The sequence below is a fragment of the Scyliorhinus torazame genome, chromosome 13 (assembly GCF_047496885.1).
Source record: "Scyliorhinus torazame isolate Kashiwa2021f chromosome 13, sScyTor2.1, whole genome shotgun sequence".
Lineage (NCBI taxonomy): Eukaryota > Metazoa > Chordata > Chondrichthyes > Carcharhiniformes > Scyliorhinidae > Scyliorhinus > Scyliorhinus torazame.
In genome coordinates, this window is record NC_092719.1 from 118461421 (window position 1) to 119038136 (window position 576716).

A 576716-nucleotide genomic window follows, 5' to 3' on the forward strand; every position below is an offset into this window, starting at 1 on the left:
TGGCGCTGTGAAGCCACAGTGCTATCCACTTGTGCTACCGTGCAGCCCAAATTGGAAGATTTAACGGGTTATCTTGTCCAGTAATTGAGTTGCACAGACCAGAAGAGTCCTAGTCAGTGTCTGACCAGCGTTTAGCTGTCTATTCTCGGCTGTGGATGGCTGTAGCGTCAGCTTGGTCCAGAGAAACAATTGGAAAATCAACCAGGGTTGCTCCTATTAATCCTCACCCTTGCAGAAAGTGTTTGTGACTCTGGTTAGGACAGAATGAGCTGTGAAATAGTGATTTGAAGTGATGGAAAGCTCCTGATGTCTATTTCGGAAGAACAATCAGTTAGAGTTTCTCAAATCTGTAACCCCACAGTGGCCTTTTATCCATGTCAATATATGCAAATGAAAGGTATTACTCATTCCGAACAGTCTGAAGGGTAGAATGGGGAGAGACTTTTGTTCTTCAAAGAACTGAATATCAGGGCTGAAGTATAGAAAATGGCCAATTCATAGAAGTCCAGAAGGAGGTTATTTAGTCCACTGAATCTGCTCCGGCCCTCCGAAAGAGCACTCTACCCAGATGCACCCCACCCTATCCCCGCAACCTAGCTGCTATATCCCTGGACACTAAGTGGAAATTTAGCATGACCAACGGCATAGTGGCAGAGTGGTTAGCACTGCTGCCTCACAGCAACAGAGACCCGGGTTTGATTCCGACCTCGACTGACTGTGTGGAGTTTGCATGTTCCTCCCGTGTCTGCATGGTTTTTTTCCTCTCACAGTCCACAAATGCACAGGTTAGGTGGACTGGCCGTGCTAAATTGCCCCTAGGTGTGGTAAGAGGGATAAAGTGGGGGATTGGGCCTGGGTGGGCTGCTCTTTCAGAGGGTTGATCCAGACCCGATTGGCCGAGTGGCCTCCTTCTGCATTGTAGGGATTCTATGAATCCACCTAACCTGCACACTTGGGACTGTGGGAGGAAACTTAGGGAGCTCAGTCCAAGTTCTGCCTCAGACTGAAAGCCATGATTAATCCGCCCATCGTATCTAAGCGTGGGCCAGTGTTGACTCACTAACATCCCACCTGGAATCTTTCTCTTGTTTTATTTCTTTCTCCTCCCCTGCTCCTTCCTTACCTTCTTATTTTGACGGGTTTTGCATTTTTATCTCCTTTCATACATAAATGTATTAAATAAACATTTAACTTCAAATTCAAAAAATTGCCTCTAACTCATACATAAAGAATTTGTCCAATTACCATTGTGAGCGTCCTGTGCACAAAGCTCTGATTGATGCATAATGAAATCTCAACACCACGAGCAGTCTGTCATCTCCAATACTGACACCTGTCAATACTACAGTAAAATGGGGATGCGGACATCATTCAAAGAAGCTTGTATGCTAATTCTGTATTTCTGCCTGGATGATGTCTCTGTAAAATACAATCCTTTCCATGCTTTGGATAAATGGAGCCACATGTTTCACTTGATTCACTAAAGTGAGACTATACGTTACTTGGAAGGGAGATCAGGAACGGGTCCCAGGGACAGCCAGGGCAGCAGCTGCTCCGTGACTCCTCATGACATGGAATTGGCAGAGAGAAAAGAAGAGAAGGAATAAAGATGACAACAGAAAATGCGGGCAGGTCTGGCACGATCAGTGAAGAGAGCAACTGTGTGCAAAAACAAGGAACCAAATTGAATGACAGACAGAAATAAAACAGAGCAAGGAGAATAGGACAGAACAACTGGTCTGAGGTCACTCACTCCCAAAGGCCTGCGGTCACTCACTTCCCAAGGCCTGAGGTCACTCACTCCCCAAGACCTGAGGTCACTCACTCACTGCCCTGTGAGGCTGCCTCACACTGGCCTGAGTTCATTCACTCTCCAGGCCTGAGGTCACTCACTCCCCAAGGCCTGAGGTCACTCACTCTCCAAGTCTGAACTCGCTCACTATTCAAGGCCTGAGTTCACTCTCTCTCCAAGGCCTGAGGTGACTCACACACTGCCCTGTGAGGCTGCCTCATTTTGGACTGAGCTCACTCCCTCTCGAAGGCCTTTGGTCACTCAGTCACTGCCCTGTGTGGCTGTCTCACACTGGCCTGAGGTCACACTGAGCACACTACACCTCCATCATTATATGAAATGAAATGAAAATTGCTTATTGTCACAAGTTATTTCAAATGAAGTTACTGTGAAAAGCCCCTAGTCACCACATTCCGGCACCTGCTCGGGGAGGTTGTTACGGGAATCGAACCATGCTGCTGGCTTGCCTTGGTCTGCTTTCAAAGCCAGCGAATTAGCCCTGTGCTAAACAGCCCCTGCTAATCTACATTGGTCTGTGGGTAATATAGAACAGTTGCACCTTTAGTGGGATGGTGTTGAAGGGAAATGATCGAAACAAGTAAAACTCTGGAGCAGTAAAGACTGCAGCACTGTCAGAGCTGGGGGAGGTGGGCAGGCTGGGGCAGATTTGCACACCTTTTCCACACCCATGCCCTCAAATGCCATTTCATACAAGGACTGCACTGCTCGGCTGGTTAAGGTGGATGGAGGCTCCCATGGAGAAGAAGCACCATCATGAATCTATTGATCTGAATGGGCTGTTACTGGAATGTCTTTCTGTGTCTATCCATGATTGTTACTTATGAATGAACAACTTTATGCAGGAAAAATGGCTGTGATCATCTGTGATCAACCTATTGGAAATATATGGGTTAACATGGCTGTGAAAATAATTGCCCGAGCAATGTTATCCAAGCTCACTTAGTGTTTGCTCACTACATTCAATAACAGTGGATTATAGCCTTGTACTTTGGATTGCTGTTAAGTGACTTAAGATTAAATTATAGCGTTCTTGATTTCCTTACTGTGCTCACTCAGTCTCTTCAACCAATGCGATCATTAGATTTCTGAATGGGGTATGATGCTGGACCTGCTTGAATAGTATAGACCAACAACAGTACCACGGATATGCTCCAACAGCCACATCACCATTTCATTCAGTGAAAGATTACTCACTATTTAATCATTGAAGGTTCTGTTTCATTCCCAGCTGTGGCTCAATGGGCAGTGCTCTTCTAAGTCAGAAAGCATTGGCTTCAAATCCCTCCTCAGAGTTTTGAGCATGCAGCCTAGGCTGACACTTGATGGAGTGCTGCACTGCTGGAGGTGCCATTTTACTGATGAGAAGCTCAGCACAGGGCCCATCTGCCTTCTTGGATGGAGGTAAAATCTCACGGGAAAGTATTTGAAAAAGAGCAGCAATGTTTTCCTCCATGTGACGGTCAATATTTATCCTTCGACCTTCATCATTAGTACAGAGTATCTGCCCATTGATATCACTGCTGATTGTGGGTTCTTACTGGGTACAGAATTTCGATCTGTATATCCTACATTATAACAGGGACTATACAGCAAAAGGACCATATTGGCTGTGAAGCACTTTGGGATATCTTAAGGCTGTGAAAGGTGTTATACAGATGCAACCTTTTGTTCATATCATTTATTTCCATCTTTTCAATTGTTTCCAAAGGAAAAGAAGTATCTGGACGATTGAACAAAACCAATTCAGAAATCGATTAAATATTTGTTTTGTTCTGAGATTTATTATCCAAAAGTATTTTTAATTCCTATCGTTAGGATTTTTTTCTTCCATTTCATCCAAATGTGGCAAACAAGAGAACTGGACCAGTAAATGGAAACATCTGTCTGCCTGCCTGTCTGTATGTGTGTGTCAATGAATGCTTGTGCAGTTGTGTGTGTATTTATGTACATGTAAATGTCTGTGTATCTGTACATGTAGATATATAACCATATACATGTTTCTGTCTGTGTATAAAGCTGTGTGCATGAAAGTGTTTGCGTGCAACATATTTGCATGTTGGTGTATGCCTGAATGCATATGTTGGTATATGACTACATGCATGTGCTGGTGCAAGTCACTAAGTGTGTTATTGATATATCTAGGTATGTTTATATATGCATATCTGTACCTTTGCTCACAGATGGATGCAAGAATGTATAAATGCATGTGTGCATGAGCAGATATATAGATGGGCATCTATGTATAGATATCCACATGTGAGCATGTATCTGTAGCTATGTCTGTAGGTGTAAGTATTTGTATAGTTATGTGTGCATGTTTTTATGTAAATGTTTATATCTTTCTGTGTCGTTCTCTCCTCTCTTCCTATATAAGCACACATGAGAGCTTGTATCCGTGTGCGAGCTTGTATCTGCACGTGAGCTTGTATCCGTGTGTGACCTTGTATCCGTGTGCGAGCTTATATCAGTGTGCGAGCTTGTATATGCACGTGAGCTTCTATCTGCGTGAGTTTGTATCTGTGTGTGAATTTCGACCATAGGATATAGGAGCAGAATTAGGTCATTTGACCCATCAAGTCTACTCTGCCATTCGATCATAGCTGATATGTTTCTCAACCCCATTCTCCTGCCTCCTCCCCGTAACCCCTGATCCCCTTATTAATGAAGAATCTATCTATTTCTGTCCGAAAGACACTCAGTGACTAGGCCTTCGCAGCCTTCCATGGTAATGAATTTCACAGATTCACCACCTCTGGCTGAAGAAATGCCTCCTCATTTCAGTTTTATTACAATCCCAGACCAGACCCCAACAGTGGCTAGGATGCTGGATCGAAACCACAATATTTTATTTTGTAAGACTTTGCTCCAGGAGTAATTGCACAAAGAGATAGGGATTTAGTATTTTAAAACAAAACTTTATTGTTAACACAATATTAAACTCTTGAACAACAAACCGGTAAATTGGTTACAATTACCTCTTAACAATGCTACTCAATGCAATAAATACAATACCCTGAATTACTATCTCAATTTTTCCAATTAAACAACAAGAAAGGAAAACACATACAGCTCTCTATCCATTCCACATCCCAATGACACAGATTAATACTTGCTTTCCAAAACAGATTTGGCTCCTGTTAGAACCCCTGCAGACTCTGGCTGGATGTCTTCAAAAGGCTGTTTCAACTGGTTTGTTTCAGTTTTCCTCTTGGCCTCAGACAAGTCTGCACTGCTTTAAACATTATTACTTTTTTAACTATCCTACTGTGAGAGCAAAAGACGTTACTTGTGTTCTAAAAGGGTAGCCAGATTAGAACCCAACTCAAAAGGATTTCTCAAAATATGTGAACACCTTAGCTCTACCAAGCAATGACACAATCACCCCATGCTGAAAACAAATTAACTCCCCAGGCTGAAAACACATCATTACCTCACCAGGGACTTCCCCATGTCAAACCACATTGTATTAGCCCAGGCAGTTTTTACTCCTGTCAATTTCACTTCTGGATCCTAAAAGCTTTCTGGTTTTGCGAAACAAGATTATTTTTAAAAACAGGACTACTGCATTCAAACACACTCTAACCCAAGGCTTTTTAACCCTTAAATTTCCAAATGTTTATAATCATTCATCGCAGTTTCAAAGGATCGTCCCTTCAGTCTGAGGCTGTGCCCTTGGGTTCCAGTCTCTCTGACTGGTGGAAGCAATTTCTCCACGTCCACTCTATCCAGGCCTCTCAGCATTCTGAACTAGGACTCCCAGGTCCCTTTGTGCTTCAGATCTTTGAAGCCTTTCCCCATTTAGAAAATTGTCTATACCTCTATTCTTCTTACCAAACTTTTCCACATTGCATTCCATCCGTCATTTCTTTACCTAGCCTGTCCAAGTCATTCTGCAGCCTCCCTGATTCTCAACACTACCTGTCCCTCTACATATCTTTGTAATAACTGCCAACTTAACAACAATGCCCTCTGTTCCTTCTTCCAAATCGTGAATGTATATTGTGAATAGTTGTAGTCCCTGTGGAATAATACTAGTCACCATGCCATCCTGCAAAAGACCCCTTTATCCCCATTTTCTGCCTTCTGCCACTCAGCCAATCCTTTATCCATGCCAATACCTTTCCCCCTAACACCATGGGCTCTTCTTTATTGAGCAGCCTCCTGTAAGGCACTTGTCAAAGGCATTTAGAAATCAGACAAAATCAGCATGGATTTACGAAAGGGAAATCATGCTTGACAAATCTACTGGAATTCTTTGAAGATGCAACCAGCAGAGTTGACTAGGGAGACCCGGTGAATGTGGTTTATTTAGACTTTCAGAAAGCTTTCGACAAGGTCTCTCATCGCAGCTTACAATGTAAAGTTAAAGCACATGGGATTACGGTTAGTGTCGTGAGATGGATAGAAAGCTGGTTAGCTGACAGGAAACAAAAAAATTGGAATAAATAGCTTTTTTTCCAATTGGCAGGCAGTAACTAGTGAGATACCGCAGGGATGTATGCTAGGACCCCAACTATTCTCATTACATATTAATGATTTGGACGAGGGAACTAAATGTATTATCTCCAAATTTGCAGATGATACAAAGTTGGGTAAGCTGTGAGGAGGATGCAGAGATACTTCAGCAGGATTTGGACAGGCTGAGTGAGTGAGCACATGCATTACAGATGCAGTATAATGTGGATAAATGTGACGTTATCCGCTTTGGTCGAAAAAATAGGAAGGCAGATTATTATTTGAATGGGTGTAAATCGAGAGAGGTGGATACTCAGCGAGACCTTGGTGTCCTCGTGCATCAGTCGCTGAAATTAAGTGCAGAGGAACAACAGGCAATCATGAGGCCAATGGTATGTTGGCCTTCATAGCAAGAGGATTTGAGTATAGGAATAGGGATATTTTACTACAATTGTATAGGGCATTGGTGAGGCCACACGTGGAGTATTGTGTGCAATTTTGGTGTCCTTACCTGAGGAAGGATGTTCTTGCCACGGAGGGGGGCAGCAAAGGTTTACCAGGCTGATTCCTGGGATGGTGGGACTGTCAAATGAGGAGAGACTAAGTCAGTTAGGATTATATTCACTGGAGTTTAGAAGATTGAAACTTATAAAATTCCAACAGGATTAGATAGGGTAGATTCAGAAAGAATGTTCTTGATGGTGGGTGAGTCCATAATTAGGGGTCATAGTTTGAGGATAAGAGGTAAACCTTTTAGGGCTGAGGAGAGGAGAAATGTCTTCACCTAGAGAGTGGTGAAACAGTGGAATTCACTACCACAGAAAGTAACTGAGGTCAAAACGTTGTGTAATTTCAAGATGGAATTAGATATAGCTCTTGGGGTTAAAGGGATCAAGGGATATGGGGGGGGGGGGAAGGCGGGATCAGGGTATTGAACTTGATGATCAGCCATGATCATAATGAATGGCGGAGGAGGCTTGAAGGACCATATGGCCTCCACCTGCTTCTATTTTACATGTATGTTTCTCTAAATAAATATAATAATTATTTTTAATAATATTCTCATTGGTATTTCAAGTAACACAATACAAAAAAAAAGAAAAGGAGAGCTGGGTTTCACCAGTAGAGGGTCATACAACAACAGAGGAGAAAACTGTTCTGGTATACCACTGTATTGTATTGTATTGTTACATGCCTGGGCTTGTCCCTGCTGGCTCCGCCTGTGGCTCCTCCCTGCGGGCTCAAGTATAAATGTGGCTGGTCTCCGCCTCTGATCCAGTTCGGGATCAGAGGCCAGGAGGCTTTCTGTTTAGTGTATTAAAGCCTCAGTTACGTTCACCACTCGTTGTGTGTTCATTGATGGCATATCAATTTAATACACTAAACATCTAATATGAATTCGTCACTCAAGCCTGATCACCTGGAGCTGGACCCACAGGCAGCCGACGCCACTGCAACTTTCGAGCACTGGCTAAGCTGCTTCGAAGCGTACCTCGGATCCTCCACCGAACACTTCACCGACCTCCAAAAGAAGCAGATCCTCCACGCACGGGTGAGCCCGCAAGTCTTTCTTCTCATCAGGGACGCCCCCTCGTATACGGAGGCAATAATGCTGCTGAAGGGACACTATGTTAAGTCTGTGAACGAGGTATATGCTAGGCACCTTCCCGCCACGAGATGACAACGCCCTGGGGAATCACTAGAAGAATTCCTGCGTGCCTTGCGGGTACTCTGCCGGAACTGTGACCAGGCGCTATCGGCTACCCAACATGTGGAGCTGGTGGTTAGGGACGCTTATGTCACAGGCATGAAATCAAACTACATCCGCCAGCGATTGCGAGAAGGGGGTACACTCAGCCTCCCAGAGACAGTGCAGCTCTCAAACCCGCTGGAGGTGGCCTTCCAGAATATGGAGGCCTACACCTCCGACCACGCGGCACCCTCGTGGACCTCATGGGCGCCGCCATCACTCGACTCGAGTCTGTGCCGCGCAGCAGCCCGCAAATGCCGGATGCCCGAAGTGCTGCTTTTGCGGCCAGGGTAATCAATCCAGACAACGTTGCCCTGCATGGAATGCAACTTGCAACGGGTGTGGGATGAAGGGCCACTTTGCGAAAGCCTGCCAGGCCCGATCTCTCTCTAAAGCTTCTAAGCCCAGCAGCGCTGCCTGCTGCCTGTCGGGGCTGCCTCCAGCTGCCGGGCCACCCGCCACGATGACCGTCCGGATCAACGGGCACGAGACGGCCTGCCTTTTCGACTCCGGGAGCACAGACAGCTTCATACATCCGGATACGGTAAGGCGCTGCTCCCTCCCAATCTTACCCGCGACCCAGAAAATCTCCGTGGCTTCCGGATCACATGCAGTAGAAATCCGGGGGTACTGTGTTGCGACCCTTACTGTACAAGGCGTAGAGTACACTAACTTCAAACTCTACATCCTTCCCCATCTCTGCACTGCCCTATTACTGGGGCTCGACTTCCAGTGCCACCTGTATGTCCTCCTCCAGAGCCTTACTTTAAAATTCGGTGGACCCCTGGACCCCCCTCACTGTCTGTAGCCTCGCGGCCCTTAAGGCCGCCCCACCCTCGCTCTTCGCTAACCTCACCCCGGACTGTAAGCCCGTCACTACTAGGAGCAGACGATACAGTGCCCAGGATAGGCCCTTTATCAGGTCGGAGGTCCAGCGACTCCTGCGAGAGGGGATCATTGAGGCTAGTAACAGCCCCTGGAGAGCCCAAGTGGTGGTCGTCAAGACTGGGGAGAAGCACCGGATGGTCATCGACTACAGTCAGACCATCAACCGGTACACGCAGCTCGATGTGTACCCCCTCCCTCGCATATCTGACATGGTCAACCAGATTGCGCAATATCGAGTCTTCTCCACAGTTGACTTGAAGTCCGCCTACCACCAGCTCCCTATCCGCCCGGAGGACCGCCAATACACTGCCTTAGAGGCAGATGGCCGCCTCTACCACTTCCTCAGGGTCCCCTTCGGCGTCACCAATGGGGTCGCGGTCTTCAATGGGAAATGGATTGAATGGTTGACAAGTACGGGCTGCGGGCCGCGTTCTCGTACTTAGATAATGTCACCATCTGCGGCCATGACCAGCAGGACCATGACGAAAACCTCCAGCACTTCCTCCACACCGCCAAACTCCTGAACCTCACCTACAATAAGGAGAAATGCGTTTTCCGCACAACCCGCCTAGCCATCCTTGGCTACGTTGTGGAAAACGGAGTCCTAGGGCCGACCCCGACCACATGCACCCCCTCCTGTAATGCCTCCAATGTCGCACAGCTTCTACAAGGGCTTGGGCTTCCTTTTTGACAGAGGAGTGTCGAATCTCGGAGGCATGGAGGGTACGGGAGAAGAAAGCCACGGGCCTGCCTGCCTGGTTGAGGGTAGCAGCCAGAGCAAAGTCCAACGCATCGCTCTCCACCTGGAATGGAATGGACTCGTCCACAGAGTGCAGCTCCGTTGAAGGCCAGGCGGGCCGCCGTCAGGAGAAAAATAGTGGATTTAATAAGTGGACGGGCCTTGTCCGCAAAATTGGGGACCCACTGGGCATAGTAGGAGAAAAAACCCAGGCATCTCATAAAGCCTTGGGGCAGTGGGGGAGGGCCTGCTGGCTCCGCCTGTGGCTCCTCCCCTCGGGTTTATGTATAAAGGTAGCTGGTCTCCGCCTCTGATCCAGTTCGGGTCCAGAGGCAGGAGGCTTGCTGTTTAGTGTATTAAAGTCTCAGTTATGTTCACCACTCATCGTGTGTTCATTGATGGCATATCAACTGGACATAGGTCTGAACAACCAGCCACGAGCTCCTCGTTGTCACCATAGCCGTGACTGGGCCTCTAATGCTGGATAATATTTACATTTTTACATCAGTGTTTGATTTTTAGAGTGGTCTGTCAGGTTCTGCCGGGGCCCTGCCGCTTGGCGGTAGGGGTTGTCCCCAGTTTCCCCCTTATGTGTCTTGGTGAGGTTGGGGTTCCTCCCCTGGCTCATCTGTAGACTTCATTCCATTGGTGGCGGGGACAGAGAGGAGGGTGGAAGTCCCACTCCCCCCTTGTTCTTTAGCCTTCGAGGGAAGGTGGGTTTGCTTGTTACCTCGGTTCCCCCGTATAGGGGATGCTTGTGCTACTTCCAGTAAGTGGCTCTGCTCCCCATTTCTTCCCTCAAGCTCTCTTCTCTCTGGGCAGCTATCCCTATCCCCCCCCCTTTTCTGTTTCCCCTTCCTTCCCCTCCCGTAGCTAGCTCTGGGTCCTCTGACACTCTGAAGACCGCCATAGACGGGCACTGCCCCATCTCGACCCCCACCACCTTGGACATAGCCTCGAAGAAGGCCAATTGGAATTCCCTAAAGCCTGGGGCAGGACCAGAGCATGTGGGTGTGGTTGGCTGGACCCTGGCACCTCTTGCACTTGTCCTCCACCTCTGGGAAGAACCTGCTCAAGCATGTCTTGGTGAGCTGTGCTCTGTGCACTATCTGAGCTGCATCAGGTTTAGTCCGGCACAGGAGGAGGTGGTGTTGACTATGTAGTGTTGCAATGCAGAGTCCTTTCCCTGTCTCCCTGCTTAGTTTCTCACCCCTCTTTCATCTGGTCTTCCTGACCTTTTCTATGAGCCTCCTGTATATGTCGCCGCACTTGTCATCTCCTAACCAGTCCAGCCCATCTATCATGTCCAGGAATCTGTACATGGATCTCTGGGGGAACGTTTTCATCGCCTTGCGGAGAAAGTTACACTCATTCTGAGCTCGTTCCTTTCTGGAGTTGGAGCTTCTCTGTGAGTTCCACCAGAGTTGCAAATCTGTTGTCCACGTACATGTCCTCTACCATCAGTGTCCCTCTGTTCACCACCCCCCCCCCCCCCCCCCACGTCCCAAAGGTAGCGTCCATTCCTGCCAGTGCAAACTTGTGGTTATTGCAGATGGACACCCTCAGTTCAAAATGGTGCCTAAACTGGTTCCACGTCCTTAGGGTGGCTACTATCTCTGGGCTCCTGGACTTTGTGTGGGGGGCCGGCGCTCAGAGAGAAGTCCCTGTGCAGGAGGCTGCCTCCATTCGGACCCAGTCCGCCTCCGGCTCGCTTAGCCACCCCGTCACCCTCTCTGTTGGATGCCCAGTGATAGAACAGAAGATTTGGTAGGGCCAGGCCTCCCACATGTCACCCTTGTTGTAAAATGGTTTTCTGTATTCTAGGCTCCCCCCCCCCCCCCCCCAGACCAAGGCCATAATTAATTTGTCAACCTTGATGAAGAAGGATTTGGGGATTGTTATAATCTTGCATGACACTCATCCAGCTGGGGGTGTTTATTCCCTGGTGCTGATTGGGCTGTGAGTTAACCAGCACCAGTATAACAGGTCAGCCGCTGTAGCAGCTGACAGAAAGGAGTGAGGACCCTGAGATGTGTAACTGGGTCCTGTGTAAATACTGCTGTTATGCCGAATAAATGTCTTCCTTATGAACTCTTCAGACTCCCCTTTGCCGTTTACTTCATTGGTGACCAGGATGAACCTGAGCTGTCGGCTGCCTTCCCCCAATTTTTTTTAAGAGTGTGGTCTGAGGTACGGACATTTGTTGCTGCGAGGCCTTTTTTTGGAACCTGTATTAAAATGGCAGGTGAGCGCTGGGCCGAGGATTGATTCCTGCTTGTGAAGCGTGTGCACTGGGAGAGTTCCGGGGTCTGCTGTATCTGGCTGTACTGGAGGTGACATCGACAGGGCAACTTCTGGTGACGGTCGCACAATGTTTTTGTCCAGTTTCCATGTGCGGCCTTTTTGCGATGTTGGCTTGCTGTAGCAGAATGGCTTACTGGGGAGTCCTTATTGGAGTTGGCCACTGCTCTTGTAGACTGTCATTCGAGTTTGTGAGTGTGGTGCTGATTTGAAGACTATTCCATGATGGTTGGGACTACGAGATGGACTGTAATGGCTACTGATGTTGCTGCATGGCTGCAAGTTTTGTGCCTACAGACACTGTTGGGCTGTGTGGGCCCTATTTTTATTTGTGTGATGTGCTTGATTGAATCGATACTATATAAATTCAGGAGCGAAAGCTCCCTGGGTGGTTGGTGGGCACAGTTAATTCCCCTTTTTTTTCTGTACGCTGCGGCGAGTGTTTTTGGGGGTATATGGGGTGTAGTTTTGTGTGTTGTCCCCTGGTCCCCTTGTGGCTGAAAGAGACGTGGTGCTGGTAAGACCTTGGGTCAATGGGTCAGACGCTATGGTGTGCACTGTCCCCAGGTTTGGCTGTTAGCGGCTTTGCCCTTTGTGTGGTTAATAGGGATGTTGGGCCGGACATAATGTTCAGTGGAGTGCATCCCGGTCCATCCTGTTCCCCCTGTTTTTGTGGCGCCCTGTTGAGCCCATTAGGGTTTTTTTGTTGTTGTCGTCTGGCCATTGCGGTTTTGTTGTGCTAGTTTTTTGTCCTTTTTGTTCTCCTTAAATTATTTTGGCCTCTTCTCCATGGTCATTTTGTTAGTTTTCGGACTTTTTGGGGGTTGCGGGGTGTTAAAACCCCGCATGGGACTCATCCAGCTGGGGATGATTGTTCTCTAGTGCTGATTGGGCTGTGAGTTAACCAGCACCAGTATGACAGGTCAGCCGCTGTAGCAGCTGACAGAAAGGAGTGAGGACTCTGAGATGTGTAACTGGGTCCTGTGTAAATACTGCTTTTATGCTGGATAAACGTCTTTCCTATGAACTCTCCAAACTCCCATTTGCCGTTTACTTCGGGAGCGATCTATATACAAAGAGGAACCTCGGTAGCACGTTCATTTTGAACGTCTGTACTCTTCCCGCGAGTGAAAGGAGGATCGAGTCCCATCTTTGCAGGTCCCTCTTCACCTCCTCAACCAGGCTGGAGAGGTTCCATTTGTTTGTATCTGTGTGTGTGAGTTTGTATCTGTGTGTGTGAGTGTTTGTATCGCTGTGTGTGTGAGTTTGTATCTGTATGTGTGAGTTTGTATCGCTGTGTGCGTGTTTGTATCGCTGTGTGTGTGAGTTTGTATCTGTGTGTGTGAGTTTGTATCTGTGTGTGTGAGTTTGTATCTGTGTGTGTGAGTTTGTATCTGTGTGTGTGAGTTTGTATCTGTGTGTGTGAGTTTGTACCACAAGGATCTGTTTTGGGGCCACTGCTGTTTGTCATTTTTATAAATGATCTGGAGGAGGGCGTAGAAGGATGGGTGAGTAAATTTGCAGATGACACTAAAGTCGGTGGAGTTGTGGACAGTGCGGAAGGATGTTACAAATTACAGAGGGACATAGATAAGCTGCAGCGCTGGGCTGAGAGGTGGCAAATGGAGTTTAATGCAGAAAAGTGTGAGGTGATTCATTTTGGAAGGAATAACAGGAAGACTGAGTACTGGGCTAATGGTAAGATTCTTGGTAGTGTGGATGAGCAGAGAGATCTCGGTGTCCATGTACATAGATCCCTGAAAGTTGCCACCCAGGTTGAGAGGGTTGTTAAGAACGCGTACGGTGTGTTAGCTTTTATTGGTAGAGTGATTGAGTTTCGGAGCCATGAGGTCCTGTTGCAGCTGGACAACACTCTGGTGTGGCCGCATTTGGAGTATTGCGTGCAATTCTGGTCGCCGCATTATAGGAAGGATGTGGAAGCATTGGAAAGGGTGCAGAGGAGATTTACCAGAATGTTGCCTGGTATGGAGGGAAGATCTTATGATGAAAGGCTGAGGGACTTGAGACTGTTTTCGTTAGAGAGAAGGTTAAGCTGTGACTTAATTGAGGCATACAAGATGATCAGAGGATTGGATAGGTTGGACAGTGAGAGCCTTTTTCCTCGGATGGTGATGTCTAGCACGAGGGGACATAGCTTTAAATTGAGGGGAGATAGATATAGGACAGATGTCAGAGGTAGGTTCTTTACTCAGAGAGTAGTAAGGGCGTGGAATGCCCTGCCTGCAACAGTAGTGGACTCGCCAACACTAAGGACATTCAAATGGTCATTGGATAGACATATGGACAATAAGGGAATAGTGTAGATGGGCTTTTGAGTGGTTTCACAGGTCGGCTCAACATCGAGGGCCGAATAGTTACCGGAGTTGTCTCTTCTCCCCTTCTTGAACAAGGGGACAACATTTGCTATCCTCCAGTCTTAAGACCACAGGACCATAAGACATAGGAGTGGAAATAAGGCCATTCGGCCCATCGAGTCCACTCCACCATTCAATCATGGCTGATTTCAACTCCATTTACCCGCTCTCTCTCCATAGCCCTTAATTCCTCGAGAAATCAAGAATTTATCAACTTCTGTCTTAAAGACACTCAACGTCCCGGCCTCCACCGCCCTCTGGCAATGAATTCCACAGACCCACCACTCTCTGGCTGAAGAAATTTCTCCTCATCTCTGTTCTAAAGTGACTCCCTTTTATTCTAAGGCTGTGCCCCCGGGTCCTAGTCTCCCCTGCTAATGGAAACACACAAGACCAGCCAGGCACTTTTTTGCTGCTCTCAGCAAAACCAAATTGCAAAACTTGCAGCTCTCTGGAAACACACAGACACTGCTTTTAAACTGAAACTAAAAACCTGCAAAACACCGACTGCCAAAATGGCTGACCTGAGCTGCGCTCCACCCACTCTCTGACATCACTGTTTTCTTAAAGGTACACGGCTTACACATCCATTTCTTAAAGGTACTCTTGCATGACACGTCCCCCCAAGAAAAAAAAACCATCAACTTCAAGATGGGTTTCATTTTTCACTTTTGCACCATCCACTAAGAAATGTACACAATAAATATACCTTTTTATTATTTAAAAAAAAAATAACACATGCAAACAGGTGTAATAATATAGTCCATTTTTCTTTGTTCTTCTTCCTCCAATCGAAATCCTTCTCGATTGACAGTCCCTTTGCAGAAAGTCTCTGCACGATCCATCCATTCCTCTACTCTTCGGCATTTCTCTTCAGAATCAGATAATTTAGTTCAATCTGACCACAGAATCCCTTGCAATTCTCCAATACAGGAACTTTGGTTACCACAGCTTTCAGGCAGTCAAATGCCTGTTGAAAGTCCGCTGTCCATTGCAATTTTTTCGGTTTCTTTGGCAAGTCGATCTGTGGAGAAATCACGCCACAAATCTTTTGCACAACTGTTTGATCAAATTCATTCATGCTAGGAGATCGCATTATTTCCCTGCGTCTTGAGGGTATCGGAAACTCCGCAAGGATAGTGATTCGGGCTTCTCCAAATTCATTTTCGGCTAGATTCATCACCAAACCCGCCTCCTGAAGTTGTTCGAAGAACTCCATACGATGTTTTAAATGTTTTTTCCATGTCTGGAAGTTGAAAATAAAAGCAGATTGTCCCACTTTCTCAATGCAATCCTTCAAACGTGGGATAGGATAAGAGTCCGTTCTTGTAACTGCATTCACCTTTCGATAGCCCACACACAACCGTTGGGTACCATCTGGTTTAGGTACCATCACTATGGGTGAGCTCCATTGGCTGCAACCCACTTCAATTATGCCATTCTTCAGCATACACTCAATCTCTCTGTTAACCTGTACCAATTTAAAAGGATTAAGTCTATATGGATATTGCTTGATAGGAACAGCATTTCCAACATCTACATCAGATATAGCCATTTCAGTACTTCCCAATTTATCTCTACAAACTTGCCCATGTGATATCAATAACTCTTTCAGGTCAGTTCGTTTTTCCTCTGGAAGGTAACTTAACAATTCATCCCAATTTTTAAGAACGTCCTCATTTTCCAATTTAATTTGAGGTATGTCAAATTCAGTCATCTGGATTTGGTTCGTCACTTTGAGTTAGAATCATTAAAACCTCCTTTTTCTCTCCTTCCCTTTCAAAGTACCTTTTAAGCATATTCACATGACACACTCGGTGAGTCTTCCTTCTATCTGGTGTTTTTACCACATAATTCACCTCACTTAATTTCCTTTCAATCTGATACGGTCCACAAAACCTAGCTTTTAAAGGCTCCCCTACCACTGGTAACAACACTAAAACTTTATCCCCACTGGCAAAACTACGAACTTTGGATTTCTTGTCCGCTACCTGTTTCATCACATTTTGTGCAACTTTCAAATGTTGTCTAGCCAATTCACCTGCTCCATTTAATCGTTCCCTAAAATTTGACACGTAATCCAATAGTGTAATTTCCGATTTCTCACCCACCAATTTTTCCTTAATCAATTTAAGTGGTCCTCTTACCTCATGACCAAAAATTAGTTCAAAAGGACTAAATTTGGTAGACTCATTAGGTGCATACCTAATTGCAAACAATACGAATGGAATTCCTTTATCCCAATCCTCTGGATAATCTTGACAATACGCCCTCAACATTGTCTTTAATGTCTGATGCCACCTTTCTAACGCTCCCTGTGATTCTGGATGGTACGCAGTTGATTTAAATTGTTTTGTTCCTAAGCTATCCATAACTTCGTTGAATAACTTTGAAGTAAAATTTGTTCCTTGATCCAATTGAATTTCTGTGGGTAGTCCATATCCAATAAAGAATTTAACTAACTCCTCCACAATCCTTTTGGCTATAATATTACGTACTGGAATGACCTCTGGAAACCTAGTAGACACATCCATTCTAGTCAAAAGATCTTGGGCGAGATTCTCCACTCCCGCGCCGGTTGGGAGAATCGCCTGGGCCACCAAAATTTCCTGGGACGCTGGTCCGACGCCCTCCCGCGATTCTCCCAAGCGGCAGGAACGGCCCGGTCGAGTTGCACGGCCGCAGGCCGGAGAATCGCCGGAAACACCCAAAATGGCGATTCTCCGGCACCCCCGCTATTCTCAGGCCCGGATGGGCCGAGCGGCCAGGCCAAAACGGCGGGTTCCCCCCGGCGCCGTCCACACCTGGTCGCTGCCGTCGGGAACAGCGTGCGAATGCTGAGGGGGCGGCCTGCGAGGGGGCAAGGGGGATCCTGCACCAGGGGGTCCCTTAAATGTGGCATGGCCCGCGATCGGTGCCCACCGATCATCGGGCCGTCCTCTCTGAAGGAGGACCTCCTTCCTTCCGTGGCCCCCCAAGATCCGTCTGCCATCTTCTTGTGGGGTGGACTTAGAGAGGACGGCAACCACGCATGCGCAGGTTGGCGCCGGCCAACCTGCGCATGCGTGGATGACGGCAGTTATGCGGCGCCGGCCATGTCATCTATTCTGCGCCGCCTTTACGCGGGCGACAAAGCCTGGCGCGTGTAGATGACGTGGCCCGATCCTAGCCCATTGTCAGGGCCTGAATCGGTTGGGATCGGGGCCATTTTGCGCCGTCGTGAACCTCGACGGCGTTCACGACGGCGCGGCCACTTCGGCGCGGGAGTGGAGAATCCCACCCATTGATTCTCACTTTTTGTTTTAGGAAGCGGTCCTACACAATCGATTAGGACCCTTGTAAAAGGTTCCTCAAATGCTGGAATGGGTATTAAGGGCTCTGGTTTTATCACTGCTTGCGGTTTCCCTATCACTTGACATCTGTGACATGATTGACAAAATTTAACTACATCTTTATGTAGTCCAGGCCAATAAAAATGTTTCTGGATTTTAGCTTGAGTTTTCCTTATTCCCAAATGATCTCCCACTGGTACCTCATGTGCAACTCGCAACACCTCCTTTCTTTACCCTACTGGCAATACTACTTGATGAACTTCTGCCCACTTGTCATCTGCCTGCATATGTATAGGTCTCAATTTTCTCATCAAGACATCATTTTTACGGTAATAACACCCTCTTCCGTATATGCTTTCTGATGTATCCGTTTTATTTCTACATCTTTCTGTTGTAACTCCGCCAATTTTCCTGAACTAAAAATATCCGCCTCATCTTCCACCTGTTCTTGTTCTTTTTCAATCATCTGATCAACAATCGTTTCTGATAATTGCACTTCAACTTCATCTTCACCCTTTGATTTCTCCTCTTGTCTTAACCTATGACTTTGCGACCTTGTTACTACACAATCCGGAAAAATCCCAGGATATTCGTCCTTCAACACTTCCGTTGACTGATTTTCCGAATGGCTTATCAACCACAGTAGGCATCACTTCCACCTGCGATCCAGCGATATAATTACCCAAGATAAACTGTATTCCTGGACAAGATAGTTTATCTATTACTCCTACGACCACTTCACCACTCTTCACTGGACTTTCCAATCTTACCTTATATAATGGAACGCAACTCCTCTCACATTGAATTCCACATATCACCACCTTTTCTGGCAACATTCTTCCCAAACTACACAATTCCTCATCTCTTACCATTAATGATTGACTAGCCCCTGTATCTCTTAATATTGTGACTTCTTTACCTGCTCCTCCTGATACACGAGTAAACTTTACCCACACAAGTAAATTCTTTAAAGACATCTGGCACCTTCTTAACAATTACTTCTTGAACAGGCTGTCCAATCATTTGCACCTCCTTCGCTTCCCTTGGGCTTTCCTTTACCACTCTAACAAACCCCACTGCCTTATCCTGTTTTACCACATCAGCCTTCCCAGTGCTTTTCTTCAACCACCAACACTGTGACTTTACATGGCCTAGTTTATTACAGTGAAAACATTTGAAATTTTTCATTTCTTTTCCACCCTCCTGGATTCCTTTTTTAATCTGAGGTACACTCTCTTTATTGTCTCCAATCAGATCACCTTTACCTTTACCACTTGAGTACTTCTCATGTCCCCAGTTTCTATCCCTCACCGGCTGAAACTGATGTCGGAAACCAATCTTTGATTTATGAACTAATTCATAATCATCTGCCATTTCCGCTGCTAATCTCGCAGTTTTAACCCTCTGTTCTTCCACATGAGTTCTCTACATCAGGGATTGAATTTTTAAACTCCTCCAAAAGTATAATTTCTCTGGGAGCTTCATACGTTTGGTCTATTTTCAAAGCCCTTAGCCACCTATCAAAATTACTCTGTTTGAGCCTTTCAAACTCGATGTATGTTTGACCAAATTCTTTCCTTAAATTGCTAAACCTTTGTCTGTAAGCTTCAGGCACTAGCTCATGCACCTAAGATGGATTTCTTCACCTCCTCATACGTTCCAGATACCTCCTCCGGTAGTGATGCAAACACTTCACTAGCTCTACCTACCAGCTTTGTTTGAATCAGTAACACCCACATGTCATGTGGCCATTTCATTTGTTTAGCTACCTTCTCAAATGAAATGAAAAAGGCTTCCACTTCCTTCTCGTCAGACCTTGGCAATGCTTGGACATATTTAAATAGATTCCCACCAAGCCTTTGACTATGACGCTCTTTCTCACTACCCTCATCACTATCATCCAACTGTACGTTTCCCTTTATGTCTGCCAATTTTAACTGATTGTCATATTTCATGGCCATTTTCTGAAGTTCAAATTCCCTCTCTTTATCTTTTTGTTCTGCTAGGGCTATTCTTTCTTTTCTGTTTTCTTCTCTCTCCTTTTCTTTTACCTCTCTCTCTCTTTCTCTTTCCTTTTCCTCTCTCTCACTCTCGTATTCCAGCCACTTTAATTCTTTTTGATGTTCCATTTATTTAATTTGCAACTGAATTTTTGCCATTTCCAATGAGTCAAACACTATCTCAGGCAACTTTAAATGCTTAACCACCGCCATAATTACCGAACCTTTTTGCATTTTATCAGGTAATGTTAACTGCAATGTTCTTGCCAAATCTAACAGTCTGCTTTTCGTTTCTGCCCGTAAGGTACTACGTGTAACATTCTCCACCCCCAAAAACTTCTGAGCCTCTGAAAGAGCCATTGTTCACAACACTCTCCCCACTTAAACTAAAATACCACACCGGAAAAGCAACAATCCTTCACTGTCTTTAAATTCACAAAAGCTAATCCAATAGATAGACTTTTATCTCGGATGAGCCCCCAATTGTTATGGGCGAGGCTTTTTAGAACCCCAAAATGTATCATGGAGTTCAACCAACCTCTCCCTTTAATGGACTTGTTGCTTTTCCGAGCACACGGCTTTTTCCCTTGGTGTGGGATTACAATTATGGCCACGTGGGTTTTTTAAACACAAAACACTGATTATTCCATGAACTCAACTTAACATCTTAAATAAACATTGGATCTCTTAACACCCCTTACTTCAAAGATAACTCAGAAATATTGCAACAGTAAATAATTCCTTAAAATGTTCCTTCAATCTTCCAAGAGACTTAACACCTTTAAACAGACTTCCGGTTGCGGCTATGCGGAGCTAAGCCGCACATTCAGCGGCTCCTGCTAAACGGACTTTTGGGCTCTCCAGAGGAGCCACAATGGAAATTTTTTGATGACTTCCAGTGTGGGAAGGTGATAGCGAGGTCCACCCTCCATAGTATATGGATTGGACCAGGAGCGGAGCGGTCAAAAAAGCGTTTTTGGAGCAGCGGAAAGTGGGAGGGAGAAAAAACAAGATGGCGGCGGGCGGAGATCAAGCGGCATGGGTGCAGGAGCAGCAGGAGTTTCTCAGGCGCTGCTTTGAGGAGCTGAAGAAAGAGGTGCTGGCGCCAATGCTGACGGCGATCAAGGGGTTAGTGGAGACTCAGAAGGCCCAAGGGGCGGTGATCCGGGAGGTGCGAGAAAAAACCATGGAGAACGAGGATGCGATCTTGGGCCTGGTAGTGAAGATGGAGACACACGAGGCGCTGCACAAGAGGTGGGCAGAAAGATTCGAGAACCTGGAGAACAGGTCGAGGAGGAAGAATCTTCGGATTCTGGGTCTCCCTGAAGGGGTGGAGGGGGCCGATGCCGGGGCATATGTGAGCACGATGCTCAACGCGCTGATGGGTGCGGGGGCCTTTCCGAGTCCCCTGGAGCTAGAAGGGGCTCATCGGGTCCTGGCGAGGAGACCCAAGGCCAACGAGCCGCCAAGGGCGGTAGTGGTGAGGTTTCACCGTTTCGTGGACAGGGAATGTGTCTTGAGATGGGCCAAGAAAGAGCGGAGCAGCAGGTGGGAGAATTCGGAGATCCGAATCTATCAGGACTGGAGTGCAGAGGTGGCAAAGAGGAGAGCTGGTTTTAATCGGGCCAAGACGATGCTCCATCGGAAGGGGGTGAGGTTCGGAATGCTGCAGCCAGCGCGATTGTGGGTCACGTTTCAGGATCAACACCACTACTTCGGAACCCCTGAGGAGGCTTGGACCTTTATACAAACTGAAAAGTTGGACTCAAACTGAGGGTTTGTGGTTGTGGGGGGAATGTCGGTTGTATACAAGGTTTTAACTATGCGTAGGGAATGTTCCATGAGTTGGGTGATAGATGGGGATGGGGGAAGAGATCTGATGGGGAGACTGTGAGAGAATGCGGGCGCCGGTGCTGGAGGGAGGGGAGGCCCGGGGATGGGGGAATTGAGATAAGGCCGCAACAGGAGCGGCACCAGAGGAGGCGGGGCCGGCTCAGGAAAGCGCGGGCTTTTTCCCGCGCTAGGGAAGGATGGAGGGGGGGGGGTGAAGGAGCGCACACTGATTGCTGGGGAGGGGGGATTCCCACACGGGGGAGGTCAATGGGATGGCGGGGGAGGCCGGGGTCAGCATGAGTCAGCTGACTTATGGGAGTGTTATGGGGGGAGCAAAAGAACTAGATACATATCTAGCGGGGGAGGGGGGGAAATAGGGTTGCTGCTGCATTGGCCGATGGGGAACTGGAATTAGAAGAGGTGGTCGGGGCGGGGGCCCCCCGTCTGGGGGACTGGAGAGTGCGGGAGGCGCGGGCACGGGACTGGCCTAGAAAAGGAGATGGCTAGTCTGCAGGGGGTGGTGGGGGCGGGTGGGAAGCCCCCCGGGTGGGAAGCCCCCCAATCCGGCTGATAACTTGGAATGTGAGGGGCTTGAATGGGCCGGTTAAGAGGGCCCAAGTGTTCGCGCACTGAAAGGGACTGAAAGCAGACGTGATCATGCTTCAGGAGACACATTTGAAGGTGGCGGACCAGGTCAGGTTAAGAAAGGGATGGGTAGGACAGGTATTCCATTCGGGGCTGGATGCGAAGAACAGAGGGGTGACAATACTGGTGGGGAAGCGGGTATTGTTTGAGGCCAAGAATATTGAAGTGGACAATGGAGGTCGATACGTGATGGTGAGCGGTAGTTTGCAGGGGGCGTGGGTGGTATTGGTAAACGTATACGCCCCGAACTGGGATGATGTTGGATTTATGAAGCGCATGTTGGGGCGGATTTCGGATCTGGAGGCAGGAAGCTTGATAATGGGGGGGGGGGTGGATTTCAACACGGTGTTGGACCCAGCATAAGATCGCTCCAGATCTAGGATGGGGAAGAGGCCGGCTGCGGCCAAGGTGCTTCGGGGGTTTATGGACCAGATGGGGGGAGTAGACCCGTAGAGATTTGCTAGGCCCCTGGCCAGGGAATTTTCTTTTTTCTCTCACGTACACAGAGCCAACTCCCGGATAGATTTTTTTGTTTTGAGTAGGGCGCTGATCCCGAAAGTGGAGGGAACGGAGTACTCGGCCATAGCTATCTCAGACCACGCCCCACACTGGGTGGAGCTGGAGTTGGGAGAGGAAAGGGACCAGCACCCGCTGTGGCGTCTGGATGTGGGATTACTGGCGGATGAGGAGGTGTGCGGGAGGGTGCGGGGATGCATTGAAAGGTATTTGGAGGCCAACGACAACGGGGAGGTGCATGTGGGGGTAGTATGGGAGGCGTTGAAGGCGGTGGTCAGGGGAGAGTTAATCTCCATCAGGGCTCACAGGGAGAAGAGGGAGAGCAGGGAAAGGGAGAGGTTAGTGGGGGAGATCCTAAGGGTAGACAGGAGATATGCAGAGGCCCCCGAGGAGGGACTACTTGGGGAGCGGCGAAGTCTCCAGACGGAATTCAACCTGTTGACCACAGGGAAGGCAGAGGCACAGTGGAGGAAAGCACAGGGGGCGAAGTACGAGTATGGGGAGAAGGCGAGCCGGATACTGGCACATCAGCTCCGTAAGAGGATGGCAGCGAGGGAGATAGGTGGAGTTAAGGATAGCAGGGGAACTACGGTGCAGAGTGCGATGAATGTACATGAGGCATTTAACGACTTTTATGAGGAGCTGTACAGATCTCAACCCCCAATGGGGGAAGAGGGGATGCGACGATTTCTCGATCAACTGAGGTTCCCGAGGGTGGAGGAGCAGGAGGTGGCTGGTTTGGGGGCGCCAATTGGGTTGGAGGAGCTGGTTAATGGACTGGGGAGCATGCAGGCGGGGAAGGCCCCGGGGCCAGATAGGTTCCCGGTTAAGTTTTACAGGAAGTATCCGGACCTGTTAGCCCCGTTGCTAGTGAGGACTTTCAATGAGGCAAGGGAGGGGGGGACCCTGCCCCCGACAATGTCCGGGGCGCTGATCTCTCTGATCCTGAAGCGGGACAAGGACCCACTGCAATGTGGGTCCTATAGGCCGATCTCGCTCCTCAATGTGGATGCTAAGTTGCTGGCAAAAGTGTTGGCTACGAGAATTCAGGACTGTGTCCCTGGGTTGATTCACGAGGACCAGACGGGATTTGTAAAGGGCAGGCAGCTAAACACCAATGTGCGGAGGCTCCTCAATGTGATATGCCCTCGGTGGAGGGAGAGGCGGAGATAGTGGCAGCTATGGACGCGGAGAAGGCCTTTGACCGGGTGGAGTGGGAGTATCTCTGGGAAGTGTTGCGGAGGTTTGGGTTTGGCAGGGGTTTATCCGGTGGGTTAAGCTCCCATTTAGAGCCCCGGTGGCGAGTGTGGCTACGAATCGACGGAGGTCGGAGTATTTTTGTCTGTATCGAGGGACAAGACAGGGGTGCCCCCTGTCCCCCCTGTTGTTTGCATTAGTAATTGAGCCTTTCGCTATGGCATTAAGGGAGTCCAGGAAATGGGGGGGGGGGTGGTCCGAGGGGGAGAGGAGCATCGGGTGTCGCTGTATGCCGACGACCTGTTGCTGTATGTGGCGGATCCAGTGGAGGGGATGGTGGAGGTCATGTGGATCCTTAGGGAGTTTGGGGATTTCTTGGGCTATAAGCTCAATGTAGGGAAAAGTGGTGCATCCAGGGGACCAGGGAAGAGAGATAGACGACCTACCGTTGAGGAGGGCGGAAAGGAGCTTTCGGTACTTGGGGTTCCAGGTAGCTAGGAGCTGGGGGGGCCCTGCACAAACTTAATTTGACGCGGCTGATGGAGCAGATGGAGGAGGACTTTAAAAGATGGGATGTGTTGCCACTCTCGCTAGCGGGCAGGGTACAGTCGATTAAAATGATGGTCCTCCCGAGGCTTCTCTTTGTGTTCCAGTGCCTTCCCATTGTGATTACCAAGGCCTTTTTTAAACGGGTAGGTAGGAGCATCATGGGTTTCGTGTGGGCAAATAAGACCCCGAGAGTAAAGAGGGTGTTTCTGGAGCGTAGCAGGGACAGGGAGGGCTGGCGCTGTCGAATCTGTGCGGCTACTATTGGGCAGCCAACGTGGCGATGATCCGTAAGTGGGTAATAGAGGGTGAGGGGGCGGCGTGGAAGAGGTTGGAGATGGCATCCTGCAGGGGCACGAGCCTGAGGGCGCTGGTGACGGCACCGCTGCCGCTCTCGCCGAGAAGGTATACCACGAGTCCGGTGGTGGCGGCAACACTAAAGATCTGGGGGCAGTGGAGGCGACATAGGGGTGAGATGGGAGCTTCGGTGTGGTCCCCGATCCTGGAGAACCATCGGGTCGTCCCAGCACGGATGGACGGGGGGTTTCGGAGCTGGCATCAGGCGGGGATCAGAAAGATGGGGGACCTGTTTATATACGGGACGTTTGCAAGCCTGGGGGCGCTGGAGGAGAAGTTTGTGTTACCCCCGGGAAATGCGTTCAGGTATATGCAAGTGAGGGCGTTTGTGAAGCGGCAGGTGAGGGGATTCCCGTTGCTCCCGGCACAGGGGATTCAAGACAGGGTGATTTCGGGTGTATGGGTCGGAGAAGGCAAGGTTTCGGCGATATATCAGGAGATGAAGGAAGAGGAGGAGGCTTCGGTAGAGGAGCTGAAGGGCAAGTGGGAGGAGGAGTTGGGGAGGAGATCGAAGAGGGTCTGTGGGCTGATGCCCTGAGTAGGGTTAATTCCTCTTCCTCATGCGCCAGGCTCAGCCTGATACAGTTTAAGGTTATTCACAGAGCGCATATGACAGGGGCGAGGCTGAGTAGGTTCTATGGGATGGAGGACAGATGTGGGAGGTGCTCGGGAAGCCCGGCGAATCACGCCCACATGTTCTGGTCATGCCCGGCACTGGATGGGTTCTGGAGGTGTTTCGCGAAGACTATGTCCAAGGTGATGAAAGTCCAGGTCAAGCCAAGTTGGGGGCTGGCAATATTTGGGGTGGTGGACGAGCCATGAGTGCAGGAGGTGAAAGAGGCCGGTATTCTGGCCTTTGCGTCCCTGGTAGCCCAGCGGAGGATCTTGCTCATGTCTAAGGACGTGAAGCCCCCCAGTGTGGAAGCCTGGATAAATGACATGGCAGGGTTCATTAAGCTGGAGAGGATAAAGTTTGCCTTGAGAGGTTCTGCGCAGGGGTTCTTCAGGTGGTGGCAACCGTTCCTAGATTATCTCGCGGAGCGTTAGAATGATGTCGGTCAGCAGCAGCAGCAACCCAGGGAGGGAGGCGGGGAGGGGAGGGGAGGGGGGGTCTCTTTCGGGGGGGGGGGGGTAGCTGGGCGGGCGGGGGAGGGTTTTTTCCCTAAGGGTACTTGTAAAAAGCATATGGGAGGGTTATTATGTGCGGGAGAAACCCATTGTACAGGTGCTGTAGTATGTTTCATTGATATGTCTATGTTTTGTTCTGTTCTTTTCTCTTTCTCTTTTCTGTTTCGGGGGGGGGGGGGGGGGGGGGGATTTAATTGGTTGAAAATTTTTGTTGGAAAAACTTTGAATAAACATTTTTTTTTAAAAACACCTTTAAACAGTATCACATCAGGTTAAAGGATATATATACATTTTGTAGAATGGGAGAAACTGTCGTAAACTAGCTTTCTACTTTTAAACTGCTCTCAGCAAGACCAGCCAGGCACTTTTTTGCTGCTCTCAGCAAAACCAAATTGCAAAACTTGCAGCTCTCTGGAAACACACAGACACTGCTTTTAAACTGAAACTAAAAACCTGCAAAACACCGACTGCCAAAATGGCTGACCTGAGCTGAGCTCCACCCACTCTCTGACATCACTGTTTTCTTAAAGGTACACGGCTTACACATCCATTTCTTAAAGGCACTCTTGCATGACACTCAGCAATCTCCTCCCTAGATTCCCAGAGAATCCTAAAATAAATCCCATCCGGCCAGGGGACTTATCTATTTTCACACTTTCCAGAATCGTATGAGCTTATGAGCCTCAAGCCCTTCTAGTCTAGTACCCTGAATCTCAGTATTCTCCTCGAATACTGACAAAAAATATTCATTTAGCACCTCTCCTATCTCCTCGGACTCCACGCACAACTTCCCACTACTGTCTTTGGCTGACCCTACTCTTACCCTAGTCATTCTTTTTTTCCTGACATATTTATAGAAAGCTTTAGGGTTATCCTTGATCCTACCTGCCAAAGACTTCTCATGTCCCCTCCTGGCTCTTCTTAGCTCTCTCTTTAGGTCCTTCCTAGCTAACTTGTAACACTTGAGCGCCTTAACTGAACCTTCACATCTCATCTTTACATAAGCCTCCTTCTTCCTCTTAACAAGTGATTCAACTACTTTAGTAAACCATGGTTCCCTCGCTCGTACATACTTATCAAGGATATCTGTGTGTGAGTTTCTATCTGTGTGTGTATGTGTGTTTGTATCTGTGTGTGTCTTTGTCAGTTTGTATCTGTCTGAGAATTTGTATCTGCATGTGTGTGTGAGTTTATATCTGTGTGTGTATGTGAGTTTATATCTCTGTCTGTGAATTTATATCTGTGTGTGCATGTGTTGGTATCTCTGTGTGTGTGACAGGACCTCTAGGGTTGTAATCTCGGGATTACTCCCTGTGCCATGTGCCAGTGAGGCTAGAAACAGGAAGATAGAGCAGCTAAATACGTGGCTAAAGAGCTGGTGTAGGAGGGAGGGTTTCCGTTATCTGGACCACTGGGAGCTCTTCCGGGGCAGGTGTGACCTACATAAGAAGGACGGGTTGCATCTAAACTGGAGAGGCATAAATATCCTGGCCGTGAGGTTTGCTAGTGTCACACGGGAGGGTTTAAACTAGTATGGCAGGGGGGTGGGCACGGGAGCAATAGGTCAGAAGGTGAGAGCATTGAGGGAGAGCTGGGAATAGGGACAGTATGGCTCTGAGACAGAGCAGACAGGGCGAGGTTGCTGAACACAGCAGGTCTGGTGGCCTGAAGTGCATATGTTTTTGTCGTGGAAATCATAATAAAGACAAATTCCTCGAGGTTCGATTTAAGGAAATTTATTTACACAAATATGCTTGTGGAGAGAGAGTGTTTCAGCTGCAAAGCCAAGGCACTGCACTCTGAGTTCTGCAGTCAAAAACCATTATATTTTTAGGTTGAAATAAACAACTTTGAAGAGATAAAGCTTGGGAACATACGCAAGAGGAAATATGAATGTTTTGCCTTTGGTTTAAAAACAATTCGAGTACGCATTTTGTTGTCCTTCGGAAGAACAACTTATTATCATAATAAGGCCAGTACCACATACTAAGCAGTATTTGGTTTACATTACTTGACCTCCTCATTTTCGCTCAAAAGCAGTGTTAAAATACAGTTAATATTCCTAGCATGCTTCTAAATTGGTAACTCATTAACTTCCCTTCCACAGTTTTAATGCAAGAAGTATTACAGGTAAGGCAGATGAACTTAGAGCTTGGATTAGTACTTGGAACTATGATGTTGTTGTCATTACAGAGACCTGGTTGAGGGAAGGGCAGGATTGGCAGCTAAACGTTCCAGGATTTAGATGTTTCAGGCGGGATAGAGGGGGATGTAAAAGGGGTGGCGGAGTTGCGCTACTGGTTAGGGAGGATATCACAGCTGTACTACGGGAGGACACCTCAGAGGGCAGCGAGGCTATATGGGTAGAGATCAGGAATAAGAAGGGTGCAGTCACAATGTTGGGGGTTTACTACAGGCCTCCCAACAGCCAGCGGGAGATAGAGGAGCAGATAGGTAGACTGATTTTGGAAAAGAGTAAAAACAACAGGGTTGTGGTGATGGGAGACTTCAACTTCCCCAATATTGACTGGGACTCACTTAGTGCCAGGGGCTTAGACGGGGCAGAGTTTGTAAGGAGCATCCAGGAGGGCTTCTTAAAACAATACGTAGACAGTCCAACTAGGGAAGGGGCTGTACTGGACCTGGTATTGGGGAATGAGCCCGGCCAGGTGGTAGAAGTTTCAGTAGGTGAGCATTACAGGAACAGTGACCACAATTCAGTAAGTTTTAAAGTGCTGGTGGACAAGGATAAGAGTGGTCCTAGGTGAATGTGCTAAATTGGGGGAAGGCTAATTATAACAATATTAGGCAGGAACTGAAGAACCTGGATTGGGAGCGGATGTTTGAGGGTAAATCAACATCTGACATGTGGGAGGCTTTCAAGTGTCAGTTGAAAGGAATTCAGGACTGACATGTTCCTGTGAGAAAGAAGGATAAATACGGCAATTTTCGGGAACTTTGGATAACGAGAGATATTGTAGGCCTCGTCAAAAAGAAAAAGGTGGCATTTGTCAGGGCTAAAAGGCTGGGAACAGACGAAGCCTGTGTGGAATATAAGGAAAGTAGGAAGGAACTTAAGCAAGGAGTCAGGGGGGCTAGAAGGGGCCACGAAAAGTCATTGGCAAATAGGGTTAAGGAAAATCCCAAGGCTTTTTACACGTACATAAAAAGCAAGATGGTAGCCAGGGAAAGGGTTGACCCACTGAAGGATAGGCAAGGGAATCTATGTGTGGAGCCAGAGGAAATGGGCGAGGTACTAAATGAATACTTGCATCAGTATTCACCAAAGAGAAGGAATTGGTAGATGTTGAGTCTGGAGAAGGGTGTGTCGATAGCCTGGGTCACTTTGAGATCCAAAAAGACGAGGTGTTGGGCGTCTTGAAAAATATTAACGTAGATAAGTCCCCAGGGCCTGATGGGATCTACCCCAGAATACTGAGGGAGGCTAGAGAGGAAATTGCTGAGGCGTTGGCAGAAATCTTTGGATCCTCACTGTCTTCAGGTGATGTCCCGGAGGACTGGAGAATAGCCAATGTTGTTCCTCTGTTTAAGAAGGTTAGCAAGGATAATCCAAGGAACTACAGGCCGGTGAGCCTTACGTCAGTGGTAGGGAAATTACAGGAGAGAATTCTTCGAGACAGGATCTACTCCCATTTGGAAGCAATGGACATATTAGTGAGATGCAGCATGGTTTTGTGAAGGGGAGGTCGTGTCTCACTAACTTGATAGAGTTTTTCGAGTAGGTCACAAAGATGATTGATGCAGGTAGGGCAGAGGATGTTGTCTATATGGACTTCAGTAAGGCCTTTGACAAGGTCCCTCATGGTAGACTAGCACAAAAGGTGAAGTCACATGGTATCAGGGGTGAGCTGGCAAGGTGGATACAGAACTGGCTAGGTCATAGAAGGCAGAGAGTAGCAATGGAAGGATGCTTTTCTAATTGGAGGGCTGTGACTCGTGGTGTTCCGCAGGGATCAGTGCTGGGACCTTTGCTGTTTGTAGTATATATAAATGATTTGGAGGAAAATGTAACTGGTCTGATTAGTAAGTGTGCAGATGACACAAAGGTTGGTGGAATTGTGGATAGCGATGAGGACTGTCAAAGGATACAGCAGGATTTAGATTGTTTGGAGACTTGGGCGGAGAGATGGCAGATGGAGTTTAATCCGGACAAATGTGAGGTAATGCATTTTGGAAGGTCTAATGCAGGTAGGGAATATACAGTGAATGGTAGAACCCTCAAGAGTATTGAAAGTCAGAGAGATCTAGGTGTACAGGTCCACAGGTCACTGAAAGGGGCAACACAGGTGGAGAAGGTAGTCAAGAAGGCATACGGCATGCTTGCCTTCATTGGCCAGGGCATTGACTATAAGAATTGGCAAGTCATGTTGCAGCTGTATAGAACCTTAGTTAGGCCACACTTGGAGTATAGTGTTCAATTCTGGTCGCCACACTACCAGAAAGATGTGGAGGCTTTCGAGAGGGTGCAGAAGAGATTTACCAGAACGGTGCCTGGTATGGAGGGCATTAGCTATGAGGAGCGGATGAATAAACTCGGTTTGTTCTCACTGGAACGACGAAGGTTGAGGGGCGACCTGATAGAGGTCTACAAAATTATGAGGGGCATAGACAGAGTGGATAGTCAGAGGCTTTCCCCCAGGGTAGAGGGGTCAATTACTAGGGGGCATAGGTTTATGGTGAGAAGGGCAAGGTTTAGAGTAGATGTACGAGGCAAGTTTTTTAAACAGAGGGTAATGGGTGCCTGGAACTCGCTACCGGAGGAGGTGCTGGAAGCAGGGACGATAGTGATAGTTAAGGGGCATATTGACAAATACATGAATAGGATGGGAATAGAGAGATACGGATCCAGGAAGTGTAGAAGATTGTAGTTTAGTCGGGCAGCATGGTCGGCACAGGCTTGGAGGGCTGAAGGGCCTGTTCCTGTGCTGTACTTTTCTTTGTTCTTTGTTCTTGTGTGTGTGAGTTTGTATCTGTGTGTGTGTGAGAGTTTGTATCCCTGTGTGTGAGAGAGTTTATATCTGTGTGTGCGTCTGAGTTTGTATCTGTGTGTGTGTGTGAGAGAGTTTGTATCTCTGTGTGCGTGAGAGTTTATGTCTGTGTGAGTTTATATCTGTATGTGCGTTTGTATCTGTGTGTGTGTGTGAGAGTTTGTATCTGTGTGTGAGAGTTTGTATCTGTGTGTGAGAGTTTGTATCTGTGTGTGAGAGTTTGTATCTGTGTGTGAGAGTTTGTATCTGTGTGTGAGAGTTTGTATCTGTGTGTGAGAGTTTGTATCTGTGTGTGAGAGTTTGTATCTGTGTGTGAGAGTTTGTATCTGTGTGTGAGAGTTTGTATCTGTGTGTGAGAGTTTGTATCTGTGTGTGAGAGTTTGTATCTGTGTGTGTATGTGAGAGTTTATATCTGTGTGTGTATGTGAGAGTTTATATCTGTATGTGTGTGTGAGAGTTTATATCTGTGTGTGTGTGAGAGTTTATATCTGTGTGTGTGTGAGAATTTATATCTGTATGAGAGTTTATGCCTGTGTGTGTGTGAGAGTTTATATCTGTGTGTGTGTGTGAGAGTTTATATCTATGTGTGAGAGTTTATATCTGTGTGTGTGTGAGAATTTATATCTGTATGAGAGTTTATGTCTGTGTGTGTGTGAGAGTTTATATCTGTATGTGCGTTTGTATCTGTGTGTGTGTGAGAGTTTATATCTATGTGTGAGAGTTTATATCTGTGTGTGTGTGAGAGTTTATATCTGTGTGTGTGTGAGAGTGTGTATCTCTGTGTGTGTGAGAGTGTGTATCTCTGTGTGTGTGAGAGTTTATGTCGTGTGTGTGTGAGAGTTTGTATCTGTGTGTGTGTGAGAGTTTGTATCTGTGTGTGTGTGTGAGAGTTTGTATCTGTGTGTGTGAGAGAGTTTGTATCTGTGTGTGTGTGAGAGTTTGTATCTCTGTGTGTGTGAGAGTTTATGTCTGTGTGTGTGAGAGAGTTTATATCTGTATGTGCGTTTGTATCTGTGTGTGTGTGAGAGAGTTTGTATCTGTGTGTGAGATTATTTCTGTGTGTATGAGTTTGTGTGTGTGTGAGTTTGTGTGTCTGTGAGTTTATATATCTATGTGTGAGTTTGTATCTGTGTGTGTGTGAGTTTGTGTGTGTGTGAGTTTGTGTGCGTGTGAGTTTGTGTGCGTGTGAGTTTGTGTGTCTGTGAGTTTATATCTGTGTGTGTGTTTATATCTGTGTGTGTGTGTGTTTGTATCTGTGTGTGTGTGAGTTTGTGTGTGTGTGAGTTTATATCTGTGTGTGTGAGAGAGTATGTATCTATGTGAGGTTGTGCTTTCAAAAGAAATACGTTTTAACCTACGACTCATTAATTTGCATATCTGGGGGTGGGGGATCTGAAAGGGCTATAAATGGGCAGCCTTTCTATCGTCAGAAGCAAACTGGTCCAAGAACTATATTGGGAGTCCAATAGATCGAGGACAAGGGCCGAGTAGCTGAGTACTCTGCAGTCTGGCTCATAGAGTTGCTGAAGGGGACGGATCGCCGGAGACGGGATAGGTAACAGTACTCAGGTGGAATTCCGTGCAGCAAGGTGCTCATTGTTTGCCATTGATTCCAAATCTGCTATTCATTTGTCAGTGAGTATGTGTGCATGTTTGTGCTTGTGTGCATTCATTTGTGGTAATATGTATATGTGTGAGTGTGTGTCATTTTGTCTGTGTCTGCGTATAACTGTCTTTCTCCCTGTACATCTTTTTGTGTCTGTGTACATGGATTTCTGTCTGCCTTTCTGTGTGCTTCTCTCCTAGTGTGTTTTTTTTCTGTGCCTTGCCCTGTGTGTGTCTCTCGCTCTCACTGTTTCTATGTGTCTCTGTCTGTATGTATGAATTTATCTGTGCCTTTCCTTGTGTGTCTCTGTATCTCTCTCTTTCACTGTCTCTGTGTGTCTTTTTGTGTGTGTCTGTGCTTGTGTGTGTGAGAGAGATCAGTTCCGGATTCTGTGGTTCCAAATTTGTTTTACGTTTCAGCACCGCGGACAGCGCACTGTGCCGCTTGATTTCCCCAATCCCAGCCTTTCCTCGAAGTAAACTTCAATTCTTGCTTCCCACACAGAGAGAGCTGTCCAAACTTTTTTTCCCCCTCCCCTTCTCGCACCGAGATGCGGTCGGCATGGTTCCTGCTGTTGGGTTACCTCACCCTTCACAAGTCTGTGACAGCGAGTCAGCAGCACACGGCGGCGGCGGCCGGAGCGGGGACAGAAGCAATCCCGCTGGAGGAGATGTTGCAGAGAGCGGAGACCATCCTCATTCGCTCCATGTTGATGAGAATGGCGGAGGAACGGGACAATAACGGTACATAGTCAATCTGGAATGCACCCTTTAAACAACTTCCATCTCATAAAACAGCTCTGTAATTTCAGGAACTGTAGATTTTTTTTATTAACTTTTATTTTAGGTCTATCAATTCCTAGCATTTCGTTGAATCGGTTTATTTTTACAATTAGAGAACTGCTTGAAGAGTTAGAATCGAACTTTAGATGCTTACTGGGTTATTATTCATTCTCTAGTCCGCCCAGGATTATAAACAAGGTTTCAAACAAGAATTTATTACATCCAACAATATTAAAAAGGATTTGAGTGTGGGAAAAGTTAGAAATGCAGAAATTAAACAGGGATGGGCAAGAAAGCGAGAGGCGTTTGGCCAGAGAAGGTGGTTTTAGTAAGATTCTCTGTCGGTGATTGGAATTTTTAGCAAAATAGAGCCAGAGGGTGAGGGGTGTGTGAGATACTCGCCATCGGCTTTTCCAGGGACTGGCCGAGAGAGCGGAGGCACAACTTAGAAACGTGAATGACCAACAAACACCCGTCTACCACTCAGAGCTAGAACAACCAGTAGCGAGGAGAAGCCCGAGGTTCAGGGGAAAGGTGAGTACTCAACACAAACTCGCACCTTTAAAGTGAGAGGGATAGTCCTTGAGCTAGGCTGGGCACAGATTGGGCATTGATCTTAAAGTGAGAGGAATAGTCCTTGAGCTAGGCTGGGCACAGACTGGGCACTGATCTTAAAGTGAGAGGGATAGTCCTTGAGCTAGGCTGGGCACAGACTGGCCACTGATCTTTAAGTGAGAGGGATTGTCCTTGAGCTAGGTTGGGCACAGACTGGCCACTGATCTTAAAGTGAGGGGGATAGTCCTTGAGCTAGGCTGGGCACAGACTGGCCACTGATCTTAAAGTGAGGGGGATAGTCCTTGTGCTAGACTGGGCACAGACTGGGCACTGATCTTAAAGTGAGAGGGAGGGATAGTCCTTGTGCTAGACTGGGCACAGACTGGGCACTGATCTTAAAGTGAGAGGGATTGTCCTTGAGCTAGGCTGGGCATAGACTGGGCACTGATCTTAAAGTGAGAGGGATAGTCCTTGTGCTAGGCTGGGCACAGGCTGGCCACTGATCTTAAAGTAAGAGCGATTGTCCTTGAGCTAGGCTGGGCACTGATCTTAAAGTGAGAGGGATTCTCCTTGAGCTAGGCTGGGCACAGACTGGCCACTGATCGATATCCAATCAGAGGCAAAAAGAAGATAATTCAAAAGGCTTTGTGTTTGGGAGAATGAAAAGCCAGACTCTTCGACACCAAGTAGATGGGAGGAATCTTACTTCTCTAATTAATGGCACATCCGAATTACTAATCCACGGATCAAATGAATAAAAGAAATGGGAACAAATGAAATAAACCGGGTGGGCTCTTACGCGACCCGTCTCGCCTGGGCTAGCTATTGACAGAAATGTTCAATGCATTCGCTCATTCTTTATCATTCCCATGGCCCTGGCTAATGAACCTTTTTAAATGTTACCCCAATTCCATTTCGATAATTAATGATTGAATCCAATCCGCCGCACTTTCGGGTTCATAACCAGTGGCTGGGTAAAATAAAACTTTCCCATTTCCGCACAGGTTGGATCGAAACACTTGTCTGTTGTTAACAGTCGGTATTAACATACTGAAGAAGTTTGCAAAGGGCCGGGTTGTTTTATTTGCCGGATTATTCGGTCAGCTAACATTTGCATCTGAAACAATTTCACAGGACAACAGCTGGGAGAGAGGCACAGAGGAGACATGAATGAAATCTGCCCATGCACACATTCGCTCACACATATTTGCGTCAATGACATCTCATTGGGTTTCTGCAAAGCTGGTGAACTCCACTCAATAACATGGGCGGCTTAACTGTGAATGAGCGACTCTCTCCCCCCCCCCCCCCCCCCCCTCTCCAACCTGCACAGGAAGGGCAACTTTATCCACTTTCAACACCCACCCTCTTTGCAAATCCACCCCCACCCCCCGGAGACCGACGAAAAGGGGAAGAAAGGAGTTAGATCCCCTCACCGTGATCCCCAGATTAATATCGTGTGTACACATGATGTGGAGATGCCGGCGTTGGACTGGGGTAGGCACAGTAAGAAGTCTTCCAACACCAGGTTAAAGTCCAATAGGTTTGTTTCGAATCACTAGCTTTCGGAGCGCTGCTCATTCACCTGATTGGAAACAAACCTGTTGGACTTTAACCTGGTGTTGGAAGACTGCTTACTGCGTGTACACATGGCATGGAGATTTCCAAAAGGCATTTTTGATAAAGGTGCCACAACAAAGATTATTATGGAAGCCCATATTACCGGGGGACAGATATTGGCCAGTGTGGGAGGTTAGCTGGCTGGATAGGGAGCACAGTCGGCAGAAATGGCTCTTTTTCGGGTTGGCAAAATGCATTAGACGCAAAAACATGCGTTTCGAAATTTCCAGTCCCCACTGGCCAAGGACAAGAGGTGAATCGTTCCAGTCGCTGTTTTCTGGTCCCTCAAAACATGAGAATCAAAGTGGCGACTAAGTTTACCCCAGAGTTGAAGATTTGAGTAGTCCTTGCTGTAGTTGGTTTACACTTTATTTAACTTGCATCTGGCTGAGATTCAGTGCGTTCAGGCAGTGACCCCCCGCCAGCTCCAGCATCTAATGCTTTTCCTGTTGCTCTCGCCAGCTCTAGATGCGGCCTCTCCGCCGGCAGGAGGGGACTTCAAGCGGCAACACCCGGGGAAACGGTCAGAGGAAGAGTTTGAGAAGAGGCAGCACCCGGGCAAACGCGAGGAAGGGGCGTCCGAGGAGGGCGCTTACCTGGCGGCGGAGAAGAGGCAGCACCCGGGGAGAAGAGGGCTGGACGGGGCCGCCTTGGAGATTGAGACAAGGCAGCACCCGGGGAGAAGGTCGCCCTTTGCCCAGTACGCGGGGGAGAACGCCTTCCTGGGCGAGCTCGCCAAGCCCCAGCGTCCCGCCGACATGTCGCTGCTGTACTCCAAGCGCCAGCACCCTGGCCGGAGGAGCTGGGAGGACGAGAGCGACTCCGGGGAGAGGGAGTGGCTGGAGAGAGGGCAGAGCCCCAGCAGACCGTACCCAGAGGCGGGCAGCAGCAGCACTGAGCTCTCCTCCCCCTGTGAACTCCAGGAGCCTGTCAGCTGCGGCAAACCCAGCTATCTGCTAGAGCTGCTCGCGAACATGAACAAGAATTGGGCAGAGGTGAAGAGGCAGCACCCCGGCAGGAGGCTGGCTCCCGATGGCCAGTTGCAGGGGCGAGTTTGAGATGTTTCAATCTGCGATTTCACACTGTGTAGACAATGTTTTCTTTCATTAATCTAGGATGCCCTCGAAAGACCATCCAGCTCTGGTCCCTGGGCAGGAATTGGTTTGGTCCAGTCTGCTGCGAGGTTCACCATTTACCCAACATGTTCCTCAATGCATGTCCCATCATCCGAGAGAATCGGGAGGAGAGGAGGATCGGGGGGAGGGTGGAAGGTGAGGGGAGAGAGAAAGGAGAGGACAGGCAAAGATGGGAATGAGGGAAGTGGAAGAGGGGGAGTAAGAGGGAGATGGAGGGAGAATAGAGAGAGGGGAGGGCAAGATAGAGAATAGAGAGAGGGAGGGCAAGATAGAGAATAGAGAGCGGGAAGGGGTAGGGAATAGAGAGAGGGAAGGTGCAGAGAGAAAAGAGAGGAAAGGGGAAGAGAGGGAATAAAGTGAGGGAATGGGCAGGGAAGAGAGAGAATAGAGAGAGGGAAGGGAGGGGGTGGAGAGAATAAAGAGAGGGCAGGGGAAGAGGGAGAATAGAGAGAGGGAAGGGGAGGGAAGAAGAGAGTGAATAGAGAGAGGGGAGGGGGAAGAGATACAATAGAGAGAGAGAAAGGGAGGGGTAGAAAGAATAGAGAAAGGGAAGGGGAGGAGGTACAATAGAGAGAGGGAAGGGGAGGGATAGAGAGAGGGAAGGGCAGGGAGGAAGAGAGAGAATAGAGGGAGGGGAGGGAGGAAGATATAGATTAGAGGGGATGGGCAAGAGATAGAATAGAGGGAGGGAAGAGGGAAGAGATATAATAGAAAGAGGGGAGGGGAGGGGGAGAGAGAATAGAGAGAGGGAAGGGAGGAGGTCCAATAGAGAGGGAAGGGGAGGGATAGAGAGAATAGAGAGAGGGAAGGGGAGAGGTGTGGGAGGTAGGAAGGATTTATCAAGAGAAAAAAATACAAACATTTTAGAAAAGAAAATAATGAATATGTTGGGTGGGATAATATAAAATAACAGGGGTGTTGTAAGTTTAATTTCCATTGTACTCGGTTATTAACAAATCATTGCCTGGGAATCATACATCTTTGTTTATGTCGTCTGAAATTGCAGGAAATTCGCTGAAATGTGCATTGACAAACACCGTCAACTTTCAAGTTCTGTAAGATACCAGCTTGGTCTGAGTTCTAATAAAACGCATGTCGAAATTATTTTTCTACACGAAACCTCAAGTGTCACATTGTCCAAAGGAATGAAAGTTTCTTGACTCTGTCGCTGTTTAAAGGGGGAGATTACTATGTGATGTTTGATCCATCCAGTTCTGGATCTGATCTCAATGTGCAGAACCCATTCAAAATCACATTAATTTATCACAGGAAAATAAAATACCTTCCTCCCTTCCCTCCCCTTTCTGATCCATCTTTCCTTATGCCCTTGTGACGGTTTAAAGCACTCAAAGTATGACTGAAGTCACAAGAGAATAAATGATAGCCTGGGGAATGTAGCTCTGACGTAGCCGAGGCCTCTATTCCTGGTCCTCACGCTCCTATATCGAAGGGCTGAGTGGCCTACTCCTGTTCTTATGCTCCTATTCCTCTCTATCCAATTGCGCCAAGTTCATCGCCAGTCATGGTCTCATTTTCCACCCAATAACATACACATTGCAGGGTGGAATCCTATGTGACTGAAACTGATTTCTGTAAAACCGATCAGATGAAGATCGCTCAAAAGGATCACTGACTGGGGCGACGGGGTGGGGAGTGTACTGAGGGTGGGAATGGTGGTGGTGGAAATCAAATTATCGTTTACTGTAATGAAGTGAATGACACAAACGCTACAAAAACACAATGTTTTTTAAAAATTCTATTACGGGATATGGGCATTGCTGGCTGGGCCAGCATTTGTTCCCCATCCCTAATTGCCCTTGAACTGAGTGGCTTGCTAGGCCATTTCAGAGGGGAGCGAAGAGTCAATCACATTGCTGTGGGTCTGGAGTCAAATGTAGGCCAGACCAAGTAAGGGTGGCAGATTTCCTTCCCTAAAGAACATTAGTGAATCCAATGGGCTTTTGTATTATGACAATCGGCAATGGTTTCATGATCATCATTAGCTGACCACACAGCTCACACTCCAATCCAGCACTGCCAACCACATAAATCTGAGCTTAAATTTTAAAAAGCACGGCTGAAATCAAAACGTTTGTCAACATCTGAAAATTGATGGAGGGGGTGGAAGGAGATGGATAAACTTTCCTTGGAGGTCTGTGCTCTGCTGTTGTTTGCTGTCTTACTCCCAATAAGCTGAAGGAGAATCACATTTCTTACTTAGTCCCAGGTATCACCCTGCGACTCAGTTATCATCTCAATATCCTTATACCAAGCCAGCAAATAATCACCACCTCAGTAATTGTTGCCAGGGCAGCACCGAGCTACACAGCTGCTGTTGTAATATCAGCTCAATACCCAAAGTCCTGTTCAGTTCCCATTCCGTAAGAGGTGAAGGGCATTCTCCTGCGTCCAAGCCAACATTCATCCAAAACCATCTCTGTTAATTTACCTAGTTGCCTGTGGGGCCTTAATCCACACAGATTGGCTTCTGTGTTAGCCTGCATTACAGCAGCAACCACATTTTAGCAGGACGTCACTGGCTGGGAAAAGTCACCGAATCAGATCACAAACTTTGTTACAGTGCGGAAGGAGGCCAATTAGGTCTGTACCAGCTCTCTGAATGAGCAACTCACTCATACCATCCCTCCGCCTTCTCCCCTTATCTCTACTTGTTCTTCTTCTTCAGATAACTGTCGAATTCCTTTCTGAAAGCCTCAATTGAACCTGCCTCTACCGCACTCTCAGGCAGCCCATTCCAGAATCTCACTGTGTGAAAATGTTTTCCCTCGTGTCGCCATTGCTCCCTTTGACAATTATTTTAAATCCTTGCCTGCTTGATCGAGAACAAATGGGAATGGTTTCTCATTACTCATGATTTTAAATACTCTATCAGATCTCCTCCGCCTTTACTCAAAGGAGAGCATTCCCAACTTCTCCAATCTATCTTTACAGCTGAAATTCCTCATCCCTGGAACCATTCTGATGAAGAACTGCAGGATGTCCTGAGGTCACTTGTATAAATGTAAATGTTGAGTCAGAGACACAGCATCCAGTTACCCACTCAGACAGCAATGATCAGCTTAAAAATAGAACATAGAACATTACAGCGCAGTACAGGCCCTTCGGCCCTCGATGTTGTGCCGCCCTTTGAAACCACTCTAAAGCCCATCTACACTATTCCCTTGTTGTCCATATGTCTATCCAATGACCATTTAAATGCCCTTAATGTTGGCGAGTCCACTACTGTTCCAGGCAGGGCATTCCACGCACTTACTACTCTCTGAGTAAAGAACCTACCTCTGACATCTGTCCTATATCTATCAACCCTCAATTTAAAGCTATGTCCCCTCGTGCTAGACATCACCATCCGAGGAAAAAGGCTCTCACTGTCCACCCTATCCAATCCTCTGATCATCTTGTATGCCTCAATTAAGTTACCTCTTAGCCTTCTTTCTAAAGAAAATAACCTCAAGTCCCTCAGCCAGTCCCTAAACCTAAGTTACCAACTCAAGAATCCAGTTCCAGTTACAAAGTCAACTCCGCTACCCTGTCACCCGAGCTAGCAATTCACTTCCCTTTCAATGTGCCACTATCAGCACCTTTCTTAGACATTATCACCACTATTTACATTCCCTTTGTCTTTCTGTCCACAACATCGTTGTCAATCTCCACCTATCACTGGCCTTCTATCCAGCCCCACTGCTCCACCCCCCCTCCCCACAGCAATATAAATCTCACACTATTTCCAGTTCTCTCCAGCTTTGACAAAGAGTCATCCAGACTCGAAACGTTAGCTCCTTCCCTCTCCACAGATGCTGTCAGATCTGCTGAGATTGTCCAGCATTTTCTGCTTTTGTTTCAGTTCCAGCATTTGCAGTAATCTTGGTTCACTTCCCTTGCTGATATTCATTTATGTTTCCTTGTCATTAAACATCGATCTCATTGGCTCCCAGTCAGAGTCCAAAGTGATTAAAATAAACCCGAGAGATTCCAGCCATGTGGAGATGAACCTCTCACAGTCAACAAACATCCTGCAAGAGCTGTCAGAACAGTGAGGACCTGGAAGACCTGTACAGAAACATGATGCAGTTCCAAATCGATTAATAAAAACTCATCCTTATTGTAAATGCCAAAGAAAAGTATACACTGATCTTCCTAGTAACATTCTGGCATGGTCTTTGTTAAAGGGAAAACGAGACACACACACACACACACGCAAGTTCTTTGGTGACTGAATGAGGCTCCCTATGGGATCTGTATGCAATTAGGGGAGAAAAAAATCTGTATCTATTCCCACCACAGCCATTAACACCAACAGCATTTTAATGAACACTGAAGCTCCTAGAATTTGTTCACTGGAGCATGTGTCAGTGCCTGTGACATTAAAAAGGAACATTGTCAAACTCCGGGCTCTCAAGTAGGAAGGAAAGGTGAAATTCTCCTTGATACACTGATGCAATTGTGTCACCAGTTTCACCATCTGCTAGAAGTGTCTAACATTAAGGGGCATGTTTTGCCAACTGAAACGAACAATACTGGTCAAAGTTGGAACGAAGGCTGCAAATCTGACAAGGGAATGCTGACAGATTTGCTGCTATGTGCGCTAATTGAGGAGACAAAGGGCCCGCTCCTGATTGATTCCAGCATGTCAAGTGCCTATTAGCAAAGGCATTTTGTGTCTGTGTCATAGGCATGTTGAATTGACAGAGACTCCCCTCAGTGGTTAACGCTGAGTTGTTGCATGTCCTGTCAGTTTGCACTGCACTATTCCAATTAGATTCCTATCTTGAACACATATGGTTTAGCACACGTCTGCTAAACTTCTGACTGCCAGTTGGTGAAGGAAGAAATCAGGACTTCATCTTTACTCAGTTTTAGCTTTAGCCACACAGTGAAGCATTACAGGGGTGTAACTCCCAACCCTATTCAAACCCTAGAGTCAGTAAGTTTCTCTTTATATGTGCTCAAGTTATGAATGTACCCTTACCCTTACTTTATATAATTAACAATGCTCACCTGGACAAGTGACTCCCCACTTACATTATTGAAAAGAATCCGTCCACATTGCAGGTTAATTCAGCATCTATTTCCTGTTGCAGTGTTTGTGGGAGGACTGGGTTGTTGCAGGAGTTGTGAAAAGTTGGTTGAGTCACCAGGAAGTAGTGCTGGATATTGTGAAGACATTAATGTGCTTCCTAACAGCCTCGGAGTGCACCATTTGCACTCAATCATGTGGAGTACAGTTGCCTTTTCCCTTTAGTTCCCAGATAAGTTTGCAAGACACCCTTAACATATTCTGGGCCTTGAACTGCATCACCTTGCCACAGGCGGCACAGCAATCTGAACTGATTGAGAGGCATTTTGAGGGGACCTGGTGGGGTGGCGGTTCTGGGAGTACAAATGTTGTCACCCTGAGAGAGGGCAGCAGCTTCATGCTCCATGGAGCCACTTTCTGGGATGGTGCTTCAGCAATCTGCTGGAGAACAGGTTGCGGGGCTGCTGTGAGGCCTTGCAAGCCATTTTGAGCACTGGTGGGCGCATCTGTGAAGATAAGAGGCTGAGACCGCATCACGACAAGGTGTGCTTACATGGCAAAGTGCAGAGATTTTGGCATTTCACTCCAAGCTTCCACTGCAGCACTGAGTGGCTTTTGCTTGTGCTGCAATGGAAGCTGAGCCATTGGCCAATAGGCATGATTGGGTCTGCAAATGTTCTCATGTGAGTGATCACTCTACACACGAGAGAGGAAGGGCACCAAGTTCTGAGTGATGCCCTGTGCCAGGTTGGAGCCAGACCCCTCCATGTTCCTTGACAGTGACCGCAGGTTTTCTGTCAGGCCTACCACTGCCCCGAACATTTCTATGTGCATTGGCTGTCGGCCTTTTCCTGTACACGGCCCAATCGAAGACCTCATCTGAGCTCCAGCTGTTGAGCTGGCCAGAAGCACTGTCATCACTATGGCAATGATGGCTGGCACCTGTCTCCTCCGAGGGGATGAGGACTCACAGCTATGCCTATCCCCCACCATTTTGTTGCTGCTCCCTCTTCTTCTGTGTCAGAGAGTGGGAAGAGTGTCAGGTGATTCGTTTGGGTGATGTGCCTGCAGTAGCCGAATAGCTGAAAGCATGCGCAAGCTATGTGATGTGAGTATGAGGCTGGCAATAATGCCATGTGTGTGAGGATGTGGTAAAGCATGTTCGACTTGATTCCAGATTGATAGAGATTGTTGGTAGGCCATTCATTGGGTTTTGGTTGTGATGGCTTTTCGTGGGATATTGCACTTGAAGATTCATTGGTGAGCTTGACCACTCCATCCAGATATTTGTGATTAGACTCCGGGTTTTGACCTTCATGACCATCCACTTCCACAGCTATTGCAATGTCGGTCTGGCAGGTCTCCTGGCACCCTCCCATCTCCATTCAATCTCCCATGTTAGGAAAGAGTTAATGTTCCCCAGTGCTGAAGTTAAAATTGGATATATATAAAGGGGATACAAGCGGCACTGTGGAGTTGGAAGAGAAGTGAGTACAGAGTTGTTGGAGTCCCAATGCAAAATTAGTTGGAGGAAAAGTGATTGTAGAACACAATAAAATTGGAGGTGAAGAAGCCAAGACTTGCTTTCCAGTTCTTCAGAGATACTGTCGGAGCTTGAAAATGGGATGAGTTAAAGGAGAAGTTGTTGAGAGATAGAACGAGCGCATTCAGGACCCTGACCTTCCAGTTGCTTGCCATTTTAACACAAGACCCTGCTCCCATGCCTACATGTCTTTACTTGGCCTGCTGCAATGTTCCAGTGAAGCGTTACAAACTGGAGGAACAAGATCTCATCTTCCGTTTAGGCACACTACAAATTCAACAACTTCAGATGATTAGCTCTACCCCACCTCGACCCATTTGTTTGCGTCCCATTTCATTTTAACTGTCCTTTACCATTTCTTTCTCTCTTGTCTTTCTTTATATATATTTAACCCCCCCCCATCTTATCCACCTTTTCTTACCCTTTCTCCCCTTTGCTTCCCCCTTCCCCTCCCCCACATCTACATCTGTCACAGTTTACCCTCCGACGTTAGTTTCTCTGCTGTTTGGCCTATCACACCTTTTGTTCTCTCTGGGGACTGCCATTAGCACTCTTTCCCCTTGGTTTATGTGGCTATTAGCACCCCATTTCCCTGGGTGTCGGTGGCTATGACTCAACTTTCATTCTCACGCCGCAGTATAAATATTTCCCACTTTCTCTGTATTTTAGCTTTGACAAAGGGTCATCTGGACTCAAAACATTAGCTCTTTTCTCTCCCTGCTGAGATTTTCCAGCATTTTCTCTTTGGTTTCAGATTCCAGCATCCGCAGTAATTTGTTTTTACCATCGGAGCTTGACGTCCTGCGCTAAGGCGTGCAGCGCTGCATAATTACTCAGATATCTTCCTGCTATGTGTGTGTTTCCCAGCCAGCTGAATGAGCTGCCGCAGCCAGAATGCCCTTCCCCTTTAAGAAGTCAAGACTGGTTTTAAGTAGTGCAGGCTAGCTTTAATTGGTGCGAGCTGCACATAATAATAAGAATCTCTATTGTCACAAGTAGGCTTACGTTAACACTGCAATGAAGTTACTGTGAAAATCCCTTGGTCGCCACACTACGACACCTGTTCGGGGACACAAAAGGAGAATTCAGAATGCCCAATTCACCTATCAGCACGTCTTTTGGGACTCGTGGGAGGAAACCCACGCAGACACAGGGAGAACCAGATCATTCAGCCCAACTTGTGTGCAATGTTGATATTTCTGCTCCACACGACCCTTCTCTTACCCCTTTTCATCGAACCATATCTGCATCCCCTTCTCTACCTTTCTCTGACACGTTTACTTAACTTCCCCTTAAATGCATTTCCGCTATTTGCCAACTCCTTGAGGTAATTACTTGCACATTCTAAGTTCTCTCTGGGTAAGCACATTTCTCCGGAACTCTTTATCGGATTTATCAGTGAGTATCTTGTATTTATGACCCCTAGCTCTGGTCTGGCCCAGAAGCACTCCATATCCGACCCCCCACCATCAAACCCTTTCATAGGCTGGGATTCTGCAGCTGCGCTGAGGCGGGGGCGGTAATATGGAGCAAGCCATTGAAAAGTCCATTGACCTTGGCAGGATCATAAAATCCTGCGGGCGTAAGATTCCACTCATAATCTTGATGACCTCCACCTGGTCACTTCTTAATTTTCCCTTTCCCAGTGGTAGGCACCCTGACCTCTGCAATCTCTCTTGATTAGCATAACCACTCATTTCTCATATCATTCCAGTGAACCTTTTTTGCACCTTCTCCAGTGACATACATATTTTTCATAATATGGAGACCAGGATTGCATAAGAATTATAACTGTGGTCGAATCAAAGTTCTTTATAAGTTTAACATAACTTCTTTACTTTTAGACCATAAGCCATAGGAACAAAATTAGGCCATTCGGCCCATCGAGTCTGCTCTGCCATTCAATCATGGCTCAGATGTTTCTCATCTGGGGCGTTATCTGGAGGGGAGCCTTCTCCTTGACCTCTCTGCAATTTTACACTTGGATGAGCGATGCCTAGGCTGTTCAAATTAATGACCACTGAAGGGTTGTTTCCTGCCTGATTCCCCACACTTGCCTGGTCCTGGATTCCCAGAACTTTGCAGGCTGCTTACAGTCCCTGTCTTGTCCACTGCAGATACTGGCGCTGCTGGGATAATCAAAATGGCAACAGCTCTTTGAGTGAGGGGCGTAAATCCTGCCTCCAGATAATTAGCGCTCCTTGGAGCATGAAATGGCTATGGGGTAGCCAGTATCAGCAGCAATACATAACCTGCCAACTCGTTGGATGCCGGGATGTGAAACTCTGTCATCTTAAAAATCTTTGCCCACTTCCTAACATTTACCAGTCTTAGTAACAACATTTAAGCCCTGTTTTATATTTTTCTATCCCTTCTGCTACTTGCTGCTGGGCTCCACATATCCAACCTTCATCAGGAGTCCAGTCACTGATACCCTAGTGAAGGCTTCTTGGTTGTATCTACTGCATTACCCACACCTACACTCTCTAGTAATCCTTCACGCATTCAATAAGGTTGGTAGATTATGACCTGACATTTTGGAATCCATGCGGACTACTCTTTACTATGCCATAATTTTCTAAGTGTCTTCCATTCCATCTTTGAGTGAGGATTTCAGATTTGTTCTATCCCCCATTTTAAGGAATCACATTAGCTATCTACCACTCCTCTGCCATTATTCCTTTCTATAATGATGTTTGATATATGTAATATCTTTACACCAATTTGCACAGCTGCAATAAGAGTTTTACCTTCTCTAAGTTTTATTAGTTTATTAATGATCTCACACCCATTTCAATATAAAATGTCTTGATATTTTCTTTGAATTTTTCCCCTGTCATGTCCACCATATTTTTTTCTCCGATTAATTAATAATGGGCATAAGTTAGGAGAGGGGAAAGTGCAATGAGACCTGGCAAATGGTATGCTGGCCTTTATAGCGAGAGGATTCGAGTACAGAAGCCGGGATGTCTTGCTGCAATTATCCAGGGTCATGGTGAGACCACACCTGGAATATTGTGTGCAGTTTTGGTCTCCTTATCTGAGGAAGGATGCTCTTGCTGTAGAAGGAGTGCAGTTGAGGTGTACCAGACTGATTCCTGGGAAGGCAGGACTGACGTATGAGGTGAGATTGAGTCAGTTAGGATTATATTCGCTGGAGTTCAGAAGAATGAGGGAGAGATCTCATAAAAACCGATAGAATTCTAACAGAGTAGATGCAGGAAGGATGTTCCCGATGTTGGGGGTGTCCAGAACCAGGGACCACAGTGTGAAGATATGAGGTAGACCATTTAGGACAGAGATGAGGAGAAATTTCTTCACCCAGAGAGTGGTGAGCCTGTGGAATTCGCTACCTCAGAAAGTAGTTGAGGCCAAAATATTTATGTTTTCAAGAAGCAATTAGATATAGCACTTAGGGCGAAGGGGATCAAAGGATATGAGGGGAAGGCAGGATTATGTTATTGAGTTAGATGATCAGCCATGGTCATAATGAATGGCGGAGCAGGCTCAAAGGGCCAAATAGTCTTCTTGTGCTCCTATTTTCTACATTTCTATGTAAATCTCAAGGCAAAGTTGCTATTATGGGCAGCAAAGTAGCACAGTGGTTCGCACTGTTGCTTCACAGCGCCAGGGACCCGGCTTCGATTCCTTGCATGGGTCACTGTCTGTGTGGGGTCTGCACATTCTCCACGTGTCAGCATGGGTTTCCTCCGGGTGCTCCGGTTTCCTCCCACAAGTCCTGAAAGACGTGGTTGTTAGGTGAATTGGATATTCTGAGTTCTCCCTCAGTGTATCCGAACAGGCACCAGAATGTGGCGACTAGGGGATTTTCACAGCAACTTCATTGCAGTGTTAATATAAGCATACTTGTGACAAAAATGATCATTAATATTATTATTATTTCTGCCATTTCCTTTGAAGTTAGCATGGTTTTTATTTTGTTATTTAAGCACACTACAACCAATGAAGTACATCTGGAGTGAAGTCACTGTTGTAATGCAACACATGCAGGAATTAATTTGTGTACAGCAAGATCCCACAAACAGTAATGAAATGAATGACCAGATAATCTACTTAGAAAGGGGAGATAGGTCCAGACTGAGGTCGGGCAATTCAAAAGTATTGGAGGGTGGGTCACAGGATCGAAGGATGATGTGGGAGTGGGTCTAGGATCCGAGGAGGACTCTCGGTGTGGGGGTAGACTTGGGGCAGGGCAAGAGATAGTATGCACACTTGTGTGATGACAGGGTCATGGGTGATAGAAGGGTGTTCAAGGGTGACAGAGTGAAGGCGCACAGTGAAGTTTTGAGGGTCGAGGGTGATGGGAACCAAGTCAAAGGTGACATTGGATGGTTACGGGTTGCAATTTGAGGGTCACTCGCACAATGTTACTGGCCATGACCAAAAGCATGCTTCTGACTTCCAGGAGTGCACGTGACAGTGGGAGGAGGCCGATGTAGGTGGAGTTTTGAATGTAGACGATGGGAGTCGTGGAAAGTCACACTGCTCAGCAGCTGAATGGATTAAACCTATGGACACACAGGTTCTTAAATCACTGTCTGCCTTTCTCACACACTTCACATTTGGACTACCTGTGGGCCTTACACACCCAATATTCCGACAATCTAGGGAGCAGGAGCAAAGGATGCGATAAAAGAGGACTGTCACTGAGCGACAACAGAGGCTGCAAGGTCAGCAGCAGACAGCACAGGCGGGGGAGGCTGTCACCTGACAGCGGGATCCTCCAATGGAAACCCAGCCTGAACATACACTCGCACACTTTCAACGGGAATGGGCGCCAGAAACACGAATGTGGAATGGTTCCCTCTTCTGGTTCCATCATCAGGAATGGCGTGCCACAGATTAAATTCCACCTGTTGTGTAGTTAAAGCAAAGCTGGGACCAGGAAAATGGTGGAGCAGCCACGTTGAAGCATCTGTCACTTCTGGAGAAGATGATCGTGGTCAGATTGGGCTATGAATCCATTACAAAGATAATAAGGGTGAGTCTGGAGTCAAGGTGCTACCACCCAGTCAGAACCGTCCATTTATATATTCCCCTGCCCACACTGATTCCCATCCTACATCATCATAACAAGAGCTAATGTCACCCATCAACTTCTGGGACAATCCTTGTTTCTGTTTGAAGGCCTACATTAGGATTACATTATCACTCATTTCCTCCAAATCATTCCCAAGAGGGTGGAGATCAACAAGTGGCCATCGGGACCATAGCTACTCACTACCGAATGTGCCAAGCATGCCACACTGTCCCAAATATGAACACAGATTCGAGCAGCCAGCAGGGTGTAGATAGTGAGTTTGAGAAAAGAGCCTCTTGCCAGTCACAATGATGTACCAGCCTTGACTCAGGGATAGCAATCTCGTCTCAATTAGAAGGTCACAAGTTCCATTTTAGAGACCCAATCTAGGTTATATTTCAGTGCCTAGTCATGAAGGAGTGCTGCATTGTCCGAGATGGCTTTTTCAGATAAGATGTAAAAGATCCCATGGCACTAGGCGGGGTGTAGAGCAGGTTGGGAACGCTGCTGTTGTTCCTCAAACTAGCAATCACAAAACCAGATTATCTCGTAATTCATCTTGTCGTTGTGTACAAACTGGCTGCTGAGTTGCCCTACATGATAACAGCGACTAAACTTCAAAAGCACCTCATTGGTCGTGTAGTGTGTTGGAACCTTGCTGTGCTGCACTACTACATTGTAACAAGGAATGAAAGCTGCAGTGTTTAGCTCGCAGGAACCTTTGTAGGAATCTATTATACACAAACAATTTTCATATCCTAGCACAGCAGGCACCAACTTTTTAATTAACAAAACCTAGAACTCTCCAACAATACAACAATGTCATAGATAATTCTAATTAGTTTCATTAAAAAAACATCTGAATCTCGATATTTCAACTGAGTTACTAAATGTAGTTCTCATATACCTGGCACATCCTGAATGTTGAATAATACACTTGTTGATTGAAACATATGAAAGAATCAGAAACTTGAAAGACTCACTGATGCTACAATGCCTTGATAATGGTTTGATCGCACCATTATTTCTGAGACTAAGGTGAAGTAACCTGAACTGGTTAATGAATATTTATTTCTTTTAAAGTACTGCAAAGAATCTGAAAGAAAGTAGAAAAGAAAGAAACTTGCATTTATATAGTGCCTTTCACAATCACAAGACATCCCAACATGTTCTTGTTACGTAACTGGGAATGCATTCTTGCTGGTTCTATGTCACATGATGTGTTTACATGAGTTTTGAGCACCAATTTGATTGTATGAGCAACACCCTTAATAAACCTCTCATGGTGTTTTACAAGAATCCTCCATACGGCATCTCCATATCTTTGCCCTTTGCGGCTATAAAGAAGTATAACAGGAGCAAAAATTGGCGACGAGGATTGAGACAGAGAAATCCGTAGAAAGAAGGTTTTTGTTGGCTAATTGTGGCATTGCATCGAGAGCAATGGAAGATTCTCGGATCCAATTCGGCGGGCGAAGCATTGCCACTGGTGTGAAGGTTTAAAAAAAGGTTTGACACCAGCTGTCAGTAAGAAGGCCGACAGCTGGGGAAACCTTGCTTGCGTTGAAGTGAGTCGGGTCTGGGCTGCTGCGACCACGCATGTGGTGAAGCTACATGGGTTGCAGGGAACAAGATATTTTGAAGTCTGCTGACTCTGCATGGGCCAATCCTTGGGGGAAATTTCGAAAGACTCAGGCAAATAGGGGAAAGATTTCCTAGTTGCTTGTTCAAGGGATTGTTTGGGCCATACTTTCCAATACAGTTCGAGGAGCCAGGATATAAAAATGGCTGGAAAAACGGGCACCATGGATGCACTTGATTCCAATTGATTTAAATAGCTAATCAGGCACCGGGGGACTTAAAGGTCACAACATTTCCCAGCTCAGTTGGCCGTAAAGAGTTTATGCTGCTGCAGAATCTTGTTCACCCAACAAAACCAGGAGACAAGTCTTTCAGTGAATTAATAAAAATCTTAGAGGGACATTTCTCTCCTAAACCATTTGATTGCTGAAAGGTCCCGGTTCCACTGCCATAGTCAGGATGAAGGTGAAACCATTTTACAGTTTACAGCATCTTTAAGCGGATTAGCTAGATAATGCGAATTTGGAATAACATTTTGATGACACTCTTCAAGAAGATTTAGATTTACTACCACATATACTGAGGTACAGTGAAAAGTATTGTTCTGTGCACAGTCCAGTATGATCGTTCCATACATGAAAAACATAGGACATACGATAAATACACAATGTAAATACTTAGACATAGAAATCGGGTGAAGCAGACAGAGTATAGTGCTACAACAGTAGAGAAGATGTCTAGAGAGACCAGTTCAGTCAATAATAGGGCCATTCAGGAGTGTGGTAACAGAGGGGAGGAAGCTGTTTTTGAATCTGCTAGTGCGTGCTCTCAGACTTTTGTATTTTCTGCCCTTTGGAAGAGTTTGGAATTGGAAGAGGGAATAACCCAGGTAGGAGGGGTCTTTGATTCTGCTGCCTGCTTTCCCAAGGCAGTGGAAGGTGTAGACAGAGTCAATGGATGGGAGGCAGGTTCGTGTGATGGACTGGGCTGTGTTCACAACTCTCTGTCGTGTCTTACGGTCTTGAGCTGAGCAGTTGCCATACCAGGCTGTGATGCAGCCCGATAGGATGCTTTCTATGATGCATCTGTAAACGTTGGGAAGAATCAATATGGACATACCAAATTTCCTTAGCTTCCTGAGGAAGTATAGACACCATTGTACTTTCTTGTTCATAGCGTTGACATGGGGGGATCACGACAAATTGTTGGTGATGTGCACATCTAGGAATTTGAAGCTGTCAACCATCTCCACCTCGGCACCATTGATGTAGACAGGGGTGTGTATGATACTTCACTTCCTGAAGTCGATGACCACCTCCTTAGTTTTGCTGACATTGAAGGAGAGATTGTTGTCATTACACCACGCCACTAGGTTCTCTATCTCCCTCCTGTACTCGGACTCATTGTTGTTTGAGATCCGACCCACTACACTCGTGTTATCAGCAAACTTGCAGATAGAGTTGGAGCCAAATTTTGCCACACAGTCATGAGTGTATAAGGAGTATAGTATGGGGCTAAGTATGCAGCCTTGTGGGGCCTCGGAATTAAGGGCTATCGTGAAGGAGGTGTCATTGTTTATCCCTATTTTTTGTGGTTTATGGGTCAGGAAGTCGAGCATCCAGTTGCAGAGGAAGGAGCCAAGTCCTAGGTTTTGGTGTTTGGATATGAGCTTGGCTGGGTTTATGGTGTTGAAGGCAGAGTTGTAGTCAAGGAACCAGAGCCTGACATAGGAGTCCTTGTTGTTGAGATGCTCCAGGGATGAGTGTAGGGCCAGGGAGATAGTGTCTGCTGTGGACTAGTTGTGGCGGTTTCAAATTGCAGTGGATCAAGCATTCTGGGAGTATGGAGTTGATGTGTCTCATGACCAACCTCTTCACAGTGATAGATGTCAAGGCCACGGGACGGTAGCCATTGAGGCATGTTGCCTGGTTCTTCTTTGGCACCAGTATGATACTGGTCTTCTTGAAGCAGGTGGGAATCTTGAAATGGAGTAGGGAGAGGTTGAATATGTCTGCGAACACACCCACCAGTTGATCCATGCAGGATCTGAGTGCATGACCAGGGACTTCGTGAGGACCTGTTGCTTTCCGAGGTTCACTTTCAAGAAGGCCGATCTGACTTCTGAGGCTGTGATGGTAGGTATCGGTGTGTCCGAGACTGCTGGGGCAGTTGACAAAGGTTTGTTGGCTTCCTGCTCGAAACAAGTATAGAATGTATTGAGTTCATCGGGGAGGGGTGCGCTGTTGCCAGAGATTTTACTCAGCTTTGCTTTTAGCCCATACTATTGTTTAAGCCTTGCCACAACCGACAAGAGGCTGGTTTGTGGGTTATGCAGTGAAGCAATTCAGAAGAAGCTGCTTACTGTAAGTGGTTTAACTATGGAGGCTGCTGTGGAAACACCTATGGAGTTTGCTGTGGGTTGCACGGTAGCACAGTGGTTAGCACAGTTGCTTCACAGCTCCAGGGTCCCAGGTTCGATTCCCGTCTTGGGTCACTGTCTGTGCGGAGTCTGCACGTTCTCCCCGTGTGTGCATGGATTTCCTCTGGGTGCTCCGGTTTCCTCCCACAGTCCAAAGATGTGCAGGTTCGGTGGATTGATCACGCTAAATTGCCCTTCGTGTCCAAAACGGTTAGGTGGAGTTACTGGGTTATGGGGATAGGGTGGAGACATGGTGATTTAACCTGAGGATCACCACATCTCAGGCGAGGAGAAAGGGTGAGCAGGTAGGGTGCTCTTTCCAGGGGCCGGTGCAGACACGTTGGGCTGAATGGCCTCCTTCTGCACTGTAAATTCTATGTGAGAAGCGTCACAGATAGTGGCTGCAGCAAAGATCCAAAATGGCTACCTCCAGGAGGTGTAACCATGTCACCGTTGTACACAGGTTTTGCACCCAGTGGAGGAATGTTGGAGCAAATCGCATACATGCAAGAACTGCAGTAAGAAGGACCATATTGCAAAGGTGTGTTGGGCTCAGAAAACCTCCCTTACACCAAGAAAATGCAAGAAGAACAATACAAGTAAATAATCTAGGCATAACTCCAGGTAAGAGTATTTCCCTTTGAGGGGGAGAGCTGACTGGTGGTGATTTAACCTGAGGATCACCACATCTCAGGCGAGGAGAAAGGTTGAGAAGGCAGGGCCTTCATGAATAATGTTGTATCTACAAATTAGTGGATGAAACTCAAGATTATTCAAAAGACAGAAAAATCGAGCTCCTGCAAGAGCTAAAGCTAGGTGTCTTGTCAATCCAAGGAGGTCAACAACATCTTTGGGAATACCCAAAATCTGAGGTTCATGAAATTAAAATGGAAATGGATAAGGGAGCAGCAGTATCTCTAATATCTGAGACAATTTATCATCAAAAGCTGAGGCATTGCCTTTAAAACCAGCAAATGTAATCCTAAGGAATTACACTGAAGGGGTTGTACCATTAAAAGGACGTATTATAGTGAAAGTCGAAGCAAATGAGCAGACGGTAAAGTTGCCTCTTCCAGTTGTCCATGGAAACTTTCATGATCTGTTTCGCAGAGCATGGTTGGCTGAGATTAGGTGTAACTGGGAAACAGCCAATCAGTTAATGTATTCAAAAAGTAACTTGCAACAACTTCTGAAGACATAGGAGAAGGTGTTTGAAAATTTACTAGGATCTATGACTGGAGTTGAGGTACACCTCAAAAGCAAGCAAAACAGCACAAAGTTAGACCCGTACCAAATGCCAACAAGCCTAAAGTTGAAGAAGAACTAGAAATATTAGTAAGGACAGGAGTCATGATCCCATTACTATAAGATATTGGGCGACACCAATCAATCCTGTATTAAAACGGGGTGACTCAGTGGGAATTTGTGAAGATTTCAAAACTTACTATTAACCCAGTTTTGTATGTAGCTTATTATCCACTGCTGCTGATTGAAGACTTTTTGCTGGACTTTCTGGAGGACAGAAATTCAGAAAATTGATATTTCACAGACAAATCTGCAGATAAATGTGGATGCCAAATCACAGCCACAACTCACCATTGTAACGCACAAAGTTCTGTTTTGTTACAGAAGGCATCCTTTTGGAATAGCATCCACGCCTGCTCTTTTTCAAAAATCAATGGATAAAATTGTAAGTGGGTTGGATGGAGTGAAAAGTTATTGAAATGGAATACCCATCACCAGTTCAAATGAACAGGAACACTTGGAGAATTTGGAAGCTACCCTGAAGCAATTACAGAGCCACAACCTGAGAGTTAAGTCAGAAAAGTGTGACTTTTCAAAGTTACCAATAAATTCCCTTGTTCATATCAAAGATGGTTTACACAAAGAACCAAAGAAAATGTCAGCAATCTTAGTAGCACTGCATCATCAAAATGTGACACAATTAAGGTCGTTTTAGGACTGATCAATTACTGTGATAAATTTGTACCCAACTTAGCAACCCAATTGTACGTAGCCTTACACACTTTGCTATGTATAAATCAGGCATGGCACTGGTCAGAAGAATGTGAAAATGCAAACAATGAAGTGAAAGAAACTTTACTAAAATCAGAACTGTTGGTTCATTATGATCCAAAAATGAAGTTGCAATTAGCTTGTGATTCCTCACCCTATGGGGTTGGTGCTGTTGCCTCACACATTGTGCCTTCAGGAGATAAAAGACCGATAGCATTTGCTTCAGGCACTTTTATTAGCGCAGAAATTAATTACACTCATCTAGTAAAAGAAGCTTTGAGCATCATTTCCGGTGTAAAAGGTTCCATCGTTACCTTTATGGGAGTCATTTTACTTTTTTGATGGCTCATCGACCCTTGACTACAATCTTTGGGCCATATAAAAGTATGCCTTTTTTGGCAGCTCGTAGATTGCAAATATGGTCATTGATGTTATCAGCCATTCTCATGGATGTAATGTTTGTAATGGTGGAGTGTTACTTATGATATCCAGTATCGCAAAACCAAGCAGCATGCAAATGCTTTATCATGATTGCCGTTACAAGTCAAGTATGACCCTGAAGAACATTTTGTCAATATTTTGTATTTCTCGCTTTTAGATAGAAAAGTGTACCTGTGACTTCATCTCAAGTTCAAGGATATACAAGAACCAATTCAGTGATGGGGAAGGTGATGGACTTAGTCCATAAAGGAACGCTGTCAAACGTTCATTGGAAAAATCCAGACGTCAAGCCTTACATCATATGAAGATTTGAGTTCCTGGTACAGAATGGAGCTCTGTTGTGGCTAATCCGTGTGAATATTCCTGCGTGCTGACATAGTAGAATCTTTGACCAACTGCATAAGGGACATTCTGGTGTGGTGTGGATGAATGAACTGGCATGCAGTTATTTTTGGTGACCAGGATTCACTACTCAAATTGAAGAGAAAGTTGGGCAATGCCAATCTTGAGCAATCTAAGGAATGCGGCATCATTACGACCATTACGACCATTACATCCGTGGAATGGCCGACTCAGCCATGGCAGAGAATACACACTGATTGCACTGGTCCACTGGAGGGTCACATGTTCTTGGTGATTGTGGATGCCCCCTTGAAATGACCAGAAGCCGCGATAATGAAGTCAACGATGACTGAACAGACCATTGAGAAACTAGACAAAATGTTCACAAGATTTGGAACACGGGAGCAGATTGTCAGGGATAATGGGGCACAGTTTACTTTGAGGGAGTTGAGGACTACTTGAAAGGGAAGGTAGACACCATATAATGTCAGCTTTTTATCATTCAGCATCGACTGGATTGGCTGAACGTTTTGAGCAATCATTCAAGAATTCTATCAAAGCATCGAAGGACCAGGGGACGTTATCAAGAAAAGTAAATAAATTCCTAATACCTTACTGGAACACTGTACATGCTACCATGTACAGTTTACTGGCAATGCTGTTGTTCAAGAGGAAACTACGAACACAGTTTGATTTGTTAACTCCACCTGATACTTCAGAGATTGTCAAACAATAGCAACAAGCACAAATTGTTCGGAGGGAGAAAATCTCTCAAAATGAGCATTCAACCAGGGAGAGCGAGCGTTAGCTAGGAGTTACAGCACCAACTTAAAATGGGTACCAGCTATGAACCTCATGAAGACAGATCCAATATCATACACCATACAGACAGATGATGAAAGAGTTTGGTGATGTCATGCTGATCTGATCAGTTACTTGCTGCACAAAGTGAGTTTGGAGAAACCTCTCAAGAGGTTCTACCTTTAGAAGATCTGGAGCGCTATACTTTGGAGCAGAGACCAGAGATAGTGACGAGTTCAGATTTTGTTTCCGCGCACTTTTCAAGAAGTACCATCTGCAGAAAGGAATGAGAACACTTTTGAGGTCACAAGTACCTGAGTTCAAGAATGCCGAATTCTACAGCAAAGGAATAGACGTCCACCACAGAGACTGTCTTATTGAATTGTAAATATGCACAGAAATAATATGATGTGGAAATAATATATCAGAGGATCTGTTGTATAAATATTAATTGTTGTCATGGCAATAATGAAGTAAAGAGTGAGGGAAGTTATGTATCTGGGAATACATTCTTACTGGTTCTGCATCACGTCATGTGTCATGATGTCAGCAGAGTGTTTGGGTGGGCTTTGGGTAGATCACCACCTTAAGTAAAAGAATCCAGAGTGTGGGCATCTCCATACCTTTTCTCTTTGTGGCAACAGTTCTCCTGCCACTGAAGCACTTTTGAAATGTAGTCGCTGTCCGAGTAATTGCAGCAGCAAAATTGTGCACAGCAAGATCCCACAAGCAGCAATGCGATAATGACTCGGCGATCCATTTTAGTCACTTTGTCTGAGGGATAAATATTGACCAGGACATTCAGGGAAATTCGCCTGCACATCTTCGAAGTGGTGACATGTACGTCCACCTTAGAGGGCAGATTCGTTCCATGGTTTAGTGTTTGGTCTGAAAGATGGTTACTCTGACCACTCAGCACTCCAAACTCAAACTGTTTTTTTAGCAACTAATGTCTGATGTTTTGTGAGGCTGAAGACCTTGGCCTCGATTTTGTGATCGCCGCTGACCATCCAAAAACATTCACACTCACAGAGTTCATTGGCTGAGGCGGAATTTTTACCTTTTTGCAGCAGCAAGGCATGCTGACACAAACTACAGCGGGAACCTGCAGTGAAGCCCATTCCGGCCGAACAGCCTGCAGTGAAGCCCATTCCAGCTGAACAGCCTGCAGTGAAGCCCATTCCAGCTGAACAGCCTGCAGTGAAGCCCATTCTAGCAAAACAGTCTGCAGTGAAGCCTATTCTAGCCGAACAGCCTGCAGTGAAGCCCATTCCAGCTGAACAGCCTGCAGTGAAGCCCATTCCAGCTGAACAACCTGCAGTGAAGCCCATTCCAGCTGAACAGCCTGCAGTGAAGCCCAGTCCGGCCGAACAGCCTGCAGTGAAGCCCATTCCAGCTGAACAGTCTGCAGTGAAGCCCATTCCAGCTGAACAGCCTGCAATGAAGCCCATTCTAGCTGAACAGCCTGCAGTGAAGCCCATTCCGGCCGAACAGCCTGCAGTGAAGCCCATTCCAGCTGAACAGTCTGCAGTGAAGCCCATTCCAGCTGCAGATCCTGCAATGAAGCCCATTCCTGCTGAACAGCCTGCAGTGAAGCCCATTCCAGCTACAGATCCTGCAATGAAGCCCATTCCAACTGAACAGCCTGCAGTGAAGCCCATTCCAGCTGAACAGCCTGCAGTGAAGCCCAGTCCGGCCGAACAGCCTGCAGTGAAGCCCATTCCAGCTGAACAGTCTGCAGTGAAGCCCATTCCAGCTGAACAGCCTGCAATGAAGCCCATTCTAGCTGAACAGCCTGCAGTGAAGCCCATTCCGGCCGAACAGCCTGCAGTGAAGCCCATTCCAGCTGAACAGTCTGCAGTGAAGCCCATTCCAGCTGCAGATCCTGCAATGAAGCCCATTCCTGCTGAACAGCCTGCAGTGAAGCCCATTCCAGCTACAGATCCTGCAATGAAGCCCATTCCAACTGAACAGCCTGCAGTGAAGCCCATTCCAGCTGAACAGCCGGCAGTGAAGCCCATTCCAGCTTAAGAGCCTGCAGTGAAGCCCATACCAGCTGAACAGCCTGCAGTGAAGCCCATTCCGGCCGAACAGCCTGCAGTGAAGCCCATTCTGGCCGAACAGCCTGCAGTGAAGCCCATTCCAGCTGAACAGCCTGCAGTGAAGTCCATTCTAGCCGAACAGCCTGCAGTGAAGCCCATTCCAGCTGAACAGCCTGCAGTGAAGCCCATTCTAGCCAAACAGCCTGCAGTGAAGACCATTCCGGCCGAACAGCCTGCAGTGAAGCCCATTCCAGCTGAACAGCCTGCAGTGAAGCCCATTCCAGCTGCAGATCCTGCAGCGAAGCCCATTCCAGCTGCAGATCCTGCAATGAAGCCCATTCCAGCTGAACAGCCTGCAGTGAAGCCCATTCCAGCTGAACAGCCTGCAGTGAAGCCCATTCCAGCTGAACAGCCTGCAGTGAAGCCCATTCCAGCTGCAGATCCTGCAGTGAAGCCCATTCCAGCTGAACAGCCTGCAGTGAAGCCCATTCCAGCTGCAGATCCTGCAGTGAAGCCCATTCCAGCCGAACAGCCTGCAGTGGAGCCCATTCCAGCTGAACAGCCTACAGTGAAGCCCATTCCAGCTGCAGATCCTGCCGTGAAGCCCATTCCAGCCGAACAGCCTGCAGTGAAGCCCATTCTAGCCAAACAGCCTGCAGTGAAGCCCATTCCAGCTGCAGATCCTGCAGTGAAGCCCATTCACGCTGAACAGCCTGCAGTGAAGCCCATTCCAACCGAACAGCCTGCAGTGAAGCCCATTCCAGCTGAACAGCCTGCAATGAAGCCCATTCCAGCTGAACAGCCTGCAGTGAAGCCCATTCCAGTTGAAGTTCCTGCACTGAAGCCCCTTCCAGTTGAGGTTCCTGCCGTGAAGCCCATTCCAGCCCAACAGCCTGCAGTGATGCCCATTCCAGTTGAAGTTCCTGCAGTGAATCCCATTCCAGCTTCAGATCCTGCCTTATGGGCCGTAACGCTCTGTCTACGTTGATCCCCAGGCAGTACATCAGGAATGGAGACGGCCTGCTGCGATTCACGCCCTGCGACCTGGGTCCCCTTTGGCGGCCGTCTAGTGGGGCGACCACGCCTGGATGGGCCCGGCTGCTGCTTGGGTGTCCCAGGTGGCATGGCGCCGCACTGTTCTGCCCACTGCCCATCAGATGCGCCAGGGATGGGGTGCGGGGGGGTGGGAGGTGGAGAGTGGGAGTGGAGGGTCTAAGGCGTTCTGCTGTTCCAGCACCTCCCTGCGGGAGTCAGCGGCACATACCCTATCACCTCCTCCTCCCTCGGGGTGCCCGATGGACACAGGGCTACTCCATGGGATGTGGGTGCGAGCGGAACTATCCCCTGAGGCTCCCCCGCCACCTGGCGCTGCCAGTCCTGGAGGCCCACATCCATCCCAACCAGCATCTCGATGCTCATGCCCATGGAGCACAGGGAGTGGACTGCCTCCGTCTGTGACTGCCAAATCACGCTCTGACCGTGCCACCCCCTACTGGGTCTGTACCATATCAGCCAGTGACTGCACCAACTCCTTCTGTGTCTGTACCACAGGTGTGTGGGACGGGGTTTAGTGCCAGGGACACGGTGCTGCCTACTTACCCTGGCCACCCTGTGGAGGTTATGCAGTTCTTCCTACACTACTAGACGGTTCTGGCAGTGTTGTCCATGGCGCTCATGGCCTTTCCAACCTGTGCCCAGGCCCAACGCACAGCGGCGGGTGGCAACCGCCTTTGAACCCTGGGGTACAGGATAGCTCGCCTCTACTGCACTGCGTCATGTAGGGTCTCCAGCTTGGTGTCCGTGAATCGGGGTGCCACTCTCATTGCTGCCACCTTGTTGGCTGGTATGAGTGTGTGCGGGGTGTTGAGCGCTTATATGTGGCTGCAGCTTGTCAGCCTCTTGAGTCTCAATCCTGAATCGGCGAATCAGACACCGTTTTTCGTCGGAATTAGTTGTGTTCCACGTGATGGCAGTGCAAGCCCATTAACGATCAATGAATTAAGCTGGGAACGGCGCCAATTTGGCTGTCACAGAACACCACCGATTCGGTCCTGGCGTCAGAACTTAGCTTCTCGCATGGGGAATCCCGCCCCCAGTTTTCTTTCACCTGCTTGAGCTACAAAACAAACCTTGACACAATTCACTAAAGCTGAGAAAACTTTGAAAATCTTTAAAGTAGATGGGAAAGTGTGTTGAAAAATCTGTAAAAAGATGAGCTCAGACAAATGAATGGTTATTCAGCTCTACACAGTACCCAAAGGCTGCTCACCCAGTATAAAACCTCCGGACATTGGAAGGTGTGTTCTTAATTACATAAAGGCGCCCAATGAATGACGTGGGTGACTACACATTCCCACTCTCTCCCCACCCTTGTGGAAGTTGGCAGTATTGAGAAGGAAGGTTGCGGACTGGCACGCCAGGCTGCCAAGGATAACCATTTGGTTTTGCTCGCCTGCCTCCATGACGACCCAATTTAACGCACAAAAATCAAACCCCTGAAGTTTACATTGTTCAGCAGTAACGTCTCAAAGTTCTTGCAATTGAGTATGTTCTGCCGAAATATAATGTGGCTGGTATCACTTTCCACCTCCCCCGCTCCTTTGTCTGATTTCCAGAGGGAGGGAGGAGGATTTTGACAATCTCCATGTCCAAATACTTCCACCACCAGCTGCTCTCTAACTGACCTGGCTACTGCTGCCAAGGCTTCCTCAGGTACTCCAAGAAGAAGATCGTCCATGTGGGTGCTATCTCACCCACAGAGTGGAGTGTGTCACAACATCCTGGGTGAGTGTGTGGTCAATTCCAGCCCCACAGGCCCCAGGGTCCCAACCCAAGTGAATGAACCAATCGTTTGTATAATGCCACTGAGATATTTGACCCTTGACTGCTCCAATGTCTTCCGTGCACCAACTGTTTATAACAAAAGAAGAGATAAGACCTGCAATAATTATATTGGGGGGATGGTGGATCACCATCAGTGGGGGAGTCGCCCCTGGGCTGCACCAGTGGGTGTCTCAGCGCCTGCGGATCCGCCATGCCACCTTCTGGATTGCGTGTGGGGCGGGGGGACCAGCGCGCCTGGTCCAGGTAATGATGTGTGGGTGTCTGGGGTACAGGATCTGTGGTCCGGTGACCAGGGGCCCCTGCTGCAGCCGGGGTTGCATGGTCATGGTGTGTTGGATGGCAGAGGATGTGGGGGTGGGGGGGGGTGAAATGGAGGAATGGTGGGTGCCAGAGTGGAAGATACCTCTGGTTGTCTGTCTCTCGCCCTCTCCAGTTCCTTACAGATATTCCATGGGATGGATGATGTCTTGGATCCCGCAGAGGCAGCCCTGACAGATATTCCATGGGATGGATGATGTCTTGGATCCCGCAGAGGCAGCCCAACCTGCCTACCACATCACCACCTTCTCTGGCATCTGCCCGCCTGGCCTGCCAGCAGCACTACCAGGGCAGGCCAGGCGGGCAGATGCCAGAGAAGGTGGTGATGTGGTAGGCAGGTTGGTTCGATGTGGACTGCACTCGATGCAGGGAAGTTAGAAACAGACGTCTAACACAGGAGAAGATCCAACACTGTTTTATTCAACTAGATGAACTGCTGTACATATTCAGCTGTGGGTCGACACTATACTGATCTGACTGGAGACCTTTTAGTAGCCTGACCAGACTTACTAGCTACCGCATGGTGTTTGCACTTGCTAGCTCGTGGACTCTGACTATCTCAGTAGCTGGGTTCCGGGAGAGCGGGAAACCTAGTGCCCTCTGGCTTTATAGTGGTAGTGTCCTGTCTGGTGATTGGCTGTGCTGTGTTGTGTGCTTATTGGTCATCCTATGTGTCAATCACTGCCTGTCTGCATCTCATTATATACATGAGTGGATATTATGACAGGTGGTGGCAGCAACAATGACAGAGGCTCGAGGCGGCGCCTATATGCAGGGCCCTGCCCCACACCCTGAGGACCCGGCCGTTCATCAGGCCAGGGAGGGACCCAGAGGGGGAGGCCAGCGACAGCCCCAGGTGTACAGCGTCACTGGTCTTTTGAACAGGTGATGGACAGCATGCGCCGCAGGAGGTTCCGCCTCAACAAGGGGATGCTGTGGCACCTGTGCCATGTCCTTGCAGGCTTGGCACGACATGGAGTAGGAGGATACTCGCTCCCAATGGCATTCAACATCACCGCAGTCCTGACCTTTTACACCTCAGGATCATTCCACAACTCAAGCGGGGACTTGTATGGTATCTTTCAGGCTACAGCCCACAAGTTATCCGTGAGGTCATGGATACCCTGCTTTCCTGGGCAGCGAATAATATAAACTGTGACCTGGAGCAGGCCCAACAGGATGCCCAGGCTGGGTGGGGGGGGGGGGGGAGTCGGCGGAGCTGGTGCCCACCTTCGCCACTCCGTAGAGTGGCTCTGGGTTAGCACCCGGTGCTAGTTGGTGCCCATCGGGCCCTGGGAGTCACCTCGGGAGACAGGGGCAGCTGAATTAAGCCCTGGCTCTCCCTGCATTGTCCAGCTCTGCCAGCCCTGGCGACTCCCCAAAGTCTGCAGCACGTTGCCAATACCCTATGCGATGCTCCTCAATGATTGGGAAATGTTATGGAGCACCCCAGCAATGCCCAGCTGAATCTGACACATGCTCTGGAGTGCCTCGGCAATGCCCACTGAGATGGGGACATGCCCTGTAACACCCCAGCAATGCCCAGCTGAATCTGGCACATGCTCTGGAGTGCCTCGGCAATGCCCACTGAGACGGGGACATGCCCTGTAACACCCCAGCAATGCCCAGCTGAATCTGACACATGCTCTGGAGTGCCTCGGCAATGCCCACTGAGACGGGGACATGCCCTGTAACACCCCAGCAATGCCCAGCTGAATCTGGCACATGCTCTGGAGTGCCTCGGCAATGCCCACTGAGACGGGGACATGCCCTGTAACACCCCAGCAATGCCCAGCTGAATCTGGCACATGCTCTGGAGTGCCTTGGCAATGCCCACTGAGACGGGGACATGCCCTGTAACACCCCAGCAATGCCCAGCTGAATCTGACACATGCTCTGGAGTGCCTCGGCAATGCCCACTGAGACGGGGACATGCCCTGTAACACCCCAGCAATGCCCAGCTGAATCTGACACATGCTCTGGAGTGCCTCGGCAATGCCCACTGAGACGGGGACATGCCCTGTAACACCCCAGCAATGCCCAGCTGAATCTGGCACATGCTCTGGAGTGCCTCGGCAATGCCCACTGAGACGGGGACATGCCCTGTAACACCCCAGCAATGCCCAGCTGAATCTGACACATGCTCTGGAGTGCCTCGGCAATGCCCACTGAGACGGGGACATGCCCTGTAACACCCCAGCAATGCCCAGCTGAATCTGACACATGCTCTGGAGTGCCTCGGCAATGCCCACTGAGACGGGGACATGCCCTGTAACACCCCAGCAATGCCCAGCTGAATCTGGCACATGCTCTGGAGTGCCTCGGCAATGCCCACTGAGACGGGGACATGCCCTGTAACACCCCAGCAATGCCCAGCTGAATCTGGCACATGCTCTGGAGTGCCTCGGCAATGCCCACTGAGACGGGGACATGCCCTGTAACACCCCAGCAATGCCCAGCTGAATCTGACACATGCTCTGGAGTGCCTCGGCAATGCCCACTGAGACGGGGACATGCCCTGTAACACCCCAGCAATGCCCAGCTGAATCTGGAACATGCTCTGGAGTGCCTCGGCAATGCCCACTGAGACGGGGACATGCCCTGTAACACCCCAGCAATGCCCAGCTGAATCTGACACATGCTCTGGAGTGCCTCGGCAATGCCCACTGAGACGGGGACATGCTCTGGAACACCCCAGCAAAGTCCACCTGTGACCAGGACACATCCCCCAGTGAATGGGACAAGCTCTGGAGGGCCTTTGCAATGCCCACCTGAGACAGGGGCATGCTCCGCAGCGCCTCATCAAGGCATAACCTGGTACTGGGTCTTGTCTCCCAGCGACTTGGACATTCTGCCAAGACAATCAGCCGTGGCCATCATTGACTGAGCCACACCTTTGACAACTCCATTCATGCTGCCAACGTCGTGCTCCAGGCTCTGCACTGCAGACGCCACTCTAGCAGTGCTCGCCGGTAGCCTTTGGCACTCTTCCAATCAGCTATGGACCTGCTGGAGTGTCATTGACATCCCCCTCTGAATGTCACAGCCGCACCCTATTGACTGCATCATTGTGTGGCCAGATTCCCAATTACACACTCTGTCTGCATCTTACCCTGGCATAGACTCCTCTCCCTAAGTAAATTAGTGGACCCTCCTTCCTCTACCACCCAAATTGCAGTAAAATAGTATTCTCCTGCCCATGATCATTAACACAGGCCTCATCCCAAATCAACAGGACATGGTCATCTTTTGAGTTTAGGAAAATGAAATGTGATCTCATTGAAACACACAAGAGTTTGAATGGGCTTAACAGGGTAGATCCTGGGAGGATGTTGTTACGACACCCTGGGCGAGTGCACAGTCAATTCCAGCCCCACAAACCCCGGAGTCCCAACGTAAATGAATTAATTAATAATTGTATTTTCCAAAGATCTTTCTTTTAAAAATATGTTTATTCAAAGTTTTTCAACAAGAATGTTCAACCATTTAAACCCCCCCCCCACCCCCGCCCCCGTAACAAAAAAGAAAAGAGAAGGAACAGAACAAAACATAAACATATCAATCCAACATAATACAGAACTTGTACAATGGATTCCTCCCGCACAGATTGACTCTCCCATATGTTTATGTTTTTCCTTTTTCGAGTGCCCCTAGGAAAACCCCCTTCCCCGCCCACCCATATGCCCCCCCCCCGAAAGAGACAGCCCCCCTCCCCTCCTCCCCCCTCCCTCCCTGGGTTGCTGCCGCTGACCGACCTCCATCTAACGCTCCGCGAGATAGTCAAGGAACGGTTGCCACCACCTGAAGAACCCCTGTGCAGACCCTCTCAAGGCAAACTTTATCCTCTCCAGCTTGATGAGCCCGGCCATGTCATTTATCCAGGCTTCCACACTGGGGGGCTTCGCGTCTTTCCATAATAGCAAGATCCTCCGCCGGGCTACCAGGGACGCAAAGACCAGGATACCGGCCTCTTTCGCCTCCTGCACTCCCGGCTCATCCGCCACCCCAAATAGTGCCAGCCCCCAACTTGGCTTGACCTGGACTTTCACCACCTTGGACATAGTCTTCGCGAAACACCTCCAGAACCCATCCAGTGCCGGGCACGACCAGAACATATGGGCGTGATTCGCCGGGCTTCCTGAGCACCTCCCACATCTGTCCTCCACCCCAAAGAACCTACTCAGCCTCGCCCCCGTCATATGCGCTCTGTGAATAACCTTAAACTGTATCAGGCATACGAGGAAGAGGAATTAACCCTACTCAGGGCATCAGCCCACAGACCCTCTTCAATCTCCTCCCCCAACTCCTCCTCCCATTTGCCCTTCAGCTCCTCTACCAAAGCCTCCTCCTCTTCTTTCATCTCTTGGTATACCGCAAAAACCTTGTCCTCTCCGGCCCATACACCCGAAATCACCCTGTCCTGAATCCCCTGTGCCGGGAGCAACGGGAATTCCCTCACCTGCCACCTCATAAACGCCCTCACCTGCATGTACCTGAACGCATTTCCCGGGGGTATCCCAAACCTCTCCTCCAGCGGTCCTAGGTTCACAAACGTCCCATCTATAAACAGGTCCCCCATCCTCCTGATCCCTGCCCGATGCCAGCTCTGAAACCCCCCGTCCATCCTTCCTGGGACAAACCGATGATTATCTCTGATCGGGGACCACACCGAGGCTCCCATCGCACCCCTGTGTCGTCTCCGCTGCCCCCAGATCTTTAGCGTTGCCGCCACCACCGGACTCGTGAAGTACCTTGTCCGGGTCGGAGAATCGCCGGGGCCTGGAGTGAATCCCGCTCCCGCCGGTTGCCGAATTCTCCGGCATCGGATAACCAGCGGGAGCGGGAGTCGCGCCGCGCAGGTTGGCGGGCCCTCCCCCCGGCGATTCTCCGGCCCGCGATGGGCCGAAGTCCCGCTGCTGGAATGCCTGTCCCGCCAGCGAGAATCAAACCACCTCTCTTACTGGCGGGACAAGGCAGCGCGGGCAGGCTCCGGGGTCCTGGGGGGGGGGGTGCGGGGCGATCTGGCCCCGGGAGTTGCCCCCACGGTGGCCTGGCCCGCGATCGGGGCCCACCGATCCGCGGGCGGGCCTGTGCCGTGGGGGCACTCTTTTCCTTCCGCCTTCGCCATGGTGTCCACCATGGCGGAGGCGGAAGAGACCCCCTCCACTGCGCATGCGCGGGGATGCCGTGAGTGGCCGCTGACGCTCCCGCGCATGCGCCGCCCGGCAAAGTCAGTTTCGCGCCAGCTGGCAGGGCACCAAAGGCCTTTCCCCTCAGCTGGCAGGGCGGAAATCAGTCCGGTGCGGGCCTAGCCCCTTAAGGTGAGGGCTTGGCCCCTCAAGATGCGGAGACTTCCGCACCTTTGGGGCGGCGCGATGCCAGACTGATTCGCGCCATTTTTGCCGCCGGTCGGAGGACATCGTGCCGATTGCGGAGAATCCCGCACCTGGTCCTGGAGGTTAGTCATCTTAACTTGCCCGATTCCTGTACAAGATTCTGGTGGCTTTATCACAGATGCTTCCACCTTAAGCTCCAATTCTTCAGCTCTTCCCAGCCCCTGACACATAATTCAAAGGTTACTGGCCTTTGGGAAAACTTGTACTTTCACACTCAAGATCTCTTTCCCAGATCTGTTGGTGACTGTGCTCCTTTAATACAGGAAAATTGTTGTGTTATGTAATTTGGAATAACACATGCTGCCATTTGATGCAGTTTTGAGTAAAAGATGCTCCAGACTTTGAAGTGAGTTCAATGTGTTTTATTGAACTATTAGCACAGTTCTCAATGAGTTCGACTCTCTGCTAATCTAAATGTAGTAACTCAGTCTAACTGAACCAGCCTTGCTCTAAGCCACGTGCTGGGGTGTGATGCTGAGGATACACCTTGTACCACTCTGTAGATGTTGGTCTGTGGAAAGAGGCGGGGTGTGAGTGCCTCATCCCTTTTATAGTGAGATACCACCCCTGAGTGTCCTGACTGCTCATTGGTCGTGTCCTATTCTATGTGTTCATTAGCTGCATGTTTGCATATCATGACAAAAATCTTCACAAATTTGGCTACAATGCTTCTTAAAATCATCCAGCACAGAGAGAGAGGAGAGAGGGTGACTTCCGGGTCCTTACTTTGCTGGCTGCTTAACAGAACTGAACAAAAGATGGCACTCTCCAGAAGACTCACCTTCTTCGCTGAAAGTTGCTGACTGGCTTCACCAACCACAGGCCGCAACAGAAGGAGGTTGAAAATCTTTCTGCAATGATTGGCTGCTTGCCAAGTCTATCAAATAACATCACGGATTCTGCCACAGAACCTAAAGGGGATACTTCAGACCAGCCCATCTAAAAGGGGGTTTTGTCCCAATGTCCAACGGCTACAATTTAAACAGAAATCCCGAAGGCTGCAGTAATTTTGTAGAAGTTAACCCATAGAATGTATGTCAAAACAGGCAGCAGGACGGGCATTGACAGCGAACACAGGACAGACAGATAATACCCTAACAATGTTCCCTTCGTGGGGGAGTCTAGAACAAGGGGGCACAGTTTACAAATAATGGGTCTCCCATTTAAGTCAGAGATGAGGAGGAATGTCTTCTCTCAGAGGATGTTACTGTTTGGCATTCTCTTCCCCAGAGAGCAGTGGAGGCTCGGTCTGTGAATATATTCAAGGGCGAGGCCTACACTTTTTGATCTACAAGAAAACCAGGTTATGTGGGAAAGACAGGAAAGTGGAGTTAAGATTAGTCAGATCAGCTCTGACCTTATGGAATGGCAGAGCAAGCTCGGTGGGTTGAATATTCTACTCCTGCTCCTTTTTCTTATGGTCTTATGGTGTAGGCTGTCTTCACTCAGAGCTTTGAGAGGGGCCATTAAAGAGAGTCATTCACCCATAGAGGCCACAGGACAAGTCAGTGAAGATACGGCAGACTAGTCTGTGGTGTTGGGTGCTCTGGTGCACAGATGAGCCAACACAGTTGTATGTGGTACAACTCTATTTTATTTTAACTCTTATATACAGTTCGTTCTGGATACTCTGCACGTGCTGTCTCCCTGAGTGTGTTGTATAGCAGGTCTGTCCTTGTCCTTGTCTCCAGCTAATACTGTCCACCAGGTGCCTTTTATATGTTTCCTGTCTTTGTCTGTGATTGGTTGTGGTGTGGTGTTGTGTGTTCTGATTTGTCTGTTGGTGTGTCTATCATGATGTGTGTGTTTGAATATCATGACATCCCCCCTTTTTACAAAGATATGTGCCTACGTGGTTATAAATATAATTGTGTCGTGAGTGCATCTAAGAGTGTGTGTGTGTGTTGTGTACAGCGTGTGTATATGACGTAACTTTTTACATGGGGCGATGTCGGGTGCGTCACACTAACAAGGTTGTACCATAACAAAACATGAATGCGAGAAAAAAAAACTTGAACAGTGGTCCGGTCAGACGATATCTGGAACGATAAACAACAACAGGTTATAATACAGAAGTGTTTGACTTTTTGAACGTATGAACAGCGTTATAAGTCCAGTCTAATGGGTGACCGCCTCAAGAATAGGCTGGTCCTCAAGCCGGTTCAGCTGTGGAGATTTGGGTTCACACTGGTTCACCTTGGACTGTTGGAGGTGATGCTGTTGCCGAAGTCTCTACTTTTCCATTTGTTGTACTTCGTGCAGTGCTTGGTTTTTAATTCGTGCAAATATAACATTCAACATCTTTGTTAGTGTTGCCTTGGCTGTGGTTTGGTTTACTAAGTTTTTTGCTGGCCAGGTGTATATTGTAGCGCATTCTAACAGCCTGTAACACAGTTCCTTTGTGTATTTCTATGTGCTGAGATGTTACTGTAGTTAGTAAGGCCTTAATTATCTGCAACTGAACACCTTGGTCGGTTTGTGGTCCTTGAGAACAACCACATATTGTCTCTATAATTCTATCAATTAATTTCTGTAAACAGTCAGATGATGTGCTGACTATGCGGGGACATTCCGACTGGCATGCCAACTCAAAAGGGAGAAAATACTTGTCTGCTTCAATAAAGTTTGCCCTGGATTTGACAGGTGGCAAGGTCCCAGAAACAGCCTTAGCTTCTGCATGGGGAGGATTTTAGCTGCTGTGGCCTGGTCACGGGTGGCGATGGAAGGGGCATGATCCGTGGCATCTCCACGAAGTCATCCTTGGGAACCAGTGGAGGATCCGGCGTGTGCGTACAGTTCAGTTGCGAGCGTGGAAGGCAGCGCAAAGCTCGCTGATTGCGCCTACGCACCAATCCATCCGCCCTGCATGCCAGGAACAAGGTGGAGTCTTTTTTCTTTTTATGTTTGTGGTGGACGACATCTTGTAGCCGATGGATCGTTGCCATCGAAGAAGCACCATCACTAATGTCATGCAAGGCGATGACTGTGCCAGATGTGGAAGTTGGCCAAGACCGTGCACGCTGGTTCCGGCCACCTGCTGTGCCGGAAGGGCGACTCCGCAGAGAAACGTCGAAGCATGTCGCCTTGGAGAGAGAATTGTTGCTCGCATCAACGTCTGGCGATGGTGCGAATTGGTGTGTCCGTCTTGGACCGCCGGTGCTGGTCGCCACTGCCGACCCAGTGGGACTGCCACGCGATCCATTCCCTGTCGCCGTGGCATCCGCCGTCACCCTGAGCGTGCCATCACCAAGACCGCGGCACCGCCCGTCCGGAGCAAGGTCTAGCGTGCGCGAATCAGAGTCGGCGCTTGGCTGCTCCCCATCTGGAGTCCGGTCTGCCTTCCATCGATGCTCCCCGTCCGGAGTCCCAACAGGTTCACTGGAGGCAGCCGAGATTCCCTGAAGCTGCAGTTCTGGAGTCGGAATATGCAGGAATGCACCGATCAGTGGAGAGGCTCAAGCCATCGAGGGTGGAAGTGGTGCGCCGCCACCGCAGTCGTCAGTGGTCCCACCGTGATCGTCGAGTGCCTCGGTACGCACTAGGCGAGGTCTGTCACCTTGCACCTTTTGCATGGGAAGTGGGATGCTGTCGTCACTCGTCTCACATCCCGTGGATAGATCCTCATTAGCAGCTTGCTGTTCACTAGGGTTGGGTAAATTGTCAGAGTTTTCATCTGGTGGTGCAACCAATGTGGGTGGACTGTCATTGTCTTGCCGTTGTCCTTCATTTGGGCTTTTCTTCTTTGGAATTTTAAATCTTCCCCCAGACATTGCAGAACCTTGTTTATTACCCCCAAATTCTCCCATATGTATGGTCTCGAATATAGGATCCAATGTTTCTATCGACATTGTACTATTTTCCATTAACTGAGGATCAATGTCTTGTTCATTTTTTTTTTTCGTACTAAAACACTGGCAATTCTCAGTCTGCTCCTTTTGTGACCGTGCAGCATTATTAATCTCTGTTCGGTTACAATGATTCTGAAGGTCAGCGCATGAACCTTTTTCCTTCGGGCTTGGAAGAGGAGATTCCTTTGGCTTGTCTTCAGTTGGGCTTGAACAGTCATCAGCGCTGTGCCCTTCATTGTAGCATGAGAGACCGTCATGTTCATGCTGCTGTGTAGTGGAGCATGGTAGGCTGTCATAGTCTTCTTGCTGTTTACGTGGGCATGGCAGACTTGCATTGTCTGCCGCTAGTTGGTCAGAGGAGGTTGCTAGACCCTCATGGTCTTGTTCCTGCAAGGACTGCACATTGGAGTCTTGCGTTGCTTCTATCGTGGAGGCTGTCCACGAGCTCTCTGTGGAGGCTTGTGACACTGGAGTCACTTCTTGTTCGTGCAAGGACTGCGCTCTGGAGTCTTGCGTTTCTGCAATTGTGGAGTCTGTCCACGAGCTTGCTGTGGAGGCTTGTGACTCTGGAGTCACTTCTTGTTCGTGCAAGGACTGCGCTCTGGAGTCTTGCGTTCCTTCTATCGTGGAGTCTGTCCACGAGCTCGCTGTGGAGGCTTGTGACACTGGAGTCACTTCTTGTTCCTGCAAGAACTGCGCTCTGGAATCTTGCGTTTCTGCAATTGTGGAGTCTGTCCACGAGCTTGCTGTGGAGCCTTGCATGTCTTCTTTCATATAGTCGGGAACGCTGAGCGGGATGTGGGCCACGCTCTGTGTGGCAGCAGGGCGCTCTCCGTGGGCTTGCACCGCTCCCTGTCTGTTAATGTCAGGCTGCAGCATCATCCGGCACTGATAAGTTGGGACGTCATATCTGCTGAATTGAAGATCTTCAAATCCGAAAAATGAATCCACATCTGTGTCGGATTCAATGTGGGGGCCGCCAATGTGCAACACAAAAGGTTCGTCCGAGTCATAGTCATATAGGACCACGGAGCTATCATTAGGCTCGCGAGGTCCCGAAACACTGTAAAGATCGTCATCGAAGTATTCAAGGTCGGAATCATCGGCTTGTGCGTAGGTAACTGCTTGTCAGAGGGTTCTTCGGAGGTCAAATTCATCTCCTGGGTCAATTTGCGGCAATGTGCTGTCATTCCAAGTGAGGGAAGGTTGTTTTACAGCTTTAACAGATTTTTGTTTTTTTGATTTGGGACGTTTCCCTTTTAAATTGGTGCGGTCTGGGGCCTCTGACATCCTGACGCTTGGTATGTAGCACGTAGGAAGCGACTGCGCATGCTCAGATCGCTGTCCCTTTACCGATGGCCGTTTTCTTGACTGCGCGTGCGCAGCATCTCGCGAATGCGCAAACGAAACTTCCGGTTCTGCGCACTGCTCGCGCAACTGTGCTAGCGTGATACCTTTAGCAAGATGGCCGCCGACCTCGACCCAGCCCTCTCTCAGGCCCGGGATTTCGGCCTCTGGGAATTCGGGCTACGGGATCCTGGCCACGAGGTGAGTACTGCCGCTTTTCTTACCTTTCCTTGCCGATTGGATTGCGTTTTCTTCACAGTACTTGGAGAATTTGTCCAGGACTGCCTGGTAATCGTACCTTTGCTGCCTCCTGAAGAACCTGAACCTTGTGAATATTTCTCTTGCCCTTGCACCGGCGATGGCGAGGAGAAATTCAATTTTTTCACTATCATCCAGGTCTTGGAGTTCAGCTGCCACCAGGAACAATTCGAACACTTGCCGGAATTGCCGCCAGTTTTCGCGGAGATCGCCGTGGCACTGGAGCAGCTGCGAAACCGGGAGCTGTAACATTTTGCCTGGGCACTGCTGGTTGTCTCTGTACACTGAGGTATGCCGGCCGGTATCGATCCACTCCTGTACCATGTGGTGTTGGGTGCTCTGGTGCACAGATGAGCCAACACAGTTGTATGTGGTACAACTCTATTTTATTTTAACTCTTATATACAGTTCGTTCTGGATACTCTGCACGTGCTGTCTCCCTGAGTGTGTCGTGTAGCAGGTCTGTCCTTGTCCTTGTCTCCAGCTAACACTGTCCACCAGGTGTCGTGTTTGTGCCTTTTATATGTTTCCTGTCTTTGTGTGTGATTGGTTGTGGTGTTGTGTGTTCTGATTTGTCTGTTGGTGTGTCTATCATGATGTGTGTGTTTGAATATCATGACATAGTCCAGTTCAGGCTCGTCCTCAAAGAAACCTTTGGGGCAATGCAAAGATAGTTCTACCGGGCATCTAACCCATACTGTGCCTGATTTCAGCTTTCTCACTGCCGATGTTGGGCGCCTGAAATGAAAAGTGGTCATTTTGTTTACAACAGCTTCCCTCACGTTAAGCACAGCATAGCTGGAAGCATTACAACTATCACTTTCCCCTCGTTGTTACTTTCCATTACAAAAAGGCATTCTTAAATAAAACCATGTGCTAATCATGCATTAAGAAATCTCCCCCATCTTCTATTACTTCTGCATGTTAGAATAAAAGTATCAATTAGTGAGATTTATGTGACATGGACACAGAACTGATAAGCAATTTCACTGTCTGACTCACTCAGTGAACGATTCAGAGGATAGAACACACCAGAGCCTGTAATTCACCTCAAGCTGTGACTCATTAAATTACCGTTCTGCGTCGTATTTGCATCTGCCAAAATACAGCTCTCCAATGATGCGTTAAACACACCAACTGACTAGGCTGCCGACAGATCTGTCTCATTTGAGGTGTTTCACCTGATAACTTCCAGCTAATGAGGGTTAGGAACATAGGAAGAGGAGCAAGCCTTTCAGCCCCTCGATCTTCTTCTTTCATTCCATGCATTTACCATCGATCTGCACCAGCAGGTGGCATTCTTTGCCTCTGGGCCAACAGGTTGGGTGGTTCCCATTCTATTGTTTGAACACAGGATCAAGGCGGATACTACAGTGCATTACCCAAGGAGTGCTGCACTGCCTTTCAGCAGAGATATCAAACTGAGGCCCTTTCTCCCCTCTCAGCTGGATAGAAAACAGACTTGACAAATCTTTTTGTATGAGAAGCCACACTTAAATTTTTTCCCACTCAGAGGGCCAATGAGCAAACTTCTAAGAGTTATCAGTGTCATGATATTTAGATCAGTACATCATGGTGCAATCACACACACACTGATGGACATGCAGTAGGACCAACCAACACACACACATCGCAGCCAATCACCAGTGAGAGCACACGCACTATAAAAACAGGGGACACTACAGTTCCTGCTTTTTCCAGCAGGAGCCAGCTCAGAGCACTGAGCTAAGAGCCTGCCACTCAGACGGGTGAGGCACTCACCATGTGCTGTGTGCCTCACCCAGATAGTAATAGGACAAGGTCCACAGATTAGCTGGCAATGCACGTACCCAAGTTAGCAGTGTGTTGTTACAGGTAACCAGTTAATAAAATTGAGTTACACCATCTCCAGCCATGTTGGATCGTTTGTACATCAGAACACCCAACATGACAATCAGCTCTACATACATCTGAGGAACTCTGTACGAAGTTGGACTTAGTGTCATTACATCATCATCAGGCACTTCTGATGTTAACCTTTTGCTCTAAAATTCCCCCTAAGGCTTTAATCCAATTATACACATCCTCCTACATCTTCTCACAAAGTCTCAGACTTCTCAGTGTTAATCTCTGAGGTGTCTTGATCAATCTCCCTGATCTTGTTCTGGTTTCTTTCTTAACTTGGGGAGATTCTGTACTCTCCCATCATTCCTTCTCCTGGGTGGCCGTGGTGCTACATTGTGTTTTTTGTCCCTTATCTTCATCTGGATCTGAATAGTAAGCCCAAGTTTCTATTGGCTTTCTTTCCAAGGACATTAAGGTGCTGTGGTTTTTCCTTATGTTTCATTGGTCCATCACAATCCATAAGGCCTGGGCTGTGGAACTCTTCCTATTATTCTCATTTCCTTCTGTTGGTCTCTCGTGCAGCCTCTCTCCATGGACTTCATGGAGAAATGCCTCGTGCTCTGTGGCTCAAATTGAAGTTATGAGTTTGTTTGTGTCCCTGTCCCTCTTCAAGCTTTTTAACTCTCTCATGGTAATTTGAGGTGAGAATTGAGTCTAGTTTCTGTTGCAGAGCTGGAAGGTGTTCTTAGTCACCTTCCCATTAACAATTCTAATGGTCAGATCCCATTTGGTAGAGGCGCGGTCCGATAACTAAGAAGGGCAAAGTTGGCACGTTTGTTCTTCTTCATCAAATCTTTGATGGTTCACACACTTCTCTCAGCTTCTCCATTAGCCTGAGTTAACCGAGGCCGGCCTGTCACATGAATGAATCAAAAAAGGAATAGGGATAACCCTGGGAATTACAGGCCAGTTAGTCTTACTTCGGTGGTAGGCAAAGTCATGAAAGGGTAGTGAAGGATAGGATTTCTGAGCATCTGGAAAGACACTGCTTGATTAGGGATAGTCAGCACGGATTTGTGAGGGGTAGGTCTTGCCTTACAAGTCTTATTGAATTCTTTGAGGCGGTGACCAAGCATGTGGATGAAGGTAAAGCCGTGGATGTAGTGTACATGGATTTTAGTAAGGCATTTGATAAGGTTCCACATGGTAGACTTCTGCAGAAAGTAAGGAGGCATGGGATAGTGGGAAATTTGGCCAGTTGGATAACAAACTGGCTAACCGATAGAGTGGTGGTAGATGGCAAATATTCAGCCTGGATCCGAGTTACCAGTGGCGTACCGCAGGGATCAGTTCTGGGTCCTCTGCTGTTTGTGATTTTCATTAATGACTTGGATGAGGGAGTTGAAGTAAATTTGCAGATGATACGAAGATTGGTGGAGTTGTGGATAGTGAGGAGGGCTGTTGTCGGCTGCAAAGAGACATAGATAGGATGCAGAGCTGGGCTAAGAAGTGGCAGATGGAGTTTAACCCTGGAAAGTGTGAGGTTGTCCATTTTGGAAGGACAAATATGAATGCAGAATACAGGGTTAACGGTAGAGTCTTTGAAAGTTGCCACTCAAGTGGATAGAGCTGTAAAGAAAGCCTCTGGTGTGCTAGCGTTCATTAACAGAGGGATTGAATTTAAGAGCCGTGAGGTGATGATGCAGCTGTACAAAACTTTGGTAAGGCCACATTTGGAGTATTGTGTACAGTTCTGGTCGCCTCATTTTAGGAAGGATGTGGAAGCTTTGGAAAAGGGGCAGAAGAGATTTACCAGGATGTTGCCTGGAATGGAGAGTAGGTCTTACGAGGAAAGGTGGAGGGTGCTAGGCCTTTTCTCATTAGAACGGAGAAGGATGAGGGGCGACTTGACAGAGGTTTATAAGATGATCAGGGGAATAGATAGAGTAGACAGTCAGAGACTTTTTCCCTGGGTGGAACAAACCATTACAAGGGGACATAAATTTAAGGTGAATGGTGGAAGATATAGGGGGGATGTCAGAGATAGGTTCTTTACCCAGAGAGTAGTGGGGGCATGGAATGCACTGCCTGTGGAAGTAGTTGAGTCGGAAACATTAGGGACCTTCAAGCAGCTAGGATAGGTACATGGATTACGGTAAAATGATATAGTGTAGATATATTTGTTCTTAAGGGCAGCACGGTAGCATTGTGGATAGCACAATTGCTTCACAGCTCCAGGGTCCCAGGTTCGATTCTGGCTTGGGCCATTGTCTGTGTGGAGTCTGCACATCCTCCCCGTGTCTGCGTGGGTTTCCTCCGGGTGCTCCGGTTTCCTCCCACAGTCCAAAGATGTGCAGGTTAGGTGGATTGGCCATGATAAATTGCCCTTAGTGTCCAAAATTGCCCTTCGTGTTGGGTGGAGGTGTTGACTATGGGTAGGGTGCTCTTTCCAAGAGCCGGTGCAGACTCAATGGGCCGAATGGCCTCCTTCTGCACTGTAAATTCAATGATAATCTATGATTAATCTAGAACAAAGGTTCGGCACAACATCGTGGGCCGAAGGTCCTGTCTATGCTGTATTTTTCTATGTTCTATGTTCTATGTTCTGTAATGTGCTCCAAATTTTCAAAAGCCTTTTGCTGGTCCACATTCCAGCACCATTATGGATCTTGTCTCAACAGCTGGGGCAACAGCTCGTTGGCTTCTGCCAAATTTGATAGGAATTTGCCGATTCAGTTGATTATTCCGAGGAACCTCTGTAACCCTGTAATGTTCCTGAGTTGCAGAAACTCCCTAATCACCTTTGTCTTCAGTAAGTTGGCTGTTATTCCTGAGGTTTACATGATGCACCCAAAAAGCTTAATCATAGGTTTTGGAAACTCACATTTCTCATTCAATGTCAAAGCTACATCCTGACGACCTTTCAGAGCTGCTCTCACTCTCTGGCTATACTGTTTCCTCGTGGAGCCATGTACGCATATGTCATCCATATTACTCCTTCCGTGTCTCCTTGGGTCAGAAATATTGTTCTCTGGAATATTTCTGGAGTTGCACACTTACACATGATCATTTATTAAAGCAGTACCAAATGAATGGTGTTGGAAAAGTGATCAGTGGTCTGGATTTGTCCAGAAGCAATTGTCCAAATCTTCTGTTTGCACCAGATTTGCTAAATCGGGTGTTTTTAGCAAGTTTGGCAAAATCCTCATCCACCGATGCCATCGGGTGCATCTCATATTTCACTAATTTGCTTAGTTGAGTCAAGTCCACGCACATTCTAACTGAGCCATTTGGGACCGCAACCATTCCACAACACCACTTTATTCGTCTGGTTACTGGAGAAATAGCTCCTCACTGTCACATGTGCTCAATTTCACCCGTGACTGTGTGTGAGGGGACTTCCTCGGTGTGTAAAGGCTGATTAGTTTAGCATCAGCACTTACACTTTCCCAAGCCTGTAAATAATCTTGGAAATTCAGTTCTGAATGTGCTACTGTACTGCTTGTCAGCAACATCATCAACTTCATGGATCAGATTCAATTCGAAGCATGCCTATCTGCTTAATAATGATGATTTTTGGTTTTATATGATGTACAGATGCTTTTTTTAAAATCCTTGTATTTTAATTTTGACATGTGCTGTCCCATGACATTCAGTGTAGTCCAACCTGGACTTTGTAACTGGATATAGAAGGCTGGCTTGGAATGTGCTTCATTCACTTTATTTTGTCAGGTAAGACTGAAACACCCACATCTGTGTCTATTGTTTTCAACTCTGCTGGGTGTTCATCCACTTCAAGTTTATTGCTTTAAGATTTATTTTCTATTTCATATACTTCTCCGGGGAAAGTTATTTGGCGGTCTTTTCTGTTCCTGAGAACGTAACAAAGGGGCAGGATTCGCAGAGTTCTACGACAGCAAAACTGGCGCTGCACCTGGACCGATTCACCGACCATTAAGGGTCTAGCACCTGCGCCACATGGAACACAAACAATCCTAATGAGAAATGGTGTGAGCATCACCGGTTTCGCGATTTACAAGCAGGAGGATCAGCTTTACAAAGAGGGTAGTGGGTGCCTGGAACTCGCTGCCGGAGGAGGTGGTGGAAGCAGGGACGATAGTGACGTTTAAGGGGCATCTTGACAAATACATGAATAGGATGGGAATAGAGGGATACGGATCCCGGAAGTGCAGAAGATTTTGGTTTGATGGGCAGCATGGTCGGCGCGGGCTTGGAGGGCCGAAGGGCCTGTTCCTGTGCTGTACTTTTCTTTGTTCTTTGTTGTTCTTTGAGGCCGACAAACTGCAGCCGCATATACACACTTCACTCTCCACACACATCCCAGCCAACAAGATTGCAGCGAGGGGAGCAGCAGCCCGTTTTACAGACGGCGGGCTTGAGACCCTGCTGGACGCCATAGAGGAGAAGCGGGTGACCCTGTACTGAACCCGGGCAGAATTCTGCCAGCGCTGCCATTCGCCGTGGCTGAAACAACCACCCTGCACCACATGCCTGCACCCATACCGGCTGCCATGGTCGGGTGCCCTGGTCACTGAAGCCATCAGTAACACCCCCTCTGGGTTGTATGTGTCAGACCATCTAAAACTGCGCATTTTCTGTTTACTCCCCCCCGAGAAGGTCACCCATAACCGCGAGATCAGGAGAAGATTGGAGGGCGACCGCCGGACCTGCGGACCCTCACTGCGGCAGTGCAGCAGTCCTGGATGTGATCGGTGGGCCTGACGAAGGGGCAGGTCAGCGTTGGGTGAGGAAGTGAGATGCGGCTCCCCATGACACGTGTGCCCCCCCCCCTTACACCACCACTCTCACTCCACCCTCACCCCCACCCGCTAACCACCCTGCCCTGACACCATCCGACACCCCCGCTCGACCACGACCACCACGTTCACCCCCACTCCCCCTCTGAAACACATCCCGCTCCCCGCACCCAACAGCAACCCCCCCGCCCCCCCCCCCCCCCCCCCCCACCCCCCCGCCTCCTGGCCTATGGTCTAATAGTGCGTCTTGTCTTGCAGGAGCTGTTGGTGATGGGTTGGGCCCTTCTGATATCCCTGTCCCCGCCCTCAGCCGCAGCCACAGCCAGAGTCCCAGGTGCCGACCCGCGACAAGGACACTGATAAGGGCAGGAGCCATAGACCTGAGACCCAGGACACCCCGGAGCGTGAGTCCGATGATGACACGGATTTCCCATCACAGCTTTCTCCAACACCCTCCACCATCCCAGAGACACTCACCTCAGTTGGTCACTTAAGTGAAGAGGCTCCTGGGGCTCTATCTCACCACACACATGCTCTGCTACAGCAGGTGGAGGTAGGCACTTCTGAGGGGAAGGATGATCGGAGGGTGGGCCGATCCCAGGGACTAGCTACCGTCCAGATTAGTTTCGGGCTTCTGGAACGGACAGTCCCATCAATTGTGGAGATGACATCGCAGAGCCAGGGACAGCATGAGGGGATGTCGGCGAGCATCCAGCAGCTGCAGGTGCAGGTGGAGGAGCCCAACTGCGCGCAGGAGCAGGAGGTGGTGCCGGCCATGCGTGCCACCCAGGCCAACATCACACGGGCGGCGGCCGTGGTGGAGGCCTTGGAGGCAGAGGGTTTTGTCAATGGATCAGCAAGTCCAAGGCCTGGGGCATTCTGTGCAGGCGTTGGCTGTAGCCCAGGACAGGACAGCCCTCTCAGAGGCAGACATTGCAGCGACACTCCTGAGTGTGGCCTAGTCCCCAGTCACAGCGGAGCAAGGCTGAGAGCGTCGGTGGCATTGCCCAGGTGCTGGCCAACGTGGCAAAATGCAGAGGGAGATGGCCCACGTACATAAAAAGCAAGAGGGTGGCCAGGGAAAGGGTTGGCCCACTGAAGGATAGGCAAGGGAATCTATGTGTGGAGCCAGAGGAAATGGGCGAGGTACTAAATGAACACTTTGCATCAGTATTCACCAAAGAGAAGGAATTGGTAGATGTTGAGTCTGGAGAAGGGTGTGTAGATAGCCTGGGTCACATTGAGATCCAAAAAGACGAGGTGTCGGGCGTCTTGAAAAATATTAAGGTAGATAAGTCCCCAGGGCCTGATGGGATCTACCCCAGAATACTGAAGGAGGCTAGAGAGGAAATTGCTGAGGCGTTGACAGAAATCTTTGGATCCTCACTGTCTTCAGGTGATGTCCCGGAGGACTGGAGAATAGCCAATGTTGTTCCTCTGTTTAAGAAGGGTAGCAAGGGTAATCCAGGGAACTACAGGCCGGTGAACCTTATGTCAGTGGTAGGGAAATTACTGGAGAGAATTCTTCGAGACAGGATCTATTCCCATTTGGAAGAAAATGGACGTATTAGTGAGAGGCAGCATGCTTTTGTGAAGGGGCGGTCGTGTCTCACTAACTTGATAGAGTTTTTCGAAGAGGTCACAAAGATGATTGATGCAGGTAGGGCAGAGGATGTTGTCGATATGGACTTCAGTAAGGCCTTTGACAAGGTCCCTCATGGTAGACTAGTACAAAAGGCCAGTCACACAGGATCGGGGGTGAGCTGGCAAGGTGGATACGGAACTGGCTAGGTCATAGAAGGCAGAGAGTAGCAATGGAAGGATGCTTTTTTAATTGGAGGGCTGTGACTAGTGGTGTTCCGCAGGGATCAGTGCTGGGACCTTTGCTGTTTGTAGTATATATAAATGATTTGGAGGAAAATGTAACTGGTCTGATTAGTAAGTTTGCAGACAACACAAAGTTTGGTGGAATTGCGGGTAGCGATGAGGAGTGTCAGAGGATACAGCAGGATTTAGATTGTTCAGAGACTTGGCCGGAGAGATGGCAGATGGAGTTTAATCCGGACAAATGTGAGGTAATGCATTTTGGAAGGTGTAATGTAGGTGGGGAAAATACAGTGAATGGTAGAACCCTCAAGCGTATTGAAAGTCAGAGAGATCTAGATGTACAGGTCCACAGGTCACTGAAAGGGGCAACACAGGTGGAGAAGGTAGTCAAGAAGGCATATGGCATGCTTGCCTTCATTGGCCAGGGCATTGAGTATAAGAATTGGCAAGTCATGTTGCAGCTGTATAGAACCTTAGTTAGGCCACACTTGGAGTATAGTGTTCAATTCTGGTTGCCACACTACCAGAAGGATGTGGAGGCTTTAGAGAGTGTGCAGAAGAGATTTACCAGAATGTTGCCTGGTATGGAGAGCGTTAGCTATGGGGAGCGGTTGAATAAACTTGGTTTGTTCTCACTGGAACGACGGAGGTTGAGGGGCGACCTGATAGAGGTCTACAAAATTATGAGGGGCAGACAGAGTGGATAGTCAGAGGCTTTTCCCCAGGGTAGAGGGGTCAATTACTAGGGGCCATAGGTTTAAGGTGCGAGGGGCAAGGTTTAGAGTAGATGTACGAGGCAAGTTTTTTACGCAGAGGGTAGTGGGTGCCTGGAACCCGCTGCCGGAGGAGGTGGTGGAAGCAGGGAAGATGGTGACATTTAAGGGGCATCTTGACAAATACATGAATAGGATGGGAATAGAGGGATACGGATCCAGGAAGTGTAGACGATTGTAGTTTAATCGGGCAGCATGGTCGGCACGGGCTTGGAGGGCCGAAGGGCCTGTTCCTGTGCTGTACTTTTCTTTGTTCTTTGTTCTTTGAGTTGTTAATGAAATAGAGTTACACCATCTCCAGCCGTGTTGACCTGTTTGTTGACCAGAACACCCAACATGACATGGTTCCAGGAGTAGACGCATACTAGCCCCTGTGAGACCTACCTGCAACTTATCAGCAATCCGCCATCCTGCAGCACGGAGAACATCAACCCGCCGCCGCCGCCACGCATCGCTGGCAATCTCGGGGTGAATTGGAAGCTTTTTAAACAGCGTTTCCAGCTCTTCCTAGAGGCCACAGACAGGGAGAATGCATCGGACACCAGGAAGATTGCCCTTCTTCTCTCCACGGCAGGGCAACACGCCATCCACATCTTTAACTCCCTTACATTCGCGGACGGCGAGGACAAAACCAAATACAAGACGGTGCTCCTAAAATTTGATGAACACTTCAGCGTTGAAGTCAACGAAAGCTTCGAAAGGTACCTGTTCCAGCAGCGCCTGCACGGTAAGTCGAGCCTTTGCGGTCTTATTTAACGCACCTCCACATCCTCGCGCAGTCCTGCGGCTATGGGCCCACCTCTGACTCCATTATAAGCATGATGTGGAGATGCCGGTGTTGGACTGGGGTGAGCATAGTACGAAGTCTTACAACACCAGGTTAATGTCCAACAGGTTTGTTTCGATGTCACTAGCTTTCGGAGCGCTGCTCCTTCCTCAGGTGAATGAAGAGGTATGTTCCAGAAACAAATATATCGACAAATTCAAAGCTGCCAGACAATGCTTGGAATGCGAGCATTAGCAGGTGATTAAATCTTTACAGATCCAGAGATGGGGTAACCCCAGTTTAAAGAGGTGTGAATTGTGTCAAGCCAGGGCAGTTGGTAGGATTTCGCAGGCCAGATGGTGGGGGATGAATGTAATGTGACATGAATCCCAGGTACCGGTTGAGGCCGCACTCATGTGTGCGGAACTTGGCTATAAGTTTCTGCTCGGCGATTCTGCGTTGTCGCGCGTCCTGAAGGTCGCCTTGGAGAACGCTTACCCGGAGATCAGAGGCTGAATGCCCTTGATTGCTGAAGTGTTCCCCGACTGGAAGGGAACATTCCTGCCTGGTGATTGTCGCGCGATGTCCGTTCATTCATTGTCGCAGCGTCTGCATGGTCTCGCCAATGTACCACGCTTCGGGACATCCTTTCCTGCAGCGTATGAGGTAGACAACGTTGGCCGAGTCGCACGAGTATGTACCGCGTACCTGGTGGGTGGTGTTCTCACGTGTAATGGTGGTATCCATGTCGATGATCTGGCACGTCTTGCAGAGATTGCCATGGCAGGGTTGTGTGGTGTCGTGGTCACTGTTCTGAAGACTGGGTAGTTTGCTGCAAACAATGGTTTGTTTGAGGTTGCGCGGTTGTTTGAAGGCAAGTAGTGGGGGTGTGGGGATGACCTTGGCAAGATGTTCATCTTCATCAATGACGTGTTGAAGGCTGTGAAGAAGATGTCGTAGTTTCTCCGCTCCGGGAAAGTACTGGACTACGAAGGGTATTCTGTCGGTTGTGTCCCATGTTTGTCTTCTGAGGAGCTCAGTGAGGTTTTTCGCTGTGGCGCATTGGAACTATTGATCAATGAGTCGAGTGCCATATCCCGTTCGTACGAGGGCATCTTTCAACGTCTGTAGATGTCTGTTACGCTCCTCCTCGTCTGAGCAGATCCTGTGTATACGGAGAGCTTGTCCATAGGGGATGGCTTCTTTAATGTGTTTAGGGTGGAAGCTGGAGAAGTGGAGCATCGTGAGGTTATCCGTGGGTTTGCGGTAAAGCAAAGTGCTGAGGTGACCGTCCTTGATGGAGACGAGTGTGTCCAAGAATGCAACTGATTTTGGAGAGTAGTCCATGGTGCGTCTGATGGTTGGATGGAACTTATTAATGTCATTGTGTAGTCGTTTCAGTGATTCTTCGCCGTGGGTCCAAAGGAAAAAAATGTCATCGATGTATCTGGTGTATAACGTCGGTTGAAGGTCTTGTGCGGTGAGTAGGTCCTGTTCAAACTTGTGCATGAAGATGTTGGCGTATTGGGGTGCGAATTTGGTCCCCATGGCTGTTCCGTGCGTCTGGATGAAGAACTTGTTGTCGAAGGTGAAGACGTTGTGATCCAGAATGAAGTGGATGAGTTGCAGAGTTGTGTCTGGAGATTGGCAGTTGTTGGTGTTGAGTACTGAGGCTGTTGCAGCAATGCCGTTGTCATGGGAGATGTTGGTGTAGAGTGCCGAGACGTCCATTGTGACGAGGAATGTTCCTGGTTCAACTGGTCCATGGTTGCTGAGTTTCTGTAGGAAGTCCGTCGTGTCACGACAGAAGCTGGGCGTGCCTTGTACGATGGGTTTCAAGATGCCCTTGATGTAGCCAGAGTGGTTCTCACACAGGGTCCCATTGCCTGAAACGATAGGGCGGCCTGGTGTGTTGACCTTATGTATTTTTGGGAGGCAGTAGAGATCTCCAATGCGGGGAGTACGTGGGATGAGAGCACGTAGGGTGCTCTGAAGATCTGGATCCAAGGTCTTGATCAGTCTGTTGAGTTGGTGAATGTGTTCCTTGGTCGGATCTGCGGGTAACTGTCTGTAGTGTTCCTGGTTGTTGAGTTGTCGGTACACTTCTTTGCAGTAGTCCGTTCTGTTCAGTATGACAGTGGCTCCTCCTTTGTCTGCTGGTTTGATGATGATGCTGCGGTTGGTCTTGAGAGCGCGGGTGGCATTGCGCTGTGCTTGGGTGACGTTCGGGGCTGTCTTGTGAATGCGACTGATGAATCTGGCATTGACGCGACTCCTGATGGCTTGAGCATACAGGATATAATCACCTGCTAATGCTCGCATTCCAAGCATTGTCTGGCAGCTTTGAATTTGTCTATATATTTGTTTCTGGAACATACCTCTTCATTCACCTGAGGAAGGAGCAGCGCTCTGAAAGCTAGTGACATCGAAACAAACCTGTTGGACTTTAACCTGGTGTTGTAAGACTTCGTACTGTGCTCACCCCAGTCCAACGCCGGCATCTCCACATCATGGCTACCATCGACACCGCAAACTGCCGGCTCAAAGTGGAGAGGATCTCCAGGAAGATCGCGCATATAGACACTGACATTAAGTTTCTACAAAGATGCAAGAAAGCAGACAAGATCCCGAAAGGGCTACAGATCACAAACCCACTCAAGTCGACCTACAACACAGACTACGCTGAGAGACTCTGCCGGCGCACCTCTCTCACACTCCTCAACCACCTCGTCCGCCAGCTCTACAGCAGATGACGCAACCTGGAAACCAAGATAGAGGCCATATTCTCAACTTGCGCTCAGGACGCAGCAGACCAGCTGCGGAACACCGCCAAACAGATGAGACAACAATACTATGCCACCTATATGCACACCAAGAACAGAAAGCTTGAGAAACTCGGCATCACCACCAGCAGCAACCAAGCCACCCCCGGTACCACAGTAGAAAACAATACAGGGAAGTCTATTGTCAACTTGTCAGACTACACCCTTCAACCAGACGAAATCGAAGTCCTCAGCAGAAGGCTCAATTTTTGCACCACCACCGAAATGGACCCCATCAGTCTCGCGGCAGACACGGAGGAATTCATCAGGCGAATGAGGCTCCGGGAATTCTTCCACAGACCCCAAGAGGCCAACAACGAACCCAAGCAGACTACCAATGAACCGTAACAGCAGACCGAGAGATCTGCGGTGCGGCAACCGAAGAGGAAAGAGTCTAATTGGACCCCTTCGGAAGGCCGCTGCCCTAGACTCGACATGTATGCTCAAGCCGTCAGGAGTCGCGTCAATGCCTAGTTTATTACAGTGAAAACATCTGAAATTTTTCATTTCTTTTCCACCCTCCTGGATTTCTTTTTTAATCTGAGGTACACTCTCTTTATTGTCTCCCATCAGATCACCTTTACCTTTACCACTTCAGTATTTCTCATGTCCCCAGTTTCTATCCCTCACCGGCTGAAACTGATGTCGGAAACCAATCTTTGATTTATGAACTAATTCATAATCATCTGCCATTTCCGCTGCTAATCTCGCAGTTTTAACCCTCTGTTCTTCCACATGAGTTCTCACTTCATCAGGAATTGAATTTTTAAACTCCTCCAAAAGTATAATTTTTCTGAGAGCTTCATACGTTTGGTCTATTTTCAAAGCCCTTATCCACCTATCAAAATTACTCTGTTTGAGCCTTTCAAACGCCATGTATGTTTGACCAAATTCTTTCCTCAAATTTCTAAACCTTTGTCTGTAAGCTTCAGGCACTAGCTCACATGCACTTAAGATGGATTTCTTCACCTCCTCATACGTTCCAGATACCTCCTCCGGTAGTGATGCAAACACCTCACTAGCTCTACCTACCAGCTTTGTTTGAATCAGTAACACCCACATGTCCTGTGGCCATTTCATTTGTTTAGCTGCCTTCTCAAATGAAATGAAAAAGGCTTCCACTGCCTTCTCGTCAAACCTTGGCAATGCTTGGACATATTTAAATAGATCCTCACCATGTCTTCGATTATGACGCTCTGTCTCATTATCCTCATCCATCTCCTCCAACTGTACGTGTCCCTTTACGCCTGCCAATTTTAACTGATTGTCATGTTTCATGGCCATTTTCTGAAGTTCAAATGCCCTCTCTTTATCTTTTTCCCTGATCTGTATCTCCCTTTCTTTTTCTTTTTGTTCTGCTAGGGCTATTCTTTCTTTTCTCCTTTCATCTCTCTCCTTTTCTTTTTCCTCGCTCTCTCTTTCTCTTACATTTTCCTCTCTCTCTCGTTCCCTTTCTTTTTCCACTCTCTCTCATTCTCTTTCTTTTTCCTCTCTCTCACTCTCGTATGCCAGCCGCTTTAATTCTTTCTCATGTTCCATTTGTTTAATTTGCAACTGAATTTTTGCCATTTCCAATGAGTCAAACTCTATCTCAGGCAACTTTAAATGCTTAACCACCGCCATAATCACTCATCTTTTCACATTTTGTCAGGTAATGTTAACTGCAATGTTCTTGCCAAATCTAACAGTCTGCTTTTCGTTTCTGTCCGTAAAGTACTACGTGGGACATTATCCACCCCCAAAAACTTCTGAGCCTCTGAAAGAGCCATTGTTTACAACACTCTCCCCACTTAAACTAAAATACCACACCGGAAAAGCAACAATCCTTCACTGTCTTTAAGTTCACAAAAGTCAATCTAATAGATAGACTTTTATCCCCCTCGAGCCCCCAATTGTTATGGGCGAGGCTTTTTCAGAACCCCAAAATGTATCATGGAGTTCAACCAACCTCTCCCTTTAATGGATTTGTTGCTTTTGAAGCACGCGGCTTTTTCCCTAGGTGTGGGATTATAATTATGGACACGTGGTTTTTAAACACAAAACACTGTTTATTCTATGAACTCAACTTAACATCTTAAATAAACATTGGATCTCTCAACACCCCTTACTTCAAAGATAACTCAGAAAATATTGCAACAGTAAATAATTCCTTAAAATGTTCCTTCAAACTTCCAAGAGACTTAACACCTTTAAACAAAATCATATCAGGTTAAAGGCTTCACTATTATAAGTTTAAATCACCCAAATGATCCAGAGATAGTCTTTTATGGCAGAGATCCAGTTCACTGCAAAACACAGACACACACCCAGCTCTTTTCAAAACTGAAACTCTCTGGAAACACACAGACACACACAAACTGCTTTTAAAACTGAAACTAAAAACCTGCAAAATGGCTGACCTAAAGCCCAGCCCCACCCACTCTCTGACATCACTATTTTCTTAAAGGTACACTGCTTAAACATCCATGTCTTAAAAGTACTCTCACATGACAACATGTCCAATGGGAGGTTTTCATCATGAGGTGCGATAATTTCAGGCGAGGTGGAGAAATGCTTGCATGAAATAGTTAGGGAATGATCTCAAATAGGAGTCTTTGGAGAAGAGCTGAGCGAGAAGTCTGTGATGCTGGGTCGTGACACTGCCCGACTGGCAGTGGGCTCGGATGCTGATCATCTCTCAAATGGTCAAAACCGTCCGCCAGCTGGCCCAGCTCAGGTACTGTATCGTGAGAGAAACCTCGCCCTCTCAAGCTCATGTTATGGGTCATACTGAATTAGTTATAACTGGGTGCTCCGGTTTCCTCCCACAGTCCAAAGATGTGCAGGTTAGGTGGATTGGCCATGCTAAATTGGCCCTTAGTGTCCAAAATGTTAGGTGGGGTCACGGGGATTGGGCCTTGGTAGGCCTCTTTCGGAGGGTCGTTGCAGGCTCGATGGCCCGAATGGCCTCCTTCTGCACTATAGGGATTCTGTGAGAATGGGAGAGGCCATTCAGCCCCTTAAGCCCATCCCATCATTCCATTAGATTAGGGCCAATCTGTATCTTCACTCAATTTATATAACTTTGTTCGGTAACTTTATACACTTACCAAACAAAAAACCTATTAATCTTAGTAACAAAATTTTCAATTGATACCCCAGGCCTCAACAGCTTTGTTGGGGAGAAAGGTAGCAGATTTCCATTGCCCTTTGTGTGAAACGGTGCTTCTTATAATTGCCCTGAATGGTTTATGTTTAATTTGAAGGTTATATCCCCCTCATCCTGGACTATTCCACCGGAGGAAATCATTTCCCTGGGATCTGCAGATGAGGAAGCATGTTGCACTACCTATGAAGAGAAGCTGGTTAGGCTGGGGTTGTTTTCCTTGGAACAGACAAGGCTGAGGGGGGGATCTGACGAAGTGTATAAAATTATAAGGGCCATAGATAAGGTTGATAGGTGGGACCATTTCCCCTTAGTGGAAGAGTCAATAACCAGGGGCATAGATTTTAGGTAGGGGGCAGGAGAATTAGAGGGGATTTGAGAAAAGATGTTTTCACCCAGAGGGAGGTGAGAATCTGGAACTCACTGCCTGAAAGGGTGGTAGAGGAGGGAACCCTCACAACATTTAAGATGAACACTTGGAATGCCATAGCATACAAGGCTACGGACCAAGAGCTGGAAAATGGGATTTGAATAGATAAGTGCTTGATGGCCAGCACAGACATGATGGACCAAAGGTCCTCTTCCTGTGCTGTAACCCTCTATGACTCTATGGTTAACTTGTGGGCAGGGACTGGAGGCTGCCCGTGGAACCTGTTCTGCAGCTGGTGTTCCTCATCCTCTGGCTCTTCCTGTTTAAAGGACGTGTACAAATGCAGTCAACATGCGCAAACCCCTTCACCCCAGCCCAGAACAACTTGTGCCCGTTGGGGCTGGAGGTTGGTGGGGGGTGGGGGGTGGGGGGGGGGAAGCAGGGGCAATGCTGTCAATATTGTTAGTAATCACTCGCAGGGTCAAAAAAGATGGTGCCATTAACTCTTGTTTTTCTCTCCACAAATGCTGCCAGACATGTTGAGTTTTTACAGCATTTTTCAGTTTTTATTTCGGTTTCATTGGGTTTGGGAGGCCTGGACTCGGCCGTTTCGACTCATCTCATCTGAATTTGTCAAAACTGAATTGCAAACGCGAAGAGAATCTCTTAGTTTTGGGTGTGGAATCCAATCCTGAGGATTAGATTACATTCAGACATTACATCATTAGCATTCGCAATAAAACATTTTTAAAATCCATGGTTTTACTGGTGGGGTTGGTAGTTTTGTGGTTATGCAACTTAACTAGAAATACAATTCCAGGCGTCGACTTATAATCAAACCCTGCAATGGCAGCTTTAGATCAATTTTAATCAAAAGTTGATGTTATCAGTAAAAGATGACCATGAAATTGTAGGATTGCCATAAAGGATATCAGCTTTGATTCAGGAGTATTCCTCTAGCCTCTGAATCAGTAGATCAAAGGTTCAAGTCCTAACTGCCATCAGCACATAATCTAGGCTGACACTATCCAGATACTAATCTACCAACACAAATAAAACAGAAAACATCCTTAATTATTTGAACAGCAGTTGAGTGCTTCTGCTGCCCTCCTACCCATTCTCCCCTCAGCTAAGATCGTTGAACAGATTACCTGGCTGAAATCCCGTTGGTCTCTTACACATTGGGTTAAAAGTCAAACTTTGGGTGGAGTATAAAGCAGGCGATATCCTATCGGCTGCCTGTTTTAAGCTCAGCCGGGTATTTAGTTCTTTTGAAATCAAGGACAAATTGCTGTCCCCATAATTTTTAAACCCGTCCAGCAGCATCTTACTGATGCAACTACTGATAATCGTGAGAGAGCTCCTTGTGGTTCGCAGTTCTCGTGAATTTTCCTTCTTTCCTTTATCCTTATTCTGAGGTTGTGTCCTCTTACTTTCAATGTTCTGAATAACTGTGGACAAAGCTGTCTCTTCGGTGTGAAGACCGAAGTGTGCAGGATATCTCACATCCATCCTTCACAATTCAGGTCTTTCCTTTGCCTAAATTTATCAAGGCCTTTAATACGAATGGGTAGTCTGTTGTGGTACCAATGGTTTGGCTGCCCTGCGGTTTGGGAGATGAATCAAACGCGGCTGAGTGGCTCCTGCTTGCAAAGCATGAGGACCTTCACTCCCAGTGGTTATTTAAGAGTGACCTCTGCTGGCCAACCTCACCATGTTATCACAGGAAGAATTTCATTCGAAGCAATGACTCTGGCGATTAACCTAGGGAAGGAGCAAGTCACATGTTCTTAAAGAGGCCTGTCAGTGTCAGAAACATGGAAAATCAGCTCGGCTCAGCGCATTCTACCACATTGGCACATTGTACCACATTGGCACATTGTACCACATTGGCACATTCTACCACATTGGCACACTGTACCACATTGGCACACTGTACCACATTGGAACATTGTACCACATTGGCACACTGTACCACATTGGCACACTGTACCACATTGGCACATTGTATCACATTGGCACATTGTACCACATTGGCACACTGTACCACATTGGCACATTGTATCACATTGGCACATTGTACCACATTGGCACACTGTACCACATTGGCACATTGTATCACATTGGCACATTGTATCACATTGGCACACTGTACCACATTGACACACTGTACCACATTGGCACACTGTACCACATTGGCACATTGTATCACATTGGCACACTGTACCACATTGACACATTGTACCACATTGGCACACTGTACCACATTGGCACACTGTACCACATTGGCACATTGTATCACATTGGCACACTGTACCACATTGGCACATTGTATCACATTGGCACACTGTACCACATTGGCACACTGTACCACATTGGCACACTGTACCACATTGGCACACTGTACCACATTGGCACATTGTATCACATTGGCACATTGTACCACATTGACACATTGTACCACATTGGCACATTGTATCACATTGACACACTGTACCACATTGGCACATTGTACCACATTGGCACATTGTACCCCATTGGCACATTGTACCACATTGGCACATTGTATCACATTGACACACTGTACCACATTGACACATTGTACCACATTGGCACATTGTACCACATTGGCACACTGTACCACATTGACACATTGTACCACATTGGCACATTGTACCACATTGGCACGTTGTATCACATTGGCACACTGTACCACATTGACACATTGTACCACATTGGCACATTGTATCACATTAGCACATTGTACCACATTGGCACATTGTACCACATTGGCACACTGTACCACATTGGCACATTGTACCACATTGGCACATTGTACCACATTGGCACACTGTACCACATTGGCACATTGTACCACATTGGCACATTGTATCACATTGGCACACTGTACCACATTGGCACACTGTACCACATTGACACACTGTACCACATTGGCACATTGTACCACATTGGCACACTGTACCACATTGACACATTGTACCACATTGGCACATTGTACCACATTGGCACATTGTACCACATTGACACATTGTACCACATTGGCACATTGTATCACATTGGCACACTGTACCACATTGACACATTGTACCACATTGGCACACTGTACCACATTGGCACATTGTACCACATTGGCACACTGTACCACATTGGCACACTGTACCACATTGACACACTGTACCACATTGGCACATTGTATCACATTGGCACATTGTACCACATTGGCACACTGTACCACATTGGCACATTGTATCACATTGGCACATTGGCACATTGTACCACATTGGCACATTGTATCACATTGGCACATTGTACCACATTGACACATTGTACCACATTGGCACATTGTACCACATTGGCACACTGTACCACATTGACACATTGTACCACATTGGCACATTGTATCACATTGGCACATTGTACCACATTGACACATTGTACCACATTGGCACATTGTACCACATTGGCACACTGTACCACATTGGTACATTGTACCACATTGGCACATTGTATCACATTGGCACATTGGCACATTGTACCACATTGGCACATTGTATCACATTGGCACATTGTATCACATTGGCACACTGTACCACATTGACACATTGTACCACATTGGCACATTGTATCACATTGGCACATTGTACCACATTGACACATTGTACCACATTGGCACATTGTACCACATTGACACATTGTACCACATTGGCACATTGTACCACATTGACACATTGTACCACATTGGCACATTGTATCACATTGGCACACTGTACCACATTGACACATTGTACCACATTGGCACATTGTACCACATTGGCACATTGTACCACATTGGCACATTGTATCACATTGGCACACTGTACCACATTGACACATTGTACCACATTGGCACATTGTATCACATTGGCACACTGTACCACATTGGCACATTGTATCACATTGGCACATTGTACCACATTGGCACACTGTACCACATTGGCACATTGTACCACATTGGCACATTGTATCACATTGGCACATTGGCACATTGTACCACATTGGCACATTGTATCACATTGGCACATTGTACCACATTGACACATTGTACCACATTGGCACATTGTACCACATTGGCACATTGTACCACATTGGCACATTGTATCACATTGGCACACTGTACCACATTGACACATTGTACCACATTGGCACATTGTATCACATTGGCACATTGTACCACATTGACACATTGTACCACATTGGCACATTGTACCACATTGACACATTGTACCACATTGGCACATTGTACCACATTGACACATTGTACCACATTGGCACATTGTATCACATTGGCACACTGTACCACATTGACACATTGTACCACATTGGCACATTGTACCACATTGGCACATTGTACCACATGAAAGATTACACAAGTGAAAATTGTTGTTGCAATAAAGGAATCAACAAGCTCCCCTTACTCTGATCATAGAATTTACAGTGCAGAAGGAGTCTGCACCGGCCCTTGGAAAGAGCACCCCACTTAAGCCCCACACCTCCACCCCATCGCCCTTTATCCCCGTAACCCTACCCAACCCTTTTAGACACTGGGCAATTTAGAATGGCCAATCCACCTAACCTGCACATCTTTGAACTGTGGGAGGAAACCGGAGCACATGGAGGAAACCCACGCACACACGGGGAGAATGTGCAGACTCCACACAGAGAGTGACCCAAGCCGGGAATCAAACCTGGGACCCTGGAGCTGTGAAGCAACTGAGCGAACCACTATGCTACCGTGCTGCTGATGGTGAAGAGCTTCCAAATCAAGTGTGAGAAAAAGCTGATAGCCCGCCTGCCAAGGAGGCAATGATATTGTTTCATCGCTTCTCATTATTAATGAAGTTTTGCTGAGGCCCCGTTCTTCATACTGCATTAGCATCTCCGTGACCAAGCCAGTGGAGACAGTTAACCAAGCATTAAAAATAACAGTGAGGAGTCACAGTATTATCAGTTTGATTTGATTTCTGCCAAGCATTAAATTCTTAATCCAAAACTAATGAAATGTGTTTTTCTTGTATCAATCATTTTGGATTGTTCTGCAGAAGTTATTTGATAACACGCTGAATTTTTTGCCACTATTTCAAGTGATGAATAAATCAAAGGCCATCCATCAGACAGAATCTTTCTGCATCCTCTATCAGCTTTAGTAACCAACAAATAGAATAAGGTTTTCACTGATGCTGAAGAATTTTGCCTCACATGTCAACTGCAGGATATTTGGGAACAATTGTGCTTCGTGCCTCTCCGGTGACCACCCTTCACTGTTCCAGTCATGTCCTGCACTACAATCGATCCCTAACCCTGCAATATCTGCCTCTAAAACTCTGAAGAATCGGCCAGGATCTTTTTAAGACTTATTTACAATTTTCAGCACAACCTGACTGCCCATGACTGTAGAGGGTGCCATCTCCGCTACTCCACTACTGGGCCGATATCTGGGGTTTGAATATCTGTGTGTGTCTCTCTCCAGCTGGCACTGAAACTTCAGAGGCCAGGGGATGTCGCGCTGGGACACTTCCACTGAAGAGAGCACTGATTCAAGCCTGCCGTTTATTCCTAACCGACAGCCTGAGACTTATATCACACAGATCTCCAGACCCCTACCAATACCCAGGTGATTCTCTCTCTTGCCGGTGGTGCAACAGCCACCCGGTTCCTACTCCACTAGAGTAGCTTTCCCAAGAGAGAGAATAGGACACTGCTGTTTATTTCCTAACCAGCAGTCTGTCCTGAGTGAACCGCTCAAGATGACCCTCGATTCTTGAACCCGGAATTAAGGTGAGGAGTATTTTTAACAATGACTTGGTCAGAGATCGCTGGTGAAGGATTGAAGAATTTAAACGACTCCAATTAGCATCAAATCAAGATTTATTGTAAAACCCAGGTCAAAATCATCAACAGAAGAAACACAATAAAATCTTATGCTCTAATATACACTATGTCTATTCAAAGGTAATATAGCGGACACAACGAAAATTCTTATGCTTACACAGGTTTTAGCAATATCACAGGCACAAAAACAAGTTCCCTTCCCCAAAGCCTCAACCACTATTAAAATCAAGGGAGTTTCGCAAGCTGCTGCGGAGTACTTACGGTCACAGGCTGCAGAGGTCAAGTCAGGGGTGCAGAGGTCGAGCCACGAACGAACAGACCCCTACTTGAAAACACAGCCCCTTTTATATAGTTATACCTGGCTTTGTTCTGTGATCGGCCAGCCCCTTTTGCATTGAAAAGGTAGGTTTTCAAAGTTCCCGCTGGTCCCGCCCCCTTTGAGACGGTCAGAGCTGTTTGTTTCCGGGGTATTCCTTGCAGGTCCGCTTCTTCCAGCTAGGCAGACCTGCGCGATTTGAATTTGGCGCTGGCTCCGCCCCCTTCTTTCAGTGAGTTTCTGCCGGTAGCTCCTGTCAAGATTGGAGTACCTCCCCCAGGTCCGCCTCCAGCTTGGTTTTTCTGCCGGTAGCTTCTGTCAAGCTTGGAGTACCTCCCCCAGGTCCGCCTCTTCCTGCGCGATTTGAATTTGGCGCTGGCTCCGCCCCCCTTCTCCCAGTGAGTTTCTGCCGGTAGCTCCTGTCAAGATTGGAGTACCTCCCCCAGGTCCGCCTCCAACTTGGCTTTTCTCTACCGCTGATTTTCTAGGGGCTTTTCCAGCGCAATATGCTGGACTCAGACAGTCTGATTTCTAGTTTTAATGAGGTTAGGCTCTTCTGTGGAGAATTTCAGTGTCTTCCAGCTGCTCCGGAGATGGCTGCTGTTCTCACCTCGCTATGTTGATGGGGTGCTAATTGGATTCTGCTCTGGTGGAGGCCAGGTCATTTACATTTGCATGGGGCTATGACCATCCCATTGTCCTGCTTGCATGCAAGCCTCCTGTGTATTCCCGTGCCCCTTTGTCTGTGTCTTGATGTTATCTTGTTTGTCTGGCTCCTTCTTCCTTGTAGCTCCTAGGGGGGTGTTTGTACATGTTTATGTATTTATGCCCTTACTCAGCTCAGCGGGCCAAGCCTGCTGGGAAAACTGGTTCTGTTCCCTTGGCTGGAAAGTCGGTTTACAGTCTCTGAGTTTCTCCAAAAAGGGCCGAATTGCCCGAAAACCTTACAGATGCCCCTTCGATACGTCCCTACCTGCTTGGATCGTATCGACACAGGTTAAGGGCAATTGTGTGCCTTTGTGTGGACCGTAGGTCCCCCCCCTCAGCAACATGCGAAATTACAATTCCCAAGACAGTTCCCTTAATCTAGGCTACCCCTGGTTTCAATGAAAGGGAAAGAAACACCATATCTAATTTAAACACATAGTGACATATACACATTTCACCGGAACCCCAAACGTAAGGGTCCCTGTACATATATTACAGTCAAATAACTGAAGACCCGCGCTGTATACAACTATTTACACTACGACTTTTCTTTGGTGGGCTGCACTCAGCGTCTCCCCGAGGACCCGATGAAGGCTCTTCATTTTCCTCCGTCGTCGGTACCTGCAGCTGAGGCAACATAAATATAACACTACGAAAACTTGTAACACTACTAACAAATGTGAGGCTATTCGGATCCAGGCTGGGATCACAATCCATGATCCCATGTTCCACCAGTCCGGGGCTTTGAGATCTGTAATTTCACGATCAATGTTTTGGGCTTTTTGCTCTAAGGAGAAAAAGTGTCTTTGTGAGACTTCCACAGCTTGCAGCAATACCCTTAGGTCTTCCTTAACCGGGGGAATATCGTACCCAAAACGGGCCACATATTCCTGTATGTTAGTAATGTTTTCCCGTACCGAGAGGTGAACTGAGGAGGGTCGTGGAATGGGCAGTATCCGTTGCTGTGCCACCTGGACCTCTGCCTTGGGTTTAAAACAGAAGCTGCTGTGCAGTATCGGACACCACTGCTGTGGCCCATGTTGATACTGCTGGGCTCCAGTGGTGACACAGTATGTCCCGCTTCCTATATATGCCACCTGGGGCTGGACATGGCTCGCTGCCATTGCCTCCATGGTGCAGTTAATAGGTTCTGCCCCAACAGTCCTGAACCCGCACTGGGGTCGCGCCTCAGTGCCCAGGTGCTGAGGGCACAGGATTACCTGCGCTCCCCGGCTCCGGCAGCCCGAGAGGTCAATGCCTGCCACAGCTCGCTCCCGCACTATGACATACGGCGGGACCTTTCCAAACCGAATGTGTACCCCCCCACGAATGACCCCCACATTCTCCACTCGGTACAGCGGCACCGGCTGTGCTGAACTACCCAAGATTGGGATTCTCACGATGACCCCCAAGATTGTGTGGTTTGATCTCCCACAATCGACCGGTACCGGGTATGCCTCTGAGGCTGCACGGAGCTGGCAAGGACTCAAAACCCTGTGGAATGGGTGCAGCGCTGCCAAGTGCCTGTTGCTAATCCACGAGGGGACCTGACCCTGTCTCAGGTCCTCCAGATTACTCCTCCCCTCTCCTAGCAACCAGGCACCATACAGCCCACACACTTCATTCTGGGCAGCCTGATCTGATGAATTTCGGTCTTCTTTAATTAGCGCGTTAATGGCTTTTGCATGCCCTGCCAATTGCGCGATTATTTCTTTTAGGTGTAGGGTCATTGCCACCTCCTCGTGCAAACCCGACCGCACTACTGTGTTCTCATCCTTCAATACTTTCTCAGCTGGCCTTTTAGCTGATTGATTTGCAAGGCCAGCTCTACAGTATCCATGCTGTTGACAATGGATGTCCCCGTATTGAAGGCAGTGAACCCATCATTGACTAGCCCTCTACGTTGTCTACTGGAGTCCCCATTAAATTCCCCCGCCCTATTGTACAAATCCTCCACTTCCACGTCCCCAAAATCCAAATTGTGGAATTTCTGGAACATGTCCTTCAGCAGCGCCTGGTACAATAGTTCAGTCTTGCGAGGGCACCATTCTGGTAACTTCACCTCGGTTAGGTTTAGCACCACCGATGCCACCGCGTAATGTACCCCCTGGTATAATAGTTTTTTTGTTGGGATGAGCAGCAAACCATTTTCGGGCCCCCGGGTGGTGATTGGACAGTTGTGAGGGTCGATTGGTTGGGCTGTGGGTAGGGGCCTCTTTACCTGAACCAGCAGTTCGGTAGCTTTCACGGTTTCTTTCCCTCCGGGGGTTACACATCCCTTCCCATTCTGATCCCAATTTATCCCATGTCCGGTGTCTTGCCACCACCTTACAAAGGTGATTGATGCCCCTTGTGGACATGCCTTGGCCGACCCCCACAAACATAGATACATGCCCTGGTCGGAAGCCCACCACTTATCCCAGCAAACGGTGATCCTACCCGGTGACCCCGTGATGGTTCGGTAGGTGTCATTGTCCATTCGTTCCCAGTCCGAGGATCGATCCCTCATGTCCGGGCTCAGCTTCCTGAGCCACCACCATCTCCCCACAGGAACGTCCCCCTCACAGGTTAAACACACCCGCCTGCCCTCAGTCACCCTAACCCGGTCAGTCACCACCTGTATCTCCTCGCAGAGTACCGAGGCCTCTCCATAGGTGAAGCTCTGGTGGCTGGAGTACCTGGTCGAGTTCGACCCCAGCCACCCAGGCCATCTCCCTAGGTGTGAGTAGCGGGCCTGTTCTATGGCCACCTGGTTTCCCTGTCCGGTAGTGACCAGGGGGGCTCTGCCGCCAGAACACCCATAGACAAAGGACTCTTCTGTCTCTCCTCTGCGGAGTTCTCCCGGTCCCACCATCGCCAGGATCAGCAAACTCCACATCGTCGGGTGCCCCATCTGTAAGACAAACAAAACACATCCTTGCCTCCACAGAACTACCTACCTTGAAGTGCATGGGTGCTATTCGGTGGCGGCAGCAGCTCCTGCTTTGAAGTTGCCGCAGCCTGTCTGGGGTTCTGTGTTTACAGCCCGGCTCCCCAGGGTCCTAGTGCCTGCCGCTATCCGGTGGCAGCAGCAGCTCCTGCTTTGAAGTTGCCGCAGCCTGTTTGGGGTTCTGTGTTGTACAGCCCGGCTGCACCAGGGTCCTAGTGCCTGGTGCTTCATCATTTTACCCTTGCACCAGGCGCTTCTGTGTCCCCACGATCCCAAATACCTCACACACAACTACATACTAATTAGAACTAGCAGGGGGAAAGAAAAGGGAATATGATATATACAGTGCCACCCGTCTCCGGGTGGCCAAATTAAAACTGTGCCCCGCTAAACGGGGGCAGTCCGCCTGTTTGGTCGAATAGCTCGGGCCAGACCGTCCCCTCCCGGGGGTTCGGGCTGCCTCTTGCCGCTCCCTCCCCCACAGGGTTCGGGGATCCCTCAGCGCTCCCCCCCACTCGGGCCCCCTTACTGCGGGACCGGGTGACAGGGAGATGGGATGGGGACCATCTTACCGGGGGCTTGGAGACCCGATTGCTCCATCGTCCCCTGACTGGTTCCCAAGCCCAAGGTGATATTTCCCCTTCCTCCGCCTCCTTAGCCTCTATACTAAGGCAGGCTACCTGACCCACAGGTAAGGGCTTGGGAGTCATCACTGTCCCTGGGCTGGGTGCTTGCAGCACTGTCGGTCTCTTTGGGACTGCCCCTTGGGGACAGTACCTTGCCACCGGTTGTGTGGTCGTGGAGTTAGGGACCTCCCCTACCGCCGTCAATTCTGCAGGTGGTTTCTCTATTATCACTCCCAGTCCCCCCCCCAACTTACTCTTACCGGCCCTGGTGGGGTCGAAAAGTTTGCACTGGTTCACGTGGAACCATTTAATCTTCCGGGGGAGCTGTACTGCGTAAACCATGGGGCTGGCCTTGTCCACTATACTGTACGGTCCCGCGTACAGTGGCTCAAAGGCTCCTACCCGTGCAAAATTCCGGACCATTACTTGGTCCCCTATGGCCCATTCCTGGGTAGTGTGGGGCTCGAGTAGCAGCTTGTTCCTCCGGTGCTGGGTCCCCATATTAAACGCTGCCTGCCAGTTAATTTCTTTCAGCTGCTCCATCAGCTTCTTAGCAAACTTGTCTCGATTTACCTCCTTAAGCTGCCCCTCTGTCAGGGAAGGTACCCTGACATGGATCGGGGTTCTCATGACTCTCCCTGTCATGAGCTCGTGCGGGGAGTACCCTGTGCTTCTGGACTGGCTTGCCCGGATCCCCATTAAAACTAAGGGTAAGATTTCTACCCACCGGTTGGGCGAGCTGCCTGTTTCTTTCCTGATCCTTTCCTTTATAGTCCTGTTTAACCTTTCCACAGGACCTGAGGATTGAGGGTTATAAGCCACATGCCATTTGGCCTTAATCCCCAGGACTTTCAGGGTCGCTTGCATCACTTGTCCCGTGAAGTGACTCCCCTGATCTGACTCCACAAACTGTGGGAGTCCCCACCTCGAGAATACCTCCCTGACCAGTATCCTGGCTGTGCCTGCTGCGGTGGCTGTTCGGCAGGGGAAGGCTTCCACCCACTTGGTGAAAATATCCACCAACACCAGACAGTACTTGTAACCCCCCGCCGCTGGGGGAAGGGGTCCAATATAGTCGATCTGTATCGACTGCCAGGGCCCCTCCACCCTGCGGATGTGCCCCAACGAGACCTTTCTCTTCTTGGGGTCCGGGTTATTGGTAGCACACACCAGGCAGCTCGCACAAAAATCGCGAGCATCCTCCCGGAGGCTCGGCCACCACCCCACCCTCTCCACCCGTTGCCAGGTGGTCTCAGGGCCGGGATGTCCCGCTCCGGGGCTTTCATGGGCCATTTCTATAAATTCCCTATGATGCTGGGAAGGCACTATCCACTGGTCCCCCTTGAAGAGCATGCCCTCCTTCAGTGTGATGTCCTTTCCCCCATAGGGCCCCTCTATCCTTTCCTGTTTACCCATGGCCGTTATGATTTTTTTCAGTTCGGGGTCCTGTCCCTGGGCAGTGGCCAGATCTGGGGCCAAACTCGTCCCATCCCCCCTCTGGGGCTGTCTTGTAACGGCCGCTACCTGTCCCTCTTCGTACGGGTCCCACGCTATCCCATTCTTAGCCCCCTCTCGAGCCAGGCCGTCTGCTTTCTGGTTCCCCTCGCCCCGTGGCTCTGTTTTGGAGTGAGCTTTCACCTTGAAGATATACCTGTCCTCCCCCTGCCCAACTGCCGCCACGATTTTCTCGAGGAGGGGTTTTGTGGCCAGTGGTTTTCCATCCGAGGAGGTGTATCCTCGGCGGGACCAGATAGCCAGGTACTCCGTGCAGGAGTTGCATGTAAACATGCTATCTGAGCAGATGGTATACGGCGTGGGAAACCGGTCGGGGTGGGTCACCACATACATCACTGCAGCCAGCTCTGCCTGCTGCGCGCTGAGTGTATGGGGGAGTTTAAGGGCCAGGGCTATGTCGGCATCGGGGTCCCAGATCCCGCAGCCCGTGAGCCTGACGCCCTCCGCTACCGTACTGGACCCATCCACATAGATCTCCCTCCCTGTCGGGTGCAGCCCTGCCCGGAGTCCGAACCCTACCTCCCATACCCCTTCTACGGAACAGTGGTGTGGCTCCCCGGGGTATATCAGGTTGGCTGCGAGCTGCGGCTCATTCAGCCCCTTTACCTGAAGGGCCATCTGAGACAGCAGGAGGGTCCACCTGGTGATCCTGGCGCTGCTGACCGTGCCGTCCTTGATCCGGCCGTCCAGCAGCATCTGGGTCGGGGTGTGATGTGTCAGGAGAGTGATGGGGCCCATCCTAACAAATACCTGCATTCGTTTTACCGCCCAGTGGGTGGCCAGCAGATGCCTCTCACAGTTGGAGTATGCCCGCTCCACGTCTGTGAGGACCCGAGAGGAGTACACCACCGGCCTCAATTTGCCATGTCGGGTCTGGAGGAGCACAGCACTCAGGCCATCGCTGCCTGCGGCCACCTCCAGGAAAAACTCCTCCCGGGGGTTAATGGCTCCCAGGGCTGGGGCTTTCTGCAAGTCCTGCTTGAGTTGGACGAACGCCGTCTCACATTTGCTGTCCCAGTCCCACTCCACCCCCTTGTGCAGCAGCCTAAGCAGAGGCGCTGCTGTGGTGGCATAGTCCTCAATGAAATCCCTGCAGTAGCCGGTGATTCCTAAAAAGGACCGTATCCCCTTTACATCTACGGGGACTGGGAGTTCCTGCACTGTTTGTCTCCTGGCGGTGTCAATCCCTCTCTCCCCAGCTCTCAGGGTTAATCCCAGGAACTTCACCTCCCCTAGCCCGATCTGTGCCTTTTTAGGGTTAACTTTCAGCCCTCCTTTGTGTAACATCCCCAACAGCTCGTCCACTAGGGGCCCATGCTCCTCCCTAGTACTGGTGAACAACAGGATGTCGTCCACATACTGCACCAGCTTGTGTGGCTCACTGAAGCCCTTTAAGCATTCTGCCATACATTGATGGAAAATGCTCGGGCTGTTGTGGAATCCCTGCGGGAGACAGGTCCAGGTGTATTGTTGCCCCTTAAAAGTAAATGCAAACTTGTATTGGTCTTCCCTTCTGACTGGGACTGACCAAAATCCATTTGAAATATCCAGCACCGTAAAAATTGAAGCGGATGCTGGAATTTCTCCTAGCAAGTCTGCCACGGCCGCCACCGTTGGGGCGCAGGCTGGAATGTGTTTATTCAGGACTCTGTAGTCCACGGTGGCCCTCCAGGAGTTGTCCGGCTTCCTCACCGGCCAGAGCGGGGAGTTTACATGGGTGGCAATTGTCCTCAACACTCCTTGCCGCACCAGTGAGTTTAGGGCCACCTCCAAGTCTGCCTCTGCTTCCCGGGGGAAGCGGTACTGTTTCTGGGGCTGGGACATGGGGTCCCCATCTACCCTGACCTCTGTCCCAGTAACTCTCCCACAATCATGCTTGTGGGTGGCAAAAGCAGCCAGATTCTTGCGGACATACTCCCTGAATTCTTCCGGGGTATTCCTCTCCAGGGCTTCTAGATCGTACCCTTCCTTTGGCTGTACCACGCACAAAGCCCCCTTCTCCTGGGCTCTGTCTATTACCCTCAACTCCCTTTCAGCCCCTTCCGTAGCTGCACCCCACAGGCAGTGATTTCTTAGGTCCACCAGGATCTGATGAGCCACTATGAAGTCAGCTCCTAGGATCCCTTTCCCCTCCTGTTCCCATCTCATCAGGACGCATTTCCAATGCGCCTGGAGTGCCCCTAACCTGATAGACAGGGGAACAGAGAAAAAACCCGTTTTTTCGTTCCCGGTAAATCCAATGAGGCTATAGGGTACCCCGCTAGACAGAGGGGATTCCCGGGGATTGTCTGTGTGGACTATAGTACTGGAAGCCCCTGTGTCCAGTAGGTAACTCCCGACCGTATCCTGGACCTCCATTTTTACCCAGGGTCTCCCGCATGGGCCATACTCTAATGGGCATAGAAAGGTGGGTTGCTGAGGGGCTAGTCATTCGGAGGCTTCTCTGGGTGCGGGGGCGGGCTGCCCCTGGCCCGTTGCCATAGCCACCTGTCCTGAGCCTTGCAAAAGGGCTAAGATCTTACTTATCTCGATGGTTCCCGGGGCAGCTGCTCCTGCCATCGGGGTCTGACTCTCTACTGCGGGAGCCCTCTCCTGTTTGTTGGGGTTTTTGCATTCCCTTTTGAAATGCCCGGCTTTCCCACACCCGTAGCATACCGGTTTCTTGTCGGAGGTTCGAGTGCCCTCATGCTTCCACTCTCTCTTAGGGGCTGCTGGCACGATTTCGTGCACTTTACCCTTAAGGGGCTTGTCCTCACCCCTCTCCCCATTACGATAGGCGAGGGTAAGTTTCCTGAGGACCTCTTCCTCGTTAAGGGCCGGGGTTTGCGGGTCGAACCAGTGTTCGGCTTTTGCCCTAACGTTAGGGAGACAATTGGCAACTAACGTTTTCAGCCAGTGGGCGGTTCTTTCCCCTAGATTTCGCCTATCCGCTTGAATCCCGCATGCCTCCATATAAACAGTCCACAGTCTGTCTGCGAACATGGTGGGAGATTCCCCTGGTTGCTGCTTGGTTTCCCCCACCCTCATGAAAGGGCTCCCCAGATTCAAACCCATGGCCTCCAGAACAGCAGTCTGTGCTGCCGCCCAGGTGTCAGGTCTCCCCCCATTCCCAGAGGTCACTGTCCTGCATAGCTGGGCATCTAGGGTTATCAGGAGCATCTTTATTTGCTCCCCTTCGTCGCAGTCATTGATGTGGGCTGCCTGTTCTACCTCCATAAAATGCAGCGATGGGTCCCCCTTCTGAGTTAGTTTGGGAACGTGGGCCACCATCCCCCTGAGCGCGGATGCCCCATGAGGAACGATAATGTCGCCCTCAATTGGTCCCCTATTTGCCATCCCCGCCGGGGGACCATACCTCCTTTGCCTGACAGGGCACATCTGCCCTACCTGGGGTTCCTGCTCCTCCTCCCCACTGTCCAGCTCTCCTGCCTCGTTGGGTAGCCCCCCTGTCCCCGGGCTAGCTACCCATATAGGAGACGCCGCTACCTGGGGATGCACTGCCGACCCCCCTTGGACTTGCCCCTTAACGTGCAGCCCGATCCCCCCCTGCCGACCCGGACACGATCCCGGTGCCTCAGGAGGCGGTCTATTCCCCTTGGCCTTTGGGGAATCATCCGCTGCGAGGAGCACCTTGCCCCTTGGGACCCCCCCTGGACCTACCAGGTGTATCTGTCCCCTGAACTTGGACAAGGTCTCCTCCAACTCCGTTATTCGTGCCTGGCACGGCCCATGGGCACAGTCCCCTACTTCCTCGCGAGCCACCCGGTACGCTGCCTGGATGTCCCGGAACTTCCCCTCCAGCTTCCTACACTGCTCTGTACTCCGAGCATAGAGTTCCTGGAGCCTCCGTTCCTTTTCTTTACCCTCCACTATCTGGCAGTGGAGGTAGTCCTTCTCACATCTGTTAGACTCGCTTTCCTGTTTCATTTCTGCCACTTCCCCCCGCAGTCGTTCCGCTGCGCTAGCCTCCTGCTCTAACTCTTCGATTCTTTGCTCTGCGTTGACTACTTGCTGAGACAGGCAAACCAGCCAAACTGCCTTCTCCAAGTGCCTTTTGTGCGCCTTGCTTTCTGTCCATGCAGCCGCTGCCATTACCGGTTGCTCTGCATTGATCAATTCTGAGACCCAAGGTTTGGTGAGGTTGACCTTTTGCCACAAATATGAGGATATTCTCTCCTCCATTTTGCTTCGTTCCCTCACCCCCTCTGCCACGTCACATACTCCAAACCACCGGGCTCCTGCCCCGGTCGCCATTGTAGAGGGTGCCATCTCCGCTACTCCACTACTGGGCCGATATCTGGGGTTTGAATATCTGTGTGTGTCTCTCTCCAGCTGGCACTGAAACTTCAGAGGCCAGGGGATGTCGCGCTGGGACACTTCCACTGAAGAGAGCACTGATTCAAGCCTGCCGTTTATTCCTAACCGACAGCCTGAGACTTATATCACACAGATCTCCAGACCCCTACCAATACCCAGGTGATTCTCTCTCTTGCCGGTGGTGCAACAGCCACCCGGTTCCTACTCCACTAGAGTAGCTTTCCCAAGAGAGAGAATAGGACACTGCTGTTTATTTCCTAACCAGCAGTCTGTCCTGAGTGAACCGCTCAAGATGACCCTCGATTCTTGAACCCGGAATTAAGGTGAGGAGTATTTTTAACAATGACTTGGTCAGAGATCGCTGGTGAAGGATTGAAGAATTTAAACGACTCCAATTAGCATCAAATCAAGATTTATTGTAAAACCCAGGTCAAAATCATCAACAGAAGAAACACAATAAAATCTTATGCTCTAATATACACTATGTCTATTCAAAGGTAATATAGCGGACACAACGAAAATTCTTATGCTTACACAGGTTTTAGCAATATCACAGGCACAAAAACAAGTTCCCTTCCCCAAAGCCTCAACCACTATTAAAATCAAGGGAGTTTCGCAAGCTGCTGCGGAGTACTTACGGTCACAGGCTGCAGAGGTCAAGTCAGGGGTGCAGAGGTCGAGCCACGAACGAACAGACCCCTACTTGAAAACACAGCCCCTTTTATATAGTTATACCTGGCTTTGTTCTGTGATCGGCCAGCCCCTTTTGCATTGAAAAGGTAGGTTTTCAAAGTTCCCGCTGGTCCCGCCCCCTTTGAGACGGTCAGAGCTGTTTGTTTCCGGGGTATTCCTTGCAGGTCCGCTTCTTCCAGCTAGGCAGACCTGCGCGATTTGAATTTGGCGCTGGCTCCGCCCCCTTCTTTCAGTGAGTTTCTGCCGGTAGCTCCTGTCAAGATTGGAGTACCTCCCCCAGGTCCGCCTCCAGCTTGGTTTTTCTGCCGGTAGCTTCTGTCAAGCTTGGAGTACCTCCCCCAGGTCCGCCTCTTCCTGCGCGATTTGAATTTGGCGCTGGCTCCGCCCCCCTTCTCCCAGTGAGTTTCTGCCGGTAGCTCCTGTCAAGATTGGAGTACCTCCCCCAGGTCCGCCTCCAACTTGGCTTTTCTCTACCGCTGATTTTCTAGGGGCTTTTCCAGCGCAATATGCTGGACTCAGACAGTCTGATTTCTAGTTTTAATGAGGTTAGGCTCTTCTGTGGAGAATTTCAGTGTCTTCCAGCTGCTCCGGAGATGGCTGCTGTTCTCACCTCGCTATGTTGATGGGGTGCTAATTGGATTCTGCTCTGGTGGAGGCCAGGTCATTTACATTTGCATGGGGCTATGACCATCCCATTGTCCTGCTTGCATGCAAGCCTCCTGTGTATTCCCGTGCCCCTTTGTCTGTGTCTTGATGTTATCTTGTTTGTCTGGCTCCTTCTTCCTTGTAGCTCCTAGGGGGGTGTTTGTACATGTTTATGTATTTATGCCCTTACTCAGCTCAGCGGGCCAAGCCTGCTGGGAAAACTGGTTCTGTTCCCTTGGCTGGAAAGTCGGTTTACAGTCTCTGAGTTTCTCCAAAAAGGGCCGAATTGCCCGAAAACCTTACATGACATGGCGTGAGATAATATTGGTCAGATTCAGTTCCATATCTGTGCTGAATTCATAGAGCTCCTTCACCTCGCTGGCTGTGTCTTCAGCTCTTGAATTCCCTCCCTAAAACTTTCCACCTCTCCTCCTGCCTGTCCTTCTTTAACGTCTTCTTTATGTAGAATTTACAGCACTGAAACACTCCCGTTTACCGCACCATGCTGGGGTCTATGCTCCACACGGCTGTCCTCCCAATCTATTTTATCAAACTCAACCTCTAATCCCCTCTCTCTTAGGCACTTACCAATCTTCCCTTTTTTTCCAATTAAGGGGCAATTTGCTAAAGTCAATATTTTCCGGCTTCTGTAGTAGAAAGATTCAACACACCCATTCAGACAAAATAACAAAGCTTTATTTTCGAAAAGACTGCATGCAGTACTGGCTGAAACCTGAAGTCAGAGAGCAGTCAACAAAACTGCTGAGTCTTTCACAAGTTCCGCGCTTTCACAGAGAATTAGCTCAATATTTATACATTATCATTATCAAGATTGCGTGACAACAGTATAGTCAGGAATTTGATCAGAAATACAAATGGAAGCATAGAACAGACCTTCTTTTGGTCACATCACTCATACCGTTATCTTGTCCTTGGAGGGAACATTGAAAGAGCGGAATAGAATTATTTCTTCCAGAACTTATCTTGTTTAATTCCTACGGCCCTGGGTTATGACAAGTTAGTCTTATCAGGAGTTGCCGAGGTCCGGTGTTTTGGAATGGCTCGACCTTCGCTGATCTTTTCAGACTTCAAGTTATGCAGAGTTGGCCTTATCAGTCTTACAGTCTGAAATGGTTAGGGCAGCATTCTTTACATGGGCGTGGTGAGCTGGAACGAGTAGTTCTTACATTGTATCAAACATTTTGACCAGTCTTCCCATTGACCAGTTTTCCCATCATGCCATTACCAGGGTCCCAGGTTCGATACCTGGCTTGAGTCACTGGCTGTGAAGAGTTCTTCCCGTGTCTGCATGGGTTACCTCCGGATGCTCCGGTTTACTCCCACAGTCCAAAATGTGCAGGTTAGGTGGATTGGCTATGCTAAATTGCCCTTAGGTTAGGTGGGGTGTCTGGGTTACGGGGATATGGTGAAGGTGGGGCTTAAGTGGGGTACTCTTTCCAAGGGCCGGTGCAGACTTGATGGGTCGAATGTCGTCCTTCTGCGCTGCAAATTTTATGATTCTACAATTCTAACCACTCTCTGAGTAAATTTCCTATTGGAGTCATTAAGGAGTATCTTATATTTATTGCCCTTAGTTTTTAAATCATAACAAATGGAAACATACAATCTACATCCACATGACCAAACCCATTCATAATCTTGAAGACTTCTATTAGGTCACTATAATAACCTCTACCCGTGCGGAACTTACCGAATCGGGACAGTCGTATTCTCAGAGTCCTTTGCGGAATCCATGCTTCCTCGCTCAGGAGGGTGGCGGGGGGGGGGGGGGGGGGGGGAGGGGATGGGGGGGTGCAGCTTAATCACTTGCTGTATAAAGCTGGCCGGCCGGCGACCGTCCGCCCACTCACCTGGTTGGGCATTGCCGGGAGCCGTGTTTCTGAAGCTTGAGAATAAACCTCTTGCCTTTTGCTCAACTCAGTGTGGACACCCCTTTTTTGTATGCACAAAACTGGCGACGAGGAGTATACTTGGTCTGCTGTAAATGCTGTGGCCTTGCTGGTTCCGCCACCTCCTAGCATTTGTGTTACTGGTGGCAGCCTTATTTTATTCGCCATGCCACTGTTTGAGCGGCTGGACACTTTTGACGCTGGAATCGAGGATTGGGCCCAGTATGCAGAGCGAATGCACTATATTGCAGACGATGACCACTTGCGGTGCCATACTTATAGTTGCCCCTACTGGTCGAGGCCTCGCAATTCCTTCTGGTGGGCGAGGTCGTCACCGTGTTGATTTTCATAGACTCCCTGCAGTCGTCCCACCGGCATCAGCGACTGGACCCAGATAGACCCCGTTCTCCCCAAAGTGCAGCATGATATTGGCTGGTGGCCAGGAAACTGCGAGCTTTCTCCTCCAGGATGTCCGAGCTCAGTGTAGAAGGCAGTATCGTGCTTTGAGACACGTGGGTTGTAGTCCCAGTGAAAGGCCAGGAGCTCGTATTGAAGGACCTGCACAATGGACACCCAGCAGAGTCTAAAATGAAGATGTTGGCAAGGAGCTATATCCGGTGGCCGTAACACCATGCAGACATCGAGAAGGCGGCTCAACGGTGTCCCATTTGCAAGGAGCACCAGAAGCTGCCTGCTGCCGTGTCCCTTCATCCTTGTGAGAGGCCGGGCTGCCCCTGGGCCTGGGTTTACACTGACTTTACTGGTCCATTCATGGGCTCAATGTTTTTCCTTTTGGTGATCGTCCATTCAAAGTGGTTGCAGTTCCACAGGATGACGACGATCACCTCTCAAGCAACCATCGAGAAACTGCACATCTCTTTTTTGACGTATGGCATCCCCGAGGTCCTCACCATGGTTAACAGGGCTTCTTTTGCCAGTGAGGAGTTCTTGGAATTCATAAAGACCAATGGGATTTGGCATTGGAGTTCTTTTGTCTGGAAAAGAGAAGGGGTGACCTTTGTGCAGACAAAAGAAATGGGGCAGTCCCCACAGAGTTCAGCAAATGATGAAAGGTTTATTCTCAAGCTTCAGATACATGGCTCCAGGCGATACCCAACAGGGTCCTTACCACCCGGCTTCTAACATGTTCGTTGAGTGGGCCATTCAGACGTTCAAATGAGGGCTCCAGAAACACACTTCAGGATCCATGGATACAAGACTGACTCGATCCTTGTTCGCATCCTGCACCAGGCCACACCTTGTGCTGGGTTGCTTATTAGCTGGTGACCTGGTATCCGCATGAGCTTACTGGTCCCTGATATCGGGGCGAAAGTGCTCCATGCCCAGAAGCGACAGCCCAAGTCGTCTACACGGCATTGTTCTCCGGGTGTCATGGTGTTCATCTAGAACTTCGCCATAGGTGCCCGGTAGTTCTCCGGGACTGTTCTCCATCAGACTGGACCAGTCTCCAAACGGATTCAGGTTGCCAGCCAGCTACTAAGGTGCCATCTGGATCACCTTCGGTCGTGAAGGCAACCCCCTTGTCCGGTTCCTGATGTGCACCCCTTTCCGGATTGTCCTGTTTGCCGTTCGACAGACCCACCGTGACACCCCGTGAATGACTCAACGCATAGCCACGGGATACGACCTCTTCGATTTGCGAGATGGACAGACAGCCTTCTGCTGAAGTCCTGCTGTGGTACTCCTGTCAGAAACGGCGTTCCCTGACGCGATATTCACAATCAGACCCGGTGCCTTGGGCACATGATGTTCCACATGAACCAAAGAGACTTCATTGCCCTTCCTCGCCTTCTGTTTCTCCTCCTCATCTGTGTCCACGGCCGTTGGAGGATCCTTCGGGATGTAATAACCTATACCCGTGCGGAACATACGGTGTTGGGACAATCGCATTCCCTTTGTCCTTTGCGGAATATGCTCTTCCCCGCTAAGGGGGCGGGACAGCTTAATCACTTCCTGTATAAAGGCAGCCGGCCGGTCACTGGGTTGTGTATCGCTGGGAGCCGCGGATCTGAAGCTTGAGAATAAACCTTTCATCTTTTGCTCAACACGGTGTAGGCTTCCCTTTTTCTGTATGCACAAAAGTCACCCCTTCCCTTTTCCAGCCTAATCAGTCTTTCGTGGTAGTTCTGAGTTCTGGTCAGTATGCTAAGGGTGCCCCAGCCAAGATTCTTTATCAAGTTAACATAACCTCTCTACCTTTCAATTTTGGTCCTCCAGAGGTGATCCCCGGTGAACCCGAGTGCTTTGTTTGCATTTTTATGGCCATGTTATTAGTTTTAATGAATTGTGTGTCTGTCGCTTCTTCATTCTCTCGCGGAATGTGGGAGTCACCAACATTTGTTGCCCATCCCTCATTGCCCTTGAACTGGACGGCTTGCTCGGCCATTTCAGGGGGCAGCTCAGAGCCAACCACATTACTGTGGGTCTGGAGTCACATATAGGCCAGGCCAGGTTAGGATGGCAGATTCCCTTCCCTGAAGGACATTAGTGAACCAGATGGGTTTTTTTTCCGACAATCAGTGATAGTTTCATGGTCACCGTTACTGAGATTAGCTTTCAATCGCAGATTTATTAATTGAATTAAAATTCAAAATGTTAGGTGTTGGGGTCAGGCCCAGGGGTCAGGTCGAAGCAGGTGTCGGAGATTTGACATTTTGCCTCCTTCAAGTTGAGGTTTGTTTGTTAAGGAATAGCAGTGCCATCTTTAGCAGGATTACTGACAATCTCAGGGTGGTTAGGATAAAGTAAGAGCAGTAAATTAAGATGGCTGACATTTATGAAAAGATCTATGTTGTATTCAGGTGTTTGGGACCATAAGGGTTGATGTGGGATTGGGGAAATAGTACCGCCTGTCATGAGAATGTCGCTTTGAGAAATGTTTGGCTGCTCATGTTACTGCAGTGATGTCAGAGTGTGGGTGGAGCTGAGCTCTGGTTCTGCTTTTTAGTTTCACTTTGAGAAAAGCTTGGGTGTGTCTGTCTTTTTGGTTTAGTTTTTCAGTGTGTTGCAGCTGAAGTCAGCCAAAGCAGCTGTATTGTTGAGCTCTCTGCCATGAAGGACTATCTCTTAATCATTTGGTGAATTCAGAATTATAAATGTTTTCAGTATTGAATGCAAACCCTGATGTGCTTCTGTTTAGAGGTTTGTTAAGTCTTCTGGGTGTTAAAAGAACAGCATACAGGTTACTTAGTGTTGTATTATTTGGGGGTGTATTTGATTTACTGGTTGCTAAGAGAGTCACTGTTTGTTTTAAAAAGGTTAACTTGAGTTCATAGAATAAACATTGTTTTGTTTTAAAAAAATACTGGTCCATTTCTGCTGTACCACACCTGTAGAGTGGGCCGTGTGCTCCCCATACCACAATCTATTAAAAGTTGTGGGTCAGGTGAACTCCATGATACACTTTGGGGTTCTCTAAACCCTGACCCATAACACGCCCAATTTATGATGTAGAGAGTCACATGGGAGGAGTTGAGTGTAATGGTGTATCTGGTAGAAGTCGCCATAAAGATAGCACCATGTCAGGACTTCATATTGTATGTGTGCATATAGTTATATCTTACAGCTATTGTGCAACCAGACAGGTTTCTTGACCTCTTCATGAGGCTGTATAAAGCCTTGGAACAATATAGAAATCGTAAGATAAAAGCAAAATACTGCGAATGCTGGAAATTTGAAATAAAAACAGAAAATACTGGGAAATACTCAGCAGGTCTGGCTGCGTCTGTGGAGAGAGAAACAGGAGGCTTGATTCTCCGATTTTCAGGCTATATCCTGGCGCCGGCGTGGGAACAATGGCGTTTTACGCTCGAAAATTCAGCGCAAAACGGCCACCGATCCTCCGTTTGTTGACGGGTTGACAGGCAGGCCGTGTAGAGCACCCGGAGAATTGCCGGGTGCATGGCCACGCATGCGCACGGCGGCGGCCACGCGTGGACCCGGCCTGCCAAATAGTTCGCCCCCTGTGCCCAGCTCGCGGCCCCCAGCCCACCCCCCCAACGGTGCCCCCAACCCCTGCCAAAGTCTCCCCTTCCCACGGATCGGCTCTCCCCCTCCCACGGATCGGCTCTCCCCTGACTGTGGGGCGCTGGACTGAGTCCATAGCTGCCACACCGAGTTCCCAACAAATAATAACTTGAGAGACCCACACTGTTGGGAACTCGGCCGGTCGGGGGCGAAGCATCGGGGGGAGAGCCTCAGGTAACGTCCTGAGTTCATCAATACAGCGCGCAGCACACTCCTAGAGTTCGCTGTATTGGAGAGGGCAGAGCATCGTGAAAATGGCGCCGCCCTCGATTACGGCACGAACGTTGATTCGCCAGCCGAATGCAATTTTGGCGTCGCCGACTGGAGAATACCGCCCAGAGTCCATATGACACCTCCTCCTGTGTTCCCCTCGGACCATGACTCCAACGCCCAACATCAGGCCATCGTTTCACAGAACTGCACTGACCTCATCCTCTCTGGCGACCCCCTCTTCACCCTCAAGTCTCAAAAAACGTGAGTGTCACTATTCGCCTTTGCACTAGCATCCTTTTGTCATTTAAGTCACACATGCCTTCCACTCCTTCACTGGCCTCCTCTTTAGCTCTCCCCCCCCTCCCTGCCAGCTCTGGACTTATCAAAACCTGGAACATCTGTAACATTTTCCAGTTTTGATGAATGATCACTGACCGGAAACATTGGGCGGGATTCTCCATCCCGCCGCACCAGGTTCCTGGTGCGATGTGCCCCCGGGATTCTCTGTCTCGCCAGCCGGCCAATGGGGTTCCCCACAGTGGGCATCCCTGGGCTGCAGGCACAATGCAGAATCCCGACAGCGGACGATTGCAGCCCATGAACTTTATCTCTTTCTCCACCGAGACTTTCTAACCTGTTGAGTATGTTCAGCATTTTCTGTTGATTATTTCAGAGTTGCAATGTGCACATTATTTTGCCTTATGCATAATTTGCTCCCTGGCGATTAAAGTGCTCGTCTTTGAATGGCTGATTGATTGTAGGGATTATTAATAGGAGATTTCCAGCCCATTATTATTTGAGATGACTATGGAGGCGTTGATTTTAACCCATGCAATTTGGAGAGCATCAGTACAATCACCTTCCATGCTGCTGATAAGGATTCCATTCTGAGTGTCGTGGTTCCTTCATGTCAACACACAAACTAGAATCACTTACTTTTGCTCATCTCAAACCAAAGAGGGGAAGAATTTGCATTCATATAGCACCTTTCGCATTCGTAAAACGTAACCCATCCCCACAATTTACAGCCAGTGACGTGATGTTGAAGTGAGGCTGCTGTTGTAGTGTGAGGGGTCGCAGCGGCTCATTTGTACACAGTGAGGATCCCTCGAGCAGCAATGACCAGATTGTCTGTTTTAGGGCTGTCGGGTTGGGGAATAGATATTGACCTGGCGCTTTGTCAAACTTGTGCCATGTGATCTTTCACCTCCACCTGAAGATAAAAACCATCCAGATATAAATTCTAAAGTTTTTGAATAAATATTCCCAAATGATAGAACTGTGGATTTGTAGAGTACAGAAACTGTCCATTCAGCCCAGCAAGCCTGTGGAAACTTCCTTAAGGAGCTATCCCATCCCATTTCCCACTTCCCTGCCCATTTCCATTCAGTTTTCTCCTATGTGTGCTCTGAGTCCCATTCCTCCTCACGTTCCCCAATTGGCCTATCCTGGAAGAACTATCCACAGTCCTTTTATTTCTACCCTCTCCCATTCCATTCCCTTTTAATTCTTACCTTTTTAAAAAAAAATGTCCATTTCTCTTTTACAGGCAACTTAAAAAATATATATCTTTATTCTGTCATGGGATGTGGGGGTCAAGTCCAGCACAATCACATGGGATCAGGGGTGAAATAGCTAGATGGATTCAGAACTGGCTTGGCCCTAGAAGATACAGGGTAGCAGTGGAAGGGTGTTTTTCCGAATGGAGGTCTGTAACTAGTGGTGTTCCGCAGGTATCAGTACTGGGACCTCTGCTGTTTGGAATATACATAAATGACTGGAAGAAAATGTAGCCGGTCTGATTAGCAAGTTTGCGGATGATACTAAGATTGCAGGAGTTGTGGATAGTGATGAAGATTGTCAGAGAACACAGTAGGATATAGATAGGCTGCAAAATTGGGAGGAGAAATGGCAGATGGAATTTAACACGGACACATGCGAGGTGATGCGTTTTGGTAGATCCAATTCAGGTGAGAGCTATAAAATAAATGGCAGAACCATCAGGAACATAGAGACACAGAGAGATCTGGGCATACAGGTCCACAGATCCTTGAAAGTGGCAGCACAGGTGGAAATGGTGGTAAAGAAAGCATATGGCATGCTTGCCTTCATAGGACTAGATATCGAGTATAAAAGCATGCAAATTATGTTAGTTATATAGAATGTTGGTTAGACCACATTTGGAATACTGTGTCCAAATCTGGTCACCATACTACCAGAAGGACGTGGGGCTTTGGAGAAAGTACAGAAAAGGTTTACCAGGATGTTGCCTGGTATGGAGGGTATTAGCTATGAGAAGAGATTGAATAAACTGGGATTGTTCTCCCTAGAGAGATGGAAGCTGAGGGGCGACCTGATAGAAGTTTATAAAATTATTAGGGGTATAGATAGGGTGAATAGTTGGAGGCTTTATCCCAGGGCGGAATTGAAAATTACAAGGGGGAACAAGTTCAAGGTGGGGGCTAGGTTCAGTGGAGATGTGTGGGGAAGGTTTTTACAAAGAGGGTGGTGGTGGTGGCCTGGAATGCACTGCCAAGTGAGGTGGTTGAGGCAGATACGTTAGCGACCTTTAAGACTTTTCTGGATAGGCACATGAACAGACGGGGTATAGAAGGATACAGGCAGTTGGTCTAGATAGGACACATGATCGGCGCAGGCTTGGAGGGTGGAATGGCCTGTTCCCGTGCTGTATTGTTCTTTGTTTCTTTGTTAAGTCCATCCATTATTGTCTTTGAACTGAGTTGCTTGCTCGGCCATGTCAGAGGGGCAATGCGGAGTCAACCACATTGCTGTGGGTCAGGAGTCACGTGTAGGCCAGGAGTCACGTGAAGGGAAGGTCGTGTCTCACTAACTTGATAGAGTTTTTCGAGGAGGTCACTAAGATGATTGATGCAGGTAGGGCAGTGGATGTTGTCTATATGGACTTCAGTAAGGCCTTTGACAAGGTCCCTCATGGTAGACTAGTACAAAAGGTGAAGTCACACGGGATCAGGGGTGAGCTGGCAAGGTGGATACAGAACTGGCTAGGTCATAGAAGGCAGAGAGTAGCAATGGAAGGATGCTTTTCTAATTGGAGGACTGTGACCAGTGGTGTTCCACACGGATCAGTGCTGGGACCTTTGCTCTTTGTAGTATATATAAATGATTTGGAGGAAAATGTAACTGGTCTGATTAGTAAGTTTGCAGACGACACAAAGGTTGGTGGAATTGCGGATAGCGATGAGGACTGTCGGAGGATACAGCAGGATTTAGATTGTTTGGAGATTTGGGCGGAGAGATGGCAGATGGAGTTTAATCCGGACAAATGTGAGGTAATGCATTTTGGAAGGTCTAATGCAGGTAGGGAATATACAGTGAATGGTAGAACCCTCAAGAGTATTGAAAATCAAAGAGATCTAGGAGTACAGGTCCACAGGTCATTGAAAGGGGCAACACAGGTGGAGAAGGTAGTCAAGAAGGCATACGGCATGCTTGCCTTCATTGGCCGGGGCATTGAGTATATGAATTGGCAAGTCATGTTGCAGCTGTATAGAACCTTAGTTAGGCCACACTTGGAGTATAGTGTTCAATTCTGGTCGCCACACTACCAGAAGGATGTGGAGGCTTTAGAGAGGGTGCAGAAGAGATTTACCAGAATGTTGCCTGGTATGGAGGGCATTAGCTATGAGGAGCGGTTGAATAAACTCGGTTTGTTCTCACTGGAACGAAGGAGGTTGAGGGGAGACCTGATAGAGGTATACAAAATTATGAGGGGCATAGACAGAGTGGATAGTCAGAGGCTTTTCCCCAGGGTAGCGGGGTCAATTACTAGGGGGCATAGGTTTAAGGTGCGAAGGGCAAGGTTTAGAGTAGATGTACGAGGCAAGTTTTTTACGCAGAGGGTAGTGGGTGCCTGGAACCCGCTACCGGAGGAGGTGGTGGAAGCAGGGACGATAGTGACATTTAAGAGGCATCTTGACAAATACATGAATAGGATGGGAGTAGAGGGATACGGACCCAGGAAGTGTAGAAGATTGTAGTTTAGTCGGGCAGCATGGTCGGCACGGGCTTGGAGGGCCGAAGGGCCTGTTCCTGTGCTGTACATTTCTTTGTTCTTTGTTTTTGTTCTTAGGCCAGGCCAGGTAAGGATGGCAGATTTCCTTCCCTAAAGGACATTAGTGAATCAGATGGGTCAATGATAGTTTCACAGTCACCACTACTGAATTCCTTTATTAATTGAATTGCAATTCCAAGAGCTGCCATTGCTTGATTTGAACCCATGCCTCAGAGCCTGAAGCTCTGGATTACTAGTCCTGTGACAGTACCTATGCCACCATCTCCCCCATAACTATGGAATAACCCCCACCACCCCCTCTTCACTCTGTCCACTCTACTATGCTGTGAAACCAACTCTCCTAATCTCACCTCTTAGTTCATTGTTGATCCGAAATTCATCCCCTCCCACTATCAACTCACCAACCAATGCAATCAGTCTTTTTCCCAATGACCCTGATCAAAACCCCCCTCATTTTAAAACCCACCGTCAGTTGGGGTGGCACAGTGGTTAGCACTTCTGCCTCACAGTGCCAGAGATCCGGGTTCGATTCCGGCCTTGGGTCACTGTCTGTGTGGAGTGTGCATGTTCTCCCGTGTCTACGTGGGTTTCCTCCGAGTGCTCCGGTTTCCTCCCACAGTCCAAAGATGTGCAGGTTAGGTGGATTGGCCATGCTAATTTGCCCCTTAGTGTCCAAAGGTTTGGTGGGGTTATGGGGATAGGGCGGGGAATTGGGCCAAGGTAGGCTGCTGTTTCAGAGGGTCGGTGCAGATTTGATGGGCCGAATGGCCTCCTTCTGCATTGTAGTGATTCTATATCTTTTTTTTCCAATTAAGGGGCAATTTAGTGTGGCCAATCCACCTATCCTGCACATCTTTGGGCTGTGGGGGCGAAACCCACGCAGTCATGGGGAGAATGTGCAAACTTCACACGGACAGTGACCCAGGGCCGGGATTTGAACCTGCGTCCTCAGCGCCGCAGTCCCAGTGCTAACCACTGCGCCACATGCCGCCCCTATTCTACATCTTCTTAATTGTCACACGGGGGGGGTGAAAAAAGATTGGAGGAGGCACAGCTCATGGAAGGTGGCAGTGATGAATACGGGAAGTGTCTACTTTATTAATTCCAGATTATAATGATATCCAAATCCTGGAGCCCACCCACAGGGTTTCAAATTCTCTGCAGCTGTTGGAGCTTTGGTAATTATAGGAATGAAGAGAAAGATGAAACATCATAGAAACTAACAAATCTTTATGTACAGAACTTGTGTTTTGCTGGTAAAAGAGACATGCAATCGAATCTTTCCGCTTTGCATCAATCAGGACAGATAAGCAAGAATACCAATTGTAAAGGGAGCAACAAAGGTTTAGCAGATGGCCATTCCCTAGTTCATTCCTCATGGCAATGCCTTGACCAATCAGAGTTGATCAGCTTGCTTTGAATTTGAACAAAAGCTTGGCAGTTAACTGTTCCTTGATGCATTCTCCGTGACAATGCCTCTACCAATTAGAGTCCACTTGCCAAACAATCAGCACTCTCTTCTCATGTAGTATAAATTTTTGTGCCTTTTACAATTGGTGTTCTGTGCATCTGTCCTGCAAGATGAAACACTTTGACGGCTAGTCTCTCTTTTCAGCGATACTCAAATCTTTACGCACGCCTTCTGCACTGTAAATTCTATGATTCTATGTATTTAACAATTTCTAGACATCACCAGGAATTTTTCATTGACTCAAAAAGCAAAGACTTAAAATTTGTATTTAATTGACCGATTACACCAGAGAAAATTGGTTATCCATTTCCCCAGCACTTTTGAGGTTTTCATTTAAAAAGAAGTCTCAGTGATATTCACATGGCTGATCTATGTCCTTACTGCTGACCGCAGAGGGTTCTTCGCTCCTTGGGGAAAATTCCATATGTTCATTCCGTGGAAACCAATGGGGTGGGCGGTTGATTCTCTCTCTGCCAGGTTATCACTCAGGCAGGGAAGGCAATGTTCACCTCTCGGATTCTGAATGCACCTCGTTTTTTACAAGCTGAAAGACGACAGCATGCCTAGCAGAGCATCTTTATTGAACTGAATGTAACATGGCGACCCTGAGACATTCCCTCAAGGAAGAAGCCACATGACCATGGCAAGCTAGGTAGGACACTTCGTGATGATTGTGGACATGATCTACCGGCCACGCTGCGCCCAAAAAGCAGCGCGCTGCGGCACAACATGGCCAGTAAATGCCGGGCGACCCCACTCCTGGGATCTACCCGGCACGCTATGTCCTGCGAGATCCAATGCGCTCTCGCGAAACATCCCGATGTGAAGCCTGCCCATTGTGGGCGAGATCACGTTTCGGCAAATCTGCATATTATAGCGAGACAGCTAGTCTCACTCTAATATGCAGTTCCTTGAGGTAACCAAGGGGTTGGGATCTATTCCTTTTGCCTTGGACACCTAAGGCAAGCACCATTCAGTCCTGGTCCCCACAAATGTCATTATTGACTGGAAAATATGTACTTATTGCGCCGTGTGCGGCACCTAACAACTCACTCTAATCCTGAAATGAGCTAAGCCCATCCATAGAATCCCTACAGTGCAGAAGGAGCCACTCAGCCCATTGCATCTGCGCCCACCTTCCGAAAGAGCACCCGACCCAGGCCCATTACCCTGTCCTATCCCCACAACCCAACTAACCTCCACATATTTGGACTGTGGAAGAAAACTGGAGCACCCAAAGGAAATCCACGCAGACACTGGAAGGCAGCCAATTTCAATTCGACCCAAGTCCGAATCCAAGCGTGGTTGGCGAGACTAAACTTCCATCAGAGTTAGGAGTTTCACTCCAATTTTGTTGTTTTTTATCAGGGGATCCTCATCCCCAGATTGTGCCAAGTGAGAGGGGCTGACCAGTACGAGTGTTACATGGGCACCGTTGGAGATGTGAGACACGATATGCCAGCTGGGAGTCACTAGGCCACCTCCACCATGCGAGTTATATACGTACAGGAACTGGCACTGGTAAATGCGAGGCCATCTATGCCAACCCTGCCCCCGTGTGCGGTACATGTTTACAGAACAAACAAAGAACAAAGAAATGTACAGCACAGGAACAGGCCCTTCGGCCCTCCAAGCCCGTGCCGACCATGCTGCCCGACTAAACTACAATCTTCTACACTTCCTGGGTCCGTATCCTTCTATTCCCATCCTATTCATGTATTTGTCAAGATGCCCCTTAAATGTCACTATCGTCCCTGCTTCCACCACCTCCTCTGGCAGCGAGTTCCAGGCACCCACTACCCTCTGCGTAAAAAACTTGCCTCGTACATCTACTCTAAACCTTGCCCCTCTCACCTTAAACCTATGCCCCCTAGTAATTGACCCCTCTACCCCGGGGAAAAGCCTCTGACTATCCACTCTGTCTATGCCCCTCATAATTTTGTAGACAAACTGGCTCAATCTGCTCTCTTCACAGTGCCTGGAATGAAAAGCTCAGGGTTCGGAACTGAACAACTTCCATTGTGTTTCTTTATTGCATTAAAAAAAATCTGCTTGTTACATTTCCTTTCATACAGAAATATATTAACAATATCTCCCACTGGGGACCAAAAGATTTAAGTCTGTCACATTGTGCTATAACAAGCAATTAAGAAAAATTCATAGAAAAATAATATCAAGGGCATACAGCTTAAACCATTCAATATTACACATTTAAAAATACATGTTTAAGGATGCATCAGTCCAAAAGCCATTGACAGTTACTGTTGCTCCAAACAGAACATCAGGGTACATTTTAAAGCCTTTTTCCTTTTCTTTTAAACAGTTTCCATCAATTACTTTTCAAATTATTGGTAGTTAACATAGAGAAGCTTTAATTCAACATCCCACTCCCTACATCCCGCCCACCCCACCCCAACTCAACCCCGGAAATCAATCAGTTGGATTTTGAACAATATCTTACAGTTAAGTATGGCACATTGCAATCAGGCAGAAATGGTATCAGAAGACATTTTGACTTGAAGGATTCTGACATCGTGGAGACTGAGAGGACCAGTGTGACAAAATGGCTGGCCAATGGTATGGGATTAACATGAACTGAGGGTGCTGATGAACAAAAACAGGTTTCTCAATACTCCCCTTGCTTTCTCTCCTGAGATTTCCTGCTTCTGAGGGTGCTGACCCTTACTGAGATCTTTTAGAAACTCTCTGCTGACCATTTTCTCTGCATGAGCTTTGGGCCGGGTCACAGCAGAGAGCCATTCCGCTGCAGAGGCCTTCACTGCCTCTTGCCAGTGGGAGGCGCCGCTGCACAGTGATCAGGAACTGTTTCCCTGGCGATTTCGCATGAGTAGGTGGTCCAGAGGCTAATTATAGAACCCTGGCGAGGGGGAAGTGGATGGGTGATTGATGGCCAAAGGTGGTGAGGGGAGAATGGGTGAACCAAGTTGAGAGAAGAATCGACGGCCAAGGAGAGGGAGGATGGATGGCGCAGGGTAAGGAGGATGGATGGTTGCGGGGATGAAGGGAAGATGGAATTCTGAGGACCAAAGAGAGGAAAGATGGTGAGGAGCAAGGGAAGGATAGGTAGTCGAGGGTGAGGGAAGTTTGAAGTCACCTGACTAGGAGCTGCCTCACAACATAGTTACCAAACTTCAAACACAAACTTTGGCTGTAGCCTGCAGCACAGAAGCTACAATTGGCTTCAGTGGCCCAGGGTCAGAGAGGAGGAAAATTAGTTGCCGTTCAGCGGTCCTGGCCAACCCACACCTACTGAGCAGGTCCAGGTGTTCAGCTGGGGTCAACAGGACATCCGGTCCCTATGGAAAATGCGCCCTGGGAAGTGTCAGTAACTTTGGGGGAGGAAGAGAAGAAATCAGGAAGTTTAAACAGGGGCAGCGAGCATACCTGGACCTGTCACCCCACCTCCTGCAATCCATGTCTGAGGCCTTTGCTATTAAATGATGGGTAGGATGAGTTAGAGGTCATTTTAACAGTGAATGGTTCTCAATTTACTATAGAAGTGCAATTTATTTCTCTTTTTAAAACACTTGACATCTTAGGACACAAATGATGCATAATTTACACGTTAAAAACATACACATACGTACACACACACACACACACACACACAAACTCAGCACATCAGCCTCACAGTGCAAGGCCTGGCCCCATCTGAGTTACTTTAATTGTGCTTCAACTTCATTCACAGTAAAAGGGAATTCCCACTCAGATTGTCTCGTGATTTTCCACTCCTCTCTCCCACCTCCTTCCCTACCCAAGGTTAGCAATAAAATGGCAGATGCATCGCCTCTCTGCCAGACAGCCCCAGTATCTTGGACGGCAACACTTCTCACCATCCTTGCGAGTGAACTGCAGAGTGGCTTGGTTCGATTTTGGTCTTTGGCTGAACTCCCGTTCTAGTGGAGGAGGTCCTCCCCCTCCCCCTCCACACACACACACACACCCCTCCCCCCCCCACCCCAACACCACCCAACCCCAAATTGAAATTTGGCAGGCAATGTCAAATACCAAACAGGGATCCATCTTGGTGCTGCTTTCTGCCCTTTGACCACAGACGTCAGGAACATCGGCTGGTAGAGGTGGGTGCTCGGTAAATGGGGAATACTGAAATGGTTGGCAGTGGGTTGACAGAATAGCTGCAGTGTTGGTATGGACCCCGCAGGAGCAGGGATGCTCGATCTGACAACATATCCCGACTGCTAGGCAGCACAGTCGGGTAGAGTGTTGGCTTCACAAGTTCTGCCCACGTACCCTTAAAATAAAAATCGAATCCAAACTAGGATCATGATATTTTGCACAGGAAAAATGCTGACCACTTGTTTCAGGAAAATACCCAGCAGAATGCCCCTTTTGAAATGTCACTGGTCTGAATTGCCAGTGTTGTCAGGTACCACCTATAATTTGAAGCCATTACCACCCTATTAAAGGTCAAATTGACTCCATTAAGTAAATTGTTCACTTCCCTCCATGCTCTATGAAGCCTTTTCATCCACCCTCCCTGAGAACTGACTAAAAGTCTTTGTGTGAGGGAATGAGGCCTACTCAGTTACCAGAAAGCCTCAATCTTCAGCTGATGTACTTAAATATCATAAACAAAAAAAAGTATTCCACAAGAATGCTTCTTGGAAGAAAGAAAAATTTGAAGGGTTGGTGGGGAGGAGGGGGAACATATTTTGGGAGTAAAGCATTTAAATAAAAGTAAAATCTTCCTGTTACTATGCAATCTACATTGGAAGGGGAAGGCTAGGATTGCCAAATCTGGCTCACACATTCTTGGGGGTTTCAGTTACTTGCCTCCAACTGCCCTGCACAGCCAACCTGTTCCTCCATTTCCATTAATTCAGAGCTAATAAACATTTTTTTTTAAATGTCCCCCTGACTGTTCTGAGAATGATGGCGATTACTCTCTAACTTCTGACCACTTCAGGGTAATGCTGGATGGTTGGCGACTCCAAAGGAGGTTGGACAATTGACGGTGGAGTTGTTCATCACCATCCGCGATGAGCAGTTGGGCACAGCGACAGCAGTCGGCTGATGCGCAATTGGAAAGAAGGGTAGCACCATTGGAGATCTTCTCGCAGTGGGGGCGAGGGTGGATCCGTCTCTCTCTCTCCCTCCCTCTTGCTCACAGTGACCTCGTGTTCTTCCTGGTGTTCCTGTACTCCGCCCGCTGCAAAAGGCGGTGGCCACTCCGCGACGCCTCACAGTCCTCGGATCTGGTGCGTGTGGTCAGGGCCAATGGATTGCGGCTGATCACTAGATCCAGTCTGTCCCCCGACTCTGAGATGAGAGGTACTGTCAGGCAACAGTCAAAGTCTCTTGTCCTGATGTGATTCACCTGTCAGCGGAAGAACATTAATGTTTAGGTGCGCCACTCCCCTAGTAAACATGTTGGACTTTTCTTTTCAAAACCTCAGTTGATGTTTTACAAGCAAGTGACAGGAGGGCAAACAGAACGACCGAGGTGAAGGGTCACAGCACAGAAATAGGCCATGCCCTGCACCAGTTCTTTGAAATAGATTTTTAAAAATTAATTAATGGGATAGGCCAACATTTGTTTCCCATCCCTAATGACCCTCAAACTGTGTGGCTTGCTCGGCCATTTCAGGGGGCAGTTAAGTGTCAGCCGTATTGCTGTAGGTCTACAGCCACGTATGGGCCAGACTGGGTAAGGACAGCAGATTTCTTTCCCTAAAAGACATTAGTGAACCAGATGAGTAGACCCTTTAATTCCCGATTTTCAAATTTCACCATCTGTCATGGTGGGATTCGAACGAGGATCCCCAGAGCATTACCTCAGGTCTTTGCATTACTTGTCCAGGGAAAATGCCACTGCCCCACCACTTCCCTCAAATGTAGAGTTCCTTTTCAAGTATTTACACAATTCCCTTATGAAAGTTACATTGAATCTGCTTTCACCTTCCTTGCATTCCAGATCATAACTCACTACTTCAAGAAAATCTCCTAATTTCTCCCAATGTATTTCCCAATTGTCTTATTGTTCATTGTCCTGGGTTACCAATAGAAACAATCTCTCCCCATCTTCTCAATCGAAACTCCTCTTAATTTGGAATATCTTTGTTAAATCTCCCCTTAACCTTCTGAGTGAAACACAATTGCCAAGTGGATGTTCCAACTTACAAACTCTGATGGGAATAAACATTGGCACAATTCCTTTACACTGTGTAATTGGATGAGCAAAACCTTTACTGAATGAATATTCAAGCATTCATCATGCCTGCGCTCCTTTTTAAGAAACTTCTTTCAGAGGATGTGGGCATCATTGGCTAGACCAGCATTTATTGCCCATCCCTAATTGCCCTTGAGAAAGTGGTGCTGAGCCGCTTTCTTGAATGGCTGTAGGTACACCCACAGTGCTGTTAGCGAATCCCCAGTGCACCCCCTCTCTGCCCATGCTATTTTATCTCCCTCCTCTTCGAATGCGATCTACCCCTCCCTGGGAAAAGTATCTCAACCCTCTTGCACCATCCAAGGCAATATCCCAACATAATGTGTTTGCACACTTTGGAGTCTCCAGGACACAATACAACCACTCGGAGGATTAAAGTGGCAGTACTGTGACCTCTATCACAAAGAAGGGCATGGCCCCCACGTTAAGCACCATTGTGGCTTGGACACAGATCCTTCATTGCTGGCGGGGCAAAATCCTGGCTGTTACCTAACAGCATCATGGGAGCAGCTTCATCTCACAGACTACGGCCACCTCGTCAGGTCTAACTCGGGCTGAGGCTTCACTCACATCCTCGAGGGGAATATTTCCCTTTTGTTGCCACTTTTCTTTGCTCTCCTCATGAGGAAGCCATAGGACCTGAGCATGGCATTTTGCTTAACCTGCCATTCATTCTCGGCCGACAAGGATGATGAGTGTTAGCAGGCTGTTCATGAAAGACAATGGTTGACTCTAGCCTCCAGACATCCTAATTTAGCAGTTTAGGTCACTGGGCTGTTACTGGGAGCTGGGAACTTGCCATGATTTTAACCCTGTCAGGCCCAAGAGTGCTGATCGGGCCAATGCAGCCTTCCTCCTGCTGTTCAGACCCCATCATCCAGGAACCTTACTGGCCCACATGGTGCAATACATTACTGAGCAACGGGCACACCGACTGGAGTAACCTCGTCATTTAACCTTGCCCCATTCTCAAAAAGGTGTTCTCGGTCCAAGAGCGGCTCTGCCTTAGTCGCAGCTCAGTGGACAGCACTCCAGCCTCGGAGTCAGGGAGGCCATGGGTTCACGTCTCACAAAGCCCTGGCGGACATCTTAGTGAAGTACTGGGGGAGTGCTGCACTGTGAGAACAGCTACCTTTCAGCTGAAATGTCAAACCAAGCTCCTGGCTGCCCCCTCAGGGTGAATAGAGCAGATTTCAAGGAAGGAATTAGGAAGGGTTAAATTATGAGGACGAGATCTTTGTTCCCCTGACAATTCAAATGCTTCAGATAATGAAAGGATTTGAGAGGGTAGATATTTCCTCTGGTGGGGACTCCAGGACAAGGGGGAATGACCTTCAAATTTGAGCTAGACCATTCAGGCATGATGCACAACTCCATACAAAGGGTAGTGGAAATCTGGGGTGGCATGGTGGCGCAGTGGTTAGCACTGCTGCCTCACGGCGCTGAGGACCCAGGTTTGATTCTGGCCCCGGGTCACTGTCCGTGTGGAGTTTGCACATTCTCACCCCCACACCCCAAAGATGTGCAGGGCAGGTGGATTGGCCATGCTAAATTGCCCCTTGATTGGAAACAAAAATGAATTGGGTCGTGGAAATCTGTAACAATCTCCCTTCAAAAGCTGTCAAGACTGGGAATCGATTGAAAAGTTAAAATCTAAGATTGATAGGTTCTTGTTATATGAGGGTATGGAAACAAAGTGATGGGACGGAGCGTGGCAGGTAGGGCAGGGGGTGTAACTGTGCTACAATACAGATAATCCGATCGAATGGTGGAACAAACTCGAGGTGTCGAATAGCCTACTCCTCCGCCTGGGCTTCCTACCTGAAAACATTGATTACATTTCACAAGTACTTCTTTGGTTGCAAAGTGCTTTGGAACACACTGGGGCACTAAAAGACGCTATGCAAATGCATATCTTTCCTCCTCACCTGCAATATCCGATCGTAGGGCTGAAGCCCACTGCCTTCAGCAGGGCCGTTAGGACGTATCAAGTTGACATAAACCCCTTTCTCCAAAAGGCCATCGGAGATACTGAAACCAAAGTCCTCATTCTCGGAGGTTTTGTGAATTGTGATCTGAGAGGAACAAAATAATACTTTTACTTAAAGCAAACCAAATCCATTGTTATCTTTTCTGTATGTTCAATACTGAATGATAGGGGAAGCATTAACCTGGAACAAAACTTTAAATTTATCAGCAGGGAGTAGGAAATAGAGGCACTGGTTCACACAAAAGCTTCAGGACTGATATACTGAGGGATGTCTCACACGGAGACAGATCAACAGCTGGAAATGACCCAAACAGCTAAATTGATGGAACATCTGGAATTACCCAGAACATCTGGAATGGAACATCTGAAATTGTCCAGAACATCTGGAATGGAACATGTGGAATTGAACAGCTGGAATGGAACAGGTGGAACGGAACATCTGGAACGGAACATCTGGAATGGAACAGGTGGAATGGAACAGGTGGAATTGACCCCGACAGCTGTAGTTGGAGCTCCGGGCAGATTCGAGGAATTGAAAGATACAACGCCTCGACTGTTACATGTGATCTCGCGATTGGGCAGCACTTGCTTAGAGCGCTATTGGCTACACTAATGACTAATCTATGTCCAGCGCATAATGTGGCTCACTTATCATAGAATCCCTACAGTTCAGAAGGAGGCCATTCGGCCCAGTGGGTCTGCACCAACTCCCCAAAGAGCACCCTGCCTAGGCCCAATCCCCCATGAATTATTTTTAAAAACAGCCCACATGTTCCAGTCAAGGAAAGGGTGGGGACAACAAATCCAATGAACCCTGGATCTCGAGGGGTATACAACATTGGATCAAGAGAAAAAAGGAGGCTTATGGTGGATATGAAGGGCTCAAATCAGCAGAAGCCCTAAAATGTGCAATGGAGAGAGATTGGATAGACTTGGATTGTTTTCCTGGAGCAGAGGAGACTGAGGGGGGACATGATTGAGATGTATAAAATTATGAGGGGCATAGATAGAGTAGACAGGAACAAACCTTTCCCCTTGGTGGAGGAGTCAATGACCAGGGAGCCTAGATTTAAGGTAAGGGGCAGGAGGTTTAGAGGGAATGTGAGGAAAAAACATTTTTACTGAACTGGTGGTGGGAATCTGGGACTCACTGCCTGAAAGGGTGGTGGAGGCAGAGACCTTCATAACATTTAAGAAGTATTTAGATGTACCCTTGCGACCCCAGGGCATACAAGACTATGGGCCAAGTTCTGGAAAATGCAATTAGAATAGTTGGTTGTTTTTGATCAGCACAGACGCGATGGGCCGAAGGGCCCTTTCTGTGCTGTATGACTCTATGACTCTACGGCTCAATGCATCAATGGAACAAGTGTAAGCTTTTTTTGGTGAGTTGGCCTTCCATCTTGCGATATTTAATCATTTTACCAGCCTGACTTATTTGCCTTTCTCCATTTGGAAATGCTAAACTAATTCTAAAAAGCTGAAAACTCACTTTTCAAGTAATTTGGGTCCAATAATGATGCCAGATGATGACGCAAATCTTCAACACAATATTCTATGTCGAATACATACATTAATTAAAGACAATATTCAAATCTGAATGTAATCGCTAAGTAAAACACATCCTCACATAAAATTCCACGTTTTCAGCAGGCTATGCTGCCACACAGTGTCAGCTGCTTGGAAATGCATGCTTGCTCTCGCCCCAAATACTGGAATGTTTATTTACACACACATTCACAATAAAGTCTCACCATTTGCACCTTCCTGGTCTGTGTTTTCACTTGCCTGTGCTTTGTACTCTGCACACCACATCACCCATCACGTAGGTAATCTTTGGTTCATGAGATTCCTCGCTTTCGAATCGGCAGTTCCCACCTCGACCAGACAGGATGCCGATATGTCAGGGCTGAAGAGCCTTCCTTTAAAGATCTAGGTGGGCATGTCAGGAGTATGGATGGGACTTTAAAATGAACATGCGGGCAGTTTCTTCACTGCTCATGAGCCCCCTCGTCTGGTTTATACAGGTACTGCACTACATAACTGCCCAAACTAATGATGCCAGTGCACGGCTGGAACCTCTCTAATTGAGACCCATTCAAAAGCATGTGCCCTGTTCGTGATCTCGTTGTTTGCAAGATTTTGGCAGGAACGGAAGCCCTGCGAACAGCAACGGGAACACACACAGTCCAAACACATATTTATATGGAAACAGACACACACACACACAGTTCTGATCATAGAATTTACAGTGCAGAAGGAGGCCATTCGGCCCATCGAGTCTGTACTGGCTCTTGGGAAGAGCACCCCACCCAAGGTCAACACCTCCACCCTATCCCCATACAAGGTCACAATCAGTTAACTCGGTTTCTCTCCCCACCAATGTTGCCTAACCTGAGTGTTTTCCAGCATTTTCAGTTTTTTCCACACAAATACTTCCCCCATACCATCCAGGACAAAGCAGCCCACATGATTGGCACTCCATTCGCCGCATTAAACATCCACTCCCTCCACCATTGATGTAGAGTGGTAAACGTGCACACCATCTACAGGATACAGTGCAGCAACTCACTAGGACTAATCAGACCGCATCTTCCGAACAACCTAGAAGGATAAGTGCAGTAGACACTTGGGAACACCACCACCTATACGTTCCTCTCCAAGTCACACACCATACTGACTAGGAAATATATTTGCATTCCTTCACTGTCGTTGGGCAAACTTCCTAACAGCACTGTGGGTGTGCCTACACCACATGACTGCAGCGGTTCAAGATGGCGGCTCACTACCACCTTCTCAAGGGCAGCCAGGGGTGGGAAACAAATGCTGGTCTTGCATTCCCAGAATGGATAGAGTAACAAAATACTTACATCAGAATGTATTGTTAAAAATTGGAGAAAATTAAGATTAAAAGTGAAATTAGGTTAAATATAAAATTGCAAAGGGCAGCTGTCTGAAGGGATGTGTTGAGATGCAAATTAGCATACCAGTGAGAAAAGTATGTGTTTACCTACGTGAATAGGGGGTAAAATGGGGTATAGAAAAGGTAACTTCAAAGTGGAGAGATAAAGAATTGGCATGTATAAGCTAGTAGCCAGGTCCACAGGGTGGATAACCTCAAATGGAGAGAATGATATATCTACCACACAGTAACTGGAGAAAGAGACACAGTAGAGCAGCTACTATCATGGCCACACCTAGCTGCAGAAAACAGTCTCCCCTGAAAACAAGTTATTGCTAAAAGGACGGCCGGTTATAATCCAAAACTTGAGCTGAGAAGATTACAACCTTCACTGAAACTGAAGACGGGTTTCCCAAATGTGGACAAATACCCTGTGCGTGGTAACTATTTACTGGATTGAGCTCATAGTTATATAATATTGGAGCGATATCTCAGAGTTTAGGAAACATAGGTAGTTGGGAACAAAGGGGTAACTTCATGTAATAATGTGTGTGTAATGTCATCAGTGTAGTTAAGTATTGTAGTGTGTTATGGTCCGTCTTGTCATGTGTTTTTCTTTTCATTTAATAAATATTCTTGATTAATTGATCACAAAATGACCAAACAATTTCTCCCTGGTTTGCATGTCTTTTCTCACATTATACCAAATTGAAAATACCAAGTTACCCTTCTGGGTTTTGGGCTACCCTCGCATTTAACATCAGCAAGATTCTAAACAAAACTGGACTCTTTGGCAGGATTATGAAAAACATAGGGTGGAATTCTCCGTTATAGCGGCTAAGTGCCGGCGCCAACGGAGAATTCGCAGGTGGTTCACGACAGGAAAATCGGCGCGAGTGCACGTGAACCACCCGAAAAAGGTTCCCGACTGCTGAGACCACATGTGGCCCATCGGGGGCGGAGCATTGTGGGTGGGCCGGCCGATGATGCCCCAACAGCCTTGCAGCTGCGCGCGCCACGTGTCCTAATGACGCCGGTTTGCAGGGTGCAGAGCATCGCAAACTGGTGTCAAACCAGCACCTACCGCGGATCTGGTGTCGGAGTCCATTCTCCGCCCGATCGGCGATTCCGATTTTGGCGTTCAAGGAAAATCACGTCCATAATTCCTTGGGTGTAGGGGAATTTGTGACTTTTAAACGTAACGAGAGTGAGGAAAGTGCGGAACCAAGTGATGAGGGGTGTGATTTAAAATAAGGTTACTGCAACATGACTCTTGCAATGGCTAGGACATGTCTGGGAGTAGACAATATGACCTTGGAAAGTCTGAAACATGTAACTAAAACTAAATTGATAGAATTGGCGAATACATTACAATTAGGGTTACCTGCGGGGTAAGAACGCTGAGGTAATTGAAAGAATAGCGAAGCATTTATATGTACAAGTGTTGTTAGATAGACAAACTATTTCAAAAAGTGATTAAATTAAATTAACTATAATTCAATTACAAATGAAACAATTAGAAATTCAGAAAAAGGAAAAAGGAAAAGAAATAGAAATCAGAAAACTTCAACATGAGATGCAGAAAAAGCAAAATGGGATAGAGAGAAAAAAGACAAAGAGAGAGCTTTTCAACGGGAATTGGAAATGCAGAAATTAGCAATAGCAGAAAGGGAAAACGAGAAAGAGAGAGAATTTCAGTTTGAAGTGCTGGAAGTTAAGCAGAGACACCAGAGCACATTGAGGAAGGATGCAGTTCTAGACACGGACCTAATGGGGAGATTTTTAGATTTGTATACTCAATTCCAAAATTTGATGAAAAGGATGTTGAGGCATTTTTTAATTCATTTGAGAAAATAGTGCGACAGATGAAATGATTGCAAGATATTTGGATGCTGCTCTGACAGAGTAAACTTGTAGGCTGGGCTTTATCAGAGGAAATGTCTGGGGAGCACGATATAATGAGGAAAGCTTTATTGAGTACTTATAAGTTAGTACCAGATGCTTACAGCCAAATGTTTTGAAATGTAGGAAAACAGTCTGGACAGACTTATGTTCAATTTGAAAGGCTTAAACAAAGTGATTTTGATAGTTGGGTGAGAGCATTAAAACTGAGTGGGGAAGTGGACCTAGGTAGGGTGAACTTTCCGAGGGTGGATGCAGACTCGATAGACCGAAGGACCTCCTTCTGCACTGTAGGAAGTCTATGATCTATGAGCTCTTAGAGAAGTAATGCTATAAGATGGAAAAGACAATGGGAAAGAAACAGATGTGTTTAGCTCAAAGAGATTGATAGAATTACAGTCGGGTGATTCCAAATTAAACATGTTTATCAAACGGCGGACTCAGAATTGGAGACTCAGTGTATTCCTGAATGTTATTCTGTAAAAGATCGCATATTAATGAGAAAATGGCATTCCACACATTTTAGTGCAGATAAAAAGTGGGAAGAAATACATGAAATTGTATGACCTCCTGAGTATAAGAAATAAATTCTAAGGATAGCTCATGAAATTCAATTAGGAGGACATCTAGGAATAAAGGAAACATAAGCAAAGATTCAGAAGCAGTTTTACTGGTCGGTACTACATGAAATGAAATGAAATGAAATGAAAATTGTTTATTGTCACAAGTAGGCTTCAAATGAAGTTACTGTGAAAAGCCCCTAGTCGCCACATTCCGGCGCCTGTTCGGGGAGGCTGGTACGGGAATTGAACCGTGCTGCTGGCCTGCCTTGGTCTGCTTTCAAAGCCAGCGATTTAGCCCTGAGCTAAACCAGCCCCTACATAAAGATGTAGTTACATTTTGTTGCGTATGTCACAAATTGCAGTAAAGTTAGCACCTTTGATCCCTGTCCGAGCTTTCGAAGAACCTTTTACAAGAGTTCTAGTCGACTGTCTGGGGCCACTTTTGAAAAAAGAAGTGGAAATCACTACTTGTTAACTATTATGGATAAATTCACTGGATTTCCTGAAACCATATCATTAAGAAACATTGCAGCCAGGAGAGTGATAGAAGAATTACCAAAGCTCTTTACTGGATATGGCTTACCGAAAGAGATACTATCGGATCAAGGGTCAAATTTCACATCAGGATTATTTAAGGAGGTCATGAATAGCCTGGGAATAAAACAATATAAATCAGCAGAGTATCATCCAGAATCACAGGGTGCATTAGAGAGGTGGCATCAAACTTTGAAAACAATGATGAGAGTGTAGAGTCAAGATTACCCTCATGAGGGTTGGACAGTCTGTGGAGGGGAAACTGTGGGGCCTGTACGGGCAACTGTTGGAAAGGGCACGTTCGCCACTGGACAAAACACGGGAAAAATGGTGGAAGAGCTAGGATGGAAATAGGGTGGGGAATCTGGAGCGCTACACTGAGCAGGGCCAATTCCACTTCCTCATGCACAATGCTACTTCTCATGCAACTGAACGTGGTGCACAGAGCACACCTAACAAAAACCCGAATGAGCAGGTTCTTCCCGGAGGTGGAGGAAAAATGTGAACGGACATGAAGTTAGAGGGCCACTGAAATAATAATAATCTTTATTATTGTCACATGTAGGCTTACATTAACACTGCAATGAAGAAATGTTATTGAGTAAGAGACAGGCGCAATATTCCCACTGTGTTGTGCCCGTTGTCGATCTCGATGCACCAAGTGCATCGCTGCAGAGGCCCAAATTAGGCTTCGCGCCGGGCACAGAATGGAATGCGAGTAACTCATTGAGGATGCATTCACCTGCCACCTGAGTGTCACCAGTCGCACAGGCGAGGCCCCAACTGGGGCGCGATTAGTACTCCACATGCAGAGACCAAGTGTGATGGCCACTCTGGGGGTCTCGGAGGGCATTGTTGCCCTCCAGGTGGTCAGAGAAAGGACAGGGCAGTACCTTGGTACTGCCCTGGCATCGCCAACCTGCTGTTGCCAGGGTGACAGGTTGGCACTGACAAGGTGCCTGGGGCACTGGCTAGGTGCCAGACTGGCAGTGTCAGGGTGTCAGTTTGGCACTGCCAAGGGTCAGAGCTTGAGGGAGCCATGCCTATGAAAGGGGAGGGGGTGAAGGCGGGTTATAAAGGGTGGAAAGGTGAAGGGAGGTATGAAGATTGAGGGGATACAGTGGGGGTCCTGAAAGGGGGTGCCAGAAAAGGGGAGTCCTCAGCGACCTAACAGCGGAGTGTGCTCACTTGGGGGGGTGGGGGGGGGTAATACGCATGTCTGGGGAGGTTGTTATTCTACGTGGGTAAGGGGTGTGGGGGACCCTTAAGATCACTTAGAGATCTGGGCACCCTTTCAAAATGGTGGCCCAATCTCTGAGGAGCCAGTCTTGCCAGCGTGTTCAGCTCCATGACGACTGAAAATTTTTCTAAGTGTGGACGTAACCAGTGAGAAACTTCCCAAAGCCCCAAAAAATCACGAAGGGCACGATTTAATGAAACAGAGTCCCATGTTTGCTGTGTTAGGCCGGGTGTAGTGCCGAGAACGACCCTACTATTAAACATGACTCTGCTCCATTTCCAGGCCTCGGTGAGGAACGTCTCCAACGACGTACTTAGTCCCATTTCCTGCACCAACGAGCTCCGCTCGCACGTGCAGGAGAGAAAATGGCAACGCACCTCTGAACCCCCCACTGTGGCCTCAGGACCCCCCCCCCCCCCCTCCCCCAATGCCCCAAATTACCAGGCGAGACAGCAGTCGGAGGTCTGCTGGACTCCAGGACCCAGCTGGGGCCCAGCCAGATGCTGAGCCTCTGGAACAGGGTTACCGGAGCTGATGGAGACGTTAGGGAGCGGTCGGAACATTCAGAGAGAGATGACAGCGTCACTCCAGCAGGCCCATTGCCGAATCGAGGAGTCCCAAAGGCCACGGGCCCAAAGATGGCGCCAGTAATGCATGGCACCGAGGTCAACACTGTTAGGGTGGCGACCGCAGTGAATAGCCTGGTGCACGACGTCGGCAGCACGAGTATAGCTGTTCAAGGCGTTGCACAGTCAGTGACGGCTATGGCTGAGGACCTCGGTAGACTGTTCGACTCAATGGGGGACATGACACTGTACCAGGTTGACCTTGATGAGGCCCTGCAGGACACGTCCCGGTCTCAGATGGGAATGGCAGAGGTGCTGCGGAGCTTGTCTCAGTCACAGATGGGCATTTTTGAGTCACTGCAGAACATCTCCCAATAACTGAGGAGCATCCCTACAGGCGTGGACACCACGGTGCAGACAATGGGGAGCCGCCAGGCTGGCAGAGCCAGATTATGTAGGGGCAGCCTGGGCTCAATCCTCCAGCCCCAGAGGACGCCCGCCAGGGGCATCGAAGGCCACAGGATGAGGTAAGCAGCTGGCTGCCTCCACCTCTGATGTGCATCGTGGGGAAACACTTAGACATTGCAGTAGAACTAGGAAGGCCAAGCACATTGAGGATCACTGAGGGCACTGGGAGGGGGGGGGTTTCGGTGTAGGGTAAGGAGTGGAGTGTGCGCTGGGTGGGGAGGGGGGGTGGGGGGTGGGGGGGGGGGGCAAGGGGGGATAGTGGGGTGGCACCATCAGGAAAGTGGGGCAGTGGTGTACAGTTGGACAAGGTACATTAAAATGCCCTCACCACAACTAGTATGACGCCTCTGGCTCTTTGTTCCATGATGTGGGCCGACCACCAATCCCATGACCCAACCCCCAGATATGCTATCCCCCCCCCCCCACCTCATGCCCCCAGCTGACATGCCCTGCCCACGCATACCCAGCCACGGACATGTGCCTAGGACTAGGTCCTATCCACGGGGTGACCGAAGGTTGGTTAATGCATCTGGTGCTGCCTCCCGCAGTGTTCAAGCACAGTGTCCATGTATCAAGGTGTGACTAGGATGCTAGGCAATGAGCCCCACCTGCTACATAGACTGCCCACCTATGAGAGCCACTTGGAATATGTGAAGTTCTCTCTTAATTATGATTGCCAATTCCCTAAGAGCAATAGCCTTCAGCCACACGGCCAGAGGCCTCCGCAACTAGCGTGAGTTATGGATAGTCAGTGGGTAGACAGACAGGGACCAAGGTTGCCCTTATGGGAATGGGAACACATGGTCAAGGGATTGGCATGGGGGACCCGTGCTTGTCCGACCCCCCCCCCCCCCCCCCAAGCAGAGCTCCCCCACATATCCTCAGCCCCCCATGGCGGCCCACCCCCAACGAGGGCTGTGCCCCCAGGTTGCCCCCCCCCACCCCCGCCCCGCTGAGCACAAGGGCAGCATGCCCGTGTCTCCGGGCTCATTGCCTGTGAGCGAACATGGTTGCTCACCTCCTTGGCTCCCTGCAGCAGCCCATCCGCCAGGTTCACGTTTTTCAAAAGGAGTACTAATCGGCATGACCACTTGCTGGGGAGGCTGCTGCATCATGGGAGACTTTTGAAGGTCGGGTGGCTCCCGTTAATTTTTGGAAATAGGGCTTAAGTGGTAATAATTGGTTTCTCGCCACGCTCTGGTGGGATACTGATTTCACCTGCGGGAATGGGCTGGTTGCATCAGAAATGGCTGGTGCTTGGCAAGGTTCTCGTTTTCAGCCTCTCCCGCTATTCACCGGCCTCGTTGCGCCCTTGCTCGAGAGTAATTCAAGCTGGAGAATCGCGCCCTTCGTCATTTTTTGGGTGACCGTGCCGTACATTTTTGGACCACATATCGAATTTCAGAGAAAGATTAAATGGCGCTTGTGAAGGGGCAAGAAAGCATTTAAGGATAACACAGCAGGGAATGAAAGCAGTGGCTGATAGGATATGACAGATTTGTAGTTTTGTAGCAGTTATTACCTATGTCAAGTGATAGTGCCTTTGTCCGAAAGGGCAAAGGAAATCTCAGCATTTGTGACGTCAAATGGACTTTATCAATTTAACGTAATGCATTCGGAATAAAGAACGTATCCGCAACATTTCAGAGACTAACAAATAAAGTTATACAGGGACTGAGTGCAGTGTACATTGACGATTTAGTGGTGTTTAGTCAAAGTTGGGAAGAACATCTGCAACACCTAAAATAACTGTTTGAATGCTTAAAAGAAGCTAATCTGGTCATTAATTTGGAAAAAGTGAATTTGCGAAAGAAAGCTCAAGTTTCATATTTGGGACATATCGTGGGGCATGGTCAGGTGGCTCCACGAGATGCAAAAATACAGGCCATTCTGGATTTTCCAGAACATAGAACATGGAGTATACAGTGCAGAAGGAGGTCATTCGGCCCATCGAGTCTGCACCGACCCACTTAAGCCCTCACTCCCACCCTATCCCAATAACCCCTCCTAACTTTTTCTGATCACTAAGGGCAATCTATCATGGCCAATCCACCTAACCTGCACGTCTTTGGACTGTGGGAGGAAACCGGAGCACCCGGATGAAACCCATGCAGACACGGGGAGAACGTGCAGACTCCGCACAGACAGTGACCCAGCGGGGAATCAAACCTGGTACCCTGGCGCTGTGAAGCCACAGTGCTAATCACTTGTGCTACCGCGCTGCCCTTAATCCTACAATAATAGAGATTTTAAGATTTCTGGGAATGGTTGGATTTTATCTAAGTTTGTGCCGAGCTTTAGCAGTGTGCTAGCATCACTAACAGATCTCTTGAAGAAGAGGAAGAAATTTAACTGTACGGAGGACTACCAAACTGCATTCCAACATTGAAAAACTGTGTTGACAACAGTGCCAGTGTTAGCCGCACCAAATTAGGACAAACAGTTTATACTGGCTGTGGATGCTAATGAAATTGGTGTGGGTGCTGTATTGTTACAGAAAGACAAACTGGGAATTGAGAAACCTGTGGGGTACTCTCATGGAAATTAAATCCCCACCTACAGAAGTATTCTACAATTGAAACAGAGACTGTAAGTTTGGTAGTGGCATTCCAACGTTTTGAGATTTACGTTGCCAGTTATTCAGCAGAACCAATCATATGTACAGACCATAAGCCCCAAAAATCTATGGAGAGATTCTGAAATCAGAACACCAGGTTATTTAGATGGAGTTTTTCACTACAATTGTTTGATTTGAAAATCATTCACATGACTGTTAGAGAAAATATCATTGTTGATGCACTGTCATGAGTGTTCAGACCCTTGTGTGTAAATATCTTGAGGTATATTTTATGTCAATGCATGCTTTGAAATATTTGCAATGTTAGATGAGGTAGAACTGATAAGATATGGTTGGGAAATGAAAACATCTTTCAAGTAATTTAACATCAGTGGAGTTCTTTACAGTATGCACACAACGATCGTCTTCCTAGTTAACAACCACAGCTCCGATAGGACTCGTCCACCTCAATACATGTTGCGCAGAGACTCGTGTTTCTGTCCAGTATCACCAGCCCCGATTTTTCAACACTCATTCTTCTACATGTCATGCAAAGACAACCCTCCTCCTCCTGTGAATCTGGGTCTATTTATGAGGGAAATTGAGAAGGGCATCTTTTACATGGCCGGTGCTCTCCTCAAACAGCCTTTTACCACTTGCAGACAACGTGGGACTTTCATTCAGGGTTCGTGAGCAGTACCTGGGATTGAGGGATCTTCGCTGGATGGAGGTTTGCTTTGCTTCCTTGATAAGAATCAAGGAACAATGTTGCACTGACACCTCACACTCTCTCTCTCTCTCCAGACTGCGCCACCATCAGCCACCCTCTGGCCTTCAGATTAAGCCAGAAATGTTGGATGGTGCTAGATGTGGATACTCACCTTGTGCAATTCAACAGGAGTGGGCAGTGTTATTTCCTTAATCTCTTCTTTGATCCTCTTCAGTTCCAATCTATTGTCCTTCTTCAGCAGCGCAGGCACTGCTGGGCGCTCGCTCTGGTTCGTACTACACTCCAGTGAGCCCTCTTCCTGGAGCTTTCCCAGCGCTGGGTGGTTGACTGACTGTGCTGGATGGCCTTCAATCCCCAAAGTCAGCTCACTTCCAGACATTATGGAAGCCTGTGGAGAGGTGACAGAGTTTACATGTGTGGCAACATAGGAAACATGAGAAGGAAGGGAGGCAATTCAGGCTGAGTCTGTTCTGCTCTTCACCTGTCTTAGCTCCATATCCCTGAATATCCTTCCCTGACAAAATTCTATCTCGGTCAGATTGAAATTTTCAATGGATGTTCAGCATCATTTTTGAGGAAGAGGATTCCAGATTCCACTATCATTGTGTGAAGAAATGCTCCTGAACAGCCAAACTTTACACATGCACACCTTGTTCTCTTCTCCCCCACCAGAGGAAACAATTTCCCTCTATCTACCTCATCAATTCCTTTAATCATCTTAGACTCCTCAACTAATTCCCACTTTAATCCTCTGTATCGATAGCTATTTGAGGGGAGAGGGAGGGGGGAATGCAGGTGGGAGAGCTCCAGATCTTAATATCTCAATCACTCTACATGTGCAAGAAAAATTATTCCTGATCCCACTTCCAAACCTCCTCGCTCCGCCATTAAGATCACGATTGTGGGCAGTTCTCCACGCTGAATAACCCACCATGAACACGTGTGAGAAGAGAGAGATGGTAAAAGTGTTCCTCTTAAGATAAGTCCCCTTTTTAACACTTAGATCTGGGATTCTACACGGATAAAATAGTCAAGGGGTGTGGGGTTTTCAAAAAAGAATGATATTCATTTAGAGGACATTTGGCGGCACATTCAGTTAATTTCTGATTGATGACGAATGCGAATGCTTCAGGCTTTCGATGGTTCAATCAGCAAATGAGCAGGAAGTATTTTGTCCACATTGCAATATTTAATGGCTTCATTCTTGTTGGTCACTACCGGCTTGAAGACGGACAGTTGGTGGCCGTGTCAGCATGCTGCATGGACTATATAGTTTTCTCTGGCCAGATATGTGAATGGATTGTTGCCGCTGTTCTTAGATGGGGGCCTGTTCACAGATCATTCATCGTGTTTGGATCAAGCCACTCCATTCAACTACAAACATCCAGTGGAATTGTTTATAGCGCATATTTGCATGGAGGCTGTATTAGTGTGGCAGTTGAATCCTACAAGTGTATACATCAGATATTTATGTGGAAACGGTGGCCCTGCCCCATGGGCGTGAGCTCATATTTACTTGGCTGGGTCAGCTTGCAGTGATTTAACAGCTGGCTTGTCATTAATTGCCTCAGGATGGGCCTTCTGCGCCCATCTGGGAGATTGACTGGCCACAGAGAGATGCCAGCCAATCAGATGGCCACCAGTTCTCTTGTCCCAGCAGCAATGACCATTGCTGGGACAGCATGGTGGCACAGTGGTTAGCACTGCTGCCTCACAGCGCCAGGGACCCAAGTTAAATTCTGGCCTTGGGTGGTTATCTGTCTGGAGTTTGCACCTTCTCCCCGTGTCTGCATGGTTTTCCTTCGGGTGCTCTAGTCTTCTCCCACAGTGCAAAGATATGCAGGATAGATGGATTGGCCATGCTAAATTGCCCCTTAATTTTCAAAGATGTGCAGGTTTGGTGGGGTTATAGGATTGCGGGGATAGGGCGGGGGAGTGGGCCTATATAGGGTGCTGTTTCAGATAGTCATGCAGACTTGATGGGCCGAATGGTCTCCTTCTGAACTGTATTGATTCTATGGATTCCATGGAAACAGGCAGCTCCAACATCAAGGAGCCATGTTGTCAGAGACCTGGGGCCGGACTGTCAGGCCCCGATGAGTGGGAATGGGGGTTGGGATTGGTGAGGCAGTGGTGGCGCGGGGGGGGGGGGGGGGGGGGGCTTTTGTTGGGCACAGCTTGCCCTGACATGAGGTCCCCTCCCCTTCATCCCACAAACAGTGGCCAGAATTTGCCTGGTAGCCTCACCATGTGTTACTGCCACCTGGTAAAATACCAGCAGCAGTGGGAGGAGGCCTCTAATTGGCCATTAATTGACTGAAGTGAGGGTGGCCACTTGTGTATCCCCCTCTGCTGGGAAAATCCCAATGGAGGCAGGCAGGTGACGGACATGGTTGCATCGCCATGACACCCAATGTTATGGACTCCACTCTCCGACATCTGCCAGCCCATTCCCAGGGGTCTGTAACATTCCAATCATAGCTTTATACCCTTTACACTTATGTGGCTTTAACAGAATTTGGAGCTATACTGCCCATGAGGAGAGAGCTGTCAGTCTGGAGGTATCGAGTGTGAGGCTTATCAGAACAAATTTTCAACTTGGCTGCTGGGTGCCAAACTGCCTGCACAGATCGACTGCCGGCTAGTGAAAGTGGGAAGTGACTGTGATGACAGCCCCTCTGCACAACCAGCATTAAGCTCGGGAAGTAAGGTGGAAACTTTCCCTGGTATCTCATGGGCCAACTTTGAGATATCGCGAAAGGGAAGAAAGCAAATCAATTCTGGAAGGAAAAGTTAAATTGAAAATTTGCGTAGAACAACATAAAACGTAACGCACCGAAAGCAGACACTCAGCCCATCTGATCCATGCTCCCCGTCATCCTACTTCACCTCATTGTATCAGATCACTTGACATCCCTTTTCCCCTCAGGTGTTTATCTACTTTCCCCATGAACATAGGATTAGATCATTCGACCTATTACATAGATTACATAGAACATACAGTGCAGAAGGAGGCCATTCGGCCCATCGAGTCTGCACCGACCCCCATTAATCCCTCACTTCCACCCTATCCCCGCAACCCAATAACCCCTCCCAACCCTTATGGACACTACGGGCAATTTTTAGCATGGCCAATCCACCTAACCTGCACGTCTTTGGACTGTGGGAGGAAACCGGAGCACCCGGAGGAAACCCACGCAGACACGGGGAGAACGTGCAGACTCCACACAGACAGTGACCCAGCGGGGAATCGAACCTGGGACCCTGGCGCTGTGAAGCCACAGTGCTATCCACTTGTGCTACCGTGAGCCTGCTCGGCCATTCAATATGATCATGGGCTTCAACTCCACTTTCCCGCCCACTCTCAATATCCCTTAATTCCCAGAAAGACCAAAATTCCATCTATCCCACAGCCTTAAATATATTCAACAATGGAGCACGCATAACTCTCTGAGGTGAAGAATTCCGAAGATTTACAATATTTTGAGTGAATAAATTTCTCCGAATCTCAGTCCCAAGTGATCATCCTCCCTATCTGGACTCTGAGCCTCTGTCTTTGAGATTCCCCGACTAGTGGAAACAATCTCTCACTGTCCACCCTATCAAACCCCTGCAGAATTTTTAGGTTTCCACGAGATCACCTCCCATTCTTCTAAACTCCCGAGAATATAGACCCCAATTTACTCAGCCTCTCATCACAGGACAACCCCCTTATCCCAGGTTGCAATCCAGTGGACCTAAGCTATTCAACTACCTTGTCGTAAAAAGTTCCACAGTCTGAGTAAAGACATTTCTCCAGAATTCCCTTATTGGATTCAATGTTGACTATATATTTATGGCCCGTAGTTTTGGTCCCCTTCACAAGTAGAGAAGATGGTTAGGTGCTTTAGAACATCTTGTATCGCTATCTGATCAATATAGGGCCATAGTTAGGATATGGCAAAGAAGGGGACTATTCAGCCCATCTTGTCAATGCCAACCCAAAGATACCCAGGTGCCCTTTCTAATCCCATTTTCCTGCACATGGCCCATAGCCCTGCAGTTACAGCACTTAAGATGCAGATCCAGGTACTTTTTAAAAAGAGTTCAGGGTCTCTGCCTCCACCACCAACTCAATGTTTCATAATTTCGTAGACCTTCACCAGGTCACCTCAGAGTCTCTTTCTAGAGAGTAGAACCATAGCTTGTAAAGATTTCTCTGACTGATAGATCTGCTCCTGGGCAGATTTTTGCCTCCCGATATAAGTGGAAATGGGGACTGGAAACTAAAACATTCCAGATTTCTGACTGGAAATTCCCAATTTGCAGTGCCTTCCTGATCCACGCTATTGGTGAGCAGCCTTTTCACAGCTTGGGAAGGCCTTGAATGCAAATTCCGCATTAACCTCTTCTGAGGGCGACGTTGCATTGTGAGGGCAAAGGGGAATCTGAATATCCTGCCCACTCTCGTGTGCTGCTGCAGATATTGGAAGCCCTGGTAAAACCTGCCAGGTTTGAATGTTTTTGATCACTGGGAGAAGCCTGCTGAGGAATCGGGAACTTTCTGACAGGTAAGTGTTCAATATTTTCATACCATTAAATGCAACTATTAGATATTGTATTGTAATGTAAATGTGTTTTTAATGCAGGGATTGATCACAGGACTCTGTCCTCCAAGGGCAGGTTGACCATTACATTGGTCACCATTGTGTAAGTGCTGCCATGCATTACAGTACTTTTCCCATTGATGAAAGTGACATAGTGTATTTACAACTGTAGACAAATGTGCTGAGAAACTCTACTCTTGTGCTTGGACTGAGATTTAAATGTCCAATGATTTTTTGCTTTGTAAAAATTGATTCTGCTATTGAATGGTTAAAAACAAATTCCAAGCATAAACTACACTCCATTGAGCAACAAGCAATCTGCTTTGAAAGGGAAACAAAATACCATTTGTAGCTTAAAGAAAGATCACCTAGTGTTTCAGTTTTAAAGGACTTCAATGTTGATATTTTCCAGGACTTATTGTGATAGCTGGGGCTATTATGAATGTTTAGCTGAGATTAAAAGGGTCCAGAGCCAATGATCTCATCAGGGGTGGTGAGGGTGGGGCGGAGCGGGATTGGGGTGGTGGAAGTTGGGGCTGTGTTCACATCTTTATTGATAGCTCTAAGAGGTTAAATGGATTATAAGTATTTGATGTTATAAGTGATTAGGTGTTTGGGCAGAAATGTTATTGTCCTGTCATGGTGGGAACAGTTTGGAAAATGTGGTGAGCCGCTCAAAATTCCATTCAATTCAGTGGGAGGGATCATAAAATTCTGCCTTTTGGTTTTACAACATGTTGACTATTTGGGTGGGATTTACATTTCTGAATGGTTTTAAGGAAGCGAGCTGCTGAATGGTTTTAAGGAAGCGAGCTGTATCAAGTGTCTTTGAATATGATAGTCTATTAGAGTATTTGATATTTTTTTTTTCTAAATGGACATCTAAAGACATCCTGAACACTGACAGATGTGGAGGAGGCAAGAGGGTATTAGAGGACGTGGGGTGGCATAGGGCTATGAGGTTACAAGTGGAGTATGAGGGGGCATGGAAGGAGCATGGGTGCATGTGTGGGCATGGAAGGGTCAAGGGGAATAAGAGGGGATATGGAGGAATCATGGTAATGAGGGTATAGGGTGGCATGTGGGTATGAGGGGCGTGTAAGGGTCAAGGGGAGCATCAGGGAGCATGGAGATGGTATGGGATATGAGAGGGAAAAGGGTGGCATTGAAAGGGCAAGGAGAATATAAGGGGGCATAGGGAGCATGGAGAGACATGGGAGATATGAGGGGTGAGTGGTGGGATGAGGGTGGTTTAGAGGGCGAGGGGTGATTGTTGGGGGCATAAGAACTATGTTGGAAAGCTGGGCCAATGTCCGAGTGAACAAAGGCAGGCTTTCTAACCAGCCTACCTCAGCTACCGCGCTCCTCCAACATTGCCTCGGGACATATTTAAGATGAGTGAAAGAACCTTCATTTCTTTATGCTGATCTGAGGACAAGTTACAGCAAATTAAATCATGCTCTTTGAACTGTAGACACTGTTGTAGTGAAAAACAGCAACCAATTTACGCACAGAAAGCTTCTACAAACAACAAAATGATAAATGACCCGAGACCTGTTTTTTCAGTCATATTGAGGGATAAATGTTGACCAGGGCACAAGGGAGAGCTGCTTCTTTAACATAGTACCATGAGATGTATGACATCCACCATGAAAAGGGGCTCAGTTAAATGTTGCATCTGACAGTGCAACACTCCCTCCGTGCTTCACGGCAGTGTCAGTCCAGATCTTGTGCTCAGGTCTCTGGTTTAGAATCTTCTGGCACAGTTGACATCTCGGATAAAGGCATGATAGATATTGGTTTCCAGGAAGGTGAAACCCATTGTGGGAGTTTCAGGAGATATTGGATGAGTGGCAATGTCATTGGTAATCCAGAGGCCTCTGGGGATAGGGGGTTCAAAGCCCACCCCGGCAGCTGGTGAAATCTAAACTCACTTCATAAATCTGGAACTATAAAGCCCATTTCAATAATGGTGACCATGACAACCATTGATTCTTGCTGAAACCCATCTGGTTCACTGGTGTCTTTTAAGGAGGGAAATCTACCGTCTTTACATGGTCTGGCCTACCTGTGACTCCAGACCCACAGCAATGTGATCGACTCTTACTTGTCCACTGAAATGTCCGAGAAAGCCTCTCAGTTCAGGGGAAAATAGCGATGGACAATAAATGCTGGTCTCGCCAGCGATGCCCATATCCCATGAAAGAATAAAGGAGAAAAAAGTGGCCAATAAATTTCAACTTAGGGAAAATATCTACAGTAGAAAGTCCAGGAGATAGCAAAGCCATTTGAACCACAACCCCAGGTCTGGTCACTGACCTATACGGCTGCTGCCTGAGCGGGCGGCTGGGGGTGGGGGTGGGGGGGGGGGTGGGGGGGGGGGGGGGGGGTGATTTCCAGGCTGATAACCAACCTGTTCCACCACAGTATGAATACACCTTCTGTGGCCGTCAAGTCCCGGAGTGGAACCTGAACCTCCTGCCTAGAGGCAGGGATGCTACAGCTGTGTCACAAGACACCCCCAGGAGTGAGCTACAGGCTGAAATCTCACCAAGTGGTTCAGATGGTTTATTTATAGGATATTGGAGACCCTGAAGCGAGTTCTAGACTGGAACCCCCCATCCCTCACTGCTCCTGGGGGAGATGGTGGCCAAGTGGTAGTGTCACATGTTCGAACCCCGCCACGGCAGCTGATAAAATCTGGAATCAAAATCTAATCTGCCATCGATTGTCTTAAACACCCATCTGGTTCACTAATGTCCATTCAGGAAGGAAATCTGCTGTCCTTACCTGGTCTGGCCTACATGTGATTCCAGATCCACAGCAATGTGGTTGACTCTTAACTGACCCTCCCAAAATGGCCTAAAAATCCATTCAATTCCAGGGCAATTAGGGATGGGAAACAAATTTCCATCTTGCCAGTCACACCCGCATCCTCTGATGGAATAAATTAAATTACCATCACCTCTATCTTGTGCTTGAGCTGTGCCTAGACCAACCTACCACTTAGGAATTCCACTCGTGCGAAGGGGATTAAAGGATATTGGGATCAGGCTATTCAGTTGGACGGTCAGCTATGATCATAATGAATGGTGGAGCAGGCTCGAAGGGCCGAATGGCCTCCACCTATGTTCCTATGTTTCTATTTTGTATTGAAGATTTGACCATGTGGGCAGCCACTCTGTCTCCCTGGTACAAATCCCAGCAGCTCACCCCCTCAATGCAGCTGCTCACCCAATTAGTTTGTCCATCTCAAGCGATCTCTTTCACTCCATTGCCCAATCCTTTTTCTTCTCTATGATCATCATGGAGACCAAGACCAATCCAAAGATCCTCCTCTCTGGCAGGTAAAGGATCTTCCCTTCAGCCCTCTCCACCCTCTCCCCCCACCATTGTTCAGATCCTCCATTTCACTTCTAACACCAAAAATGAGTTTCATCATTTCCACCCATGAATTGTCTTGTTTGACCTTGAGCTCCGAACACCATCAGTCAGAAAGACCACCTAATCCTAGTCCCGTGTCATCACCTGCTTCCACCAAGAGTCATCTGGGCGACAAACAAGAAAAGTAAAGTGATTGGCCAAATTTTAAAAAGACATTGGGAGAAAATGGTCCAGCTTTCGGTTTGATTTGTACTCGCGAAACACAGAAGAAGCAAAAGGCGAGGAGTGGGGAGGGGAAGTGAAGTGGTTGGAAGGTGGGGGAGCTTCAATCCCTCTGGCACCTTCCAGACTAAATTTCTAAAACTCTTCCTTCAGGTTTCAGCTGCCCCAGTTCTACCCGAGACAAACTTCAATTCACCCAGATCACCACAGCCTGTATCCCATCTTGTATGAGGCAGTGGGATACAGCTAAACCATACGTATCTTTACAATGGTAAATATAAAGGCTTAATTTCTATCTATCAGCTTTAGCTTAGTGGGTCTTGGCGCGTCTCACAATCAGAATATCGGGAGTTCAAATCCCACTCACAGGGACCAGCAGCCAAAACCGAGGCTAAATATTTCAGTGCGATGTCAGTGCTTCTATCATGTTAAGGGATGGGAAAATGCTTTGGAGATCCAGATCAGCTTTGATATGACTGAATGTTGCAACAAGTTTGAGGGGTGAAATGGTCCTGTTCCTGCTGAAAGAGTGCTGGCTTCCTGAGAGGAGCAGAGGAGTTCTCCCTGGTGTACTGGCCAATATTTAAGCCTGAACAAAAATCACTGGCACAGATTAGCTAACCTTTAATCTCAGTTGTGCGTGTGGGAGCTTGCTGCAAGCAAATTGGCCCCCATGTTTCTCGACATGGCCACAGCAACTACACTTCAAACCTATTTTGCCTTTAGTGTTGGGTGGGGTGACTGGGTTATGGGGATAGGGGGGAGGTGTTGACCTTGGGTAGGGTGCTCTTTCCAAGAGCCCGCTGCAGACTCGATGGGCCGAATGGCCTCCTTCTGCACTGTAAATTCTATGATTTAATTGGCAGTGAAATGCTTTTGGGTGCCCCGAGGTTATGAAAGGTGCTAAATAAATGCAAGTCTTTTCCTTCAGTTCCCAGCAGTTTGAACCTATTCACACCCGTCATCACAATGCAGCGAGGGTCAGCAGTGAAAGGGGAGGGTGGGGGCTACACAGGCCCATTGCTCCCAGGATTCTGGATACAGGCACTTCACTTTAACCCCAGTATTGTTACACCCTCATCTGAGTAAGTCGGCCTCAGTTCACAATCTTTCTGCCTCTCCATTTTACCCCCTGCCCTTAGCGCTATGCTGGCAATGGTCTCACTCCGGTATCGGGCATGCAAGCTCATTCCTTGAGTGAGAGCCTGCCCTCACCCACAAGCCACATCAATCCCCCCGCCACAGGTCTACAATACCACCCGTTGCCAAGTGAGCTTGCCCAAAAAAACCACCCAACCCCCCTCCAATCAAAGAGGTAACCCAATTGGGGGAAGGATGAAGACTCACCCTGGCCGAGGCCTTCAAATGAGAAGTCACGACCTCACTGAAGTAGAACAACAATGACAAGAGTAAAGTTACCTCAATTTCTCTTAACAGTTCCGATTGTCCACATGTTTCTAAATCTTCCAGAGCCTGAGACCAAAAATTGTCTTCCTGGTCTTGTTCGGGTCCGTTGTGGTTGCTAAGGTATCTGTTTAACGTACGAACCAAAGTGTCAGTATCTTCAACTCTAAGCCTTCAGCAGCATGGGGCAAAGATCACGCTTCTCTTACTGTCTGAACTGAACCGCAACTGAGGAGCCAGTGGGTGGCTGGAGGGGGAGGGGGAGGGGAGGGGGAGGGGAGGGGGGGGGGGGAGGTGGGAGAGGGGCGTAACACCGCCAATCTTCACTTGGGAAACACTGAGAGGGGAATTGACAAGGGAAAGGGGAGGGGAAAAGAGTGAGGGAAACACAGCTCCATCAGATTCTGGAGACAGGCACATGCAGTGCAGGCAAAGGTGAGGCCTTTCAGCGGGGAGAGAGCCACTCGGGAAACAAAACAGGAGCAGCAAAAGAGATCGGCCAGAAAGAAAAAGAAATCATGAGGAAATGGTTGAGGCTTTCGAGTGACACACAGAAGCAAAAGAGAAGGAATGGGGAGGGGAGCGGGGAGGGGGAGGTGGTGGAGGGAGCCGGGTGCCTCCCAGACGCACAGTTAAGAAGGCTGATGGGAAAGATGCTCAGAGCTGAGACACAGACAACCTGGGAAGAGAAAAAGAACAAAGACAATGTGACAGACAACAGGGCGAAGGGAGGGAGGAACAATGATGAGAGTAAAGAAACTGTGAGTTAGCACGTTCACACATATCAACACATGCACACACAGTGACCTAAAGGTGGGGAGCAATAAACTCTACAAGATGTGTGGTCAGTAATGAGCTCCCTATATGGGTCAGAAGGGGGAGGGTGGGGAGGAGATTACACAACGTAGGAGGGTGAGTGCCTGGTGAGAGAAGTCTGTGTCAAGATGATTCATTATTACCCTCTTTAATATTTAAACAGCAGAGGCACTCAGTTTTCCCTCTTCAAGCTTTACAACTCTTCAGTACTTTGGAGTTTTCTGTCCTGCCTCCTCCTCAATGCTTTTAAAACACTTTGTTTCCCTTACTCCCTCTCTCCATCCTCCTTCTCAGTTGTGAACAAACCAAAGTTTCCTATTTCAAGAAAACAAATCACGCACAAAATTCTGCAATTTTACTTTTAAAAGACCGAGTTCTGTGTGCTCTCTAACCCACCCAACTCCCCCACGCTTGATTCTCATGTCAATATTAGTTCCTGATGGGAATCCTTTGGACTCGAGATGTGATTCCAGCTTCCCCATCATCGACACACTCTACTTTCCTTGGAACCATCGGGACCTTGGCCCTCCTTCCCCACAGCCCCCACCTGTGGGGCCTGCCTCTTTAAAGAGAACAATTGCGAACAATTCTCCCGGTGAGTTCTTCAACCGCAGAGATCAGAAGGCTCGAAGCTTCCATCCCACAGCCTTTACTGATTGGCCAGCAATAGAGGGTGGAACGATTGCTATCGGTGACTCTCTGGGTTAAGGAGGGATAAATGAGCAACGTGAGCTGTGAAGTCTTCTCGACCACACTCACAGTCACGTCTCAACGTGAAGTGGATCTGTTACTGAGTCACATCACAGAGAAGGAAATCAGCAGGATTTTTTGTTGTTGCGGTGGAATGAAGGGGGGACACGTAAGACCATAGAATTAGGCCACTCGACCCATCGAGTCTGCTCCGCCATTCAATCATGGCTGCTATTTTTCTCATCCCCATTCTCCTTCTCCCCATAACCCCTGATCCCCTTATTAATCAAGAACCTATCTATCTCTGTCTTAATGACACTCAGTGATTTGGCTTCCACAGCCTTCTGCCTCCACCTCTGGCACCTTTTTTTCCCACAGGGTTTAAGATGTAGGGTTCAGAGGTTCAGATCCCACTGGTCTGTGGAACATCATCATCTGTCATCACAATCCACAACCCGGATTCAAAACACTGCAAAAAAGTCATCAGCTTCATCCTTTTCTCAGAGCAATGTCACCTCACCGCATCCCACAGCAAAAAGTCTCAACTAACTTACACTGCCATTGTCTTCACTCTTCGAATGATTTGCATCCTCCACATATGGGTTCGCTCTAACCTGACTGTTTCTAGCTAAACCTGATTGTTATTAGCACACAATATAAAATGCCACAGTAAAATGGGAGGTGCGATATATGGTCTCCTGCTCCCACATACTGCCACCCCCTAATATTGTACCAGTTCAATTTTACCTCAAAACTCAACTGTGACTTAGGACCAATTGCCTATTGAATTCTCTCATCGGGCTTGATGGGATGAGCTGGTGATATGAGGAAGCTGCATATCATTTGAAGAATGTGGAGGATCGCACGGGGTGGGTAAACACTCTGTTAGTAAACATCCTGCACACATTGTGGGAAGATAGCAACAGAAGGCAAAATCAGTGACAGGGTACCACGATAGCAGTGACTGGGACAGATGTGCTCTTTGGTACCAAGTGCAGACAGGAACGCTCAGTGAATATGTGAGGATTACTTCATGTGGCACTGTTACGCGATAATTAGTTCCCCATAAAGAGGTATCTAGGGAGCAGGCTATAAGATGCCTATAAGTTGGGTCAGGACTGACCTTTCCTCGGTGTTATGTATCTGGGAATACATTCTTGCTGCTTCTGCGTCACGTTATGTGTCATGATGCCAGCAGAGTGTTTGCGTGGGCTTTGAACATATCACCACCTTGATTGTCTGAGCAACACCCTTAATAAACCTCTCATCATGTTTTACAAGAATCCAGAGAGTGGGCACTTCCATACCTTTTCTCTTTGCGGCAACAAAGAAATATAACAGGAGAAAAAAATTGGTGATGAGGATGAGGCAGAAAAATCGCTGGGGAAAACATTTTTGTAGGGGAAATGTGGGATGGCCTGGAAGCAATGGAAGATGCTTGGGACTGGACTCGCACACACACAAGTGTCAGGCGAAGCACTGCTGCTGATGTGATGAATTACTAAATCTTTTCAACAACAGCGAGTAAGGAGATGGACAGTCATAGAAAACTTGCTTGCATTGAAGTGAGCATGGTCTGGGCTGCAAGGATCGTGCAAAATGACATGGGCTGCAGGGAACAGGGATTTTGAATCTGCCGACTCTGCGCGGATCACAATTCGGGTGAAAAGCCGAAATGCTCAGGCAAATAGGGGAAAGATTTCCTAGTTGCTTGTTCAAGGGATTGTTTGTGCCACAGTTTTCAACACTGTCGGAAGGGAGGAAGTGTAGACCCTAAGAGCTGGAATACAAAAGTGGTAGGAAAACCAGCCACCATGAACATATTTGATGAGGATTATGAAACATGGAATTAATATGAATTGTTTTTAATAACTAACCGGGGACTTAAAGGTCACCACATTTCTCAGCTCAGTTGGCCATAAAGTGTTTATGCTGCTGCAGAATCTTGTTCGCCCAACAAAACCAGGAGACAAGTCCTTCAGTGAATTAATAAAAATCTTAGAGGGACATTTCTCTGCTAAACCGTTCCTGATCACAGAAAGGTTCCCATCCCACCACCATGGTCAGGAAGAAGGTGAAACCATTTTACTGTTTATCGCTTTTTTAAGAAGTTTAGCTAAGTATTGTGAATTTGGTGCAACACTTGATGATACTCTTCAAGACAGGCTGATTTGTGGATTATGTAGTGAAGCTATTCAGAGGAAGCTGCTTACTGAAAGTGATTTAACTCTGAAAGCTGCTGTGGAAGTTGCCACATCTATGGAGCTTACTATGAGAGAAGCTTCACAGATAGGGGCTGGAGCAAAGATCCACAATATAGATGCCACAAGGAACAGAGCTGCAAAGGTGCAACCATGTCACCATTGTACACTGGTTGGACACTCAGTGGAGCAATGCTGGAGTAAATCGAGTACGAGCAAATGGTAAGAAGGGTCATATTGCCAAGGCATTTTGGGCTCAGCAAACTTCTCTTACACCAAGAAGTAGCAAGAAGAACACAAGTATCTACAAATTAGTGGATGAAGCTCATGAAACCGAGCTCCTGCAAGAGCTAAAGCTGGGTGTCTTGTCAATCAGGGAGATAAAAAGGGTTTTGGGCACATCCAAAAGTTGAAGGTCAGGAAATTAAAATGGAAGTGGATACAGGTGCAGCAATAACGCTAATACCTGAGACAATTTATTATCAAAAGCTGAAGCCTCTGCAATTAAGACTGTCAAATGTGGTCCTAAGGATGTGCACTGAAGAGATTGTATCATTAAATTATGTGAAAGTAGAAGCAGATTGGCAGACAGCAAAGTTGCCTCTTCATGTTGTCCATGGAAACTTTCCTGCTCTATTTGGCAGAGCATGGTTGGCTAAGATCAGGCTTAACTGGCAAACAGTCAATCAATTAGTGGATTCAAAGAGTAACTTGAAAGGCGTATGAGAACATGTTCGGAGATTCACTAGGCTCTATGACGGGAGTTGAGCTACACCTAAAAATCAAGCCAGACAGCACACCCAAATGTCTCAAAGCTAGACCTATACCATATGCCATCAAGCCTAAAGTTGAAGAAGAACAGAAAGATTAGTAAAGATGGGAGTCATTGATACTGTTACTATATGTGATTGGGTGACACCAATTGTTCCAGTATTAAAATGGGATAGCTCAGTGAGAATGTGTAGAGATTTTAAAACTACTATTAACTCAGTTTCACGTGTAGCTCATTATCCACTGCTGCTAATTGAAGACTTGTTTGCTGGACTTTCTGGAGAACAGAAATTAGTAAAATTGATCTTTCATAAGTAAATGTGCAGATGAATGTGGCTACCGAATCACAGCCACCACTCACCATCGTAACTCACAAAGGTCTGTTTCATTATCGAAGACTTCCTTTTGGAATAACATCTCCACCTGCTTTTTTTCAAAGATCCATGGATCAAATTCTAAGTGGGTTGAATGGAGTGCAATGTTATTTAGATGATATACCTATCACCGGTTCAATGGAACAGGAACATTTGGAGACTTTAGAAGCTACCCTGAGGCGGTTACAGAGATACAACATGAGAGTTAAAAAGGAAAAGTGTGACTTTTTCAAGTCATCTATAAAATACCTAGGTCATATTATTGACAAACATGGTTTATAAAACAAATCAAAGAAAATTGCAGCAATCTTAGAAGCACCATGTCCTCAAAATGTGACACAAGTAAGGTCATTTTTAGGATTGATCAATTATCATACTAAAAGTGTGCTGAATTGAAGCCTTACACACTTTGCTATGTATAAATCAGGCATGGCATTGGTCAGAAGAATGTGAAAATGCAAACAATGAAGTGAAAGAAACTTTACTGAAATCAGAACTGTTGGTTCATTATGATCCAAAATGAAGTTGCAATTAGCTTGCGATTCCTCACCCTATGGGGTTGGTGCAGTCATCTTGTACATTACGCCTTCAGGAAAGAAAAGATCGATAGCATTTGCTTCAGGCACTTTTACTAGAGCAGAAATGAATTACGCTCAACTGGAAAAAGAAGCTTAGAGCATCATTTTCGGTGGGTGTCATTTTCCTCTTTGGCGGATCATCGTAGATTGCAAAGATGGTCATTGATATCGTTGGCACACATTTACGATATCCAGTATCGCAAGTCAGAGCAACATGCAAATGCTGATGCTTTGTCACGATTGCCATTACAAGTCAAGCATGATCCAGAACAAAATGTTGTCAAACTTTTGTATTTCTCCCTCGTGGATAGCGTACCTGTGACTTCATCTCAAGTTCAAAGATGCACAAGAACCAATCCAGTGATGGGGAAGGTGATGGACTTAGTCCAAAAAGGAACTCTATCAGACGTTCATAGGGAAAATCCAGACCTGAAGCCCTACATCATATGAAGATTTGAGTTGCTGGTACAGAATGGGGCTCCGTTGTGGCTAATCCATGTGATTATTCCTCCGTGCTGACATAGTAGAATCTTTGACCAACTGCATAAGGGACATTCTGGTGTGGTGTGGATGAAGGAACTGGCATGCAGTTATTTTTGGTGACCAGGATTCAATACTCAAATTGAAGAGAAAGTTGGGCAATGCCAATCTTGAGCAATCTAAGGAACACGGCACCATTACAACGATTACATCGCGGGATGACCGACTCACCATGGCAGAGAATACACACTCATTGCACTGGTCCACTGGAGGGTCACATGTTCTTGGTGATTGTGGATGCCCCCTCGAAATGACCAGAAGCCGCGATAATGAAGTCAACGATGACTGAACAGACCATTGAGAAACTAGACAAAATGTTCACAAGATTTGGAACACGGGAGCAGATTGTCAGGGATAATGGGGCACAGTTTACTTTGAGGGAGTTGAGAACTACTTGAAAGGGAACGGTATACACCATATAAAGTCAGCTCCATATCATGCAGCATCAAATTGATTGGCTGAACATTTTGAGCAATCATTCAAGAATTCTATCAAAGCCTCGAAGGACCAGGGGACGTTATCAAGAAAAGTAAACAAATTCCTAATATCTTGCTGGAATACTGTACATGCTACCATGTAAAGTTCACCAGCAATGCTGTTGTTCAAGAATAAACTACAAACACAGTTTAATTTGTTAACTCCACCTGATACTTTAGAGATTGTCAAACGACAGCAACAAGCACAAATTGCTCGGAGGGAAAAAATCTCTAAAAAGCGAATACACAACCAGGGAGAAAGCGTGTTAGCTAGGAGTTACACCACCAACGAGAAATGGGTATGAGCTATGATCGTAGTGAAGACAGATCCAATACCATACACCGTACAGACGGATGATGGAAGAGTTTGGTGACGTCATGCTAATCTGATCAGTTACTTGCTGCAGGAAGTCAGTTTGCAGAAACTTCTCAAGAGGTTCTACCTTTAGAAGATCTGGAGCGCTATACTTTGGAACAGAGACCAGAGACGGTGACGAGTTCAGATTTTGTTTCTGAAGGCTTTTCAATGTCTATAGTGACAGATATTTAAATAACTACTCAAGACGTAAGATCTACAAAAAGCACACTTCTGAGGTTGCAAATAGTCGAGTTCAAAATCGTCAAATTCTTTTATATTGGAAAAATATTTTATTGAGGATTTATATATTTACACATCAAACACAACCACACAACAAAGCTAGCCAACAGGGCTGCAAGTAATCAAACCAGCTAAATAACTAACATCCCACCATTCTCGCCTCCCGCTCTCCCGCTCCCCTACCTCCCTATTTTAACCCCACTCGCCCCACTGCTGACATCTTAACTGTTCTCAAAGAAGTCGATGAACTGCCACCTCCGGCAAACTCCTCCACAGACCCTCTCAAGTTAAATTTTATCTTCTCCAGCCTAAGAAACTCAGCCATGGTCATTCATCCACACTCCTGGTTTTGGTGGCCCCGAATCCCTCCATTCTAATAAGATCTGTCTCCAGGACTACCAGGGAAGCAAAGGCCAGGATATCAACCTCTCTCACCCCCTGGAATCCCGGGTCTTCTGACACTCCAAAGATCTCCACTTCTGGACTCGGGACCACCTTCACCTGTAAGACCTCTGACATAACGTCAGCAAACCCCTGCCATAATCCCCCAAGGTTCGGACAGAGTCAAAGCATGTGGACATGATTCATGGGCCCACCCGCACGCCACCCACACCTGTCTTCCACCCCTTCAAAAAACCTGCTCATAGGGCAGCAAGGTGGCGCAGTGGGTTAGCCCTGCTGCCTCACGGCGCCGAAGTTCCAGGTTCAACCCCCGGCCTTGGGTCACTGTCTGTGTGGAGTTTGCACATTCTCCCCATGTTTGCGTGGGTTTCGCCCCCACAACCCAAAGATGTGCAGGCTAGGTGGATTGGCCACCCTAAATTGCCCCTTAATTGGAAAAAAATGAATTGGGTACTCTAAATTTATACAAAAAAAGGAAAAAATAACCTGCTCATTCTGGTCACCATCCTATGTGCCCTGTGGACCACCTTGAACTGTATAAGGCCTTGTACACGGCGAGGATGCATTCAACCTCCTCAAAGCCTCCTCCCACACCCCAGCCTCCACCTCTTTCCCCAACTCTTCCTCCCACTTACGCTTCACTGCCCCGATCGGGGCTCCCTCCCAATCCATCAACTTCTTGTAAATTTCTGACACTCCCTCACCTACCCGTTTTTGACACCACCTTGTCCTACAGGCCCTGGGGAAAGGATGGTAACTGCATCCGGACAAAACCTCTCATCTGTAAATACCGGAACCCATTCCCGGCGGACAACTCAAATTCCTCCACCAGCCCCTCCAAGCCCGAGAAGCTGCCCCCAATAAATAGATTCCCAAACCGCTCAATCCCCGCCCATTTCCGCCCCTGAAAACCTGCAGATCGGTGCCCAAACTGACATACCCTCCAGCCTCAGATGCTGCTGCCACTGCCCCCACGCCCTCAGTGCCACCACCACTACCGGGCATGTGGAGTACCTGGCCAGCGAGAACGGTAAAAGCGCCCTCAACAGTGCCCTCAAACTCGAGTCCTTGCCAGAGGCTGCCTCCATCCGCTCCCACACCAACCCCTCCCCCACCACCCACTTCCAAAACATTGCTATATTTGCCACCCAGTAGTAATTTAACAAATTTGGAAGAACTAACCCGCACCCCCCTCGGCCCTCTCCAGCAGCACCTTCTTCACCCACGGAGCCTTACCAGCCCAGACAAACCCCAAAATCAGTGCATTCACCCTCTTAAAAATAACCTTAGGGGTAAAGATCAGGAAATCGTGGAACACAAACAAGAACCTTGGGAGAATCGCCATCTTCACCGTTTGCACCCGTTCCGCCAGTGGGAGTACATCCCACCTCCTAAAATCCTCCTCCTTCTGATCCACCAACTAAGTCAGATTCAGCTTGTGCAGCTGCTCCCACCCCCATGCCACCTGAATGCCCAAATACCGAACGCTCGCCCCCATTACTCTAAACGACAACCACCCCAGCCTCTTCTCCTGCCCCCTCGCTTGAATCAGAAAAACCTCGCTCTTCCCCATATTCAATTTATATCTTGAGAACCGTCCGAATTCCTCCAAAATACTCATAATTCCCCCAATATCTTCCAATGGGTTTGACATATAAAGCAGTAAATCGTCCACATATAATGAGACCATATGCTCCACCCCATCCCCTCACTGTCCACTGCCAGTCCCTTGACGCTCTCAGCGTCATTGCCAATGGTTCTATAGCCAAGGCAAAGAGCAATGGGGAGAGTGGACATCCTTGCCCCGTCCCCTGATGCAGCCTGAAATATTCCGAACTCACCCTGTTCATTCGCACACTCGCTACCGGTGCCGGGTACAACAGCCGGACCCAATCCACAAACCCCTGCCCAAACCCAAACCGCCCCTGAACCTCCCACAGATAGTCCCACTGCACCCGATCAAAGGCATTCTCCGCATCCATGGCTGCCACCACCTCCAAAATTCGTTCTTCTGGGAGCATCATTGTAACATTTAATAGCGGCCTGATATTAGATGACAAATGCCTCCCCTTAACGAACCCTGTCTGGTCCTTTCCGATCACCCCTGGCACACAGTCCTCAATCCTTGAGGCCAAGATCTTGGCCAACTTAGTGTCTACATTTAACAGCGAAATTGACCTAGGATCCACACTGCCCTGGATCCTTGTCCCTCTTTAAGATTAAGGAGATCGAGGCCTGCGATAACATTGTGGGGAGCACCCCCTGCTCCCTCACCTCAGTAAATGCCCTTACCAGCAGGGGCTCCATGTCCCCTGAAAACCTTTTATAAAATTCCACCGGGAGCCCATCCGGGCATCGCCCCATACCCTCCACCAGCCCAATGTGGGCACCCTATCCCTCCACCAGGGCCTCCTCCACCCGAGGGAACTCCAACCCCTCCAAAAAACGCCTCATTCTCTCCAATCCAGCCAGGGAATTCCGACTCCTACAGTCTCTTATAAAAATCCCCAAACACCCCATTCACCCCCACCGGTTCCAAGACCGTGTTTCCCCTCCCTATCCTTCACCTTTCCAGTCTCCCTAAACATTCACCAACACCACCGGCATCCCCTCCAAATTCCCACTCACCATACGAACCTCCCCCCAGAGTCTGCCACCATGCTCCCCACTTCAAAAGCAACCGATTATTTATCAAGACCGCCACCCCCCCATCCTTAAATCCAATCCCGAGTGAAGTACCTGCTCTACCCACCCTTTCTTGAGCCTAGTTTGATCCCCAATCTTCAGGTGCGTTTCCTGTAAGAATGCCACATCCGCCTTTAAGCCCCTCAGATGCGCAAACATGCAAGCCCTCTTGACCGACCCATTCAGCCCTCTCATGTTCCATGTGATCAGCCTGGTCAGGGGATACCCTGCCCCCCCCCATCCCCGCTGATCAGCCATATTCCCTCCTGGGCCAGCCTCCAGCCCACGTCCCACACCCCCTCAGGCCCGCCCTCAGATGTCCACCGTCATCGACCCTCTTCATACCACATTTCAAAAGCCCCTCCCCTGTCAGCAGTCACCCCCCTCCCCCCCACAAAACAACAATCCTAACCCCCATCAACACTATAACCACCTGCTCACCCTCCACTACTCGTCCGTGAACTAGCCCGCCCAGCGAGCCTGGCAGCCCCTGCCCATGGCACCTAGCACCCTACCCCCCACTGATTGCCCTCCCCCCTCTCAAAAACTCTCCTGGTGCAAACAACATCAACATTCAAAGACCAAAAAACAAAAGAACAACCCCCTAACCCCCACAGAAGAGCAAAGGACAATGGTACCCAGAAAAAAGAGAACAACTCCCCCAAAATTCAATGTCCTCACTCTCCTGCCAGTCCATTGTCCCTCAAAAACTCCATCACTTCCTCCGGCGTCCCAAAATAATATTCTCGGCCATTACAGGTCACCCAGAGGCGAGCCCAGTACAGCATCCCAAACTTCACCACCTTCTTAAAGAGGGCAGCCTTCACTTTGTTAAAGCCCAGCTCCCCATCCAGGTCCTGGTATACTCGAAGTTCACTGCCCTCCCAGGTACATCGCCTCGTCTGCCCAGCCCACATCAGGATCCACTCCTTGTCCAGAAACCGGTGCAACCGCATCATCATTGCCCTCGCCGGCTCATTACCCTGTGGCATCCTCATCAGCGCCCTATGCGCCCGGTCTACCTCCAGGGGCCATTCGAAGACCCCCTCTCCCAGCAACTTCTCGAACATCTTGGCCACATAGGAGCCAACGTCCGCTCCTTCAATGCGCTCTGGCAACCTCATGATCCTCAGGTTCTGTCTCCGGGAGCGGTTCTCCAGATCCTCCACCTTCTCCTGAAGCCGCTTCTGGATATCATGCATCACCCCCATCTCGGCCGCCAACGAAACAAGCTGCTCCTCAAGCTCCCCCGCCGTCTCCTCCACCATATGGATAGCCTGGCTATGAGACTCCAATCTCAACTCTATGCGGTCGATCCCTGCCTGAAGTGGATCCACCATCCTTGCCAGGTCTTCCAGAGACTCCTTCCTCAGTTGGGTGAACTTTTCATTCAAGAAGTCCACCAGCTGTTCCATAGACCACTGAGATGATCGGGCCGGTCCCTTACCCTCCGCCATCTTCAGCTGTGTCGCACGAAATGTTCCTCGCTCCGACAGCTCCCTTCGCCTAAAACCACTCCTGGTCCACAAATCTATCTACCAGACTAATGCACTCTTCCTCCACCACTCCTGCACGTTCTACATTGAAAAAGTCCACCTGTTAACTGGGGAAAGGGTCCAAAAACACCGCCACAATCAAGAGCTACCAAATGTGCGACCACTCACACCATGGCCGCCACAAGAAGTCCCCCAAGAATGTCAAATTCTAACAAAAAGGAATAGACATTCACCACAGAGACTATCTTATTGAATTCTATAAAAGTATAGAAATAACATATCAGGGAGTCTGTTGTATAAATGTTAATTGTTGTCATTGCAATAGTGAAGTAAAGGGCAAGGGGTGAGGGGTGTTATGTATCTGGGAATACATTCCTTCTGGTCCTCAACATCATAGAATTTACAGTGCAGAAGGAGGCCATTTGGCCAATCGAGACCCACTGGCCCTTGGAAAGAGCACCCCACTTAAGCTCGTGCCGCCACCCTATCCCCGTAACCCAGTAACCCCACCTAACCTCTTTGGACACCAAGGGCAATTTAGCATGGCCAATCCACCTAACCTGCACATCTTTGGACAGTGGGAGGAAACCGGAGCACCTGGAGGAAACAGACGCAGACACGGGGAGAACGGTCCTGTGTCACGTGATGTGTAGTGATGTCAGCAGAGTGCGCGGGCTTTGGGCAGAATGTCATTTTGATTGTATTGAGCAATACCCTTAATAAACCTCTCATCGTGTTTTACAAGAATCCAGAGTGTGGACACCTCCATTTCTTTTCTCTTTGCGGCAACAAAGAAATATAACGTCAGATAAGGCAGCAATGCTTCAGGCTGTACCTTACAATCAAATCAGACAGCCACTGGTTTTCTTTGGCTCATTGAACCATACAAACACATTGCTTGTGGAAACTTCCAGAAAAAGTTTTGTGTCATAAAAGATTAAGGATCTTCTGGAGTGGATCGGACCAGTAATGAAGCATGTCCAACTTTCCTTCCAATAAATTGAATGGAGGAGGATCAGATGGCTCCTGTCAGTGGTGTACAACACTTTAGCACACCCGGTTTTTGTCTCCACCCAGAAACTAAGAACAAATATTTACCCCTTGGAAACTACAAGCTGGTCTACGTGAGAAACAAACTTCCAAGTTATGCAATGTTGGATTAAATGGGAGGGAGGGAGGGCAGTGCACATTTCTTGGCTCCAACAAAATTAACTGAAGGCACTTTTGGTGGGAAATGTGGATGGAGAATGGAATGGAGGTCATGTCGGATTGGAGAGCGGATGGTTCACTTGCCTTGAACAAGCAAGTTTCTAACTCCTGTTTCCCCCTTCATCCCCAAAACACCGCCAATGCTACAAACACTCCGAGGAAAGCTTCTCAGAGTAACAACGTGCTGGTTTTTTCATATAATTCCTGGGCACTGAGTAAGGTTGAACCTGAGGAAACATCAAAGCCATCTGCAGAAACCAATGGACATTTTGTCGTTCTCTCCAATTGCCCAAATGATGAGACCGTACCAACATCTTGAATAGACACTTGTTCGGACAGAACTTGATCAAAAAAGAAGACACGTTGTCAAAGTTTTTCGTCTTGCACTCAGCAGGGCAGATGTAAGACGATGATAGCCAGTGCGACATGAAGGGCTGTAGTCTCGCTCCGTGCTGTAAAAACTCTATTACTCTATGAATACCAAATCTCAAAAGGTACAACAATTCATAGAGCATGAGAAAAGTGCGTTGATTGGTTGGCAAGTAGACTTGGATTGGCAGGGGCGTTGCCATAGGAAATGCACCAGGGAACAGATATCCCTCAAGCTTTTGTTTCAGTTCAAACCAGACAAGTCAGTTCTGATTGGTCGAGGTGTTGCCATGGGGAATGCACCAGGGAACTGTTGTCCCCCAAACTTTTCTTTTGTGGAAAAAGGTGGAATTCCTGGACATATTCTTCATATTTGCAAAGGACAAGGCCCTGTGTATGAATATATGTTGCTTCTAGCAGCTTAGGTGGGCCACGCTGCAAGCCTAACAATTAGTTGTTAGTGTAATTCTTAGCACAATCTGTTTTGTTTAGCAAGTGTTGTTCAATCACAGAACCACATCTAACGTTGACAAAATGTTCTTAGTTTTACAAGCACGGGCTGGTTGGGAACGGTCTATATCCTGTCTGTGGCCAATAGTCAAAGTGATGGGACTTCCGGTAGCGGCTATGAAGAAGTAGGTCGCACATTTGATGGCTCCCGCTCGGGTCGGACCTTTGGACCTTTTCCCCCGATTTTTTGTCGGATTTGATTCGGAAAATTGATGGTTGATGCAATTGTGAAGAGGAATCCTGCATCAGTGCATGGAGAGGCGGACCAGAAGTGCTTGCAAAGGAAAAAATAGGCGAACAGAGAAGGCTTGGGCTGAGGCTGCAGCGGGAGAAAGCATGGCGGATGACCGGAGTCCTGGCTTGTCGACACAGCGGTCAACGGAGCAGCTGATGCAGTTCATTCAGCAGGGCTTCGCCAAGCAGAAACAGGAATGCTTGGACCCGATTAAGGATTCGATTGCGCGGCTGGAACTTAGACTGGATGCTCAGGATCGGGCGATTCAGAAAGGGGAGAAGGCACTGACTGAGCAGGAGGAGCACCAAGCTGCAGTGGAGTTGGAGGTGGGGATGCTGAGAGACCAACGGAAAAGGCTCCAGGAGAAGGTGGAGGACCTAGAGAATAGGTCCTGTTGGCAGAACTTGAGAATCGTTGGTTTCCCGGAGGGATCCGAAGGAACGGACGCAGGGGCATGCATAGCGGCTATGTTTGAGAAGCTAATGGGGGAGGGGACCCTTGGAGGTGGACAGGGCTCACAGAGCGCTAGCGAGGAAGCCGCATGCGAGGAAGCCCCCCCCCCACCCCCGAGGGCAATGGTGGTGAGATTCCACAGGTACCTGGACAAGGTGTGTATCTTACGGGGAGTCAGGCAGACACAGCTGTAAATGGGAGAATAACATCCTGCGTATATACCAGGATCTGAGTGCGGACGTGGCCAGGAGAAGAACAGGGTTCAACCAGATAAAGTCGAGCCTTTTCAAGAAGAAGGTGAAGTTTGGACTGCTGTATCCGGCCCGTCTTTTGGTCACTTATGAGGAGCGCGAGGAAGCGATGGACTTCGCTAGAAGGAAAGGGCTGGCAGCAGACTGAGGTCTTTGAACTTTGCTGCAGCGCTCAGATTAAAAAAGTTTTTTGTTTTTGGACGTTATCTGCAATGCCTTCTGTATTGATTTGGGGCCTGCTGCAGAGCTGTGCGAGTTAAAGTTTGCATTTGCACTGATGGGGGATGGAGATGTGAATGTTAGATCTTGGATCTTCTTTTTGATTTTCTTTGTGTTTCTTTCGGACAATTGGGTTGGGATTGTTTTCCTTTTACATATGTGTGTCCAAGCCGGGGGGCGGGGGGGGACAATAAGTGGGAAAATGTCTGGCGCCATGGTTCGAGACCACCAAGTTAGCTGGGCGGGCTAGCTCACGGAAGCGCAGTGGGGGGTGGGCAGATGTTATGCCTGTTGAAGGGGGTGGTTTGCATAGTGCTGTTACTGGGAGGGGGAGGGGGGGAAATGTTCTGCTGACTGGGAGGGACTTTTGCTGTGGGACAAAAAGGTGGTCGGGGACATAGGCTGCCTGGGGGCGGGCCTGCAGATGTGTGGGGCACGGGCTAGAGACTGGCCCAAGAAAGGTGATGGCTGATCGGCAAAAAGGGGGCGAGAAGCCCCCCAACCAGGCTGATCACATGGAACGTAAGAGGGCTAAATGGGCTGGTTCAGAGGGCATGCGTGTTCGCGCATTTGAGGGGACTGAAGGCAGACATGACAATGTTACAGGATACGCACCTTAGAGTAACTGACCAGACTAGACTAGGGAAGGGACAGGTCAGACAGGTTTTCCACTTGGGGTTGGACTCTAAGACTAGAGGGGTCGCGATCTTGATTAACAAGCAAGTGTCATTCGAAGCGGGAAGAATAGTTGCGGACGTAGGGGGTCGGTGCATTATGGTTAGTGGGAAGCTGGAAGGGCTGCCGGTGGTGCTCGTGAATGTGTACGCGCCAAATTGCGATGATGTGGAGCTCATAAGGAGGATGTTGGGGAAGATCCCGGACCTGGATTCGCATAAGTTGGTCATGGGGGAGGGGGGGACTTCAACACAGTCATTGACCCAGGGCTAGACCGGTCAAGCTCAAGGACAGGCAGGGTGCCAGCAATGGCAAAGGAGCTAAAGGGGTTTATGGACCAGATGTGGGGGGTGGACCCATGGAGATTTGGGCAGCCGAGAGTGAAGGAGTTTTCCTTCTACTCACACGTGCATAAAGTGTACTCCCGGGTTGACTTTTTTATCCTGAACAGGGCTTTACTGACGGGGTAGTGGACACTTGAGCATTCAGCGATCACGATCTCGGATCATGCCCCACACTGGGTTCACCTACAGGTGAACAAGGAGGGTGGCCAACAGCCCATTGCCTGCTGCTCCCGGCTCTCTGCGGCTGCATGGAAGCTCCTCACCACCATTGGCGGAGGCGACCGTCAATCAGGGGCGGGGGGGGCGATCGGGAGAGGGGACGAGACCACGCTTTTCCCATTGGCTGCTTCTCTCCCAGCCACTCCGCGGTCGTGCCCATTAGCGACGGCCAACTATACGGAGAATCCGATTGGTCGGTGCCGCTGTCACTCATTAAAGTCAGGGGGGGAGGGAATGGGGAGGGGAGGGGGAGGGAATGGGGAGGGGAGGGGGAGGGAATGGGGGAGGGAGGGGGAGTGAATGGGGGAGGGGAGGGGGAGGGAATGGGGAGAGGAGGGGGCGGGAATAGGGGCAGGAATGAGGGAGGGGAGGGGCAGGGAATGGGGGACGGGAGGTGGAGGGGAGGGGGAGGGAATGGGGAGTGAAGGGGAGGGGGAGGGAATGGGAGGGGGAGGGAATGGGGGAGGGAGGGGCAGGGAATGGGGGAGGGGATGGGGAGGGGGAGGGAATGGGCAGGGGAGGGGGAGGGAATGTGGGAGGCGAGGGGGAGGGAATGGGGAGAGGAGGGGGGGCAAATATAGAGAAAAATAAAAATTTTTAAAAATAAAAAGGAGGGTGGCCAACACCCGCACTGGAGGCTGGATGTTGGACTTTTAGCGGATGAGGTGTGGTGTGGGTGGCTGAGGAAATGTATCCTGAACTATCTGGAAGTTAACGACACAGGGGAAGTCTCAGCTGCAATGGTCTGGGAGGCATTGAAGGCGATGGTTAGAGGGGAGCTGATCTCGATACGGGCCCACAGGGAGAAGGTAGACAGAGCAGAGACGGATCGACTGATAAGGGAAATACTACAGGTCGACAGGAGTTATGCGGAGACTCCAGAGGTTGGGCTTTTAAGGGAACGACGGAGGCTAAAGGCGGAGTTTGGCTTGTTAACTACAGGGAAGGCGGTGGAGCAACTGAGGAAGGCGAGGGGGGTGATTTATGAATATGGAGAGAAGGCCACAGAATGCTTGCGCAGCAGCTCAGAAAGAGGGAGGCAGCCAGGGAGATTGGGAAAGTAAGGGACAGGGATGGGAACCTGGTAGGAGATTCAGCAGGGGCTAATAAGGTGTTCAAGGAGTAATACAGCAGGCTGTATGAGTCGGGACTCCCAGCTGGGCCGGAGGGAATGAGGCAATTCTTAGGGGGGCTGAGGTTCCCGAAGGTGGACGAAGGGTTGGTAGAAGGGCTGGGGGAGAAATAGCAGATGGGCAGAAGGCCATGCAGTCAGGTAAAGCCCCGGGACCAGACGGGTACCCAGTGGGGTTTTATAAAAAGTTCTCTGGGATACGGGTCGCTGCTGATGAGGACATTTAATGAGGCAAGGCAGAGAGGGGGGCTTCTCCCGATGTTACAGGCCACTATCTCATTGATCCTGAAGTGGGATAAGGGCCCGGAGCTATGCGGGTCCTACAGACTGATCTCCCTACTAAATGTAGACGGCAAACTGTTGGCCAAAACCTTGTCCTCTAGGATTGAAGACTGCGTTCCGGGCGTGATTGGGGAGGACCAGACGGGATTCGTTCAGGGTATGCAGTTGGTGGCCAACGTAAGAAGGTTGCTGAATGGGATCATGATGCCCCCAGAGGGTAGGGACATGGAGGTAGTGGTCGCAATAGACGCAGAGAAGGCATTTGATCGGGTGGAATGGGAGAATCTGTGGGAGATACTGGGGTGGTTTGGATTTGGGCGGGGCTTCATCGACTGGGTCAGGCTGCTGTATCAGGCGCCCGCGGTGAGTGTACGGATGAACAGGCTGAATCGGGCTATTTTAGGCTGCACCAGGGGACGAGGCAGGGATGCCCCCCCTCCCCACTGCTGTTTGCGCTGGCCATAGAACTGCTGGCAATTGCATTGAGAGCCTCAAGGGGCTGGAAGGGGCGGAACCGGGGGGGTGGGGGGGGGTTGGAACACAGAGTCTCGCTGTACGCAGCCGACCTGCTCCTATATATTTTGGACCCACTAGAAGGGATGGAAGAAATTATGAGGATTCTGGGGGTATTTGGCCAGTTTTCAGGTTATAAATTGAACATGGGGAAAAGTGAGATGTTCGTGATCCAGGCAAGGGGGCAGGAGAGGCGGTTTGGGGAGTTGCCGTTAAGAGTGGTAGGGGGAAGCTTTCGGTACCTAGGCAGCCAGGTGACGTGGGAATGGGAACGGCTGCACAAATTAAATCTGGTCTGACTAGTAGACCAAATGAAGGAAGATTTCCAAAGGTGGTACATGCTCCCGCTATCATTGGCTGGGAGGGTACAGACATTGAAAATGACGGTCCTCCCAAGATTCCTGTTTACGTTTCAGTGTCTCCCCATCTTTATTCCACGGTCCTTCTTTAAACGGGTCAATAAGGTGATCTCTGGCTTTGTATGGGTGGGTAAGACCCCGCGAGTAAAAAGGGGTTGCTGGAGCGCAGCCGGGCTGGCGCTGCCGAAATTTAGTAATTATTATTGGGCGGCGAATATAGCCATGATTAGGAAGTGGGTGGTGGGGGAGGGTCGGTCTGGGAGCGAGTAGAGGCTGCATCATGCAAGGGCACTAGTTTGGGGGTGTTGGTAACGGCGCCTCCGCTGTTCCCTCTGGCAAGGTACTCCACCAGCCCCGTGCTGGTCGCGGCCCTGAGAGTCAGGGGGCAATGGACGAAACATGTGGGAGTAGAGAGAGCATCGGTCTGGTCTCCAATTTGCAATAATCACCGGTTTGCCCCGGGGAGGCTAGATGGAGGGTTCTGGAGGTGGCAGAGAGCAGGGATCGAGAGGATGGGAGATATGTTTATTGAGGGGAGCTTTCCCAGCCTGAGGGAGTTGGAGGAGAAATTTGAATTGACAGGAGGGAATGAGCTTTGGTACCTGCAGGCGCGGGACTTCCTATGCAGGCAGGTCTCAACCTTCCCGCTCCTACCGCCAAGGGGGATACAGGACAGGGTAGTTTCCAGAATGTGGGTGGGAGAAGGGAGCGTTTTGGACATTTACAAGGAACACATGGGGTCAGAGGAAACGGTGACTCGGGAGCTGAAACACAATTGGGAAGAGGAGTTAGTAGGAGAGAGATAGAGGACGGTCTCTGGGCGGATGCGTTGAATAGAGTCAACGCGTCCACAACATGTGCCAGGCTCAGCCTGATACAGTTTAAGGTCATTCATGGGTCCACATGACAGTGGCCCGGATGAGCAGGTTCTTTGGGGTAGAAGATAGGTGCGCAAGGTGTCCGGGAGGACCAGCGAACCATGTCCATATGTTCTGGACATGCCCGAAGCTTAGGGGGAATTCTGGCAGGGGTTTGCAGACGTCATGTCTAAGGTGTTAAAAACAAGGGTGGCACAGAGTCCAGAGGTGGCGATTTTCGGAGCGATGGAAGACCCGGGAATCCAGGAGGAGAAAGAGGCAGACGTTCTGGCCTTTGCCTCCCTGGTAGCCCGGAGACGGATATTATTAGCTTTGAGAGACTCAAAGCCCCCGAAGTTGGAGACCTGGCTAGCTTTCTCTGTCGGGAGAAAATCAAGTTCGCCCTGAGAGGGTCAATGTTAGGGTTCGTCCGGAGGTGGCAGCCGTTCATCGACTTCTTTGGGGAAAATGAACCGTCAGCAAAAGGGGGGGGGGGGTTTAGTTTAATTTAGAGTAGGGGGTTGGAAAAGGTGGGACCTGTGAGGGAGGAAGACAACTTTTGCACTATGTTTATATTTGTATGTACATTGTTTCTTCTGTTGTTGTTATTAAACCATAAATGCTTATTAAAAAAAAATAGTCAAAGTGACCTACATCTATGGTCTACATCCCTAGCATCGTACCGGCACTGAAATTCATACAAAACATTGCTCATCTGTGTGGTAGAAAGAATGTCTTTATGGCTTCACAACAGCATCCTGAGTGGCGAATACTATTCATGTACACCTATCTGATCTATGATTGGTTCTGCACAACATAAATTGGCCAAACGGTTGAGCGAGTGGCTGTGCTGAGCAAGTTTTCTACATACAGAATGAAGGATTCCTTCACCTTTGCGAAGACTACACACAATTTGCATATCAGTAACAAGGTTGAGTCCATGTGCTTGTTCACCATTGCTAGCCTATTCACTGATGTGCCACTCAAGGAAGCCATAGACATTTTTACCACGTCATTATATCATGGGGGTCTAGAAGCACTGCCGATGTCTGAATCTGTACTCATTGGACTTACGAACTTTGCAACTCGTTCAGTTAAGTTCAGCTTTAACGACGTTTTCTATATTTGAATCTGCAGCTGCATGTAAGAATTTCCTTGCAGACCTTAATGAGCCCATCCTGTTCTCACATTCACTTTGGAAATCTAACAGTTTAATTAACTCCGCTTCCTCGAAGCGCGAGTTACAAAATCTACCAGAGGATTCTCTCCTACCATCCACTGCAAGCTCACCTTCACTGGTCAGTATACACGTTGGTATTTCTACAGTTCCATGCGCTATAAGATTGGCCTCATCAACAACTTCATAAATAGGGGCCGAGACATCTTTTCACTGTGCAGCTTTATGCTGAAACAGGGTTCATCAAAGCTAGCCTGTGGATAATGACTACACGATCAGATCATTGCTTACAGTTTATGGTTCTGAGAAGTGCCCAGTCTACTTCAGACTACCCAGGAAGGGTAAGATATTTAAAATTTTGAGCAACAAATGAAGCAATCTGTTTCACGATGTTACTATGCAGTAGCGACATGAGAGGTAATTGCCACTAACAGGAAGCTGCTGTCAAGCCAAGTGGATGTTCTGCCTATCACACCAGTGAGTAATGCAGTATATGAATTTCAGTGCCTGTGTGATGCCAGATGTGTAGACCGCATGGAGGGGAGGAGGGGGGTAACTATTCCCTGCTGCAATCTCCATGGCAACACCTCTACCAATCAATCAGTGCGCTGTTCTCATGCAGTATAAATTGCTGATCCCTTTGTAATTTGGTATTCTTGTGATTCTGTCCTGATGAATGCAAGATGAAAAGCTTCTACAGCATGCAGCAATGCAATGAATGCTCCCTTCCTTCAGGCTGGTTCAGTAGGCTGTGGCCTCGTATGAGATGGAGTCCTCCTCTGCAATCCTGTCCACAATCCGGGGCCTGCCAGAACAGAATGATAATAAACCTGAGCAGCGAGGCCTCCAGCCATCACACCAGCATTTCCTGTGGAGTAGGGCTAGGATGGTGATGGATCTCCCGACCATCTTCCTGTACTACCTGCTTCTTGAGGCTGGCACAGTGGTAGTCAGGTGCCAGGAGGTTGTAATGATTGCAGCTGAGGTCTGTCCGTTAAGGGAGACGGGTGTGAATGAGGTTCCTTTCTTCCATTGAGGCCCCCAAATACCGTCATTTTAAGCACCATGGCCTAGAGCAAACAAACTATAGCTATGGTTCCTTTCTGTGTTGTTTTTCTGGCTGTCTTTTGTTTCAGATGAATTTATTCTTGGGATGTTTTGCAGGCCACAGCGAGTCCGGACCGAGTAGATTTAAGAAACTTGGTTTATTAACACACACTAGTATTTACAATATACACCAGGTTCCAGCCGGGTCTGAATCGGCAGTACCATTCCTGCCCAACTTTATAGAGAACTTAATTGTGGATGATTTAGAGTTCCCCGCCCCATTCGCAGGGGAGCTTGTATTCGGGGAGGCTCACGGGGAGATTGGTTGCTCCAACCCCGTAGGTCTCGTGTGGGTTATAAGATCCCTCATATCCAAATTCCAAAGATTCCTCCGACGACTGCGGAGTAGGAAGACTTCTGTGGCTCACAGTGTTGGATCGGCCGGTGTATAGCTGGACGGCGAACGCCGCTTCTGACAAGAACGCCGTGATGGATTCACTGTCGGAGCCTGCGTTTCCAAATCTGAGTCTGTATCGTTGATCTCTCTCATGTTGGCATCAGGATCCCCTTGGGGTAATGCTCTGGCCCCTTTGGACATCAGATTTGGCTTGAGAAGAACTTTATGAAGAATTGGTTGTCTGAAACTTATGTGGTCAAGCTGCCTTCGCATGATTCAACCTTGGCAGGCGGTCGTCCTGGAGATCCACTGGCCGCCGTCTGCAAAGCTTCTAACATAGACTGCGTCACCTGGTACAAAGAGTCTGGCCCGTTAGCTCTCATGAATCCCAAGAAATCTTCACTTGTGAAGGTCGTTCCATTGTCAGTAACTCACACCTCTCGGATGCTGTGTGTACTGAAGGATAAATGCAGTTTTGCTGTAGGGTATGCTCGTCGTCATTCCAGAAAAGATTTTGATTTTGAGGGACATGCAATGGACAGCCTGGGATGTCCAAAATGAAAACGTTAGCATGTAGCTACATTTGGTGGCCGGGCCTGGACGCTGACAGAAAGTTGAGCATGGCCACTACCTTGTCGGAAAGGGCAGTCGACTCAATGCATCCGCATTTGTGATAAGGCTGCCAGGACGATGCTGAAATGAGGACTCATAGGTGGCCAGCAGAAGGGCTCAACGTAGATGGGTGGAATCGTCTTGTCCTCCTTAGAAGACGGAGCAGAGGCTTGTGGTCCGTGATGACCGTGAAATGTTGACCATACACATACTGATGGAATTTCGTCACGATGAAGACAACTGCCAGATCCTCTTTCTCAATTTGCGCATTATTGCGCTCGGCCACAGTGTCCGGAAGGTGAAATCGATCAGCCTTTCTCTGTCATCTTCCATCCAGTGTGATACAACGGCATCAATGCCGTATGGTAACACATCACAAGTGAAAATGAGGGGTTTGGCGGGATCACAATGTGTTTGCAAGCCAGAAGAAGTCAGCTGCTTCTTTACTTGCAGGAAAGCTTCTTCCGACTCCTGTTTCATGCCCATTCCTGTTTTTTTTTTCAAAAGGAGATGTAGGGGGCCAACATAGTTGCAAGGCTGGGGATGAACTTCCATAATAGTTCAACAAACCCGGAAAAGATTGAAATTCCATGCCGCTCATAGGGGTAGGAGCCTGCTGAATGACACGTACGTTCTCCGCGACTTGGGTGTAAACCCTCGCGGTCCACTTGGTAGCCCAGATACACAACTTCTCTGGCGTGAAAAACACAGTTAGCACTCCACAGGCGAGCACCCGTCTCCAAGAACCGACGGAGCACTTCATCCAAATGATCTAAATGCTTCTGCTCAGATGCCCCCGTGACCAACACGTCACCCAGGTATACAGCTCCCGCATCACCTCCTGCAGGATGTTTTCCATCATCCTCTGGAATATGGCACAGGCTGACGACACTCCAAAGGGTAGTCAGGTGTACTCAGACAGGCCTCCATGAGTGTTGATAACGACGTACGATCCAACTCCAGCTGTAAATATGCATGGCTCATGTCGAGCTTAGTGAACAATCATCCACCGGCAAATTTAGCAAATAGTTCCTCAATGCCGGCACGATGTAACAATCCAACTGGAAAGTCCTGCTAACCGTTAGCTTATCGTCACCACTTGGACTGTCTTATCAGGTTTGCCCAATCGGCAAAACGTATGGGCTTGATGTTCCCAAGTTCCTCAAGCCTGCTAAGTTCAGTCGCCAACAAAGCATAAGGAACCGCACAAGCTCTGAAATACCTCGGCTGTGCTCCCGAGTCAGTTGGAATCAGGGCCATGGCCCCTTTCATTTTCCCCAGTCCAGGCTGAAAAACCTCAGGGTATTTTCACAGTACTTCGTACAGACCCCAGGATCACATCTGGAAAATCTACTGCCAGTCTAGGTGCAGGCAGCTCAACCAATCACGGCCTAACAAGTTGGGACCTTGTCCCTTGACAATAATGAGCAGGAGACGCACTGACTGGTGCCCATAAACCACCATGCTGGTTCCCGCAATGGACAACGATTCACCGTAGCATTGTGGGTAGCACAATTGCTTCACAGCTCCAGGGTCCCAGGTTCGATTCCTGGCTTGGGTCACTGTCTGTGTGGAGTCTGCACATTCTCCCCGTGTGTGCGTGGGTTTCCTCCGGGTGCTCCGGTTTCCTCCCACAGTCTGTGCAGGTTAGGTGGATTGGTCATGCTAAATTGCCCATAGTGTCCAAAATTGCCCTTAGTGTTGGGTAGGGTTACTGGGTTATGGGGATAGGGTGGGGGTGTGGGCTTGGGTAGGGTGCTCTTTCCAAGAGCCGGTGCAGACTTGATGAGACGAATGGCCTCCTTCTGCACTGTAAATTCTATGATTCGCCGGTATAAGTCGCCAATTTAGCATCAGTGTCCCTCAGATCCTACTGCTGCACCCCCGGCTTCATCCGATAAAAGGTCTGCTTTCCTACCACGGAAACTGCAGCTTCCATGTCCAACTCCATATCTAACAGATGCCCATTAACCTGCACGGATACCTTAATGGGGGCCACTGGAGTGCCGGCACACAATTCAGTTTCACGCAGTCCTCCTCCTCTGGTTCATCCCACTATGGACTCTGGAGAGGTATGCCCTCGAGATGACTTGGTCTTTGACCAACGGGCCAGGCCTCTACGGCATTGAGTCCAGGGTGGGGTATCGGTCTTGAGGGTGGGCCGCTCACCGGGAGGAGGCGCGTCTCAAGGCATTTACATCCCTCCCCAGAATCTCCTGCACCCATCGCTCAGCACTTTCTCGAGCAAGTGACATCTGTGTGGCCTGTTCTCCAGCACGGGGTCGGAGAATCCCAGCCCATGGGTCCTTTGTGTCATATTGCAACAGTATCTCTGCACAATTATGGAAGTGCTGATGGTGTAGTGCCGTCCCACCAGTGTCACTAGCTGTTTGAAAGTATTAGCGTCCGGAGCTGCAGGATATGTGAGGCTTTGTATCACACCACAGGTATTCGCGTCACAGGCAGTTAGCAAAATTACCATCTGACACTCATTCTCTGTGATATTATTCATCCAGAAAAAGTAACGCATGCGTTCTGCGTACTGTGTCCAATCCTCTAAGCTTGCATTGAACACGTCTAATCTTCCAAACAGAGTCATATTCAAAGAAAAGTCCAATCTTGGTGTAGCAGAGTAAGGGAGGTGGTTCCCCCGACAGCGTAGCAGCGTTGGCAGCAATCCAGTTTTAACCCTCGTTGCCAGTTTTGTAGACCACAAACAAGTCCGGACCAAGTGTGCATTTACAATACACACTACATCCCAACCAGGTCTGAGCCGTCGGCACTATATCTGGCTGACTTTATACAGAACTTATACAGAACTTAACTATGGATGATTTAGGGTTCTCTGTATCTTTAGCAGAGGAAGTCATATTCGACGAGACTCAGGGGAGGTTAATTGTTTCAACCCCGTAAGGCATGTCCGGGTTCCAACAGGATGAGAGCATCGTTGGGGAAGTCATCATTTGTTGCCGATTCTTAATTGCGCTTGAGAAGGTGGTGGTGAGCCCCCACCTTGAACCGCTGCAGTCTATGTGGTGTAGATAGACCCACAATGAGTTCTAGGATTTTGACCCGGCAATATAGTTCAAGGCAGGACAGTGTGTGGCTTGAAGGGGAACTTGAGGGTGGTGGTGCTCCCATCTACCTGCTGCCCTTGCCTTTCTCGATGGCACAGATTTGGAAGGTGTTGCCTCAGGAGGTTTGGTGAATTGCTGCGATACAACTTGTACATGGTACACTCTGCTGTCAGTGTGCGTCACGAGTGGAGGGAGTGAATGTTTCAGGTGTTGGATGAGGTGTCGCTCAGGCGGGCTCCATTATCATAGATGGTGTCCAGCTTCTTGGGTGTTGTTGGAGCTGCACTCATCCAGGCAAGTGGAGAATATTCGATCACAATCCTGACTTGTGCCTTGTAGTTGGTAGATAGGCTCTGGAGAGTCAGCAGGTGAGTTACTCGCCACAGAATTCCCAACCTGTGACCCGTTCTAGCAGCCACAGTATTTATGTGGTCGCTTCAATTACGTTTTTGGCAATGCTGACCCTCAGAATGTGGGTGATTCCGCAATGGAAATGCTTTTTAACGACAGGGCTATGTAGTTAAAACTCTCTTGTTGGAGATAGTCACTGCCTGGCTCTTGTATGGCATGAATGTTACTTATCAACCCAAGTCCTGAATGTTGTCCAGAGCTTGCCCCATGTAGGTATAGACAGCTTCACTACCTGAGGAGTCACAACTGGAATTGAACATTGAACGCTCATCAGCAAACATCCCACTTTTGACCTTATGATGGAGGAAGGTCATAAATGTAGCAGCTGAAGATTTTTGGGCTGAGGGTACTCCTGAGGAACTCCTGCTGTGGTATCCTGGGAGAGAGATAATTGTTCTTCAACAACGTCAACCGTCTTCCTTTGTGAAAGGTATGATGACAACCTGTGGAATTTTGCCCCTGATTCCCACTGATTTCAATTTTGCTAGGGCTGCTGGATGCCACACTCGGTCAAATGTTGCCTTGATGTTAAGGGCAGTCATTCTCGCCTCTTGAGTTCAGCTCTCTTGTCCATGTTCGGAACAATGCTGTGAGGTCAGGAGTTGAGCGGCCCTAGTGGAACCCAAACTGAGCGCCACTGAGCAGGCTCTGCTGAGTAAGTGCCGCTTAATTGTGCTGTGGATGACACCTTCCAACACTTTGCTAATGATAGAGAAGCAGGCTGATGGGGTGATAATTGGCTAGATTGGCTTTGTCCTGTTTTTTGAGGAGAGGCCATGCCTGGCCAATTTTACACATTATCAAGTAGGTGCCAGTGTTGTAGCTGTATTGACTAGGGGTGTGACCAGTTCTGGAACACAAGTCTTCAGTCCTCCTGCCAGGATGTTTGCAGGGCCCATAGCCTTTCCTGTATCCAGTGCCTTCAGCATTGTATACCAGAGCACCATATACTAGGACTGTTTTGGTCAGCACTGTAAGCAGACTGCATTAACCAGCTCCGATCACTATTGACATGAGAATCAGAAGAGTGGTAAGTGTGGGGACATAATCAGAACGAGTACAGGATATTATCTAATGTAAGCTGCTGGGAAGATTTTAAGCTTGTCCCAATTCACAGCTGAAATGTAAGGATCAGAGAACACACAAACTCTTCAGTGTAGAATGGAAATGTCATATTCATAACTTTAACCATGTACTATAGTCAGTAGAGAATTTTTTGAGCTGCCTTTTCTTTTAAAGATGGACATTAAACAGCTGCTAAGGTGGCTTTTGAGGGACAGGTGACTTTTACAATTTCTGCACAGACTTTGAAGTATCCCAAATCTCCAGAAAGTTTCATTAGTACTGTGGCTACCAGGGCAGGTCAAAGGCTAAGAATCCTACAGCGAGTGACTCACTTCCTGACCCCCCAAAGCCTGTCAACCATCTACAAGGCACAAGTCAGGAGTGTAATGGAATCCTCTCCACTTGCCTGGATGAATGCAGCTCCAACAACACTCATGAAGCTCGACACCATCCAGGACAAAGCAGCCCACTTGATTGCTCCTCCTTCCACAAACATTTAAACCCTCCACCACCGACGAACTGTGGCAGCTGTGTGTACCATCGACAAGATGCACTGCAGTAACTCACCAAGGTTCCTTCGACAGCACCTTCCAAACCCACGACCAATACCACCTAGAAGGACAAGAGCAGCAGATACCTGGGAACCCCACCACCTGGAGGTTCCCCTCCAAGTCACTCATCAGCCTGACTTGGAAATATATCGCCGTTCCTTTGCTGTCGCTGGGACAAAATCCTGCCACTCCCTCCCTAACAGCACAGTGGATGTACCTACACATGAAGGACTGCAGCGACTGAGGAAGGCAACTCACCAGCACCCTCTGAATGGCAACTAGGGATGGGCAATAAATGCTGACCTAACCAGTGATGCCCACATCCCATAAATGAATTTTTTAAAAATTGAATGAGCAGAGGTGGAGGGCCTCCCCTGAATGGACATTTCAAGATGAAGCCGTTGGTGGAATGCATTCCTCCTATTGTTTGGGACTTACCAAAAACTCATAATCCATGGACTCCCAGACCCAATCCCTTTGATTTAAAGAGAGCTGTACAGAAACCAGTTCATCACAAGTAGGTGTCAATTGCCACCATCCATTCCCCATTGTGTAGGAATGTCTTCTAACTTCACATCGTTCTGGATAGTCAATAGAAATATTGATATGTGGTTGCATGAATGAAACTGACTCAAGATAACAAATCTTATTACTCCAAAAATGAGGAGGAATCCAGTCAGTCTGCACAGAGCATAGCAAGAAACAAAAGCAACAACATCTATGTCTTAAGACTGGAGACAGCAACATCGTAGGGTCTCAAAGCCTGATCCTCCACAAGTCCACCAGTACAGAAAACTGATATCTTCGTCATAAGAGTACAAGCAACTAACTTCATGAACTGCTAGAACTCCATCTCTTCAAGGGAATTCTGCAACAACTTTGTTATATGACTTTGGTTAATGTGTTCACCTAGCTTTACCTCAAGAGCAGAAAAGAACTCCTTCTTTATCAGGCCTAGACTCAGATGAGCCAATCACTTGACTTCTGAACTGTTCCTTTGTTTGTAACTTGTAAAAGTACACTATCCTCTTTAACCGTATTTTCCTTGAGTGGGTGGTGTGCATGTGAATAGAAATTCCTGTTTATTTGAACCCACAAAAAGCATGCTGCTGGTTATTCAAATTGTCAGCGCTCAGGGTTTAGGCAACACCCAGATCCTCCTTTTAAAACACAAATACACACATTACAGACAGTAGGGGAACACTGGTTTCATTTCTCTGTCATCCCTGTCCATAACAAGCAGAATGGTATAATGAGGCAAGGAGAGAGGCTTCACAGGACACAGGCGGAGTATGATGGTCTTTGGGCAGTGAGATGCTGAATGAAGAAGAAAATTGAGATTGGATTTAGGATGGAGAGAGGTCATTTTTCCAGCGGTGTGTGACTGAGGTGGAAGAAAACCACTCACTGGGTTGAGTGTGCGTGGTGGTGGTGATATTGGGGAGGGGGTCCTTAGTTTGCTCATAGTGTCACTGTTGGCAACTACCTCCGGCCATTTCCATTGATTGGTCCTCAGTCTCTGCTTAAAGCAGCATTTCATTCACACAATCCCTCACCGAACCCAACTGCGAGAATGCTCATTTGAAATTATTTTGACCTGGTCGAGGTTTCTGTTGGGCTTGTGCTGCCATCCTTGGCATTCGCTCAGCTCTCCCACATATAGCAACACCCACCAGATTAAAATATCAACATATCTCTGTCTCTTGCAGCCAAGTCTTCAGTTGTGTAATGAAGGTAAAAGAGAAAGGGGAAATGCCATCAGAGGGAATTGCTCACTGTGTACAAGACATAAGGAAATTGTCTTCCAATAATTGGAGCAGTGAAGATCTCACGTTGGATTTAGTTAAGTCATAGAGAAGAAATCTTACTTCTGACTTTAAAAAGTCCGAGGGCAAAAGTTCACTTTTGTTCTCTCCCTCCCGCAATCCTTAGTCTATAGAATTAGTCAACTGGAAAATCCTTTGGGGACTTCCGGTGGCGGCTATGAGGGAGTAAGTCACATACTTGGCGGCTCCCGCTCTGGCTGGGCTTTTGGACCTTTATCCACGATGTTTTCATGGCTTTGAGCTCTGATTTTGAAAGTGTGGGCATTTAAGCACTGGATCCACACAGTGGTGCATGGAACGGAGAACCCCAAGAGATCGTAAAGGAAGAAATAGAAAGATAAGCAAGGGCTGGGTAGAAGTGGCTGCTGAAGCTAACATGGCCGAGGTTCGGACCCCTGCTGCGACGGCTCAGCCATCGATGGAGGAGCTGATGCAGGTCATCCAAGAGGGCTTCACCAGACAGAAACAAGATTGTCTCAACCCAATAAAGGAGTCGGTCGATCGGGTGGAACGTAGGCTGGATGCCCAGCATCGGACGATCCAGAAGTTGGAGAAAGTGCTGGCGGACCAGGAGGAGCACCAAACGGTGGTGGAGCTGGAGGTGGGGATGCTGAAGAATCAGCAGAAAAGGCTGTTAGAAAAGGTGGAAGAGCTGGAGAACAGAGCGCGCCGGCAGAACTTAAGAATTGTTGGTCTCCCTGAAGGGGTTGAGGGGCTGATGCTGGCGCTTTTGTGGTAAATATGTTCCAGAAGCTTCTGGGGGAGGGGGCTTTTCCCCAACCGTTGGAGGTGGACAGGGTGTACAGGGCGATAGCGAGGAAGCCACGGCCGGGGGGGGGGGGGCCCCAAGGGCGATGTTGGTTCGGTTCCACAGATGTTTGGATAAAGAATGTGTCCTCCAGTGGGCCAAACGTACCAGGAGCTGCAAGTGGGACAACAGCATATCGCGTATCTATCAGGACCCGAGTGTGGAGGTGGCCAGAAGGAGGGCAGGCTTCAGGCAAGTGAAGGAGATCCTGTTCAAGAAGAAAGTGAAGTTCGGGCTCCTCTACCCAACGCACCTCTGGGTCACTCATGAGGACCAGCACCATTCGAGTCGCCCGAAGAGGTGGTGGACTTTGCCAAGAAGAAGGGTCTGGCGCAGAACTGAGAACTTTTTGGACTTAAGTGGCGGTATCTTTCTCTTTTTTTTGTACGATGTATATATGGCTTGATTGTTGTCTTTCTTTTTGTCTTTGAAGTTTGGGTGAAGAGGGGGGGAGTAAAAAGATATTTGTTTTTTGTTGGGCTTTTCGGTGTTTTGATGGGATGGTTGGTGGGGGCTTTTTTTTACATTTTGTATTACTTTAAATTATATTATTGAGGGGTTTTCTTGTGGGTGTCTCTGTCTGTCTTGGGCTGTCTCTTCTGGTAATTAGGAGATTGTTCGGTTTTGATTTGATGAGGGAAGCGGTTTCGATGGGCGGGGAAGAGGGGAGGAGGGAACAATAGGTGGGAGACTTTGTGGCGCCGGAGAAGAGGATCAACAGGCTAGCTGGGTGAGCTAGTCCATGGAAGCACAGTGGGGGGGGGGTGTATTGGTTCAATACGGGGCAGGGGTTGGGTTATAGGGTGATATTGCTAGAGGGGGGAGGGGGGAGTTACTCTGCTGACGAGGGAGGGACCTGGGTGAGGGGACGGAGAGGAGGTCGGGGGTGAGGGCAGATGGCGGCGCATGGGCGGGGGGTGGGCCCAGAAAGGGGAATGGCTGGTCGTGGGGGGGGGTTGCCCCCAGGGGGGGGGGGGGGTTGCCCCCAACCAGGCTGATAACCTGGAACGTTAGAGGGCTGAATGGGCCGGTCAAGAGGACGTGGTGATGTTGCAGGAGACATACCTGAGAGTGGCGGATCAAGTTAGGATGAGGAAGGCTGGGTCAGTCAGGTCTTCCATTCGGGCTGGATACCAAGACGAGAGGGGTGGCGATTTTAATTAATAAGCGGGTGCAATTCCAGGCGGGCAGTATAGTTTCGGATGGGGGGGGCCGTTATGTTAAGGTGAGCGGTAAGCTGGAGGGGAGGAAGGTGGTATTGGTTAATGTCTGTGTGCCGAACTGGGACGATGTTGAATTCATCAAGAGGATGCTGGGGAAGATACCGGATCTGGACTCGCACAAGCTGGTGATGGGAGGGGACTTTAATTTGGTTATCGACCCCAGCCTGGACCGGTCGTGCTCGAAAACGGGGAGGGTGCCAGTGATGGCAAAGGAGCTGATCGGGTTCATGGAGCAGGTGGGGGGGATTGACCCTTGGAGGTTTAGGCAGCCGATGACTGGGGAGTATATTCCCGGATCCATTTTTTCATTTTGAGGAGGGATCTGCTGGCGGGGGTGGTGGACTCGGGGTACTCGGCCATCACTATCTCGGACCATGCCCCACACTGGGTGGAACTGCAGGCCAGTGAGGAGCGCTTCCAACGCCCGCAATGGCGATTGGACGTGGGCTTGTTGGCGGACGAGGCGGTGTGCGAGAGAGTAGGGGAGTGCATGCAGATCTACCTGCAGATCAACGACACAAGGGAAGTCTCAGCAGCGGTGGTCTGGGAGGCGCTGAAGACAGTGGTGAGAGGGGAGTTGATTTCAATCCGAGCTCATAGGGACAGGACGGACAGGGCAGAGACGGACCGACTGATCAAGGAGATCCTACGGATAGACAGGTGGTATGCGGTGACCCCAGGGGCGGAACTTTTAAGGGAGCGCTGGAGGCTGCAGGCTGAGTTTGGGGTACTGTCCATGGGCAAGGCAGTGGAGCAGCTTAGAAAGGCGAGGGGGACGCTGTATAAAGATGGAGAGAAGGCCAGCAGAATGCTGGCACAGCAGCTGAGGAAGAGGGAGGCAGCCAGGGGAATTGATAAGGTGGTCGACGGAGATGGGAACCTGGTACGGGACTCGGCTGGACTAAACAGGGACTTTTATAGCGGACACTATCGCTCGGAACCCCCCACGCTTTCTGGACGGGTTGACTTTCCCAAGGGTGGGTAGGGAGCTGGTGGGCGAGTTGGGGGCTCCGATTAGGGCCGAAGAAATATCTGAGGGCTTGAAGGCGATGCAGTCGGGTAAAGCTCCGGGGCCAGACGGGTTCCCGGTGGAATTTTACAAGAAATTTCCAGGGATATTAGGGCTGTTGCTGGTTAAGGTTTTTAACGAGGCGAGGGATAGAGGGGTGCTGCCCCCGACGATGTCACAGGCCACCATCTCGTTAATATTGAAGCAGGGCAAGAATCCGGAGCTATGTGGGTCCTATAGGCCGCTCTTATTGCTTAATGTGGACACTAAGTTGCTGGCCAAGGTGTTGGCCTCCAGGATTGAAGATTGTGTGCCGGAGGTGATTATGGAGGACCAAACCGGATTTGGCAAGGGTAGGCAATTGGTAGCCAATATAAGAAGGCTTCTCAATGTGATTATGATGCCCCCGGAGAGAAGGGAAGGTGAGGTGGTTGTGGCCATGGACGCGGAGAAGGCGTTTGACTGGGTATATCTATGGGGGTGCTGGGATGGTTTGGGTTGGTAGGCGCTTTATCGACTGGGTCAGGCTGGTGTACCAGGCCCCAGAAGCCAGTGTAAAGACGAATAAGACGACCTCGGACTATTTTAGGCTGCACCGGGGGACAAGACAGGGATGTCTCCTTTCCCCACTGCTGTTTGCGTTAGCCATAGAGCCGCTGGCAATTGCTCGGAGAGTTTCTAGGGGCTGGGAAGGGCTGGTTAGTGGGGGGGGGGGGGGGGGGGGGGGGGGGGGGGGGGGGGGGTTGGTGGAGCATAAGGTATCGCTGTATGCGGATGATTTACTCCTACATGTAGCAGAACCAGGGGCAGAGATGAGGGAGATTATGGTGATTCTGGGGGAATTTGGCCGGTTTTCAGGATACAAATTGAATATGATGAAGAGTGAGATGTTTGTAGTCCAGGCAAGAGGTCAGGAAGGCCAGCTGGGGGAGTTACCGATCAGGTTAGTGGGAGACAATTTTAGATATCTGGGGATACAAGTGGCGCGCGACTGGGGCCAGTTACACAAGTTGAACTTGTCCCGGCTGGTTGAGCAGATGAGGGGCGCGTTTCGGAGATGGGATGCGCTCCCGCTGTCACTGGCGGGGAGGGTGCAGTCGGTTAAGATGACGATATTGCCAAGATTTTTATTTGTGTTCCAATGCCTCCCGATTTTCATCCCACGGCCATTTTTTAAGAGGATCAACAAAATTATTTTGGGCTTTGTTTGGGCGGATAAGCTCCACCTGTGAAAAACGTGATGCTCGAGCGGAATCGGGGGGAGGGGGGGCTGTCCCTGCCAAATTTTAGTAATTATTACTGGGCGGCCAATATTGCGATGATAAGGAAGTGGGTAGTGGGGACGGGGGCGGCTTGGGAGTGGATGAAGGCAGCCTCACGCAGGGGCACCAGCTTGGGGGTGCTGATAACGGCACCTTTGCTGTTCCTGCCGGCGAGATATTCCACCAGTCCCGTGGTGGTGGCGGCCCTGAGGATCTGGGGTCAGTGGAGGAGGTACGTTGGTGCAGTGGGTGTATAGGTTTGGTCCCCAATATGTGACAACCATCGGTTCGTTCCTGGGAGCCTAGATGGGGGATTTCGGGTATGGCAAAGGGCGGGAATTGAGAAGATGGGGGACCTGTTTCTGGAAGGGAGATTCCCAGCTTGAGGGCGCTGGAGGAGAAGTTCGGGTTGGCAGCAGGGAATGACTTCAGATATCTTCAGGTGCGGGACTTCCTGTGCAGGCAGGTATCATCCTTCCCACTCCTGCCACTAAGAGGGATTCAAGATAGGGTAGTGTCTAGGGTATGGGTGGGGGAGGGGAGCGTCTCGGACATCTACAAGGAATTAATGGGGGCGGTGGAGACGCATATAGAAGAGCTGAAGCGTAAGTGGGAGGAGCAACTGGGGAGTGAGATGGAAGACGGCCTATGGGCGGAGGCGCTGAGCAGGGTCAATGCGCCCACTACATGCGCACGGCTCAGCTTGATCCAGTTTAAGGTGGTGCACCGGGCGCACATGACAGCGGCCCGGATGAGTAGATTTATCATGGCCAATCCACCTAACCCGCACATCTTTGGACTGTGGGAGGAAACCGGAGCACCCGGAGGAAACCCACGCACACGCGGGGAGAATGTGCAGACTCCGCACAGATAGTGACCCAAGCCGGGAATCGAACCTTGGACCCTGAAGCTGTGAAGCAATTGTGCTAACCACTATGCTACCGTGCTGCCTAAATAGGCAGGCCTTGGAGGGACGGATGTCGGCGATTGCTTTTTGATTACTGTTCTTTGTACTGTGGTTGTTTGTTATGCCAAAAATACCTCATTAAAATGGTTTGTTAAACAAAAACTGGAAAACCTTTTCCAAACAGGCCCTGGCCTTCAGTCTTGAATTATGGGCTGGTGTACAAGGTTGTACTAAATGCCGTGGCATTTTTGGTTTGGAGAAGGGCGATTAAAAATCAGTCATCAATCCATTCCTACTCCGGCCAATGCAGCCCGGCTGAATGTGTGTGTGTGGGTATCTCAGGTCAGCACACAGTTAGGTCCAACTGCAATGCTCAACATGGTCGAATAGGCTGCCAATTGTGAGCAATCTTGGGGTGAGGTACGAGAGAGGTTGACCTTGGCGCTCAAATGTCTGTCCATGGGAGCGAAGTGCTTTAGCTTTCTGGGGAGAAGCGGAGTGGGTGTGGGGGGTGGTCTAGACTGATGTGCGAAGAATGGGCATGCGGGCGAGGTATTCAATGGTTACCATTTCCCTCAGAGGAAGGACGGAAGGGGGAGAGGGCAACAACATTTGGAATATATATCACCCACAGCCCACTGAAGTCCAAAACACTTGGTGGAGTTTGGCAGTGGAGGAAAGACAGTGCTAAACGCAGAGGATAAGGAACTCAATCTCTTACCCAGCTGTCTTGTCCCACTCATCCTCAGTGAAACCACCGTCTGTACAGGGGTAACTCTTCCGCCGATTGACACGTGCCGGCGGGCTACTCCTTTGACTCGTGTCCTGCCACTCGTGAGGATGCAACGCAATCCCTGTTGCCTGGTGACGGTAGGGACCTGAAAGGGTTAATAAAAAGAGAGAAGCCAGTATTATAATAATGTAGACATTACACAAAGGGACAGAGCCTCTAATCATGCCAAATCAGAAAGAAACATTTGTATTTATATAGCATTTATAACTCAGTGAAATGTCCCAAGATGCCGCACAGAAGGGTTTTTGGTTGTCAATTTGTATTTTGCATAACAACAGACCCAACCACAGGATGGCAGCAAATACTTTCAATCTGATGCAACTGTACTCTGTTGCATGTCCAACAAAGAGACAGAAATTTCACTGGCAATGGTCCTGGCAGTTACTCTTGGACAATGCCAATGGGCGCCATTCAGTGCTGAACCAGTTAAATAGTGTTAATAATCATAATAATCTTTATTGTCACAAGTAGGCTTACATTAACACTGCAATAAAGTTACAGTGAAAAGCTCCTAGTCGTCACAATCCGGCGCTTGTTCGGGTACACGGAGGGAGAATTCAGAATGTCTTTTGGGGCTAGTTGGAGGGAATCAGAGCACCCGGAGGAAACCCACGCAGACACAGGGAGACCGTGCAGACTCCATACAGGCAGTGACCCAAGCCGGAAATCGAACCTGGGACCCCGACGCTGTGAATCAACAGTGCTAACCACTGTGCTACCGTATCAAACTGTGCCCCATGCCTCCCTGCCAATAGCCATCTAGGTCAAGGTGCGCCCTTTGCTCAGCAAACAATCACAACCAAAAGTCAAAGTGTGACACCCACTCCCACTCCCTCACCCCCAACCCTGCTGCCAGTTACCACCAACGCTAAACTGCTCCCATCACCCAGGTCAAAATGTGCCCCTGCTAAGCGTTAAATCACCAACCAATCCAAAGTGTACTCTTTGCGCAGCAGCCATCATCGCACAGGTCAAACATTGCCCCTATCCAGAAGTTAGCTATCATCCAAGTCCAGCCCAATTTTTGTTGTTTCCTTCAGTTCCCCCGGCTGATAGAGTGAGCACGTCCCTAAACATGGCCCCTGGTAGAAGTTGACTCGGTCAAACATAGTACATCTCTCTCTCTTTCTCTCTCTCAGCTTCCAACTCCAGGGGGGGAATATATTGGCATTGCCTTCACTGTGTGTGCTTGAGACTGGGGACTGACATAAGGAGCTGTGGGTATAAATGCAAGCCCGGCCTCTCCATGGCACACTACGCACCAAAATGGTTTACTAACACCCTGCTCATGAACATGAACTGAATGTTGAAAAAGGCATATTCCAGTCCCACGAAATAATCTAACTGGCTCACCTTGGCTTCCAAAAGCCCCTTCTAGCCCCGAGCTATCCCACGATTCCATGGCACTGTCCATGCTCGGAATGGTGTTTGAGTGGATTTTGGAGAGTCTGTTGGTCTTCAGGGAGTCAGGGAGTTCATCTTCAGGGTCACTCAATTCACCTGCAGCACTGGACTTTGTTGAAGAAGAACCTGGAAGAAAAGTGTTTCCAATTTTAATTAAACGTGGATTTTTAAAAAATTGATTCATCCTCAGGATATGAATGTTGTTGGCATGTATTGTCCACCCCATGTACTCTTGAGAAGATGGTGGTGGGTCTTTTCCTGTAACTGTGTGGTGAACGTGCTTCCGTGGTGCTCTGAGATAATGGGGACTTCCACCTAGTGACTATGAAAGAACAACACTTCTGCTTCTGTTGTGTCAGCATCACAGGCTGTCAGAAACGTCAGAGTGCTTCGGTGCAGAGGGATCTGGGTGTCCACGTGGATGAATCACAGAAAACTAGCATGCAGGTACAGCAGGTAATAAGGAAGGCAAATTGAATTTTGGCCTTTACAGCTAAAGGAATAGAGCATAAAAGTAAGGAAGTGTTGCTGCAACTGTACAAGGCATTAATTTTTAATTTTTTAAAATAAATTTAGAGTACCCAATTCATTTTTTCCAATTAAGGGGCAATTTAGTGTGGCCAATCCACCTACCTTGCACATCTTTGGGTTGTGGGGGCGAAACCCACGCAAACATGGGGAGAATGTGCAAACTCCACACGGACAGTGACCCAGAGCCGGGATCGAACCTGGGACCTCGGCGCCGTGAGGCAACAGGGCTAACCCACTGCGCCACCGTGCTGCCCCTACAAGGCATTAGTGAGACTGCACCTGGGTACAATTTTTGTCTCCTTATTTGAGGAGGGATGTAGTTGCATTGGAGGCATTTCAGAGGAGGATCACTAGATTGATTCCAGAGATGGGGGCTTTGTCTTATGAAGAGAAATTGCGCAGTTTATGCCTATACTCTCCCGAGTTCAGAAGAATGAGAGGAGATATAATAAAGGTATATTAAGATGATAAAAGGTGTTGCCAAAGTAGACATAGAGTGGATGCTTCCTCGGGTGGAGCAATCTAGAACAAGAGGTCATAGTTTGAGGATAAGGGGTAGCAGATTTAAAACAGAGATGAGGAGAATGTTTTCTACATAAGGGTCGTGAAGCTGTGGAATTCATTACCCCAGAGTGCGGTGGATGCCCGGACATTGAGTCCGCACTTGAAAAGAAGTCCTTCCAGCCCATCCAGGCACAGCGTTTCAGTGGCTGGAAGAGACACTGTTGTGCCGTGCCTGGAGCTAAAGCCAGGATTTTCCAGCCCCTCCCATGGTAGGTTTTCCCACAGTGGATGCAGCAAGCAATTGGCCACCAGCGGGATTTCTAATCCCGCCAAAGTCAATGGCCATTTGTGTGGCTTGCCGGCCCCACTTCGAGGAACCTGCCAGAGGGGTGTGTCCTCGGTGGAACTGTAAGTTCCTGCCCGAAGCGTCATGATATGGAGGTGAGTTCATTAACAAGGATCCCGGGGAAGGGTAGGGGACAGCTAGGAAGGTCACGAGGAGAACGATTGGGGTATCAGAGATAAGCCAGGATGTGTCAGGTCCTTGAGGGGAGGCCATCCCCAGTCAGAAGGAGGCTTCCGATGGAGGCACACACCACCTCACCCACCTTCCCGCCCACAATCGGGAATGGTAGATCTTTCTGCTCACACCCTGAGCTATCTGGCACCAGCTGGGCGGAAGAAGCCCTTAAAGAGACATTAAGTGGCTACTTAACGATCTTAATTGGGGTAAGGATGGGTTTCCTGTCCGAGGCCCTGCCCATATCACAGTAAAATCGCATCCAGAGTGGGATGGGCAAGATCCCAGATTGAATTCCCACCATGCAATTTTAAGGGGGTGAGGAGCAGGGGGACGGAGGAGCGGAGGGGGGGGGAGGATGGAGGAGCGGGGGGGAGGGGGGGGAAACGGGTCACGGATAATGTAAAAGTAAAGCTCAGATAATCACATTTTTTTTGTGATTTTAATTGATGGATAGATATTGACCAGGACATTAGGGATAACCCTCCTGCTCTTCTTTGAAATACTGCCTTGGGATCTCGGTTTCACAGCTCATCTGAAAGACGGCACCTCCAACAGTGCTGCACTCCCTCATTACGGCACTGGAGTGCCAGCCCTGATTATATATGCTTAAGCCCCGGAGTGGGAATTGAAGCCAGAACCTTGTGGTTCAGAGGTCAGGGTGCCACTTGTAGAGCCATGACTGACAGCAGAGTATTTTCAAAACCTGGAGGGATCTTGGAGGTGATTGTGTTCCTTGACCCTTTAGGTGATAGAGATGGGTGGATTGGATGGTGATGTCGCAGGAGCCTGGGTGAGTTGATGCATTGCATCTTGTAGATGGTACACACTGCACACATGACTGGTCGATGGTGGGGGGAGTGAATTTTCAAAGTTAACGTTTTAATTGGTTGCCAATCACACTGCTTGATCCTGGTTCAGCTTCGTGAATATTTTTTGCAGTGGCATCAGCGATGTCAGACAATATTAAAGGTTTTAGACTGAGACTGAGTGAGGAACATGTTAGGTACAGGTTGCAGTACGGGCTCCCTGCGTAGTCAGTCAGCTTAATACCAGCAATATATAATCGGTTGGCTGCTGAGGGCATTTATAAATTTCAAAATTGAAGAAATGGGAGAGAGGTGCCTCCATCTTGAGATGTCTTCACTCTCACTCTCTCACTTATCTGAACTCTGCAGCTTCTTCCAAGTTGGAGGGATTCCTATTGGCCCTCCAGCTGCAAGAGGCCACTTGCTGTCCTTAGTTGGACACCGGACCCTCCCTCTGGCTACTAATTGGCCAATTCAGGGAAGAGCAATGCTGTATGATGGTTTTTCACACAGGGTAGGGTTGTGACCCCCATTTAGCTCTTATGTCCAGGCTCGCTCTTATTAAAAGGGCAAGATCCTGCCCCCCATGTTTTTACTCATTTAGAAAGATGGGGAAAAAGTTGCAAATGGGCCCATGGGCTGTGAACAGAAAAGCCATCTTCAATATATCTTCTTAAATCTCCACACAGTCAGTTTTTTGGCTGTTACTGTCTGTAGATGTACAAAGCTATTTAACGGATCAGCGAGAAATCACCCAACATTTTTCTCTTCACACTTCCTTCCACGTAGGTGCCACCAACCCACGGATCCTGCTTAAAGGGCAGCACGGTAGCACAGTGGTTAGCACAGTTGCTTCACAGCTCCAGGGTCCCAGGTTCGATTCCCGGCTTGGGTCAATGCCTGTGCGGAGTCTGCACGTTCTCCCCGTGTCTGAGTGGGTTTCCCCCAGGTGCTCCGGTTTCCTTCCACAGTCCAAAGATGTGCAGGAAGGTGCATTGGCCATAATAAATTGCCCTTAGTGCCCAAAAAGGTTAGGTGGGGTTACTGGGTTACGGGGATAGGGTGAAGGCATGAGCTTAAATAGGGTGCTCTTTCCACGGGCCAGTGCAGACTCAATGGGCCGAATGGCCTCCTTTTGCACTGTAAATTCTATTAACTTGCCACTGAATGTTGACAGGACATTTGACAGCACAAGGCGGTATGCCGAGTCCATCCCGATGCCTGCAAGCATGCCTACTTTTCAGCAGGGACCATTGCATAGAAATCAAGAGGGGACAGGTTCTGGATGAGTTTCCCCCCCTTTCAGTCCCAGGATAATAAGGCCCAAGAGACCTTGACTTGATACTCTAACCCTGCATAAGCCACAGATGGCAGACTGACTCCACAAGAGCCACTGTGGGAAGGGGATACTTTTGTCAAAATTGACACAGCTCCTGACATCACTGACAACATTAGAAATATAGTAAAAGGAGGAGGTAAGTCATGCCATCCACCCCCCCCCCCCCCCCCCCCCCGCCGCACCCCAGCTATCTCAGCTGCCACCACCCTTAATACCCTAGGGTGCAGGTCATCAGTTTCCGGAGACTTATCTGCCTTTAATCCCATTAGTTTATTCAATACCATCTCCCCAGTGATGGTTATTGCACCAAGTTTCTCTGCATTAAATGCATTTTTTTGAAAAATGTTATTATCTTCTACCGTGAAGGCAGAGGCAACATATTGGTTCAGTGCCTCCGCCATCTCTGTGTTCCCTTTTATTACCTCACCAGTATTGTCCTCTATAGGGCCAACATTTACTTCAGCTAATCTCTTCCTCTTTATATATTTATAGAAGCTTTTGGTATCAAAGAACAATACAACACAGGAACAGGTCCTTCGGCCGTCCAAGTCCAGTGTTTATGTTTCCTGCTAGTTTCCTTTCCTAGTTCATCTTAGCTGTTCAGATTTTATTTTTAGTAGCCTTTTGCTGAACCTTAAAAGTTCTCCCAATCCTCCAACTTACCACTAACTTCTGCAATATGGTATGTCCCAGTTTTTGCCTTTATGTCTTTCTTGACTTCCTTGTTTAGCCATGGAACGTTTTTCTCCCTTTTACAATTCCTCTTCTTCTCAGGAATATACTTTAATTGAGAGGTGTTTAATATCTCCCTGAGCATCCGCCATTGTTCCTCAACTGTCCTATTCTCAATTATTTGTGCCCAGTCTACTTGGGCCAACTCTTTCCTCAGGCCGGTATAATTACCTCTGCCCAACATTAAAACTCGAGAATGGCACTCTGACTTCTCTCGCTCAATCTGAATTCGAAATTCTAGCATGCTGTGATCATTCCTTCCAAGAGGATTCTTAATGACAAGACTAGATAGCAACCTTCCTTCATTACAAAATACTAAATCTAAAATAGACTGCTCCCTGGTTAGCTCCATAACATATTGCTCTAAGAAACAATCCCTCACACACTCTATGAAATCTCCCTCGAGGCTACTCTTGCCAATTTGATTCATCCAGTCAATGCGCACATTAAAATCACCCATGATTACTGTTGTGCCCTTCTCACAAGACCTCATTATTGCTTAGTTTATACTGTGCCTCAATTTGGAAGTATTGCTTGGAGAGGCCTGTAAATCACTCCTACCAAGGAGTTTTCTTCCCTTAGACTTTATTTCCACCCAGATCGATTCAACATTTTGACCCTTAGTGTCAATATCATTTCTTAATACAGCCTTGATGTCATCTTTAACCAATAAAACAACTCCACCTCCTGTTTCATCCTGTCTATCCTTTCGGAATACTGAGTACCCTTGGACATTTAACTCCCAATCCTGGTCCTCCTCCAACTATGTTCCAGTAATCCTCATACCCATTTGTCTCGATTTGTGCAGTCAGCTCATTGATCTTATTCCAAATACAGCATGCATTTAGGTACAAGGGGCGAAATTCTCCAGAAACGGCGCGATGTCCGCCGACTGGCGCCCAAAACGGCGCAAATCAGACGGGCATCGCGCCGCCCCAAAGGTGCGGAATTCTCCGCATCTTTGGGGGCCGAGCCCCAACCTTAAGGGGCTAGGTCAGCGCCGGACGAATTTCCGTCCCGCCAGCTGGCGGAAAAGGCCTTTGGTGCCCCGCCAGCTGGCGCGGAAATGACATTTCCGGGCGGCGCATGCGCGGGAGCGTCAGCGGCCGCTCACGGCATCCCCGCGTAGACTGGCCCTGCCCGTTCATCATATTAACCTCTATCTTCTCCTCACATGCAAACCTGCTGCTCTGGTTCCCATTAACCATTATACTACTTGTAGTTTTAGCCTTCCCTTCCCCCCCCCATTTGCCAGTTCAAAGTCTTTGTCATGACCTGTCGCTAATTTTAAAATCATATCCCCCTTGTCTTGACCTCCACCCCCCCACAATTAGATGAAATTCTTTCCCTGTATGTACCCTATCAAATCCTTTAAACATTTTAAACACCTCGATTAGATTTCCCCTCAATCTATGAAACTCAAGAAGAGTACAAACATAAGAACTAGGAGCAGGAGTAGGCCATCTGGCCCCTCGAGCCTGCTCCGCCATTCAATGAGATCATGGCTGATCTTTTGTGGACTCAGCTCCACTTTCCGGCCTGAACACTATAACCCTTAATCCCTTTATTCTTCAAAAAACTATCTATCTTTATCTTAAAAACATTTAATGAAGGAGCCTCTACCTCTTCACTTGGCAAGGAATTCCATAGATTCACAACCCTTTGGGTGAAGAAGTTGCTCCTAAACTCAGTCCTAAATCTACTTCCCCTTATTTTGAGGCTATGCCCCCTAGTTCTGCTTTCACCCGACAGTGGAAACAACCTGCCCGCATCTATCCTATCTATTCCCTTCATAATTTTATATGTTTCTATAAGATCCCCCCTCATCCTTCTAAATTCCAACGAGTACAGTCCCAGTCGACTCAACCTCTCCTCGTAATCCAACCCCTTCAGCTCTGGGATTAACCTAGTGAATCTCCTCTGCACATCCTCCAGTGCCAGTACGTCCTTTCTCAAGTAAGGAGACCAAAACTGAACACAATACTCCAGGTGTGGCCTCACTAACACCTTATACAATTGCAGCATAAACTCCCTAGTCTTAAACTCCATCCCTCTAGCAATGAAGGACAAAATTCCATTCGCCTTCTTAATCACCTGTTGCACTTGTAAACCAACTTTTTGCGACTCATGCACTAGCACACCCAGGTCTCTCTGCACAGCAGCATATTTTAATATTTTATCATTTAAATAATAATCCCTTTTGCTGTTATTCCTATCAAAATGGATAACCTCACATTTGTCAACATTGTATTCCATCTGCCAGACTCTAGCCCATTCACTTAGCCTATCCAAATCCCTCTGCAGACTTCCAGTATCCTCTGCACTTTTTGCTTTACCACTCATCTTAGTGTCGTCTGCAAACTTGGACACATTGCCCTTGGTCCCCCAACTCCAAATCATCTATGTAAATTGTGAACAATTGTGGGCCCAACACTGATCCCTGAGGGACACCACTAGCTACTGATTGCCAACCAGAGAAACACCCATTAATCTCCACTCTTTGCTTTCTATTAATTAACCAATCCTCTATACATGCTACTACTTTACCTTTAATGCCATGCATCTTTATCTTATGCAGCAACCTTTTGTGTGGCACCTTATCAAAGGCTTTCTGGAAATCCAAATATACCACATCCATTGGCTCCCCGTTATCTACCGCACTGGTAATGTCCTCAAACAATTCCACTAAATTAGTTAGGCACGACCTGCCCTTTATGAACCCATGCTGCGTCTGCCCAATGGGACAATTTCCATCCAGATGCCTCGGAATTTATTCCTTGATGATAGATTCCAACATCTTCCCTACTACCGAAGTTAAGCTCACTGGCCTAAAATTACCCGCTTTCTGCCAACCTCCTTTTTTAAACAGTGGTGTCACGTTTGCTAATTTCCAATCCACCGGGACCACCCCAGAGTCTAGTGAATTTTGGTAAATTATCACTAGTGCATTTGCAATTTCCCTAGCCATCTCTTTTAGCACTCTGGGATGCATTCCATCAGGGCCAGGAGACTTGTCTACCTTTAGCCCCATTAGCTTGCCCATCACTACCTCCTTCGTGATAACAATCCTCTCAAGGTCCTCACCTGTCATAGCCTCATTTCTATCAGTCACTGGCATGTTATTTGTGTCTTCCACTGTGAAGACCAACCCCAAAAACCTGTTCAGTTCCTCAGCCATTTCCTCATCTCCCATTACTAAATCTCCCTTCTCATCCTCTAAAGGACCAATATTTACCTTAGCCACTCTTTTTTGTTTTATATATTTGTGGAAACTTTTACTATCTGTTTTTATATTCTGAGCAAGTTTACTCTCATAATCTATCTTACTCTTCTTTATAGCTTTTTTAGTAGCTTTCTGTTGCCTCCTAAAGATTTCCCAGTCCTCTAGTCTCCCACTAATTTTGCCACTTTGTATGCTTTTTCCTTCAATTTGATACTCTCCCTTATTTCCTTAGATATCCACGGTCGACTTTCCCTCTTTCTACCGTCATTCCTTTTTATTGGTATAAACCTTTGCTGATCACTGTGAAAAATCGCTTGGAATGTTCTCCACTGTTCCTCAACTGTTTCACCATAAAGTCTTTGCTCCCAGTCTACCTTAGCTAGTTCTTCTCTCATCCCATTGTAATCTCCTTTGTTTAAGCACAAAACACTAGTGTTTGATTTTACCTTCTCACCCTCCATCTGTATTTTAAATTCCACCATATTGTGATCGCTCCTTCTGAGAGGATCCCTAACTATGAGATCATTAATCAATCCTGTTTCATTACACAGGACCATATCTAGGACCGCTTGTTCCCTCGCAGGTTCCATTACATACTGTTTTAGAAAACTATTGTGGATACGTTCTATAAACTCCTCCTCAAGGCTGCCTTGACTGACCTGGTTAAACAAATCGACATGTAGATTAAAATCCCCCATGATAACTGCTGTAGCATTTCTACATGCATCCGTTATTTCTTTGTTTATTGCCTGCCCCACCATAATGTTACTATTTGGTGGCCTATAGACTGCTCCTATCAGTGACTTTTTCGCCTTACTATTCCTGATTTCCACCCAAATGGATTCAACCTTATTCTCCATAGCACCGATGTCATCCCCTACTATTGCCCGGATGTCATCCTTAAATAACAGAGCTACACCACCTCCCTTACCATCCACTCTGTCCTTCCGAATAGTTTGATACCCTCGGATATTTAACTCCGAGTCGTGACCATCCTTTAACCATGTTTCAGTAATGGCCACTAAATCATAGTCATTCACGATGGTTTGCGCCATCACATCATTTACCTTATTCTGAATATTACGAGCATTCAGGTAAAGTACAGTTATGTTGGCTTTTTTACCTCAATCAGTAACCTCCTAAGTTATATTTCTTCTTAACTTTTCTCCTAATTTTCCTTGTCATTGAACCCATATCTACATTTAACAACCTGCCGCATCGCTTACCATTAATGTGTTTACTTCCCTTAATATTCCTTTTAGTATTCCTATTCACTGAGCTCCCCTCAGTCACTGTGCCTTGTACTGTTGCCCTTTTTGATTTTTGACTATGGCTTCTCTGCCTTACACTTTCCCTCTTACTGCTTTTTGTTTCTGTCCCTGTTTTACTACCTTCCAACTTCCTGCATTGGCTCCCATCCCCCTGCCACATTAGTTTAAACCCTCCCCACAGCTCCAGCAAACACCCCCCCTAGGACATCGCTTCCAGTCCTGCCCAGGTGCAGACCGTGCGGTTTGTACGGTCCCACCTCCCCCAGAACTGGTTCCAATGCCCCAGGAATTTGAATCCCTCCCTCTTGCACCATCTCTCGAGCCACGCATTCATCCTATCTATCCTGACATTCCTACTCTGACTAGCTCGTGGCACTGGTAGCAATCCTGAGATTACTACCTTTGAGGTCCTACTTTTTAGTTTAACTCCTAACTCCCTGAATTCAGCTTGTTGGCCCTCGTCCCATTTTTTACCTATATCGTTGGTGCCTATGTGCACCACAGCAGCTGGCTGTTCACCCCCCTCCCCCCACCACCCCCAGAATATCCTGCAGCTGCTCTGAGACATCCTTGACCCTTGCACCAGGGAGGCAACATACTATCCTGGAGTCTCGATTGCGTCCGCAGAACCGCCTGTCTATTCCCCTTACGATTGAGTCCCCTATCACTATAGCCCTGCCATTCTTCTTCCTGCCCAGCTGTGCAGCAGAGCCAGCCATGGTGCCATGAACCTGGCTGCTGCTGCCTTCCCCTGGTGAGCCATCACCCTCAACAGTATCCAAAGCGGTATACCTGTTTTGCAGGGAGATGGCCGTACAAGTCAAGATTACCCAATCTGCCTTCAGAAATTAACCCCCAAAGCCCTGGTATCCTCTGTGCCCCCCCCGCCACCACAAACACTCCCGCGATTAATACTCACGGTCTGCTTGCTTCTTGATTTTCAGGGTAACCGTCTCTCCAGCCATCTGGAGCAGGTGGATGGCTTCACTCAATGGTTTTCCCTTAAGGCTCACTGTGTTGATGGCTAATATCCTATCTCCTATGTGAATGGCCCCGGTCCTAAAAATGGAATGGAACATCAATCCAGGTTCCTGATCACAATCCACCCTAACCCCTGCTCATCAATAAATCACTGAAATCATGGTTGCCACTTTTGAACATTAATCTGCCGGTCGGGGGCATATTTTCAAAGGTAAAAATATGAAATCTGATCTGAGAATCAGGGGAGAAATTGCTAAAAAAAAAGACATGTTGTCAAAGCTTTTTGTCTTGCACGCATCAGAACAATTCGGAAAATACCAAATGTAAAGGGAGCAACAATTTACACTTCATGAGACCAACCAATCAGCACTCTCTTCACATGAAGTATAAATTTTTGTTCCCATCGCATTTGGAATTCTTGCGACTTGTTCAGATGAATGCAAGACAAAAAACTTCAACCACACGTACCTTCTTTCAGCAATTATCAGGGATAAAATGTTATCTGTGGGCTTCTGAACATTGGGCTAAATGTGAGTCCCTCTATAGGATGGCCGGCAGGTGCTGTTTCATAGATTATCATAGAATTTACAGTGCAGAAGGAGGCCATTCGGCCCATCGAGCCTGCACCGGCTCTTGGAAAGAGCACCCTACCCAAGGTCAACACCTCCACCCTATCCCCATAACCCAGTAACCCCACCCGACACTAAGGGCAATTTGGGACACTAAGGGCAATTTATCATGGCCAATCCACCTAACCTGCATATCTTTGGACTGTGCGAGGAAACCGGAGCACCCGGAGGAAACTCACGCACACACGGGAGGATGTGCAGACTCCGCACAGACAATGGCCCAAGCTGGAATCGAACCTGGGACCCTGGAGCTGTGAAGCAATTGTGCTATCCACAATGCTGCCCTTGTTGCACCCGGTCAGGCAGCGAAGGCCTCTGTGCCGCCTTCAGGGGCTAAACTGTCCCCCTTCACCCATGGGGACCTGGAGGCAAACTGGAAAATCCCAGTCAGCCTTTGTTGACAGGTCTTAATAGATGGTTAATTAGTTGAATCAAGTACCCACCACCCAGTCAATCCTTCAACCCCCACCATAAAAAAGGCCCAGGTGAGCGATGGAGTGCAAGTCCAGTGGCACAGTGATCCTAACCCCGGTGGAATCTAAGAGTTAAGCCCCGAGTAGTAGTCCCTATTTACAGTGAGGAGATGGGTTTTCTGTCCCCGTTTTGGTGGGTGGGAATGGTGGAGAATTGAGCGGGAGACCCAAAAATGCTTTTCTTGCCAACGGGGTTTTCCTGCTTGATTGTCTCCGCCCACCAGCCAGTGCTGTAACTAGGCAATGGGAACCCTATTACGGGGAGGGGAGTTGAGATGAGGTCCATGTCCATGGTTGGGGGGGAGCGGGATTCCTTGTGATGGTCGGGGGTGGGGGGATGGTTCCATGGTGGGGAGGGATTCCTCAATTCTATATTTATCTTTTTTGTCATGGGGCACCATCTGTCAAGAGACAAAGTTGAGCCCGCCCCACCAACATGATGTCATGCGGCCTGCCTCCTTGATTTATTTTTGGCTATGTCTCAAAAGCTATGATGGGAAAAGTTGACAGTGCAGCTAACTTTTCCCTCCCTAGTTTGACACTTAGTCAAGAAAATGAGAAAATTGTTCCCAGTATGGGGCCCCAGAGTTCAACTTGACAGCGACCTCTTTCACTCTGAGGGCGACGAGTCAAAGGTGAGACTGCTCGGGGCTGCTCTCAGGGAGTGGAACTCCCGGCAGCTCACTGACATAGGAAGAGAATGATGGGCACATGCCAACAGGAAAAAAACGCTCATGCATGTGGAGTCTGCCATCTTCTTCCGCCCAGGACCGTTCAATGGCATTTCCTTGCAGACCCAGCCAGTGGGAAAGTACAAGCTGGCTGTCCCATCATATTCTGGTGCTCGCTGCAAGCACGTCCTCACCACGTGTGATAAGCGACTCAGTTCCAAACATGGCTTTCCTGCCTCTTCCCATGAAATTCACTGCACATCTAATAACGAACTCAGGAGTACTCAGATCTATATTCTAATTCCCACCCCATTTGAAGAGCCACATGCAGACCATTGCTATGAGTTTCCTACCTTTCAGCCAGGCCCTTCTTGGTGAGCCCACTGATGACAATGGGATCGAATGGTTCTTCAGTCCCAGAGATGGTGATTCCCAACGGCCCACCGTACCTCTTCAGTTCCACAGTGTATATTATGGCACCAGTACTCTCCTGTTCATCTGACGAAGGCAGAGGATTTAGGCCATAATGAGACACAACGGGACAACACTTGTTAGTGGACAAAGGTTAAACCACAGGAGAACTTACCACACAAAGCTGTACTTCACCGGAAATCTAAGTAGTGTTCCTGTCACACAATGCACAGGATCAAACAGAACACTGGATGTGAATCTACGGTGGGAGTTCACGTTAGTTTACTTGTTATATTTACTTAAAGCCTGCAACATGAATATTGTACGGCTCGATTCTGAGCTCCAGGTTATCAACTGAACTCATTGTGGAATCCATAGGATCATAGAATTCCTACAGTGCAGACGGAGATCATTCAGCACATTGGATCTGCACTGACCCTCGGAAAGAGCACCATACATAGGCCCACGCCCTGTCCTATCCCCGTAACCCCACTTAACCTGCACATCGTTGGACACTAAAGGCAATTTAACATGACCAGTCCACCTAAACTGCACATCTTTGGACTGTAGGAGGAAACCAGAGCACCCAGAGGAAACCCACGCAGACACGGGGAGAACATGCAAACTCCACACAAACAGTCACCTAAGACCAGAATTTAACCCGGTCCCTGACGTTGTGAGTTAACAGTGCTAACCACTGTGCCATGGTATAGTTAATCAATTGTTGGTGCAGAGGGAGCTTTACTCTGTATCTAACTCCATGCTGTACCTGCCCTAGGAGTGTTTCATGGAGGCAGTGCATAGGGAGATTTATTCTGTATCTAATCCTGTGCTGTACCTATCCTGGGAGTGTTTGATGGAGGCAGTGTAGCTAGAGCTTTATTCTGTATCCAGTCCCATGCTGTACCTGCCCTGTGCAAGGGTCCTTCCTGTTTATTCCCCTTTTTTTATTTTGCCGTTCTTATTTTGATCCATGGATGATTAATGGGCATATCTCTTTAAGGAAGATAGCCTGTGTCTTTCGGTCAAGCAGAATATTCCAGAAGTTTAAGGAGAGATCACTTGCTGATTGAAACTGGACCTTCGCCGGTGGCCAATGAATTGGCCTGAAAGGCTGTGCTCTGCCCAGTAACAGGTGGTGATTGGATCTTATCCCACTGGTATGCTTTTCAGAGTACCAAGGTTTCAATTTTGATTTTGGCAGCATGGAGGCAAGATCAAGCTAACTCTCCCCAGAATGCTGTTGTGAACGCTATCTCTCCCTCTCTCCAGAAAGCATGTGGAGGCCGTATCCCTGAAACTACAGAGGCCTGAATACAAACGACAAACAGAAAGCAAGGTTTGAAGAGAAGTAAGGTGCCTCTCCAGGAAAGTTGCGAGTACTGCATTTGTAAATCACAGAGAACCTGAATGAATGAATCTACAGAGAGGACCATCACAGCCTGCAAACCAAAGACATAAACCTGCACGTTTGCTGTGTGGAAAATGTGCTAATAACCATCATCTGAAACAGACTCTTTTTCCTTTCAATCACGATTTTACCCCTTTCCACCCCTCTGTGTTTATCTGTCTTGCGTATGTGTGTAAAGGGTGGAGAGTAAGTTAGAATGGGAGTTCGGTGCTAGTTAATCTTTAACCAACTGTCTCTGCTGCATATTTCATTATAGTTCTCGTTATAAATAAACAGTAATTGTGTTTAAACTTACAATCTTGGTGACTGTAATTATTGGGCAGCCAAGGGCCAAAGACTTCGGGTAATTTTATAAGAATGATTGGTTAATTCACTTGTGTTGTGACTCTGGGATTGGTGGGGTTGGAATTGACCGCGCACTTGCCCAGGGTGTAGTAACAACTGGGAGTGTTTGATGGGGTCAGTGTAGAGGGAGCTTTACTCTGTATCTAACCCCGTGCTGTACCTGTCCTGGGAGTGTTTGATGGAGACAATGTAGAGGGAGATTTGTCCAGTATCTAACCCCATGTTGCATCTGTCCTGGGAGTCTTTAATGGGGACAGTGTAGAGTGAGCTTTACTCTGTATCTAATCCTGTGCCGTACCTGTCCTGGGTGTGTTTGGTGGGGACAATGTAGAGGGAGCTTTGCTCTGTATCTAATCCCGTGCGGTATCTGTCCTTGGAGTTTTTGATGGGGACAGTGTGGAGGGAACTTTGGTCTGTATCTCACCCCGTGCTGTACCTGTCCTGAGAGCCTTTGTACCTTAGTAACAATTGACTGAACAGGATTTGATTCTGAAAGTATTTTGCTGCACCTGATGGACACCACTTAACTTCGTTGGCACAGAGGTAAGCTCATCCCTCAGGGGAGCTACCTTTTAAAAAAGTAAACCCCAAAGAGAATGGAAAGCTGATCAAGGTTGAAGCCACTTGTCCTCCCTGCACGCTCAATACCTGAGTTGTCCTCATCCTTTCGAATCTTCAGTTTGACCAGTTCATCGCATTGCTGCAAGATTTGGACCGCATCCTCCATTGAACAGTTCTCTAGTCGGATGTTGTCAATGGCTAAGAGTTTATCTCCAGGCTCCAGAGTCCCTGTTCTAAAGGGGAAAGGAATAAAGCAGCTGAGAATGCCAATCTAAACGGAACATCTTCCAGGCCCCTTGGTACAGAGTAGAGCTGCAATTCTCCCGCTCAGCTTCATGCAAAATGAACTCTGTATCCCCCCCCTTCTCCTTTTTATCTCCAATGTGTTGGAAACAGGACTCCTGACCATCTCTGACCATGGTCAGAGGGCCTCCGAATGATGGAGCTCCCTCCCTAAGCTTTCCTTCACAGTGTCACCATAGCTCAGTTGGAGGACTCTGGTTCCAAGTGTCACTCACGGGGTTGTGCACACAAATCTGAGCTGACACTTCAGTGAGTACTGAGGGAGTGCCATGCTTTCGGGGAGTGATGCTATCTTACAGGTGAGACATGAAACTGAGAATCAAACTGTCTCCTTGGGTGAATGTAAACGATCCCAAGCATAATTTCAAAGAGTAGAGATCCCTCAATCAACATCGGAGAGGTAGATTATCTGATCATGATCACATTGTTGAGTGTGGGATCTTGCTGTGCATATATTGGTTGCCCCTTTTCCTGCATTACAACAATGGCTACACTTCACAAAATACAAAATAATTGGCTGTAAAGCAGTCTGAGAGCTCTGGTGGTCACAGAAAGCGCTTTTATAAAAGCAAGTCTTTCTTTCTTTACAATCTACAGGCATTCAAAACCCACACAACGTTGTTTTTTCAACTTATCTCATCTCTCCCATTCTTTATATCTGAGTGTTGTTCTGCCTTTGACTCTTCAACGCAGTTCCTCAATGCCGGGGGGGGGGGGGCAGAGAAACAAGCAGTATCACAGGCGCCGTCACCCGCAAACAATACAACGGTTCACAATCATCCAAACAATTAATCGACATTTTGCACGTGAACACACTGTCAATGTACTGTCAAGCCCAGGTTACCATGGCAACCGCCTGTAGAAACCAAAGTGTCTTGATTATGTGTATGAAGACCCAGGAGGACCGAGAAGGGGCAAGTAAAAGGAAGTTTATTCAGGTCAAATAAAATGGCCGCGACGGAGCACGGCAACGCGCCCCAGCTGGGCGGCGCTCCGCCCACTAGCGGGGAAGCTCGTATTCCACCAGTCCCACAGGGAGGTCGATTAGTGTATCCCTGATCTTGCAAGGGTTATTACAATGGGGTGGGAAAAGTGCACTAGCTCAGAGCAGACCCTTTCTGAGGTCAGATCTTCAGCCGAGTGTAATTAAGTGAGGAAGATGAGGTTGAAGCTCCTCTTTCCCCCGTGCTGATGTTCAGATATCTGAACTTGGAGGACGTAGTCAAAAAGCTGGGAATTGTTTACACTGGTGAACAGAAGGTTCATGATGGGCTTTATTAATGTGGTGAAGTTTATAAGTGGCCATCCCACAACGATAACATTCTGCCAACAGCCTATAAACAAGCAGGGAGTGGGGCTTCAATGTGATTGTCTAGCAGTCCCAGTAGTAGTGTGCACTATGGGCACAGGAAGCAGGCCCAGGAAGTGGAGAGCGATAAATCCTGAAGGCCCCAGACTCAGCAAAGTCTGGGATCTATGGCCAGGCAGGGATTGGGCTCTCGAGGAAGCAGGTTGGCGAGGGGGTGAAGGGTAATTTTGGAGGCCCAGGCTGAGGCACAAAGAAGAGTGTCATTTTGAGGGTGGGAGGGAGGCAAGGGGTTGGGGGAGGAAAGAAATGGTGTTCGAGTGCTCCCAGTGCGCATAGGGAACCCCTCAACAGCTTTACCCCCTATATTCCTTCCTTCTTCACTCTAGATGGTGGAAAAGCAGACTCCCTACTCTAGCCCGCCTGCCCACTCCAAGCCGCATCATCAGAAGCCAGTGTGTTGGTGTTGGGATCACAATCCGACACCACCACACTGGGTTGTATGCATGTGGGGAACAGTAGCAGCCCCAATTTACATATGTAAATTCCTGGCCAATTTATTTTGTAAGGAAAACACGTGTACTTGTGTGACAGCTTTCCCAACTTCAGTCCCAAAGAACATTTCAGCCAACGAAGTACAGTCACTGTTCTGATGCAGGAAATGCAGCAGTGTGTGCACAGCAAGCTCCCACAAACAGCAATGTGAGAATGACCTTTCAGCTTTCAGCGATGAGAGGGTAGACAGGCGGTGAGTATGTGGGTTGTTAGGGGAGATTATCGAGGAAGCATATTTGAGAAAGGATGTACAGAGGTAAGACTAAATGTGATGTGAGAGTGAAGTGTGCTTGGCTCAGCTTCAGCTCACTGAGAGCTTGGAGAGAGGGGGGTTGGGGGAAGGGGGTCGGGGGCAACAGGATCATGTTGAGTTGGGAGACTGCACTGAGCTTACAAAGCTGAACCTCCGCAACGGGTAGCACGAAGTTCTTAAAAAATGTCACACTCAGGTTGTGAGAGTCCTTGCCAAGGCTGTCATTTACTGCCTGTCGCTAGCTGCCTCGAGAAGGTTGTGATTGGGCCTTCTTGTTGAACTATACTGTAGTGGTCTCACATGATTAAGTGGCTTGCTTCCGAGAGCGGTGAAGAGTTAATCATGCCGGTGTGAGACTGGAGTCACATATAGGCCACAATTGGGTAAGGACGACAAGTTAACATCCCTTAAAGGACATTCGGGGATCCGAACATTGAGAGAGTCACTGTCTTGTGTTGAAGCAGGACATGTTTAATAAAGTTGCTCAAATACCCCCAGCATTATGGGAAACCTCAGCATTAACAAATTGCTTTACACAGCCAGGACCACTCATTGCTTGATCAAGTACATGCATCAAATTAGGAACAGGTACCTACCTGTGCGCTACACTCCCCTTTTTAATATCAGATATAATCAATGGATCCCCAGGCTTCCGGCTGATAGCTGCTGAACAGAAAATACATCGAATGAATCAATCAAGCCAAAGGACATCATACGCAATGAATAACTGTGAAGTCCAAACGCTCTTACTCCGCAGAGAGATCTGCTGGCCAGTACGCAGCTTGGCCAACTAACCAGTTGCACGTGGTGTTGATCGAGAGGTGACTCTTAGCCAAGGCCTCCCCTGCCTATTGTCAAATAACACCTTGAGATCTTTCACATCAGACAGTACAGGCATATAGATGGATCCCCTTTTAAAAGGAGCGCCCAAAAGACGGTACCCCCGACAGTGCAGGGCACCGTCCGTAGCTGTGAGGCAAGCGCGGCATAGTCACTGTTGCAAAAACGCGAGAGTGTACTAGTGCACAGCAAGATCCCACAGACTGCAATGTTAGGATTGTTTTGCATCCACAGTTCAGTCACTTGAAAGCCAGTGTGTGAGAACAATACTGCCCTCTGATTAAATGGCCCACAGGCCAGTGCAGGCCAGCCACTTGCATTGGGTAAGAACAGTCATAGAATCATAGAACCTCTACAGTTCTGAAGGAGGCCATTCGACCCATTGAGTCTCCGAAAGAGCACCCTACCTAGGCCCACTCCCCTGCCCTATCCCCATAACCCCACCTAACCTGCACATCTTTGGACACTCGGGCAATTTAGCATGGTCAATCCACTTAACCTGCACTTCTTTGAACTGCGCGTGGAAGCCGGAGCACCCAGAGGAAACCCATGCTGACTCAAGGAGAAAGTGCAAACTCCACATAGGCACCCGAGGCCAGATTTGAACCCGGGTCCCTGGCACTGTGAGGCAGCAGTGCTAACCACTGTGCCACCGTGCCACCCTGTCAGTGCTCCAAAGTTGGTTCAGGCTGTGCGAATGAGACGGGCAGAAAGTGGGGAAGAGTTAATACAGCAGAAGGTACTGAAGTTGCGGTGTGCAATCTAATAGCGGAGAACCACCATTGTGAGTATTTTATTCCTAGAGAGCTAAAGAAGCTAAGTATTGATTACGAGCAAAAGGCAGCGAGGAGAGCAAATGCAGGCTTGGGTCCTTCTGCAGAGTTTTTGTTTGATTGATTGATTTACAATGGGAACAACAGGATAACAATTCCTACCTGAGGCACCTCTCACCGCATTCGCTTCAATAGTGCAGCCGTTCAACTCCCAAAACCTGTGTGAGAGGCTATTTGACTGCAGTCCGCCAGACCAGTACCATCATTCACCTTTCACCATCCAGCACAACCCCTGAAATCCCTCATTACATGAATCTCATATCGATTAACTCACCGAGCCACCTCACAATAAAAATCCTATTGAACAGCCAGAATCACCATGGGAATATCTAGAACCTTCTGCATATTACGGGAAGTGGGTCAACTCAGCTCCCCTCACCTCCCCACCCCCCCCCCACCCCCATCGCACCCCCCACCCCGCCACCACCTCCCACTCCCTCCCAAGTAATTTTAAGGTTCCTTACGGAACGGGGTTACGTGCAGAAACTTTCTTCCTTGGGCCTAATTGAGGATTATTGCTATTTTGGAGAGATCGCGACTGTCCTCCCTGGGGAAGAGAAGGTTGACAGGAGATTTGACAGAGATGTTCAAAATCACGAGAGGTCTGGGAAGAGCGGATAGTGAGAAGCTGTTCCCATTGGCAAATGGATCGAGAATGAATGAATGGAATCTGTCAAAGGGCAACAGATTTGAGATAATTGGCGAGGTGAGGGGGAACCTTTCCAGCGAGTGGTTGGGACCTGGAATGCGCTGCCTGAAAGTGTGGGAGGCAGGTTCGATCGAGGCGTTCAAGAGGGAGTTGGATGATTATCTGAAAAGGGAGAATACGCAGGGCTACGGGCCAAGGCGGAGGAGTGGTTCTTCACAAGGCCAGTACTGACGGGTACAATGGCCTCCTTCTGTGCTGTCGCCAGTATGTGATTGAGTGACACATTTCCCTGTCTGGAAGACGAGGCTGTTTCCCCCCTTTGTTATTTACAATCATGTTGTGTGGTGACGCCGTTTCAAAACAAATTTTCCCTCAAACCGAGGCCATCAGTGGGAATGAGGGAAACAGTTGATCACATCAGGATAACGATCTTTTCACCTTTCTAAACTCGCACAAAGTGTCAACTGTGTGTAAATCTATCTGTAGGGATGAGGGACAACTGAACAGGTGCTGAACCAAGTGGGGGAAGTTAGGGAAGCCAAGAGATTTTCAAGAGGGATAGAGAGGTGGAGCGGTTGACGTCTTAGAGAGAGAGTTCCAGACTGTAGGATCCTAGTAGCTGAAGCCACTACCATTTATGGCAAAACATTGAGTGTGGGAACGTGGGCTTGAATGGAGCAGGATGTCTGGGTTTGTTTGGTTCAGGCTCATTAAATATTTGGTGACGGCAATGGAACCAAGGGCATGAGTCATGGCCAGGAAGCTAGTTCTGCTCCATCAGCTCAGCTTGGCCGGAATGTAACCAAATCCCCATATATGTGTTTCCACAGATAACCAAGGAAGTGGTGGAATGGGAACAAACTGAAAAAATCCCCAGCCTGTAACAAAAACCATGGTTTCAGTCCTTCTGATGTTTAGTTAAAGCTTGGTTAGTTGGCATCCTATGCAAGATAATTCAGGTATCGGAGTTGAAATTCGCAATTAGCCTGCCTGGCCCAGCTCAAAGAACAAAGAAAAGTACAGCACAGGAACAGGTATTTCAGCCCTCCAAGCCTGCGCCGACCATGCTGCCCGTCTAAACGAAAATCTTCTACACTTCCAGGGTCCGTATCCCTCTATTCCCAACCTATTCATGTATTTGTCACTTAAACGTCACTATTGTCCCTGCTTCCACCATCTCCTCCGGCAGCGAGTTCCAGGCACCCACTACCCTCTGTATAAAAAACCTGCCTTGTACATCTCCTCTAAACCTTGCCCCTCGCACCTTAAACCTATGCCCCCTAGTAATTGACCCCGCTACCCTGGGGAAAAGCCTCTGACTATCCACTCTGTCGATGCCCCTCATAATTTTGTAGACCTCTATCAGGTTGCCCCTCAACCTCCGTCGTTCCAGTGAGAACAAACCGAGTTTATTCAATCTCTCCTCATAGCTAATGCCCTCCATACCAGGCAACATCCTGGTAAATCTCTTCTGCACCCTCTCTAAAGCCTCCACATCCTTCTGGTAGTGTGGCGACCAGAATTGAACACTATACTCCAAGTGTGGCCTAACTAAGGTTCTATACAGCTGCAACATGACTTGCCAATTTTTATACTCAATGCCCCGGCCAATGAAGGCAAGCATGCCGTATGCCTTCTTGACTACCTTCTCCACCTGTGTTGCCCCTTTCAGTGACCTGTGGACCTGTACACCTAGATCTCTCAGACTATCAATACTCTTGAAGGTTCTACCATTCACTGTATATTCCCTACCTGTATTAGACCTTCCAAAATGCATGACCTCACATTTGTCCGGATTAAACTCCATCTGCCATCTCTCCGCCCAAGTCTCCAAACGATTTAAATCCTGCTGTAGCCTCTGACAGTCCTCATCGCTATCCGCAATTCCACCAACCTTTGTGTCGTCTGCAAATTTACTAATCAGACCAGTTACATTTTCCTCCAAATCATTGATATATACTACGAACAGCAAAGGTCCCAGCATTGATCCCTGCGGAATACCACTAGTCATAGCCCTCCAATCAGAAAAGCACCCTTCCATTGCTACTCTCTGCCTTCTATGACCTAGCCAGTTCTGTATCCATCTTGCCAGCTCACCCCTGATGCCGCGTGACTTCACCTTTTGTACCAGTCTGCCATGAGGGACCTTGTCAAAAGCCTTACTGAAGTCCATATAGACAACATCCACTGCCCTACCTGCATCATTCATCTTTGTGACCTCCTCAAAAAACTCTTATCAAGTTAGTGAGTCATGACCTCCCCTTCACAAAACCATGCTGCCTCTTGCTAATACATCCATTTGCTTCCAAATGGGAGTAGATCCTGTCTCGAAGAATTCTCTCCAGTAATTTCCCGACCACTGACGTAAGGCTCACCGGCCTGTAGTTCCCTGGATTATCCTTGCTACCCTTCTTAAACAAAGGAACAACATTGGCTATTCTCCAGTCCTCCGGGACATCACCTGAAGACAGTGAGGATCCAAAGATTTCTGTCAAGGCCTCAGCAATTTCCTCTCTATCCTCCTTCATTATTCTGGGGTAGATCCCATCAGGCACTGGGGACTTATCCACCTTAGTATTTTTCAAGACGCCCAACACTTCGTCTTTTTGGATCTCAATGTGACCCAGGCTATCTACACACCCTTCTCCAGACTCAACATTCAACAATTCCTTCTCTTTGGTGAATACTGAGGCAAAGTATTCATTTAGTACCTCGCTCATTTCCTCTGGCTCCACACATAGATTCCCTCGCCTGTCCTTCAGTGGGCCAACCCTTTCCCTGGTTACCCTCTTGCTTTTTATGTACGTGTAAAAAGCCTTGGGATTTTCCTTAACCCTATTTGCCAATGACTTTTCATGACCCCTTTTAGCCCTCCTGACTCCTTGCTTAAGTTCCTTCCTACTTTCCTTATATTCCACACAGACATCGTCTGTTCCCAGCCTTCTAGCCCTGACAAATGCCTCCTTTCTCTTTTTGACGAGGCCTACAATATCTCTCGTTACCCAAGGTTCCTGAAATTTGCTGTATTTATCCTTTTTCCGCACAGGAACATGCCGGTCCTGAATTCCTTTCAACTGACATTTGAAAGCCTCCCACATGTCAGATATTGATTTACCCTCAAACATCCGCCGCCAATCTAGATTCTTCAGTTCCTGCCTAATATTGTTCTAATTAGCCTTCCCCAATCTTTGGATCCTCAGTGTATTCAGGAACTCCTGCTGCAGGACCACTCTTATCCTTGTCCACCAGCACTTTAAAACTGACTGAATTGTGGTCACTGTTCCCGAAATGCTCCCCTACTGAAACGTCTACCACCTGGCCAGGCTCATTTCCCAATACCAGGTCCAGTATAGCCCCTTCCCTAGTTGGACTATCTACATTTTGTTTTATGACGCTCTCCTGAATGCTCCTTACAAACTCCGCCCCATCCAAGCCCCTAGCACTAAGTGAGTCCCAGTCAATATTGGGGAAATTAAAGTCTTCCATCACAACAATCCTGTTGCTTTCACTCCTTTCCAAAATCTGTCTCCCTATCTGCTCCTCTATCTCCCGCTGGCTGTTGGGGGGCCTGGAGTAAACCCCGAACATTGTGACTGCACCCTTCTTATTCCTGACCTCTACCCATATAGCCTCGCTGCCCTCTGAGGTGTCCTCCCGCAGTACAACTGTGATATTCTCCTTAACCAGTAGCGCAACTCCACCACCCCTTTACATCCCCCTCTATCCCGCCTGAAACATCTAAACCCCGGAATGTTTTGCTGCCAATCCTGTCCTTCCCTCAACCAGGTCTCTGTAATGGCAACAACATCATTGTTCCAAGTACTATTCCAAGCTCTAAGTTCATCTGCCTTACCCGTTATACTTCTTGCATTAAAACATATGCATTTCAGGCCACCAGTCCCGCTGTTTTCAGCAACATCTCCCTGTCTGCTCTTCCTCAGAGCCATACTGGCCCTATTCCCTAGTTCTCCCTCAATCTTTTCACCTTCTGACCTATTGTTCCGGTAGGCATCCACCTGCCATACTAGTTCAACTCTCCCATGTGACACTAGCAAACTCATGGCCAGGATATTTATGCCTCTCCAGTTTAGATGCAACCCATCCTTCTTATACAGGTCACACCTGCCCCGGAAGAGCTCCCAGTGGTTCAGATAATGGAAACCCTCCCTCCTACACCAACTGTTTAGCCACGTGTTTAGCTGCTCTATCTTCCGATTTCTAGCCTCACTGGCACATGGCACAGGAAGTTTAATCCCGAGATTACAACCCTTGAGGTCCTGTCTTTTAACATTCTGCCTAGCTCCCTGAACTCCTGCTGCAGGACCTCATGCCCCTTCCTGCCTATGTCATTAGTACCAATATGTACAATGACCTCTGCCTGTTTGCCCTCCCCCTTCAGGATGCCCGCTACCCGTTTCGGAGACATCCTGAACTCTGGCACCAGGGAGGCAACATACCATCCTAGAGTCTCTTTCACGTCCACAGAAGTGCCTATCTGTGCCCATGACTACAGAGTCCCCTATGACTATTGCTCTTCTGCGCTTTGGCTCTCCCTGCTGAACATCAGAGCCAGCGGTGGTGCCACTTCTCTGGCTGCTGTTGTTTTCCCCTGATAGGCTATTCCCCCCAACAGTATCCAAAGCAGTATACCTGTTCGAGAGGGGGACAACCACAGGGGATTCCTGCACTGACTGCCTGCCGCTTCTGATGGTCACCCATCTCTCTGCCTGCACCTTGGGTGTGACCACATCTCTAGAACTCCTATCTATAATGCTTTCTGCAACCTGCATGCTCTTAAGTGGCTGGGGCTGTTTAGCACAGGGCTAAATCGCTGGCTTTGAAAGCAGACCAAGGCAGGCCAGCAGCACGGTTCAATTCCCGTAACAGCCTCCCTGAACAGGCGCCGGAATGTGGTGACTAGCGCTTTTCACAGTAACTTCATTTGAAGCCTACTTGTGACAATAAGCGATTTTCATTCATTTCAAGTGCATCCAATTGCTGCTCCAACCGAACCACGCGGTCTGCGAGGAGCTGCCATTGGTTACACTTGCTGCAGATGTAATCGACCGGAACGCTGGAAGCATCACAGATCTGCCACATCTCACAGTTGGAGCTCTGCACACCGTTGAGTGACATTTAAGCACGAATTAATTTAAAATAATTCTTGAATTATTGTTAGATTCAGTTACAACTAACTATATGGCCCTGACGAGAGATGATTTTTACTGTAAAATTAATGCTAAATACCAATCTCTGTCCTCAGGTTTAGTTACTCCACTATCTAGTTAATCAATTACATTTTTTTGCAATATAATTTTTTTTTCAAATGTAACAGATTCCCAACCAGCCTATCAGGTCACAGCTTTACTCTGATGTCACTTAGTGTCCCCCCATCCCTCCTCCACACACAATTCTGGTTCTCTCCCTGCAGATTAACAGTTACAGGCCAGAAGAAAGAGAACAAAACGTACGTAAAAAGCACCGTCTCCCACTCTGCACCAAATTACCAATTTCCAATTCCCACTCTGGATGTGGCTCACTCACTCAGGATGTGTCTCCTTCACCTGCGCAAAGCATACTGAGTGCGCTTTCTGTCTGTCTTTTATACAGAACTCAGCTAACCAAGGTGACTCACACTACTTAAGCTCATTGCCAGGACCTCACTGAATCAGAGGCCAAGCAGTAACCGTAGCACCCTCGGCAATTTTATATTGCGATCAGGAGCGCAGCAAACTGATGCAGGAACCCTTAGTCAGCAAAGTGTAAACGGTCTCCAAGGTACCTTTATCCAAGGTACAGGGGTTGATTGCCTCAGGCAAGGACACCATTCAGAACATCCCAAATCCTGAATCGACTCTGAAAGCGGCGCAAGGCTGACATCCATACAACATCTTGCACCTCCACAAGGTGTTCCAAAATACTTCACAGCCAATGAATTACATCCTGGAGTGTAGTTACTGCTGTCGTGTAGGAAATGTGTCAGTGTGTAAAGATCCACCGGGAAATGTCACCTGGCTGTCGGTGAGAGGGACCCTTCACCACAGAAAGACTGTGCGGGAGTGTGGGATTCCTTCAGGAACTATGCAGTGAGATCTTAAATCATCAGCTGGAGTCATTATCAGAAATGTAACATTGAATAACAAAGCAAGTGAGATTGTGGGGACCAAGCAGGCCCACCTGTCACATTAAAGGAGCAGCCCTTTGGATTTCGGCGGCAGCAGTGCGCAGGGGCCCTCTGGGAGGTGAGTAGCGACTTTAAAACCACTTACCTTTACAGGAGCAGCCCTTTGGATTTCGGCGGCAGCGGTGCGCAGGGGCCTTCTGGGAGGTGAGTACTTACTTTAAAACCACTTACCTTTACAGGAGCAGCCCTTTGGATTTCGGCGGCAGCGGTGCGCAGGGGCCTTCTGGGAGGTGAGTACTTACTTTAAAACCACTTACCTTTACAGGAGCAGCCCTTTGGATTTCGGCGGCAGCGGTGCGCAGGGGCCCTCTGGGAGGTGAGTAGCGACTTTAAAAAGCCTTACCTGGTCCCCTGTCTGTTCTTTTCTGTTTTATTTGTTTTTATATAAGGCGGGAACCGGAAGTTCGACCCGCGGACCTCTGGGAAGTCCCCCCCCCCCCCACCCCCCCCAACCAATAAATTCTGGTGGAGAGGAAACCCGAGACACTACACGTGTAGTGTCTCCCACCCGCCCTCCTCCTCTAACCTAATAATAAGACCCATTGGTGTAAGGTAAGTGCCATATTATATTATTATTATATTATTAGCATTGTGCAGGTCAAGGTTCGGAGGTGGAGGAGCAGTCTCTGTCAGCGAGAGAACGTGAGAACATCTAAGACACTCAGAAGGTAAGAAGGTAAGTAAGTGATTTTTATTTATTTTTACTTTTATACCTTTTTTCAAATTGTGTGTGTCGGGGGGAAACTGAAGTGACATCACAGAAAAGCTGTGGCCAGAGTGGCTGGTTGGGATTCTACCCTAAATTTAAAAAAAATTTGAGTATTTGGTAACTAATTAAACATAATAACTTAATTATAATTTAGAGGGATATCTAAGCCAGAGATCGGAGAGTACTATAGTTAGCTATCGCATTTCTATTAGAAATCTAGTGCTAGGAAACAGATAGTTGACAGTAACTTTGAAAGTTTAAAAAAAATATTTTTAAAAAAAAGACAAATTTTAATTTTAATTTTAATTAATTGACGCAATGTCAGTTAGAGGGGTGCTGTGCTCTGACTGTGAGATGTGGCAGGTCCGGGAGGCTTCCAGCGTCCCGGATGGCTTCATCTGCAGAAAGTGCACCCAACTGGAGCTCCTCACAGACTGCATGGTTCGGTTGGAGCAGCAATTGGATGCACTTAGGAGCATGCAGGTGGCGGAAAGCGTCATAGATCACAGTTATGTAAATGTGGTCACACCCAAGGTGCAGGCAGAGAAATGGGTGACCACCAGAAAGGGCAGGCAGTCAGTGCAGGAATCCCCTGTGGTTGTCCCCCTCTCGAACAGATATACCCCTTTGGATACTGTCGGGGGGGATAGCCTATCAGGGGAAAACAGCAGCAGCCAGAGCAGTGGCACCACAGCTGGCTCTGATGTTCAGAAGGGAGGGTCAAAGCGCAGAAGAGTAATAGTAATAGGGGACTCTATAGTCATGGGCACAGATAGGCGCTTCTGTGGACGTGAAAGAGACTCCAGGATGGTATGTTGCCTCCCTGGTGCCAGGGTCCAGGATGTCTCCGAACGGGTAGAGGGCATCCTGAAGGGGGAGGGCAAACAGGCAGAGGTCGTTGTACATATTGGTACTAACGACATAGGCAGGAAGGGGCATGAGGTCCTGCAGCAGGAGTTCAGGGAGCTAGGCAGAAAGTTAAAAGACAGGACCTCGAGGGTTGTAATCTCGGGATTACTCCCTGTACCACGTGCCAGTGAGCCTAGAAATAGGAAGATAGAGCAGATAAACACGTGGCTAAACAGCTGGTGTAGGAGGGAGGGTTTCCATTATTTGGACCACTGGGAGCTCTTCCGGGGCAGATGTGACCTGAATAAGAAGGACGGGTTGCACCTAAACCGGAGAGGCATAAATATCCTTGCCGCGAGGTTTGCTAGTGTCACACGGGAGGGTTTAAACTAGTATGGCAGGGAGGTGGGCACGGGAGCAATAGGTCAGAAGGTTCGCATTGAGGGAGAACTAGGGAATAGGTGTGGCTCTGAGGCAGAGCAGACGGGGAGAAGTTGCTGAACACAGCGGGTCTGGTGGCCTGAAGTGCATATGTTTTAATGCAAGGAGCATTACGGGTAAGGCAGATGAACTTAGAGCTTGGATTAGTACTTGGAACTATGATGTTGTTGCCATTACAGAGACCTGGTTGAGGGAAGGGCAGGATTGGCAGCTAAACGTTCCAGGATTTAGATATTTCAGGCGGGATAGAGGGGGATGTAAAAGGGGAGGTGGAGTTGCGCTACTTGTTCGGGAGAATATCACAGCTGTACTGCGAGAGGACACCTCAGAGGGCAGTGAGGCTATATGGGTAGAGATCAGGAATAAGAAGGGTGCAGTCACAATGTTGGGGGTATACTACAGGCCTCCCAACAGCCAGCGGGAGATAGAGGAGCAGATAGGTAGACAGATTTTGGAAAAGAGTAAAAACAACAGGGTTGTGGTGATGGGAGACTTCAACTTCCCCAATATTGACTGGGACTCACTTAGTGCCAGGGGCTTAGACGGGGCGGAGTTTGTAAGGAGCATCCAGGAGGGCTTCTTAAAACAATATGTAGACAGTCCAACTAGGGAAGGGGCGGTACTGGACCTGGTATTGGGGAATGAGCCCGGCCAGGTGGTAGATGTTTCAGGAGGGGAGCATTTCGGTAACAGTGACCACAATTCAGTAAGTTTTAAAGTACTGGTGGACAAGGATAAGAGTGGTCCGAGGATGAATGTGCTAAATTGGGGGAAGGCTAATTATAACAATATTAGGCGGGAACTGAAGAACATAGATTGGGGGCGGATGTTTGAGGGCAAATCAACATCTGACATGTGGGAGGCTTTCAAATGTCAGTTGAAAGGAATACAGGACCGGCATGTTCCTGTGAGGAAGAAAGATAAATACGGCAATTTTCGGGAACCTTGGATGACGAGTGATATTGTAGGCCTCGTCAAAAAGAAAAAGGAGGCATTTGTCAGGGCTAAAAGGCTGGGAACAGACGAAGCCTGCGTGGAATATAAGGAAAGTAGGAAGGAACTTAAGCAAGGAGTCAGGAGGACTAGAAGGGGTCACGAAAAGTCATTGGCAAATAGGGTTAAGGAAAATCCCAAGGCTTTTTACACGTACATAAAAAGCAAGAGGGTAGCCAGGGAAAGGGTTGGCCCACTGAAGGATAGGCAAGGGAATCTATGTGTGGAGCCAGAGGAAATGGGCGAGGTACTAAATGAATACTTGCATCAGTATTCACCAAAGAGAAGGAATTGGTAGATGTTGAGTCTGGAGAAGGGGGTGTAGATAGCCTGGGTCACATTGTGATCCAAAAAGACGAGGTGTAGGGTGTCTTAAAAAATATTAAGGTAGATAAGTCCCCAGGGCCTGATGGGATCTACCCCAGAATACTGAAGGAGGCTGGAGAGGAAATTGCTGAGGCCTTGACAGAAATCTTTGGATCCTCGCTGTCTTCAGGGGATGTCCCGGAGGACTGGAGAATAGCCAATGTTGTTCCTCTGTTTAAGAAGGGTACCAAGGATAATCCCGGGAACTACAGGCCGGTGAGCCTTACTTCAATGGTAGGGAAATTACTGGAGAGAATTCTTCGAGACAGGATCTACTCCCATTTGGAAGCAAATGGACGTATTAGTGAGAGGCAGCACGGTTTTGTGAAGGGGAGGTCGTGTCTCACTAACTTGATAGAGTTTTACGAGGAGGTCACTAAGATGATTGATGCAGGTAGGGCAGTAGATGTTGTTGATATGGACTTCAGTAAGGCCTTTGACAAGGTCCCTCATGGTAGACTAGTACAAAAGGTGAAGTCACACGGGATCAGGGGTGAGCTGGCAAGGTGGATACAGAACTGGCTAGGCCATAGAAGGCAGAGAGTAGCAAAGGGATGCTTTTCTAATTGGAGGGCTGTGACCAGTGGTGTTCCACAGGGATCAGTGCTGGGACCTTTGCTCTTTGTAGTATATATAAATGATTTGGAGGAAAATGTAACTGGTCTGATTAGTAAGTTTGCAGACGACACAAAGGTTGGTGGAATTGCGGATAGCGATGAGGACTGTCGGAGGATACAGCAGGATTTAGATTGTCTGGAGACTTGGGCGGAGAGATGGCAGATGGAGTTTAATCCGGACAAATGTGAGGTAATGCATTTTGGAAGGTCTAATGCAGGTAGGGAATATACAGTGAATAGTAGAACCCTCAAGAGTATTGAAAGTCAAAGAGATCTAGGAGTACAGGTCCACAGGTCATTGAAAGGGGCAACACAGGTGGAGAAGGTAGTCAAGAAGGCATACGGCATGCTTGCCTTCATTGGCCGGGGCACTGAGTATAAGAATTGGCAAGTCATGTTGCAGCTGTATAGAACCTTAGTTAGGCCACACTTGGAGTATAGTGTTCAATTCTGGTCGCCACACTACCAGAAGGATGTGGAGGCTTTAGAGAGGGTGCAGAAGAGATTTACCAGAATGTTGCCTGGTATGGAGGGCATTAGCTATGAGGAGCGATTGAATAAACTCAGTTTGTTCTCACTGGAACGAAGGAGGTTGAGGGGAGACCTGATAGAGGTATATAAAATTATGAGGGGCATAGACAGAGTGGATAGTCAGAGGCTTTTCCCCAGGGTAGAGGGGTCAATTACTAGGGGGCATAGGTTTAAGGTGAGAGGGGCAAGGTTTAGGGTAGATGTACGAGGCAAGTTTTTTAGGCAGAGGGTTGTGGGTGCCTGGAACTCGCTACCGGAGGAGGTAGTGGAAGCAGGGACGATAGGGACATTTAAGGGGCATCTTGACAAATATATGAATAGGATGGGAATAGAAGGATACGGACCCAGGAAGTGTAGAAGATTGTAGTTTAGTCGGGCAGCATGGTCGGCACGGGCTTGGAGGGCCGAAGGGCCTGTTCCTGTACTGTACATTTCTTTGTTCTTTGAAATACAGCAACCAATTCGTGCACAGCAAGCTCCCACAGTCAGTAATCAGATAAATGACCAAATAATCTGTTTTTGGTTGAGGGATAAATGTTCGATCTACCAGCTGAGGGGGGCTTTGGGTTTAATATCTCATCTGAAAGATGGCACCTCGACACATGTGGCACTACCTGAGGCAATGCAAGGGATTCCCTGAGCCTTGGGGAATGCAATAAAGTCACAGATTGAGCAGGGTTCGCTCGGTTCTAACGTGTCTGTTTCTCTCTCTCATGGGATGTGGGTGTCACTTGCAAGGCCAGCATTTGCTGCCCATCCGTAACTGCCCTTTGAACTGAGGGAAATTGCTTGGCCGTTTAAGAGTCAACCACATTGCTGGCTGCACATGTAGGCCAGAGCAGGTAAGCATGGCAGCTTTCCTTCTCTGAAGGACTGAAAGAACCAGATACATGTTTATGACAATCGATGACAGTCGCCATGGCCACTATTACTGAGATTAGCTTTTCAATTCCAGATTTATTAATTGAAGTTTAAATTTCACAGCTGCCATGCGGGGATTTGAACCCAGAGCATCAGCCTGGGCCTCTGAATTACCAGTCCAGTGACAATACCACTACCACCACCATCTCCCCTCTCTGCACACCTAAAATGAGGAAGGACAGAACCTGAAGGAGAATCTACTCACAGCTGATGGTGATGCCAAGCTCGACCCCTCTCTTCTTGGGCAATTTCACATGAAAGGTCCCACTACTGGGAATAACAGATTCTGTGGAAGAGAAACAAACTCACATAAGATGCCCCGGATCGTTAATCTTTTGAAAACACAAGTGTTAAGGTGCACGCACTCTGTTCTTGACTTATTTTGATTCCCCTGGAGTTGGTGATGTGGTAACACAGGAAAATAAAACAGTGAGGAAAATCTGAAATCAGAACAGAAAATGCTGGAAATGCTCAGCAAGTCAGACAGCATCTGCAGAGAGAGAGAAACACGGAGTTAATGTTACACTGTCGACCTGAAATGTTAACTCTGTTTCTCTCCCCAGATGCTGCCAAACATGCTGAGTATTTCTAGCATTTCTTGGTGAATATTTAACACATTGGCATGACATGCTGTGCTTACTAGTTTAATGCAGTTGCTTTATTTCAACCAGTTAATTCTTTACTCTATAATGGGATATGGTTGCCGCTGGAAAGGCCAGCATTTGTTGCTCATCCCTCATTGCCCTCTAACTGACTGGGTTGCTCGGCCATTTCAGGGGACAGTAAGTGTCAGCCACATTGCTGTGGGTCTGGAGTCACATGTACGTCAGACTGGGTAAGGACGGTGTTATAACCTGCCTGCTTACCATTGGCTGGGGACTAATGACAATCCCACAATCCTGTGGGAGTATGAGCTTCCCCAATGAGGGGGCGGAGAAATCATTAGCAGACTCCCTGTATAAATAAAGCTGGCCAGTTTGGAACCAGCTGGAAGGAGTGAGCAGCAAGCGAGGTTGCTGTTGTATATATATGTTATTGTAAATAAATGTTTTTTTTTGTATCCTTAAAACTCGTGCTGGATTCTTCGTGACCCTCACAAAACTGGCGACGAGGGTTAAAGTGAATAGCTGTCTACACTGCTGAAGCCACTTCCCTGGGTTTTTGTTGGATACAGGTTGGAAGCTGTTTTCTATTAAATAATGCTGCTATACGGACGTTTGGATGTTTTTGATGCTGTGCTGGAAAGCTGGAACCAGTACGCACAATAGATGCGTTACTATTTCCGGACAAACTATATCACCGAAAACGAGTGCCAGGTGGTCATATTGCTCACCGACTGCGGCCCGCATACGTTTGGGGTGATTAGGAGCCTTACGTACCCAGCTGCGCCATACACCAAAACGTTTGATGAACTTGTGAATTTAGTGGGGCAACATTTTAACCCAACCCCGTCCACAATAGTCCAGCGTTACCGGTTTAATACCGCGGAGAGGACCCCTGGAGAATCCCTTGCCGACTTTCTATTCAGGCTATGCAGGATTGCGGAGTACTGTGACTATGGTAAGACCTTGTCAGAAATGTTACGCGACCGTTTGGTTTGCAGTATTAACAATGCGGCCACCCAGAGAAAGTTGTTAGCGGAGCCAACATTGACGTTTCAACAGGCCATTCAAATAGTATTGTCCTGAGAGAGCGCAGAACGAGGAGTACAGGAGCTACAGGGAATGGAAGTGCATGCCTTGGGGCGCAACCCCTTCCGTCCGAAAACGTCCCCCCGCACTCCTGCGGTACCTTGGGCGAGGCAACATCCGGACCGACGCCAGTGGCCGTCGGACATTCCTCCCGAAGGGAGCCTTCTCCAGAACCAATGGATGAGGAGCCATGTCCGTGTCAGACTTGTAGGCGCCGACCCCGTCGCAGACACCGGTCCTGGGGGGGCTAGAGGCGCCGTCATTCCGACCAAAACTGGAGCCAGCCCAGGGGCCGTACCTTCCATGTGGATGAACCTACGGCGATTACTCCAGAGGACGTGGAGACGGAGGACGACTGCCTGCAGCTGCATTGAGTGGCAGCTCCCCGTGTGGCCCCAATTAAGGTGACAGTACGGGTCAATGGTCACCCGCTTGAGATGGAGTTGGACACTGGCGCAGCGGTCTCCGTGATCGCCAAGAGGACATTCGACTGCATCAAGCAGGGTGTACAGACCCTTACATTAACCAACACACAGGCCAGGTTGGCCACCTACACGGGGGAACCATTGGGCATAGCAGGAACTACGGTGTCCCCTGTTGTTTATGGACGCCAGGAGAGGCGTTTCCCACTTATCGTGGTGCGCGGCCATGGGCCCAGCCTGTTGGGTCGGGACTGGTTGCGCCATTTGCGGTTGCAGTGGCAGCACATCCTCCAAACAGTTTCTGGAGGGTTGACTGAGGTGCTACGATACCCAGATGTATTCCAGCCCGGTTTGGGGAAAATAAAAGGGGCCGTAGCCCGTATCCAAGTCGAACCAGGAGCCACGCCGCGCTATTTCCGGGCGAGCCCGGTGCCATACGCCTTTCTCGAGAAGGTAGAAGGGGAGCTCACTCATTTGGAGACTTTGGGTATCATCAGGCCAGTCCGTTTCGCTGACTGGGCAGCACCAATTGTACCTGTAATGAAGCCAGATGCCACAGTTCGCTTGTGCGGCGACTACAGTGAATACGGCTTCCCGACTCGACCGATATCCAATGCCTCGCATAGAGGATCTCTATGCGAAGCTTGCAGGCGGATTCTCGTTCACAAAATTAGATATGAGTCACGTCTACCGACAGTTGGAGCTGGATCCTGCCTCCCGACCATATGTAATGATTAATACACACCGAGGCCTGTATGAATATACACGGTTGCCCTTTGGGGTATCCTCTGCCTGCACTATTTTTCAACGCGTTATGGAGGGCATTTTGAGAGGTTTACCACGTGTCGCTGTCTATTTAGATGACATCGGCTGTCCTTAGACGCTTTTCGGAGGCTGGAGTCCGTTTACGTCGCACAAAGTGCATCTTTCAGGCGAAGGAAGTAGTCTACCTGGGTTATTGGGTGGACCGCGAAGGTTTGCACCCCGTCGCGGAGAAGGTGCGCGCGATTCAACAGGCCCCCACCCCGACTGACACTTCGCATCTTCGTTCTTTTCTCGGCCTCGTAAACTATTACGGGAAGTTCCTCCTCAATCTGGCAACTACGCTGGCCCTGTTGCACCTTCTGCTAAATAAGAATCACACCTGGGTTTGGGGTCAGCCGCAAGAAGCCGCTTTCCAACGGGTAAAACGACAATTGTCGTCGTCTGGGTTACTAACCCACTATGATCCTGGAAAGCCTTTGCTCGTCACATGTGATGCATCCCCGTATGGTATTGGGGCCGTCCTGTCCCACAAGATGGAGAACGGGGCCGAGCGACCGATAGCTTTCGCCTCCCGCACATTGACTGCAGCGGAAAAAAAGTACTTGCAGATCGAGAAGGAGGGCCCGGCGGTGGTCTTTGCGGTGAAACGCTTCCACCAGTACGTGTATGGCCGCCACTTCACTATCGTGACTGATCATAAGCCTCTGCTGGGACTTTTCAGAGAGGATAAGCCAATACCGCCCATTGCTTCTGCACGGATCCAGCGCTGGGCTTTGTTGCTCGCTGCATACGAGTATTCTCTGGAGCACAAACCAGGAACCCAGATAGCGAATGCCGACGCACTGAGCCGATTGCCTTTATCGACCGGCCCCATGTCGACCCCCACGACTGGTGAGTTGGTTGCAACCCTACATTTTATGGACACCTTGCCTGTCACGGCATCACAGATCTGTGAGTGGACCCAGACGGAGCCAGTCCTGTCAAAGGTTCGGCACATAGTCCTGTATGGTGGGCAGCATAGACAGCTCCCAGGCGAGTTGCGGGCATTTTCCTCCAAGCTGTCAGAATTCAACGTGGAAGACGGCATCCTCTTGTGGGGGACGCGTGTGATTGTCCCGGAAAAAGGACAGGAGCTGATACTAAGAGACTTGCACAATGGGCATCCAGGTGTGACCAAAATGAAAATGTTGGCCCGGAGTTATGTCTGGTGGCCAGGCCTCGACACCGACATTGAGAAGGCAGCCCAAAACTGCTCCATTTGCCAGGAGCATCAGAAGCTTCCGCCGGCCGCGCCCCTACATCACTGGGAATGGCCAGGGCAGCCTTGGGCGCGCTTGCATGCAGGTTTCACCGGCCCTTTTCAAGGATCCATGTTCCTTCTATTCATCGACGCCCAGTCTAAACGGCTAGAGGTGCATAAGATGCTAGGCACAACGTCCTGCGTTTGTCTTGTAGTACGCATGGCCTCCCCGAGGTGCTGGTCACGGATAACGGCACTCCATTCACGAGTGAGGAGTTTGCGAGGTTCATGAAGATGAACAGCATACGCCATATCCTCACTGCCCCTTACCACCCAGCTTCAAATGGGTTGGCAGAGTGCGCAGTGCAGTTATTCAAACGAGGCCTAAAGAAGCAGTCTTCTGGGTCAATGGACATGAGACTGGCTCGCTTTTTGTTTTTGTATAGGACCACCCCCCATGCGGTGACTGGGGTAGCTCCCGCAGAACTCCTAATGGGCCGGAGACTTCGCACCCGCCTTAGCATGGTTTTCCCGGACATTGGCGCGAAAGTACGCCGCATACAAGAACGGCAGGGACATGGTTTTTCTTGGCATCGGCCGATTCGGCAGTTTGCGCCCGGTGACCCAGTGTTCATTCGGAATTTTGCTGGTGGTGCCCAGTGGGTCCCTGGCATAATCTTTCGCCAAACTGGCCCTATGTCTTACCAGGTGCAAGCCCAGGGTTGTCTCCAGCGCAAACATGTAGACCACGTTCAGTCCAGAAGACTATCCCTTCCAAAAATCCCCGCCCCCGGAGCTAATTTCTACAGCCACAGAGACCAGAGACAATGGAAAGTAGTCCTCACAATCTTCCTCTGGTGCCACACTCAAAGCCTGCGCAGGTCGTTACAGAACCGCCTGGAGATAGAGATGCCGAGATGTCGGAGGCTGCAGACTCTGATTCTGAGATGGAGGCACAGGGCGCATCAGAGGGGGAATCCTCGGACCCACGGGCCGTGGATGTACAACCGGTGCGCCGTTCATCACGGAAGCGCCAGTCTCCATCTCGTTACACGTCGCCCGATCCAGCGCCTCGTGCAAATGGTGTCCGACCTGCGGCAAAACGAGTCCAACGCCCTCCTTCGCCAGGGTCTTCGGTGGATTCCTTGGACTTTGGGGGGCTGGGATGTTAGAACCTGCCTGCTTACCATTGGCTGGGGACTAATGACAATCCCACAATCCTGTGGGAGTATGAGCTTCCCCAATGAGGGGGAGGAGAAATCATTAGCAGACTCCCTGTATAAATAAAGCTGGCCAGTTTGGAACCAGCAGGAAGGAGTGAGCAGCAAGCGAAGTTGCTGGCGCTGTTGTATATATATGTTGTTGTAAATAAATGTTATTTCTTTGTATCCTTAAAACTCATGCTGGATTCTTCGTGGCCCTCACAAAAGACGGCAGATTTCCTTCCCTAAAGGACATTAATGAATCAAGATGGGTATTTACGGCAATCAATGATAGTTTGATGATCACCATTATTGAGACTTGCTTTCAATTCCAGACTGATTCCTTCTCTAAAATACAGTCTCAGAAAAATTGTCATATCATGTGTTAAACGTTGAAATACTGAGATCACCGACAGCAAATTCTGGGATTTTACGGTGTAATTGTTTATGCATCCAGCAGATGGAGGCCAGAATCCCAGAAGTAATCGTAGAATCTTGTAGTGGAGGACTGGGCCATTCAGCCCATCAGATCTGTGTCAGTCGTTTAAAAAAGCAATCCATTCATTCCCCTTCCCGCCACCATTTTCCTGCCGCCCTTCAAATATATTCTTTTCAAAATGTAATTCCCTCTGTCAGTTATTATTCATAGAAACATAGAAGAGGAGCAGGGTGAGGCCAGTCGGCCCTTCGAACCTGCTCCACCATTCATTATGATCATGGCTGATCATCCAACTCAATAGCCTAATCCCGCTTCCCCCACAATTCAATCTGCTTCCGCCTCCAGTGCATTCAGAACTTGCTGTGGAAACAATTTCTTCTCTTTCTATCTCCCTCTATGGTTCATTTTTCATTAAAATCTCTTCCCTCTGGTAACCAACCCTCCTGTCAGTGAAGAGGATTTTTTTTTTCCGCCTATTTGCTCTATTCCCGCAGAGTAGTGAACCAGCTCTTACTGCTGAGGATCGCACATGAAGACTGGCCAATTGGGCTCAGTGCCAGAGTGGGTTGCCAGCTACCCGTAGGGCAGCCCGCTCAAGAGTTGGCTGCCAACTCTCCAAGGTCCCTGGAGACTCCAAGCATTGAAGGGCATTGCTTCCACCAGACAAGTGGGAAAACCAGCAGGACCACTAAATTTAAAGAAAAAATATTTTTATTTCAAACATGTTCTTTGAACAATTTTATTTATTTATCTTTACTCATTCACAGAAATGTGGACATTGCTGGCTTGCCCCTCGAGAAGGATCAGCTTGCATGATAGCTATAAAAGAATTGGAGATGGAGAAAGAAGGCTGTTTGTTTAGGGCGAGATGGTTGGAGGGAAGAGGTCATGTGATGAAATCTCCAGGGATATGTCCAATCAGATTTGATGAGAACATACGGATTGGGAGCAGGAGTAGACCATTCAGCCCCTCCAGCCTGTTCCACCATTCAGTCAGATCATGGCTAATCTTACGGTAACATCATCTGCACGTTCCCGCCCACTCACACACACTTTGAGAGGAGGAGTGAATGGGAAGCGCAGAGGGATGGAAAACACAAATGGCTCCTTTGGTGATGAACTGATTGTCAGATGTGACCCATCTCAGCCAGCTGCACCTTCTGAGCTCCGAAGAGTTGGTGACAAAGCCAGCGAACTCACCTTGCCTTCTCAGCAGACAACTGACTTTGGAGGGAGAGGAACACAGGGCGGGATTCTTTGAAAATGGGGCGATGCCCCACGCCGGCGGGAAAACCGGTGCCAACGACTCCGGCGTCAACGACCCCCCAGGTGAGGAATTGTCACCTTTTTAGGGGTCTAGGTTACCACCGGAGTCGTCCCCGCTGCTCCAGCCAGTGCCGAAGGGCCAGCACAAGGTCGCACATGCGCAGAACGGCCAGCGCGAGTTCGCGGAACGGCCAGCGTGACCTCACGTATGCGCGAACTGGCCGGCGATTTCCGCGCATGCATGGGGGTTTTCTTCTCCGCATTGGCCGCCGGGCAATATGGCGGTGCCCTACAGGGCCCCGGTGCAGAGAAAGAAGTCCTCCCACGGAACAAGCCCGTCTGCAGATCGGTAGGCCCCGATCGCGGGCCATGCCACCGTGGGGGCCCCCCCGGGGTTGGATCCGCCAACGCCCCCCCGAGGACCACCCCCACACACTCACCTGCCAGGTCCCGCAATGTGTGAGGAGAGTAATTCACGCCGGCGGGACTGGCCATAACTGGGCGGCCGCTCAGCCCATTGGGGCCCGGAGAATCGCCGGGGGGGCTGCTGTCAACGGCCCCTGACCGGCGTGGCTGGAATCCCTCCGCCGCCCGATAAACGGCGCCGGAGAATGGGGCAGCCGCCGTTGGGGCGGGATTTGCGCCTCCTTCCGGGGATTCTCCGACCCGGCGGAGAATCCCGGCCACAGTGTCTGAGAGCGAGGGGTCTTGCCTGCTGGACAAACAAACAAACAAACAGTGCGACTTAACAAGACTTGCACTTGAGCTCTCAACATAAAGTGGGAGACTGTGGGAACATCTACGCACAGGTCAACAAAGGAAAATGGAACCTTTACACATTTATGTGGTGGGCCCATGCACAAGTGCCAAACCTCCATTCTTAACCTCTCTCAAGAGTGTTCAAGTTGAAATTTTTCCTTCATGTACTAGAACGTCCTGATGTGGGATATGCCGAACTCCAAGCCTGAATAGCTGTCACATTCTCCCATCACAGAAAACTCTGGAATCTCAGGAGCAGAAAGAGTTTAACCTACATTCCAATTAGTTGTGGATAATTCAGGTTGCTGATATCAAATGATCTCCATGTTATGAGTCAGGAGTTATCTTATCAATGAACCTACAGACCAAAGGACAGCCCCTTTCCAAACCCCCCATAAACCTGAAACAGGGTATACAAGACAACATAGACAGGCCTGGCATATCTGGGATTAGTGGGTTTGATTGCCAGGATTCATAAGGCTCGATATGACTCATAACCCACAACATGGACACCTTGCACTTAAAAACTTCAAGCCTCACATTCTTGCTAGATTTGGTTTCAACCAAATCCTCTTCTGCACTGTTTCCATATCGCCAGTAACAGTCTCTGGCCTTCTTTGTAACTCCTCTACATTTAGTGACAGCTGCCAGTCACAGTGCACCAACTATGTTAACTATCGGCCTGAGGGCAATTCCATTGACTTGTCTATTTTATCTTCTCTGGTTCTCACAGGCCTCACAGACGGGTTTCAAACCCTTCTCCCCATTGTAACCTACCTGCCACGTCGAATTCTATCTCCAGGGTAACTTTGTTTGAGAGGGCCGCATCTCGCAACAGCTGGTTAGCCTCCTCGAGGGTCCCGTCCTCAGTTGGCATGCCATTGATGGAGAGCACCCGATCACCCACCTGCACAAGTCCGCATCTGGACCCGGAAGACAACAGTTGAAGGTGTTGTGGAGGAAAAAAATGACAAAGAAAGAAAGTACGTTACCTACGGCTAAGGAAACCAGGTCTGTAGCTTTCTTCTTAGAAGCTGCATATAGAGGAATCAAACCCTTTGCTTGATCAGCAAAGAAAGCATTTATATAGTGCCGTTCATGACTTCAGGATGATGAAAATCATTTTACAGCCAATGAAGCACCCTCCGGATAACGTCACAGTTGTAAGGTAGGAAACTTAGCAGACAGTGTTTGCACAGCAAGATCCCACAAACTGTAATGAAACAGATGGCCAGATAAACTATTTTATTGCTGTTCGTTTGAAGGATAAACATTGGCTTGGACAAAAGGGAGAACTCCCCTGATCTTCTATAGATGGTGCCATTGGGTTTTTTATGCCCATCCCTAAGTTGCCCTGGCTGAGTGGTTTGCCAGCCCACTTCAGAGGGCATTTTAGTGTCAACAGTGTCAGTGTGGCTGGACATAGGCCAGGTTAGGTAAGGATGGTCGGTTTCCTTCCCTAAACGGCGAGGAGGGAATTGCAGAGGACCTAGTGCACAACAGGTGGAAGAGTAGCCAACAACCGCCATTGGTGAGGAGTCACTGAGACGTATTCTGGGAAAGCCCAGCTCAGTCACCATAACTGAGGAGGGGATTGCAGAGATCTAGTGCTCAATAGGAGGAAGAGCAGTCAACAAATGCTGGTTTAGAAAGTGATGTGGGCTCAACAGAAGCAGCTGATTGGTGAGTAAGTCCCAGTGAGTATTTTCAATCTAGGAAAGTAATTAATCGCTTAATAGTGAGGTAAGAACTAAAAAAAAGCATAAAACAGTGGAGCGAAATTCTCCATCCCGCCCCGCCACATTTCTGCCCCGACCCGCCGGCGGGATGCTCCGTTACACCGGCCGGTCAATGGGGTTTCCCATTGTGGGGCAGCCCCACGCCGTCGGGAAACCCCCGGGCGCCGGCAAAACGGAGACTCCCGCCGGCGGAGAATGACGCCCCAGGTTCCTAGCAAACGTAAATAAGGTTCCTAGCTCATGTAAGTTTTTTTAAGGGGAGTAACTAGCTGAATCAAGTGGGATGTCATGACAGGTGACCTCAGACCCATGATATGCACCTCCTGCATAATGTGGGAAATGAGGGATGCTTCCTTGTTGACCATGTGTGCAGATGGTGTGTCCAAATGCAGTTTCTTACCGGATTTTGGAGCTGGAGCTGAGGGTAGACTCACTGAGCAGCATCGCGATTAGTGAGGTGGTCTCGCTAATTATGTTGGGGAGTATTTAAACTAGTGCGGCAGGGGGTGCGATCCCAGGGGTAGGGTCAGATAGGTCAGATTCAGATCAGGAAAATAGAAGTAGAACATTAGCTAGTGTGGTAGAAGATGTAGTGATAGACTTGGAATTACAGGAGAAGCAAAGTTTAAAAAGATTCCGGCAAGGGAAATTGACGGGGTTAAACTGTTTATACTTCAGTGTGAGGAATATTACAATGTCGATGAGTTAAGGGCACAGGTAGAGTAGTACTAATGGTTAAAGAATCTATTCCAGTTGTGAGAAGAGATATGTACAAAACGGGTCAACAAACGAGGTTTTATGGATTGAGCTTAGAAATAAAAAAGGCGCAGTGACGCTACTGAGAGTAGACTACAGGTCCCCAGGGAGATAGATCAAATATGTAGGCATATTTGTGACTGTATGAACAAGAGGGCAATAATAGTAGGAGATGTTAACTATCCTAATGTTAACTGGGTTTCAAACAATATAAGGGACACTTAGGGAGATAATTCATGCAGTGTGTCCAGGAAACCTTTACACCCATTCAGTGACAAACCTAATGAGGGGAGATGCAATTCTAGACCTAGTCTTGGGGAATGAAGAATGGCAAGTGGGTGAAGTGATCGTTGGCGACCATATTGGGAATAGTGATCACAATTCAGTTAGATTCAGTGTTACCGTGGAAACGGACAGAGATAAGGCAGAAGTAAAAGTTTTCAACTGGGGGTGGCATATTTTGCAGGAGTAAGAAGGGACTGGCTGAGGTGGACTGGACAGCCTTGCTAGAGGATAAATCTGTGGAGAACCAGTGGGAAGCACTAAAAGGAGAGATCCTAAATATACAAAGTAGACATATCCCCTCCAAAAAAAGAGTGGCACTGCCAAATCTAGATCCCCGGTTGTCTACAGAAATACAGGGGAAGATCAAACAGAAAAAGAAAGCGTGCAGTAGAAAGAACTAAACACTGGGTAGCCTAGACAAGTATAGAAAATGCAGGGAGAAAGTCAAAAAGGAAATAAGGAAATCAATGAGAGGGCATGAAAAAAGATTAGCAAGTAATGTTTAAAAACCCAAAAATGTTTTACCAATATATTAATGGTAAAAAGTTAATTAAGGAAAAAATGGGACATACCAGAGATGAAGAAGGGAACTTGTGTGTCGATACAGAGGCTGTGGGAAGGATTTAAATGAATATTTTGTCTTTGAGTTTAGAAAGGAAATTGATGATGCAGATATAGTAGTCCAGGAGGAACACAGAGATACTGGATGGGATAATCATAAATAGAGAAGAGGTACTCGAAGGGTTGGACTCCTTGAAAATTGATAAGTCACCAGTGCCAGATAGATTGTTTCCCAGGCTACTGAAGAAGGTGAAGAGAGGACATGAGGAAGAACATTTTTACACAGAGAGTAGTGGGAGTGTGGAATTCCCTGCCCAAGTTGGTGGTGGAGGCAGAGACCTTAAACTCTTTTAAAAAGTACCTGGATCTGCACCTTAAATGCTGCTAGCTACAGGAAAGAGGGATTAGAAAGGGCACTTGGGTGTTCTTGGGCTGGCATGGACAAGATGGGCTGAATGGCCTCCTTCTGTGCTGTAATTTTTCTATGTTGCACAAACCAGTTGGGAATGGTGACACACTGGCAAATTCATGGTTATTTTTACTGATGGCAACTCTTTGTTTTAACAAAGATTTGTTTTAACTGAAATCAAATTCTTAAACTAAAATGGTGGGATTTGAACTCACGCTCTCTGGATTAATAGTCCAGGTCTCTGGATTACTGAAGAAAGAAGAAAAACTTGCATTTATACAGCTCCTTTCACAATCTCAAGATGTGCCAAAAGGGCTCTATAGCAAACTAAGTACTTCTTCTTTGAAATGCTGTCATTTTTGTGTTGGAGGAAACACGACAGTGAAACTGTGCACAGCAAGATCTCTGCAGAAAGCAATGTGATAATTGCCAGATCTGCTGTTTTAATGTGATGTTGAAGGATAGATATTGGGCAGCCTTTCTTCAAAGTAGTGCCGTGTGATGTTCCCTCTAATTTCTCTCTGTTGTGGGCTTCCTGGATTTGTTTGGAATTGCATGGTCCCTTTAAGATCGCTGCATGTAGCCAAGCAGGCGCACACCTTAAAGGGAACATTGTCTTTTCTGTCACAATGTGCCATCGGTCTTAGCTTGCTGCATTGCCGTGCACCCTTGCAACTTTGAAGAAACACTCGTGCCGTGGTCTCTTTTACAGTCCTCTTCCGAGGGCAGATGGGACCTCAGTTTAATTAAGGCTCAGATTAAAGATGGCACCTTCAATTGTTACTATGCTCCGGCCCCTGGAGTGAGTCCTGTAAGGTATCCACTATACCAGCTTTCGCGTGCAGTCAGATTTCTGAATGCAGATGACAAGGCTTGATCCTCCAAGGTGATGTGGCATCAAGTCTATCATCTCGTGCTTGGAATCTCAAATCTGCCACCACCATCTGAGATGAATGGATTAAGTGTGTCTCAAAGCTGCAAAACAATATAAAGCACTGACGCTACATGGCCCCTTCAATGCCAGGTCGTATTTTGACTCAACCACCAAATGAATCACAATAGAAAACTTGTAGACATTTAATCATAATAATTAACACATCTAACTAATTACTGAGCAAAATGTTGTACCTTATTTACTCAACAGCATTTCATTTCAGTGGGATTTCTCTGTCACTGAGCTGGCATCGAGGCTTGAACAGCAACCAGAGAAACACAAATTATTCTGACACCCCAGACGGGTTTGTTACTGTATGTTCCAGTTCCTCCTCAATCTTCCTATCTCTGTGTCCTCTTCCTCCAACCTAACAATCCCCTGTAATATCTGTGCTCCTCCAATTCTGGTCTCTGGAGCATCCCTGCTTTAATCGCTCCCACCCCTGGCGGCAGTGCCATTCAGCATCCTGAGCCCGGAGCTCTGGATTTCCCTCCTTAAACCTCTCTACTTCTCTCCGCCTAAAAGACACTCCTGAAAACCTAGCTCACTTGAGCCAGCTTTTGGTCACCTGCCCATATAACTCCTCATGTGTCTCGGTCTCAGATTTTGCTTGGTAATGTTCCTCCCGTGAAGCACCTTGGGGAAGTTTTACTATGTCCAAGGTGCTTATATAAATGCAAGTTGTTTTTGTAACTTCTTTCTGTCATTAGCTGTAGATGGGTAATAATGTCAGGGTGCCTTCTAACCTTTCAGCCGGACTGTCTGGATCAATAAAGCGTATGAGTGGCGGAGAGGAGAGAGGTTCAGTGGCAAAGATTCCTCCCTGAAGCTGTAATCCAAATCCATTCAGTGGATCCCCTTTCAGAAAGATTTCCGTCGTCTCTGTGTGCACGATCTGTCCTCCTGGGCCTATTGTGCTCGAGGTTAGTGACACTGGAGAATAAAAAGAGCAGCATGAAATATCAGTCAGACTCTCATTTGGTACCATAAGCTCAACCGTTCTTCAGCATTGTCTCCATTGATACCTTGTATAATGGACTGAGCAGTGATGTGCCCAAGAACCCCTCTCAACTGCAAACCCCTCAACTGCTTATTCCCCAACATTCTTTTGTCTTTCCCCTATCTTCTCCCATCCTCACAAAATCAATATCCAAGGGCTTATAGCCTGTGAATTGAGGCCAATGCGCACCGCTGCAGAATGCCATTGGTGATGGGGGTCCTATTGAACCTTGGACTGCACTATTAGTATTGCTAATTAATGTGACGTGCTGCAGGAGCACCGCACTGTCGGAGGTGCTGTCCTATGGCCCTCTTAGGCCAGTGTTAAAGATTGCATGCCTACTTTTTCAAAGGAGACCAAGGGATTTCTCCCTGGTGTCCTGTCCTCTGTGTATCCATCAAACCAAGCAGCATCATTAAGCTGAGCCATGCTGGTATGGAATCTTGCTTTTAATGTTTTTTAATTTGTTAAATGTGGGCGTTGCTGGCTGGGTCAGCATTCATTGCCCATCCCCAATTGCCCTTGAACTGACTGGCATTTAAAAGTCAACCACATTGCTGTGGATGTGGAGTCACATATAGGCAAGACCAGTGTGATGAATGGTTACTGTACCCTTAACACCATGTAGGTGATGCCCCTTTAAGACTGGGTTTGAAACCCTGGGGGACTCCGCCTCCGGCTCCACCCACCAGGGAGCTGTATATAAGGTGACGCCCTGTAGGCGGCACTCAGTAAGCACATGTCTCTGGAGCTGGCTATTTCTCTGCTTATTAAAGCCTTAATTTACCATTCCACACTCTCGTGTTGTTATTGAGGGTACTACAACCAGGTAAGGATGACTTCCTTCCCTAAAGGACATTCGTGAACCAGATGGGTTTTTACAACAATCGACATGGTTTCATGGTCGTTATTAGACTTTTAATTTGAGATGTGTGTTGAATTGAAATTTCAACATCTGGCATGGTGGAATTTGAACCCGGGTTCCCAGGTTACATTACGCTGGGTCTCTGGATTGCTCGTCCAGTGACAATACCATTGCACCATTGCCTTCCCTTGATTGCCTTCCTTTGGTTCCCTGAGGTTGGTTGCCTCATTTTTAACCACACTACAATGTTGGCTACACTTCCAAAGTGTCTATCTTCCTGCGACCGAACATGTCATGGTATCGGTAATGTATGGGTTTAAAAGGCCTCTCAAATAGCAGTCACTAAAATTCATTCCCTCCCCCTCACAGAACAAAATCTTCAAAGGAACCCTTGATAAGGTTGCTCTTTAAAGAAATAGAGAACGATGATTAGTTTTAATTTATTTTCTCTGTTGATTTAATTTTGTGCTAATGATATCAATGGTTGAGAACAGTCAAGTAACGCTGACAGTCAAATTAAAACATAGTTAAATTGACAACATCCCTGATGCCTTCCATACTTAATGAGCACCTACGGAGGTTAGTTTAACATTCACTCAGTGCTGGGCTCCGTGACTCCTTCCCAATCAGGATCCTAATTCTGGTAATAAGCCTTTCCAATCAAATGTGTTCTCCAGAAAAGCTGTTAAAATTAATCATAATTCATTATAAACTGTGGCAAAATGTGAATGCTTGCTGAGTTTTATATCTCACATTTAAACAAAGGGAGTCTTCCTGTTGATATTGGTTCGGGGGTTGTTAAAAATCCAAGAACGTTACTCCAGGAATAGCTGTAAATTCAGTAAGTAACCTGACCAGCATTGCTAAAGCCACCAAAAATCGGTGCTTAACTCATCCTTCATCTTTTGAGGTGCATGGGATATTCCTGACATTTGGGTAATTTGTGCTTCTGCCCACATGCTAATAATTACGGAACATTCAAAAACAATTAACACGTCAAGCCCTTCGAGACATTTTGTCTTGATGCGCTACTAGATAAATGTTAAGCATTTCAATAATAAATTAGCAAATCATCCCAGTTAAAGTCATAGCTGCAAAAAGATCTTGGCCCATCTAGTTAACCTTCAATCATCCCCCCAGGCTGGATCCTGTATTTCTGTTTATCAGGATCAAATGAAACCCTGATCATGGAAATCTAGATCCCTTAGAATCTTATAAACAACACTCATGTCACCTCGCAACCTGTTCTTCGCCAGACAAAACATGGCCAATTTATTTGATCACTCCTCATAAGTGGAGCTCATCAGCCGACGGGAGTGAAATTATACACAGCTTTGGTTTGGTGAAGTGATCTTCTGAACAGTATAGTGCATTTCTGCTGAATCTAACCCTGAACTCCAATTGGGAATTGACTTGTTTCCTTGCTGACATCCTGCATCTACCATTTGGTTATCCATTATTGCTCTTTCATAGTCCTTTGTCCAGCCTTGGAATCGGCAGCAGTGGTTAGCACTGCTGCCTCCCAGCGCCAGGGACCCAGGTTCAATTCTGGCCTTGGGTGACTATCTGCGTGGAGTTTGCACATTCTCTCCGTGTCTCCAGCTGCTCCAGTTTCCTCCCACAGTCCAAACTTGTGCAGGTGAGGTGGATTGGCCATGGTAAAATTGCCCCGTTGTGTGGGGTGGGGGGGTCATGGTAATAGGGTGGGTGGGGGAATGGGCCTAGGTAGGGTGCTCTTTCAAAGGTCGGTGGAGATTTGACGGGCCGAATTGCCTCCTTGTGCACTGTGAGAACTCTATTCAGCTAAGGTTATTCATGCAGACTCGCCTTCTCAACCTTGCCCCACGCCAGAGGTGTGGTGATCCTCAGGTTAAATCATCACTAGTCAGCTCTCCCCCTCAAAGTGGAAAACAACCAACGATCATCTGGGACTGTGGTGACTAATTTACTTACCAGAAGAAGCATTGCATTCCCTTTTTCCAAACTTGAGTTTCTGGGAGGATGTAATGAGTTAAAACGATGCCCTTGTAATGACAATAAAAATACTGTTTGGCAAACCGTCGTTTGGTTTTCCGATAAACATAGTGGAATGGAGTACAACTGACTGGCTTTGTTTTTATGTGTGACTGCTGTGCTGAACTGGCAGGTTGTTCTGATGACTAGCTGTCGCCCCTCCAAATCAAGAGGTGGTGGGTTCAAAATCTGGGCATCAACTAGATCTCAGTGCTGTTGTGAGTGAGTGATGTGCTTTGGGTGAGATCGGTGAACCAAGGTCTGTCTGTTTACTTGGGAGCAAAAGAGTTGAAAAAGAAATGGGGCGTTCTTGGAATATGTTAACAACATTTCCATCTCAACCAACACTGCTGTAAATGATTAACTGATTCACTGACCGCAGTGGCGATTTGTGGCCTCTTGCTATGTTACATTTGCCAAGGAGACAAGAGTACAACATCTCAAAGAGTAATTCATTGGCTGTGTAGCTCTTTGGATATCCTGAAGACATCATGAGGTGTCATCGAAATGCAAGTTGGTTGGTTCACCTTGGGTGTTTGTAGATTATTGGGACACTAGGCCCAGGAATGAATAGGCAACTCGAGACAAGTGTTTTTGCCAATTCAAGAGATAAACACTTGCAATACTTTAGTGCCTTGTGCGTCCCCAGGATATCCTAAAGCTAATGAAGGCCCTTTGAAGCATAGTCACTGTTGTAGGGAATGAAGAAGCTAATTTGCACACACCAGGACTCCACTTACAGTAGTGAGATAATGGAAAGGCAATCTGTTTAAGTAGTGTTGGTCGAGGGGTAAATATGGACTAAGACACCAAGGAGAATTTTGTTTCTCTTCTCCAAAATAATGCCTTGGGATCGTTCATATCCACCTGAAAAGGAAAATGGAGCCTCAGTTTGCCATCTCATCCAATAGATGGCACCTCCAACCGTGCAGCACTCCCTCAACACTCGTCTGCCATCTCAGATTAAGTAGAGCCATTTGCCGTGCATTACGAGCAATACCTATTTCCTGCCCTCCTAGTCACACTGAATTCAATAAGATTAAATCACCGGCTGACAAAATGTCCCCTCTTATCTGACATCAGCTGCAATAGAATTGAGTTTTTAGGATTTTTCATTTCAAAGTAATTGCTTAGCTTCATAGAACACAATGCCATAACTGAAGACTGTGGTCATGTAAGCAGAAACTGCGGGACAAAACATTCATTTCATGAATGGTAATAGCATCCACAGGATTAAATCTTCCATTATTGAACTGCTGATGCTTTTCACAGCTCAGAAACCTCACCAATTAACCAGGGGGGGCATCACTGCGTCTAATATTGAATCTGTTAGCAGCTAAAACAAAACAAACTGTCCAACCGACATTCTCGAAATCCTTTGTCGTGAGCTCCATTTTACACTAATGGGAAAAGGAAGTCTGCTCCCCCACCTCAGCACCTCCAGTAGCAGTTTCTGTGACGCACCAAGACTATCCACTTTCTACCTTCTTGTTCCCACCCAACGTTACTTCATGAAGACGCAGGTTGGAGGAAGAATTCAGGAGCCCTCATTTGTTTCGGTTGGATATATCTCTTACTTTATGAATGAAATCTCTGGGACTTCCGGTGGCGGCCATGGAGTAGGAGGCCGCACATTTATAGGCAGCACGGTAGCATGGTGGTTAGCACAATTGCTTCACAGCTCCAGGGTCCCTGGTTCGATTCCCGGCTTGGGTCACTGTCTGTGCGGAGTCTGCACATCCTCCCCGTGTGTGCGTGGGTTTCCTCCGGGTGCTCCGCTTTCTCCCACAGTCCAAAGATGTGCAGGTTAGGTTGACTGGCCATGATAAATTGCCCTTAGTGTCCCAAAAGAATTGCCCTTAGTGTTGGGCGGGGTTACTGAGTTGTGGGGATAGGGTGGAGGTGTTGACCTTGGGTATCAACATAAATGCAGACTTTGGTCAATAAAGACAAAGTTATTTATTTCGAAACAGAGTTGTAAAGTTGTTTTCTTCACAGTCTTGAAGTAGGAAAAATTTTAAAAGACGCCAAAGATGAGCTGGATTTAATAGGGCAAAATCGGCCCTCTTCAAGAAGGGGGTGAAGTTCAGGATGTTATATCCAGCGCGGCTGTGGGTCACCTCTGAGGGCCAGGAACTTTACTTTGAAACGCCGGATGAAGTGATGAACTTTATCAAGGACAAAAGGCTGGCAGGGGTCGAAGGACACTGAACCTTGGGGGAGGGCATTGCGGTGGCGATTTGGTTTAAAGTTATCTATGTGATGTTCTGGATATGCAGTGCTCTCTGCAACAAAGGATTATTCTTGTTTTTTGCCCCTTACTTTTTCTTTGGTTTTCATTTTCTTAAGATGTTTGAGCAGTGGCTCAGGAATGTAATTTAACTCTGTTCTGGTGGGTGATGGGTGGAGGGATTTTTTCTACTGTTTATTGGAGACTGTAAGCAGCGGGGGGCGGGGGTGGAGGGAGAACAATAGGGAAATTGGATGTCTGGCGCCATGGGCGGGAGCTACCGGGCTAGCTAGGTGAGCTAGTTCACGGAAGCGCAGTGGGGGGTGAGCAGGTGATAAGCTTGTTATGGGGGGCTGGGATTGTGGTATTGCTAATAGGAGGGGGGGGGCTGCTCTGCTGACAGGGGAGGAAGTGTTGCTAGGGGACAAAAGGGAGGTTGAGGACAGCGGATGCCCAAGGAGACGAGGGACGCGAGCTGGAGCTAAGCCGAAGAAGGGGGATGGCTGATCAGCAGGGGGGGTGGGTGGGGGTGGGGGGGGCGGGGAGAGAAGCGGGGGGTGGCAAGCCCCCCGACCAGGCTGATCAATTGGAACGTCAGAGGGCTAACTGGGCCGGTTAAGAGGGCTCACGTGTTCGCGCGTCGGAGGGGCCAGAAGGCAGACGTGGCAATGTTACAAGAGACACACATGAAGGTTATAGACCAGATTAGACTGAGGAAGGCGTGGGTCGGCCAAATATTTCATTCAGGGCTGGACTTTAAGACCAGGCTGGTCGCGATCCTGATCAGCAAACGGGTGGCATTTGAGGCAGGGAGAATTGTGTCGGACGTGGGGGGGCAGGTACATCATGGTGAGTGGGAAGCTTGAGGGGATGCGTGTGGTACTTGTGAATATATATGCACCAAATTGGGACGATGTGGAATTTATGAGGCGGGTGTTAGGTAAGATCCTGGACCTAGAGTCACATAAGCTGATCATGGGGGAAGATTTTAATACGGTCATCGAGCCAGAGTTGGACCGGTCAAAATCTAGGACAGGGAGAGTGCCAGTCATAGCGAAGGAACTAAAGGGGTTCATGGAGCAGATGGGGGGTTAGATTCATGGAGGTTTGGACTGCCAAGAGTGAAGGAGTTTTCTTTTTTCTCCCATGTGCATAAAATGTATTCTCGGATCGACTTTTTTATCCTGAGCAGGGCGTTACTGGCGGGGGTGGTTGATACCGAGTATTCGGCGATCGCTGTGTCGGACCATGCCCTACATTGGGTGGATTTACGGGTGAGTAAGGAGAGAGGGCAGTGCCCGCTATGGAGGTTGAATGTGGGACTATTACCAGATGAGGGGGTCTGTGGGCGGGTGAGCAAGTCCATCCAGAACTATTTGGAAATAAATGATACGGGGGAAGTCTCGGCAGCAACGGTGTGGGAAGCCCTGAAGGCAGTGGTTAGGGGGGAGTTAATCTCGATATGGGCCCATAGAGAAAAGAAAGAATGAGCAGAGATGGATAGGCTGGTTGGGGAGATACTCCAGGTGGATAGGAGATATTCGGACGCCGCGGAGGCGGGGTTACTGAAGGAGCGGCGGAGGCTACAGGTGGAGTTTGGGCTGTAGCTTCCCTGTCAGTGTCCCGTCTCCTAAAGTCCTCCTTCATTTGCTCTACAAGCCGGGACAAGTTTAGCTTGTGCAATGTCTCCCATGCTCCCGCTGTCACTGACAGGGAAGGCGGTGGAGCAATTGAGGAAGGCGAGGGGGGCGGTATATGAGTACGGGGAGAAGGCCAGTAGGATGCTAGCACATCAGCTGAGGGAAACGGAGGCGGCCAGGGAGATAGGGAGAGTAACAAACAGAAGTGGGAGCAGGTCTTGGACCCAGTAGGGGTGAATGGGGTGTTTAAGGAGTTTTATAGCAAGCTATAGGAGTCAGAACCCCCAGTTGGGTTGGAGGGGATGAGGAAGTACCTGAGTCAGGTGAAGTTCCCGAAGGTGGAGGAAGGACTGGTGGAAGGGTTGGGGGCCCCAATTGAAATTGAGGAAATAATGGAGGGGTGGAGGCCATGCAGTCGGGTAAGGCCCCGGGACCGGACAGCTACCCAGTGGAATTTTACAGGAGGTTCTCAGAGATGTTGGGCCCACTGCTGGCGAGGGCATTTAATGAGGCAAGGGAGCAGGGCGTCCTTTCCCCCAACAATGTCGCAGGCCTCGATCTCATTGATTCTGAAGCAGGAGAAGGACCCTGAGCTATGCGGGTCATACAGGCCAATCTCCCTATTGAGTGTGGACGCCAAACTGTTGGCTAAAATATTGTCCACAAGGATAAAAGACTGTGTTCCGGAGGTGATAGGGGAAGGCCAGAGGGGGCTTGCGAAGGACAGGCAACTTACGGCCAATGATAGAAGGCTCCTAAGGGCTTCATTGATTGGGTGCGGTTGCTGTATCAGGCACCAGTAGCAAGTGTGCGTACGAATCGGCTGATGTCGGGCTATTTTAAGCTGCACCGGGGGGACAAGGCAAGGGTGTCCCCTCCCCCCACTGTTGTTTGCTCTGGCCATAGAGCCATTTGCAAAGGCATTAAGAGCTTCTAGGAACTGGAACAGACCGGGGGTGGGGGGGGGGGGGGCCTGCTCCTGTATATTTCTGACCCATTGGGGGAGGGGGGGGGAGAGATTATGAGGATCTTAGGGGAATTCTGTCGGTTTTCGGGGTATAAATTGAATATGGGGAAAAGTGAGATGTTTGCGATCCAGGCGAGGGGGCAGGATAGGAGATTGGGAGAGCTGCCGTTTAGAATGGTAGGAAGGAGCTTTCGGTAGCTGGGAATCCAGGTGGCACGGGAATGGGAGACACTGCACAAGTTAAATCTGTCCCGGCTTGTAGAGCAAATGAAGGAGGGCTTTAGGAGATGGGACATGCTCCCGCTGTTACTGACGGGGAGGGTACAGACCGTGAAAATGACGGTCCTCCCCAGATTTCTGTTCGTTTTTCAGTGCCTCCCCATCTTTATCCAAGGGCCTGTTTAAACAGGGAAATAGGGTGATTTTGGGCTTTCTGTGGGTGGGTAAAACCCCGCGAGTGAAGAAAGTGTTGCTGGAGCGTAGCCGGGAGGAGAGTGGGCTGGCGCTGCCGAACGTTTACTATTACTGGGCGGCAAATAGAACCATTATTAGGAAGTGGGTAGTGGGGGGGGGGGTTGGTGTGTGAGCTTGTAGAGGCGGCATCATGCAAGGACACAAGTCTGGGGGCACTGATAATGGCACCTCTGCCGTTCTCGCCGGCCCGGTACTTCACAAGCCCGGTGGTGGTAGCGGCCCTGAGAGTCTGGGGGCAGTGGAGGAAATATAGGAGAGCGGAGGGAGCATTGGTCTGGGCCCCGATTTACAACAACCATCGGTTCATATCGGGACGGCTGGATGGGGGCTTTCAGATTTGGCAGAGAGCAGGGATCAAGAGGATGGGAGATTTATTTATAGATGGGAGCTTCCCCTGTTTGAAGGATTTGGAGGAGAAATTTTGAACTGCCAGCAGGGAATGGGTTTAGGTATCTGCAGGTACCGGATTTTTTGAGAAGGCAGGTTCCAACCTTTCCACTCCTACCGCCACGGGGGATACAGGACAGGGTATTTTCCAGAACGGGGGTGGGAGAGGGAAAGGTATTGGATATCTACAAAGAACTTATGGAGTCGGAGGAAACTCAGATAGAGGAGCTAAAGGGCAAGAGGGAAGATGAGCTAGGGGGTGGGGGGGGAGATAGAGGCGGGTCTGTGGGCGGATGCCGTAGGCAGAGTTAACACATCCTCATCATGTGCCAGGCTCGGCCTGATACAATTTAAGATAGTCCACCGGGCACACATGACAGTGGCCCGAATGAGCAAGTTTTTGGGATAGAGGACAGAGGTGCGAGGGAGGGCCAGCAAATCATGTTCACATGTTTTGGGCATGCCCGAAGCTTAGAGGACGTTGGCAAGGTTTTGCTTATGTCATGTCCGCGGTACTTAAAACAAGGGTGGTGCCGAGTCCAGAGGTGGCGATCTTTGGAGTGTCGGAAGAGCCGGGAGTCCAGTGGGCGAGAGAGGCTGACGTTTTGACCTTTGCCTCTCTGTTAGCCCGGAGCTGGATATGGTTAATGTGGAGAGACTCGAAGCCCCTGAAATCAGGGACCTGGGTTAGTGATATGGCTGCGTTTCTCAGTCTTGAGAAAATAAAGTTCGCCCGAAGAGGGTCAATGTTAGTGCTGTGCCTGTTGATCCTGCCATGCATCTTGCAGCCATAGCGCCACATATTTGATTGACTTCTCCTTCAGGCTCGCTTTGAAGCTCAGTGGCGCCTTCCTCACACACTCTTGTTGTCTGAGCTATCTCGGCTGCCTTTTCCAACGTTATGGCGGTTTCAGCCTGGAATTTCTTCTGGATATTGAGGTTATGGATCCCACAAATCAGTCGCTCGAACAACATGTCACTGAGCGTGGTCCCGACCTCGCAGTGCTCAGTGAGCTAGCGAAGCCTGGCAATGAGGCCTGAGATGGACTCTTCATGATCTCTCACTGCAGAGTTGGAGGATAATCAAGAGCCTTGGGTTGAAGTGTTTTTTGACCAGCTTAACTATTTGATCAAAGTTCTTTGAGTCGGGGATGTGAGGTTCCTAATTATATTATACTTTTGGGGCCTGCAAACTGTCAGAAGGATCACCTTCTGCTTGTCCTCCCCGATAGTGCTAAAAAAATAATGGAACCGTTCGATGTACTGACTCCAATCCTCAGCCCCTTGATCAAATGGGTTTAGTTTGCCGATGATAGGCTTAATGATTTTCATTGGAGCTTCTTTATTTTTTCAACTGTTCTTTCCTTCCCCCTTCAATTTCTGACGTCTGTCAGCTTTGTTCAAACTTTTTTACCTCGTCACCAATATGGTGGCTCGAGACAAACACTGGAGGCTTCCAATAGTTGACAAGGGGCTTATTGATGAAAGACAAAGTTAAATAAGTAACAGGCACAGAACACAATATAACAGATCTGAACATTTGGGCTTCGGGATCCACACTGCCCAGGTCCTGCTCCTTGGGCTCCGCACAAACTCCCCATTGGAGTTTGTGTTCCTGCACGATTGGCCCCAAGCTGGTCACATGGTTCATTGATCCCACCCCCTTAAAGTGGCTGTGCTACCACGGTTGGGTGTGTTTAGGTCATTAGGAAGCTCATTAAGAACTCACATTCTGACTTCTCGAGATTTCAATGGGAGTGTATGGTCATCAGAGCTCTGTGAAAAGCTGACCAACTCCAGCCAGGTGGAACAGCAGCACTGAAATGGTTCCATTTAATACAAAACATTGAAAGTTTGGATAAAACGGCACTGAGCAGCAGTATCATTTTAGGAACCAACTTTTCCCTACACTAACCCAGATCCCAGTTTTCTCTCTCTATTTGTCCAGCCACTTAGAACATGAGGATCCTCTCACTTTTCTCATTCCGCACAGAGTCAGAACATGGGCCCTTTCCTTGGTGTCCCACCTCCATTCCCGTTCTCCTGGCCCCTAATTGGATAGCAGACCCATCTCTCAAGTCATTAAGACCCTGACGTAGTGCAAATTGCGCTTCAAGTCATGCTGGTGTCGGAGACGGGATTGTGAACTGGAATCGAACAGCAAAATCCAGTCCGAGGTCTCTGTTTAATCTCTAATCCCAAAGACAACAGGAGGGATTTGCCGGCCCTAATGTTGTGGGACCTGCTGCCAGGTCACTCGGCTGTTATCAAAACTGCCATGTGATGCAATAATAAGGCTAAAATGCACACAGACTATGCAGCATATGTCGAGGCATCGGACAAGATAAAGGCACACGCAGCCCAGTCAACTCTGCAAAGTCCTCCTTACTAACATTTTAGGTTCTTGTGCCAGAACTGGGAGAGCAATCCCACAGCCTACCATAGTCATAACTTTTACTCAATGTCCAGAAGCAGCTATCACCATCACAAGGTGTGCACTGTACCAAAAACAGAACAAAACCAACAGAGGTGGCATTCAGTATTGAGTTTGGTGGGATTTATCCTGGGTATTGATGCTGGACATGATGGCATCAGATGGCAAGGAAACCCCCGGCTGATTAACACCAATGCCACCCCTCCCACAGAATGGAAGACTGGCAGATCCCGCTGGCGGGCTGATCCAACAACGAAAAACACACGGTGGTGTGTGTCATGATATTCAAGTGAACATCACAGCACATAAACACATACATAATGATAGACAGAGCAATGGACCAATTAGCACACATAACACGACAGCCAATCACAGACAAGAGCATACACAGTACAAAACAAGAAACACAACACTTCCTGGGCAGTCCATCAGGAGACGGCACAGGGCCAGGACCTCAAAGCCAGGCACTCACACAGTCACCACGTGCTGAGTACCAAGTTTGTTATATAAATAGTTTAAAGGAATAAAACTGCGTTGTACCAATCGCAACCGTGTTGGTTCGTCTGTATCTCAGTGCACCCAACACTTCATGGTACCAGAAGTGAATCCAAACCTACCCACAAATCTGCCATCCTGCGTCATGGACACCGTCAACACACCGCAGCCGTTGCAAGTCACTGGGAACCTTGGCATAAATTGGACGCTGTTCAAGCAGCGCTTCAAACTCTTTATGGAAGCCAACGAAAAACAGGGCGCCTCGGACAAAAGGAAGATCGCCATCCTCCTCACCACCGCAGGTCAGCACGCCATCCATGCATACAACTCCCTGGTGTTCGTGGAAGGCGAGGACAAATCTAAATATGACACGGTCCTCCTCAAGCTCGACCAACACTTCAACGTTGAGGTCAACGAGAGCTTTGAGAGGTATGTCTTCCAGCAGCGCCTGCAAGGTAAGGATGAACTCTTTCAGTCCTTCCTGACGCATCTCCGCATACTCGCGCAGTCCTGCGGTTACGACACCACCTCAGAGTCCATGATCCGGGGCCAGATCACTTTTGGGGTTGCCTCCGGCAGCCTACGCCAGCAGCTTCTAAAAATAAAAGGCCTGACCTTAGCACCTGCAGTTGAAGCCTGTGTCCTGCACGAGAACGCGACTAGCCGCTATGCCCAATTTCAGGCGACCGAATTGGCGCGGAGTGGGTCCTACGCAACCGGATGGGCGAGCCAGGTTCCCCACGAGGCCGATCGGGTCCAGGCGATCGAGTTTTTCCTGGTCCGCAGACCGGACAAGGGCGGCCGTTTCGTGCTCTTTTCGAGACCTCCCGCGCGCTTGTGCGCGCCAAAACCTACGGCAACACTGAGGGACGTGATGCGCAGGCGCGTCGACGCAAGACCGAACTGCGCATGCGCAGTGGCGTAACGAATGCCATGATGTCACAACATGCGGCAACTGTGGAGCTGCACATTTAAAAGGGCAATGTCCCGCAAAAACCCAACAATGCCTACGCTGTGGCAAGGTGGGCCACTACGCTACTTACTGTCGAGCCGCTCAACCTGTTGATCTTCCGCATCTCCGACAATCTCGCAGGAACGTGCGGATCATTCAGCCTTCACATTCCGACATCCAAACCGATGACACAGATGACCAAGACGCCTTCCGGGTTGTGGTCATTGATGGGAACCGGGTCAACACAATCAATCCGGGTAATGAATGGTGTGCCACCCTGATAGTCAACCGATCGCCGATCACTTTCCGCCTGGACACTGGCGCCTCCGCCAACCTCATAGCATGGTCCGCCTTCTACGCCATGAAGGTCAGACCACCAATCCGGCCGTCCCGGTGCAGGATGGTCGACTACAACGAGAACATTATCCCGGCTATGGGATCCTGCCAGCTCCAGGTGACACACAACACACACACGGCCACACTCTCGTTTGAGATAGTCGGCTCATCGAAGGACTCGCTGCTGGGCGCACAGGCATGCAAGGTTTTCCACCTCGTGCAACGAGTCCACTCTCTCTCTCTCCAGACGGCACATCTGACTTCCCGGATGCAGAGTTCAACGCACAGCTCCAATCGCTCCTCGCCCACAACCAGGAGGCATTCGAGGGCATGGGAACACTGCCATACACCTACCGAATTCGCCTCAAACCGGACGCCATCCCGGTCATTCACGCACCTCGCAGGGTTCCTGCGCCACTTAAAGACCGCCTCAAGCAGCAGCTGCAAGATCTCCAGGACCAAGGGGTCCTATCCAGAGTCACGGAGCCCACGCCGTGGGTCAGCTCCATGGTGTGTGTCAAGAAGCCCTCTGGCGAGCTCCGCATCTGTATTGACCCCAAAGACCTCAATAATAATATCATGAGGGAACATTATCCCATACCCAAACGGGAGGAGATCACCAGCGAAATGGCCCAGGCGAAAATATTTACGAAACTGGATGCTTCTAAGGGGTTTTGGCAGATCGAACTCGATCCCTCCAGCCGAAAGCTATGCACCTTCAAGACCCCTTTTGGCAGGTTCTGCTACAACTAGATGCTATTTGGCATCATCTCGGCATCCGAGGTCTTTCATAGGATCATGGAGCAGATGATGGAAGGCATCGAAGGGGTGCGCGTATATGTGGACGACGTCATCATCTGGTCCACCACACCACAGCACATATATCGTCTCCAACGCGTTTTTGCCCGCATACGGGAAAACGGCCTGCGCCTCAACCGAGCCAAGTGTTCCTTTGGCCAGACCGAGTTGAGGTTCCTGGGGGACCATACCTCCTGGTCAGGGGTCCATCCGGATACAGACAAGGTGAGCGCCATCACAGCCATGCCGCAGCTGGCCGACAAGAAAGCAGTGCTACGCTTCCTTGGCATGGTCAACTTCCTGGGGAAGTTCATTCCCAACCTTGCCTCCCACACGACGGCTCTGCGCCACCTCGTCAAAAAGTCCACAGAGTTCCAGTGGCAACACACACACCAGCTGGAATGGGAGGAGCTCAAACTCAAACTCACCACTGCACCGGTATTGGCGTTCTTTGAAACGTCTCGTGCCACCAAAATCTCGACTGATGCCAGCCAATCCGGCATTGGGGCAGTGCTCCTGCAGTGGGATGACATGGCATCATGGGCCCCAGTTGCCTATGCATCGCGAGCCATGACCCCCACAGAGCAGCGCTACGCGCAGATCGAAAAGGAGTGCCTGGGCTTGCTAACCGGTTTAGACAAGTTCCATGATTATGTATATGGTCTTCCACGGTTCACTGTCGAAACTAACCACCGCCCCCTGGTCAGCATAATAAACAAGGACCTGAACGAGATGACCCCTCGCCTCCAGCACATCCTACTTAAATTCAGGAGGTACGACTTCCAACTGGTCTACACCCCAGGGAAGGACCTCATCGTGGCGGATGCCCTATCCAGAGCAGTGAGCAGGTTGCCAGATGCGGAGGGGTTCGTATGTCAGGTCGAGGCACAGGTGGCTTTTACAGCGGCAAATCTGCCAGCTGATGACTCCAGTCTGGCCCGTATTCGCCGAGAGACGGCAGCCGACCCCCTTCTGCAGCGAGTGATGCACCACATGACGGGAGGATGGCTCAAAGGGCAGTGCCCGCAGTTCTACAATGTCCGAGACGACCTGGCCATCATTGATGGCGTCCTTCTGAAGCTAGAACGGATTGTGATTCCGCACAGCATGCGCCAGCTGGTTCTCGATCAACTACACGAAGGCCACTTGGGGGTCGAGAAGTGCAGACGGAGGGCCCGAGAGGGCGGTATACTGGCCGGGCATCAGTGACGATATTGCCAACATGGTGCTCAACTGTACAACCTGCCAAAGGTTTCAGCCGGCGCAACCTCCTGAAACGCTTCTGCCCCATGAGCTGGTGACGTTCTCCTGGGCGAAGGTGGGTGTCGACCTATTTCACGCGCTCGGCAGGGACTATGTCATCATAGTTGACTACTTCTCCAACTACCCAGAAGTCATACGCCTGCACGATTTGACGTCGACTGCTGTCATCAGGGCCTGCAAAGACACCTTTGCTCGCCACGGCATTCCGATGACTATCATGTCGGACAATGGGCCCTGTTTCGCCAGCCAGGAATGGTCATTGTTTGCTGCCTCGTATGGCTTCACACACGTGACGTCCAGCCCTCTGCATCCCCAGTCAAATGGAAAGGCGGAGAAGGGCGTTCACATTGCCAAACGGCTCCTCTGCAAGGCTGCTGATGCCGGGTCGGAATTCTGCCTCGCCCTGCTGGCCTATCGCTCGGCTCCACTAGCCACTGGTCTCTCACCAGCACAGCTGCTGATGGGTCGCTCCCTCAGGACCACTGTGCCTTCCATCCTGGCACCAACAATAAACCATGCTCCGGTACTGCATAGAATGCAACTGCAGCGCGGTTTCCAGAAGAGGTCATATGACACGCGGACCACTGATCTTCCCGCCCTGGCCCCTGGAGACGACGTTCGCATCCACCTACCAGAAGGTGGCTGGTCAGCACCTGCCGAAGTTCTCCGACGCGTGGCTCGCCGCTCGTTCCTGGTACGCATACCTGATGGATCCATGTGTAGGCGCAATCGCCGTTCTCTTCGCCTTCTTCCACGCTCGCAACGAGACCTTACACTGACGGCGTATCCTCCTGTGGTTCCTGATAGCGACTTCGTGGAGCTGCCTGCTACCATGCCCCTTCCGTCGCCGCCCGTGGCCAGGCCCGCACCTCAGCCGGTGGTTCCCAACCCACCCTTGAGGCGGTCAACCCGAATTCGCCGCCCACCTACTGGACTGGACTTATGAGACTGTTTACACATTGAACTCATGCAACCACTGTTTTAACATGTCTATGTTCTTCTTGTTACAGGCATTCATTTTATCGTTCCACATTTCCACACTTTTTTTGTTATGGTACAACCTCGTTAGTATGTCACACCCGACATCGCCCCTTGTATATAGTTAAGCCCCATGTACATGCTGTAAATATTACACACACACATTTTGCTGCACTCAGTACACATTTCTATTTATAACCACGTAGGCACATAATCTTGTAAAAAAGGGGGATGTCATGATATTCAAGTGAACATCACAGCACATACACACATACATAATGATAGACAGACCAACAGACCAATTAGCACACATAACACGAAAGCCAATCACAGACAAGAGCATACACAGTACAAAACAAGAAACATGACACTTCCTGGGCAGTCCATCAGGAGACGGCACAGGGCAAGGACCTCAAAGCCAGACACTCACACAGTCACCACGTGCTGAGTACCAAGTTTGTTATATAAATAGTTTAAAGGAATAAAACTGCGTTAAACCAATCGCAACCGTGTTGGTTCATCTGTATCTCAGAGCACCCAACACTTCAGTGTGGTTGGTAAATCCCGCCCATAGAGTCGGGATTAACACAAATGCTCTTTCAGAGTGCAATATTGACATACTTACCCAATGGTCCATATGTGACTCCAACTACAGATCAACAGCATTGACTCTTGACTACATTCTGAAGTAATCTAGCAAACCTCTCAGTTTTTTTCAAACCGCACCAGCACCTTGAAGGGCAACTAATATGAGAAATAAATGCCCTCCCTTTCAACGCCGCATACACCCTGAGAATAACATTTCGCACAGTGAGATGGCAGAACGTTAATTGCTTTACCACAGGTTTACAAATATCTCCATGGCCTTACCCATCACTCTCTCTCTGTCACCTCCTCCTGTCTTACCATCCCATCCCACATCCCCCACAGATATCTGTGTTCCTCCAATTCTCACATTCTGACCCCTTATGCTTCCACGATTTACATCACTACCTCATTGGTTGCCATATATTTAGTCATCTAGGCCCGAAGCCTGCGTTTCCCTCTCTACCTCCCTTTCCACCTTTTAGAAACTCCTTAAAGTCGACCTCTTTGTCCAAATTTCTGATCACCTTCAACTAATGACTCCTCATGTGGCTCCGAATCAGATTTTATTTGATTATATTTTGATGATGTGCCTTGGGATATGTCACTTCATTAAACGTGTTATAAAAATACAGGTTGCTGTGGTGAACCTTCTCCTCTTTAGGGTGGAGTTCTTTAGATGGCTCTGCCATTCATCCCACTCACTCTCATCGAGGTGGCACAGCTAAGGAGGCCCTGAGCCAAAGATTTGATACATTCCTCCGATTTTTCTCTGTACTGTTTTGGTGAAGCCGTTCCGTAATTTATTAGGAGTCGATTAATGCTGCCGAACTCCAGACAAATATTTTAAAACAAAAGTGGTATCCTGTGGATGCTGGAGATCCAAAATAAAAATAGAAAATGCTTGAGCAATCAAGAGGTCTGGCAACATTTCCGGAGAGATTTTCACGCAAATTCTTTATCACCAATTACTGAAACGTTATCCTACAGTAGGTGTGTGCTAATATTATAAAATGTTTGCTTTGCCATTGTGTCAGGGAACGAATGTTTCACAGCAAGCAATTCATTTCATTTTAATTACCATTTCACAATTGACAGATTGAAAATGAAAGACATTAATGAGACTCACATGAACTCTTGTACTCTTTCCTTCTCATCCTCCTCCTCATCATAGTTGCTCGGGGGCTCATAGGAAGAACATTCCGCGAGAGAGTGTTTGTGTTCTGGGAACTGAAACCCGATGTGCCGGAAGAGGGAGGAGAACAGCTGATTGGGACCAGAGCTGTGGAGGAAAAAACGAGTCAGAGAGAGAGGGGCGTGGGTCAGCTCATAGTCACGAAGGGTGTAATAAAGAATCGATCAGTCTTTCCTAATGATTGGATATGGTTACATAGACTGTGCAATGGTTTGACATTGAGTAGAGCTGCCAACCCTCCAGGATTGAGCTCGTCTCCGGGAGTTGAAGATTAATCACCGGGGCACAGCTGGGAGCAAAAGTCATCAGGACATTAGCAGCTTGGTTTTCTGTTCTACTTGTAGAAATATTGGAGATAGGGAACAAAACCAGATTGACTGACAGTCCAGAATCATGCCATTGGTTGTTGCGCAGTCTGTTCATTTCCCAATCGCCTTGGGGAGGGCAGCTAAGAATGGACATCAAATCATAGACAGGTTACAGAATGTAGGGCGGCTATTTGCCCCAGTGTATCTATGCCACTCTCTGTTAGAGCCACTCACCTCCCTAGCCCCGTTCCCCCATTTTCTTCACCTTAGCGCTGCTAATTTTTGTCTCTTGGGGTCCAATTCCCTTTTGAAAGCCAGGATTCAATCTGTTCCCAACAGGCTTCCAGACAGTGCATTCTATTCTATTCAATAATCGCATTTGAGGAAAGAATGAGTCTGAAGCCAGACTACCTGAAAACAGATTTATTTCCAAGCCTGCAGACTAAGCAGGGCAATGCCTGGGGGCAGTGCCAGGGCAGTCATAGAGTCATGCAGCATAGAAAAGGCCCTTCGGCCCATCAAGTCGGCGCCGATCAAAAACAACCACCTAACCATTCTTTAAAAAAATATATTTTATGAAGGTATTTATATAAACAACAAACAAAACAAATAAGAGCAGAAGCAAAATTATACAACATAATAAATAATCAGCACCCATACCCCCTCCTGCCCTTCCCCTCCTCCCGTCCTGTCTCCACTATTTTTAGCCCTCTTTTCCCCTCTTCTGACACATCAGTCCTCCTTAAAAAAGTAAATGAACGGCTTCCACCCCCGGGCGAACCCATCATCCGACCATCTCAAGACGAACTTGATCTTTTCCAACCTCAGGAATTCCACCAGGTCACTCACCCACACCCTTCGCTTTCGACGGCTCCGAGTCCCTCCACCCAAGCAAAATCCATCTCCATCTCAATCATATCGCCCCATGGACTCCCGGGACATCCAACACCCCAAATATCGCCACCTCTGGACTCGGGGCCACCTTCACCCCCAATACCTCGGACATTACGTCTGCAAACCCCTGCCAGAACCCCTTCAATTTCGGACATGCCCAAAACAAGTGGACATTGTTCGCGGGCCGCCCCGCGCACCACCCACACCTACCCTCAACTCCCTCAAAAAACCTACTCATCCTAGCCACTGTCATATGCACCCTGTGGACCACTTTAAACTGGATAAGACTGAGCCTTGCACACGACGAGGACGCATTCACCATCCACAGAGCCTCCTCCCACGTCCCGGCCTCCACCACCCCTCCCAGCTCCTCCTCCCACTTCCATTTAACATTTCCTATCGGGGCTCCCTCCCAGTCCATCAGCTCCTTGTAGACCTCGGACACCTTCCCCTCCGCTAGCCCCTCCCGCGACAAAACCTTACCTTGCAGCCCCAAGGGTGGCAACCCGGGAAAGGACGACACCTCCGTCCTCACAAAATCCCGGACCTGTAAGTACCTAAAACTATTCCCCCTGGGCAGCTCATATTCCTCCTCCAGCTGCTTTACGAACAGATCCCCAAAACACTCAATCCCCGCCTGCCGCCTACCCCGAAACCTCGTTTCCAGCAACTCCCCACCCCCACCCCCACTGCAAACCTATGATTATCACAAATTGGTGACCACTGCCTCCACTGCCCCCATACCCTCAAGGCCGACGCCACCACTGGGCTCGCGGGTTGCTTGGCTGGCGAGAATAGCAGAAGCACTGTCAGCAATGCCCCTAAACTCGTTCCCCTGCAAGAAGCCGCCTCCATCCAGCCCCATACTGGATGTGGTGGCATCGGAGGCAATTCAGAGGAGGTTCACCAGATTGATTCCGGGGATGAAAGGGTTGACGTATGGGGAGAGTATAAACAGTTTGAGTTTATACTTGCTGGAGTTTAGAAGGATGAGAGGTGATCTGATCGAGGTATATAAGATACTAAAAGGGATTGATAAAGTAAATGTAGACCAAATGTTCCTCCTTGTAGAATCTAGAATGAGAGGTCACAGATATAGGTTGAGAGGCAGTAGATTTAGAGCTGAGATGAGGAGGAACTAATTCTCGCAGAGAGTGGTGAATTTGTGGAACTCGCTGCCCCATAGCGCAGTGGAATCTGAGTAATCAAGTAGTTTCAAGAAGGAGATAACTATATTTCTGATAAAAGATTGGTTAAAGGGATATGGGGAACAGGTGAGGAGGTGGATTTGAGACCAGGAAGAGATCAGCCATGATCTGATTGAATGGCTGAGCAGGCTCAAGGGGTTGAATTGCCTACTTCTGCTCCTAATTCGTATGTTCCTCTGAGCCCTGGTCATTGATCCCTCCACCAAGGGGCATAGTTTCTTCCTGTCTACTCTATCTATCCCCCTCATAATGTTATACATCTCAATCATCTCCCCTCCGCAGTCTCTTCTGCTCCAAGGAAAACAATCAAGTCCATCCAATCTCTCTTCATAACTAACACTCTCCAGCTAGGGCAGCATTCTGATACATCTCCTCTGCACCCTTTCCAGTGCTATCACATCCCTCCTATATGTGGATTTCAGAACTGCACACAATGTGGCGTAACCAACGGTTTATACAGTTCCAGCATAACCTCCCTGCTCTTAAACTCGATGCCTCGGCTAATAAAGGCAGGTACACTATATGCCAGGGGTTTTCAAACTCAGGGTCAAGACCCGCGGGTGGGTCGTGGGCAGGTTTCGGGAGGGTCGTGACGCTCGGTCGCGGTGTTCCCGATCGCAGGAGGAATGCCGCCTGCTGCAACCGGCATTTCGAAATGCCGGCAGCAACGGACTTTTGAGGTTGCTGACCATCCCACGCATGCGTGCCGGATCAAGCAGTGCACAGGCCCAGAGCCCAATGGGGTGGACAGCCTCCTCCTGACGTCAGCGGGATGTCTAGGGCCAGTTTTTTTCAGAAAACCATTGAGTCCTCCCACCGAGAGTTGGCGGCAGAGAGCAGGCCACGCGTCCCATGCGCTAATATCAAGTGTTCTGGGCGCGGGAGAGATTCCTCAAATTTGCAGCTGCCAGCAGCGTTGGTGAGAATTCTTCGTCCTCTGGTGAACAACCCATGAAGAAGAAGCTGAAAACAGGAACAAAGCAGCATAAAGATGATAACTTGAGGTATGGGCTATTAATTGTTCCACTGCAAGTCAGGATTCAAAGTTCATGTGTGTTATATGCAGGGAAGCACTGGCAAATGAAAGTTTAAAATGCTCAAAACTTCAAAGATATTTGAACACTAAGCATGGCGAATTCGAGGACAAACCTCTATTTTTTTCAACGGATGCAGTGAGGTCTTAACTCATCAGGAAGCCATTATCAGAAATGTAGCATTGAATAACAAAGCAAGTGACATCATGAGGACCAAGCAGTCTCATCTGTCACATTAAAAGTAAGTGAAAATGGTGGGTCATGAAGGTCGGGCGGTGTGGGTCACGAAGGTCGGATGGTGTGGGTCCCGAAGGATGCCCGGTTTGTAAAAATAGGTCCAGGGCAAAAAAGTTTGAAATGCATTCAAATGATTTTCCCAACAGTCAACAACCGGGGCTGAATTTCCCTTTTGGGAAACTAAGTATTCCTGCGTGGACTGATAAGCATGCGATTCGCATTTCCATTGGGGGCGCTATTAGTTCTGCGATTCAGGACATGCAACTGGGCCAGCAGTCTAACAGCACAAAATTAATTCATGGCCCAGTGGGTGAGATAACTGCTGGAGCTGGAATTAGCACTAAAAAGCCTGACAGCTGGAGCTGTTTTGAAGCGTTCCACTTACCACACACTCATTGCAGCCACAAAGATGGCTGAGAGATCTGCCCCCGAGTTTGGGAGTTCGAGGTGGACCCACTGCTCGCTGTCAATGAGGAGAGGGGTGACACTCTCTTCCTCAGGATGGGCCGTAGATTCAAGCCCCGCCCTCCTGAACAGTGCCGGGAGGTGGTGGCATAGGCAGGCAGTGCTGCCAGCCTTACCAAGAGAAGACAGTGATCCTGAGGGATGGGGGTCACTGGCGAGGCCTCTGCCTGACAGGGGCTGAGTATCAGGGAGGGTTCCAAAGGCCTTTGGTTGGGATGAGCTCTGCTAAACCCCTGCTTTCTCTGCAGTGGGGCAGCAGCTCTGAGGAGTGTCCCTGACTGACCTGGGCCACACCCAACACCTTGATGAAACCTTTAAAGATATGAGGGTTTCCAGAGGGGCAGCCTTAGTGGGCTCCCAGATGACCAGAGGCTCTCTGAGCATATACAGGACACTGTGAGAACTGTGAACAGCCAAGAGCCTGAAAGTAGGACGAAAGGGGTGCGACTAAATCCACATATTGCAGCAACGGGGTCTCAGCCAGGCTACCCCAATCCCAAGGAGGACACCCTGAGTCCCCTCGCCTCGGCAGCGAGCCCCCGGAACGCCTGACAATTTTTTGAGAGTTTTAAAAGAGTTTCCATACTTTCGCGATCCCCCTCAGCAGCCATGGAGCCCAGTCCCCACTTGTAAATACTTGCACTAATTTACACCTGCGTGACTTCTGCCTAAGAGGGACAGAGCATCGTGGAGGGGTGGAGTATGAAATGTCCAAGCCACTAATGATATTTAAATCCATGCAAATGATGGATTTGCATGGACCCGCCGGCATGGGGCGCACACTTTGATATCGCCGCCAGCGAGGGACTGGAGCATGGAGTCGGAATCGGCAAGGTTTTCCATTTTATACGATTCTATGGCCGATCGCGAATCTCGCTGCTGCCATCGTGAAACGGAGAATTCAGCCCAAGGAAATGCACCTTGTCACTGGGCGGGGTGGGGTTAATTGCTTCACGGGCTTACGTGAAACACAATTTGGGAGTTCTGCGAGATTTTCCTTGTTTTTAACAAACAATTTTATTGAGGTATTTTAGGCATATAGAATAAGTGACATTGTACAGTACAAAAGAAAAAGTTAAGACACAAATTACAAATTAAACATAGTGCAAACCACGGCTCTGTTCACGCATGGACCTGCCTCAATATCCCCCTATTCTACTCTACTCTACCCCCCACTCCCCTACCCCCCCCTGCTGACGCTTATTCCTCTGCGAAGAAGTCAATAAATGGCTGCCACCTTCGGGCGAACCCTAGTAGCGAACCTCTCAAGGCGAACTTGACTTTCTCTAGGCCAAGAAAGCTCACCATGTCCAATAGCCATACCTCAGCCCTCGGGGGCTTTGGGTTCCTCCATGCTAACAGTATTCGTCACCGGGCTACCAGGGAAGCAAAGGCCAGAACATCGGCCTCTCTCTCTTCCTGGACTCCCGGATCCTCCGAAACCTAAAAGATTGCCACCTCCGGGCTCATTACTACCCCAGTTTTCAACACCCGGGACATGACATCTGCGAATCCCTGCGAATACCCCATGAATTTAGGGCACGACTAGAACATGTGTACATGGTTAGCCGGCGCATCTAGCACACTTGTCCTCCAGCCCGAAGAATCTGCTCATCCGGGCCACCGTCATGTGGGCCCGGTGGCACGACCTTAAACTGGATCAGGCTGAGCCTGGTGCATGTTGCGGTCGTGTTTACTCTGCTCAGGGCTTCTGCCCAAATACTGTCCTCCAGCTCCCCCCGAACTCCTCCTCCCACTTAAGCTTCAGGTCCTCGGTCTACGTATCCTCAGCTCCCATTAGTTCCTTGTAGATGTCTGAAACTCTACCCTCTCCCCTAGAAACTACCCTGTCCTGTCTCCCCTTTGGCGGGAGACGTGGGAAGGACAGCACCAATCTGCGTACAAAATCCCTCACCTGCAAGTATCTAAAGTCGTTCCCTCTCACCAGCCCAAATTCTCCTCCAGCGCCCTCATGCTCGGAAAGCTCCCTTCCAGGAACAGAGCCCCCATCCTCACAATCCCCGCCCTCCTCCACAGTCGATACCCCCGTCCATGTTCCCCGGGGCAAATCGGTGGTTGCCGCAGATTGGGGTCCATACCGATGCTCTTACCTCCCCTACATGCCTCCTCCACTGGCCCCAGATCCGAAGAGCCGCCACCACTATCGGGCTGATGGGGTACCGTGCCGGCGGAAGTGGAAGAGGCGCCGTGACCAGGGCTGTTAAGCTAGTGCCCCTGCACGAAGCAGCCTCCATACGCTCCCACACTGACCCCGCACCTACCACCCATTTCCTTATCATCGCTATGTTGGCTGCCCAGTAATAGTCAGCCCCGCTTCTCTGTTCCTTTCAAGCATCACCCTCTTCACCCGCGGGGACTTCCCTGCCCATACAAATCCCAGAATAATTTTATTCAGCCTCTTAAAGAAGGACCACGGGATAAAGATGGGGAGACACTGAAAAACAAACAAGAACCGCGGGAGAATCGTCATCTTAACATACTGCACCCTCCCCGCCAATGACAGCGGGACCGCATCCCACCTCAGGACCTCCTCCCTCACTCGTTCCACCCGTCGGGACAGGTTGAGCTTATGCAACCTGCCCCAGTCCCGTGCCACCTGAATCCCCAAATATCAGAAACTCTCCCCCACTAGCCTGAACGGCAACCCCTTCAGCCTACTCTCCTGCCCCCTTGCCTGAATTACAAACAACTCGCTCTTAGCCACGTTCAGTTTGTATCCGGAGAACCGGCCAAATTCCCTCAGGGTTGCCAAAATACTGTCTATCGCCACCATTGGGTACGATACATATAACAGCAGATCATCCGCGTATAACGAGACTCTATGTTCCACTCCCCCCCGGACCAGTCCTTTCCAGCCCCTAGAAGCTCTCAGTGCAATTGCCAGCGGCTCTATGGCCAGCACGAACAGCAGTGGGGAGAGAGGGCAACCCTGTCTTGTCCCGCGGTGCAGTCTAAAGTAGTCCGATGTCATCCTGTTCGTCCTTACACTCGCCTCCGGGGCCTGATAAAATAGCCTAACCCAGTCGATGAACCCCTCCCCGAACCCAAACCGTCCTAGTACCTCCCACAGATAATCCCAGTCGACCTGGTCAAAAGCCTTTTCAGCATCCATGGCTATCACTATCTCTACCTCCCTACTCTCCGGGGGCATCATAATCAAGTTGAGCAGCCTTCTTATGTTGCCCACCAGCTGCCTCCCCTTTACAAACCCGGTTTGGTCCTCCACAATTACATCCGGTACATAGTCCTCAATTCTAGTCGCCAAAATCTTGCCCAGTAACTTGGCGTCTACGTTAATCAAAGAGATCGGCCTGTATGACTGACAAGCCTCCGGGTCCTTATCCCATTTCAGAATGAGCGAGATGGTGGCCTGCGACATCGTCGGGGGTAAACTCCCTCTGTCTCTTGCCTCGTTAAAGACCCTGACCAGCACCGGCCCCACTATCTCGGCAAACCTTTTGTAAAATTCCACCGGATACCCGTCCGGCCCCGGGGCTTTACCCGACTGCATGACCTTCAGGCCCCCCATTACCTCTTTAATCCCGACCAGGGCCCCCAGTCCGTCCAACCCCCTCCCCACTCTTGGGACGGTCAGTCCATCCAGGAATCGCCTCATCCCCCTGGTCCCTCGGGTGGTTCCGAAGTGTACAGCTTCCTATAAAAGTCCCGAAAGACCTTGTTCAGCCCTGCTGGATCACCCACTAGATTACCTTCCCCATCCACTACCCTCCCCATTTCCCTGGCCGCTTCCCTCTTCCTCAGTTGCTGCGCAAGCATTCTACTGGCTTTCTCCCCATGCTCATAAATCACGCTTTTTAACCTTTCTAAGCTGCTCTACGGCCTTGCCTGTGTTCAGCACCCCGAACCCGGCCTGCAGCCTCTGTCGTTTCCTGAGTAACTCTGGCCTCGGGGATTCCGCGTAACTCCTGTCCGTCCGTAAAATTTCCTTAATCAGTCGGTCTGTCTCTGCCCTATCTGTTCTGTCTCTATACGCCCGGATTGAAATCAGCTCCCCTCTCACCACTGCCTTCAGTGCCTCCCAGAGCACTGCTGCCGAGACTTCTCCAGTCTCGTTCACCTGCAGGTAATTCTGCATGCACTTCCTCAGCTCTCGCACACCGCCTCGTCCGCGAGTAGTCCAACTTCCAGCCTCCATGGTGGGCGCTGAAAGCTGTCCTTACAAAACTGCAGGTCTACCCAGTGCGGAGCATTGTCTGATCTGGCAATTGCCGAATATTCTACCCCCACCATTCCGGCCAGCAGGTCCCTACTCACAACAAAGGAGTCAATTCGGGAATACACCTTGTGGACGTGGGAGTAATACGAGAACTCCCTCGCCGTCGGCCGGCTAAATCTCCACGGATCTGCTCCATGAACCCTCTCAGTTCCTTTGCCATCGCTGGCAACTTGCCCGTTCTTGAACATGACCGGTCCAGGCTCGGGTCCAGGACTGTATTAAAGTCCCCGCCCATGATCAACTTACACGAGATCTTCCCCAGCATCCTCCTGATAAAATCCACATCGTCCCAATTACGGGCATACACACTGACCAGGACTACTCTCACCCCTTCGAGCTTACCCCTCACCATAACAAACCTGCCACCCCCATCCACGACTGTGCCCTCTGTCTCAAATTGTACCCTTTTATTAATCAGGATCGCAACCCCCCTCGTCTTAAAATCCAGCCCCGAATGAAAGACCTGACTGATCCAGCCTTTCCTTAACCTAACCTGGTCTGCCACTTTCAGGTGCATCTCCTGCAACAAGACTATGTCCGCCTTCAGAACCGCAGATGCGCAAACACACGCGCCCTCTTCACTGGCCCGTTTAACCCTCTAACATTCCAGATGATCAGCCTGGTTGGGGGGCACTTCGCCCCCTCCCCCCCCCCCCCCCCCCCCCCCACCCTTTGCCAATCAGATATCCCCTTTCCTTGGCCAGCCCCCCAGCCATGTGTCGCGCTTCCTCTGGCCCGCCCCCTGGCTGGCTCCACCCATGACCTCCTCACTGTTGCCATGTCCAGTTTCCATCCTCGTCAGCAGAACAACTCCCCCCCCCCCTAGCAACACCATCCTACCACCTAACGCCGGCTCTAATCTAACTATATGCACACACCCCACCTCACCTTCCGTTGACTAGCCCCACTCAGCTAGCCTGGGGCTCTCACCCATTGTTCCCAGTCACCCCTCCCCTGACCCCTCCACACCACTTCCCCAGATCAGCCCTACTTAAGCAAAGACTCTAGACAAGTTATAAACAAATCCCACAACAGCACAATTCAAGTTAAACAAGAAAAAAAGAGATAAGAAATAACAGGCACTCTTCAGTCCTTCCCAGACAGACACAGAAAAAGATAGCACAAAGTTCCCCTGAAGCATCCAATTTAACCCAACCCTTTGAACTGTTTTCTTTATTAATTTCCCCCCCAGCCAAACTAAGCAAAGAGCCGAAACAGGAAACATTCAGGTAAACTACGCAAAGAGCACGCAAAAACAATTTTAAAAAAAGATACAAAAACGGGAGACACCACATATACTTAACAGCTCTAACATGAGTCCTGGCCACCTCAGCGCTCAAATCTTGGTACACACGCAGGGTGGTATTGTCCCAAATACAGCTTTGTGTGCTCTTTGCCCATTGCAGCACCCGTTCCTTGTCCAGGTACCTGTAAAGGCGTACCACCATCGCTCGTGGGGGAACCCCTCGTCGCGGCTGCCTCAGCTGGACTCTGTGGGCCCTGTCCACCACCGGTGGGCGCGGGAACACCTCGCTCCCCAGCAACTTCTGAAACATACCCTCCACATATGCGTCTAGCCCCTCTACCCCTCTCCGGGAGGCCCATGATTCTCACGTTCTGTCGGCGAGATCTGTTATCCAGGTCCTCCAGCCTTTCCAGAAGCACTTTTTGCTGGTCTCTCAGCCTCCAAATCTCCACATCCGTCACCGTTTGAAAGTCAGCTTGCTCCTCCACTGACTTCTCCAACTGCTGGAACTTCTCAGCCTGATCATCCAGCCTTTTTCCCATCCTGTCAATCGACTTCTGAAGCGGCTCCAAGTTGTCACGCTTCAAAGCCAAAAAGCCCTCCTGCATAGCCTGCAGCAGCTGCTCCATTGTAGGCTGGGCTGTCGGCTCCTTGCTCTGAACACCAGCCATGCTGATCCCTCTCTCAGCCTCCACTGTGCCCTGACTCGACCACTTCTTCTGCTGTTTACGGTCCCTCCGGCTTCTTAGGTCCATATAATACTGTATGGGTCCTGTGCCTGAGTATTATTGCTTTCCAGTTCCGCGCTCAAAAGCGCAAAAAAGTCGGGGGGAAAGGTCCAAATGTCCAACCGAAACGGGAGCCACCAAATGTGCGACCTACTCCCTAATAGCCGCCAGGGGAAGTCCTTACGGGATTTTCTGCTCCTGTCGCCAAATTTGCCTGGTGAAAAACAGGAATGGGAAATCCCAGCTACAGACTCTTCCAATTCCCCGTGGCAGCGAGTGCGGCACCCAGGGGGCAGCATGGTGGCATTGTGGGTAGCACAATTGCTTCACAGCTCCAGGGTCCCAGGTTCGATTCCGGCTTGGGTCACTGTCTGTGCGGAGTCTGCACATCCTCCCCGTGTGTGCGTGGGTTTCCTCCGGGTGCTCCGGTTTCCTCCCACAGTCCAAACATGTGCGGGTTAGGTGGATTGGCCATGATAAATTGCCCTTAGTGTCCAAAATTGCCCTTAGTGTTGGGTGGCGTTACTGGGTTATGGGGATAGGGTGGAGGTATTGACCTTGGGTAGGGTGCTCTTTCCAAGAGCAGGTGCAGATTCGATGGGCCGAATGGCCTCCTTCTGCACTGTAAATTCTATGATAATCTATGAAATTCTATTAACACCTATTCACCCTCTCGTAATGAAGCTCTAATAGTTTCCCAATTGAGGACAGTTGCTCCTGGTTACAAACTTAAAGCACAGGTCCGATTGCAGCACAATTCCAACATTAACACATTCCACTCGTTCGCTGCACTTGTCGGGCAACCAATAGCAGGCCTATAGAGGCAGGCAATTGTGGGAAGAGGTCACGTGATGAAATCTCAAGAAATACGTCCGACCAGAATTAGCAAACCCAGGACTGAGGCTGGAGGGAAGGCCCAAGTTCATCTGCTGACACAGAGCTTTGCATGAGGGACCTGGAATTCAGGATTCCATGCAGCTGCCTGATTTTCCACTGAAATTTATAGATGAGAAGATCGAACTTCAACTGCCGACTTCTATACCAGAATTCCCAACAACTCCTCTGGCAGAGTTCCATGCCAGGGAAATTTGTTTGGTAAAATCTACAACTTGCCAGGATGGCCGAGTGGTCTAAGGCACCAGACTCAAGGAATGTGTTTCCTTGCCTTGTTTAAGCCTGGTGATTTCTGTTCCCTTTCTATGGCAGCACGGTAGCACAGTGAGTAGCACTGTGGCTTCACAGTGCCAGGGTCCCAGGTTCGATCCCCTGCTGGGTCACTGTCTGTGCGGAGTCTGCACGTTCTCCCCGTGTCTGCGTGGGTTTCCTCCGGTTTCATCCCACAGTCCAAAGGCGTGCAGGTTCGGTGAATTGGCCATGCTAAATTGCCCTTAGTGTCCAAAAAGGTTAGGAGAGGTTATTGGGTTATGGGGATAGGGTGGAAGTGAGGGCTTAAGTGGTCGGTGCAAACGCGATGGGCCGAATGGCCTCTTTCTGCACTGTATGTTCTATGTACAGGGAGTAACATTCCATGAATCCTGAACTTCTTGTAGGATTGAAGTAGTTAACGTTGAGCTATGGCACGTTCCCAGTTTTTACAACTGCAATAATGAAGTGTTGCATGAAACAGTGGCTTAAAAGAAGGCACATTTTTAAAGAGGATATCTGTGAATTAAGTCATAACACTGGAAGGTGATTTGATTTATTGATAACCCTTTCACACTGTCCCGAAGTCTCCAGGAAGTCCTAATCAGTACTATGAATAAACACCAGGGACGGGGTGCTCCATCCCGCTGCGCCACATTTCTGTTTCACCCCGCCGGTGGGATGCTCCGTTTCGCCGTCCGGTCAATGGGGGTTCCCATTGTGGGGCAGTCCCATGCCTTTAGGAAACCCCCAGGCTGCCGGCAAAACGGAGCATCCCGCCGGCGGAGAATCCCGCCCCAGGAGTGAACACTAGGGGCATTTAAAAAATGGCGTATATTTTTATTTAACTCTTTTGTTTACGCCTTATAAAACAATTGGAGAAGGCAAAAACATGTTTGACTAACCGTCAACGATCATCCAACCAGATAAGAGATGGCTTCATGTTACGATTGGTGTGGGAAAGTGGGCCTTGACAGGGTGGCAGGAGTGTAGGGGCAGGAGGTCATGTGAGGAAACCTCCAATCAGAGATCCCCTTGGCCCCTCCCCAACTGCCACAGAAGCCATCAATGCAAAACGAGGGAAACTCACAAAAAAAACAATAAAAAACAGAGGACAAAAAAGGGTCAGAGATTCTGCTCCTGGTGGGTGAGAAGTGCTCTCTGACCTGCTCGTTTTGATTCAATTGCAAATCATCATTTGGTAGTTACAATATTCACAGGAGTACTGAGAAGGCGGAAACACACAGATTTGTTCTGTCAAAGAAAAACAAGGCCGCAACACAGCGTGCAGTACATCAGTCCCGGCCTTTCCATGCAAAGTGCCCGTTCCAGCCCTGGCCGGCTTTTAACTGCCCCGTTCAACGAGCCCCAGCTGTTAGGCCTGGGCCCCTCAGTATTCTGCGAGCCCCATGGGGAGATCAATTCGGTCATCCCTGTGGGTCTTGCGAGGATTAGTACAGGAGTACAGAACTGGAGTATTGCTGAATAAAGAGACATGCTATCAAAAGTTTTTACCTTGCACTCATCAGAAAACAAGATTGTCAAATTTCAAAAGGAGCAGCAATTTATACTGTGTCAGAAAAAGGGGTGCTGATTGGTTAGCAGGTCAAGTCTGGTTGGTTGAGATATTGCCATGGCTTACACTAACAACAAATTAAAAATTATCAATCAGGTTCGCAATGTAGCTGACTTATGTTTGCTCAAAGCTACATATATTCATAGGGACCTGTCCTCTGCAGGCAAAAAGAATATGTCCGGTCATTGCACCTTTTCTGAATAAACAAAAGCCTTGGGGCAATAGCTCCCAGGTGCATTTTCCATGGCAATGTCTTGGCCAATCAGAGCTGATTTTCTCATGCAGTAGAAATTGTTATTCCCTAAGAAATTTCATATTCTTGGCCAAATATTTCCAGCCATTTCTCCCAGCGAGACCAGAAGATCCCTGGCAGCAGAGAGTGTGAGTTATGGGAAAAGCCACTGACAATAGCGGGACTGGAAGATACCACCGCCAGTCAATGGCAGGCCACCTTCAAACACACTGCAGAGGGGGTGGAAAATCCGCCCTTGTGTCTGTCTTGGTGAGTGCAAGATGAAAAACTTTGACAGCATGAATAAATTGACTCATGCAAGGTGGAACAGTGGAAATATAGGGTATGTTGGCATCATGTCCACTGATGACCATGAAACCATTGTCGATTGTTGTAAAAACCCATCTGGTCCGACCTGCACCTGACTCCAGATCCACAGCAATGTGGTTGACTCTTAAATGCTGTCTGAAATGGTCTAGTAAGCCACTCAGGGTAATTAGGAATGGGCAATAAATGCTGGCCTGGTCAGCATCACCCACATCCCAAGGACAATTTTAAAAAAAATGTTAACCCAATTGTTTGGCTTCAAATCAAAGCACTTCCAGAAAGTAAAATGATAGAATATAGTTGAGCCAGTCATTGGTTGATTAGGGAAGGAGCATTCAACCTCTATTCCTTGGACTGCATGCAACTCCCTAAGTTCAGACTATCTGGACTTTGAATCCCAGCTAACCTGGTCCAACTTATGGTCCAACTAGTGTGCCCTGCTTGAGAGGTAGAGCAATGGGGAAAGTCAATATCACAAGCTTGACCCTTTTATGGTCCAGTACATCTCTGTGAACTAGTTTGAGAGAAATCTCTCATCATTGAAATGTTGACTGAAGGGAGTTTGGGAAGTTCTTAATGTGAAGAAGGCTCTCAATTGTTGGTCAAAGTGGACACAGTCTGCCCCCGCCCATTCAAGACTTTGGTCCTATCCAGGTAGGTTCACTGAAGACCTCCTCTGTGATATCAGAGGGTGGTTGTCCTGTAGGTATTTTAGTGCATTTGTCACTCTCATGCTTCAGACCTCGGCTTGACCCTCAATGATTTACTTCTAACCTTTATTTCCATTTGCTGTGGAGGGAGGGTGGCAGCAATGTGACTCTTAGCTGCCCACTGAAATAGCCAAGGAAGTTGCTCATTTCAAGGGTGGTTAGGGATTGGCATCAAATGCTGGCATTGCCAGTGATGCCCACAGCCCATGAAATATATAAAAAACAAAAATTTCAAAAACAGTTCTATCAATGACAATAGATGTTCCTTCTGATGTTTATGTAAGTCATTCTATTATGCTTTTACCTGTTGTAGCTGTACCCTTTAATCTTTTGAGTATAATGATTTAGTCTTCACTTTACTGAGCACAATCATGGATTTATATCTGCATGTTCTCGACAATTTAAGAAAAAGTAATTTTGTGCACTAACCTGTCCTACTTGGCACTGTCGCCAGGTTTATAAGTTTAACTCTTGGAGTGGCACCAGCTGAAAGGAATCTGGACCCCTGGGTAAGCAATTTACTTATAACTCCAGGGGTAAGCCATTTTACATAATATTTCAGGGGTAAGCCATTTTACTTACTTCTCCATCTTAAACACTGTGATGCAGGAAATGCTTTATTAACATACTAGCAACCTTGCTCAGGAGTATCTGTATCTTTGTAGCATTAATGCTATCTTGGCAAAACATACACTGCGTGAACAGGTAGGGATCGTAGGCTGGACTCTACCATTCCAGATGAGACTGGATCTCCAACTTTAACCCAGTGTAACATCTTACTGTTTGACCCAACATATCAGGGCCACAGTGAATAGCGTCACACAGTCACCACCCACAAGTGCGGAGGGCAATTGTCCAATCTCAACAATTTTGCCTTGGCTTGGAGCCAAGCAGGTGCCAGGCACTTTTCCGATGCAGAAGACAAAAATTGGAAGCAGAATTACTGCAGCTGGACTTTGAATGTCTCCTAACGTTAGCTGTTGCCAGATGTCATGGGTCAAAGGTCCCTTTGCACATGCACGTAGGGAGTTAATAGCGCTGAGCACCATGAGACTAAGAGAAAGGGAATGGGGAAGGAAAATAAACAGGCTTGCTTGCAAAGGAAAGATTCATTCCAAGGAGTTGGATTTCCTGGAGCTGGTGTTGAAGGGATTCCCGAGTAGGTTCGGAGAGGTAGGCTAAGTTACTGTACATTTGCAGTAGTCCGAGTTGGATAGAGGGGTTGCTGCACTCCAGGTAGGCGTCTTGCAGTGCCCTGGGTGGTAGGTGTGGCAGTAGTTGATGCAGGGGTCCCAGCAGTGATGGTGGTCACTCTTCTGAATCTTAACTGTCCATTGGCCAGTGGGAGATTGAGGGGAAATGGAAAAGAGAAACAAGAGAAAAAAAATATGAATAAATTCTTCCAAAGTGACACTGCACCACTTAAAAAAAAACACTGCCTACATCTTGGGGATGGTCAATGGTTTCCAAGCTCAATGCCAGAACATGTATGAGACCAACTTTGAGGTTATGCTGCTCTCTTATTTTTTTAACTTTTAACAAATTGACATGAAAATAATGAAACTATGATCTAAATTAGTTTCACAATCAGCTTTTGTTTTAGTAAAAAAGCAGCTGTCCTTTGGGAACTTAGCAATGGCCCAAATCTTGTGTCTGCATTCATTTGTCCAATTTACTCATTGTGGCAGATAATCAGTCATTCCGCTGAAACATTCATCACATTGCCTCCATCTACCAATCCTGTAACAATCATAGAAATTCAACAGGCGTGGCCTGGCCAGCAGGGGATCAATCACACTACCCTAGTTTAACATGTTTTGGTTGTTTGAATCATAGAATCGCTACAGTGTTGAAGGAGACCATTTGGTCCATAGAGTCTGTACCAGCCCTCCAAAAGAGCACTCCACCAAGGTCCCGCCCTATCCCTGTAACCCCACCTAACCTTTGAACACTCAGGGCCAATTCACCTAACCCAGCCACCTTTGGACGGTGGGAGGAAACCCGAGCGCCCGGTGGATACCCACCTGGACAAGGGGAGAACGTGGAAACACCACACAGGCAGTCACCCAAGGCCGGAATGGAGCCCGGGGCCCTGGTGCTGTGAGGCAGCAGTGTTAATCACCGTGCCACCATGCTTTATAATACGCCGATAATTTCCCATTTTAAAAATATATAAATTTAGAGTACCAATTCAGTTTTTCCAATCAAGGGACAATTTAGCGTGGCCAATCCACCTACCCTGTACATCTTTTGGGTTGTGGGGGCAAAACCCATGCAAACACGGGGAGGATGTGCAAACTCCACACGGATAGTGACCCAGAGCCGGGATCGAACCTGGGACTTCAGCGACGTGAGGCAGCAATGCTAACCACTGCGCCACCCGATAATTTCCCATTCTTGATGTGGGTGCTAATCCTATAATTCCAAGGATACAACTCATTATTAAATACCTGGAGAACACACACTGGGAGCAAGTTACCAGCTGGACTGAATCGAGAACTTCGCGAGGTTTACATATGGATGTGAATACATAAAGTTATGGGCTGGAATTTAATCGAGCGATTCAGATATTTTTTATAGTGTAATAGTAGCTTGGATTGCGTTACAGGCTGCAATCTCATCAAGAGTTTTGGTGGGTTTATTTCTATGAAAACAGATTCCTGGCAGTGAGCTACTGGCTGGAATCTACCCAGGGAGTTGGATGATTTACACATAGAATAGCTGATACTAGTTAAAAGGTGAAGTCACACAGGATCAGAGGTGAGCTGGCAAGATAGATACAGAACTGGCTAGGCCATAGAAGGCAGAGAGTAGCAATGGAAGGGTGCTTTTCTGATTGGAGAGCTGTGACTAGTGGTGTTCCGCAGGGATCAGTGCTGGGACCTTTGCTGTTTGCAGTGTATATCAATGATTTGGAGGAAAATGTAACTGGTCTGATTAGTAAATTTGCGGACGACACAAAGGTTGGTGGAATTGCGGATAGCGATCAGGACTGTCAAGAGGATACAGCAGGATTTTTTACACAGAGTGTAGTGGGTGCCTGGAACTCGCTGCCGGAGGTGGTGGTGGAAGCAGGGACGATAGTAACATTTAAGGGGCATCTTGACAAATACATGAATTGGATGGGAATAGAGGGATACGGACCCCGGAAGTGTAGAAGATTTTAGTTTAGACGGGCAGCATGGTCTGCGCAGGCTTGGAGGGCTGAAGGGCCTGTTCCTGTGCTGTGTTTTTCTTTGTTCTTTGAGTTATAGGCTGCATTCTAATTGAGGAATTTGGTAACAGATACCTGGGAGTGAGTTACAGACTGGAATTCAATCGAGGGGTTAGGCTGGTTTCCGTACCAAATGACAGATACCCTGGAGTATGTTTCAGGCTGGTATCTAATTGAGGGCTTTGGGTGCTTTATATGTTGAATCATGGATACCCCAGAGTAGATGGAATTGAACCTGAATGGAATCTAACCTGGTGGCACGGTGGCACAGTGGTTAGCATTGCTGCCTCACAGCGCCAGGGTTAAATTCCAGCCTCGGGTAACTGTCTGCCTTGTCATGGGAGTGTCCCTTTAAGAAATGTTTTGCCTTTTCACATGGCTTCAGTGATGTCATTGTGTGGGTGGAACTGGGCTGTGGCTCTGAATAGGTTTTTTTGTTTTTGAGCTGGGAGCTGTTGTGTGGCTCTGGGTTTTGCGTTTGTTTTCACATTTGGCTGCTGTATTCAGACAGACAAGTACCTTGGAGTGTCTCTCTCTACCTTCAGTTTTAAAAGCTGTCTCCAGATGACTTGATAACTTAAAAGTGATAACTGTTTTCTGGAAGGAATCCAAACCTACTGTTTTGGTAAAAGGGTTTCCTGGTTTATGGGATGTTGTTATTAAATTGAAACAGCTCAGGGGAATTCATTAAGGGTTATATACAGAGTACTGTAGCGGTGTGGGACATTTATGTTTATAATTGATAAAAATGCTTACTGTGTGTGTTTATAAAAATGTTAACTGAATTCGTAGAATAAATTTTGTTTTGATTAAAAGTGCTTAAGGCCTCTGTTGAATAACACCTGAAAGGTAGGCCCTTGTCCTCATCGCAACCAAAATCAATAAACAGTTGTAGGTCAGGTGAACTCCATGATATACTTTGGAGTTTTTTTAAACCTTGGCCCACAACAGTCTGAAGCCTGCACGTTCTCCCTCTGTCTGCATGGGATTCCTCCGGGTGCTCCGGTTTCCTCCCACAATCCAAAGATATGCAGGTTAAGTGGATTGGCCATGTTAAATTGCCCCTTAGTGTCTAAATAAAGCTAGGTGGGGTTACGGGAATGGGGCGGGGGCATCGGCCAGGGCAGGGTTCACCTTTGGAGGGTCCGTGCAGACTCAATTGGCCAAATGGTCTCCTTCTGCACTGTAGGGATTCCAAGGATAATTGAGGTATTTGGATCATTGACATACTAATAACACATGTCTGGGAATCTGTGTTACAGGCTGGAATATAATCGAGGGGCTTGGATCATTTAAGCATCAGTGACACGTGCTTACTGGACCAATACTGAATCTGAGAAGGATTCCCCACATTCACAGGAGTCTGGGTTAGAAGGTTGATTATTTAGCTGACTGTCCATCCCAGTAAGCTCATAACTGGGTCATGGGAACTCCTGCATATTTTCATCAGAAGACTTATTTCTGCCCGATGCTATTCACTGACACTGAACTCAAGTTGAACGGGACCTTAGAACATTTCCTCAGAGCAGTAGGCATGCAAGAAATTACATTTAATAATTGATTTCAGTTTCATTTACCACAATCTTTCTTAAGGTTATCAAAAAAATCAATACACGTGTACAGCTTACTTATCGGAATGATGTATCAGAGGCTTACTCTGCCCGGGAGTATTTACAAATTTGAGAATTTATTTGCTTGTTAGTTTTTGACTTTCTGATTGTAATACAGTGACCTTTCAACAGGATTCTGAGAATGCTACGATCCATTTGCTTCATTTCACATGTCACGGTAGCACAGTGGTTACCACTGCTGCTTCACAGCGCAAGGGACCCGGGTTCGATTCCCGGCTTGGGTCACTGTTTGTGCAGAGTCTGCACGTTCTCCTCATGTCTGTGGGTTTCCTCCGGGTGCTCCGGTTTCCTTCTACAAGTCCCGAAAGACATGCTGTTAGGTGATTTGGACATTTTGAATTCTCCCTCAGTGTACCCAAACAGGCACCGGAGTGTAGCGACTACGGGTTTTTCACAGTAACCTCATTGCGTTGTTCATGTAAGCCTACTTGTGACACTTATAAAGATTATTAATATTTCAGTAAAGATTTCACTGCTGCCAATGTCCTTTCGTAGCCCAGGCAGTCACCAACCATTTGCCATTACCCAAAATTCCAAATACTGAGATGCTGGGCACGGTCGAATGGCCTCATCACCGCCCGACTTGGTGACACAACGAGGCCGTTAAATCTTCCCAGAGGCCTCTCACGTGATTTGCGATGTTTGGAACGCCTCATGAGATCATATGTTAGTGCCCGATTCTCCCGAAGCCCGGGAATGAACGCCCGCGCCTGGGAGACCTCACTATGGCACTATTTGGCACTGGTCCACACAAACGTGGACCAGGCGTAATGGTACCTGGGGTGGTCTCCAAGGCCACCGGAGGCCCCTGGGTGGTTGGGCTCTGGGCAGGGAGGTACCCTAGCACTCCCGCAGGCACCCAGGAACCTTGGCATTGCTGTGCCAAGGTGCTCCTGTGGCACTGCTATGGTGCTCAGGTGGCAGTGCCAAGGTGCCCAGTTGATAATTGCCTGTGTCAGGTATTGGGCCAGGGGGTGCCCTGCTGTTAAGGGGTGAGGGGGGGCTCGATGACCCCGTAAGCGGTAGGTTGGGGCAGTGGGGGAATCTGGAGGCCATTGTGGGATGTCTGAGGGGGATCGAGATAGAAGGGCGGCATTTAAAAATGGCACCCGATCTCTTCCTGCACTGACGAGGTACTTGCGGCCACGCCGGGGCCAAGAAAAACAACAGTCCTGTTTGATAGCGGGGTTGTTCTTGCCCCCACTAAATGCACCCAAAACGGGATTCTATTTTGGCGCATTAAATCGCGTTGTTTAAACTGTACTGAACACGCTGAGCTCTTCAGTAATTACTGTTCTGTTATGACTACATCCAATTAACAGCTCACATCACGACATTAACAAATCAACACATATATAGAACATAAAACATAGAACATTACAGCGCAGTACAGGCCCTTCGGCCCTCGATGTTGCGCCGACCTGTGAAACCACTCTAAAGCCCATCTACACTATTCCCTTATCGTCCATATGTCTATCCAATGACCATTTGAATGCCCTTAGTGTTGGCGAGTCCACTACTGTTGCAGGCAGGGCATTCCACGTCCTTACTACTCTCTGAGTAAAGAACCTACCTCTGACATCTGTCTTATATCTATCACCCCTCAATTTAAAGCTATGTCCCCTCGTGCTAGACATCACCATCCAAGGAAAAGGGCTCTCACTGTCCACCCTATCCAATCCTCTGATCATCTTGTATGCCTCAAATAAGTCACCCCTTAACCTTCTTTTCTCGAATGAAAACAGCCTCAAGTCCCTCAGCCTTTCCTGATAAGATCTTCCCTCCATACCAGGCAACATTCTGGTAAATCTCCTCTGCACCCTTTCCAATGCTTCCACATCCTTCCTATAATGCGGCGACCAGAATTGCACGCAATACTCCAAATGCGGCCGCACCAGAGTTTTGTACAGCTGCAACATGAACTCATGGCTCCGAAACTCAATCCCTCTACCAATAAAAGCTAACACACCGTACGCCTTCTTAACAACCCTCTCAACCTGAGTGGCAACTTTCAGGGATCTATGTACATGGACACCGAGGACTCTCTGCTAATTCACACTGCCAAGAATCTTACCATTAGCCCAGTACTCTGTCTTCCTGTTATTCCTTCCAAAATGAATCACCTCACACTTTTCTTCATTAAACTCCATTTGCCACCTCTCAGCCCAGCACTGCAGCTTATCTATGTCCCTCTGTAACTTGTAACATCCTTCCGCACTGTCCACAACTCCACCGACTTTAGTGTCATATGCAAATTTACTCACCCATCCTTCTACATCCTCCTCCAGGTCATTTATAAAAATGACAAACAGCAGTGGCCCCAAAGCAGATCCTTGTGGTACACCACTAGTAACTGGACTCCAGTCTGAATACTTCCCATCAACCACCACCCTTTGTCTTCTTCCAGCTCGCCAATTTCTGATCCAAACTGCTAAATCTCCCTGAATCCCATGCTTCCGTATTTTCTGAGTAGCCTACCGTGGGGAACCTTATCAAACGCTTTACTGAAATCCATACACACCACATCAACTGCTTTACCCTCATCCACCTGTTTGGTCACCTTCTCAAAGAACTCAATAAGGTTTGTGAGGCACGACCTACCCTTCACAAAACCGTGTTGACTATGTCTAATCAAATTATTCCTTTCCAGATGATTATACATCCTATCTCTTATAAACCTTTCCAAGACTTTGCCCACAACAGAAGTAAGGTTCACTGGTCTATAGTTACCGGGGTTGTCTCTACTCCCCTTCTTGAACAAGAGGACAACATTTGCTATCCTCCAGTCTTCTGGCACTATTCCGGTTGACAAAGATGACTTAAAGATCAAAGCCAAATATAGAACAAAAATACCAGCCAGGATTTTCCGCACCATCTCCCGCCGTGCTTTCTGGTGGTGATACCAGCTCACCATTGGCCACTGGCAGATCTTCAAATCCTCCTGAAGTTTACGCCGTTTTGCATGTCTCGGCCACCCGGTGACAGCTAGTTGATTAAACTACTCCAAAGTCCCCAATTCTCAGTGCCTCCCCTAGTTAGCAGCTTCAATCAGCCACTTGCACCGTTAGCAATGGGACATAAGTGTAGCCCTTCTGTTAGCACTATCTAACACAACACTTCTAGAACGCCGGAAACTGTTGTGTGATCGTCTGGCCGGCACACGGGACTCCTCGCCATCACGTGCGTCAAGCTGCAGGTGGCGGACGATGATGCTCGACTTCAGTAGCACCTGCCAAACCTGTGACCTGTACCATCTAGAAGGATGAGGGCAGCAGTTGTATTGGGTACAACACCATCTGGAAGTTCCCCTCCAAGTCACACACCATTCTGACTTGGAAATATATCGCCGTTCCTTCAATGTAACTGGGACAAAATCCTGGAACTCCCTCCCTAACAGCACTGTGGATGCACCTACACCATGTGGATGGCAGCTCTCCACTACCTTCTCAAAGACAATTACTGATTAGCAATTAATGTTGGCCACGCCTGCAATGCCAACACCCTGAGAATGAGTTTAAAAGAAAATCCCTGTTGTCCCACTGCAGCATTGCCCAGCAGCTGCAGGGTCTTCAAGAGGCTTGGAAGTGTCATCTTCATCACAGAGTCATATTTTTATTGATTTAGTTTCTTCACATGTTTTTCTTGCCACAAGTTTTTTTTGGAAATGATCTTGTCACATCAGCCATCTCTTGAGAGAAACAACCTTCACAACCTCACCATGTCTTCAGTGCTTCATAGCCAATGAAATACATTTGAAGTTTGTTCACTGCTCTAATGTAGGTAACAGGACTGACTCCACTGCAAGACTCACAAACATTAGTGTTATATTGACCAGACCGTCCCTTAGTTCAAATGTTAGTATTGGCTAGTTTTCTTTCCTAATTTCATGCCGCTTGAATTAAACAGATGTTCTTTTCCATTCTGGATTGGAAGTACACCAATCTAGCAAACAGCCCTGGATACATCTTAAATAAATCTTCTGCCCGGTTCCTACTAATATTTATCCCTCAGCTAATAGTGACCCAATTAGGACCTGGGTTTGATTATGACCTTGGGTCACTGTCTGGGCGGAGACTGCACGTTCTCCCCGTGCCTGCGTGGGTTTCTTCCGTGTGCTCCAGTTTCCTCCCACAGTCCAACGATGTGCAGGTTAGGTGGATTGGCCATGATAAAATTTCCCCTTAGTGTCCAAGGATGTGCAGGTTCGGTGGGGTTGCGGGGATAGGGCGGGGAGTGGGTGGGGTGCTCTTTCAGAGGGTTGGTGCATGCTTGATGGGCTGAATGGCCTCTTTCTGCACTGTCGGGATTCTATGATTCTAATAGCTAACAAACAGATTATTTTGTTAGGTAAGGTGCTTTGGGGTGTCCGGGAGCATGAAAGAGTGTCCTATCTTTCCCTTCACTTTATCCACTCTGCTGTTTCTGGGCTACAGCGACTTGATGGTTATACCTGGTGCCTAAGGCTGATACAGCCTTTCCATCAAATCATTGCCATTTCTTGCCAAGGTCAGTGAGATGTCTTTGATGTGAATACCTGCATTTTCTCATTCGCCTCTTCTTCCCAGTGGCTTCCACTTCTGATGATGCTGACACTGTGTGCCGTCTCACGGTTGCCCTCCGCGCCCTCGCCTAAATGCCCAAGATTCATGTGAACCATGACGGTGAACAGCAGCCGGCTGAATCAGGCCCAACCCTGTTCCCACCCAGCAACCACGAGCGTTACCTCGAAGCAAGGGTTCAGCGAAAGAGGTCAGGAACAGGAAATGCTGGAAGATTTGCTCACCTCCTGTGCCCTGGAGTGCACCAACAAGGACCCCTCCCAGGTGAAATCAACTGATTTGCCATAGAGCAGGGATTGGAACATTTGGAGCTCGAGTTTTCCTGATTTTTCCCACTGAACTAACAAGAGGAAAACCTATCCCTATGTGGTTTGCTGGGATCAATTACTGACTGGATGAAAGATCATGCACGTTTCCACTGGAGCCTCAATTGACTTTGTTGATTGGTTAGATTACTAACAGGATTGGGATAAAACATGTTGGAATGATTTGCTATCAGAGAGAACACGGATGTGGGCGTAAAATCCAGGGAGAATCTTTTGAAAGATTGCATTACCCCATTTTCCCTGCCCCTTGCCGGTAACGTCTCGAGCTTCACGCACTCGAAGGGCGGCAACCTCATTTTAATGGATTGGAATAAATTTAAGTATCATTTTACAGTCCCCCGCCCCGACGCCACATTATCCCCCCTCACTGAATATTCAAACCTCGCCAACACCACTTCACAACAGCTTTTTATAAATGGGATTCAGTCGAGGGGATCCCTCTGGTGGCGCAAGGTTAGGTATAGCCCCTGGGGCAAGAGGGGCATGGCTGGTACAGGTTGGCACTGCCAGGTTGGCACAGTGACAACCTGTGCCAAGGGGCAAAGCCGGGGGCAGTGTTGGGGGCAGTGACAAGGGGTGGGCACTCATGGGAGACACGTTGGGATGGTTTGCAGGTATGTGTGGTGGGAGGGGGATGGAGAGAGTGGGCAGTGAGGAAGGAATTTGAAGGCGCGGGGAGAGTGGGCAGTAAAGTGCGATACTTCCACGGCAGGGGAGGTGGGGGACTCCAATGATTGTCCAGAAGGGCAGGGGGGGAAGCCTCCGATGATAGTTTGCCTCGTGGGGAGGCAATACCTCTGTGCTGGGTTGGGGAGGGGGGCGGGGGTGAAGTTCCACTTCAGTACTCAGCGGGGTCCCCTTTTAAAGATGACGTCCAGATTTCTGTGGAGCCGGGCGCCAGCTCTATCAGGCCCCGCCAGAGTGACGGCGTTTTTTTTCTCAACAAGGCTCAAGGTCTGGGGAGAAAACTGGAGACGACACGCTGGTTTTCAGTCTGAGCCTGACATTTTGAAAAAATATGGTGAGATTCCACCCGGTGAGCCTTTGTTTCTTGTTAAACTTTTGGCCGAAAGGTGGTCACCATATTGCGCTTGGCTTTTTATTACCAGAGTACCAGTAGTCTGGGTTCCCTCTGCCAGCAGTTCAACTTTGTGAAGTGATCCCAACAATGGTTTTGATGCTCTTTATTGTCTCGGTCTGACATGTTAAAGGGGAACAGATGTACCTTGCTCTGCTGGCTTCAGTGACAGTCTGCTCTGGTGCACTGGCAGGATCTCCAGCTTCACGTTATCAGAAGTACTGGTCAGGAGCTGGGTGGCCTCCAGCACGGTGCAGTGTTCAGTGCTTATCCCATCAATCGACAAAATGTGGTCTCCAACGTGCAACGCCCCACACCTAAAAAACAAAACAAAATGCCTTTTCAGAACTCTGTATAAACCAATTACAAAAGTTGATCTGATAGCCTTCACGCTTATGCATCTATCTAAAATAATGACATATAATTTCAAAAGCAGTATTTTCAGAAAAAATCCAATGTATTCTGCTTTAAAACTTCAAACTAACAGGGTTGAGTTGTTTGGTTTTAATTTGCTTCTCCTGCCCTCGGTGTCCCTCTCTCCCTATTTGGTCATGCCTAGCTGGTAGGCCATTGTCAAAGCCTGTCCATGTGTGAGGCATTGGACAGGTACAGAGACGCAAGTTAAAATCAGTTCGCTAACTGAGTTAAAATCTTCAAGTCCCTTCCTGCCTGCTCTGCTTCACCCTCACTCTGTTACCTTCTCCTATCCGACTTAAATCCTGTGTTCCTCCAACTCTGTGTCTTGTGCACTGTCCATTCTATTCACCCCACCTATTGTAGTCAATGAGGGGTCCTGAAAAGGTAAGTCAAAAGTAGCTTACTTCCGACTCACAGTCAGGAAATACAGCAGTCAGCAACTCCCCAAGTCCCAGCCGGGACCATCCAGAGATGCCGGCTCCTTCCTGGGCCAGCTTTTATCTCGGGGAATCGATGAGCCCCTCTGTTGGGCCTGCGCCCCTCAGCGAGGGAGCTCATACTCCTTTAACCCCATCGGGATAATCAGATCATCTCCATGGACCCTGTGAGGGTTCTAACACCACCATTGATGGCTGTGCCTCGAGTGTTGATGTTAAAGTTTTGTTTTTCATTACGGTGCCCCTTTGATTAGTTAATCAGAGAATTCATTTCTTTTTAAGTTGCTTAAAAGAGGATCAAGGACAACTCCCCAATGTCACATTGTCAAGTTTCAGTTCAGGTTTTATTGGTTCTGTTGCAATAATGTAAACTGGCCGTTACAGGGTAGTGATTTGTTTCATGATTTTATGTTCATTGTTTTTTTTACTCAGAAAGGACTTCTGGGACACCAGTCGAGTTGTTTGGGAGGAGGCCGACATATAGAATGCTGCATTCTGTAAATAACAGGGCCGGGATTCTCCATTGGCAAAGAACTGGTTCCGGCATCAAAATCGTGGCGGCCGCTGATATAACGCCAAATCGCAATTCTTCGTCACCTCGACAGCGGTGTCAATGCATACCGGAACGCACGTACAGTAAACACCATTTGCATATCATTAGCGGACCCAATCTGGTATTCTCCAGGGCCTCCGCGATTCTCCTCCTCCGATGGGCCGATTTCCCGACAGTGCTGTTCACTTGTGCTTTTAAAAATAGTGAAACCGGCGTCATGGCTGGCGAAAGAGAGAGAGAGGAGGTAGGACACAGAGAGGAGCGACTGTGGGCTACCGGTCTGGACACTGGCCGGGCTGGCTGGGTTGGGGGGCACCCTGCCAGAGCCGGGGGTGGGGGTGGGGACAGGCCGAGCAGCCGGTGTGCCAACACCCCATGGAATTAGGGCGGTGTCCAGGCACGCAGACATCTTGCTGTGGCTTAAATCCTGTGTTCTTCCAACTCTGGTGTCTTGTGCACTGCCCACTCCATTCAGCCCACCCATTGTAGACAATGAGGAGTATTGTCAAAAGTCAAAAGTAGTTTACTTCCTACTCACAGGTAGGAAATCGCAGTTAAGCATCTCCCAAGTCCAAGCTGACCCACTGACCACCCACCCAACCCCTAGTTCTGCAGAGTGACACCAGCTTTATGGGCACCCCCCCATGGGCACCCCCCCCCCCCCCGCCTCTGCCACCCACCGGTGGCCCACCCAGGGTAAAACCCACAGTATCCCCTACAGGGGCCGAGGAGTGTACCGCTGGCATCAGGGACGGAGGCCCCCACGGTGCCGGCCACTGACGGAGCCAGGGGTGCGGGGATGGAGGGGGACACACGCGGGGGCAGAGCCTACAATGCCAACTGGGGCCACCATGTAGCCCGGTGGACCTGGTTGGGCACAGGGGTACACGCCATGCTAACATGCCGGCCTTTCACCCCCTACAGACAATGGATATTGGAGTTCAACCAGCAATGGTGGCTGGCCTTCCTGTTAGTCACCGCAGCCCTGGGGATGCCCTGCGGCTGTAATAATAATAATCTTTATTGTCACAAGCAGGCTTACATTAACACTGCAATGAAGTTACTGTGAAAATCCCTGAGTCGCCACATTCCGGCGCCTGTTCGGGTACACTGAGCGAGAATTCAGAATTTTCAATTCTGAATTGGTGAATTTTCAATTCACCAAACAGCACGTCTTTCGGGATTTGTGGGAGGAAACCGGAGCACTCAGAGGAAACCCACCCAGATACGGGTAGAACGTGCAGCTTCCGCACAGACAGTGACCCAATCCTGGAATAGACGAAGAGGAAGCTGCAGCAGCGGAGCGTGTCGCAGAGGAACAGGTGGCAGCCGCCCAGGATGGAGAGCAAGCTGCCCAACAGGCCGAGGAGGAGGAGGTGCCAAGGACGCCTCGTGTGTACCAGCACTGCCTGTCATTCGAGGTCCTGCCGGATCGGGCATGCCGAAAACTCAGGCTGAGCAGAGAGACAGTGCGACCGAACCCACCAGGCTGCCTGGGCAACGGGGTTCGCCATGATTGCCGGGCTACCCCGGGTCCAGGGGGTGATCAACGGGATTCATGTCCCCCTATGGGCTCCTGCAGATGAGAACCAACCAAAAGGGTTAGCACTCGATGAACGTGAGGCTGATATGTGACCATCAGCTGTGCATCATTCATCTCTGCGCCTGATACCCGGGCAGTGTGCACGACACCTTCATCCTGGCACACTCGAGAGTCGCTGACACGTTCGAGATGCCCCCCCCCCCCACCCACCGCCTCCCTCCCTCCAGCCCCCGACTGGGTGGTGCTTTGGCCTCCTGAAGATACGCTCCACGGCCCCTGTAGGGGATACTGTGGGTTTTACCCTGGGTGGGCCACCGGTGGGTGGCAGAGGCGGAGGGCGGGGGGGGCGGGGGGGGGGGGGGGGCGGGGGGGGGGGGGGCGGGGGGGGGGTGCCCATACAGCTGGTGTCACTCCGCAGAATTAGGGGCCTGGGTGGGTGGTCAGTGGGTCAGCTTGGACTTGGGGAGATGCTTAACTGCGATTTCCTAACTGTGAGTAGGAAGTAAATTACTTTTGACTTGCCTTTAGGGACTCCTCATTGACTACAATGGGTGGGTTGAATGGAGTGGGCAGTGCACAAGACACCAGAGTTGGAGGAACACAGGATTTAAGCCACAGCTTAAATGGACCGCTCTGGAGGGGCCTCCAGTATAGCGCTGGGAGGGTGTGTGTCAAGGCCAATGCGCACGGGACGCTCTGATTGCCTACAGGTTCATCAACTAGGGGAGGGACGTTGGAAGGGGTGACTGGCAGGGGCACGGACACCACATCCCAACCCCATACCCTGTCACTATCCCCCCCTGCCAGCTACCCCCCGCTTGGGTTGGGGGTGGGGTGCGGGTGGGGAGGTGAGGGAGACCAGCCCACCCACAATGTCCGGCCATTACCTCCCCCCTTCTTTTTGACCAGCCCAGTCCAGCCCATCCCTCACACCCATCTAAGACAGCACCGAGACAGGTTTTAACAGTGGTAACAGGTGTTTAATGGGAACAAATATTTACAAATTTGCGCCCTAGCCCCTATAACTAAACTGTGCCCTGCACCTGTGCCAATCTAACTGGTATCTAACTTTATGGCCTCACGGGCCCTAACGCTACATCTAAGTGGTGTCATGGTGAGAGTACCTTTAAGAAATGGGTGTTTGTCAAATAGCTGCAGTGATGCCAGAGTGTGGGTGGAGCTGGGCTGTCTGTCTGCTTTACTTTCACTTTGGGCTGTCTGCTACAGGGTGTGTTTAGTTTCGTTTTGCAGATTGGGAGCTGCAGCCAGAGAAACAAGGTGTAATTCTGATTTCTTTCTGCATGAAAGGAATTCTTCAAATCACTTGCTAGTTTAAAAGTGATAACTGCTCTCAGTAGAGAATTTAAACCTGATGTCTGTGTTGAAGAGGGGTTTGTCTTATGGATGTTACAAGGAAAGATTAAGGGTTACTTATAGAATATTGTATCTGTGGGGATTATTGGTGTTGATAGTTGTTAAGATGTTTACTGTGTGTTTAAAAATGTTAACCGGATTCATAGAATAAACAGTGTATTTGTTTAAAAATACTTTCGATCTCTGTTGCATCACACCTGTAAAGTGGGCCCTTGTGCTCCCCATAACCAAAATCTATTTGAAGTTGTGGGTCAGGTGAACTCCATGATACACTTTGGGGTTCTCTAAACCCTGGCCCATAACAGTGGTTCGCCAGACAATATAGCAGAAGTGGAGGCATCCTGTTGTGATTCCTGCCCTGTGTCCTGCATCCCCTTTGGCGGGCGTCTCCTGGGGCGACCCGGCCTGGATGGGCCCGTCTGCTGCTCGGGTGGCGTGGTGCCCCCTGTTCTGCCCACTGCCAGCCAGATGCACCGGGTCAAGGGGGGGGGGGGGGGGGGGAGTTGAAGAGAGTCTGAGGCGCTGCAGTGTTCCGGCACCTCCCCTGCGGGAGTCACTGGCACGGGACCCAGCACCTCCTCCTCACTCAGGGTGCCTGATCGTCCCCAGATTACTCCATGGGATGGGGGTGCGAACGGAGCTATCCCCTGAGACTCCCCCCTCTAGCTGGCATAGCCAGTCCTGGAGGGCTTGACCAGGGTCCGCCGCTCATGGACATGGAGCATAGGGAGTGGACCATCTCCCCCCGGGACTGCGCCACATCATGCTGCGACTGTGCCACTACCATGTGGGTCTGTGCCACATCAGTTTGAGTCACATCAGCCAGTGACTGCACAACCTCCCTCTGGGACCAAGCCATCTCCCTCTGCGTCTTGCGCCACATCAGCCAGCGCCTAGGCAATGCCGCTGAGGTTCCCAGCCATGGCCTGCAGTGACTGGGCCACACTCAGAAGCGGTGTTGCAATGTCCAGGTGACTCTGCCACATGGTTGCCTGTGAGAAGGCAACCCTGCCCTGGGCCTCGGCCAGCGCCTGCACAGAGTGCCCCAGGCCTTGGACATGCTGATCCACTGCCGCAACCGCCACCCCAATGCCTCCACCGCAGATGCCACCCGTGCAGTGTTGGCCTGGGGGCACGCGCTGTTGGCACCACCTACTGCTGCTCCACACGGTTGGACTCCTCCAACTGTGCCTGCAAGTGCTGGATGCTCGTTGACAACCCCTCATGTAGTCCCTGGTTCTGCGACTGTATCTTCACTATAGATGGGACTGTCCTTTCCAGAAGCCCGAGGCCCATCTGGACGGCAGCTATTCTCTGGGATCGGCCCACCCTACGGACCGTACCCCCCCTTGGGTGTTCGTAACTCCACCTGATATCCGGAGCAGCTGTGTGCTGCGCACCAATAGTGTCCCAGGAGCCTCTTCACTAAAGTGCGCAACCGAGGTGAGTGCCTCTGGGATGGCGGAGGGTGTTGAACACAGCTGTGACGGGAAATCCGTGTCATCTCCGACCGGAACTCCGGTGTCTCCTGAATCTCAGGTGGAGGACTGGTGTCCAAGCTGCTGTTGTCGATGCTCAGTTCACGGCGGGGCTCCGGCTGTGGCAATGGCTGCGGGCGGGGGAACACCTGATGGACCCACCCCATCACCAGCAGGTCCTGCAAGACACAAGACGCAGGATTAGACCGCGAGGCGGGGGGGGGGGGGGGTTGAGGGTGGTGTGGGGGTGAGGGTGGGGGTGTGGGTGATGTGGGGGTGATGGTGTTGTGGGGCTGTGTGGGGGTGATGGTGGTGTGGGGGTGATGGTGGTGTGGGGGTGTTGTGGGTGAGGGTGGTGTGGGGGTGATGGTGGTGTGGGGGTGGTGTTGTGGGGGTGAGGGTGATGTAGGGTGTTGGTGTTGTGGGGGTGAGGGTGGTGTGGGGGTGAGGGTGATGTGGGAGTGATGGTGTTGTGGGGGTGAGGGAGAGGGTGTTGTGGGAGTGATGTGGGGGTGAGGGTGGTGTGGGGATGATGGTGTTGTGGGGGTGATGGTGTTGTGGGGGTGATGGTGTTGTGGGGGTGAGGGAAAGGTTGTTGTGGGAGTGATGTGGGGGTGAGGGTGATGTGGGGGTGAGGGAGAGGATGTTGTGGGAGTGATGGTGTTGTGGGGGTGAGGGTGGTGTGAGGGTGAGGGAGAGGGTGTTGTGGGAGTGATGTGGGGGTGAGGGTGGTGTGGGGGTGAGGGTGGTGTGGGGGTGGAATAGGGTAAGGGTGTTGTGGGGGTGAGGGTGATGTAGGGTGAGGGTGTTGTGGGGGTGAGGGTGTTGTGGGGGTGAGGGTGTTGTGGGGGTGCGCGTGGTGTGGGGTTGAGGGTGGTGTGGAGGTGGTGGTGTGGGGGTGAGGGTGTTGTGGGGGTGAGGGTGTTGTGGGGGTGAGGGTGTTGTGGGAGTGAGGGTGTTGTGGGGGTGAAGGTGATGAAGGGTGAGGGTGAGGGTGGTGTGGGGGTGAGGGTGATGTAGGGTGAGGGTGGTGTGTGGGTGAGGGTGGTGTGTGGGTGAGGGTGGTGTGGGGGTGAGGGTGTTGTGGGGCTGAGCGTGGTGGGGGGGTGAGGGTGTTATGGGGGTGAGGGTTGTGTGGAGGTGGTGGTGTGGAGGTGGTGTTGTGGGGGTGAGGGTGGTGAGGAGGTGAGGGTGTTGTTGGGGTGAGGGTGTTGTGGGGTGAGGGTGTTGTGGGGGTGCGGGTGTGGAGGTGGTGTAGGGTGAGGTTGTTGTGGGGGTGTGGGTGAGGTAGGGTGAGGGTGATGTAGGGTGGGGTGATGGTGTTGTGGGGGTAAGGGTGGTGTGGGGGTGAGGGTGGTGAGGGTGATGTAGGGTGAGGGTGATGTGGGGGTGAGGATGGTGTGGGGGTGAGGGTGTTGTGGGGCTGAGCGTGGTGCGGGGGTGAGGGTGTTGTGGGGGTGAGGATTGTGTGGAGGTGAGGGTGTTGTGGGGGTGGTGTTGTAGGAGTGAGGGTGGTGAGGAGGTGAGGGTGTTGTGGGGGTGAGGGTGTTGTGGGGTGAGGGTGTTGTGCGGGTGGTGGTGTGGAGGTGGTGTAGGGTGAGGTTGTTGTGGGGGTGAGGGTGATGTAGGGTGAGGGTGATGTAGGGTGAGGGTGTTGTGGGGGTAAGGGTGGTGTGGGGGTGAGGGTGTTGTGGGGCTGAGGGTGGTGTGGAGGTGGTGGTGTGGGGGTGGTGTAGGGTGAGGGTGGTGTGGGGGTGAGGATGATGTGGGGGTGAGGGTGGTGTGGGGGTCAGGGTGGTGTGGGGATGAGGGTGTTGTGGGGGTGAGGAAGGAGAGAGGGGGTTGGTGTTGTGGGGGTGAGGGTGTTGTGGGGGTGAGGGAGAGGGTGTTGTGGGAGTGATGTGGGGGTGAGGGTGATGTGGGTGTGAGGGTGATGTGGGGATGTTGTGGGGGTGATGGTGTTGTGGGGGTGAGGGAGAGGGTGTTGTGGGAGTGATGTTGGGGTGAGGGTGGTGTGGGGGTGAGCGTGGTGTGGGGGTGAGCGTGGTGTGGGGGTGGTGTAGTGTGAGGGTGATGTAGGGTGATGGTGTTGTGGGGGTGAGGGTGGTGTAGGGGTGAGCATGGTGTTGGGGTGAGGGTGGTGAGGAGGTGAGAGTGTTGTGGGGATGAAGGTTGTGTGGGGGTGAGGGTGATGTAGGGTGAGGGTGATGTAGGGGTGAGGACGGTGTGGGGGCGAGGGTGGTGTGGGGGTGGAGTAGGGTAAGGGTGTTGTGGGGGTGAGGGTGGTGTGGGGGTGACGGTGGTGTGGGGGTGAGGGTGATGTAGGTTGAGGGTGATGTAGGTTGAGGGTGATGTAGGGTGAGGGTGGTGTATGGGTGAGGGTGGTGTGGGGGTGAGCGTGTTGTGGTGGTGAGCGTGGTGTGGGGGTGAGCGTGGTGTGGGGGTGAGCGTGGTGTGGGGGTGAGGGTGTTGTGGGGGTGAGGGTGGTGTGGGGGTGAGGGTGATGTAGGTTGAGGGTGATGTAGGTTGAGGGTGATGTAGGGTGAGGGTGGTGTATGGGTGAGGGTGGTGTGGGGGTGAGCGTGTTGTGGGGGTGAGCGTGGTGTGGGGGTGAGGGTGTTGTGGGGGTGAGGGTTATGTGGAGGTGGTGGTGTGGGGGTGAGGGTGGTGAGGAGGTGAGGGTGTTGTGGGGGTGAGGGTGGTGTGGTGGTGGGGGTGTGGGGGTGGTGTTGTGGGGGTGAGGGTGGTGAGGAGGTGAGGCTGTTGTGGGGGTGAGGGTGTTGTGGGGGTGAGGGTGTTGTGGGGTCAGGGTGTTGTGGGGGTGAGGGTGTTATGGGAGTGGTGGTGTCGAGGTGGTGTAGGGTGAAGTTGTTGTTGGGGTGAGGGTGATGTAGGGTTCGGGTGATGTAGGGTTCGGGTGATGTAGGGTGAGGGTGGTGTGTGGGTGAGGGTGGTGTGGGGGTGAGGGTGTTGTGGGGGTGAGCGTGGTGTGGGGGTGAGGGTGTTGTGGGGGTGAGGGTTGTGTGGTGGTGGGGGTGTGGGAGTGGTGTTGTGGGTGTGAGGGTGGTGAGGAGGTGAGGGTGTTGTGGGGTGAGGGTGATGTAGGGGAGGGTGGTGTGGGAGTGAGCGTGGTGTGGGGGTGAGGGTGGTGTGGGGGTGAGGGTGGTGTGGGGGTGAGGGTGGTGAGGAGGTGAGGGTGTGGGGGTGAGGGTGTTGTGGGGGTGAGGGTGTTGTGGGGGTGAGGGTGGTGTGGGGGTGAGGGTGGTGTGGGGGTGAGGGTGGTGTGGGGGTGAGGGTGGTGAGGAGGTGAGGGTGTGGGGGTGAGGATGGTGTGGGGGTGAGGGTGGTGTGGGGGTGAGGGTGGTGAGGAGGTGAGGGTGTGGGGGGTGAGGATGGTGTGGGGGTGAGGGTGGTGTGGGGGTGAGGGTGGTGTGGGGGTGAGGGTGGTGTGGGGGTGAGGGTGGTGAGGAGGTGAGGGTGTGGGGGTGAGGATGGTGTGGGGGTGAGGGTGGTGTGGGGGTGATGGTGGTGTGGAGGTGAGGGTGGTGTGGGGGTGAGGGTGGTGTGGGGTGTGGGTGTTGTGGGGGTGAGGGTGGTGTGGGGGTGATGGTGGTGTGGGGGTGATGGTGGTGTGGAGGTGATGGTGGTGTGGGGGTGATGGTGGTGTGGGGGTGTGGGTGGTGTGGAGGTGAGGGTGGTGGGGGTGTGGGGGTGGTGTGTGGGTGATGGTGGTGTGGAGGTGAGGGTGGTGTGGGGGTGAGGGTGGTGTGGGTGTTGTGGGTGTGAGGGTGGTGTGGGGGTGATGGTGGTGTGGGGGTGAGGGTGGTGTGGGGGTGATGGTGGTGTGGGGTGTGGGTGGTGTGGAGGTGAGGGTGGTGGGGGTGTGGGGGTGGTGTGTGGGTGATGGTGGTGTGGAGGTGAGGGTGGTGTGGGGGTGACGGTGGTGTGGGGTGTGGGTGTTGTGGGTGTGAGGGTGGTGTGGGGGTGAGGGTGGTGTGGGGTGTGGGTGTTGTGGGGGTGAGGGTGGTGTGGGGGTGAGGGTGGTGTGGGGGTGAGGGTGGTGTGGGGGTGATGGTGGTGTGGAGGTGAGGGTGGTGTGGGGGTGAGGGTGGTGTGGGGGTGATGGTGGTGTGGGGGTGAGGGTGGTGTGGGGGTGAGGGTGGTGTGGGGGTGATGGTGGTGTGGAGGTGAGGGTGGTGTGGGGGTGAGGGTGGTGTGGGGGTGAGGGTGTTGTGGGGGTGAGGGTGTTGTGGGGTGAGGGTGTGGGGGTGAGGGTGGTGTGAGGGTGGTGTGGGGTGTGGGTGATGGTGGTGTGGAGGTGAGGGTGGTGTGGGGGTGAGGGTGGTGTGGGGGTGAGGGTGGTGTGGGGGTGAGGGTGGTGTGGGGGTGAGGGTGTTGTGGGGGTGAGGGTGTTGTGGGGTGAGGGTGTGGGGGTGAGGGTGGTATGAGGGTGGTGTGGGGTGTGGGTGAGGGTGGTGTGGGGGTGATGGTGGTGTGGAGGTGAGGGTGGTGTGGGGGTGAGGGTGGTGTGGGGGTGAGGGTGGTGTGGGGGTGAGGGTGGTGTGGGGGTGAGGGTGGTGTGGGGGTGAGGGTGTTGTGGGGTGAGGTTGTGGGGGTGAGGGTGGTGTGGGGGTGAGGGTGGTGTGGGGGTGAGGGTGTTGTGGGGTGAGGGTGTGGGGGTGAGGGTGGTGTGGGGGTGAGGGTGGTGTGGGGTGAGGGTGGTGTGGGGGTGAGGGTGGTGTGGGGGTGAGGGTGGTGTGGGGTGTGGGTGTTGTGGGGGTGAGGGTGGTGTGGGGGTGAGGGTGTTGTGGGGATGGTGTAGGGTGAGAATGTTGTGGGAGTGGTGTTGGGGGGGGGGTGCGGGTGGGGGGGTTGACACGTGTTATGGGGAACCGCAACTAACCCGGGTCTCAGTTCCTTACCCGCGGCCGAAGTCCATCCCGGTGACCTCCCTTTATTCCGGTCTGCCGACCACATCCGCGGCCCTCTGCTCTGCCATGGTTAGGGGCCACAGGTCCGGCGGTCCCCCTCCTGTCTTCTCCTGCTCCCGGCGGTTGTGCGCGGCCTTCTCTTAGGGGGTGGGGGGAGGGGAACAGACAACAACAGTGTTAGACAGTCTGACGCATGCAGCATAGGGGTGGGCACCGGCCATGGCAGCCGGTTTGGGTGGCAATGTGAGGTGCAGGGTGGGGGTTCGGACAGAGGGGACATCGAGTTATGGGGGTTAATGCCAGTGGCACAGTGCTGCCTATTCATCCTGGCCACCCTGTGGAGGTCCTGCAGTTTTTTACGGCACTGCTGGCCGGTCCAGATGGTGTTGCCCACGGCGCTCATAACCTCTGCCACCTGCGCCCAGGCTTGGCGAAAGGCGGTGGGTCACCCATCTCTTCTCCACCGCGTCCAAGAGGGTCTCCAGCTCGGCATCTGTAAACCTCGGGGCTGCTCTCCTTCCTGCCATCTTGTTGGCTGGGATGGTGTGTGTGGGGTGTGCAGTGTGTATATGCGGCTGGAGCTTGTCAGCATCTGTGAAGAGCTAACGTTTCGAGTCTGGATAACTTTCTGTCCAGTGTTTTCTGTTTTTGATCAAGAAAACAATTTGTGTATCGAGTTCCGTTCTTCACCATCTGGCTTGAGATCCAATTATTATCCAGCCTCCCAAGTCCCAAACCATGGCATTCCCTCCCTATAGGTTTCTGGCTCTCAAGCTCTCATTTAAGATGCTTCTTAAAACCCAAGGTTTCAGTCACTGGTCTGAATATCTCATTAATATAATTCGCTGTCAACCTCTTTTTGACTGCAGTCCTGTAAAGCACCAATTGGGATGCTTTTACTCTATCTTAAAGGGAAATATAAATGAAGTTGTTGTTGTTGCTGCTGTTGCAACACTTGCCCAGGATGGCCTGGCTGAGGTGACACATAATAATAATAATTATTATTATCTTTATTAGAGTCACAAGTAAGCTTACATTAACACTGCAATGAAATTACTGTGAAAATCCCCTAGTCGCCACATTCCGGCGCCTGTTCGGGTACACTGAGGGAGAATTCAGAATGTCCAGTTCACGTGACAGCACGTCTTTCGGGACTGGTGGAAGAAACCCACGCAGACACAGGGAGAACGTGCAGACTCCGCACAGACAGTGACCCAAGTGGGAATCGAACCTGGGACCCTGGCGCTGTGAAGCAACCGTGCTAACCACTGTGCTACCTGATGTGTTGGGTGTTCTGGATCACAAACAGGTCGCCAACACTGGAAGTGGTGCAACTCTATTTTATTATAAGGTTAACTATATTTACATACTTGAACTGTGGGTAAATGCAATACCAGCTTTAACTGTTGACCCTTGCCTAGTCCTAACGAGGTGATGCACTCAGCACATGGTGAATGTCTGTGTTGCAGGCTGTGAGCTCTGTGCTCCTAGCTAGCTGCTACTAGAATGAGCGGGAACTCTCCTGTCCCCTGTCTTTATAGTGCGTGTGCTCTCACTGGTGATTGGCTGCGGTGTTGTGTCTGCTGATTGGTCCCACTGCATGTCCATCAGTGTGTGTGTGTCTGCACCATAATATACTGATGTATATTATGACACTACCGTGCCAACCACAAGATTTACCATGAGCCAGCCAGAAGTCGAACCTGGAATCTCCTGATGCAATGTTCCAGCGCTCCTTCCCGGCACCACACCAGTTTGCCACTTTCATTTCCAGTGCTCCTCATCAAACCGTTAACAAAATGGCTGAAATGTTCTCAGCTTTTCCATTGGTAGTACAGGCCAAAAACAATGTGTTCCTCAGCCGTTAGCGCTCGGTACAAGGCTTGGAGCCCCTCATCCACCTGCCCCTCCCCTTTTCAAGCTCTGCGTTCAGGTCAGTAAAACTTACAGGTGTGTTTTGATGGCAGCTCCAATCCTTCATCAGCCAATGGATTGCTGCTGTTCGCCTGAAAAAACTGACCACAGCGATCAGGGCTCAAGCTGTGCTCAGTGACAATCCCCTGCCGGAGTAGGGTTTGACCAAAACCTCTAACCTACCATGAATCTACAGCACAGAAACAGACCATTCAGCCCAAATGGTCCATGGTTACACTCCAAGTCAGCCTCTTCCCAGTCTAAATACATATTCCCACATGCACCACACCCGCAATGTGATAAATGAACAGGCAAATCTAGGGAGGTTGGCTCCATATTAAACAGGAACCAAGTTCAAACAGCTGAGAGAGCAGATGAGGCCTCCTTTGAAAGATGACACCTCTGAGAGTGCCCTGCTCATTCAGTATGACACTGGAGTGTCAGCCTAAGATTTCTGTACCTCAGTCTCTGGGACAAGACTTGAACCCACAACGTTTGGGACTTGAGAGGTGAGAGTGCTACCAACTGAGCTACGGCCTGAACAACTGAGTCTGGTGTTCCCCGACTGTGATTCTTACTTAAAGAAGGGGATGCAGTGAGTACCTGTCCACAATGCTGGCTGCTTTGATCCTGTCGAGGACAATGACTTGCTTGTTGCGGTGCGTCCCGCTGGATAGTGACATTCCCAGCGTGCAGCCCGGAGTTTTCGTGATTTCCACCAGTAAAGGGCCGGAGGCATTGAGCACGGAATCTGTAAGAGAGGACACCCATCAGCACAACTGCAAGACTGCCTCGCTCAGGCTGTCTGTTCAATTTCTTCCCCATGCCCCTGCCCAATGCATCGGTAAATATCCCGTCCAACCTAACCAAAACCAAAGATCAATGAGGTAGTCACCAGCTTTTAAAATAATATTGCTCATTTTCACACATGCTGTATTTTATTATCCTATATTTCCACTTGGCCCAGAGTCTCCCATCCTCTTCAACCCCAAAGGCCTCTATCAAGCAATGTGTGCACCCACTGGCAGAATAGCAAATTGGTTCTGCTTTCTCTTAACTTGCAGCCCAAGAGGGAAAGACACAATAAACACAGGTGCTGATATAATCGAGGGATCTGGATGGTTTATCGAAAGAATAACAGGTTACCAAAATGGGGATGAGTTACAGGCTGGGATAGTGTAATGGGTAATGGATACCCAACATTGGGTTCCAAACGAGAAGCTGATTGAGTGGGTTGAGCGGTTTAAATGTGAAACCTGCGCAATGCGAGGGGCAGTTTCTTGTGAGACGTCGCGATGTGGGTCTCGCCCTCTCCATTAGGCGAACTTAAATATGTCTGCGCCGTATTCTCCTGGGGCCTGGGAACTAACGGCATCCCCAGCAAGGCCTCGACTGGGTGCCGTTTAGTCTTTGTTCACACAAACGTGGACCAATCGTAACGGCACCTGGGGGAGTCTCCCAGCCCATTGGAGACCCCTGGGTGGTGGGCTCTGGGAAGAGTGGCACTCTTGCTGGCACCCAGGCATCTTGGTACTGCCAGCCTGACACCTTGGCATTGCCACCCAGGCACTGTCAGGGTGCCTGGGTGGCATTGCCAGGCTAGCAGGGGCACTGCCAGGGTGCCACATTGGCAGTTTCAAGGTGCCCAGGTGCCAGGTTGCCTATGCCAGGGGCTGGGGCAAGGGTGCCTTACCCTTAAGAGGTGGAATGAGGGGGGGCTTCAAGGACCCTGGAATTGGATGCAGTGGGGGGAGGGGGTCAGGAGGGCACAGAGGGGTCACTGAGGCAAATCGAAAGGTCAGGGCTGCCTTTACAAATGGCGCCCCGATCTGCGAATCATCTTCCTGAGCTCGTCAGTGCAGGGAATGATGGAAGTACGGCCTCAGCGGGTGTGGGGGGAGGTTCCTCGCCGAGGCCAAAAACATCTCCAAAATGCTGTTGAATAACGGGGTGTTTCTCGATGCGGCAGCTGCCGAGGAACACCTTGCTCAACGTGCCCAAAAGCAGACTCTTTCCCATTGAAACTCGCGTGGATTACTGTTTTAATATCACTGCGGAGATTGTGCTGTTGTTTCTCGGTTCTGGATTTAGTAATCTTGCTGGTTTGGCAGAGGGAGGGCCGAACCCCTATTAATGTGCAGATCAAAAATATGTGTCAGGGTCCATTGTTTGTGAGGATGGGAGCTGGTGCATCCACCTTTGTGGCGGGCACTGAAACGTGTGAACAGATGCTGCTATCCGGGCACAATGAAGCCCCTGTCACTTAACATACTCCTAATTGACAGCGGCAGCAACAGAACAACACAACTGCAGGCAGCGCTGGGAGAGTGCATCAAGCAGCCTCGGGGGCGGGGGGGTGGGGGGGGGGCAGAGCCTCCTGCCTGAAAGTGGTTGTCCAACAAAAGTGTTCCCTGGCAACTATTCCTAGTCTTGAGCAGGCAGGTGGAATGTGACACCTCTCTCCAAGGGCTTTAACTGAAGCAGGAGTGCCAATGAAACTGGGGATAACATTTTGCGTTTTCCTGTTTTGTTGGGGCTATGTGACACCTGATCGTTTAACATTTCTAAAATACAGCTCGTTGTCACTGCAATGTTGGGGGCAATATCACAGTTCAGATGTTGGGGACAGAATTACAGCCTCCATGTTGGGGGCAGTATCACAGCCTCCATGTTGGGGGCAGTATCACAGCCTCCATGTTGGGGACAGTATGACAGCCTCCATGTTGGGGGCAGTATCACAGCCTCCATGTTGGGGGCAGTATCATAGTCTCCATGTTGGGATACAGGATCAGGGTCTCTATGTTGGGGTACAGGATAAAAGTCTCTATTCTGGGGTACAGGATCACAGTCTCTATTTTGGGTACCGGATCACAGTCTCTATTTTGGGGTACAGGATCACAGTCTCTATTTTGGGTTACAGGATCACAGTCTCTATTTTGGGGTACAGGATCACAGTCTCTATTTTGGGGTTCAGGATCACAGTCTCTATTTTGGGGTACAGGATCACAGTCTCTATTTTGGGGTTCAGGATCACAGTCTCTATTTTGGGGTTCAGGATCACAGTCTCTATTTTGGGGTACAGGATCACAGCCTCTATTTTGGGGTACAGGATCACAGTCTCTATTTTGGGGTACAGGATCACAGTCTCTATTTTGGGGTACAGGATCACAGCCTCTATTCTGGGGTACAGGATCACAGTCTCTATTTTGGGCTACAGATTCACAGCATCTATTTTGGGGTACAGTATCACAGTCTCTATTTTGGGGTACAGGATCACAGTCTCTATGTTGGGGTACAGATTCACAGCATCTATTTTGTGGTACAGGATCACAGTCTCTATTTTGAAGTACAGGATCACAGTCTCTATTTTGGGGTACAGGATCACAGTCTCTATTTTGGGGTACAGGATCACAGTCTCTATTTTGGGGTACAGGATCACAGTCTCTATTTTGGGGTACACGATCACAGCCTCTATTTTGGGGTAAAGGATCACAGTCTCTATTTTGGGCTACAGATTCACAGCATCTATTTTGGGGTACAGGATCACAGTCTCTATGTTGGGGTACAGAGTCACAACATCTATTTTGGGATACAGGATCACAGTCTCTATTTTGGGTACAGGGTCACAGTCTCTATTTTGGGGTACAGGATCACAGTCTCTATTTTGGGGTACAGGATCACAGTCTCTATGTTGGGGTACAGATTCACAGCATCTACTTTGGGGTACAGGATCACAGTCTCTATTTTGGGTACAGGGTCACAGTCTCTATTTTGGGGTACAGAGTCACAGTCTATATTTTGGGGTACAGGATCACAGTCTCTATTTTGGGGTACAGGATCACAGTCTCTATTTTGGGGTACAGGATCACAGTCACTATGTTGGGGTACAGGATCATAGTCTCTATTTTGGGGTACAGGATCACAGTCTCTATTTTGGGGTACAGGATCACAGTCTCTATTTTGGGGTACAGGGTCACAGTCTCTATGTTGGGGTGCAGGATCACAGCCTCTATTTTGGGGTACAGGATCACAGTCTCTATTTTGGGGTTCAGGATCACAGTCTCTATATTGGGGTTCAGGATCACAGTCTCTATTTTGGGGTTCAGGATCACAGTCTCTATTTTGGGGTACAGGATCACAGTCTCTATTTTGGGGTACAGGATCACAGTCTCTATGTTGGGGTGCAGGATCACAGCCTCTATTTTGGGGGACAGGATCACAGTATCTATTTTGGGTACCGGATCACAGTCTTCATTTTGGGGTACAGGATCACAGTCTCTATTTTGGGGGACAGGATCACAGTCTCTATTTTGGGTACCGGATCACAGTCTTCATTTTGGGGTACAGGACCACAGCCTCTCTTTTGGGGTACAGGATCACAGTCTCTATTTTGGGGTTCAGGATCACAGTCTCTATTTTGGGGTTCAGGATCACAGTCTCTATTTTGGGGTTCAGGATCACAGCCTCTATTTTGGGGTACAGGATCACAGCCTCTATTTTGGGGTACAGGATCACAGTCCCTATAGTGGGGTACATGATCTCAGTCTCTATGTTGGGGTACAGGATCACAGTCTCTATTTTGGGGTACAGGATCACAGTCTCTATATTGGGGTACAGGATCACTGTCTCTATTTTGGGGTACAGGATCACAGTCTCTATTTTGGGGTACAGGATCCCAGTCTCTATGTTGGGGTACAGGATCACAGTCTCTATTTTGGGGTACAGGATCACAGTCTCTATCTTGGGGTACAGGATCACAGTCTCTATTTTGGGGTACAGGATCACAGTCTCTATTTTGGGGTACAGGATCACAGTCTCTATTTTGGGGTACAGGATCACAGTATCTATGTTGGGGTACTGGATCACATTCTCTATTTTGGGGTACAGGATCACGGTCTCTATGTTGGGGTACAGGATCACAGTCTCTATTTTGGGGTACAGGATCACGGTCTCTATGTTGGGGTACAGGATCACAGTCTCCATGTTGGGGTACAGGATCACAGTCTCTAGTTTGGGGTACAGGATCACAGTCTTCATTTTGGGGTACAGGATCACAGTCTCTATGTTGGGGTACAGAATCACAGTCTCTATGTTGGGGTACAGGATCACAGTCTCTATTTTGGGGTACAGGATCACAGTCTCTATTTTGGGGTACAGAATCACAGTCTCTATGTTGGGGTACAGGATCACAGTCTCTATTTTGGGGTACAGGATCACAGTCTCTATTTTGGGGGACAGGATCACAGTCTCGATGTTGGGGTACAGGATCACAGTCTCTATTTTGGGGGACAGGATCACAGTCTCTATTTTGGGGGATAGGATCACAGTCTCTATCTTGGGGTACAGGATCACAGTCTCTGTTTTGGGGTACAGGCTCACAGTCTCTATTTTGGGGACAGGATCATAGTCTCTATTTTGGGGGATAGGATCACAGTCTCTATTTTGGGGGATAGGATCACAGTCTCTATCTTGGGGTACAGGATCACAGTCTCTGTTTTGGGGTACAGGCTCACAGTCTCTATTTTGGGGGACAGGATCATAGTCTCTATTTTGGGGGATAGGATCACAGTCTCTATCTTGGGGTACAGGATCACAGTCTCTGTTTTGGGGTACAGGATCACAGTCTCAATTTTGGGGTACTGGATCACAGTCTCTATTTTGGGGTACAGGATCACAGTCTCTATTTTGGGGGACAGGATCACAGTCTCTATTTTGGGGTACAGGATCACAGTCTCTATTTTGGGGTACAGGGCCACAGTCTCTATTTTGGGGTACAGGATCACAGTCTCTATGTTGGGGTACAGGATCACAGTCTCTATGTTGGGGAACAGGATCACAGTCTCTATTTTGGGGCATAGGATCACAGTCTCTATTTTGGGGTACAGGATCACAGTCTCTATTTTGGGGTACAGGATCACAGTCTCTATTTTGGGGTACAGGATCACAGTCTCCATGTTGGGGTACTAGATAACAGTCTCTATTTTGGGGGACAGGATCACAGTCTCTATTTTGGGGGACAGGATCACAGTCTCTATTTTGGGGGACAGGATCACAGTCTCTATTTTGGGGTACAGGATCACAGTCTCTATGTTGAAGTACAGGATCACAGTCTCTATGTTGAAGTACAGGATCACAGTCTCTATTTTGGGGTACAGGATCACAGTCTCTATTTTGGGGTACAGGATCACAGTCTCTATTTTGGGGTACAGGGCCACAGTCTCTATTTTGTGGTACAGGATCACAGTCTCTATGTTGGGGTACAGGATCACAGTGTCTATGTTGGGGTACAGGATCACAGTCTCTATTTTGGGGGACAGGATCACAGTCTCTATTTTGGGGTACAGGATCACAGTCTCTATTTTTGGGTGCATGATCACAGTCTCTATGTTGAAGTACAGGATCACAGTCTCTATTTTGGGGTACAGGATCACAGTCTCCATGTTGGGGTACTAGATAACAGTCTCTATTTTGGGGGACAGGATCACAGTCTCTATTTTGGGGGACAGGATCACAGTCTCTATTTTGGGGTACATGATCACAGTCTCTATGTTGAAGTACAGGATCACAGTCTCTATGTTGAAGTACAGGATCACAGTCTCTATTTTGGGGTACAGGATCACAGTCTCTATTTTGGGGTACAGGATCACAGTCTCTATTTTGGGGTACAGGATCACAGTCTCTATTTTGGGGGACAGGATCACAGTCTCTATTTTGGGGTACAGGGTCACAGTCTCTAATTTGGGGGACCGGATCACAGGCTCTATTTTGGGGTACAGGATCACAGTCTCTATGTTGAAGTACAGGATCAGGTTACTCTTCGGAAACTCCAAATTTTGCAGAGTGCAAACCGAGGACCTGCCTCTACAAGATGAATGGAAACCACAGAGAGATCTACAAACCCAGCAGGGAGTCAGCAGGGGTGGGGATGTTCGTCGTGTCTCTTGCGGAGTATGAGCTCCCTCGATAATGGGGCGACGTACGCTCTATCCATTTTGTATATAAGGTTGGCCGGTTCGGTGCCGACCGTTAAGACCCGGTTGGGATCTACCGGGAGCTGTGTATTATAGCCTTGTAAATAAACCTACATTTCTTTGATACAACTCGGTGCAGACTCCCCGTGACTTCGTAAGACAAACCTTGGTTTAGGCATTAAAGAGATTGTAGAAATATTTATTTTCGAAGAGTGACACTTGTTCAAATTACCAACAAGGTAAGTCATGGAGTCAAAGAAAGGTGCATTCAAACTGCAACTGCATGCTAGGCTGGATAGGAGTATTAAAGGTGTCAGCATGGACAGGTCACTGCCCTTTCTTTGTCCTTAAATGTTGCTGCATAAACAGTTGCTCTCACATCCCAGTTCTGTGTTGATACCAGGTCAACACTTTGTACACAGAAGCTGGACAGCTCTCTATTTTGTTGGGATTGTATGAAATGTGGCTTTAAGAATATTGATTATGGGCGGGATTTACCGGCCAACCTGCCACGTGTTTTTCAGCAGTGGAGACGGCCCGCCAGCGGGATTTACTGACCCCGCCGTTGACAATGGAATTTCCAGGTGGCTGCACCCCTCATCACCGGGAAACTCATGCGCCGGCGTGGGATTGGAATATTCCTCCGGCATGAACCGTAGATCATACCCCAAATCTTGATCGAGAGCAATTTCTATTATCCATCGCCCTTCAAAAAATGTTCCAACGGCAGAATAATAAAGTCCTCACCCATGATGTTGACATCATACTCAATCTGGTAGATGGCCTCTTGTCCACACTGTCTCAGGATGTTCAGGGCCTCTCCATGGCTCACATTGTGGAGTGGAATCCCATCAACGCTCAATAATTTGTCCCCAACTTTCAACGTTCCCTCCCTGCAAATACATGGACAAAAATTGTTACTTATTTGTCATTTCTCTTCTGCCCAAATGGATCCTCTGACTGATGCTGGGGCACAAGGTCCATAGCTACAACACCGGCGAGGGCAGAAGCTCTATAACAGCAACATTGGCGAGGGGATAGCTGTTCATAGCTGCAACACTGGGAAGTATCGAGAAAGGATGGGGAGCTGTGACCCCCCTCATTTTTTCCCCAGTTAGGACCTTTTTGTGTGCTCTCTGCCATGCCACAAAAAGGGTGAGATTAGGGGTTTCAGAGTGCATGAGGTGAGGCGAAAGGGGGTATCCTTCAGCTTTCCACCATTTGCACCATTCTAACAATTGACAGGTAACTCAAAATGATCGACTATCAAGTAGTAGAACAGTGGAAGTTTGGAGTAATGACGGCAATGTGGGACAAGTACTTTACTTCGCAAACTCAAGTTTCCAATTTTTATCCTTAACAGATGCAGCATTCATTACCTATCTGCAGGCCCACCATGCCTCACATGGGTCACCACCAACGCACGGGACTTGTTCCAGTCTTCATGGGCTCCACCTGCAACATAACATCCATTTGCTCATAGTTTCTTTCTGCTTTAAAGAAACAATCTTCTCACATCCTGTCGCCTCCACCCCCCACAACCTGTGACACAGAACATGCTGAGTGAGGAGGCATGTGGGCAAGTCATCTCCTCAGAAACGCCTGATGACATTGTATTCCCTGCAGTTCTTTGGAGTTGAGTGCAAGAGGTCTGAGTGATGCTCCCTTTCTGATACCCCTCCTACATCGGTGAGGAAGGTCATCTGCATTGCGGCTCCCAGCAATGGCACGAATGACATCAGGAAAATGGCAACTCTGATTGCCGACACGGTGGCACAGTGGTTAGCATGCTGCCTCAGCGCCAGGGACCCAGGTTCACTCTCGGCTTCAGGTCACTGTGTGGAGTTTTCACGTTCCCTCTGCGTCTGCGCGAGTTTCCGCCGGGTGCTCTGGTTTCCTCCCACACCAAAGATGTGCAGGTGAGGTGGGTTGGCCATGATCATTGCACGGTGTTATGGGGATAGGGCGGGGGAGTGGGTCGAGGTAAAGTGTTCTTTCGGAGGGTCGGGGCAGCCTCGATGGCCGAATGGCCTCCTTCTGCACTCTGGAGATTCTACGGATTCTATGATTTCACAATCTACCACCCTGAGGCACAGCATCATCCCGACAGCAGAGGGATTAATAGAGGGGTATCCACAGGGAACGTTGCCGGGTCTCCAACCTTTCATACTTTATATTAATGATTTGATGAAAGGATTGAAGGGGTGGTTGCTAAATTTGTTGATGAGACAAAGATAGGGAGACATAGATGGGTTAAGGCAAAGATCTGGGGCGGGATTCTCCGACCCCCCGCCGGGTCGGAGAATCGCCGGGGGCTGGCGTGAATCCCGCCCCCGCCGGTTGCCGAATTCTCCGGCACCGGATATTCGGCGGGGGTGGGAATCGCGCCACGCCGGTTGGCGGGCCCCCCCCGGCGATTCTCCGGCCCGCGATGGGCCGAGGTCCCGCTGCTGGAAAGCCTGTCCCGCTGGCGAGAATCAAACCACCTCTCTTACTGGCAGTACAAGGCGGCACGGGTGGGCTCCGGGGTCCTGGGGGGGGGGGGGGGGGGGGGCGTGGGGCCATCTGGCCCCAGGGGGTGCCCCCACAGTGGCCTGGCCTGCAATCAGGACCCACTGATCCGTGGGTGGGCCTGTGCCGTGGGGGCACTCTTTTCCTTCCGCCTTCGCCATGGTCTCCACTATGGCCGAGGCGGAAGAGACCCCCTCCACTGCGCATGCGCGGGGATGCCGTGAGCGGCCGCTGACGCTCCCGCGCATGCGCCGCACGGCAAAGTCATTTCTGCGCCAGCTGGCGGGGCACCAAAGGCCTTTCCCGCCAGCTGGCGGGGCGGAAATCAGTCCGGCGCGGGCCTAGCCCCTCAAGGTGAGGGCTCGTCCCCTCAAGATGCGGAGAATTCCTCACCTTTGGGGCGGCGTGATGCCGGACTGATTCGCGCCGTTTTTGGCACCGGTCGGAGAATCCCGCCCCTGGTAAATGAAGTATAATGTGGGAAAATGTGAAATTATCCATTTTTGCAGGAAGAATAAAAAACAGCATATTATTTAAATGGTGAGAGTTTGGAGAGCTCTGAGATTCAGGGGGGTCTGGGTGTCCTAGTGCATGAATCACAAAAGGCTAGTATACAGGTCCAGCAAGTAGTTAGGAAAGCTAATAGAATGTCAATTATTGCAAGGGGAATTGAATATAAAAGTCAGGACGTTATGCTTCTGTTGTACAGGGTGCTGGTGAGACCTCACCTGGAGTACTGCATACAGTATTAGTTTCCTTATTTAAGGAAAGATGTAAATACATTCAGAACTAGGCTGATTCCCTGGTACTGACCTGGTGCTGCACAGCCAATTTTCAGATGAGGAGATGTTAAACTGAGACCTTACCTGCCCTCTGAATGAACAAGAACATGAACCTGTACTTACATAGCACCTTTAATGTAATAAAACATTCAACGGAACATTTGGGGGGGGGGGGGGGTTTCCATCCCCTTTTCAGCGGCAGGAAGGCCGGAGGCATTGGAGAATCCAATGTGAGTTCCAAACAGCTTCTATTCTGGCAGGATTTCCCAGTGAGATTGTCCCCGCAGCTGACGTAATGGTGTTCCTGCCCTCAAATGTGAGGAATCCCATTTGCATTGAATTAAATATACTTAGCGGGCTCCGCCACTCTATTACCCCCCACATAAGGAATCCCCCCCCTCCACCCTACCTGCTTGGGGAATGGCACCTGCCTGGGGACACCCACGTGAGGAACAGCCCCCCATGGGAGAGGGTCATGCCTAGGCAGCACCCTGGCACTGCCCCTTCCAGTGGGGAGATTTGAGGTGGGGACGAGTTCCCTGGGGGAAAGGGATTGCTGTGTCCATGTGGGTGGAGGGGGGGGCGGGTGGAGATGTTTCCATGTCCGTGGGGAAGGATTCCGTGAGGTGTTCCTGCTTTCATTTTATTTTTATTTATATTTCCATTTCTATTTTCTTCAGTTTGGGGCACCCCTTGATCTTTCAGGGGCCAAGATTGTTGCCGGGGTGGGCTCACTCAGATCCCATGATGTCATGGGACCCTCCTCTTCCCTTTGTTTTCCTTAAGTGTTTGAAAATATGGCTGGAAAAGCCAGCCAGTCAGCTGGCGGGCTGCCCTATGCTTTTCCTGCTCACGGCAACATTTGGGCAAAACAAATTGTAAAATTCCACCTGTAGGTTTTAAGGAGTGTCTTAAAGGAGGGAAATGAGGTAGAGCGGCGGTGAGGTGTAGGGAGAGAATTTCAGAGCTTGGGGCCCAGGCAACTGAGGGTGCAGCCATTGATGGTGTAGCGATTAAAAAGGAATGAGAGCAGAGACCATGGAGGAATTTGAAAACAACGATGATTGTTTTAAAATCAAAGTGTTCCATAGAATCCCAACAGTGCAGAAGGAGACTATTTGGCCCAACCGTATGTACCAACCCTTTGAAAGAGCACCCTACCTAGGCTTACTCCCCCGCCCTATCCCCTTAACCACACCTAACCTGCACATCTATGGACACTAAGGGGCAATTTAGCATGGCCAATCACCTATCCCACACTTTGGACCGTGGGAAGAAACCGAAGCACCCAAAGTAAACCCACGCAGCCATGGGAAGAAAATGCAAACTCCGCACAGACAGTCACCCAAGGTCGGAATTGAACCCGGGTCCCTGGCACTGTGAGGCAGCAGTGCCAACCACTGTGCCACCCTTGCTTGACAGGAGCCAGTGTAGATCCACAAGCACGGGGGTGATAGGAGATTGGAACTGTATGTTAAGACAAAGGCAGCAGAATTTTGGAGCACCTCAAGTTTGGGGAGATTTGAATGTGGGAAACCAGACGGGGAATAATCAAGTCTTGAGATAACAAAGGCATGAATGTAAAAGATCCCAATGGCAAGATTTTAAAGAGGACCAGGGATTTTGCCGTGGTATCCTGCCAGATATGTATCTCTCAACAAATCGCACTAAAATAAATATATTTCAGAATTTTTTGTGTCACAATTTATTGGCTATGTTTCCTCCATTAAAACAGTAAATGCAAACTCTTTCTTATTTCCCTAATTATGTTATGTCATGTTTCCCAAATCTGTTTTTCCAAGGGCACATCCCTTTAATTACTGAGTAGTGGAGGGGTTTCGTTAAAACCATTGGGACCCCTGCTGATCCACATTGAACAGCAATTTATTTCATCGGGTGAGACAGGCAGCATAAATTACATGATCACCAAAAGCAGGAGCAACTAAGGGAAACATGAAAATAATAAGAATGACTAACCCCGTATCACGAAGCCAAAACTGTTCCCTTCTTTGTACAGTGAGATTTCAATGGTCTTTGGAATAATTCTTGAGTTGTTATCTGGAACTGGAATGAAAATATTTTTGTTTTTTTGTTATACAAGAGTATCGAAGGCAAGGAAACATGTCCTTACACAGACTGGTGCTAATTCATACAGAGCATGGATGCTACCAGGTTTCAACCTCGGCCAATGCACAGTTAGGCCAACTGGAGAGATGTTACCTTCAACCGACACATGGCCTACAGAGGTGAACTCCCTATAAAATCAGCGGGGATTCCTTCTGTTGAATGATGTCCAAACCTCATGCCACAAATGCACACATATGGACATCAGTTGAAGATAGGAGCAGACTAATTTCTGATGTTGCTCTTATTCGGCACTCAAATGTCAAGGCTCACTTGAATGAAAATTTGACTGAGGTACCAGAGGATGACTAACACCCACAGAACCCTATCTATGCTTGCGTCTGTGTCTTTAGGATACCAGGGAAGGAGATATTTGTAACGCAAAAGGAATTCCATATAGCAGAGAAAAAAGCCCTTCCACCCAAACTGTCCAGGTCAATATTTACCCTCCCCCGTGTGGGGTAATAGTGCAATTCATATTTATCCATCTTTCCCCATACCCCTTCAATCTCTATTTCTTCCTCTTCCCCTTTACTCTAACGTTGAAACTTGATATAGTTTCTGCCTCAACCCAGGAAATGAATTCCACAGCCTCACGATCATCAGTAAACTCAGTTCCTCCTACTTGCTGTTCTAAATCTCTTGCATCTACTCTTTCATCTATGATATCTCATTGAAGCACCCCCCCCCCCCCCCCCCGCCAAATAGTTGAACTATCTAGCCACTTCTATCATATTGTCATGGGAATATCACTTTAAGAAATGTTTGTCTTCTCAAGTGGCTGCAGTGATGTCAGTGTGTGGATGGAGCTGGCCTCTGTCTCTGCTTTTTACTTTCATTTTGAGCCGGAAGCTGTTTTTGGCTCTGAGTTTTAGTTTTGTTTTCAGTTGGGGAGCTGCATTAAAACCAAGGAGGTGTTTAGGTCTCTCTCTCTCTCTGCATGCTAAAGAATGTCTCCAGATCACTTGATGATTTCAAAATAATACCTGTTTCTGGAAGGAATGCAAACCTACTGTCTTTGTTAAAAAGGGTTTTTGACTTATGGATGTTGTTAGGAAAGTTATCAAGGGTTACCTTTCGAGTATTGAATCTTTGGGGATTATCAGTGTTCGTAGTTGATAAGATGTTTACTAAAATGTTATCTGGATTCACAGAATAAACATTGTTTTTGTTTAAACATACTTTAATCTCTGTTGCATCACACCTGTAAAGTGGGCCCTTGTGCTCCCCATAACCAAAATCTATTAAAAGTTGTGGGTCAGGTGAACTCCATGATATACTTTGGTGTTCTCTAAACCCTGGCCCATAATAATATCGCCCTGGATTCTACACTGATTGTGTGAAAGAAGACCCCATATTTCAAGGCTTCGCTTGTATCTATACTTTCTCATACCAGGCAGCTCCTTAGTGAACCTGGAACACAAGACAGATACTGTCAAGGTCACATCCCTATCTCTTAACATAAATAACTGATAATCAGGTCCCTTTAAATCCAGTCCCCACATCCGGTACCTGCCTTAAATCAGGGCTGCAAGGAAACAGATCTATGTGGCATAGTGGTGATGCTATAGGGGACTTGTAGTCCAGAGGCCCAGGCTAATATTCTGGGAATAGGGGTTCAACTCCCACCAGGGCAGCCGGTGGAATTTCAATTCAATGAATAAATCTGGAATCAAAAGCTTATCTCAGTAATGGTATCTGTGAAACGATCATCGATTGTTGTGAAAATCCACCTGGTTCACAAATGTCCTTTAGGGAAGGAAACTTGTAGTCCTTACTGGGTCAAGCCACTCAGTTCAAGGGCAATTAGGGATGGGCACAGATGCTGGCCTTGTCAGTGATACCCGCAACCCGAGAAAGAATTAGGAAAAATTCAGAGAATGAATGGGCCATTTGTATTTAAAATGCATTTGGGAAAGGCAAAATACATATTACCCAACTCCAACAATGCAGTCACTTCGACAACTTGGACATTTATTCAAGTGATCCCATACAATGCTTTCACAGTATTGAGGGCAGCACGGTAGCATTGTGGATAGCACAATTGCTTCACAGCTCCAGGGTTGATTCCGGCTTGGGTCACTGTTTGTGCGGAGTCTGCACATCCTCCCCGTGTGAGCGTGGGTTTCCTCCCACAGTCCAAAGATGTGCAGGTTAGGTGGATTGGCCATGATAAATTGCCCTTAGTGTCCAAAATTGCCCTTAGTGTTGGGTGGGGTTACTGGGTTATGGGGATAGGGTGGGGGTGTGGGCTTGGGTAGGGTGCTCTTTCCAAGAGCCGGTGCAGACTCGATGGGCCGAATGGCCTCCTTCTGCACTGTACATTCTATGATAATCTATGATAAGTATGATCTGAGCTTTACATTTACAATGGGAGGTTTTTTTTAGGATGGGATTCTCCGTTGGGAGACTAGGGGCGGGATTCTCCGTTAGCCAACGCCAAAATCGTGACGTGCGGTCGGGCGAAGAATAGCCCAAATCGCGGCAGGTGCCAGTTTGAGGCTGAATTGCGATGCTCCATCTCCTCAAAAACAGCGTCAAAGTGATGTACGCCGCGCGTACTCTAATTACCATTTGCATATCTCCGCCTCCGATGGGCCGAGTTCCGACAGTGCGGTCCATGTGTGCTCTCCAACATTATGAACCTGGCGTGGTGGCTGCTGAGGGAGAGAGAGGGCGTACGGACAGTGTCCAGCACCACCATACTTCGCTGACAGTCGTGCCGCTGGCCGGGGAACTTCTGCCAGAGCCGGGGGGGGGGGGGGGGGGGGGGGGGGGGGGGTGCAGTGGGGGGTGGCCAGGAGGTGGGCTGTGGGGTCGGGGTGGACGGCTACGCAACACCATTACCGCAGACAGCAAGGCAGCCATGCGAATGCGCATGCCGCTGACAGCCCACTTTAAACCTGGTGCCCTGGGTCGTATAGGTGACCCCCCCCCCCCCCCCCCCCCCCCCCCCCAGGTGTCCTCTGGCCCCAGCCGACCCATCAGCTGTATGGGTGCTCCAGCACAGCCTGTCCTGTTTTGTCGGCCTCGATCAGACTGTCTGTGTGGGAGGTGTATTGTTTAAGCGTGGCTGCAGTTTGTCAGCCCTGCGAGTGTTGATCACGGACCCGGCGAATCCCGCACCGTTGTTCATGGGATTCGATGGTGTTCCACACGGCGCCGGTGCTAGCCACGCAGTGGAATCGGTGCAGGTGCAGTGTCAACACTTGGTCGCAGATATGTATAATCCAGCCCTATGTTCTCTCTCCAGAACTGAATTGCAACCGGTTTACGATTCCCCTTTGAGCACAAATCTGTGAGCAATTCCGCATTCCTTGCCATGCAGATTTATGCACGGTGTGGAATGAGGGATTCCCTGGGAATCCCGCTATGGGGCCGCCATCTTGAGCGGGTGGCCCGATAGCAAATTCCCGTGGCCGGCCAACACACCCTACACCACAAATCGCCCCCAACCCCCTGCAACGAACAGCAGCCCCCCACCACCCCCCTCCCCACCACCCCCTGACCTACAAACCCAGGGATCCCTGTAAATGGGAGAACCCTTACAGGGACCCCTGTAACAAGGAGACCCCCCACAGAGACCCCTGCAATTGGGAGACCCTGAAAAAGGGAGACCCCAAATGGAACCTTCTGATAGAGGGACCCCTACAGTTACACCTGTAATTGGGAGACACCTGAAATACAGGGAACCCTACAGGGACCGATGTAATAGGGAGACCCCCCCACAAGGATCCCCCCCGCCACACAGGGACCCTTGTAATAGGGAGACCCCCCACAGGGGCCCCTGTAATAGGGAGACTCCCCACAGGGACCCCTGTAATAGGGAGACCCTCCACAGGGACCCCTTTAATAGGGAGACTCCCCACAGGGACCCCTGTAATAGGGAGATCCTCCACAGGGACCCCGGTAATAGCGAGACCCCCCCCCCCACAGGAACCCCTGCAAAAGCGAAAAAACCCCACAGGAACCCCTGCAATAGGGAGACCACCCACAGGGACCGCTGTGATAGGGACACCCCATGCAGGGACCCCTGTGATAGGGAGACCCCCCATAGGGACCCTTGCAATAGGGAGGCACCCCCCGCAGGTACCCGCTGTCTAAAGTGTCCCCCCCCCGACAGAACCCCCACCACTCAGACATCACCCCTCCCCCCCCGCAGCACAAAATAGACATCTGTCTGGAAGCTAAAGAGCGGTCCATTCATGGGCAGTGAGAAGAATTACAGCTGGAACACTTACCTTGCATCTCCATGTGTCCATTCCTGGAAGGAGAGCAGGTATGACCTCTGGTTCCCACAGATCCACTCTGCAATCCATTCCTAGCTTTTTAGTAGTGGTCTGTGATTGACACCTGCAACTCATCTGCAGTTTTAATTCATCTCCCTTCATGGTTCAGTGGCCTAAGCCGTGAAAATACAATGTTTGTAAACATTGACCACATCAAAGAGAGGTAAGTACAATCCAAGCACTTAGTGTATTCCAATCACTCAAGCGTGTGATTTCAATGCACTTACCTCTCTTCCATAGAGTCAGTGGGGGTCTCCTCAGGTTGGAGAAGCAACTGGACTGATTTCCGAATGCCCCTCCGCCATTTGGCTCTGCCAGCCCTGACGGCTCCCCAATGTCTGTACCATGGTGTTGATGCCCTCAGCGATGCCCCTCTGTGAGCGTTTCCTTGCAACCTCCAGGGCCTGTTCCTCGTAGGAGGTGCGGACTCTGATGTCCGGCATCCCTGCTACCTGCCTGGGCCCTCTCCCTTCTGTTATGGGCCACCTTCACCGCGATGACGCAGAGGACATCATGAGCCACATGCTTCATGCACCGGCTGGGGGGGGGGGGGGAATGCTTGGGGAGGGCAGGGATATGGCAGGGGCAGCGTGAGGATGGGTGGGAAGGTACCCAACATGGCCGACATGGTGCTGGGCAGAGTCAGTGCAGGTGCATACTTGTCAGGTATGTCTGGCGGGGTTGGTTCCAGGGGCTGATGCCAATGCGCCCGTGCGGCTTGATGGAGGTCATTCAGCTTTTTGCAGCACTATTTGGTGGTCCTCCTGGACATGCTCGATGCGGTGAGGACCGCTGCCACCTCCTCACAGGCGGCTCTGGCTGCCCTGTGGATGATCCGCCGAGCCTGTCGGGGAACAGGGTATCCCTGTTCGCATCCACGGTGTTCAACAGTCTGGCCAGGTCTGCATCTACGAATCTTGGAGCTGGCCTGCTTGGTGGCATGGCTGCATGCTGTGTGGGGTTTGCTCTGTGGGATCGGTTTAAGTGCTGCTCCCCCTCATTAGCAGGAGGCTGGCGCGGTCCTGGCAAAACAGTCATTTACGGTGTGAAGCCAGTGGGGCCTCATTAATTGGACCAATTAACGTTAGATACCGGTGACTGTCGGGATACCGGATCAGCTGTCGGGGAAACTCTCAGCGATTCCTGTTCACCACCACATTTAGAATGAATTTGGTTAGATTCCACCCTTAATTTCTAACTGATCTCCAATTATCTCCAATCAAGCAAAATTCATCAGAGATCAAAAACACTTTTAAATAGAGTTTGCAAAGACAGGAAACACTGCCAATCTTTGGATTTTGGATACAGAGATCTTTTGAGAGACTGCTTGATGTGAGAGAGAGAGTGATCCTGTCAGATTAATGCTGAATCTCTGACAGTCTTCTTCAGAAGCTGTTGTTCAGCTCACGGCATCCAGCAACTAACTCCAAAACTGACTACGGCAGACCTGGCTCCTCCCATTAATTACATCATCCCCATTCCACTCAAACCGAATGGGCGGAATTCACCGAAATCGGGGGGCAGCGTCAATTTGACGCAGGATTTGTATCCTCCGCCCCCTCTGAAAAGGCATCATCGCGTCGCGCACCGATGGATCAGCGTTAATGTATCACCTGAAGGCCCTTCCCCGATGTTCCGCCCCGATGGGCCGAGTTCCCGACCGCGTGGTTGAGGTGTGGTCTCAGCGGTCGGGAACCCGGCATGGCGGCTGCAGACTGTGTCCAGCGCCACCACAATCGGACGGGAGCCGTGCTGCTGGCTGGGTGGGGTTTCCGCAAGGGCTGGGGGGACTGGTGGGGGGTCGCCAGGGGGTGGCCAGGGGGGCACTATCTGGCAGGTCGGGTCCGAGCACAGCCGGCGCCATGTTTTACGGTGCGACCGCTGCAGGTCGTCGCCGTACGCATGGCCACGGACCCGGACATTCTGCAACTGTTTTTATCATGGGAGCCGGGAGCTTTACTCGGTGCAGCTGCCTCATCGGTCACAGGATCGGTGAGTGGTTGGCGCCGATTATTTTGTCTTAAAATGCCACAGTTCCCCTGCACTTAGTCTAAAAAATGGTGAATCCAGCCCAATGTTTCTTACCTACTCCCCAGAACATCCCGAAATATATTAACAAAAACCATTAGGACTCTCTTTGCACACAAATGCAGGTTAGGAAAAATAATGATCTCCGTTTTAGAACCAAGAACAAAGAAAATTACAGCACAGGAACAGGCCCTTCGGCCCTCCCAGCCTGCGCCGATTCAGATCCTTTATCTAAACCTGTCATCTATTTTCCAAGGATCTACTTCCCTCTGTTCCCCACCCGTTCATTAATCTGTCTAGATGCATCTTAACTGATGCTATCGTGCCCGCCTCTATCACCTCCGTTGGCAAAGTGCTCCAGGCACCCATCACCCTCTGCGTAATAAACTTTCCATGCACATCTCCCTTAAATTTTCCCCCTCTCACCTTGAAATCGTGACCCCTTGTAATTGACACCCCCATTTTTGGAAAAAGCTTATTGCTATCCACCCTGCCCATACCTCTCATAATTTTGTAGACCTCAATCAGGTCCTCCCTTAACCTCCGTCTTTCCAACGAAAACAATCCTAATCTACTCAACCTTTCTTCATAGCTAGCACCCTCCATACCAGGCAACATCCTGGTGATCCTCCTCTGCACCCTCTCTAAAGCATCCACATCCTTCTGGTTATGTGGTGACCAGAACTGCACGCAGTATTCCAAATGTGGCCTAACCAAAGTCCGATACAACTGTAACACGACCTGCCGACTCTTGTACTCAATACCCCGTCCGATGAAGGCAAGCATGCTGTATGCCTTCTCAACCACTCTATCGACCTGCGTTGCCACCTTCAGGGTACAATGGACCTGAACTCCCAGATCTCTCTGCACATCAATTTTCCCCAGAACTCTTCCATTGACCGTACAGTCCGCTCTTGAATTAGATCTTCCAAAATGCATCACCTCGCATTTGCCTGGATTGAACTCCATCTGCCATTTCTCTGCCCAACTCTCCAATCTATCTATATTTTGCTGTATTTTCTGACAGTCCTCCTCGCTATCTGCAACTCCATCAATCTTAGTATCATCTGCAAACTTGCTAATCAGACCACCTATACCTTCGTCCAGATCATTTATGTATATCACAAACAACAGTGGTCCGAGCAAGGATCCCTGTGGAACACCACTAGTCACCTTTCTCCATCTTGAGACACTCCCTTCCACCACTACTCTCTGTCTCCTGTTGCCCAGCCAGTTCTTTATCCATCTAGCTAGTACACCCTGAACCCCATACGACTTCACTTTTTCCATCAACCTGCCATGGGAAACTTTATCAAACGCCTTACTGAAGTCCATGTATATGACATCTACAGCCCTTCCCTCATCAATTAACTTTGTCAGTTCCTCAAAGAATTCTATTAGGTTTGTAAGACATGACCTTCCCTGCACAAAACCATGCTGCCTATCACCGCTAAGTCTATTTTCTTCCAAATGTGAATAGATCCTATCCCTCAGTATCTTCTCCAACAGTTTGCCTACCACTGACGTCAAGCTCACAGGTCTATAATTCCCTGGATTATCCCTGCTACCCTTCTTAAACAAAGGGACAACATTAGCAATTCTCCAGTCCTCTGGGACCTCACCCGTGCTCAAGGATGCTGCAAAGATATCTGTTAAGGCACCAGCTATTTCGTCCCTCGCTTCCCTCAGTAACCTCAAGATCCCATCCGGACTTGGGGACTTGTCCACCTTAATGCCTTTTAGAATACCCAAAACTTCCCCCTTCCTTATGCCAACTTGATCTAGAGTATTTAAACATCCATCCCTAGCCTCAACATCCGTCATGTCCCTCTCCTTGGTGAATACCAATGCAAAGTACTCATTAAGAATCTCACCCATTTCCTCTGACTCCACGCATAAATTCCCTCTTTTGTCTTTGAGTGGGCCAATCCTTTCTCTAGTTACTCTCTTGCTCCTTTATATACGAATAAAAGGGTTTGGGATTTTCCTTTACCCTGTTAGCCAAAGATATTTCATGACCCCTTTAGCCCTCTTTATTGTGCGTTTGAGATTTGTCCTACTTTCCCGATATTCCTCCAAAGCTTCATCAGTTTTTAGTCGCCTAGATCTTATGTATGCTTCCTTTTTCATCTTAGCTAGTCTCACAATTCCACCCGTCATCCATGGTTCCCTAATCTTGCCATTTTTATCCCTCATTTTCACAGGGACATGTCTGTCCTGCACTCTAATCAACCTTTCCCTAAAAGACTCTCACATTTCAAATGTGGATTTACCCTTAAACAGCTGCTTCACATTCCCTAGCTCCTGCCGAATTTTGTTATACTTGGCCTTTCCCCAATTTAGCACTCTTCCTTTAGGACCACTCTCGTCTTTGTCCATGAGTATTCTAAAACTTACGGAATTGTGATCGCTATTCCAAAAGTAATCACCGACTGAAACTTCAACCACCTGGCTGGGATCATTCCCCAATACCAGGTCCAGTATGGCCCCTTCCCGAGTTGGACTATTTACATACTGCTCTAAAAAACTCTCCTGGATGCCCCTTACAAATTCTGCTCCATCTACGCCTCCAACACTACATGAGTCCCATTCAATGTTGGGGAAGTTAAAATCTCCCATCACGACCACCCTATTGCTCCTACATTTTTCTATAATCTGTCTACATATTTGTACCTCTACTTCACGCTCGCTTTTGGGAGGCCTGTAGTAAAGTCCCAACAATGTTACTGCACCCTTCCTATTTCTTAGCTCGACCCATATTGCCTCAGTGTTCGAATCCTCCATCGTGCCCTCCTTAATCACAGCTGTGATATCATCTCTGACCAGTAATGAACTCCTGCACCCCTTTTACCTCCCTCTCTATCCCTCCTGAAGCATCTAAACCCTGGGATATTTAGTTGCCAGTCTTGCCATTCCCTCAACCAAGTCTCAGTAATACCAATAACATCATATTACCAGGTACTAATCCAAGCCCTAAGTTCATCTGCCTTACCTGCTACACTTCTCGCATTGAAACAAATGCACCTCAGACCACCTGTCCCTTTGCATTCATTATCTCTTCCCTGTCTACTCTTCCCCTTAGTCACATTGAGTTTATTATCTAGTACCTTACTGGCTTTAGTTGCTGCCTCTTTACTGACCTCTAACTTCCTAATCAGGGGCGAGATTCTCCGACCCCCTGCCGGGTCGGAGAATCGCCGGGGGCTGGCGTGAATCCCGCCTCCGCCGGTTGCCGAATTCTCCACCACCGGATATTCGGCGGGGGCGGGAATCGCACCGCGCCGGTTGGCGCCCCCCCCCCCCCCCCGCGATTCTCCGGCCCGGATGGGCCGAAGTCCCGCCGCTAAAATGCCTGTCCCGCCGGCGTAGATTAAACCACCTACCTTACCAGCGGGACAAGGCGGCGCGGGCGGGCTCCGGGGTCCTGGGGGGGGGGCGGGACGATCTGGCCCCGGGGGGTGCCCCCACGGTCGCCTGGCCCGCGATCGGGGCCCACCGATCCGCGGGCGGGCCTGTGCCGTGGGGGCACTTTTTCCCTTCCGCCTTCGCCACGGTCTCCACCATGGCGGAGGCGGAAGAGACTCCCTCTACTGCGCATGCGCGGGAATGCCGTCAGCGGCCGCTGACGCTCCCGCGCATGCGCCGCAGTGAGATGTCATTTCCGTGCCAGCTGGCGGGGCACCAAAGACCTTTTCCGGCACCTGCGGGGCGGAAATTCGTCCAGCGCGGGCCTAGCCCCTTAAGGTTGGGGCTCGGCCCCCAAAGATGCGGAGCATTCCGCACCTTTGGGGCGGCGCGATACCCGACTGATTTGCGCCATTTTGGGCGCCAGTCGGCAGACATCCCGCTGTTTCCGGAGAATTTCGCCCCTGGTTCCCATCCCCCTGCCACATTAGTTTAAAACCTCCCCAACAGTGGAGGTTTATGACATGTTACTTGTATCCTTTGCAGCCACAAAGTCTGAATGTCTTTCAAACCAGGATTTAAAAAAAATTACTGCTCCAGATATATAATATAATATACCAAGCTAAGCAATATCCCTGGTTTAAGATTGTGATGCTAACCCTAGTGAAGCTAAAGCTCAGGACTACATCCATGCTAAACATCAGGGTGCAGCCTGCTATAGATAGAGTAATGCAATCCTATAACCAATGGGTCAGGTCAGAACTCTGCAGTCCTGCAACATCCAGTTGTAAATGACAATTAACCACTTCGTCAGAGGAAAGAGGTTCCAAAAACATCCTCATCCTAAATGATGGGGGAACCCAACATGTGAGCACAAAAATAAAAAATTGAAGTTCCTTGCAACAATCTTCAGCCAGAACTGGTGAACACATGATCCATCTTGGCTTTGTCCTGAGGTCTCATCTGTCTGTACTTCACCATTAGTAAAGTTATGGAAGATGGCACTGGCAACACTTACTCATCAATAACTTGCTCACAGATGCTCAGTTTGTGTTCTGCCAGAGTCTCTTGGTTTGGTCTAAATATGAATAAAACTGCTGAACTCCAGAGGTGAGGTGAGGTGAGAGTGACTGCCCTTGGCATCAAGGCAGTATTTGACCGAGTGTGGCCTCAAGGAGCCCCAGCAAAATTGAAGGCCATGGGAATCAGTGGGAAAACTGGGTTGGATTCATATCTAATACAAAGGAAGCTGGTTGTTGTTGCTGGAGGCCAATTAACTCAGCCATCGGACATCACTGCATTAGTGCCTCAGGGTAGTGTCCTCAGTCCAACCATCTTCAGTGACTACATCAATGATACTCCTTCCATCAAAACATGGAAGTGAGAATGTTCATTGCACTCCTCAAACACTACTGCAGTCTGTGTCTGTGCGTAACAAGACCTAGACAGCGTGTGGGGCTTGGGCTGCTCAGTGGCAAGCAGCCTCTCAAGTACCAGGCAATGGCTATCTCCTAAAAGAGAGTCTAACCACCAAATCTTGGGGCACGATTCATTGGCCTCCTTACGCACTTACTCCAGCGAAATGAAGCCGGTGAATAGCAGGAGAGGCCGAAAACGAGGACAGTGGAAGGAGCCAAACAGTTTGCGATGCAACCCGCCCGCTCCCATAGGTGAAATTGGGATCTCGCCATGGCGTGGTGAGAAACCAATTATCACCACTTAAGCCCTATTTCTGTACAATTAACAGGAGTGATCCCATATCAAATGGCGGGGGGGGGGGGGGGTGGTCAATGGGAGAATGGAGGGTCCCGGGATGGGAGCCACAGCTGTCTGTCAGTCCAACACCCTCTCCCAATTCCTTACAGATATTGAACGGTATGGATGGTATTTTGGACCCCGCAGAACAGGCCCTAGTGGTGCTGCTGGTAGGCCGGGCAACCAGGTGTCGGTGATGGCAGCCCGGAAACTTAACTGGACCAGTTACAGAAATACTGTGCCTCCAAGAGCAGTTGAAAGGCTGGGAATTCTACTGTAAGTAACTCCCCTCTTGACTCCAAAGCCTGTCTACTATTTACAAGATAAACATCAGGAGTGAGATGGAATACTGTCCACTTGCGTGGATGAATGCAGCTCCCACAGCATTCAAGATGATCAACATTTTCCAGGACAAAAGCAACCCCTTGGCTGGCACCCTATCTTAAACCCTGACTTTCTCCACCACAGTGGCTGCACAGGTACAAGAACCAAGGCTCTTTTGACAGCATTTTCCAAACACCTTCTGCCCAGAAGATCAAAGGCAGCAAGTGCATGGTGACACCATACAGCCTCTGTATGTCACACACTGTCCTGACTTGGAAATGTATCGCTGTTCCTTCATCATTACCGCGGCAACAACTTCAAACTCCCTTCCTCACCACCACCACCTTCTCAAGGGCAACTAAAGATGGGAAATGACTGCTGGCCTTGTCAATGATGCCCATATTGCTTGAATGGATAAAAAAAAGATTTGGAAACAGGAGCTGATTGAAGGCTTTTGCACAAATCAAGTTGACGTTTGCAGTACTGCGACCATGCCTGACTCAGATTAGCAACTCGAGCGATCAGAATTCTTTGATGCAGAGGCTACCAAGCTGGATCTGGACTCCTGCAACACAAAGGTGTATGGTGTATTCAATATAATCACCAATGTTGGCCAACAACAGCACAGAAAACAGCAAAAAGGAGCGCATACCTTCACTAACCATCTCCTTCTCATTGCTCTCCTCTTCCTGAGAAGGCTGGACCATTGGTAGTAGTTAGACCAGAAAGTTTGACTCAATGCATCTTCAGGTGTTGCCACTGCCTCTTCACAAGAAATCAGATCCTGTGAATAAAGAAACTCACGTTACTGGAGAAACATTGGTCTGCTGGTCACTGTGGTAATTCTTTCCAGAATTTTGAGTTTTTATTACCTTTTGTGGTTCCCTGAAAGCTTTTCCACAGCAGTGAGTTCTTCCACTACACTGAAGGAGCAATCAACTCCAGTCAATGATAAGAGCAGGTCGTTAAGTGTTTGCAATGTTGGTGCTTTCTTCAGGAGGCAGATTTTATCACATCAAACCCTGAGCCTCTCCAACAGATTACTCTGCAACATTCTTGGACAAACAATCCACTCTTCACTGCGTTGTGTCCCATGGTTAACAAAGGTGGGTGAAGGCACTCTACTTTCCTGGGCACTTTTAGCAATGGTTCCACTCCGCAAAAGAGCCTTCAATCACCAGTGACGAAGAAAACCATTTTGCAGCAACTTTTCCCATACCTCTCAAGTAGGGAAGATCAAAAAGCTGAAACCAACAGCAGAAGAAATGCACTTTAAGCTTTCAATCATGAAAACAGACAATAATTTGGTGATTCCGAGGAACCAACATCGGGATAATTGTGGTCCTTGTGTAGCATATCCCCCATGGGTCATGACTTGGACCTTGTGACTGAAGACATATGTGATGAAGCAGGAAGACGGTTGTTAATACACCCCAGTAAGAAATCACAGTCCAGTCAAACAATACTTTCTTTTGGATCTTGCTTTACTTTCTCATAAACGGATGGTGATGAGTGCTCATGCAATATTCCAAATCAGCTGGTCGTTGTGAGGAGATTGAAGTACTAGCCACCAAAATGCCATGTAACCTCCTTAATAGATGCTGGCAGACATTTGGATGGGGAGTCACTGCTCAATGAGCCTCTGGGTGGTCATTCCTACAACTTGAATCTAATCCTTTACCAAGAAGGCACCTTGCGTTAAATGTGCACAAATCAATATTGCTGCTTAGCCTTCTTCGAGAATCCTTTGTTTCCAAAGTATCTGGGGAAGATCGATTCCAGAATATCCCTGCCTTCCCGCCTGTCCCTCTCGGATTCTCTCTCTGGGCAGGATTTTTTGCGCAACCCGTCGCATGTTTTTCGGTGGCAGGGGTGGCCCGCCAGCGGGACCCCCGTTGTCAATGGGATTTCCCATTGAATGCACCCCACTGACTGCCCACTGTGGCAAAGTGCCACCAGCCATATGGGTGCCCCCACCCCACCACCACCGCAGCCCAGCGCTCACCTTCCACCACACTACCCTCGCACACCACCCACCGCCCCATCAACACCTCCCCCCCTCCAACCGACCGCCACCCGCTGGCGGGGTAGCACAGGGCCCACAGTAGCCCCTGCAGGAGAGCACCGAACAGGGGCCGCAGAACGTACCAATAGCATAGGTAACACAAAAGATCGGTAGCATTAGCAGCAGAGACGGGCGCCAGGGCCCCCAAGGTGCCGGGTGTGGGAGTGGGGATGGGGGAGGGGGGCATGCTGGTGGAAGGGTCCACAGTGCAGACTCGGGCCACTGTGTAGCCTGGTGGAACAGGTTGAGCATGGGGCACACACCATGCTAACATGTCTGACGATGCAGACAATGGACTTCGGAATCCAACTGGGAATGGTGGCCTTCCTCATAGTCGCCGCAGCCCTGGCTGATGCACTGAGGCTGTACAAGCTGGAGCTGCTCGAGGAGGACCCTGCAGTAGTGAATCCTGCTCCAGAGGAACAGGAGGCAGCCAGTGAGGATGGACAGCTGGCCACCCACCAGGCCAAGGAGGAGGTGCCAAGGAGATGCCGCATGAGGCCTCAAGTGTACCGGCAATGCCTGTCATTCGAGAACCTGCTGGTCTGGCAATGCCGTCAAAGACTCCGGATGAGCAGCAGGACAGTGCGACATATCTGCCAGATGATGGCACACCTGATACCGCAGGGGAATGGGGAGGATACCCACTCCCGGTGGCCATCAAGGTGACGGTCGCCCTGAACTTTTACACCACGGGCTCCTCTAAGGCACTGAGTGGGGACCAGTCAAGGATCTCACACACCTCAGTGCACAAGTGTATCTGCGCCATTACGGCGGCCCTTCATACCCAGTCAGCACCGTACATCCATTTCAATATGGGCTGAGCCCACCAGGATGCCCGGGCAGCGGGGTTCGCCATCATCACCAAGATGCCCCGGTCCAGGGGGTGATCGATGGGATGTATGTTCCTCTACGAGCACTGGCCCATGACAGGCCGCTCTTCGCAAACTGAAAGGAGTTCAGGTGCCTGGACTGCTCTGGAGGGGCCCTCCAGTATAGCGCAATAAGGATCTCCCACATTGTGGTTGCTTGCTGCGTCCTCTGCAACATCGTGCAGTTGAGGGGCCACGTGCTGGAGGAGGGGGATGAACGCCAGGCCTCGTCCGACAAAGAGGATACGAAGGAGGGCCAGGATGGGCATGGCATGGGTTCCGGGCAGGTACAGGAGGCCTCACAACAGGTGTGCCTGGGCCGACGCGCATGGGACGGTCTAATCGCCTCCAGATTCATCAACCAGGGGGCCTAACGAGTGGCACCGACATCCAATCCCACCCCCACATGCCTCCGGCGGTCCAGCTCCTCCCATGAACACCCTCGCTGTGCCACCTACCACTCCCCGTTGCAACCTCCTCAGTGATTCCTACCTGCCTCACTAAGGGGTGCAGGCCCTGGGTTGGCAGTAACAGCGGGTCTGGTCCATGGGATGGAGGGTGGTGACCACTCACTCTGGGTGGAGCTCTGGTGCTTGGGAGATGGGGCCACACACCGGAGCGCTGAGCGCTGGCTGAACTGGGGTCCCAGATGCATTCCCACCGTAAAGCCGACCCAACCCCATTCCTCCCAACCCCAGCGCCCCTTGCGGCCAGCCCAGACCAGCCCATCCCTCACTAATAGGGCTCCCTGACAGAGCACTGAGGCAGGTTATAACATGTGAACCTGTGTTTATTGTGAATATATATATATACAGCGTTGTGCCCTAGCCCCTATCACATGCAGCACCCATGCCAAATTAACTGGCGTGTATCTTTCCAGCCTTATGGGCTCTAACGCTGTGTTTAGGTGTATCCCCAGACGGTACGCCAGGAGTGAAGGCGGCCTGCTCGGAGTCCCGCCTGTGACCTGGGCCGTTTTCTGGGGAGACCAGGCCTGGATGGACCCAGCTGCTGCTCAGATGTCCGAGATGGCGTGGTGCCGCCCTGTTCTGCCCACTACCCATCAGATGCGTCAGGGACAGAAAGGGGGGGTGGAGTCCGAGGCTGTGGTATTCTGGCATCTCCCCTACAGGAGTCACCAGCACGGGCCCCATCACCACCTCCTCCCTCAGGGTGCCCAATGGCTGCCAGGCTACTCCATGGGGCAGGAGTGTGAGCGGAGCTAACTCCCGAGGCTCCTCCAGCACCTGCTGCCAGTACCGGACACCCGCAACCATCCCGACCAGGGTCTCGATACTCATGGCCATGGAGCACAGGGAGTGGACCACCTCCCTCTGGGAGCGCAGCATCACACTGTGACTGTACCACCTCCCTTTGGGGATGTGCCATGTTGGCCAGTGCCCGGGCAATGCCGCCGGCGCTCTCCGCTATGGCCCGCGATTGGGCCATGCTCTGGAGTGTCGCTGCAATGTCCACGTGGCTCTGATAAATGGATGCCTGTGATAGGGCAGCCATGTCCTGAGCCTCGGCCACCCCAGCACAGAAATCCTGACCCATGACCGAAACCTTCATTCCCAAGGCCTCCACAGCGGACGCCACCCATGCGGGGTTGGCCTGGGTGGCACGTATGGTGCACACCACCTCCTGCTCCTGAATACGGTTGGACTCTTCCATCTGCACCCGCAGACAATGGTTATTGCCGACACCCCCTCCTGTAGTCCCTGGTGGGGGTGGCGACACACGTTCCAAAGGGAACCGCAACTCAGTGGGGTCTCACTTGCTCGCCCAATGCCGACCTCCACCTCAGTGACTGCCCTCTCCCCAGGACCACCGATCAGATCCAGTGCTCACTGCTCCGCTGTGGTGAGGTGCCGCAGGTCCAGCAGTCCCCCTAAAGTCTTTTCCCTCTCCCGGCGGTTGTGGGCCAACTTCTCCCAGTGTGGGGGGGGGGGGGGGGGGGGTATTCAGCACAGGGGGTAGGTAGCTGGTGGCCATCAAACACTCCCAGGATAGGTTCAGCACGGGGTTAGATACAGACTAAAATTTTTCAACACTGTCCCCATCAGACATTCCCAGGACAGGTACAGCACGAGGTTAGAAACAGAGTAAAGTTTCCTCTGCATCCCATTCAAACACTCCCAGCTTAGAAAGAAAATGGTTAGAAGCACTGAAGCAAAATCAACAGGAAGTTCTTCGTGGTACAATCTGCTGGACATTAACCTTTTATTTGGCACGTCTGGATTTGACAGAATGCTTACTCGAACTGTGATACATGTAGGAAATGTTTAAATATATATTGTATTACGTTTCTGTTGCAGTAATGTTATTAAAAGAACTTAAGTTACGGTCTCCAGATAATGGGCGGGATTTACCGGCTGTTTGTGCTGGCAGGAAATTCCAGTCCCATGCCTGCACAAGCATTTCCCAGTGACGAGGGGTTTATCCAATGGGAAATCCCGTTGACAACAGCTGGACTGGTAGTTCCTGCTGGCAGGCCACCTCCACCGCTGAAAAACACGCGGCGGGGTGGTGGGTAAATCTCACCCAATGTGTCTGCTAAAACTGCGATTAAGAGGTTGCTGTCACTCATTACGGGTGGGGGCAGCTGGATATGCTTTTAGTTTCATTTTCAGCCCTGCCCTGGGTGTATTGTTTTTGGTTTCATTTTTCGAGTCTTATCTAGATTTTGAAGAAATGTGTGTTTCTCAGACTAACTTCTGAAAGCTTCTCTCCCAAGGACTTTGTGAATAAATCTGAAAGTCACTGAGTGTTAACATTATTAACAAGTGGCATTTGACCTGTGTGTGTGGATTTTGCTAAACTGAAACGGTAGAAGTAGATGGGAAGTAAGCTCAAATACCTTTATTTTTTTTTTAGAACTGTTTAACTGTTAAATGAAAAGCCGTTTCTTCCTTGGATGTTAATGGGGTAAATATTGTGTCAATAATATAGTTTGTTTCTCCCCATGTTTGCGTGGATTTCGCCCCCACAACCCAAAGATGTGCAGGCTAGGTGGAGTGGCCACGCTAAATTTCCCTTAATTGGAAAAAAGTAATTGGGTACTCTAAATTTATAACAAAACAAAAAGTAAAAAAAATAATACAGTTTGTTTTATACATAAAGATCCCTAGTTGTCAGTGTAGTCACCATAAGACCATGAGACATAGGAGCAGAATTAGGCCACTCGGCCCATCGAGTCTGCTCCGCCATTCAATCACGGCTGACATTTTCTCATTCCCATTCTCCTGTCTTCTCCCCATAACCCCTGATCCCCTTATTAATCAGGAACCTATCTATCTCTGTCTTAAAGACACTCAGTGATTTGGCCTCCACAGCCTTCTGCAGCAAAGAGTTCCACAGATTCAGCACCCTCTGGCTGAAGAAATTCCTCCTCATCTCTGTTTTAAAGGATCGTCCCTTTAGTCTGAGATTGTGTCCTCTGCTTCTAGTTTTTCCAACAAGTGGAAACATCCTCTCCATGTCCACTCTATCCAGGCCTCACAGTATCCTGTAAGTTTCAATAAGATCCCCCTCATCCTTCTAAACTCCAACGAATACAGACCCAGAGTCCTGAACCGTTCCTCATACCGTCACTCCTGGAGCAAAGTATTCTTTCCTCACAGTTTACAAATTGATAAATCTTTGGGGTCTCGCCTGGCTTCCTAATATAAATTGGGGTCTGGCCTGGGTACTGTAACAGAGCATTACTCTATCAAACGAGTTGGGTCATTATCGGCCAGATTATTCGGGAACAAGGGCTGACAGTAAAAAATTGTCAATTCCACATCAATGGATGCTGACTTTGAGGCAGCCTTCACAGAGAAAAGGCTGGTGACATGAAGTGGAAAACCATCACACTGCTGTAGTGGCACTGGTATTCAGCAACATTGAGATAAAATGAGGCAAAGGGCCTCACAAAGGTATCTGGTGATTTTAATTGGAGGTCCTCTGCTTGAGACTGTGATACTATATTGGGAAGGAGAGGGCAAATATTATTGTATATCCAATCATGCTATAGCTGACGAGGTACTATTCTGGCTGAAGTTGTCCAAGGCCCTGCCTTCTCAACCTTGACCCTCTCCTGAGGTGTGGTGATCCTTGGGTTAAATCACCACCGGTCAGCTCTCCCACTCAAAGGGGAAAGCAGCTTATGGTCATCTGGGACTATGGCGACTTTACCTGACTTTGGGGTTGCAAAACTTAACACTGATCATTTCATTTCCCCCGCCCACCCCTGAAGAAAATCTCTCACTTTGATCAGCATCAGAAATAGTCGAGGGAAAAAGATAAAGACACCATCATATGTCCAGGGCTAGAGCCCTGACTCGGTTCATTCTGGTCAGTCGTCACTGAAAAGAACAGTCGCTCAAAACGTTGATGAGGTTCTTACCAGCAGGGGGAAGCTCGTATTCCACTTCAAGGACCACCCGTTCCCCCACGTTCTTCAGCAGGCTGATTATCTCATTGTGCCGTAATTTGGTCAAGTTGATCCCGTTGACAGACTTGATGTAATCTCCAATGTTCAACTGGTCGCTCCTACAAAGGTGAAGTGGACCAATGAATGCAAGGAAAACCAGACTGGTCAAAAATTGGAAGGTGCATCGACCATACAGGGATGGCTCTTTTTTGGGGGAACAGGTAAAACTCCACCTCTTTAAATCCTTTTTCACGGATTGTCTTCCGCCTGGCGTCACTCTGGCGCTGGCTCTGTCTTCTGCCAATGCCTGAGGGGGCCTGTGTTTCATGTGGAGAGCGAACCCAAACGCTCCCCCTGGTGTCCCCAATTATTGGAGGCCAGATTGTGACCACAAAACGTTATTCTATCGCAACATGTGGGAGGGTCACCCCATTAGGCCGCCCCTAACCCGAACGATTGATGATGGAAATCGACGGTCTCCTCTCTACAATCCTACAGCTTTGGTGAGGTTGATTCAGCCCTCAGGCCGAGATCCACCATCCATGGATCTCCGATGGCCCTGCATTCAATACTAAAGACCAACCCCAGAAGGTGAACAACACTGGAGCTTCATCGTGTGGGTGCCGGAAATCTGAAATAGAAACAGAAAATGCTGGAGATTTTCAGCATGTCAGGCAGAAACAGAGTTACTGGGTAGGGATTGCACAGTCCCGTCAAAGTCAATGGACCTTTGAACGGCCGACAGCATTTCATAACCCTGCCCCCGCCTCGACAAGGCCGTAAACCTCCGCCCGATATTCCAGCTCGATGATCCTTTGTCAGAACTGGGTATGACCTCAGAAACATTTGGTTGGGGGGGGGGGGGGGGGGGGGGGGGGGGCTAGTGGTGGATGGTGGGAGTAGGAATTTTCCCAAGTCCTTGTGGTGAGTTTGGAGGCGAATGGGGGCGGGGGGGGGGGGGGGGGGGGGGGGGGGGGTTGGCCTAGAAAATCATGAATAAAGGCGGCGAGTCGGTTCTCTGATTTATTCCTACCTCCTCCCGCTTTGCCCAGCAGCGGGTTGTGTGGAATGTCAGCAACCTGCCCGGCAACCAATACATTAATTACCACCCGTTTTACACGGCCAATGGAATTTTACCAACAGCGTCCAGAATCCCCGCAGTAAGCCAATTGCCAAAGCACAGGAAGTGAACGCACAGCAGGAAGTCGGAATGGCACGGGAGTGGCAAGCAATCTGAAGATTCAAGGGTAAAATGTCAAGCCTGAGTACATCCACAGAAAGGGGCTTTCCATTGCATAGATATCTCGTTGAGACTGCTGTCATGGAGAGTCATGATGTGGAGATGCCGGCGTTGGACTGGGGTGAGCACAGTACGAAGTCTTACAACACCAGGTTAAAGTCCAACAGGTCTGTTTCGATGTCACTAGCTTTCGGAGCGCTGCTCCTTCCTCAGGTGAATGCAGAGGTCTGTTCCAGAAACACATATATAGACAAATTCAAAGATGCCAGACAATGCTCGGAATGTGAGCATTAGCAGGTGATTAAATCTTTACAGATCCAGAGATGGGGTAACCCCAGGTTAAAGAGGTGTGAATTGTATCAAGCGTTGAACGATGCCCTCGTACGAACTGGATATGGCACTCGACTCATCGATCGACAGTTCCAACGCGCCACAGCGAAAAACCGGACCAACCTCCTCAGAAGACAAACATGGGACACAACCGACAGAATACCCTTCGTCGTCCAGTACTTCCCCGGAGCGGAGAAACTACGTCATCTTCTTCGCAGCCTTCACCACGTCATTGATGACGATGAACATCTTGCCAAGTCATCCCCACACCCCCACTACTTGCCTTCAAACAACCTCAAACGAACCATTGTTTGCAGCAAACTACCCAGTCTTCAGAACAGTGACCACGACACCACACAACCCTGTCATGGCAATCTCTGCAAGACGTGCCAGATCATCGACATGGATACCACTATTACACGTGAGAACACCACCCACCAGGTATGCGGTACATACTCGTGCAACTCGGCCAACGTTGTCTACCTCATACGCTGCAGGAAAGGATGTCCCGAAGCGTGGTACATTGGCGAGACCATGCAGACGCTGCGACAACGAATGAACGGACATCGCACAACAATCACCAGGCAGGAATGTTCCCTTCCAGTCGGGGAACACTTCAGCAGTCAAGGGCATTCAGCCTCTGATCTCCAGGTAAGCATTCTCCAAGGCGGCCTTCAGGACCCGCGACAACGCAGAATCACCGAGCAGAAACTTATAGCCAAGTTCCGCACACATGAGTGCGGCCTCAACCGGGACCTGGGATTCATGTCACATTACATTCATCCCCCACCATCTGGCCTGCAAAATCCTACCAACTGTCCTGGCTTGATACAATTCACACCTCTTTAACCTGGGGTTACCCCATCTCTGGATCTGTAAAGATTTAATCACCTGCTAATGCTCACATTCCGAGCATTGTCTGGCATCTTTGAATTTGTCTATATATGTGTTTCTGGAACAGACCTCTGCATTCACCTGAGGAAGGAGCAGCGCTCCGAAAGCTAGTGACATCGAAACAAACCTGTTGGACTTTAACCTGGTGTTGTAAGACTTCGTACTGTCATGGAGAGTGTATGAGGAGTGAAGAACAGGTTCCTTCAGCCTCATCATGTATCCATTTATACCTCTCCCCCTGCCCTTTCCTTGTGCCATTCACCTCAGTGGCGCTTCCACCACAATCACGGTGAAGGCTGCTGGGCTTCTGTTAAACTGCCCATACAGATTTGCCCTCCCGCCTCCTCAACCCCTCCCAATTGGACGGCAATCTCAGGGGTGAGTTATTAATTGGATGTCTTCTCTTCCGAATATTGGGCTGCAAGGTGCGCCCTCTCGTACCCAGTTTACGGACGTGAAAAATAAAAGCCAGTTTGAAAAAAACAAAGGGAGCTACACTCAGCCCATTAACTCTGTTTCTCTCTCTCTCTCGAGCACACTACCTGGTATGCTGAGTGTTTCCAACCATTTTGGTATTTAATTGAGTCTTAACCATTTTAAGGGGGGGGGCTGGTGCCCAGGGTCACCTTCCTCAGTTTAGTCAATACGCCACAGGCCCTCACCCGATTTCCTTTGCTTTGGAAAGTACCAGAATAAGCATTATGGCTCAATTATAACCCTGCAGAAGTGGATGGAATTTGATTGAGTTAAAATTATGCCCAGTATGCCAGAACGTGGCTTTGAGCATAAACTATTAAGCACATTCATCATTACAAAAGAAAGGAGTAAATAAAAGGGTTACATCAGGTTTACAATAAAATACAACTTGAACCGTTCCTCCTCATGAACCATCCCATCTCCCCTGTGTGAAACTGGAACTTAGGACTTTTGCCATGACTTAACATGGTTCCTCCCTGCTAAACCTTCTTTATAATGGCCTCAGAAGGCTACCAAATTATTGCACGTTGTCCATTCTTTCACTAAACTCAATTCTTGGCCGCCAAGCTGTTTAACAAAATGGATGGCAGTGAATCATTTCTCTCTCTCGACCCCCTCATTGATGTGGCTCAAGCCATCACGAGATTGCCAGGGAAATGAAAACAGTGAATAATTCATCATGCATTCAGCCACCACTCACAGTAAGAGTCAAAGACACGAGACCGATCCTCCAGCGAGTCTGTCTGAATTGAATGAGCAGTTCAATTATATTGAACAGAGTAGCAGCTAAGCATAGAGATGTGAGGAAGGCTGTGTTTGCAGCCAATGCTGTGCTTCCCCCTCCGGAGCCTGTTGGGAGGTCACCAGAGTTTATCTGTTCATCACTCCACACAGCAGAGGGCCTCCCAAATGCTAGAAAATGGCAGCGGAGGTCACAAGAGGCCCAGAATTGGCCACTCAAGTTGTTTGATAGCTTTCCCACCCTCTAGGGCTGTAAAACCCAGCCTCTCTTTTCTTTTTAAACACCTTCCCCGCTGCTTTTAAGGAGAATGTTAAGGGGTAATTATCCAGCTTTGCACTCACAGTGACCGGGCTCACTTGGCAGTGGCGTCTGACCGACTGACCACACCTGAACCTTCCAGCCAGCCTCAAAGGTGGTGAAGTCGGGAAATGACACCTTCATCAGAATGGTACCAGTCCTCTGGAGATGGACTGGGAGGCGGGCAACCTGGTAAAATGACAGTGAAAGTGGTTGAGAGGGAAGCTGGATGTCTTCCAGCTGCCACAAGTACTTTCACCAATAAGAACACCAGTGGCTCAGCTGTTTGCCCACCAGAGGCTTTCTACCCACCGCCAGGTACACATCGGTGACTTCCCATCTGCTTCCAGGGAGGGTTTCCTTTCTGGCTGCTCCATGGCAGTAATGGCCACCTGCTCTGCCCCGATGCTCCCCCTCCGATCACCAGGGCCCTGGCAAAGAAATGAAGATTGCGGCTCCTTGCGAAATGGAGATGTCCTCGATTTCCCCTCAGCAGCAGTCACCACCTTTACCATAGGCTCTACTGAAGCTGCCGTGTCCTCCGAGTTGGCCCTTGCGCTTAACTGGCCTGCCGGCGTTCAGGACGCGCCTTGTGGTCCTGATTTGTTGGCAGCTAAAATTCAGGCTCTTGCCTCTTGGTCCCTCTACTGACATGTATCAGACTGATTTGGTCCTTCCTTTAAGAGCCCGCTGGGGGAAGGCGGGAGGTTGGGAGGAGAGTCAAACGGATCGAACACTGGAATGAAATCTTGACTACCAGACAGAAAACACCAGACTAAGTGAGGAGTTAACAGATATGGGGGTGGAGGAGAGTAGGCGGGTGGGGGGGCTGCCCTGAAACAGACCACTACCCATGAGGCAGTAGTGCTAACCACTGTGCCACTGAGCCACCCTAAAATCCTCATTGTTTTTGATGCGGCATTCACAAACGCTCACTGCAAGAGACCACCTTTGCAAAATTATATCACCAGCTCTTGCTAAAAACTCAAAAGGACTGTGAATCTCTGGAGCTCTCTGAAGGGGGTTTCAGCGATGATACCTCTTAAAACTGAATAGTTAGAATGCCACTGGAGTAGTTTTACATAAGTTATTTTATTAAGGATTGAGATGAATTATAGGACTGAGTAATCACTATTAACCATTATACATGTATTTTTAGGATATAGTAGTAATAAGTAATTAAATGGGATTTAGGATAGCTAACTTGACCAAAAGGACATTACTTCTGACATCTTGTCTTTGTGAAACAATTCAGGGTGCTGGTTCTGTTGTTCTGTTTCTCACAAACAGTCAGCAAGCTGCTGGGATTGTACACAGCTGTCACGATGAGCATCAATCATGCGCTGCTTCCGATTCTATTGGGTGAAGTTTAAACACTGCTTGCAATTCTATTGAATAAGTTTAAAAGTAGCAACTTCAGGGATTGGACCGTGTCCAACTGGGGTGTGCTATTGATTTTTGAATGTTGTATAAGTACCGTGTTCTGGTTTTTGTTCGGTAGAACCGGTCTTGGCCGATATCCAGTCTGTTCTCCATGTACACATAACAAGCTTGATTAAATAAGCCATCTTGTCCGGGTTGTTGTGTTTGTTCCTCTTTGTACTGAGCTGAGCCACAGGGAATAACCCCACGTGGAAGCTGACTCAATACACAAGTCTTGAAACCACATCGAAAACACTCTCCACCTCAGAGAGTTATAGATGCTCAGTTTTAGATGCTCAGTTGATAGAGCTTGGGGGGGGGGGGGATAAGGGAATAATGTAAGAAGCTGGGTTAAGGTACAAGATCAGTCAGATCAAGGAGCAGGAAGGAAGGGCCGAATGGCCTACTTCATCTTCTATTTCTCCTGTTCTGTTCTGATAGATACTCAACATTGAGCAAGATGGGTAGTAAAAGGCATATTCATAAAGAAAGGAACTACATTTCTCTTGACCCCTTTCATGGCCTCAGGATGTTTCAATGCCCCCCGTACCATGAAGTATTTGCTTTCTGAAGCACGATCACCATCGTGAGGTAGAGAACACAGCAGTCAATTTGTGCACAGCAAGATCCCTCAAAGAGCGATGCGACACTCTGAGATAACCAGTTTTTCTTGGCTTTGTTGAGCGACCAGGAAAGTGAGCAGAACTCGTCTCCTCTTTTTTGCAATGCAGCCATGGAGTTATTTGTGTCCCTCTGGGAAGGCGGGGGCACAAGATCTCAGTTTGATGGCTCACCTGAAAGACCAATTATCTGGCGACTTTGAAGCACAGTTAACTCTGCTCATGAAATGTGATTTTAACTGACTGGAAATGTTTCCCATTTTACAGACATAGTGCATTCCTTCACAATGTGTTATTCATTTCAGTTAACTGAAATAAAGCTTTGACGGACAGCACGGTGGCGCAGTGGTTAACACTGCTGCCTCACGGTGCCAAAGTCCCAGGTCGATCCCGACCCTGGGTCACTGTCCGTGTGGAATTTGAACATTCTTTCCGTGTCTGTGTGGGTCTCACCCCCACAACCCAAAGATGCCCAGGCTAGGTGGATTGGCCACGCTAAATTGCCCCTTAATTGGAAAAAATGAATTGGGTACTTCATATTTATTTTAAAAAGATTAAATAAAGCTAGCCGTTATGTTCAGTGTGGCACAGGTAATCGGTGCTGGCTCCACATGTTTACGCCGGATCTTCAATGCATGGAAGGTAAATTTGCACAGAATTCCTCACATGGTGAGGTCCAAGGTTCAATCATCACACCAGCGTGATAGACAATTCCCTGCTCAACCTCAGGCTTGAATGAAGATCTCCAGCCTTCCTGATGACATTTGGAATACTCTCTGCATCCACAGTCCTAAGTACAAATCTCAGTCTTTCCCTTTGAAACTTGTCTAACTCTATGGTCAGGCAACTAAGTAGAAATGAATGAATGTGTCGCAGTCTTTTTAACTCAACAAAATGCAGTTAACCTGCCCTGATGACGCACTGACAGAATATCGTCAGAGGCCATTCTTCAGTTGATGTACCTGAGAAATTTTCTCACGTGCTCTTTAAAGGCCGAATCTGACGATCATCAAAGCTTATCCAAAAGATCAAGACATAACCATCCACAGATCTTGCAATCATAAAGCTTCTTTCGCTAGCTCAGGACCTGGCTTCACAGCTAACAACCTTCTGTAATGGTGGCAAAAGAGGTGACTCATTTGTACACTGCGGGTTTCGCACAAACAGACAAACAGATAAATCACCAGATCATCTGTTGAAGGTGTTGGTTGTGAACGGTAAAATTGGCCAGGATACCAGGGAGAACTTCTCTGCTCTTCTGTGTGTTAAACAGTGAGCAGAAATTACTGAAGGAGGAGAAGTAGAGCTCAATTTACAAGAATGGTTGCAGGGTTGACAAGGAGGCATGGTGGCACAGTGGTTAACACAGCTGCCTCACAGTGCCAGGGACCTGGGTTCAATTCCGGCCTTGGGTGACAGTGTGGAGTTTGAACATTCTCCTAGTGTCTGCGTGGGTTTCCTCCAGGTGCTCCAGTTTCGTCCCATAGTCCAAAGATGTGCAGGTTATGTGGGGTTATGGGTATAGCGTGTGGGACCGGGCCTAGGCAGGGTGCTGTTTCAGAGAGTTGTGCAGTTAATTAGTCTCAGGGTCTATAGGACAGAAATGGAGGAGGAATCAACCTGACTCTGACTGATATTTATTGTGACTTGTGGCTATTTGTGAGGGACGCAGGAGCACATGCAGGCTGTTCAGCTGCTCGAGCCTGTTCCAGCATTCAGTCAGATCTTAGCTGATCTGCATCTCAAATTAATTTACATTAGATGCAGATCTGACTGGTTGTGACGCCTCCTGCAGGAGAATGTCCTGGTGACACTCATCCAAGTTTGGACATAAGAACTTGGCTCCTTTGACGCCACCTTCTAAACCTGCAAATTGTACCACCTCAGAGAAGATACCTGGGAACACCACCACCTGCAAGTTTCCCTCCAAGGCACTCATCATCCTGGCTTGGAATCATATTGCCATTCTCCCACTGTTGCCGGGTCAAAATCCTGCAATTCCTTTCCTAACAGCACTGTGGATGTACCTACGCAACAGAGACTGCAGTGGTTCATGAAGGCAGCTCATCACCACCTTCTGAATGGCAACTAGAGATGGGCAATAAATGCTGGCCTGGCCAGCGATGCCCATATCCCATGAACAAATAAATAAAAACATAATTGCGAGAGGGTAATGCTGGAATCTGCATCGCAACCCCAGGAGATTATGGGACAAAAATGGAGGAACAATCTAAAATGGGAATTGGCTTAGTTCCATCCAACTGTGGCAGTAAGGACTTCAAAAAAATCAGGAACTTAATTAAATTAAATCTTTTTTTTTAATGATGAATTGATTAACACTCAAAGAATCTTATTTCAACAGATCAAGTTCTCAGCAAAAAGTGGCAGAGGGAAAAGAGATTGGGTCAGAGATCCCCTACAGTAATCAAAATGCTTCTATATTGCTGGTGCACAACAGCTATAAATTACCTGAGGAAGCTCAAACTCGTGGGAAGCCAAGCATGTAACTGACATCCACATGAAACAAGTAATCTGTCTGGTTAGAGAAGGAGTATGTGGTTTGAACATTTCTGCTTTGTTCTGTTATTTTATTCCAGCTTCTGGTCCCATGATTCAGTTCACCCAGACACCCACTCCTCCCATCAGATAATTCACCCAGACACCCACTCCTCCCATCAGATAATTCACCCAGACACCCACTCCTCCCATCAGATAATTCACCCAGACACCCACTCCTCCCATCAGATAATTCACCCAGACACCCACTCCTCCCATCAGATAATTCACCCAGACACCCACTCCTCCCATCAGATAATTCACCCAGACACCCACTCCTCCCATCAGATAATTCACCCAGATGCCCACTCCTCCCATGATTCAGTTCACCCAGACACCCACTCCTCCCATGATTCAGTTCACCCAGACACCCACTCCTCCCATCAGATAATTCACCCAGATGCCTGCAACTCCCATGGTGCAATTCACCGAGATGCCCGCAACTCCAATGGTACTGTTCACCCAGATGCCCACTCCTCCCATGGTACTGTTCACCCAGATGCCCACTCCTCCCATGGTACTGTTCACCCAGATGCCCACTCCTCCCATGGTACTGTTCACCCAGATGCCCACTCCTCACACGGTACAGTTCACCCAGAAGCCCACTCCTCCCATGGTACAGTTCACCCAGACGCCCACTCCTCCCATGGTACAGTTCACCCAGACGCCCACTCCTCCCATGGTACAGTTCACCCAGACGCCCACTCCTCCCATGGTACAGTGCACCCAGATGCCCACTCCTCCCATGGTACAGTTCACCCAGACGCCCACTCCTCTCGTGGTACAGTTCACCCAGACGCCCTCTCCTCCCATGGTACAGTTCGCCCAGACGCCCACACCTCCCGTGGTACAGTTCACCCAGACGCCCACTCCTCCCATGGTACAGTTCACCCAGACGCCCACTCCTCCCATGGTACAGTTCACCCAGACGCCCACTCCTCCCATGGTACAGTTCACCCAGACGCCCACTCCTCCCGTGGTACAGTTCACCCAGATGCCCACTCCTCCCGTGGTACAGTTCACCCAGACGCCCACTCCTCCCGTGGTACAGTTCACCCAGACGCCCACTCCTCCCATGGTACAGTTCACCCAGATGCCCACTCCTCCCGTGGTACAGTTCACCCAGATGCCCACTCCTCCCGTGGTACAGTTCACCCAGACGCCCACTCCTCCCGTGGTACAGTTCACCCAGACGCCCACTCCTCCCATGGTACAGTTCACCCAGACGCCCACTCCTCCCATGGTACAGTTCACCCAGAAGCCCACTCCTCCCATGGTACAGTTCACCCAGATGCCCACTCCTCCCATGGTACAGTTCACCCAGATGCCCCCTCCTCCCGTGGTAAAGTTCACCCAGACGCCCACTCCTCCCATGGTACAGTTCACCCAGACGCCCACTCCTCCCATGGTACAGTTCACCCAGATGCCCACTCCTCCCATGGTACAGTTCACCCAGACGACCACTCCTCCCATGGTACAGTTCACCCAGACGACCACTCCTCGCATGGGACTAGTTTTGCTGCTCTCTCTTTCTCCAACATAATAGAACCCTGTGAATTGGGAGCAGGATTGGGGAATGGGAATGGGGATCATCTGATTTTTCAGTGGATAAAAGCAAATTACTGCGGATGCTGAAATTTGAAATGAAAGAGAAAATGCTGGAAAATCTCAGCAGGTCTGGCAGCATCTGTAGGGAGAGAAAAGAGCTAACTTTTCGAGTCCAATGGCGCATTGGACAGCACGGTAGCATAGTTGTTAGCACAATTGCTTCACAGCTCCAGGGTACCAGGATTGATTCCCGGCTTGGGTCACTGTCTGTGCGGAGTCTGCACATTCTCCCCGTGTGTGCGTGGGTTTCCTCCGGGTGCTCCGGTTTCCTCCCACAGTCCAAAGATGTGCAGATTAGGTGGATTGGCCATGCTAAATTGCCCTTAGTGTCCAAAATTGCCCTTAGTGTTGGGTGGGGTTACTGGGTTATGGGGATAGGGTGGAGGTGTGGACTTGGGTGGGGTGCTCTTTCGAAGAGCCGGTGCAGACTCGATGGGCCGAATGGCCTCCTTCTGCACTGTAAATTCTATGATTCGATGAATCCCAATATTCCTCGACTCCCTGAAGGGTCTCCTTCCCCAACCTGCACCCAGGCCGTGCTTTTTATGCAGCTGGGCCTCTTCATGCGAAGGGGAAGCCCCACTCCCTTAAAGGGGAAGTTCATATTCCGGGGATGTCGTGGGAAAACGTCTGATCCTGATCCCGGGACCTGCATTGGGCTTTTAACATAGATCCTACACTGGGAGCTGAGCTTCAATTGGAAATTGGTGGGCTTTCAGAGGGAGATAGGAGTGTGCCATGAACTCGCAGCCTCTGACTCTCAAGGGGCAATGATACCAGCGGAGCCATACAAGCCGGCAGTGGCCAGGTAGGTCACATTCTGTCCTCTGAGTCACCAAGATATGGATTCAAATCCCACGTCAGAGCCGTGAGACAATAAATCCAGATGTTGCTTCAGTGCGATACTGAGACGGTGCTGTACTGTCAGAGAGACAATACTGAAGGGGGTGTTGCACTGTCAAGAGGGTCAATACTGAGAGGGTGCTACACCGTCAGAGAATCAGTGCTGATGGAGCGCTACACTGTCAGAGGTCAGTACTTGCGGAGTGATGTGCTGTCACAGGGTGAATACTGAGGGAGTGCTGCGCTGTCAGAGGGTCAATACTGAGGGAGTGCTGCACTGTCAGAGGGTCAATACTGAGGAAATGCGACACTGTCAGAGCGTCAATACTGAGAGAGTGCTGCACTGCCAGAGGGTAAATACTGAGGAAATGCTACACTGTCAGAGGGTCAATACTGATGTAGTGCTGCACTGTCAGACGGTCAGTACTGAGGGAGTGCTGCACTGTCAGAGGGTTAATACTGAGGGAGTGCTGTAATGTCAGAGGGTCAATACTGAGGGAGTGCTGCACTGTCAGAGGGTCAGTACTGTGGGAGTGCTGCGCTGTCAGGGTCAATACTGAGGGAGTGCTGCACTGTCAGAGGGTCAAAACTGAGGGAATGCTGCACTGTCAGAGGGTCAATACTGCGGGAGTGCTGCACTGTCAGAGGGCCAAAACTGAGGGAATGCTGCACTGTCAGAGGGTCAATACTGCGGGAGTGCTGCACTGTCAGAGGGTCAGTACTGCGGGAGTGCTGCGCTGTCAGAGGGTCAGTACTGTGGGAGTGCTGTAATGTCAGAGGGTCAATACTGACGGAGTGCTGCACTGTCAGAGGGTCAATACTGAGGGAGTGCTGCACTGTCAGAAGGTCAGTACTGAGGGAGTGCTGCGCTGACAGGTCAATACTGAGAGGGTGCTACACCGTCAGAGAATCAGTGCTGATGGAGCGCGACACTGTCAGGGGGTTAGTACTTGCGGAGTGATGTGCTGTCACAGGGTGAATACTGAGGGCGTGCTGCACTGTCAGAGGGTCAATACTGAGGGGGTGCTGCACTGTCAGGGTCAATACTGAGGGAGTGCTGCACTGTCAGAGGGTCAATACTGAGGAAATGCGACACTGTCAGAGGGTCAATACTGAGGGAGTGATGCACCATCAGAGGGTCAGTACTGAGGGAGTGCTGCACTGTCAGAGGGTCAATACTGAGGGAGTGCTGCACTGTCAGAGGATCAATACTGAGGGAGTGCTGCACTGTCAGAGGGTCAGTACTGAGGGAGTGCTGCACTGTCAGAGGGTCAATACTGAGGAAGCGCTGCACTGTCAGAGAGGGTCAATGCTGAGGGCGTGCTGCACTGTCAGAGGGTCAATACTGACGGAGTGCTGCACTGTCAGAGGGTCAGTACTGAGGGAGTGATGCACTGTCAGAGGGTCAGTACTGTGGGAGAGCTGCACTGTCAGAGGGTCAATATTGACGGAGTGCCGCACTGTCAGAGGGTCAGTACTGTGGGAGTGCTGCACTGTCAGATGGTCAATACTGACGGAGTGCTGCACTGTCAGAGGGTCAGTATGCAGGAGTGCTGCATTGACAGAGGGTCAATACTGAGGGAGTGCTGCACTGTCATAGGGTCAATACTGAGGAAATGCTACGCTGTCAGAGGGTCAATACTGATGTAGTGCTGCACTGTCAGACGGTCAGTACTGAGGAAATGCGACACTGTCAGAGGGTCAATACTCAGGGAGTGCTGCACTGTCAGAGGGTCAGTACTGTGGGAGTGCTGCACTGTCAGAGGGTCAATACTCAGGGAGTGCTGCACTGTCAGAGGGTCAGTACTGAGGGAGTGCTGCACTGTCAGAGGGTCAATACTGATGGAGTGCTGCACTGTCAGAGGGTCAGTACTGAGGGAGTGCAGTAATGTCAGAGGGTCAGTACTGAGGGAGTGCTGCACTGTCAGAGGGTCAATACTGAGGGAGTGCTGTAATGTCAGAGGGTCAGTACTGAGGGAGTGCTGCACTGTCAGAGGGTCAATACTGAGGGAGTGCTGTAATGTCAGAGGGTCAATACTGACGGAGTGCTGCACTGTCAGAGGGTCAGTACTGAGGGAGTGATGCACTGTCAGAGGGTCAGTACTGAGGGAGTGCTGCACTGTCAGAGGGTCAATACTGAGGGAGTGCTGTAATGTCAGAGGGTCAGTACTGAGGGAGTGCTGCACTGTCAGAGGGTCAATACTGAGGGAGTGCTGTAATGTCAGAGGGTCAATACTGACGGAGTGCTGCACTGTCAGAGGGTCAGTACTGAGGGAGTGATGCACTGTCAGAGGGTCAGTACTGTGGGAGTGCTGCACTGTCAGAGGGTCAATACTGACGGAGTGCCGCACTGTCAGAGGGTCAGTACTGTGGGAGTGCTGCACTGTCAGAGGGTCAGTACTGTGGGAGTGCTGCACTGTCAGAGGGTCAATACTGACGGAGTGCTGCACTGTCAGAGGGTCAGTACTGTGGGAGTGCTGCGCTGTCAGGGTCAATACTGAGGGAGTGCTGCACTGTCAGAGGGCCAAAACTGAGGGAATGCTGCACTGTCAGAGGGTCAATACTGAGGGAGTGCTGCACTGTCAGAGGGTCAATACTGACGGAGTGCTGCACTGTCAGAGGGTCAGTACTGTGGGAGTGCTGCACTGTCAGAGGGTCAATACTGACGGAGTGCTGCACTGTCAGAGGGTCAGTACTGTGGGAGTGCTGCGCTGTCAGGGTCAATACTGAGGGAGTGCTGCACTGTCAGAGGGCCAAAACTGAGGGAATGCTGCACTGTCAGAGGGTCAGTACTGAGGGAGTGCTGCACTGTCAGAGGGTCAATACTGCGGGAGTGCTGCACTGTCAGAGGGTCAGTACTGCGGGAGTGCTGCGCTGTCAGAGGGTCAGTACTGTGGGAGTGCTGTAATGTCAGAGGGTCAATAATGACGGAGTGCTGCACTGTCAGAGGGTCAATACTGAGGGAGTGCTGCACTGTCAGAGTGTCAGTACTGAGGGAGTGCTGCACTGTCAGAGGGTCAATACTGAGGGAGTGCTGCACTGTCAGAGTGTCAGTACTGAGGGAGTGCTGCACTGTCAGAAGGTCAGTACTGAGGGAGTGCTGCGCTGACAGGTCAATACTGAGAGGATGCTACACCGTCAGAGAATCAGTGCTGATGGAGCGCGACACTGTCAGGGGGTTAGTACTTGCGGAGTGATGTGCTGTCACAGGGTGAATACTGAAGGCGTGCTGCACTGTCAGAGGGTCAATACTGAGGGGGTGCTGCACTGTCAGGGTCAATACTGAGGGAGTGCTGCACTGTCAGAGGGTCAATACTGAGGAAATGCGACACTGTCAGAGGGTCAATACTGAGGGAGTGCTGCACCATCAGAGGGTCAGTACTGAGGGAGTGCTGCACTGTCAGAGGGTCAATACTGAGGGAGTGCTGCACTGTCAGAGGGTCAATACTGAGGGAGTGCTGCACTGTCAGAGGGTCAGTACTGAGGGAGTGCTGCACTGTCAGGGTCAATACTGAGGGAGTGCTGTAATGTCAGAGGGTCAATACTGAGGGAGTGCTGCACTGACAGGTCAATACTGAGGGCGTGCTTCACTGTCAGAGGGTCAATACTGAGATTGTGTTGCATTGTCAGAGGGTCAGTACTGAGGGATTGCTGCACGGTCAGAGGGTCAGCACTGAGGGAGCACTGCTCTGTCAGAAAGTCAATACTGTGGGGCATGCAATGCTGTCACAGTGTTAATACTGAGTGCGTGCTGTACTGTCAGGTGGCCAGTGCTGAGGCAACACTGCACTATCAGAGGATCAGTACTGAGGGAGAACTGAACTGTCAGAGGGTCAATATTGAGGGAGTGCTGCACTGTCGAGGGTAAGTACCGAGGGAGTGCTGCATTGTCAGAGAGCCAGGACTGAGACAGTGCTGTATTATCGGATGGCCAGTACTGAGGAAGTGCTGTACTGTCAGAGAGTCAGTACTGAGGACGTGCTGTACTATTGGATATCAGTACTGAGGAAGTGCTGTCCTGTCAGAGGGTCAGTACTGAGGCAGTGCTGTACTGTTGGATGGTCAGTACTGAGGGAGTGCTGTACTGTTGGATGGTCAGTACTGCGGGAGTGCTGTACTGTTGGATGGTCAGTACTGAGGGAGTGCTGTACTATGGGATGGTCAGTACTGAGGGAGTACTGTACTGTTGGTCAGTACTGAGGCAGTGTTGTACTGTTGGATGGTCAGTACTGAGGCAGTGCTGTACTGTTGGATGGTCAGTACTGAGGGAGTGCTGTACTGTTGGATGGTCAGTCCTGAGGGAGTGCTGTACTATGGGATGGTCAGTACTGAGGCAGTGCTGGACTGTTGGGTGGTCAGTACTGAGGCAGTGCTGGGCTGTTGGATGCTCAGTACTGAGGGAGTGCTGTACTGTTGGATGGTCAGTACTGAGGGAGTGTTGTACTGTTGGATGGTCAGCACTGAGGCAGTGCAGTACTGTTGGATGGTCAGTACTGAGGCAGTGCAGTACTGTTGAATGGTCAGCACTGAGGGAGTGTTGTGCTGTTGGATGGTCAGTACTGAGCAGTGCAGTACTGTTGGATGGTCAGTATTGAGGCAGTGCAGTACTGTTGGATGGTCAGTACTGAGGCAGTGCAGTACTGTTGGATGGTCAGTACTGAGCAGTGCAGTACTGTTGGATGGTCAGTACTGAGCAGTGCAGTACTGTTGGATGGTCAGTACTGAGGGAGTGTTGTACTGTTGGATGGTCAGTCTGAGGCATTGCTGTACTGTTGGATGGTCAGCACAGAGGGAGTGCTGTACTGTTGGATGGTCAGTACTGAGGCAGTGCAGTACTGTTGGATGGTCAGTACTGAGGGAGTGTTGTACTGTTGGATGGTCAGTACTGAGGGAGTGCTGGACTGTTGGGTGGTCAGTACTGAGGGAGTGTTGTACTGTTGGATGGTCAGTACTGAGGGAGTGCTGGGCTGTTGAATGGTCAGTACTGAGGGAGTGCTGGACTGTTGGATGGTCAGTACTGAGGCAGTGCAGTACTATTGGATGGTCAGTACTGAGGGAGTGTTGTACTGTTGGATGGTCAGTACTGAGGCAGTGCTGTACTGTTGGATGGTCAGTACTGAGGGAGTGCTGTACTGTTGGATGGTCAGCACAGAGGGAGTGCTGTACTGTTGGATGGTCAGTACTGAGGGAGTGCTGTACTGTTGGATGGTCAGGACTGAGGCATTGCTGTACTGTTGGATGGTCAGCACAGAGGGAGTGCTGTACTGTTGGATGGTCAGTACTGAGGCAGTGCTGTACTGTTGGATGGTCAGTACTGAGGCAGTGCTGTACTGTTGGATGGTCAGTACTGAGGGAGTGCCGTACTGTTGGATGGTCAGTACTGAGGGAGTGCCGTACTGTTGGATGGTCAGTACTGAGGGAGTGCTGTACTGTTGGATGGTCAATGCTGAGGGAGTGCCGTACTGTTGGATGGTCAGCACTGAGGGAGTGTTGTACTGTTGGATGGTCAGTACTGAGGGAGTGCTGTACTGTTGGATGGTCAGCACTGAGGCCGTGCTGTACTGTTGGATGGTCAGTACTGAGGGAGTGCTGGACTGTTGGGTGGTCAGTACTGAGGCAGTGCTGTACTGTTGGATGGTCAGCACTGAGGCCGTGCTGTACTGTTGGATGGTCAGTACTGAGGCAGTGCTGTACTGTTGGATGGTCAGCACTGAGGCCGTGCTGTACTGTTGGATGGTCAGTACTGAGGGAGTGCTGTACTGTTGGGTGGTCAGTACTGAGGGAGTGCTGTACTGTTGGATGGTCAGTACTGAGGCAGTGCAGTACTATTGGATGGTCAGTACTGAGGGAGTGTTGTACTGTTGGATGGTCAGTACTGAGGCAGTGCTGTACTGTTGGATGGTCAGTACTGAGGGAGTGCTGTACTGTTGGATGGTCAGCACAGAGGGAGTGCTGTACTGTTGGATGGTCAGTACTGAGGGAGTGCTGTACTGTTGGATGGTCAGTACTGAGGCATTGCTGTACTGTTGGATGGTCAGCACAGAGGGAGTGCTGTACTGTTGGATGGTCAGTACTGAGGCAGTGCTGTACTGTTGGATGGTCAGTACTGAGGCAGTGCTGTACTGTTGGATGGTCAGTACTGAGGGAGTGCCGTACTGTTGGATGGTCAGTACTGAGGGAGTGCCGTACTGTTGGATGGTCAGTACTGAGGGAGTGCTGTACTGTTGGATGGTCAATGCTGAGGGAGTGCCGTACTGTTGGATGGTCAGCACTGAGGGAGTGTTGTACTGTTGGATGGTCAGTACTGAGGGAGTGCTGTACTGTTGGATGGTCAGCACTGAGGCCGTGCTGTACTGTTGGATGGTCAGTACTGAGGGAGTGCTGGACTGTTGGGTGGTCAGTACTGAGGCAGTGCTGTACTGTTGGATGGTCAGCACTGAGGCCGTGCTGTACTGTTGGATGGTCAGTACTGAGGCAGTGCTGTACTGTTGGATGGTCAGCACTGAGGCCGTGCTGTACTGTTGGATGGTCAGTACTGAGGGAGTGCTGTACTGTTGGGTGGTCAGCACTGAGGCAGTGCTGTACTGTTGGATGGTCAGTACTGAGGGAGTGCTGTACTGTTGGATGGTCAGCACTGAGGCCGTGCTGTACTGTTGGATGGTCAGTACTGAGGCAGTGCTGTACTGTTGGATGGTCAGCACTGAGGCCGTGCTGTACTGTTGGATGGTCAGTACTGAGGGAGTGCTGGACTGTTGGGTGGTCAGTACTGAGGCAGTGCTGTACTGTTGGATGGTCAGTACTGAGGGAGTGCTGTACTGATGGATGGTCAGTACTGAGGGAGTGCTGTACTGTTGGATGGTCAGTACTGAGGGAGTGCTGTACTGTTGGATGGTCAGTACTGAGGCAGTGTTGTACTGTTGGACGGTCAGTACTGAGGGAGTGCTGTACTGTTGGATGGTCAGTACTGAGGGAGTGCTGGACTGTTGGGTGGTCAGTACAGAGGCAGTCCTGTACTGTTGGATGGTCAGTACTGAGGGAGTGCTGGACTGTTGGGTGGTCAGTACTGAGGGAGTGCTGTACTGTTGGATGATCAGTACTGAGGCAGTGCTGTACTGTTGGATGGTCAGTACTGAGGGAGTGCTGTACTGTTGGATGATCAGTACTGAGGCAGTGCTGTACTGTTGGATGGTCAGTACTGAGGCAGTGCTGTACTGTTGGATGGTCAGTACTGAGGGAGTGCTGGACTGTTGGGTGGTCAGTACTGATGCAGTCCTGTACTGTTGGATGGTCAGTACTGAGGGAGTGCTGTACTGTTGGATGATCAGTACTGAGGCAGTGCTGTACTGTTGGATGGTCAGTACTGAGGGAGTGCTGTACTGTTGGATGGTTCGTACTGAGGGAGTGCTGTACTGTTGGATGGTCAGTACTGAGGGAGTGCCGTACTGTTGGATGGTCAGTACTGAGGGAGTGCTGTACTGTTGGATTGTCAGTACTGAGGCAGTGTTGTACTGTTGGATGGTCAGTACTGAGGGAGTGCTGTACTGTTGGATGGTCAGTACTGAGGGAGTGCCGTACTGTTGGATGGTCAGTACTGAGGGAGTGCCGTACTGTTGGATGGTCAGTACTGAGGGAGTGCTGTACTGTTGGATTGTCATTACTGAGGAAATGCTGTACTGTTGGATTGTCAGTACTGAGGCAGTGTTGTACTGTTGGATGGTCATTACTGAGGAAATGCTGTACTGTTGGATTGTCAGTACTGAGGGAGTGCTGTACTGTTGGATTGTCAGTACTGAGGCAGTGTTGTACTGTTGGATGGTCAGTACTGAGGAAATGCTGTACTGGTGGATGATCCGTATTGAGGCAGTGTTGTACTGTTGGATGGTCAGTACTGAAGGTAGGTTGTACTGTTAGATGGCCAGTACTGAGCGAGCACTCCACAGTCAGTGGGTCAATAGTGAGGGAGTGCTGCACTGTTAGATGGTCAATATTGAGGGAGTGCTGTACTGTCGGTCAATACTCAGGGAGCACTGCAGTGACAGAAGGTCAATGCTGAGGGAGTGCTGTACTGTCGGAGGGTCAATACTCAGGGAGCACTGCACTTTCAGAGGGTCAATACTGAGGGAGTGCTGCACGGTCAGAGGGTCAATACTGAAGGAGTGCTGCACTGTCAGAGGGTCAACACTGAGCGAGTGCTACACTATCAGGGTCAATACTGAGGAAGTGCTGCACTGTCAGGGTCAGTACTGAGCGAGCGCTGCACTGTCAGAAAGGGTCAATACTGGGGGAGTGCTGCACTGTCAGAGGGTCAATACTGAGGTAGTGCTGCACTGTCAGAGGGTCAGTACTGAGGGAGTGCTGCACTGTCAGAGGGTCAACACTGAGCAAGTGCTACACTATCAGGGTCAATACTGAGGGAGTGCTGCACTGTCAGAGGGTCAGTACTGAGCGAGTGCTACACTATCAGGGTCAATACTGAGGGAGTGCTGCACTGTCAGGGTCAGTACTGAGCGAGTGCTGCACTGTCAGAGAGGGTCAATACTGACGGAGTGCTGCACTGTCAGGGTCAATACTGAGGGAGTGCCGCACTGTCAGAGGGTCAGTACTGAGGGAGTGCTGCACTGTCAGAGAGTCAGTACTGAGGTAGTGCTGCACTGTCAGAGGGTCAGTACTGAGGTAGTGCTGCACTGTCAGACGGTCAGTATTGAGGGAGTGCTGCACTGTCAGAGGGTCAGTACTGAGGGAGTGCTGCACTGTCACAGGGTCAGTACTGAGGGAGTGCTGCACTGTCAGTGGGTCAGTACTGAGGGAGTGCTGCACTGTCAGTGGGTCAGTACTGAGGGAGTGCTGCACTGTCAGAGGGTCAGTACTGAGGGAGTGCTGCACTGCCAGAGGGTCAGTACTGAGAGAGTGCTGCACTGTCAGGGTCAATACTGAGGGAGTGCTGCACTGCCAGGGTCAATACTGAGGGAGTGCTGTAATGTCAGAGGGTCAATACTGAGAGAGTGCTGCACTGTCAGAGGGTCAGTACTGAGGGAGCGCCGCACTGTCAGGGTCAATACTGAGGGAGTGCTGCACTGTCAGAGCGTCAGGGCTGATGGAGTGCTGCACGGTCAGGGTCAATACTGAGGGAGTGCTGCACTGTCAGAGGGTCAGTACTGAGGGAGTGCTGTACTGTCAGAGGGTCATTACTGAGGGAGTGCTGCACTGTCAGAGGGTCAATACTGAGGGAGTGCTGCACTGTCAGAGGGTCAGTACTGAGGTAGCGCTGCACTGTCAGAGGGTCAGGGCTGATGGAGTGCTGCACTGCCAAAATTGCCATTTTCAAATGAGACATGGCACATGTCCCACTGAGCGTGCGCGTGTAGTGGGGTGGAGGGGGGGGGGGGGGGGGGCACATACATCATGGCGTGATTCCACCCACCTCCAGTTTAACCCCATAATACCGGGAGGGGTGTGCGTGGGAGCCAAAACCAGCAGCCCCAACATCTTTAAATAGATAATTTAGGGTCAGTTAGGCTGGTTCGCTAGTCACTTTTCCCTGATATTATACGGCCCACGCCACAAAACATTTGGCATCAGCAGCTGGGCAGGAGTGGGCAGCCCGATTTTTAAAATAAATTCTTCAAAGGGCAGGAAGGATGCTCTCTCTTCGGAGACTTTCCTTTATGAATCGGGATGCTCCCCCTCCTCAAATACAGAACAATCCCACTCTCTTCCTACCCATCGCAGCTTTAAATCCACCACCACAACCACAAACCCCCACGCACTCCTTCCCAACCTGCTCAAACCCTCCCCAATTAACACCCCAGATGTATCTGTTTCCAGGGGTGCATTGTTCCTTCTTCCTGTTCCCTGTTGCAGTCCTGCCAGTGCTCACTATTAGGTTGATGGCGCTGCAGGGGCTGATCGTGTTTCTGGCCAATCGATTGGCTGGCAGCACCTGAGGGCAGGACTTCCTGCAGTGAGGGGGATGGGGGGGGATATACATGGGAACTCCACCACCTCTAAACCACGCAGCATCCTGACTTGGAAATATATCGCCGTTCCTTCACTGTCACTGCCTCCCTCTCAGCACTGTGGGTGTACGTACACCACATGGGCTGCAGTGGTTCATGAAGCCGGCTCACCACCACCTTCTCCGGGGCAATTAGGGATGGGCAATAAGAAATGTTGGCCGAGCCAGCAGCACAAGCGTCCCAGGAAATAATTTTTTCAAAATGTCCCGCTTCCCTTGTTCAGCACCCCTGCAGTGTGTAATAGCTCCACGGAAACTTTGCTTCCAGAGGGAGTGAGCCATCCGCAGCAGCCCTCCCCCACAACCCCCTTAATATTCAGCCCATGAAGTTTTACAAATGGCCAGGGCTGCTCAGGCTGCTCCCAATTACACCTGGAGCTGATACAGGTATTGCCCACTCCACTCTGCGTGTCCCCAAAGACAAGAATTCCCCTTCTCCTGCACATACTGTGACCTGAAACCATCTGTGGGATGGGACACTCCCGATGCGGTTCAGTCGAGGAACTGTTATGCTGTATTGTTACAAAGGAAAATCAATGCAGTTGTAAAATCTCAGGCACGATCAATTGGACAAAGACGATGGTTGAATCCAATTGAGGCTTTATTGCTATCAGATGTGTGGCCTCCCACAGCAGTTGGCGAAATGGCTGCTGGCTGGAGGACATGCATATTTATACCCCGCCTCCTGGGCGGAGCCAGCAGGCAGGGACGACCGGCGAACCTGTAGTACAGGTCCTACCGTACATCACCTAATACAGGTGCAACAGTGGTTTACCACATTCACCCCCTGTTAAAAATTGAGTCCGGAGGGGTGTGTCATAATATACATCAGTACATTATGGTGCAATCACATACACACACTGATGGACATGCAGTAGGATCAACCAGCATCCATAACACTGCAGCCAATCACCAGTGAGAGCACAAGCACTATAAAGACAGGGGACAGGAGAGTTCCCGCTCATTCTAGCAGCAGCCAGCTCAGAGCACAGAGCTCACAGCCTGCATCACAGACATTCACCATGTGCTGAGTGCCTCACCATAGCTAGTGATAGGAAAGGGTCCACAGTTAAGCTGGTATTTCTTATACCCACGTTTACAGTATGTTAGCATAGTTGAACAGTTAATAAAATAGCGTTACACCACTTCCAGCATTGTTGGCTTGTTTGTGAACCAGAACACCCAACACGACAGGGTGGTGGATAACTATATACAATAATGAGTTAATAGTTACAGGATTTGAGCAAAGAAATGTCCTTTGATGTCCAGTGGACCGGTCAGAGGTTTGGCCGGTCTGGGGCCTTGATGTTCCTCTGGGAGCGACGCAGTGGTGTCGGCAATGTTGGTGCTGATCTGGTCGATGGTGACTCCGGGAGCATGCCAAAATCCTCTTCATCGTCGGGCGTGGGCAGGGGGAGGACAGATGGTCCTGGGGGGGGGGGGGGTGCTGTTGGGAGCGACGCGAGAGGGGAGGGTGGCGCCGGAGGCGGAGGGGGTGTGGGGGTGGAACCTGCTGGTGCCAGGTCCCTGAGGGAGACAGTATCCTGGCAGCCGTTGGGGAACGGCACATAGACGTACTGGGGGTTTGCGTGGAGCAAGTGCACCCTCTCCACGAATGGGTCCGCCTTGTGGAGTCGGACGTGCTTACGGAGAAGCACAGTTCCCGGAGCTGCGAGCCAAGTCGGGAGCAACACCCCGGATGTGGACTTCCTGGGGAAGGCAAAAAGACGTTCATGGGGTGTATTGTTAGTGACAGTGCAGAGTAATGAGTGAATGGAGTGGAGTGCATCAGGGAGGACCTCCTGCCAGCGGGAGGCCGGGAAGTTCCTGGACCGTAGGGCCAGCTGGACGGCCCTCCATACCGTCCCATTCTCCCTTTCTACCTGTCCGTTTCCCCGGGGGTTATAGCTTGTCATTCTGCTGGAGATGATACCCCTGCTGAGCAGGAACTGACGCAGCTCGTCACTCATGAATGAGGATCCCCTGTCACTGTGGATGTAGGCGGGGAAACCGAACAGAGCAAAGATTGTGTTGAGGGCTTTGATGACGGTGGCAGACGTCATGTCGGGGCATGGGATGGCAAAGGGGAATCTGGAGTATTCGTCGATCCCACTGAGAAAATATGTGTAATGGTCGGTGGAGGGGAGGGGGCCTTTGAAATCCACGCTGAGGCGCTCAAAGGGGCGGGAGGCCTTCACCAGGCACGCGCGTTCCGACCGGTCGAAGTGCGGCTTGCACTCCGCACAGACCTGGCAGTCCCTGGTGATTGTCCTTACTTCCTCGACGGAGTAGGGCAGATTTTGTGCCTTAATGAAGTGGTACAACCGTGTGACTCCTGGGTGACAAAGGCTGTCGTGCAGGGCCCGGAGTCGGTCTACCTGTGCGCTGGCACATGTACCTTGTGATAGGGCGTCTGGGTGCTTGTTGAGTTTGCCGGGGCGATACATAATCTCGTAATTGTAGGTGGAGAGCTCGATCCTCCACCTCAAGATTTTATCGTTCTTGATCTTGTCCCGCTGTGTGTTTTTGAACATGAAGGCTACCGACTGTTGGTCAGTGAGGAGAGTGACTCTCCTGCCGGCCAGGTAATGCCTCCAATGCCGCACAGCTTCAACGATAGCTTGGGCCTCCTTTTCGACGGATGAGTGCCGAATTTCTGAGGCATGAAGGGTGCGGGACAAGAATGCCACGGGCCTGCCTGCCTGATTGAGGGTGGCGGCAAGGGCGACGTCTGATCCGTCACTTTCTACTTGGAAGGGCAGTGTCTCATCTACAGCGTGCATTGTGGCCTTGGCAATATCAGCTCTGATCCGGCCTCGGCCGTCAGGGGAAACTGGGTGGACTGTATGAGTGGGCGGGCCTTGTCCGCATAGTTTGGGACCCACTGAGCATAGTACGAAAAGAACCCCAGGCAGCGTTTGAGGGCCTTTGGGCAGTGGGAGAGGGGGAGCCCCATGAGGGGGCGCATGCGGTCGGGATCGGGCCCCAGAACTCCGTTCCGGACCACATAGCCGAGGATGGCTAAGCGGTTTGTGCTGAACACGCACTTCTCCTTGTTGTAAGTGAGGTTTAGGAGAGTAGCGGTGTGGAGAAATTTAGCAAGGTTGGCGTCGTGGTCCTGCTGATCATGGCCGCAGATGGTGACGTTGTCTAGGTATGGAAACGTGGCCCGCAAACCGTACCAGTCGACCATTCGGTCCATCTCCCTTTGGAAGACCGAGACCCCGTTTGTGATGCCGAAGGGGACGCTAAGGAAGTGGGATAGGCGGTCGTCTGCCTCGAACGCAGTGTATGGACGGTCCGATTTACGGATGAGGAGCTGGTGGTTGGCAGATTTCAGGTCTACCGTTGAGAAGACCCGGTACTGCGCAATCTGAATGAATGAAAATCGCTTATTGTCACAAGTAGGCTTCAAATGAAGTTACTGTGAAAAGCCCCTAGTCGCCACATTCCGGCGCCTGTTCGGGGAGGCTGTTACGGGAATCAAACCGTGCTGCTGGCCTGCCTCGGTCTGCTTTCAAAGCCAGCGATTTAGCCCTGTGCTAAACAGCCCCAGTTTGGTTAACCATGTCAGATATGCGTGGGAAGGGGTACGCGTCGAACTGCGTGTACCGGTTGATGGTCTGGCTGTAGTCCATGACCATTCGGCGTTTCTCCCCAGTTTTAACTACTACCACTTGAGCTCTCCAGGGGATGTTGCTGGCTTCGATGATGCCTTCCCGAAGCAACCGCTGGACTTCGGACCTGATGAAGGTCTTGTCCTGGGTGCTGTACCGCCTGCTCCTGGTGGCGACTGGTTTGCAATCTGGAGTTAGATTGGCAAAGAGGGAAGGTGGGTCGACCTTTAGGGTCGCGAGACCGCACACAGTAAGGAGTGGTAAGGGCCCGCCAAATTTCAGAGTTAGGCTCTGGAGGTTGCTCTGGAAGTCCAGGCCAAGGATTAGTGCAGCGCAGAGGTTAGGGACATAGAGGCGGAAGCCGCTGAATTCTACGCCCTGGACCGTGAGCGTTACCGTACAGTACCCCCGGATCGCTGCGCAATGGGATCCGGAGGCCAGGGAGATTTTTTGGTTGGCGGGGTGTATCGTGAGGGAGCAGCGCCTTACCGTATCCGGGTGTATGAAACTTTCGGTGCTCCCGGAATCCAGCAGGCAGGAGGTTACACGTCCGTCGACTTTCATGCTGGTGGATGCGTTGGTCAGGTTATGCGGACGAGACTAGTCGATTGACATGGAGGCGAGTCTTGGTTGGTCGTCGGATAATGGGGCGGCTGGTGGTGCCATGTGCTGAGGGGTGGACAAGATGGCGGCGCCCGAAGATCTTGAGGGTTACAAAATGGCGGCGCCCATGGAACGCACGTTGCGGGGGTGGAACAAGATGGCGGCGCCCATGGAATGCACGTGTTGCGCGGAACGGAAGATGACGACACCCACTGGCCGCACGTGGTCTGAGTTGGGGGGGGGTGGCGGCTCCCAATGTCCGTGATTGAGGGGGTGGGGGCGATAGCGGCTGCTGAGCGGGCCTGGCACACCGCGGCGAAGTGGCCCTTCTTCCCGCAGGCTTTACAAAGGGCAGCGTGGGCCATGCAGCGTTGACGGGGGTGCTTCTGTTGGCCGCAGAAATAGCACCGGGAGCCCCCGGGGTTCGCTGGCTGGCGTTCAGCGCAGGCGTATTGGGTGGGCAGCGCCCCTGCTGGGGCGGCTGTCTGGGGGGGGTCCATGAAGCGTAGGCCAGGTGGGCTGCACGGCTGGGGGTGTAGGACTGGACGTTGTGCAGGGCGACCGTCATGGAGAGCGCTAGCGTTTTAGTCTCGGCGAGGTCGCACGTGGCCCCTTCTGGGAGTCGCTGGCGTATGAGATCTGACCCAATTCCAGTCACAAATGCGTCCCACATAAGAAGGTCTGAGTGTTCAGTGGCCGTAACGGCCTGACAGTCACAGTCCCGGACGAGTGGGATTAGGGCCCGCCAGAAGTCCTCTATGGACTCATCAGGGAGTTGAGAGCGAGTGGCGAGTGCGTGCCTGGCGAAGAGCGTGTTCGTTTTCTGCGCGTAGTTGTCCTTGAGTAGAGTCATGGCTTCGGTGTAGTTCGGTGCGTCCTGGATTAACGGAAAGACTTTGGAGCCCAACCTGGAATATAAAATCTGAATCTTCTGAGCCTCCGGAACAGGGGTTGGTGCCGCGTTGATACAAGCCTCGAAGCAGGCTAGCCAGTGCTGGAAGTCCTTTCTGGCATCGCTTGAGTGCGGATCGAGCTGCAGGCGATCCAGTTTGATACGGAGGTCGATCCTTAGAAACTGATAGCAATAAATTGAGGCACGATCAATTGGACAAAGACGATAGTTGAATCCAAACTGAGGCTTTATTGCTATCAGGTGTGTGGCCTCCCACAGCAGCTGGCGAAACGGCTGCTAGCTGGAGGACACGCATATTTATACCCCGCCTCCTGGGCGGAGCCAACAGGCAGGGACGACCGGCGAACCTGTAGTACGGGTCCTACCGTACATCACCTAATACAGGTGCAAGTGGTTTACCACAAAATCAAATTGCAAACCCAATATACCAAAAATGTAGAAATGGTTCTGTGCCTCACCTGGCAGCCAGCCCTCCAGGCCGCAGGTTTGAAACACGTGGCTTGCCATCTTTGTCGGTCCCGCCAGATATCGTCAGCCCCAGGGTGCAGCCTTCTCCCTTGATGAGTTCCACCACTGTAACTCCCTTCAGCTCCTCTGTTAATGGAGACACAAACAGCGACATTCATACTGGTGTTTGACTGTCGTGCCTGCTGTCAGACCCATCTTAAGTATCACCGATTCACACCGCACAGAAGTAGCCCAGTTGACCCATCATGCTCTTTGAAAGAGCTAACCCAATTAGCACCATTCCCTCATTCCATCCCTATAGATCTTTTTTTAAATAAATTTAGATTACCCAATTATTTTTTCCAAGTCTGGGGCAATTTAGCGTGGCCAATCCACCTACTCGGCACATTTTTGGGTTGTGGGGGCGAAACCCACGCAGACACAGGGAGAATGTGCAAACTCCACACGGACAGTGACGCAGAGCCAGGATCGAACCTGGAACCTCAGCGCCGTGAGGCAGCTGTGCTAACCACTAGGCCACCGTGCTGCCCTCTCCCCATAGGTCTTAATATCCAATTCTCTTTCAAAAGCTCTTTAGATTTCTATAGAATCCCTACAGTGAAGAAGGAGGCCTTTCGGCCTATCGGGTCTGCACCAACCCTCCGAAAGAGCACTCTGCCGAGGCCCAGTCCACCGCCCTACCCCTGTAACCCTGGATATTGATCATGGCCAATCCACCTAACCTGCATATCTTTGGGTGTGAAAGTTAGTATGGAATCCGGTTCCCCCAATGTTTCAGGCACCGCATTCTGCAATATGATGACTCCCTGCATTAAAAAAAACCTTTCTCATCTCCCGTGTGGGGCTTTTGCTGAATAATTGCTCAGGTTATGGAGGTTCTCAACTGTGTTCGGGATGCACCAAGGCAGCGATGAGGAGATAAGGCAGTGAAAGACAGATAAACACTCCGGTCTGAAAACAGATTGACAATTCCTTAACAAAAAGGAGCAGTGCCTTCCTTTTCGCCTCTCTGATTCACACAACAGTCAAATACAAAGCAGTAATATATAAACTTCAGTTGAACTCAATGATCTGCCACGGCCCAATACTGTGGGTGCTGGAAACATGCACCAAACACAGACAATGCTGCAAATTCTCAGCAGGTCAGCCAGCGCCTGTGGCGAAAGAAACAGAGTAAACATTCCAGGTCAGCGGTTGCAACATTAATCCTGGTACCCTTTCCACCGATGCTGCCTGACCTGCTGAGTGTATGCAGCAATTTCTGCCTTTGTTTTAAGCATTCTGTTGCATTCCCTGCACATTGAACCTCGCGTCAGGCAGCCGGGCCTGAGGTTGGGAATGCTGCACCAGCCAATGTGCAGTTTCCCACTTGCTGACTCCGGAACGTGGAAAACTGCGCTGCTGGCAAAGGCAGTCAGGCCAGGGAGATCACGGAGCACCGCAAAGCGACAGCCTGCCCAGAGGTGCCTCTGGATGGCATCTACTGTGCCTTTCATAAAATCTGCACCAAATGTGGGCACTCACAAAATATGGACAACGCCATCCAACAGAGTGTTCTCTTGCTGACCTGGTGAGTTCAGAGGTGCAGCCGGTGCAAGGTGGGGGGAGCAGTTGGAGAGGACATTGACAGCACTCCCCCACCCTGCCTCACATCTCCAACAACCCTCCGCTCAGTTCCAGGTTCTCCATTGTGATACACCTTTGTCTCCATTTCACTCTCAAGTCAGTTGGCATTCCCCCAGTGCTCCGCTCAGCCCCCCCTATCGGCCGACTGACCTAATCGGCAGTTTATGTCCCTGCCACCCAAGCTCCTCCCCTTCCCCACCCAGTCAACCACGTTAAACTCCTTCATTGAGGGCTGCATGTACTCTGTGGCTGGGTGATTGCCCTGAGGAAAGGGAAGATGAGGAAAGGATGTAACATTCTTGCACACACCCGTCTGCATCAACGGGGCTGAGGTGGAGATAGTTGAAAGCTTCAAATTCCTCGGTCTGCACATCACCAACAATCTGTCCTGGTCTCCGAAATCGACGCTATGACCATGAAAGCACAACAATGCCGATACTTCCTCAGGAAAATAAGAAAATTCGGCATGTCCACATTGACTCTTACCAATTTTTACAGATGTCCCATAGAAAGTATCCTATCTGGCTGGAGCACAGCCTGGTATGGAAACTGCTCGGCCCAAGACTGTAAGAAACTACAGAGAGTCGTGAACACAGCCTAGTCCATCACGCGAACCTGCCTCCCATCCATTGGCTCTGTACCCCTCCCGCTGCCTCGGAAAAGCGGGCAGCATAATCAAATCTCCCAGGTTATTCTCGCTTCCAACCTCTTCCAACGGGCAGGAGATCAAAAGTCTGAGAACATGCATTAAAGGTTTAAAAGCAGCTTCTTCCCCACTGTTACCGGACTCCTGAATGACCCTGTTATGGACTGAACTGATCTCTTCACACATCTTTTCTACTGAGTAGTACCAAACTCTGTACACTTTCCCCAGTGCCTGTGTCTATATGTTTACATTGTGTATTTATGCATTCCAATGTTTTTTCATGCATGGTACGATCTGGCTGGACTGTATGCAGAACAATACGTTTCACTGTACCTCGGTACATGTGACAATAAATCAAATTCAATTCAATTCCTGCCCTCCCCCACCCAGTCAACCACGTCCAACTCCTTCATTTGCTCTGTGTCTGGGTGAGTGCCCTGGGGAACGGGAAGCTGAGGAAAGGATGTAACCCTCTTGCACACTGAGCTCAGCTCCGTACCTGGTATGCTCTGCCTCCTTGAACACACTATCGTTTCCGCTGCGGCCGTTTCTTTCCTCCCCTTTGCGTAAGGGCCATCATCTGCAATTAAAATCACAAGGCTGGAGTTAGACAATTCATTCACAGCCCAGCAGAGATGTCAGCCCCATCCGTTCAGCTTTGGATCGCATACCTTAAATCTCATCTGGGCCGCAGTGAGCTGCTGCGCGCACAGCTCTCCCGGTTGCGTTCAAAGCTACAGTCTGCGCGCCCTCACTTGGTTATAGCGATGCAGCATGGACCTGCCGCGGCTCAGCTTGCTGGCAAAGTCACCCTCCCAATCAGACGGTGGTGGGTTCAAGCTCCATTTCGGCAAATTGAGCACCAAGTCCCAGCTGGTTTACTGTAGTGCCATACTGTGGGAATGCTGCACTGTTGGAAGTGCTGCCTTCTGCGGGAGATGGTGAACCCAGCCTCGGGCAACCCTCTCAGTTAATTGTAGCCACAGCAAGACCCCACAAACAGTAATGTGATGCTCATCTGATTCAGTGATGTTGGCTGTTGAAGGAAAATCAGCAGCCAATTTACACTTAGCAAACTCCCAGGAAGAGAAATCCGATAATGAGCAGTTAATCTGCTTTTGTTCTGTGATATTGACTGAGGAAAAAAGTATTTGCCAGGACACTGGGGATATTTCCTCTTCTCTTCATCAAAATAGTCCCACAGGAACTTCTTACATCCAGGGCCGTGGTTTAACCCCTCATCTGGAAGACAGCGCCTTTGACAGTGCAGCATTCCCTCAGTACTGCACTGGGGTGTCCACACCGGCTCTCAAGCCCAAGCCCCGGAATGGGACTTGAACCCAGAATCCTCGGATTCAGAGGCGAGAGTGCGAACAGATGAGGCACGGCTGATGCAGATAAACATTAGCCAGGCCACCAGGAGATTACCTCCCTGCTCTTCTTTGAATTTGTGTCAGGGGACCTTCTACATCCACCTCTGAAAGAAATGTTGGGGCCTTGGCTTGACATCTCATCCAGAAAGTGGCAGCAGCCGGAGACTCCACTGTTTTCAAGAGGTTACAAAGAGGAAGTTGCCTGTATGATAGTGGCTATACTTACTCTGCTCTGAGAAATGGTTCAGTCACATCTTTGTTGTTTCTCGTAGCCAAGAAATATAGAAAAATTAAGTTCTCTCACAGTGAAAACTGCTCACTCTTGTATTTTATGGAAAACAGAGCAGCTCTGGTGTGTCTGAATACTTTTTACTTTGCCTTCAGTTGTATTTTTCTTTTCGACGTAATAATAGAGGAGACTCAGGTACAGAAACGATTGATTATTGACCGACATATTGGGAGAGCACAACCTTAAAGAAGGATCTCTGAAGCTATCTCTGCACTATATAAGTCCACAAAATCCCTAAGAATAATTATTGATCATCTTAATCAATTGTTGTTAGTAAACCTTATCCAATTGCCTCCCTACAACACTTCATTGAAGGGATAGGTCACACCAACTCTCGCGGAGAAAATTAAGGGACAGTCTGGCGTGGGGATACTGCCAGGGTTGTGAGAGCATGGGTGCTTGAATGTGGCAGGATAAGGTGGTGAAGAAATCAAATGGAATGTTTTCCTTCATTGCACGAGGTATTGAATATAAAAGCAGGGATGTAATGCTGGAACTGTATAAAACTCTGGTCAGGCCACAGCTGGAATTGCGCGTACAGTTCTGGTCTCCATATTACAGGAAGGACTCTGGAGAGAGCAGAGGAGATTTACAAGAATGTTGCCATGGCTTGACAATTGCAGTGATGAGGAGAGATTTTTATATTGGCTCGATTGTTTTCCTGAGAACAGAGGAGGCTAAGGAGTGACTTAATTGAAGTGTACAAAATGATGAGGGCCTACTTGAACAGAAAAGACTTGTTTTTGCTCACTAAGGAGTCAATTACCACAGGATATATTTAAGGTGATCGGTAGAAGGATTAGAGGGGACATGAGGAGGAAGGGCTACACGCGACGCGAGAGCTGGTGAACAGAGAATGGACAGCCGACAGTCCAATAGAATGTTTAAGATTTAAAGGACCAGGTTTCAGGTAAAACAGCATCCAGGCAGCATTCAACACAGGATATGGGACAATGACCTCAAATACGGAACAATCCCCTAAAACAAAGGATGGTTGGTCACGCTGGTAAAGAGAGGCATGTGGTTGCATATGCAATATTTTACCTGCCACTAGATGGAGCAAGGGTTCTCGGTGGCTCAGCTGTGACCACTGAGCCCGATGTTTGGCAGTGAGATATACCCTCCCGATGATAATCTTTATTATTAGTGTCACAAGTAGACTTACATTAACACTGCAATGAAATCACTGTGAAAATCAATTGTCATGTGTTTGAGGTTCACTTACAGAGGTGCTGAACCTGAGAAAATACCTTGTGCAAAATCCCCCAAATTATGATGTTCCAGTCACTGAAGAAAACCAATAAATGGTAATAACCAAAGGATATCCTTTGGAAAACGTAACGGTGCTGTGCGGTAAAGTCTGACGGTTAGCTCAGTTGGCTGGACAGCTGGTTTGTGATGCTGAGCGATGCAAATAGCATGGGTTCAATTCCCATACTGGCTGAGGTTATTCTTAAAAGCCCCACCTTTCCAACCTTGTCTCGTGCCTGAGGTATGGTGACCCTCAGGATAAATCAGCATCGGTCAGCTCTTAAAGGGGAGAGTTGCTTATGTCCCTCAGGGACTGTGGTGACATTTTCTGACTCCCAGTGGCTGACAAATCCAAAGCACATGAGTGAATCTTTACTTTAGCAGCATTGATTCCTTTTGATTATTGTTCCTGATTGACAAACATAATGGTTGACAACTCAAAGACATCCAGGTGTCGTTTCTACTTTAAAGCTTTTCCTTGGGTGCTCTTTCAGAGGGTCGGTACAGACTTACATGGGCTGAATGGCCTCCTTCTGCACTAGGGATTCTGCGACTATCTGACTGACACAGTGGAAGGATTCACAATATGACAGACCTCAATGTGAACACTCCTTCTGCGTCCCCAGATATCCGTATCCCAGCCAACAGTCCAATTCCCATTCCCATCCCATAACCCATGCAATGAGCGAGGAAGGGGGCACCTATACCTACCAGATGAACTATACCAGCCCAGAGTCCACAGCCAGAACTCTAATCCACACCAGTTGGGACTATCTGGCGAGTGGTTTGACTCAGAGGTGAGAATGCAATGACAAAGCCGAAGTCTCTTTCTATTCAGATAGTGACGCAGTAACAGGAGCTCTAGTGGTCAAATTAAATTACGTTCATGAATCTATTAAAAAGGCAAACAAAGCACTGGAGTTCATTTCCGGAGAGACAGAACTGAATCGCAGAGACGTTTCATAGATTATGATAGAATTTACAGTGCAGAAGGAGGCCATTCGGCCCATCGAGTCTGCACCGGCTCTTGGAAAGAGCACCCTACCCAAGGTCAACACCGCCACCCTATCCCCATAACCCAGTAACCCCACCCAACACTAAGGGCAATTTTGGACACTAAGGGCAATTTATCATGGCCAATCCACCTAACCCGCACATCTTTGGACTGTGGGAGGAAACCGGAGCACCCGGAGGAAACCCACGCACACACGGGGAGGATGTGCAGACTCCGCACAGACAGTGGCCCAAGCCAGAATCGAACCTGGGACCCTGGAGCTGTGAAGCAATTGTGCTATCCACAAGGCTACCGTGCTGCCCGGTATAATCAACTTATATGGATACCTTGATTAAAACACACTTGGAGTACTGTGATCAGTTCTAGTCTCCATGCATTGGAGAAGGTGCACATTGATCTCAGTAGTGTTTTTGAAGTTACAAAGAAGTTTTTACTAAGGGTCCTGAACAATGTACATATTCACAGGAGGGGGTTGATGCACAATCAATGACCACTAAAGCGAGGTTGTAGTCCAACTGAAGGCTTTAATAAGCTAGATGTTTCCCCCAGCAGCTCAGGTACAGAATGAAGGCTGCTGGGGCGGCACGGGCTCTTATACCCCACCTTGCAGGGAGGAGCTACCATACAGCTTGACCAATATGAAGCATAAAATATCTACCAATGGTTTTCCAGTATTACCAGGTACCGTAGTACCTCTACACAGACTACCACATTCACCCCCTGTTAAAAAAAGAGTCCGGCGGGGGTGGTGGCCTGATATTACAACATGGTAACGTGGTAGAAATTATAGTTATGGAGGTACCGTAATACCTCCGTACAGCGTCAACTATTTACAATTCTAATTACTATTTACAAGTTATGATTCATAATTAAATATACACTTTAAAATGAAGCAATCAGTCGATTGGGGGCCCTGGTCGTCCTCTGTGATCGTCGAAGCTTCGGTGGTGACTCCGGTGGAGGCTCGAGCCTCTGAGACTCCGGGAGCGTGGCCTCGGTCTCTGTGGCAGCTTCGACACCCCTAGACGGCGCTGGTGGGAAAAACGGTTGACCTGGGAAGGGAGCGTTTGCGTCGGTGGATGGGGGGCCTAGACAGGGCCGGCGGAAGGACCGATCCTCCTGTAAGGTGCACTGGTGGGAGGGAGGGTGGGACTGGTGGCTGGGGTGTGCGTGGGCTCCGGCGGGCGGCAGATCTCGTAGGGAGACTGTACCTAGTCGGCCGTGGGGGTACGCCATGTAGGCGTACTGGGGGTTAGCGTGGAGAAGGTGGACCCTCTCGACCAACGGGTCCGACTTGTGCGCTCGCACGTGTTTTCGGAGCAGGATGGGTCCGGGAGCTGCTAGCCAGGTCGGGAGCGAGGTCCCAGAGGAGGACTTCCTGGAGAAGACAAGGAGACGTTTGTGAGGTGTTTGGTTGGTTGTGGTACAAAGCAGTGACCGGATGGAGTGGAGGGCATCCGGGAGGACTTCCTGCCAGCGGGAGACTGGGAGATTCCTGGACCGTAGGGCCAGTAGGATGGTCTTCCAGACCGTTCCGTTCTCCCTCTCTACCTGTCCGTTACCCCGGGGGTTGTAACTGGTCGTCCTGCTCGAGGCGATGGCCTTGCTGAGCAGGAATTGATGCAGTTCGTCGCTCATAAAGGAGGACCCCCTATCACTGTGTATGTAAGCGGGGAACCCGAACAGTGCAAAGATGCTATGGTGGGCCTTGATGACGGTGGTTGCGGTCATGTCGGGGCAGGGGCTGGCGAATGGGAACCAGGAGTATTCGTCAATCGCGTTGAGGAAGTACATGTTGCGGTCCGTGGAGGGGAGGGGGCCTTTGAAGTCCATGCTGAGGCGTTCAAAAGGGACGGGAAGCCTTTATCAGGTGCAATTTCTCTGGCCGGTAGAAGTGCGGTTTGCACTCCGCGCAGATTTGGCAGTCCCTGGTGGCTGTCCTGACCTTCTCGATGGAGTTGGGCAGGTTGCGGGTCTTGATAAAGTGTAAAAAGCGAGTGACCTCCGGGTGGCAGAGGTCCTCATGGAGGGCTAGGAGGCGGTCCACTTGTGCATTGGCACATGTGCCGCGGGACAGGGCATCAGGAGGCTCGTTTAGCTTCCCGGGACGATACAAGATCTCCTAGTTGTAGGTGGAGAGTTCGATCCTCCACCACAAGATCTTATTGTTCTTTATCTTGCCCCGCTGTGCATTATCGAACATGAAGGCAACCGACCATTGGTCAATGAGGAGAGTGAATCTCCTGCCGACCAGGTAATGCCTCCAATGTCGCACAGCTTCTACTATGGCCTGGGCCTCCTTTTCGACTGAGGAGTGGCGGATTTCGGAAGCATGGAGGGTACGTGAGAAGAAGGCCACGGGTCTGCCCGCTTGGTTGAGGGTGGCCGCCAGAGCTACGTCAGACGCGTCGCTCTCGACCTGGAAGGGGAGGGACTCATCAATGGCGTGCATCGTGGCCTTTGCAATGTCTGCTTTGATGCGGCTGAAGGCCTGGCGGGCCTCTATCGACAGGAGAAAAGCTGTGGATTGGATCTGGGGACGGGCCTTGTCCGCATAGTTGGGGACCCACTGGGCATAGTAAGAGAAAAACCCTAGGCAGTGCTTCAGGGCCTTGGAGCAGTGAGAGAGGGGGAACTCCATAAGGGGGCGCATGCATTCAGGGTCGGGGCCTATAACTCCATTTCACACTACGTAGCCGAGGATGGTTCGGCGGTCGGTGCTAAACACGCATTTATCCTTGTTTTAAGTAAGGTTAAGGATCTTTGTGGTCTGGAAGAATTTTCGGAGGTTGGTGTCGTGGTCCTGCTGGTCGTCAGCGCAGATGGTGACATTATCGAGATACGGGAACATTGTCCGTAAACCGTACCGGTCAACCATTCGATCCATCTCGGGGCAGCACGGTAGCCTTGTGGATAGCACAATTGCTTCACCGCTCCAGGGTCCCAGGTTCGATTCCAGCTTGGGTCACTGTCTGTGCGGAGTCTGCACATCCTCCCCGTGTGTGCGTGGGTTTCCTCCGGGTGCTCCGGTTTCCTCCCACAGTCCAAAGATGTGCGGGTTAGGTGGATTGGCCATGATAAATTGCCCTTAGTGTCCAAAATTGCCCTTAGTGTTGGGTGGGGTTACTGGGTTATGGGGATAGGGTGGCGGTGTTGACCTTGGGTAGGGTGCTCTTTCCAAGAGCCGGTGCAGACCCGATGGGCCGAATGGCCTCCTTCTGCACTGTAAATTCTATGATAATCTCGCGCTGGAAGACCGAGACCCCGTTGGTGACACCGAAGGGAACCCTTAAGAAGTGATAGAGCCGCCCATCTGCCTCGAAGGCAGTGTATTTGTGGTCACTCGTGCGGATGGGGATCTGGTGGTAGGCGGACTTAAGATCCACCGTGGAGAAGACCTTGTAATGCGCGATCCTGTTTACCAGGTCGGATATGCGGGGGAGGGGGTACGCGTCCAGCTGCGTAAATCTGTTGATGGTCTGACTGTAGTCAATGACCATCCTATGCTTCTCCCCGGTCTTTACCACCACTACTTGAGCTCTCCAGGGACTGTTGCTCACTTCAATGACCCCTTCCTTCAGTAGCCTTTGGACCTCTGACCTAATAAAGATACGATCCTGGGCTCTGTACCATCTGCTCCTGGTGGTGACGGGTTTGCAATCCGGGGTGAGGTTCGCAAACAGGGAAGGCGGGTCGACCTTGAGGGTCGCGAGGCCGAAGACAGTGAGGGGGGGTATAGGGCCGCCGAATTTGAAAGTTAGACTTTGGAGATTACACTGGAAGCCTAAACCTAGGAGTGTGGCCGCGCAGAGGTGGGGAAGGACGTAGAGCCGGTAATTTTTAAACTCCCTTCCCTGGACTGTGAGGTTTGCTACACAAAACCCCTTTATCTCTACTGAGTGGGAACCGGAGGCCAGGGAGATTTTTTGATTAACGGAGTGGACGAGGAGAGAACAGCGCCTTACCGTGTCGGGGTGTATGAAGCTCTCCGTGCTCCCAGAGTCGATTAAGCAGGATGTCTCGTGCCCATTGATAAGTACAGTTGTTGTAGCAGTTGAGAGTGTTCGAGGCCGGGACTGATCCAGGGTCACCGAGGCTAATCTCAGCAGTTGAGTGTTCTCTTCAGGTGGTGTGTGGTCAGCCGAGCTGGGGTCCTGGGAATCCATCCAAGATGGCGGCTCCCATTGGTCGCACATGGCTGGGGGTGCACAAAATGGCGGCGCCCATCCATCGAGCGTGGCGTCCGCGGGACAAGATGGCGGCGCCCAGGGGCCGCACGTGGCCCTGAAGAGGGAAGATGGCGGTGTGTGGTTTGTGGTGGTGGTCCGCATTCACCGCCGGAGACCGCAGCGACCGCACGGGCCTGGCATACCACCACGAAGTGGCCCTTTTTACCGCATCCCTTGCAGGTGGATGCGCGGGCCGGGCAGCGCTGCTGGGGGTGCTTGGCCTTCCCGCAAAAGTAGCAGCGGGGCCGCCCGGGGTTGCCAGGCCGCCTTGCAGCACAAGCTTGTGGGGGGGATAGGGAATGTTTCGGGGTCGGCTGCGGAGGGGTTCCACGCTGTCCAGGGGGCTGCTGCGCGGTCAGGAACATAAGCGCAGGCGTTTCTGGAGGCCACATCCAGGGAGCCTGCAAGGGCCCGTGCCTCCTTGAGACCTAGAGTGGCATTTTCCAGCAATCGCTGGGCGATTTGGGAGGACAGCATACCTGCCACGAAAGCGTCCCGGATCAAGAGTTCTGTGTGTTCGCTCGCCGAAACTTGCGGGCAGCTGCAGTTTCTGCCCAACACCAGGCGTGCACGGTAGAATTCTTCCAGCGATTCCCCAGGGATTTGTCGCCTCGTTGCTGGCAGATGTCGGGCGTAGACCTGATTTACCAGGCGAATATAATGTCCTTTTAGCAGCTCTATTGCTGCATCGAAGTCTTCCGCTTCCTCGATGAGGGTGTAAATTTCCGGGCTGACCCTCGAGTGCAGGACTTGCATTTTCTGTTCTCCCGTGGGTGTGTTTTCGGCCGTTCCGAGATATCCTTTAAAACACACCAGCCAGTGCTTGAAGATTGCCGCTGAGTTCACCGCGTGGGGGCTGAGTTGCAGACACTCCGGCTTGATTCGGAGCTCCATCCTTTTACATCTAGCTTATTAAATTGATGCACGATCAATGACCACTAAAGCGAAATTGTAGTCCAACTGAAGGCTTTAATAAGCTAGACGTTTCCCCCAGCAGCTCAGGTACAGAATGAGGGCTGCTGGGGCGGCACGGGCTCTTATACCCCACCTTGCAGGGCTGAGCTACCATACAGCTTGACCAATAGGAAGCATACAATAACTACCACTGGTGTTCCAGCATTAGCAGGTACCGTAATACCTCGACACAGACTACCACAGCTGTAAAGGTATGGAGAGGACCCCATTCTAGGTACTTAGATGTTGCTACCAATCTCTAGGCTGACCTTAGTTCTAGGTGATGTGCCTGCTTATAGCACCGTGTGAGAGGCTCTGTACTCAGTCCCATGTTAACTCTTTTCCAGATCCTTTTACTACATACAAAGGATTAACAAGAACAATATCAGAACTGAGAGGAAATACTCAGCAGGAAAGGATGAGCCACCTGTGGCTCTTTTCTCTAGAAAAGGGAACACTGAGGTTTGGAGATCTTTAAGATCACAACAGAGTTTGATAGGATAAATAAAGAGAAAAGGACTCCTAGTTCCTGGTAAATCCAATAGGGAATTCAGGGAAAGCTTGTTTACTGAGAGAGGTGGCACAGTCGTTAGCACTGTTACCTCACAGCTCCAGGGACCCGGGTTCAATTCCGGTCTTGGGTGACTGTCTTTGTGGAGTTAGCACGTTCTCCTCGTGTCTGCGTGGGTTTTCTCCCACAGTTCAAAGATGTGCAGCTTAGGTGGATTGGCCGTGCTAAAACTGCCCCGTGGTGTTCAAAGGTTAGGTGGGGTTACAGGGCTAGGACAGGGGAATGGGCCAAGGTAGAACGCTCTTTTGAAGAGTCGGTGCAGATTGGATGGGCCAAATAGCCTGCTTGTGCACTGTAGGGATTCTGTGAATGGTAGGAATATGGTGAGCGGTCTCACAAGGTGAAGCTGAGGTGAATAGTGTAGATTAAATTAAGGGGAAGCTAGATAAGATTAGGAAGGAGAAGGTTATAGAAGATCATGCTGATGAGGTTTGATGAAGAGGGCCAGCAGGAGGCTCATATACAACATAAGTTCCAGCATTAAGGAGTCGGTTTCTGTGCTGTGAACTCTATGTCAACTCACCAAAGTTTTTTTAAAAAACTGATTTCTAGATTGGGAAAGTAATTAAATTGGATTCAAGCTTAAATCAAAGGCTAGGGGTTACAGAAAATTCATTGTGAAACTGGGTCACCTGATTGGTTCGCAGGGATATCTTTAAATTAATTATTAACGCAAAGACCAATAAGTGGCTGCACACAGCTCCACTGGTGACAGCCCAGTCCCTGACAGGTGATACTTCCGAGTTTACCTAAGGAAGAGGAACATCGGAACATAGGAGTTCAGGAGTAGCAGTGGGCCATTCGGCCCCTCGGCCTGTTACGCCCTCCAATAGGATCATGGCTGATCTGGTTGTGGTTTCCACTCCACTTTCTTGCCTCTCCCCCAAATCCCGTGGCTTCCTTGTCAATCTAACTCAGCCGGTCTAATTAAGTCTTGAGTAAATTCAGTGACCCAGCAGCCTCCAGTGGGGGACAGAATCACATATCCTAACGGCCTTCTGAGAGAACGGAATTCACGGTCTTAAACGCTTAGCCGCAACACGCACAGCCTTATGGAGGAGAGAGTTCCAGGATTGTAACATCTTTTGAGTTAAAAAGTGCTTCCTGGTTTCCCTTCTGCGTGATCGAACTCCAATTTGAAGGTTATTTCCCCTCATTCTTGATATGCCCACCAGAGGAAATCCTTTGCCTTTATTCTTCCATGGAATGTGGGCATCTCTGGCAAGCACCAGTACTTATTGCCCATCCTTAATTGTCTTCTGGCTGAGGGAAGATTGCCTTCCCTAAAGGGGCATTAGTGAACCCAGATGGGTTTTTTATGACAATCAACGATAGTTTCACAGGACGGGATTTTCTGTCCGTTCCTGCTGGCGGGATGGTCCCGTCTCGCCAACGGCAGCACCACTCCCCCACCCAACCCCGCTGTGAGTTCCCCGGCGGAGGAGGTTGTAGACAATGGAAAACCTCTCTCGACAGTGGAGTCCGGTCGCCAGCCAATGACAGGTCGTCGCCGCAGAGCATACCACGGGGAGAGCAAGGAATATCCACCCCCCCCCTCCCATAGTCACCATGAGAAAGACTAGATTTCAATTCCAGATTTATTCATGAATTTAAATTCCACCAGCTGCCATGGTGGGATTTGAACCCATGTCCCCAAAGTTTTAGCCTGGGCCTCTGGATCCCTAGACTAATGACATTCGCATGTGCCACCATTTCCCCAGCCCTTCGCCACAGTTATCCAATCATTTCAACGTGTTAAATATCACAATCAGATCACAGTCCCAATCCCTGATATGTAGGGGAATGCAAGTCAAAATTATGCAACATGTCTTCATAATTTAACACTTTAAGTTCGAAGTATTATGGAGCACATTGAGGCAGAATGCAGTGGATAAATGAAATACGGTAAAGAGAATATAACTGAGAATGCAGTGAGAAATCTTAGCGCTGTATGATATTACACATTTTTGGAAAAGTTGTTCTGACAGTCACATTTTGATTTACAAAGAAACCTTGGAATGAGTTTAAAGACTGTTCTCAAAATGGCTCGAAGCCACCAGACAGAATTGTGGATTTCTGACTGGGTCTCCTCTTCCGAGAGGCCGAAAGACAATCCTTCATTTAATTTCGGTTCACTGTGTTCTCGTCCAACAGATACCAAAGATGGCTTGTAACCTAGGGTGTTAAGGGACATGGCAGCAGAAGTAGTGGATGCATTGGTTATTATATTTCAGAATTCCCTGGATTCTGGAAGAGTCCAGGTGGATTGGAAACACGCTAATGTGATGCCCCTATTCAAAAAGAGAGAGAGGCAAAAAGGAGGAAACTATAGACCGGTTAGCTTGACCTCTGTGGTGGGGAAGTTGCTGGAATCAATCATTAAGGAGGAGCTGACTGAACTTTTGGAAAGTCAAAGGTCAATCCACCACTGTCAGCATGGTCGGATGAAGGGTGAGTCATGTTTGACAAACTTACTTGTCTTGTTGGAGGATGTAACCAGCAAGGTGGATACTGGCGAACCTGTGGATATGGTATATCTAGACTTCCAGAAGGTGTTTGACAAGGTGCCGCATAAAAGACTGATCGAGAAGATGAGATTGCAGGGGATTGGGGTAGAGTACCAGATTGGATTGAGGACTGGCTGACTGACAGAAAGCAGAGGGTCGGGATAAATGGGTGCAGTGGAGTCTGAGTCATCAAATAGTTTTAAGAAAGAGATAGATATATTTCTGATTTTAAAACGGGTTAAAAGGATATGAGGAACAGGCAAGGAGGTGGATTTGAGACCAGGAAGAGATCAGCCGTGATCTGTTTGAAGGGTGGAGCAGGCTCGAAGGGCTGAATTGTCTACTTCTGCTCCGAATTTCGATGTTGGCCCCCTCATTGTAAGAATGTAAATTGTGCCTTGGCCAGGATAAAACCTAAGAACCACAGGTGGAAGAAGAGCTGTTTGAAGTGTCAATGCCTTATTTGGAAGATGACACGGCATTGTTGTGTAGGTCACATGATTGTAGTGGGGGTTAGGTGGGGTTATGGGGATAGGACGGGGGAGTGGGCCTAGGCAGGGTGTTGTTTCAAGGGTTGGTGCACTCTCAATGGGCCGAATGGCCTCCTTCTGCACTCTAGGAATTCTATGGTTCTATTCTAAAAAAGGGCCACACCGCAGTTCCTGTTGTAAGTTGTTTCACTGAGAGGTCTGGAGGCTTGTATGGTTAAACATAAACCCTTGATTGGTAACTGTGGTAAACCACTGTTGCACCTGTATTAGGTGATGTATGGTAGGACCTGCACTACAGGTACGTTAGTAGTCCCTGCCTGCTGGCTCTGCCCAGTAGGCGGAGTATAAATATGTGTGTCCTCCATGCTGCAGCCATTTTGCCAGCTGCTGTGGGAGGCCACACATCTTAGAGCAATAAAGCCTCAGTTGTACCCAACTCAAGTCTTTGTGCAATTGATCGTGCATCAATTTATTGCTCTAAGAATTTCAAAAGATGGACCTCCGTATCAAACCGGATCACCTGCAGCTGGATCTGCATTCAAGCGACGCCAAAAAGGACTTTCAACACTGGCTAGCTTGCTTCGAGGCGTACATCAACTCGGCGTCCACCCCTGTCTCGGAGGCTCAGAAGATACAGATCCTGTACTCAAGGTTGAGCTCCAGCGTCTTCCCGCTGATCCAGGACGCGCCGAACTACGGCGAAGCCATGATGCTTCTCAAGGAGAATTACGCTCAGAAGACAAACACGCTCTTCGCCAGGCCGTACTCGCCACTCGCTCTCAACTCCCTGGTGAGTCCATAGAAGACTTCTGGCGGGCCCTAATCCCACTCGTCCGGGACTGTGACTGCCAGGCCGTTACGGCCACTGAACATTCAAACCTCCTTATGTGGGACGCGTTTGTTACGGGGATTGGGTCGGACCTCATACGCCAGCGACTGTTAGGGGGGGCCACGCTCGACCTAGCGGAGACAAAGAAACTAGCGCTCTCTATGACGGTCGCCTTGCGCAACGTTCAGGCCTCCACCCCCAGCCGCGCGGTCCACCCCTCCTACGCATCGTGGACCCCACAGATGGCCACCCCAGCGGGGGCCTTACCCAGACAGAACGCCTGCGCCACGCGCCAGCCAGCAAACCCCGGGGGTCCCCGATGTTATTTCTGCGGCCAGCAGAAACACCCCCGCCAACGCTGCCCGGCCCGCGCTGCCCTTTGTAAGACTTGCGGCAAGAAGGGTCACTTCGCCGCGGTGTGCCAGGCCCGTGCAGTCGCCGCAATCGCCCCCACCCCCTCGTTTATGGACAATGGGCGCCACCATCTTCTCTCCCTCAGACCAAGCACGGCCAGTGGGCGCCGCCATCGTCCCCTCCGAGCAACACGTGTGGCCCATGGGCGCCGCCATCTTGTTTAACCCTCGCCACGTGCGGCCCATGGGCGCCGCCATTTTGTATTCCCGAGATCTTCAGTCTCCATTTTGTCCTCCTTGAGATCTTCTGGCGCCGTCATCTTGTCTCCCCCACGGCACATGGGCACCGCCAGCTTTCCAGGACCAGGGCCCCCGGGCTCCCCGTCATCCTACACCAACGACGACCGACCACGACTCGCCTCAGTGACCATCGACCAGTCTCGTCCGCACAACCTGGCCACTGCATCGACCAGCGTGAAAGTCAACGGACACGTGACCTCTTGCCTGCTGGACTCCAGGAGCACCGAGCGCTTCATCCACCCAGATACGGTAAGGCGCTGCTCCCTCGCAGTACACCCCGCCAATCAAAGAATCTCCCTGGCCTCCGGATCCCATTCCATGGCGATCCGGGGTTCAGGGCGTAGAATTCAGCGGCTCCCGCCTCTGCGTCCTCCCTAACCTCTGCGCTGGACTTCCGGTTGCGGCGATGCGGAGCTAAGCCGCACGTTTCGGCAGCTCCCGTGATTACGGACTTTCGGGCTCTCCAGAGGAGCCCCAACGGGAATTTTTCAAAGACGTCCCGTGTGGGAAGGTGAGAGAAAGGTCCCCCTAACCTCTGCGCTGCCCTACTGCTAGGCTTGGATATCCAGTGCAACCTCCAGAGCCTAACCCTGAAATTCAGCGGGCCCCTACCACCCCTCACTGTGTGCGACCTCACGACCCTAAAGGTCGATCCGCCTTCCCTCTTCGCAAATCTAACCTCGGATTGCAAACCCTTCGCCACCAGGAGCAGACGGTACAGCACCTAGGACAGGACCTTCATCAGGTCCGAGGTCTAGCGGCTGCTTCGGGAAGGCATCATCGAGCCTAGCAACAGCCCCTGGAGAGCCCAAGTGGTAGTAGTTTAAACTGGGGAGAAACACAGAATGGTCATGGACTACAGCCAGACCATCAACTGGTACACGCAGCTCGGCGCGTACCCCCTCCCACACATATCTGATATGGTCAATCAGATTGCACAGTTACGGGTCTTCTCAACGGTAGACCTGAAATCTGCCTACCACCAGCTCCCCATTTGTAAACCAGACCGTCCATACACCGCCTTCGAGGTAGACGGTTGCCACTATATTTCCTCAGGGTTCCCTTCGGCGTCACTAACAGGGTCTCGGCCTTCCAAAGGGAGATGGACCAAATGGGCGACCGGTACGGTTTGCGGGCCACCTTTCCGTACCTAGACAACATCACCATCTGCGGCCATGATCAGCAGGACCACGACGCCAACCTTGCCAAATTTCTCCACAACGCCACTCTCCTCAACCTCACCTACAACAAGGAGAAGTGCGTGTTTAGCACGACCCGCTTAGCCATACTTGGCTATGTGGTCCAGAACGGGGTTCTGGGGCCCAATCCCGACCGCATGCGCCTCCTCATGGAGCTCCCCCTCCCCCACCGCCCGAAGGCCCTCAAACGCTGCCTGGGGTTCTTTTTATACTACGCTCAATGGGTCCCAAACTATGTGGACAAGGCCCGCCCACTCATACAGTTAACCCATTTTCCCCTGACGGCCGAGGCACAACAGGCCTTCGCCCGTATCAGAGCCGATATCGCCAAGGCAGGGATGCCCGCAGTCGACGAGACGCTGCCCTTTCAAGTAGAGAGCGACGCATCAGATGCGCCCTAGCCGCCACCCTCAATCAGGCAGGCAGACCCGTGGCATTCTTCTCCCGCACCCTTCATGCCTCAGATATTTGGCACTCATCCGTCGAGAAAGAGACCCAAGCTATCGTTGAAGCTGTGCAGCATTGGAGGCATTACCTGGCCGGCAGGAGATTCACTCTCTTCGCTGACCAACGGTCGGTAGCCTTCATGTTTAACAACACACAGCGGGGCAAGATCAAGGATGCTAAAATCTTGCGGTGGAGGATCGAGCTCTCCACCTACAATTACAAGATTTTGTATCGCCCCGGTAAGCTCAACGAGCCCCCAGACGCCTTATCCTGAGGTACATGTGCCAGCGTACAAGTAGACCGACTCCGGACCCTGCACGACAGTCTTTGTTACCCAGGGGTCACAGGGTTGTACCATTTCATAAAGGCCTGCAATCTGCCCTACTCCGTCGAGGAAGTACGGAAATCACCAGGGACTGCCAGGTCTGTGCGGAGTGTAAGCCGCACTTCTACCAGCCGGACTGCGCGCGCCTGGTGAAGACCTCCCGCCCCTTTGAACGCCTCAGCGTGGATTTCAATGGGCCGCTCCCCTCCACCGACCGTAACACGTATTTTCTCTGTGTGGTCGATGAGTACTCCAGATTCCCCTTCGCCATCCCATGCCCTGATATGACGACTGCCACCGTCACCAAAGCCCTCAACACAATCTTCGCTCTGTTCGGTTTCCCCGCTTACATACACAGTGACAGGGGATCCTCCTTTATGAGCGATGAGCTGCGTCAGTTCCTGCTCAGCAGGGGTATAGCCTCCAGCAGAATGATAAGCTACAATCCCTGGGGAAACGGACAGGTAGAGAGGGAGAACGGGACAGTATGGAGGGCCATCCAACTGGCCCTACGGTCCAGGAACCTCCCTACCTCCCGCTGGCAGGAGGTCCTCCCTGATGCACTACACTCCATTCTGTTACTACTGTGCACCGCCACTAACAACACACCCCACAAACATCTTTTTTGCCTTCCCCAGGAAGTCCACATCCGGGGTGTCGCTCCCGACTTGGCTCGCAGCTCCAGGACCCAACTGCTCCATAGGCACGTCCGAATCCACAAGGCGGACCCGTTGGTGGAAAGGGTGCAGTTGCTCCAGGCAAACCCCCAGTATGCCGACGTGGCGTACCCCGATGGCCGCCAGGTTACTGTCTCCCTCAGGGACCTGGCACCAGCACACACACACACACACACACACACACACACACACACACACACACACACACACCCGGCCCGGCACCAATCTCCCCTCCCCCGGCGCTCCCAGCAGCAACCCCCCCCAGGACCATTCGTCCTTCCCCTGCCCACACTCGAGGATGAAGAGGATTTCGGCACGCTCCCGGAGGCTCCGGACATCAGACCAGCATCGGCATCACCGCCACCACTACGCGCTCCCAGCGGCACATCAAGGCCCCGGACCAGTTAAACCTCTAACTGGTCCACTGGACTTCAAAGACATTTTTTTTCTCCCTCTGTCAAGGATTGTAAATGTAAAAAGAAAACCATTTGTTGTACATAGTTTTCCACCACCCCCGCCGGACTCAATTTTAACAGGGCGTGAATGCGGGAAACCACTATTGCACCTCGATTAGGTGATGTATGGAGGACCTGTACTACAGATTCGTTAGTAGTCCCTGCCTGCTGGCTCTGCCCAGTAGGTGGAGTATAAATATGTGTGTCCTCCATGCTGCAGTTATTTCGCCAGCTGCTGTGGGAGGCCACACATCTTAGAGCAATAAAGCCTCAGTTGTACCCAAATCAAGTCTTTGTGCAATTGATCGTGCATTGGTAACCCATAATTATAAATATACAGACTACAGCCCTGTATGGGTGTGGTCACTGCCCTGGCTTCTTCCAGACTCTACTAGAAACAGTCTACCATCATATGACATCGTACTGTGGCCGGTACTGTTTTCCAGTCCCACATTAACTCATGCTCTACTGAACACCCTTGTACGACAGTTCCTTGAACAAGAAAAAAAGAAACTCCTCTCTCACCCCCTACCTGATTCCATTTACTCAGCTACCTGTGAAAGCAACCTCCAGCAATTCAACAGTGGAAGCCATCGCAGCTGCAGAGACAACTCTACAATTCTACAATCTCAAGACCTTCACTTGAAGCAACGCAGCAGCTGGAGTTCAAAACATGGCAGGTCTGCACTGACTGTCAGCTAATTTAATGTTTTTTTTGGAAGTGTTATATCTTCAAGCGTAAGTAGTCTAAGACAAAGCTGAAGTATTCATAATAATATTCAACTGGAAGTGCCGAGTGGATGGTCCAGCTCGCTCTCCTCCAGAGGTCCCCAGCATAATCATAGAATTTACAGTGCAGATGTCAGTCTTCAGCCAATACGATTCACTCCACGTGATATCAAGAAATGGCTTAAGGCATTGGATACTGCAAAGGCTATAGACTCTGACAATATTCCAGCAATGGTACTGAAGACATGTGCTCCAGAACCCTCTTCTCCACTAGCCAAGCTGTTCCAGTACAGTTACAACACTGGAACATTGCCCAGGTATGCCCTCTACACAAAAAGCAGGACAAATCCAATGCAGCCAATTACCGCCCTATCAGTCTACTCTCCATCATCAGGAAAGTGATGGAAGGAGTCATCAACAGTTCTATCAAGCGGCACTTACTCAGCAATAACCTGCTCACGGACATTCAGTTTGGGTTCTGCCAGGGTCACTCAGCACCTGACCTCATTACAGCCTTGTTTCAAACATGGACAAAAGAGCTGAATGCCAGAGGTGAGGTGAGAGTGACTGCCCTTGACATCAAGGCAGCATTTGATTAATAATAATATAAATAATAATAATCGCTTATTGTCACAAGTGGGCTTCAATGAAGTTACTGTGAAAAGCCCCTAGTCGCCACATTCCGGCGCCTGTTCGGGGAGGCTGTTACGGGAATTGAACCCGTGCTGCTGCCTTGTTCTGCATTACAAGTCAGCTGTTTAGCCCACTGTGCTAAACCAGCCCCTAAAACCAGATTGAGTATGGCATCAAGAAGCACTAGCAAAATACGAGTCAATGGGACTCAGTGGGAAAACTCTCCACTGGTTGAAGTCAATCCTGGCACAAAGGTGGATAGCTGTGGTTGTTGGAGATCAGTCATCTCAGCTCCAGGCCATCACAGCAGGAGTTCCTCAGGATAGCGTCCTAGACCCAAACAACTTCAGGGGCGGGTTTCTCTGACCCCCCGCCGGGTCGGAGAATCCCCAGGGGGGCGGCACAAATCCCGCCCCACCGCCCCAACGCCGGCTGTCGTATTCTCCGGCGCCGTTTTTCGGGGATTCATGCCACGCCAGTCAGGGGCCATTGGCGATTCTCTGGGCCCCGATGGGCCGAGCGGCCGATCATTTTTGGCCAGTCCAACCGGCGTGAATCACTCAACTCACGTACCGGCGGGACCTGGCAAGTAAGTCAGCAGGGGCGGTCCTCGGGAGGATCTGACCCCGGGGGGGACCCCCACGATGGCCTTGTCCGCGATCGGGTCCACTGATCTGCGGGTGGGCTTGTTCCATGGGGGCACTTCTTCCTTCTGCACCGGCCCCTGTATGACTCTGCCATGGCCGGTGCGGAGAAGAGAACCCCCCACGCATGCGCCAAAATTCGCCGGCCGGTCTGCGCTTGCGTGAATCACGACGGCGGTTCCGCGCATGCGTGAGATCACGACGGCCCTTTGGCGCACGCGCAAACTCGCGCCGTCCCTTCGGTGCCAGCTGGAGCGGCGCCAACCCCTCCGCCGTCCACCTAGCCCCCGAAAGTGCGGAGAATTCTGCCCTTTCGGGGGCTGTTGACGCCGGAGGGGTTGGCGCCGGTTCTCCCGCCGGCGTGGGAGCAGGGAGAATCCCAGCCCAGGTGTTTCATCAATGACCTTCCTTCCAACAGAAGGTCAGATGTGGGGATGTTCACTGCTTATTCCACATCCGTGACTCCTCAGACGCTGAAGCAGTCAGCTTGCAAATGCAGTAAGACCTGAACAATATCCAGGCTTGGGCTGACAAATGACAAGTAACATCACGCCACACAAGTGCCAGACAATGACCAACTCCAATAAGAGACAATCAAACCTTGACATTCACAGGTATTACCAACGCATCCCCCACTCCCAACATCCTGGGGGCTACCATTGACCAGAAACTGAACTGAACTAGCCATATTAATACTGTGGCTACCAGAGCAGGTCAGAGACTAGGAATACTGCGGTGTGTATATAGAACATAGAACATACAATGCAGAAGGAGGTCATTCGGCCCATCGAGTCTGCACCGACCCACTTACACCCTTACTTCCACCCTATCTCCATTACCCAATAACCCCGCCTAACCTTTTTGGTCACTGAGGGCAATTTATCATGGCCAATCCACCTAACCTGCACGTCTTTGGACTGTGGGAGGAAACCGGAGTACCGGATTCACCTCCTGACTTCCCAAAGCCTGTCCACCATCTACAAGGCACAAATAGGAGTGTGAGGGAATACTCCCCACTTGCCTGGATGAGTGCAGCTCAAGAAGCTCACCACCATCCAGGACAAAGCAGCCTGTTTGATTGGCACCCCTTCCACAAACATTCACTTTCTCCACCACCGATGCACAGTAGCAGCAACGTGAACCATCTACAAGATGCACTGCAGGAACTCACCAAGGTTCCAGAGATAGAACCTTCCAAACCCACGACCACTATCATCTAAATGGATAAGTGCAGCAGATACATGTGAACACCACCACGCATAGGTTCCCCTCCAAGTCACTCACCACCCTGAATTGGAAATATATTCCTTCACTGTCGCTGGGTCAAAATCCTGAAACTCCCTCTCTATCAGCACAGTGGGTGTACCTACACCACATAGACGGCAGCAGTTGAAGAAGGCAGCTCACCACCACTGTCTCAAGGGATGGGCAACAAATGCTGTCCCACATCGCATAAAAATGAATTTTTAAAAATTGTGTAAGTAATTTTCTCTTTTCTTCGATAATTCCCAGAACAATCCATCCATCATCTCTTCCCTGCCCACTGCTGGATTATTTGAAATTGAATTTTCCACTCCACAGGTAAGAAAATACACACACACGCACCTTTTAAAAAGTGTCTGTGACAATCGAAAGATGGAAACTAACATGGCAGATAATGACAAGTATAAATCCTCGGGTCGACAAGTTTAAAAGGTTAAAAAGCTGCTCACAAACTAAGACAGTTCTATTTTCCAAAGTGAATAAAGCACTGTGCAGGAGCTTCTGTGAAATGCAATCATAGCAAAAGGTAGTCTAGAAACAGTGGGACCCACGGAGAAATAGCTTGACAAGCCAGGCGTCTTTAACCTCAAAAAAACGTCTCAGACATTTCCCACCTAAAGACATGTTAAACAATGAAACAAGGGCAGCACGGTGGCGCAGTGGTAGCACTGCAATCTCACGGCGCCGAGGTCCCAGGTTCGATCCCGGCTCTGGGTCACTGTCGGTGTGGAGTTTGTACATTCTCCCCGTGTTTGCGTGGGTTTCGCCCCCACAACTCTAAAAATCGCTATTCAGAGTACAAAACGGCAGAAAGTGAAAAACAAGCCTCCCACGAGGTGGAGAGTGGTCAGGCCATCTCCCGGATGCAGCGCCTCCACATTGACGAAAGCGGCCATTTTGCGCGCTCTTCCCGGGGCCCGACGCAGGCGCAATGCGATCAGGAACACAAAGCGGCTGAAGACCGTACTGCGCAGGTACAGACGTCCGAGAACCGCACCGCGCATGCGCAACAACGCACTAAGTGTCATGACGCCGACGTCACAACGTGTGCGAACTGCGGCACCGCCCATTTTAAAAAAACTGCCCTGCAAGAGGCAAACACTGTTTAAACTGTGGGAAACCAAACCACTATGCAGCCCTGTGCAGATCTGCACCACCAGTCAGGAGCCAGCGCTCCCAATTTCAACAGCGGCTCATCAGAAGTGTGCAACACCGAATGCATGACTCTGATCCAGGCAGTGCGACTGATCCAGATGATGAATACCTGGACAACACTTACCGAGTGGGCATTATTACAAAGTGCGAATACGCCACACCGGACACATCGCGAGTCCAATAAATCCTGGGGGTGGATTCCGAGGACGAATGGCGAGCAGTGATGAAGGTCAACCACTGCCCCATCCAGTTCAAACTGGACACAGGTGCCTCTGCCAACCTGATTTTGCAGGTGGACTTCAAGAGAATCAAGAAGCCCCCCACAATCCTTCCAGCTGCCTGCAAACTCCTGGACTACAATGGAGATGCAATCAAGGCACTGGGGTCCTGCCATCTGCAGGTGTCCAGCCGACACACACAAGCAAGCTTACGCTTCGAGATTGTTAAACCAGACAGGGCGTCCCTGCTAGATGCGCACTCCTGCAAGCAACTGAACCTCATTCAAAGGGTCTACACCACGACGCCGTCTCATTCAGATCTTCAGGCCAGCATCGACGACATCCTGTATTTAGCGGGATGGGCACGCTGCCGTACGAGTACAAGATTCTACTGCGGCCTGATGCCAAGCCAGTGGTCCATGCACCACGACGTGTCCCTGCTCCACTGAGAGAGCGCCTGAAGGCAGAGCTCACGAGTCTACAACAAAAAGGCATCATCTCCAAGGTCACTGAACCAACCGACTGGGTCAGCTCGATGGTGTGCGTAAAGAAGCCTTCGGGGGACCTACGCATCTGCATTGACCCCCAAGGATCTAAACAAAAACATTATGCGGGAACATTACCCCATCCCGAAGAGGGAAGGAATCACGAGTGAGATGGCACACGCGCGCTTCTTCACATAATTGGACGCATCCCAAGGATTTTGACAAATCCAACTTGAAGAATCCAGCAGAAGGCTCTGCACCTTCAACACACCTTTTGGCAGATTCTGCTACAACCGAATGCCATTTGGCATCATCTCGGCATCAGAGATTTTCCAGCGCATCATGGAACAAATGATGGGGGGAATAGAAGGGGTTCGTGTCTACGGTGACAATATCATAATCTGGTCCACAACCCCAGAGGAACATGTGTCGCGACTCAAGAAATTATTCCGACGCATACATGAACATGGCCTCAAGCTAAACAGGTCCAAGTGCTGTTGTGGGACATCCACGCTGAAGTTCCTGGGTGGTCAGATTTTGCAACACAGTGTGCGCCCGGACACAGACAAAATTAAAGCCATCGAGGCAATGAAAGTCCCCGAGGACAAGAAGGCAGTACTGCGCTTCCTGGGAATGGTCAATTTCCTTGGCAAGTTCATCCTGAATTTGGCCACACAGACCACGGCCCTACGCAACCTGGTGAAAAAATCAACCGCCTTTGAGTGGAAGGAGGAGCATCGAACAGAGTGGCTGGAGCTGAAAGCCAAGCTCACCACTGCACCCGTCCTTGCATTCTTTGACCCAGACCGAGAGACCAAGATATCCACAGATGCGAGTCAGGGTGGCATTGGGGCGGTGTTGCTTCAAGGAGACGACACGTCATCCTGGGTACCAGTAGCATACGCGTCACGGGCAATGACACCCACTCAGACCAGATATGCGCAGATTGAGAAGGCGTGTTTAGGTCTTCTCACCGGCATCCTCAAATTTCATGATTATGTCTACGGCTTGCCAACATTTACTGTTGAGACGGATCATAGGCCTCTGGTCCACATCATCCAAAAGGACCTGAAAGACATGACACCTTGTTTGCAGAGAATTCAGAGGTATGATTTCAATTTGGTGTACACACCTGGCAAGGAGATCATCTTCGCCGATGCATTGTCCCGCTCTGTCAACTCACCCAGTGAACCACTGGAGATCATCCAGCACATTGAATTGCAGGTACAACTGTGTGCAAGCACTCTCTCGGCAACAGATGAGAAGATCGTTCTCATCCGAGAAGAGACGGCCAAAGACCCCCTGTTGCAGCGAGTCACCCACAACCTCAGCAGTGGCTGGCAGAAAGGGCAATGCCTTCAATTCTACAACGTCAAGGACGACCTGACGCTGATCGATGGCATTCTGCTCAAGCTGGACAGGATAGTCATCCCGCTACGTCTCCAGAGCATGGTGCTGCGGCAGATTCATGAGGGACACCTGGGCGTAGAAAAGTGCAGACGCAGGGCCTGGCAAGCTGTCTACTGGCCCGGCATCAACCAGGACATCACGGACATGGTCCTGAACTGTGAAACCTGTCAGCTTCCAACCAGCGCAGAGCAAGGAGACGCTCGAACCACATGTCCTAGAGACCTCTCCGTGGTCCAAGGTTCACATTGACCTATTCCACGCGAATGGTCGCGACTATATCTTAATCATCGATTACTTTTTGAGCTATCCTGAGGTGCTGAAGCTGCCAGACCTCACCTCACGGACCGTCATCAAAGCGTGTAAAGAGACATTCTCACCGCATGGCTATCCCGAACACCGTCATGAGCGACAATGGCCCGTGCTTCCACAGTCGAGAATGGTCCACGTTTGCCAAGAGCTACAATTTCAGGCATGTCACCTCCAGTCCGCACTATCCGCAGTCCAATGGCAAAGTCGAAAAAGGGGTGCACATCGTTAAGGAGCTCATCCGCAAGGCCTCGGACTCCGCTTCCGACATACACCTTGCACTACTTACGTACCGGGCGACTCCCTTGTCCACTGGCATGTCGCCAGCTCAACTGCTGATGAACAGGGACCTGCGGACGACACTTCCAGCCATACACCTGCCCAATCTTGATCACCTCCCGGTGCTGCAGAAGATGTAGCAGCTTCGCGACAGCCAAAAGCAGGGCTATGACGCACATGCCATCGATCTGGACGTGCTATCCCTGGCAGACACGGTCAGAATCAAGATACCGGATGGTGGGTGGTCTGCTCTGGCTGTCATTGTTCGACAGGCCGCCCAGGTCCTATGTCATACGTATGGCTGATGGCTCTATTGTGCGAAGGCACTGCGAAAAGTTGCTTGCGCACAACCACTTTCCCCTCCATTTCCACATGTCAAATTGCCACTCCAGACACCTCGAACCACGAGGCCACCAGTCGTGCCTCCCACTCGCCTGTCAAGACACCGTCATCCCCTCCATCACCTCTCCGGCGGTCGACGAGGATCAGACGCAAGCCTCAGAGACTGGACTTATGAGCATTTGTTCTGTTCTGTATTCCTCAGTCAGTCACATTAGACAGACACATTCATATACATCTAAAAAAAAAGGGAGAGATGTCATGATATGCAAACATACAACCAATGAACACTCAGAATAGGACACAACCAATGGGCAGTCAGGACACTCAGAGGTGGCATAACCACAAAGGGGCATGACATAAAAACTATAAAAGGGATGAGGCACTCACACCCTGCCTCTTTCCACAGACATCTAGAGAGTTAGACAGGGTTGATCAGCAGCATCACAACCCAGCATGTGGCTTAGAGCAAGCTGGTACAGTTAGACTGAGTTACTACAGTTAGATTAGCAGAGAGTCAAACTCATTTGAGAACTGTGTTAATAGTTCAATAAACACGCTGAACTCATTTCAGAGTCCGGAGCATCCTTTAGTTAAGACTGCATCAAGTAGCAGCCTGTGTTATCCGAAGCAGCATAACTCAAAAGGTGCAACACATCATTGACTGCTGAGTGAGAGTGGGGTATTATTCCCAGAAGAATGTTTCTGGAATTCTACAGTGCTTTCTTTTCTGGAAATGTCCGTAGCAACCAAATGTCCAATCCTGCCGGAATTCATCCACTGCAATTAGAATCTAGAGGAACAATGTGAGACTCAGTTAAAAGGTCACAGAATTCAGTATTTCACAGGAATCCTCCATCGCATCAACCCTCCATAAACTGCAGCAAACAGCTCTCCGAAATAGATTCGGCAGTGGCTCTGCTCAGGGTCTGTCTGTACAGAACAGCTGCAGGTCATTTATCTTCAGGAGCAATATTTGAAGAGAAATTGATCCCACATTGAATCAATACCATCAGAGCTGAAGATATGGGATCAAATGTCTATGGCGACATTGGCACAAGCCTATGAATCCTGGGAGAACAAGCTTAAGGCTCACTGACTGGCTAGGCACACATGATTTCCTCATCAGTTGATACTCTTCTTGAGTACGTTTCTTATTCTTACTCAGTATTCTTGACGCTTAATGTATTTACTCCAACAAAAGAAGCAATTCCTCATTCCTCACTGCAACTAGTAGCTCCAGGACAGAACAAACTTGCATTTACGTTGCATCTTTCACAACCTCAGCACATCCAAAGTGCACCACAACCAATGCGCTATGCAAGGAATGTGATAATGACCAGGTAATCTATTTTATTGATTTTTGGTTGAGAGACAAATATTGACCAGGGAGAATGCCCGGTCCTCTTTAAATACTGCCGCGGCAACTTTAATGTCCAACAGGGGACAGGCAAGGGCTATATTTTCACATGCCAATTACAATACGGCACTTCTGGCAGGGTAACACTCCCTCAGCACTGCATCAGTGTATCAATTTAAATTGTGTGTGGGGTGGCAGGAATGCTGCACTGAGCTTAGGCCTGGTTCAAACTGCTGATTCGGTCTTTGATTGCTGACAGGCCATTTGACCTGAGCAAGAAGCTCAATTATCTTTGTTGTGTTTGTGTATGTAAATCAGCCCAGTCCATTGCCAGACATAATATTGACTGCTCTGGCCGTTTACAGATTGATGGCTTGAAGGACCCGAATTTTCAGGGAAATATCCGTGGCACTGCATATGCATGAAATGATTTAATTTTTCGGTGCTCTGGGAGCTGTGCCTTCAGTCACGCAGCTCGCTGATACATGTGAAACTTGCAGTTATAAAACACCAACAAATTTTCCCCAACGTGGTCACTCTCTCTGGTGTTTCCTCAGCTCTCTGACTCCAAGCCATCAATCAATGAATGGCCAAATTTGGGGAACATGTTATCCTGCATTAGGTGTGGGATGTCACAATAAAACATCTTGCAAATGAGAGGCTTAACCGAGATTCTGGCTGCCCATGGCCCCCTTCGAGGAAGAACAGGGTTTTTTTCCACAGTAGGGTGGCTATTGATCCAGTTCCATTGTGGACAATCAGCTGCTCTGGCCCCTGCAGCCTTTATTTACAATATTTTTATTTTGAAATGCCCCAAGAACTTTCACTGGTGTTTGTGATAGCCCCCTTGCCCGATGTGCTTGTGTGTGTGATTACCATCGTGACTGCTGAACCCCAGCCTGTAACCTTCTGGGATCTGACACCAGTTCCCCCTGGTCACAGCCTGGGTCCCTGTGCCACCACCATTCAAACCTGATAGCAGCTGTGCCGACCCCAACTCTGACTCGGGCACATTTTAAAGAAGCCATCTCTTGAGTTCCTGCAGTGCATCTTGTGGATGGTACATAATGCTGCTACTGTGCATCGGTGACGGAGGGAGTGAATGTTTGTGGATGGGTTGCCAATCAAGTGGGCTGTTTTGTTCTGATGGTTGAGTTTCTTGTGTAGTGTTAGAGCTGCAAAGGCAAGATTCAATCGGGAATTCCAAAGAAATATCTTTATCCAGAAAATGGTAAGAATCTGAAACTTGCTGCCACATTCAGGCAAATGGTATGGATGTATTTAATGGAAAGCTAAACAAGCATTTGAGGGAGAAGGGAATAAAGAGTTGCAATAATATATTTAGATGGGAGGAGGCTCAAGTGGAGCACGGGCTGATATGGCCGAATGGCCTGATCCTGTGTCGTAGATCTGATGTAATCCTATTTCCAGGACTTTCTGCTTTTGCACTGGCCGGTCCAGGATTTTCAAACTATTTACAATGAACAGGGAAAAAAACTCTGACAAGAGCAGAAACAGAAACCTGGCCTACGAGTGGCAACTGCAACACAATCTTTATTCTGTGAAGTCAGTTCAAGACATCCCATAGCGCTTTGAAGTTGATGGATTTTTTGGGGGATTGCACTCACTGTTTGTAATGTTGGGAATTGCAGCTGTCAATAGTTTTTACTCGTAGAATGTGGGTACTGTTGGCAAGGCTGGCAGTTGCTGCCCATCCCGAATGACACTTGCGAAGGTGATAGTGAGCTACTCTCCTGAACCACTTCAATCTATGTGATGCAGGTACACCCACAGCATTGTAAATAGTTTCTTAATTATATTTAATTGCAGGCAAGTGTTGGCACTAACTGGGGATTCATTTGTGCTGGTAGGAATAGGGGCTGCAGTGCATTGTTAATTGCAGAACCACATGTTGACTTGCAAGTTCCCTTTTGTGGTTTCAAACTTCAGTTGCAGTGCCACTTTAAGGGGTTATGCCCTTTATTAGTTAATTTAATCTATTGTCAATTTGTCTCCTTTCTATTAATTGATTTTATGGTAATAATCTTTATTGTCACAAGTAGGCTTGCATTGCAATAAAGTTACTGTGAAAAGCCACATTCCGGCGCCTGTTCGGGTACATAGAACATAGAACATAGAAAATACAGCACAGAACAGGCCCTTCGGCCCACGATGTTGTGCCGAACCTTTGTCTGAGATTAATCATAGATTATCATTGAATTTACAGTGCAGAAGGAGGCCATTCGGCCCTTTGAGTCTGCACCAGCTCTTGGAAAGAGCACCCTACCCAAACTCAACACCTCCACCCAACACCAAGGGCAATTTGGACATTAAGGGCAATTTATCATTGGCCAATTCACCTAACCCACACATCTTTGGACTGTGGGAGGAAACCGGAGCACCCGGAGGAAACCCACGCAGACACGGGGAGAACGTACAGCCTCCACACAGACAGTGACCAAGCCGGGAATCGAACCCGAGACCCTGGCGCTGTGAAGCCACAGTGCTAACCACTGTGCTAGCGTAAAAGAATACAAATAGGTGCAGACCGAAAATGCGGTGGCTGGATTAGGAGGTGCATTCTTGCAATCTGTACCTCCACAAAGATATGCTATAAAAGAGTGGCTTCAGTTCTATCCTTCATCACCTTGCTTTTTGGAATAGAACAAGGAGTTCCAGGATTTTGCCTCAACAACAATGAAGGAATGATGATATATTTCAACATCCAAGATAGTGAGAGACATGGAAAGGAATGTGGAGTTTGTGGTGCTCCCATGTGGTAGAGCTTGTGGATTTTGGGAGGAGCTGTTAAAGAAGCTCTGCTGAGTTGCAGTAAATTTCCTAATTTTGAAATCAATTGGAGACTCAGGAGCTGCCTTATTAAAACTACTGGATAATCAGCACAAGTACGTAGACATAAAATGGGTGCTTAATAATCATACTTAGAGGGGGACTGGCAAGTAAGTTTCAGAGTCACAGAAGCCTGTTATTAAGCGGACAATATAAAAAAACATTGTTCTGTAATAGGGTTCATCCTATGAGGAGCTCAGACAATGTTTCTCAGGACATATTTCCAGGGATGGAGCTACATACACCGGCAGGAATTCATTATAATCACCTACTACAAGCACAAGGAAAAAAATAACTTGCATTCTTTTGCAAGTTTACCAGTTTACCACTGTCACTGGTCAGTGTGGTACCCACTGTCACTGGTCAGTGTGGTACACGCTGTCACTGGTCAGTGTGGTACCCGCTGTCACTGGTCAATGTGGTACCCACTGTCGCTTGTCAGTGTGGTACCCACTGTCGCTGGTCAGTGTGGTACCCACTGTCGCTGGTCAGTGTGGTACCCACTGTCGCTGGTCAGTGTGGTACCCACTGTCGCTGGTCAGTGTGGTACCCACTGTCGCTGGTCAGTGTTGTACCCACTGTCACTGGTCAGTGTGGTACACGCTGTCACTGGTCAGTGTGGTACCCACTGTCACTGGTCAGTGTGGTCCCCACTGTCACTGGTCAGTGTGGTACCCACTGTCACCGGTCAGTGTGGTATCCACTGCCACTGGTCAGTGTGGTACCCACTGTAACTGGTCAGTGTGGTACCCACTGTCACTGGTCAGTGTGGTACCCACTGTCACTGGTCAGTGTGGTACCCGCTGTCACTGGTCAGTCTGGTACCCACTGTCACTGGTCAGTGTTGTACTCACTGTCTGTCACTGGTCAGTGTGGTACCCACTGTACTGGTCAGTGTGGTACCCACTGTCACTGGTCAGTGTGGTACCCACTGGCGCTGGTCCGTGTGGTACCCACTGGCGCTGGTCCGTGTGGTACCCACTGTCACTGGTCACTATGGTACCCACTGTCACTGGTCAGTGTGGTACCCACTGTCACTGGTCAGTGTGGTACCCACGGTCACTGGTCAGTGTGGTCCCCGCTGTCACTGGTCAGTGTGTTACCCATTGTCACTGGTCAGTGTGGTCCCACTGTCACTGCTCAGTGTAATATCCACTGTTGCTGGTCAGTGTGGTACCCATTGTCACTAGTCAGTGTGGTACCCACTGTCACCGCTCAGTGTGATGCTTTTGTTACTGCCAAATCCTCACCTTCTGCTATGGATTCTGGCAACCAATCTGTGGGCACCCAGGTCCCACAAATAGTAGTGAGATTAATGATGAGATAAAAAGTTTACTTATTGAGCAGGGCGCCAGGGGGACTCCCCTGTCCTTCTTCAAATAGCGACCGGCTTAATGTCTCATCAGAAATCGATACCTCCAACAGTGCTGCACTTCCTCAGTTCTGTACTGCAATGTATCAAGTCTCGAGACCAAAAACCTTCTGAATTAAAGGTGAGGATGCTCCCAGCTAGGTGTTGCTGACACCTTGTGGAGTGGGTTAGTGTCGGGGGAGTTCTAGGTGAGTGGCAGGATGGGACTGAGGTTGAGTCTGAGTGGATGGGATTGGGCTGGGGTCCAGGTGGGTGTGAGGTGGGGCAGGATGGGTGAGGAGTGAGGTCAGTGTTCTGCCCTGGCTTGTTTTCAATCCATCTCATTGGTCGGATTTCCAAATGAGTTCCGTACGAGCGGAAATACATCTGAAAGGCAGCCTTATTGAAAGGCAAAAGAATTGTAAAAATCTACAAGTGGGATCAGTGTCTGGAAGATGGACCTTATTAAATTTTATATCATCACAATAACTGGAGAGTAATTAGAATGCTGTACAAAACCTCGCCTGCCGGTTCATATCCTTTCCTGCTCATCAGACACTCAAGGACCTAATCTCCCTGACAGGATACTGGAGCTATCAGTCATGGCACTTCAGTCAGTTGATGCGTTTGTTCCAATCAACAAAATAACTTTGTGAATGTACATTCAGAATAGGTTAAGGCCAAAGGGCAATGCTTTTGAACACCGTGCATTCAGCTCTCTCCAAAACCCCAAAACACAGTGACCAAATTTGTGAGCCAATGTGATAGCAGCCTCATCTTTCCCAATCAAGAAATTAGTGTTGCTTCAGGTGCTCCTGTCATTGACTAGCGTGGTGCCCAATGTTACTGGGTAATATGCCACCCAATGCAACTTGTCAGTGTGCTAGTCAATGCCTCTGGTTAGTGCAATGTCCAATGCCGCTCTCAGTGTGTTTCCTAATAGCACTGGCCAGTGTGATGGCCAATGCCAATGGCCAGTGTGATGCCCAATGCCACTGGTCAATGCGGTACCCAACTGACAATGGTCAGCATGGAACCCATTGTCGCTGGTCAGTGCGGTTCCCACTGTCACTGGTCAGTGTGGTTCCCACTGTCACTGGTCAGTGCGGTTCCCACGTCACTGGTCAGTGTGGTTCCCACTGTCACTGGTCAGTGTGGTTCCCACTGTCACTGGTCAGTGTGGTTCCCACTGTCACTGGTCAGTGCGGTTCCCACGTCACGGGTCAGTGTGGTTCCCATTGTCACTGGTCAGTGCGGTTCCCACTGTCACTGGTCAGTGTGGTTCCCACTGTCACTGGTCAGTGTGGTACCCACTGTCACTGGTCAGGTTGGTACCCACTGTCACTGGTCAGTGTGGTTCCCACTGTCACTGGTCAGTGTGGTACCCACTGTCACTGGTCAGTGTGGTTCCCACTGTCACTGGTCAGTGCGGTTCCCACGTCACGGGTCAGTGTGGTTCCCATTGTCACTGGTCAGTGCGGTTCCCACTGTCATTGGTCAGTGTGGTCCCACTGTCACTGCTCAGTGTAATATCCACTGTCGCTGGTCAGTGTGGTACTCGCTGTCACTGGTCAGTGTGGTTCCCACTGTCACTGGTCAGTGTGGTACCCACTGTCACTGGTCAGTGCAGTTCCCACTGTGACTGGTCAGTGTGGTTCCCATTGTCACTGGTCAGTGTGGTCCCCACTGTCACTGGTCAGTGTGGTCCCACTGTCACTGCTCAGTGTAATATCCACTGTCGCTGGTCAGTGTGGTTCCCATTGTCACTGGTCAGTGTGGTCCCCACTGTCACTGGTCAGTGTGGTTCCCATTGTCACTGGTCAGTGTGGTTCCCACTGTCACTGGTCAGGTTGGTTCCCACTGTCACTGGTCAGTGTGGTTCCCACTGTCACTGGTCAGTGTGGTTCCCACTGTCACTGGTCAGTGTGGTTCCCACTGTCACTGGTCAGTGTGGTCCCCACTGTCACTGGTCAGTGTGGTTCCCACTGTCACTGGTCAGTGTAATATCCACTGTCGCTGGTCAGTGTGGTTCCCATTGTCACTGGTCAGTGTGGTCCCACTGTCACTGCTCAGTGTAATATCCACTGTCGCTGGTCAGTGTGGTTCCCATTGTCACTGGTCAGTGTGGTTCCCACTGTCACTGGTCAGTGTGGTTCCCACTGTCACTGGTCAGTGTGGTTCCCACTGTCACTGGTCAGTGCAGTTCCCACTGTGACTGGTCAGTGTGGTTCCCATTGTCACTGGTCAGTGTGGTTCCCATTGTCACTGGTCAGTGTGGTTCCCACTGTCACTGGTCAGGTTGGTTCCCACTGTCACTGGTCAGTGTGGTTCCCACTGTCACTGGTCAGTGTGGTTCCCATTGTCACTGGTCAGTGTGGTTCCCACTGTCACTGGTCAGGTTGGTTCCCACTGTCACTGGTCAGTGTGGTTCCCACTGTCACTGGTCAGTGTGGTTCCCATTGTCACTGGTCAGTGTGGTCCCACTGTCACTGCTCAGTGTAATATCCACTGTCGCTGGTCAGTGTGGTTCCCATTGTCACTGGTCAGTGTGGTTCCCACTGTCACTGGTCAGTGTGGTTCCCACTGTCACTGGTCAGTGTGGTTACCACTGTCACTGGTCAGTGCAGTTCCCACTGTGACTGGTCAGTGTGGTTCCCACTGTGACTGGTCAGTGTGGTTCCCATTGTCACTGGTCAGTGTGGTTCCCATTGTCACTGGTCAGTGTGGTTCCCACTGTCACTGGTCAGGTTGGTTCCCACTGTCACTGGTCAGTGTGGTTCCCACTGTCACTGGTCAGTGTGGTTCCCATTGTCACTGGTCAGTGTGGTTCCCACTGTGACTGGTCAGTGTGGTTCCCACTGTGACTGGTCAGTGTGGTTCCCACTGTCACTGGTCAGTGTGGTTCCCACTGTCACTGGTCAGTGTGGTTCCCACTGTCACTGGTCAGTGTGGTTCCCACTGTCACTGCTTAGTGTGGTCCCCACTGTCACTGGTCAGTGTGGTTCCCACTGTCACTGGTCAGGTTGGTTCCCACTGTCACTGCTTAGTGCGGTTCCCATTGTCACTGGTCAGTGTGGTTCCCATGTCACTGGTCAGTGCGGTTCCCATTGTCACTGGTCAGTGTGGTTCCCACTGTCACTGGTCAGTGTGCTTCCCACTGTCACTGGTCAGTGTGGTTCCCACTGTCACTGGTCAGTGTGGTTCCCATTGTCACTGGTCAGTGTGGTTCCCACTGTCACTGGTCAGTGTGGTTCCCACTGTCACTGGTCAGTGTGGTTCCCATTGTCACTGGTCAGTGTGGTTCCCACTGTCACTGGTCAGTGTGGTTCCCACTGTCACTGGTCAGTGTGGTTCCCATTGTCACTGCTTAGTGTGGTTCCCACTGTCCCTGGTCAGTGTGGTTCCCATTGTCACTGGTCAGTGTGGTACCCACTGTCACTGCTCAGTGTGGTTCCCACTGTCACTGGTCAGTGTGGTTCCCATTGTCACTGGTCAGTGTGGTCCCCACTGTCACTGGTCAGTGTGGTTCCCACTGTCACTGGTCAGTGTGGTTCCCACTGTCACTGCTTAGTGCGGTTCCCATTGTCACTGGTCAGTGTGGTTCCCACTGTCACTGGTCAGTGTGGTCCCCACTGTCACTGGTCAGTGTGGTTCCCACTGTCACTGGTCAGTGTGGTTCCCACTGTCACTGCTCAGTGTGGTTCCCACTGTCACTGGTCAGTGTGGTTCCCACTGTCACTGGTCAGTGTGGTTCCCACTGTCACTGGTCAGTGTGGTTCCCATTGTCACTGGTCAGTGTGGTTCCCACTGTCACTGGTCAGTGTGGTTCCCACTGTCACTGGTCAGTGTGGTTCCCACTGTCGCTGCTCAGTGTGGTTCCCACTGTCACTGCTCAGTGTGGTTCCCACTGTCACTGGTCAGTGTGGTTCCCACTGTCACTGGTCAGTGTGGTTCCCACTGTCACTGGTCAGTGTGGTTCCCACTGTCACTGGTCAGTGTGGTTCCCACTGTCACTGGTCAGTGTGGTACCCACTGTCACTGGTCAGTGTGGTTCCCACTGTCACTGGTCAGTGTGGTTCCCACTGTCACTGGTCAGTGTGGTTCCCACTGTCACTGCTCAGTGTGGTTCCCATTGTCACTGGTCAGTGTGGTTCCCACTGTCACTGGTCAGTGTGGTTCCCACTGTCACTGGTCAGTGTGGTTCCCACTGTCACTGGTCAGGTTGGTTCCCACTGTCACTGGTCAGTGTGGTAGCCGCTGTCACTGGTCAGTGTGGTTCCCATTGTCACTGGTCAGTGTGGTTCCCACTGTCACTGGTCAGTGTGGTTCCCACTGTCACTGGTCAGTGTGGTTCCCATTGTCACTGGTCAGTGTGGCTCCCACTGTCACTGGTCAGTGTGGTTCCCATTGTCACTGGTCAGTGTGGTTTCCACTGTCACTGGTCAGTGTGGTTCCCACTGTCACTGGTCAGGTTGGTTCCCACTGTCACTGGTCAGTGTGGTTCCCACTGTCACTGGTCAGTGTGGTTCCCATTGTCACTGGTCAGTGTTGTACCCATTGTCACTGGTCAGTGTGGTAGCTGCTGTCACTGGTCAGTGTGGTACCCACTGTCACTGGTCAGTGTGGTTCCCACTGTCACTGGTCAGTGTGGTACCCACTGTCACTGGTCAGTGTGGTTCCCACTGTCACTGGTCAGTGTGGTTCCCACTGTCACTGGTCAGTGTGGTACCCACTGTCACTGGTCAGTGTGGTTCCCACTGTCACTGGTCAGTGTGGTTCCCACTGTCACTGGTCAGTGTGGTTCCCACTGTCACTGGTCAGTGTGGTTCCCATTGTCACTAGTCAGTGTGGTAGCCGCTGTCACTGGTCAGTGCGGTTCCCACTGTCACTGGTCAGTGTGGTAGCCGCTGTCACTGGTCAGTGCGGTTCCCACTGTCACTGGTCAGTGTGGTTCCCACTGTCACTGGTCAGTGTGGTTCCCACTGTCACTGGTCAGTGCGGTTCCCACTGTCACTGGTCAGTGCGGTTCCCACTGTCACTGGTCAGTGCGGTTCCCATTGTCACTGGTCAGTGTGGTTCCCATTGTCACTGGTCAGTGTGGTTCCCACTGTCACTGGTCAGTGTGGTCCCCACTGTCACTGGTCAGTGTGGTTCCCATTGTCACTGGTCAGTGTGGTTCCCACTGTCACTGGTCAGTGTGGTTCCCACTGTGACTGGTCAGTGTGGTACCCACTGTCACTGGTCAGTGCAGTTCCCACTGTCACTGCTCAGTGTAATATCCACTGTCGCTGGTCAGTGTGGTTCCCATTGTCACTGGTCAGTGTGGTCCCCACTGTCACTGCTTAGTGTGGTTCCCACTGTCACTGGTCAGTGTGGTTCCCACTGTCACTGGTCAGTGTGGTTCCCACTGTCACTGGTCAGGTTGGTTCCCACTGTCACTGGTCAGTGTGGTTCCCACTGTCACTGGTCAGTGTGGTTCCCATTGTCACTGGTCAGTGTGGCTCCCACTGTCACTGGTCAGTGTGGTTCCCATTGTCACTGGTCTGTGTGGTTTCCACTGTCACTGGTCAGTGTGGTTCCCACTGTCACTGGTCAGTGTGGTTCCCATTGTCACTGGTCAGTGTGGTTCCCACTGTCACTGGTCAGTGTGGTTCCCACTGTCACTGGTCAGTGAGGTTCCCATTGTCACTGGTCAGTGTTGTACCCATTGTCACTGGTCAGTGTGGTAGCCGCTGTCACTGGTCAGTGTTGTACCCATTGTCACTGGTCAGTGTGGTATTCACTGTCACTGGTCAGTGTGGTTCCCATTGTCACTGGTCAGTGTGGTTCCCACTGTCACTGGTCAGTGTGGTCCCACTGTCACTGGTCAGTGTGGTTCCCACTGTCACTGGTCAGTGTGGTTCCCACTGTCACTGGTCAGGTTGGTTCCCACTGTCACTGGTCAGGTTGGTCCCCACTGTCACTGGTCAGTGTGGTTCCCACTGTCACTGGTCAGTGTGGTTCCCATTGTCACTGGTCAGTGTGGTTCCCACTGTCACTGGTCAGTGTGGTTCCCACTGTCACTGGTCAGTGTGGTTCCCATTGTCACTGGTCAGTGTGGTCCCCACTGTCACTGGTCAGTGTGGTTCCCACGTCACTGGTCAGTGTGGTTCCCACTGTCACTGGTCAGTGTGGTTCCCACTGTCACTGGTCAGTGTGGTTTCCACTGTCACTGGTCAGTGTGGTTCCCACTGTCACTGGTCAGGTTGGTTCCCACTGTCACTGGTCAGTGTGGTTCCCACTGTCACTGGTCAGTGCGGTTCCCACTGTCACTGGTCAGTGCGGTTCCCATTGTCACTGGTCAGTGTGGTTCCCACTGTCACTGGTCAGTGTGGTTCCCACTGTCACTGGTCAGTGTGGTTCCCACTGTCACTGGTCAGTGTGGTTCCCATTGTCACTGCTCAGTGTGGTTCCCACTGTCACTGGTCAGTGTGCTTCCCACTGTCACTGGTCAGTGTGGTTCCCACTGTCACTGGTCAGTGTGGTTCCCACTGTCACTGGTCAGTGTGGTTCCACTGTCACTGCTCAGTGTGGTTCCCACTTCACTGGTCAGTGTGGTTCCCACTGTCACTGGTCAGTGTGGTTCCCACTGTCACTGGTCAGTGTGGTTCCCACTGTCACTGGTCAGTGTGGTTCCCACTGTCACTGGTCAGGTTGGTTCCCACTGTCACTGGTCAGTGTGGTTCCCACTGTCACTGGTCAGTGCGGTTCCCACTGTCACTGGTCAGTGTGGTTCCCACTGTCACTGGTCAGTGTGGTTCCCACTGTCACTGGTCAGTGTGCTTCCCACTGTGACTGGTCAGTGTGGTTCCCATTGTCACTGGTCAGTGTGGTTCCCACTGTCACTGGTCAGTGTGGTTCCCACTGTCACTGGTCAGTGTGGTTCCCACTGTCACTGGTCAGTGTGGTTCCCACTGTCACTGGTCAGTGTGGTCCCCACTGTCACTGGTCAGTGTGGTTCCCACTGTCACTGGTCAGTGTGGTTCCCACTGTCACTGGTCAGTGTGGTTCCCATTGTCACTGGTCAGTGTGGTTCCCACTGTCACTGGTCAGTGTGGTTCCCACTGTCACTGGTCAGTGTGGTCCCCACTGTCACTGGTCAGTGTGGTTCCCATTGTCACTGGTCAGTGTGGTCCCCACTGTCACTGGTCAGTGTGGTTCCCACTGTCACTGGTCAGTGTGGTTCCCACTGTCACTGGTCAGTGTGGTTCCCACTGTCACTGGTCAGTGTGGTCCCCACTGTCACTGGTCAGTGTGGTTCCCACTGTCACTGGTCAGTGTGGTTCCCACTGTCACTGGTCAGGTTGGTTCCCACTGTCACTGGTCAGTGTGGTTCCCACTGTCACTGGTCAGTGTGGTTCCCATTGTCACTGGTCAGTGTGGTCCCCACTGTCACTGGTCAGTGTGGTTCCCACTGTCACTGGTCAGTGTGGTTCCCACTGTCACTGGTCAGTGCGGTTCCCACTGTCACTGGTCAGTGCGGTTCCCACTGTCACTGGTCAGTGTGGTTCCCACTGTCACTGGTCAGTGTGGTTCCCACTGTCACTGGTCAGTGTGGTTCCCACTGTCACTGGTCAGTGTGGTTCCCACTGTCACTGGTCAGTGCGGTTCCCACTGTCACTGGTCAGTGTGGTTCCCACTGTCACTGGTCAGTGCGGTTCCCACTGTCACTGGTCAGTGTGGTTCCCACTGTGACTGGTCAGTGTGGTTCCCACTGTCACTGGTCAGTGTGGTACCCACTGTGACTGGTCAGTGTGGTCCCCACTGTCACTGGTCAGTGTGGTTCCCATTGTCACTGGTCAGTGTGGTCCCCACTGTCACTGGTCAGTGTGGTTCCCATTGTCACTGGTCAGTGTGGTCCCCACTGTCACTGGTCAGTGTGGTTCCCATTGTCACTGGTCAGTGTGGTCCCCACTGTCACTGGTCAGTGTGGTTCCCACTGTCACTGGTCAGTGTGGTTCCCACTGTCACTGGTCAGTGCGGTTCCCACTGTCACTGGTCAGTGTGGTTCCCACTGTCACTGGTCAGTGTGGTTCCCACTGTCACTGGTCAGTGTGGTTCCCACTGTGACTGGTCAGTGTGGTTCCCACTGTCACTGGTCAGTGTGGTACCCACTGTGACTGGTCAGTGTGGTTCCCATTGTCACTGGTCAGTGTGGTCCCCACTGTCACTGGTCAGTGTGGTTCCCATTGTCACTGGTCAGTGTGGTTTCCACTGTCACTGGTCAGTGTGGTTCCCACTGTCACTGGTCAGTGTGGTTCCCACTGTCACTGGTCAGTGTGGTTCCCATTGTCACTGGTCAGTGTGGTTCCCATTGTCACTGGTCAGTGTGGTTCCCACTGTCACTGGTCAGTGTGGTTCCCATTGTCACTAGTCAGTGTGGTTCCCATTGTCACTGCTCAGTGTGGTCCCCACTGTCACTGGTCAGTGTGGTTCCCATTGTCACTAGTCAGTGTTGTATCCACTGTCACTGGTCAGTGTGGTTCCCACAGTGGGGCTGCATTATCACATTACCATTAGCCAGAAACTAAACTGGACTAGCCATAAAGGCGACAAGGGCAGGTCATAGGCTGGGAATCCTGTGGGGAGTAACTCATTTCCTCACTCCCAAAGCCTGTCCACCATGTACAATGCACAAGTCAGGAGTATAATGGATTACTCGCCACTTCCCTGGATGTGTGCAGCTCCAACAGCACTCAAAAATCTTGACACCATCAAAGACAAAGCAGCCTCACTTGATCGGCACCACTTCCACAATCATTCACTCCCTTCACCACCAACGCACAGTGGCAGCCGTGTGTATCAACTACAAGATGCACGGCTGGAACTCACCAAGCCTCCTTAGGCAGCACTTTCCAAACCCACGACCACTACCATCTAGAAGAACAAGGACAGCAGATACCTGGGAACATCATCACTTTCAAGTTCGCCTCCAAGCCACGCACCATCTTAACTTGGAACTATCTCACCATTTCTTCACTGTCGCTGGGCCAAAATTCTGGAACACCCTCCCTAACAGCACTGTGGGTGTACCTACACATCAGGGACTGCAGTGGTTCAAGAAGACAGTTTCACCACCACCTTCTCAAGGGCAATTAGGGATTGGCAATAAATGTTGGCTTTGCCAGTAACATACCTGTGAAATTAAAAAATACACTGAATGTTCTGGAACATTACTTTGCAGCGCAGCATGAGGAGGCAGGTACAGTTTCCCTCAAATTTAGTGTGGGGAGGGGAATGGGTTGCACTCATCTCATATGGTTCCAGTCTCTTAATGTATAAAAATAAACGGCTAGACTGCATGAAAACATCTTGCTTTTATTCCTACAAGGCAGCGTGTCACCTTGCAAGTGGAACTTTGAGAAATTGATAATGAGAGACAAAGGAAGGTATTACCAGCGCTAACAACTGATCAGCTCTTTGGTTTGTCCAGGTTTTACAACTAACTGAATCCGTGCCCCCTCTCGCTACATCACTGTTCACAGAGGAATTAGATTACAATATGGTTGCTCAGCTGTCTCTCACAACATCTCGGAGGGAAATAAAATGGGCCCTTTTTTCATATTTTGTGGTGACACTTTTTCCTAATTAAAATGAGCATTATTTCGACTGGGGAAGAGAGTGCTGCTCCATTTCAGATCCCAGGCCTGTTCCCTCATTCCAGATCCCAATTCTGAATCCCATACCAGTGTCCCCATTAGAGATCCTGAACTCCAAATCCCAGATTGAAATGCCAGATCCCTATCAAGATCCCAAATTCCAGATCCCAGTTCCAGATCCCCATTCCATATCTAAATACCAGATCCCCAATTCAGATCCCAAATTCCAGGTCCTAAATTCCAGATCCAAGTTCCAGATTCCAATCCAGAAACAAATTAAACAAAATAAACAAATTAAAGAATGGCAAAGTCACACGTCTCCTTATGTTTCTCATGAAGAATTTACACAGAAAGGCTAATAGACGTGTGGTATCAGTTCACAGGGAAAGGCGTAGAAGTGCACGAATGAGCTTTTAGGAGAGATTTTGATGTGTTTCTGTGGCAAGAAGGGATCAAGGGGTCTGATAACAAGGTCAGTAGAAGCACTGATCAATGTAAAGGGGCAGGGTTCCTTCAAACTAATGATCGTTTCATAAGTCTGAGAGTTAGTGCATCCTGTTGAGATGGCTGAGCTACACAGCTTTGATGACATTTTTAATTAAACCCCGTTAATTCAGGCGGCAAGGAAAAGGTGTTTTTTTTTTAAATTAAATAAATCAATCCCTGGTAATTGAGCCATCCATTTGGAGCAGTTTTCATTCAGGGTGAAAAGAAAGACAGAATTTATATTTTGGTTTATAAGCTTTTTGTGATCACAGGACATCACAAAATGCATCACACTCAATGAATGACACGGCCGCCAATTTGCAATGCAGCAAAAGGCAAGGCCATCCACAACTGAACTCGAAACATTAACTCTGCTTCTCTCTTCACAGATGCTGCCAGACCTGCTGTTTTTTTCCAGCATTTTCTGTTTTTATTTGATCAGTGGATTTGCTTTGCCGTTCAATAAGATCCTGGCTGATCTGTTTGCGTCAAGTTCCACATTCCCAGGGCAGCACGTGGCACAGTGGTTAGCATCGTTGCCTCCGGCGCTGAGGAGCCGGGTCCGAATCCCGGCCCTGGGTCACTGTCCGTGTGGAGTTTGCACATTCTCCCCGTGACTGCGTGGGTTTCGCCCACACAACCCAAAAGATGTGCAGGATAGGTGGATTGGCCACGCTAAATTGCCTCTTAATTGGAAAAAATAATTGGGTACTCTAAATTTTAAAAAAAATAGAGTTCCACATTCCCCACCGACCCCAAGAACCTTTGATTCCCTTACCCAACAAGAATCTATCTGCCTCTGCCTTAAGAATATTCAGTGACCCCACTGCCACCTCCTTCTGAGGCAGAAAGTTCCAAAGTCCCATAAACCCTCTTGAGAGAAAAAGAATCTCCACAACTCTGTCCTAAAAGAGCGACCCCTAATTTTAAAACAGTGCCTCCTTTTCTGGCCTCAATCACAACAGGAAACATATTTTCCACGCCCACCTTGTCAATACCATTTAGGGTCTTATATACTTCAATCAAGTCACCCCTCACTCTTCTAAACTCCAGTGAAAACAAACCCAGTCTGCCCGACCTACAATCAAAAGACAACCTGCTCCTTCCAGGGATCAATCTAGTAAACCTCCTCTGAGCCAACTCCAATGCATTTACATCTTTTCTTAAATGAGGAGACTGAAGCTGCCCACAATATTCGAGATGTGGTCTCACCAATGCCCTTATTACTGAGGCATAGCATCCTTACTTTTACATTCAATTCCAAAACATAGCATTGTGTCCACATTTTACATCCTCAGATGGAACCTCGGTTTAATGTTTCATCCATAAAACAGTATCTCTGTCAGTGCACCATCCCCTCAGCTGTACAGAAAAGTGTCAGCCTACCCTGCCGATTACGTACGTTCTTTCGACTTCAGTAAGGCCTTTGACAAGGTCCCTCATGGTAGACTAGTACAAAAGGTGAAGTCACACGGGATCAGGGGTGAGCTGGCAAGGTGGATACAGAACTGGCTAGGCCATAGAAGGCAGAGAGTAGCAATGGAAGGATGCTTTTCTAATTGGAGGGCTGTGACCAGTGGTGTTCCACAGGGATCAGTGCTGGGACCTTTGCTGTTTGTAGTATATATAAATGATTTGGAGGAAAATGTAACTGGTCTGATTAGTAAGTTTGCAGACGACACAAAGGTTGGTGGAATTGCGGATAGCGATGAGGACTGTCGGAGGATACAGCAGGATTTAGATTGTTTGGAGACTTGGGCAGAGAGATGGCAGATGGAGTTTAATCCGGACAAATGTGAGGTAATGCAATTTGGAAGGTCTAATGCAGGCAGGGAATATACAGTGAATGGTAGAACCCTCAAGAGTATTGAAAGTCAAAGAGATCTAGGAGTACAGGTACACAGGTCATTGAAAGGGGCAACACAGGTGGAGAAGGTAGTCAAGAAGGCATACGGCATGCTTGCCTTCATTGGCCGGGGCATTGAGTATAAGAATTGGCAAGTCATGTTGCAGCTGTATAGAACCTTAGTTAGGCCACAGTTGGAGTATAGTGATCAATTCTGGTCGCCACACTACCAGAAGGATGTGGAGGCTTTAGAGAGGGTGCAGAAGAGATTTACCAGAATGTTGCCTGGTATGGAGGGCATTAGTTATGAGGAGCGGTTGAATAAACTCGGTTTGTTCTCACTGGAACGAAGGAGGTTGAGGGGATACCTGATAGAGGTATACAAAATTATGAGGGGCACAGACAGAGTGGATAGTCAGAGGCTTTTCCCCAGGGTAGAGGGGTCAATTACTAGGGGGCATAGGTTTAAGGTGAGAGGGGCAAGGTTTAGAGTAGATGTACGAGGCAAGTTTTTTACGCAGAGGGTAGTGGGCGCCTGGAACTCGCTACCGGAGGAGGTGGTGGAAGCAGGGACGATAGTGACATTTAAGGGGCATCTTGACAAATACATGAATAGGATGGGAATAGAGGGATACGGACCCAGGAAGTGTAGAAGATTGTAGTTTAATCGGGCAGCATGGTCGGCACGGGCTTGGAGGGCCGAAGGGCCTGTTCCTGTGCTGTACATTTCTTTGTTCTTTGTTCTTTGTACATCTTGTGGTCATATCCCTGTGATAGACCATCAAATCACAACCATTTGACTCTCACGTGATAGTCGTATCAACTCAGCCTGAAGTGTCAGTGGTGGGTTATTCGGTAGTGCTTTCAGCCTCTGAGTCATAAGGTGGTGGGTTAAAGTCCCACTCCAGAGACTAGCACACCATTCTGAAGAGGACACGGTATTGAGGGAGCTGTCTTTTGGTTGAGATATTAACCCTGGCCTTGCCTGCTCTCTTATGGCACAATGCTTTGAGGTTCCATGGCACTATTTTAAAGAGGGGCAGGGTAGTATACCAATTGTCCTGGCCGATAGATATCCCTCAACATCACAAAAAAAAGATTATCTGGTCATTACCCCATTGCTTTTTGTGGGATCTTGCTGTGTGCAAAATGGTTGCCATGTTTCCTACTTTATAATAGTGACTACCCTTCCAAAGTACAAAGCTGTAAAGTGCTTTGGGACACCCTGAGGATATGAAAGGTGCTTCATAAATGCTTGATGTTTCATGATTGGTTGGGAGCCGTACCTACCCTTGTCACTGTGAGCATTGGGGTTAACTGTCCCCTCCCTCCGAACTGATTGCTATTGTGATGAAGGTAGGAAATTGTTATATATTATATTTTATATTTTGTTGCAGTAATGGTATTAAAAAACCCTGAGTTCAAACACAAACAGGCAATATGTCTGTTAATGTTGTGATTAAGGGATAGTAAAAGGTGAGGTAATCATTGATTTTAATAATTTACTTTTTTACATATAGATGGCCACTGGAATATTGTTTGTAGAAAGGAGATTCACTGGGGTGTAGATAATTTAAGGGATTGTGTTTAGTCCTAGCTAAACAGGTCATGGGATATTTTAGTGGGATACAGTGAGGAGCCAGGTCTGTCTGTAGTTTTTGGCAGTTTGCTATAGGATTTGAGTCTGACAAGACAAAAGGATTTTCAGGATGTATCTGAAATTGTCTGCATAGAGAACAGCAAGTAACCCTGACTTGTTAACTTTATTTATGCATGGACTTTGAACTGTATTGGGTTGTTTAGTTGGAAAATACATAGCGGCAGGTGTAGAAAGTGAGTTAAAGATTTTTCCTTTTATTTAAGAACTGTTTAACTGATAATTGTAAAGATATTTCTTTGATGTTAATGTCATTAATTCTGTATTTAAATTAAAGTTTGTTTTAACAAAAAAGATACCTATTGGTCAGAGTCACCACTCCTGGGATGAAATATCCTTTCCTCACAGTTTTACAAATTGCAAATTGTTTGGAATTCTCATGCGGTATCCAAACAAAAGCTGTGGTCTGATCCGGTTTCCTAACACTATTATTATTCTGGATTTTTCCAACGTTTGTTTCTCATGCAAGGAGCTTTTTTGACAATATCTGTACGTGAAATATTCCTCAGACATTTAGCAATATTTACTGTGCTGATTCAACATTAAAACCAACAGTTGACCATGATCATAGCACTATAACTGGAACTAGATAGAGGATTCTTACTCTGCACCTTTAACATAGTAAAACCTCCAGTGGCATTTCACAGGAGTGTAACCAGGTGTAAACCTATATTGAGCCACACAAGGAGTTACTTTAAGAGCTAAAGCTTGGTCAAAGAAGTTGACCTTAAGTGGTGCCACATAAGAGCGGACAGAGGTAGCAAGACAAAGAGGTTTAGGGGGGCAGTTCCAGAGGTTTCGGTCCAGGCAGCTGATCACTAATGGTGGAGCAAAGTGTGTGGGAGATGCATAAATGACCAGAGGTACAGGAATGGCAAATTCTTGGAAGATTTACAGAGACAGGGTAGGATGATATCGTAAGGTGTTGGGTCTAGTTCGGTGGGCCTTAATAAGATTTTTTCAGTCTTGAGTAGTTGAACAGTATTTATTAACTACTATAAATTATATAAATAGGTACAATAAAGGTCCTAGCTAGGAACTGTCTCCATGCTTGCTTATACACATGGCTCTGTCCAACACTATGCTGACTCCGAGGCACGGGTCAGATGTTCTCTTACATCACTGTATGAGCAATATTGTACTCAGACCCACATTAACTGTTTATGTGCCAAATCCTTCTACGACAGGCAAGGCTGCGGAGGGATCGGAACACAGGGATGTGCGTTTGAAAATTGAGGCTTTGGTGTACTGGGAGTCATTGTAGGCCAGCAAGCACAGTAAATATAGAAAACATTTTTAGAAAGATTCATTAGACTCGCAATAAACAGCACTGTGTACAAGCATCTGTCTCACAGCTCAATGGGTGTCCTCTATTAGATTATCGCCCGGCCAGGGAGTAATAATGACTTGAGTGGCAATAACAATCGTGAGAGATGGAAAGCAGGTTGCCAATTCTCTCCTGTGCATTATATTTTGCTGCACAAAATCAAAATTAACACCCCCACCCCCCATTAGTATCTAAAATATTAATGCTGAAGCCAGTGCCATGGATTACGCCCTGTAGTTGAATGGGCAGTGGGGCTATCTGACCTGGCTCTTTGTTACATGTACTGGAAGATTTAAAGCTGGATTACTGCTGGGGTTCGCTGATCTCAGTGAACAGCAGGAGGAACATTACACTTGATCTCAGGCAAGGGGGAGAGAAAAGGCAGTAATTAAATTAAGTAATTCTGCATTCACCAGGATTGTAAGCAGCCAGAGTCCTGGGCCTGATCAGGACAGAATGAAAATCACATTAGATAGAATCATAAAATCCCGACAGTGCAGAAGGAGACCATTTGGCCCATCAAGCCTACACCAATCCTCTGAAAAAGCACCCTATCTAGGCCCACTCCCCTGCCCTATCCCTATAACCCCATAACCCAACCTAACCATTGGACAATTCTAGGCAACCTTTGGACACTAAGGGGCAATTTAGCATGGCCAATCCACCTATGCTATACGTCCTTAGGCTGTGGGAGGAAACCGGAGCACCCGGAGGAAATCCAAGCAGACACGGGGAGAACGTGCAAACGCCACACAGACCCACAGTCGGAATTGAACCAAGGTCCTTGGCGCTGTGAGGTAGCAGTGCTAACTACTGTGCCACTATGCCGTTCTTGGGTTTAAACATGTGAAATGCATGGCGGGGAAGGAGATGGAGGTGATTAGGTGGGATAAGCACAGAAGGGAAAGTATGTCATAGGATGAGGCAGGAGAGATTAAACTACAATGATGATGCAAGTCCAAAGAAAGTTGTAATGGGACAAGTAAAGAACCCAATGATGTGACTTGAGGCGATGTGAAAGACAGGATAATGAATAGCTGCAATTTGCAAATACAAAATGCAGATGGAGGAAAGAAAAGGGACAAAAAATAGGGGCAGACATTATAATCTGAAATTGTTGAATTCATTGTTGAGACCCAAAGGACCTTCCCTTTTATTTTTCTCTCCCCCCTGCCCTCACTTTTCTTGCCTCTGCACTTGCTTAATGCCCACTTCTGATGTGAGGCCATCGATCTGAAATTCTAACTTTGTCATTCTCCCTCCAGAGGCTGCCAGATTATTATATTACCTTATGTAATATACATATTACTCTCTTGAACCAGCCGAGTTGTTGAAATGAGTAATAGTCTTCTTTTAAATATAAACTAATTTATTGAGTAATATAAACAAATATTGTAAGTTCTTTTACTTTATACTCATCTAGTAAATAAAGAAACAATTGTAGAGATAACTAATTAAATTATACAATACAATGCCTTGATAACTAATAACTTCTCTCTCTAGCTTTACTATGACTGTTCTCTCTGCACTCCTGATACACACTGTCATTAGAAAGAGCGGGAAAACCATGAATATAGGTTCTGATAGTGAGACCTTTAATGTTCAATTGCCTGTTCTAGCATTACATATATTAATCATGTGTATTGATATACAGAGATCACTACACTGACTTGCTGAGCATTTCCAGCATTTTTTGTTTTTTATTCCCAGTTTGTAGGCGCAATCACCTCTGAATCCTGTGACACGACGTGGCTGGTCAACATACTGGGGGAAAGTATTGAGTTGTTGAAAATATTTGAAAAGCTATTAAATCGATAATCAGCGAGTTCTTCAGGGAATCGCAGCCCTCGTCAATAAAGATAAGAGCAGCCTTCTAACGGAGTCTTATCCCTCCAATCAGAGGGAGGGGGCAAGCAGAAGGAAGCAAAGAGCAGTGGGGAGGCTGGAAACCTGTGATTCACGCAGTCATGCGAGTCAGAACAATGTCTCGATGTTGGCCTGAAAATAAATTTGCTGCGTGCGATCCTGAGATTGCAACTGGTTAACCTGACAGGGTTTGCAAATCACTCCGCACTCGAGAGGCCAGATATCCCGTTCCCGTGGCGATTTCTGCAATTTTGCTAAATCGCAGTCAAGATCTCATTACTAGATGCTGGTTTCGCACAATTCCTGCTCACAATTTGCTCTAATTAAATCTGATAAAGCAAACCACCACACACCTCTCCCCAAACAGAAACAATGTCGCCTAACGCCCTGCCAAATGGCAACAGGGGATCCTCAGAAATAACTCCTAAGGTTTAAATCCGACAAGTTTCAAGTTTCAGGACATCTGTTCTGTAGCTCCCGACAAAGGGGAACTGTTAGGAGTTAGATTTATGTGGATGATGAGAGTGAGACTGGCAGCATACTTGTTTAAATGGTCTGGGTCCACTTTATTGAAAGACATTTTGGGAGACGTAGCAGCTTGAGCTAGGTCATTGTCTGCCAGCGATACCCTGAAATTTCAAGGAGCGCCAATGTGGACAGATGTAAAGAAACAAAACAGAAAATGAGGCCCCGTACAGGGGAGACCAACCAGCTCATCACCAGACTCATCCAGTTTAGTGGGACTGGAATCTTTTGTTTAGCTTCTGCATTGTATGCACCTCTGGCATCCACATTACAGGAGGAATGTGATAGCAATGGAAAGCGTGCAGAGGGGATTTACCAGAATGTTGCCTAGGCTGGAGAGTTTTACCTATGAAAAGAGTTGGATAGACTGGGGTTGTTTTCCTTGGAGCAGGGGAGACTAAGAGGGGACATGATTGCGATGTATAAAATTATGATGCAAATAGAGTAGACAGCAAGAAACTATTACCCTTGGTGGAGGGATCTCTCATAATATGCACTCATGCACATCATGAGGTAAAAGCAGGCAGTGACAGACACCCAGGTGAGCCAATCAACATACAGAACAGAACACGACCAATGGCCAGGCAGAACACCAGAGGGGGGCTTCCAAATATAAAACACACGAGGCATCAGCACTCTGCCTCTTTCCACTGGTGACAACTGTAGTGACAGTCAGGGTGTACAAATCATTCAACACCTTCTACACGTGGATCAGAGCTAGCATGGTCTAGATAGTTAATGTTACTTTAATTAGAGTAGTAGAGAGTCAACCCACAGGCAGCTGTGTGCTTCGTTACTGAAGTTCAACAAATCTTATTGAACCAATGCCTACGTTTGGTGTATGCTTGATCACTTAACTGCATCATGTTGCAGTCCATGTTACCCCAGGGTGAATAACGCGGCAGGATCAATGACCGGGGGCATAGATTTAAGGCAAGGAGCAGGAGGTTTAGCGGGTGTAGTGATATGCATTAACAATGTATGTGTAAATATGTATAGCCTCCAACCAGTAGGTGTCAGGCAAGTAGTAGCACGTGACACTGCAGCCTGGGGGGCGACTTGAGAAACCACAGTGGTCAGTCGGGTTTGTATTAGTTCCAGTTTAATAGCATTAGTTTCCTACCCCCAGTTTAATATACTATAATAAAATTAACTAGTCTTGAACTAGATGTTCTTTAGTATGCTGACTCAGTAATTGTCTCTGAGCAAGAACATAACAGGGGGGATGTGAGCAAAATCCTTTTCACCCTGGATGTGATGGGAATGTGGAACTCATTGCCTGAAAGGGTGATGGAGACAGAGACCTTCATAAAATTTAAGAAGTAGTTAATAGTAATAATCTTAATTGTCACAAGTAATAATAATAATAATAATAATAATAATAATAATAATCGCTTATTGTCACAAGTAGGCTTCAATGAAGTTACTGTGAAATGCACCTCGCTTACATTAGAGGCTTACATTAACACTGCAATGAAGTTACTGTGAAAAGCTCCTAGTCGCCACATTCCTGCTCCTGTTCGGGTACACAGAGGGAGAATTCAGAATGTCCAAATTACCTAGTAGCATGTCTTTCGGGACTCGTGGGAGGAAACTGGAGCACCCGGAGGAAACCCACGCAGACACGGGGAGAACATGCAGACTCCACACAGACAGTGACCCAAGCTGGGAATCGAACATCGGACCCTGGAGCTGTTAAGCCATAGTGCTAACCACTATGCTACCGTGCTAGCTGTACACTTGCAATCCCAGGGCATACAAAACTAGAACATAGAACATTACAGCGCAGTACAGGCCCTTCGGCCCTCGATGATGCGCTGACCTGTGAAACCACTCTAAAGCCCATCTACACTATTCCCTTATCGTCCATATGTCTATCCAATGACCATTTGAATACCCTTAGTGTTGGCGAATCCACTACTGTTGCAGGCAGGACATTCCACACCCTTACTACTCTCTGAGTAAAGAACCTACCTCTGACATCTGTCTTATATCTATCACCCCTCAATTTAAAGCTATGTCCCCTCGTGCTAGACATCACCATCCAAGGAAAAAGGCTCTCACTGTCCACCCTATCCAATCCTCTGATCATCTTGTATGCCTCAATTAAGTCACCTCTTAACCTTCTTCTCTCTAACGAAAACAGCCGCAAGTCCCTCAACCTTTCCTCATAAGATCTTCCCTCCATACCAGGCAACATTCTGGTAAATCTCCTCTGCACCCTTTCCAATGCTTCCACATCCTTCCTAATAATGCGGCGACCAGAATTGCACGCAATACTCCAAATGCGGCCGCACTAGAGTTTTGTACAGCTGCAACATGACCTCATGGCTCCGAAACTCAATCCCTCTACCAATAAAAGCTAACACACCGTACGCCTTCTTAACAACCCTCTCAACCTGAGTGACAACTTTCAGGGATCTATGTACATGGACACCGAGATCTCTCTGCTCATCTACACTGCCAAGAATTTTACCATTAGCCTAGTACTCTGTCTTCCTGTTATTCCTTCCAAAATGAATCACCTCACACTTTTCTGCATTAAACTCCATTTGCCACCTCTCAGCCCAGCGCTGCAGTTTATCTATGTCCCTCTGTAACTTGTAACATCCTTCCGCACTGTCCACAACTCCACCGACTTTAGTGTCATCTGCAAATTTACTCACCCATCCTTCTACGCCCTCCTCCAGGTCATTTAAAAAAATGACAAACAGCAGTGGCCCCAACACAGATCCTTGTGGTACACCACTAGTAACTGGACTCCAGTCTGAACACTTCCCATCAACCACCACCCTTTGTCTTCTTCCAGCTAGCCAATTTCTGATCCAAACTGCTAAATCTCCCTTAATCCCATGCTTCCGTATTTTCTGCAGTAGCCTACCGTGGGGAACCTTATCAAACACTTTACTGAAATCCATATACACCACATCAACTGCTTTACCCTCATCCACCTGTTTGGTCACCTTCTCAAAGAACTCAATAAGGTTTGTGAGGCACGACCTACCCTTCACGAAACCGTGTTGACTATATCTAATCAAATTATTCCTTTCCAGGTCATTATACACCCTATCTCTTATAAACCTTTCCAAGATTTTGCCCACAACAGAAGTAAGGCTCACTGGTCTATAGTTACCAGGGTTATCTCTACTCCCCTTCTTGAACAAGGGGACAACATTTGCTATCCTCCAGTCTTCTGGTACTATTCCTGTTGACAAAGATGACTTAAAGATCAAAGCCAAAGGCTCAGCAATCTCCTCCCTAGCTTCCCAGAGAATCCTAGGATAAATCCCATCCGGCCCAGGTGACTTATCTATTTGTCCCCTTTCCAGAATTGTTAACACCTCCTCCTTATGAACCTCAAGCCCTTCTAGTCTCGTCGCCTGAATCTCAGTATTCTCCTTGACGACATTGTCTTTTTCCTGTGTGAATACTGACAAAAAATATTCATTGAGCACCTCTCCTAGCTCCTCGGGCTCCAAGCACAACTTCCCACTACTGTCCTTGACTGGCCCGACTCTTACCCTAGTCATTCTTTTATTCCTGACATATCTATAGAAAGCTTTAGGGTTATAAGAACATAAGAACTAGGAGCAGGAGTAGGCCATCTGGCCCCTCGAGCCTGCTCCACCATTCAATGAGATCATGGCTGATCTTTTGTGGACTCAGCTCCACTTTCCGGCCCGAACACCAGAACCCTTAATCCCTTTATTCTTCAAAAAACTATCTATCTTTATCTTAAAAACATTTAATGAAGGAGCCTCTACTGCTTCACTGGGCAAGGAATTCCATAGATTCACAACCCTTTGGGTGAAGAAGTTCCTCCTAAACTCAGTCCTAAATCTACTTCCCTTAATTTTGAGGCTATGCCCCCTAGTTCTGCTTTCACCCGCCAGTGGAAACAACCTGCCCGCATCTATCCTATCTATTCCCTTCATAATCTTATATGTTTCTATAAGATCCCCCCTCATCCTTCTAAATTCCAACGAGTACAGTCCAAGTCTACTCAACCTCTCCTCGTAATCCAACCCCTTCAGCTCTGGGATTAACCTAGTTAATCTCCTCTGCACAGCCTCCAGTGCCAGTACGTCCTTTCTCAAGTAAGGAGACCAAAACTGAACACAATACTCCAGGTGTGGCCTCACTAACACTTTATACAATTGCAGCAGAACCTCCCTAGCCTTAAACTCCATCCCTCTAGCAATGAAGGACAAAATTCCATTTGCCTTCTTAATCACCTGTTGCACCTGAAAACCAACTTTTTGCGACTCATGCACGAGCACACCCAGGTCTCTCTGCACAGTAGCATGTTTTAATATTTTATCATTTAAATAATAATCCCTTTTGCTGTTATTCCTACCAAAATGGATAACCTCACATTTGTCAACATTGTATTCCATCTGCCAGACCCTAGCCCATTCACTTAGCCTATCCAAATCCCTCTGCAGACTTCCAGCATCCTCTGCACTTTTTGCTTTACCACTTATCTTAGTATCGTCTGCAAACTTGGACACATTGCCCTTGGTCCCCAACTCCAAATCATCTATGTAAATTGTGAACAGTTGTGGGCCCAACACTGATCCCTGAGGGTCACCACTAGCTACTGATTGCCAACCAGAGAAACACCCATTAATCCCCACTCTTTGCTTTCTATTAATTAACCAATCCTCTATCCATGCTACTACTTTCCCCTTAATGCCATGCATCTTTATCTTATGCAACAACCCTTTGTGTGGCACCTTGTCAAAGGCTTTCTGGAAATCCAGATATACCACATCCATTAGCTCCCCGTTATCTACCGCACTGTTAATGTCCTCAAAAAATTCCACTAAATTAGTTAGGCACGACCTGCCCTTTATGAACCCATGCTGCACCTGTCCAATGGGACAATTTCCATCCAGGTGCCTCGCTATTTCTTCCTTGATGATAGATTCCAGCGTCTTCCCCACTACCGAAGTTAAGCTCACTGGCCTATAATTACCCGCTTTCTGCCTACCTCCTTTTTTAAACAGTGGTGTCACGTTTGCTAATTTCCAATCCGCCGGGACCACCCCAGAGTCCAGTGAATTTTGGTAAATTATCACTAGTGCATTTGCAATTTCCCTAGCCATCTCTTTTAGCACTCTGGGATGCATTCCATTAGGTCCAGGAGACGTGTCTACCTTTTGCCCCATTAGCTTGCCCATCACTACCTCCTTGGTGATAACAATCCTCTCAAGGTCCTCACCTGTCATAGCCTCATTTCCATCAGTCACTGGCATGTTATTTGTGTCTTCCACTGTGAAGACCGACCCAAAAAACCTGTTCAGTTCCTCAGCCATTTCCTCATCTCCCATTACTAAATCTCCCTTCTCATCCTCCAAAGGACCAATATTTACCTTAGCCACTCTTTTTTGTTTTATGTATTTGTAGAAACTTTTACTATCTGTTTTTATATTCTGAGCAAGTTTACTCTCATAATCTATCTTACTCTTCTTTATAGCTTTTTTAGTAGCTTTCTGTTGCCCCCTAAAGATTTCCCAGTCCTCTAGTCTCCCACTGATCTTTGCTACTTTGTATGTTTTTTCCTTCAATTTGATTCTCTCCCTTATTTCCTTAGATATCCACGGTCGATTTTCCCTCTTTTTACCGCCCTTCCTTTTTGTTGGTATAAACCTTTGCTGAGCACTGTGAAAAATCACTTGGAAGGTTCTCCACTGTTTCTCAACTGTTTCACTATAAAGTCTTTGCTCCCAGTCTACCTTAGCTAGTTCTTCTTTCATCCCATTGTAATCTCCTTTGTTTAAACACAAAACTCTAGTGCTTGATTTTACCTTCTCACCCTCCATCTGTATTTTAAATTCCACCATATTGTGATCGCTCCTTCCGAGAGGATCCCTAACTATGAGATCCTGAATCAATCCTGTCTCATTACACAGGACCAGATCTAGGACCGCTTGTTCCCTCGTAGGTTCCATTACATACTGTTCTAGGAAACTATCGCGGATACATTCTATAAACTCCTCCTCAAGGCTGCCTTGACCGACCTGGTTAAACCAATCGACATGTAGATTAAAATCCCCCATGATAACTGCTGTACCATTTCTACATGCATCTGTTATTTCTTTGTTTATTGCCTGCCCCACTATAATGTTACTATTTGGTGGCCTATAGATTACTCCTATCAGTGACTTTTTCACCTTACTATTCCTGATTTCCAACCAAATGGATTCAACCTTATCCTCCATAGCACCGATGTCATCCCTTACTGTTGCCCGGATGTCATCCTTAAATAACAGAGCTACACCACCTCCCTTACCATCCACTCTGTCCTTCCTTGTACTGTCGCCCTTTTTGATTTTTGACTATGGCTTCTCTGCCTTACACTTTCCCCCTTACTGCCTTTTATTTCTGTCCCTGTTTTACTACCTTCCAACTTCCTGCATTGGTTCCCATCCCCCTGCCACATTAGTTTAAACAGCTCTAGCAAACACCCCCCCAGGACATCGGTTCCAGTCCTGCCCAGGTGCAAACCGTCCGGTTTGTACTGGTCCAACCTCCCCCAGAACCGGTTCCAATGTCCCAGGAATTTGAATCCCTCCCTCTTGCACCATCTCTCGAGCCACGTATTCATCCTCTCTATCCTGACATTCCTACTCTGACTAGCTCGTGGCACTGGTAGCAATCCTGAGATTACTACCTTTGAGGTCCTACTTTTTAGTTTAACTCCTAGCTCCCTAAATTCAGCTTGTAGGACCTCATCCCGTTTTTTACCTATATCGTTGGTGCCTATGTGCACCACGACAGCTGGCTGTTCACCCTCCCCCCCCCCCCCCCCCCAGAATGTCCTGCAGCCGCTCCGAGATATCCTTGACCCTTGCACCAGGGAGGCAACATACCATCCTGGAGTCTCGATTGCGTCCGCAGAACCGCCTGTCTATTCCCCTTACAATTGAGTCCCCTATCACTATAGCCCTGCCATTCTTCTTCCTGCCCAGCTGCGCAGCAGAGTCAGCCACGGTGCCATGAATCTGGCTGCTGCTGCCTTCCCCGGTGAGCCATCTCCCTCAACAGTATCCAAAGCGGTATATCTGTTTTGCAGGGAGATGACCGCAGAGGGCACCTGCACTGCCTTCCTACTCTTGCTCTGTCTTTTGGTAACCCATTTACTATCTCCCTCAGTACCTTTCACCTGCGGTGTGACCAACTCGCTAAACGTGCTATCCACGACGTCCTCAGCATCGCGGACGCTCCAAAGTGAGTCCATCCGCAGCTCCAGAGCCGTCAAGCGGTCTAACAGGAGCTGCAACTGGACACACTTCTTGCACGTGAAGGAGCCAGGGACAGTGGACGTGTCCCTGAGCTCCCACATCGCACATGAGGAGCATGACACGGGTCTGAGATCTCCTGCCATGTCTTAAACCTTCGGTTAACTTCAACAATTTCAATTTCCCCCCCAAAAATGTAAATAAATAAATAAACAACGAAGAAAAAAAATATATATATATACCAATGAAAAGAAACAGAAAAACAGAAACACTACTTACCAGTCACAAAAAGCACTTCCTCCCCACCCAGCTTCGGATTCCCACCTCGATTCAAATTCCCAAACTCATTCTTAGCTGTGTCTCACTCCTGGCTCTGTCTTCTATCTGGCTCACTGGGAGAACTCACTGCAATCCTTGATCCTACCTGCCAAAGACTTCTCATGTCCCCTCCTGGCTCTTCTTAGCTCTCTCTTTAGGTCCTTCCTAGCTAACTTGTAACTCTCGAGCGCCTTAACTGAACCTTCATGTCTCATCTTTACATGAGCATCCTTCTTCCTCTTGACAAGTGTTTCGACTGCCTTAGTGAACCACGGTTCCCTTGCTCGACCACTTCCTCCCTGCCTGACAGGTACATACTTATCAAGGACACGCAGTAGCTGTTCCTTGAACAAGCTCCACATTTCCATTGTGCCCATCCCCTGCAGTTTTCCTCTCCTTCTGATGCATCCTAAGTCTTGCCTCATCGCATCATAATTGCCTTTCCCCCTGATATAACTCTTGCAGATATAACTATGGGCCAAGTGCTGGAAAATGGGATTAGAATACTTAGGTGGTTGTTTTTAACTGGTGCAGACGCAATGGGTCAGAGCCTTTTTTGTGCTGTAGACTCTATGATACCCAGGCACTCAGCCTGAGGGAGTGGGGGATAACAAACCCCAGCAATTACCTGCATTTACATAGTGCCTGCCGCATAGTGAAAATATCCTGATGCATCTTGCAGGAATGTTATCAAATTAAACTTGAAGCCAAGCCATTAAAAGATATATTAGGTCAGGTCAGCATGGTCAAAGAGTTAGGGCTGAACTTTCCACCTCTGGTCTTCCTCTGGGCATGTCTGATATTGTGGGTTTGGCACAGCTGGTGAACATGGATAAGGAGAAACTAGAGTGGAATTTAATAACGAGGGAAGATCATTTGAAAATTAGAACCAGCACATTCAGGAGGGAAATCAGGAAGCATTTTTTCACACTAAGAGTAGTGTAAATCTAGAATTTGTTGCTCTAAAAAACTGTGGAAACTGGGGATCAATTGGAGTTTTCCACATGGAGATAGACTGATTGTTGTTAAGCAAAGGATATCAGAGTATATGGAGCAAATAGAAAAATTGAGGTACAGATCAACCATGATCTGGATAATGGCATAGTGTAGGTTAGATGGCTTTTGTTTCGGTGCAACATCGTGGGCCGAAGGGCCTGTACTGCGCTGTATTGTTCTATGTTCTATGTTCTATGATCGAACTGAATTTCAGAGCCGGATTGAATGGCCTACTTCTGTTGTGTTACTATGAGCACCTTGATTGGTGGAATTCAGGGAAGTTTGACTTAGTGAAGGGGTTGGAGGTAGACAGCCATGTGATAAAACTCCAGGAATACATCCAACGAGAGTTGGCAACCCTAGGAATGATACACCTCCAACAGATTGTGGCACAATAACTGCTTGCAGGAGGATATGCAACTGGAACTTGTGCTACCCCTCAGCTCTGTTGAAAAATGCAGTTAGGGCGAGTCGGATTTCATCTATATGAATAGTAAAGCTTTACTTCTTATAGTGAACATATTCTGGGGAGGGGGTAATTTTTACCATTGGCATCTTGCATCCATTTCTCACCTGACACATAGGTGGCCATTACAGAAAGACTGAGGTAGAAGGGAGTGTCCCCATCTCCTCATATCCGCTACCATCCCAACAGCCGCCCCGCCCCACCGAACGGCCACCACCCACCATGACAGCAGGATACCTGAGCCTGGCCTATGGAACTTTCAGGTGGACCTGTTAGTGGGTACGCCAACATGTCTTGACTCTATACTGTGTTCTGTAGTGGGTCTTGGAAGCTTCTCTGTTATGGTTCGAAAATACCATTCTCCAACTACTCAAAGCATATAGGGTTGAGCAAGAAATACCACAAAGAGGCTGTGGGCAGAATGGTAGCATAGTGGTTAGCACTGTTGCTTCACAGCTCCAGGGACCGAGGTTCGATTCCCAGTTTGGGCCACTGTCTGTGTGGAGTCTGCACATTCTCCCCGTGTCTACGTGGGTTTCCTCCAGGTGCTCCGGTTTCCTCCCACAATTCTGGAAAGACATGCTGTTAGGTAATTTAGACATTCTGAATTCTCCCTCTGTGTACCCGAACAGGCGCCAGAATGTGGCAACTAGGGACTTTTCAGAGTAACTACATTGCAGTGTTAATGTAAGCCTACTTGTGACAATAAAGATTATGATAAAGAGTTACACACATTTTGAATGAATGGGTAACAAGATGGAGTATAATGTGGAGGAATGTGAAGTTATACACTTTGGTTGTAAGAATAGAAAAGCAGGATTTCTTTGTAAAAAGGCGTGAAATTTGTAAATGTTGATGTTTAGAGAGTCTGGAGTATACTTGAACAGGGAAGATGGAATGTTAGCATGCATGTCCAGCAAGCAATTAGGAAAGTAAATGGCATGTTGGCCTCTATTGCAAGGTTGGAGTACCGGACGAAGGAAGTCTGCCTGTTGTACAAAGCTTTGGTGAGAACACACCTGGAATACAGTGCATAATTTTGTTTCCCTATTTAAGGAACAATATTTACTTGCATCTGGGGTGGTACAGTAAAAGTTCATTCAATTGGTTCCTGAGTTGAGAGTCTGAGTAAACTGGATCTCTATTCTCTGGAGCGTAGAAGAATGAGAGATGGGCAGCAATTCTCCAACCGTTCACTGGCGGAGGATTATCTGGCGCCGTCGGCAACGTAGCAGCCCCCCCCCCCACCGCAGGTTTCCCGGCGGCATAGGGTGGCGTCAATGGGAATTTCCATTGACGGCAGCGGGAACAGCGAATCCCACCGCTGGCATGCCACTCCCGCCACCGAGGAACACTCAGCTGGGGGGGCAGGGAATCATCCCTGCCGTGATCTCATTGAACCTTAAATGATCCTGAATGGCCTGGCAGGGTAGAGAAGTTGATGCCCCTGGCTGAGAAATCTAGAACATGGGGCACAGGGTAAGAAGTTAGTCACTTATTTTTCAACAGTTTAACCACATTTATCATCATTTGCTCTGGTCCCAGCTTTCAAATGATCCAATTCCTTAAATTAAATTTTGCTATTTACTTCAGGGCCAGTTGACCTCGCAGCTACTGGGTTAATATGCTCGTTCATTAGCCAGGATCACGACATGAACGCACCCGTATACATTGACACCAATTCACCTCATTCAATCATCTCTCTATGTTGGCAATTAAATTCTTTGCAAAATTATTCTCCGAATAGATTGTTTTCACTGGAGACTTAATAATGAAAATTTATTAATCTCAAATGTAGTTATTGAATTTTAAGCTCAGAATATGTTTAGCATTAGGCTCTGCTCGCGAGACTGTGGAGCACTATGGGTTGGGATTAGTCAATGCCAGTGGTGTGAACTGGGCAGAAACCCAATCAGCAGCCTGTTTCCACCGTGGTAGAGTTTGTTTTCAAAATGTCATTAATGGGAGGTGGTCAATTGCAGCTCCTGAAATTTCTCAAAGTCACTGTCAGGATGCTGATCCGTTCATTTTGCCCTCAAGCCTTTCATCCCCCCTCCCCCCCTCCCCACCCACGTTTCTAGTCAAAGCAATCTTTGGGTGGGATTTACTGATCACGCCGCCAAGTATTTTTCGGCACAGAGACGGCCCGCCAGCGGGATCTACCGGCCCCGCCGTCATCAACGGGACTTCCTGTTAACAGCACCCCCTCATCGCCAGGAAACCCAAGCGCCGGTGTGGGAACGGACTTTCCCACCGGCGTGAACAGACAGTAAATCCTGCCTTCAACCTCTTTCTCTCTTATTTTTATATGTGTTTATTCTTTGATAGAATGAGGGCTTCACCAGCATTTGTTGGCCATTACTAACTGCACTTGAACTGAGAGGCTTGCGTGGACATTTCAGAGGGTAGTTCAGAGTCAACCACATTGCTGTGGGTCTGGAGTCACATGCAGGCCTGACCAGGTAAGGGCGGCAGATTTCCTTCCCTAAAGGGGAACCAGATGGGTTATTACGGCAATCAGTGATAGTTTCTTGGGGCGGAACCTTACCACAATTTGACCAAGTGTCAGACTCAGACTCAAAACTGGATCACAGCTCTCCAGCTGCACAGACCAGTTTTCTCTCCGAATATTAAGCCTCTTTGGAGAGACAAAAATGAGTGGGTGTGGTTTGCGCCATCACTCTGGTGGGGCGGGGTCTCCTAGAGCCTGCAAACAGCTCCAGAGATCGGGACACCATCTTTAAAAGGTGACCTGATCAGCGTTGCACCCTAACGGACCCGTCACAGTGCTTTCGGGGGCTTACCCCAAGTCCACGACAATCATCACTGGCATTACACCCACTCCTCCCCCTCCCTCCACAACTACCCACACCAGTATTCCAACCACTACCCCCCGACATTCTATCCCCCACCAACACTGCAGAAAGATAGCCAGCACTCCCCCACCCTCATGGAACCCCACCATGGGGCTCCCACTGGGGCTCGACCCTGGCACTGCCCGGCACTTCCAAATTGGCACTGTCAGGTTGCCATTGTGCCAAGCTGGCAGTGCAAACCTGTGCCAGGGGGCAGTTCCCTGCATGCCTCTCTTTCTCGCCCCCCTCTCCTCACCAGGGCTATACAAAGAACAAAGAAAAGTACAGCACAGGAACAGGCCCTTCAGCCCTCCAAGCCTGTGCCTACCATGCTGCCCGACTAAACTACAATCTTCTACACTTCCTGGGTCCGTATCCCTCTATTCCCATCCTATTCATGTATTTGTCAAGATGCCCCCTAAATGTCACTATCGTCCCTGCTTCCAACACCTCCTCCGGTAGCGAGTTCCAGGCACCCACTATCCTCGGTGTAAAAAAACTTGCCTCATACATCTACTCTAAACCTTGCCCCTCGCACCTGAAACCTATGCCCCCTAGTAATTGACCCCTCTACCCTGGGGAAAAGCCTCTGACTATCCACTCTGTCTATGCCCCTCATAATTTTGTAGACCTCTATCAGGTCGCCCCTCAACCTCCGTTATACCTTACCTCTGCGTACCCAGAAGAATCCACTCGACTGCCCTGTGCCCGGAAGAATCCCCTACACTGCCTTATGTCTGGACAAACATGTTGTGAATCCTGCCGACATGATGTCATAAATATTTAGTGAAGGGGGATCATGTGGTGGGGGGCCCCCCCTAATAATAATATTTAAATTAAATCTATTAAAATGAGGTTCCCATGACATCACCAGCAAGGGATTTGGAAAATCGGGAAACGCGATCTCTCTGGCAACAATCGAGTTTCCTGATTCTCACTGGATTTTCCACATGCGCTGCAAATCCCGCAGAAGGCGAGTGCAGGATGAAAATCGCCCCATGGTCACCATTACTGAGACAAGCTATCAATTCCTGATTTTTATTAGAAAAATCAAATTCACAAGCTGCCAATGGTGAGATCTGAACCCATGTCCTTAGTGTATTAGCCTGGATACTTGTCCAGTGATATGACCACTCCACTTACCCTCCTGTAGATACATCTTGTAGCTCCAATCATGTGAGACAAAGAATAAGAACATTGCATCTTTCAACCCAAAATTCAAAATTGGTTGAGGGCGAGTCTGGACAACGAACAGCTCCTGTGACAGAGACGGCAGTGGTGATCGCCTGATCCCACATTCCAGAGCAGGGAGCGATCCCACAGGGAGTCCACGGGAAAATAGAGCCATGACACTGTAGCCCATTCCCTGACCTGCACTGCTTGTAAGGCTATCTTCACAAAGAGTTCTTGGAAAATCAGGTGGATCCATGGAGTGTCCTGTCTGCCAGCTGAGAAGTTTCACCCTTTCTTCAGAAGAGTCAAAAGCACTTTTTTCAACACTTCAGGTGAGGAAATAAGGAACTATAATAGGCTATAATTCTGAAATGGAGCTGAACTGTGCCTTGGGTCTGTCCATTGGCTTAACAATGGGAAACCATGGCCATCCTCAATACAAGTAGCAGGACTGGTCGAGAGTGAGGACTCAGCTTGGCTGAGATGAAGAGGCTGGTTGAGAGCAAGAGACATTTGATGTACAGAACTGAACACTAGTTACTGCACTGAAGGAGGCCATTCAGCCAATCATGTCTGTGATAGCTCTCTGCAAGAGCAATGTGGCTGGTCCCACTCCCCTAGCTGTTCTCTGTCACCCAGTATTTTGTTTCTATTGATATGTCAGGAATAAATGAATGACTAGGGTAAGAGTAGGGCCAGTCAAGGACAGTAGTGGGAAGTTGTGCTTGGAGTCCGAGGAGATAGGAGAGGTGCTAAATGAATATTTTTCGTCAGTATTCACACAGGAAAAAGACAATGCTGTCGAGGAGAATACGGAGATTCAGGCTACTAGACTAGAAGGGCTTGAAGTTCATAAGGAGGAGATGTTAGCAATTCTGGAAAGTGTGAAAATAGATAAGTCACCTGGGCTGGATGGGATTTATCCTAGGATTCTCTGGAAGCTAGGGAGGAGATTGCTGAGCCTTTGGCCTTCATCTTTAAGTCATCTTTGTCTACAGGAATAGTGCCAGAAGACTGGAGGATAGCAAATGTTGTCCCCTTGTTCAAGAAGGGGAGTAGAGATAACCCCGGTAACTATAGACCAGTGAGACTTACTTCTGTTGTGGGAAAAATCTTGGAAAGGTTTAAAAGAGCTAGGATGTACAATCATCTGAAAAGGAATAATTTGATTAGAGATAGTGAACACGGTTTTGTGAAGGGTAGGTCGTGCCTCACAAACCTTATAGAGTTCTTTGAGAAGGTGACCAAATAGGTGGATGAGGGTAAAGCAGTTGATGTGGTGTATATGGATTTCAGTAAAGTGTTTGATACGGTTCCCCAAGGTAGGCTACTGTAGAAAATACGGAGGCATGGGATTCAGGGAGATTTAGCAGTTTGGATCAGAAATTGGCTAGCTGGAAGAAGACAAAGGGTGGTGGTTGATGGAAAATGTTCAGACTGGAGTCCAGTTACTAGTGGTATACCACAAGGATCTGTTTTGGGGCCACTGTTGTTTGTCATTTTTATAAATGACCTGGAGGAGGGCGTAGAAGGATGGGTGAGTAAATTTGCAGATGACACTAAAGTCGGCGGAGTTGTGGACAGTGCGGAAGGATGTTACAAGTTACAGAGGGACATAGATAAGATGCAGCGCTGGGCTGAGAGGTGGCAAATGGAGTTTAATGCAGAAAAGTGTGAGGTGATTCATTTTGGAAGGAATAACAGGAAGACAGAGTACTGGGCTAATGGTAAGATTCTTGGCAGTGTGGATGAGCAGAGAGATCTCAGTGTCCATGTACATAGATCCCTGAAAGTTGCCACCCAGGTTGAGAGGGTTGTTAAGAAGGCGTACGGTGTGTTCGCTTTTATTGGTAGAGGGATTGAGTTTAGGAGCCATGAGGTCATGATTACAGCTATACAACACTCTGGTGTGGCCGCTTTGGAGTATTGCGTGCAATTCTGGTCGCCGCATTATAGGAAGGATGTGGAAGCATTGGAAAGGGTGCAGAGGAGATTTACTAGAATGTTGCTTGGTATGGAGGGAAGATCTTATGAGGAAAGGCTGAGGGACTTGAGGCTGTTTTCGTTAGAGCGAAGAAGGTTAAGAGGTGACTTAATTGAGGCATACAAGATGATCAGAGGATTGGATAGGGTGGACAGTGAGAGCCTTTTTCCTCGGATGGTGATGTCTAGCACGAGGGGACATAGCTTTAAATTGAGATAGATATAAGACAGATGTCAGAGGTAGGTTCTTTACTCAGAGAGTAGTAAGGGCGTGGAGTGCCCTGCCTGCAACAGTAGTGGACTCGCCAACACGAAGGACATTCAAATGGTCATTGGATAGACACATGGACGATAAGGGAATAGTGTAGATGGGCTTTAGAGTGGTTTCACAGGTCGGCGCAACATCGAGGGCCGATGGGCCTGTACTGCGCTGTAATGTCCTATGTCCAATGTTCTATGTTCTATTCTGACAAGTATCCAATTTCCATTTGAAAGCCATGGTGGAATCTGCAATCTCTGTGCATTCCACAAAACCTCTTATTCTGTTATTTGCATTTTTCTTTGCTCTGACGCACAAAGTGCATTGCGCAGGATCTAGACATGGAAATTCAGTTGGGCATTATGGGCAGGTGGTGGCCTACTGGTAACATCACTGGATTAGTAATCCAGAGACCTGATTTGTTATGTTGTAGGTATAACATAAGCAACTTCCTTGTGGTGCACTTGACAAAGGAAGGTTCAGACGTGGTGATAACTTCAACACGTTTATTAAACCATTTACACTTCTATAACTTGGGTTCGACACTACTGCTAATCCTACTATAGCTATCCAGACTGACTAACCAGCTGCTGCAATCTACGTGGTGGGTGTAATATTGAATCAACACCGTGTCTGTACTCACTGACTGTCTCCACTGGAAAGAGGCAGATCATGTGTGTGGTGTCCTTTATATATGGGTTGGTGTAATGCCCCCCTGTGGTTGTGTCACCTCCTTGTGTATCGTGAATGTCCATTGGTCGTATCCTATCGATCTGATCTATTGGTTGTGTGTGTGTGTGATGTCACTGGTGCTCCCTCTAGTGTCTAGCTAGCCTACATGAATTTACATTGATGCACATCACCACATCCCCCTTTTTATATGTTCATATTTTCTGTATGTGTTAAGAAAATTGAACAAAGACCAGGTTGATAACGTAAGGTGTATACAAGTCATGGGAACAGTGATTAAACAATAAGTCCAAATCATTCGTGTGAGTCCAAAACCATCAATCATCATGGTCAAATGTCTCTCTTGGTTATGAACGCCACCAACGTCCCTGTGCCACAGGAACCAAGAAGTGGTCAAATCACTTCGCTGTCTGATTTGGAGTCCCTTTCTTTTTTCGATGTTTGCGATGGTGCTGTCGAATGGCATCTTGTAGCTGATAAGGTGTTGACATTGAAGAGGTACCATCAACAGTATCATTCGTGTTCATGGATGTGCCATATGGTGTAAGTTGGATAAGACTGTACATACTGGTTCTGGCCACATGCTGTGCTGGAAGGGTGACCCTGCTGAGAACCGTTGAAGCTCGTCGAATTGGAAACAGAATTGCTGCTCGCATAAATACCTGGTGATGGTGTGAAACTAGAACCTTGCATCTGATAGGAAAATGCTGTCTGGCCAGGCTGGGGTGCAGCAAATCCTGGGCTGTAACTAAGGCATCCCGTCTGTAGTGCAGATTGCGCTTGCGGTAGTTCTCCTTCGATCTTGATTCCATTAGTGGGCAATCTGTAGTGCTGGCCTGTTTGAGAATATGCTGCATAGACTGCTGGCTGCTGCAGGCCTGGGTTTGTCCAGCATGAGCTGTCATTGGCTGCACTGCTGGTGTGGACAAAATGTGTGGATATTGCTGTGGTGAATATTGGTGTATTCCTCTTGGACTGTAGCCGCTGCTTGTTATTACTGATGCAGTGTAATTGTTAAGTGATCCATCTCCTGTCGTTGTGGCATCTGCTGTCACCCTGAGCGTGCCATCACGGAGGTTGCGGCACTCCCTGTCTGGAGTAAAGTCCGGCTTACGTGAATCAGAGTCGGCGTTTGGTTGCTCTCCACCTGGAGTCTGGTCTGTTTTAACTGAGTCAGTGTTGGTTTGTTGATGCTCCCCATCCGGAGCCTTAGCAGGTTCACTGGAGTCAGCTGGGATTACTTGAAGCTGCACGTCTGGAGTCGGAACATGCAGGAATGCATTGACTTGTGGAGAGGTTCGAGCGAATGAGGGTGGAAGTATCATGGTGTCACCGGAGTCACCAGTGGTCTCACAGTGATCGTTGAGTGCCTCTGTACACACTAGCTGAGGTCTATCACTTTGCACATCTTGCATGGGAAGTGGGATGCTGTCGTCACTCGTCTCATATACCATGGGTAGGTAGAGCCTCAGTAACTGCTTGTTGTTCACTTGGGTTGGGTAAATCATCAGAGTCTTCAGCTGGTGGTGCAAACAATGTGGGTGGACTGTCATAGTCCAAGCCCAAATGAAGGACAACAGCAAGACAGCCATCGTCGCTTTGTTCTTCACTGTAGCATGATAGACCATCATGGTCGTCCTGCTGTGCACTGGAGCGTGGTAGACTGTCATAGTCTTCTTGCTGTTTACTTGAGCATGGCAGAATTGCATCGTCTGCCGCTAGTTGGTCAGAGGAGGTTGCTAGACCCTCATGGTCTTGTTCCTGGCAGGACTGCGCGTCGGAGTTTTGCGTTGCTTCTATCGTGGAGGCTGTCCACGAGCTCGCTGCGGAGGCTTGTGACACTGACGTCACTTCTTGTTCGTGCAAGGACTGCGCTCTGGAGTCTTGTGTTTCTGCAATTGTGGAGTCTGTCCACGAGCTCGCTGTGGAAACTTGTGACACTCGAGTCAATTCTTGGTCGTGCAAGGACTGCGGTGTGGAGTCTTGCATGTCTTCTTTCGTAGAGTCGGGAACCCTGAGCGGTGCATGGACCGCGCTCTGTGTGGCAGCAGGCCGCTCTCTGTGGGCTTGTACCACTCTCTGTCTCTTGGTTTCAGGCTGCAGCATCATCCTGCACTCACGAGTTGGGATGTCATATCTGCTGGGCTGAAGATCCTCAAATCCGAAGAATCCGTCGTCGGGGTCGTCAATGTGCAACACGTCTAGTTGCGGTTCGGATTCGGTATTGGGGTAGCCTCCCAAGGTGAAAGGTTTGTCCGAGTCGTAGTCTTTTAGGACCATATCATCACTGTTTGCGTCGGAGCTGGCACTGGGCTCGCGAGGTCGAGAGAAAATGTAAAGGTCAGTATCGAAGTATTCAAGGTCGGAATCATCGGTTTGTGTGTAGGTAACTGCTTGTTGCAGGGTTCTTCGGAGGTTTATTTAATTTCCTGGTTCAATTTCAGGCATTGTGCTGTCATTCCAGGTGAAGGAAGGTTGTTTTACAGCTTTAAAAGATTTTTCCTTTGATTTGGGATGTTTCCCCTTTAAATAGGTGTGGTCGGGGGCCTCTGTCGTCATGACGCGTGTGACGTAGCACGTAGGAAGCGTTTGCACAAAAGCGCAGATCGCGGTTCCTGTACTGATGGCCGTTTTCGTGATTGCGCATGCGCGGCGTCTTGCAACTGCGCAAGTGCAGTCCCTGTAGAAGGATGGCCGCCGACCAAAATTGTTCTCTGCTCCGGGATTTCGGCCTCGAGGTGAGTACTGGCGCTTCTATTACCTTTTCTTGCTGGTTGGAGTGTGTTTTCCTCACAGTATTTGCCGAATTTGTCCAGGACTGCCTGGAAGTCGCTCCTGTTTTGCCCCTTGGAAAACTTGAATTTTTTAAAGATTTCTTCTGCTCTGGCATCTGCGACAGTGAGCAGAAGCTCTGTTTTTTCAAGATCGGCCACTTCTTCTAGTTCGGCTGCCACCAGGAAAATTTCAAACATTTGCCGGATTACCCGCCAGTTTTCGCAGAGATCACCGTGACACTGGAGCGGCTGCAGAACCCGGATCTCAAACATCTTGCCTGGCTATCGTTGCTGGTTGTCACTGTACACTGAGATATTGCTATGTGGATTGAAACAGTTCGCTGCTGGTACCATGATTTGTTATGTAGGTGCAGCATAAGCGGCTTCCTTGTGGTGCACTTGTCAAAGGAAGGTTCAGAAGTGGAGATAACTTCAACACGTTTATTAAACTATTTACACTTCTATTACTCAGGTTCGACACTCCTGCTATTCCTACTATAGCTACCCAGACTGACTAACCAGCTGCTGCAATCCACGTGGTGGGTGTAATATTGAATCAACCATGTGTCTGTACTCACTGACTGTCTCCTCTGGAAAGAGGCAGATCATGTGTGTGGTGTCCTTTATATGTGGATTGGTGTAATGGCCCCCTGTGGTCGTGTCACCTCCTTGTGTAGCGTGAATGTCCATTGGTCGTATCCTATCTATCTGATCTATTGGTTGAGTGTGTGTGTGTGATGTCACTGGTGCTCTCTCGTGTCTAGCTAGCCTACATGTATTTACATTGATGCACATCACCACAAGACCCAGGCTAATGCTCTGGGTACAGTGGTTCAAATCCCACCATGGCAGCTGGTGGAATTAAAATTCAATGAGTAAATCAGGAACATATATCTGGTTGGGATTTTACTCCAGTGGGATTTTACGATCCTAACTAAGTCAATGGACTTTTGACCGTCTCATTGCATATTACAGCCCCCTATTAACAGGACCAGAAAATCCCACTCAAAGTCTCAGTAATGACCATGAAACTATCAATTGTTGTAAAAACCCATCTGGCTCACTAATGTACTTTAGGGAAGAAAATCTGCTGTTCTTACCCGATCTGGCCTACAGATCCACAGCAACATGAATGACTCTGTCTGAATGGCCCCGCAAGCCACTCAGTTCAATTAGGGATGGGCAACAAATGCCTGCCTTGCCAGTGACGCCCACATGCCCTTGAAAGAATAACCAAAAGGAGCAGACTAAAAAGCCCAGCTTCCACAATGCGTCTCACATGCACCATGGCCCAAATGACGAAGGGGTCTGCGTCTTAGCAAACATGATACCAGTGCCCTGATTCTGGAAGGGGGGGGGGGTTGTATTCTGCACATTCATGGTTCATGGAGGCACAAAAAATTCAATTTTCGGCAATGGAATGTCCAAAGCATGGGGGCCTTAGACATTTAAATAAAGGGACTAAAGTTGCCAGAATTGTTTGGAGAGATAGGGTACCATTTTGGAGAAGTTTTAGTACCATTTTGGGGCAGGTAAAGTGCCCCTTTGGTAGAGGTAAAATGCTTATTATCATTGTTAAAAGTAGACATGAATGTGAGTAAAAAGTGGATACACTCAATGGAACTGTTAAGCTGACAAGGAATTTAAATTCCCAAGCTCTTCATTTTTTTAAATGCATCAGTCTGCAGTTGAAAATAAATAAGGGCTTGCATTTTTACCAGCTGTCTGTCCACATAAGCCTGAGGGTTATCATTATAGGATTAGTGCTGCATGACTGATTCCACAACATACTGTCATGGGGGGGGGGGGGGGGGGTGGGGTGGTAAATTCAGTTTGATTGACAGCTCCAAGTGATTTACGTCTTTGATGCGGGGTTATGAACACAAATGTCGGTTTTCAGAATGGATTAAGTACTTGAATTATTAGGGGTAGCACGGTGGCACAATGATTAACACTGTTGCCTCATGTCGCCAGGGACCCAGGTTCAATGGGTGACTGTGTGGAGTTTGCACTTTCTTCCCATATCTGCGTGGGTTTCCTCCAGTTGCTCTAGTTTTCTCCCACTGTCCAAAGATATGTGAGTTAGGTGGATTGGCCAAGATAAGTTGTCTCTTAATGTCCAGGGATGTGCAAGTTAGGTTATAGGGTTACAGGGTGGAGTGGTCGGGGCAGTGTAAATGGGTGGAGTGCTCATTCGCAGGGTCGGCGCAGACTCAATGGGCTGAAAGACCTTCTTCTGCACTTTAGGGATTCTATGAATTCTTTTTTTTTTTTAAATTTAGGGTACCCAATTAATTTTTTCTAATTAAGGGGCAATTTAGCGTGGCCAATCCACCTAACTTGCACATCCTTGGGTTATGAGGGCGAAACCCATGCAAACATGGGGAGAATGTGCAAACTCCACACGCACAGTGACCCAGCGCTGGGATCGAACCTGGGACCTCGGTGCCATGAGGCAGCAATGCTAACCACTGCACCACCATGCTGCCCCGAACTGTTTATTTTTATAATGGATTATGTACTTCAAGGATTTAAATGTATTAATGTGTTTATTCCTGAATAGACATGCTTTTTAATAGTGAAGACATTAATAAACACCAAGAACTTTATTTTACTTCCTCTCAGAATCTTGAGGTGTCTGTCCATGCTATATACTGGGAGAGGTGGCATGGAGGGTGCAAGGACAAAGACGAGGGCATGGGTTCGCATGAATTGGTACTGAGTTGGCATAATGGCTGTAAAAGGACATGGGGTGGATAGAGGGGTGGGTGAGTTGGCACTGAAGGTATGAATGACAAGAGTTGGAATGGGAGGGGCATAGGGAGTGTGTGGGTAATGTGTGTGTGTGTGGGGGGGGGGGGGGTGAAGAAAGAGACCTAGAAAGCTGTCTTTTGTTTTATTGTCCAGAAGCAACAAGGTAGGCCTTTAAAAGGTCCACCTATGCACCTGGCAGCCCCCGTGCTCGCCTCTGGGTGCAGTGAGCCCAACTCCTGTTAACAACCCCCCGCACCCCTCACCCCACTGGAACGAAAATCTGAAGATCTACGGCACATTCTCCTGACTCAAGAGTGCAATTTCAGTCTCATGTGTCAAAAGGAGCTTGAATTTCAAGGGCCAAAGCCTGGGACTGAAACAAAACTCAAGCCCTAAGCTGAGGGCTGTCAGCTCTGGTTGCTGAAAATCTCGGCAATTTCACCAAGTGACTTCCAGCCTCTAACCACCCTGCGATCACACTCCGCCTGGTGGTCACTCGATACGGTCCTTCCCCCGATGGAAAATGAACAATCCTTTTTATTTCATTGGATCAATGTTGGCTTGTCAGTCAAATGGCCGCTTCTGACCATCTCCAATAATGTTATGAACAATAAATGTTGGCGATCAAATAAGTGAAAGTAAACACAAGGCCCCGATGATTTCCTTTCTCCGAGATGGCTCACAGCAGTGTCCGGGGACACTAATCTTTAATTATTGCAGGCGTGCAGACAATCCTGGAGGATTGACTATCTAACCAGGCCTGAGAGAGAGGAAAATCCTTGTACAGGGAATGCTGCTTCCAGGAAATACTAAAATTGTAAGATCAATTTTACAGGTAAATGTAGCAATGTTCTTGTTCAGTATTTCCCCCCGATATTTATTGTGGTGCAAGCATTAGCTTTAGCCACCACTTCTCATGGCTCAAAGGGTGGGCTTTTTGCACCACAATGATTTGACTTTCAGAACCCCGAATTAAAGAGTGGACTGAATGAAGTGGCTCAAAAGAGTTTGAAGAAATTATTTGAGGGGCAGGACAGGCAGCCTTCCTGCTATCTTGATCCCTTTGTTCCAGGTTTTGCTCCCCAGAATGTTTGATTTTATTCAGCCTGGAGAGGTGGGCATCACTGACAAGGCTATCATTTATCGCCCATCCCTAGTTTGAGCTGAGAAGGTGGTGTTGGGCCTTCACCATGAACCGCAAGCAATTTGATGCAACTGACTGGCTGGCTGCACCACTGGGGAGTCAGTCACATTGGTGTGGGACTGAAGTCACGACTGGGCCAGACTGAGCATTTGCCTGTGGTACTTGTCTATTTTTATTGCCGATTAGCTGAACGGATAATAAGCTGTCAATTATCTGATGACAGACAAATTTATAGAGCCAGATCTGAATGCTGAACCAGTCATGAAAGCATGATGTGCATTCTTGCAAGCTATCTTATGATGTGGATTTTTGTTGTGTTAAAGGAACACAAAACGACTCGACAAAGAAACAGTTGACCAGGGGATCGTGCCTTTAAATAAAAGGTCGGGGATTTACTCATGAGTAGAATGTTCTAGAAATTGCTTACTGTAATGAGCCATTTATCACACAAAGCAAAAGGGCTGCTTTATTTTTTAGTTCGTAGTCCTTGTTACAATGGCAGTTGGACCAACTTTACGAGGGCTCCATTTAAAAACTGCAAGATGCTCACCAAAGCAATTCGGGACCGCTGCAGGAAGCAATTATCAACATGCAAAATGGTCTCTAAATGTCGCTATCAATAAGATGCTTCTTCCTGCCCCGCGTGAAAGGGCTGCAAATCTGCCAATGGTGGCGGGTTAAAGGGGCCGAGCTTTCATGGATGGTGGTCAGACTATTTTGCACTATATTGCATTGCACTTGTAATTAACATGAAAAGTGGAAGAAAATAAAACTAGAAAATGTTGTGCCTTGTGTTGGACACCGGGAATCTTGTACATACTGTTGCTTTACGTCTCTTTAATTATGTAATGATGTGTGATGGCGATGATTCCCCTGCATGTAGCTAATTGAACCGCTGTTAGCCTACTTAATGCTGACCGCAGACACAATACAATCTAATTAGACCTGTTTGCAGGCCCTCAGACGGAGAGCTGTGGGAGGTGATTTGTTTGCTGTTCTGCTGCTTACTGTATTGTGGAATGCTGGCAATGGTGTTTCCACCTATGAGAAATGAGCGGTGTTTCTCACACACCTCATGTCAAACTGACAAATGCTAATACGAATGGCCACCGCCAAGAGGTGCCTGCACCAGGTCAGCAGGGAGGAACTCTGCTGAGATTGGCATGTTTGGAAAAACCTGGTGGCTCCCCTAGGCCTGATTGGACTGGTGCAGGAAAGCTGGAATGGGGAGCGGTGCTGAGAGCGGAGAAGGCCAGTGTCACTGGTGATAGGACAGAGAAGCTTTGACACAAGGGGCGAGCAGAAGTGGCAGCATGAACGGGGGAGGGAGGAATGTGGTCACATGGGGGGGGGGGGGGGAATGGTGGAGGAAGATAAAGTAAGGCAGTGTAAATCTTGGGGTGGGGAAAGGCAAGTGCGAGTTGTCATAATATGCACTCATGTTCATAATGAGATACAGACAGGCAGTGATGGACACACACAGGAACCAATCACCACACAGAATACAGAACAACCAATCACCAGGCAGGACACTACAGGGCACATTACCAGTATAAAACACACAAGGCAGGAAGGCTCGGTCTCTTCGTACTGGTGATAGCTGTAGCAACAGTCAGGGTGCAATGTACAATCAGCACCTACTACACATGGCACAGAGCAAGTCTGGGCAAGCCAGACCAAGGTTAGCAAGCTTAGATTAATAGAGTGTCGACCCACAGCGAACTGTGTACATTACTCGGCAAGTTCAATAAAGCAATGTTGAACCATCTACAGTGTTGGAAGCCTGTTTTCAAGTGATACTACACCGAGTTGCAGTCCGTGTTAATCCAACATATATAACACATCATGGTACCAGGAAACTATTAACTCTAATGGACCTACCTCAAGTAAATCTGAAACAACCGGAAAGCAAGTAGCAAACAGCCAGTGGTATGGAAAAGATCCAGGCCCCCCCGCAGCTCCAGATCTCCGGAAACCTCGGCGCCAACTGGAGGGTCTTCAGACAGAAGTTCCTCCTACACATCACAGCATCCGACCTTGAGGAAGCATCAGATGCCAGGAAAATCGCGCTGCTCCCCACCACAGCCCCCGCTCCAGGACAATCCGTCCTCCCCTTGGTTCCACCCGGGGATGAAAAGGATGTCGACACGCTCCCGGAGTCACCGACGACTGAGCCGACGCCTGACTCGCCACCAGCACTGCGGCGCTCTCAGCGACGGATCAAGGCGCCCGACCGTCTAAATTTGTAACCTTCTCTGTAATTTTAATGACAACCTGTATGTAAATAGTTCCCCCCTCTCCCCCCCCCCCCCCCGCTGTACTCATTTTTAACAGGGGGTGAATGTGGTAGTCACCACTGTTGTATTATATTGTATATATGTATTACGGTAAGGCCCCTGTACTAGAGGTACGGGGGTAGATCCCTGCCTGCTGGCTACGCCCAGGAGGCGGAGTATAAATGTGTGTGCTCTCCGAACAGCAGCCATTTCGTAAGCTGCTGTAGGAGGCCACACATCTCTGTGTAATAAAGCCTCGATTACATTCTACTCTCGTTTCGTCGTATAATTGATAGTGCATCAAAGTGATACTGCATCGAGTTGCAGTCCGTGTTAATCCAACATATATAACACATCAAGAGTAAAGACTGGTAAGGGAATGGCATACCGGGATGAATTAGAGAAGCAAGCAGCAGAATGTGGGCTTACATTGGAAAGAAAGGGCAGCTAAATGTAAGCTTTAATCAACAGGAACGCAGGAGCAGGCATCAGCCACTAAAACCTTTGAGCCTGGTCTGCAATTTAGTTAGATTTTGATCTGTACTCAGAGCTATTTCCCCACCTTCACTTCACAGTCCTTGACACTGCTTTGTAACAAATAGCTATCACTTTTGGTTGTGGGAGCTCCATGGACTCCGCATCCCCAGCCCTGTGGGTGTGGGAGGGTTCTACTGGGTTGTGGATGAAGAAATGCTTCCAAATTTCATCCCAGATAACCTAGATTTCATTTAAAGGTTTTGCCCCAACTCCTGGACTCCCCCACCCAGGGTAGCTCCCCCACCCAGGGAAACTCCCCCACCCAGGGAAACTCCCCCACCCAGGGAAACTCCCCCACCCAGGGAAACAGCCTCGCTGTCTCTGCCTTATTGAATCCCTTTGTCGTTACAAACTCCTCCTGAATCCGGCCAGCCCTCGATGTTAAACCGGCAAGAAAGGAGAAAAAGGACTTGCATTTATTTCCTGACCATCGGCGTCTCCAGGTGCTTCACAGCCAATGAAGTACTTTTGAAGTATAGTCACTGTTGTAACGTGGGAAACACGGCAACCAATATGTGCACAGCAAGATCCCACAAACAGCAATATAAATAACCAAATAATCTTTTTTTTGTGAAATTGAATGTGGGAATAACTCCCCTGCTCTTCAAAATAGCAGCATTGGTTATTTCACATCCACTCGAGCAGGCCCCCTCGGTGTAATGTCCCAACCGAACGAGAGCCCCCTCCAGCAGCACAGCACTCTCTCAGTACTGCCCTCTCCAGCAGCACAGCACTCTCTCAGTACTGCCCTCTCCAGCAGCACAGCACTCCCTCGGTACTGCACCCTCCAGCAGCACAGCACTCCCTCGGTACTGCACCCTCCAGCAGCACAGCACTCTCTCAGTACTGCCCCCTCCAGCAGCACAGCACTCCCTCGGTACTGCACCCTCCAGCAGCACAGCACTCTCTCAGTACTGCCCCCTCCAGCAGCACAGCACTCTCTCGGTACTGCACCCTCCAGCAGCACAGCACTCCCTCGGTACTGCACCCTCCAGCAGCACAGCACTCTCTCAGTACTGCCCCCTCCAGCAGCACAGCACTCTCTCGGTACTGCACCCTCCAGCAGCACAGCACTCCCTCGGTACTGCACCCTCCAGCAGCACAGCACTCTCTCAGTACTGCCCCCTCCAGCAGCACAGCACTCTCTCGGTACTGCCCCCTCCAGCAGCACAGCACTCTCTCAGTACTGCCCCCTCCAGCAGCACAGCACTCTCTCGGTACTGCACCCTCCAGCAGCACAGCACTCCCTCGGTACCGCCCTCTCCAGCAGCACAGCACTCCCTCGGTACTGCACCCTCCAGCAGCACAGCACTCTCTCAGTACTGCCCCCTCCAGCAGCACAGCACTCTCTCGGTACTGCACCCTCCAGCAGCACCGCACTCTCTCAGTACTGCCCTCTTGAGCAGCACAGCACTCCCTCGGTACTGCACCCTCCAGCAGCACAGCACTCCCTCGGTACTGCACCCTCCAGCAGCACAGCACTCCCTCGGTACTGCACCCTCCAGCAGCACAGCACTCCCTCGGTACTGCACCCTCCAGCAGCACAGCACTCTCTCAGTACTGCCCCCTCCAGCAGCACAGCACTCTCTCGGTACTGCACCCTCCAGCAGCACCGCACTCTCTCAGTACTGCCCTCTCCAGCAGCTCAGCACTCCCTCGGTACTGCACCCTCTAGCAGCACAGCACTCTCTCAGTACTGCCCCCTCCAGCAGCACAGCACTCTCTCGGTACTGCACCCTCCAGCAGCACCGCACTCTCTCAGTACTGCCCTCTTGAGCAGCACAGCACTCCCTCGGTACTGCACCCTCCAGCAGCACAGCACTCCCTCGGTACTGCCCCCTCCAGCAGCACAGCACTCCCTCGGTACTGCACCCTCCAGCAGCACAGCACTCCCTCGGTACTGCACCCTCCAGCAGCACAGCACTCCCTCGGTACTGCCCCCTCCAGCAGCACAGCACTCTCTCAGTACTGCCCCCTCCAGCAGCACAGCACTCTCTCAGTACTGCCCTCTCCAGCAGCACAGCACTCTCTCAGTACTGCCCCCTCCAGCAGCACAGCGCTCCCCCAGTACTGCACCCTCCAGCAGCACAGCACTCTCTCAGTACTGCACCCTCCAGCAGCACAGCACTCTCTCAGTACTGCCCTCTCCAGCAGTACAGCACTCTCTCAGTACTGCCCCCTCCAGCAGCACAGCGCTCCCCCAGTACTGCACCCTCCAGCAGCACAGCACTCTCTCAGTATTGCCCTCTCCAGCAGCACAGCGCTCCCTCGCTACTGCATCCTCCAGCAGCTCAGCACTCCCTCATTACTTCCCCCTCCAGCAGCACAGCACTCCCTCGGTACTGCACCCTCCAGCAGCACAGCACGCCCTCGGTACTGCCCCCTCCAGCAGCACAGCACTCCCTCAGTACTGCCCCCTCCAGCAGCACAGCACTCCCTCAGTACTGCCCCTTCCAGCAGCACAGCACTTCCTCGGTACTGCACCCTCCAGCAGCACAGCACTCCTCCAGTACTGCCCTCTCCAGCAGCACAGCACTCCCTCAGTACTGCCCCCTCCAGCAGCACAGCACTCCTCCAGTACTGCCCTCTCCAGCAGCACAGCACTCCCTCAGTACTGCCCCTTCCAGCAGCACAGCACTCCCTCAGTACTGCCCCCTCCAGCAGCACAGCACTCCCTCGGTACTGCACCCTCCAGCAGCACAGCACTCCCTCGGTACTGCCCTCTCCAGCAGCACAGCACTCCCTCAGTACTGCCCCCTCCAGCAGCACAGCACTCCCTCGGTACTGCACCCTCCAGCAGCACAGCGCTCCCTCGGTACTGCACCCTCCAGCAGCACAGCACTCCCTCGGTACTGCACCCTCCAGCAGCACAGCACTCCCTCGGTACTGCACCCTCCAGCAGCACAGCACTCCCTCGGTACTGCACCCTCCAGCAGCACAGCACTCCCTCGGTACTGCCCCATCCAGCAGCACAGCACTCCCTCGCAACTGCACCCTCCAGCAGCACAGCACTCCCTCAGTGCTTCCCATTCCAGCAGCACAGCACTCCCTCGGTACTGCACCCTCCAGCAGCACAGCACTCCCTCGGTACTGCACCCTCCAACAGCACAGCACTTTTTCAGTACTGCCCCCGTCCAGCAACACAGCACTCCCTCGGTACTGCACCCTCCAGCAGCACAGCACTCCTTCAGTACCGCCCCCTCCAGCAGCACAGCACTCCCTCGGTACTGCACCCTCCAGCAGCACAGCACTCCCTCGGTACTGCCCTCTCCAGCAGCACAGCACTCCCTCAGTACTGCCCCCTCCAGCAGCACAGCACTCCCTCGGTACTGCACCCTCCAGCAGCACAGCACTCCCTCGGTACTGCCCCCTCCAGCAGCACAGCACTCCCTCGCAACTGCCCCCTCCAGCAGCACAGCACTCCCTCGGTACTGCACCCTCCAACAGCACAGCACTCCTTCAGTACCGCCCCCCTCCAGCAGCACAGCACTCCCTCGGTACTGCACCCGACAGCTGCACAGCACTCCCTTGGTACTGCACCCTCCAGCAGCACAGCACAGCACTCCCTCGCTACTGCACCCTCCAGCAGCACAGCACTCCTCCAGTACTGCACCCTCCAGCAGCACAGCACTCCTCCAGTACTGCCCCACCAGCAGCACAGCACTCCCACATTACTGCCCCCTCCAGCAGTACAGCACTCTCTCGGTACTGCACCCTCCAGCAGCACAGCGCTCCCTTAGTACTGCCCCCTCCAGCAGCACAGCACTCCCTCGCTACTGCCCCCTCCTGCAGCACAGCACTCTCTCAGTACTGCCCCATCCAGCAGCACAGCACTCCCTCGGTACTGCACCCTCCAGCAGCACAGCACTCCCTTGATACTGCCCCATCCAGCAGCACAGTACTCCCTCGGTACTGCCCCATCCGGCAGCACAACACTCCCTCGGTACTGCACCCTCCAGCAGCACAGCACTCCCTCGGTACTGCACCCTCCAGCAGCACAGCACTCCCTTGATACTGCCCCATCCAGCAGCACAGCACTCCCTCGGTACTGCACCCTCCAGCAGCACAGCACTCCCTCAGTGCTTCCCCCTCCAGCAGCACAGCACTCCCTCGGTACTGCACCCTCCAGCAGCACCGCACTCCCTCAGCACTGCCCCCTCCAGCAACACAGCACTCCCTCGGTACTGCACCCTCCAACAGCACAGCACTCCTTCAGTACCGCCCCCTCCAGCAGCACAGCACTCCCTCAATTCTGCAGGGGAGTGCCAGCCTTGACTTTAGTGCTGAAGCCCCTGTGATGATATACATCACTGTAAGTACACAAAGGGCTAATGTACATACACTACACCTAGCTAGACACTAGAGGGAACACCAGAGACATGACACACAGACAGTCAACCAATAGGTCAGTAAGATAGGACATGACCAATGGGCATTCACGATATACACAGAGGTGACACTACCACAGGAGGGCATTACGCCAACCCATATAAAAGGACACATCACACATGCTCAGTCTCTTTCCAGTGGAGACTCTCAGTGAGTACAGACACAGGGTTGATCGAACATCACTCCCACCACATGGATTGTAGCAGACTAGTTCGTCAGTGTGAGTAGCTATAGCAGGATTAACAGTAGCGTCAAATCCAAGTAAGAGAATTGTTTACAGTAATAAATGTGTTAAAGCTATCTCCATGTCTGAACCTTCTTTTGTCACAGTGCACTTTAAGGAAGCAGCTTATGCTACGACAAGAGCATAACAAAACATGGTCCCAGGAGTGAACTGTTTCAATCCATATAGTTAAAACTCAGCAAACAGTGACTACCAGCAACAGCAGCCAGGCAAGATGATGTTCAGGATTCCGGTCCCACAGCAGCTCAGGTACCAAGGCAATCTCAGTGCAAACTGGCGTTGGTTCAGGCAGATCTACCTGGTAGCGTTGATGCGAGATCTACCTGGTAGCGTGTGACCTAGATGGTGTGGCGGATGCAGAGAAAGGAAAGCTTCTACTTGCCATCGCGGGTCCAGAAGCAGCTGATATCTTCCAGACCTTCAAATGCTCAAAGTTGCAAAACAAGAGCGACTCCCAGGCAGTCCTGGACAAATTCCAAGAATTCTGCGAGGAACATACAAGAAGAAAAGGTAAAAGAGGTGCCAAAACTCACCGTGAGGTAGGCTTGCAGCAATGCAGCTTGCAGCAATGAACGGCAGTTTTGAATTCCAGCCATCTTGGAAAAGGTGCTGCATATGCACAGTTGCGCTAAGAGCGCACAGAGCGGGAATGTCCGTTTGCTCATGCGCGAAAAGCCACGCTTATGCAATTGAGAACAAGGCCCCAAGTAAAGGAACAGCGATCTGCGCATGCGCAATCGCTTCCTACGCGCTACGTCACAAGCATCATGACGTCAGGGGCCCCGGACCACGCCCACTTAAAGGAAAAATGTCCCAAAACACGGAAAAAAATTTTTAAAGCCTCAAAACCCGATTCTTTCACCTGGAACTACAGCACAATGCCTGAAATTCGACCAGTAGCTGAAAGTAACCTCCACAGAACCCTGCAACAAGCAGTTAGCACCGCCCAAAGAGATGATGCAGTCCTTGAAGACTATGACTCAGACCTTGAATTCTTCTTTGGACATCACGAGCCCAACGCCAGCTCCATCAAAAACGTGATGATATGGTCTTGGAAGACAACGACTCAGACAAAGCTTTCATCGTGGAAGGCTACCCCAGTACCAAATCCGAACCGCAACTAGACGTGTTGCACATTGACGACCCCGACGACGAGTTCATCGGATTTGAGGATCTTCAGCCCAGCAGATATGACATCCCGACTCGTGAGTGCAGGATGATGCTGCGGCCTGACACCAAGAGACAGAGAGGGTACACGCCCACAGACAGCAGCCTGCTGCCACACAGAGTGGTCCCCACACCGTGAAGGGTCCCCGACTCCAAACAGAGAGTGGTCAACGCACCACAAAGGGCCCCAGCCTCTACACAGAAAGCGATGAAAGACTCCACAGCGAGACAACAGCACGTTTCCACACAAGAAGTGACTCCAGTGACACAAGCCTCCACAGCGAGCTCGTGGACAGACTCCACGATAGAAGCAACGCAAGAGTCCACAGCGCAGTCCTTGCATGAACAAGAAGTGACTCGAGTGACACAAGCCTCCACAGCGAGCTCGTGGACAGCCTCCACGATGGAAGGAACGCAAGACTCCAGAGCGCAGTCCTTGCATGAACAAGACCATGAGGGTCTAGCAACCTCCTCTAAGCAACCAGCAGCAGACAATGCAAGTCTGCCATGCGCAAGTGAACAACAGAAAGACTATGACAGTCTGCCACGTTCAAGTGTACAGCAAGCAGACTATGACAGTCTACCACGCTCCAGTGAACAATAAGGAGACTCTGACAGTCTACCACGGTCAAGTGTACAGCAAGCAGACTATGACAGTCCACCCAGATTATTTGAGCCATCAGAAGAAGACTCTGACGGTCTACCCAGCTCAAGTGAACGACAGGAAGACATTGAGGCTCTACCCACTGTATGTGAGACAAGTGATGACAGCATCCCACTTCCCATACCAGATGTGCAATGTGACAGACCTCAGCTAGAATGTACAGAGGCACTCGACCATCACAGTGAGACTACTGGTGACTCCGGTGACACCACGTTATTTCTAACCTCACTCGCTTGAGCCTCTCCGCAAGCGAATGCACTCCTGGCTGTTTTGACCCCGGACGGGGAGCATCACAAAACTTCAGCAGATTCAAGTGAACCTAAAATGACTCCGGACGGGGAGCATCAAGAAACCTCAGAAGATGCAAGTGAACCTGAAATGACTCCGGACGGGGAGCATCAAGAAACCAAAGCTGATTCAGGTGAACCAGAAAGGGCTCCAGACGGGGATCATCGACAAGCCAAAAGTGACTCAGGTGAAACAGACCAGACTCCAGACGGGGAGCATCGACAAGCCAAAGCTGATTCAAGTAAGCCGGACATGACTCCAGACGGGGAGCGCCGCAAACTCCGTGACGGCTCGCTCAAGGAAACAGCAGATGCCACAAAGCACGCCAACACGAGTAACTGTGTGAAGGACTCGTATTATCCACAGAGTGTGGTCCTTGAGCGCAGCAAACACGGCAACAAAACCAACCAACACAACAACAACATCAAAGACAATAACAAGAAGTGTACCAAAGGCAACAACGTCGACAACAAGCACGCCAAAAACAAATCAATAGAACTACGACTGGTACGACATGGTACAACTCTGCAAATGAGGGACACTGTTACTGCTCAGCTCAGTACAATGACATACCATGGCAGGACGATGCATCTTACCAATTCACGTTTGCTGCACTACCAACAGGCAACCTGGCTTTCAGGACAGATGCCATCAAGAATTACCACCACAAGCATCAAAAGAAAAAAAAAAAAGAGTCCAAATCTGACAACGAAGTGATTTGACCACTTCTTGGTTCCTTCAGCACAGGGACACTGATGGTGTTTCCAATGCAATGCCACCATCAACATCACCAACTCACCAACCAAACAAGAAAGCCACTCGACCAAAGTAATTAATGAACTTTGGACTCATGCATATGATTTCGACTTACTGTTTAATGATCACTGTTATCATAACTTGTACAGAGTATCACTCATCTACCTAGTTTGTTCAATTTTCTTTAACATTGTACAGAAAATATGTAACACGTAAAAAGGGGGGATGTGGTGATATACATCACTGTAAGTACACAAAGGGTTAATGTACATACACTACACCTAGCTAGACACTAGAGGGAGCACCAGAGACATGATACACAGACAGTCAACCAATAGGTCAGTAAGATAGGACACGACCAATGGACATTCACGATACACACAGAGGTGACACGACCACAGGGGGGCATTACACCAACCCATACAAAAGGACACATCACACATGCTCAGTCTCTTTCCAGTGGAGACTCTCAGTGAGTACAGATACAGGGTTGATTGAACATCACTCCCACCACATGGATTGTAGCAGACTGGTTCGTCAGTCTGAGTAGCTATAGCAGGATCAACAGTAGCGTTGAATCCAAGTAGGAGAATTGTTAACAGTAATAAATGTGTTAAAGCTATCTCCAAGTCTGAACCTTCCTTTGTCAGAGTGCACATCAAGGAAGCAGCTTATGCTACGTCAAGAGCATAACAAAGCTGCCCCCTGAGCAAGTCTTGAGCCCAGAATTTTGGGGCTAACCAAGTTGAGAGTGCTGGCAACCAAACCACAGCTGGTACACCAGGCAGTATCCACCAAACTTGTGCAACCAGTCCTTAACATGGTGCATGTCCCAGTACCATTCTGGTAAATCTGAAATGCACACTGCAGTGAAATGCAGCTACCAGTAATCAATAAATTACTGCGGATGCTGGAGTCAGAAATAAAAACAGAAAATACTGGACAATCTCAGCAGGTGGATCCAGCCCCCCACCCCACCCCCAGGGTAAATCTGACCCCATTTTGAGATCTCTCCAGCTATGACAAACAGGCATCCAGACTTGAGACGTTAGCTCCCTTCTCTCTCCACAGATGCTGTCAGACCTGCTGAGATTGTGCATCATTTTCTGTTTTTAGTACCAGTAATCGAGTCGCATCAGCCCAGAGATATCGGTTTGGAAAGCAGGCGAGTTGGAAAGCTTCGTAAAATTAATTGATTCCACACAGAAATGGCTTTTGGAAGGCTTTAGTAGGTTGAAATACAACGTTGCACAGTTTGCTTCAAATCCAATCCCTGAGAAATTCTCTCCAGAAGACATAAATTGCTGCATCTTCACAGCACACGTTCTCCAGGAGCCATTCAGACCATCAGTTTCCATGGTTACAGATTGATTTCAGAATTATTTTCTCCACTATTGGTGTTTTTCTTTTATTATTTTCACATGTTCAGCTCAAGAAACTCACTGAAGCTGACTGACAACTTTGGAGAAGCTAATGCAGCCCCGAAATGGCTCCAAACATAAGCACCCGACATCTGAAAACAAGAACTGCCACTCTGAGTGCAGTGGGACACGGGTTTGTGGCTTCAACTGATGGACTATAATCACCTGAAGGCGCACACAAGTGTTTAAGGCACAAGATTTATTAACTGAGAAAGGGATGGGAGGGGGGGGAATATGATGGGGGATATGCCCATGTCACCAAGGGATTGCTTTTGAAATGGCTGCTTCCATTGGGTGCAGGAGAGGCAGAATGAACTGCAGCCATGCCTGCGTCCCTTTTGAATCGCGTTGGCCAGGCACGTGCACATTTGGAGAAGCTGGCTGGGTAGGGGAGAAAGGTTAACATAACTCTGATGGGCTCAGCAGCCAGCCCTTTTAAGAACCACTTGTAAGGCTGCTCTGCATTGAGCACAAATGTGCAGTCACTCATTGCACGACGCCAATGGAAGTGGCGGTATCAGTAAGTACTGCGCCATCATCGACATCGCGTTACAGCGCCATCTACCTCCATTTCAGAAATTGCACTCCTGCTGTCAGATCCCTCTATGGACCCACCCTTCCTACCTCTGTAACCTCGTCTAGGCCACAATCCCCCGAGCGCTCAGCATCCTCCAATTCTTTTTTCTGGTGTATCCCCAATTTGTGGCACCATTCGTAGCTGCTCAGCCTCTAGGCTCGGTAATTCCCTCCAGAAACATCTCTGCCTCTCTCCTGCTCCCTCCTTCTTTAAGCTACTCCAGCACACCCCTATTTGAGCAAGCTTTTGGTCATCTTAATATGCAAACACAGGAAAATAGGGTTAAGAGCAAGAGGAGACCATTCAGCCCCCTGAGCGTGCTCCACCATTCAATAAGACAGTGAATGACCTTGCTGAGGCCTCAGCTCCAATTTCCTGTCTGCCGCTCCACCCCCCCCCCCACCGGCCGCCCAAACCGTCGCTCCAAAAATGTATCAACCTTTGCCTTGGATAAATTCAAAGATCCAGCCTCCACTGTTCCCTGAAGATAATTCCAGATACTAACATTTCTCCTCATCTCAGTCTTAAAAGAGCTCTTATTCTTAAACTGTGTCCCCCTGCTTCTAGTCTTCCCCAATAGTGGAAACATCCAACGGATCAAGTCCCCTCAGGATAGTATGTGTTTCATTTGAACTGCAAAGGGCAGAGGCCCCAATCCAGTCAGCATGTGTTCTCTCCTGTGAAGAAGGGTGTTTTGAGGATTTCTTTAGTGCTGTCTTAATTCTATCACTTTCAGAAACCCCCCATTCTGGTCAGGCTCCAGCTGCTGATCCCTATTCCTCATTCCTCACCACCCCCCCCACCCCCCAGCTTGCATGCTTTTTAATGTCCAATTTGCCTCTGGGACTGACCCATCTTATCTTGATTCAGGAGCATTTTCAAACCTCTTCACGCGGTTCAGCGTCAAATGATGTTTAACAAGGAACGTTTTAATGTGTCAAAGGTATTTGCTAATTGGCATGTCTTTTGTTCTTTCGCTTAAAGAAAGTCGAACTGAAAAGAGAGCATTGGGAAAGCATCGCTGAGTAGAGCTTGTTGCAGCTGATGACGCAAGCAGCTAACGTGGAGCTGCTCACTCTCCATCCAGATGCTGCACTCGCCCACATCTGGCGCCTTTTTAATGAGCACCTGAGAATATACTCTCATGGAAAATTTACAATTTCAAAGGAAAATTGGTCTCTTCTGGGTCGCTTTAACTGCTTTTATCTCCACAACTAATACACATTTAATCGGAAACAAATAAAAATAAGCGCCATTTGGGGTTTTCAACAGAGCAACTAGATCGAGGTCATCAGCAGAAAGGGCTACATGGGCAATCAGTATCTACCCTTCAACAGGACACTGCCCTCTCCCTTCACAGAGGCAATCATCCTCCCACTCAACAGAGTCCCCTTCCCCTCGCAGTACACAGGTATTCTTGGTCCTCCAACCTGCTCATCCTCTTCCCTGGCATCACTCTGCCCAGCTCATGCTGGCACACTACCCTAGATTCTCCTTCGATGGAATCGGACCTTCTCCGTTGGCCCAGTTTCATCTGCCTCGTGCCACCCCCACCCCGTTCAGAGTGTCTCCTCCCGGCCCAACCTGGCATGATTCTTCCAGTAAAATTCTAAATTATCCATGGGAATGTACATGTAGACATTCATTATAAATGCACCAGATGTGGGCAAGTATAACATCTGGGCGGGGAGCGTACAGTTCTACACTTGCTGCCTGTAGCTCAAACTGCAACAATCGCTACCCAAAAATGCTTTCCTAATTCCCTCTTTTTCAATCCTGTGGGGGTGCGGAATTTTCCAGCTATGTTGCACCTGGCACAAATCCCACAATGTCGGGAAAATCCCAGGAGAGGCCTGAAACGGGATTTGCACTGGGCACAACAATTTGCACTTTTCCCTGGCCCTCCCAGCAAACGTTAATCAGCTTCATACCCAGCGAGTGGGTGAATCTGGATACCATTCAGTTAAATGGGTTTTAATATTAAGAATTGGCTTAATGCCACATTCTCCTGGCTCCTGCAATTCCTCCACCCTCTGGCGTGACTTGGTGCCGGCGGGGATCACTGATGGTCTCCACAAACGGAGACCAGATGTGGTGACCATGCCGGGGGGCTGGGAGGCCAGTGTAGCCTAAGGTGGTCAGACCCTGGCAGCACCAGGTTGGCCCTGTCAGGGTACAAAGGGGCATTGCCAAGGAAGTGGACCAGAAGGGGACAGAGCCTGAAAGCGGTGGGTATATAGGGAGATAGATATATTTCTGATTTTAAAAATGGGTTAAAAGGATATGGGGAAGAGGCAGGGATATGGATTTGAGACCAGGAAGATATCAGCTGATTGAATGGCTGAGCAGGCTCGAAGGGCTGAATTGCCTACTTCTGCTCATAGTTCCTGCGTTCCTATGTTAGTTTGAAGCCTCGAATAATCTCTCCAAAGGTGTTGGCTTATCTGGCGAACATTAAAGTGAACCACTGGCACGTGCATGGCCATCTTTGCTGTTTAGTACACATGGTCTGCTTTGTGTGAATGTATCTTAACCCCCCTTGCATCTTCACAACACAGCCTGCATCGCCTGCTTGATCCCTTGCACCCAGTTATAAGGTACCAGTAAGTAAAACATCCATTTGTGGGATGAAAAATCGAGGCTGACTACTAACGCGAGTATAGCATGCCGTGGCTCAAAAAGGGGATGGTGAGAGGAGGTGGTCAATGTACACCCCAAGTATATGCAAACATGAATTTTCAGGCTAAAACATGGGGTCATCTTATATGTTGGGTCGACTTCTACGCCTCAATCTATGGTAGACCTTTTTCTTAATTAAAACAACGGTAAAATTGATTCAAACAGGGTTGCTTTTTCATGCTCAACGAGAGATTATCTGCTGGCCCGAGGAGAAAGAAACTTTCACCGTGTCAGTTATAACTCAGTTGGTCACAGTCTTATCACGGAGTCAGAAGGTTATGGGTTCATGTCCCCTCCAGGCCCTGAGCACAACCATCTAGGCTGATACTCCAGTGCAGTACTGAGGGAGTGCCTCACTGTCAGAGGTGATGCCATTGGATGAAATGTTAAAACTGAGGCCCATCGATCCTCTCAGGTGGACATGGCCCAATTTTGAAGAGCACAGGGGAGTTATCAATACCCGAATCAACATAACAAAAAGATTATCTGGTTATTATCACATTGCTGTTTGTGGGATCTTGGTGTAATAATAATAATCTTTATTGTCACAAGTAGGCTTACATTAACACTGCAATGAAGTTACTGTAAAAAGCCCCTAGTCGCCACATTCCAGCACCTGTTCAGGTACACGGAGGGAGAATTCAGAATGCCCAATTCACTTAACAAGCACGTCTTTTGGGACTTTGTGGGAGGAAACCGGAGCTCCCTGAGGAAACCCATGCGACACAGGGAGAATGTGCAGACTCTGCACAGACAGTGACCCAAGCGGGAAATCGAACTTAGGACCCTGGTGCTGTGAAGCAACAGTGCTAACCATTGAGCTACCGTGCCGCCCTTGTTTCCTACAATGACCACACTTCAAAGTAACTTGATTGGCTGTAAAAGTGCTTTGGGGCGCCTGACAGTTATGATAGGCGCTATATAAATGCAAGTTTTTTTTTCTACACTTACCATCTTAAATTCAACCTTTCTTAGCTCCCATAGAAGCCATAGAATTCTACAGTGCAGAAGGAGACCATTTGGTCCACTGAATCTGCACCGACCCTCTGAAAGAGTACTCTTCTACCCAAGCCCATTCCCCCGCCCTATCCCATAAACTCATCTAGCCGACACATCTTTGCACACTAAGGGGCAACTTTATCGTGGCCAATTCACCTAATCTGCACCTCTTTGGACTGTGGGAGGAAACCAGACCACCCGGAGGAAACCCACGCAGACACAGGGCGAAAGTGCAATCTCCACACAGTCAGCCGAAGCCAGAATTGAACCCAGGTCCCAGCGGCACCTGCGAGTAACAAAGCAGGTTTATAAAATGTATTTTCCATTGCAGATTAATAATGAGAAATACTCCTTCAATAAACTTGTTCAGCAAATGAATGTAGTTCACGGCCAGAGTCCCATAGTACACATTTTGTATCCTGCTGGAAGAAAGCAGCTTTAACTATGTCAGCCGTTGGTCAAGTTTTTTTTCATTCAGTCTGTGCCAGCATTTATTGCACATCCCGGAGGGCATTTAAGAATCAACTGCATTGCTGTGGATCTGGAGTCACATGTAGGTCAGACTAGGTAAGGATGGCAGTTTTCCTTCTGTAAGGGACAAAATTAGTGAACCAGCTGGACTTTTACAACAACCCCTTTATTATCACCATTAGAATTTCACCAAATTCAAATTTCATTACCTGCTGTGGTGGGATTCGAACACAAGACCCGACAGCATTATACTTGGTGACTGGATTACCAGTCCAGCAACAATACTACTGCACCTCCACCTCTCCTCATGGATCACAGAGTTCCAGATTCAAGTCCTACTCCACGACGGTCAAGGCTGACATTCCAGTGCAGAACTGAGGGAATGCCACACTGTTAAGAGATGCCACCTTTTGGATGAGCTGTTAAACTGAGGCCTCATATGCTTGCTTGGGTGGATGTCAAAGATCCCATGGCACTCTTTGAAAGAAGAGCAATGGAGTTATCCTCAGTGTACTGGCCAATAGCTATCCCATAAGCAACATCATAAAAAGAGATTATCTGTTCATTATAACATTGTTGCTTGTGGGGTTTGCTGTGTGCCAAGTGAATGTTGCATTTCCATAAGATCATAAGACATAGGAGCAGAATTAGGCCACTTGGCCCATCGAGTCTGCTCCGCCATTCAATCATGGCTGATATTTTTCTCATCCCCATTCTCCTGCCTTCTCCCGATAACACCTGATCCAATAATGTTTCCAATATTACAACAGGGGCTAGCTCCTCTTCAAAAAAGTACTGAATCGGCCATAAAGCATGCTGAGACACCCGGCTATATAAACACAAGTCTTTCTTTGAGGGCAGAAGAACTCTGGGCCTTAAATCAGATGTCATGTGGCTATTTATTCAGTATTTAGTGCAACAAAGAGAAATGTGAGGAGGTTCAGCAAAACAGGAAAATGTTTCACTCACTCTCAATGTGACAATAAAACTAAAGTGTGGATGGCAAAGGCAGGAGGGGTTATGTTTCTGGTACACCTGCTGGTGTTCTTAGGGCTTCAGGCCTGGTCCTGGAAAGTGAAGATTCCTCAATGCTTAACAGCCGTGCAGCTGGTACAGATTTCACTCACTGTTCCCGATAGATCCCGTTGTAAAAAGCTTGAATGTCTGCTCAGGCAGAAGCAGCTTAGACTTGGACACATCCCTGTTCACACAAATACTGGATCCAAATACTATTTTGCCCTCAGATTCCAAACTGCCGTTGAAAATTACTCAGAGCAGACAGGAGTTAACAGCTGTTATAACCTGCCTCACAAAAAGGGCAAATAGTACAATTTTGCTTTGATCATAGGCTATCTTATACTGATCTGAGGGACAGAGATTGTATGACTGGGATGAAATGGTCCATGACCATATTCAACAAGAGCTGGACAACATTCGGGCTTGCGCTGATGAGTGGCAAGTAACATTCACACTACACACGGGCCAAGCAATGACCATCTCCAACAAGACAGAACCTAACCATCACCTCTGTACATTCAACAGCATTACCATCACTATCAACATCCTTGGTGTTACCATTGACCAGTAACTAAACTGGATCAGCCACAAAAACACTGTGGCTTCAACAGCAGGTCAGAGGCTGGAATTTCCGTGTTGAGTAACTCACTTCCTGACTGCCCAAAGCCTGTCCATGACCACAAGTCAAGAGTGTGATGGAATGCTCTCCATTTGCTTGGATGAGTGCAATTCCAAAGGCACTCAAGAAGCTGGACACCATCCAGGACACAGCAGCTGTTTGATCGGCACCCCCATCCACCACCTTCAACATTCACTCCCTTCACCACTGACACACAGACGCAGCAGTGTGTACCACCCACAAGATGCACTGCAGAAACTCACCAAGGTAGCTCCTTTGAAACCCACGACCACTACCAGCAAGAAGGACAAGGGCAGCAAATACCCTGAACACCACCACCTAGAGGTTCCCCTCCAAGTCACTCACCACCCTGACTTGAAAATATATTGGTGTTCCTTCACTGTTGCTAGGTCAAAGTCCTGGAGTTCGCTCCCTAATAGCACAGTAGGTGTACCTACAGCACATGGACTGCAGCAGTTCAGGACGGCAGCTCACCACCACCTTCTCAAGGGCAATTAAGGATGGGAAATAAATTCTGGCCCAGCCATCGAAGCTCATATGGTGTGAAAAATTAAAAACAAAAAAGAGGATGAGCGTTCCACCCATCCCCACTAGGTCAAAGGGTGATAAAAATTCAATTCATTTTTGCAACATAGTCATGCTCTCTGATTATGCAAAGAGCTTTTTGTAGATTGTATACTAAAAGGGGACTTACTATTTGTGTGTATGAGTTATAACCAGGTCCTATCAGCTGTCTTCATGAAGCAAGGAAAGTCCAATACTTTCTGCTCATGGCTAGGATACATCATTTAAAAATATTCATTCTGGGGATATGAGCATCGCTGGCAAATTTGGAACTTATTGCCGAGTTATCCCTGAGAAGATGTGGCAGATTGGATTTCTGAATCACTGACGCCACCATGTTGGTGTGGGATTGAGATATTTCCTTTACCAATGGGCATCTGTGAATGTTTTTTTCTCCGTAGAGCAGCTTTCAATTTCCAAGAATGAATTTAAATTCACAAACTTCTAGAACACATTTTCTCAGAATCATTAGCCCAGACCCATTGGATTGCTAGCCCAGTAGCCTAACCACCGCACTATCTTACTGATGCTTCGGGGCCTCTCAGCAGCTGCCGATGAAGAGTGGATACAGTGTACTCTGTATGTGAACATGTGCATTCATTCCTCTCAGAGATTGCTGCATTGTACTCAGACAACCTTGCAATCCAACATCTGTTCATCTCCTCAGACGCCAGCTTGCAATGTTTGTCTTTGAAGTTGTGACCGCAGATTTCCTTGGGGAGCAGAAGGACGTAGATTGAAATTGCTTGTGGAGTCAGAGGGGTGCACTTTTGACTAGAAGCCTTTGAACATTCAAATCATGCAGGCTTGCCCATAAGCAAGTTATTATAAAATTACTACTTAACAGCGGGAAGTGGCATGTTACTGGACCAGCAATCCAGAGAATTGGCCTAATAATGCAAAGAATACGAGTTCAAACCCCATCTTTGCAGTTTGAGAGATTAAGTTTAACTTATAAAATCTGGAAATAAAAAACTGATGAACACATCAGTGAACATGAAGCTTTTTGACTGTCGTAAAAAACCAACTGCCTCACTCATGACCCTTGGGGAAGGAAACTTGCCTTCTTACCCAGTCTGTCTTTTTGTTTGCACTGAGTGCTGAATTTGGTGCATTTTGAGTGCGATAGTGAGAGTTTGGTGACCGAGGGAGTATAAGGCTTCATTTTTATCTAAAGTTTAGTCTTTCTTTTATTTAGTTAATTAACTTAAAAGTTGCTGTTTGGTTTAGAAGAAGGTGAATGTTCAATAAGCTTTAAACAGGCTTCTACTTGTAGGCACTTGCAGCTGGAGCTTGTTAATTAGTTAATTGGATTAGGCCAGTTTTCAGAGGCTAGATTCACAGTATAAAAGTGATCCCCGTCTGCACTGAGTGCTGAATTTGGTGCATTTGAGTGCTATATTAAGAGTTTGGTGACCGAGGGAGTTAGGTGAGGAGGGAGTAAGGTGCTCCTTTCATTTTGTTTCCGACATTTCCGCAAAGAGTGCGAAGAGAGCCAGGAGTTTACAGAAAGTGTAGCTGACTGGGAACAGAGTCGGAGGGCGGAGATCTAGTTAGTCCACAGGGCAGCTATATTCTGTCAGGTAAGAGGGGATGGAGGCTAGGCCAGTTACATGCTCCTCCTGTAGGATGTGGGTGGTGAGGGATACCACCGGTGTCCCCACTGACTATACCTGCGGGAAGTGCACCCAACTTCAGCTCCTCAAAGACCGTGTTAGGGAACTGGAGCTGAAGCTGGATGAACTTCGGATCATCCGGGAGGCAGAGGGGGTGATTGAGAAGAGTTACAAGGAGGTAACCACACCCAAGGTACAGGACAAGAATAGCTGGGTTACAGTCAGGGGGAAAAAAACAAACAGGCAGAAAGTGCAGGGATCCCTCGTGGCCGTTCCCCTTCAAAACAAGTATACCGTTTTGGAATCTGTTGGGGGGGATGACCTACCGGGGGAAGGCCCTAGCGGCCAGGTCTCTGGCACTGAGTCTGGCTCTGGGGCTCAGAAGGGAAGGGGGGAGAATAGAAAAGCAATAGTTGTAGGAGATTCAATGGTTAGGGGAATAGATAGGAGATTCTGTGGTCGCGAGCGAGACTCCCGGAAGGTATGTTGCCTCCCGGGTGCCATAGCCAGGGATGTCTCGGATCGTGTCTTCAGGATCCTTAAGGGGGAGGGGGAGCAGCCAGAAGTCGTGGTGCACATTGGTACCAACGACATAGGTAGGAAAAGGGGTGTGGAGGTAATAAACAAGTTTAGGGAGTTAGGCTGGAAGTTAAAAGCCAGGACAGACAGAGTTGTCATCTCTGGTTTGTTGCCGGTGCCACGTGATAGCGAGGCTAGGAATAGGGAGAGAGTGCAGTTGAACACGTGGCTGCAGGAATGGTGTAGGAGGGAGGGCTTCAGGTATTTGGATAATTGGAGCGCATTCTGGGGCAGGTGGGACCTGTACAAGCAGGACGGGTTGCATCTGAACCAGAGGGGCACCAATATCCTGGGGGGGAGGTTTTCTAGTACTCTTCGGGAGGGTTTAAACTAATTTGGCAGGGGAATGGGAACCGGATTTGTAGTCCAGCAACTAAGGTAGCCGATATTCAGGACGCCAAAGCGTGTAATGAGGCAGTGGGGAAGGGCACACTGACAATGGAGAGTACTTGCAGGCACGGAGATGGGTTGAAGTGTGTATACTTCAACGCAAGAAGCATCAGGAATAAGGTGGGTGAACTTAAGGCATGGATCGGTACTTGGGACGACGATGTGGTGGCCATCACGGAAACTTGGATAGAAGAGGGGCAGAAATGGTTGTTGGAGGTCCCTGGTTATAGATGTTTCAATAAGATTAGGGAGGTTGGTAAAAGAGGTGGGGGGGTGGCATTATTAATTAGAGATAGTATAACAGCTGCAGAAAGGCAGTTCGAGGAGTATCACCCTATTGAGGTAGTATGGGCTGAAGTCAGAAATAGGAAAGGAGCAGTCACCTTGTTAGGAGTTTTCTATAGGCCCCCCAATAGTAGAAGAGATGTGGAGGAACAGATTGGGAAACAGATTTTGGAAAGGTGCAGAAGTCATAGGGTAGTAGTCATGGGCGACTTTAACTTCCCAAATATTGAGTGGAAACTCTTTAGATCAAATAGTTTGGATGGGGTGGTGTTTGTGCAGTGTGTCCAGGAAGCTTTTCTAACACAGTATGTAGATTGTCCGACCAGAGGAGGGGCAATATTGGATTTAGTACTGGGTAATGAGCCAGGGCAAGTGATAGATTTGTTAGTGGGGGAGCATTTTGGAGATAGTGACCACAATTCTGTGACTTTCACTTTAGTAATGGAGAGGGATAGGTGCGTGCAACAGGGCAAGGTTTACAATTGGGGGAAGGGTAAATACGATGTTGTCAGACAAGAATTGAAGTGCATAAGTTGGGAACATAGGCTGGCAGGGAAGGACACAAGTGAAATGTGGAACTTGTTCAAGGAACAGGTGCTACGTGTCCTTGATATGTATGTCCCTGTCAGGCAGGGAAGAGATGGTCAAGTGAGGGAACCATGGTTGACAAGAGAGGTTGAATGTCTTGTTAAGAGGAAAAAGGTGACTTATGTAAGGCTGAGGAAACAAGGTACAGACAGGGCATTGGAGGGATACAAGATAGCCAGGAGGGAACTGAAGAAAGGGATTAGGAGAGCTAAGAGAGGGCATGAACAATCTTTGGCGGGTAGGATCAAGGAAAACCCCAAGGCCTTTTACACATATGTGAGAAATATGAGAATGACTAGAGCGAGGGTAGGTCCGATCAAGGACAGTAGCGGGAGATTGTGTATTGAGTCTGAAGAGATAGGAGAGGTCTTGAACGAGTACTTTTCTTCTGTATTTACAAATGAGAGGGGCGATATTGTTGGAGAGGACAGTGTGAAACAGATTGGTAAGCTCGAGGAAATACTTGTTAGGAAGGAAGATGTGTTGGGCATTTTGAAAAACTTGAGGATAGACAAGTCCCCCGGGCCTGACGGGATATATCCAAGGATTCTATGGGAAGCAAGAGATGAAATTGCAGAGCCGTTGGCAATGATCTTTTCGTCCTCACTGTCAACAGGGGTGGTACCAGGGGATTGGAGAGTGGCGAATATCGTGCCCCTGTTCAAAAAAGGGACTAGGGATAACCCTGGGAATTACAGGCCAGTTAGTCTTACTTCGGTGGTAGGCAAAGTAATGGAAAGGGTACTGAAGGATAGGATTTCTGAGCATCTGGAAAGACACTGCTTGATTAGGGATAGTCAGCACGGATTTGTGAGGGGTAGGTCTTGCCTTACAAATCTTATTGAATTCTTTGAGGAGGTGACCAAGCATGTGGATGAAGGTAAAGCAGTGGATGTAGTGTACATGGATTTTAGTAAGGCATTTGATAAAGTTCCCCATGGTAGGCTTATGCAGAAAGTAAGGAGGCATGGGATAGTGGGAAATTTGGCCAGTTGGATAACAAACTGGCTAACCGATAGAAGTCAGAGAGTGGTGGTGGATGGCAAATATTCAGCCTGGAGCCCAGTTACCAGTGGCGTACCGCAGGGATCAGTTCTGGGTCCTCTGCTGTTTGTGATTTTCATTAATGACTTGGATGAGGGAGTTGAAGGGTGGGTCAGTAAATTTGCAGACGATACGAAGATTGGTGGAGTTGTGGATGGTAAGGAGGGCTGTTGTCGGCTGCAAAGAGACATAGATAGGATGCAGAGCTGGGCTGAGAAGTGGCAGATGGAGTTTAACCCTGAAAAGTGTGAGGTTGTCCATTTTGGAAGGACAAATATGAATGCGGAATACAGGGTTAACGGCAGAGTTCTTGGCAATGTGGAGGAGCAAAGAGACCTTGGGGTCTATGTTCATACATCTTTGAAAGTTGCCATTCCAGTGGATAGAGCTGTGAAGAAGGCCTATGGTGTGCTCGCGTTCATTAACAGAGGGATTGAATTTAAGAGCCGTGAGGTGATGATGCAGCTGTACAAAACTTTGGTAAGGCCACATTTGGAGTATTGTGTACAGTTTTGGTCGCCTCATTTTAGGAAGGATGTGGAAGCTTTGGAAAAGGTGCAAAGAAGATTTACCAGGATGTTACCTGGAATGGAGAGTAGGTCTTATGAGGAAAGGTTGAGGGTGCTCGGCCTTTTCTCATTAGAACGGAGAAGGATGAGGGGCGACTTGATAGAGGTTTATAAGATGATCAGGGGAATAGATAGAGTAGACAGTCAGAGACATTTCCCCGTGTGGAACAAACCATCACAAGGGGACATAAATTTAAGGTGAAAGGTGGAAGATATAGGAGGGATATCAGAGGTAGGTTCTTTACCCAGAGAGTAGTGGGGGCATGGAATGCACTGCCTGTGGAAGTAGTTGAGTCGGAAACATTAGGGACCTTCAAGCAGCTATTGGATAGGTACATGGATTACGGTAAAATGATATAGTGTAGATTTATTTGTTCTCAAGGGCAGCACGGTAGCATTGTGGATAGCACAATTGCTTCACAGCTCCAGGGTCCCAGGTTCGATTCCGGCTTGGGTCACTGTCTGTGCGGAGTCTGCACGTCCTCCCCGTGTCTGCGTGGGTTTCCTCCGGGTGCTCCGGTTTCCTCCCACAGTCCAAAGATGTGCGGGTTAGGTGAATTGGCCAATGATAAATTGCCCTTAATGTCCAAATTGCCCTTGGTGTTGGGTGGAGGTGTTGAGTTTGGGTAGGGTGCTCTTTCCAAGAGCCGGTGCAGACTCAAAGGGCCAAATGGCCTCCTTCTGCACTGTAAATTCAATGATAATCTATGATTAATCTGGGACAAAGGTTCGGCACAACATCGTGGGCCGAAGGGCCTGTTCTGTGCTGTATTTTCTATGTATATGTTCTATGTCTTGCATGTTACTCCAGAGCCACAACCCACTACAACTCGGTTGGCTCCTAGGGGGCACAGGTTTAAAGTGTGAGGGGCAAGGTTTAGAGGAGATGTACGAGGCAAGTTTTTTTACACAGAGGGTAGTGGGTGCATGGATCTCGCTGCTGGAGGAGGTGGTGGAAGCAGGGACGACAGTGAGGTTTAAGGGGCATCTTGACAAATACATGAATAGGATGGGAATAGAGGGATACGAATCCCGGAAGTGTAGAAGATTTTAGTTTAGACGGGCAGCATGGTCGGCGCGGGCTTGGAGGGCCTGTGCTGTACTTTTCTTTGTTCTAACTGCATCTCTGAAGTGCCTGAACAAGCCATTGCCAACACTGTCACATGGAACAGTTTGGGGTGGGCAACAAATAGCTGACCTTATGAGTGGTGTCACAACCTGAGTTTGAAATTGGTCCCCTTTTAATATCTTTCGCCACAACACCCATTCAATTAAGAATAATTTTGAAAACAAATTCATACGAAGCACTTCCATTTGCAGAATTAATTTGTATTGATTCCACAAGCCCGTGCGGTCAACATCTTGCAACTCTTGAGTGAATGAGTTGCCTGATGTTGGAGCTTCAGCAGAGGCTGGGTGATGTGTTAAATATTGTCACATTCAGCACATTAACACATTACATCAAATCAGTGAAACGGCTGAGGAGACATTTTGATTGTGCAGTGCGCCTGTCTGTTTATTAATTCACATCCAGCCATCTCTCACTGAAGGAAGTGGTCACATCAAAACACACCTTGTCATCATGTGGATTTTTACTTGTACTGAAAGCAGAAAGCTTAATTTTAATCTAAAATTAAATATTTTCTGTGGGGGAGGAGAGGGGATGCCCACAGCCTGTTTGCTCCAGCCTCACCTTCCAAATAGCACATATTGGGATGGAGTGCGATGAAAGGCACCAGTGTTTGGAAGGGCAGTCCAGAATAATGTTGCCTTTCTGCTCAACCGTCCAACACCTGGAATTGAAGAGGTGGAATTGAAGAGATGGAAAGAGTGTGCGTTTTTTTAGCCCCTCGTCACATTTCTCAGAAATGCCCCAAAATGATTCACCTGGAATTAGCTCCTTTGAATACAGTCATCATTGTATTGTGGGCAGACATGGTGGTTGATTTCAGCACAGTAAAATCCTACAAACAGTAATTCAATGAAAGGACATGTAACCTATTTTTGGTGTTATTGCTGGAGAGGAATGTTAGCGAGGACATCAGCAAAACCTCTTGGCAATCAAACTTCAAAAGCAAGCAGTCGCCTTGGCTTTCTGACCAACAAAACCTTGATTGACTGTCTCATCCAAAGGATAGTACTGATGCACGATCAATTACACAAAGACGAGAGCAGGATGTAATCGAGGCTTTATTACACTGAGATGTGTGGCCTCCTACAGCAGCTGATGAAATGGCTGCTGTACTAGGAGCACACATATTTATACTCCGTATACTGGGTGGAGCCAGCAGGCAGGGATCTATCCCCGTACCTGTAGTACAGGGGCCTTACCGTAAAGCACCTATATCAACATCCTATATATACAATATATACATCAGTGGTGACTACCACATTCACCCCCTGTTAAAAAAATAAGTCCGGCGGGAGTGGTGGAGAACTATATACAGAAAGTTGTGTTTTAAAAGTACAGATAATATTACGAATTCAGGCGGTCCGGTGCCTTGATCTGTCGTTGGGAGCGCCGCAGTGCTGGTGGCGACTCCGGCGGCGGCTTGGTCTTCGGTGACTCCGGGAGCGTGTCGAAATCCTCTTCATCCCCGGGTGTGAGCAAGGGGAGGACGGATTGTCCCTAGGAGGCTGCGGTGGGGTGTGCCGGAGGGGGCGGGGGTGTGTGGAACCAGCTGGTAGTCTTGGTGGCCATCGGGGTACGCTACATAGGCGCACTGCGGGTTAGCGTGAAGTAGCTGTACCCTCTCAACCAACGGGTCCACCTTGTGGAGTCGAACATGTCTACGGAGGAGAATGGGTCCTGAAGCTGCCAGCCATGTCGGGAGCGAAACCCCGGAGGTGGACTTCCTAGGGAAGGCAAAGAGACGTTCGTGGGGGGTTTCATTAGTCGCGGTGCACAGGAGCGACCAAATGGAGTGAAGTGCGTCGGGGAGGACCTCCTGCCAGCGGGAGGCCAGGAGATTTCTGGACCGTAGGGCCAGCTGGACGGCCCTCCAGACCGTCCCATTCTCCTGCTCCACCTGCCCGTTTCCCCTGGGGTTGTAGCTGGTCGTCCTGCTCGAGGCAATGCCCTTTTTGAGGCATTCATCGCTCATGAATGAGGATCCTCGGTTGCTGTGGACATAGGCGGGGAAGCCGAACAGAGCGAAGATGGTGTTGAGGGCTTTGTTGACGGTGGCAGAGTCATGTCGGGGCAGGGGACGGAAAAGGGGAATCGGGAATATTCATCGACCACACTGAGAAAGTACGTGTTGTGGTCGGTGGAGGGGCGGGGCCCTTTGAAGTCCACGCTGAGGCGTTCAAAGGGGCGGGAGGCCTTCACCAGGCACGCACGGTCTGGCCGGTAGAAGTGCGGTTTACACTCCGCGCAGACCTGGCAGTCTCTGGTGATCGCCCTGACTTCCTCAATGGAGTAGGGCAGGTTGCGGGCCTTGATGAAATGGTAAAAACGTGTGACCCCTGGGTGACAGAGGTTGTCATGCAGGGTCCGGAGATGGTCCACTTGTGCGCTGGCACATGTACCTTGGGATAGGGCATCAGGGGGCTCGTTGAGTTTACCGGGGCGATACAAAATCTCGTAGTTGGAGGTGGAGAGCTCGATCCTCCACCTCAAGATTTTATCGTTTTTGATCTTGCCCCGCTGTGTGTTATTGAACATGAAGGCAACCGACCATTGGTCAGTGAGGAGAATGAATCCCCTGCCGGCCAGGTAATGCCTCCAATGTCGCACAGCTTCAACGATAGCTTGGGCCTCCTTTTCGACGGAGGAGTGCCCAATTTCAGAGGCATGGAGGGTGCGGGAAAAGAATGCCATGGGCCTGCCTGCCTGGTTGAGTGTGGTGGCCAGAGCGACGTCTGATGCATCGTTCTCGACTTGGAAGGGGAGCGTCTCGTCGACCGCGTGCATCGCGGCCTTGGCGATGTCAGCCTTGATACGGTTAAACGCCTGGTGAGACTCGGCCGTCAGAGGAAAAACAGTGGATTGATGGATTGAATGAGTGGGCGGGCCTTGTCCGCAGAGTTTGGGACCCACTGGGCGTAATACGAAAAGAGCCCCAGGCAACATTTGAGGGACTTGGGCAGTGGGGGAGGGGGAGTTCCATGAGGGGGCGCATGCGATCGCATGCGACCTGTCGCGGGCTCGGAGAATTGCGGCCACTGTCTTTGAGTTCCTCAAGAAGAGTACGCAGGCGGAACCTACGAAAGCGCTGAGCGCATGGTCCTCATGTCATGATGGTGCTCATGTAGATAGCTGACCTTATCGCAGTCCAGGGTTACTAAACAATTGGTTCAGCATTTACCCCTCTTTTAATCATGAGGCAATGAGTGGGTCCGTTACTGTAACAATGTCTTCTTACAAAAGATTAAATACTGTGCTTGTGAGAAATCTGAAATATAAATAGAAAATGCGCTGCTTGTCTTATCTGCTGAGTATTTTCTGTTCGCATTGTAATTTCTTACATTCTTCTGTTCTAATTAAAGCTCTCATTGTTTTTGTGTCAGTGTGCCACTGAGTCAGGAGTTTGTCCATTCAAGCCCTACTCCGCAGATTTTAGTAGACAATCCAGGTTGTCACTCCAGCAGATTGCTGAGGGAGTGCTGCACAGTCGAAGGTGCCACCTTTCAGGATGAGATACTAAATTGAGGATCTCCAAAATATTCCCTGATACTATTCCGAGGAGAGTTCTCCCCGGTATCCTGGCCAATATCCCTCAACCACCATCCCGAGACAGAAATTCGCTTTAGCTGCCTGAGGATGCTCGCTATGTGAAAATTGGCTTTGTTTCTTCCATTACTACAGTGACCACACTTTTAAAAAGGACTTCATTGGTTAGAAAGCGGTTTGGGGATTTCTAAGGTTGTGAAAAGAGCAACAGTATTGCGAGCATCTCTTTGAACGGAAAAACACAGAATTTGCACTGCCGACATTCACCAATGGTCTTTCAATGCTGAGGTGCCAGCAGCTGCTAAGGCCATGCTGTGACGGTGATCGGTGTAACAGAAAGAACTGCGAACATTGAGCAGGTCTGCCAGCATCTGTGGAGAGAGAAACAGAGTTAATGTTTCAGGTCGATGACCTTTCTCTGTTTATTTCTCTCCACAGATGCCTCCAGAGCTGAACAGCAGGTCCCGCATTTCCTGTTTCCATTTCAGTTTTCCAGCAGAATAATGTTTTTCTAGTGATGATAAATTTGCTACAACTCTACTCTGCAAAACGTAACTGGTCTGCCCTGAAGGCAGTGGAAGGAAGCAATCGTTTGGCCAATTTTGCCCTGTGTGGGGGGAGGAATGGAGGGGTGGGGGCAGCAGGCGGGGGCGGGCATTGGGGCGGGGAAACGATTGTGGATCTTGCACCCATCAACGTTAATGGAACATTAATCACGGATTGGTTGCTTCCAGCTGAGAATTGCCCTGAAGACATCCCAATTTGCTTTGCACTCAATTAATTGAAAATCACACGTAACCAGAGTTCAATAAAAGCTGAAGTACATGCGCTGCAGGCCACACTTGTATAACCAGACATGCTCACATAATTACACACACAACCAGAAAGGCATGCATCCACCAAACAAAACGTAAACATATGCTGTACATGGTGGAAGCCTCACCTCTGACTCAGAAGGTTATGAGTTCAGGCCCGACTCCGGACAGTTGAGTACAAATTTTGGCCAAAATAATGGTGCCATCTTTCAGAGGAGACATTAAACTGAGGCCCTGGCCATTCCCTCAAGTGGATGTAAAAGATCCCAATGGCACTTTGGCGAACCGCAGCAAAGTTTCCGGGGAAGTACATATTCCCCAACCAGATGACAGAGTGCCTGCTCACTATCACAACTGCCTTTGTTGACACTTGCTGCTTCGGAAAGGGGCCTCCATATTTTCTACATCGCAACAGTCTCCAGACTTCAAAACAGTATTTCATTGGTTCCAATCTTTTCGGGGCATGCTGAGGTCCTGAAAGGTGTTACTGAAACATAAGCAGCTTTTTTGCTTTTACAAACATACGCCAGACAAACAGAACAACTCATTAAAACTTACAAAATTCTAACAGGATTAGACAGGGTAGATTCAGAATGATTGTTCCCAATGGCGGGGGAGCCCAGAACTGGGGGTCATAGTTTGAGGTTAAGGGGTAAATCTTTTAGGACTGAGGTGAGGAGAAATTTCTTCACCCAGAGAGTGGTGAATCTCTGGAACTCGCTACCACAGAAAGTAGTTGAGGCCAAAACGTTGTATAATTTCAAGGAGGAATTAAATATAGCTCTTGGGGCTAAAGCGATATGTGGAGAAGGAGGGATCAGGGTATTGCACTTAATAATCAGCCATGATCATAACGAATGGTGGAGCTGGCTTGAAGGGCCGAATGGCCTCCTCCTGCTTCTATTTTCTATGTATCTTTCTATGTAACAACAATTACGATTCAACAAGAACACAATAGACATGAGATATGCACATGAACAAATGGACAGCAACTCACTCACATGCACTCACTCACACTCGCACTCACGCGCACACACTCGCACACATTTGCACACAATCACACGCACCACCACAAATATCAAAACACAAAGTAATACATTAATATTTTAAATAAATCTCATACCAACTAAAGGAAGCAACACGGCTGCCAATTTGCACACATGTTCCCACATACAGCAATATGATCACAATCAAATAATCTGTTTTTGTGCTCTTCAGTGAGGGATTAATATTGACCAGCACAGAGTAAACAGCTCCCTGGTTCTTCTTCAGCACACTGCTATGAGATCTTTTACAATTGCCTGAGAAGGTAGGTAAAGCCTTAACATAATGTCTCACCTGAAAAGTAGCCCCTCTGATATGGTAACATTCCCTCAATCCTGCACTACATATTAGCCTTGATTTTTATGTTCAATTCCTAGAGTGGTACATAAATCCACAACCATCTGAGTCAGATGTGAAAAAGCTACCTACTGAGCCACAGTAAGTAACTCACCTCCTGACTTCCAGAGCCTGTCCACCACCTGCAAGGTGCAAGGCAGGGGTTTGATAGAATACTCTCCACTTGCCTGGATGAGTGCAGATACAACACTCAAGTAGCTCGACACCATTCAGGACAAAGCAACCCGCTTAATTGGCACTCCCATCCACCATTGTAAACATTTGTTCCCACCATCACTTGCACACAATGGCAACAGTGTGTACCAAATACAGGACAACCTGCCGCAGCTCACCAAGGCTTTCTAAGCCTTCAATCTCTGTCATCCAGAAGGACCACGGCAGCAGAGGCATGGGAACACCACCACCGGCAAGTGCCCCACCAAGCTACACGCCATCCTGACTTGGAAATATATCGCCGTTCCTTCACTGCCGCTGGATCAAGGTCCTGGAACTCCCTCCCTAAAAGCATAGTGGGTGTACCTATGCCTCAAGGCCTGCAGCAGTTCAAAAAGGCCACTCACTACTGCCCTCTGTCCTTCGTAAGGTCAATTAGAACATAAAAAATAGGAGCAGGAGTAGACCATTTGGCCCATCGAGCCTGCTCTGCCATTCAATACGATCATGTCTGATCTTGGGCTTCAACTCCACTTTCCTGCTCACTCCCCATATCCCTTGATTCTCAGAGAGACCAAACATCTGCCTACCCCAGCCATAAATATAGTCAACAATGGAGCTGCCTCAATCCTCTTACAAACATTCACAACCTTTGAGGGGAGTGGTTTTTCCCCATCCCAATCCTAAATGATGGGCTCCCCTTATCCAAAGACTCTGCTTCGTTGAACCTGCTGGTATCAAAGCTTCTTTTTAACCCATTTGCACCAGTTCCTGATATTCACATGAATCCATCAGTGCCCAATCCTGGTATTTCCCTTGGCTTAACCCACTGGCTGTAAACTCGACTTCGCCCTTTAACCCATTAGCTCCCAAGTCCTGATATTTTCCTGTAAATCTCAGAATAATTCATTTAGACAGTGAAGATTAGGAACCCATTGCGTTCTGGTCTTGCTTTGCGTAATCTGCTCTGCGGAGCTCAGAGTTTGTCAGTATCTGTTTGTGGATGAGGCGCTAGAAAGAGATTGGACACACAAAGGCTGCCTTTCTGCAAACTCTGAGACAGGCTGTTAATATTCGGCCACATTATCCCCTCACCGAGGCACACTCAAGATTGAAATGAATGAACCAGCAAATACTAAAACTCACCAAAGTCTGAATGCAAGTCTTTCCTCAGCCCACACAGCATGCCTGGAGTCAAGGTAATGGCAAGGACAGTTCAGCTCCTCTGTGCCCCGGGTTTTGGGTTGCTTTTTGAGATGGTGGGGGGGGGGGGGGGGGGGTGGTGGAGGGTGCTGATGTGGACGAACTAGGCGTTTGCCTCCCTTCCTCCTCACTCACAGCCACTGCTGTCACAGAGTGGCACCGTGTAGAAGTCTCACTCACACACTGCTCGCTGCTCTCCGGCTCCACGTAACCAGCCTTCCAACCAAAACAACTTCCGCGCCGATTGTCACAAAAATACCACATGACATTTTTTTTTTTAAACAGCAGAATAGGGAAAGGCTCAGGAAGCAAAGTCACGAAACGACCCTTTGCACGCCCCCTGCAGAAGTCCAATATCCTGATGCTCTGTGAACCAAACTTTAATCTCTCCGATCTTTAGGGCCACTTTTAAGGCAGATCGCTGGAACGAATAGAGTGACGGGCAGAGGTCTGGTCAGTTAGCATGCCTCCTAGGACAATTTCTACAGCAGCTCCTCCTTACAGAGTGGATGCCCCTCTCTTTGCATCAACTTCCTCTTCCACATGCTGCTGTCTCTCTCTGTCCTGTCGTTCAGCAGCCAGAGGGGTGGGGTGGAGAAGGGGTTAATCCTCCTGCCAGGAGGAGCTCAGCTCCGGCATTCCCTGAAGCACTGGTCCCATTTAGAATGGGAATATCGGAGGCGCCTGAGCTGTGTGTGAGAAAGAGCGCCCTCTATAGGGCGAGGACTCGCTCCTGCTTCCGTCTGAAAGTATCCCCCAGGCATTGAAATCTCAGCCACATTCCGTACTCCCGGCTCAGTGATCTCAGTTGTGTTGATGCATTCTACCCGTCTCACCCCACCCCTCCGAGTAACTCAGACTGACTTCTTCCTGCCTCTCAATGAACACCATGCACTTCCCTCAGTTGCCACTTCCCCAGGGCGGGCATCCACCTCTCTGAGCATCGGATAACAGCATTCACTCCCCTCCGTCTTTACATTTGGACTAAGAATTACTGGAAGAGGAATTTCGAGCTGACAGACCATTATCATTGCCCCTTCCACCCCCATTCCCACATGCCCCCTCCCCTCAATCCCACATGCGCCCTTCACCCCACCTCCGATCCCACATGCCGCCTACCCTCAAGCTCACATGCCCCCCTCCACCCCATCTCCAATCCCACCTGCTTCAAGAAGACCGCCATCATACCGGTGCCAAAGAAGAACCAGTCAACATGCCTCAATGACTACCATCTGGTGGCCCTGACTTCAGTCGTAATGAAGTGCTTCGAGAGGTTGGTCATGAAGCTCATCAACGCCGTACTCCCAGAACGCCTTGATCCACTGCAATTCACATACCGCTGCAACCAGTCCACAGCAGGTGCCATCTCCCTGGCCCTACACTCATCCCTGGAGCATCTCGACAACAATGACTCCTACATCAGACTCCTATTTATTGACTACAGCTCCGCCTTCAACACCATAATCCCAGCCAAGCTCATATCAAAGCTCCAAAACCTAGGATTTGGCTCCTCACTCTGCAACTGGATCCTTGACTTTCTGACTCACAGATCATAACCAGTAAGAATAAACAGCAACACCTCCTCCACAATAGTCTTCAATACCGGGACCCACAAAGCTGCGTACTTAGCCTCCTACTCTACTCCCTATAAACACATGACTGGTGGCAAAATTTGGTTCCAACTCCATGTACAAGTTTTCTGATGACATGCCCACAGTGGGTCGGATCTCGAACAATGACGAGTCAGAGTACAGGAGGGAGACAGAGAACCTAGTGGAGTGGTGCAGCGACAACAATCTCTCCCTCAATGCCAGCAAAACTGAAGTGCTGGTCATCGACTTTAGGAAGCAAAGTACTGTACACATCAACGGGGCCGAGGTGGAGGTGGTTGACAGCTTCAAATTCCGAGGAGTATACATCACCAACAATCTGTCCTGGTCCACCCACGTCGACGCTACCTCCTTAAAAGCACAACAGCGCCTACACTTCCTCAGGAAACAAAGGAAATTCGGCATGTCCACATTGACTCTTACCAACTTTTACAGATGCACCATAGAAAACATCCTATCTGGCTGCATCACAGTATGGCAACTGCTCGGCCCAGGTCCGCAAGAAACTTCAGAGAGTCATGAACACCGCCCAGTCCATCACACAAACCTGCCTCCCATCCATTGACTCTATCTACACCTCTTGCTGCCTTGGGAAAGCAGGCAGCATAATCAAAGACCCCCTCCCACCCGACTTATTCACTCTTCCAACTCCTTCCATCGGGCAGGAGATACAAAAGTCTGAGAACACGGCACTAACAGATTCAAAAACAGCTTCTTCCCTGCTGTTACCAGACTCTTAAACGACCCTCTGATGGACTGACCTGATTAACACTACACTCCTGTATGCTTCACCTGATGCCGGTGTCTATGTGTTTACATTGTGTACCTTGTGTTGCCCTATTATGTATTTTCTTTTTCTTTTATTCTCATGTACTAAATGATCTGCTTGAGCTGCTCGCAGAAAAATATTTTTCACTGTACCTCGGTACAGATGACAATAAACAAATCCAAATCCAAAGCCCCCTATCCTCAAACCCACATGCCCCCCCCCCCGTCCACCACCCTACCTCCAATCCCACATTGTTTTTAAAATGTCAATAAATCAACTTTTTTCTTCACTCTATAGCCATTGAACTTTGGTCAGAGCCCCTTCAATCACCTCCCTCGCCTCCCACAGCATCCTGGGACACAATTCATCCGGACCTGATGATTTGTCCACTTTTAAGCCTGCCAATACCTCCAATACCTTGTCACTCCCTGTGTCAATTTGCTCAAGAACCTGGCATTCTCTCCCTGAGTTCCATACCTACATCCTCGGGGGATGGGAGGAAAAACCTTTTCACCCAGAGGATGGTGGGAATCTGGAACCCATCGCCTGAAAAAGAGTGTAGAGGTGGAAACCCTCACAACATCTAAGAGGCATTTAGATGAGCACTTGAAACGCAGTAGCATACAAAACTGGAAAATAGAGTATATAGATGCTTGATGGTCGGCACAGGATGGGTCAAAGGGCCTCTTTTTGTGTTGAACCTCGGTACAGATTGTAATGCTCTATGACTTTATGACTGTCAGTGCAACACTCTCTCTTGGAGTTCCAGCCTCAATATGTTCTCAATCTCTTCAGTTTATCGAGGCTGAGATAGACAGGTTTTTTAAATCAGTGAGGGAATTAAGGGTTATGGGGAGACGTAGCTACATAGAAGGTAGGAGCAGGAGGAAGCCTTTTGGCCCTTCGAGCCTGCTCCGCCATTTATCACGATCACGACTGATCCAATCAATAGCCCAATCCTGCTTTCTCTCCATATCCTTTGATCCCATTCCCCCCAAGTGCTATATCTAGCCGTCTCTTGAATATATTCAATGTTTTAGCATCAACTACTTCCTGTGGTAATGAATTCCACAGGCTCACCACTCTTTGGGTGAAGAAATGTCTCCTCATCTCTGTCTGAAATGGTTTACCCTGAATCCTCAGGCTGTGACCCCTGGTTCTGGACACACCCCATCATTGGGCACATCTTCCCTGCATCTACCCTGCCTAGTCCTGTTAGAGAAGGCTGGAAACTGGAGTTGAGGATTATCATATCAGGTCAGTCATGATCTCACTGAAAGGCAGGGCACGCTCGAGTAGCCAAATGGCCTACTTCTGCTCCGACGTCTTTTTGTCTTATGGTCTTCTCAAGTGGAGGGGAAAGATCCCATGATATTTGAAGAAGAGCAGTGGAGCTCACCCTGTTGTTCTGCCCAACCTTTATCCATCAACCAACATCACAAAAAGAAAATAATCTGGTCATTTTTTTCTTTATTTCGAGGTGGGCATTACTGGCAAGGGCATCAATTGTTGTCCAAACTGAGTGGCTCGCTAGGCCATTTAAGAGTCAACCACGTTACTTTGGGTCTGGAGTTACATGTAGGCCAGACCGGGTAAGGACGGCAGATTTCCTTCCCAAAAAGGATATCCGTGAACTGGGTGAGTTTGTACAGCAATCAACTATGGTCATCAGTCATTTTATATCCCAGCTTTTTTAATTGAATTTAAATTCCAGTAGCTACCATTGTGGGATTTGAACCCTTGTCCCCAGAGTATTAACCTCTGGCCTATTAGCCCAATGACATTATCATTATGCCACCCGTTCATAAACCACAGAGCCTGTGTTGGAGACAAAGAAAATCCAATCTGCCTCTTCTAATTCATCTTTAACCAGATATACTAGAGTCACCAAGGTAGAGACGAGACCATCCATTCATTCAGCTGCCCTACTCGGTTTCCTTTCTCATCAAGCCAAACATCCCCCAACATTCCCACTGAGACAAGGAAGGAATGGTAACTAGAAGGAGCCTTGGATGACAAGAGATGTGGAGCTTCTAGTCAAGAGGAAGAAGGAAGCTTACGTAAGGTTGAGGAAGCAAGGATCTGGCACGGCTCTAGAGGTTTACAAGGTAGCCAGGAAGGAACTCAAAAATGGACTGAGGAGATCTAGGAGGGGGCATGAAAAGCCCTGGTGGGAAGGATTAGGGAAAATCCCAATGCGTTCTACACTTAGGTGAGAAATAAGAGGATGATCAGAGTGAGAGTATTAAGGAAGGGATAGTGGAGGGAACTTGTGTCTAGAGTCTGAGGAGATAGGGGAGGCCCTAAATGAATATTTTTCTTCAGTATTCACTAGAGAGAGGGACCTTGTTGCTCATGCGAACAGTGTGAACCAGGTTAATAGACTCAAGCAGGTTGATATTAAGAAGGAAGGAAGTGCTGGAAATGTTGAAAAGCATCAGGATCGATAAGTACCCTGGGCCCGACGGGATATACCCAAGGTTACTACCGGAGACGAGGGAGGAGATTGCTGTGCCGTAGATGATGATCTTTGCGTCCGCACTCTCCACTGGAGTAGTACCGGATGATTGGAGTGAGGTGAATGTTGTTCCCCTGTTCAAGAAAGGGAATAGGGAAATCCCTGAGAATTACAGACCAGTCAGTCTTACGTCTGTGGTGAGCAAATTATTGGAAAGAATTCTGTGAAATCGGGGGTGGAATTCTCCCCCCAGCCACGCCGGGTGCGAGAATCACCCGGGCGCCGCGCGAGTCCCGCCACGCCGTCCCGATGCCCACACGCGATTCTCCCCCCCCCCCAAACCGGCGCGGTGCGAATCACGGCTGGCTGCTGGGAGAATCGCCGCTTGCCGTTGGCAATGGGCAAGCGGCGATTCTCCGGCCCGGATGGGCCGAGCAGCCTCCCAACATGACAGGTTCCCGCCGGTGGGAACAGAGTGGGAACGCTGGGGGGGGGCAGCCTATGGGGGGGCGAGGGGGGTTCCTGCACTGGGGGGGGGGATTCGAAATGGGTTTGGCCCGCGATCGGTGCCCACCGATCGGCGGGCCGGCCTCTCTGAAGGAGGACCTCCTTTCCTCCGCTGCCCCGCAAGATCAATCCGCCATCTTCTTGCGTGGTGGCCGCGGGGAGGACAGCAACCGCGCATGCGCGGGTGACGTCATTTACGCGACGCCGGTCGCGTCATTTACGCGGTGCCGCTTTTACGTGGCGACAAGGCACGGCGCGCGTAAATGACGCAGCGCCGCTCCTAGCACCCCGGTGGCGGGAGAATAGGGGGCTGGGAACGGCCTCCGACGCCGGAGTGAAACACTCTGGTTTTCACTCCGGCATCGGGACTTAGTCTCTCGATGGGAGAATTGCGCCCAGGATTTATGATTATTTAGAAAAACATAGTTTGATTAAAGATAGTCAGCATGGCTTTGTGAGGGGCAGGTCATGCCTCACAAGCCTCATTGAATTCTTTGAGGATGTGATGAGGCACATTGCTGAAGGTCATGCAGTGGATGTGGTATATATGGATTTCAGTAAGGCATTTGATAAGGTTCCCCATGGTAGGCTCATTCAGAAATTTAAGGGGCATGGGATACAGGGAAATTTGGATATCTGGGTACAGAATTGGCTGGCCAAATGAAGACAGTGAGTGGAAATGGATGGAAAGAATTCCGCCTGGAGGTCGGTGATCAGTGGTGTCCCTCAGGGATCTGTTCTGGGACCTCTTGTGGTTTTTATAAATGACTTCGATGAGGAAGTGAAAGAGTGGATTTGTACGTTTGCCGATGACACAAAGGTTGGTGGAGTTGTAGATAGTGTTGAGGACTGTTTCAGGTTATAGAACATAGAACATTACAGTGCAGTACAGGCCCTTCGGCCCTCGGTGTTGCGCCGACCTGTGAAACCACTCTAAAGCCCATCTACACTATTCCCTTATCGTCCATATGTCTATCCAATGACCATTTGAATGCCCTTAGTGTTGGCGAGTCCACTACTGTTGCAGGCAGGGCATTCCACGCCCTTACTACTCTCTGAGTAAAGAACCTACCTCTGACATCTGTCTTATATCTATCTCCCCTCAATTTAAAGCTATGTCCCCTTGTGCTAGACATCACCATCCGAGTAAAAAGGCTCTCACTGTCCACCCTATCCAATCCTCTGATCATCTTGTATGCCTCAATTAAGTCACCTCTTAACCTTCTTCTCTCTAACGAAAACAGTCTCAAGTCCCTCAGCCTTCCCTCATAAGATCTTCCCTCCATACCAGGCAACATTCTGGTAAATCTCCTCTGCACCCTTTCCAATGCTTCCACATCCTTCCTATAATGCAGCGACCAGAATTGCACGCAATACTCCAAATGCGGCCGCACCAGAGTTTTGTACAGCTGCATCATGACCTCATGGCTCCGAAACTCAATCTCTCTACCAATAAAAGCTAACACACCATACGCCTTCTCAACAACCCTCTCAACCTGGGTGGCAACTTTCAGGGATCTATGTACATGGACACTGAGATCTCTCTGCACATCCACACCAGCAAGAACCTTACCATTATCCCAGTACTCTGTCTGTTACAACAGGACATTGACAGGATGCAGAGCTGGCTGAGAAGTGGCGGTTGGAATTCAACCTAGATAAATGTGAAGTGATTCATTTTGGGAGGTCGAATTTGAATACAGGGTTAACGGCAGGATTCTTGGAAGTGTGGAGGAACAGATGGATCTTGGGGTCCACGTACATAGATCCCTCAAAGTTGCCACCCAGGTTGATAGGGTTGTTAAGAAGGCGTATGGTGTGTTGGCTTTCATTAACAGGGGGATTGAGTTTAAGAGCCACGAGGTTTTGCTGCAGCTTTATAAAACCCTGGTTAGACCAGACTTGGAATATTGTGTCCAGTTCTGGTCGCCTCATTATAGGAAGGATGTGGATGCTTTGGAGAGGGTGCAGAGGAGATTTACCAGGATGCTGCCTGGACTGCAGGGCATGTCTTAAGAAGAAAGGTTGAGGGAGCCAGGGCTTTTCTCACTGGAGCGAAGAAGAAAGAGAAGTGACTTGATTGAGATGTACAAGGTGATGAGAGGCATGGATAGAGTGGCTAGCCAGAGACTTTACCCAGGGTGGAAAAGGCAGTCACGAGGGGACATACTTTTAAGGTGATTGGAGGAAGGTATAGGGGAGATGTCAGAGGTTCTTTACAGAGAGTGGTGGGTGTGTGGAATGCACTTCCAGCGGAGGTGGTGGAGTCACAGTCATTAGGAACATTTAAGCGAATCATGGACAGGCGCATGGACAGCAATAAATTGAAGGGGTGTAGGTTAGGTTGATCTTAGATTAGGAAAAATGGTCGGCACAACATTGTGGGCCGAAGGGCATGTACTGTTCTATGTTCTATTCCTGCCCTTGCCTCTGAACCCTCAATCTCTAATTTCATTTGCATTGAGTTCTATGTCTTGTCAAAGTTCCTCTCATCTCCCTTGACCCCAATCCCATGAACTAACAGAGCTCCTGTCCTTGCTTGCTGCCTCCCCATGCTGGCTGACATGGCAAGTGAGTCTGTCTGCTCAGACACCCACCGTTCCCCTTCTTTTCAAAATTGTCGACCCTCCGTCCTCAGAAAGATCCACCCTTAACTCTTCTGCCCTTGCCTGCGATAAGGAGAAATTTCTTCACTCAGAAGTTGATGAAGCTGTGGAATTCTCCCCCATAGAAGGCTGTGGAGGCCAAATCACGGAATATATTTTTGAAGGAAATTGATTACTAGACTCCAATAGCTTCAAGGGGTATCGGGAGAGACATTTGTATGGCGATGAGATAAAGGATCAATCATGGTCATGTTGAATGCCGGAGCAGGCTCGAAGGGCTGAATGGCCTACTCCTGCTCCTATTTTCTACGGCGGGATTTAACTAAATGGGAGCAAAATTCCATCGCGAGCGCATTTAGTAACATGTTTCCCGGCGCTCGCAGTGTAGAGAAACACACTATGAAATGGCATTCACGTTAGATTAGGGACCTAAGTGGCGAATACGTGGCTGATGCTGCACATTTCCCCGTGTTGTGCACTGAGGAGCTCCGCTCGCCAGAACGTCTCAGTGTATCGTAAGATCGGGATGCCATTTTTAAATGGTGTCCCAATCTTTGGAGCCCCCAAAATGATCCCCAAGCCCAATGCACTATGGGAGGGTCCCTGGCACCCCCCCCCCCCCCACACACACACCCCAACACCCGCGCAGGGCACACCCGCTTGATCGCCAACCATGCAAAGAAATGCCAGCTTGGCACCTTGGCAGTGCAACCTAGCACCCTGGTAGTGCCACCGTGGCACCTCGACAGTGCCAGGCTGGTACCAAGGTGGCACTGCCAGGGTGCCCAGGTGTACCACCCTGACCAAAGATCATGCACTTGGGGGCCTCTGATCCCCTGGGAGACTCCCACGAATGCCGCTCCATCTGTCCTCTATTATGTGGTGTTCTGTACTCAACGGCGCTCGCCTGAGGTCTCCGAGGTGAAGGGGATTTGCTAAAAAGTAATCCCGCCCATAATGGGTGGGATTTACAGCGCAACGTCTCATGAGATCGCTTTTGATCCCGCAAGGTGCTACAAGCCAGGATGATCCCAGGAGCGGAGCCTCCCGGCTTCTATCGGCTAGACTGTGCCGTGGCAAGCTGCTTTTTGGTTGCAGCGTGGCCATAAAACCGCACCCAGTATTTCTAAGTTGTCGTGTGAGTTGGCACGATGCAGATCTGCGTCCACATTTCCCAAATCTCTCCAATCGGGGTTCTCTCCCTCATGAAAGCAGCCTCCAGCTTGGTAACTGATGACTGTTAATTTATCTGCTCAATTTTTACTCAGGTACCTTGCGTGGGATGCCGTTGGGCTGTCTGAAGGACAAGTAGACAAGGCAATGGCAGTGACTGGCAGTTTCAAGAGCCCAGTGGCAAACTATGAATCTGCCAGCATCGCCCGCAGAAAGGAGGCAGTTATCCAGGATGCTTGCTCTGGAAGGAGAGATTCCTTGCTAAAAACCTGATCATCCCAGTAGTCAGCGCCGCTCAATCATTCAATCTCACAGCTCATGCACGTTTTCAACAGCAGTGCTCTGCTCTAGAGTGCCTGCTTGTAACAAAATCAACTCAATGAAGTGACTGGCAAAAGCTTTATTTCTAAGGGGAGATGCTGTGAGTAAAGGACAGCGACTGATGAAACAGCTTTTAAAATGCCACAGCAACGCAAATAGAAAATGGGCAAAGTAATTAGTCATTAGCAGTGCAGGTTACACTGCAGTGACTGCCTACCATGAATTCTTTACTGAATTCTTTCTGGCTGATCGCAGTTAAGGTTGTTGGTTTGTCGTATTCTCTTCCCCAGAAAGCAGGGGAGGTCGGGTCATTGAATTTATTCAAGGCAGGGTCAGACAGACTTTTGATAGACAAAAGGGAGTCAACCAGGGTTCTCGGGAGCAGATGGAAAAATAGGGTTGAGACAGAACTAGCTCTGTCTTGGGGCAGGATTCACCGTTTGGAAGACTATTCTCTGGCCGGAGCTGAATTGCACCTGGTTTGCACTCCTGCTGGGAGTGCAAATCAGGAAGCAATTCCCAATTCTGTAGCCATGCAAATATTTGCTTGGTGAGGATTCCCTAGAGATTCCCTCTATCAACAAAGAACAAAGAACAAAGAAATGTACAGCACAGGAACAGGCCCTTCGGCCCTCCAAGCCCGTGCCGACCATACTGCCCGACTAAACTACAATCTTCTACACTTCCTGGGTCCGTATCCTTCTATTCCCATCCTATTCATATATTTGTCAAGATGCCCCTTAAATGTCCCTATCGTCCCTGCCTCCACTACCTCCTCCGGTAGTGAGTTCCAGGCACCCACTACCCTCTGCGTAAAAAACTTGCCTCGTACATCTACTCTAAACTTTGCCCCTCTCACCTTAAACCTATGCCCCCTAGTAATTGACCCCTCTACCCTGGGGAAAAGCCTCTGACTATCCACTCTGTCTATGCCCCTCATAATTTTGTATACCTCTATCAGGTCGCCCCTCAACCTCCTTCGTTCCAGTGAGAACAAACCGAGTTTATTCAATCGCTCCTCATAGCCTATGCCCTCCATACCAGGCAACATTCTGGTAAATCTCTTCTGCACCCTCTCTAAAGCCTCCACATCCTTCTGGTAGTGTGGCGACCAGAATTGAACACTATACTCCAAGTGTGGCCTAACTAAGGTTCTATACAGCTGCAACATGACTTGCCAATTCTTATACTCAATGCCCCGGCCAATGAAGGCAAGCATGCCGTATGCCTTCTTGACTACCTTCTCCACCTGTGTAGCCCCTTTCAGTGATCTGTGGACCTGTACTCCTAGATCTCTTTGACTTTCAATACTCTTGAGGGTTCTACCATTCACTGTATATTCCCTACCTGCATTAGCCCTTCCAAAATGCATTACCTCACATTTGTCCAGGTTAAACTCCATCTGCCATCTCTCCGCCCAAGTCTCCAGACAATCTAAATCCTGCTGTATCCTCAGACAGTCCTCATCGCTATCCGCAATTCCACCAACCTTTGTGTCGTCTGCAAACTTACTAATCAGACCAGTTACATTTTCCTCCAAATCATTTATATATACTACAAAGAGCAAAGGTCCCAGCACTGATCCCTGTGGAACACCACTGGTCACAGCCCTCCAATTAGAAAAGCATCCCTCCATTGCTACCCTCTGCCTTCTATGGCCTAGCCAGTTCTGTATCCACCTTGCCAGTTCACCCCTGATCCCGTGTGACTTCACCTTTTGTACTAGTCTACCATGAGGGACCTTGTCAAAGGCCTTACTGAAGTCCATATAGACAACATCTACTGCCCTACCTGCATCAATCATCTTAGTGACCTCCTCGAAAAACTCTATCAAGTTAGTGAGACACGACCTCCCCTTCACAAAACCGTGCTGCCTCTCACTAATACGTCCATTTGCTTCCAAATGGGAGTAGATCCTGTCTCGAAGAATTCTCTCCAGTAATTTCCCTACCACTGAAGTAAGGCTCACCGGCCTGTAGTTCCCGGGATTATCCCTGCCACCCTTCTTAAACAGAGGAACAACATTGGCTATTCTCCAGTCCTCCGGGACATCCCCTGAAGACAGCGAGGATCCAAAGATTTCTGTCAAGGCCTCAGCAATTTCCTCTCCAGCCTCCTTCAGTATTCTGGGGTAGATCCCATCCGGCCCTGGGGACTTATCTACCTTAATATTTTTTAAGACACCCAACACCTCGTCTTTTTGGATCACAATGTGACCCAGGCTATCTACACCCCCTTCTCCAGACTCAACATCTACCAATTCCTTCTCTTTGGTGAATACTGATGCAAAGTATTCATTTAGTACCTCGCCCATTTCCTCTGGCTCCACACATAGATTCCCTTGCCTATCCTTCAGTGGGCCAACCCTTTCCCTGGCTACCCTCTTGCTTTTTATGTAAGTGTAAAAAGCCTTGGGATTTTCCTTAACCCTATTTGCCAATGACTTTTCACGACCCCTTCTAGCCCTCCTGACTCCCTGCTTAAGTTCCTTCCTACTTTCCTTATATGCCACACAGGCTTCGTCTGTTCCCAGCCTTTTAGCCCTGACAAATGCCTCCTTTTTCTTTTTGACGAGGCCTACAATATCATTCGTCATCCAAGGTTCCCGAAAATTGCCGTATTTATCTTTCTTCCTCACAGGAACATGCCTGTCCTGTATTCCTATCAACTGACACTTGAAAGCCTCCCACATGTCAGATGTTGATTTGCCCTCAAACATCCGCCCCCAATCTATGTTCTTCAGTTCCCGCCTAATATTGTTATAATTAGCCTTCCCCAAATTTAGCACATTCATCCTCGGACCACTCTTATCCTTGTCCACCAGTACTTTAAAACTTACTGAATTGTGGTCACTGTTACCGAAATGCTCCCCTACTGAAACATCTACCACCTGGCCGGGCTCATTCCCCAATACCAGGTCCAGTACCGCCTCTTCCCTAGTTGGACTGTTTACATATTGTTTTAAGAAGCCCTCCTGGATGCTCCTTACAAACTCTGCCCCGTCTAAGCCCCTGGCACTAAGTGAGTCCCAGTCAATATTGGGGAAGTTGAAGTCTCCCATCACCACAACCCTGTTGTTTTTACTCTTTTCCAAAATCTGTCTACCTATCTGCTCCTCTATCTCCCGCTGGCTGTTGGGAGGCCTGTAGTATACCCCCAACATTGTGACTGCACCCTTCTTATTCCTGATCTCTACCCATATAGCCTCACTGCCCTCTGAGGTGTCCTCTCGCTGTATAGCTGTGATACTCTCCTGAACAAGTAGCGCAACTCCGCCTCCCCTTTTACATCCCCCTCTATCCCGCCTGAAACATCTAAATCCTGGAACGTTTAGCTGCCAATCCTGCCCTTCCCTCAACCAGGTCTCTGTAATGGCAACAACATCATAGTTCCAAGTAGTAATCCAAGCTCTAAGTTCATCTGCCTTACCCGTAATGCTCCTTGCATTAAAACATATGCACTTCAGGCCACCAGACCCGCTGTGTTCAGCAACTTCTCCCCGTCTGCTCTGCCTCAGAGCCACACTGTCCCTATTCCCTAGTTCTCCCTCAACGCTCTCACCTTCTGACCTATTGCTCCCGTGCCCACCCATTTTGAGTGGGCAGACCGTCAGCGAGGTCTGGTGGCTGAGCCCCCCTACCCCCCACAACGTAATTCAGCAACCCTCCTCCCCATGGGATTTTCTGGGTGACCCTTTAGTATGGGGGTTACCCGACACCCCCTGCCCACTGCACCCCCCCCCCCCACAGAGCCCCCTAAATAAAGAGACTGCCCCACAGAGACCCCCTAACTAAAAGAGACCCCCCCACAGACAACTCCTAAATATAGAGATCTCGTTCTTACAACACCCCGGTCAATTCCATCCCATTTACCCAGAATTAACCAATAATTCTTAGCCAAAGTCTTTGGTCCTTGGCTGCCCGATAATTACAGTCACCAGGTTTGTAAATTTAAACACAATAGCTGTTTATTTATAACAAAAACTAAAATGAAACATGCAGCAAACACCACTGGATAACTATTACCTTATTCCAGGCAGCATGATTGCGCAGTGGTTAGCAGTACTGCCTCATGGCCCTGAGGACCCGCGTTCGATCCTGGCTCCAGGTCACTGCACATGTGGGGCTTGCACATTCTCCCCGTGTCTGCGTCGGTCTTATCCCCACAACACAAAACAATGTACAGGGTAGGTGAATTGGCCACGCTAATTTGCCCCTTAACTGGATAAAAAGAATTGGATGCTCTAAATTTATTTCAAAAAACTTTCATATCATTCCTAATGCCCCACTTCAACCTGCCCCACCCTCTGCACACACACATATAAGACAGTCAGACACAGAGGAGAAGAAAGGGGAGGAAAGTCATAAGTAAAAGGAAAAAAGAGTTTTTGTTTCAGATGATGCTTTGAGTTCATGGTTTTTATTGTACATTCATTCAGGTCTTTGTAGTTTCAGAAATACAGCATGCACAGCCTTTCTGGAGAGAGAACACAGAGGAGAGAGCGGGACCTCCTCCGTGCTTTCAGTAGACAAACTGAAACTCCTTGGGACTCTGAATATTATTCCACTAGGATAGGATCCAATCGTCACCTGTTACCAGGCAGAGTATGAGCATTTGGACCAATTCATTGGCCGACAGCCAATCAATCAAACCGAGTCCCACCTCATCTCTTTCTCTGGTGCTCTCTAGCTTCCTGACAGGGTTCCCTCTTCGGGGGTAGCTGTGGGGAGGGTCTCTTTAATTAGGGAGCAATTGGTGGGGGGGCAGAGTGGGGATCTCGTGGGGGTAGGTTGGGCATGTCTTGCATGGTGGGGGGGTAGAGTGGCCTTCCGATGGACTTGGGAATAACTCCCTTAAACAGTAGTCTCTTGGCCCACCGCGTGGTCCACAGCATCAAATAGACACTGGTCAGGAACAACACCAATTCTTGTCAACATGATTCCCAGCCCAGAGGACCGGAGAATCTTGCGGGCCCGGTGAATTTGGTGCCGAGCCCGGTAATTGGATGCAAATGGTTCTTAATAACCCATTCCCATCCCCCTGCTGGTACGGGGTGCGAATCTCGTTCGCGACGCCAGCGGGGGACCGGAGCATCAGAAACAGATCAGCACCCAGTGCCGAACCCGGTTCCTCCTTGATATTGGATTCTCCGCTGCATCGGTGATGCACTATCAATGACCACAAAGACGAGAGTAGTGAATAATCGAGGCTTTATTGAGCAAAGATGTTGTGCCTCCTGTAGCTGCTACCAGAATGGCTGCAGCACAGGAGAGCACACACATTTATACGCCGCCTACTGGGCGGAGCCAGCAGGCAGGGATTTACCCATGTACCTCTAGTATATGTGTCTTACCGTAATACATATAATACAGCTCGTGGTGATAACCACATTTGGGAACTCCATTACCGGCGGCGTGAGGTGGAGAACCCAGCCCATGATATTATTGAATGGCAAAGTAGGCTCGAAGGGCCGAATGGTCTACTCCTGCTCCCAAGTCATATATTCGTATGTAGCAGGGTTAAAATCAGCTCCTGCTTTCTGTTTCAGCAGGTTGCAGAAAGTACCCAGATTGGCTGAAACGCACACCTGAGGCCAAGAACTCGGTAATTGTCACTGTCCTTAAAAAGGTGCCTCTCTTACAGAAAATTAAAGTCATTTGGAACTGATCGAATCATTCCATTCACTTGCAACATCCAATGTGATGGACATCTGGAGCATATTCCCAAAGTCATCAGTTTGATTGACAGCTACATTTGCAGTAAAGTCTTTGAATGAGGTTTGTGGAAGGGGCCAGGATAACGAGACATTGTCGGCCTTTCAACAGCCAGGAGTGGCAGATATTGTTTCTATTTACTTGTCATCATGGGTCTGAGTTTGGTCAGGAGACCCTGAGATAAGGACCATGCAAGTAATGAGTAACTATGTTACGCTGTGAGGATTAGTGAAAGTGAGTCATCACTGTAACTGTACTGTTTGCATTGGTTCGATTCACATTTGAATCAGTAGGTTCTGGGTTTCACTGCTAATTTCGACTCAAGCACCTGATCGAAGCCACCACAGCAGTGCTTTGCTGAAGGAGTGCTGCTTTGTCAGAGTGGCTGAACGGTGGGCTCAGGTTGATGCAAAACGGTCCCAGGGGACAATTCGGAATGAGTGGTCTTGACCAAATCTCTTTGTTCAACTAACACCACCAAAACTAAACAGATTGTTAGTTTGTTCATTTGAAGTCCATGAGGTCATTGGAGTTAAAGTCCCTCCCAAACCTACAATTCTACCACTGGGCGGCGACGGCCGAGTAAATAAGGCAATGGATCAAGGAGCCAGAAGCCGAGTGGGTGCGCGTGTAAGAGGCCTCCTGCAAGGTGACATACCTCTGGGCCCTCGCCACGGTGGCACTCAAAAAATAGAATACATATATTCTATTTCTAGGTAACCCATCCCCACACAAAAAACACTCCAGCTGATCGCGAGACAACAATGGCAGCGAAAACCGTCCGGGAGAAGCAAGCGACAACATCAACACCAGAACCATTTGCGTATTGCCCTCTGTAATTGTTCTGTATTTGCTTCCCTGGCCCCCAAATGTATATGTAACCCCCCCAGTTTCTCCCCCACCCCAGAAACAGATGCCTACTTATGTGCTAAAAACAATACTGCCAATTGTACAGAGCTGCTGTTGTTGAGCCAGCACATAAACCCTACCAGTTATTTTATTCTAACTTTTTGTTGTTTTGTTTGTTTTATTTTTTTTTGTGTGTTCCCTTCTCTTCTATGTATATATATATATGTATTCTATTTTGTGTACATAACGGTAAATATACTTTGTTCAAAAACCCAATAAAAAACATTTATTAAAAAAAACATCAGTTGTGGAGAAGCTAGGATCTGTCATTTGTGAACGAGTGACTGAGTCCTTGGACAATCACAGATAGAACATAGAACATAGAACAATACAGCGCAGTACAGGCCCTTCGGCCCACGATGTTGCACCGAAACAAAAGCCATCTAACCTACACTATGCCATTATCATCCATATGTTTATCCAATAAACTTTTAAATGCCCTCAATGTTGGCGAGTTCACTACTGTAGCAGGTAGGGCATTCCACGGCCTCACCACTCTTTGCGTAAAGAACCTACCTCTGACCTCTGTCCTATATCTATTACCCCTCAGTTTAAAGTTATGTCCCCTCGTGCCAGCCATTTCCATCCACGGGAGAAGGCTCTCACTGTCCACCCTATCCAACCCCCTGATCATTTTGTATGCCTCTATTAAGTCTCCTCTTAATCTTCTTCTCTCCAACGAAAACAACCTCAAGTCCATCAGCCTTTCCTCATAAGATTTTCCCTCCATACCAGGCAACATCCTGGTAAATCTCCTCTGCACCCGCTCCAAAGCCTCCACGTCCTTCCTATAATGCGGTGACCAGAACTGTACGCAATACTCCAAATGCGGCCGTACCAGAGTTCTGTACAGCTGCAACATGACCTCCCGACTCCGGAACTCAATCCCTCTACCAATAAAGGCCAACACTCCATAGGCCTTCTTCACAACCCTATCAACCTGAGTGGCAACTTTCAGGGATCTATGTACATGGACACCTAGATCCCTCTGCTCATCCACACTTTCAAGAACTTTACCATTAGCCAAATATTCCACATTCCTGTTATTCCTTCCAAAGTGAATCACCTCACACTTCTCTACATTAAACTCCATTTGCCACCTCTCAGCCCAGCTCTGCAGCTTATCTATATCCCTCTGTAACCTGCTACATCCTTCCACACTATCGACAACACCACCGACTTTAGTATCGTCTGCAAATTTACTCACCCACCCTTCTGCGCCTTCCTCTAGGTCATTGATAAAAATGACAAACAGCAACGGCCCCAGAACAGATCCTTGTGGTACTCCACTTGTGACTGTACTCCATTCTGAACATTTCCCATCAACCACCACCCTCTGTCTTCTTTCAGCTAGCCAATTTCTGATCCACATCTCTAAATCACCCTCAATCCCCAGCCTCCGTATTTTCTGCAATAGCCTACCGTGGGGAGCCTTATCAAACGCTTTGCTGAAATCCATATACACCACATCAACTGCTCTACCCTCATCTACCTGTTCTAGATGATCAGTGAGAGCCAATACAGATTTGTCAAGGGTCTCATGTATGACTGATCTCGTTGAATTCTTTGCAACAATACACAAACCTCTGCCCAACACCGAACCGCAGCCCCCCCCCCCCCCCACCCCACACACACACACACACCCCTCGACAGCGACCAGGTCCCCAAAATGACAAACAAACAAACCCCCACCTCTTGTGGAACCCCTCATCTCCCTCTCTCAGAACAAATCTTAACTTCCCCAAATACAGGAACTCCACACTGAGGAACGTGGGGGAGAAGCTGACCCCATCCCCACCCCAAAACAGACCACCTGCGAGCAATCAATGAGGCGAAGGCTAAAACGTCTGCCCCCTCATCCATGTGCAGCTCCGGCAGGTCTGACACCCCGAATATGGCCTCCAGGGGACCCGGCTCCAAGTCCACATGCAGAACCACAGACATGGTGCTGAAAACGGCCCCCAATATTTCTACAACTTCGGTCAGGACCAGAAGATATGAACAAGATTGGCTGGGCCCCTCCACACAGCTCATAACGATCCTTCACCTCCTCAAACAGCCGGCTCATCCTTGCCTTTGTCACTGTGCTACCAGACAGCACGGTAGCACAGTGAATAGCATTGTGGCTTCACAGCGCCAGGGTCCCAGGTTCGATTCCCTGCTGGGTCACTGTCTGTGAGGAGTCTGCACGTTCTCCCTGTGTCTGCGTGGGTTTCCTCCGGGTGCTCCGGTTTCCTCCCACAGTCCAAAGACGTGCAGGTGAGGTGGTTTGGCCATCCTAAATTGCCCTTAGTGTCCAAAAAATGTTAAGAGGGATTATTGGGTTAGGGGGATAGGGTGGAAGTGAATACTTAAGTGGGTCGGTGCAGACTCGATGGGCCGAATGGCCTCCTTCTACACTGCATGTTCTATGTTCTAAGTGCGCCCTATGCATTCCTTTTAACTGAATCATCCCCAGCCCCGCACATGAGGTTGGGGCATTGACCCTTTGCAGCACTTCTCACCATAACCCTTCTTCCAGCCTCCCTCCCCCACCCCACCCCCATCCCAACTCTTCTTTCCACTTGGTTTGAGGAAAAAGTTAATAAGATTATTTATTTATTTAGCAAATGCAAATGATCAAAGCCAAACGATAGCCTCCTCATTTGCTCAGTTTAGGGTGGTTAGTCCATCACTTATTCTGTAGAGGGGACCCTCCTCGGTAATGTACAGCATTGTTTGTACATCTCCACAAGTACATAAGGGGTTTGTACTGTGGCCCCAGTGATGGCACTGGCCTTGTTTAGTAAGGGCCACTGTTGCCGTGGTAATAAAGCAAATAGGGGAGCATCTATGAATGTTACCTATATTGATTTCCAGAAGACATCCAATTAGATTGACAGTCGAGGTTGCTCAAAAGCATACGGAATTGGAGAACATCTTTTGACTTGGGTTAGAAATTAGTCAGGAGGTAGTAGACAAAGAGTGGGGATAACGGGTGGGTACTCTGAGTGGCATGATATTCTCCAGCTATCTGTGCATGGGCCTCAACATTACACCATATTTATTAATAACTTGGAAGAAAGAATAATGAGCTATATATTCAACTTAGCAGATGACAGTAAGTTCGGAATGACAGTAATTAACACTGATGGGAACAAGATGTTGCAAAAGGACACACCCAGATTAGGTGAGTGGGTAAAAACGTGCTTGTGGACATCTACTTTGGACCCAAGGGAGATAAATTAGATTATTTTCTAATTGTAGAACAGCAAAGAGATTTCGGAGTCCAAGTAAATGAATCGATGAAAGCCAGTAGACATGTAAGCAATAAAAAAATGCCTAATGTTTTCTCAAGTCGACAATAAAAAGTGGAGGGAATCATGCTTCAGTGTATAAAACCTCGGTCAGTCTCCATCTGGAGTATTGCTATCAATTTTGAGCATCAGAGCTAAGGAAGGATATATTATCCTGGTAGGGGCTGCAGACCCAGTAGTCTCTAAAAGGGTTTAATCATGAGAGCAGTTTGCAGAAACATGTATAATAATAATCTTTATTAATGTCACAAGTAGGATTATGTTAACACTGCAATGAAATTACTGTGAAAATCCCCTAGTCGTCACACACCGACGACTGTTCAGGTACACCCAAGGGAGAATTCAGAATATCCAAATCACCCAACAAGCCCGTCTTTCGGGACTTGTGGGAGGAAACCGGAGTTGGTGCATCAAATCAAAGGGACATAGTCGTTAAATTAGGGGCAGGTGTTTCAGGTGCAAAATTAGGGAAACATTTTCTTACTCAAAACAGTAGTGGAAATCTGGGGCGAAATTCTCCCCCAACTCCCCCAATTTGGCGCCAATCAGACGGGCATCGCGCCGCCCCAAAGGTGCGGAATGCTCCCCATCTTTGGCGGCCTAGCCCCGACATTGAGAGGCTGGGCCGATGCCGGAGGGATTTCCGCCCCGCCAACTGGCGGAAATGGCGTTTGTTGCCCCGCCAGCTGGCGCGGAAATGCGGCGCATGCGCGGGAGCGTCAGCAGCCGCTGACAGTTTCCCGGCACATGCGGGGGAGCGTCAGCGGCCGCTGAAAGTTTCCCGCACATGCGCAGTGGGGAGTGTCTCTTCCGCCTCCGCCATGGTGGAGGCCGTGGCGGAGGCGGAAGGGAAAGAGTGCCCCCACGGCACAGGCCCGCCCGCGGATCGGTGGGCCCCAATCGCGGGCCAGGCCACCGTGGGGGCACCCCCCGGGGTCAGATCGCCCCGCGCCCCCCCCAGGACCCCGGAACCTGCCCACGTCGCCTGGTCCCGTAGGTAAATACCAGGTTTAATTTACGCCGGCGGGACAGGCAATTTCTGGGCGGGACTTCGGCCCATCTGGGCCGGAGAATTGAGCGGGGGGTCCCGCCAACCGGCGCGGCCCGATTTCCACCCCGCGCAATCTCCGGTACCTGAGACTTCGGCGGGGACGGGGGCGGGATTCACGGCGGCCAACGGCCATTCTCCGACCCGGCGGGGGGTCGGAGAATGACGCCCCTGAAGTCCCTCTCCTGAAGAGGTGGGAAAGGATAACTTCAGGAGGTTTTGGAGGATATTGGGTTTGAAGGATTTGGGTTTTGAAGGATATTGGGTATTGAAGGATATTGGCTTTTGAAGGATATTGGGCATTGAATGATGTTGGGTATTGAAGGGTATTGAGCATTGAATGATATTGGGTATTTTCGGATGTTGCAAGGTTGTGGAATGCACTACCAGAGCTATAACAAGAAAAACATTTATTTAACATCTTTATTGTGCTAAGATTCGTCAAGGTGTTTTACAGGAGCCAAAATCTGACACCGAGCAATGCAAAGATATAAGGAACGTGACCAAAGATTCGCTCAAAAAGGTTGGATTAATTGACTTAGAAGAGATGAGAGAGAGAGAGAGAGAAGGAGGTAAAGAACTCTAAATGTTTAGGACAGGAAATTTCGGAGCTAAAGGCTCAGGAAGCTGATGGCACAGTCATCAATGGTCACGGCTGAAACAGAGGCCATGTTAATTGATTAGAATTGGTTCGATGAATGACTGAAAATAAAAGAAGTGATCCCTGGAAGAACAAAACAGCTCCAAATGGTGAAATCCCAGTAAAAATCAATAACACTGGCACCAGTAATCCTGAAGTTCCATTTTAAGGTATACAAACCAGTTTGGGTGAGTTAGACGGTTTTTTTCTGCGATATGGGAGCAGGTCAGCCACATGGAATGAGGCCCATTGTTCATGTGGGGTTAAACACGAACTGGGCTGCTTGGGCCACGTGGCTTATTCCGTGTTGGAATTTCGATGCGATTCTTTACAACTCCAGAGCAGCTTCATAATGGAGTGGATCGAGCTGAAAAAATAACTGCTGAATGCACATGCTGTTATTAATGCGTAAATCAGCCAACAAATTCAGGGGATTAAGAGATACACCCATGGGTTACAAACCTCAAAGACTTGTTGATTTAAACACCTCCTCTCTTTGCTTTGCACGAACAGAAATTCGTCTATAGGTTCTGTGTGTTTTTACTCATTAACTACCCATGAAACTTGGTGCAGGAAGCAAGAGAGATGGTTCACAATGTGAGTTCCCTTTTAACAACATGATAATTATGACTGCCATTTAATCTCTCAAGCCCAGAAAGCGAACAATTTAAACTCTGGAGTCTCATTTCTTTAGGTTATTGAAGATCAAAGAAAATTTCATAATTCTCCTGTTTCTTTCTGTCCCTCTTTTTTTCTTTCTCGTAATCCAATCTTCCTCTCACTTTATTTTGCTTTCTGCACCGGTTTGTTTTCTCTAATTCACACTCTTTCTCCTCCATTTACTTTGTTATATCTTGCAGGTTAAGGAGAAAGACTGCTAGTCCCACCAGTCACTAAGGTCTCAGATGCCCTGTTGAGTTCACTGCACCATTATCAGCTCACGTTTGCAGCAAGTTTGAACGTACAAAACCTTTTGTGTTGCTGGGCTGAGGAAAATGTCTAGCAGGCGCCTGACAGTTTGAGCTGCCCAGCTCCAGTCCCCTCCAGCCACTATGAATTAAACCAAAAATCCTTTCCAACCCAAATAAGTAAGTAAAATGAGACTTTTACACAAAGTGACTGTTCCCGTACTCCCTCACTCTAATCATTGCGATTTGGGGACACCAATAACAGACCACTCAGAATCGCTGCTTAATCACTTCAAATTTCTGTCTCAGCTGTCACAATCAGAGAAACATAGAAAATAGGAGGAGGAGGAGGCCTTCGAGCCTTCTCCATCGTTTAATCTAATACTGGCTGATCCTCTATCTCAAAGTCATGTTCCTGCACACTCCCAATACCCCTTGACACCTTAGAGTCTAGAAATCTATCTGTTTTCTTCTTCAATATATTCAGTGACTTGGCCTCCACAGCCTTCCATGGTGGAGAATTCGACAGCTTCACCACCCTCTGAGTGCAGCAGTTTCTCCTCATCTCAGTCCCAAATGGCCTACCCCATAGCCTGAGACTGTGACTCCTTGTTCGAGACCACCCCCACCCCTCTAGCCAGAGGAAACAACATCCAGAGTGTCCAGCCCTATCAGAATTTTATACATTTCAATGAGATCCCTTTTCTTTCAATCACATGATGCCTCAATTCACTTTGCAGCCAGTTAAGTGCATTTTGAAGTGTAACCAGTGCTGTAATATCGGAAAAGTGACAGCCAATTTGCATACGGTAAGCCCCCCAAACATGGCAAACAGAAAATCTGTTTTAGTGATGTTGTTTGAGGGTGAACTCCCTCCACTCTTTCTCCAAAGGTGCCACCTGAGAGGGCAGACGGAAACCTTGTTTTAATGTCTCATTCAAAAGATGGCACCTCCAACAGTGCGGCACTCCCTCAGCACTGAATTGGAGCGACAGCCTAAATTGCATGCCCAAGTCTCTGAAACGAGACTCACGCCCACAACCTTCTGACTCATACCCAAAGTGCATCCACAGGACTAAATACACTTTTTAATTTTTATCCCCAACAGTTAATGGCACAAAATACCCACGTCAATAAAAGAAAGAGAGAGACAGGAAGATAAAGAGTAATGGGAAAGAGTGAGAGAAAAGAGCTTTGAAGAGTAAAATAGGCATAAAATAATGTACGCCTAAGGCCAAGACTTCACCTCCATGTCACAACCCTGCCTGATCTTGCGCAAAGTAAAAATGCCAATACCATCTATCAGTCATTGTGTTGGCAGCATGGCTGAGACCGACAGGTTCAGGATGCTGAATTAACACCAACACGGATGAAGCACCTCTCACTATCTAGCTCCATCTTTTCCCCCAGATCCATGATGCCATTGGAGCACTCGACAGCGAGCATTAGCAGGTTATTGAACTAGAGGGATGACAGTGAGGTAGGGGTCGGGAGCTGAGGTGTGTGTGGCTGGTCAGTGGTCCGTGATCATCAACAGGAAACCGGGCCGTTCTTTGACAGTCTTGTCTCCAAAGCTGAAAAAGAATCATATCCAACTCGAAATGTTCGCTCTGTTTCTCTCTCCACAGATGCTGAGAGCTTCCAGCATTTTCTGTTTTTATTTAAGATTTCCAGAATCCTCAGTATTATAACAGTCATATCATCATCTGAGTTGGGATTTCCTCTGCGTAGGCCTGGAGTCATCAGATCGGCTTAACAAATTACTGGGGGGTTGATCGCTCGCTTCAGATTGCTTTGCCCACCCAAACAGATCAATGATTTTCCCATCCACAATTTTTTTTTATGAACAAAAATCCTCAAAAGAAATAAAATACCTTTTTTTAATGCCCCGGTGATGTTTCCTTCTCCAGATCTCCTTGTGTCAGTGTCTGGGACAGTAATAGTTAATTCCTGGAGACTACATGTAAGTCCTGATGAGTTGGAAAACTGAAATCGGCCAAGGAATGAACCCGGAACCTTCCTATTAGGTTCCAGATTTGCCAATGTGTATTTACCTATTATCCTCCCCACCGGGCCTGCCCCCTCTCCCCCCACACACACACCCGCGCGCGCACACACACAAAGGAGGACATTATACATTGGTTAAATAAAATCTACGCACACACACAAGCATGACTTGGAAACTAATACTTGCCCGTGGAATGGTCTTGTCCTTTAATGCAGCAGCAATCCTGATCGAAAGGGCAATTTCTCACTGTTGTCCGGTTGATGTGTCTGTCCATTGTCCCTGTTTGAGCAGGGATTCTATCCTCAGCCCCTATCCCCAGCACTCGCCATCACACACTGAGTCATCACTCTCTCTTCTATTTGACTATTTCTAAATTCAAGTGTCAAAATGATGTTAAAAGCCAGGAATCACATTAATATGCTGCAGTACCTTTTGTGCTTATTGAAGAGCTCTCCATCAGCACTAGAGCAGACAAATCCCATTTGAGTAGAAAATATTGTTGGCCCTCAACACAATCGCCGCCAAAGAACCTCCATTTTTGCTGATGTGCTGGGGCTAAGCCCTGGGAGGAGCAGGAGTAGGCCATTGCCTTTAAAACCTGTTCTGCCATGTAATAGATCATACCTGATTCCTGTTTTAACTCCATCTACTTGTCTTGGTTCTGTAACCCTTACTACCCACACCTATAAAAAAAAAGTTAGCAATCTCCATTTTGAAAATGTCAATTGATTTCCCCCCTAAGGGAGCATAGAGCTTCCTTGGGAAAGGGAGTTACAGATTCCCATCATCCTTTGTGCGATAAAGGGATTATGAACGCCACCCTTGAACAGGTTAGCTCTATTTTAAGGTTATGCGCCCCTGTTCTAGACTCCAGAGGCAATAGTTTCTCCTTAACAAACCTAGTTAATCACCTTATACATCTGGTTTAGAAACCCTTTTACACAAGGTCAGACAAGTCTAGTCTATGCACCCTAGTCACTATGGCTTAATTCCTCTGGCTATTCGCACTGGTGGGATCTTGTCCCCCGCCATGGGTTTTCCGGTGACAAGGGATGCAATCAATCAGAAACGCCATTAACAATGGCGGGCACAGAGGATCCCGCAGCCGGCCAATGGTGAGCCGCCTCCACTACCATGAAACACCTAGCGGGATGGGTGGAAAATCCTGCCCTTGCACTTTTAGCGCTGGTATCATTCCATGCTCACCCACCCCAAGGCCAATATATCCCCAACCTGACCACAGTACTCTCCACGTTGTCTAATGAGGGCTTTATAAAAGAGTAACACAAATTCCTACAGAGTCTCCCGTCACATTCTGGGTCCTGATTCTCCAGCCTCACTATTATATGTTTCCCCACATTGGTGAGTCTAGAATGAGTCTATATAGGGGCTGAGGATAGAATCCCTGCTCAAACAGGAACAATGGACAGATACATCAGGATAATCATTTCAGAGTATTGGGGGAATTTTCTTCACCCAGGGGGAAGTGACTCTTTGAAATTCTCCACCCCAGAGAGCGATGAAAGCTCATTAGATGAGTATATTCAAGTCGGAGATTCATACAATTTGGACACTGGGGTGGAAACTACTCCCTCACCTTGATGCTCAGTGCTTTCCCCCCTGCTCCGTGCCTTCCCGCCCCACTTCATGCCTTTCCCCCCCCCGCTCTGTGCCTTTCCCCCCTGCTCCATGCCTTCCCCCCCGTTCCATGCCATACCTCCCTGCTCCGTGCCTTCCATCCCTGCTCTGTGCCTTCCCGTCTGCTCCATACCTTCTACCCCCCCCCCCCCCCCCCCGCTCCGTGCCTTTCACCCCCGCTCCATGCCTTTCCCTTCCCCGCTCCCTGCCTTTCCCATTTCCCTTGCTCGGTGCTTTTCCCTCGCTCTGTGCTTTTCCCTCGCTTGGTGTACCATGTGAGAGTACCGTGAAGAAATGGATGTTTAAGCAATGCACCTTCAAGAAATGAAGCTGATCATATTACTGAAGTGATGCCACAGGGGGAAGCTGACTCACTTCTGCTTTTGGGAGTTTTAGTTTCAGTTTGAGGAGAAAGCTGGGAGTGTCTGTGTGTTGTCCTGAGAGCTGCAGGAAGAAAACACATAGCTGGTCTGTTGATGTCTGCAAATCCAAAGACTATAAATATATTGAATGAACCTCATGTCTGTTTTGACGGTTTGAAGCCTTTTGGATGTTTAAAGGAACTGTTTTAGGATTGGGTAGTGTTGTATTATTTTCGGGGTTATCTTTGAAGTAAGGGGTGTTAAGAGATCCAATGTTTATTTAAAAGGTTAATTTGAGTTCATGGAATAAACATTGTTTTGTTTTAAAAACCACGTGTCCATAATTGTAATACTACACCTGTGGAACAAGCTGTGTGCTTCAAAAGTAACAATCCATCAAAGGGGGGGGGGGTTGGTTGAACTCCATAATACATTTTGGGGTTCTGAAAACACCTCTCCCATAACAATTGGGGGCTTGTCCGGGATAAAAATCTATCTATTGGATTGGCTTTTGTGAACTTAAAGACAGTGAAGTATTGTTGCTTTTCCGGTGTGGTATTTTAGTTGAAGTGGGGAGAGTGTTGTGAACAATGGCTCTTTCGGAGGCTCAGAAGTTTTTTGGGGTGGACACGGTAACACGTGATATCTTACTGACAGAGACTGAAAACAGACTTAGGTTTGGCAAAAGCATTGCAGTTAACCGGCGGGAATCGCGCCGGTTGGCGGGACCCCCCGCTCAATTCTCCGGCAGTCCTGCCCAGAAATTGCCTGTCCCACCGGCGTAAATCAAAGCTGGTATTTACCGGCGGGACCAGGCGGCGTGGGCGGGCTCCGGGATCCTGGGGGGGGCGCGGAGCGATCTGACCCCAGGGGGTGCCCCCACGGTGGCCTGGCCCGCGATCGGGGCCCACCGATCCGCGGGTGGTCCTGTGCCGTGGGGGCACTCTTTCCCTTCCGCCTCCGCCACGGCCTCCACCATGGCGGAGGCGGAAGAGACTCTCCCCACTGCGCATGCGCGGGAAACTGTCGGCAGCCGCTGACGCTCCCACGCATGCGCCGCATTTCCGCGCCAGCTGGCGGGGCACCAAACGCCATTTCCGCCAGCTGGCGGGGCAACAAACGCCATTTCCGCCAGCTGGCGGGGCGGAAATCCCTCCGGCGCCGGCCTAGCCCCTCAATGTTGGGGCTCGGCCCCCAAAGATGCGGAGCATTCTGCACCTTTGGGCCGGCGCGATGTCCGCCGACTGGCGCCAAAAACACACAAACCTCTGGATAAGGGAGGGAAAAACGTACCCTTTTTTTATGGGGGCAGCACGGTAGCATTGTGGATAGCACAATTGCTTCACAGCTCCAGGGTCCCAGGTTTGATTCCGGCTTGGGTCACTGTCAGTGCGGAGTCTGCACATCCTCCCCGTGTGTGCGTGGGTTTCCTCCGGGTGCTCCGGTTTCCTCCCACAGTCCAAAGATGTGCGGGTTAGGTGGATTGGCCATGATAAATTGCCCTGAAGTGTCCAAAATTGCCCTTAGTGTTGGGTGGGGTTACTGGGTTATGGGGATAGGGTGGAGGTGTTGACCTTGGGTAGGATGCTCTTTCCAAGAGCCGGTGCAGACTCGATGGGCCGAATGGCCTCCTTCTGCACTGTAAATTCTATGAACACTGCCTAGCAAAATACAAAAAGATGAGGTACTGAATGCAGTATCTGCGCTTTACGTTTGCCTGTGATACATTCTGACTCATTAGATATAGCAAAGCTCCAGTTGCCGATTAAGCAATTTGAACATGAAAAAGAATTAAAGCGGCTTGAATATACAATGAGAGAAAAAGAAAGAGATAGAGATAGAGAGGAAAAAGAAAAGGAGAGAGAAGAAAGAAACAAAGAAAGAGATAGAGAGGAAAGGTAAAAAGAGAGTTTGAACTTTGGAAAATTGCTCTGAAACATGAAAATCAGTTAAAATTGGCAGACGCAAAGGGACACGTGCAGTTGGAGGAGGTGAATGAAGATAATGAGACAGAGCGTCACAGTTGAAGACGTGGTGGGTATCTATTTAAATATGTCCAAGCATTGCCAACGTTTGACGAGAAGGAGGTAGAAGCCTTTTTCATTTCATTTGAGAAGGTAGCTAAACAAATGCAATGGCCACAGGACATTTGGGTATTACTGATTCAAACAAAGCTGGTAAGTAGGGCTAGTGAAGTGTTTGCATCACTACCGGAGGAGGTATCTGGAACGTATGAGGAGGTGAAGAAATCCATCTTCAGTGCATATGAGCTAGTGCCTGAAGCTTACAGACAAAGGTTTAGACATTTAAGGAAAGAATTTGGTCAAACATACGTGGAGTTTGAAAGGCTCAAACAGAGTAATTTTGATAGGTGGATAAGGGCTTTGAAAATAGACCAAACATATGAAGCTCTCAGAGAAATTATACTTTTGGAGGAATTTAAAAATTCAATTCCTGATGCAGTGAGAACTCATGTGGAAGAACAGAGGGTTAAAACTGCGAGATTAGCAGCAGAAATGGCAGATGATTATGAATTAGTTCATAAATCAAAGATTGGTTTCCGATATCAGTTTCAGCCAGTGAGGGATAGAAACTGGGGACATGAGAAATACTCAAGTGGTAAAGTAAAGGTGATCTGATGGGAGACAATAAAGAGAGTGTACCTCAGATTAAAAAAGAAATCCAGGAAGGTGGAAAAGAAATGAAAAGTTTCAAATGTTTTCACTATAATAGACTAGGCCATGTAAAGTCACAGTGTTGGTGGTTGAAGAAAAGCACTGGAAAGGCTGATGTGGTAAAACAGGATAAGACAGTGGGATTTGTTAGAGTGGTAAAGGAAAGCCAAAGGGAAGCGAAGGAGGTGCAAATGATTGTACAGCCTGTTCAAGAAGTAATTGTTAAGGTGCCAGATGTCTTTAAAAAATTTACTTGTGTGAGTAAAGTTTATTCATGTGTATCAGGAGGAGCAGGTAAAGAAGTCACAAATTTAAGAGATACAGGGGCTAGTCAATCTTTAATGGTAAGAGATGAGGAATTATTTAGTTTGGGAAGAATGTTGCCAGAAAAGGTGGTGATATGTGGAATTCAGGTTGAGAGGAGTAGCGTTCCATTATATAAGGTACAGTTGGAAAGTCCAGTGAAGAGTGGTGAAGTGGTAGTAGGAGTAATAGATAAACTATCTTGTCCAGGAATACAGTTTATCTTGGGTAATGATATAGCTGGATCGCAGATGGGAGTGATGCCTACTGTGGTTGATAAGCCAGTGGAAAATCAGACAACTGAAGGGTTGAAGGACGAATATCCTGGGATTTTTCCGGATTGTGTAGTATCAAGGTCGCAAAGTCACAGGTTAAGACAAGAGAGAAATCCATGAGTGAAGATGAAGTGTAAGTGCAATTATCAGAAACGATTTTTGATCAGATGGTTGAAAAAGAACAAGAACAGGTGGAGAATGAGGCGGATATTTTTAGTTCAGGAAAATTGGTGGAGTTACAACAGAAAGATGTAGAAATAAAACGGATGTATCAGAATGCATACACGGAAGAGGAATCTGAGTGTATACCAGAGTGTTATTACCATAAAAGTAATGTCTTGATGAGAAAATGGAGACCTTTATATATGCAGTTGGATGAAAAGTGGGCAGACGTTCATCAAATAGTATTGTCGGTAGGGTATAGAAAGGAGGTGTTGCGAGTTGCACATGAGGTACCAGTGGGAGGTCATTTGGGAATAAGAAAAACTCAAGCTAAAATCCAAAAACATTTTTATTGGCCTGGACTACATAAAGAGGTAGTTAAATTTTGTCAATCATGTCACACATGTCAAGTGATTGGGAAACCTCTAGCAGTGATAAAACCAGCGCCCTTAATACCCATTCCAGCATTTGAGGAACCTTTTACAAGGGTCCTAATTGGTTGTGTAGGACCGCTTCCTAAAACAAAAAGTGGGAATCAATATCTTTTGACTATAATGGATGAGTCTACTAGATTTCCAGAGGCCATTCCAGTACGTAATATTACAGCTAAAAGGATTGTGGAGGAGTTACTTAAATTCTTTATAAGATATGGACTACCCACAGAAATTCAATCGGATCAAGGATCAAATTTTACTTCAATGTTATTCAAAGAAGGTATGGATATCTTAGGAATAAAAAAATTTAAATCAACTGCGTACCATCCAGAATCGTAGGGAGCGTTAGAAAGGTGGCATCAGACATTAAAGACAATGTTGAGGGCGTATTGTCAAGATTATCCAGAGGATTGGGATAAAGGAATCCCAGTCGTATTGTTTGCAATTAGGGATGCACCTAATAGGTCCACCAAATTTAGTCCTTTTGAACTAATTTTTGGTCATGAGGTAAGAGGACCATTTAAATTGGTTACGGAAAAATTGGTGGATGAGAAATCAGAAATTACACTATTGGATTACGTGTCAAATTTTAGGGAACGATTAAATAGAGCAGGTGAATTGGTTAGACAACATTTGAAAGTTGCACAAAATGTGATGAAATGGGTAGCGGACAAGAAATCCAAAGTTCGTAGTTTTACCAGTGGGGATAAAGTTTTAGTGTTGTTACCAGTGGTAGGGGAGCCTTTAAAAGCTAGGTTTTGTGGACCGTATCAGATTGAAAGGAAATTAAGTGAGGTGAATTATGTGGTAAAATCACCAGATAGAAGGAAGACTCACCGTGTGTTATGTGAATATGCTTAAAAGGTACTTTGAAAGGGAAGGAGAGAAAAAGGAGGTTTTAATGATTCTAACTCAAAGTGACAAACCAAATCCAGATGACTGTGAATTTGACATACCTCAAATTAAATTGGAAAATTAGGATGTTCTTAAAAATTGAGATGAATTGCCTTCCAGAGGAAAAACGAACTGACCTGAAAGAGTTATTGATATCACATGGGCAAGTTTGTAGAGATAAATTGGGAAGTACTAAAATGGCTATCCATGATGTAGATGTGGGAAATGCTGTTCCTATCAAACAACATCCAAATAGACTTAATCCTTTAAAATTGGCACAGGTTAACAGAGAGATTGAGAGTGTGCTTAAAAATGGCATAATTGAAGTGGGTTGCAGCCAATGGAGCTCACCCATAGTGATGGCACCTAAACCAGACAGTACCCAACGGTTGTGTGTGGACTATAGAAAGGTGAATGCAGTTACAAGAACGGACTCTTATCCTATCCCACGTTTGAAGGATTGCATTGAGAAAGTGGGACAATCTGCTTTTATTTCCAACTTCCAGACATGGAAAGAACGTTTAAAACATCATATGGAGTTCTTCGAACGACTTCAGGAGGTGGGTTTGGTGATGGACCTAGCCGAAAGTGCATTTGGAGAAGCCCGAATCACTTTCCTTGAGGAGTTTCCGATACCCTCAAGGCGAAGGGAAATAATGCGATCTCTTAGCATGAATGAATTTGATCGAACCTTTGTGCAAAGGATTTGTAGCGTGGTTGCTCCACTGCTGGAATTGTTGAAGAAACGTTAAAAATTTCAATGGACAGGGGACTTTCAACAGGCATTTGACTGCCTGAAAGCTGTGATCACCAATGTTCCTGTATTGGAGAATTGCAAGGGGCTCTGTGATCAGATTTAACTAAAGTATCTGATTGTAAAGAGAAATGCCAAGGAGTAGAGGAATGGATAGATCGTGCAGAGACTTTCTTGTTCAAAGAGACTGTCAATCGAGAAGGTTTTCGGTTGGGGGAAGAAGATTGGGAAAAATGGACTGTTTGCGTGATTTGTTTTTTTAAACGAAAACATATATTTATTGTGTGCATTTCTTAGTGGATGGTGCAAAACTGAAAAATAAAACCATCTTGAAGTTGACGGTTATTTTTTTTTCTTGGGGGGAGGTGTATTGGGTAGTGTTGTATTATTTTCAGGGTTATCTACTCCAGAGATTCAAATTTAATTTGAGTGTGAGAGCCTCAGTTGAATCGATCATGGCGCAAATTGCTAAACTGAAGCAATTATCAGAGTATTGTGATTTTGGAGCCACCTTAAATGACATGTTACGGGATTGGTTGGTCTGTGGCATGAAAAGCAATGCTCATCGATGTTGATTACTTGCAGAGGTTGACATAAATTTTGAACGAGCAATGGAGATGGTGCTGGCCGTGGAAAGCACTGAAAAAGTTGCACAGGAGTTGCAGAGTGCACAAATGTTCGAGCAGGAATCTGCAGTCAGCCAAAAACACCAAAGGAGCCATGGGGCGAGAAATAATTTCAGTCGGCAACAAAACAAAAAGGTGCAGAATAGGCAATCAGTCAGTAATGCTAAAAGTGGAATGTTACCGATGTGGATGTAACCACAGTCCTGAATCATGTTGGTTTAAGGAGGCTGAGTGTTTTTATTATCACTAAAGAGGAATTTGATAAAACAGAATAGAGCTAAATCAAGATTGCTGAGTAATCAATCAACTAAGATATTACAAGTTTAGAATGTGGAAGAGCCTAGCACCAGTGATTCTGGTATTCACTCTCTGCTTAATCTAAAAACCGGCAAGATAGACCAATTACTGTAACTCTCCAGGTAAATGGGAGGCCTCTGAAGATGGAAGTGGATACAGGGGCATCAGCCACTGTGATGGGCGAGCATATATTTCAGTACCTAAGAGAGGGAGTCCAACCGTTGAACTTGAAGAGCATTTCTAACAAAATGAAGACTTCTACGGGTTAAGTAATAAAAATAAAAGGCACCACGATGATACCTGTAAGCTATGAACAACAGTCTACCAGCTCCAGTGATAATAGTGATGGGTGAAGGACCAAGACTTCTCGTCTGCGAATGGCTTGAAGTAATCAAGTTGAATTGGGCCGAGATTTTTCAAGTGCAGGAAGGGAGACTGCCCGAACTGATAAGAAAATACATGTGTCTTCTGTGATGAATGAGGCAAAATAAAAGGGCTACAAACTGAGATTAATGTGGATCCAGAGACAAATCCCCAATTTTTTGGGGCAAGATTGGTACATTAGGCCTTGAGAAAAAGTGGATACTGAGTTAAGCAGATTGGAAGAACTAGACATTATCCAGCCAGTTCAGTTCTCTGAATGGGCAGCACCTATAGTCCCTGTATTAAAACCAGACAAGACCATCCACATTTGCAGCGATTATAAATTAACAGTTAATCAGGCCAAGCTGGATAAATATGCAATCCTGAGATCTGTAAGCAAAGCTGGCAGGAGGTCAATCTTACACAAAGCTGGATATGAGTCATGCGGTGCCAGTAACTCAAATTAAATGACCATTCCGAGGGGTATGTCACAAAAACACACATAAAGGCCTACTCTAGTACACGCACCTACCTTTTGGCATGTCTGCGGTATGTACAATATTGTAAAGGACAATGGAGAGACTGCTACAGGGGCTACTGCACGTTGCAGTATACCGTGATGATGTCCTTTTATCAGGATCGACAGAGGCTGAGTATCTAGCAAACTGAGAGGAGATGTTGAAGATATTTCACGAGGCTGGGATTCAACTGAAGAAAAAGAAATGCACCTTTCAAGCCACTGAGGTGACCTACCTGGAGCACCGTGTAGATGCACAAGGATTACACCATGTGGAAAACAAGGTCAAGGTGATAAAGGGGGGGACCTGCCTCCACAAACACAACTGAACTCATTTCATTTTTGTGGATGGTAAACCATTATGGATGTTTTTTACCAAACTTATCAATGGTGTTGCCCCCCTTGTATATTCTGCTAAAGGAGCACCATCGGTATTCTTGGATGGCTCCCAGGAGGAAACTTTCAAAAGAGCAAAGCAATTGACGCATTCCTCAAACCTTCACTTCAACCCACACAAAGGACTGATATTGACCTGCGAAGCCTCTCAATATGGAGCAGGTGTGGTGTAGTCCCATGAGATGGACGACTGCTCTGAAAGGCCGATAAGCTATGTGTCAAGAACCCTGTCAAAGGCTGAAAAAGGCTATTCACAAATCGAGAAGGAAGGACGATCAATAGTCTGCATCAAGAAATTCCAGCAGTACTTACATGGTAGACACTTTACCAACGTTTCTGACCATAAACCTTGGGTCTTTTCAAAGAGGACAAGATTATCCCGCCGATTGCCTCAGCAAGAATTCAACGATGGGCGTTAATTCTGTCCGCCTATGAATTTACTTTCAAGCACTGAACTGGAACACACATAGCGAATGTGGATGCTCTTAGCTGCCTACCCTTGCAAGAAAGTATCACATGAGGGCAGCACGGTGGCACAGTGGGTTAGCCCTGCAGCCTCACGGTGCCGAGGTCCCAGGTTCGATCCCGGCTCTGGGCACTGTCCATGTGGAGTTTGCACATTCTCCCCATGTTTTTACAACCCAAAGATGTGCAGGCTAGGTGGATTGGCCATATTAAATTGCCCTTTAATTGGAAAAAATGAATTAGGTACTCTAAATTTTGAAAAAAAGGAAGTATCACATGTACTCCGGTACCACAAGAAATCATCATGGCATTAAAGCTTTTAGACACATTGCCAGTCTCTATGAAACAGATCAGGGGCGGGATTCTCCGATATTGGCGCGATGTCCGCCGACCGGCGCCAAAAACGGCGCGAATCAGTCCGGCATCGCGCCGCCCCAAAGGTGCGGAATTCTCCGCATCTTGAGGGACCGAGCCCTCACCTTGAGGGGCTAGGCCCACGCCGGACTGATTTCCGCCCCGCCAGCTGGCAGGAAAGGCCTTTGTTGCCCCGCCAGCTGGCGCAGAAATGACTTTGCTGGGCGGCGCATGTGCGGGAGCGTCAGCGGCCGCTCACGGCATCCCCGCGCATGCGCAGTGGAGGGGGTCTCTTCCGCCTCCGCCATAGTCGAGACCATGGCGAAGGTGGAAGGAAAAGAGTGCCCCCACGGCACAGGCCCGCCCATGGATTGGTGGGCCCCGATCGCGGGCCAGGCCACCGTGGGGGCACCCCCCCGGGGCCAGATTGCCCCGCGCCTCCCCCCAGGGCCCCGGCGCCTGCCCGCGCCGCCTTGTCCCGCCGGTAAGAGAGGTGGTTTGATTCTCGCCGGCGGGACAGGCATTCCAGCAGCGGGACTTCGGCCCATCTGGGCCGGAGAATCGCCGGGGGGGCCAACCGGCGCGGTGCGATTCCCACCCCCGCCGAATATCCGGTGCCGGAGAATTCGGCAGCCAGCAGGGGCAGGATTCACGCCAGCCCCAGGCGTTTCTCCGACCCGGCGGGGGGGTTGGAGAATCCCGCCCCAGGATCTGGACTAATGGAGATCCATTTCTCTCCAAAGTGAGGGACAAATACGATGGGTAAATGAGCCAGTTTCTGAGGGAATTGTGTGTGGTGGCCTGGTATTGGTGCTGATATCGAGAAGCTAGTCAAGTACAGTCAACAGTGCCAACTGCAGCAAAGGTTGCCTGCTCCAGCCCCACTGTACCCTTGGGAATGGCCTGGCTGGCTATGGGTACAAATCCATATCGATTATGTTGGTCCATTCCTGGGCACAATGATTTTGCTGATGATTAATGAACACTCGAAACCGATGGACATTTTAGTGGTGAAGTTACCTACATCGCGTGCTATCATCAAAAGATTACGGCAATGCTTTTCAGCTCACGGATTACCTGAAGTCATAGTATCAATGGAACCGTATTCGTAAGTGCTGAATTTCAAAACATCACCGCTTCCAACGGTATTAAACACATTAAGAATGCGCCTTACCACCCAGCATCAAATGGACTAGCCAAGAGAGCCATCCAAACTTCCAAGTCTGGCCTAAAGAAACTGTTAGGAGGAACCTTGGAGACCAAAAGCTCACGATTCCCCCTTCGCTATTGTACCACTCCAAATGCAACAATGGGAGTTCCACCAGCAGAACTGCTAATGAAACATCACCTCAGAACGAGACTGAGCCTTGTGTTTCCAAATTAGCCAAGGAGGATAGAAGCCAGCCAAAGTAATCAGAAAGTAATTGATTCACAAAGTACAGCACGATCATTTATGGCAAATGAAGCCGTAAACGTGAGAATCTTCGATAGTGGGTCAAGTTGGATCCCTGGAATCGTTTTCTCCGAGGTCAGATCCCTTTCATGCTAGGTGGACGTGGAGGGATAGATCTTTCGTAAACACGTGGATCATTTGGGTTGTGACGCTACAGCAGTAATGTTTTCGAACCTGTAAGCACGGAAGTTTCTGATCAAACTGTTATAGGTGTAACTGATGTCTCCGTAGAAGCAAATAGTAATGAACTGTTTGTACCAGAAGCAGTACCCATTATTGCAGTGCCTGTTAATGTCGATCCTGTGGAAGCTTCTCAGATTACAGAATCTCATCGCTCTACAAGAAACAGAAAACCTCCTCAAAGATTCAACGCATAATTGTCCATAGCAATCAGTTAATATTTACAGCAATAAATGAATTAGTTATTGAATGTTGTATAAAGGACTTGAAGGGAGAGGGCTGTGGTGATTGTCCCTTTAAGAGCAACACAGCAGAGTAAGGGTCACCTGGCCTGAATGGCCAATCGGGACTCAGAGTGTGGAATCACCCCATGGTGAGAAAAGTTCTAGGCAGAGACATTTTGGGAGCAACCCTTCGGCTGCTGTACAATTCTGATGTGTTCGGTGCTTTTCCCTCACTCAGTGTTTTTCCCTCGCTCAATGCTTTTCCCCTGTTTAGTGTTCGGTGCTTTTTCTCTCCGGCACGGTGTTCTGCGCTTTTCCCCCGCCTGCTGCTAAGGTCCAAGTCCCACTCAACCGTTTTTCCTTCTTGGTACCTTCCCTCGCACTCTTGGCGTCTCATCCAATCACAGCCTGGTTTTGTTCTGCATTTGTTGCTGATCAGCTCAAACTGGTGAGCCTGTGATGGATGAGCAGCTTCACAGCTTTATTCAAGTATCAGTCAGGCCAGGGCGGGGCCCTCTGTCGTTCAGGGCCCTGTGGTGTTTCACTGTAAAACCACCCTAAGCATTGGTCAGTAGGACGGGCCTCTCAGTTTACCATGGAAGGGAATTAAAGTGCTCGTTGTGTGGAAGGGAAAAGAACGTTTAAAAAATGTGAATTGTTTATTGTTCACTCTTGGCATGTGGGCATGGCTGGCAAGGCCAGCCTTTGATGCCCATCCCGAATTGCCCTTGAGAATTTGAGCCATCTTTACGAACTGCTGCAGTCCATGTGGCGTAGGTACGCTCAGAATGCTATCGATGCAAGGTTGGTGCAACTGGGTGGCTTGCTACATCAGTTAAGAGGGAAGTTAAGAGTCACCTAGATTGATGTGGATCTGGACAAACGTGTCGGTCGGACTGGGTAAGGATAGTAAATCTCCTTCCTTGATTATCATTCGTGAATCAGGCGGGTTCTCAGATCAATCTGGCAGTTCCATTATCAACGAGCCTGAGCTCAAGAATTCCCCTTCATACAACTTTCTAGCTCTTATTATTGCAGATTTGTGGATTAATTGAATGTTAACTCTTCCACTCACCCCCCCCCTCCTCCCTGCGTGCCCCCCCTCCCAGCGTCCCCATCCCTCCCCCCACTCGCCCTGCTACAGCTGCCATTGAGGGACTTGAACTCATGGCTCCAGACTTCTGGATAACGTCCGCTAATATTCACGCAATACTCCCTTTATAATAATAATCTTTATTATTGTCACAAGTAGGCTTACATTACCACTGCAATGAACTTACTGTGAAAATCCCCCAGTCGCCACATTCCAGCACCTGTTCGGGTACACAGAGGGAGAATTCAGAACGTCCAATTCACCTAACAGCACGGGTGGGATTCTGTGATCCTCAGGCTAAGTGCATTTCCCGACGGCGTCAACACGGCCTCAGGATCAGCAATTCTGGCCCCTACAGGGGGCAACACGGCACTGGAGTGGTTCACGCTGCTCCGGCTGCTGATCCTGGCGCGAACTGGGCGGCGTGGGATATGCGCATGCGCAGTGGCACCGGCGCCAACGTGCACATGAGCAGTGGCACCGGCGCCAATGTGCACATGAGCAGTGGCACCGGCGCCAACGTGCACGAGCAGTGGCACCGGCGCCAACGTGCACATGAGCAGTGGCACCGGCGCCAATGTGCACATGAGCAGTGGCACCGGCGCCAACGTGCACATGAGCAGTGGCACCGGCGCCAACGTGCACATGAGCAGTGGCACCGGCGCCAACGTGCACGAGCAGTGGCACCGGCGCCAACGTGCACATGAGCAGTGGCACCGGCGCCAACACGCACATGCGCACTGGCTTCCATCAACGCGCCGGCCCCGACGCAACATGGCGCAGGACTACAGGGACCAGCGCGGAAGAAAGGAGGCTGCCAGCCAGAGAGGCCGGCCCACCAATCGGAGGCCCCACCCGGGGTCGGACCCCCCCCACGGGCCGCCCCCCGACACTTCCATGCTGAGCTCCCATCAATTGAGAGCAGGTGTGGAGGGGCTCGGCTTTTTTATGATGGCCGCTCGGCCCATCCCGGGCTGAAAATCGGCGGGCTGGCCGCGTAGAGCAGCCCCCGACCGCGCCATCCACGCCGGTGCCAATGGCACCGATTCTCTGCTCTGCGGAGAATCGTGTGCCGGCGTCGGGGCGGCGTGGCGCGATTCGCGCCGGTCGCGGGGTTTCTCCGGCCCGGCCCCAGGCTGAGAGAATCCCGCCCAACGTCTTTCGGGACTTGTGGGAGGAAATCGGAGCACCCGGAGGAAACCCACATAGACACAGGGTTGGTAGCTCCCACTCACCCTGGTACAGTCGGCACTGTGATCTGTTCCAGTTCCCTCCCCATAACACTAAAAAGATGCAAGTACACTGGGAAGCAGGGAGAAGAGAACAATAATTCCGGCTAGAAATAGAATGAGCGACAAAGAAAGATTGGAGAAATGCAAACAGGGTAAATGGTGACCACATCAGGTAAGTGTCGGCAAATCGGAACAGGAGTAGCCTGTTCAGCCCTCTGAGATAAAGAATTCCAAAGATTTACACCCTCTCCCTCATCGTCACAGTCCTAAACAGCTTGCCCCTTCTTCTGCATAGGCTGCAGGGGAATATTGTTTTAAATGCAAATCAGGTTAGCAGGGCCAGAAGCCATTAATTTAAATTTACGAAACTCAATGTTAGGAAGGGCTTCTCCATTCAGTAGCCGCAGTATTAACCCCATTGTGAATCGACGCGAGTGTGCCACGGATTGGAAGGAACAAAGACATAAAATGTTGAGAGTGTGTGTCTCCATCATATCCCACAGACACCTGGGGTGGGATTCTCCGTTAGCCGACGCTGAAATCGGCAAAGGCGATTGGGCGGAGAATCGGTTACAATGCCGAAATGATGGCAGGGGCCGATTTGACACCAAATCGCAATGCTCCAGCACCTCTACAGCGGCGTCAACGCGTTCGGGATCGCACGTACAGTAGACACCATTCGCATATCATCAGCGGGCCTGACCCAGTATTCTCCAGGGCCTCCGTGATTCTCCGCCTCCGATGGGCCGAGTTCCCGACGGTGTGGTTCACGTGTGCTTTTAAAATCATGAAACCGGTTAATAAAGGTGGGACCTGTAACGAAGGGAGACGGCTTTTACACTATGTTTATAGTTTCATGTACATTGTTTATTTTGTTGTTGTTACAATACCAAAAATCCCTCAATAAAATGTTTAATTAAAAAAAAATCAGGAAACCGGCATGGCGGCTGCTGAGGGAGAGCGAGGGGGTACGGAAGGTGTCCAACATCGCCATAGATTGCTGACAGTTGTGCCGCTGGCCGGGGGCTTCTGTCAAGGCTGGGGGAGTAGTGGGGGTGGCTAGGACGTGGGCTATGAGGGCGGGGTGGATGGGCATGGAGCATCACTGCCACAGCCGGCAAGGCAGCCATGCAGCTGCACACGCCGCTCACAGCCCACTGTGAACCTAGTGCTTCGGGCCATATAGCTGCCCTCTGGCCCCAGCCGACCAATCAGCTGTATGGGCACGCTCCAGCACAACCACTGCCATCTTTTTGGCTGGGATAAGTGTGTGTGGGGATTGTAATGTGTCTGTGCAGCTGCAGCTTGTCAACCTCCTGCGTGTCAATCACAGAGCTGCCGAATCCCGCACTGTTTTCATTGGAATCGAGTGTGTTCCACGTGGCACCGGTGCTAGTCCCTCCACAGTAGCGCAATCGGTCCAGGTGCAGCGCCGGTTTATCTGTCATAAACGTCCACGGATGCTGTGTTGGCATCAACACTTAGACTTAGAAACGGAGAATCCCACCCCTGTTATCTTTTCTCATGGTGCTGAATATCAGGTAGTTGGAATGTCCCTGTGTGGGGAAACGGGAACTGCTAATTAACATATTCAAATTGGACTCCAACAATGTAACTGGGAACCTGATTTTAAATTCACTGCCAATGCTGCAAAAGTTCCTCAGGGTTTGGGACCTATCAGTGAAATGGGATCTGGCTCTGTGAGCCTTTTCCAGCACTCAGTATGGGCCAGGAGAACCCAGCCCTTCCAACCCTTCAAGAAAACAATCAGCTTCCCCCTTCCTCCTTTCCATTTGCGGACCATTTCCACCCCCCCCCCCCCCCCTCCCCACTCCCGTCCACTATCACCACTCTAGATTTCGCCCCATCCTGATCCAGAGCCTCTCTAACCTCCCAATTTACTTCAGGAATCCCTGGTTGTGGGCAACAGTCACAGGTCCCTTCTCCCCTCTCCCACCTTCCCCCAGTCAAGTAGACTGTCCACTTGGATTGGATTTGTTTATTGTCACATGTACCAAGGTGTGGTGGTATGTATTAGGGGTAATGTGGTACCTGTGAAGCCGAGAGGCTATTGGCTGACAGGTCCCGGGTCCTGGTTGGATCTGCCGACTTCTGGCTCCGCCCTGAAGGCGGAGTATAAGAGCCCGAGCTGCTCCCCGCAGCCTCATTCTGTTGCTGAGCTGCTGGGGACAAGTCTCGCTTAATAAAGCCTAGATCGACTTCATCGCTTCTCGTCTCGCGTAAGTGATTGTGCGCTACAATTTATTAAGCGAGCTTAAAAGACTATGGAGCTCCGGATCGCCCAGGAGTGCCTGCGGATCAGCCCCCACGCAGCGAACTCGGCGGCCGTATTCAAACACTGGCAAGCATGCTTTGAAGGCCACCTCCGAACGGCCCCCAGCCGGATCACGGAAGAGCAGAAAATGCAGGTCCTGCATTCAAGGGTAAGCCCGGAGATTTAGTCGCTTATAGAAGACGCAGAGGATTTCCCGACGGCGCTCGCATTGCTGAAGGGCATCTACGTTCGGCCCGTAAACCGGGTCTACGCGCGCCACCAACTCGCGACGAGACGGCAAATTCCCGGAGAATCGCTCGAGGAATTCTACGGCGTGCTGCTGATTTTGGGACGAGGCTGCAACTGCCCGCCGGTGAACGCGATCGAACACACGGACCTGCTAATTCGTGATGCATTCGTGGCAGGTATGAACTCTCCCCAAATCCGTCAAAGACTTTTAGAAAGAGAGTCGTTAGGACTCTCAGAGGCACGGGCCCTTGCAGCCTCCCTTGATGTGGCCTCCCAAAATGCCCGCGCCTACGGCCCCGACCGCGCGGCAGCCCCTTGGGCTCCGTGGACCCCCGTCGCGACCAACTCCCCGGCAACCCCCCCCCCGCAAGTTTGCGCGGTTAAGGCGCCAGACCATCCCGGGGGGGCCCGCTGCTATTTTTGCGGACAAGTGAAACACCCCCGGCAGCGCTGCCCGGCCCGCGTAGCTACTTGTAAAAGCTGCGGCAAAAAGGGCCATTTTGCGGCAGTGTGCCGGTCCCGGGGGGGTCGCCGCAATCCCCGGAGAAGAACAAGGACAACAGATCCCGAACCCCCCCCAGCGCCCTGTGTGCGACCCGCGGGCACCGCCATTTTGGGTCCCGGGCACCACGAGGGAATGATGGGCGCCGCCATCTTGTGATCCCCCAGCCACGTGCGATTCATGGCGGTGGCCATTTTGTCCACCCCCCACCACGTGCGACCCATGGGGGCGGCCATTTTGTCCACCTCCGGCCGCGTGCGATTCATGGATGCCACCATCTTGGTTGACAACAAAGGACCCCAGCATCGACGGCTCCACGGGGTCCGAAGAAGACGCCGCGACACTACTACCACGACTGGCTTCGGTGACACTGGATCAATCGCGGCCCTGGACGCTCCAGACGACGACAACAACGGTGCTGGTCAACGGACACGAGACGCCGTGCCTGATCGACTCCGGGAGCACTGAAAGTTTTATTCACCCAGACACGGTAAGACGCTGTTTTCTGACCATCCATCCAAGCACGCAAAAGATTTCCCTAGCTGCAGGATCCCACTCAGTAGCGATCAAAGGATTCTGCATCGCAAACCTAACGGTGCAAGGGAGGGAGTTTAAGAACTACAGGCTCTACGTCCTGCCCCAACTCTGTGCGCCCACATTACTGGGATTGGACTTCCAATGTAACCTTCAGAGCCTAACATTCCAATTCGGCGGCCCAATACCCCCACTCACTATCTGCGGCCTCGCAACTCTCAAAGTTGAACCGCCGTTTGCAAACCTCACCCCGGATTGCAAACCCGTCGCCACTAGGAGCAGACGGTACAGCGCCCAGGACCGGACATTTATTTGGTCTGAAGTCCAGCGGTTGCTGAAGGAAGGCATAATCCAGGCCAGCAATAGCCCCTGGAGAGCCCAGGTGGTAGTCGTAAAGACCGGGGAGAAGCAAAGGATGGTCGTAGACTATAATCAGACCATCAACAGGAAGACGCAGCTAGATGCGTACCCTCTCCCCCGCATATCCGACATGGTCAATCGGATTGCTCAGTATAAGGTCTTTTCCACCGTGGACCTCAAGTCCGCCTACCACCAGCTCCCCATCCGCCCAGGTGACCGCAAGTACACCGCCTTCGAGGCAGACGGGCAGACGGGCGGCTATACCACTTCCTAAGGGTCCCATTTGGCGTCACGAACGGGGTCTCGGTCTTCCAACGGGAGATGGACCGAATGGTTGACCAGCACGGGTTGCAGGCCACGTTCCCGTATCTCGACAACGTAACCATCTGCGGCCACGATCAGCAGGACCACGACGCCAACCTCCAAAAATTCCTCCAGACTGCTAACGCCCTGAACCTCACATATAACGAGGAAAAATGCGTTTTTAGCACAAACCATTTGGCCATCCTGGGATACGCAGTGCGCAATGGAGTAATAGGCCCCGACCCCGAATGCATGCGCCCCCTTATGGAATTTCCCCTCCCCCACTGCTCCAAAGCCCTGAAACGTTGCCTGGGCTTCTTTTCATATTACGCCCAGTGGGTCCCCCAGTACGCAGACAAGACCCGCCCGCTAATACAGTCCACTACCTTCCCCCTGTCGACAGAGGCTCGCCAGGCCTTCAGCCGCATCAAAGCGGATATCGCAAAGGCCACGACGCGCCATCGACGAGTCCCTCCCCTCCCAGGTCGAGAGCGACGCATCCGATGTAGCTCTGGCGGCCACCCTTAACCAAGTGGGCAGACCCGTGGCTTTTTTCTCCCGGACCCTCCACGCCTCAGAAATCCGCCACTCCTCAGTGGAAAAGGAAGCCCAAGCCATAGTGGAAGCTGTGCGACATTGGAGGCATTACCTGGCCGGATGGAGATTCACTCTCCTCACCGACCAACGGTCGGTAGCCTTTATGTTCGATAATGCACAGCGGGGCAAAATTAAGAATGACAAGATCTTAAGGTGGAGGGTCGAATTCTCCACCTACAATTATGAGATCTTGTATCGTCCCGGAAAGCTGAACGAGCCGTCCGATGCCCTATCCCGCGGCACATGTGCCAACGCACAAATAGACCGCCTCCAAGCCCTCCACGAGGACATCTGCCACCCGGGGGTCACTCGATTCTACCATTTCGTAAAGTCCCGCAACCTCCCCTCCCTACTCTGTGGAGGAGGTCCGTACAGTCACCAGGAACTGCCACATCTGCGCAGAGTGCAAACCGCACTTTTTCAGGCCGGATAGAGTGCACCTGATCAAGGCTTCCCGCCCCTTTGAACGCCTCAGCTTGGATTTCAAAGGGCCCCTCCCCTCCACCGACCGCAACGCATACTTCCTGAACGTGGTGGACGAGTACTCCCGTTTCCCCTTCACCATCACCTGCCCCGACATGACAGCGGCCACAGTCATTAAAGCCCTTGGCACCATATTCACACTGTTCGGTTTCCCCACGTATATCCATAGCGACAGGGGGTACTCCTTCATGAGTGATGAGCTGCGCCAGTTCCTGCTCAGCAAGGGCATAGCCTCGAGCAGGACGACCAGCTACAACCCCCGGGGGAACGGGCAAGTAGAGAGGGAGAACGGCACGGTCTGGAAGACCGTCCTACTGGCCCTACGGTCCAGGGATATCCCAGTTTCACGGTGGCAGGAAGTCCTCCCGGACGCTCTCCACTCCATCCGGTCGCTGCTGTGTACCACCACTAACCAAACGCCTCATGAGCGCCTCCTTGTCTTCCCCAGGAAGTCCTCCTCCAGAACGTCGCTGCCGACCTGGCTGTCGGCCCCAGGACACATCTTGCTCCGGAAACATGTGCGGGCGCACAAATCGGACCCGTTGGTCGAGAGGGTCCACCTTCTCCACGCGAACCCGCAGTACGCCTATCGGCCGACAGGACACGGTCTCCCTGCGGGACCTGCCGCCCGCCGGCAACACACACACACCCCCGACACCGATCACCCCCTCCCTGCCACCGGTGCACCCCGCGACCGCCCCCTTCCCGGGGGGACCGGTCCTCCTCCCGTGCCTGCCCAGGAGTAAAACAGGAACAAACAGCAAAACGCTCCCGGAGACGACAACGCCTGAGCAAGCACCTGCACCACCACCGGGGCTGAGGCGATCAACGAGAAAGACCAGACCGCCCGCTCGACTCGGGGCATCCGCATGACACCAAGAAAAGCAAGAATGTTGTTGTAACAAAGCTTTTTTTGCTCATATTGTAAATAGTTCTCACAAACATGTACATAGCCCAGTGTAGGGCTAAAGCTGTATTAACGCAGTCCGAAATTTGTTCCAGGGCCAGCCTTGTAAACCGTTACCACCATGCGAACCACCACCCCGCCAGGTTCTTTTTTTAACAAGGGGTGAATGTGGTGGTATGTATTAAGGGTAATGTGGTACCTGTGAAGCCGAGAGGCTATTGGCTGACAGGTCCCGGGTCCTGGTTGGATCTGCTGACTTCTGGCTCCGCCCTGAAGGCGGAGTATAAGAGCCCGAGCTTCTCCCCGCAGCCTCATTCTGTTGCTGAGTTGCTGGGGACAAGTCTTGCTTAATAAAGCCTAGATCGACTTCATCGCTTCTCGTCTCGCGCTACACAAGGTACAGTGAAAAGTATTTTTCTGCGGGCAGCTCAACAGATCATTAAAGAAGAAACATGGGAAGAAAAGTGAATCAAAGAAAATACATAATCGGGCAACACAAGGCATACATTGTAACTACATAAGCACCGGCATCGGATGAAGCATACAGGGTGTAGTGTTAATGAGGTCAGTCCATAAGAGGGTCATTTGACCGGTGGGCCGTGTGGGAAATGGGGCCAGAGACTGTTACTGAGGCCCTGTTGTTCGGTTTGGCGATATCTCCATACCTCTGACCTTGCCAGATTCCTCTGTTATTTGCAGCCTCACCCTCCACCCCACCCGCACCCTCATGTCACCCCACCCATTGCTCCCCATCTCAGCTCACCCCCTCCTGTAAATGACACAGCCAATGTCTTAGAAATATATTTTTTTATAACTTTCCAGGCAAGATTATAACATTTGAAATGGAGAATTGAGTGCACTTTAAAAATGATCTTTAAACCCCTTTTTGTACTCTTCAACATCACTCTGGAAAGTCAGCAGCTTGTGTGAAAGTAGGGAGCAACTGCAAAGCGAAAGAAAGATTTAAATTGTCTTCGACAATCGTTGCCATTTCTCTGAGTTCCCTCCCTCCTCCTTAGTGACTGGAAATGAATCACAATGGCCGCTCAGTAACTGCTCTGCAGAGTTCAGACAGCGTGGAGTGGTCGGTGCCTCCTGCTCTCTGTCACGAGAGAGAGAGAGAGAGAGAGACAGGCTGACAATCGGAGGTGACCTTGTCCTGCCATCACATGGAAAAAGAAATTGAGTGAAGGTTCCCCTTTGTGCCATCAACCTTCATTAGCAAAGCATTTACATAGCAGATTGCCCTAGGCTCTTTATCAGCCTGCTGAATGGCAACCATTATATCCATTAGCAAAAGGTGCAGCCTGTTATTATAGGCATGCTGAGGGCAGGGAACCATAGCAATGGTGGAGACTTTGTGACACTGTCTTTACGAAAGATAAGCAGTCACTGAAACAGTCAGCAAGAGGCCTGCTCAAACACAAAGGGTTAATAACCCACATCATCCCCTTCTTTGTAAAAGGATAGGGAGGTTACGCCCACAGCATAAAGGGCTGTTTATCATTATATATTTGTACTTTTCATCTTCTTCGGAAGCCCTCATACTCTGCAAACCTGAGCTCATCCAAAACGCCACTGCTCTTATCCTAATTCATCCAAAATCCCGCTCGCACAGAACCCCCATGTTGAAGGGCCGGGTGGCCTCCTCTTGCTCCTATTTTTGTATTTTCTCTGCTCATTGATTGGAAACGGCTTCAGGCCTGGCATCATTGCAATTTTGAAATTCTAATCTTTGTGTTCAAATCCCTGCCCAACTCCACCCTTCTCCGTCTCGGAAACCTCCTCCAGCCCTGCACCTTGCCGAAATCTCTGCATTCCTCTAGCCTCTTCTCTACACCTGAGTTTCCGTACCCCAATATTGTCGACTGTGTCTTCAGCGGCCGAGGCCCTAACTTGAGCTCTCTAAACCTCTCTGCTTCTCTACCTCTCTCTCTCTTTAGGTTACCCTGTCAAACCCACCTTTCCATCGAGGTTCTTGGTCACCTGAGCTAATATCTCCTGATGTGGCTCATTGCCAAATTTTGTTTGGTAGTGTTCCTTTGAAGCACCTGGGTTAAAGTTACATCTTCCGGAATGTTCTACAGAGGTGACAACTAGACAGCCATAGGGATTTGCCATAGAATCCCTATAGTGCAGAAGGAGGCCATTTGGCCCATCGAGTCTGCACCAATCCTCTGAAAGAGCTTCCTACCTAGGCCCACTCCCTTGCCCTATCTCCATAACCCCACCTAACCTGCACGTCCTTGGACACTACAGGGCAATTTAGCATGGCCAATCCACCTAACCTGCATATCTTTGGACGGTGGGAAGAAATCGGAACACCCCGAGGAAATCCACACAGACACGTGGAGAAAGTAAGAAAGTACAAAATCCACACAGATAGACAACCAAGGCTGGACTTGAACCTGGGTCCCTGGCATTGTGAGGCAACAGTGTTGACAATCACTGTACCACAGTGCTGTGCCATCACCTGTGGTTGCTGTACTCCAACGGCCCTAGTTCCTGACAAACACACTTCTGACCATTACATCACCCCCACATCCTCTAATCCCCTTTCAAGCCCACCTCCTCGAATGTCTACCCCTGGAAAGACTCACAGGTGGATTACCTTCACTAGAGCTGACTGGACCATGTCATGTACTAAAGGGCATAATTTTCCTCTGCTAAAACTACTCAGCACCCTGGGATCAGCCCAGCTTCCTTCTCTCCATTAATCTGCCATACATACATAAGACCATAAGAAATTGGAACAGGATCAGGCCATTGGCCCCTCGCATCTGCTCCGCCATTCAACAGAATCGTGGCTGATCCGGCTCATGTCCACTTTCCTACCGTTTCCCAATAATCCTTGATTCCCTTACAGATCAAGAATTCATCTCAACCTGAAACTGCTCTCTCTTGCAAGGATTTCCAAAGACTCTCAATCCTCTGAGAGAAGAAATTTCTTCTCATCTCAGTCTTTAATGGGCACACCTTTATTCTGAGACTATGCCCTCTGGTCCTAGGCACTCCCATGAGGGGAAACATCCTGAATGAAAAATGAAATGAATAAAATGAAAATCACTTATTGTCACGAGTAGGCTTCAATGAAGTTACTGTGAAAAGCCCCTAGTCGTCACATTCAGGCACCTGGTACAGAAATTGAACCGTGCTGCTGGCCTGCCTAGGTCTGCTTTAAAAGCCAGCGATTTAGCCAGTGAGCTAAACCAGCCCTCTCAGCATTTACCCTGTCAAGACCCTTAAGAATCCTAAATGTTTCAATGAGATCACCTCTTATTCTATAAAAATTCCAATGAGTAGAGTTGCAACCCGTTTAACCTTTGGTCATAAGGCAATCCCTCTATACCGGGGATCATTCCTGCAATCTTTATCCTCACCTCCAAGAACTGCATGAAGGTAATGGACTTAACTCCCATCATGATTAAGACCCTTAATAATTTTTATTGTCACAAGTAGGCTTACATTAACACTGCAATGAAGTTACTGTGAAAAGCCCCTAGTCGCCACATTCCAGCGCCTGTTCGGGTACACAGAGGGATAATTCAGAATGTCCAAATTACCTAACAGCACGTCTTTCAGACTTGTGGGAGGAAACCGGAGCACCCAGAGGAAATCCACGCAGACCCAGGGAGAAGGTGCAGACTCCACACAGACAGTGACCCAAGGCGGGAATCAAACCTGGGACCCTGGAGCTGTGAAGCAACAGTGCTAACCACTGTGCTACCGTGCCACCCATGTAGGCCTCCTGATCAGTGGAAATAATTTATTTCCATCTACCCCATAAAATCCTTCAATTATCTCTATTAGATCACTCCTTACTCTTTCATACTCAAAGGAATACAAGCCTACTGTGGGATTTTCCAGTCTCGCCTGCTGCTAGGATCGTCCAGTCCTGCCGACTTTTGGCTGGCCTGCTGCATCCCCTGCACTGCACCCCCCCCCCCCCCCCCCCGCCACCCCCCCCACCGCTACCCCCCCCCACGCCACCACCCCCCCCCGCCGCCACCCCCCCCCGTCACACCCCCCCCCGCCACACACCCCCCCCGCCGCCACACCCCCCCCCCCCCGCCACCCCCCCCCCCCCCGCCCCCCCCGCCGCCACCCCCCCCCCCACCCCCCGCCACACCCCCCCCCCCCCCGCCACCCCCCCCCCCCCCCCCCCAATGGCAGGGCTGGAAAATCCCAGTCCACACAACCTCTCCTCTAAATTAGTACTGGCATCATTCTGGTTAATCTGCATTGCACGCCCTATATCCTCCCGCAAAACAGAACAAAGTATTAACCGGACCGTTTAACAATCTGACGCACACTCAGCCACACTGGGTAAATAAGTATTAGCTACAGCCCGGTCCCTGCTGCGTAACCATGTATAACACACCCACTGTATTTAGTATCAGGCAAAACAGCACTCCTTGGCTTCCCTCTCAACTGAAACTCTGATACATCTGCAAATATATTAGAAAAAGGCACTTAATGCGATGGGCCAAAACACATTCAGCAGAATAGTACTGCTCAGCTCTGGACAATAAAAGATTTTGAACAGAGCAATCAGCCTTCTGTCTGTGGGGCAGCAGCACATAATATTCTTAATGAATAGTTTGTATCTATATCTGAGGATGTGCTTGTATGTTGTGTATGCACATGTGTATGCGTGTATGTTGTGTGTGGTGCGTGTAGGTGTGTATGTTGTATGTGTGCGTATATGTTGTGTATGTTGTGTGTTTGAGTGTGTGTGTTTGTGTGTATGTGGGAGTGTCTGTGTGCGTGTGTCTGTGTATTTGCATATATTGTCTGTGTGTGTGTATGTTGTGATGTATGTTGGGTGTATATAAGTTGTGTGCTTGAGTGTGTGTGTGTGTATGTGTATATTGGGTGTGTATGTTGTGTGTATATGCGTTTGTATGATGTGTGTGTACATGTGCGTGTGTGCATGTTGTGTGTGTGTGTGTGTGTGCGCGTGCGCACGCACATGGGGCATAACTGGGCATCAACATTCCTTAACATACCTTCCATCCAAAAAAATGCACGAAAGCTGGCAAATTCCTGCCCACCCCCAAGGAAACTGGCATATGAAAAGTAGTATTTGTGCTGAGAGGACATGAGAATGTCACAACGTAAGCTACACTTTACCCAGCATTCCAACAGTTGTATTATAGGCAGGAAACTAAGTTATGCTTTTTGATCAATTGAATGAGTGATGGTGATCACAGAAGATCCAGTGAAGGAGGCCTTCCCAACCACCTCCAGGATAATTTGATATTTTGACACATTTCCCATGCATTTTGACATATCTAGGGAGTTGACAATCTAGGGAGTCTTCCCATCAAACCAAAATGGCCACTGCAGCAGCAAATCAGTTAACAGCTGTGAAAGGAATAAGACCATAAGGCGTAGGTGAAAAAGTAGGCCATTTGGCCCATCAGGTCTGCTCCGCCATTCAATGAGGTATGTTCCTGGAGTGATCAGAAAAGAAGCTGTTGACCTTCACGATACCATCCAACACATTATTGACAAAGCTGCCAAATGGGATGCGTGATCATGGAAAATCTTCCCTTCACTCCTCACTTATAAGAAATAACTTAATTGGATCTTCAATCCATCCTCACATTGTGCTCAGAGCAGGAGTAACCACTCCTGCCCAGAGGCGGGCTTACACTTTTGGGGGCACTGCACTCTCCCTCTTTCCCATGTCACGCCCCGGCCCCTGGTAACATGACAGCCCGCCCTAATGATGTCGCGCCCCACCCACAATGACATAGAGCCCCATCCCGATTACATCAAGCCCTGCCCCCAATTACATGAAACCCCACCCCCAATGGCCTTCTTCATACATCCCGACTGGTGCCCTGCTCACCTCTTGGCTCTTGCTCAGGTGGGCAGGCCTTAAGCCTCAACAACTGCATGTGTTCCTCGCTTGCTTTCTGGCTGCTGGCCTGGTGCTCCTGTTTTGTTTGGTCCGTTGCCCACATGCCCTTCTCAGCCTTGGTCTGGAGGTCACGAATCATCCGCTTATCTCCTTGAAGGCCCTTGGTCAGTGCCTCCTCATCACCTTGCTGAAGGCTTTGCAGGCTCACACCCTGATGTTAGGTTGCCGATGTCACATTTGCCTCAGGCTGCCCGCCAGACTGAATGCCAGAAACCTGGCTGCTGCTTTGCACCTTTACTCAATGAAAGTTCAGACACTTCACACCAATTTGGGAGATGTGTGTGTGAACTGCTCTAAGTCTCTACCACCTCTCAACGTCTGGCAAACTGTTTCTCTGCGATAAAGGGGAGTCCACCAATCAGAGCCCGATGTTTTTCTGTATTGCCTGCTGATAGGCTCAAGAAATTTAAATAAGGGCAGCACGGTGGCGCAGTGGGTTAGCACTGCTGTCTACGGTGCTGAGGACCCAGGTTCGATCCCGGCTCTGGGTCACTGTCCGTGTGGAGTTTGCACATTCTCCCCGTGTTTGCGTGGTTTTCACCCCCACAACCCAAAGATGTGCAGGGTAGGTGGATTGGCCACGCTAAATTGCCCCTTAATTGGGAAAAAAATAATTGGGCACTTTAAATTTATTTTAAAAATCATGGTCATGAAATAGAATTCCATGGAACTGTGAACTGTGCATTGAGGTTAAAAATAATCTCTATTTAAGCTCCCCCCCCCCCACACCACCCCAAAGGACAACCCCCATTAAAGCAATAGGAGGACGAATGCGATAAATCTGAAGTCAAGACAGAAAATTCTAGAAACTCGAAGCAGATCTGGCAATACCTGTGAAAATAGGAGAGTTTCAGTTTGAGATTGGTGATACTTTGCCAGATCCTGGGAGTGGTGAGCAATGCAATAGTTTTGAAGCCAGGCAGCGATTTACTAATACTCCTTTCAATCTGTATACTGTGCTCGCTGCTCATGGTGCTGTCACCTCTAGACTGCAGACCATCTCTGTTCAGTCCGCAAGTATTCCTGAGATTCCAGTCTGTTGAATCCCCTGCTCCAGTCCCATTCTCTCCTTTCTGTCTTTGGCCTCCTACACTGCTCCAATGAAGCTCATCATTAGTTTGAAGAGCAGCACCATATCTTTTGTGACTGCCCTTTCCACCTCTTAGATCGGCGCATCTTGCAACTCCAGGTGCTTCTCCACCCACTCCATGGCCCCGCAAAGAGGGGTTACTGCTTCCTCAATCGCCTTCGACCAGTCCTCTTGCACCAATGATGCCCCCACTACCTTCTGTAACTGCACCACGCAGATCCTCCACCTGTATCGCCGCCACGTTTTCGACTTCTGCCGGGTGCAGTAACCAGCCAATATTCCACCTTGGAGGAGAATTCAATTCCCACCACTTATTTCACACAATCTCCAATCAAAGAGCCCATTAATTGGGCAGAAAGGGCCAACCACCCTGTGTGCGACCGCTCGGAGCATGGCCGTCACCGAAAGGTAGCACCTCAGCTGCTGATTAGGCTCTTCATGCCTTCCAAAACCAGTGCTGAGGTGAAGAAATTCCCTTTGGATAGCAGCCGTTAGTGGTGGTTCTGCTCTTTCCATTTATACCTCCTCAAAACACATCTTTTGTGTCTTTACTTATTCCATTACTGACTCTTCTTGCCTTTCACTATCATCCCATTTGCCATGTAATCTCTCCTGTCTTCCGCTCGATACCGCACCTTCCAATTTGTTCTTTCCTTCCTTCCCCTCCACTACCGCCTTTTCCCACCTTGTTTCAAAATGATTATATCTCTAAACACCCCAGTCCTCATGAAGGTCTCTGAACTGTGACGTTTACCCTGTTTCTTTCCCTACAGATGTTGCCTGACCTCATACAAGGCAGAAGGAGGCCATTCGGCCCATCGAGTCAGCTCGCTGAAAGAGCATTCTCCCTCGTTGCCAACCCCCGCCTTGTACCAGTTACCTTGCACATTCTTTCTTTTCAGATAGCAATCCAATTCCCTTTTGAATACCTCGATCGAGCCTGTTCCGCCACCCTCTCGGGAAGTTCTTTCCAGACTCCAACCATCTTTGGGGTGAAGAAACTTTTCCTCACATCATTTTTACTCCTTTTGCCAATTATTTGGAATCTATTCTCTCTAGTTCATGATGATCCCTTGAGAGGCAGCAGTTTCTCACTATTTACCTTGTCCATACACCCTCACAATCTTGAATACCTTTATCAAGTCTCCTCTCGGCCTTCTTTTCTCCAATAAAAACAGGCCCAACCTCTCCAATCTATTCTTATGGCTAAAGTTGTTTAACCTTGGAATCATTTCCTGTTTTACTTTATCAAACCAAGATTGTTTGTTGCCTTATGACGTTGCAATGTATGCAAGCTTGGCACTGAGGGGAACCGGGAAATTGGTCTGCCAGTCAATGTTCAAATCTTCAAATTCCATCCAAAAACTGGGGATCAGCAGTTCGTTCCCCACTTAACTGGAAGATACAATCATGTAATGCCACATCTGTCTGGGGGGGCCATTTTGATCAAATCCTTTTCATTTAGAGAACTCGGCCTGCTTGACAAAGGAATAAGAAGAAGCAGTTTCTACTAGATGGGTGGTGGCTTCACAGCACCAGGGTCCCAGGTTCGATTCCCGGCTTGGGTCATTGTCTGTGCGGAGTCTGCATGTTCTCCCCGTGTCTGCCTGGGTTTCCTCCGGGTGCTCCGGTTTCCTCCCACAAGTCCCAAAAGACGTGCTGTTGGGTAATTTGGACATTCTGAATTCTCCCTGTGTACCCGAACAGGCGCCGGAATGTGGCGACTAGGGGATTTTCACAGTAACATCATTGCAGTGTTAACGTAAGCCTACTTGTGACAACAAAGATTATTATAAAAGCGACTCTCCGTCTTCAATGGTAGTCTTAATTACATACCGTTCAGCAATAACGGTGACGAGACATTCTACGTTAATGCGTTTCACATGAGATTCTCTCCCGTCCAGTTCACAGGAGGTCCTCACACGGAGAATACAGAAAATCTCTGGTCTGGGGACATTTCTACTGATGCGTATCAGACTCTCAGTCCATTGCCACGTCTGGGGGCTGACTTATGTACACAGAGAAGCATCTGTGGTGGCAGCTAACCAGTTACTTCTACGTGAGGGTGGTATGTGCACGCTGCTCATCTCGACTGAACTAGATTATTGGAGTGTTCAACTGTTTGATATCTGGGGAATGGAAGTATTTTCACACCTCTGTGTGCTGATTTATCTACTAATCTCTGAGGGCCAATGATAAGTGATTTCTCTTTTTAAAAAAAAAAGAGAACCAGCTTCACTTTAAATTGAAAATCGGTCAACTGGGATTCCTGTGGAGCGGTGTTCACAGCTCCAAACTACTGCTGTGTCAGCACTGAGTACAAGGCATCATCTTAATGAATATAAATTAGCAATGCCAGCACCTGTCTGTAAATTATTGTGCATCAGCTTTCATGTTCTTGAGAATATTCACCGTAGTCCCAATCCTTGCAGAGATGTTTGAGCCTTGTTATGTCTCTGAAATGAGCATTACTGCTGATGTTGATTGTTAGAAAATGATTTTTTCTCTTCCAATATGAAATATGCTTCATAATGCCATTGTTCATTCTGATTGGCTGCCTGGGTGAAAGCCACGGGTGATGCATTGGCCAATCAGGGCCGGTTTGCTAAAGAATCAGCACCCCTTTCTCCGATACCTATAGTATCAATTGTTGGGATCATTTGAAATTTGGTATTCTTCCATTTGTCCTGATGAGAGCAAGATGAAAAGTTTCAGCAACATGTCTTTCTTTTCAGCAATATTCAACTTTTTTCCATTTATTAGTTCATGTGGGCACGGCTGGCTCGGCCAGCATTTATTGTCAATCCCCAATTGTGCTTGGGAAGGTGGTGGCGAGCTGCCTTCTTAAACCGCGGTGCACTCCCTGAGAGGTACATCCACCGTTCTGTTAGGGAGAGAATTCCAGGATTTTGACCCAGCGACAGTGAAGGAACGACGGTATATTTCCAGTCAGGGTGGTGAGTGGCTTGGAAGGGAACCTCCAGGTGGTGGTGTTCCCATGTTTCAGCTACCTTTATCCTTCGAGATGGTAGTAGTTGTGTGTTTAGAAGATGCTGTACAAGAAGCCTTTGTGTGTTGCTGCAGTGTTTCTTTTAGATGGTATACACGGCTGTCGCTTTCGTCAGTGGTGGTGGGAGTAAATGTTGAAAGTGGTGGATGGGGTGCCAATCAAGTGGGCTGCTTTGTCCTGGATGTTGTTGAGTTTCTTGTGTGTTGTTGGAGCTGCAATCATCCAGGCAAGTGGAGAGTACTCAATTACAATCCTGACTTGTGCCTTGTAGTTTGTGGACAGGCTTTATCAGGAGGTGAGTTGCTCACTGCAGGACTTCTGGCCTCTGACCTGCTCTGGTAGCCGTAGTATTTATGTGGCTAGTCCAGTTCAGTTTCTGGTCAATGGTAACCCCCTTGATGTTGGTAGTGGGGGATTCAGTGATGGTTGTGCTGCTGAATGTAAAGGGGCGATGGTTAGATCCTCTCTTGTTGGAAATAGTCATTGCCTGGCACTTATGTGGCACAAATGTTACTTGCCACTTGTCAGCCCAAGCCTGGATATTGCTGCATTTGGATCTAAGCACATATCCAGGCTGACATCTCAGTGGAGTACTCAGGGAATGCTACACTGTCAACCGTTTCATCTTTTGGATGTGACAATAAACTGAGGTCCTGTCTTATCTGACATGAACACAAAAGGATAGAATCATTTGAGCCATGAGTCCGTGCCAGCTCTCCACAACAGCAATTCACCTTGCCCCAATCTGCTGCCTTTTCCCTGTAACTCTGCCAATCTTCCCTTCTCAGGTAATAATCCAGTTTTCATTTGAAAGCCATAATTAAGGGCGGCATGGTGGCGCAGTGGTTAGCACTGCTGCCTCTCAACGCCAAGGACCCGGGTTCGAACCCGGCCCCGGGTCACTGTCTGTGTGGAGTTTGCACATTCTTCGCGTGTCTACATGGGTCTCACCCACACAAGCCAAAAAGATGTGCAGGGTAGGTGAATTGGTCACGCTAAATTGGCTGTTCATTGGAAAAATGAATTGGGTATTCTAAATTTAAAAAAAATCTAAGCCAAAATTAAATCTGCCTTCCACACTCTCAAGCTCACTCCACATCCTAACCATTCGCTGTATGAAAACGTTTTCTCCTCATGTTGCTATTGTTCCTCTTGCCCATCAATTTAAACAGAATCCTTTGGTTCTTGATCCTTCCACAAATGGAAGCAGTTTCTGTCTGGACACTTCGTGGTTTTGAACGCTTCTATCAAATCGTCTCCCAACCTTCTCTCCTCGAAGGAATACAGACCTGACATTTCCAATTTATCTAAGTAATTGTGGTCCCTTTAACCTGGAATCATTCCCATGAATCTTTTCTTCATCCTCTCTAATGCCTTCACATCCTTCCTAAAATGTGGTGCCCAGAACAGGACGCAATAACCCAGTTGAGGCCAAACCAGTATTTGAAACAGGTTTAACAGAATTTCCTTGTTTTTGTACTCTTTGTGCCCCTATTTATAAAGCCCAGAATCCCTGTGCGCTTTTTTTATCCCTCGCTCAACCTGATCTGCCCCTTCGTTAATTCGTACACATATATTCCTAGGTCCCACTGACTTTGCAGCTCCTTTAGAATTGTACCCTTCATTTGATTTTGTCTCTCCCAGTGCTTGCGACCAAAAGTAATCACTTCACACGTCTCTGCACTGAATTTCATCTGCCACCAACCTGCCCGTTCCCCTAACCTGTCTGTCCTTTTGACGTTTAATGCTATCCTCCTCACTGTTCACAATGCTGCTAAATGTTGTGTTACCTGCAAATCTTGAAACTGTGCCCTGCACACCAAAGTCCCCAATGCTCCTTGTTTCCTGTCCCTCAACCAGCCACATATTCTGATGCTTTTGTCCCTTTGCCTGTCCCATGAATAAGGGGCAGGAGAGTTCTCCCCAGTGCCCTGGCCAATCTTTATCTTTCAACCAATGTCAGTAAAGAGATTACCTTTATCATATTGCTGTGTGTGGGATCATGTTGTGCGAAAACTGCAGAATTCCCTACCTTGCAGTATCGACCACAGTTCAAAAGTATTTATTTGGCTGTAAAGTATTTGGGGGATCCTGAGGTCCTGAAAGGCTCTAGGGAAATGCATCGGGCAGGATTCTCCGTTCCCCGACGGCGATTTCGTAATCGGCAATCGTGCAGAGAATCCCTTTTGACGATGGAAACGGGGGCGGTGCCTGTTTTCGTACGCTTCGCCCCTTCAAAACGGCGTCATCAGGGAGTGCGCCGCACGCTTTTGGGACGGCCTCAGGATGTCACCTTAAGGCCCTCCCCCGATGCTCCGCCCTCGATGGGCCTAGTTCCCGACCACGCAGTTGACACATGGTTTCAGTGGCGGGAACCCGACGTGTCGGATGAGGACTGTTCCAGCCCTGCTACAGTTGGCGGGGGGGAACCCTGCCGCTGGCTGGGGGGGCTTCCGCGAGGGATGGGGAGGCTGGTGGGGGGTGGCCCGGGAGTGGTGAGGAAGTGTCCAGGGGGGCACTATCTGGCAGGCCGGGTCCGCGCATGGCCGGCCCCATGTTGTACAGCGCGGCCGCTGCAGATCGTTGCTGAATTCTCCGGACGTTTATATCGTGAAGGCCGGGTATTTTATGTTGCGCGACTGCTCACCCCTCACCGGTCGGAGGATCGGTGCTGGGGCGCCGCCGATTTTTCCCACGTAAAACCCCACAGATCCTCTGGAAATCAGAGAATCTAGCCCAAGATCTTTTGTTTCTTTTGGTGCCTGCACAGGTAATGTTACAGTCCTCTGGGAGGTATCCCTGGAACCACCAGTCTCTGGCTGGATTTAGTGTGAGAACAGAGTCTGCAATGTCCTATCTCACCTAGTTTTTGGACTTGGAAGCCAGTAGCTCCATGTTTTAAAACACCAGCCAGTAAGAAAAGCTGAAGAGTTCCAAAGGGAGCAAGTAATAATTTTGGCAGGGGAAATCTAAACGTCAGTGCTGGTGGCTGGTTATCTGCCCTGAACCGTAACTTTACTCTCCTCTACCACATCCTCTCAAGTTGATTTTCAACATTAAGCAAAGAGAAAGGCAATACAGTGAGATCCACCCTCCACAACCATTCTGTTTCTAGCTGCTTTGCTCACCATGGAATCCACCCCAAGAAGGACCTAGATTCCAGTTAGATGATCCCAACTGGGCAGCATTTGGAGACACTGAGGATTGAGAGAAACACTGAGGTGTCCTACACTATTCAGCGATCCCTGAGAAAAGGCGGATCACCTACATGCAAAGTGGAAAATTCCCCAGGTAATGTCCTGTCCAGAACAAGCAGGAATCATCCAACCCAGCCAATTACCTACCGCCCCATCAGTCTACTCTCAATCATCAGCAAAGTGATGGAAGGGGTCATCAACAGCACACCCAAACGGCACTTACCCAGCAATAATCTGCTCACTGATGCTCAGTTTGGGTGCCATCAGGACCAGTCCACTTCAGAACTCAGTACAGCCTTGGTCTAAGCCTGGACAAAGGAACTGAATTCCAATAGTGAGGTGAGAGTGGCTGCCTTTGACAGCAAGGCAGTATTTGACTGAGGGTAGCATCAAGGAGCCTCTGGAAAACCGTCAACAGGAGTCTGGACAAAACTTTCCACTGGCTGGAGTCATTCCTAGCACATAGGAAGATGTTTGTTTTGAAGCCATTCATCCCACCCCCAGGACATTGCAGCAGGCTTTCCTCAGGACAAAGCAAGACATGGTCCTAGGCCCAACTGTCTTCAGCTGCTTCATTAATGGCCTTCCCTCTGAAGCAGGGATGTTGTCTGGTGATTGCACAATGTTCAGTACCATCCACAACTCCTCAGAAACTGAAGTAGTCTGTGCCTGTGTGCAGTAAGACCTGGCCACCATTCCTGCTTAGGTTGATAAGTAGCAGGTAACATTCACAAACCCCACCAAACGGACACAATCTAACGTTCTCTCCTTCATGTTCAATGGCATTACCACCGCTGAATCCCACACTACCAATATATGGGGTGGGGCGTGGGCAGCAGATAGTGAGGGCTGAGGGCAGTGGTTACCATTGACCAGAAACTCAACTGGACTAGCCATATAAATACTGTGACTACAAGAGAGGTCAGAGCCTGGGAAACCTGTGGAGACTAACTCACCTCCCGACTCCCCAAAGCCTGTCCACCATATAGAAGGCACAAGTCAGGAGTGTGAGGGAATACTCCCCACTTGCCTAAATTAGTGCAGCTTTAACACCCATCCAGGACAATTTGTCACCATCCAGGACAATTTGGCCCACTTGACTGGCACCCCATCCATCACCTTAAACATCACTCTCTCCACCACCAGTGTATTTTGGCAGCGGAATGTACCATCTACAAGATGCACTCCAGCAATTAATCAAGGTTCCTTCGACAGCACCTTCCAAACCCATGACCTCTACCACCTAGATGAACAGGATGGGGTAGAAACACAAGAACACCACCACCTGCAAGTTCCCCTCCAAGTTACAAACTATCTCGACTTGGAAATATAACACCATTCCTTTACTGTCTCTGGGTCAAAATCCTGGAACACCCTTCCTAACAGCACTGTGGGTGTACCAATACTACATGGACTGCAAGAAGGTGGCTCACTTTCTCAAGGGCAATTGATGATGGGTAATAAATGCTGGCCTCTCTAGTTCATACTTACATCACATGAACTAATAAAAAAATACAGAGAAACTATTTCTTCTGGTGGGAGTATCGGACAGATGGTCAGAATATTAAAGTTAGTGATTTAGCATTGGAATTTGGAAGCATCTCGTGGCTTGTATTTGATGTGCACTCCCCCAAAAGACCCTGTGTGCTGGAAATGAGTTGAAAATATGTGGCTGAGTTTTTTGTAAAGGTGCGGGGCAGAGGAACCAGGGATGGGATGGAATTGGGTCTGCCATCTCTGGAAGATGGCAACAGCGATGAGTGAATGTCCAGACTGGCAGGCTAGAATGCCCACCTCAGTTTACTGGGGCATTGGCCAGTTTTAAAGAAAAGATTCAGGCCTTCAAACCCTCACACCTCACCCTTCATCCATCCCACATGCCCCCTCCATGTCCTTTCTTATACCCGATGCTGCCTCCCTGCCCCCAGACTCGAATGCTTTTACATGGCCCCGAATTCCTCATAGCCTTCCCATACTTGGGTTGGATTGGATTTGTTTATTGTCACGTGTACCGAGGTACGGTGAAAGGTATTTTTCTGCGCGCAGCTCAAATAGATCATTTAGTACATGAAATACTCTCCAATACCACTCACTTAGCCATGCTCTTTCATACCCCTCATTTCCATCATGCATTCTACATGACCCTTCACCCTGTACCCACTATGGCCATGTCTTTAAAATGGAGTTGAGAAAAATTAAACTTCAAACAACCAATAGAGCTCTCTCTCAGACACGACATAGTGATAAAAACTATCATTTATAAAACTCATTCAAAAAAGCTAAATTCTCTCAAGTGGTTAATCTGTTGTTAAAATAAACATCTCTTTCACTAACCATGGGCGAAATTCTCCCCCAACTGCGCGATGTCCGCCGACTGGCGCCAAAAACGGCGCCAATCAGACGGGCATTGCGCCGGCCCAAAGGTGCGGAATGCTCCGCATCTTTGGGGGCGGAGCCCCAACATTGAGGGGCTAGGCCGGCGCCGGAGGGATTTCCACCCCGGCAGCTGGTGGAAATGGCATTTGTTGCCCCGCCAGCTGGCGCGGAAATGCGGCGCATGCGCGGGAGCGTCAGTGGCCGCCGACAGTTTCCCGCGCATGCGCAGTGGGGAGAGTCTCTTCCGCCTCCGCCATGGTGGAGGCCGTGGCGGAGGCGGAAGGGAAAGAGTGCCCACATGGCACAGGCCCGCCCGCGGATCGGTGGGCCCCGATCGCGGGCCAGGCCACCGTGGGGGCACCCCCGGGGTCAGATCGCCCCGCGCCCCCCCCAGGACCCCGGAGCCCGCCCACGCCGCCTGGTCCCGCCGGTAAATACCAGCTTTGATTTACGCCGGCGGGACAGGCAATTTCTGGGCAGGACTTCGGCCCATCCGGGCCGGAGAATTGAGCGGGGGGGTCCCGCCAACCGGCGCGGCCCGATTCCCGCCCCCGCCCAATCTCCAGTACCGGAGACTTCAGCGGGGGCGGGATTCACGGCGGCCAACGGCCATTCTCCGAACCGGCGGGGGGTCGGAGAATGACGCCCCTTATCCTTAACCCTCTGCTAACCTTTTCAAACTGCCAATCAAAATGTGAACTCAGCCCTTGCTGAGGTAAGTGTTTCTGGAGTTTTTGAAACTCCAAAAAACTCCATGAAAGAAAGATGGCGCCGGAGCGAGGCGGCTTCTTGCAAACTGTGCCCAGCATACCCTCTAATTCTATCTTTTATTCTCGTTCTATGCTTCTAAAACTTCATTCTAACTCTTTTAAACTCTCTAACAATGTTCTAACTGTAACATTATATTCTGCAGTCTCTCCTTCCTTCCCTATGTACGGTATGCATTGTTTGTACAGCATGCAAGAAACAATACTTTTCACTGTATACTAATACATGGGACAAGAATTAATCAAATCAAACTCAGCTATAATAATAAACTCTGGGAAATGTAAACAATGGGGTCATTTGAAACTGAAAAATCAGAAGGTGTTTTTCAAGCTACCTCAGCTGTACCGTCAATCAATGCAGTTGAGGTGCAGGTGGGGCTTTCTTTCACTAAGTAAGTTTTTTTTCAATTTTAAAAGGACCCTGGGCATTTAAGTCATTTCATATTATTAGACTTGAGATCTCAAGCAGTGTTTTCCATTGGGAAAAGCACTCTAATACATCTCTCAACACTTAACAATGCTGATATATGAAATGTTCAACCTACCTTTGCAGGACAGACTGTCAGAAAAATGAGGATTTATAATATTTGTGTTTTGGTAATCACTGTCATTTTTCTCATGTACTGGAAAAAAGGCTGATGGGGGTGTGATTATTGTAATCGGATTAAGAGACAGAGTGACTGAAAGGGTCGAAGAAGTGGTTTTGATATGTTAATGAACCAAGAGGAATTTCAATCAAAATTACATAAGGCAATACAAGAGTAGCTCCGAAATGGGTTGTTTTAGTTCAAAAAGTTGTACAAATTGTACGTAAGTGAGGCAAAGATAGGATAAGCAAAATATTGGAGCTAAAGTAAAGAAGGGAGTTTTATAAGTTCTGGGAAAAGGGCACTTCTATAATTTTTATCTTTATTATTGTCACAAGTAAGCTTACATTAACACTGCAATGAAGTTACTGTGAAAATCCCCTAGTCGCCACATTCCGCCGCCAGTTCAGGTGCACAGAGGGAGAATTCAGAATGTCCAATTCACCCAACAAGCACGTCTTTCGGGACTTGTGGGAGGAAACCAAAGCACCATGCACGGAGACATGGGGAGAATGTGCAGACTGCGCACAGACAGTGACCCAAGCTGGGAATCGAACCTGGGACACTGGTGCTGTGAAGCAACAGTGCTAACGACTGTGCTACCGCGCCACCCTGTTCTAAGACAGTGGATGAAACAATAGAGGATAGAGGGATCAAAGGGAAGGAACACATTTAAGAAAATACTGATGTCTGTGTGAGGTGGGGGGCAGCTGTTTAAATCTCCCGAAGGCAGCATGTTAACTGGTCAGGTCTCCCAGAAGACAATGTGGACAAGGCCAGACCTGGAGAACCAGTTGTTGCCAGCCTCAGAGGGCACCCTCGAGAAGGGGCAGGAAGGCAGAATGCCACCACCAGCGAACAGCCGAGAAACACGCTCAAAATTACTGGAATTCTATAGATTTAAAATCTGTAAGTACTTTTGCCAAGCGGCAAAGGAAAGGATATCTCTGAGTGCAGCTGAAGTGAAGATCTTTTGGAACTGTTTTGAAGTACAGTTAACTGGGTGAAGCTGCTCTTGAGTTCAAGTGTAATTTTTTAGAATTTTCTTTATTTTTTTAAGAAACGTTTATTTTAATATAAAATCATTACACTTGGACTTCATTTCCTGGTTTCAGAAAACCTCCTCATAATATACAAATTGCAAAGCAAGAGAAATTGGATCCCTAAGTAGCTCCCAAAGTGAATCGGAATAGTTGGAAAGCCATGACCACTTGATGTACCCCATGTGTAATAGTAATCAGTCGCTGAAAGTTACCCAGCAACAGTGATGTATTGTTCCAATATTTCCGTGGTGTCAGAGAAGCACATAACTAATACGCTTAAAATATTCCTGACAACATAAAGCATTAATCGGTGTCAGTGAGTCATCCCAATCCTTTCGAATTACTCCTTTGATCTGCGTGGATTTAATATTTCAGCATAACTTTGTAATAAAGATCAGTGGGGGAGGGGGGGGGGCGAAGGAGGCGATGCATCAGCAGGAAAAGTAGGCTACTCAGAGTTGACTTATAGTTATAGAGATGCCACAACATAAGTTGAGGCGTTTGCTCAGGTTCCTGCCCACAAGTTGCTATTTACTCAGTCACTGACAATATAAGAAAATCCTACCTAATTTCCTTTGTTCTTCTAGCCTTGCCATTCATCTCAAAGCTTTTGAGTGGCTGCACCGGTTACTAATAAAGAAAAGTAAAAGTAATCTAAATTGCCAACTTTCGCTTTGCAAACTTGCAATGGATATTGCACATGCTGAAACAAGGGATTGGCTCTTTGAAGAGAGTGATTTTCTGGTAGGATTTTTTTCTACCCGTTTTGTGTAACCAAACAACAACTGTGCACTTTATGTTCAGCATATTTTGCCTAAAGGAAATCGCCTCCGCATGATTCAAACTAGATTTCAGCAAAATGGAAAGATAGGCTTTTTCTTTACAAATCCAATGTTAAACTTCACTTTTTTCCCTTACTACTGTGCATCTTAAATCAATGGAACGGCCTCAACCTTTATTTATTCTTTCACTGTTGTGACTAGTGCAGCATTTATTTCCCAACCCTAATTGCCCTTGAGAAGGTGGTGGGGTGCCACCTTCTTGAAACCTGAGGCACAGGTACACCACAGTGCTGCCAGGGAGGAAATTCCAGGATTGTGACTCAGCAACAGTGAAGGAACGGTGATATATTTCCAAGTCAGGATGATGAGTGGCATGGAGGGAACCTCCGATGGTGGAGTTCCCATGTGTCTGCTGCCCTTGTCCTTCTAGGTGGTAGAGGTTGTGGGTCCGGAAGGTGCTGTCGAAGGAGCCTTGGTCAGTTGCTGCATTGCATTTTGTAGATGGTAAACACGGCTGCCATTGTGCATCAGTGATGGAGGGAGTGAATGTTAAAGGTGGTTGATGGGATGCCAATCAAGCTTTGTCCTGGACGGTGTTGAGCTTCTCAAGTGTTGTTGAAGCTGTACTCATCCAGGCCAGTCGGGATGCAGTGCAGCGCCATAGCCAGGCTTCTAGGGGTTCAAGTGAGCTGCATGGGAACCATACTGCCCGGAATTTCCCAGCCATTGGGATGCCACTGCCAGCGAATGGCGTGCTGCCGAGAAACATGTAGCTGGGGGAACGGAGAATCCCGCCCACTATATTTTTAGCACCGTGGGAACAAATGACTATGAAAGACAATTGAAGAAGATGGTATAATTAGGGTCAAAAGACAACCAAATATGTTTCTGAAGGGAGTAGGGGTTAATGGATAGGGTTGGAGGCTGGGTAGGCCAGAACCGGTAGTATGCTCAAATAAACAAACATGTTTCACTATGTAATGACTAATCTTCAAATGGTGGTCAAAAATAACAATTTGCATTTGCATAGCACCTTTAATGTAGTACAATGCTCCTGCAGGAGAGTTATCGAACAAAATTTGACACCTAGACACTCGACGAGGGTTTAAGACAAGTGAGAAAAAGCTTGGTCAAAGAGATAGGTTTGAAGAAGCTTCTTAAAAGAGGAGAGAGAAAGGTAAAGAGGTTTAAGGAGGGAATTCCAGAGCTAAACCTAAACCTTCAAGCCTTCTGCCTCTTTGCCTCACTCTCTCATCCTTTAAGATGCTTGTCCCGAGGACTAACATCCCCTCTATGTGGCTCAGCGTCAGATATTGTTGGACAATATTTCTGTGAAGTACCTTGGGACAAGTCGCTAATGCTAACGGTGCTATACAAATGCAAGTTGTTGTTGTTATATCTGAGTGGGAGAGTGTTACACGCAAACGTTGTTGCTAAATGTGCAAAATATAATTTCTCATTCCCAGCATGGACAGCCCTCACTTTGACAAGCGCACTGTGAAAAAGCATGTATTAAAAATAAGAATGCATTTAACATTGCTGAGTTATGCATGGTTTAAGCTTTCTCTCTTTTAGCCATTGTTCAAGAGTCACCAAATTATTCTGTCACTCAGGAACCAACCTGAGACTACGGTCTGAATAATCTCAATCTCTACTTGGTTGTCGAAACATGAATTGCCATTGCTCTTTTGTACCAATTCCCTTCAGGTTATTGGTATTTTTTGAGGTGTAAGTATAGGTCTCAGGTGTAGATATTACACTGGGTTGAGGCTGGGACCAGAGCTGGTGCTTCCCTAATGACATTGTGCTCATCTGACATTGGAAGAAGAAAGAGAGAAAATATTTGTATCTGCACACAATACTTTAGTTGTGGCCTAAGGAGCATTTTATACAGCTCCATCATAACCTCCCTGTTCTTATATTTTATGCCTCGTCTAATGAAGGCAGATCTCTCATAAGCCTTCTTAACCACCTTATCTACCAGTCCTGGTGCATTCAGGGATCTATGCATACCCAAGGACCCTCTCTGATGCTCTGTATTTCCTAGGGTCCTACCGTTCATTGTGTATGTCCTTGCATTGTTATTCTTCTCAAAATGCATCACCTCACACTTTTCAGGGTTAAATTCCTTTTGCCACTGTTTTGACCATCTGACCAGCCATCTGACCATCTGGATCATTAATGTACACTACAACCAGCGAGGAACCCAGCACCGATCCCTGTGGTTCACCACTAGGCACAGACCTCTGGTCACAAAAATAACCTTCAACCATCACCCTCTGCCTCCTGGCACAAAGCCAATTTGACAAATTACCCTGGATCCTATGGGTTCTTACCTTCTTGACAGTCTCCCAGCTCGTATTATGCACGGTCCTCTTAAAGGGGACACTGGAAGCGGTTCACAAAATGATTCATGAAATATTCTTCATCAGTATGAGGAGGAGCAGAGGGTTTACACCCCAACCCCAAAACCTCTGAGAATAACCTCTTCTTATTCCCCCAGGCTCAAAATGGGAACTGTCCAATTTCACACTCTCCCTGAACTGGTGAGCTGCAGTGAAGTAGCATTTGTCGTCTGAAGCTCGCCAGCAGAATATAGGTGAGACTCAGTCTTCACACCAGGCAAGAATGGGCGAGGCGCTGGGAGCTAAAATTGGCCATGCTGTGTCATGAGCTATCAGGACCCATAAGGACCTAGTTCAATACTTTGGTTTGTTGTCACAACCAGACCAGCCGGTCAGGGACTGCCTCTTATGGGTTGGGATATTTCCCACTCTCTGTATTCTTTTTAATTCATTTTCAGAATGTGGGTGTCACTGGCAAGGCCAGCATTTATGGTCTATTCATTCTCATGTTCTCTGCAGTGTCCTTCTCCTGCCAAGTGGGCATCTGGTGAGGACAGCAGTGCGTCTCCTCCAGGACCTCAGCACCAAAAAAACTCAAGGGTTGTGCTCCAGTACAGTACTGAGGGAGTGTTACACTGTTGAAGGAGCCATCATTCGTATAAGGCGCCACACTGATGCCCCATCTGATTGCTTGGGTGGCACCATCTCAAAGAGGAGCAGGAGAGTTATCCCCAGTACCCTGGCCAAGATTTATCCCTCAGTCAATATCACAGAAACAGATGATCTGGTCCTTATCACATTGTTGCTTGTGGGAGCTTGTTGTGCTCAGTTGCCATGTTTCCTATGATACAACTGTGGCTACACTTCAAAAACTCTTCATTCATTGCCTTTGAGAGGTCTAGTGTTGCGGAAAGCACTATATAAATTCAAGTCTTTCCTTTTTCTCCATCCCAGTGCCCTTTTGAAAGGTAGAGGACTGGAGTGGGTTTGTTGGGGTTAAGCAGCGCACTGCATTACCATGCTATCTTTTCAGGGATTTGAGGAGGCCACGCAGGGCCATGAGGGGCCGGGTCTATTAAACTATACACCAGCAAAGATCATTGAGCGGAAGGGTGTGGGGGGATGCAGAGGGGAGGAAAAGGGAAGAATATTCGAGTTACATAAGAGATCTAGGAGAAACCGAAGTCTTTAGAAAAAACCCTTCTGTGACATCTAGGAGTTTGGAAATAAATCAAAAGTAATGAGCGGAACACGCCGCTTAGTGCAATTAGCGGCAATAGATGCAGCTGGACCGAGACAATAGCAGACACCTGCAGACTACTCTGTGGTTGGCACAAATCAGTCGCTACTGAATATTAAATAAAGGCTTTCTTTGATAAGCATACCTCTGCAAAAATGCAGTAACTGCAGTCTATCCCCTTAATTTTAACTCCTTTTTTTCCCCAGTGAAGTCTATTTCTGTGGAAAACAGGGTAATATTCCAGTTCTACCTCTATCTCTGTACAAACCGCAATCACATTCCATTTTCCAATACAGTTTCTTTTCTAAATCGACTTTAGCTTAACAGACAACTAACTGCTCTAAATCGATCCATCTCGGGCACGCACTCAGTAAATAACTACGTTGGAAGGGTGTTTTTAGCAGCCATCTTTAAGACTGAAGGGCAAAACAGCATCAGCAGCACACTGTGCAATGGCTGCTACGGAGCAGTTAAATGTCGATGTTCCCCAGCAAACGCACAGTGTCCATCTCAATCCACAGCTCCTCGGGTAATGAAGAAGCCCGCATCACCCCACAGCAGGACTTGGGAAACATCCAAGTTTGGGCTGACAAGTAATGGGTTAAATTTGTGCCAGGTCAATGGGCAATCACAATCTCAAACCTTTCCTTGTACATCAACTGCGCCACCAGGCATCTCCCTTTCATCAGCAATGGTACCACCGTCACAACGCCCCTTCCCATCAATGTCTTGTGGGGTGGGGAGAGAGACGACGGGTGGAGTGATGTGGTGAAAGGGGGGGGGGCAGTCAGGGTTTCCATGGACCAACCTTGACTACAAGAGCAGGGTTGAAGCTGCACAAAATGTTTCTCAGCTAATTCATCGGAGACTATCCAGCATCTATAAGGCTCAAGTACACCAATTGCCTGGATGGAATCATAAGTTGAAATATAATGTATATAATGTCCATATTGTCATAAACCATCCAAAGCTCTCCACGGGGCGCAACATCCAAGACACATATGAGACCAGTGTATCAAAGCGTATTGCTTGGTTGGTGCCCCCATGACTAGGCACAGTGGCACAGTGATTAGCGCTGCTGCCTCCCAGCGCCAGGGACCTGGGTTCGATTCTGGCCTTGAGTGACTGACTGTGTGGAGTTTGTACATTCTCCCCGTGTCTGCGTGGGTTTCCTCTGGGTGCTCCGGTTTCCTCCCACAATCCAAAGATATGCGGGTTAGGTGAATTGTCCATGCTAAATTGCCCCATAATGCCTAGAGATGTGCAGGTTCGGTGAAATTACCGGGATTGGGTGAGGCACTGGGCCTAGGTTAGGTGAAGACTTTGATGGGCTGAATGGCCTCCTTCTGCACTGTAGGGATTCTAAGGATTCCATAAATCCACCTTTCCGTTACTGATATGCTGTGGCTGCCCTCTGTATGCTCAGGGCAAAATAACTGCCCTTTTCATTTTGAATAAACTTGTTTCCACCTCCGATATCCAATGTTTTGGCTCGCTGAGATCTGAATGGGAAGGTAGGATTTCCCCCCAAGCTTCAGGACCCTGATGTCAGGATGAAATGGGGGTCCCAAGCCTGCAACTGCCGGCAGTGGGATCAGCTGTGCACGTTTTTCAATATTTCAATTGGCTGGCCGCCTCGGGTTGGCGGTTAGCTGTTCCAAACCAGTCCCCACACACAGGAACTTCCACAGCAGTTAAGGAGCTATTCCAGTGCAGCTCCACTCTCTTTTCTTGACCAACGCACTGCCCCATCCCACCTAGACCACATCCAGGCTTGCGATCAAACTAAAGACAGGAACAGTGGGATATAGATGCTGCTGGCCCAACCAGAGGCCCAATCAGAGATGTGGGCACTGCTGAGACAGGTTGGGGGAATCACGACAAAAACAGGAAATACTGGACAACCTCAGCAGGTCTGACAGCATCTGTGGAGAGAAAAGGGAGCTAACATTTCGAGTTTGGTTGACTCTTTGTCAAAGCTAGAGAGAACTGGAAATGGGGTCAGGTATATAATGTCATGAGGGGGCCTGGACCGATGGTACTGGATAGTAGGCCAGTGATAGGTGGAGATTGATAAAGATGTCGAGGACAGATGATAAAAAATATGTAAATTGGGGTGATTAAAGCTGAGGGTGCTGATAGTGCACGTAAAGAAATTAGAATTAGTGAATGTGGGGGAATCAATGTGTTGTGATGCCCCCGAAGACATGAGTTTGAAATTAAAATCCAGAGGCCTCTCCAGATGGCCCTTTGGGGCCAATCACAGGGGTGGCTGCAGCTCCCCCTTTGTGCCGTGGAGGCTCCAGTTCGAGCTCCAATAGTCCCTTGGCCCCTGTGGGGGAGACTATTTCCATGAAGTCGGCAGTCTCTCCTTGCAGTGAGCAGGGTTGCCCCCTGGATGGCAAAATGCCCGCCGGCCCCAGGAATCGATTCGTATAGCAATGTAAAATATTTCAGTTGGGTTGGCGGTCAGCTGCTCAGTCGCCCTGCTCGGACCCATCCCCAGCATTGTGTCTGCATGAAGTAGCTGTTCCAGTGTGGCTTTGCTCTAACCCTAACCCCGTCTCCCACTGAGGATGGGAAAATCCTGCTGAGAATGTGAAATCTTACAATTCATGAAGTGTGACGTTTAAACTGGGGATTCTGAAAAATGGCAGATCCTCCGAAAACATTTATTTTTAAACTAGTAAATCTCCAGTGATTTTGCTCATGGTGGGGCAGAGTTAACTTTGTTGTAACCAGGGCAACAGTGGTTACAGCACCACACCTGGAGTATCTAGGAATAACAAGAGTTGGATACGTACGAATAGGAATCGGCCACTCGGCCCTCTGAGCCTTGTTCACTGTTCAATAAAATCGAGGCCGATCTGATTGTAACCTCAGCTCCACATTCCCACCTCTCCTGCGATTACCTTTCACACACAGCCTCCTCCAATCTCCCCCCCACCCCCCTTGCTTATCAAGAATGACAGATTCCGCATTTGGAAGCTTATTTGTTATACACAGGCGAGTTCCCGTGTGAACCTCCTGTCGGGCTGGCAGCTGATTAGTCACCTGCCCTCAGCTGACGGGTTCAAAGGTCCCGGCACCATATTTAAATACCAATCCAGACCCTCATATCACTCTCTCCAGCCCGCCTGTCTTCACCAGACCGTACAGGGTGTCAGCAACCCAGAGGGAAGAGGCTAACAGCCTCAAGAGGTAGACGGCACCAGCTTTCAGCACCAAGGTCCATGAGGCCCTTATTTGAGGATTGTGGGGTCATCAGCATGTCCTCCGCCTCAGGGATGGCTCAAAGAAGCACAGCAACTTCACCTCTCCGTCCTGGGAGGCCACTGCCCAGGGGTTCAGCCTGGCTGTCACTCACCCACGAAGCGCTGCCTGGCGCAGGAAGCCGATCAATGATCTCGCCCACTCTGCCAGTATAAGTCCTCCCTCAGCTCTGTCCACTATCAAACTCTCTTCACGGATCTCATAGGGGACACATATCACAACACCACCATCCCATCTGTCTTGTTGTTCACTCTCCAATCTCTGTCCCTTCTGGGAAGGGTTCACCACACACAAGGAACATGCATTTCACCCAACCTCTCCTCCATCCCTCTCATCACATCTCTTTCTTTCATCTCCATACGGTCCACGCTTGAGCACAACAAACGTGAGTGAGCCCAGTCCGGGGGAAGGACGGCAGAGTTCATCGCCCTCACCAAGTTCGTGGAGGCTGCTGCGGAGCTTGCGGATGAGAACCAGGATCACTCCTGTGGTGGTGCAGAGCTTGGCCTCTCACAACCACCTGGTATGAATTTCAGCTCCATCACTTCACCCAATCCTGCAATTCACCCTGAGTGCAATATACTCTTAATCAGCTTCAGCTCAACCACTAAAACTGTCCTTTTGTCTTTTGCAGGTACCAACAGACTATGGCCAGCAGCTCCCCAAGTTTCTGAAGCGCATCAGAGGATGAGAGGGCTCAGGAAGAACCCAGCAAACACCGTGAGCGCTCACCCTCCACCAGTGCAGAGACACACACCTCAGTGAGACATAGTTCAAAGTTAGATTCAAGGTCACTCTCTGGAGAACACCTCACAGACTCAGTTTGTTCTCACTGGAACGACGGAGGTTGAGGGGCGACCTGATAGAGGTCTACAAAATTATGAGGGACATAGACAGAGTGGATAGTCAGAGGCTTTCCCCCAGGGTAGAGGGGTCAATTACTAGGGTGCATAGGTTTAAGGTGAGAGGGGCAAGGTTTAGAGTAGATGTACGAGGCAAGTTTTTTACGCAGAGGGTAGTGGGTGCCTGGAACTCGCTACCGGAGGAGGTGGTGGAAGCAGGGACAATAGTGACATTTAAGGGGCATCTTGACAAATACATGAATAGGATGAATAGAGGGATACGGACCCAGGAAGTGTAGAAGATTGTAGTTTAGTCGGGCAGCATGGTCGGCACGGGCTTGGAGGGCCGAAGGGCCTGTTCCTGTGCTGTACTTTTCTTTGTTCTTTGTTCTTTGACACATCCCTGCAGCAGTCAAAGGCAGGGACAGCCCAGGTCTCCGGCACTTGGAAGGCTGCTGGAGCCAAGCCAGCTGCTCAATCCCAGTCAGTTAATGAGCCTCTGGAAGTGGCTGTCAGCTCACTGTGGAGATGGAAAGGGCGACAGTGGAACATTGGGCAGAGATCTGACAATCACTCAGCAGACTAGAGTGAACAATGTAGGAGTTCCTACACATTCTTTCCCTTGTTGTGGCTCCGACATGTGAGTGCCTTGAGAATGCCATGGGAAGGTTGGAGACCTTGGTCCAGTAGGTTCTGCCGGATTTGCGCCCAGCCCTACACTCCATGACTAGACACCCCGGTGATGTAGGCCACATGGAGCTGAGGCACCTGGGCCTCCTTCAGTACCCCACCTGCTGGAAGAGTCAGACCGGGACCCTTTGACATCATCAGGGAGGATGAATGGCAGCATGTCCCCGGGGCTTCCACCCAGGACATTCCAGGGATGCACAGCTGCTCAGTGTCCCCTCTGCCTGTGACCCCACCAACTCCAGCAGCACAAGTCGCCGAGGGTGCTTCTGCCCCTCAGCAGAAGGCTCTTATGAAGCTGGGGCCCTCCAGAGCTCAGGCCTCCAGAGGATGACCACCAAGGTCATCACAGGTTATCAGGACATAGCAGTCAGCTGGCTGCCTCCACCCCTGCTGTAGATGCTGGGGCTGCACCAAGGCGTAGTGGTAGATTTAGGAAAGTTAGAAAGTTTTTGTGTCTCCTCAGGGTCATGGGTGTTTATCACTGAATAAATTGCACTTTCTGAAAACATTCCATGCGTATGTGAATGTAATGGTCAGATGAGAGCATTTTGGTTTGGATCTTTGAAATCCACTTATTCCTCAGATTTAAAGAGTGTCCGCTTTTAAGATCTTTCATGTGATGTCAACCTCAGTGTCACTTGATACCGTATGTTTGTCTGTTGTCAGGGAGATGTGTGAATTCTAAATTCGGAGTATATGATGGGTGAGTTCTCAATCATTAGTCCTCAAGGGAGAGCAATGGTTGAGGAGGGCTCATCTGATATGTGACTCTGCGCATCTGGGTTTCCTAAGTGATGGTGTCCCAAACCAAGACATGCACTTCAGGATTGTAGCCCGACGCTGTTCCGCAATCCCTCTGCGGCAGTGTTTGCATCCTTACAAGGTGTGGGACACGTCCAGCTTCAACTCACATCGCTATTCTTCCTTGTTAGACTTTAAGTTGACAGAGTGAGCACATTACCAGGACACCAATGACCACAGCTAAAATCGGACCTCAGTGAGTCATGAGCACTTAATGTCAAAGTGTGAACCCATCCTTTCAGCGATGGCTCAACTATTCCTTCAAAAGTCACTGGACGGCTGGAGGAGATATCTCCTGATGATCGGGCTTCATTTTGCTCCTCTTGAAGCCTTTCAGCTCTGATGCATCACAAAGACACCTCTCATGCCTCCCCCTCCTCCATGACATCATGGCGCTCATGTTGCCCCTCATCCTCCCCCAAGGCTTCCTGCAGCTTCTCATCTTCATCTTCTGAGGAGGGCGTCACCTCCTCCAGTTCACCCTCTGGCAGGGCCTCCCCTCTGCATAGCCAGATTGTCTCGGGCACAGCAGACTGCAATGATGCGGCAAATCCTCTCTGGTGCATATTATAGAGAGCCAGGTGAGTGGTCCAGGCATCTGAATCACATCTTCAGCACTCCTGTGGTCTGCTCTGTGAGGGAGTGTGTGGTGGTGTGAGCAGTGTTGTACCTTTCCTCGACTGGAGTCTGAGGGTGGTGCACTAAAGCTATGAACCAGTGTTTAAGTGAGTATCACCAGCAACCATCTCTGCAGACATTCCGGCCCCTTGAAGATCCCAAGCACCTGGGAGCTACTAAGGATGTAGGAGTCGTGGCAACTCCCAGGAAAGCAAGCACAAACTTTCAGAATGTCTTTGATGGTCGCACAACAACAGCATGTTGACAGAATGGAAGCCCTTGTGGTTGATGAACATCAAGGGCTGCTGCCAGGGAGCCCGTATAACCACATGGGCACAGTCTACTTACTACTCCTTGCACCCTTGGGAATATTGAGATAGCTGTGAAGCCCGTGAATCTCTCAGCCTGGCGATCCTCGTCCAGAGCAAATTTCACATAACGATCGGCCTCCTGTATAGAGCATTGGTCACCTCCTGAATGCACTGATGTGTTGTTGGCTATAAAATGCCCCACAGATCTCCATGCTCCTGGGAAAGAACCAAAGGCAAAAGAATTGAGCGTTGCCGTCATCTTCAGGGCCACTGGAAGGGGGAAGCCTCCCAACCCATGTGGCGCAGGTCTTCTCGCAGGTCCATATGAGGTGGACCAGATCTCTGGAGTCACAGCCTGGCTCTGCACTGTCTTTCACTCATTTGTAGAAAGGTGACTTGTGGATGATAGACCCTTGGTGTTACCAATCGTCTCTGCAGTCTGGGTCTCTGCTCCTCAGCCTCCTGTTGATGTTCACACTCCCTCTGTCCTTGTCCCACATGCAGTGCCCCCTTCTGCAACTGCGCAAACAGGCACCTTTTCTTCCTGTCTCGAATGAGGATTCGTAGAAGAGCTCCCTGGGCCATTGAATCCATTCTCACGTTTGCCTCCTCGCTGAAATGAGATGTTGAAGACCAGAATGGGTAAAGGATGTTGAGTAAAAAGGTGTGATCGAGAGAGCTATGGGTGAGTTGGGCAGCTGAGCTTTGGCACCTTAGATCCCATTGTTCCTCATGCTGCGTTATCATAGGCCCCCAGCACACACATAGAGGCTATCAACATTCAATTCCACATGTGTTACACCTGGAGCCCTGTGGAGGGTGAGAACTTGTGATTTACATCATTGAACCAATGTGGCTCTGACTTCCACTTATTGTCTTGGCTTAACGATGAGCACTCATGATGAATGAATGGAATCCGTTTGGCCACTGGTGAATGGCATTAATTGTCAACCCGTGACTCCCCTTCATTGATGGGATGGTGGAATTGATAATGCTGTGCCCCTTCACGAAAGCCTTCACTCTACAAGGCTGCGTTACTGCTTTCCACTTTGTAGCTTTTCCAGTTTTGATGTGAGAATATTTAGATGTGCCAATCCCTTTAAAAGGACAAATTTAGAAATCTAACTTGCCGTTGCTTCCAGAGTAATGAGGTATGTATCCTGTGTAATTGACCTGAATCCTGTCTACTGTCGCGGCACCAACAAATGAGTATGAGTTCCAAGAAGGAATCCCAGAGCCCACCTTAGCAGTCTTTCCATACGTCTGATGGTGAGGTCCACATAGCCCCTGGATTCCTTATCATCTGTGAATCCTTTTCATTTTGTAGCAGGAATGTCTGCACTCTGTGATTCCTGTCTGCCCGCCCCTTAATTTCTTTTTTCCAATTAAGGGGCAATTTTAGTGTGGCCAATCCGCCTGCCCTGCACATCTTTGGGTTGTTGGGGTGAGACCCATGCAGACACGGGGAGAATGTGCAAACAGTACACGGACAGTGATCTGGGGACAGGATCGAGCCCGGGTCCTCAGCGCTGTGAGGCAACGGTGCTAACCACTGTGCCACATGCCGTGCTGCCCGCCCCTTAACTTCAATGGGAGCCTTGGCATTTCCCATTTCCAAAGAGGACTACAGACAACAGTGACCTTCACAACACACTGCAGCCCGACCTGTTGAATGATTGTGTGAACCATCTGTAATCTGCCACACGGACAGGCCCCACTCCATTATCTGCAGTCGGTATTCACCCCATTCAATAATACCTGTGCTCACCCTTAGATCCCCTTGTTTGTGAGTTACTCATGCAGCCTTGTCAGGGACCAGCTTCCCTCCACTCAGTCTTACCTTTGCCCTCTATTGTTCGACCTTTTCATCCACCTCCTTGGTCCTCTGCCTGCCATTGTGTGTCCAACCCTTGCCACCACTTCCCATCTTGCTTAGCCCTCCTCCCACATTTCCACATCCCCCGCGAGACTTCTCTTGTCTTTGTCATGTGCCCCTGCCCCCACCCACAGCTGCACCTCGCACTCCACCTCCGGTTGAACTTCAAAACCTTTGTTGCGTTGTCTGCATGAGTCCCACGGCACGGTGCTGCCTACATCAACACTGGTGCATGTCACCGGGAAGTAGGAGACCCCAAACCCCTCAACCCCAGGCACAGTACTGAACTGAAACAGTGACACAGGAGGGTCCATGGGTGCTGTCCGTGACTAACCCGCCATTGTGAGAATGGCAATGTGATTTTACACCGACAGGTTTCTGACTGCCTCCTGCCAGATTGCAGATGGTTGGGAGAATTCGGCCTGTAGTTCAGCCACCTTTTCAGGAAGAGAGTTCCAAAGAATCACTATCCTCTGAGAGAAAGAATTTCTCTTCAACCACTGTCCTAAATGGGAAACCCCTTATTTTTAAACAGTGACCCTTGGCTCTAGACTCTCCCACAAGAACATAGAACATTACAGCGCAGTACAGGCCCTTCAGCTCTCGATGTTGCGCCAACCTTTGAAACCACTCTAAAGCCCATCTACACTATTCCCTTATCATCCATATGTCTATCCAATGACCATTTAAATGCCCTTAATGTTGGAGAGTCCACTACTGTTACAGGCAGGGCATTCCACGCCCTTACTACCCTCTGAGTAAAGAACCTACCTCTGACATCTGTCCTATATCTATCTCCCCTCAATTTAAAGCTATGTCCCCTCATGCTCGACATCACCATCCGAGGAAAAAGGCTCTCACTGTCCACCCTATCTAATCTTCTGATCATCTTGTATGCCTCAATTAAGTCTACCTCTTAACCTTCTTCTTTCTAAAGAAAATAACCTCAAGTCCCTCAGCCTTCCCTCATAAGATCTTCCCTCCATACCAGGCAACATTCTGGTAAATCTCCTCTGCACCCTTTCCAATGCTTCCACATCCTTCCTATAATGCGGCGGCCAGAACTGCACGCAATACTCCAAATGCGGCCGCACCAGAGTTTTGTACAGCTGCAACATTACCTCATGGCTCCGAAACTCACTCCCTCTACCAATAAAAGCTAACACGCCGTATGCCTTCTTAACAACCCTCTTAACCTGAGTGGCAACTTTCAGGGATCTATGTACATGGACACCAAGATCTCTCTGCTCATCCACACTACCAAGAATCTTACCATTTGCCCAGTACTCTGTCTTCCTGTTATTCCTTCCAAGATGAATTACCTCACATTTTTCTGCATTAAACTCCATTTGCCAGCTCTCAGCTCAGCTCTGCAGCTTATCTATGTCCCTCTGTAACGTGTTACATCCTTCCGCACTGTCCACAACTCCACCGACTTTAGTGTCATCTGCAAATTTACTCACCCATCCTTCTACTCCCTCCTCCAGGTCATTTATAAAAATGACAAACAGCAGTGGCCCCAAAACAGATCCTTGTGGTACACCACTAGTAACTGGACTCCATGCTGAGCATTTCCCATCAACCACCACACTTAGCCTTCTTCCAGCTTGCCAATTTCTGATCCAAACTGCTAAATCACCCTGAATCCTATGCCTCTGTATTTTCTGCAATAGCCTACCGTGGGGAACCTTATCAAACGCTTTACTGAAATCCATATACACCACATCAACTGCTTTACCCTCGTCCACCTGTTTGGTCACCTTCTCAAAGAACTCAATAAGATTTGTGAGGCACGACCTACCCTTCACAAAACCATGTTGACTATCTCTAATTAAATTATTCCTTTCCAGATGATTGTACATCCTATCTCTTGCCAACCTTTCCAAGACTTTGCCCACAACAGAAGTAAGGTTCACTGGTCTATAGTTACCGGGGTTGTCTCTACTCCCCTTCTTGAACAAGGGGACAACATTTGCTATCCTCCAGTCTTCTGGCACTATTCCTGTAGACAATGATGACATAAAGATCAAAGCCAAAGGCTCAGCAATCTCCTCCCTAGCTTCCCATAGAATCCTAGGATAAATCCCACCCGGCCCAGGGGACTTATCTATTTTCACACCTTCCAAAATTGCTAACACCTCCTCCATAAGAACCTCAAGCCTTTGTAGTCTAGTAGCCTGTATTTCAGTATTCTCCTCGACAACATTGTCTTTTTCCTGTGTGAATACTGACGAAAAATATTCATTTAGCACCTCTCCTATCTCCTCGGAGTCCACGCACAACTTCCCACTACTGACCTTGACTGGCCCTACTCTTACCCTAGTCATTCTTTTATTCCTGACATATCTATAGAAAGCTTTAGGGTTATCCTTGATCCTACCTGCCAAAGACTTCTCATGTCCCCTCCTGGCTCTTCTTAGCTCTCTCTTTAGGTCCTTCCTAGCTAACTTGTAACTCTCGAGCGCCTTAACTGAACCTTCACGTCTCATCTTTACATTAGCCTCTTTCTTCCTCTTAACAAGTGAATCAACTACTTTAGTAAACCATGGTTCCCTCGCTCGACCACTTCCACACTGCCTGACAGGGACATACTTATCAAGGACACGCAGTAGCTGTTCCTTGAACCAGCTCCACGTTTCAATTGTTTTGTTTCCCCTGCAGTTTTCCTCCCCATCCTATGCATCCTAAGTCTTGCCTTATCGCATCATAATTGCCTTTTCTCCAGCTATAACACATGCCCTGCGGTATATACCTATCCTTTTCCATCGCTAAAGTAAATGTAATCGGAATTGTGGTCACTATCTCCAAAGTGCTCACCTACCTCCAAATCTAACACCTGTCCAGGTTCATTTCCCAGTACCAAATTCAATATGGCCTCGCCTCTCGTTGGCCTATCTACATACTGTGTCAGGAAACCCTCCTGCACACATTGGATAAAAAAGGACCCATCTAACGTGCTCGAACTATAGCGTTTCCAGTCAATATTTGGAAAGTTAAAGTCCCCCATAACAACTACCCTGTTACTTTCGCTCCTGTCCAAGATCATCTTTGCAATCCTTTCCTCTACATCTCTGGAACTTTTCGGAGGCCTATAGAAAACTCCCAGCAGGGTGACCTCTCCTTTCCTGTTTCTGACCTCAGCCCATACCACCTCAGTAGACGAGTCCTCATCGAACGTCCTTTCTGCCACCATAATACTGTCCTTGACTAACAATGCCACCCCTCCCCCTCTTATACCACCTTCTCTGAGCTTACTGAAATATCTAAACAAGAGGAAATATCCTTTCCACATCCATGCAGTCAAGACCCTTCAAGATCGAAAATGTTTCAATGAAGTTCCCTCTTGACTCTTCTAAACTCCAATGGATATCAGCTGAGAACGTCCAGGTTTTCCTCAACAGACAACTCGTGCATTCCAGACATCAGTCTGGTAAACCGTCTCTGAACTGCTTCTGACGCTTTTAAATCCTTCCTGAAATAAGGAGACTAGTATCACCGTGTTGTTGGAACTGTTCTTTGGAGGTTGCAATGACTCCACCGTGGCAGGTAAGAACAGGAATAATATGACATAATCACCCATGGACAGCATTACAAACCTATGGATTTTACAACTTGACTAGCCAATGTTCTGTGGCTCTCGAGTGTCGAGACCAAGCGTAGTCTTCATGTGAAGTGTGAGTAAAGGAAGAGACATCACAACATTTAGACATAACCTGTCCCTATTGCAATCTTTATTCCTATAACCCATTATAAATTCTTAGTATGGAATGGAAATTGCCTATGTAAACCTGTCACAATGTAGTTCCACCTTCAAGCCAGTGATGGATCACAGAATCGCACAGTGCAGAAGAGGCCCTTTGGCCCATCGAGTCTGCACCAATACACGAAAAACACCTGACCTACCTACCTAATCCCATTTGTCAGCAGTTGATGATATGATGTGTAAAGTGCTCATCCAGGTACTTTTTGAAGGATGTGAGGCAACCCGCCTCTACCACCCTCCCAGGCAGTGCATTCCAGACCGTCACCACTCTCTCTACAATAAGGTTTTTCCTCATATCCCCCTTAAACCTTCTGCCCCTCACCTTAAACTTGTGTCCCCTCGTGATTGACCCTTCAATTAAGGGTAACAGCAGCGTCCTATCCACCCTGTCCATGCTCCTAATAATCCTGTAGACCTCAATACGGTCACCCCTCAATCTTCTCTGCTCCAATGAAAACGACCCAACCTCTCTTCAGCCCAGGCAACGTCCTGGTGAACCTCCTCTGCACCCCTTCAAGAGCAATCACATCCTGTAACACCTCCAGTGTTGGGTGGGGGAAGAGGGTGATTGGGTGTAATTACTGTCTGATGAGCTTACATTGGCAGATTTCACTCGGAACATGGACAAAAACATTATGAATGGAAAGCTTATCAGGAAGTAGGTGCCAAGGTAAGATCCAAGGCACAGTGGCACGGTGGTTACCACTGCAACTTCACAGCGCCAGGGACTGGGTTCAATTCCAGCCTTGAGTTTGCACTTTCTCCCTGGGTGGGTTTCCTCCGGGTGCTCCGGTTTCCTCCAACAGTCCAAAGATGTGCAGGTTAGGTGGATTGGCCATGTTAAAATTGCCAGTTCGGTGGGGTTACGGGGATATGGCGGGGGAGTGGATCTAGGTAGGATGCTCTTTCAGAGGGTCTGTGCAGATGGGCCAAATGGACTCCTTCTGCACTGTAGGGGTTCTGACAATATTACATTTGAAAAAAAAACAATTTGAGAAGCACATTGCAAATTTAGCAACCAGAGGGTTAAAACACGAGAACTTGGTGTTGTGGACAGGAGCTATGAAATGCTCTCCTACACATGCGGCATGCACACACACACAAACAAGCACACAAACATGCACACACGCTCTCGACAAAAGAAAATTAAATCAAAGTAATGTTAATTATAGAACAGCGGTGGTAATTATGTGGAATAGTGCGGAGATTGAATATCAATGACCGTGTGCAATCAGCGTCACTTTATACTGTGGCATTGATCTCAAGGACCTTCACATGTTTGTGAAGGGCCCTTGAACCCTGATGCAGGAGAAGAGATCAGGATCCATTGATGAGAGCTGGTTGTTTACTTTCTTTTTGTGCTTGAACCAGTTGTTAGATATTCTTCAGGCCTTTGCGCAACAGTGAATTGCAATCAGCTCAGCGTGAAAAACCAATCTAACTTCCTGGCAGATCTACGTGGAACCTGCAGTGTTTGGGGATGAAATCCCGTCGATCCAATGTGGCTGATAAGAATGCGCACTTTTCTGAAAGAGGGGGAAAACATAGATATCTCAAATGAGGAAGAGGGTTGAGCACCAGTTAAACATGAAAGTCAGGGAGGGCAATAAGATGTCAGTTAGGAGAAGAGTCCAATGACTTTGGAAAAGAGAAAGGGAGTTAAAATTGGCAGGTGTATAGGGAAACGTACAGTTGGATGATAGTGATGAGGATAGTGAGAAAGAACGTCATCGTCGAAGGCTTGGTGGGGATCTATTTAAAAATGTCCAAGCATTGCCAAGGTTTGGTGAGAAGGAGGTAGAAGCCTTTTCCATTTCATTTGAGAAGGTAGCTAAACAAATGAAATGGCCACAGTACATGTGGGTATTACTGATTCAAACAAAGCTGGTAGGTAGGGCTAGTGAAGTATTTGCATCACTATCTGAGTCGTATGAGGAGGTGAAAAAAATCCATCTTAGGTGCATATGAACTAGTGCCTGAAGCCTACAGACAAAGGTTTAGAAATTTAAGGAAAGAATTTGGTCAAACATACATGGATTTTAAAAGGATCAAACAGAGTAATTTTGATAGGTGAATAAGGGCTTTGAAAATTGACCAAACGTATGAAGCTCTCAGAGAAATTATACTTTTGGAGGAGTTTAAAAATTCAATTCCTGATGTAGTGAGAACTCATGTGGAAGAGCAGAGGGTTAAAACTGCGAGATTAGCAGCAGAAATGACAGATGATTATGAATTAGTTCATAAATCAAAGTTTGGTTTCCAACATCAGTTTCAGCCTGTGAGGGATAGAAACTGGGGACATGAGAAATACTCAAATGGTAAAGGTAAAGGTGAGATAATATGGAGAGTGTACCTCAGATTAAAAAATAAATCCAGGAGGGTGGAAAAGGAATGAAAAGTTTCAAATGTTTTCACTGTAATAAACGAGACCATGTAAAGTCACAGTGTTGGCAGTTGAAGAAAAGCACTGGGAAGGCTGATGTGGTAAAACAGGATGGGGTTTGTTAAAGTGGTAAAGGAAAGCCCAAGTGAAGCGAAGGAGGTGCAAAAGATTGTACAGCCAGATCAAAAGGTGATTGATAAGATGATGCCAGATCTCTTTGAAGAATTTACTTGTGTGGGTAAAGTTTACTCGTGTATCAGGAAGAGCAGGTAAAGAAGTCACAATTTTAAGAGATACAGGAGCTAGTCAATCTTTAATGGTAAGTGATGGGGAGTTATGTAGTTTGGGAAGAATGTTGCCAGAAAAGGTGGTGATATGTGGAATTCAGGGTGAGAGGAGTAGTGTTCTATTATATAAGGTAAGGTTGGAAAGTCCAGTGAAGAGTGGTGAAGTGGTAGTAGGAGTAATAGAGAAACTATCTTGTCCAGCAATACAGTTTATCTTGGGTAATGATATAGCTGGATCGCAGGTGGGAGTGATGCCTACTGTGGTTGATAAGCCAGTGCAAAATCAGACAACTGAAGTGTTGAAGGATGAATATCCTGGGATTTTTCCGGATTGTGTAGTAACAAGGTCGCAAAGTCACAGGTTAAGACAGGAGGAGAAATCAAAGAGTGAAGATGAAGTTGAAGTGCAATTATCAGAAACGGTTTTTGATCAGATGGTTGAAAAAGAACAAGAACAGGTGGAGGACGAAGCGGATAATTTTAGTTCAGGAAAATTGGCGGAGTTACAACAGAAAGATGTAGAAATAAAGCGGATGTATCAGAATGCATACACGGAAGAGGAATCTGAGTGTATACCAGAGTGTTATTACCATAAAAGTAATGTCTTGATGAGAAAATGGAGACCTTTATATATGCAGTTGGATGAAAAGTGGGCAGACGTTCATCAAATAGTATTGTCGGTAGGGTATAGAAAGGAGGTGTTGCGAGTTGCACATGAGGTACCAGTGGGAGGTCATTTGGGAATAAGAAAAACTCAAGCTAAAATCCAAAAACATTTTTATTGGCCTGGACTACATAAAAACGTAGTTAAATTTTGTCAATCATGTCACACATGTCAAGTGATAGGGAAACCTCGAGCAGTGATAAAACCAGCGCCCTTAATACCCATTCCAGCATTTGAGGAACCTTTTACAAGGGTCCTAATTGATTGCGCAGGACCGCTTACTAAAACAAAAAGTGGGAATCAATATCTTTTGACTATAATGGATGAGTCTACTAGATTTCCACAGGCCATTCCAGTACATAATATTACAGCTAAAAAGATTGTGGGGGAATTACTTAAATTCTTTACTAGATATGGACTACCCACAGAAATACCATCGGATCAAGGATTAAATTTCACTTTGAGCTTACTCAAAGAAGTTATGGCTAGCATAGGAATAAAACAATTTCAATCAACTGCATACCATCCAGAATCGCAGGGAGCGTTAAAAAGGTGACATCAGACATTAAAGACAATGTTGAGGGCTTATTGTCAAGATTATCCACAGGATTGGGATAAAGGAATTTCATTCATACTGTTTGCAATTAGGGATGCACCTAATGAGTCAACCAAATTCAGTCCTTTTGAACTAATTTTTGGTCATGAGGTAAGAGGACCACTTAAATTGATTAAATTGGTGAGTGAGAAATTGGAAATTACATTATTGGATTACGTGTCAAATTTTAGGGAACGATTAAATAGAGCAGGTGAATTGGCTAGACAACATTTAATAGTTGCACAAAATGTGATGAAACGGATCGCAGACAAGATATCCAAAGTTTGTAGTTTTGCCAGTGGGGATAAAGTTTGAGTGTTGTTACCAGTGGTAGGTGAGCCTGTAAAAGCTTGGTTTTGTGGACCTTATCAGATTGAAAGGAAATTAAGTGAGGTGAATTATGTGGTAAAAACACCAGATAGAAGGAAGACTCACCGAATGTGTCATGTGAATATGCTTAAAAGGTACTTTGAAAGGGAAGGAGAGCTAAAGGATGAGATTTTAATGATTCGAACTCAAAGTGACGAACTAAATCCAGATGACTATGAATTTGACATACCTTAAGTTAAATTGGAAAACGAGGATGTTAAAAATTGGGATAAATTGTTGAGTTACCTTCCAGAGGAAAAACGAACTGACCTGAAAGAGTTATTGATATCACATGGGCAAGTTTGTGGAGATAACTTGGGAAGTACTAAAATGGCTTTGCATGATGTAGATGTGGGAAATGCTGTTCCAATCAAACAACATCCATACAGACTTAACCCTTTAAAATTGGCACAGGTTAACAAAGAGATTGAGTATGCTTAAAAATGGCATAATTGAAGTGGGTTGCAACCAATGGAGCTCACCCATAGTGATGGTGCCTAAACCAGACGGTACCCAACGGTTGTGTGAGGACTATAGGAAGGTTAATGCAGTTACAAGAACGGACTCTTATCCTATCCCACGTTTGGAGGATTGCATTGAGAAAGTGGGACAATCAGCTTTTATTTCCAAACTGGATTTACTTAAAGGTTACTGGCAGGTACCTTTATCCGAAAGGGCGAAGGAGATTTCAACTTTTGTGACTCCAGATGGTATTTACCAATTCAAAGTAATGCCATTTGGCATGAAAAACGCTCCAGCAACATTTTCAATGGTGAACTAACAAAGTCATTTCAGGATTACCCAATTGTGCGGTATACATTGATGATCTGGTAATTTTCAGCCAGACATGGAAAGAACATTTAAAACATCTGATGCCTCGAGACGAAGGGAAATAATGCGATTACTTGACATGAGTGGATTTGATCGAACATTTGTGCAAACGTTTTGTAGCGTGGTTGCTCCACTGATGGGCTTGCTGAAGAAACGTCAAAAATTTCAGTGGACAGCATACTTTCAACAGGCATTTGACGGCCTGAAAGCTGTGATAACCAATGCTCCTGTGTTGGAGAATTACAAGGGTCTCTGTGATAAGATTGAACTAAAGTATCTGACTTTAAAGAGACATGCCGAGGCGTAGAGAAATGGACGGATCGTGCAGAGACCTTCTTGTTCAAAGAGACTGTCAATCAAGAAGGATTCCAGATGGAGGAAGAAGAACAAAAATGGACTATATTATTATACCTGTTTGCATGTGTTGTTTTTTGAAACATAAAAGTATATTTACTGTGTGCATTCTTAAAGGATAGTGAAAAGGTGAAAAATGAAACCATCTTGAAGTTGATGGGTTTTTTTTTTCTTGGGGGTGAGGTGTCATGTGAGAGTACCTTTAAGAAATGGGTGTTAAAGAAATGTATCTTTTAAGAAATGGGTGTTTATCAGTGATGTCAGAGTGTGGGTGGAGCTGGGCTGTCTGTCAGCTTTTTACTTTTCGTTTTAGGCTGTTTGCTGCAGGGTTTCATTTTCAGAGCTGGATAGCTGCAGTCACAGCCAGAAGGGGCATTAGTCTCTCTCTCTGTAATACAAAGACTGTAAATCGATCCTTTGGTGATTTAAAACTAATAACTGCTCTCAGTAATGACTTTAACCTGATATGCTTCTGTTTAAAGGTTTTTAAAAAAGTCTTCTGGATGTTAAAAGGACAGCTTACGGATTACTTAGTGTTGCATTCTTTGGGGGTTGTATTTGAATTAATGGTTGCTAAGATGTTCACTGTTTGTTTTAGAAAGGTTAACTTGAGTTAATAGAATAAACATTGTTTTGCTTTAACAAATACTTTTTTCATTTCTGCTGTACCACACCTGTAGAATGGGCCATGTGCTCCCCATACCGCAATCTATTAAAGGTTGTGGGTCAGGTGAACTCCATGATACACTTTGGGGTTCTCTAAACCCTGGCCCATAACAAATATACATAATGGTGGTCATTCAGACAAAAATAGTTACTCACTGCAGCCTCATTGCACCATGTAGTAAGAATACATTCTTCTTTGGATCAAGTGGCCTTGGGCTTTGGGTAAGAACCCAACACTGTGGACTGAGGCACTTCTCCAAGATCTTGTCATGTTACTCTGTTTATCAATGTAAAAAGCCTATGGGTAGTATTTGAAGGATGATGAGCAACGCACTACTGCCGACTCTCGAAAGCCCACCGTCATTTAAAGCTCACTTGAGCATGGATTGGCAGTGGACAGGACTTCCATTTGGCTTTGGATGGATATCTCACCTGCGAGAGCTGTCAGCCAATTTTGTTGCCAGACAGCTCTCCAACCCATCCAGGCAAGCACTGCAGTGGCCATAAGTGGTACTACAGTGGTCTGTGTGGAACTATGTCCTGGGATCCCAGAAGTGGGAGGGTAGGGGATGTCCTGGGGATTAGGGAGGGGGGGGGGGTGGAGTGGTGGGTTGGGGGGGGGAGAGGGCTGAATCTCCCAGAGGGACGGGCGCGCCAAACCTAAAGGGGCCATCAGATTGAAGCGTCTCCACCCCCCCCCCACCCCCTCCCCAACCTTCCTGCCCGAGATGGAGAATTTTTTTTCTCTGCTTCCCACCTTTTCCGCACATTAAATGACCACTTAAGGGCTTTCATAATTGAAGGGGTGGGTATCTTGCCCGAGGCCTGCCCACCCAAGCGTGAAATTGAATCTGGGTCAGGGTGGATGGTTTCCCCGAGAGAATCCCATCCATGTAATTTTACACCCCCCCCCCCCCCCCCCCCCCCGAAACTCGCCATGGGAGGAGACTAAAAATTCTGCCCTCTGTTGTTAAGGTTCTCAAAGACAAACAGCTAGAGCTGAGATACAAATGACCTTTTTTGAAAGGGTGTCTGGCACTGAAATGACCTTTGATTGGTTAAGTAGGATTCCCTCATGTGAAGCTCAAGGTGTACAAAAAGATTTTTCTATATCAGGAAGGACAGACTCAAGATTAGCTTGGGCATTAGAGGCGGACTCAATACTTACCGTGATCTGTCAACAGCTAAGATTCTCGTAATCAGTCAGCAACCTGAAATGTTAACCTTTTCCCTCTCCCACAAGAGATTGTCTGAGCTGCCGAGTGTTTTCTGCAATTTCTAGCTTCGTTTTAGATTTCCAGCTTTCGCAGAACTTTACTTTTATTTTGGAGTTGAGCTTTTATCAGCACCATCATTGTCTAAATGATAATGTTCCGAGCGTCTCTTACTTCCAGCATCCGGCTTCATGACGAAGTGAGTAAGCGCAGGTGAAAAGTTCCAGTGTGAGACAGAAAGATGGTGATAGCAATATTCTCATTGGGAGACTTCACAAATTACCCGAGAATATGAGCATATCTTCAGACATTGAAGCAGTCCATGTCTATATGCAGCAAGGCCTGAACATTCAAGCTTGGGCTGACCAGTGGCAAGTAACATTCACGCCACACAAGTGCCAGACAATGACCATCTCCAGCAAGAGAGAATCTAACCATTGCCCCTTGGCATTCAACAGCATTATCATCACTGAATCCCTCACTATCAACATCCTGGGGGGGGTTACCATTGACCAGAAACTGAACTAGCCATATAAATACTGTGGCTACGAGAGCAGGTCAAAGGCTGAGAATTCTGCAGACAGTTACCTCCTTGGGGACTTCAATGCCAGGATTGGAAATGACTCCCAAATCTGGAAAGGAACCTTCGGAAAGGATGGAATTGATAATTACAACTCCAATGGCCTACTCTTGCTCACCAAATGAGCAGAACACCAGCTTATCATCAAACATGATCATAGAGCCAAGCATGCTGGTGAACCTCCAACAATGTTTCCTCCAAAGTGTCCATTCTAATGGAATGGAGGAAAACCAGAAAGAGCTGAAGGCAGCCATCATCTTAAGTTGTGAAGAAACCATCGTCTACAAGACCAGCAACCACCAAGACCGGTTCAATGAGAACGACCACATCATTCAAGACCTCATCGACAAGAGGAAAGTTCTCCATGCCTGGCAAAACAACATAACCCGTAAGGCAAAGAGGCGAGCTCATCAACCAGCCAAGGCGAAGGTGCAAAAACGAACTAGGGAGAGCAAGCACCACTGGGGGACTGAAAAAGCTATGGAGCTGCCACTCCTCATTGACAAGAATGACACCCGGGGAGTCTTCAGTGCCACCAAGGCAATTGGTGACCCAATATCCTAGGCCTCAAACCAGTGCAGAGTAAGGATGGAACCCTCTTGAGAGACGAAGGAAACATCAACCTTCGATGGAGAGAACACTTTAAAGAACTGCTAAACAATCATAGATGAAGATGTATTTGAGGCAATCCTTCAACACCCCATCAAATAAGATCTTGGACTCCCACCAAGGGTGGACCAAGTCAAAGCCACCATTAAACACATGAAGAATGGAAACCCCACAGGAGTGGACGGGATTCCAGCACAGATTTTCAAACTTGGAGAAGAGATCACCCGTCATCTCCATCAGCTGTTCCTGAAAATGTGGGACAGAGAAGAAATTCCTGCCGACCTCAGGGCTGCCATCACCACCACCATCTTCAAGAAAGGAAACAAAACGGACTCTGGGAACAATCGAGGAATCTCCCTACTCTCCATTTCTGGGAAGGTCAACGCCCAGATCCTCGCTAGCCACCTTCTCCCAGTCTCTGAAGAAATCCTTCCAGAAGGTCATGTGGCTTCCGACCAAACGGTGGAATAGCGGGCGTGATTTTCACCACTCTGCAACTTCAAGAGAAATGCCAGGAGAAACACCAACCACTCTACATGGCCTTCATCGATCTGACCAAGGCTTTTGACTCAGTCAATCAAGAAGTGCTATGGAAGATCCTGTCAAAGGCCAGCTGTCCAGAAAAATCTGTCAACACCCTCATGGCAAGATGTCGGCCACAGTCCTCCCCGACGGAAAAAAGACAGAAATCTTTGCGGTCAAGACAGGGATGTGTCATTGCCCCACCCTTTCCTCGATCTTCATCGCCACCATCCTTCACCTTGTCGAGAACATGCTTCCCAGTGGAGTGGACATAGTCTACAGGATGGAAGAAAAACCTTTCAATGTCAATCGGTTGAAATCCAAGAAAACAACATTGACATCGCTCATGGAATTTCAGTATGCGTATTACATCATCATTTCCTCTTTTGAGAAGAGAATCTCCAAGCTATACTTGACACCTTCATGGAAGCATACCAAAGAATCGGTCTCCCTTTACCAACTCATCCCAGGACAAGATCCAGTCTCTCCCTCCATCAACTGAGAAACTCTACCAAATGTGGAACATTTCCCCTACCTGGGGAACTACCTCTCACCTAAGGCTGACATTGATGTGAAGATCCAATATTGTATTCAATCTATGAGCACCTCCTTCAGATGTTTAAGGATGCGAGTCTTTGCTGACCGCAACATTTGTGCTGACGCCAAGATTCTTGTATACAAGGCAGTTGGCCTCCCAACTACAGTATGGAAGAGAAATTCTTCTAACGGCTCAGAAACTTGGATTACATACAGACACCACCTCATGACCCTGGAGAGGTACCATCAATGCTGCCTGAGATGGATTCCCTGCACCAGCTGGTAGGACATGCATACTAACATCCACATCCTTGAAGGAGCCAAGAGCACCAGCAGCAGGGCCGTGATCTTCCAAAATAATAATAGTAATAATAATCGCTTGTTGTCACAAGTAGGCTTCAATGAAGTTACTGTGAAAAGCCTTAGTCGCCACATTCCGTTGCCTGTTCTGGGAGGCCAGTACAGGATTTGAACCTATGCTGCTGGCATTGTTCTGCATTACAAGCCAGCTGTTTAGCCCACTGTGCTAAACCAGGCCCTAACTCTGCTGGGCTGGCCATGTGCTTTATGATGTCAGAGTCCCGATTGCCTAAGAAAATCTTCTTCGTCCAGCTCATAGTAGGCTTCTAAACCTACTAAACCAACTAGGGCGGCACGGTAGCATTGTGGATAGCACAATTGCTTCACAGCTCCAGGGTCCCAGGTTCGATTCCGGCTTGGGTCACTGTCTGTGCGGAGTCTGCACATCCTCCCCGTGTGTGCGTGGGTTTCCTCCGGGAGCTCCGGTTTCCTCCCACAGTCCAAAGATGTGCAGGTTAGGTGGATTGGCCATGATAAATTGCCCTTAGTGTCCAAAATTGCCCTTAGTGTTGGGTGGGGTTACTGGGTTATGGGGATAGGGTGTAGGTGTTGACCTTGGGTAGGGTGCTCTTTCCAAGAGCCGGTGCAGACTCAATGGGCCGAATGGCCTCCTTCTGCACTGTAAATTCTATGATGATAAACAAGAGGAGGATGAAGGGAACGCTTCACACCCTGAAAGCTTCCCTCAAGAAATGCAACATAGATGTCAAATGCATGGCAGACCCTTGCTCAGAGGAGACCTATTTGGAGGAACTGCCTGATTGAAGGGACACAATTCTTTGAGGTCATCTGACAGCATGAGGGGGCCTGGAAAAGGAGCCTGAGAAAGGAATACCAGCAGTCTAGAGTCCAAAGATCTGTCCCACTTTCCGGAAACACCTGCCAAGTGTCCGCTGAAGATACGGCATCCCTTACCCCTGCTTGAAGTTATGCAAATCCTTTTGGACCCATGCACACAACCTCAGGCAGTGTGATTTTAACCCTTAAGAAGTTTGGGAAAAATGAATGGTCTTCGCAAGAAATCACGGACGAACAACTCGTGAAAGACCCGACGCAGAAGGTCCCTGGTATCAACCTTCCACTGAGAGCTCATGGACATCTCTAAACCACATCCCAACAAACCATTGCAGATGCAGGTACCCAATGCACAAATGGAAAATTTAAAACTCCTGTGTGCGACTGTGCTCACCCAGAACCGATCATGCAACACATAATGACTCAATACCCAACTCATAAATGTAAAGGAAGTTCTACAGCAATGCACATCATCGCTCCCCATGTAACATCATGGCTTGACCACCTCAGTGTTGCTCCACACCCAGCCATACGAAAGAAGAAGATTAATAAGCGGAGGGCAGCTAATACTGAGACAGTGTAAAACTTACAGTTGAGTGACCGGTACATTTCGGTTTGTTTGATCGTTGTTGAGATCTACTGACCTACATTGCAATCACCAATGATTAAACTGTGCCACACTGTTGACTGTTACCTTGTAACTCAGTAGTGTTACTGATAAATCTCGATGTGCATTTTGGTCAATGCAAGTAACAGTTAAAATACACTTTCCTGATGAGCATTTTAGTTTGATCAATAATCAATATTACACAGCAAACTTAATTAGCCATTGTGCAGATTTAGAATAAACTCCCTGGAGAAAACAGGAGCTTGCAGTCTAATTCTCACGGGTAAGCAGTGTTTGTGAAGGGAAAAACAGTCACCCGTGACCATCCTTTCACACAGACTGCTAAATGATTTGGCAACCCGGTGGAGATGTTGAGGAACTACTGGGGAGGGGGATGGAGGCCAGGTGGGGGGTTACGGAGTTAACTCGGGACTTGTTCCTGAAAAATGGGCAACCAGCTGCTGAAAGGCACGGAAGGGGAAACTTAAACAAATGCAAACTCTGAAGGTTGAAAGAAACAGATTTTTATAAGGGATCAGAGGTGGGGTTGAGCACAGTAGTCTTGACCGTTTGGCAGGTGGATAGTGAGAGGAGAAGGAACCATCAACTTTCCGAGAACCAAAACGTTCAACTCCTTTTGTCCGATGCTGAGAAATCAAGGTGAAAATCAGGTAGGACAACAGGAGAAAAGAAAACAATCCAGAAGTTCAAATACATCAAATTTGGGTTTACTAAGCCCTTAGTCAATAAGAGGAAGAAATAATGAGGGAGGTGAGGAGTTCCACAGCTTTGAGGTTGTGGAAAGAAATTAAACAGTATTTGCAGAACAGAAAAGGCCATGCAAGTCAACTGGTCCTTTCTGGTGCTAATATGCCACACGAATCTCCTAACACTGTACTTCATCTATCTTTCCACCTTACCTTCTATTCCTTTCTCCTTCTTTGTTTATCTGGCTCCCATCAAATATATCTATACTATCCATCTCAACTGCCCTTTGTGGTAGTGAGTTCCACATTCTCAGGACAAAGAAGTTCCTCCTGAATTCCTTTCTGGATTTATTGGTCTCCCTTTTATTTACGGCCTGACATTTTTTAACTCAATTTTGAGTCCGGTAGGCTGGTAAATCAAAAGGCGAGGAGCTGTTCCTCGAGCTTACACTGAGCATCAGTGAACAATGCAGGAAACCAAGGACAGCAAGGTCAGAGTAGGGATGCAGCAGAGAATTAAAATGACAGGATCCTGAGAGCTTGGAATCAGGTTTGCAAATTAAACAAAGGTGATCTGAGTAAGGGTCTTTGGCGTGGAATATCAATTCTGTTCTCCTTCTTGTGACGACTGGGAAATGTTAGGAAATTGGATAGACGATGTAGTGGGCAATTTAGGGGTGAACAGCCTGAGGGCAAAACTGCTAGCACTGAGTCAGAGGTACACGCTCACATCTGGCTTGAGTTACATTGTCACATTCAGGCTTAAACTCGTTCGTTAGTGGAAGTAAAGAGAATGCCCCTGTTCACCCGGGTGATTCATTCAAGATCCATTGTCCTCAGGGACACTCATGTCTGACCAGCCTTTAGCCCATTTCGGAGTCTGATGGCCTATGTTGTCTGTTATTGGAGATTAGTTACATATTCATAGCATGGCCCTGTTCTTTTGTGTAAATGGGTGTGGGGTAATCAAAAGTCAGATAGCGATGATGAGTTCAAGTCTGGATAGGACAATGTAACTCAGGCCAGGATGGGGCATACATCTCTGACTCAGTGCGAGCAGTTTTACCCTCTAAACCACCCACTACATAGAATAGAATCATAGAAAAGTTACAGCAGAGAAGGAGGCCATAACCCTGCTTCGTACAGCATTTAATGTGCAGATCCAGGTACTTTTAAAAAGATTTTGGTGTCCCTTCCTCCACCACCAAATTGGGCAGCGAATTCCAGACTCCCATTACCCTCTGCGGAAAAAGGTCTTCCTTATGTCACATCTTCGATCCAATTTCCTGACATTTCTTAGTCGTCACATTCTACAGATGTTGCCTGGCTGGTTCAGTATTTCCAGCATTTTTGCTTTTATATTTATGGTGCTCTACTAGTGGACGCAGTGGAGTGGTGGTATTGCCATTGGACCAATAATCCCAGGATAATGTTCTGTGGCCCGGGTTCAAATCACACCATGCCAGATGGTGTCATTTGAATTCAATAAAAATATGTCGAATTAATAGTCTAATGATGACCATTAAACCATTGCCAATCTGGTTCACCAATGTCCTTTAAGGAAGGAAATCTGTCATCCTTACATGTGACTCCAGACCAAAGCAGTGTGGCTGACTCTTAGATGTCTTCCGGGATGGGCAATAAATGCCGGCCCAGCCAGTACCGCCCACATCCCATGAACAAATTTAAAGAAAACTTTGGACCTGCTCCCCAAGTGGCAACATCTTTTCTACATCTACCTGAAGACCTTAAAGAGGTCACCTCCAATCTTCACTTTCTCGCAAAAAGAGCGTGTTCAGTCTTTCCTGTCAGTTGCAGTGAATTGGCGAGGTAGTGCAGGAATGCCAAGAGAAAATAGTGTAGGGTTAAAACTCAAATTTGTTTGACATTTGGAAATTCTTCACATGCTGAAATACCAGATGACTGAAGCATGAGAGACCATAATTAAGACCTCTTAACAAACAAATGGTCCAAACTAGTTTACAGCAGAGAGTAGAGAGCGGAGGTGGGAGGGTAGGAAAATGGTTGCTTCAGACCTTGGATGTCAGCGACAATGGTGAAGAAAATACAGCACAGCTGGAGACAGGAAGTTTGAAAATGTAAAAAGAAAATTACAGGGCTGTGGGATCGAATGTATTCCTTAAGACAGGAGTGTTTCACAGTTAAATCCCCCCCTCTACAGCCAACAGCAAGCCCGGCACCATTTTGTGCACCAGCAATATTGCGGCAACGATGGTGCCAAAGGTGATGCGGGACATCACTCTGTCACGACCACACGTTCACTTATATTTAGGGTCTGTCACGGTGAAATAGGAGAGCACATGACTTCCTCGTCCAAGGGTCCGACAAATCTCGGAGGCCACATGACGCCCTGGCCAATGGAATTGGAGCACGCACAGATCTAACTGGAGAGCGGGCCGTAAAACTCATAATCAGGGTCTAGACAGCAGGAGAGGAGAAGTTGTTGTTTTGTTTGGAAAATGTTTATTTGTCAAAAAGTTTTCTGCCCATAAATAAATAGTTGTTCTTTTCATCTGCTGGTGGTGTGGTCGCGTGAAATATCTGTTATTACATTGGAGGCGTAGAAAAGAAGTCAATGCTCTGGTTGCAAGGACAAGGGAAGAAGACATTTCCAGTCTGATTCAAAGCAACTTCAGCACTGTACGAATGAAGTACCATCATGCTGTTTTTTGATGCGCTTTAACCTTTGATGCAGATGAAGAGGATTGGGTGCAATAAGCAGAATGTCGGTATTACTTTTCCAACCAAATAATATAGAAGGGCAAGAAAAACAGAATTATTTTGTTCACAGCTTGCGGCACCGAGATGTGCGGTATAATAAGAAGCTTGAGTTACCCTGAGGCACCCGATTCAAAATCCTTTACTGAACTCGTGGAGTTGGTTAGGGACAATTATCATCCAAAACCCTCTATCATCCTTCAGTGGTTTAAATTTTATTCAACCGGGATGGCCCAAGAAGAATCTGTTGTGGTCTTCATGACCAGATTAAGGAAACTGGAAGAATATTGTGACTGTGGAACATCCCTGAATGATATGTAAAGGGATAGACTGGTGTGTGGGATAGAAATTGCGAGTGGAATCACAGCTAGAATTAGAAAAGGCAATAGAAATAGCATTGTCCATGGAAGGTGCATAAATGGCGCTCAAGAATTGCAAAGCGTGCTTGGGGAGCGAGGTCCACCAGTTGGGGGGAGGAGCCACGAGCAGCAGCAGCACCAGGATCAAGGCTATCTGTTCGAACAGGGGAAGGATTACTGATGGGAGAAACTGGAATTAACCCATTGTTTTGATCAGGCAGTGGATTTGAGAGTGCTTCAGATGTGGAGGGAATCATGCCCCGGAATCATGCCCCGGAGAGATGCAGGTTTCAGAATGTCGAGTGTTTCTGGTGCAGCAGAGGAGGTCACTTAAGGCATAGATGTAGGAACAAGCAGAGCTTTCCCAGCCCAGGACGGGGACAGAAGCCAGCGTCGGTCCACAATATGGAGGACCATGTTAATGTTGAACCACATTGACATACGCAAAGTGGCTCCAATAACCATGGTATTGCTTGTAAATGGGTGCCCTTTGAAGATGGAAGTGGACATTGGGGCTTCGGCAACCGTCATGGGGAACAAACTTACTATTACTTACAAAACGAGGTCCAACCATTGAGGCTGGAGAACACCCCCGCAGCCAAGCTAGATACTTATATAGGAGAGTTTAAAATCAAGGGGGCCACGATGACCCAGGTAGCTTACTGACAGCAGTCAGTTCGCTCCTGCTTATTGTCGTGTTGGGACAAGAACCAAGTTAATGGAGTACGACTGGCTTCAACATATTAAATTAACCAGAAATATTCAAACTGGGCAAGGGGGGGGGGGCCTATATGAAGTCATCCAGAAATATCCTGAGATCTTCCAAGAAGAACTAGAAAGGAAAAAGCTAAGATAAACACAGATCCTGAAGCCACACCGAGATTTTTACAGGGCAAGGCCAGTCCCATATTCCATGTTAGAAAAGGTGGAAGCAGAACTTAAATGTCTTGAAGAGCTGGGCATCGTAAGACCAGCTCAGTTCACAGAGTGGGCCGTACCTATCATCAAACCGGACAATACAGTCTGCATTGACAAACTGACTGTCAATCAAGCAACCAAATTAGACCAATATCCCATACCCAAGATTGAGGATCTTTACACTAAACCAGCTGGCGGTTTGACGTTTACTAAACTAGATATGAGTCACACTTACTTGCAACTGGAATTAGATGAGTCATCCTGAGAGTATGTGGCTATCAACACGCACAAGGGCTTGTGCGAATATACCCATTTACCATTTGGAATATCGTTGGTTTACGCAATTGTCCAACACACCACGGAGAATTTATTACAGGGATTATGCAGAGTTCCAATTTATTTAGATAATGTTCTGATTACCAGTTCCACGGGAGAGGAACACTTAGCCAACTTGGAGGAGGAATTAAAGAGGTTCACAAATGCTGGTGTGTGCTTCAGGAGAGATAAATGTATGTTTCAGTCCAACGAGGTGACCTACTTGGGTTACAAAGTAGATGCAAAAGAACTGCACCCCTTGGAGGAAAAGGTAAAAGTCATAAAGGAAGAATCTGCCCCCCAAAAATACCACTGAGTTAAAGTCCTTCTTGGGGATTATCAACTATTAAGGTAGATTCATTCCAAATTTGGCCACCTTGTTTGTCCCTTTGCATATCTTACTGAAGAAACACCAAAAGTGGTTTTGGAGGGGGCTTTGAGATGAATCTTTCAAGTAATGCAACAACTTCAGTCCACTAGTCTCCTGGTCCATTTCGACCTTAAAAAGGAGCTTGTTGTTACCTGCGACACATCTCCATGTGGAATTGGAGTCGTTCTTTCTTGTATGTTGAATGATGGGACAGAGAGGCCGATTGCTTACATGTGCACACCCTTTCCGAGGCAGTGAAACGATCTCCCAAATTGAAAATGAAGGGTTGGCGGTCCTGTTCAGCATCAAAAAATGGCCCCGATACTTATGCTACACTCTGTATGCTTTGCCCGATGCCTGTGTATTTATGTATGTCCTATGATTTTTTTAAAATGTATAGAACGATCTGTCTGGACTGTACACCGAACAATACTTTTCACTGTACCTCGGTACACGTGACAATAAATCAAATCAAATATGGAAGGCATTTCACAATAGTGATGAACCATAAACCATTATTAGGGTTATTCAAGGAAGATAAGGCATCTCTCCCCTTGCCTCTGCCCGGATATAACGCTGAGCTTTAATGCTCTCTGTATACAAGTACACATTGGAGCATCAAACCAGATATGTAACTCTGAGGCTTTGAGCCATCTTCTATATACCGGTAAGCTCGACACCCACATTGGTACCAGAGGAAGTTGTAGTTACTCTAAATGTTATAGAAACATTGTCTATATCCGCAAAACAAATCAGAACTTGGATGCAAAGAGACCTTGTCCTGTCGAAAATCAAGAATATGGTATTAAGCGGGGGTTTCTGTGGTCACGTTTCCAAGGCAGTGATGAAGGTGTACACCTTTGGGAGTCACAAGTGGTTATTTCTGTAATAACCTGCACGGAACACACTGGACTGGGTTGATTATTTTCCCCATGTGACTCGGAGTATGAGCTCCCCCACCTAACTACGGGGCTGACAACCATGTTGTAAATACGGTGGGCTAGATAGGAACCGACCGACAGAGAGAGAGGGCCCAGTGAGATTGAACCGGGCTCATTTGTAAATTGTACATATTAAAAATAAACATCTTCTTTGTGTTACCCGTCCGTCTCCCTTTGTCTTTATTAAATTTCCCAATCCAGGAAGACGATTATTATTGGAGAAATCGCATAATTCCTACCCGGGCATATCTAAAATGAAATGGGTGTTTATTACTGAAGTGATGTCAGAGAGTGGGTGGAGCTGGGCTGTCTGTCAGCTTTTTACTTTTGCTTTAGGCGTTTTGCTGCAGGGTGGGTTTGGTTTCATTTTAGTTTTGGAGAAGCTGCAATCACAGCAGGATGTGTGTGAATCTCTGCAAGCTTATGAATGTTCATTTGTGATTTTCAAAGTGGTAACTGCTCTCAATAGTGAATTTAAACCTGATCTTTGTGTTAAAAGGGTCTTTTGTCTGTTGAATGTTGTTTGGGAAGTTATTAAGGATTACTTAGTGTTGTATTCTTTGGGGGTTGTATTTGAATTGATGGTTGCTAAGATGTTCACTGTATGTTTTAAAAAGGTTAACTTGAGTTCATAGAATAAACATTGTTTTGCTCTAAAAAATACTTTTCCATTTCTTCTGCACCACACCTGTAGAGTGGGCCATGTGCTCATACCACGATCTATTAAAAGTTGTGGGTCAGGTGAACTCCATGATACACTTTGGGGTTCTCTAGACCCTGGCCCATAACAACAGTTTATGTTTTTCAATGGTGCTAAGCACATCAAAACAGCTCCATACCATCCATCATCCGCTAGCTCAAAACTACATCAAATCCCATCACAACAGCTGGTGGAATTTGAATTCAATTAATAAATCTGGAATTGAAGCTAATCTCAGTTACGATGCTCATGACACTCTCATCGATTGTTGTAAAAACCTATTTGGGTCACTAATGTCCATTAGGGAAGGAAATCTGCTGCCCTGACCCTGTAAGGCCGACATGTGACTCCAGACCCACAGCAATGTAGTTGACCCTCAACTGCCCTGTGAAATGGCTCTGGCAAGCCACCCAGTTCAAGGGCAATTAGGGATGGGCAACAATTGCTGGCACTGCCAGTGACGCCTACATCCCCAAAAGGAAAATGTAAAAGAAAAGAAATGGTACAGTCATTGTTTGGGGTGTTGCCTTCCTGTGACCAGATGTGGGGGACGGGCAGCTTCACCAGCAAAGAAAAGCCTTGCATTGATATCGACCCTTTCACAACCTGATGAGGTCCAAATACACATTATGGACAAAGAACTCCCATTTGTTTGGAGTATACTCATTGTTGCAATGTAGGAAACATGGCAGCCAATTTGCGCACAGCAGGATCCCACTCAGTCCCACACTGGAGTTGTCAGCCTTGATTTGGTGCCCAAGTCGCTGGGGTGGGACCCGGGGACCCGAACCCCCAACCTTCTGTGTTAAATAAAGGGTCTACCACAGAGCCACAGCAGAACTGAAAACAGGAGAGATGGCCATGAGAAAGGAAACCGAGAAAGGGTGAGTCGACAGAAATCCGAGACTAAAAGGACCTGTCTCAGGAAGAATAAAAACACCTGCTGCCAGGATAACTGAGCAAGTCGGAAAATTGCTCGAGTTACAAAATCAATTTTTGTTTGTGGGTTTTTCATATCATTCCCACCAAGCGTTAAGCTTGGCAATTTGCATGATTGCCACCCTACCTTTAAGGGCTCTGCTATTATATTCTTGGAAAAACACAGACTGAGAATGGGAGATTTCAAACAGAGAGCAGCAAATGTAATGAAATTTCAACCACTTTAGCACTATGGTGCTCAATAATGCATTTAGAGTTTAAATAGGAGTCACCTTATAGGATTTTTCACTGTCATCATTGTCACATCGGTACTGAAATCAATGGGTTATTGAAGCATCCAGCTGTGCACAGCTTAACAGTGGATTTCTCCTGCATGGTTCTGAACGACATTAGAGTGAGAAGGGGCAGAAAAGGGGCCTTCTCCCTCATCGCTATGCCTAGGGCAGCACGGTAGCACAATGATTAGCACCGTTGCTTCACAGCTCCTGGGTCCCAGGTCCGATTCCCGGCTTGGGTCATTGTCTGTGCGGAGTCTGCACGTTCTTCCGGTATCTGCGTGTGTTCCTCCGCATGCTCTGGTTTCCTCTCAAGTCCCGAAAGATATGCTTGTTCGGTGAATTGGACATTCTGAATTCTCCCTCAGTGTACCCGAACAGGCGCTGGAATGTGGCAACTAGGGGATTTCCACAGTAACTTCATTGCAGTATTAATGTAGCCTACTTGTGACACTAATAAAGATTATTATTAGATACCCGAGATGTGCCCACCCACCCTCCTCCACCCCTGGGCAGAAGGTGCAGCTCTGTGCCAAAGGCGTAAATTCGTAGAATGACCTCTCAAGTGTAATCTTGAAAAGTGCAGTACAGAACATCGAGATGATATGTTGAACTGAAGCGTAGCTTTGACACCTGGACGCTGAACAAAGCTACAACACGTCAAGGGAAACCGAGTTATTGCAGCAATTCTGAAAACAAACAGTTCGAATGATTGTGGTGATCAGTCCAGTTAAAGAAAGAACTTGCGTTTCTATAGCACCTTCCATGACCTTGGGGCAGGCCACAATGCCTTACAACCAATTTTGAAGTATTCGAAGTGTAGTCATTGTAATGCAGCAAACATGGCAGCCAATTTGTACACAGCAAGATCCCACAGACAACAATGTGACAATGATCAAATCATCTGTTTTTTACGTCATGATCATCATCAGTCATGATCTCATTGAATGACGGAGAAGATTCGATGATCCAAATGGCCTCCTTCTGCTTCTATGTCTTATGGTCTTAAGTGTTGAAGGACAAACATTGACCAGGATACCCGAGGTATACTGAATACTGCCATGGGAAATCTTAGGTGCACCTGAGGGGGGAGACAGCACCTCAATTTAATGTCTCACCCAAAAGAGGACATCCGAGAGCGCAGAGCCCCCTTAGCTCTGCTTTGGGTGTGTCAGCCTAGAATACTTCTCCTGTGGGAGATGGTGGTGTAGTGGTAATGTTCCTGGAATAGTAATCCAGAGACCCAGGTGAATGGGCTAGAGTTCTGGTGAAATTTGGATTTAGTTAATAAATCTGGAATATAAAGCTCGTCTCAGTAATGGTGACCATGGAACTATCATTGTTTGTTGTAAAAACTCACCTGATTCTTGAAATCCCTTCAGGGAAGGAAATCTGCCATCCTTACCCGGTCTGGCCTACATGTGACTCTAGACCCACTGCAATGTGGTTGATTCTTAACTGCCCTCTAAAATGGCCGAGCAAGCCATTCAGGTCAAGGGAAATTAAGGATGGGCAACAGATGTTGGACTTGCCAACGATGCTCACATCCCATGAAACATTGAAGAATCATGTACTAATTTTTGGTGAGGGGCTGGAACGCACAACCCTCTGCCTCAGAGACGAGAGTGCGACCCACCGAGCCTCGGCTGACACCATGGCCAAGTGTTGACGCCTGCGTCCACGGACCTGCAGGCCCAGTCATTCTCCCCTTCCTCGGGGGCTAGAATGGCACCGGAGAGCTGTGCACTGTTCTGGCACCGAAAGCTAGCCCTACATTGCCGGCGCGGGTCCGGGCATGCGCGCCACGGCCGTCTCTGCACCGGCCCGTGGGCAACATGGCGGAGCCCTATAGGGGCCCGGCGCGGAGGAACATAGCCACCCCCCCCGGAATTAGTGCGTCCGCCGATTCGTTGCCCCCAATCGCGGGCCTGGCCACCGTGGAGGACCCCCCCCCCCCCCCCCCCCCCCCCCCCCCCCAGGACAGCTCCCGCAGCCAGAACACGGAGGTCCCGCCGGGTAGGATCATACGCAAACGACGGCGGCAGGACTCGGCCCGTCGAACGCGCAGAATCACCGCGGGGGCCACTTTCAACGGCCCCTGACAGGCGCTGGGGCGGCTGCAGCGGCCCGGCGTCGGAGGGTATGGCGGGATTCGAGCGCCCCCCAGCGAGGGCTCGAAGAATCCCGCCCCATGTTTTCTTTCAGTAAGTCACGTTTAAGAATGATGCAGTGGTAGAGATACGCCACTCAGTAATGATCTTGAGCTTCATCCACCTCACTACGGTAAGGCGCTGCTCCCTCCAGATACACCCCGTCACCCAGAAAAGCTCCCTGGCCTCTGGATCCCATTCTGTGGAAATCCGGGGGTACTGTATCGCGACCCTCACCGTCCAAGGCGTAGAGTTCAGCAACGTCCGGCTCTACTTCCTCCCCCACCTCTGCGCTGCCCTGTTACCCGGCCTTTCAGTGCCATCTCCAAAGCCTAACGTTAAATTCGGCGGACCCTTACCCCCCTCACCGTATGTGGCCTCACGACCCTTAAGGTCGATCCAACTTCCCTGTTTGTGAACCTCACCCCGGATTGCAAACCCATCGCCACCAGGAGCAGACGGTACAGTGCCCAGGACAGGACCTTCATCAGGTCAGAGGTCCAACGGGAAGGGGTCATTGAGGCCAGCAACAGCCCCTGGAGAGCCCAAGTGGTAGTAGTAAAGACTGGGGAGAAGCACAGGATGGTCATTGACTACAATCAGACCATCAATCGGTACACGCAGCTCGATGCGTACCCCCTCCCACGCATATCTGACATGGTTAATCAGATTGCGCAGTATCGAGTTTTTTCCACAGTGGACTTGAAGTCCGCCTACCACCAGCTCCCCATCCGCCCGGAGGACCGCCAATACACTGCGTTCGAAGCAGATGTCTGCCTCTTATCACTTCCTTAGGGTTCTGAATGGACCGAATGGTTGCCCGGTACGGGCTGCAGTCCACTTTCCCGTACCTAGACAACGTCACCATCTGCGGCCACGATCAACAGGACCACGACGCGAACCTCCAAAAATTCCTCCAGACCGCCAAACTGCTTAATCTCACATACAATAAGGAGAAATGCGTGACCAACCGCTTAGCCATCCTTGGCTATGTCGTAAAAAATGGAGCCCTAGGGCCCGGCCCCAACCGCATGCGCCCCCTCATGGAACTCCCACTGCCCCAAGGCCCTGAAACGATGCCTGGGGTTTTTCTCCTACTATGCCCAGTGTGTCCCTAATTATGGGAACAAGGCCTGCCCACTCATTCAGTCCACAGTTTTTCCCCTGACGGCTGAGGCCTGCCAGGCCTTCAACCATATCAAGGCAGACATCGGCAAGGCCACGATGCACGCGGTCGACGCGTCCCTCCCCTTCCAGGTTGAGAGCGATGCATCGGACGTAGTTCTGGCCGCCACCCTCAACCAGGCGGGCAGGCCCATGGCCTTCTTTTCTCGCACCCTCCATGCCTCCAAAATTCGGCACTGCGCTGTCGAAAAGGAGGCCCAAGCCATAGTGGAAGCTGTGCGACATTGGAGGCATTACCTGGCCGGCAGGAGATTCATTCTCCTCACTGACCAACGGTCGGTTCGCCTTTATGTTTAATAATACACAGCGGGGCAAGATCAAAAATGACAAGATCTTGAGGTGGAGGATCGAGCTCTCCACCTATAACTATGAGATCTTGTATCGCCCGGGGAAGCTCAATGAGCCCCCTGATGCCCTATCCCGCGATACATGTGCCAGCGCACAAGTGGACCGACTCCAGGCTCTCCAGTATGACCTCTGCCACCCGGTTCTTCCATTTCATCAAGGCCCACAACCTGCCCTACTCCATTGAGGAGGTCAGGACCGTCACCAGAGACTCCCAGGTCTGCGCAGAGTGCAAGCTGTACTTCTACCGGCCAGATAGAGCGCACCTGGTGAAGGCCTCCTGTCCCTTTGAGCGCCTCAGCATAGACTTCAAAGGGCCCCTCCCCTCCACCGACCGCAACACGTACTGTCTGAACGTGATTGATGAGTACTCCCGGTTCCCTTTCGCCATCTCATGCCCCAAAATGACTTCTGCCATGGTAATTAAAGCCCTCCACAGCATCTTCACACTGTTCAGTTTCCCCACCTACATCCACAGCGATCAGGGATCCTCGTTTATGAGCGATGAGCTGCGTCAGTTCCTGCTCAGCAAGGGCATCGCCTCGAGCAGGACGACCAGCTACAACCCCCAGGGGAAACGGGCAGGTGGAGAGGGAGAACGGGACAGTCTGGAAGGCTGTCCTGCTGGCCCTGCGGTCTAAAAATCTCCCGGTCTCCCGCTGGCAGGAGGTCCTCCCCGACGCGCTCCACTCCATCCGGTCGCTCCTCTGCACCACGACTAACGATACCCCTCACGAACATCTCTTTGCCTTCCCCAGAAGTCCACCTCCGGGGTCTCGCTCCCAACATGGCTGACAGTTCCTGGACCCGTCTTCCTTCGGAAGCACGTGCGGACCCATAAGTCGGACCCCTTGTCGAAAAGTCCACCTCCTACATGCCGAACCCGCAGTACGCCTACGTGGCACACCCCGACGGGCGCCAGGACAGTCTCCCTCTGGGACCTGCCACCCGCTGGATCCCCACCCACGACCCCCGACCTGACACCTGCCCCACCCCCCCCCCCCCCCCCGGTTGCCTCATTCACCCTGCTCCACTCACCCTCCCTCCAGCGAACCTCACCGCAGCCCCCTTCCCAGTAGGATCCGTCCTCCCACTGGTTCCACTCAGGGGTGACGAAGACGAGGACAACATGCTCCCGGAATCGCAGGTGACCAAGTTGGCGCCCACATCACCACCAGACTGAGGCGATTGCGGCGGAGGGTCAAGGCCCCCGACAGACTTAACTTGTAATGTTTTCCACCACCCCCCGCTGGACTCTTTTTTTTAACAGGAGGTGAATGTGGTAGTCACCACTAGTAGTATATTACATGTATTACGGCACTGCCCATATACTAGAGGTACGTGGGTAAATCCCTACCTGCTGGCTCCACCCAGTACGTTCCTGAGTAAAGGATAGTAACGAACAGTGCGTTCAAAGAGCTAGCACATTCACAACAGGCCGAATGGCCTCCTTCTGAGCTGGATGTTTCAATAGTTTTCTTAACAGAGGAAAGGATGAGAGATGGATGAGATAGCGTTATTCTCTTTGCGATAAGAGGTGGATGAGATAGCATTATTCTCTTTGCGATAAGAGGTGGATGAGATAGCGTTATTCTCTTTGCGATAAGAGGTGGATGAGATAGCATTATTCTCTTTGCGATAAGAGGTGGATGAGATAGCGTTATTCTCTTTGCGATAAGAGGTGGATGAGATAGCGTTATTCTCTTTGCGATAAGAGGTGGATGAGATAGCGTTATTCTCTTTGCGATAAGAGGTGGATGAGATAGCGTTATTCCTCTTTGCGATAAGAGGTGGATGAGATAGCGTTATTCTCTTTGCGATAAGAGGTGGATGAGATAGCGTTATTCTCTTTGCGATATTTTTACAAGGCAAACACGAGAGGCAAGTGTCTGCATCAAGCAGTTACGACAAATACTTGCATATTTTCATGTGTTGAGCTCAGAAGTTGCCTATCCGCTGGCATCCCGTGTTTAGACTACTCAGTCGAGATCATTGAAAGGTGACACACAGCAGTGGTTAAAGAGCCAATCCCAGCTCTGTGAGAATGCCTGTGCAGTGTGAGTGATCTGCCCTTTGTGCCTGTCCCACCTTTCAGTTAGATTGTGCCTGATGTGTACTACAACCCCGTTTACAGCTGGTAAAACCTGTCAGTCTCAGTCTTGCAAATTCCAAGTGGACCAGGCACCATCCTCAGCCTGTTGGGAAAGAGAGAGAACTCGATTGGGTGAAAGAACTGTGTGTGATTTCTCTCCTGAATTGGTTTGGCTCTCATGTTAAGACAGATCCCCATGTTGTAGTTCGCTGGTAGTTGTAATGGACCTTTGACAAAGCGTCATCCAGACTCGAGACGTTAGCTCCCTTCTCTCTCCACAGATGCTGTCAGACCTGCTGAGATTGTCCAGTATTCCTGTTTTTGTGCCCCATGTTGTAGATTCTCTAACCAGAGAAAAGTTCCCTCCCGATCGCCCCTGTTATATCCTTTCCTCATTTTTAAACACTTTGATTGGATTACCCAGAACACTTCGATAATCACGGGGATACATCCCATGCTTATGCAACCTGCCCTTATCAAGCAATACTTTCAGCCCTGGTCCAAAGATGTGCAGATTAGGTGGGGTTTGGGGGATAGGGCGGGGAATGGGCCTACGAGTGGTGCTGTTTTGGAAAGTCAGTACAGACCTGATGGGCCGAATGGTCTCCTTCTGCACTGTCGGGATTCTATGGATCATTCTGGTGAATGAAGGCTGCAAAGCATAGGAAAAGCGGCAGTCCCAAATTGTGCACAGTAAGACCCCACCAGCAGCAGTATGTTAAACGAGCAGACAATCTTCTTCAGTGATTTTGGTTACTGCAAAGATTGGCCAGCACATCAGAAATCCACATGCTCTTTAAATCCATTGGATCTTTTATATCCACCGGGTTTAACGGATTGTCTAACAGACAGGAAAGCGTTCCCACCTCAGATCATGCTCTCATGTCTCTGGAGTAGAGTTTGAGCCTGCAGATTTCTGACTGCATGAGTGCTGGTCTGAGTCCCTCGTCACACCCATTGACCAGCAAAAATGTAAGCCTGATGGTTAAAGGATCAGTTCTTTGAACTGCCACACACACATTCACCGAGAAGGTGATACAGATGTGAGCTGTGAAACAGGAGGCCAGTGGCGTTGGGTGACAGAAGCCAGCTAGCCACCCGCTTCACCTCTAGACTAGTGCTTACCTGCAATTGTGTGAAACCGGTGACTATGACCAGGCTACTGCCGACGCTGCACCGCCCCCCCCCCCCCCCCCCCCCCCCCACATGAAAACGATCTTGCAACATTCTCAAATCGTTACCGACAAACAACAACCTATATCCATATAGTACCTTTAACATAAGGACAATGTCCCAAGGCATTTCAGAGGAGCTTTTACTAAAGCAAAGTTTCAGGCCGACGGTGTAATAAATTAATCTGATTACCAGAATATTGGTCAAAGAGATAGGATTAAAAGATAGGTCTTAAAGTAGGAAAGTGTGGCGGAGAGGGTCAGGGAGGGATTTCCAGAGCTTAGGTATTTGGCAGCTGATGGCGGAGCGATTGGGAACGTGGAAGAGGCTGTATGGGTGGGCACCCACAGACAGACCAAGTGGCAGAGAGCTGCCAATTCAATCAGCACCACCAGGTGGCAGTCAGGTCTATGATAATTATCATAACGTCCTCAAAAACAGTGAAAACGTATACGAATTGGTCCACAATCTCCGTTACCATGGTGACAATAATCAGAACAAAGTTATCCATTCACTCTTCCAATTCTAAACTCTTCGAAAGAAGAGGCCAAAAGACATCAGAGTTTGTTAGAATCAGCAACAAAATGCATGCCACAGAAATATTTAGCCTGATATTATTATAAAGGGCTCATTTGATAGTTTGGAATGTGTAACCGGGATGGGAAAGAGGGAATGTGTTACCCCAGGGGGTAGGAGTGGGTGTAACGAGGACAGGAGCAGGAGAGACGCAGGGGCACAGTGTAACTGAGAGAGGGTGCGGGGGTGGCACAGGGAGAGTGTGTAACTGGGGAGAAGGAGTGTGTGTGGCACAGGGAGAGTGTGTAACTGAGGGAGGGAGCGGGGGTGGCACAGGGAGCGTGTGTAACTGGGAAAGGGAGCGGGGGTGGCACAGGGAGAGTGTGTAACTGAGGGAGGGAGCGGGAGTGGCACAGGGAGAGTGTGTAACTGAGGGAGGGAGCGGGGGTGGCACAGGGAGAGTGTGTAACTGGGGGGAGGGAACGGGAGTGGCACAGGGAGAGTGTGTAACTGGGGGAGGGAGCGGGGGTGGCACAGGGAGAGTGTGTAACTGGGGGGAGGGAGCGGGAGTGGCACAGGGAGAGTGTGTAACTGTGAGAGGGAGCGGGGTTGGCACAGGGAGTGTAACTGAGGGAGGGAGCGGGGGTGGCATAGGGAGAGTGTGTAACTGGGAGAGAGAGCGGGGTGGCACAGGGAGAGTGCCACTCACTCTCCAGTGTGTAACTGAGGGAGGGAGGGGGTTGGCACAGGGAGAGTGTGTAACTGAGGGAGAGAGCGGGGTGGCACAGGGAGAGTGTGTAACTGGGGGAGGGAGCGGAGGTGGCACAGGGAGCGTGTGTAACTGGGAAGGAGCGGGGTTGGCACAGGGAGAGTGTGTAACTGGGAGAGGGAGCGGAAGTGGCACAGGGAGAGTGTGTGACTGAGGGAGGGAGCGGGAGCGGCACAGGGAGCATGTGTAACTGAGGGGAGGGAGCGGAGGTGGCACAGGGAGAGTGTGTAACTGGGAGAGGGGGTGGCACAGGGAGAGTGTGTAACTGGGAGAGGGAGCGGAAGTGGCACAGGGAGAGTGTGTGACTGAGGGAGGGAGCGGGAGCGGCACAGGGAGAATGTGTAACTGAGGGAGGGAGCGGAGGTGGCACAGGGAGAGTGTGTAACTGGGAGAGGGGGTGGCACAGGGAGAGTGTGTAACTGAGGGAGGGAGCGGGGTGGCACAGGGAGAGTGTGTAACTGGGGGATAGGGAGCATGGGTGGCACAGGGAGAGTGTGTAACTGGGGGAGGGAGCGGAGGTGGCACAGGGAGAGTGTGTAACTGAGGGAGGGAGCGGGGGTGGTACAGGGAGAGTGTGTAACTGGGAGAGGGGGTGGCACATGGAGAGTGCGTAACTGGGAGAGGGAGTGGGAGCGGCACATGGAGCGGGTGTAACTGGGGGAGGGAGCGGGAGAGGCACAGGGAGAGTGTGTAACTGGGGAGGGAGCGGGGGTGGCACAGGGAGAGTGTGTAACTGAGGGAGGGAGCGATAGTGGCACAGGGAGAGTGTGTAACTGGGGGAGGGAGCGGGGGTGGCACAGGGAGAGTGTGTAACTGGGAGAGGGAGTGGGAGTGGCACAGGGAGAGTGTGTAACTGGGAGAGGGAGCAGGGTTGGCACAGGGAGTGTAACTGGGGGAGGGAGCGGAGGTGGCACAGGGAGAGTGTGTAACTGGGGGAGGGAGCGGGAGTGGCACAGGGAGAGTGTGTAACTGGGGGAGGGAGCGGTGGTGGCACAGGGAGAGTGTGTAACTGGGAGAGGGAGCGGGGTTGGCACAGGGAGAGTGTGTAACTGGGGGAGAGAGCGGTGGTGGCACAGGGAGAGTGTGTAACGGGGGGAGGGAGCTGGGGTGGCACAGAGAGAGTGTGTAACTGGGAGAGGGAGCGGGGTTGGCACAGGGAGTGTAACTGGGGGAGGGAGCGGTGGTGGCACAGGGAGAGTGTGGAACTGAGGGAGGGAGCGGGGGTGGCACAGGGAGAGTGTGTAACTGGGGAGGGAACGGGGTTGGCACAGAGAGGGTGTGTAACTGGGGGAGGGAGCGGGGGTGGCACAGGGAGAGTGTGTAACTGGGAGAGGGAGCGGGGGTGGCACAGGGAGAGTGTGTAACTGGGGGAGGGAGCGGGGGTGGCACAGGGAGTGTAACTGGGGGAGGGAGCGGGGGTGGCACAGGGAGAGTGTGTAACTGGGGGAGGGAGCGGTGGCGGCTCAGGGAGAGTGTGTAACTGGGGGAGGAAGCGGGGGTGGCACAGGGAGAGTGTGTAACTGGGGGAGGGAGCGGGGGTGGCACAGCAGGGAGTGTAACTGGGGGAGGGAGCGCGGGTGGCACAGGGAGAGTGTGTAACTGGGGGAAGGGAGTGGGGCTGGCACAGGGAGAGTGTGTAACTGGGGGAGGAGCGGGAGTGGCACAGCGAGTCTAACTGGGGGAGGGAGCGGTGGTGGCACAGGGAGAGTGTGAAACTGGGGGAGGAAGCGGGTGTGACACAGGGATAATGTGTAACTGGGAGAGGGAGCAGGAGTGGCACAGGGAGAGTGTGTAACTGGGAGAGGGAGCAGGAGTGGCACAGGGGAGAGTGTGTAACTGGGGGAGGGAGCGGGAGTGGCACAGGGAGAGTGTGTAACTGGGGGAGGGAGCGGGAGTAGCACAGGGAGAGTGTGTAACTGGGGGAGGGAGCGGGAGTGGCATAGCGTGTGTAACTGGGGGAGGGAGCGGTGGTGGCACAGGGAGAGTGTTTAACTGGGGGAGCGAGCGGGGGTGGCACAGGGAAAGTGTGTAACTGGGAGAGGGAGCGGGGTGGCACAGGGAGAGTGTGTAACTGGGAGAGGGAGCGGAGGTGGCACAGGGAGAGTGTGTAACTGGGAGAGGGAGCGGGGGTGGCACAGGGAAAGTGTGTAACTGTGGGTGGGAGCGGGGGTGGCACAGGGAGAGTGTGTAACTGGGGGATAGGGAGCGGGAGTGGCACAGGGAGAGTGTGTAACTGGGAGAGGGAGTGGGGTGGCACAGGGAGAGTGTGTAACTGGGAGAGGGAGTGGGGTGGCACAGGGAGAGTGTGTAACTGGAGGGAGGGAGCGGGGAGTGGCACAGGGAGATTCTGTAACTGGGAGAGGGAGCGGGTTTGGCACAGGGAGAGTGTAAAACTGGAGAGGGAGGGGGGTGACACAGGGAGAGTGTGTAACTGAGGGAGGGAGCAGGGTGGAACTGGTGAGTGTGTAACTGGGGGGAGGGAGCGGGAATAGTGCAGGGGAGTGTGGAACCTGGTCAGGGAGTGGTGGTGATGCAGGGTGAGTGTGTAACTGGGGGAGGAAGGGAGTTGGTGCAGGGGGTGTGTGTAACTGGGAGGAAGGGGGTTGACGCAGGGGAGTGTGCATCCCAGGAGGGTGCGGGGTGGCAACTGTGTGTAACTGGGGATGGTGCTGCGATGGTGCAGGGGGAGTGTATACTAAGGGGGAAGGGAGTTGGTGCAGGGTGGTGCCAGTGTGTAACTGGGGGAGTGGGTGGGATGGTGCAGGCGGAGTGTATAACTAGGTGGGGGAGGGAGATAGTGCAGGGGGAGTGTGTGTTCTAGGAGGGTGCGGGGATGGCGACAGTGTAACTGGGGGGTGGGAGCGGGGATGGCGCAGGGTGAGTGTATAACTAGGTGGGGGAGGGGAGTTAGTGCAGGGGGAGTGTGCGTTCTGGAGGGTGCGGGGATGGCGACAGTGTAACTGGGGGTGGGAGCGGGGATGAGCAGGGGGAGTGTATAACTAGGTGGGGGAGGGAGTTAATGCAGGGGAGTGTGCGTTCTGGGCGGGTGCGAGGATAGCGACAGTGTGTAACTGGGGGAGTGGGTGGGGATGGTGCAGGGGAGTGTATAACTAGGTGGGGGAGGGGAGTTGGTGCAGGGGGAGTGTGCGTCCTGGGACGGTGCGGGGGATGGCGACAGTGTAACTGGAGGTGGGAGCGGGGATGCGCAGGGGGAATGTATAACTAGGTGGGGGAGGGAGTTGGTGCAGGGTGAGTGTGCGTCCTGGGACGGTGCGGGGATGGCGACAGTGTGTAACTGGGGGAGTGGGCGGGGATGGCGCAGGATGTGTTTGTATCCGGAAGTGAGAGGGTGGGCGCTGGTGAGTGTGTAACTGGGGGAGTGGGCGGGGATGGTGCAGGGGGAGTGTATAACCAGGTGGGGAGGGAGTTAGTGCAGGGGGAGTGTGAATCCTGGAGGGTGAGGTGATGGCGACAGTGTGTAACTGGGGGAGTGGGCGGGGATGGTGCAGGGGGACTGTATAACCAGGGTGGGGAGGGAGTTAGTGCAGGGGAGTGTGCATCCTGGGAGGGTGCGGGATGGCGACAGTGTGTAACTGGGGGAGTGGGCAGGGATGGGGCAGGATGAGTTTGTATCCGGTGTCATGATATTCAGGTAAAACATCATGGTGCAAACACACATACATACTGATGGACAGAGCAACGGACCAATCAATACACACACAACACCGCAGCCAATCACAGGCAAGAGCATACACACTATAAAACGGGGAACACGACACTTCCCATTGATTCCAGCAGGAGACAGCTCAGGGCACAGAGCTCATAGCAAGCCACTCAGACATCCACCATGTGCTGAGTGCCACTACAAGATAGTATTAGGAATAGGTCCACAGATTCAAGGGTTTATGATCGATCCTCAGTAACCAGTTTACCACTGTAAATAAATGTTAGTAATAAAACGGAGTTGTACCATTCGCAGCCGTGTTGGTTTGTCTGTGTAGCAGAGCACCCGACACATCATCTGGGAAATGAGGGAGTGGCGTTGGTTAGTGTGTAACTGGGGGAGTGAGCGGGGATGGCACAGGGGGAGTGGAAACTAAGGGGGAAGGGAGTTGGTGCAGGGGGATGCGGGGATGGCGACAGTGTGTAACTGGGGGAGGGAGCAGGGATGGCACAGGGGAGTGTCTATCCAGAATGTGAGGGGATGTTGCTGGGAAGTGTGTAACCAGGATGGGGATGTGCGTGTGTAAATGGAGGTGTGTGAGGGGATGGGGGGGGGGGGCTGTAAAACAGAGTGATGGGAGGGAGAGTATCTAACCGGCCTGTAAGGAGGGAGTTGGGAGGTTAGAAGCTAAAATATCATAAACAAACTATTTTTTCAAATTATTTAAATAAAAACCTCATAATTAAGCTAAAGGAGACATTTAACAGTATTCCACAAATATATAAAAGTATTTTTTCAGAGCCAGGATGTTTGTTCTAGTGATTTGTTATTGCTCAGATTGCTGACAGAACCTCAGTTACACCTCACTGAGCAAAGTTTACATTTGATGGGGTTTCTCACAGTGATGAGGGAATGGGTAATGAGGCGTTATCTTCCCGATTGCAGGCCACTCTGGTGGGACTGTGAAGGGTGGGCACACAGTGAATGGCAGACCACAACTTCAGCATTTTCACATGAAGCCTGCTAAATCATAAGGCCATAAGAAAGTAAGAAACTGAATATTGCTGAAAAGAGAGACATACTGTCAAAGTTTTTCGTCTCTCACTCAGCAGGACAAACACAAGAATGTCAAATTTCAAACAATCACAATAATTTGTATCACTGGAGGAGAGGATGTTGATTGGTTGGCAAGTCAATTCTGTTTGGGCCCGGTGTGTTGCGATGGAGGAAGCAGTGGGCTATAGGCTCCAAAGACTTCCCAGATGATTCCTCCAAAGACTTCCAGATGATTCAAAAAATGGTGCAAAGTTTGAACATATTCCTTTTGTTTTGCAGCGAATGGGTCTCTGAGTATGACTGTATGTTGTTCCGAGCAAGTATAAATGAGCCACATTACGAACTCGACTGAATAATCTTAATTTAGTTGTCAATGTAGCTATTAGCGCACTCAGGGTTGTTCAGTAAGTGAAATTTGACATTGTTGTATTTGTCCTGACGGGTGCCAGATGGAAAGCTTCAGCAAAATGTCCTTCGTTTCTGCAATTTTCAGGTTCGGTATTACTGAGCAAACATAGCAACATACAAATTAGGAGCAGGGGTAGGTCACTCCGTCCCTCGAATCTGCACCACCATCCTATAAGATCATGGCTGGTCTGATTGTGACCTCAACCCCACATTCCTGCCATCCCCGATAACCTTTCATCCCCTTGCTTATCAAGAATCTATCTAACTCTGCCTTACAAATATTCAAAGACTCTGCTTCCAACCTTCTGAGGAAGAGAGTTCCAGAGATTCAGAGATTCACAGTCCTCTGAAAAATAAAAATTCTTCTCATCTCTGTCATAAATTAGCCACCCCTAATTTTTAAACAGTAGTGACCCCCCCCCCCCCCCCCCCGCCCCCCGCAAACATCCTCTCCTGTCAAGGCCTCTCAGGATTTTATACGTTTCAATCAAGTCACCTCTTATTCTTCTAAACTCCAACGGATTCCAGCCTTGCCTGTCCAACCTTTCTCAAAGGACAACTCACCCATTCCAGGTATTAGTTCAGTTAACCCACTCAACCTCCAACGCATTCATATCCTTAGAAAGATGGGAGCTGGAAGTGACCATTGGAATCTTTGAGACTGCTCAGTCTATGAACAAGATCTCAACACCCACCTTCCTGCATGATCCTGACATTGTGGTCAGTTTCAGAGAGGTAACGACAGGAAACCCTGACAGCTCTCCATCAAAAAACACATAAATCATGGATCCTGGCATTTATTTATTGTACCAGGGGTTGAGCTAACAGATGAGGTGAACTAACAGTGGGTGAACTCGTTGTCACACTTCTCCCTATGATTGACACCTGACAGAATTCTCAGATCTTACCACCGTGTTGGAGGCAAAGGCACTGCTCATAGTTTTCTCTATGCCGCCCAACCCAAGGGAGGAGGTGAAGAGTATCACTCTTCAATCAATACCACTTGGCAACATGTCAAAAGGCAGCTTAGTTTGTGTCTCCCATTGTTTGAGAAGGAAGGAGAGGAGGAAGGGTGGCACAGTGCCACGGTAACACAGTGATTAGCACTGCTGCTTCACAATGCCAGGAGCCTGGGCTCAATTCTGGCATTGGGTGTCTGTGCGGAGTCTGCACGTTCTCCCCGTTTCAGCGTGGGTTTCCTCCGGGTGCTCTGGGTTGATCCCACAATGCAAAGATGTGCAGGTTAGGTGGATTGGCCATGATAAATTGCCCCATAGTGTCCAGGGATTACAGGGATAGGACAAGGGTGTGGGCCTAAGTAAAGTGTTCTTTCAGAGGGTCAGTGCAGACTTGATGGGCCAAATGGCCTACTTCTGCACTGTAGGGATTCTATGATTCGATGACAACTCGGGGGGTTTGGAAAACAAAACAATTTAAATTCTTCTCAGATCTCTTTTCGGCATGGTGGGCCAGTTTGTTATTCCTTTTCTGTAATCAGATGTGTGCGTCACTGGCTGGGTGCCACTGGCTGGGCGTCTCTGTAATGAGGGCTCCCTGTAATGGGGGTCTCTCTTATGTGGGGGTCTCTGGTGAGCTTCTCTCTTATAGGGTCTCTGGTGGAGTCTCTGAAATGGGGTCTCTGGTGGGGGTCTCCTGTTGTGGAATCACTGGTGGGCATCTCTCTTATGGAGGGGGGGGGGGCGGTTTCTGGTGGTGGTCTCTGTAATGGGGGTCTCTGGTGGGGGGAGGGTGGGGATTTGCATTGTGGGGGGGAGGGGGACCCTCTAATGGACTTTGGAGGCAACTCCCTTTGCTCACCGCGAGATCCACCGCGCCAGGGCCATGCTGGGAAATGCCGGCACCAATTCTCGCCACGTGAATCCTGGCCCAGTCTGTTGATCGGCTGCGAAAGTGTCAATTTGATCTATTTGCATCCTCCCACTGGCACGGGCGAAAACCTCGACGCCACCGTCAGTGGGGCACTGGAGCATCGGAATGGGCATCAATTGCATTTTTGGACGATGCTGGTTTCTCCACCTCATCGGGAACTCCACGGCTGGAGGTGAGCAGCAGAGAAACCAGCCCATTGTGTGACCTGCAAGGCAATCTGAGTTTTGTCACCAGGTTACTGCTACTTATTTACGCTTTCAACATGCTTGATCATTCCAATCCCCTCTCTCAAAACTCTTCTCAACCTTCTCTGCTCCGAGGAGAACAACTCACAAACTGGCCCAATAGGCTAAAAACACCCACTATAGAAAATCTCTTTCACATGGCATAGTGTAGGTTAGATGGCTTTTGTTTCGGTGCAACATCGTGGGCCGAAGGGCCTGTACTGCGCTGTATTGTTCTATGTTCTATGTTCTACATCCTCGCTAAGGCCTTGACATCTTTCCAAAGGTGCGGCGTCCAGAATTGAACAAAATACTCCAGCTGAGGCCTGACTGAGTTGTTATAAAGGTTTAGCATGACTTGTTTGATTTTGTCCTCTACCCATCTAAACCACCTGGAGGTTCCCCTCCAAGTCACTCACCACCCTGACTTGGAAATATATCACCGTCCATTCAGCAGCCTTTTAAACAGCCTTCTCAATTTGTCCTGTCACTTTCAAAAAGGTTATGTGCATACGCCCCCAGGTCTCTCATACGCCCCCAGGTCTCTCATACTCTCATACGCCCCCAGGTCTTTCATACTCTCATACTCACCCAGGCCTCTCATACACTCATACGCCCCCAGGTCTCTCATACACCCCTCGGGTCTCTCATACGCTCATACTCACCCAGGTCTCTCATACTCTCATACTCACCCAGGTCTCTCATACTCTCATACACCCCCAGGTCTCTCATACTCGCATACTCACCCAGGTCGCTCATACTCACCCAGGTCTCTCATACTCACCCAGGTCTCTCATACACCCCCAGGTCTCTCATACTCACCCAGGTCTCTCATACACCCCCCGGGTCTCTCATACGCTCATACTCACCCAGGTCTCTCATACTCTCATACGCCCCCAGGTCTCTCATACGCCCCCAGGTCTCTCATACTCTCATACTCACCCAGGTCTCTCATACTCTCATACGCCCCCAGGTCTCTCATACTCTCATACGCCCCCAGGTCTCTCATACTCTCATACGCCCCCAGGTCTCTCATACTCTCATACTCACCCAGGTCTCTCATACTCTCATACTCACCCAGGTCTCTCATACTCTCATACTCACCCAGGTCTCTCATACTCTCATACACCCCCAGGTCTCTCATACTCTCATACACCCCCAGGTCTCTCATACTCTCATACACCCCCAGGTCTCTCATACTCACCCAGGTCTCTCATACACCCCCAGGTCTCTCATACTCTCATACTCACCCAGGTCTCTCATACACCCCCCAGGTCTCTGAATCCCTGCACCACCTTTAAAACTGTAACATTTAGTTCATAGCTCTTCTCCTCATTCTTCCAATCGAAATGTATCACATCACACTTCTCGATGCCAAATTTCATCTGCCACCTCTCTGTCCATTTTGCCAGTCTCTGTCCTCCCGAACTCCATTACCATCCTTCTCATTGTTTGCTACAGTCTTTTAAGTTCTGTATTATCTCCAAGCTTTGAACTGATGCACTGTACCCCCAAGTCCAGGTGATTGATACATAATAAGAAGAGCACCAGTCCAAATACCAATTCCTGCGAAACACCATCTAATATATGGACCTCCAGTCTGAAAAGCAATAGTGACGATTACTACTCTGTCCCTTAGCCAATGTTGCATCCAGCCACTGTCCCTTTAATCCCATTGGCTTTAATTGTGTCAATAAGCCAGCGGCAAACTTTGTCAAAAGTACATATGCATGTCTACAACTGCGCTATCCTCATCAACCCTGTCCATCATTTCATCAAAGAACTCCATTGAGTTAGCCAAGCTTGATTTGTCTTTCACAAATTACTGCTGGCTTTCATTTCTTGTCCTAAGCTTTCCCAAATGTCTATGAGTTTTGTCACTGGTTATTGTTTCTAAAAGTTTCCCCGCTGACTGGCCTGTATTTGGCAGGTTTACCCCTCTCTCCCTTTTTTTAAGCAAGGATATAACATCCACAATCCTCCAGAAGTCTAGCACCACCCCCATCTCCCAGGGAGAATTGGAAGATTGTGGCCAGAGCCTCTATAATTTATACCTTTACTTCCCTCAGTAAACTAGGATGCATCCCGTCTGGATTCTGGGTGACCAACCCTCCCTTATTTTGGAGATGTGGTAGTCACCACTAGCTGTATTATATGTATTACGGTAAGACACATATACTAGAGGTACGTGGGTAAATCCCTGCCTGCTGGCTCCGCCCAGTAGGCGGGGTATAAATGTGTGTGCTCGCCGGTGCTGCAGCCATTCTGGTTCCAGCTACACGAGGCACAACATCTTTGCTCAATAAAGCCTCGATTATTCCACTACTCTCATCTTTGTGGTAATTGATAGTGCATCAATTTATTGAGCAAAGATTTTTAAAACGATGGATCTTCACATCAAACCTGATGGCCTGCAGCTGAGCCCTCAAGCAGCCAACGCTACGTCCGCTTTTGACCACTGGTTAGCCTGCTTCGAAAGCTACCTCCGAACATCCGCTGTGGAACCCTCAGACACACAGGAGCTCCAAATCCTTTATTCACGGATGAGCCCTGACATTTTTCCTCTCATCCGGGATGTGGCCACTTACTCCAAAGCAATGGAGCTCCTGAAGGGAGATTATGCTCGGCCAATCAATCAACTATACACCAGGCACCTCCTGTCCACGAGACATCAACTCCCCGGTGAGTCTCGGGACGATTTCTGGCGTGCCCTGCACATCCTGGGGAGGAACTGTGACTGCCCGGCAGTTTCGGCAGTCCAGCACACAGAACTTTAAATCCAAGACGCCTTTGTTACGAGCATGAGGTCTGGTACGTCCGCCAGCGCCTATTGGAAGGGGGTACGCTTGATCTTGCGGGAACTAGGCAGCTCGCGAACTCATTAACAGTGGCCTCCCGCAATGTCCAGTCGTACGCCCCTGACCACGGGCACCCTCATGGGCATTGTGGGCCCCACCAGCTGCCGACTCCAGCTTACCGCAAGCCTGCGCCGCGCAGCAGCCAGCCAACACTGGGGGGCCCAACTGCTATTTTTGCGGGCAGAACAAACACCCCCGGCGGCGCTGCCCAGTGCGGAGCGCAACCTGCAACGGATGTGGAAAGAAGGGACACTTTGTTTCTGTTTGCCAGGCCCGGTCAGTCGCCGCTGTTTCTAGGCCCAGCGTCCCTGCACCCCCACATGCGACCCAGGGGTGCCGCCATTTTCCTCCTCGCAAGCCACATGTGGCCTGTGGGCACCGCCATCTTTGATGCCACAAGCCACGTGTGGCCGTGGGTGCCGCCATTTTTGATGCCACCCGCCATGTGCGCCCCGTGGGCGCTGCCATCTTCGGCAACATTTTGGACAGCGCCTCAGGACCCCTGCTCGCCTGGAAGCTCGTCTGGCCGTTCATCGCCTGCCGCTACCTCCACTACCGCTTACCAGCCCGGGGCTTCCCAGCACCTGCCGCAGCTCGCCTCGATCACCCTGGACCAGACAAGGCCCTGCAACCTCACGACCGCAACGACAACGGTGAAAATCGATGGGTACGAGACGTCCTGCCTTTTTGACTCCGGAAGCACAGAGAGCTTCATCCACCCCACGACGGTAAGGCGCTGCTCCCTCGCGGTACACTCCGTCACCCAGAAAATCTCCCTGGCCTCCGGATCCCATTCCGTGGAAATCCGGGGGTACTGCATCGCAACCCTCGCCGTCCAAGGCATAGAGTTCAGCAACTTCCGGCTCTGCGTCCTCCCCCACGTCTGTGCTGCCCTGTTACTCGGCCTGGACTTTCAATGCTATCTCCAAAGCTTAACCTTAAAATTTGGCGGACCCCTACCCCCCCTCACCGTATGCGGCCTCACGACCCATCACGAACCTCACCCCGGATTGCAAACCTGTCGCCACCAGGAGCAGACGGTACAGTGCCCAGGACAGGACCTTCATTAGGTTGGAGGTCCAACGGCTTCTGCGGGAAGGGGTCATTGAAGCCAGCAACAGCCCCTGGAGAGCCCAGGTGGTAGTAGTAAAGACTGGGGAGAAGCACAGGATGGTCATTGACTACAGTCAGACCATCAATCGGTACACAGCTCGACGCGTACCCCCTCCCATGCATATCTGACATGGTCAACCAGATTGCGCAGTACCGGGTCTTTTCCACAGTGGACCTGAAGTCTGCCTACTACCAGCTCCCCATCCGCCCGGAGGACCGCCAATACACTGCCTTCAAAGCAGATGGCCGCCTTTAACACTTCCTTAGGGTTCCCTTCGGTGTCACTAATGGGGTCTCGGTCTTCCAATGTGAGATGGACCGAATGGTAGACCAGTACGGACTGCGGACCACCTAGCCGTACCTAGACAACATCACCATCTGCGGCCACGATCAGCGGGACCATGGCGCTAACCTCCTAAAATTCCTCCAGGCCGCCAAACTCCTTAACCTCACATACAATAAGGAGAAATGTGTGTTCCGCACCAACCGCTTAGCCATCCTTGGCTACGTTGTGGAAAATGGAGTTCTAGGGCCCGACCCTGACCGCATGCACCCCCTCATGGAACTCCCCCTCCCCCACTGCCCCAAGGCCCTGAAACAAGAGCGATGCATCAGACGTAGCTCTGGCCGCCACCCTCAACCAGGCGGGCAGGCCTGAGGCCTTCTTTTCCCGCACCCTACATGCCTCCGAAATTCACCACTCCTCTGTCGAAAAGGAGGCCCAAGCCATTGTGGAAGCTGTGTGACACTGGAGGCATTACCTGGCCGGCAGGAGATTCACTCTCCTCACTGACCAACGGTCGGTTGCCTTCATGTTCAATAATACAGAGCGGGGCAAGATCAAAAATGATAAGACCTTGAGGTGGAGGATCGAGCTCTCCACCTATAATTACGAGATTTTGTATCACCCCGGGAAGCTCAACGAGCCCCCTGCCACCCTATCCCGCGATACATGTGCCAGCGCACAAGTGAAGGCCTTCCGCCCCTTTGAGCGCCTCAGCATGGACTTAAAAGGGCCTCTCCCCTCCACCGGCCGCAACACGTACTTTCTGAACGTGGTCGATGAGTACTCCCGGTTCCCTTTCGCCATCTCATGCCCCGAAATGACTTCTGCCATGGTCATTAAAGCCCTCCACAGTATCTTCACTCTGTTCGGTTTCCCCACCTACGTCCACAGCGATTGGGGATCCTCCTTTATGAATGATGAGCTGTGTCAGTTCCTGCTCAGCAAGGGCATTGCCTCGAGAAAGACGACCAGCTCCATCCCCCGGGGAAATGGACAGGTGGTAGCCCGTCCTGCTTGTCCTGCGGTCTAATAATCTCCCGGTCTCCCGCTGGCAGGAGGTCCTCCCCGACGCGCTCCACTCCATCCGATCGCTCCTTTGCACCGCGACTAACGAAACCCCCCATGAATGGCTTTTTGCCTTCCCCAGGATGTCCACCTCCGGGGTCTCGCTCTCAACATGGCTCACAGTTCCTGGACTTGTCCTCCTTATTATATGTATTACGGTAAGACACATATACTAGAGGTACGTGGGTAAATCCCTGCCTGCTGGCTCCGCCCAGTAGGCGGTGTATAAATGTGTGTGCTCGCTGGTGCTGCAGCCATTCTGGTGGCAGCTACAGGAGGCACAACATCTTTGCTCAATAAAGCCTCGATTATTCCACTACTCTCATCTTTGTGGTAATTGATAGTGCATCAGGAGATTGTCCCATAACTGAGCCCAGTGCCCCGTGGCCTGGCTGCACACATTCAGGGCTCTATCCTTCACACAATTTGGGCCTTTAAATCTCACACATGCTCTGTAACCACTCCCCTCCTGCTTTCGGCCCTCATGGCCTTGGCAGCTCATCCCCTGCCTGTTCTAATGGATCCGCCCCATGTCTGAGTGTCCCTTATCTTTCTCCACAAGAGTTAGTCATTCTCCTGTCTGGACAGAGTGACTTTTCACTTTGACGACTGTCAACATTTTAAGTACCTTTATCTGTTTTATTCTGTGCAATATCCATACTACCTTTTTCTTTATTGAATCACATATGCAAAGCCCTCAGTTAGTATCTCAGCCATCCCCATGCCCCCAGAAGAACATCTCCCTTTAGTTCGCTGATCGGCGCCACCCTTCTTTTGGCAACTGTTTTATTTCTTGTCTGTTCCCAGAAATTCGAAATTAACAGCTTTTAAACTCAAATGTTGGAGCTTCTTCAGATATGCTGCGTTGATCAATACCCTGATTCTGGACTTCCGGGTGCGGCTATGCAGAGCTAGGTCGCATATTCGGTAGCTCCCGCTTGGAACGGACTTTTGGGCTCTTTTACAGGCCCCCCACGGCATTTGTTTGACATTTCCCGGTGTGGGAAGAAGACTGCAGCATACCCCTGAAAGTGTCCCCCAGGAATGGTATGTCCTTTGGTCACCAGACCCAGAAGAAACAGTAAAACATTTGGCTGGAAGTGCAGGGGAGAGAGGGGCCTCTTCCAGCATGCAGGCGGGGGAAGGGCAAGCTTAAAGCTGCAAGCTGACTTGAGGGCCTCTATTAAAGGTGAATTCTAGCAGCAGAGGGAACAACTGTGAAAAGCTCTCACCAAGGCCATTGAAGAAGCGGAGACGAGGCTTCCGGTGGCGGCCATGGGGGAGTAGGTCGCGCATTCGGCAGCTCCCGTCTGGCACGGACTCTCAGACCTTTTTCAGGAGTTTCCACAGACTTTTTGGGGCAGATTGGTGAAGCGAACACTGCCACTGCCAAAAGGATTCCCTCTCGAGACTTCCGGTTGCGGCTATGCGGTGCTAAGTCGCACATTCGGCGGCTCCCGCAAAACTGACTTTTGGGCTCTTTTCAGGGCCCCCAAGGGCACTTTTTCGACGTTTCCCGGTGTGGGAAGGAGTTAATAATAGCTCCCCGTCAGTATATGGCTTTAACTGGGAGCGGGGCGACAAAGAAGGTAGTGGTGGACCAGAAGAAGGGAGGGAAGAAGGACAAAATGGTGGCGGGCGGAGACCAGGCAGCGTGGAGGCAGTGGGCGGAGGAGCAACAGGAGGGTATCCAGCGCTGCCTCAGAGAGATTAAAACGGACCTGCTAGAGCCGATGAAGGCTTCTATTGATAAGCTGCTGGAGACACAGACGGCCCAGGGGGTGGCAATCCGAGAGGCTCGACAAAAGATCTCTGACAATGAGGACGAGATCTTAGGTCTGGCGGTAAAGGTGGAGACGCACGAGGCGCTCCACAAGAAATGGCAGCAGCGGTTCGAGGAGATGGAGAATCTGCGGATTCTGGGCCTCCCGGAGGGGCTGGACGTGGGGGCCTATGTGGTCATGATGTTGAACTCGCTGATGGGAGGGGGGTCCTTCCAGGGGCCCCCTGGAGCTTGAGGGGGCCCATATAGTGCGGGCGAGGAGGACCAAGGCTAACGAGCCTCCACGGGCAGTGCTGGTGAGGTTCCATCGGTTTGTCGATCGGGAGTGTGTGCTCAGGTGGGCCAAGAAGGAGAGGAGCAGCAGGTGGGAGAAGGCGGAGGTTCGGATAAATCAGGACTGGAGTGCGGAGGTGGCGAAGAGGAGGGCCGGGTACAATCGAGCAAAGACGGTGCTGCACAGGAAGGGGATGAGGTTTGGCATGTTGCAGCCGGCGCGACTGTGGGTCACATACAAGGACGGGCACCATTATTTTGAGTCTCCGGAGGAGGCGTGGGCCTTTGTTCAGGCCGAGAAGCTGGACACGGACTGAGGGTCGGGATGGGCGATTGGGGACTGCGGTGGATATTCCCAGTCGGGGGGATTCTCCGACCCGGCGTCGGGGCGGAGTGGCGCGATTCCCAGTCGCGGGGATTCTCCGACCCGGCGTCGGGGCGGCGTGGCGCGATTCCCAGTCGCGGGGATTCTCCGTCCCGGCGTCGGGGCGGAGTGGCACGATTCCCAGTCGCGGGGATTCTCCGACCCGGCGTCGGGGCGGAGTGGCGCGATTCGCAGTCGCGGGGATTCTCCGTCCCGGCGTCGGGGCGGAGTGGCACGATTCCCAGTCGCGGGGATTCTCCGACCCGCCGTCGGGGCGGAGTGGCACGATTCCCAGTCGCGGGGATTCTCAGATCCGGCGTCGGGGCGGAGTGGCACGATTCCCAGTCGCGGGGATTCTACGCCCCGGCGTCGGGGCGGAGTGGCACGATTCCCAGTCGCGGGGATTCTCCGTCCCGGCGTCGGGGCGGAGTGGCGCGATTCGCAGTCGCGGGGATTCTCCGTCCCGGCGTCGGGGCGGAGTGGCACGATTCGCAGTCGCGGGGATTCTCCGACCCGGCGTCGGGGCGTCGTGGCGCGATTCGCAGTCGCGGGGATTCTCCGACCCGGCGTCGGGGCGGAGTGGCGCGATTCCCAGTGGCGGGGATTCTCCGACCCGGCGTCGGGGCGGTGTGGCACGATTCCCAGTGGCGGGGATTCTCCGACCCGCCGTCGGGGCGGTGTGGCGCGATTCCCAGTCGCGGGGATTCTCCGACCCGCCGTCGGGGCGGCGTGGCGCGATTCGCAGTCGCGGGGATTCTCCGACCCGCCGTCGGGGCGGTGTGGCGCGATTCCCAGTCGCGGGGATTCTCCGTCCCGGCGTCGGGGCGGAGTGGCACGATTCGCAGTCGCGGGGATTCTCCGACCCGCCGTCGGGGCGGAGTGGCACGATTCCCAGTCGCGGGGATTCTCCGACCCGGCATCGGGGCGGAGTGGCACGATTCCCAGTCGCGGGGATTCTCCGACCCGGCGTCGGGGCGGTGTGGCACGATGCCCAGTGGCGGGGATTCTCCGTCCCGGCGTCGGGGCGGAGTGGCGCGATTCCTAGTCGCGGGGATTCACCGTCCCGGCGTCGGGGCGGCGTGGCGCGATTTCTAGTCGCGGGGATTCTCCGACCCGCCGTCGGGGCGGAGTGGCGCGATTCGCAGTCGCGGGGATTCTCCGTCCCGGCGTCGGGGCGGAGTGGCACGATTCCCAGTCGCGGGGATTCTCCGTCCCGGCGTCGGGGCGGAGTGGCGCGGTTCGCAGTCGCGGGGATTCTCCGTCCTGGCGTCGCGGCGGCGTGGCGCGATTCCCAGTCGCGGGGATTCTCCGTCCCGGCGTCGGGGCGGAGTGACACGATTCGCAGTCGCGGGGATTCTCCGTCCCGGCGTCGGGGCGGAGTGGCACGATTCGCAGTCGCGGGGATTCTCCGTCCCGGCGTCGGGGCGGTGTGGCGCGATTCCCAGTGGCAGGGATTCTCCGTCCCGGCGTCGGGGCGGAGTGGCGCGATTCGCAGTCGCGGGGATTCTCCGTCCCGGCGTCGGGGCGGAGTGGCACGATTCGCAGTCACGGGGATTCTCCGTCCCGCCGTCGGGGCGGAGTGCCGCGATTCGCAGTCGCGGGGATTCTCCGACCCGGCGTCGGGGCGGAGTGGCACGATTCCCAGTCGCGGGGATTCTCCGACCCGGCGTCGGGGCGGCGTGGCGCGATTCGCAGTCGCGGGGATTCTCCGACCCGGCGTCGGGGCGGAGTGGCGCGATTCCCAGTGGCGGGGATTCTCCGACAAGGCGTCGGGGCGGTGTGGCACGATTCCCAGTGGCGGGGATTCTCCGACCCGCCGTCGGGGCGGTGTGGCGCGATTCCCAGTCGCGGGGATTCTCCGACCCGCCGTCGGGGCGGCGTGGCGCGATTCGCAGTCGCGGGGATTCTCCGACCCGCCGTCGGGGCGGTGTGGCGCGATTCCCAGTCGCGGGGATTCTCCGACCCGGCGTCGGGGCGGAGTGGCACGATTCGCAGTCGCGGGGATTCTCCGACCCGCCGTCGGGGCGGAGTGGCACGATTCCCAGTCGCGGGGATTCTCCGACCCGGCATCGGGGCGGAGTGGCACGATTCCCAGTCGCGGGGATTCTCCGACCCGGCGTCGGGGCGGTGTGGCACGATGCCCAGTGGCGGGGATTCTCCGTCCCGGCGTCGGGGCGGAGTGGCGCGATTCCTAGTCGCGGGGATTCTCCGACCCGCCGTCGGGGCGGAGTGGCGCGATTCCCAGTCGCGGGGATTCTCCGTCCCGGCGTCGGGGCGGAGTGGCGCGATTCGCAGTCGCGGGGATTCTCCGTCCCGGCGTCGGGGCGGAGTGGCACGATTCCCAGTCGCGGGGATTCTCCGTCCCGGCGTCGGGGCGGAGTGGCGCGGTTCGCAGTCGCGGGGATTCTCCGTCCTGGCGTCGCGGCGGCGTGGCGCGATTCCCAGTCGCGGGGATTCTCCGTCCCGGCGTCGGGGCGGAGTGACACGATTCGCAGTCGCGGGGATTCTCCGTCCCGGCGTCGGGGCGGAGTGGCGCGGTTCGCAGTCGCGGGGATTCTCCGACCCGGCGTCGGGGCGGTGTGGCACGATTCCCAGTGGCGGGGATTCTCCGACCCGCCGTCGGGGCGGTGTGGCGCGATTCCCAGTGGCAGGGATTCTCCGACCCGCCGTCGGGGCGGAGTGGCGCGATTCCCAGTCGCGGGGATTCTCCGTCCCGGCGTCGGGGCGGAGTGGCGCGATTCCCAGTCGCGGGGATTCTCCGTCCCGGCGTCGGGGCGGAGTGGCGCGATTACCAGTAGCGGGGATTCTCCATCCCGCCGTCGCGGCGGCATGGCGCGATTCCCAGTCGCGGGGATTCTCCGTCCCGGCGTCGGGGCGGAGTGGCACGATTCCCAGTTGCGGGGATTCTCCGTCCCGGCGTCGCGGCGGCGTGGCACGATTCCCAGTCGCGGGGATTCTCAGATCCGGCGTCGGGGCGGAGTGGCACGATTCCCAGTCGCGGGGATTCTCCATTCCGGCGTTGCGGCTGCGTGGCGCGATTCCCAGTCGTGGGGATTCTCTGACCCGGCGTCGGGGCGGAGTGGCACGATTCCCAGTCGCGGGGATTCTCCGACCCGGCGTCGGGGCGGAGTGGCACGATTCCCAGTCGCGGGGATTCTCCATTCCGGCGTTGCGGCTGCGTGGCGCGATTCCCAGTCGTGGGGATTCTCTGACCCGGCGTCGGGGCGGAGTGGCACGATTCCCAGTCGCGGGGATTCTCCGACCCGGCGTCGGGGCGGAGTGGCACGATTCCCAGTCGCGGGGATTCTCCATCCCGGCGTCGGGGCGGAGTGGCACGATTCCCAGTCGCGGGGATTCTCCGCCCCGGCGTCGGGGCGGAGTGGCGCGATTCCCAGTCGCGGGGATTCTCCGACCCGGCGTCGGGGCGGTGTGGCGCGATACCCAGTCGCGGGGATTCTCCGACCCGCCGTCGGGGCGGCGTGGCGCGATTCCCAGTCGCGGGGATTCTCCGTCCCGGCGTCGGGGCGGAGTGGCACGATTCCCAGTCGCGGGGATTCTCCGCCCCGGGGTCGGGGCAGAGTGGCGCGATTACCAGTCGCGGGGATTCTCCGACCCGCCGTCGGGGCGGAGTGGCGCGATTCCCAGTCGCGGGGATTCTCCGTCCCGGCGTCGGGGCGGAGTGGCGCGATTCCCAGTCGCGGGGATTCTCCGTCCTGGCGTCGGGGCGGAGTGGCGCGATTACCAGTAGCGGGGATTCTCCATCCCGGCGTCGCGGCGGCATGGCGCGATTCCCAGTCGCGGGGATTCTCCGTCCCGGCGTCGGGGCGGAGTGGCACGATTCCCAGTTGCGGGGATTCTCCGTCCCGGCGTCGCGGCGGCGTGGCACGATTCCCAGTCGCGGGGATTCTCAGATCCGGCGTCGGGGCGGAGTGGCGCGATTCCCAGTCGCGGGGATTCTCCATCCCGGCGTTGCGGCTGCGTGGCGCGATTCCCAGTCGTGGGGATTCTCCGACCCGGCGTCGGGGCGGAGTGGCACGATTCCCAGTCGCGGGGATTCTCCGACCCGGCGTCGGGGCGGAGTGGCACGATTCCCAGTCGCGGGGATTCTCCATCCCGGCGTCGGGGCGGAGTGGCACGATTCCCAGTCGCGGGGATTCTCCGCCCCGGCGTCGGGGCGGAGTGGCGCGATTCCCAGTCGCGGGGATTCTCCGACCCGGCGTCGGGGCGGTGTGGCGCGATTCCCAGTCGCGGGGATTCTCCGACCCGCCGTCGGGGCGGCGTGGCGCGATTCCCAGTCGCGGGGATTCTCCGTCCCGGCGTCGGGGCGGAGTGGCACGATTCCCAGTCGCGGGGATTCTCCGCCCCGGCGTCGGGGCGGAGTGGCGCGATTACCAGTCGCGGGGATTCTCCGTCCCGGCGTCGGGGCGGCGTGGCGCGATTCCCAGTCGCGGGGATTCTCCGTCCCGGCGTCGGGGCGGAGTGACACGATTCCCAGTCGCGGGGATTCTCCGACCCGGCGTCGGGGCGGAGTGGCGCGGTTCGCAGTCGCGGGGATTCTCCATCCCGGCGTCGCGGCGGAGTGGCACGATTCCCAGTCGCGGGGATTCTCCGTCCCGGCGTCGGGGCGGAGTGGCACGATTCCCAGTCGCGGGTATTCTCCAACCCGGCGTCGGGGCGGAGTGGCACGATTCCCAGTCGCAGGGATTCTCCGACCCGGCGTCGGGGCGGAGTGGCACGATTCCCAGTCGCGGGTATTCTCCAACCCGGCGTCGGGGCGGAGTGGCACGATTCCCAGTCGCAGGGATTCTCCGACCCGGCGTCGGGGCGGAGTGGCACGATTCCCAGTCGCGGGGATTCTCCGACCCGGCGTCGGGGCGGAGTGGCACGATTCCCAGTCGCGGGGATTCTCCGTCCCGGCGTCGGGGCGGAGTGGCACGATTCCCAGTCGCGGGGATTCTCCGTCCCGGCGTCGGGGCGGAGTGGCACGATTCCCAGTCGCGGGGGTTCTCCGACCCGGCGTCGGGGCGGAGTGGCACGATTCCCAGTCGCGGGGATTCTCCGTCCCGGCGTCGGGGCGGAGTGGCACGATTCCCAGTCGCGGGGATTCTCCGACCCGGCGTCGGGGCGGAGTGGCACGATTCCCAGTCGCGGGGATTCTCCGTCCCGGCGTCGGGGCGGAGTGGCACGATTCCCAGTCGTGGGGATTCTCCGACCCGGCGTCGGGGCGGAGTGGCACGATTCCCAGTCGCGGGGATTCTCCGACCCGGCGTCGGGGCGGAGTGGCACGATTCCCAGTCGTGGGGATTCTCCGACCCGGCGTCGGGGCGGAGTGGCACGATTCCCAGTCGTGGGGATTCTCCGACCCGGCGTCGGGGCGGAGTGGCACGATTCCCAGTCGTGGGGGTTCTCCGACCCGGCGTCGGGGCGGAGTGGCACGATTCCCAGTCGCGGGGATTCTCCGACCCGGCGTCGGGGCGGAGTGGCACGATTCCCAGTCGTGGGGATTCTCCGACCCGGCGTCGGGGCGGAGTGGCACGATTCCCAGTCGTGGGGATTCTCCGACCCGGCGTCGGGGCGGAGTGGCACGATTCGCAGTCGCGGGGATTCTCCATCCCGGCGTCGGGGCGGCGTGGCACGATTTCCAGTCGCGGGGATTCTCTGACCCGGCGTCGGGGTGGAGTGGCACGATTCCCAGTCGTGGGGATTCTCCGACCCGGCGTCGGGGCGGAGTGGCACGATTCCCAGTCGCGGGGATTCTCCGACCCGGCGTCGGGGCGGAGTGGCACGATTCCCAGTCGCGGGGATTCTCAGACCCGGCGTCGGGGCGGAGTGGCGCGATTCCCAGTCGCGGGGATTCTCCGACCCGGCGTCGGGGCGGAGTGGCACGATTCCCAGTCGCGGGGATTCTCCGTCCCGGCGTCGGGGCGGAGTGGCACGATTCCCAGTCGCGGGGATTCTCCGACCCGGCGTCGGGGCGGAGTGGCACGATTCCCAGTCGCGGGGATTCTCCGTCCCGGCGTCGGGGCGGAGTGGCACGATTCCCAGTCGCGGGGATTCTCTGTCCCGGCGTCGGGGCGGAGTGGCACGATTCCCAGTCGCGGGGATTCTCCGTCCCGGCGTCGGGGCGGAGTGGCGCGGTTCCCAGTCGCGGGGATTCTACGCCCCGGCGTCGGGGCGGAGTGGCACGATTCCCAGTCGCGGGGATTCTCAGATCCGGCGTCGGGGCGGCGTGGCGCGATTCCCAGTCGCGGGGATTCTCCGTCCCGGCGTCGGGGCGGAGTGGCACGATTCCCAGTCGCGGGGATTCTCCGTCCAGGCGTCGGGGCGGAGTGGCACGATTCCCAGTCGCGGGGATTCTCCGTCCCGGCGTCGGGGCGGAGTGGCACGATTCCCAGTCGCGGGGATTCTCAGATCCGGCGTCGGGGCGGCGTGGCGCGATTCCCAGTCGCGGGGATTCTCCGTCCCGGCGTCGGGGCGGAGTGGCACGATTCCCAGTCGCGGGGATTCTCCGATCCGGCGTCGGGGCGGAGTGGCACGATTCCCAGTCGCGGGGATTCTCCGTCCCGGCGTCGGGGCGGAGTGGCACGATTCCCAGTCGCGGGGATTCTCCGTCCCGGCGTCGGGGCGGAGTGGCACGATTCCCAGTCGCGGGGATTCTCCGTCCCAGCGTCGGGGCGGAGTGGCGCAATTCCCAGTCGCGGGGATTCTCCGTCCCGGCGTCGTGGCGGAGTGGCACGATTCCCAGTCGCGGGGATTCTCCGTCCCGGCGTCGGGGCGGAGTGGCACGATTCCCAGTCGCGGTGATTCTCCGTCCCGGCGTCGTGGCGGAGTGGCACGATTCCCAGTCGCGGGGATTCTCCGTCCCGGCGTCGGGGCGGAGTGGCACGATTCCCAGTCGCGGGGATTCTCCGTCCCGGCGTCGGGGCGGAGTGGCACGATTCCCAGTCGCGGGGATTCTCCGATCCGGCGTCGGGGCGGAGTGGCACGATTCCCAGTCGCGGGGATTCTCCGTCCCGGCGTCGGGGCGGAGTGGCACGATTCCCAGTCGCGGGGATTCTCCGTCCCGGCGTCGGGGCGGAGTGGCACGATTCCCAGTCGCGGGGATTCTCCGTCCCGGCGTCGGGGCGGAGTGGCACGATTCCCAGTCGCGGGGATTCTCCGTCCCGGCGTCGGGGCGGAGTGGCACGATTCCCAGTCGCGGGGATTCTCCGTCCCGGCGTCGGGGCGGAGTGGCACGATTCCCAGTCGCGGGGATTCTCCGACCCGGCGTCGGGGCGGAGTGGCACGATTCGCAGTCGCGGGGATTCTCCGTCCCGGCGTCGCGGCGGAGTGGCACGATTCCCAGTCGCGGGGATTCTCCGTCCCGGCGTCGCGGCGGAGTGGCACGATTCCCAGTCGCGGGGATTCTCCGTCCCGGCGTCGGGCTGAGAGAATCCCGCCCATAGTTCCAAAATCATATTGAAAGAACATAATAATTCAATGGGCTGGATTCTCCGATTTGCTGACTAAGTGCTGATGCCGGCTAGGGATAAGTGGCGGTTTACGCCAGAAAAACGGCGCAAAAGCTGCACCGATCCTCTGTCTGGTGGGGGGATAGCAGCCGCGCCGCGTAAAGCTTTACCTGCAGATACGGCCGGAGAATTGCCAGGTCCGTGGCTGTGCATGCGCACGGCCGTGGCCTGCAGCGGCCGCACCGTGCAACGTGGCGCCAGCCGCGCATGGACCCGGCCTGCCAAAAACTGCCCCCGTGTAACCAGCCTCACCACCCCCGGACCACCCCCCACCAGTCCCCCCCCCCTCAGGTGACATCCTGAGGCCATCCCGACGGCATAGTATGCAATTTTAGAGGGGGCAGAGCATCAAAAAAGCGCCGCCGCCCTGATTTCGGCACAAACGGGGATTCTCCGGCCAATCGCCAAAGGCGATTTCAGTGTTGGCGACCGGAGAAACCCACCCAATGTCTCTTGTCCTAAATAAAATGTCCAACATAGCTGTCCAAATCATTACCTTTTTTATGTTACATACAAACATACAAAATAGGAGCAGGAGTAGGCCATTCAGTCTTTCGAGCCTGCTCTACCATTCAATAAGATCAGGCCTGAACTATTTGTGTTTCGAAATCCACATTTCCTATCTGCCCTCGATAACCTTTGATCGCCTTGTCCAACAATAATCAACATATCTCTGTCGTAAAAATTTTCAATGATGCCTCAACTCCACCGCCTTCCGAGGTGCAAAGAAAAACTCAGCTAAAAAGATTCTCCTCCGTCCTCAAGGGGCGGCCTCTAATTTTAAAACAGTGACCCCTAGTTCTGAACTCAGCCACACGTGGAAACATCCTTTCCATGTCCACCTTGTCAAGACCATTCAAGATCAATCAAGTCACCCCTCACTCTTCTAAACTCCAGTGGAGACAGGCCCAGTGTGTCCAACCTATACTGAGAAGACAACCCGTTCATT

At 49.3% G+C, this 576716-nt stretch overlaps 2 protein-coding genes across 7 annotated transcripts; one reads left to right on the forward strand and one right to left on the reverse strand.

Moving 5' to 3' along the window:
- The first annotated feature begins 32307 nt into the window (after positions 1-32307).
- trh (thyrotropin-releasing hormone) lies at positions 32308-36810 on the forward strand. Of its 3 annotated transcripts, none has more exons than XM_072472101.1 (3): positions 32308-32439; positions 32995-33233; positions 35910-36809. In XM_072472101.1, the coding sequence occupies exons 2-3, from the start codon at positions 33041-33043 to the stop codon at positions 36503-36505; spliced, it is 789 nt and encodes a 262-aa protein (XP_072328202.1). In that variant the 5' UTR covers positions 32308-32439; positions 32995-33040; the 3' UTR covers positions 36506-36809. The 3 variants fall into 3 exon arrangements, with proteins under 3 accessions (XP_072328202.1, XP_072328200.1, XP_072328201.1); XM_072472099.1 differs by having other exon boundaries at positions 32309-32473; positions 35910-36804; XM_072472100.1 differs by having other exon boundaries at positions 32313-32519; positions 35910-36810.
- An 84684-nt stretch (positions 36811-121494) lies between these two features.
- grip2b (glutamate receptor interacting protein 2b) lies at positions 121495-446061 on the reverse strand. Of its 4 annotated transcripts, none has more exons than XM_072472103.1 (24): positions 445936-446061; positions 344197-344277; positions 341416-341551; positions 314754-314899; positions 295479-295565; positions 291588-291663; positions 290956-291101; positions 283841-283988; positions 270738-270907; positions 260975-261109; positions 245351-245503; positions 227551-227737; positions 222898-223043; positions 214542-214622; positions 201000-201066; positions 198074-198219; positions 195612-195756; positions 193424-193563; positions 183525-183701; positions 182100-182256; positions 146768-146879; positions 137308-137544; positions 125633-125779; positions 121495-122852 (listed from the first exon to the last, which is right to left on the reverse strand). In XM_072472103.1, exons 1-24 carry the CDS (start codon positions 445973-445975, stop codon positions 122640-122642), a joined length of 3273 nt encoding a protein of 1090 aa, XP_072328204.1. In that variant the 5' UTR covers positions 445976-446061; the 3' UTR covers positions 121495-122639. The 4 variants fall into 4 exon arrangements, with proteins under 4 accessions (XP_072328204.1, XP_072328203.1, XP_072328205.1 ...); XM_072472102.1 differs by having other exon boundaries at positions 201000-201069; XM_072472104.1 differs by lacking the exon at positions 260975-261109 and having other exon boundaries at positions 201000-201069.
- Between the last annotated feature and the right edge of the window lie 130655 nt (positions 446062-576716).

Bases quoted from the DNA above. Each gene is read 5' to 3' on its own strand.
- grip2b (XM_072472102.1), bottom strand. From the start codon at position 445,975: ATGCTGTGTGGGCTGAGGAAAGACTTGCATTCAGACTTTG. The intron at 291,664-295,478 runs GTTAGTCATTCT...GTTATGTTGCAG, and splicing joins TTTTGGCTTCGTGATACGGG to GTGGAGCCCATGAAGACTGG. The intron at 223,044-227,550 runs GTTAGAAGGCAC...TTCCGGGTCCAG, and splicing joins CCAGACAGTCCGGCTGAAAG to ATGCGGACTTGTGCAGGTGG.
- trh (XM_072472101.1), top strand. From the start codon at position 33,041: ATGCGGTCGGCATGGTTCCTGCTGTTGGGTTACCTCACCCTTCACAAG. The intron at 33,234-35,909 runs GTACATAGTCAA...TGCTCTCGCCAG, and splicing joins GGAGGAACGGGACAATAACG to CTCTAGATGCGGCCTCTCCG.